At 33.1% G+C, this 468668-nt stretch overlaps 18 protein-coding genes and 4 long non-coding RNA genes across 38 annotated transcripts; 13 read left to right on the top strand and 9 right to left on the bottom strand.

Annotated features, from left to right (window-relative positions):
* Positions 1-2950: 2950 nt before the first annotated feature.
* LOC149911324 (uncharacterized) lies at positions 2951-9248 on the bottom strand. The gene is made up of 5 exons (XM_090120003.1): positions 9245-9248; positions 7377-7519; positions 4744-4857; positions 3557-3649; positions 2951-3071 (listed from the first exon to the last, which is right to left on the bottom strand). Exons 1-5 carry the CDS (start codon positions 9246-9248, stop codon positions 2973-2975), a joined length of 453 nt encoding a protein of 150 aa, XP_089976129.1. The 3' UTR covers positions 2951-2972.
* A 22-nt stretch (positions 9249-9270) lies between these two features.
* On the bottom strand, positions 9271-10268 carry LOC149911323 (uncharacterized). The gene is made up of 2 exons (XM_090119247.1): positions 10064-10268; positions 9271-9491 (listed from the first exon to the last, which is right to left on the bottom strand). Exons 1-2 carry the CDS (start codon positions 10266-10268, stop codon positions 9271-9273), a joined length of 426 nt encoding a protein of 141 aa, XP_089975373.1.
* A 25955-nt stretch (positions 10269-36223) lies between these two features.
* Positions 36224-71912, bottom strand: metro (membrane palmitoylated protein 7-like protein metro). Its single transcript, XM_090115407.1, has 10 exons — positions 71612-71912; positions 71268-71539; positions 71068-71199; positions 69409-69576; positions 68047-68243; positions 64701-64816; positions 63750-64067; positions 37405-37575; positions 36811-36983; positions 36224-36553 (listed from the first exon to the last, which is right to left on the bottom strand). Exons 1-10 carry the CDS (start codon positions 71646-71648, stop codon positions 36377-36379), a joined length of 1761 nt encoding a protein of 586 aa, XP_089971533.1. The 5' UTR covers positions 71649-71912; the 3' UTR covers positions 36224-36376.
* A 1332-nt stretch (positions 71913-73244) lies between these two features.
* LOC149911321 (uncharacterized) lies at positions 73245-85997 on the top strand. 4 transcript variants are annotated; one of them, XM_090105340.1, is made up of 10 exons: positions 73245-73361; positions 75768-75893; positions 76228-76401; positions 76491-79537; positions 79615-79783; positions 79853-79924; positions 80362-80539; positions 80754-80991; positions 81313-82452; positions 82524-85997. In XM_090105340.1, exons 2-10 carry the CDS (start codon positions 75784-75786, stop codon positions 82976-82978), a joined length of 5583 nt encoding a protein of 1860 aa, XP_089961466.1. In that variant the 5' UTR covers positions 73245-73361; positions 75768-75783; the 3' UTR covers positions 82979-85997. The 4 variants fall into 4 exon arrangements, with proteins under 4 accessions (XP_089961466.1, XP_089961477.1, XP_089961460.1 ...); XM_090105351.1 differs by lacking the exon at positions 73245-73361 and adding an exon at positions 74191-74307 and having other exon boundaries at positions 82527-85997; XM_090105334.1 differs by lacking the exon at positions 73245-73361 and adding an exon at positions 74191-74307.
* A 559-nt stretch (positions 85998-86556) lies between these two features.
* On the bottom strand, positions 86557-99880 carry Vap33 (VAMP-associated protein 33kDa). Of its 3 annotated transcripts, none has more exons than XM_090105323.1 (8): positions 99721-99880; positions 97691-97843; positions 97476-97579; positions 97118-97198; positions 96805-96903; positions 95558-95635; positions 94920-95030; positions 86557-89635 (listed from the first exon to the last, which is right to left on the bottom strand). In XM_090105323.1, exons 1-8 carry the CDS (start codon positions 99770-99772, stop codon positions 89480-89482), a joined length of 834 nt encoding a protein of 277 aa, XP_089961449.1. In that variant the 5' UTR covers positions 99773-99880; the 3' UTR covers positions 86557-89479. The 3 variants fall into 3 exon arrangements, with proteins under 3 accessions (XP_089961449.1, XP_089961441.1, XP_089961451.1); XM_090105315.1 differs by having other exon boundaries at positions 97691-97855; positions 99721-99879; XM_090105325.1 differs by lacking the exon at positions 95558-95635 and having other exon boundaries at positions 97691-97855; positions 99721-99879.
* A 2102-nt stretch (positions 99881-101982) lies between these two features.
* Positions 101983-107951, top strand: Pdp (pyruvate dehydrogenase [acetyl-transferring]-phosphatase 1-like protein, mitochondrial). The gene is made up of 4 exons (XM_090105304.1): positions 101983-102373; positions 103687-103825; positions 104868-105034; positions 105109-107951. The coding sequence occupies exons 1-4, from the start codon at positions 102155-102157 to the stop codon at positions 106093-106095; spliced, it is 1512 nt and encodes a 503-aa protein (XP_089961430.1). The 5' UTR covers positions 101983-102154; the 3' UTR covers positions 106096-107951.
* A 5731-nt stretch (positions 107952-113682) lies between these two features.
* LOC149911313 (frequenin-2) lies at positions 113683-314852 on the bottom strand. Of its 2 annotated transcripts, none has more exons than XM_090105288.1 (8): positions 314711-314852; positions 229381-229540; positions 120540-120564; positions 119692-119740; positions 119295-119384; positions 115762-115840; positions 115251-115339; positions 113683-114546 (listed from the first exon to the last, which is right to left on the bottom strand). In XM_090105288.1, the coding sequence occupies exons 2-8, from the start codon at positions 229442-229444 to the stop codon at positions 114379-114381; spliced, it is 564 nt and encodes a 187-aa protein (XP_089961414.1). In that variant the 5' UTR covers positions 229445-229540; positions 314711-314852; the 3' UTR covers positions 113683-114378. The 2 variants fall into 2 exon arrangements, with proteins under 2 accessions (XP_089961414.1, XP_089961423.1); XM_090105297.1 differs by lacking the exon at positions 314711-314852 and adding an exon at positions 234087-234174.
* On the top strand, positions 121583-123328 carry LOC149911318 (uncharacterized). Its single transcript, XM_090105281.1, has 2 exons — positions 121583-121632; positions 121797-123328. The coding sequence occupies exons 1-2, from the start codon at positions 121600-121602 to the stop codon at positions 122907-122909; spliced, it is 1146 nt and encodes a 381-aa protein (XP_089961407.1). The 5' UTR covers positions 121583-121599; the 3' UTR covers positions 122910-123328.
* Positions 138558-139449, top strand: LOC149911317 (uncharacterized). The gene is made up of 2 exons (XM_090106577.1): positions 138558-138584; positions 138802-139449. Exons 1-2 carry the CDS (start codon positions 138558-138560, stop codon positions 139447-139449), a joined length of 675 nt encoding a protein of 224 aa, XP_089962703.1.
* LOC149911316 (uncharacterized) lies at positions 168242-169860 on the top strand. Its single transcript, XR_016458566.1, has 3 exons — positions 168242-168450; positions 169006-169085; positions 169711-169860. It is a non-coding gene; the product is annotated as an uncharacterized LOC149911316 (long non-coding RNA).
* Positions 210146-212444, top strand: LOC149911315 (uncharacterized). The gene is made up of 2 exons (XM_090105274.1): positions 210146-210300; positions 211150-212444. Exons 1-2 carry the CDS (start codon positions 210286-210288, stop codon positions 212092-212094), a joined length of 960 nt encoding a protein of 319 aa, XP_089961400.1. The 5' UTR covers positions 210146-210285; the 3' UTR covers positions 212095-212444.
* LOC149911314 (uncharacterized) lies at positions 302163-303848 on the bottom strand. The gene is made up of 3 exons (XR_016458064.1): positions 303392-303848; positions 303100-303238; positions 302163-302756 (listed from the first exon to the last, which is right to left on the bottom strand). It is a non-coding gene; the product is annotated as an uncharacterized LOC149911314 (long non-coding RNA).
* A 6782-nt stretch (positions 314853-321634) lies between the features above and the next one.
* On the bottom strand, positions 321635-325616 carry LOC149911312 (uncharacterized). The gene is made up of 3 exons (XR_016458408.1): positions 325469-325616; positions 324804-324864; positions 321635-321792 (listed from the first exon to the last, which is right to left on the bottom strand). It is a non-coding gene; the product is annotated as an uncharacterized LOC149911312 (long non-coding RNA).
* An 8756-nt stretch (positions 325617-334372) lies between these two features.
* On the bottom strand, positions 334373-347978 carry dos (daughter of sevenless). 6 transcript variants are annotated; one of them, XM_090105202.1, is made up of 11 exons: positions 347779-347978; positions 347478-347606; positions 346391-346595; positions 343560-343690; positions 343034-343232; positions 341993-342187; positions 341797-341891; positions 341220-341609; positions 340435-340542; positions 339733-339840; positions 334373-338434 (listed from the first exon to the last, which is right to left on the bottom strand). In XM_090105202.1, exons 1-11 carry the CDS (start codon positions 347845-347847, stop codon positions 338288-338290), a joined length of 1776 nt encoding a protein of 591 aa, XP_089961328.1. In that variant the 5' UTR covers positions 347848-347978; the 3' UTR covers positions 334373-338287. The 6 variants fall into 6 exon arrangements, with proteins under 6 accessions (XP_089961328.1, XP_089961349.1, XP_089961341.1 ...); XM_090105223.1 differs by having other exon boundaries at positions 339733-339831; XM_090105215.1 differs by having other exon boundaries at positions 341999-342187.
* A 642-nt stretch (positions 347979-348620) lies between these two features.
* On the top strand, positions 348621-352130 carry LOC149911310 (uncharacterized). Its single transcript, XM_090117976.1, has 6 exons — positions 348621-348798; positions 348870-349007; positions 349215-349363; positions 350505-350617; positions 351271-351428; positions 352034-352130. Exons 1-6 carry the CDS (start codon positions 348728-348730, stop codon positions 352128-352130), a joined length of 726 nt encoding a protein of 241 aa, XP_089974102.1. The 5' UTR covers positions 348621-348727.
* A 1984-nt stretch (positions 352131-354114) lies between these two features.
* LOC149911309 (uncharacterized) lies at positions 354115-358150 on the top strand. The gene is made up of 3 exons (XM_090118088.1): positions 354115-354832; positions 354912-355043; positions 356538-358150. The coding sequence occupies exons 1-3, from the start codon at positions 354115-354117 to the stop codon at positions 358148-358150; spliced, it is 2463 nt and encodes an 820-aa protein (XP_089974214.1).
* A 1092-nt stretch (positions 358151-359242) lies between these two features.
* LOC149911308 (uncharacterized) lies at positions 359243-360007 on the top strand. Its single transcript, XM_090119316.1, has 2 exons — positions 359243-359398; positions 359837-360007. The coding sequence occupies exons 1-2, from the start codon at positions 359243-359245 to the stop codon at positions 360005-360007; spliced, it is 327 nt and encodes a 108-aa protein (XP_089975442.1).
* Positions 360008-361411: 1404 nt separating this feature from the next.
* On the top strand, positions 361412-369322 carry LOC149911306 (uncharacterized). Its single transcript, XM_090118181.1, has 4 exons — positions 361412-361486; positions 364818-364982; positions 367265-367492; positions 369152-369322. Exons 1-4 carry the CDS (start codon positions 361412-361414, stop codon positions 369320-369322), a joined length of 639 nt encoding a protein of 212 aa, XP_089974307.1.
* Positions 363147-364752, top strand: LOC149911307 (uncharacterized). Its single transcript, XR_016458061.1, has 2 exons — positions 363147-363594; positions 364185-364752. It is a non-coding gene; the product is annotated as an uncharacterized LOC149911307 (long non-coding RNA).
* Positions 369323-384715: 15393 nt separating the features above from the next.
* Positions 384716-421226, top strand: path (solute carrier family 36 member pathetic). Its single transcript, XM_090105192.1, has 9 exons — positions 384716-384914; positions 401641-401689; positions 404042-404124; positions 404900-404971; positions 410610-410760; positions 411323-411444; positions 411884-411968; positions 418219-418706; positions 419361-421226. Exons 2-9 carry the CDS (start codon positions 401681-401683, stop codon positions 419764-419766), a joined length of 1416 nt encoding a protein of 471 aa, XP_089961318.1. The 5' UTR covers positions 384716-384914; positions 401641-401680; the 3' UTR covers positions 419767-421226.
* A 4225-nt stretch (positions 421227-425451) lies between these two features.
* Positions 425452-440771, bottom strand: LOC149911304 (USP6 N-terminal-like protein). Of its 2 annotated transcripts, none has more exons than XM_090105120.1 (6): positions 440248-440771; positions 436805-437633; positions 436189-436424; positions 435500-435561; positions 430476-430668; positions 425452-427429 (listed from the first exon to the last, which is right to left on the bottom strand). In XM_090105120.1, exons 1-6 carry the CDS (start codon positions 440388-440390, stop codon positions 427057-427059), a joined length of 1836 nt encoding a protein of 611 aa, XP_089961246.1. In that variant the 5' UTR covers positions 440391-440771; the 3' UTR covers positions 425452-427056. The 2 variants fall into 2 exon arrangements, with proteins under 2 accessions (XP_089961246.1, XP_089961254.1); XM_090105128.1 differs by having other exon boundaries at positions 430485-430668.
* A 1755-nt stretch (positions 440772-442526) lies between these two features.
* Mcad (Medium-chain acyl-CoA dehydrogenase) lies at positions 442527-456662 on the top strand. Of its 5 annotated transcripts, none has more exons than XM_090105092.1 (10): positions 442527-442694; positions 443211-443307; positions 446595-446762; positions 450121-450221; positions 451187-451267; positions 451863-451993; positions 452938-453046; positions 454226-454366; positions 455208-455397; positions 456014-456662. In XM_090105092.1, the coding sequence occupies exons 1-10, from the start codon at positions 442677-442679 to the stop codon at positions 456247-456249; spliced, it is 1272 nt and encodes a 423-aa protein (XP_089961218.1). In that variant the 5' UTR covers positions 442527-442676; the 3' UTR covers positions 456250-456662. The 5 variants fall into 5 exon arrangements, with proteins under 5 accessions (XP_089961218.1, XP_089961209.1, XP_089961202.1 ...); XM_090105083.1 differs by lacking the exon at positions 450121-450221 and adding an exon at positions 448441-448544; XM_090105076.1 differs by lacking the exon at positions 450121-450221 and adding an exon at positions 447851-447954.
* Positions 456663-468668: the final 12006 nt, after the last annotated feature.

The raw sequence follows: 468668 nt of genomic DNA, 5'->3' as shown, positions 1-468668 counted from the left end.
GGATCCGCACATACAGACACACGGACGTCCAAGACAGAACTTTTTTAAACTGTTTTTTAACTAGTTTAAATAACAAAAATGACATCAAAAATATCATGAACGTTAAAAATAGTGTTTTTTCTTAATATGTGTGTGTATGTATTATCTTACAAGTGCAATGTATGATACATAAAGACATTTTAAGTTTGAAAAATCAGATGTTTTGCGCGAAGCGACAGTAGTACCTACCCACCTCAACGCTTCGCTTATGAGGCGTGCAATATTCTTCTTTAACAGGATTAACACACGCTTCTTTACCACCGCAACCGAAGCGATACTTTAACTAGGTCACTGAAAACCCTCAGCGGTCGAATTTCTTAAGGAAATTATTATAATTATTTATCATTTTCCACTATATACTTGCGTAGGTACATTCACTTTTGGTAGGTATATTTATCTAAAATTGTTTTATCACGAAATTTCATGGTTTAAAATTTTCAGGAAAATATAATGTCCATAATGGATAGCATAAGTTTTATGCGTAGATGCCATCCTTGGTAGACCTTAAGTAGTCCCTAGACGGTAATGCAATCATTACGTGAATTGTCATGCTGCATATAAAAAATTCAAATCATTCATTTTTATACAGTTCGCGTCCAGCCTGAGTATAAGTGCATGAAACGCATTGGGTTTTGCATGGCAGCAGTGGATCTAAACGATCATGCTGCATGTCAGTCTAACTTGCAGAATAGTAAGTAGAAAGATTCATTATTTAACAGCACGTAATTTGAATGTCATTCATTTTCAGCATTGATCTAAACGACCATTCATGCAGCATGCTAACGCATGTCATGCTGCATGCATTGTAGTCTAGGGACGTTTTTATACATAATTTTTAGGCGTAGCTCACTCCTCAGTAGTCTCCTCCACAAAATATTAATCACAAAATTGGTCGGGTTGACCTAGACTGAACTCATTGATATCGATCTCAATCGATTCGATTATTATTTAAAATAATAGTGTGTACAAGTAAATGTAATTCACAATGTAATTAATGTATTCACTTCAGAATACCTTACCTTGACTGAAGCTATTTAATATGGATAAATTATTTACTCTACCAAATATTAATGTTTCTTTCATAGTTGGATAAGTACGTGATCCCTGAGTGTTACAGGCTACCTATTAGCACAGGCGAAGCCGGGGCGCTAGCATTATGTACAAATGTTTAACCACATAAAATAAATTACTTAAATAAAAAATATTTTGTCCTATCCGCCACTCAAACCTGAGACCTCTATCATGCTAACCGTAACCACTACCTACATCAAAAATATGTGCAGAATATAAAACTAATATGAACTAATATGAACATAGTTGGAATATATTGAAAAAAAAAACAGCTCTTTAAAAATAAGCTTTTTGTAAAAGAAGATTAACATTAAAAAAAGGTATAATATTTTACTTCCATTACGATTTTCTATTTAAAATAACATTTCTGCTACAGTAAGCCACGGAAAATAATAACGAACGCGTTTATTATTAAACAGAACAGAATGTTCATATAGGAGAAATGTGTAAGGGAAATGCTGTCATTTTAAACACATTTCTCTAAGTTCTACAAATACTAAGGAGTGATACTACGTGCGGTATTAATTATTAAATTAAACTTACATTTCTAACGAGAACTGAACACGGTTTATAGCATCAACTATTTTCCTTTGCATATTAAGAAAATGAAAACGAAATACTTTCTATCGAAACTCTGAAAATCAACAACTGACATTTAATTGTTTTGACACGCATGATTACACTTTTTAAGTTTCTATTAGCTTTAAGGTTTTATTCTCTTATTAACCACATCAAAACCTCTTTTTATAAGTCACTAGCGGTCCGCCCCGGCTTCGCCCGTGGTACATATTTACGTTTTCTCTACATAAAAACCATCCTCGTACTTCAAGGAATATAATAAAAAAAGAATTATCGAAATCGGTTCAGCCGTTCTCGAGTTATGCGCTTACCAACACATTTTGCGATTCATTTTTATATATAAGACTAGCGGTCCGCCCCGGCTTCGCCCGTGGTACATATTTACGTTTTCTCTACATAAAAACCATCCTCGTACTTCAAGGAATATAATAAAAAAAGAATTATCGAAATCGGTTCAGCCGTTCTCGAGTTATGCGCTTACCAACACATTTTGCGATTCATTTTTATATATAAGACTAGCGGTCCGCCCCGGCTTCGCCCGTGGTACATATTTACGTTTTCTCTACATAAAAACCATCCTCGTACTTCAAGGAATATAATAAAAAAAGAATTATCGAAATCGGTTCAGCCGTTCTCGAGTTATGCGCTTACCAACACATTTTGCGATTCATTTTTATATATAAGACTAGCGGTCCGCCCCGGCTTCGCCCGTGGTACATATTTACGTTTTCTCTACATAAAAACCATCCTCGTACTTCAAGGAATATAATAAAAAAAGAATTATCGAAATCGGTTCAGCCATTCTCGAGTTATGCGCTTACCAACACATTTTGCGATTCATTTTTATATATAAGATATGCAATTTGTTTAGATGTGATTTTAATGGAATGTAGTATGTGGTAGTAAGTCGTAGGTAGTTGTTTGAGTGAGTGATCCGGATTCTTCGGTGGATTATCTGCTGACTTCCCATCCAAAAGGCTACCAGGCCAATGCCGATGCTCGTGTATCATTTTTCGTGAAATCAATCAGGTGTAATGACAAATGTGTTCTTCTTAGACCTACTTTGTATTTGTGTGATTTTGTACTTGTTTAGCCACCGTCTAACACTAGACAGTGAACATAATAAGATAAAACTTTTTCTAATAACATTATCTAGCAAACTATACGATATAATTTTCTTTTACTACGATGACTATTTAAATTCGTAGAACTGTTTATAAAACAAACACGCTAATCAGGAAATAAATGAAACAAACATAAGCTTTATTTATTTATTTTACGACTTAAGTACTGTACACGCTTGGTTCTTCCTGCCAGAGGCTCCCAATTTCATTGTAAGGCGACTGGAGTTCCGCTATTTCAGATGAATCATGCTTTGTCACCTGTAAATAATAATAATCGTAATCATTTCTTGAAAAAAACATTGAGTGGATATAGATTTTAGAATGGATGTTATATTTTGTTGATCTAGATTATGTTGTGATTATAATATGTAGGTAATTTATTTATCCTTATTTCCCTCTCCATAATACACGGGCACCACCAACAGAAAGATCCTGGTCCTGGAGGCTTACGTGGGGACACAGGTCCAACACGCAGTGGCCTTTTAGAGAATTTAAGTGTGTTGTGGGACTATTATTAATTTAATTAGTAAAATGTATGTAGTTCAATTTTGTGTATTTGAGTTTATAGTTTTACGAAGATTTGAATAAAAATAAGGAATGCTACGCTAAAATCACAAGCCTCATATATATTTTTATGACTATTTTTAATTACTCTTATCTACCTACTGGAGTTAATGTATCTATTTAAATTATAACATTACAAATTAAACTTATTACTGTGAATTGTTTAAACTAAAACGTACACTTCTACGCGGCATGTATCCACTTTTTCCATTTTTTCTAAAAGCCACAAGCGTGACTGGCCTGTGTCTTCTCTCGAATGGCTCAAAGTATCCCTGAAACATAATAAGTATTTATTTAAGCAAAGCTCTACATAATACTGCTCTCTATATTTCTTTTTATGCTTTATTTAATTTACTATTTCCTGAACTCTAACAACCGTAGAGTCCCAATTGTAATATTTTCACATGGACTCTACAAATTTGGACTACAACATCTCTCTTTCTCTAGACATGAGCACCCTGCACCACTTATCCGAGTTACTTTTATTAAACTCTATGAAATGTTAAGCATCGTCGTTAATTACCATACAGGAATACTAATCTATGAGTAAATACATCAATCCCCCAAGATCTGGCACGTGAAAACGTCTCCAGAGCTGTGTCTAACCCTCTTTACCTACAATACACTATAAATAGAGACATAAACCTGATTAAAGCTGCCTCACAGCATTTGCATTAAGTACACATTACAATCATAGCAAGCTTCCCACAAAACAATAGGGCTTCTAGTCAAACACATAGGTATCAAATACATTTTAAAGTTATAATGTATCAATGATTTTTTGTAAAATAAATATGATAAACGCATGCTCTTCATTTTAAACGTAGGCCAATTTTTCTATATTTTTGTCCACAAACATGCTTAATTTAAAAAGAATCTAACTACCTCGCATTGCTTTTTAGTATAAATCAAAGTACCTAGCTTCCCGCTTTCTGTCCATGTATGCTGAGATCTTTAAAACTACGCAACCGTTTTTGATGAGGCTTTCGAAGTGAAACTTCTTTAGGCGCGTTGAGAGTAAAATTTCAAGGTCGCGTCACGTCATGAAGTAAGGCGACGATTTTGGTATCTTAGAATCTTGCTAATGAAGTTTCACTTCTGACACGTATGCTCGGCACACACGCTCTTTTTTAAGTTAGAGTATATAATTTGGTTATAAAGTCTCATAAATCTTCTTATATATAAAAATGAATCGCAAAATGTGTTGGTAAGCGCATAACTCGAGAACGGCTGAACCGATTTCGATAATTCTTTTTTTATTATATTCCTTGAAGTACGAGGATGGTTCTTATGTAGAGAAAACGTAAACATGTACCACGGGCGAAGCCGGGGCGGACTGCTAGTTATAAATATAAACAAACCATACCTTACTAAAATAAGGATCAGCACCAAACTCAAACGGCTTTGCCAGTCTCGTCAACAAATGGGGCGCTTTAAAGGCCACTTGTTGAACATCACGATCTTCTAATAGCTGCGTCTGCTGTGAAACAGAATTATTTATAAGTCAAATTTAGTCGTACCATATTGTTTAATTTTCAAATTACCAGAATAATTAATAGTAGATATTAAAATTGAACACATAGATCTTTTAATATTTTACACTAGCTGTGCCCCGCAGTTTTACCCGCAGTGCTCCACTCCTGTCAGTCTTAGTGTGATATAGCCTTCCTCGATAAATGGGCTACCTAACACCGAAATAATTTTTCCAATCGGACCAATAGTTCCTGAGATTAGCGCCATCAAACAAACAAACTCTTCAGCTTTATAATATTAGTATAGATTTCATTGTAATTATGTATGTTTTAATTTTATTTATTTACTTAATACGAATAATTAATCAAACTAAAATCCTAATAATAATGGTTGGTTTGATGAGCATCACATTAATATTCCTACATTAATACTAAAACGTTCTGTTAAAATACATTTCAGTTCATGAAATAATTGAAAGGGTTAACCGTTAATGAACGTAACATAATAAATAATAAATAAATATTTCAGGACAATTTTCACACACGGCACGATCTAGGTAATCCCATACTAAGCTTTCTCTTGTGTTATGGAAACCAGATGGCTGATAACCACATAATATGTAATTTTAAATAAATACTTATATAGATAATTAACACCCAGACACAGAGCAAACATCTATGTTCATCACACAAATATTTGCCTCGGGTGGGAATCGAACCCACGACCTCAGGTTTGGAAGGCAGGGCAACCAAGCCAACCGGTCAGTCAAATAGTCTATTAACCTATTTCATCCATCAAATAATCATCATAATCAATTCAACATTTTTATCTTTACGTGAAAAGTTCTTCAGGTGAGGTATCGAGGATTGAGAATTGACGAAAAATGCTTTTTTAGAAATAATGGTTTGAAAATTTACCATTAAATCCCGGTCTTTCGATTTTTAACTAGACTCCTCGTTTCTTTTTTTTTCTCGTTTCGTTTTTTTTCGTTTCGTTTTTTTCTTTGGCGCTCTTTTTTTCTCGAGATAAACGTTTGGTTTTGTCACGATAAAAGTGGTTTATCGCAGATAAAACCAAAACTAAAAGTACCTAATTACACAAAATGCTCTGACAAATATCTTGCAAATGTTTTAAAATAATTTTTTATGAAAAAAAAATCATAATAAGTATTACCATGTCAAGTAGAAAACGTAAAAGTGTGGAAATTAGAGCTAACTTGGTGATTTTTTTTTATCGAGTCAATTTTAATATTTTATGATTTTGATTGAACAGAATCGTTGAACATATCATCTAGTTTGATATATATTTTATTTTTTAGATTTGGTCTTGAATATTACACGTATCATCTAATAGAAGATTGGTAATTTTGCTTTATACGCACCCTTAAGGAATGAAAAATTAAGAAAATTGCTTCCAAAAATTCATTCATCATAACAGCCATTTAAACGTTACTTAGCACTAGCTAACTTAATCGTATAGGAGGTAACAACGTTGACAAGAGAGAATTTTAGTATAGTTGGTTCTTTGATATGCTGTTCCTCTTGCTATTTCGGTTAGAGTCCGGGCTGTCTGGCTGGCCGCAGTGGTTGCGTTTATTAGTGCGCATCTTATCTGCACAGGAAAATATCCTTAATTTAAAGTCATTTTTTAACGCGTAATTTTTAATCTTTTGCCTTTAGATAGATCCATCAGACATACATTTTTTATTGCAAGACGTTTTTTTCGTTGTTAAATAGGTGCCAGACGCAATTTTTATTTCAAAATAATTAAAATATCATCGAAATAAGTGAAATTCCATCAACATGAGTCCCCGTGAAGGATAATGTAATCACTGTGTTACTTATACTATATATAATATTCATTTTACTATTTACAATTTTTTTGCAACAATCTACCATGGTGCCTCCTTTTCCCAACGAACCTCAAATAGGACGTTAAATGTAAACTTGATAAAAACCAAATACATATCATCAAATTCATATTAATACCCAAAAGTGTAATAAATATGAAAGCATCTATTAAAAATATTAGTTTACTAATTATTTAATATAAGTATTAAAAAAGGATAATATAATATAAGTAATAAAGTTATTAGTTACTTATCTTTTAAGCGGACTCATGTTGATGTAATTTCACTTATTTCGATGACATTTTAATTATTTTAAATAAAAAATTGCGTATGGCACCCATTTAACAACGAATAAAACGTCTTGCATTAAAAAAATTATGTCTGATGGATCTATCTAATGGCAAAAGATTAAAAATTACGCGTTAAAAAATGACTAAAGTTAAGTATATCTTCCTGTGCAGATAAGATGCGCACTAATAAACGCAATCACTACCGCCAGCCAGACAGCCCGGACTCTAACCGAAATAGCAAGAGAAACAGCATATCAAAAACCCAACTATACTAAAATGACTTTTTTTAAAACGTTGGTAGCTCCCGTACCATAAATTATTATTGTAGATACTCAATCTAAAATAATATTTGTCTATTATATAAATATGAAGTAAATAATCAAATACCAATGAAGGAGGTCGGTAAACCCATAGTGACTTCATAATTTTGTCCCGCTTCGAGTCCCAAGTGTCTGGAGTTGGGTGATAGTCACTTAGTGATATTTTGTACAAACTCACTGAGGTGGTCTCTTTTGGTGGCTCTTTCGTTGCTGTGAAATCAAATTGAAAAGGTTTATTATTTTTTATCTTCTTTCCCATCGAAACGGAGTGATTATATTGTGGTAAGTATAAATTTTATGCCTGTGTGGAGATTAGAGAGTCATATAGGATACTTTTTACCGCCAGAATAAGCTGAAATTTACACACTCACAATTCTAATGCAATTTTAAAAAGGAAAACAAAATACAACATACAAATAACTACGTTAAAAAACCGACTTCAGAAACAGAAAAGTAAAAAATAAAAAAGATTTGATATTATTAATTACTACATATTATGTTAGGTTTTGTTATGCTGCATTCGTTAAATAATCGACATATCCTTTCGTTTGGTGCATTTAGCCCTATGTTAGATGTCGGTTTGGTTATTTATGGTCTTCAATAGGAAGGTTAGATCATGCAAGATTCGACGGTGTTTTAAGTTATTAGGTATTAGTTTTGAATAATTTTAAGCATATAATCGTCAAATATACTTACTTTCCAATAGTGATACGATATCAAAAATTAAAAGTAATATAAATATCACGGGAAAGCAGTTCATTTTCTAGAAATTACAACAACACGGTTCACTCGTCTTGCAGTTATCAACAATGAAATCTAGATACCTACTGAATACTGATTTTTACATACTGTACTTTGCTGATTCTTAGAACAGTTTGTTTGATCTTCAGTAACACTATTCATTCTCAGAAGTCATTGTATAGCTGCACAAACAGGTCTCCCCTAACAAATTCACTGTAAGTCGTCAAAATGATAAACTTGTTGTACTTGTAGAGTCCTTTAGTCAGCATCCATACTAATATTATAAATGCGAAAGTAACTCTGTCTGTCTGTCTGTTACTCAATCACGCCTTAACTACTGAACCAATTTGCATGAAATTTGGTATAGAGATATTTTGATACCCGAAAAAGGACATAGGATAGGTTTTATCCCGGAAATCCTACGGGAACAGATTTTTCTTTGAAAACGCGGGCGAAGCCGCGGGCGGAAAGCTAGTGTATTATATGCTTTATAATACACTAGCTTTCCGCCCGCACTTAAGTAGCGTGAAAATATTGAGAACTTCTTATAAGGTGTGTTTTTTCTCTTTATTCTCTCTCTCTTATCACACAGGAAAATAAATACACTGAGCAAATATACAAAAGGTGTTTATTTATGAAACCTTACAAATAACGTGATTACAATTAAGGCTCAATATCTATGAAACAGTAACAATTTAACTATCTAAATTCTACTAGTATAATATTATAGGCAATTAATTATATAGAGCCCTTTACTTAGTTGAAAATCATACACAATGTACATACACCCTTTAGAAATTGTCGTAAGACATAATATGTTATCGACCTTTCAATTATCCACATTTAAAGCTTGGGCCCACTTAATTAGGCATTAACAAACCCTACATAGTACCAAACCTCTACCCCAGGAACTTCATAACTAACATCCTCATCATCACCCATGCACCTTCCTATTTTCTACCCATTTCGGCCTCTGAGGCTGTATTTCCATTAGAGATGCGAGGATGTTGTGCTTAGTAGTAGTGTGCGTAGTGATAGATGTTGGTAAATAACCAATCATATCCCTTAATTAAGCGTTTGAAGCGATACTATTGGTTCTTTACAAAAATCCCTCGCTACGCATCCTTGCACATCTCTGGCAGAAACGCAGTCTAAAAGTTCGAAGGCCACACAAGACTAATCTCCCATTCACACCCATTTTGTACCCATCTCTAGCAATACTATTCAGCCTCTAAAGGTTCATTCACATCAAAGGCAGTAACACAAGGCGTGCGAGTGCACGGCCGGTGCTGCTCCTCCACCTCGCCGGGCGCGCACCGGCCAGCAACGCATAGGCGACACCGGGAGATGACGCCGTCACCGCACGTCACCGAACATTCGCCCCACTTCCCCCAGCGGCTCCACACTTTGTGCGCTTTCGTTAGATCCTCCTCGTTCGTCTCTGGAAATTATTTACCTATACAGAATGCTCTAGGAAAGATCGTCAAGAGGCTACTCTTAAATATAAGAAAAAACACATAACATCTAAGCTAGGAAAAATCGCATCGCATTCATGGGGGAGAATCGAGTAGCTCAACGGCTGACTTGCCTGGGACACTCTAGAGATAATAAAGCCTTTCCATTTTGATACATTCGGCACGCAACACGTGACGCTCAACAACGACAACGTTAGTGTTGTGCAACGTTGTCTTTGTTGTTCAATAAGTGAAACTTATTATATTAAACTACATGTTGTACCGTCGCACGCCAATGTTTCTGAGCGGAAACGAGGGCTTTACAACTTTTTTCTAAACTACCAATTTCCAAGTCTGGATTTCAGCAGACAAGAAAATTTAAAATGAAAATTTCGAAATTTCCCATTCCACAGTTCAGCATTGCACAAATGCATTCCAACACACACAGCGCCAAATTTGTTTTAAGGTATATAGAAAAACAGCGCAAAAGAATATGCCTTATACGTTTTCCACGGCATGTTTATAAAGTAAAAAGCATCCCTTGGCAATTTTTAATTACCTGCTACATCTTCAGGGTATTCATTTCGCATCATTCGAGTTGTTTCTTTTTGCCCTTTTCGACTGAATCTTTTATTATTTGGTTTGATATTCCTAATTTCTTTAGCGACTAGGTAAATAATTTCATCAGGTTTCAAGAGAGGCTTGTTTTCTAACTCATATTCGTTTTCATCACAAGATGATCTATAAGGAGAAATGAATAGCATAATGAATAAAATTTGCAGCACTTTTTGTAACATTAAATAACTTTCATTTGACTCTTTGGTTTAATTGATAAGAAGAGAAATTTTGAATGCAATTTGAAATAGAAGTCCTAGTGGAAATGTTGCATAAATTTTGTGTCAAAATCATGTCAAAATATCCTTCAGATTTCAGAAAATAGTGCTTAGATGAATAGTGGAATAAGAACACTCATAGAAGAAGACTACACTGACTAATAAAGGTTTCGTGTGGGTTTCATAGCATTTATGATAATAAATTAATAATATGTGTCTAGATCTTGTCTAGATCGATAGAATAATGAAAATGAATAACAGACGCTGGAAAAAATGATTTTCACTTTTTTCGATTTCTTGCATAATGCCTGGATGTGCCTGGAATCTGGATATCAAAAAGAAAGTATAAGTTTGTATAAATATAAATAATAATATATATGTGTGTGAATATTTTAAGTTTGTATATATTATAATCATTATGTAATATGCAGTGTTTAAACCACATTGCATAATAATTAATATCATTATAAATTTCTAGTCTCCGAGATGCCTGTGATTCCTAGATAATTATGATAAATTACACATCCTACATAAATTACACAAGTAAATATGTGATAAATTTAGAAACATACACGACATCTTTGACGACATCTACACGCAAACTGAAAATTTATTTCCTAAAGAAAACATTCAAAAGTTTGTACACAGACTAATAATAATATATGTATAATGTTCTGTGTTTGTATAGAATAGTGACATCTATAGGTACGTTTTAGAAACGAGTGCACGTTAAAAATAGCGACATCTTTAAATATACAAAATAACTATTGTATGGCTTTGAAAGCTTTTATCAGTTTCCAGTTTTTGACTCGACACTAAATACAAGTGACTATTCTATTGGATAAGTACCTATTTAACGTAACAGGGAATATAATTATTTTTCAAGCAACTCTATAGATGGCGCTGAAACTAAAATGAAACTACCCCAATCGATAAGTAACTTTCTGGGGATAAGATGCGGGTTGTTTAGGGGTTTGTTGAGCAGATTTCAAAGACGTGAGGACATTTAATAGACGAATCATAATTCTTGAAGAAAATCACAGTACGTATTGTCTCAATATACACATGTATTGTCCAATGTTCAAGCAATTTCCTTGTCACTAGCCCAACAGGGAAAGAACTACTATGACCTATCAACCGAAGGTATACGAAAATTGAGGGACATGCGGGTAGATGATCAACCTTCTGTGTCCTACCAGACCGTTACATTTTTCTTCGTCTCCACCGGGAATCGAACCCAGGACCCCTCGGTGCTACGCTCACGCGTCAACAACTGTACCTACCAAGGAGGCGGTCATGCATCATAATAAAAACGCATGATATACATTGATTTTGCCCGCGGGTTCATCTGCGACACGACTACATAAAACAAGTAGGTACATAATAGTGTGTCAATAAATAATTTCCGCTGGCGACTTGCTTCGTATGCGTATAATTATCGTTTGCATCCATAAGTATAATAACGTAACGGCACCAGTCTTGTACAGATTAAGGAAAAAATTGAAGTTTTTTGCAAATTTCTCGTAGGTTTTTTAACTTTATTGGATATTGTTTAGTTATAGGTACCTTTAGTTCAATGTTAGTTTAACGTAACCAATGTTAGAAAAAAGATTACAATGCATAAATAATGAAGTTATTTATAAATTAAAAAACCACTTTTTTGCACCAGTGTTGGACAGTGAAAAATCTAATGATGGACACCCAGTTTTGGACAACATCCAGTTATGAACACCCATTTATGGACTGTACCTAATGTCGTTTCTCCAGTTATTTACACTTGGAGAAGACTTATAGTTATCAATAGAATCTTGAAAATGATGATTGGAATACAATAAATCGGGGATGTATTATTAAAAAATAGTACTTATTAAATATTTTGCATTCTTATAATATTTAAAACAGTCTTAATTTCCATTTTCTATGCAAAAATTGGACAAATGCATCGTTAAATACGAGTTATGTCCGTTAAGAAACACCAATATGGTTTTTTTCTCAATAAGTCTAGGATGAAAAATATAACTAAAAAAAGTACTGCCATTCCATCCATTTTGGGACTTCTTCTTCTTCGTCATATCACTCTAGGGGGGTAGATGTTACCCGCTTCACGATGTTCCGCCATATCTCTCTGTTTCCTGGCATTCCGCTACACTCGTGATGTGAATCGCCAATCTGAATCCGCCAGCAGCCTTAATCTGATCGGTCCATCGATATGGATTCCAAATTGTAGCACGAGGCAAAAAGCTTTTTTTAAACTGTTGTCAAGATGGTGTGGATGAAATTTAAGCGTGTTCGCGTGTGTGTGGTGAAATTTAGCAGCAGACAACGATCCAAACAGTTCATCAGAGAACTCTCTATGATAGATGCGTTACAATAAGTATGCGACTTTTCTACGCAGTGATAGAGAATGAAGCCGAGAACGAGTCGCACAGCACATAATGACCCATTGTTCTAAAATATATTCTTCATGTTTAGATAGATATTATGTTGTTGGACCCATTAGTGTAATTTTAACAAAAAATATCAATGTCCATTATAGGAACCAAAGCAAATCCAGTCATGGACAATTGTTGTACAATATTGGAACCCTTTGTTTGAAATGGTCGTGATAGGTATATTATTAATCAGAAAGAAAAGACAATACAGAAAAGCGCATGTAATTAATACATTTAAAAAAAGTTTATTTTCGACATATGTCCATAAATGGATATATCCATAGAATTAAATCCAGTTATGGACACTGATGAATTTTATTTAAACAACGTAACCTATCATGATACTAAATCGTGTAATATTTCGTACACTTAACTACTATAAATAAAAGTAATATCAAATTTAGCTGACATTTATACAAAAAATCTTATAACCAAAATTGTGTCCTCACTTCCTTAAGGATTTTCTTAGTAAAAACGGATTTCTTCGAAACGAGTCGCAGCAACTAAACATAACGTTCTGCCATCTTCAAACATTTTGGCCGAATAAGATGAAATGTCGTATTTTGATAGCTTATGAACCAAACTTTTATTTTAAGTATTGCCAAATTATATAATGTTAATTTTGGTCTTAATATTTAAATTTAATATTTATTTTGTCCATTACTGGATGCTTGTCCACGACTGGTGCCGTTACCTTAGTATGTTTTATTTTGCTTGACCAAAAATAGGTAAGTCCTTGAGCAAGGATAGTTTCAGTTATAAAACGTAACAGGCGGACAGAGTCCTACTAACAAAGATTCTAGTTGTAAAAATAATATTTATTCATTTTATTCGGTAACTTATATCCGACTATGCTATGCGACTATTAATCTCGGGTTGAACTTGAACTGATAAAAAATAAATCTAAATAGGTTCAATAGTATTTCAGATAGTAATCTATTATATTAGCCAAGAGAAAAGAACCTTCAATGGTATACGAACCTGATATAACTCAAAGCTGCAACCGCCTTCACGACGTGGAGATTCTTCCAACTTGGAAGGATGGAATTTTGTAAAACTACAAGAATTGAAAGTACTACTAGTAGATAACCTGGGATTGGAATCGACTGAAATTTGTTAAGGAGGGTTTTTCTTTCATTTTTAGATTTATCAAGATTGTTAGAGAGATTTCATCCTTATAATAATTGACCCTCGGTCGATGTAATATAAGCAAGGGATCGAATTTTAACAGATAGTCCCGGGTGTGGCAAGCGAATTTTTGGAAATCTGTGTATGCAGTTTTCTCTCTTATCATTAGTAATGGAATGTTTTCTTTGTGTAAAATCTTCGTGTAAATTACTTAGGTACTGTTCCTGGTAGCATTACACAATTTAACTGTGAATATTTTTTTTAACTTCTTAGTCGAGTCTATGGGACTGAACATTTGCCAAGATCCCTATCTTCTTTTAATATATAAAATTTTCGTGTCAATATCCTTCGAAATGGCTCGACCGTTTTCATCGAAATTTTCTGTGTATATTTGGTAGGCCTGCGATTCGTCAACATCTATTTTTCATGTCCCTAAGATAGAAGGGTAAGATGGAACACCGAACAACGTTTGCCGAATTAGCTACCTAGTACTAATAATTACCGCAAGAATTTCGGGAAATCCTTTCTTAGCGGATGCCTACGTCCTAACATCTACCTGCATGCCAAATTTCAGCCCGATACGTCCAGTGGTTTGAGCTGTGCGTTGATAGATCACTATATAGACTACAAGCCCGCATAGGACAAAAATATGGGTCAAATGAACCACCAGGGGACATATCTAGAACGATAGCAGAGCAAAAAATAATAAGATTCATCACTATGCCGTCACTTGTAAGCTGTCCAACTGAGTGCAGATGAGAATTGAAAAGTACAGGTAGACTCGGTAAATTTTGGTCATATATTTTTGTACGGCATTCTTAACCATCGATAGATCCATTAAAAATAATAAGAAACCGCTCAGTGCCGTACAAAAATGGTGGTCCACCAAGTCGGAATTTTTATTTAAATTCCGAGAGTTACCGGGGGTAAATTTGGTCATTTGACCATGTACGGCATCTGTGTCATACTATTGCTATACTGCTTTTAATCCATTATTCCGCAACGCCGTACAAAAATCATGGGGACAAGGGGAAAAAATCGAGAGTTGCAATCCCCTCTCTTTCCCCACTCCAGGGGGTCATTTGACTAAGTACGGCTTCGGTTCCAAAACATTATCTAGCACTCAAAAGTACTATTAAAAGCAATGCCGTCAAAAAATAATTGTTCTTTTAAATGTATACCAATAATCATCTTAATTTCATCAAATTCTTGATATAAAGAGCTGTAAGGTCATTTGACCCTGTACGGGAACTTTTTTTTTAACATGATATTGTAAAATTCAATTGTTGTATAGTATTGCCGTTCAAAAGAAACCGTTCAAAAAAAAGTTATAGAGAAATGCAAAACCAGAAATTTTGTTAAAGTTTAAACATCGTAGATTAATGAAATATAATAGTTTTCTACACTTTATCCGTTGTTTTAAATAGATAAATTAGGAAAAAACGATGCCGTACATTTTTGTGCAGACCACATCTTTTAGGCTGATGAAAGCGACGAAAGCTACAATTTTAAGGGTGCTTTATGGCCATTTGATACAGTACGGCATTAACATATTTTTACCCAACTACGGCAAAGCAAAAGGAGGGTTATGGTTGTTTACAGGTCATGTATGTATGTTCATCTATTCCCTCGTAACTTCTAAACTACTTATCAGAATTCGACAAATGACATATCATTCGTCGCGTCTGAATTGTTCACTGGATAACCAGCGACCAGCTAGCTGAAGGCTATATGGGGTTTCACAAAATCTAATGTGGCGCCCTCTAGCGGACAAAACATACAGAGTAAAAAAATAAAGTTAAGATAAATATGCAGTGTTTGGTATCATTTGAAAGCGCTTTACTTGTACATTTTGAATATGTATATATTACTAGCATTTGCTTGTGACTTTACCTGTATTCATGGACTGATTGCATATAATTCACATCTTTTCGTTCATAGCTTTTTTATTAGTTCATCAATTTAACGGAGTCCATTCCACCTGACTCCGACTTTCCAAGGTGATAATTAACCACCTCGAGCTTCTTAATATTAATGTATATTTATATTTTATTGAAAAAATATAAAGCAAACATTTCGTTATATGGATTTTTTTCTTTTTCAGATTTTTCCCCTTTGAACCAACGAAAATGTACGGCACATGAAAAAATATTATCTATGCATAAAATACTTTAAAAATAAATTTATTTCGTGTTGTGTCAAATGACCCCCTGGAGTGGGGAAAGAGAGGGGATTACAACTCTCGATTTTTTCCCCTTGTCCCCATGATTTTTGTACGGCGTTGCGGAATAATGGATTAAAAGCAGTATAGCAATAGTATGACACAGATGCCGTACATGGTCAAATGACCAAATTTACCCCCGGTAACTCTCGGAATTTAAATAAAAATTCCGACTTGGTGGACCACCATTTTTGTACGGCACTGAGCGGTTTCTTATTATTTTTAATGGATCTATCGATGGTTAAGAATGCCGTACAAAAATATATGACCAAAATTTACCGAGTCTACCTGTACTTTTCAATTCTCATCTGCACTCAGTTGGACAGCTTACAAGTGACGGCATAGTGATGAATCTTATTATTTTTTGCTCTGCTATCGTTCTAGATATGTTCCCTGGTGGTTCATTTGACCCATATTTTTGTCCTATGCGGGCTTGTAGTCTAATACCTATCAGTCTTCTTTGAGTTTTATATATATAGACTAGCGGTCCGCCCCGACTTCGCCCGTGGTACATATGAAAAATAGATGTTGGCCGATTCTCAGACTTACCTACCCGATATGCACAGAAAATTTCATGAGAATCGGTCCACCCGTTTCGGAGGAGTATGCAGACTAACATTGTGACAAGAGAATTTTATATATAAGACTAGCGGCCCGCCCCGGCTTCGCCCGTGGTACATATGAGAAATAGATGTTGGCCGATTCTCAGACTTACCCGATATGCACAGAAAATTTCATGAGAATCGGTCCACCCGTTTCGGAGGAGTATGCAGACTAACATTGTGACACGAGAATTTTATATATAAGATGTTTTAGTGTAGCTGGACTCTGTGTTCCACACGTTCCACATCAGGCATCATCTACGTTTTCTATACTATGTAGAACTAGATATAAAAGTTTATAATTCCCAACTAGCTGAAATTGGTAAAGTTGCCCAAAACATAACTAACACATTAAAAATTAACTGTAATTCCGGTATTTGGAATACAATTATAAGTACCGAAATACTGAAATGTGCATATTTTCATTACTTTTTAACAGTTACATCTCTGAATCAGTGGTTCGTTGGAATAAAATGTGAAGCCTTTTTGTGTTTCAAAAGTGACCTTTTTATAGATAATTTCAAACCTACAATCTACAATTTTGGTCAAGTGATTTATAACAAAACTTACTGTTTCTGTGAAATACCATTGTTTACCTTATATTATATTTTGAACAATTTTACCAATTTTCAGCTGGGCGGGAGTTATATTCTAATTTGACTGAACTATTAGAGCCAGCGCGCACGAGCAACTTTGTCTCCGCAACTATTTTGTCTCTTCCGTCAATTGTATGGGGAGTTGCGTCGCTACGTGCGCGCACTTTCATACTAGCCCATGGGTGGAGAGACAAAATAGTTGCGGAGACAAAATAGTTGCGGAGACAAAGTTGCTCGTGCGCGCTAGCTCTTAGCAAAACATCGTAATAAATGCCATCAATTGCGGATTCCATTCTACTAGCATTTTTGTCATTTGCTAACCTGCAGATGTTTTTGGTTTGTTTTGGATTTGATTTGATTTCATTGAATTATAATCTCTCAGAATATGATCATCAGGCAGAATAGTTTTTAATTTATCACAATTTTAATACTTCTTAGGCTAATGAAATTGTACCAGGATTTTTAGTTTCCAGAGCCAGATTTCATATCTATAACAAAAAAGTTTCAAATCCGCCCAGCAGTTTGATGTAGCAATGTTTTAGGTGGTACAAACAGACACATGTTTCTTTATTTTCATTTCAGATTTCAGTTTATATCGGTTCTTTTATTGTATTTTAGAAAAAAAAATTAAAACAATATTTTTATACTGTTCAGGGGTTCGAACCCTTCAGGATCAGATGTAAGTAAAGTGCATACCTTTACTGTCGTTTGAGGATATGGTACAATAACAATATAATGTTATATTAATGATGTTATTTATAGGTATGGTTTTATTCATAGTTCAGATAAGCCTATCAGATTAAACATTTTGATGTTCCACCGGGAATCGAACCCGAAGGTATGAAATGCTTAAACTCTAATTATAGTCAAAGAATGAAGTCCATGACGAGATCTTTTGTCTATTTTTGAAACAGATAATTCTAAGATTCGGTACATCTATATGATTTAATTACTGAATAATTTGTGTGTATGCTGTGTAGGTATATGCACCTATGTGTATATTTGACAAGGTGTATTCTTATTTAAGATTATAAGGAATAAAACACAATAATATTTTTTGTATTTTTATTGATAGTACAGTACAGTAAATAGGTCATTTTAGGCAGCGGATATTGAACTTTTGAAGAATTTTGGATTATAGACAAGTCATATATTCAGTGTTTTTCACAACCGAAACAAATTAATACAAGACATACGTAGGAAAGAGAATTACAATAAAGGTTATAGTTTACAACATGAATTAGCTTTAGAATTTTTTTTTAAGTCTTTGAAGCAGAAGATGACATAGAATCGCAAGTAAGACGGGACAAAAGTTCAAAATCCCGAGCAGAAATTACAATAGCACAATTGAGAATACAGGAATGTTGCCGGTTTCCAAAGATTTACATTAAATAAAACACATCTTGAATATAAATCAAATACAATAATTACACTTATAATACACATAGATTCTTACACTAAAATACAATTTGAAACATTATAACGTACAATTAATAATTTTAAACAATGACAACATCAAATACATTTACTTAAATTATAATACAATAGCTGTGAATAAATAGATAAATCATTGAGATCACATCACATAATACTAACAAAAGAAACCACAAATGATAGCTATTAGTTAGACCAGAATAGCTTACATAGTGAAGATAGTCAGGAATCTGAAGGTCTGATAATACGTGATCAGAACAGAGAAAAGATTCGAAAGTATACTTCAGGGTTTGTCTCGACACTAATCAGATGTGCATCCACGATCCCTACTAAGATAATAATAAACCTGTTCTTTAGGCGTTGCTTTATCTATTATCCTTAGGAAACTACACGCGTAATTATGTTTCACCCCTACATTGAAAGAAATAAAGAGAACTCCAATAAGCCGATAGATTTTGAGTATTAGGCCCGACGTGACTTTAGAAACAGATGAGCAAGTAAAGGTCGTAATTGAGTCCTAGATGTAGATTTATAGAAGATTTGTGCAAAATAACGTCTTTTAGACAAATTGCAATAACGAAGTTCAAGCAACATTTAGGGTAATATAGATGAGCGTCTATTATACTGAATTAAGACAAAATATACCAGTTAACAGATGAAAATAATCTACGTAGATCAATCGAAAATAATGTTTGTACTGCTAAGTAAAATTCTTAATCATAATTCCCAAAATATATCTATAATTAAAGGTCCCGAGGGGGTTTAATAGATTTAAATAATAGTTTTTCTCTATACACAGTAAAAATATTCTATACGTAACGAAATAATCAAGACTTTGGTAGCAATTAATGAGCTAAGAAAAATAGAATTAATATGAATTAAGAGTAACATTAAATAATCTATACACTGAGTACACGATAATTATACACCAAAGTATTCTAAATGTAAGACAAGTGAGTATTTTTGGATAGCGAAATTGTAACTTGAAATACGAAGGTGTCGACGACAGAAGAGAAGGGAAATGGGTGCTCGGCTCTTTCGCTGATTGCAAACGTGCAAGTAAGAACTTTACGGGCCCTCTCCACAAGGGGCAGAGTTGGGCGAGTAGAGGGAATCACAATGATATAGGTGGTAAACATTGACCTCTTCACAAGTGCCAGAGTTGGGCGAGTGGAGGCAATCACGATAGTATAGGTGGTAAACATTGACGACCATTTGTTGGACCAACGCTCTCGATTGCGAAGAGAGCCCAGTAGATTAAGAAGATCTTCAAATTCCACAGAGTCGACCCATTATGAGGGAAAGACGGAAACCGGCAGGAGCATGAGTGTTCGTAAAGAGACAGTGAAAGATATAGCAAGGTAAGCATTTTTTATTAAAGACGTGGAATTTAGTGGAAAGACGAGTTTTGTGCAGTATCAACAAAAATTACGGTAACCAGCTAAATGATAAAACCGTTAACGATGTTATGTAGAAATTAATAATGAACATAATCATTAACGGAACTCTTCTACATACGGAGCGAAAAAAAGAACTAAATGTTACAATAAACAAACACTAAATGATTATTCCCTAAAATAATACAAAATATATTACAATAAAGAATACAGAGAAGTATACAGGGAAGTATACAGGGAAGTATACAGGGAAGTATACAGGGAAGTGTACAGGGAAGTGTTAAGGGACAAGATTAGGGTAAGGGAAATTTTAGAATTTAGTGCGAGGTAAGGTGTTGTGAAGGAGAAAGGGTAGGAAAGGAGGGAAAGGAGAATAAAATCACAAGTGCAAAGAGATAGACCATAGAAACATCCCTTAGTGGGAAAAATATAAACACATCAAATGCAGTAAATTTGAAGTCGGATAATTACAGTACATCTCTGTACCAAGTTCATAGAAACAGTTTACAACAGCAAACCAGCAATTTATAAAATGAAACGGAAAGAGAAACTCTCGAAGAATTGAACAAGTACGAAAGGGTGTCTCGGAAATTGTGCATAAAGTGCAACGGAGGGGAATTGTGAGAACTACGTGAACGGAAGGTGACAAGGAATTGTAAACATCAATAAATAAGGGATTGTAGGACGATGAAGCTCAAGTTCATTGAAAAAAGTGCAATAAAATTAGAACAACGTCGAAGTGAGTTTCTGAAATCCCTGTCCTGGGAGGGAGATGAACAAGTATGAAATTCATGTAGGGGAGAGGTAAGGTAAATTGAAAATATTGTAATAAAGTACAGAATTGTGCAACGTCGATACTAAAATTCATAGGAAATCGAAATAGAACGAGTGCTTAGGTGAAATTAAGTGCAGATGATCACAGTAAATAATAATGGAAATAAGTGCGAAGACACTGACATAATCGTGAAGGAAGACGAGAGATTAAAAGTGGGGGAAATACGCGATAGTGGAAATGGAAATTGAAGTCAAATTAAAAACTGCGTGAAGAGGAAGAGCTAACCACAGAGATAGAGGGAAACAAAAAAGGAAAATCGGGCCCCCGGATCTCCCACACCATTTTGGACAAGAGTGACACGAAGAAATGACACTCTTGCCCATTTCGGTATCTGTGGGGTCGTGGTACTTCCCCGGACGAGCCGGCCCTGAAGAGGTGCGAAGGCTTGGCTCTACCACGTAAAGCAACGCAACCGCAAGGGTGAACTCACGAAGCGATGTTGCTAAACGTCACAAACTTGTATGTGACACCAAAAAAATATTAGTACAGCTCACAAACCACATTGCTCCTGCCCCATGTCATTGTATTATTACAGAAAAGAATTCCTTATGAAACTGTAAGAAAGTAACAGTGTCATTGACCGTCCAATAATAATTTCGTTATCCAAAAACACATTTAAATAAGTTAGTGACACATCCACCTAACAATTAAGCTGCATATAAAGGGTCCATAATGTCAATGACGATACACAATACCTACAAATACCTACTAAAGATATAATAATTTAAATTTTACTTTATACTCGTAGTAGACGACTACAAAACGTCCATCATAATAATATATGATGTTGAGATAAACCACAAATTCTTACAATTATACAGTGTACTAAGAACAGTAGCATGAGTAATATACTTATAATTTTTTATAAATCTTATTATATTAAACGAAGTAGCCACTTCATTTACCTACGCTATTGAATAATTACATGTTTCCTCATTCTTATTAATTAATATCCAATAATTATATGGATAAAGTTAAATCTATCAGGTAAAGAGCAATGGATTATATCGTAAATACTAGCTATATCTATGCATATGGAATATATACTTATATTAATATATTGGAGTTATAATCCAAATTTAGCCTAGTTAAAAATCTAATGAACCTGATGACTTTCTGTACATTTTCAATTTTGTGTGCGAGCGACACTACTACAATTTTATATTTGCTGCGCGTTCTTTGACTCGCAAAAAGAGGAGGTAGACCGAGATGTTCTCCTTCATGCGTGTTTGAGTTTCGTACGAGGGCGGTATACACAGCACCATCGCGTTTCATGAAAGATCTTAAGAATGACCATCCTTTTTCTATGCAATTCTGCCCAACCAAGGTCTTAAATGGAAGAGCTAGAAAACTAATGAATTCAGCTGACACCGGATTTTTACGGGAATGCTCAGCTCAAATACCAGTAAGTGTTGGTTTTTTAGTACAAAGGTGTTACATTGATATTTTACGCATTTGCCTAGCCCGTTTAGCCCGCCTGGCCTTCCGTTAATACCATCTCCTGCTTTTTAACTACGTTCTGAACCGGTTATATCTTCCCTTTATAAAAAAATATCTTTACACATTTATAAACAGACAAAACATTATAGTTGGAATCTATAATTTTTTGTCCTTATTGTAATGAGTGTCGGCACCGCACACAGCAATTTAACGCTATACTTATAAATAGATATTAGATATATTAATGTTGACCGTTTATAATGTCAATCTTAAATCTAAAACTACTATTGAATTTCATAAATGTGAGCTTTATCTTACTCGATCTAGCCTATTCGTTAGACACTAAGTGAGACAAGCCCGGCGATGGTGAAGCAATGAAATATACTGAACGAACGATACGACGCATCGCGTTCATATATGATTACATCTAAATATAATATTATATCCTAATCATGTATTACGCTAAAATGTGATTTCGCCCAAGACGTCACTGTCAGCAAAGGCACGATGTGTAGAGCGCGGATGATAAATAGCAGCGTATTATGTATCTTCACAGAACTGGCACGAATATCAACTAATCTTATACTCTGAATTTTTATAACAACGTTTCGCCTTAACTATAAAAATTTTATCATCTGCCAGTTCAATGAAAACGTAGACATAAAATCACTTGCATACTAATTAATTATACTTATACTATGCCGATATTAATTATTAAACCTTAAAAACGATCATCGCGAATCTGAACGATTGCGGAATTTACCATAGATTATAGCTAATACTCGACTTGTCTCTTCGTTTAAAATTTAAATTATCGTAATGAATCAAATTTATCAATTCATTACAATATAAACTGAATATTATAATGTCAAATTAAAAAATATCGCTATAAAACTACTTCACATTCGGATATCAACCATCACCAGAGCTGTTATGATCTCAGTTGGCACGCCTGTTGGTAACTTAAGAAATCTTTGGAGTTGTAAAGAACATAATCATAATAATAAACTTTGCTAAAAAACTTAGTAGTAGTATTTTCCTAAAAAACGATCCGAAAAGTTTAAAATTCAGTAAATAAAAAGGACCAATCTTTCAATGGATGCCGTGGAACATGTAATACCTTCGATTAATTTTGTATAGAGAAATTATCAAAATATCAACATTGTTCTTCGGTTATAAGTCTACCGATTGAAAAATTTGCCCTCAAGTAAATTATGATATCTTTGAAAATACTTTTGAATACCTCAAACGACAGTCAATGTTATTACAATTCATAATTTCGAAACAAAATACCAAAATACACACTTGATTCGATTAAAAAATAATGGGAGACTTACTTATTTCTTTTTAGAAATTTCGAAATTAAAATTTATAAAAAAATATTCATTTATATTCAAAATTAAATAAATCAATGTATTTGACCGGAAAAGTAATAGTTGGTGTTATTTAAATGATTGTTTTTTGGTGAAACGTCGCGTGTCTACTCTAGCTCGATGAAAATCATTAAAAAAACTTATGAATTCTACTCTAGCGTCATTAAAATAATAAAAAAACTTATGAAAAAGGTATCTCGCTTCCTTTTTCTATAAAGTCAATACACCGCATTAATTAAGGCAGATCTAGAGGAATCGTTACTTAACCTTATCCCTAGAAATATTATCACGAGGAGAACGATACTTAATTATAAAAAGAAAGAGTGATATCGCAACCAGTCTTTTAATAATTAAGTACTCCAGATGAAAATTATTGCAAAAAAGTGGGGAAGGATTTCTTATTCCTTCAAGAAAGTCGACCACCGCACACGATTCTTGAACAACAAGAAATATCCCCGCGTTAATTTCATTCGAATAAATTTTATACATTTTCCTTAATATAAAAAAGAAAGAGGAAATCCGCATCCTGTCTCTTTAATAATAAGGATACCGCTGAAAAAATTTATCCGATAGAAACTAATTTAGCTGCGTATATCGACTATAGTGAATGTTGCATCGGTTTCCTACCTAGTGAGTGCTTGCTGCATAGGTTTTCTTCTTAGTGAGTGACTGTTGCATAGGTTTTCTACCTAGTGAGTGCTTGTTGCATAGGTTTCCTACCTAGTGAGTGCTTTCTGCATCGGTTTTCTTCTTAGTGAGTGACTGTTGCATCGGTTTCCTACCTAGTGAGTGCTTGCTGCATAGGTTTTCTTCTTAGTGAGTGACTGTTGCATCGGTTTAGTGAGTGCTTGTTGCATCGGTTTCCTGCTTAGTGAGTGAATGTTGCATCGAGGAAGCCAGATCTTTATTAAAAAGAAAGGGGAAATCCGCATCCTGTTTCTTCTGTAATAGAGATAGCCCCGTGTTGGTTTTATTTGGATGAAATCAAAAATAGTGAGATTCGGCACGCGCCGCCTAACTGCCACCCACCATACGAGGAATAACGACATCCTCGCTTTGATTTCATCCAAATAAAAATAGCAATATGTTGCATTCCCACCCTTACACCCTTTAAATAATAATTGCGAGGAACGATCGCTTACTTACAGAAAGAGGAACGTCGCATCCTCTTCCCTCTAAAATTACAACAGCATAACTTTTATTCAAATAATTTAATTAGAATAGCAAACCCGCCGACACTTTTTCCAAAAAATTATTCGAATAAAAGGCATAGCTTAGTGAATCGCTGCGTAAAAAAATATATACTATATCACGAGAAATCTGCCAATTTTACCGAACTAAAGTTATCGCGTCGCATATCTACATTTAATTCTAATAAAAACTTATTTCCGTGTATCGTCGCATCCCTATAACTACATCGATTTGAAAATAAATTAACGAGGAAATTCGCTTCCTTTAAAAATGAATTGGTACGGAGGTATTTTGTTTTCTCTTAAGGCTACAATTTAAAAACGAGGAACGTCGTATCCTCTTTTCGAAATAAAGTTAATCCGCGATGAACTAAGAAGAATAAAAAAAGTAATTGCGTGTTTCACCACTGAACAAACTTTAAATACGATGAAATTAATATATACGGACAAGAGCTGACGGTTTCTTTGTCACGATAAAGTTGTTATATGAACAGAATCATCTAATAAATCATTAACTCACTATAATTATTTTTTGATCGAATCAAACTGCGATAGCCATTATTGTTTTAATTTGTGTAAATGAAAAATATTAACCAACATCCACAACATTAATCCGATTCGAATCAAAATTACGTAACCCACACCAAACGGATCTTAACCACCATCAAAACAAATAAACGAAATACGTCGCACCAATATTTTGTGAATAAAAAATAATGACTGTCGTTTAGAGACGTATTTGATTGAAATTAAATAATTACCGAGGCATGGCACACAGCTTTCTAGTTCGCGATAAAATGCCAACAACCCTTATCCTAATTATAATTATCTTAGAATTAATATATGACCAATTTCTATGGCCCGAATAGTTGCACAACCATACACATATGTTGTGGATGTCTAATGATTAGATTCAGCAATTCATTTCTGCATTCGTTGATTATGCAATTGTTGTAAATAATCATTAGAACATACACCTGTATATAGCCGGTCAACTATTCGTAATCTGTATCATTAATCGCTATCCTTATTCTACTGAAACTGTTATCGTTCAATGACGAGTTTCATCATTACCGATTATTGCATCAATTGGGGTCCGATCGTGGGTATCTACGCACCACGATAGCAAATGAAAAATAATGTCTAAAGCCTAACTATTGAAAATAAACGCTCATGAAAAAGCCTTACACTATCCGTTTTAGAAGTACTCGCTATAATAAACTTATCCTAGTGAAACTGTTACTATTTCTTCACGAGTTTCGACTTAATCTAATTCAGCATATTAAGGAATAATGTTTTGCAAAATTAAAATTAAAAGAGAACAAACAAAAATGCTTTATATTCCTAACTAGTTTTCCGCCCGCGGCTCCGCCCGCTTTGTCTAAAACCTAATAAATTATGTTTTATACTATGTAGTGAAACTACGCGGGTATGACCGATTTTTGCTGGCTGCTATACGTAAATAAATAAATACAAACATTACATATGAAATAATAATGTTTATTCACTTGTTTATTTAAATCAACTTAAACTACGCTCACTTATGTACTGAATGCTAACACGAAAGTTATACTAAAAGAATTGGTATAAGAACAAAGAATCAAAGATACAACGACAACAATTAGAATAATGTGAATCAACATTTTAATTTATCAAAATTGTAAAAATTACTAGACATGAGTCAAAGTTTAGAAGACGTAAGAAGTTGCAAAATCTGTGAAGGGGAGACAGAAGCAACCATCGCACAAAACATCATAAGAGTAAAGACCTTTCCCAGTCAATGTGTTATGGAAGAAAAATACTATTTAAGAAAATATAATCGTAACTGCCACAACAATTGAAGTAATCCGGAGCATGAACCCTCCATCAAACGCTCACTGTAGTGGCGAGTATAGGTATACTTGACACAAAAAATCAAGTGGAAGAAGACGTTTTCGAGGTAAGACCTTTTGGATAAACTTCAACAAGAATAGGTGCAATTTGAATGAACGATTTGTATGAATTTGTGAAAAGAAAGACAATGAAACGATCAAAGCGTTTGTAAATTAAAGACTTAATAAAACGCGTTTAACCATTATTTACCCAATGTTCGCTGTAAAGTGGTCAAAACATCGGGTCAAAAGTTAAATATAGAATAATGAAAAAACCCGCGTTTTAAAATATGAGCAGTCTTTAAATAAAAGTCAAACGTATTGAGATGATGGGAGTGAAAAATCAACTTGATGCAGATGGTAATGCAGCAATAGTAATTGGTAAATTAGCTAACAACACGACATGACATGAAGTGAACAGTGCACATAAACTTAAGATACAAGAATGAACACACAAATTTGCAATTACCTGATGAAAGCACTCGCTCAGGTATATCGCACGATTCATGAGTGCACACAAGACACATTAAGTTTATGTAAACAAGAGAAATGAGAACCAATGTTCAAAGGTTTAAAGTATAGGGAAGATTCGATCCTGACGGTTTTATTAGCGATACTTTGTGAATATTTATTGAACAACAAAATGGTATTGCATTTAAGAAATGTAAGTAAAATTTACAAGAGGACGAAGTGCTCGATGAGTGCTGATGTGTATTTAACGGGTAAAAGATAGTGCAACAACGTAAAGTAGTAATAGAACAATGGAAGGAGTAATTCTTTTATCGTCGATGTTATATGGAAGATATGAGAATCTTGCAAGAGCGTGGAATATCAATATCCCCTATTTATATTTTAAGTCAAATCAAACCTGGAAGTAGGAAGTAGAGACCCTTCACAGTTACAAAAGACAAAAGACAATTCAATACCAATAACCTGTTTGCTAACATCACTTAAAACAGTACTGTTAGATGTTGGATGAAAAAGGAAAAAATTAAGGAATAAGTAAACTTACTGTATTAACTTCCAAATTAGATGAACTCATCCCAACAACAAAAGATACAAGAAATAAAAAATGCTACAACAGCAAAAAAGTGCTGGAAAATGAATTTTCCCCCTCAAACCATCACTGGGGGACAAAGAAAGAAAATCAAACACGCTAAGAAATCATTAAATTGAAGAAAACCTATTTTAAGGAAAATAATAAATTCCAAATTAAATTACGAACCAAAAATGCTACAACAGCCAAAAAGTGCTGGAGCATGAATTTTCCCCCTCAAACCATCACTGGGGGACAAAATTAGAGGATAACAACACAAACACGTTAAACTAAAATTAATAGAAGCATCGGTTTGGCTTAAAGAATCAGAATAATGAATATCAATGATATAAACGAACCAAAAAATACCAGGATTTAATAAAATATATCGACATAAATCATTAAACCTATGAAACATCCAAGAAAAAATGAAACCTGTTCTAAAATACCCGGCACAAAGATATACGCTGAGAAGAAGACTTACCCTAAATAACTATGTCACAGGCAATCTGTATGATGATGCGGTAACATTCGTCGGTTTAAAACCAGCTCGCAGTTATGTATTATGGTTCTGTTGGTTTTGTTGGTCAAACCTAGAAGGAAAAGCTGGTCAAACCTACACAGAAATGCTCCTTGACTTGCATCCTGCTGCCTTTAGAAGTTTGGGAAATCCCCAACACATTACATAACTTTGAGCATTGTTAGCTGACAACGCCGTATGTAAACGGCACAATCATCCAAATTGCCCTCGACAAATATACAACGAGAACAATAACGCGAAACCTCCGATGTGTCGATAAGATTACAGATACGCCCTTTAGGAATCTTGTTCAAATGTTACAAGTTGTATGATTACTCTACGAGAAGAGATAAAAGGAATGTAAAAGACAAAACCAATTTAAAAACGAAATTTAAGAACTGAAAAATGCTACAACAGCAAGAAGTGCTGGAGCATGAATTTTCCCCCTCAAACCATCACTGGGGGATAAAGAAAGGAAATCAATCACTTTTAAGAAATCATTCAATTGAAGAAAACCTATTTTAACAACAATAATAAATACCAAATTAAATTAAGAACAAAAAATGCTGCAACAGCAAAAGTGCTGGAGCATGAATTTTCCCCCTCAAACCATCACTGGGGGATAAAATTAGAGGATAAGAACACAAACACGTTAAAGAGAACCTTAGAAAGAAATAGCCTTAACTAGAGAAGAATCCTTACGTTGCACTCAATACAACATCTATTAAAAAATCTACTCATTTTCTTCGTTAGTCACTACAGCTAAGGACAATCATCGCATCGACAGCTACAAGCTGGAGCTATATCCATTTTACCTACTCATAAGTCATAAACACCTCAACATCAACGAACACTTATATTTAATTAGCGAGATAGCACATCAATTGGCTTTATAATAATCGTCCCTGAGGGAAATGAAAAAGTAATAACAGAAACGCTACGGGAACTAAACGCGTCACGCGCCATCTCGGTGGCGCGGTCTTCGCGTGTCTACTTTACATGTTATCAGGTTGCCCTTTTATCTCTATGTACAACTAGTGACCGATTAACATGACTTAGTACCTACCTTACAATTAACTACCTATTTCAATTTAGAAGATTTCTTCAACTGACAAATGTTGATTTATCGAAAGAAAAGGACTCGAAATAATCACAATATAAACTGATAGATATTATGAAATTGAAGAGAATAATTTGTAAAGCAACGGATTTCCGAAAATCGACATTGTTACAGAAGATTTTTTGATGTTGTATTATTTAGCAGCTATTCAATCAATAACGAAAATCCAGGACGATGAGTTTTTGTTAGTAAAGACTTTAATACGAAATACAAAACGAATGATAATAAATATCCACCCGCATAGTCGCATTAATATTGCCTTACATCTACAACGATTTATAATAATTGCGGATTACGGATATATTTCATTTTTAGCATTGATTTTTAAGAATTGAAACATAGAAAATCTCAGTTTGACCGGCAGTTGTAAAAAGGTGTCTCAGGGTGTCCCTAGAAGGGAAATAATCACTGAAGGATTGAAAGATAAAAATAAATAATTTTTGTAACCTTAAATTGATAGAATGGTGAAATATGACAATTTGTTGAGTTGGGCAAGAGAATAGAGCTTCAAGTTCAATTAAAGAAGTTTGGAACAATTTTTGGAAGAACAGTTCTTTATCACATAACAAAATGGGATCAGACAACCCTGATAAAGAAAAAATAGATGCAGTATGTATACGCGGAAGCTGGTATGTACTAAATTAGAATGTATCAAAGAGGTCGGCGGTCGCGCCTCAACCATCTTTGTGCATCAATTCTTCGATAACGTAAATTTTAAGCTATATCACCAGTGAAACTGCAATCCGTGCGCAATGCTAACGAATCAATAACTACTGAACGTTAACTACGTAAATACAATTCCATCCTTTATACCACACGTGTTGAGACAACATTAAACTAACATTCCGGTCGCGGAGTATCTTATCTTATAAGGCCCTAATCGAATGGCCACCTTAACACCTAGACGCTTATGTTATAATGAGTACATAAAGAGCTGCTGGTTAAATATTCTTAATACTAAAAACTACGAATAAAGACAAACATGCATGCGCAAACTTGCAATATAACCGGGGCCTAGTGCTCAAGCCGGTTTGCACAAAATAACTGTGCATGCACATTTGCCACGTTGATAAGGTTGTGAGTAGCGGAGCGAAAATGTGATCTTAAACTATAAATACCATATACAATAATGGCATAAGGATATTGGCTCATAAATATAAGAAAAATTAAGGATTATGACCGTGTTTCAATTTGCCAGGATTATAAAAAACAAAATTAATTTTGAAATAGCGATTTTTGTGTTTTAATTTGCAGGTTATTGTCTTTTGGGAATTCACATCGAAGAACTGAACGAAACACATAATAGAGCCTACTCACTAATACAATTACGACTAAACCGCGACGGGACGTTAGTCCCCGCGATTGATTTATAATTTTATAGTTTTAGGAAGAGAATGATCGGTTGGGTTCAGGGTCCGAGGACATACATCAATCGACATATATCAAGATATACATCCGATAAATATCAATCAAGCGGAGTTTGATGATATGCCAATGGTTTTTCAATACAAAATTATTTAAATGACAAAAAATCTTAAAGATGATCTTTATGATTTGATCTGATTTTAAATACCTAAATTAATAAAACATTAGGAACGTTTTATGTATTGCTTTTGATAAATTTAGCATGTTTATGTAACACATATGCAAAAATTATTCATAAATAAAGGAAAATATGGCTTTCCTGCAAAATGTTAATATATCAAACTTGAGATATCATATCGGCTATATATCATAAACATACGATATTCATAAAAAATATCGGATATTTTCGAACCCTGAATTTTTTTTGTATTTTTTTGTTTTTTTTTTTTACTACCTAATACCTACTAACTAATTACTTACGACTAACAACATTCGGACCTTAGTCCGCGCATTTGCTTAATAGTATAAGGAATGAAATGATCAATAAGTTTACGTAATAAAGAACAAAATTTAATGGAGCCTGCTAAATTATAAACTACGACTGTACCGCGCTCGAACATTTGTCCAAATGCGCGATTACCTCATAGTATGGGGAGGAGAACGATCAATTAGTTACGTAATAACGACAAAAACCAATCATAATTTTAACAAAAAACTAAACCATCAAAATTGTTAAACCTAGACTAAATTTAAATGGGACCAAACGAGACGCACTGGCTTCCAATTAAAAAAGAATAATCATCAGTGGCATTGAGAACCTCCTCCTTTTTTTGAAGTCGGTCGAAACTATAAGGGATTACCTTACTCACTAATATATTACGACTAAATCGCGACGGGACGTTAGTCCCCGCGATTACATTTTTGTTTTCAGGAAGAGATAGATCGATTAGATCAAGGTCCGAGGACATACATCCGTGGATATATATCAAGATATACATCCGATAGATATCAATTGGTGACATATATCCAATGCTTTTTCAATACAAAACTTATTTAAAAATTAAACACTTTTTTTTTAAATATGTTTTAAAGTTCTTTTTTTTTGTAAATGAAATTATAATTTTAAGTAAAAACGTTTCTTTATTTGACAAGTTTCGTATGACTGAGTAACACACGCAATAATTAATAAAATCATAATATTATGGCTTTCCTGCAAAATTGATATATATCAAACTTGAGATACCATATCGGCTATATATCATAAACAGACGATATTCATAAAAAAATATCGGATATTTTCGAACCCTGAATTTTTTTGTATTTTTTTGTTTTTTTTTTCTTACTACCTAATACCTACTCACTAAAAACCTACAAATACATCGCGTTTGGTTACTATTCCGCACGAATAATTTATAATATGAGGAAGAGAATGATCGATAGGTAATACTTATAGTTTATTGCATAGATACACAAAATATTCAATAGTTTTTAGAGAAATATATAAAAGATTAAATTTAATAAATAACGATAAATACGAATAACATAGAGAGTGATACTAGTATAGTAGTTAAACATGAGTAAATACAAATTAGTATGGAGTATAATAGATAGATGATACTTAAACTACTTCGGAAGTTTTGTAGTCGTCTATTATCAGAGTATTATTATTGATTATAGATGTCTCGATTATTTGAGTTTAAACGTTTGCAAACGGAAACAAGAAGAGGAAAAATTACTTCTATATGAGTTATTATAAACATTTACACATTCTACGATTTCTGAAGTTATGTAGTCATCCTTAATCTTAAATAATAAATACCTAACTATGCCTATAGATAATAATAAATACGAAATATTTAGACTTCACATATAGATATCCAAATAGAATTAAAACGACAATATTGAATTATAATTATGACATGCCTATATCAATTATATTAGTTATGAATCTATCACGATCACGTGACCGTTTAAAAAATAATCAACCACTCGTTCCCCAATCCTTGAAATGGTAAATAAAGACGGTAACAACAGTGAGATCAAAGAAAATAAATTTCGATTAGTTTGCCAAAGTATGAAAAAGATGGACAGTGTTAATAGAAGATAGTGTTATGTCTGTACTGCATTAACTTAACAATAAAACAGTAATGAACCGGCAACCCCTTAAAAAATCATATGTCAGATATTAAATAATGGTCAAATAATGGTAATTACGTAACAAACCCAACCACTAATCAGTTTAAAATATTATAATCAAATGAACATCAAAATTCAACCAAATGAACGTCAAAACTAGTATACCCATAAAATTATAGAACACTAACTGCTCCGCTCCTGTTGGTCTTAGTGTAATTTATTTATTTATTCAGACGCACCAATAATGGCGTAGGTAATGATATATAGCTTTCCTCGATAAATGGGCTTTCTAACACTAGAAGAATTTTTCAAATCGGACCAGTAGTTCCTGAGATTAGTGCGTTCAAACAAACAAACAAACAAACTCTTCAGCTTTATAATATTAGTATAGATTAGAACCGAAAAGAACCCGAGGTTGCCAGCCCATCCCTGCCGAAAGGGATAGTAGGAGAAAATATAGAAATAAGTGATCCGGCTCCGGTCTTTTTGCCCTCCACGCCCGGGAGACCGCGACGTGTCTTCGCCATTATCCTGATAACGATCTTACGTTGTGAAGTGACAGTCACAGACTACTGACCCCACTTCAACCATAAAACTGTCATCAAGCGAATGGCGAACACACGTAGCCGCCCCCTGGCCCACCCCCAGATCCTAGTCACTTACTCCTATAAAATCACCTACTATAAAATCAGACTTCTGGAACAAGGCACTGGTAAGTCATACGGTGTATGTATTAAGTGTTTCAAAAGTACGGCTCAAAGTACTTAAAAACCTTTACAAAATGGCGACACTTTCCATCTCTTTTCCGCATCGCTTCCGATAGTGATTAGCACGAACAATCTTAGACGAATATTAGTTTATAGACAATTTATGTAGTAACAATAATACAACTGAAGAAAATAGCTTCAAATTTTCCCAAGGGAGAAACTGCTTAAGTCCCTTTCAGCGCATTTGTAAGAGGGAAAATGTGTGTGGTTTTTTTTATATAGACTGACGCGGACGACGCTGGTACAAAATTTAAATGATAAGACCACAAAACGAATTTATACAACAACTTTAACTGAGAGTTATGTTGTTGAAATATGAAGAACTGCAAAGGCAAGGGTTAGTACTGCCAATAAGTTGTTGTTATATTTCCTATTATCTCAACTCGAATGAAATTTTAAACGTCATCTATTGACATAGACAACAACAAAATAATACTCAGAACCGTCTTATTTCCATTCAACGAGTCGATGGTAAAGAATAACAACTTCCTCAGAACATACAGTACCGAGAGATCTATATAATAGAGTTATTACATAATGTTACGCAGGTAACTATGGTACCTACCTAAGATTATGACTACGGCCTTACAATCTAAATAACTACTATTATATTGAACGTCTCTCATATCCGTGAAGATATAATTTGTAAAACGACACCGGCATACGGCCAGTTAGAACGACAGTATCCTACGTCACCCCATATATTAACTACGTTTTTAAGTACACGCAGAAGTTGATGTGCAAGAAATAACCGAAAATTAATCAAATTTTTTCAAAGAATTTTATTGAACTGTAACTGAATAAGTGTGCAGAAAGTGATCGACGATAACCTTACAAAACTTTCTCGAAACCCTAACACACCCGTGCAGCTCGGGGTTAGTCCATCAATTATCGCTTTAGCCGCGTACTTCGCCGATCACAAAACAAATGGCTGAAAAAATTAACCCAACATTTGTTTAAAACCTAAACCAGAAATACCGAATAAATCGCGTGTACTTAAACATTTACTTTTATCTGTTAAGCCTATCGAATGGTGCAATTAAGTTACACGTAATTGTTATAATATTATAATTAACCATCATCATTCTACATACTTATACTAAGAAACCGGTGCTAATGTAATTAACTACATAACTAGAGAATATAGAATATATGTTATGGTGAGTAAATATCCTTAACCTACTAAATACTACGTAATATACTAAACACACATAACTACGATTATTAAAAATTACCGATTATATTATAATATGAAGAAAAATCCAATATTATTATGACTATATTATTAAGAGTAAGTGAAAAGTTTTAGGGATTAAACAATAAGATGTTAACAACGGTAGGTGTTCATACCGTATTGACATTTGGGGACAATGTGAAAGAAACATTGACGAAGGAATAAATTGGTGAAACAATTATTTGGAATTTGATACTAAAACTAACAAACTGGAACCTGAACAAACGAGATCAAAACTGTAACCAAATGACGAAATCTAAAGTCATCAAGAAAAGGTACAAATAAGGTGAATGAGTAGCAGTCCGTTAAAAAAACGTTTAGAATTTAAGAGATAATAAAACATTTCAATATAAACAACTCGTAAATATACAATAAATATAATAAATTAAGATAATAACGTTGAACGAAATCGAGATCATTGTCTTTGGAAAGTTGTAAGTACATTATTTGGTATAAGGCATTCATGAGCCACGCGAGCAAATTTATTGTCCAATTTGCACGACACATGGCTTGGTCAAACCAAGCGGGTGGAGGAGCGACTCGCTAGTCGTAGCGAACGCTCTTTGTATTGTCTAATATAACCAAATAAGCATCGACATACCATTTGCCAGAGTGTTAGCCTATTTGAGCAATTCCAGTAGGAAGAAACACTATGACTAGATGGTAATATATTAAAACTAAATAAATTAACTGAAGCGGTGTTCTCGCAAGTGGTATGGCGATTGGTTTCAGCGGTATTGTCTATGTTGTTACTTATTACATAAACCAGCATTTAGATAGCCAATGCGACCGCAAACGCGCGAATCCATCCCGTCGTTAAACCCAAATGTAACCCAAGTTTTTTCCCCATAAAGACGTTGAACAATTCGTAAAATTAAAGTTGGCAACTTCATGATCAAAATCGAACTTAAATCGGCGTTACATCCCAAATAATACTGTGCAATGTTAATTACTAAGCATAATAATTTTCGAAAAATTTACTGTTTCTGTACCATCATATAAACAAGAGTGAAGTATAAAATAGAGCATTGTATTCAAATCGTTCGTTTAAGGCTGATCCACACGCACAGTCGGCGCGTGGGCCGGCCCGTGTGAACCAGCCCGCAGCGCCGCCGCCGCGCGTCCATGTTCCCGACCCGATCACGCGGCCGCACCCATACCCGTACCCGTACCCGTACCCCTACCCGTACCGACCGTTACCGTACTAAATTCGCGAACCCTGTACGTTTCTCGTCATTGGCTATCCGATACTGCGAGGGAACTAATTAACAATAATATATGCGGCAAAAATATATCAAAAGCATTGTAAATTCGCTAAGTCTGACCGTGTGACGTATACCAACTATTGCACCCAGGAGGCGGGGACCCAGAGCGGCTCGGACTGCACGCGCCAGGACGCTTTCAGAAGTTGAGACAGGGCGCCTGCTAAATCCTCATTGACGATCTCTTCGTCGAACATATAGCCGTACAAGAAGTTGATGCGAGTGGACGAACGAACTATGTCGTGGAATTCCTCTTCCTGCAACAAAATGCCGCGTCAAATACTCCGTTGCGTAGCGTAAGCCGTAGCCGGATATGTAGCAATAAGGCAATTTGAATATGAACTTGTATGTATAATAACTAACTGTCTGGTCGCGACTTCGATGCGTGAAAGCCGATTGAAATTTTTTTTCAACCCTTAAGGCACAATATACAAAATTATTTCCACCGCAAATTATTCATTCAAGAAAAAATATAAGTGAAGCTATAGTGTGTCCTGAAACTTTGGAAACTTACCGTAAAAGCCCTAGAGCTCTCCTTATCGAAGGTGGACCGCGCGTTGGCCGCAGTCCTGGTTTCCACGAGGCGTTCGAACGAGGGTGGTTTAACGAACACTATATATGGACGAAGGCGTGGCGTGCGCAGCATCTTAAGCGCTTGCCAATGAGGACTTAGCACGCATACGCGCCCTGTTAACAAAAATCAATATTTTATATCTCGGAATAAAGACATTTTTTTTATAAAGGTAAGGTACACATGGACAAAGATTTGAATTGCGATTACTGAAGACTGCTTTAAAGTTGCTTAAAATTGATTTGATGGATTTAATTCGAAAAATTAAAGTTATATTTAGATTTAGTTCTAATATAACAGTCATAAGTACAACATGATGTTTCGGATGATCGTTGTTGTATGTAGTCTAGTCTATTTGTTTCAAACCAAATATCTGTCTATAAATTGTTAAGAAAATCTTCAAAATGTAAAATACTATTCCTGAAATCTAGCCGTTAGTAACTATTTGTGCATCTTGAATAACGCCTCAAGCAAGTCGCGAAGTAAGGTATCGATTGAAAATCAAAATCTATTTATAGAATTGTCGGGATAGCTCACCAGAATTAATGATAGTTTCCACACTCTCCGCAGAAGTCCCGTACAGATTCCCTTTATATTCCCCATGCTCTATAAATTTCCCTTCGGAAATGTCTTGCTCCATCTTCTCCCGCGTGACAAAGACGTACTCCTTCCCATTCTGTTCACTGGACTTCTGCGACCGGGATGTATCTGTTGAAAGGCCTTTGTATGAATGTCGAGTTCCAGAATTTTCCATTCGTCGAAGGCGTGGGCACGCCTGCGCGAAAATATTGATGTAGTATCAACAGGTCGGCGTGACATTGAAACGCAATAAGTCAGAGCGCCTGCGCGCACTTGGCTATCGATTTTCATCGGGACGCCATTTTGGGTACAATTCGCCAACGCAATTTTATATGAATTATATACATATACAGTAAAATGTAGGTACATTGGAATTAGCAGAATAATGGTCTTGGAGGAAAAGTTATAGCTTATATTTAATAGAATCATGAGTTATGTGCATTTTCAGCAGGCCATTTTGTTTACACAATAAGACCAGTTGCGCACAAGGTAAGTTATACCATGACATTGAAAAGCTAACTACGCCATTAACCGTGACATTGTGAATTTGAAGGAAGAGTTCCTTTGTTCACCTGTTACGTTTTAGGACTAGTATATGGAAATGCAATGCTATGATAATTATTTTGTAGAAATTATGGCCATGTAGATTTATACACTCACATTCGATTAAACATTTTTTCTTAGAAATACAATACATTAGTCTTAAAATCAATATTTGATAGTTTTTACACTTGTACATTAAAATCAAAGTTCAACAGAAAATATTAATAAAATTACCTTTCATTAATTCTGGGCGCTCCCCATGAAATCACACAATCACTAGATAGTCAGATCACACATCACTGTTGTCTTTTAGATAAAAAAGGGAAATGTTTGAGAAATCAAAAATAAATTTACTTTACAACTTTTCCAACACAAATGAGTTCCGGGGGAAAAAAATCTAAAAAATCTCATTGTAAAAAGCAGGTTAGTATGATATAAGTTTGTCACTATTGTCTGAATAATAAATTAAATTAAAATAAAAACCTAAACATAAATAAACGCGTCCGAAACAAACGAATGTATAAACGAAACTAAACTCCCAGGGCGTCTAGATAGCGACCCTGGAGCGAAAAGAACATGCGCGGATACAATGTGACCCTGAATAATTAATCAATATCCTACACCCACGTGTAGGATACAGAGCTTACAAGGCATGCGCGAGCCCGGACGGAGCTAATGTATAAGTAATTTAATACGAAAATTTTCCATAAAAATTATCATATTCCATCAAGCACAAATAAATTTTGAAAACACCGGGTACTACTCATTACGAGTTACAGTAATGATTAAATAAATTGCAATTTCATTACAAGTACTAACACTGCGACCGAATAATACGAAAGCACGAACCGAACTGAATTTCCCAGGGCATCTAGGACGTACCTGGATCGCTAAAGTGCATGCGCGGATGCAACGTGACCTTTCGATTTAATCAATACGCACACCCGGAAATTTCTAGACTAGCTTAAAAGGCATGCGCGAATCTGCACAAAGCCCCTCACGAAAAATAATTGATATTAACAATACATAAAAGACACAGATATAGTACACCGGTCAATTTAACTTAAATTAACCACTCATTAATTAAAAATACCATTTCAAAAAATATTTAAGAGGCCTGTTGTTAACGCGACCGAAATATACAAGAGCACGAACGGATCTCAGTCTCCCAGGGGCCAGGATATCTAGACAGAATCCCGGGAGCACTAAAGTGCATGCGCGGATGCAACCTGACCTTTCGATATAATCAATACGCACTCCCAGAAATTTCTAGACTAGCTTAAAAGGCATGCGCGAAACCGGACAAAACTTTGAGCCTGACGATTATTTAATTTATAATTACAAGTGAGGAGACAAAAATATGTAAATGATGGTTCTTTAAATCTACACTGGTTAATGTAGGTTGTAATATAACGGTATCATATTTAATCACTACAACATGAAATAAACAAATTAAGTAAGACCGTAGTGCGGTATTGAAAAAAAACCACTTGTTCTAAAACAACTTATTGAGTACCATTTAAAATCTATGTCAATTACCGCGAGACCGAAATGTACAAAAGCAGAAACAAAACTGAGTTTCCCAGGACATCTAGATATAATCCCAGGAGCACTAAACTAAAGTGCATGCGCGATTGCAATATGACGTTTCGATATAATCAATAAACAACGCCCAGCAACAAGTGCCCCTGCCCGGGACATCGTGGCACGGACACGGACCCAGATTTTAGTAATTTTGATTTTCAGTCCCCCTGCTTTTAAAGTTCACTACAACAAACTAATGGCGAGCACGATCTAAGAATAATGATTATATTGAAATAAATTTTAAATCAACAGGTACCATGTAAATTTTTAACTCGATGGGTGTTTGATTACGATTCACTTGTAAGAAAATAAATTGCTCTCAATGAGATAAAATTAACGCGACCGAAAAGTACCACTGCACGAACAAAACTGAACGTCCCAGGACATCTAGATAGAGTACCTGGAGCTCTAAAGTGCATGCGCGGATGCAATGTGACCTTTCGATATAATCAATACGCAACTTCCAATAACAAACAAGCTCCCAGATATTTCTAGACTAGCTCAAAAAGCATGCGCGAAACTGCACAGAGCTCCTTGCGAAAAATAATTGACTTTTAACGACACATAACAAGAGATAAGAAATGATGTCGTCATACTGATAACTTTAATTTAAATTAACCACTCATTATTTAAAAGTACCATTACAAAATTAAATCAGTCTCCACAGGATATCTAGATAGAATCGCGGGAGCTCTAAAGTGCATGCGCGAATGCACCTTCAATAAAATCAATTAACAACGCCCAGCAACAAGTGCTCTGCCCGGGACATCGAGTCCTGATTTATGGAAAGATCTCGAATTTAAGTAACTATCATTTGCAAATATAAGTTTTTATTTTATAACGCGAACATCAAGTGCTACTTTATAATTTCTTACCAAATGCTGATTAAAAAAAACACAGACTTCACAAGGATTCAAATTCAACACAACCGGAATATACGAATGCACAAACTAAACTGAAATTCCCAGGACTCCTAGATTACAGGAGCTCTAAAGTGCATGCGCGAATGCATTGTGACCTTTTAACAAAATCAATAAACAACGCCCAGCAACAAGTGCTCTGCCCGGGACACCGTGACACGGACACGGATACGGATGTAAGTAATTTTTATTTCAGTCCCCCTGCTTTTACAGTTCACTACAACAAACAATTTGCAAGCTCAGTCTTTGAAAAAGAATTATATTAGAAAAAGTTTGAAATCAACAGATACCATTAAAATTTTAACTCGAAAGATTTTGAAAACGATTCACTGGTAAGAAAATAAATTGCTCTCAATGAGATAAAATTAACGAGACCGAAAAGTACCACTTCACGAACAAAACTGAACGTCCCAGGACATCTAGATAGAGTACCTGGAGCTCTAAAGTGCATGCGCGGATGCAATGTGACCTTTCGATATAATCAATACGCAACGTCCAATAACAGACGAGCTCCCGGATATTTCTAGACTAGCTCAAAAAGCATGCGCGAAACTGCACAGAGCTCCTTGCGAAAAATAATTTACTTTTAACAACACATAATAAAGAGATAAGAATGATATCGTCACACTGGTAACTTTAATTTATATTAACCACTCATTATTTAATAGTACCATTACAAAATTAAATCAGTCTCCACAGGATATCTACATAGAATCCCAGGAGCTCTAAAGTGCATGCGCGAATGCATTGTGACCTTTCAATAAAATCAATAAACAACGCCCAGCACTTGTTGCTGGGCGTTGTTTATTGATTTTATTCCCAGGACATCTAGAAAGAGTACCTGGAGCCTAAAGTGCATGCAAGGATGTAATGTGACCTTTCAATAAAATCAATAAACAACGCCCAGCAACAAGTGCTCTGCCCGGGTCATCGAGTCCTGATTTATGGAAAGATCTCAAATTTAAGTAACAATCATTTGCAAATACATGTATTCATTTTATAACGCGAACATCTAGTGCTACTTGATAATTTCTTCCCAAATGTTGATTAAAAAAAAACAATGACTTTACAAGGATTCAAATTCAACACAACCGGAAAATACGAATGCACAAACTAAACTGTAATTCCCAGGACGCCTAGATTACAGGAGCTCTAAAGTGCATGCGCGAATGCATTGTGACCTTTTAACAAAATCAATAAACAACGCCCAGCAACAAGTGCTCTGCCCGGGACACCGTGACACGGACACGGATACGGATGTAAGTAATTTTTATTTCAGTCCCCCTGCTTTTACAGTTCACTACAACAAACGAATTGCAAGCACAGTCTTTGAAAAAGAATTATATTAGAAAAAGTTTGAAATCAACAGATACCATTAAAATTTTAACTCAAAAGATTTTGAAAACGATTCACTGGTAAGAAAATAAATTGCTCTCAATGAGATAAAATTAACGCGACCGAAAAGTACCACTGCACGAACACAACTGAACGTCCCAGGACATCTAGATAGAGTACCTGGAGCTCTAATGTGCATGCGCGGATGCAATGTGACCTTTCGATATAATCAATACGCAACGTCCAATAACAGACGAGCTCCCGGATATTTCTAGACTAGCTCAAAAAGCATGCGCGAAACTGCACAGAGCTCCTTGCAAAAAATAATTGACTTTTAACGATACATAATAAGTGATAAGAATGATATCGTCACACTGGTAACTTTAATTTATATTAGCTACAAATTATTTAATAGTACCATTACAAAATTAAATCAGTCTCCACGGGATATCTAGATAGAATCCCGGGAACTCTAAAGTGCATGCGCGAATGCATTGTGACCTTTCAATAAAATCAATAAACAACACCCAGCAACAAGTGCTCTGTCCGGGTCATCGAGTCCTGATTTACGGAAAGATCTCAAATTTAAGTAACTATAATTTGCAAATATAAGTATTAATTTTATAACGCGAAAGTCTAGTGCTACTTGATAATATCTTACCAAATGCTGATTTAAAAAAAAACACTGACTTTACAAGGATTCAAATTCAACACAACCGGAAAATACGAATGCACAAACTAAACTGAAATTCCCAGGACGCCTAGATTATAGGAGCTCTAAAGTGCACGCGCAAATACATTGTGAACTTTCAATAAAATCAATAAACAACGCCCAGCAACAAGTGCTCTGCACGGGACATCGTGACACGGACAAGGATACAAATGGAGTTATTTTGATTTCAGTCCCCCTGCTTTTACAGTTCACTACAACAAACGAATTGCAAGCACGGTCTATGGAAAATAATGATATTAGAAAAAGTTTGAAATCAACAGGTACCATTAAAATTTTAACTAGAAAGGTTTTGAAAACGATTCACTGGCAAGAAAATAAATTACTCTCAATGAGATAAAATTAACACGACCGAAAAGTACCACTGCACGAACACAACTGAAAGTCCCAGGACATCTAGATAGAGTACCTGGAGCTCTAAAGTGCATGCGCGGATGCAATGTGACCTTTCGATATAATCAATACGCAACGTCCAATAACAGACGAGCTCCCGGATATTTCTAGACTAGCTCAAAAAGCATGCGCGAAACTGCACAGAGCTCCTTGCGAAAAACAATTGACTTTTAACGATACATAATAAGTGATAAGAATGATATCGTCACACTGGTAACTTTAATTTATATTAACCACTCATTATTTAATAGTACCATTACAAAATTAAATCAGTCTCCACAGGATATCTAGATAGATTCCCGGGAGCTGTAAAGTGCATGCGCGGATGCAATGTCACCTTTAGATAAAATCAATACATATCGCCTAGCAACAAGTGCTTTACCCGGGACATCGAGTCCTGGTTTATGGAAAGATCTCGAATTTAAGTAACTTTCATTTGCAAATATAAGTATTTATATTATAACGCGAACATCTAGAGCTACATTATAATTTCTTACCAAATGCTGATTAAAAACAAAACGCTAACTTTACAAGGATTCAAATTCAACACAACCGGAATATACGAATGCACAAACTAAACTGAAATTCCCAGGACATCTAGATAGAGTACCTGGAGCTCTAAAGTGCATGCGCGGATGCAATGTGACCTTTCGATATAATCAATACGCAACGTCCAATAACAAACGAGCTCCCGGATATTTCTAGACTAGCTCAAAAAGCATGCGCGAAACTGCACAGAGCTCCTTGCGAAAAATAATTAACTTTTAACGATACATAATAAGAGATAAGAATGATATCGTCACACTGGTAACTTTAATTTATATTAACCACTAATTTTTTAATAGTACCATTACAAAAATCTTAAGAACGACTCAATTACAACGCGACCGGTATGTACAAAAGCACAAACGGAACTCAGTCTCACAGGATATCTAGATAGATTCCCGGGAGCTGTAAAGTGCATGCGCGGATGCAATGCCACCTTTAGATAAAATCAAAACATATCGCCTAGCAACAAGTGCTTTACCCGGGACATCGAGTCCTGGTTTATGGAAAGATCTCGAATTTAAGTAACTTTCATTTGCAAATATAAGTATTTATTTTATAACGCGAACATCTAGTGCTACTTGATAATTTCTTCCCAAATGCTGATTAAAAAAAAAACACAGACTTTACAAGGATTCAAATTCAACAATACCGGAATATACGAATGCACAAACTAAACTGAAATTCCCAGGATGCCTAGATTACAGGAGCTCTAAAGTGCATGCCCGAATGCATTGTGAACTTTCAATAAAATCAATAAACAACGCCCAGCAACAAGTGCTCTGCCCGGGACATCGTGACACGGACACGGATACGGATTTAAGTTATTTTGATTTCAGTCCCCCCGCTTCTACATTTTACTTTAACAAACGAATTGCAAGCACTGTCTATGAAAAAAAGAATGGTATTAGAGAAAGTTTGAAATCACAGGTACCATTAAAATTTTAACTCGAAAGGTTTTGAAAACGATTCACTGGTAAGAAAATAAATTGCTCTCAATGAGATAAAATTAACGCGACCGAAAAGTACCACTGCACGAACACAACTGAACGTCCCAGGACATCTAGATAGAGTACCTGGAGCTATAAAGTGCATGCGCGGATGCAATGTGACCTTTCGATATAATCAATACGCAACGTCCAATAACAAACGAGCTCCCGGATATTTCTAGACTAGCTCAAAAAGCATGCGCGAAACTGCACAGAGCTCCTTGCGAAAAATAATTGACTTTTAACGACACATAATAAGAGATAAGAATGATATCGTCACACTGGTAACTTTAATGTATATTAACCACTCATTATTTAATAGTACCATTACAAAATTAAATCAGTCTCCACAGGATATCTAGATAGATTCCCGGGAGCTGTAAAGTGCATGCGCGGATGCAATGTCACCTTTAGATAAAATCAATACATATCGCCTAGCAACAAGTGCTTTACCCGGGACATCGAGTCCTGGTTTATGGAAAGATCTCGAATTTAAGTAACTTTCATTTGCAAATATAAGTATTTATATTATAACGCGAACATCTAGAGCTACATTATAATTTCTTACCAAATGCTGATTAAAAAAAAACACTAACTTTACAAGGATTCAAATTCAACACAACCGGAATATACGAATGCACAAACTAAACTGAAATTCCCAGGACATCTAGATAGAGTACCTGGAGCCTAAAGTGCATGCGCGGATGCAATGTGACCTATCGATATAATCAATACGCAACGTCCAATAACAAACGAGCTCCCGGATATTTCTAGACTAGCTCAAAAAGCATGCGCGAAACTGCACAGATCTCCTTGCGAAAAATAATTGACTTTTAACGATACATAATAAGAGATAAGAATGATATCGTCACACTGGTAACTTAAATTTATATTAACCACTAATTTTTTAATAGTACCATTACAAAAATCTTTAGAACGACTCAATTACAACGCGACCGGTATGTACAAAAGCACAAACGGAACTCAGTCTCACAGGATATCTAGATAGATTCCCGGGAGCTGTAAAGTGCATGCGCGGATGCAATGCCACCTTTAGATAAAATCAATACATATCGCCTAGCAACAAGTGCTTTACCCGGGACATCGAGTCCTGGTTTATGGAAAGATCTCGAATTTAAGTAACTTTCATTTGCAAATATAAGTATTTATATTATAACGCGAACATCTAGAGCTACATTATAATTTCTTACCAAATGCTGATTAAAAAAAACACTAACTTTACAAGGATTCAAATTCAACACAACCGGAATATACGAATGCACAAACTAAACTGAAATTCCCAGGACATCTAGATAGAGTACCTGGAGCCTAAAGTGCATGCGCGGATGCAATGTGACCTATCGATATAATCAATACGCAACGTCCAATAACAAACGAGCTCCCGGATATTTCTAGACTAGCTCAAAAAGCATGCGCGAAACTGCACAGATCTCCTTGCGAAAAATAATTGACTTTTAACGATACATAATAAGAGATAAGAATGATATCGTCACACTGGTAACTTAAATTTATATTAACCACTAATTTTTTAATAGTACCATTACAAAAATCTTAAGAACGACTCAATTACAACGCAACCGGTATGTACAAGAACACAAACGGAACTCAGTCTCACAGGGTATCTAGATAGAATCACGGGAGCTGTAAAGTGCATGCGCGAATGCAATGCCACCTTTAGATTAAATCAATACATAACGCCTAGCAACAAGTGCTTTACCCGGGACATCGAGTCCTGATTTATGGAAAGATCTCGAATTTAAGTAACTATCATTTGCAAATATAAGTATTTATTTTATAACGCGAACATCTAGAGCTACATTATAATTTCTTACCAAATGCTGATTAAAAAAAACACTGACTTTACAAGGATTCAAATTCAACACAACCGGAATATAAGAATGCACAAACTAAACTGAAATTCCCAGGACGCCTAGATTACAGGAGCTCTAAAGTGCATGCGCGAATGCATTGTGAACTTTCAATCAAATCAATAAACAACGCCCAGCAATAAGTCCTCTGCCCGGGACATGGTGACACGGACATCTATGAAAAATAATGATATTAGAAAAAGTTTGAAATCAACAGGTACCACTTAAATTTTAACTCGAAAGGTTATGAAACCGATTACTTGGTAAGAAAATAAATTGCTCTCAATGAGATAAAATTAACGCGACCGAAAAGTACCACTGCACGAACAAAACTGAACGTCCCAGGACATCTAGATAGAGTACCTGGAGCTCTAAAGTGCATGCGCGGATGCAAAGTGACCTTTCGATATAATCAATACGCAACGTACAATAACAAACGAGCTCCCGGATATTTCTAGACTAGCTCAAAAAGCATGCGCGAAACTGCACAGAGCTCCTTGCGAAAAATAATTGACTTTTAACAACACATAACAAGAGATAAGAAATGATGTCGTCACATTGATAAGTTTTATTTAATTTAACCACTCATTAATTAAAAGTATCGTTACAAAATTAAATCAGTCTCCACAGGATATTAAGACAAAATCCCGGGAGCTCTAAAGTGCATGCGCGAATGCATTGTGACCTTTCAATAAAATCAATAAACAACGCCCAGCAACAAGTGCTCTGCACGGGACATCGAGTCCTGATTTATGGAAAGATCTCAAAGAACAATGCCCATTTTTCACCTGAACATGTATAGAAATGAAACAAATCTTAAAATTTAGCTTATTTTATTGTGAACTCATTACGCTTATCATTTTTTTATCAGAGACGTAGGAAAAAAAGATTTTTGTTATTTTTCTAAACTCGTACAAACTTCTTAAAAAATGAAATTATGGTTTTTGAACGTTATCTGTAGAGTTGCTACGTTCCGTTTTACTTGCTGGCGAGTGACGACTGGAGACTGACTTTTACTATTTTAACTAGTTTTATTACTGTTTGTTATATTTTAAGTACTTAATTCTTTTACCTAAATAGTAAAATATTATGAACATTTATTAAAGTCAAGTAAAAAATAATACGAACATTATCAGTTTACGTTTAATTATGATGATGATAGAGTGAAACGGATTGTTTTGACGTTTGACAGCCGCCTGTCATATTCGAATCGGCGCAGTCTCTTTCGTTTTGGTACCTACTACCTAATTACTAATACCTACTTGGTACATATGTACTGCCTACATATTTCCATAGCTATTTGTGTTGATAATTTGCCCGCGACAATTCCTAACCTACAAAGTAGTAATTCGTATTTTTTTAAATTCCTGGCGTTTAACTGGTAAAAGTGAAAACAGGGAATTATTCCCTAATCAAGCACGCAGTATTCCTGCTATACTTGCGGTCTATACATAAACTTTCTTTATCAGGTTTTCAAATGTATGGAAGGTGGGCATTGTCCTTTAAGTAACTATCATTTGCAAATATAAGTATTTATATTATAACGCAAACATCTAGTGTTACTTGATAATTTCTTACCAAATGCTGATTAAAAAAGACACTGACTTTACAAGGATTCAAATTTAACACAACCGAATAAATAACAACCAGCAACAAGTGCTCTGCCCGGGACATCGTGACACGGACACGGATCCGACTTTAAGTAATTTTGATTTCAGTCCCCCTGCCTTTACAGTTCACTACAACAAACAACTCGCAACCACGGTCAATGAAAAAGAATGATATTAGAAAAAGTTTGAAATCAACAGGTACCATTAAAATTTTAACTAGAAAGGTTTTGAAAACGATTCTCTGGCAAGAAAATAAATTACTCTCAATGAGATAAAATTAACGCGACCGAAAAGTACCACTGCACGAACACAACTGAACGTCCCAGGACATCTAGATAGAGTACCTGGAGCCTAAAGTGCATGCGCGGATGCAATGTGTCCTTTCGATATAATCAATACGCAACGTCCAATAACAAACGAGCTCCCGGATATTTCTAGACAAGCTCAAAAAGCATGCGCGAAACTGCACAGAGCTCCTTGCGAAAAATAATTGACTTTTAACGATACATAATAAGAGATAAGAATGATATCGTCACACTGGTAACTTTAATTTATATTAACCACTAATTATTTAATAGTACCATTACAAAAATCTTTAGTACGACTCAATTACAACGCGACCGGTATGTACAAGAGCACAAACGGAACTCAGTCTCACAGGATATCTAGATAGAATCCCGGGAGCTGTAAAGTGCATACGCGGATGCAATGTCACCTTTAGATAAAATCAATACATATCGCAATCTGGCAACGAGTGCTTTACCCGGGATATTGAGTCCTGATTTATGGAAAGATCTCGAATTTAAGTAACTATCTTTTGCAAATATAAGTATTTATTTTATAACGTGAACATCTAGAGCTACTTTATAATTTCTTACCAAATGCTGATTAAAAAAACACTGACTTTACAAGGATTCAATTTCAACACAACAGGAATATACGAATGCTCAAACTAAACTGAAAATCCCAGGATGCCTAGATTACAGGAGCTCTAAAGTGCATGCGCGAATTCATTGTGACCTTTCAATAAAATCAATACGCAACGCCCACCAACAATAGCTATGGCTGGGATATCTAGACTTTTTTTTAAGACAATCGCGAGCATGGACTAAGATAAATACAATATGTATTACTCAATTATAAATCAACAGGCACCGTAAATCAGAATTTAGAAAGGTCTTCGCAGAACTTCTCACTAATTACCAAAAAATAATAAAAAATGTTTTTGAATAATTAAACTTCGCAACTGTAATATACTAGTCCACAAATTAAAATGAAATTCCCAGGAAGCCTAGACTCCAGGAGACCTAAAGGGCATGCGCGGATTCAATGTGACCTTTCGATAAAATCAATACGCTTCGCGTAGCAACAAGTGCTTTACCCGGGATATCGAGTCCTGTTTATGGAAAGATCTCGAATTTAAGTAACTTTCATTTGCAAATATAAATATTTTCTTTATAACACGATTATCAAGAGTTACTTAATAATTTATCTTACCAAACGCTGATTAAAAAAAACACTGACTTTACAAAGATTCAAATTCAACAAAACCGGAATATACGAATGCACAAGCTAAACTGAAATTCCCAGGACGCCTAGATTACAGGAGCTCTAAAGTGCATGCGCGAATGCATTGTGACCTTTCAATAAAATCAATAAACAACGCCCAGCAACAAGTGCTCTGCCCGGGACATCGTGACACGGTCACGAATCCGGATTTTAGTAATTTTGATTTTTTGTCCCCCTACTTTTAAGAATCACTACAACAAACATCAATTCAAAATAAATCTTCGAATAATAATAATATTTAATTAAGTTTGAAATTAACAGGTACCGTTGAAATTTTAACTCGATAGGTGTTTGATAACTCTCTGTTAAAAAAAGAAATTTCTCTTAATGAAGCAAAATCAACGCGACAGAAAAGTACGACTGCACGAATATAACTGAACGGCTTAGGACGCCTAGATTCCCGGCAGCTCTAAAGTGCATGCGCGGATGCAATATGACCTTTCAATAAATCAATAAACAACGCCCAGCAACAAGTGCTCGGCCTGGGACATCACGACACGGACACAGACCCGGATTTTAGTAATTTAGATTTTTAGTCACCCTACTTTTAAAGTTAACTACAACAATCAAGTTTTTTTTTATAATTTTCATTAGAACGCGAACATCTAGAATTATGTTTGCATTTATTATCAAAAGCTGATTTACAGAAAAAAAAAACACATTTTACGTTGATACAAATTTAACGCGACTTGAATATACAAAGGAACGAACACAACTAAATTCCCAGGACATCTAGATAGTGTACCTGGAGATCTAAAGTGCATGCGCGGATGCAATGTGACCCTCAATAAAAACAAAACGCAACGTCCACCAACAATTGCTATGGCCGGGATATCTAGACCCTTTTATAAGACAATCGCAAGCATAGATTATAATAAATACAAGAATGAGTAAATTATAAATCAACAGGCACTGTGAAACAGAATTTGGAAACGTCATCGCAGAACCTTTCCCTGATACCCAAAAATAAAATAAAATATTTATTTTTACTTATATCTATTTTATACTTCGCGACCGTAATATACGAGGGCACAAACTAAACTGAACTTCCCAGGACGCCTAGATTCCAGGAGCTCTAAAAGGCATGCGCGGAAGCAATGTCACCTTGAATAATAAATCAATGTCCTACCTGACGCCCACTGACTAACGCACTCCCCAGGATATAGGGACCCTAGACCCCTAGACTAGCTCAAAAACGCATGCGCGGAACCAGGCAAAGCTAAGATAATCTGGATGATTAATGAGCCGATATTTTCTTTAAAACGCGAACATCTTTATTTTATCATTGCTTACCAAAATCTGATTTACATAAAAAAACACAGATTTTACAGGAATTCAAATTCAACACAACCGGAATGTAGGAATGCACAAACTATAGTGAAATTCCCTGGACGCCTAGATTTCAGCAGCTCTAAAGTGCATGCGCGAATGCATTGTGAACTTTCAATAAAATCAATAAACAACGCCCAGCAACAAGTGCTCTGCCCGGGATACCGAAATATAATATTATCTCTATATTCTCTTAGTATTTTCTCTTAAACGCGAACTTTATCAATGCTCACCAAATAACTACTGTAAAAAAGGAATTGACTTTACGTTGATACAAAATTAACGCGACCGGAATATACAAATGAACGAATATAACTGAATTTTCAGGACATCTAGATAGAGTACCTGAAGCTCTTAATTGCATGCGCGGATGCAAAATGACCTTGAATAATCAATACGCGCACTTCCCGGGATAGCAAAACGAGCTTAAAAGGCATGCGCGAGCCTGGACCAAGCTACCGCCATATTTAAATAGATTTCTTTTTAACTAGTCCAAAAAGAGAGTTTAATATATTGTATTCACAAAAGTTTTGACCCTATCTCGAAATTTTTGATGTTTTCTGGATAAATTATATCTAATATTTTGAAAATCATTTACATAAACAAACGTTTAACATTTAAACACGAGTAACGTTCGAAAAATCTTATATGTTAAAATGTTATGTATTACTTTGGTTAACAAATATCGCGACCGAAATGTGCGAATGTGCAAACCGAACTATTTTTCCCAGGACGTCTAGATAGAATACTAGCTCTACAGAGCATGCGCGGGCACAATATGGCCTTGTGCAATAAATCAATATTCAGTGTGTTTCCTAGGATACCTTTGAGGTCTTTTATAGGCATGCGCGAGCCCGGACCAAGCTGATATTTTTTTATACTTGAAAAATATATTTTTACAAAAATTAACGAGGTGCTTAATATATTTATAAATTCGTCACTATGGAGACGATCAACGAATTACTTAATTTTATTTATCAAAACTTATAATCAACTACTTTAACTTTAACTACTGTTTTATGTATTAACACAAAAAATGGCAAACATGCACTTAAAACCCCTGATATTTCACGTGAATGAGCGTTTCACGTGAGCTTTTAAAAAATCACGATTGAAGATTTCACTTCTTAATTAATTTTCACGTTTTATTCTTAAACAATATACCTATGGATTAATTACAATCTGAATTTAAAGAAAACTTGTTAAGTTAAACAGAATAACACACCACACGACCGAAGTAAACGAATGCGCAAACCTAACTAATTTTCCCAGGACGTCTAGATAGAACACTAGCTTCAAAGAGCATGCGCGGGCACAATATGGCCTTGTGCAATAAATCAATATTCAGTGCGTGTCCTAGGATACCTTAGGGGTCTTTATAGGCATGCGCGAGCCCGGACCAAGCTGATATCTACATTAAAATAATAAATTAAAAATATATTTCTATGAAAATTAATTAGGTGCTTAAAATATGTATAAATTCGTCACTATGGGGACGATCAACGAATTACTTAATGTATTTAACACAATAAATGGCAAAATGCACTTAAAACCCCTGTATATTTCACGTGAATAAGCGTATCACTTGAGCTTTAAGAAATCACGATAAAAAAATTTTACTTTCACGTTTTATTCTTAAACAATTGATTGATAACAAACTGAAGTTAAAAAGCAAAAATTTGTTTACTTAAACAGAATTATACATAACACGACCGAAGTAAACGAATGCACAAACCGAACTAATTCTCACAGGACGCCTAGGATGCCTGGACTCTAAAGTGCATGCGCGAATTCAAGGTGACCTGGAGCAAATAATCGATAACAATGCTCATGTTGTTCCTGGGACGCCTAGATAGCTTCAAAACGCATGCGTTAGCCTGCACAAAGCTATTGTTGGGGTTGCTCTTTCGACATAATATATTAGGTACCGACTTTATTACTTACTAATCATACCGGTGAGGTAAGTGTTTAATTTTGGCGGGAGGCGAAGAGTGTCCGTTCTGTAGCGTTTAGCTACTATTATGTATTCTTGGTTTTAGGTTTCCTGATTCATGATAAGAGTTTCTAACACTTCATCCGGAGATTATTTATTTTTAATAGTTCATGAATACATGAAAAAAAATCGCGAGCATACATAAAGATACATAAAAAGAGATACATATAAAAAGAGGGAAATACACATAAGAGAAAAAAAACATTAGATAGTAAATAAATTAATATAACATATCGCAAGAGCACATATAAAATAAATAACATAAAAATCGCCTAGACAAATGCGCATGCTTTATCGCATATTTCCTCAACGTTATCTCTTTCTGTCAACATGAGAATTTCAAAAGATATGGAATCTCATGCTCATCGGAATCTTTCCAAAATTTACTTCATAATTAATTTTTGAGAAACCGTAATAAAAATATTTTAAAAATTATTGCAAGTAAAATGTCTAAAAAATCATTTTTTGCGGACTTTTTAAATAATTATCTCCCATCGCCGATTGGTTAATTAATAATGTTACGACGCTAATAATCATTTTTATTTATATAATTTGCTAGAACTACCGAATGAAAATAGTTAAGCTATGTTAACAAAATTATCACGAAAAAAAGGTCAGTTTCACGTTTTTTTTTTTTTGTTAAAGTCATCATTAATTAAAAACAGAAAGAGCTAAGGTTTCTGGAAAATTAAGATACTGGGTATAGATGTGGAATATTTTAGCCTGTAGTAGACTCAAAAATGTTATTTTAAATATTTCCAAAAGTATATGTAATCAAATTTTAATTTAAAATCTTTAAAAACAGAATTACGTATTAATGTTCATCCCACAAAGAAAGAATAGGTGCCTACGTTGTAATTTCGCAAGCATTTAAGTGATTTTAATGACAGAAAAAACATGGTTGATTTGATAATTTTATTTCCTAATAAAATGATTGTAATAATTCTTATCAATCCCATAAATATGATTTTCAAAATGACCCACTTAATGAGACCGAAGTGTGTACGACGCATGCACATAAAATTCAGTTTAAAAACATTTAGGACAACCCTAGAGTTAGATGATTCTGCATATGGCCCGGATACTATTGCCCACATATAACCTACCTTGTTTAAATAAAAGTATTGCTTATAATCACTGCACATAAACTAAAACAGAATAATACATCATAAATGAAACCAGAGCCAACTGACTATCACAAAGTACTGCGCAGCAATGGCTGCAAATCCTAGGATAGGTAGGATTGTGCATAAAGTGCATGCGCGAACCCGGATCTGGCCTTCTGGAAAATTCCCAGGACACCTTGATAGTGCCTAAAGCGCATGCGCGAGCCCAGATATAGCCTTCTGGAAAATTCCCAGGACACCTAGATAGTGCCTAAAGCGCATGCGCGAGCCCAGATATAGCCTTCTGGAAAATTCCCAGGACACCTAGATAGTGCCTAAAGCGCATGCGCGAGCCCGGATATAGCCTTCTGTAAAATTCCTAGAACACCTAGAGAGCCTAAAGTGCATGCGCGAGCCCGGATCTGGCCTCCTAGAAAATTCCTAGGACACCTACAGAGCCTAAAGTTCATGCGCGAACCTAGGTTTGGCTGACCTTCGAGGACATAAATCAATAATTGATTTTATATTGTTATAGTTAACATTATATACGTCATATAAAATGTTCTGTCCAGGAATATGCAATTGGTGCCGAAAATTTAATACTTATACATAATTAGATACAAGTAAACAATAAAAACCACACTTGATCAACAATAAACAGGTTCAATTATGTATGAATAATTAGGATAATAATATGCATAGAAATTATAAAAGGGACGTTTATGTCATAAATAATAAAAAAGATATATTTTACACATCAGAAGTTTATTAAGATATTTATAATCACATTTCACACAATTTCAATGAAAATAGTACATTAATTTAACATTACAATATATTAAATTCGCAGATCGTTGTTCTGGTAATGGGTGCCCCGACTTGTTGATCTGTAATACAAAAATACAATAATGGACATACACTATCCAGATAGTAAAAAAAATATTAATTCATGAATATATTACACAAATTTCAATCAGTACATAATAGTTTATACTTGCTTTTTATAATACAAAAATTGCACACATCCATCGTAATATAACTGAAGCTCTCTGTTCTGCAATATTAAAATTTTGTAATTTAAAATATATAATTTAAAAAATAAAAAATTTCAATAAGTACATAAAAATGTATACTTACTTTTTATCATATAAAAAATTCACACCAAACTCAAAATCAAACTGACCACTTCATTAAATCGATTCGAAAATTGTCGCCAAATATTATTAAAATCATGGAACTATATTTAATCGCACTCGCAATGGCAAATGAAAACCCGTTCCAAATGCGCATGCGTGATCCCGGGCAAAGCTAAATTTCACGATAGCGCCAAACAAATCCAACATGGCGACTGCCTAACGATTTTATGGGATTAAAAATCTATTATTATTAACAAAACGACCTACACTTAATAGAAAAATATCTCACCAATGCATCACTCGAACAACACGGCAATGAATATTCATTCAATACGCACTGAATTTAAAAAAATAATCAAATAAGTAAAATTAAAAAAAAACGTAGTAAGTAAAGACGATTGATTTATTTAAAATATTTAAAGCTATACTAGCGTTGAAACAAATCTAATAAGTGACAATAAAATTATTAACACTGAAAGAAATAATTAAAACTAGAAACTAAACGAACACGTCCGAACGATGCACTTGCACACCACGCAATGAGACTCCCAGGTCGTCTAGGTAGGGTACCTAGAGTGCATGCGCGAACCTAGGGTTGGCAATCGATAAAGTCTAGAAACTGCATAAAGTGCATGCGCGAACCCTACCACGCGACGCAACACACAGCGGACACAAAATGGCGATATTATCCGCCATTTTGCGGATGCCTGTGCGAATCTTACAACAGGACGTATCACACGGCGGTCACAAAGAGACGATAAAGTCCACCATTTTGTGGACGCCTGCGCGAACACTACAGCGGGACACAACACGCAGCGGAAACAAAGAGGCTATATCGCCCGCCATTTTGTGTACGCCTGCGTGAAAACTACAGCGGGACGTATCACGCAGCGGAAACAAAGAGACGATAACGTCCGCCATTTTATGGACGCCTGCGTGAACCCTACTTGGGGACGGACATGCAGCGGACACAAAGAGGCGATATTGTCTGCCATTTTGTGGACGACTGTGCGAAACCTACAATAGGGAGGAACACGTAGCGGACACAAAAGGACGATATCGCACGCCATTTTATGGACGCCTGCGCGAATCTAACAATGAGACGCATCACGCAGAGCACTCAAAATGGCGATATCGTCCAGTGACTATATCGCCATTTTGAGTTTATGGCAACTTTTTTATTTTAACGGAATTATAATATTACACGAACTCTAGTGAAGTTTCAATACTGATTTTGTTCGTACAGTACATCATAACTTACTACCTATTTAGTCATAAATTATAGTAGTCAACAATTACACGCTATTTAAATGTTAATAATTCGCAGTCCCTCAGGAGCACATGGATGGTAAACCGCCACTTTAAACTATTTATCAGGATACCACGCAAGTGAAGCCGCGGGATCAATCTATTTAACGAATAAAAAGTGAATGAAACACGTTATGTGGTACAGATATTTCAAAACAAAAATTCAAGTGCAAACAGAGTTTCATATTCTATGTATTGTATAATATTTGGTTGACATCTTCTCCTTTGCATACTATTTGTTTCTAAGAACTATGTATAATATTTTTGTGAAAAATCCACGGACGTATTTGTAACATTGCATTACGCTGTAGTTCTGTAACAATAGTAAAAATATTCAGATAAATAAATATTACAAAGAAATATCAGCAATTCACTTCAGAATTAATAACAGCAAAAAAATACATATCAGCAATTCACTTCAATATTAATAATGGTAATAATAGAAAAATGTATACTTACTTGACTTCAACTTACTAATTTCTCACTTAAATTATATTATTACTTCACACAATAACACATCTTAATATTCTCATACTTATTTAATATTCCTAACACAGACAAGTTAAATCAATCCGTAATTTGACTATCAAAAAATCGGTTTAATATTTAAGCGGTTAATATTCCTTGCATTCAATAACACTTTAAAATAAAATATAAGTATAAACTCCGAAAGTTGACTATCAAAAAGGCGGTTGAAAATTGTGACATACACCTAAATAAAGTCATTCCTGTTGACAGTTAGTCAACTGTCAAAGTCAAATCTGACACGAGCATGCGCAGTCCTGGACAGAACTTTCATATAACGATTCCTATTCGCTATGGCTTTATACGTCAAAGTACACAACCAATGACGAGGCGGTATTGGACTAAGAGCTTAACGCATGCGTCGACAAACTTGTACCTGTACAAAAAGTAGTCATAATTTCCGTATTAGATGTACCTATAAAAATCACACTTGAAAAACAAAAACCCACTTGGTCATAATAAACGGTTTCAGCTATGTGCAAGCAATGAGGATAGGATTTTTTAAAAGGTTTCGAGCGTAATAATACTAATAATAAATTTTTGCAGAAAATAACTTTATTTACATACTTAAATATTACATTTCACACAAATTACAATATAATTGTAAATTAATTCAATATCTATTCATTTCATATCGTTGTTCTCATTATAAAGGTGTTCCGACTTGCTGATCTGTAATAAAAAAAATAATTAAAAATATTCCAGATAATAAAGAAATATTAATTCATTAATAAATTCCAAAAAATTCAATTAGTACATAATATCTAGTTTATACTTACTATTTATAATATTAAAATTGCACAGACCCATTGATATAATATTATATAACTTCAGTCCTCTATTCAGTAATATTAAAATTTTATAATATTTGTGTGAATTAAAATTTTAAAATTTTAAATACAGTAGAATCCGTTTATTATGACTCCGCCTATATTGACCAACCGGTTATTATGACGTAATTGCACTACGAAGTTTGGTTTTCATATAAAATTCTTTATAAAAAGTCGGATATATTGACTTCCCTTACAGTGACATGCCGCTTATTATGACCCATTTTTAATAAATTATGTCTGGTTATAATGACCGGCATGATTCTTTACACGGAAATGTGGGAAGATTATGTTGTCATTGATAGCGATCTCCTCACATCCGAAGAACCCACCGATGAAAATATCGTACAGAACTTTAGTGCTAAGGAACAACTGGAAAGTGATGGGGAAGAGGAAGTCGAGGAATCACCATTACCTACCGCAGAAGCGGCATTAAAAGCTGCAGAATTACATATTATCACGATTTGTTCACAGCAATATTGAAAATGATAATTTGTCTTCTATATACACAATAGTATTAGAGACTGTTTTTACAATAAAATGAAAAAACAAAAGCAGACAAAAATTACAGTGTACTTACAGTAAAAAAAAATACACTTGTATGTGTTATTATAATAATCTGCTGATTACGTGCAATTTTGATTTTGATTTAATATGTACGTTAGATATGCAAGTATACTATGTTTCTGTATTAAAATACTTAAATACATACATATTTACATAAAAAAGATTTTTCATTTCACATAACGCTTTGTATGACGTCCGCTTATTATGACGTGTTTGTCGATTCCCTTCGATGTCATTATAAACGGATTCCACTGTACTTAATGATCAAAAATATTAATTGCATGATAAAATTTCAAAAAATTCAATGAGTACATAAGAATGTATACTTACTTTTTATAATACAAAAATTTCACACCAAACTAAAACAAACTGAACACCATCATTGAAACAAAACTTAAGTAGTCCAACATCATTAAGTCGATTCGAAAATTGTCGCGAATTATTATTAAAATAATGAAACTATTTAATAAAACGAATCAATGTATCCAATATCCATATCATTACTCCAAAAATCCAAATTAAAACCCGTTCCAAATGCGCATGCGTGATCCCGGGCAAAGCTAAATTTCACGCATGCGCCAAACAAGTCCAACATGGCGACTTGATATCGATTTTATGGGATTGTTAACGAGAATCCGCACTTAAAAATCTATTATTATTGACAAAAGGACCTACACTAGATAGAAAAATAACTCATCAATGCATCACTCAAACAACACGGCAAATAATATTCATTCGATATTATTATCTACTTCAAATTAAAACCCGTTCCGAATGCGCATGCGTGATCCTAGGCAAAGCAAATTTTCACGCATGCGCCAAAAAAATCCAACATGGCGACTTCATATCGATTTTATGGGATTGTTAAGGAGAATCCGCACTTAAAATTCTATTATTATTAATAAAAGGACCTACACTAAAAAGAAAAATAACTCACCAATGCATCACTCGAACAACACGGCAAATAATATGCATTGTATTATACGCACTGAATTTAAACAAATTAATCAAATAAGTAAATTTTAAAAAACAAAATGGTTGATATTAAAAAAGTTAAAAGTAGGTAATACGTAGTTAAGAAAAGTATACGATTGAATTAATTAAAATATTTAAATTTTAAAGCAACACTAGCGTTCAAACAAATCTAATAAGTTACAATAAAATTATTAACACTGAAAGAAATAATTAAAACTTGAAATTAAACGAAAACGTCCGAACGATGCACTTGCACACCACGCAATGAGACTCCCAGGTCGTCTAGGTAGGGTACCTAAAGTGCATGCGCGAACCTAGGGTTGGTAATCGATAAAGTCTAGAAACTGTATAAAGTGCATGCGTGAACCCTAAAACGAGCAGGAAGGCACACGCCGCGGACACAAAGGGACGATATCGTCCGCCATTTTGTGGACGCCTGCGCAATCCCTACAGCAGGACGCATCACACATCGGACACAAAGAGGCGCTATCGTTCGCCATTTTGTGGATTCATGCGCGAAGTCTACAATGCGACGCAACACGCAGCGGATACAAATAGCTTCCGCCATTTTGTGGATGTCTGCGCGAATCTTACAATGGAATGCATCACACGGCGGACACAAAGAGACGATATTGTCCGCCATTTTCTTGACGCCTGCGCTCTCCCTACGCAACAGGCTGAGGACACAAAATAGCCATATCGTCCGCCATTTTGTTTATACGAACTCTTGGGTGGGCTCGTATCCGCCATTTTAAACTACCTGTACTGTCGCCATTTTGTATTGAAACATTAGTCTGGTCAATTATTTGCACATATTCTATTAATAATTGATAAATTATTAAAGGGGTATCATTTTTGAGAAATTCTTAGAAATCAAATCGTCAAAATACAATAATATTTCCACAATTTTACAAACAATGTGTAAAAACAGTGTTTTGAATGCTCAGTGGCAAAGTTTTACGTGGGCTGTATACTGCCACTTTAGACCACTTGTTGCACTTTCATTTTGAATTCAACTAACTGCTTATAATTTTTTAAGATTTACTTTGAAAAAGGATAACGTCTCGTAAAATTTAATAGCTACACGCCACTAAAGTTTTTATTACGTTAAAAATAATAATAATTCTTTCAATTGTTAAATAATTTTCGCCATTTTATTCAACCTTGATACGTCGACTACGCAGGCGCGCATTGTTTCAGCGCGCATTGTTTTGAAATACGGTCCGTAATTTTCTGAATGTGGCCATCATGGACGTATAAAACGGACGGAGTATCGCCTAAACATTGAGTGAAGCCTAGTAATGGCAGCGACACATCCATGTGTGTGTGCCATGTTGCCATGGCAACACTATGGCAACAGCTGTCCTGATGACAATGGCGGCTCTATTTTTTTATATAAATTTTGTCGTAATAATTTTGTCATTAAAACATAAAAGAAATAAATTCCTTCCCTGTGGAATGTAATCCTCTGTGTTTTGTTATTTAAAATTGTACTGTTGCGACACCATTTAACCATGCAAGACGGCACTTTAAATATTTTTTGTGAAACAGTGACGCTGTTAATCAGTCGGTAGTTCACGACATAATGGCGGCCGACTAGCTTACTATGGTGAGAGTGTGTGCGTGTTTATTGTCTTTACACGATCGCTAGCTTACTACGGTGGCTTCACGTTGTTTGTTCGTAAAATGGCGTCCGTCTTTTTTTATACGTCCATGGCGGCCATATTGTATTGTTCTTGAAAGTTCTGTCGCGCATGTCGCGCATGTCGCATGGCGCAGTCGCGATGTTTTACGCCATTTTGAATTTGAGTAAGTTCTAGTAAAAATTAAACTTAATAATATATAAGATAGTTATTCGTATTAATGAAAAACAAACATTTATTTTTTTTAATTAATGAAATTATATTAAATTCGCAGTTTAGTACCGCGTAGGTCATAAGACTTAATGTCACAGTCGCCATTTTATACATCATTTATTTATTGCGTGCGCAGCCGCGATGGGGGCAGGTAGCCGCCATCTTAGATAAGCTCTTTACCATTTACAACAGGAACCGATTTGGTGCAAATCTGCTCCTGCTGCACTTGGTGGAAAAAAATATATTGAAAGAACTCACACGTGGGAAGGTACCCCCACGAAATACCGGCGTCGAACAGCATGTGAATGCTACTGTTATTTGTACGGTGAGTGGGGGGTTGAGTGGGAGCTTTCTTTATCCTATATTCCCACATAAATCCATTCCCTTAATCCTATGCTTTTAAATACGGCAATCCTACTTATAAGGTATATCAGGCTTCCCACTAACGGCTAACTCATTTGCCGTCAGTGGCATAATAGACTCTCTTCAATTTTAAATTAAACCAACCGGCTAAATTTGTAAAAACCTCTTTGAAAAAGGATAATATCTCACAAAATCTAAAAGAGATATGCTACTTAAGTCTTTATTACATTACTAATAATAATTCATGTAATTATATTCGCCATTTTAATGCCACGTATCAAGCTTAACTACGCAGGCGCGCATTGTTTCATCGATCGCGGGCGCCATTTTGAAATACCATATCCGCCATTTTGAAACGTAGAAAATTCGACGCAATTTCAATTTTTTATATATTTTTGAAAAGCCCTATGTGCATATTTTCGTAACTAACGTAACAGTCATTAACGTATTTAATGAGACCTAAATATTGCGTATAATACAATGAATATTAATGTTTATTGTACGGCAATGATTGGTGAATGGGTACAATTGAAAATATTATGTTCGATAATGCAACTTTTCGCGTAATTAACATAGCTGAAACCGCTTTATATATGAGACGGGACAATTATATCGACTTACCTATTCCCTCTGCAAGTGTAAACCGAAACCGCGACGGAAAACAAAAAAATCAAAAACACTTGCACTAAAATCACAAAGGAGACTGAGGAAGATTTAGGAATTTGAATTAAATCAAACAAATGAAATAAAAAGGCGGAACTGAAATAAAATAAATAACGGGTCCGTTCCCGACCAAGTCTAGACTGCAACTAAATTCGATGCCCTAATAGGTATAGCGTCTCATATAGGATACCTAGAAAATCGATGTGCATTTGGGTGCATGCGCGGTTCTGCACTGTGGCGTCTTTTTATTCCCGCCAATATTCGAAATGTTTGACCTTTGACATTTGTGTAATGGCAATAATTTATTTTATAGTTTCTTGTGTTTTATTTTACGCGGATATTATAAATTCAGTTATTAGAGGATTTTAAATATTGGGAATCAGGGTATAGGTATAATAGAATGAATAAATCATGTTAATAATCCGTAAAAACATATTTAATTTCTAACAGTACGTGCACTAAGCATGCATTCCTAATATCGTTGTTTAAATTGATAGGTAGAATTGAGAACTCTCAATATTTCAGTCAGATTTTATCGTAATATATATTAATTATAATCTGTAGAACCTCTGCCATCCATTAAGGGGTAAAAAGGGAATAAATACGTAAACATGTCGTTTATCATTGTTTATGTAAATATCATACGAATTTTCATTAAAAATACGCATCATAAGATATTTTTCAGCATGTGTATATTATAAGAAGTATTTTTCATCAACTTTACCTTAGAAAATATTTGTTGTCATATTATAAGAGCCCTAATTGTGCTGAATCCTTTGCTCAAATGTTTAGTACCCACCTGTACGATGATTTAAAGTGTAGCAGTTATTTTCACTCAAATCTGGTTTTTCAAAGCATTCGATATAACATTCGCATTAAGGTATGCATATTTATTTCATTAATTCGCAAACATTTTAAACATACGACAATAAATAGGTAGTAAATTATTTTATAATATACTCAGAACTATTTGTGAATATCTGTTCACAAATAGTTCTGATTTGTGATAAATTGAAGATTTGTATATACTGTCTGTAGAAAAAAAAGTCTATACTGTCTGTAGTAATATAACAAACAAAGTAAATTGTTAGGATCCAGGATAAAAAGACCAATTTAAGATATTTTCCTTTAATAAACATCTCCTGCATATATATTTCTGTGTCTCACCAAATTGAGACATGATCTCTCTTATTTACAACTAGAATAATACTGTATATCCAAAATATTTCCAGATTTTCAGTTATCAATCATAAGTAAAATAAATTTGCTTTATGCGCATTGCAAAATTTGCAGCTGCAGCAATCATAATGTAATAATACGTTTTAATATTAATCACATAAGTTTTCGGAATATACTGCTTATATTAGCAGAATAAATAATACCAGTTTTACCTCCATAAACATACTTAAATTAGTACCCCCAACATAATCTTTTACAAAACATTTGCCTTGCCAAATTTGTATTTCCCCATATATCATTCGCACACAACAAATCGCTATAGCAACACAAGTATACGCAACAAACAGACAAACAAGCATACTCACATGGTATGGGCGTCACGTATTTCTCTGGGTCAGTAGCGATCAACCGTCTCCTCAATTCATTCCGACCAACCCCGGGCGCACCAACTAGTACTATTGGTCTCACGAAACCTGGTCTTGGATACAATCTGGCAACTTCTTCATACGTTGGTATCATTTCACGGTCGAAATCATCGTTTTCTTTAATATCGTAGATGATTTTCTTCACTTTTGGCGTAGATTTGCAAGGCAGTAAGGCAGTGGCGTTTGCTGTGGGGGAACATGGCGTTTTTGGACTGCACTCTGAGCTCGCATTTGTCGGTGAACAGAGGGCTGGCTTGCCTGGAATTGAGTTATAAGGCTAGTATTATAACGCCATTAAATTATACTGGTTAATATATAGAGACATAAATTTGCTTGTCATTGATAAAAAATACGGTAAAAATAACAAAAAGTATAAAAAAAACGCAAAATGACGTCAAAATGGTCTCCACATCAGAATTTGTAGCATAGGAGAAATGAATTTAAATATAATAAAATAAATAAATATTTCAGGACAATTTTCACACACGGCACGATCTGATCCCATACTAAGCTTTCGCTTGTGTTATGGAAACCAGATGGCTGATAAACATACATAATTTTAAATAAATACTTATATAGATAATTAGCACCCAGACACAGAGCAACGTCTATGATCATCACACAAATATTTGCCCCGGGTGGGAATCGAACCCACGACCTCTGGCTTTGAAGGCAGGGCCACTACCAACTAAGCCAGCCGGTCAGTCATAATATGATGTGATAGTCATGATAAATTGTGACTGAGGTTAACGTATATATTTTACTTCATAACCTACATCTATTGTCTAACTACACAATCAAATCATTCTAGAATCGTTGTTACATCAACCATATATTAAACAAATGAGTTAACACCAGTATTTTAAAACTAATATGGTATTAATAACATACCATCTAAAGTCTGTGGATCACTTTGTCTCTCATGAATAATCCTTCCTTCTTGTAAAGCCCGTGAAGGTATCAAACCGGCTCTCATAACCCTATCCCCTTCACGTCGGGCTTGCCACCTGGGAACCAGAAATAAGTATTATATACAGAATAATGAACGAAACTCTTTCAAAATATATATTTATAGATATAAAAATTGAAGTATTGCCAATATATTACAGATTTCCTGAAAAGTGAAAACCAACATATTTCCTTCAACTTTTTCAAGTCCTTTTGTATATACAAATATGTTGGTTTTCAGGAAATCTGTAATATATTGGCAATACTTCAATTTTTATATCTATACTAATATTATAAAGAGGAAAGGTTTGTATGTATGTATGTATGTATGGTCTTCACGCATAATCTACTGGACCGATTTTTATGAAATTTGGCACAGATAATCTTTAGACCCTGAGAAAGAACATAGGCTACCTTTTATTGCGAAATATGTACCACGGGCGAAGCCGGGGCGGACCGCTAGTTTTAAAATAAATGCCTTGATGCACTTTTTTCTATGCGTAATAAAAGTCCATTATAGAAATATAACTTAAAATATAAGCATATGAAAACTGACAAGTACAAACAATTTTCTAATAACGAATTGTACCTAACACTTATTATAATAATAATTAGTGTGCAATATTAATTAATTAATTGTTTAATTAATGTCAAATTTACCCATTATCCGAACTATCTAAGTTTGACACCAATCAATAATGAATATCTTGACTGATCATGTCAATGTCAAACTTTGTTGTTTTCCTGTACTCAGTGAAAATATTGTGTAATTTTTCAGTTTTGTGAAAATTTATGTTAAGTGAATGATTATAAGCCAGTTTTAATGGAATTAGGGATTAGGTAGGTTTTAGAAATGTATTATTTAGTTTGTATTTAAAAATTTCGACTAAAGATGATTATAATTGCATTAGTTTGTTTATATTTCAGGGAATATTTGCAAATAAATAGTTTCTACTAATTTATGTCCAATTTGACTTCATTTATAGGAAGGCATTTGTATCATTTCAATTAAATACAATGTTTACTTTTAAATGACTTTGCAATAAAAATTTTGAATTACTCGATAAAAGCTCTATTTTCTTCAATTTTTTGTATTATACTGAATTTATTTTTTGCTCATAAATCTTAAATGAAGTTCATATTAGATAGTATTCATTAATATAAGAGGTCATTGTACGATGTTTGGGGAATAACATCGATTTGTAGTCGGACTAATCTTTACCTGTAGCGAGGAGATGAAAAAGCTTACTTTCTTTGAGCGATGTAACCAATATGATACAATGATATTTAAAGCAGCTTAAAATTGGGGATTTTATATACAATTCTAAGTAACTCATTTGTTTCTGCATCCTTTCACATTCTGAAGGATTCTTTTTTGTTTTTGTTTTTTTTTTATTGTACCTATAGATAATGTATTGGATCGCAACAAATTTTCATTTTGTTCAACAATAATAATCTTGAATGGTTTTATGACACATAGAAGATAGAAAAATGTAGAGAATTATTATGAGGATGAGTAGAAAAAAAATATAAATAGAATTTCTGGTTTTTGCTATTGATGTATGCAATTATTTATTGGGTACTTTATCTATCTCATTATCTATCTAAGATAAAATATACCAACTGTGTGTGTGTGTGTGTTACATTTACAGTTATATATATACATATTTTTAATTTTAACACATTTGAAATGTATTTTTTTAAGATTTTGAGAAGGTAGAATAATAAAGGAGGTGTCCATTAATGACATGGGTTCTTTCAGTGTGTCAGGAAGGGCTCGCGCTACACTTCACGATACTTGAGTTACGGAAGAGAGAGGGGATCAGCAAAAAACACGTAATTTACCTCACATCAAATATGCTTTGTTTACAGGCATTTTCAATTTAAATATTTCTTTTTTTGCTAATTGTGCTTTCTTTTTTTTAAGCTATTGCATAGCTTCTATCGCGGACCTTGAGCTCTCCACTCCGACGGGCGCGGAGGTGTGGCTTGAAGGCATAGCATGCAATAGCTTTACCGCGGCAGTCCCCGAGTGCCACACGTCTTTTTTAATACTCGCACTTGTTCACAATAATAGTTTTTATGTAAGAAATTAGTTTGGGAGCATGTCGAGCCAAACCTCATGAACATTTTTGTAAATAAGGAACAAGGGGACTGGTCAGTAAATCTACAAGAACTGCTCAAGTATGGACTATGGACGTCCCCTTACTTTTTATTTGCTTTTTCAATAGACACATATGGAAACTACTATTTCCATATGTGTGTATACTCTTTCATATGTGTTAATGGTACTTTGCATATTCAGAGATGCAACTGAAGTAATGAAGCTTTTTTTATACCAGTACATAATATTAATCGTAATCAATTAGGTATATTTACTTTAACAGAAGTCTAGTGTAAAAAAATGCATTGAGATGCGAGCTTATTGCTGAAATTTTTAAAAATTTGTAACTACTATTTGATCTTGCAATATATCGTAATGGGTTATCTTTCACAATTTCATAAATTACAATGAAATGTACATACATATTTTAAATGACTTAATTTTTGAATACCTCTTTCATATAGTTAATTAAATATGGTACGCTTCTATGAAACATTTAATTACTCCGTTATGAGTTTGCAAGATCTAAATGTGGGTAGCAACCTAATTTTCTAGCTTTATTAACTAAACTAAGCTTCAAACAGTAATTAGGTCAGAGCTTTGTGACCCTACATTGCAGAATCTAACTAACATATGTGTGGGTGGAAAGAATTTGCACTTTTTTATAATTTTCTTCATTTATAACTCTGTGAAATAAAATGTTGCATTTTCATATTGCAATGGTATTCGCTGATATACCCGAGTTTTATATTAGATTGAAGTAATTTTTTGTGATGTATTTTAGAGACTTTTTAAATATGTATTGCTTTGAAGGATGAACTATTGAATCTAAATTTTTCGTATTCTTGTGGTAAATGATATTTTTGTAAAAGGTCATACAAATGAATCGACTTGTATATTTCGTATGGTATATTCAGTAAATATGTATGTGAGGTTATTTAAACATATTCTATTGCTCTTTCATGCCCTACTGACCTAGTTCACTGAAATTTCACATACCGATAGATTTAGAGGTAACAAATACATAAAACATAGATAAAACATAGATAAAACATAGAGTGCATAATTTATATGATACTAGCAAAATATATTGAACTATGGACATAATAGGATACAAAGTAGAATATAGGGGGGGAATGATATATATGACTTTTCATGTTTTTTTTTTAATAAATATTAACTCACCAATACGCATCATCCTGTGATACAATATGCAATATATCTCCCTTCTTAAAATTAAGGCCAGCCTCTTTGCAAGGAATATATGGATCTTCATCAGAGTTATAGTTGAATAAAGCTCGAACCCTCACTTTCGACTCACGACTTCCTCCCTTGCCGAAGGATGGCACCAATTTGAACGTTATTGTCCCTTCCGAACTTTGCTGAAAATAAAAACCGGATCATTTTAAAAGGTGTCTGATGATAGCTTACTGTTTAGAACTTTTTGGTTGACTTTGAATTAGGACTTTAGTTTTTCCTTTGGGTCTATATTGGTAGTATAAACCGAATAATTTAAAAAAGTGGCTATAATTTGAAGAAGAACTTTACTAGTCGATTAGCGATGGAAAAGAAGATAAAAGTTGAAATTTTGTTGTTAATTAAGTAATTAATAAATTAATGGTAGTACCATTTAACATTGTCATTTAGCGTTAATTTAACTTTTTATTTACGTGAATAGATAAATATAATTCAAACTATAGATGTTCTAGTGGAATATACAAGATAGACCACTTGGCCTTAAATAAAATCGATCCATAAACTACGAGGATCGCACAATGCATGTAGTTATAACATGTGCCCCAATATCCTTCGATAGGTAACAAGGCGGTACAGTTTCATGAATATATAATATGTTTGTGTTTGACATAACGAGGGCAATCTATTGTAGGGTATAATTTCAATTTATTGTTCTATTCTTTGGGGTGTAATAACGGTTCTATGGTTTTTTAGAAAGATGGTGAATGCTATATTGTTATACTTATTACAAATGTGACCTATGGGTCGAATTTAAATAGTTTATTTGATAAAATTTAGTTCTTATTTAAGTAGTTCACAAAAAGATTTTTAAGGAATAGTTTTTTTTTTTATAACGGCATAAAGTACCTATGCGGTTAGTGGAATAAATTTACATTTGGAAATGAGAATATTACTTGAATAAAATGAGTTAAAAGTTACTTCGGCGTGATTTATGCTTGAGCAAAATTTGTCTGAAAGATCATTAATGTTACTTTGCTTTTCCTAGTGGGCTTAACTGTTTTTTAATCATAGTTTGTAGTTGTAGTGCCTTAATCTACAATACATTTCTCAGTGCTATTTTTAGACAGTAATAATGTAATGGTTTCTTTTATTTCAGAATACAAGAAACGCATATATAAAATGGAATGTCGTGAGTAGTAAAAAAAATTGATATAAGTACATGTAAAAGTAGAACGGGAAGACGCTTATACTATAAAAGTGGGTAGTTAGAGCAATTTTTTTTTTTTCATTTTTTTTTCATTTTTCAGCGAGTTAGCGAAATCATTACCCGCGTAAGGGCACTCCACGTACCAGTATGTCGAGCACATCCGCCGGCGTTTTGTTCTCCACACTTATACCGTTCACTTCGATGACCTCGTCGCCCGCGTGTATGAGGCCGGATCGATCCGCCGCCCCGCCGTGCATCACGCGAGCGATCACAATTTTACCAGTCTCTTCGTCCGTTTTTATTGTCGCACCCTGGAATTGACGGGCGACGTTTATGCACAAAGCCTTTGTAACCAATGTTCATTGCTTCGAATAGGTAGGGATAAAGCGGGACACGTCAATGGTGCCGGTGACATCGATGGGATTTTATTGGGCTACTACTTGACAAATATTTTAATATCAGCGACGGCCAAATATTATATTACGTTCTCAGCTCAATTTTATCAATTCCTAGATACTATCATTTAACAATTATTGACTATTACCTAGAATTGCTTCTCGATTGCTAGGTAATAGCTGTATTACGCGGTAATATGGCAAATTGCTATGATCATTTCACCCCATTTAAAATAGGCAGATAATGTCATAGTTCATTCTGCCCCTTAAAGTCATTATGTATTCCGTTCCATTCAATTTGCTTCACGTACGTATGACGCAATGCTGAATACGAACAGTAATTAAGAAATTATTCAGTAACCTGGTTCTTTGGATTATATAGAGCACAGAACGAAACATATTGATTTAACATACGAAAATGGATAAAAGCGTTGGCGAGACGAACAAATATTTGGCTCATCGCAAATACTCATTTTGGCAATTATAAATTGGATCGACACCGCAAGCACGCCGCGGGTCGCGATTTGGCCTGCACTCTATTACACCAACTATCATCACATTGAAATCACAAAAATAATATGATTAAATAATAACATTTAAACAATCCCAAACTTAAACAATAAGCAATCTGTATTGTGTTAAAAATAATGAATATGTGACATAATAAAATAAAACTGTCATACTAGGGGATGCAAAGAAAACACAATACAAATTGTGCCAACATCTAGAATTAGCAGCTAATAATAAATAGTGACCAGGGTGATAAATGGATATGCTAAACAATAAAAGATAATACGGGGGATGGTATGACTGATGATAACCAACAATGATGAGTGTAGGAACAAATAATGATACTACTTACCACAATTGGCTCGGCACTCTGAGCTCCACCCTTTTGATAAAAGATTAACATTGAATATACCCAATACCAAAACACACTTATCCTTTCCTAAGGAATCATGAAGATTCCATATGCCAGCCCAGTAGATAAACAAATATACAGAATCTTTAGTAAAACAAAGTAAACAATTACGGTGATAGTAGACAGAAACACAAAGGCATTACTGTCTTTATAGATTGTTGAAATAATTTAAGAAATGTATTAAAATATATAAATATATTCTAAAATTAGTTTTATCTTAAAAGAAAAAAAATATTATTTTGAAAACAATATACACAGAAATAGAATTACCCACTTTAAATGCCCTCCAAATATATATTAGTATAAAAGAATATAATGAACATAAATATTTAAATGGTTACCCATATATAATATAGCTGCTATTTCTAAATGATAACACATATTTTAGCTCAAACCCCCTAGCATAAAATCTTTATCCACATAATAATAAACCTCTTTCACTTATGGTTATTGTTTTAGATGTATTATATTAAGTAGTTACATACCAAAGGCTCATCACTTTTGACTAGTTGAACTATCTTCACCGTCTCTTCATCTTCATCAGCATCGACTGGGATGTCAGGCAAATGTGGATAGTAATCTTTTTGGGCCACCGCATCATGAGTACACAGTATGGCCTGACAAATATAATAAAATCAGACCAAAATCTTTATCATTCTATGATAACACCAAGTATATACCATACCTGAAAGTGAGGTTTCTGAAGCAGACTCAAAAGCTCTTGGAACTCCTTAGAGACTGTCTTAAGCTCACCAAACATTTCCAACACTTCTAGTGTCACTTGCATAGCATTAGATAACAAAGGATAAAATTTGTCATCCCTTCCTTTCGCTACTATTTTATTATGAACTTGGACTAATGCGTGCAACTGCTTTGACTGCAGTAATTCACTTAAAAATGCGACATCTTCGCCATCTGACTGGACTTCTTTTAACGACGTTAATAACCTAGTTAATGCTTAAAAAAATAATTACATATAGTGGCTAATAAGCATTAAAAAATAAATTAAGTAACGAATGGAATACGTACAAGGATCCCAATTCTCAGTTGGATTGGACATCATCATTTTGACTGGAACTTGTTAAATTCTTGATAGCATAATAATAGGAAACACTTATTTGGTATTTAAAACACTTCTTAAGTTTTGTCCTAATTCAAAAATATAATATGGCTATACAAAAACACATACGAATGACAACTTGAATAAAATATAGAACACATTTTGGTAGAGTACAATGATAACTTTTAAGTTAAAGTATTTTTAGACAATGAAGGGTAAAATAGGAAGAAATAGTTTTAAAATGTAGTTATGAATAAACTGGAAGTTAGAAATAAATTTATAGTGCTAAGTGGTTGAGGAGCAGGAAGAAATTTGTCCCATAGATTTTGACAGAACTAAAAATAGAGAACATCAATGAATGAGCAATATTTATAGTTATACCTAACTATAGAATAAAAACTGCAGACTGATATTAGAAGGCAATAGAAGGTAAGCTCCATTGGACTGGATATTACGTACTGGATTGCATTCAGAATTGTGCAGGAAACAGTAATTTATGCACTCAATTTTGGTCTCTCTTTAAAAGTTAAAGTATTTTTAATGTGTATAATTCTATAACAAATAAAAATATGTTTTATTTATTTTTCGTATGGCTCGCTTACCTTCTTTTACTAAAATAAACATTCACTATAAGACTGCTGTATGAACTGTCGCAATGATAATATCAACGTGAATGGTTCTTTATGTACAATGTGGGAATTTTTAATGATTTACTCTAGCGCCATCTAGTGAATCATAGCAATGATTACACAAGTGAAAAACTACTTGTAGCTGTCGTCCTATCCACCATGTAAAATTTGCCTGACAATTTTTTATAGGAACATTCATTCAACGCTTTTCAAAAAATAATAATTTATTATAGTTAGTTATATGTAAAATATTAGAATTTTCATCAAATTATAGATGCTTAAAATGCACAGTTTTCAGGCTCTATATATTATATAAACGTCATGCGTGCGCAATACATTCAATAAAAACTTGTAAAGCGCATGTCCAAGAAATAATAAGGTAGTTTTCAAGCTTTGAAATAAGTTTGAGCGACATGAAAAATAATTTTTAAATTATATCAAGTGACAAACATATTGCTTACTTTTTAAGGTGAGAAATAAATAATGATACAACCCTTGTTAATTGTAAACGCGTTACGTAATGAAATCTAAAATTATAAATGAAATCATACACAAACCGGCTCTTTAGCATTTGTTCAATGGCGCTAGTGAATCGATCGGTATTCGGTAATAAGTGTACAGTGGCTATCCGGTATCCGCACAGTGGAAACTGTTATTCGAACTTAGTAAATAAGAATTAATGTGCTCAAATGCTTACTATTATTAATCAATTTTAATTCTTTATATTTGTTTCGGTTCATATTCAAAAATTAATATCAGAAGACAGAAACATTATCATGACCAGCGTTGCCTATTTATTACCGATTTTTTCTAGGTATTGTAGTTAGGTGAATATTTTTTTTTTGTTTGTTTGTTTGTATAATATTATTTTAAATAGGACTGCACTATGCGGGGAACCCGTTTTCTCGAAACTAACGTAATCAATATACCCTGCACTTAGTGTATAGTCTGTTATACCTACTTGTGTTAATGTTTATATTCGATCCTACGTTCAATTTTATATTGTGGAGAGTGCTTATAAATTTTGAGTGATATAATGGATAAATGGTTGCTAAAAGGCCGAGATAAAAAGGAACCTGATAATTTTAGGGTAAGTCACAAACTAGACATAAAAATTATAATTTACGCAACTACAGCTAGAGATTTAAACAGATATACAAGAAGTTATTGTCAATTTATAACTTTCAATAAAATGTTAAATTATAACATAACAAGCATAACATGGCAAAAGCTTTAATAATAATTTGTATGTAACTAAATACGTATATGATTATAGACTACATAATTTTTATTTTTCCCATTATTTCTATACGTGGAGATTTGTAAGAAATATGAATAGCTTTCACTCCCAAATAAGGGAATTTAACTTAGGGGGATTGTGGTTAATTGGGCACAGAGACATATTAATTATTAATTTGTTTCTATGGTTTATACTTAAACTTATGTCTTTAAAAAAATGTTAATTTTTATTTTCTTTCTCGAGTCATTGGTATAAATAAATATTATTATTGTAAAATAATTATAGTTATCCTCATAAATAAACTTTTGTTTTATTTGGTATTCTTGTTGTTTTTATTTATGAACTAGCGGTCCGCTCCGCTTCGCCCGTGGTACATGTTTACGTTTTCTCTCCATATGAACCATCCTCGTATTTCAAGGAATATAATAAAAAAATAATTATCAAAATCGGTTTAGCCGTACACACGTGATTTTTTTAAGTACACGTGGACCTAACAAACGGCCCTCACTCTAATTCACTCAAAATAATTTCCTAAGTATAATATTATTGTTTCTATTTTACCCTCTAAGATTTTACCATTATGCCTAGGTGTTTTCAAAATCCGAGTTGGCAACTCTGACCGCTTTTGAAGCGAACTTTTTATGATACCATAGACTATACGAGAGTAACGAGACGAGAACGAGACTGACGACTGTTGTGTCATGTGTGTACTGTGTTGTGTGTTCGATAATAAGAATCCGAGGCTCGAAGGAAACTTCCTATGTTTTAAATAATACTAAGCCTGGATATAGTTTGGGTATGATGCATTTATCAATAACATAAATAATATTATCTTTAAAAACATTAAATATGTGACATAAAATGCGATCGTAGTTAAATACGAAAAGTGAAACAAATTACGGTTATTGTAAACAAATGACGGCCGACAATTTTCGCAAAACCTGTGGAAATCTTACACATTAATGAAGTTTTCAAATTGAAGCTTTTTTAAGTTAACATCTGTGATTTTAGGCGGCCAAGGAGGACATTTTTTATGTTATAATATGTGTACATTATTAATTGCAAGGATCATTATGGTGTCTGCAGTATGTCCGAAAATCAAAATGCGCTTCGAGTGTTATGACTATGTTACTAGAATAATAATAGAAATCCTGATTGTGCATGATGTCATATATTATAAATGTTCATAGGTTGTAACATGATATGAATTTAGATGGTGCCTTTTACTGATTATTATATTAAGTGGTGTGAAATTATGACCATAACACTTATTTTATGGAGATGTAAATAAAAAAGCATAAATAGAACAAACTTCATGTAAAAGGATATTATATATTATTATGTAGAAAAATTATTTCTATATGTATTTCTAATCTAAAAAATAAGTTGTCTTTTTTGCATAAAGTTGAGAAATTACTTAGGATAATTCCAAAATTCCAATAAGATTTTGTAACTTAGTCTTAAATTATATTATTTAAAATGGTAAAAAGAGAATATTATAATACATTTTAATTTAAATTAAGCTCAATTATTCATTGGATGTTTTATTACAATTAAAAATATTATTACAATTCATAAAATAGGTACCTACATGTTTTTTATCAGTGATCTGTAAACTGTCTTTCAATAAATGCTCTCCTTATTCACCTTTTCTTTTCAATGCTAATGTTTCTATTTTTAACAAAAACATGTGTTAATCTGAGAGATTATTTATGACCAAATCAAATATGTTTCCTGAGTTTTATAAAATTAATATTTAAAAAATCAAGTTAAAATATTATGAAAGTTAATTATTAACCATCTAAATACATATTTTCAACACAATTTAGTTAATAACTATATTATTTAACCTTTTCTGTAGAAAAATGATGATGAGCTAATTAACAAGGTATTTTGTTCTTAAATATGTGTTATACCCTAGTTTTCAGTGGCAATAAAAATAAATTCTATGTTAGAATAATAATTTAGTAATCCAACCATAAATTAAGATACTAAGTACTAACACATACTTGTATACGAAAAGCACAAACAAATAAATTAACATAGAATAATTTTAATCAGATTAAAGTATGTAATGCTTAAAAATATATATGTACATAGAAATATTAATTATTTTTTGAATTGATTTGATGATGGAATTTATTTTTTATGCCCCTTTTTAACAAATACAAAAAGTGACACAAACTTAAGTATTGTGACATAAAAACAAGTATTAATATAGTGGAACATATTATGTAGTGTGCAAATTGTTGATAGGTGTAAGAAATGCTTAATGCCGGTCACGAGGTTTAAGCCGGTGCCGGCTAATGAGTCTTCAGCATCGGATGAAGAGTCTAAGTTGGAGCTCTACCTGCAGCAACAATTAGAGGAGGATGTCGCCAGGTACCCATCATTGTAACAACCAGAGTTTGTTCATACTTACAGTTCATATACTAAGTATAATGGGCCCTCTTCACAATGGCCAGCGTTGGGCGAGTAGAGGCAATCCCGATAGTGTAGAGCGCCGAAATATCCTGTGATCGGCCGTTATTGTAGATGTTTATTCATAATTGCCGTAATAAACATTGACGTGATTTCTTGGGCCAACGCTGCCCATTGTGAAAAGGGCCCATAATAGCTGGAACATTACTTGCCAAACTTATTTATTTTAGTATCAAACTATTTTAAAAACAATCAACTAATCTCTAACAAATGCAATTTTATTTGGTGTTCACAGAATATTTGATGAATCAATTTATTCTGACCTTGAAGTGGTTTGTGGAAAGCTTAAGATACTAACACATACTTGTATACTAAAAGCACGAACAAATAAATTTTACCATAAGCTTGAAACAATCTTGCATGTCAATATAGAACGCCATACATTTGATGAAATTTATTCCTTCATAAGGTAACATTCTTATACATTTCATGAAATTTCATCATAATAATATATTTTTTTCTTCATTCAGAGATTTTTCATTCTTCTTTATTTTCCAGTGATGCATACACCGAGTGTGACATTAAAACACAAGAAAGAGAAATAATAAAGTATTTAAAAGCCAACTTCTTGTTCTTAAATACAGATAAAGCTAAAACGGGGTACACAAAAGAAGAAGAGGCTGATGTATTTTTAACACCTAAGTGCGTAAGTCCCTATGCAGAAGGTAAAATACTAAAACTTAATGGTACCAGTCCGAATACTGAACTCACAAGAGAGTATTATGCCCTAGTACCAATAGAAGGTAATTTATTGGAACAAGAATTAAGTGAACAAGACGCTCTTTCCAATGCATTTCACTCAATTATAAAAACCCAAAATAAAGATCCACTTTCTGAAAATCTTGTACAACACGTTAAACCTACTACACTTTCACTTATCTCTAGTCATTCATCCAAAACTGTAAAACATTCCATTAGTTGTGATATTATAAGTAATTGTCGAGTCGAAAGTAATAGTGTTGCGGATAATAAAGTAAGTAAAGAAAATAATATACCTAATGAGCAAAAAGCAAAACCTTTTCAACAAATTGAATCAAAAAATACCACCGATCGTGTAGTAAAAAAAACATTTAATAGTGATTGTAAAATAGACAGAGCATTTGACTCTGCTTGTTCCCCCGATAGCTTGATAACTGATGACCCAAGTTCATCTTCAGACTACTTGTCTGCTGCGTTTAACTGTTCCCCAGGTTTGGGTTCGATAGAATTTTTTCCTCAATTAAATGTTGGGGAAAATTTTACTAAAATGGACAACATCTTTACATCCTCTGATTCCGGTCTGGAGAACACTGGAATGTTGGAGAGTCTTAGCAGTCATAAAGATGTAACATTAACTGACTTTTCGTTGACGGAAAGCGCTTTGCATGAATCAGGCACCGATGATCAAAATCCCTCCATTGATTGTACATCTAATTCATACGCAGAGTCAGAACAATGTCTGCGATTGAGACAATTCGATACTAATGCAGATACATCTTTAAGGAGTTTAACTTCTGGGTCAAGGGAATCGGAGGGAAATGGACATAATGATAAGCAAGTGAAACAAAAAGATGTAGATCATTCCAATACGTCTAAAGAAGAAAAACAACGACAAAACGAAGAGATTGTTATCCTTGAATCGTCATCTGTATCATCGGAGACGGGATCCTGGGAATCAATTTTTCCCCCGAAAGGGACGGTAAAAGAAATATGTGAAAAGTTTTTAAATAATGAACGACTACCCATGACTGAACATCAGTTGAGCACTAAACAAAAAAATTCGTTTAGTCCACCATCAGCTCAGATTGAAAAAGTAGAATGCAAACCAACACCATGTTTCATCGATGCTTCAAGTCTAGTAGATGAAGAGGAACAGATTAAAGTACAAGTCTTGAATGATATGAGTAGAACAAAAAGAGAATCTACAATGATGCCAAGCCAGCCATTACCTTGTTCCACAACCCATAAATTAGACATTAGCCCGGGCGATTGGTCTGAAAGTAATGACAACGATGATTCTTTAGAACAAGCTGATAATAAAGATCCTGATTCTATTCAAAAAGATTTATCGCCTACGATTTTCGAAATGACACCTATAACTGAGGATTCTTTATGTACGAATGCTTTCGAAAGTGCAGTAATAAACCGAGGCGTTGACAAGCCAGATGAGCCGCAAAAGTGTAGTGATGTAGGAACCGATAATGAAAGTTTGTCATATGCAAGCACAGTATATGTCGCCACAACACCGCACAATTCAATTTTATCAGTAAACACGTCATCAGTTAAACAATTTGATATAGAAGAAACTAGTAACGATAGTGTAACTCTTTGCGAGAAAGCTCATATAAATTTAAAGAAGTCCCGGTGTGACGAGTCATCTCCAATAGTTTCAGGAGGTTCTTCACTAATAAGTCGCACACCTCAATTCGACAGTAACAACTGTAACTTAGAAGCTGCTAATGATTTGAAATCGCATGAAAATGTTATTACCTCGTCATGGGTAGTTGATATGTCATTTTCTGCCAAATCAGACACGGATAATAACCTGAAAAATTATTACGCTAAAAAGCCCGGTGATAAAGTGTGCGAAGGCTTAAAAAGTGAAAGTAAAGATCGTCCAGATGGCAACAGTAAAAGCCGAGGATCTGTAGACTCCGATAGTAGTGAAAAATCGAGTCATAAATTTTACATCGACCTTTCAAGTTTACCTGATCCGTTGCCACCTAAAAATCCAATTGAAATTGACACTAACAACGAGAAAAAGAATATATTTTCTATGTATATTGACTTAGGTGATAAGGCGCCAGTGAAAGAAATGCCTGTTCGGCTTTCATCATCATTGAATGTGAAAAAACAAAATGAAACTAAACCATCACATATACCATCGAAAACAAATAAACAGTCAAAAAATTCTAATACGAAAAATATAATATCGACAGCTAAGATAATTGAATGCGAGTCTGTTTTTGAAGAAATCGAGTCTCTGTGTAACGATCCTAATATAAGTATTACTGAGATAATAGGTATTCCAGATAAATCTAAATCGTCTAAAGTCACTGAGGTTGAGAAGGATATGGTGAAGGAAAAGAAACATTCTCGAAGTGTCAATGGTGAGAATAAGTTAAAGCAGAATTCTATACCAGTAATCCACGAGGAAATTACCCACAAATCTTCAGGCGACCTATTTGTAAGACTGTCGGATTTAGATAAGCCTGTTCAAAAGTCAGAAATTTCTATGCACGAAATACGTACTGAAAAAGAAAACATCGATGTACGCATGACAAGATCAATCCCCGATCATAATTGGGGAGAGCAAAATTCATCTATGGCCTCAAGATCTATCGAAGTTTTAAGCTCATTCCACTCTGAAAATGCATTAAGTTTAAACAGATTGTTTCCGCATTTGAAAAATGAGTTTAGCAAAAGTATGCCTGGATCCTTATCTGCAAGGACGCGATCGCCCTTCAGGCCGAATACGATCATTAGCCCCGGGGAAGTGGAAGATCAAGCGTCTGATGTCTCAGAGCTGAGCAGCGTTCAGAGTAGCATGTGTCGATCGGTTGTCGGTGCGTAGTATTCTAATTGTTATTTTATTTTTACATTAATCACACGTTTTGATGTTGACACTCGAATTATATTTCAGAAAATAGTACTACAGAGGAAACTAGCCAAACCTCGAGCCTTATTGGGAATTGCCAATCCCGACTTGGGCAGGATTTGTTACGAATGTTTTTAGAAGAAATAGCCCCAGATGTAATCGTCGAGGTGTCGGGAAAGAGGATTAAAGCTCACAAGTGTATCTTGTCTTCAAGGTAATGTGTGGAAATACACTTGCTAATGAAAACAAATGTCATTTACTACAATACCCTACTTTATTTTAGATGCCAGTACTTTGCGGGTATATTAAGTGGAGGATGGGTTGAAAGTGCTGGAAATGTGATTGTTTTACCACCGTGAGTATAAATTATAAATATAGGTAATTTGTGAGTTTAATTTAAAAGTAGTTTGAAGTTTTATGTCGCAAATTGTTCAAAAAGCGACCTGTATAACTTTGTTATGTAATTGTGAAATGGGTCAAACTTTTCATAAACTGGGTATTCTGTGAATTCGTCAAAATTATTTAATATAAACTTGAAATTTGATTAAATTATATCACCCACGGGTTGATAAAAAATGTAAGGTTCGTTCGGTTTATTTGTATGTCAACTTCACACTATTCTTCAGAAGCAAACTCTTCAGGCGTACTTGAAGCGTTGAACAATTCATTGTCCAATTTAGTGACGTAGTATTCGCAAGCCGCGTTGACCTTGGACACCTGTCTTAATAAAAAATAAAATTGCAACTAACAATGAAAATGCTTATTAATAAAGCTATGAATTTTATATTCAAGGTTTTCGTTCAACGTGGTGCATTTTGCCTTGTGTCATATCTACTCTGGCTTGTCAACAATACCAGACTCTATAAGCATTGTAGAATTGGCCACAATAGCAGATATGCTGGGTCTGGAAGGGCTAAAGGAAGCGATTATGTTTACGCTTAAAGCGAAATATTGCCACCACTTCCATAGAGTAAGTCGATACTTATTTTCAAGTAAATGTAATGTCTCATCAAATAACTACATAATGTTTTTTTTTTAATTTTATGATTATTGTGCAACAGCTTTAAAGAATATATTTTTGGCGATGTTCTGTGCTATGCTATGCTAATTTTCTCGAATTATCCCATGCTTATAAATGTGTGTATAAAATTATATTACTATAAAAATAATTGTGCAAATTTCAGCCCTGTCATGTATGTACCGCTGGGGTGTTGGAATGTTTCCCACTTTCGTCCGTGTACGGCTTGGACGACCTCTATCGCAAATGTCTACGGTGGATAACAAAATACTTTTCCAAAGTTTGGCCCACCAAAGCATTTGCAACTCTTCCAAAGGAATTACTGGATAAGTGCTATCAGGAGCACATTGTCAATTTATCCACGGAAAATCTTATCGACACAGTCTACGGATGTGGCATTACAGGTAAACAATGTGGATTGGACATTATCTTATCGATAAATTTATTATCAGAGCTGCACATAGCGATTGATGCCTTTTATTGTAAATTATTATATAAAAAGTTACTGCAATATAAAAATATGATTGCACAATGGCGAATATGTTTGAGACGAGATTTAATCACTGTAATCTTATTTTATATCTATCGGCATCTACCTTATAAGCATTATGTAACATTTTTGCATATAAAGTGTATCAATACGAGTTATTTTAGAATTTACATTTATTTTGAATTGAATACTAATTCAATCTATCATAGATCTGAATAAATATTTTTAATTTCAGTTGCGTCATTACAAAACAGTAGATGGGCTGAGACAGTGGCTCGAATGTGCAGGCGTTTAGTTAACGCTGTAGCTCATTTCGCAGCGCCTAGACTCGTATGTGTGCTCGAAATGATCGCTTCTGTGCCTAATGACGCCCCACAATCCGCCAAACAAGCCCTAGACGACTGTTTAACAGCCGCCATTGAATGGGCCCCTCCTGATGAAACTTGTCGCGCTTACGCCTTCTTATCTAACCTTGTCAAAGAAATACGAAGTCATCAGTATTCCAAACCGGATCTTATCTCCAACGGCAACGAGCAAATGAAAATAAAGGACCCCAATAATCTTCTATACACCAACGCTGGCAGCTGGCGGTTGCAATGCGAAGGGACTCTGGTTCGAGCTGCTCCGCGGGTCGTTGGGACTCAAGCGTTTAAAGATCTACCTTCTGATTTGCGCAAAAGACTGCGAGAACTCGGTTGTATTATGTATGGACCCCAAGCTATTCCCATCACATCATCTCCTCTCCAAGACCGAAAGTCTAAGAGCGTATATCAAAACAAACCGAATAAACCAAACAATTATACCACAGCCACTCGAAGTTTAGACATGGAACAAGTACGACAGTCTTTCGTCCCGTACAAAGCTAAACCGATCAGCATGGGCGGGACGGAAAAACTAAAGAGCAATAATGAATTACGTGAGAAGAAACCGAGCAAAGGCATCCCACCAAAAGTGAGGACGACAAAAGCACAAGAAGAACGAGCTAAATTTAATCAAATCAAAACTAATTTATCTCAAGACAGATTTAACACTAAGTCTAGACCTCATCCTTTCGAAAATACGAAACCTCGGTATTTAGAACCGAGGCCGTGTAAGGATGACAATAAAAAACTATCAACGAAAAAGTTGATGAACAAAATTGTATCGTCGAGCGAGTCTTCGCGCAATTCGAGTCCCGTTCTGCCTCGTAATTTGAGGATAAGTAGCGCGAAGGCGAAGGAAGTGAAAGCGCACACGATGTCCCAGGACAGCCTGGCGACGTCCTCGCGGCCGCGCACCGCCGAGCCGTCCACCGACTCGTTGAGCGAGTCGCAGACGAGCAACAAGTACGCCACCTACACCAAGGCGAAACACACTTGCAGGGGATCCGTCGAATGTAAGTACGCGCGATTTAATTTTTATTCTTCACATAGTTATTATCATTCAAATCATGCCTCTCCCTTACAGCAGTGCGGTCATCGAAAGGGGTCGTATCATCGATGCACAGTTCCAACAACAGAACTAAAATACCGGTGTATTTGAATCAGAATTCAGTACCCAATAATTACGAATATAGAGAGCCGGAGGTGAACAAGCGACCGGGTCATTCTGCCACTAATAGAAGTGCAGAGGCAAAGGTGGCGCCGGCGTCTCCCAAATTGAAGAATAAGATGAGCGTAAGAAACATCCCTGGGTCATTGATGAACGCAACTAAGTCGAGTTCGGCGAAGATGGTCACAAAAATAGTAAAAGATGGCCCACAAACTAATAAATTGAAACAAAAGGGGACAGCTATCAAGAATCCGCGACAGAACGAGTCTGATCGCCAGAAAGAAATTCCTGTCATGGGGCGGTCTGGTACATTCCTGAAGGATGAACCGACGTTCGGCGATAAAACAACCAACATTGATATAGGCCAATAGGTAAATATAGTTTAGGCCTAACGCTTATTTTAAAAACATCACGACAGTTTATTAACTTGTAGTAGTGAATAAATAAAACCAAGAAGACTTCTTCTGTAGTTAATGGCGATGGTTTTATATAGCGGAATTCGCGGGTTCGACTTCCAGCGTAGGGAAAGGTTGAACAAACCCAGGAGTGCGGCTGGCCCATGCCCTATTTAGTGATCTTTAGTAGTATGCCGTCGATTGCTTACTAAACGTATGCTAAATCATTATAAACCAATCCAGACCTTGGAAAACCTTAAAAATATGTCGTGATGTGACTCTCGGCTTCAGGCCTAAATTCAGCTTTTGGTACTTATTTATTTGTCTAGTTATAGCTTAAAATGTTAAACTTATCAAATGCATTTTAATTTTTTGTTGTAATATCGGCTTAAATCTTACGTAGGTTTAGCCTACCTGAAGAAACTTTTTTGCAAGTTATATAGGTAATACTTATACATACTATCATATAATTCTTGTACGACTTAATGTGGTTTTAGATAAAACAAGAAACCCTAATCGAACGATAAATGTTAGACTTTATTTCTCAAAATTTTTGATGCCCTGCAGTAGATTGTATCATAATAATTATTGTAGTAACTTCAAGTAATTGATAATCAATGACATATATTTGTTAAACATTAAAAAAACAGTATTTCCTTTTGGGTCATATTTTTCTGAGTCAACTTTGAAACTATGAATGTGAACGGATACTACAATCATCATCTTCTTTTTTTTAATTTGTTCATTTATATAACATACACTTGTGTATATGAAAGATTTATTATTTCAATCTTTTTTTTTTTCTTAACCGACAATTTTAGGTGTTGATGCTATTAAACATTGGGTCATCATGACCAGTATCCGAAGATACCAATTCTTACAATCTCGTTCTATAGTGTGAGTGTGACTCCTTAATGGTTTCTTTAATATCTCAGAAAACTTTGGCCCAAAGTTAATATTATATTTATAATAAGTTAATATTGTGCATAATCAAACATAATAATAAACAAAATTATTTCATAGCATAGTTTACTAGTCCCGGTCCCAGTACAAGAGACCACAATGTTATTTATTCATAGGAAGAGATTAGTGTTTTACACGATATAAATAATTTAATGTTATTCCTTTTCTTTAAGATCTATTTTAACATTGTTTATGATAAGTTTTGTATTTGAAATCCAGGCTTTGGTGGAACAATAGTTCGACCACAACCTGGATTTCAGAAGAAGACATGGTATTCCATGTCTTTGTTCAATATGTATTTCCTTAACGCATTTACATTTTTCGCTTCATTGCTGAATATTGCATTAAATACACAAACCAAGGCAAAATCCGACCAACGAGCTATCGGTATCCATTTAAAAATATTACTGATGTTTCTAATTAGATTCACACGATTACACATAAATAAGATCGGGTTTTATCACTTTTGTTTTTACTTAATTATACTATCATTCTGTTGACGTGTAAATTTCGTTTCAATTTAGACTTGATTTGTCATGCAATCGCAAATTTCTTAGAATTTTTTGCTATGTGTAAGTCGAAAGTAAACATCGTATGTATGTGTATTAATTAAAAATCAAATCGTAATTTCTAATCATAACACTAATCATCACGTAGGTTAAGAAAGAATCTCTTCATATTTATATTTATTTGCTACTAGCTATTCATAAATGTATATGGTTTTGTATAATTATAGTTTAAGGGTAGCGCTGACTGTAGTTAAGTTTAATTTATTCCAATTAAACTAACTACTTGTATAATCCACTAACTGTAAGCAATAACCAACGACTAAAGCAGAGTACGCCTGGATAAGGTCACAAAATTATATTGATGCGTAGATTTAGTTTAAAAAACGTTCTACAGAGCAGCTGTAAACTAGGGAGAAAAGTGTAAAATTACAACACGAATCTAGTGAATTATATCATAATATTTCGACCAGTTTCTTTATACTAATTCTCAAATCAACTGCATTTTGCTCTCTTTGAAATCATTCTTGGTTATACTCTAAATAATAATACCACCGAGCTTCCACTCGCTACACTACTTGCTTAGCGACCTAGAGGCAAGTTGGAATCGATTGGAAGCGCTGTACGGGACCAATGGTTTATACTTTATACGGACTCTTGTATGTTGTACGATTGACCGTAATCTCATCAGGTGATTGTTTTATTCTCAGTTCATCAATTTCACATGTTTAAATATTAATTTCACGGTAACACTAGGGTATTTTTTCTTCAACTTTACTTTTATTGTCACCGAAATCGTCTGCATTTATACCTAATCTTACTACGATAAAACCAGGCGTGTTATGCTTTAGTATCGAAATAACAAGTGTATTTTTTTAATATTTCGATTAGGATTAACTTTCAAAATGATCTCAATGATGCGCAGTATTTAAATATTTAGGTTTCTGGTTCTGCATCAGCCATTGTTTATAGTTGAGAACGTAGGCCATGTTTTATTTTTGTATATTAATGTTTAAAATTATATCTATTAGAGCTTAATGTTGTGTAAGTAAAATAATCACAAATATTTATCATAATAAGTATATTTGGAAATTTGGTTATTCTCTAAAACTTAAACTTGACAGACTAAATTATAATAATTTTAAATTAAATTTAGTTAAGTTGGTATTATTTATAAATAAGTTAAGTGTATTATAATGCTTTAACAATTCAGAATGAAAATAATAATAATTTGTAAAATTATCTATCTCTACAGGTATCTAAATATTGGTAATTATATTTAATTTGCGTAAATAATTAAACTCGTACGCACATATTTTAGATGTCTACCGAGGCTATGTTCTTAATAAAATGCTAATATTTTATACACCTAATATAATAACCTCACAACATACAAATTTGCATATTTCCTTGGGAACGTGAACGCTCCATTGTTCGGTTTGAGTTTTAGAGTATGTTAAAGGTCGTGCAAATTGTTATGTAACTTAATTATTTTGTTTAGTCTTTTGAAATGAATATAATGTGCATTTAAATGTTGTTTTATTTGATCTTACTCTCCCTGACTTATTGGCAGAGCAATTGTTATAACCAATAAGGTTCATATTCTCTTATGTTAGGTTAGCCAAATACTTTTATTCACTGACAGATAACTGAATATGGCCTACCTTTTCTGATATCAATGAGGCCACAGGAACAAGGACTAAAGGAAAAATCATTTATCACATGGGTGAAACAGCTAGTTATTAATATTTTGGTGAGACGTCTAGTAAAAAGGGTGGAATTTTATAATGCCACAGGGAGAGAAAGTATACTGAATATAATCAAATAATCATATTCGATCGATGCAATTAAAATACAGGGTGTAATTTACATACTCTATTCTTGGACTTTACTCTTGGATATCATTGAATGCAGTTTTCATTCATTTAAAAAAAAATTCGAGTAATATTTTTCACCGACACTTTTAGAGTATTCGCCCTCTAGGTGGCATTACAAAATTCTACTTTGTATAGTTATTATGGCATATTGAGCACCGCCCTTGTGCCAAACACCTCTGGATTTATATAAATTAGAAACAGTGTAAAATAATCATAAATTAAGTCTTTTATTTCAGAAAACGATACAATATAGCATAATAGTTTAATATAACAACAATACCACACGGAAATTTTTAATTTAATTATTCTATAGATTAAAAAAAATAAGAGGATAATTGAATCTTTCCTGATAATAACCTTACCCCAAAATAATATTCACGACATATTCACATGCAGAGTGGTAAACATTGTCAATGACTAAAACAACATAATTCATATTGATGTATGTGATTCTTATATCCTGTAAATACCGTCTCCGTGGAGACGCAAGTCAAGCTCGTGTATTGCATGAAGGCACGAAACAAACAAGGTATTCATCAAACAATAAATATACATAACAATACATGTTTGTGCTTTACATTACGAGATTAGCTATAAGAAAACAGGATTAAATTAGTTACATTCAAAGCTAACTTGAATTACTAGAACGTTAAGAGGATATACTCGCTACATGCTACAACACGGAAGCCGTAAAGTTTGATTGAAAACTGCCGTTTCGAGGACTTTCGTGTCTTCATGTATTACCATTTACTTACAATACATTCATAATGAGAATAAACAAAAAATTACAAATAACAAAAAAGTCCATTAAATCATAGAAATAATATAATACTTTACTATGATGTGAATAAATACAAATCAATTTTTTTTTACATCAAATGTCAAAACATTTAAGTTATTAATTTATGCAATAATTGTCGTGTGTTTTATACAGCATTAAGATTAATCTAAGTGCTTACTAACATTCTATATTCATTAGCCGTATATATCCGAATGAGCTGTAATGGAACCGTTTGTACAGGCAGTGGTATTACAAAACTATTGTAAATGTCCGTATGTATAGCGCAACGACGTTAACCAATACACCACTTTTAAAATTACAAAAAAAACTATAAAATGCGAGATAAAATATTAATTCTAGATATACTGACACAAATCTACGATTAGTACAGTTTGGGGAACTTTGAAATACATAAAACATTCGTCATTTTATCACGGCACAAGTGCGCCGTATTTCGAAGTCAGCAGAAACATTTAAAACGTACGAAAGTTTTAAAATATATTATTTGATATAATAACGCCTTATTAATAATTTGCATTTGGGGATCACTATGCTAAGTTACTTATTTACTTTTGTCGTCGACACGATAATGCTTCGTGCAGGAATTGTCTTGTAATTATATTTTGTCGTGAGTATTACAAATAATATTTCTAACAAGATAGATCTAATACATTAAAACACATTTATTAGTTTTTTGTCCAACGTTTCGAACACTACAGTGAAATTTCCTCCGCCGAGTGTTCGGAACGCGAGGTTTTACCTCTGTTTAAATTAAATTGTCACTTTAGAGAGTTAGAGAGTTTAGACTAAATAGAAGAAATTAAAATTTTACATAGTAAATATAGAAAAGAAATAAATTATATTATCAAATAAAATGTTGTCGCGCATCGATTTCAGATTCGATTCAATCGTTTGATGTACGACAGTCGGCTTTATATATTACAAGACAGCTTCGACGACACCGCTTAGTCAAATAAACCGCCACAATAATACACGGAGCATTATCCAATTTGTAGAGAATAAATGTAACTCCCCCACCGTTCACATCGATCAGAAAAGTCAAGATACAATTACTCGCTAATGATGAAGACTTCTTAGAAATGCATAGAGCGGTTCAAGTAACGTAACTGTAACCAACGAATAGCGACGCTCTATATTAAATTTGCCTTCCACTCCGCCTCTATTGGTTTAGTGCTCTGTGCAACTATCATTTAATTACTCTATACACTATGGATTTATCGTTTTAGCGTACACAAATGGTCAATACCATTCGCTCAAAGTTACCCAAACTGATTTCAGCGCTATGACATTAATTACAAAATACTTTACTCGAACCTCTGCCACCACCTAATAATGAACATGGCGCAATTTAAAATAAAAATTTCACTGGTCGCGTGTCTTTAGAATATACATTGCATCTTGGTTCGAAGCACAGAACCGCGTCGAATCCGCCTCTTGGCTCGTAACACTCCCCAATAATTGTTATTTACACATGCAAAATGGGCGAAAACCACGTTTGTATGAGAGCCCTCCTACTTGTTCACGCAGACCCAACCTCGTATTCGTTGTGGAGCTATCGGCTGACTCACGCACAGACTATTCTACGAGAATCACAACTAAATTAGATCAACCAATATTATTACTTATTGTCGCATTCGTTTGATTACATGCATCACCGATTATTAAACATATGTAAATACTCTGTACTCTTTTTAGACATTTGTTAAGCTTTTTTTTATTATTATTTCCATGTACGTCTTACAACATATTGTCCAGGCGGAGGGCGTCCGATCGCCAATCGAATGTTCTTTCGAATATCACAATTTACAAGAGCAAACGAATACACTATTTCTATTTATGGTCGCATCGCAGCAGCGTTCTCTATCCGGGCATATACTATAGAAACAATAATAAAAGGAACGTAGCTATTTTCAAGGCACATATCTCGAGCAACACGCGATACTCGAGCACGGAATCTATAACGTCTACGCGAATCGGAATCGGGCGATCGTCGATCGATCGGAGGTTCAAACGACAGCGACAATAATTATTGAACAATAGAACGTGATATAGAAGCGGGTTCGCCGCACCCGAGCCGAGCGGGCCGGGTGCCGCAAACCCGCGCGCATCAGCTATCGAGACGCGATCGCGATAGGCCGGCCGACGTTCACTAAGCGACTATGATGATCAGAATGACGGTTACGTAGAAAAACAACATCGAGTACGAGTAACGTTCGATCAGTTCGAGGAAGGCGGCACTGAAGCTGAGATCGGGCGAGTGGAAGCTGCCCTGGGGGGGAGGGGGGGTGAGAGGCGTGAGAAGGCCGCGGGGGGAGGGCGGGGCGTTTATTCACATGAAGAATTTGCCGATGATGATGCCGAGCAGCGCCATGCCGACGGCGATGGCGAGCCACGGCATCAGCGCCGCCTGCTCCTTCTTCTCGGGCCCGTACGAGTGCCCGCGCGGCTGCTCGCCGCCCGCCTGGTGCAGGCGCAGCAGCTCCTCCTGCAACACCACACACAACGTTTACACAAGCCACACAAACACGTCTCACAAGTCAAACTTCTTTGACAAGATTCAAAGATATCAAAATCTTCGCCTAAGGCCATTCTCCAATTACGATACGCACAGGCGATTCAAGTATCCTGCAAGTCTCGGAGACTAGTCGCCGCGGTATATCTCACATACATTGTACCGGTAGCGTAGTGTGCGAGCCTACATAGGGAGAATGGCCTTATTCTATCACGTATTGCAAAGACGCGACCTTGTGAGTCTTGGTCTCAACGAAGAAAAGAAGTTTCACTTCAATAATCCTATTTTGTATGCACAAACGCGAATATTTATAAAAACGCAACATATAACCCATCGATCTATAATTCTATAACATCAAAGTGTATAAACTTATCGTCTATAACACCAAACATTTATAAACATATAATCTACGACATCAAAACATAAAACATCAATCTATGACATCAAAACTTACAGAAACAATACAAAAACAAAGGACAGGCAGTGCCTAGTGCAGGAGCCCTTGAAAAGCTGCTTAACATTTTAAGATGTAACATTATGTAAGATTAATTCATTTATTTATTAACTCATAGTCACTATCTAACACACGTTTTTAGGAGATTTTTACTCGGCTTTCAAATGTAAGAAGTCATCTAATTTTCTGATTGTTTGAATATGATATTGTTCTCAGTGTAGTGTGGTGCATGTATATGTTGGTTAATGGAATCAACGGGGGTAAATGGCTAAACTATATTATTTTCACGATTTTAGGTGCTTCAAGTAGAATTGTAATTGAATAAATATATTTTGGCGTTTCAATAAATTAAATACAGTTAATCAAAATAAATCAAGGTGATTATCAACACTTAGTTTTCTTCACAGATATTTAACACAATATTTTAAATGAAAAACCATCACGCTATATAAGATAATGAACTCTTTATAAACATTTTGAGTACTTATTTTGGAAAAAATGATTAGAATAGATTAAGAATTCAGTTTATGGAGTTTCTTGCCGATTCTTCTCCGTAGATACTGCTTTCCGAATCGGTGGTAAATGTTAAAAATATGTACTTAATGACGTTTCAAAAGTGCTTCTAGAAGAAGTCTAATTGAATCAATAAACGTTTGAGTTTGAATGTACATAGATTATATTAATAACATTAGTATTATCTATTAATCTATGTATTTTTTTTATCACTGTCACATTAGTCATGGAATTGTGTTTAGTGAAATATCACAGTGGTTATCACATTAAAATTATGCATTTACTATATTATGAATGCATTTTATTATTAACTGTGTCCCGCGGTTTTACCCGCATTACTCGGCTCCTATAGGTTATACAGGGTGTACCAAAAAGTAGTGATGAACGGAAGCTGAGAGGTAGAGGACCTAGAGGGCTATCCGAATCACCCCCATGTATGTTATGCGATTTTTCGTATTTTCGGAGTTATGACGATTTTTTCAATTTTTCACCTATCGCCGAGTACGATGATATTTTCACTCATGCTGACGTCAATGATTGCGGAAGATGCTTGATTTTTTTTGTGTGCTAAGCTGAAAGATAGGCCAATTCAGTATGGTAACATTTACTATCGTTAGATCTTTGAATGGAATAAAAAAAAGAATGAAATGGCAAGAAAGATAAAATTACCCAGTATGTTCACCACTTCAAGGGCCCGTAAAAAAATAAAATCACATAAAAAAAGTTTTCCGTTTGACTTAAAAACTTGCTCTATCTATCAGATAGCTACCCTGAAAATTTCATTTTATTATTCAGAAGGCTTCAATCGAAAAATTTGAATCTAAATGTGGTAAGTGCAAAAATTGAATTAACATGATGATCATTAAAACCAATAAATAGGTGTTTAATTACCAGAAATTTTTAAAATAACCCCGCTGTTGCTCAATGCAAGTGCGACATCACCGTAAAAAGTAGTCTTTTAAATGTCTGAATGCCCTTTTATCATTTTTAATGGTTTCTTCTGCTACTATGAATTTCCGGGTTATTTCGTCCAAATTGTGGCAGTCTCTCGTCTTTGTAGTATCCCCACGGAAAATAATCAATAGGGTTTATGTCCGGGGACCGTGCAGGCCAGGCTAAAGGGCAAAGATACCCTGAAAGATGGATTGGTCGTTGCAGCCTGCGCATGCGCCGGTGACGCCTGCCTTAAAGCCTGGCCTCCACGGTCCCTCGACCTAAACCCCATTGATTTGTTTCAATGGGAGTATTAAAAAGACTTCGGCTACTTGAGAGAATGCCACAATTTAGACGAAATAACCCGGAAATTCATAGTAACAGAAGAAACCATTAAAAATGATAAAAGGGCATTCAGACATTTAAAAGACAACTTTTTACGGTGATGTCGCACTTGCATTGAGCAACAGCGGGGTTATTTTAAAAATTTCTGGTAATTAAACACCTATTTATTGGTTTTAATGATCATCATGTTAATTCAATTTTTGCACTTACCACATTTAGATTTAAATTTTTCGATTGAAGCCTTCTGAATAATAAAATGAAATTTTCAGGGTAGCTATCTGATAGATAGAGCAAGTTTTTAAAAGTCAAACAGAAAATTTTTTTTATGTGATTTTATTTTTTTACGGGCCCTTGAAGTGGTGAACATACTGGGTAATTTTATCTTTCTTGCCATTTAATTATTTTTTTTATTCCATTCAAAGATCTAACGATAGTAAATGTTACCATACTGAATTGGCCTATCTTTCAGCTTAGCACACAAAAAAAATCAAGCATCTTCCGCAATCATTGACGTCAGCATGAGTGAAAATATCATCGTACTCGGCGATCGGTGAAAAATTGAAAAAATCGTCATAACTCCGAAAATACGAAAAATCGCATAACATACATGAGGGTGATTCGGATAGCCCTCTAGGTCCTCTACCTCTCAGCTTCCGTTCATCACTACTTTTTGGTACACCCTGTATAGCTTTTCTCGATAAATGGACTATCTAACAGTGAAATAATTTTTCAAATCCGACCTTTTTGTTTCTGAGATTAGCGCGTTCAAGCATACAAACAAAATCTTAGCTCTATATTATTAGCATAGATGTTCAAAGAATTTTGATATATTTATTGTATTTTATTGTTTATCATCAAAGCGCGATAGCTTTTGGGAGGAAGGATGTATGTTTATATCAATAATTGCATGTATATTAATATAAATAATTACATAAAGATTTAAAAGTAATCACAGATTCATAATATACATTACAATGTAAGTAAAAAGCATAGCTTAATAAAGTGGATATAAATCGCGAAATGCAATTAAAATAAAGGTAAATGTAGAAAAATATACGATGTGTTGTTTTTAATATAGGAGAATAACAGAAGCTATAGAATTACATCATTCTTATGCATATGATCTTGATATAATATAATTATCACAATATTTACTCAAAGATCTAAACAAAAATGATATTCAATGCTGTTTCTTTAAGTCATGTTTGACATTTTGAGACAAGTTTTTTTTTATTTATTAAAAGATAATTAGATAAAAATCTTGTTTCTAAATAAAAAACAACACATCGGATACAATATTTTTTTTTAAATAAAGATACGACTTAATAGTCGTAACGCAATACTTATAATATATTGTTCTTATATTAAATCGCTTTGCTGGTACGCAAATAAAATCGCTTGCAAATATAATTAAAATGTACATACAGGTATCTTTTAAATTCGATATTTATCAATAGTACAACTGAAGTCGTTTATAATTTTTGAGAAACCTGAAATAAGTACACAGTTTAGAGAGCATAGGTGTAGATATATTTGTTAAATTTCACTTTATTTTTAATACTTTTTACTTTATTCTTTAGTAACATATTTAAAATAAACTTTTCCTATATGTCACGTTGATAGGGGTATAATAAAGTATTTTCATTGATTACATTAACAGAAACATAATCGCAGACTTAATAGTCATGCAACACATAATGACATAACATCAGTTCGCTTTGCAACTCATATGGAATTATACAGCTTGCAGTATTTCATGCACATTATGAATCTGTGAATTAAAATCAAGGTTGAAATGTACAAGGGAAAATGAAGAATATTCTTTATCTTCTTCTTCTTCTTCTTATATATAAAAATGAATCGCAAAATGTGTTGGTAAGCGCATAACTCGAGAACGGCTGAACCGATTTCGATAATTCTTTTTTTATTATATTCCTTGAAGTACGAGGATGGTTATTATGTAGAGAAAACGTAAATATGTACCACGGGCGAAGCCGGGGCGGACCGCTAGTTTAATATAAGACTTGCAACGCCTACACAAGCTATGTCTTTAAAATAAAAATACTTCGTTGTTTGACGCTCAAAGCTAATTTAATGAACAGGACTTAATCCCTCAGTGTTTGCAGGGAATTAAAACTACGATCTTTCACTAATTAAAAGTTACCTTCCTAAAGAATGGCTAGCTTTTTACCGTTAAGTCTGTGGGCGGGCGCTAATAATACAAAAATGTTTACTTTAAAATATTACGTATTAGATCATTTCTTAGTTATTTTAGTACAGCACCTGCAGAGTTATATGATAGTTTTAAGCCAGAACCCATTAAGTAGTTAATATTTGGTAAATGTGTCAATGTGATCTAAAACAATTAACCTACTGCAATTTAATATTTTTTTAATTATTATGTGCTTAGTAACAGTCGTCATAAATATAGGTTGACGTTATATACTTGATACAATATGTAACATATAGTTGTATTTTGTTCGTGTGTTGTGTGTTGTTTTACTTCAAAATGTTTTAAATTTAACCAAGTGTTTGTATAGTATTTATATGCATGTAGCTTATGTAACAGGCGCGAAAAATATTTTTTTCATTGACCAATATTGTCGGTTATATAACAATTGATTAGAAGCCACTTTATTTTATTGGTACCAAGTATGATCTCATTCAGGCTAAATGAAACAGATAGCGCGAATCAATACCAATATTGTTTTTATAACGAGGCGTTCATTATGACCTGCTTTTTATACTCGCTTAGTAATACTTCTTCATAAATGTTATTTGTCGTCTAGACTGGTGTAGGTAATAATTATTGTGTAAGTGTATAAGTGTAAGTAAAATAAGTGTAGGGATAAAAATTAATTAATATGTTTAAAGGTTTTTTTATGAAACTAAGACTTGTATCTTAAGAAATGTGTAATGTGTTGATAAAAAATTTGTCAGCCTTGAACGAACGATATTCAGGCGATTTCCCTTAATCATCGCAAAAGAGCATCACGTGACGCACGATCTTACCTTTAGTCGCAGATTTTCATGTCTTAATTTACTTTCTTCCTCCCTCAAATGAATTACTTCATTTGTTGCTTTTTGCAAATCGCTCTCGACGTTTTCAGACTTAGAGAAAGCCTGTAATCAAACATAGTGACAATAAACATCTACACACATACACACACACGGGCTCCTTCTAAGGAATCGCAAATAAAAATATACATGCAGCAAATAAGGTTTAACGGGACATTGAGACATCATAAAGAGTGCAACAATCGAATATTGAAAAGCTTGCGTCTAAAAAGCCATTTAATTATTAAACGGTCACATTGTGCTGAAATACGCTATGCCGCAATGCACGATGAATGAAACGTTATATAGCCGACTCGTAAATCCCTGGCCATGACTCAGTCTGCTTTATCGAAACTTATTAGCTATGAACGGAACAGTGGAAAAAATTGTGCTTTCAACGGTTTCGATACTAATTCACCTTCGTGTTTGAGTTGTCTTAGGGCGCGTGCAGACTGCGCGGCCGTTTACCGTTACGTCATCGATTTTTTGATACCCAATTTATTTGATATTTTCTACGCGATTTATTTTCATAAAACAAACGAAGCGCTGATCAGTCTGAACGCGTCCTAATAATTCTTATAAAATCCTGATACCGTTTTGCCGCTACTAGAATCGGCGGGGCCCTCATCCCTCCGCTTTGCTTCGTTCTGGATGAAACCTTCTACAGCCTCCTGTAAGAATTGTTACAAATGCCAATGCGTGCATAATGCTGTCGGTCTGGACCATGCAATACAATTAACCACGAATGTAAATTATGATTATCCGCCAAAAACGATACGAAACCGAAATTAAAACATCCTCCAATTACCTCAATAACATAAACATAAATCAAACCCGATAAAATATGTATGCATTTTCCTTGTAAGTATACAACTACCATTTGTACATAAATTGTTACCTACGGCTTCGTAATCATAGTCCAAAGCTATAAACCGTTAATTTGTTACAATTGAAAAATACAATAGCAAAATATACGTTCTCGTGCAAAATTAGCCATGTAGGTTTGACATACATTGTGAACAGAAACACAATATGTACTATAGTCGAGCCAATTTAATAGGCAACATTTGACGTCTATCAATTTTTTCTTCGTATGGTGGTAACTTGCTCAAAAACATCGATTAAAGTGAATTAATCGAAACATTTGTCAATCGAACTTGAAACACATGTCAATTTTAAAATTCATCAGGCGAATCCCTGTCCCAGTAAAATAAGACAAGTATCTAAATAATTAAAAAAAACACAACGCATTTATTAATTTATGATGATTTTTATTCCCAAGTAATCAATGCATTCGATTCTAGATGTCAAATTTCGATTTTTAGAGTAATGTCTATGGTACTTAAAAAGAAAAAAGGTTGATTGACACAAAATTGTAGCGACGTCAGCTCTTTTAATCAGAAATTGTTTATTATGTTAAGAATGGTTTATCAGTAAAATCAAATCTTAAAATTACTTGTATCGGTCATGATTATTATAAATATGTAATCGTAATTGAAAAAAGTTAAAAAATATGCATTTCTAAATAAACAAAATATCATGTTATTCTATGTCAAATGTTGCCTATTAAAATGGCTCAACTATAAGTTCTGACACACTGGACGTGGGTGTTCAAACATTCATTTTACGATAACGATTCCCAACCAACAACAACCAACAATTCGAGCGTATGGAATGTCGAATAAAATGAATGAATGATTAGTTCAATGGGTTAGATATTGGGCAAAAAAAAAACATTAAAAAGCCGTTCACTACAGTTAAGGTTACATTGCAGAGTTCCCCTTTGTAAAAAAAAAATAAACAAAATGAGGGGAACTCTTTGACAAGCGTGCAAAAATACCTTGGAGGAGGAATGCGACGCGTTGGACGGCTTCGCTTCTTCGGCGACCGCTACGCGTTTTTTAGTGACTTCGTTTTGGGCGGCATTGTCGCCCGCGTCCTGTGTGAAAACGCCCTTACTATTCAATCTTTATCGAACATACAATTTGCTGTGTGTTTATTTTCTAGACAGTTCTGAGTAATAGGTGTAATCAGGGTGCATAAAAGACGAGACTTTATGTACTTTACAATAGATTTGTTGATTTAAAAACTTTTTTTTTTGCTTACAACATGGAATAGGATGGTTTTTCTTAAAAAATATATAAATTACATACATTGAGATTAGTTCCTCGGGGAGTTTCGAATACGCAGCGTAATTTGTAATCCATGAGCTGATCGGGACTTATCTCCTTCCACTGAAAAGACACGTGACTATTAGTCATTTTATTATGATTTAGTTATGAAATAAATTCATGTTATTATATAATTTTTACGATACAATTTGCTATTTTGGTTTGGAAGCTTTATGTATGTATTGGTTGGGAGACTTAATTCAATTTATACCATACATTTTTTATTATTCAATTTAATTTTCGTGAGCATTCTAAGAGACAAATATCTTTAAATACAATCAATATACATAAAAATGTCAAATATCAATACTATTATCAAGTAATGAAGAAGTTTACTCACCACTTGTTCAATGTTGGTCTTGCCTTCTGGGGCAATAACGCTCTGGACCATAAACTTATGCTTATGTTTCTCGTTTGAATCAACATAGACAGGCTGAGGGGTAACTAAAACAATTGGAACATTGTTATGAATGCAGTCTTGACTTGCATTATTTCTGTGACTTTTGTTGTACATTCTTAAACTCGTATAGATAATAAAAAAGCTTGATAACTCACTTGCAATATCAACTTTGTCATTGGGCTCAAGTAAACCCGAGTTGGGGCGCACATAATACTTTTTGGGTGCTGTTGTTTTGATCTTAAACAGTACCGTATCATTGGTGGGGTTCGACAGCTTCATATAAGTAGTGTACCCCTGTTCAAACAGCCCTGAAAAATCAACTAAAAATTTCAATAATAAAAACTGTTGTCCACCGAACTGTCTGCATTGGTAACACGGGGTCCAACATACAATATATACATATACAAATAAATACGTCAACTCAAATAATATGTGTGTTAGTTATATACAGGGAGTTATTTTTACTAGCGCTAATCTAAACTTTTATGGGTACATCAACGGTTCCTCACCTTTAACAAGTTTTAAAAGTATTGAATTCCACAGAATATCACACCATATGAAACAAACAAATTCCAAACACAATTGTGTAACATAAGGAGTGTTGTATATGTAAATATGATTATATGTAACATGTACTTGGTGATTCATTGAGGCTTAATATTTCAATGTTCAAGCAAAAATTATTTGAAATATAAACTATGTAATGTATACATTACTCAGAGCAAAGATAGAATATTTATTATCTAGATAACTCGTTCTTGAAAAGCTTGTTAGCTTTATGTTATACATACATAATATTTATTGTGGAAATCTGTTATTATAAAGTAAACTTTTGAAAAACATTATAAGATTTGCAATAGCTTTCTTCACATATTTCAAATAGATATAATTTCAGAATGACACAACATAATATTATTTAAATATGATTTATAAAATTTAGAAGAACATTTCATATGTATAATAATTATTATCTTTCACACATTCTCTAGTTAATGTTTTAAATAGATACACACATAATATTTGTGGGGACCATGAATGATTTACATTTTCTGTGCTTTAATAAATGTTTAAAACCCTGTTATCTTATAAAATGTAACTTAAGAACTTGTTTAATAAAGATATAGAGGTATTTGTTTATCAGATGGGATGTTTACAATATTAAATCTTAGAACTACCAGTCCATACAGTCAATGATTCAGTAGAAAAGGCTAGTTTATAATTTCATATACATAACTATATGATGTATCTAACTTAACTTTAAAGATTTTCCATAAGTTTCATATACTATCTGGGCATAAGAATTAAATTAATATTTTATAAATAATTTGACAAATATAATTTTCATACAAAATTTAATATGTATAAAATGTTACTACGTAACCACAGGACATTTTACTAAATACTAAATGTTTTTCATTTAACACACATTCAAACAATTTGAATTATATTGATGGAACATTTTATCAATATTTTGTATATTTTTAGTCTTAAACAACTGCATCTTTCTTCAAGTAATTTAAAATTAACCTGAATCGGAATTCTGAATCAAAGAAATACACAAGAATGTAGTGCAGTTATTTGGTATTCTTTATTTTAAATACTTAATTGTTTCTCAATCTGTTATCATAATGATTTTGTTAATTGTGGAGAAGAAAGGCTAAAGTTGGAGCTAAATAATTAATATAAAAATATAAGTAAGTATATTCTTTCCTCTTGATTTATATATCAGAAGTCAGAACATAGGTTTAGGTGACGAAAATCAAATTATAAACTACCCATGGTCGTAAAATGAAAAGTTGAACAACTTCTTGGTTCATGTGAAAAAATAAAAAACTCTTTGATAACGTTTATTTTGTACTTATTATATTTTTTTATATGTTTATGACTTTTTTTCGAAGATGGACCCTGCTAATCAATCAATCGACGTTACTGCCGACATACTTATGTTCGGCTGTCGTAACGTTTTTACCCTTATTTGAAACGGAAAAAACTATTTGTTAGCTAGATATATGAGTATGAAAGACTAAAATGCATAAATAAATAACTATGTCAAAACCGCACCCCGACAAAATGCCGATATCTGGAAATAGAAATCTCCATTTGTCAGCAGTTAACATGACCTATGTTGCCCAAGTTTCAATGCGGGTGTTCTAATCTTCGTACTGTAAAAAGATATGTTACTCACCTCTAAACTTCAGCTCATTTTGTGGTTCTATAGTCAAAACTTGGTTCGGCATTTTTTTTATTAAATTACGTTATTACTGGCAAAAATTAGACGAACAAGAAAATCTTAATTCTGCGTTGTCGGCGACAGTGAACGAGGAACGACCGAATACGACATGCGCATTGCGCATGCGTTCTCTTTCCACTTCCTGAATTAGTAACCGAGTTTTAAAAGTAATTATTATTTTGAACGTATCAAAACTTTTAAAATACGTAAAATATTAAAAAATTTTGGTTTTATTTAAATTAAATATCTAAACCATGATTTATTAATTTAAAAAAAATTATAATATTATTAACAATGATCATACAATATTGACAGACATGAACGCAACATAATATTATGGAAAACTATGGAGTTCGCTATCTTTCGTTCTTTTCACGTTCTTTCGTTCTGTAATTAGGCGGAAATAAAATATTTGTTTGAATTTTAATTTAATAATAATTGCATTTAAATTATTGTAGTTTGTAAGAATATTTGACTCTTTGCCTTTTTTTCGGATTAACGTGGAAATGGTACATTGAATTTAATTATGGTTCATAATTAAATTTTGTAATGAATGCAACTCCGCGGTACCTACACAGCAAGTAATAATATGGTACCAACTGTCTGAGTATTTTGCACCTCAAGTGCACCTGTATTAATTAAAATACTCTTTGGTACTGTGCCTACATCAATGATTTAAAAAATCATTGGCGGCACTATAGGATTAAATCTTGATTAAATATTATTGCTAGGCGAGTACGTACGTAAGTACGTAAAGCAATTGCTATACAAGTAATTAAAAGCAAATTAATTTGCATTCTACATTAATTAAAAGTTTTATCAGAGTACATAGTTTTACACGGTTAATTTTATTTGTTTCATTTCGCTTTCATTTTTCTAAAATATAATCATATTAAGTATTAGTTACATGTTTGATTATAATGGGTATAGTTATTAGACTCCATTTGAATATAAAAAAAACATGGGAATCAGACATATACTGAATCATAATTCGTATAAATAGTCGTATTTCCTGTAATAAGCTCGTAGCAAAGTTTCAAATCGATTACTTGCAGTGGCGCGTAAATATTTTGTCATAAACACGATAAAGCTTCAGCTTGACTAGTGATCGCCTATGTTTTCTTATTATGAATAATAATTATCACATACATTTCATAACGTTATAATAATTATATACGAACAATAGGTAGTAAATATAATACATATAAAATATTCTGTTTACGCATTTGAATCTTAATTTATTCAGAATGATCATATGTACATATTAGGAATTTATTGCGATTCTATTTATAAATTTGAAAAGGCACATACCTTTTCTATTTCCTTTCCCAAAATTAATATTTAATTTTAATTAATAATTAAACATAATTATATGCATGATTAAGTATGAACGTCCAAGTCTGCGTCGCGTCGCGGTCGCTGAATAACTTGTGATTTTATAAAAATTGTAATATTTCCTTGAAATTTTCTGTTCTGTTCTATTTCAAACCAGAAGAATATTAACTTGAATCTTATATTTAAATGGTTTGTGTAAATTTAAAACCAATGTAAAATTTTTAGTCGCTAGAGTCAGTCTACTTGCGACCAAAATCGCAAGGCAAATGTTGCCACATAAAAATAAAAATTATTAAAGATCTGTGCTGTGATCTAGGAATACGGCTGATGCAGCGTTCCCAACCGTACGATAATTATCGTACAAACACGATAATTTGGTGCCTACGTACGATGTACGATAGCATGTTACTATCGTACGCTGATTTTACGATAAATTCTATCAGGCAAAATTCGAGAATTTATATTATTTCACCCATACAAATATGAAATTTTGACGTGTTTCTTATCGAACTTTCATGGGAACAGTGAAATTTTGTCAGATTGAATTTTAAACTTGGCGCGTTTATTGAACATAAAGTGGAAATGGAATCGGTTCAGGTCTGTAGTCTGTACCACGCGTAAAACCAAAGAGTATAATGAATATTAAGGCACGTAAAACGTTTGGGTTTCAGTGTCCCGTTGATTTGACAGCGGTAGTTAAACAAAGATTAACTATAGAGAACTTGCATACTTATCAATATTACAATTTATATGATTTATTTATTTATAATTGACTTTATTCTAAAAAGTACGATAATTTCGAACCAAAAACGCCTAATGTACGATAATTTTACGCCCCTGGTACGATAATCAGCTCACTTCAGGTTGCTAACACTGGGCTGATGTACAGACTTCAGGATTAAAAATATGACAAACTAAATTTTATTCCGTGTATTGACTATTGACTTATTGTCTTCCGTAATTATATAAAATTACGATTTATTCATGTAGAACTTTATTGTTCACATAAATTAAATGATTGCATAACATGGCCGGATAACCTACTGTTTAAAATATGAATTATCCAAATATTTGTGTTGTTATGAATGGATGTATGAAATTGGACCGTGGTTTGAGACAAACGCTTTTCGATACATATAATCGAAGTCATGTTATAAATGTAAAAACCGACCGAAGTCTCGCTTCGAAGATCCAAGTGCGTTCTTTTAGAAGTTCACAATATGCAAGACAATCTCATAAGGATGGCATCACGTCTCTTCCTTCGCCCCAAGAAGTAAGTGCGATGCTATAAATGTTTATATAATCATGTTCGTGTACATAGGAGATAAGATTTTGTACAAGCTATGCTGAATTTTTTATGTGATGAATTGCAATGCTTTAATAATTATTAGTCCCATTAGAAATATACATTTTATAGTATGTCATTAGGTACATATAGATTTAATTTTGTCCAACGTTTGTGTTTCAAATTTCTATATTTGTTACTGATTATACAAAGTTTATGTATTAACCTTAACATATCCTAAATATAAATTTAAATGCTTTTGCCACTGTACCTTTAAAAAGCGAATTTTTAAATAAATACTTTTCTCAATATTTTCAAACTGTATAAGTATAGACAATTTGTGTGTTTGTGTAGCTGGATACCAATATTTTTATATATTTGTAATGGATATATGAAATCTAAACAATTACTACTAGATCCCACCACAGGATTGGTGCGTTCATAGTTTTTTTGATGAAACCAAAATTTTATATGTATATGGCAAGAATGTTTAATTAATTTTTTTCTAATCGATTTTTTTTTAAATTACGTTTACTTATTATTTATAGTCTACATCACAGCAAATTAAATATGCTCTTGTGCTATCCAGATAAAAAAAAATGCATTTTGCCCCCGGTTTTCTTATTTTGAAGTGCGAGTGTGTGGAAAATTCAATCCCACTCTCACTCAATAAATGTACATGTTTTGCCTGGTTTTCAGTGGTTTTGATTTTTAATAACTGTGATTCCAGACAAGAGCTTTAAAATGATAATTGCTATTAATTTTTACATTGAAGAATGGATACAATAACAGATTTTTGCCAGGACTCTTTTTATCAAAAGTGAAATATATATTTTAATAAGTTTATCTGTCTTGATTCAATGCTGTGTCTATGCGAATTAAACATTTCTCATGTTTAGGGCAGATAACGAAATACATGCAAAGAAACTGTACTTTAAAATAAAAAGATTCAAAATTAATAATTCATTTATTCATTGCTTGAACATGTTACATTAGATGTTAACTTAGGGCCGATTTTTCAATGCTTGGTTAAAACTTAACTGTCCAATAAAGTATTACACGATAATATTATAATGTCACATAAACTACCTTGTCATCAACATACGGGCAATTAGAATACGTTTTTAAAATGGCAGTTTTATACATTATTCGACGAATAAGTTTTATCCAAGGATTGAAAAATCAGCCCTTAGAGAAACAAATGCTTGATTATTTTTATCAAAAAAAGTTATGTATTAAAGACAAGGTCTACAATATCAGATATAAGAAGTACAATAATATAATGAACTAAATTGTTACAGGTTACAATTACTCTGCGTAAAAATGAATTTAATAAGGAGTTCACATATGGTGCCTTAAAGTCCTATGATTCTAACCAACTAGCTTCCAATGATCCCATAGAAGACACAAGAAGTGAAGCTCAGTGTAAGATGACACCAGGTACGTGAAAATAACATTATTTGTGTAATAACTCAGGCCTCGGAATCACAGACACAATTATAGAAAATCTATTGTGTCGTGGACCGATCAAACTCTACAAAGTATCTTCATGGGCACAACATTCATTTTTCCAAAAACTTAAATGCAATTTTATTTTGGTTAAAGGTAACCAATTTATACTAGATTCTTGGTACAATATTTAATTATCAACTAAAAATGTTAATGGAGAATAAAAAATCTATTAAAATATAAGTTATTTTACTTTGTAGAGTTCTTTTTTTCTTTTATTGGTTTTTAACGTGATAAAGTTTTTAAAATCGTTTTAGTCGGGTGACATGTTCAGAAACTTGTGTCACACCAAAACCTCACGAGCGCGATCGCAGGTATAACGAAAGAGAGACGGACCGATCTCCCGTCTCATCTCGAGCGCTGCCACCAATAAGACGTTATCACGTAAACATCTCGATCGTAAACCTACTTTACAAACAACCAATTTTTTTGCTTTAATTACTTCGCAAATTTTAAGGAAAGTTCATTTAGAATCTTTAAATAGAGCTCGTCATTGTATTGCACCATGATGACGTCACTTCGAACATCTGCTTTGGATACAAAATGTATGGGAGTTTTAAGATAATCGCCTGTGCAAACTTAACGATTACACCATATTTCTTAAAAGATAGAAGCAGCGTAAAAACACGTTCCGTTTGAAGTCAGCTAATTTAAATGTATATCTTATTTCTTTTTTGCTTATGATTCTAACGCACGGCGCGGCGTTAACTGCTTGTTTATATACCGCATGTTATGCCCTATGCATATACCGCTGTTACGTCAGTTTTTAAATATTATGTAATCCAGTACATATTATATATATACATTGAATCAGAATACTAGGAAAATTTAATGAAAATATAATTCAATTTCTATAAGTAATTACTTTATTTTCAAAAGGATTAATATTATTCTGACTTCTAATATCCTATTAACAGTAAAATAATAAATAATATAAAGTATAAATTTCATATTTTTTATGTGATTTTTACAGGTTACTTAATGGGAGTGTTTGATGGCCATGGTGGTCCTGCGTGTGCTCAAGTTCTATCAAAGCGAATGATGAAATATATCGCCGCTAGTCTACTGCCATCCAATCTTTTAGAAAATGTGAAAAACCAAGAAGAAACAGATAATTTAATAGAAACATTTAATGATAAGGTGAGATAAAACTTGTCAAGTGATATTACAAAGATGAAAAGTTAAAAATTAAATGTGTCACATTATATTTGCAGGCGGATATAGTGCAGGACCTAAAAAATATATACGATACCAGTTTCCGTCACTTTCTATCGGAACTGTCGCAATTTCACAAACAAGAAGTAGACGTAAAATCTGCGCTAGAGAAAAGTATACTTCAATTGGATGATGATCTGTCAAGAGAAGTTTTAGAACCGTTTGCCGCCGATGGAACGCTAAATCACAAGACCCTATCGGTCGCTTTATCCGGAGCCGTCGCGTGCATAGCGTATATCGACGGACCCCATTTGTATGTCGCGAATGTCGGTGATTGCAATGCCGTTTTAGGGACGATGACCGAAGAGAACGAATGGATTTCAAAGAAAATTACCAAAGAACATAACTCGGAAAACTTTGACGAGCTGAAAAGGATATGGAATGAGCATCCGGATAGTGAAAGAAAAACTGTGATAAGAAGAGACAGACTTCTGGGAGAGTTAGCACCGTTGCGAAGTATGGGCGACTTCAGATATAAATGGCCGGCCGAAATCCTATCAAAAATTGCCGTTCCAGTGATCGGACAAAGAGCGATACCGGCTAATTACCACACTCCGCCGTACCTGTCCGCCAAACCCGATATTTATTATCACAGGCTAACTCCAAAGGACAAATTTTTAATAATCGCTTCGGATGGCCTTTGGGATATGATGACGCCGCTGCAATCTGTGAAATTAGTCGGGGAGCACATGAAAGGCAAAGTGTTCTTCAATCCTCTGAAGTTGCCGAGGAAGAATATACAGCTGGGCGATATCAATGAATTGTTATCGCACAGGAAGGAAAGTTTAAAGAGCAAACCAAAGGATAGGAATGCGGCCACGCATCTTATAAGACATGCGATTGGCGGAACAGAATATGGCGTCGATCATTCTAGACTCGCCCATTTGCTCAGTCTGTCCCCGGACGTCAGTAGAATGTTTAGAGACGACATCACTGTTACTGTAATATATTTCGACTCTGAGTACTTAAGACAATGTCCGGCATAATTATTGTGATGTTTATTCAATTTGGTGCCTTTTATTATGATTATGCTTTAGTTTTCAATTTATAATTTAATTGATGAATGTTCCTAGTTTTGTGTGTAATTGTGTATTTTGTTTGAGAATATGAATGTAAACTGACGTATTTATTATGTTTGAACGTTATGCGTAATTATTGTGATGATATTTAAATTTCCGTAATGTGAGATTAAATTGATTGCTTTAATAGTTTATTTCAATTAGATTTATTTTAATTACAATTATTTGAATATTTGACATTGATACAAAATAAATAATTATTCGTATTATTTTATTTTATTTACTTATGACATTGTTTTGTATAATATTTTTAATTATCTATAATAGAATATATTTTTAATTTTGTTATTAATTTCATGAAGTTTTAATTGAAGGATTTATTTTATTTGTTTAATAAGAGATTGTAACAGTCAATCGTGTTGAGTTGTGTGCACAATTGAATTATAAAATATTTTATTATGTATCAATGTGTTCAAGTAACCACACTACAAATTACATATATGTACGTAATTTTAATGATTAATGCTGTGTTTAAAATAAACTGTAAGCGCTTTGTGTATTGTACAAAATTTAGTCGTATTAGGCTTAGACTAGAAACAGAAATCGAGCATTGTAAAATAAGTCAATTATGATTTATCACTTGGTACAAATATTGGCTAACAATTTGATAAGTCTTTAAAGGTGTAGATGGCATTTTTGTGCCTTTTATATAGGTCTATCTACGCGTGGACCAATGGCGGAGCGTAAAATAAGCGTAACAATAAATCCTGCTCGCCCATTGGCTGGATAAATGTATATTTGTAGTTTATTCGCTAATAAGATATTTGTCCTAACTAGAAGCTAACTTTATTTACCCTTTCGTTTGATAAGTATTCAATTTATATTTTAATTTTTTTTATTTAACCGACGTTGCAAAATTTTCAATTTGTATCACTTTTTTTGTGTGTAAAGTGTATGTCATTTAGCAGGAACTATTGTGGCATGTTTAGATTCAAAATGGAATCTTGTTTACTTCAATAGAATTAGAACACAATATAGGATGCAATAGTTAGGAAATGTTGAGTCATCCATTATCACCTCATACTGAATAAGTATCTGATACTTGTTTTACAACCGGTTCATTTAGACCATCTTCAAAGTCATTTGTGTAATTTTTATTGATTTAATTGTTAGCACTAAAAACTTAGCATGATTGCTATATTAAAAGAATAATTATGTTTTTACAACAGGAGGAGGTTTTGGCATTTATACACTGCTTTAGAGTCGCCATTTTGGTAAAAAAATCTTTGCCAGAATTGTGTGCTACCCTGTACATATTATAATAGTCATATATAGGATTATATCTTTAACCTTACATTTAAAATTAAAAAGCTTATTAAAGGGTTAGAATTTACCATAAAAGAGTTATCCGTGCATAATCGGATTTTAGATGAGTATCAACGTAAATATTGGTGTCTATTTACTTTTTCTTTGCGTCCAAAGTACATTTTTTAGTGTTTAATAAATATGTATAACGTAATTATAGCTGTCTTTATTGATTAATTCGTAATAAGTCGACCTTACTACAAACTCACTATTCATATTTGTGTACCTTATACATCGATCTGACTGAAAGAGATCCATATACATATTATGTACTTTAGAATCCACTGTATGTTCCTAGACGGTAGTGCAGCATGACCTGTGTGTGTGTTATGTGTTCGTGTGTTGTATCACGCATGAGTGATCTTTAATTAAATGATTTGATTTTTTTGGCCACTCATGCAGCATGATAATTCACGTAAACGCATGACATGCTAGCGTTACCGTCTAGGTACTTTATATTACTATACAGGGTGTCCCACTGTTGGCATACTAGGCTCAAAGGAGGTTATAGTTTTGCATACGCTGAGTACGTAAAAAATACTTATAAAATTCCAGACTCATTTTTATTTCAAATAGATGAATTCTTAAAACTCTTTGTGTACACCCATAACAAGCAACCCACCCAACTTTGCCACCAGCACGTGAGCTATCGTTTAAGATTATGTTTTCATAGACAAAATGCTCACATTAGAGAAGTGGTATATGCCGGCTGCGCGAAGCTAGAGAAGAAAACATGGATTTTCAGGAAAAATTTAGCAAACAATTTTTGACGTAATTTTGTTGTTTAAGTATTTTTTACGTGATCAGTGTATGCTAAACTACAAGTCCCTTCGCGCTTAGTATACCAATAGTGGGACATCCTGTATACATAGTAATATAAAGTACCTAGACGGTAATGCTGCAGTGCTGCAGTGTCTGATGTCAATCAAAATAACAATAATTAACTAGTACCTACTGTATAAGGTTCGTATAATAGGCAAAATATCTCGCTCAAATATTCTAAATATTGTTATAGCACTACAACGAAGTTTATCTGGAATTCTGTACGTTATTTCGTACATAGGTACCATTTTGGCTAAATATTCCAATGTTTTCGAATCCAAATGCTTTAAATTTCATTAAAATAAGCGGATTTAGATTAACATCGATGAATGTGTGTATGTACATTTTAATCTACGTCCATAATATATATTAGTATTGTATATAACTAATATAGCGGATCATAAGGACTATCAATTGTAACTAAACTGTGAGAATACGAATTTCTCATTGCAAACAGCAGCTACTATAGAAAATATTTTTGCTTTATGCAAGTCACGTTTGGATTTTTGGAAACCCAGTAGTTTTTAATCCGACTATGTGTGTAATATAACTATTTCTATATGTACTTTACTTGGACGTATAACTACTATAATTATAATCATTTTTCTAGTGTTTACTGTACAATGTATTAGTGTGCTATGTGGCCCTGTAAAGGGTGTGGTCGTCAAAGATGATGGTACTACGTTGTATTTTATATAAGTATTTGATGATAATACGTCTATTTCCACTGAATATTCACAGTAAACCTGTTCGAGTAATATTATGGGGTAAATCTACTATGTATAAAACAATAGCTGCTCCCCGCGGTTTCACCCCCGTGGCTTCGCTCCTGTTGGTCGCAGCGTGATATATAGCCTATAACCTTCCTCGATAAATGAGCTTTCTAACACCGAAAGAATTTTTTAAATCGGACCAGTAGTTCCCGAGATTAGCGCGTTCAAACAAACAAACAAACAAACTCTTCAGCTTTATAATATTAGTATAGATTATAGTATTAAAACGGAAAGTTGATTACATTGTTCCTGCAAGGTTTAAATCTATATTCTTGTAAACGTGAACGTTGTTAATAAGATTCTATTTCTGATTTAGTTATGATTTGTATTGATTCTATATATTTTATAGCAATGCAAAATTTCCAGACAGTAGAAATTGTTGGTCTTAATTCTAATAAATTGTGTTATTTATGCACATATCTTTCTAACAAAATCAGATAATCCGTAATCACATCATAAAGATTCATTTTAAAGGGGTTTGAAACTTTTTGTATGGACGCTGGCATATCGACCCGCCGCCATTTTGATTTTTTTTCAAAATCAAAATGGCGGCGGGTTGATATGCCAGAAAGTTTCAATGCCCTTTCACTAGGTATGGATATAGGATAGTAAACGTTCTGTTAATTGTATTTCTACCATTTTTATTGAAATTTGTGTGTAACACTGCATATTTGTTATATTTTATGATTGTATTGTGGTTATTAAAATTAAAGAAACTCTGGAGAGTTGTAAGCTGAAATATTAAGAATTGTTTTTAAGTTTATTTCTTACTGTCCGTTCATTTAGTTATTAATTTTTGTCGCCTTCAATATTTCGTATGGTTGTACCAAAATGAAACATGCGTGTGTAATAATATCAATGTTTTAATCCCATTTATAAATTAATAAATGAATTAACCTACCTCAATTGTTGTTTGACTGATTTTAACCCTAAAATTTTGTTAACTCTTGTACGTATAATACCGTTTACAAAGTTAATGAGAATAGGCCCTAAATTTAACCCTTGCGGAACTCCAAGGGTATTTCATTGATTCAAATTCATTAAGAACTACCTAGAATAATCTTCCCTGTATGCATGATTTGATCCATTGTAAAAGTGAACCAGTTAAACCATATATTATAAGATGCGGTATCTCGTCAAAGGCCTTGCTAAAATCTATGTTGTACTTATTTTCCCACATGTAATACCTGTGCAATATTATTGTAGTTGATCTCATTTTAACGAATCTGTATTGGTGACTTCAGATATAAAGTTAAAAATATTCCTGCAACTTAGGACTCCAATGACTAACTAGTCTTTTACCAGCTGCATAAATGTTTCGAATTTTAGAGTTATCATCATTATTTTTTTTAAATAATCATAGAAAGGTGAGTGAATTTATAGTTATATACTTAAATAGTAGATAGAGAATAAGGGAAGGATGGGGTAAATAAAACACCGATTCCATATCAACTTGTTTATTAATAATAATTTATATTAAAAGTGAATATTATATTAAGTAGTAAGTAAAGTAGGCGAGTAATTAACACTATATACACACAGAGAGTTACTAAGTATTCAAAATTTCCTAAAGAATAACTAATAGCAGCGAACTGAACTCATTACACATTATTTTAATACTAACCTTAAATTAAATTTCCTTACAAATTAGCTTTCATAAAAATAATTGCGCAGTGAGTAAAACGATCGGATTCAACATAATAATTTAATTAAAAGTATTCTTCATGAAAGTAATATTATTGTATCATGTATGTTAAGAATTTAGGAAAATTATTCCCATTTGAATAAAGAAAAACAGTCCTTAAGGAGAAAAACAATGAACTTAAATTGTTAATAATGAATGAAGATTTATCCAAACATGGCTAATCGTACCATTTAAGGTTTAATTTTGTCAGAAATTGATATTTCTGGGTATATTGACCGAAAACGGTTTTGCTTCGGAACCAGATTCTTGCGAATTTGTAAAAGATTGCATCATAACGCAGAAGTGTAAAGTATCGTCGATCCTTTTACTCACTCCGAAATAACCCTACCTGTTTTCCAAACTTTACATAGAGATAGTATCTTTGCGTTTATAATCTCCTAATTATAAAGATTTTAAAACATTAACGTGCAAGTAGGAAAATAGACAGGAATAGGGTAGATCTTGATAACATTGAAGCTTAGCACTCTTATATTACGCTTAAACTATTTTTCTTAGCTATCGTTAGTGAAGTTCACATTTGTAGAACGCTCTCTAAGTATTTTCAAGATTTTATGATATATACCTAGTAGAGGAACCGATTTGCGCGGTTGTATGAAGCATTGACTCTGTACTTTTATTTACTCTTCTGATGTTATCCTACGTTCGTTAACGATAGATAAGAAATATCTTAATAAACGCATAAAGTACAGTTAATAATAATAATTTAAAACATTCAGTTCGCTGCCGATGCTAACGTGAAACTGGGTAATTTGTAACAAAAAAAATATAGTAAGACTTCTAAAAGACGAAACATTGATAACATTAAACACTATTGTTTTATCTATCGTGAGAAAGCTTGGTAATATTCTTGAAAGGCAGAATACATTAAAATCTCGTGTCTACTTGAAACATTAAATCACATTGATCTATTTTTATCTAAGAACGACACCTTACAACGAAGATACATAGTGTAAAGCAAAATGGTAGAGTAGATGCGGTAAATAAATAGCGTGTGGTTTAAACTAGAGTTAAGTATGTTGCTCTAAAGAAGACAGCTTCCACAGTTCCAACGTTAATCCTACAATGCACAGCCCGCAACGATAGATCTAGATTCTATAGATTCTAGTTCGTTTGAGGATCTTGAAGCCTCTCTATAGGTACTTGTATTGGCCTCTGGTAGTTTATCCGATCATGTAGAATATTCAAATTAACAATAATGGATAGGTACCAATAACAATATGATAAAGGCGATAAAGCTGTTACCTAAAAAAATAAAATTTACAGTTAATATTATATTTATTTGACCGATGTTGACAGTTAACACATTACATGTGCGTATAAGCTAAAGGTCTGATTGTAAATAATTTATTGTTGTAGAAATACTTCTACTTAAAGGTTAGCAAAATAATTTATATGTTGTTTTTTAGACTGGAAGCAACATCCTAGTTCTGCAACTGGATGGGTAGAGAATTTTAAGCTTCATTAGTATTACCCAATCTACGTTGCTATTCTACTTACATAACTATAACATATCGGGTGATGGGAATCCTTCGAAATTGTTAATTTTATAGTTGTCTCCGGCGAAACCGTGTTATTTTTAAGGCTTAAGTCCATTCCACAACCAGTACTGTTTACGACATACCATCATCAGAATTTTGCTTCGACGGTTATCAAATGATTGTTTTTAAATTCTATCCAAGTGATTTTAATGTCATTTATTCCTTAATAAATTACAATTTTCATAAGTTTAACATGCCTCTGATGTTCTCTTTAAAAATTTCTTAAAAGTTTTTTTTTCGTAATTTTTATCCATGTTATGTTACATATCATGGCATTATGAGTATATTTTTAAAAAGTATCAACTATGGGGCTGTAAAAACCCAAACGTACTTATGCCAAAAAACTTTATATTGTCACAAAGTACGAATACTAATATAACGATACAATGGGGCGTAACTCTTAAAAACCTAATAATCTAACCAACAACAACAGCAACGTTAACAAAATTGTGTTATTGGATGATAATATATAAATACATAAATATTAGGTATAATAGTTAGGTACGTCTCCTAAATGTTGGTGTAATTTTACTTGACAAGAAGCGTAGCAGAGATGCATTTAAAATTGAGTTTATATATCTAATTCAAAATTATACCTACCTATTTGATCACATAATGGAATGTATAAACAGAAAAACTAACTCTTGTTAGATAGATATAGATATCCACTTATTTGGGATACTGTTTTAATAATTATACTGTAAAATGAGCAATCCAATAAATTCAATATTAAACGGGATGCGTGACTATCAACACCAATGTCTAAATATTTAAAATTGTATGGAATATTTTTTAAGGTTAAGGCAATATTTACATTGCCCTCTATAAATATCCTAGGTTAATGTGTAACATGTTCATCATCTTCACGAGTAATCGAAGGTTTCTGCATTATTGTTTTATTTTAAAAAGGTTCATTTTGGCATTCAAATTAACATGATACAATATTCTTACTCTGTAAATGAACAATTTATGTTTATTACCATGTTGATAATCAATCAGGTTAATTTATTTAATCGTAGATATATTATGCAACTGTGTGTATATTTAAAAAGATACCAATGGGAATTTTGTATGAGCATAATGATATTATATGAAAAATTGGTAAATTTGTCCTCAGGGAGGATTAATCTCTCGCACGGATTCGTCTGCCACAAGTGAGTCAAAAAGGTCGCTAGGTGTGCTTGTTAAAAAATCAAATGATATTTATAACGGGAGATAATTATCAATTTTCTCAAGTATTTTCAGTGTCACTTGCCATCTCTCAGCTCTCATGCGAGGATCGTCATTACTTTAGTATTTAATTACATTAATTTAGAAATTATATTTACAGTACCAATAAGAGTACCAATAATTAGAATCGGCAATTTTACATTTTTGTTTCTAACAAAGTAATCTAAATTAGCAAAAATATTTTATGTTAATGTATGAAAATGTGTGAAAATTAACGGCAGACTGAAGAGCATCTCAAAAGGTATTGTTATATTTGCACAACCTTGAAACTGAAATAAAATATTCATGACTTGTGTAGATGTTAAAGATGAAGTCATATTGCCTGGCACAGTGCCCACCGATCCCCGCATTTTTTATTTACAACCGTAACTTTTCGAACTAGATCAAGAGTGTAATCGTTCCAAATATATTGCGAGCTCATACATTCCTTCTTCTTGTAGAAAAAAGGACAAAGGACAGTCACAATAAACAGGAGAAATAGACACGGTGCGACTGAAGCGTAGTACATCAAAGCTTAAAATTTGCGATAGTTTCACGACATCCATATATTGTTGTTTCTAAGAAACTGGTTAAGTGATATCGTTCGCTCGGAATTACATGGCAAATACTTAAAAACGCCTTTAATTCCGCCCCATGTCACTTTCTTATAGTTCACGAAGGTGGTCATAGAAGACCTTGTACTGTTGTAGGTACTGCCAGTTTCAATTGAATGAAGTAAACTGAATGTTAGATAAGCAACAGAAGAAAGCGTTCACGTGGCGGCGTTACGGGTAAATCTTTAAGTAAATGAGAAATCCGGCGAGAGAATGACTGTCGATTAATCTCCCCCGAGGGACAGGGCCTGCACAATGCGGGGATCAGCCTTGCTGCCCTCGCGGAACTCTTCCAGGGTGAGACGGTCGTCGTGGTTCTTGTCCATTTGATCGAATATCTTATCCACGCGTTTTTGCGGAGTGTTCTCGTCCTCTGGCTGCGGAGTTTGCCCCTAGAAACGAGAAAAAGTGCTATATTACCTAGGTACCTTTTTTAAATGCACTTAGAACTACTTATTGGATAATTATGCAATACCGTCATAGTGTAGCTAACAAATAACAGTTCAGTTATCTACAAAATAAATACAGAATCATATAGAACAGGACGCGGGGAAACTAATAATATCAACGATTTTCATGTCGGTGTTGGTTTTGTGTCGACTCAACTTTGTACACTAGCTGCGGTATCAGATACACCGATTCCGGAGATCGCTGTTTGCTCGGTGGAAAACGACACGAGCAAGGAAAATATTCAACCCCTATTTCCAATATTATGGTGTCACCCTTAGCCATAAGCCACATACGTTTCCTATCTAGCAATTGATTCTTTAATTAATTATTCGATAGATTTTATCAAGAATGTAGGTGGATTTATTAATTTAATTGGAGTATTGTCACTGAGAATTGTTGTTTTGTCTGTAATTCTGAAAATATGATTTATACGTAGACAACAACAAACAATTCCAGGTATTTTATTTTGTTTTTTGTCAACAATACGCAGAAGTGATTATCCCAATTCCCAATGTTACTAGAAATCATGTTGTTAATACGACAATAATAATAAATATGCCCGACATGTTTACATAACAATAATTTTCTCAACTTTGGATAAGAAGTGTAAAGGGAACGTGTTATAAAATAGTTTGTAAATACATACCACCATCTGGTATATAGCGTCCACTATGTTATACATTTCGTCCCGCGTTATATACCCGTCGTTGTCCACATCGTAGAGACGAAAAGCCCCTAAAATATATATAAAAAGTCGATCACATACTTAGTATGTATTAAACGTAAAATATACGTTCTGTATGCTCCATTCAGTCCGAAAACAGCTTCATAAAAGTTTTTATGTACTTTGTTAAAGATTTATCGAGATTCTATCTTGAAATAAATTTGCATGCAAAAGGAATGTGATTTTCTTATACTTTGATAAGTTTCGGTGAGATATAGTAATTGATAATAATTGTAGGAACATTTTGTAGAAAGCTTCTTGATCAACTGAAAAATCTGCAGTTAACATTTGAATTTAGGTACTTGAATACGATATCATGTCACACAAAACTATTTTTAACAGGTACGTTTAAATTTATAAAGTCAAGTCAGGATGATATTAACATTAAAATATTTATAAATACACAAAAAGCTCCAAAAGGCAAGCAACTCACAATGTAACTTTTCATCGAGATTTCCTCGCGATGTCACCGATAAAGCCCGTATAAACTCCTCAAATTCTATTGACCCGTCCTGAAAGAAGAGATAACTAATTAATATAATCTTAAAAATTAATTGATATCAACCAATAAAAAATATTATTTAAACATGTTCGAGGACATCGGTTACACTTATTTGTGACAATAACATAAATGTTTTAGTAATATTCTAAATCAAATTAAATTCATGTGATTAATTCAATTGGTTTCAAGTTTAAATCTCAAAAGTTCAAATCACCAATAACAAAATTATTATGATAGAAAATGAGAAAATCTTTTTCTACCACGTAATATAAAAGTACCAAAACAAAATGTGGGCACGATGTGGTGTGAGTAAAAATTTCATTAAATATAAAACTATAAAACTTTCATATTTTATGAAACATTTCATCTATTAAGTTTATTCGTACAAGAGTCGATAAAAATTGTAAAGGGAATGCTGTCTCGCTGCGATAAGAGAAATATTAATATATTACCAAAGTGTTCACAAATGCTGCCTGCACTAAAGCTTTGTTATATATTAAAGGCAATTTCGAGTTTTCAATACGAAGTTTTAATATTCAATCATCATTATATTCTTAGCACATTTCAATTAATTAGATAACTACTACTGCTGCGAATAAATGAAAATTATTAATGTATGTTTTTTTTTTAATTTTTGAAAATATTGGTCGATGTTCGTCCATATTACAAAGGGGGAATCATTAGGTAATTGAAACAATAGGAGTGACAGAGATATCTCATTATCCAGGAAACGTATAATAAAGGATAGAATCACGTGAATGATCTCATTTAAAAGCCAAAAACATCGAAGTAAAGGAAGTGGCTTTATGTGAAACAAACTTTAGCTTTCCCCAGTTTCGCGTGAATGGCTGCTTGAATGGGCACGATTAGCTTGCAAGATGTTATGCGCTACAATATTCCTGCATTTTATACTGACCTCATACTTCTGTTAAACATTTCACACACACACACACACACACATCACGATCTGAATTCTGATCCTATACTAAGCTTTTCGCTTGCATTATCAGTTATGGTACCAATTGGCTGATAATTAACACCCAGGGCCAGATATAGAGCAAGTATCGATTCATCACAAAAATATTGTCCCTGGATGTGAATCGAACGACCTCTGGCTTCCAAGGCAGGGTCGTTACCAACTAAGCCAACCCGTCTACAAATTTCACGATATAATCTTCTTCTTATCTTCTTATATATAAAATTCTCGTGTCACAATGTTAGTCTGCATACTCCTCCGAAACGGGTGGACCGATTCTCATGAAATTTTCTGTGCATATCGGGTAAGTCTGAGAATCGGCCTTTTTCAATCGGTATTTTTCATATGTACCACGGGCGAAGCCGGGGCGGACCACTAGTCTTATATATAAAAATGAATCGCAAAATGTGTTGGTAAGCGCATAACTCGAGAACAGCTGAACCGATTTCGATAATTCTTTTTTTATTATATTCCTTGAAGTACGAGGATGGTTTTTATCTAGAGAAAATGTAAATATTATGTACCACGGGCGAAGCCGGGGCGGACCGCTAGTAATAAATAAAATTTAAAAACATACCGCCATTTAAAACCTGGTAAACCTTTAATGGTTCTATTCAGTGTAGATCTATTGAACTAGTAGATTTGACTTTTAGCATTAGGTATAGCATTATGTAACATCATCATTATATCGTTGGCCGAGTTTGATAGAAAAGTCCATAATTTTGAAATAGGGAGCAATATATTACAAAATTGTAAAGAAAATACCTACATTAACAAATGTAGGTATTTTCTTTACAAATTTGAATATTCAAGAAGGTATCAAGGAAGGTATAAGGAAAAAGACAACCTTTTTTGAACGAGTAGGTACTCCTAATTAATTAAATATGATAAGAACGATCATAATTCTCATTCGGACTGACTAGTCAAAAATTCAAAATCATTAATAATAACATGATCGAGTAGTAGACTGGGGTAGAAGCCTTTGAAAATAATGAAAAGATAAAAAAAATCGCAGTCGGATGAAACCCATTAGAAAGGGAGGGGAATATGATAAAAATGTAAGGAAAAATAAATTACGGTCAATCCGAGTTCGGGAAGCGGGACGGGGGAGCTTTAAAGAGAAAAAAATGGTTTCTCTCGATTTCCGACAAAACTACAAGTCCTATAGAAAAAAGTTCAATGGCAAAGTTGTAGGTACTTAAAAGTTCTACAACTTTTGTATTCACAATTTTTTCACATAACCTTTTTGTTTCAAAAATTATCTACTCTAGTCTATAGATAGAAAACGATAACTTAGAAATTAATCAAACGAAGTATTTTTCATTTGATTTAAAACCGTATAAAAGCAACAACATTAGACCGTAAATCTAAACACAGTCAGGAATAAAAGTTCTAAAACCAACGCTAAATGAAATGCAGTTTTTTTAAAGCAGCGTCTCTAAAAATCTCATTTAGAATTTTCGAGTAGGTATCACTTCTATCTTCCAATTTATCTGCTAACGAGCTCCTGGTTTCGATGTTGATGTCGCTGGCTTATGAATATTTAACGTTGCAGTCTGTTATCTAATGCAGGTTAATTAATGGCAATCGAAACATGGGCCATATTGAACTGTTAGTTTGCGTCACAGATTAAAATATATATTTGGTATAGTCTGTGCTTCGAGTAAACAGCCAGTTTGATGATGGAATGACTTTGACGCACATTTAAAAAGGAATGATATTTATGAAGCAGCAAACACTTCGTTTTTAATCGTAAAGACATTCGCTTGGAAGCCTATCCTGATACATATTCAATATATTGCACCTCAAGTGAAAGAACGTTGTTTATGACCTGCAGCGTCTCAAAAACAGTCAAAAGGTCAACAAGGATTTGATGATGTACACATCGGATTGATTTCCAAAATTACTGTAGGTCAGAGAAGACTCATTATGGAACATGTTACGCTATCACTTAAAAACTGGTTTAAAATGACATCACATGAATCTCTCCGATCATAAAGCTGATGGAAAAATACTATTTTATCGCACCAGTTAACTCCAACGAGGTTAAAACTGTGAATAGAGCGAATTAATGGGAATGCTTGTGACAGTTACATACTGTAGGATTGCATTCACCTAGTTTTATATAAAAGTATCCAATTATAATATAATTGCACAAAAATATTACTCTTTTCATATTTTATTGACGACAGTTATTAATGAATCGTATCTATCTGACTTGTTTAAATTTTTTTTGTGGTTCAAAATTTATAGCACTAAAGAAAATATAATTAAATGATGTAATCAAAATAATATAAAGAGTATAGTTTGTATTGAAGTCGGTAATACGTGCTTAGCTCAGGTGCTTAGCATTATTGATTTGGATAAAATAAATTATTGGATTATTTAAATATGGATCCGGGGTGGCTCAGTATAGTGCGATCGAATCTCGCTTCATGATTTTCCTTTTTTCAATTTTTTCCGTTTTTAGAAATTTTCAAATACTTACGTTGTTTTCATCGAAAACTCGAAAGACGAGTGAGGCGAATTTACTGGGATCTCCTTGAGGGAAGAACTGCTTGTAGATCTTTATGAATCCCTGAAAAATATTGATTAATAATTTAATATTCTTTAAGTAGGTATTATTTTTATTCGTCAACTATTAAGAGAATGCATGACTTCTCTACTAATTAATAATATTGGAATATTATTAATTCTTTAATAGTTCATGTATAAATTTTATTAGTTTCTTTTTAAATGTTTTTTTCTTCACAAATTTTCGGTTACTTAATAAATATAAAAATAAATGCCGTAAGGTCTTCTGTTATATTTATTTTAGCAAACAACATTAACTTAATTACACTTTGACTTTTTAATATTAATAAAAATGTAAGAGTTAAACGCACCTGCTCAGTTAAAAGTCCATTGGGACAGTCTTTGAGGAATCCTTTGTGCCTGTAAATAAATTAATATACTTACTTTAATGTAGAACAACCTGTTACTAAATTAGTTTATTATATTTTGTTTATAAGTGAAGGTTTTTTTATTTTATTTCATTTTATTATAATATGTATCTACAATAGAAATAAAAAAAATGTCCGACTCTACATATTTACAATTGACGAATTTTTGTTTTATCAACTAATATCGCAACAAGATGTTTCTTATGTTAGAAAATTTGGAAAAGAATAAATCCCCTAAAAACTTATTTAAAGTTAAATGTAAAAATATCTGTTCAGATTTCAGACTTAGAACTATTTATGTTTTCCGCCGTATTGCCTGCAACGTTGTAAGGCCATAGAGCAATTTTGTAGCCAAAAATTGCAATTTTCTATAGGTTTCTTATACTTAACTAGTTCTGTTTGAATAATATTCTGAGCTTATGTTAGTCAGAGATTTATTACTGTAATAAAAATGTTTGCTACTATATGTTTGTGCACGCAATATTTTATTTTATTAACCAATTTTATTATGGCTTGAGGTCGGATATAATCTCTATATGGCATCAAAGTGTTTTTGAAGTGAAAACTTCTTTAGCGGCGTTGGGTATAAAATCTTAAACTCGCGTCAGGACACGTGGCCTGATCGAAAAAGCGTAAGACGGACTTTTTTTTTAGCTTTTATATTCCATGCGTAAGACGGATACCATTCCAAAATATCAAACATGCTGAACGTTAATAATCAAGTTTTCACTTCTGCCGGCACTCCCGGAGTGCAACCAGTCTTTTTTTTATTACATTTAAATATAACTTACCACAGCCGAATCTCCTTCTCAGTAACTGAAACAAAATAAAAATATATTGTTATTATAATAGAGAAATAAACACATCTTTTACAAAGCTTCGAACTTTCCATCATAGGTTCTTTTAAAAACTTGGTATTTGCATAATATGTTAAAAGAAAAAAAATGAAAATTTTAAAGCTCTTTATCGTAAAAAGTTTAAGTTATAAAATTAACGCTGTTCAAAGTTGTAAAGAATTTCTTTGCTTTCCTTCATTTAATGATTGCACATATTTTCAGCGAACAAAAGGCAAATTAATATGCGGCAAAAATATTTCCAATTTAGGTGTTCACTGACCAACTTTCAACGTTCATTCAGCTAGTTTAAATTGGTTTATCCCGATTACATCGATTACTAACCACTTCTATGATAGGAATTTCCATTAAATCTCAGCTTCTCGATCAGATTTTCTGGAATGTAGCTACTGTAACAAGGTATAGTATGTGAGAATCCTATTATTTTAAATGCGACAGTTTTTACATGATTGAGTTTTTGTTCGTTTAATCGCAAAAATGATTGACTTTGGGTGTTTGATTGAATTTGATTGTTTCTATATTTATTATTATTTAAAAGAAATTGGTGCGTTGGGAAGTGAAGAACATTACAACTTTAGAATAGGAAAGTAATAAAAACGATATGACTAAACAAACAATGCAAGCACTGTTTTCTTGTAGATAAGTTGACTAAAAATTGTTATAGGTAATGATATAATTCATTCCTGTTTCAGTTGCTGTGCTTTTTACACTTCTAGTATTAAATTGTTTCTGTTTCAGGTGCTTTACACATTAATAAGAAAAGAATAAGATTAAAAATATTTACTTTTTAAATGTAAATATTTTTGTTTAGTTCATATCAATCGATATGAACTCCAATAGTGCTGTGCGTGTTAATATTCAAAAACGGCGGAAGTGTTCCGAATATCTAACGCGCGCTTTATGCAAATATCCATCAAACCTTTTCATGTTATGGGGAAAAGTTTTATATAAAGCCTTATCGACCAAAACATGCGTCCAGTGGCGAGCTGACTCCATAATGGCTTGGTTATCATATACATTTGTTATATTGGTTAGTAGCGATCGTATATAAAAGTGTATTTTTCACAAATCCGACACTTTACGCGACGAATATTTGTATCTATATTTTGTGTATTTGATGTACACTATCGGCTTATCGAGGATGTATTGTAGTGAATAAAATGCGAGTGTAATTTAAGTTTATTTTTTTTGTAGGCTTTCGCCACAACCGTGTACTGTGCTCCCGAGGGATATAACTACAACAGGCCAGATGTTTCCCTAGAGTTGCCGATCCAGACGAATCAGGAGGTTCAACAGGCAGTTCCGCAGCAGCCCGGACAGATCTTGCAAAAGACTGTGTCTTATTCCATTTCACACGAAGACTACGCATATTTAAATCACCAGAAAGAAGAACTAGCTCAAAATGGCGCGCTTATCCACAACCCGATACCGCACCAGCCACAGATCAATCAATTAGACACAGCAGTTGCAAATATAATTCTTCAAGCTGGCGCGAATCAAGAAAGTATCGTACAAAACAGTGATTCGTCTTCATACAATATACAAAACGATTTACCGCTACAGAATTTGCAAATAAGTACGCCCATATATAATGAAAATGTTAACCGAGTGCTTCAATTACAAACCCCGGCTATAACTCCAAACAACTATTACGCTCAAGAACAAATAAATAATGTTGCCCTAAATTCGCAAAGCGGTGTTCAACAAATAGTAAATATTCAAAATGGTGCTTCTAATGAGCTCGATGTACAAAGCAATTCTTCACCAGTGAATGTACAGATTGCGTCAGGTCAAAATTACCAAAATAATGTGCAGCCGTTAATACCGGCGCAAGGCTTCCAGCCATTTGCGAATGTTAATGGCCCACAGTATAATCTACCATCGAATCAGTTCATTGCGCCGGTTATTACCAAACATATTTATTTCCACGTGCCACCCCCGGATGTTGAAGAAGAGCAGCGCATTCCCATCTCCCCGCCGCCCAAGAAGACCTACAGGATTTTGTTTATAAAACTCCCCGCTCAAGCTTCATCTTCTAATGCTATCGAACTACAACAAAGACTCAGGGCTGTCGCGCCAGTAGAAGAGAAAACTCTTATTTATGTGTTAGTTAAGAAGCCCGAAGAGCAGCAAGTGATCGTTCCCACTGCACCAAAACTGTCAGAACATGAAGTTCTGTTTGTTAAATACAGAGATAACCCGATAACACAGACGGAGGAACTAGAAAGAGTCGTGGAAATACCTCAAAGGAATAGCCAAGTAAATGCACAATCATTGCAGCCTGGGTATGCAAACGGACAATGGTAAATAGTTACTAAATTTGGGTAAAGTTACTTGAATTAATAAGAATATTGTTTCGTTTCTCTTATTTAACATTTTTTGTGTAACATTTTGTAATGCAAAGCTATTTTTTTCTGCCGTTATTTAGTGTGTTTAAAATGATTTTTGTATAATAAGAGTTAATACTGTTGAATTTCTAAATAATGGAACCCGGCTTGTTTAAAATTACAAAAGTTTTTCAGGCATAGTTTGTGAAATTGCCATGTAAAGAGGTAAAAAAAGTTGTTAAAGTATTTGAGGCTGGAATGCGAAGTTTAGTGTTACATGCGAAATAATCATTTCTTCCTCGCTATCACTTTGTTACGCAATTCATTTTGTATAGTAGATACAATATTATGATGTTATGCTAATAATGCAAATTTTTGTAAATAAATTATAGTCATAGAGGCTTGTATAATGTAGGATGTTTAAGATGATTATGTAATAATAATATATTATAGAGTTGAATCTGATAATGTGTCTTAATTAATAGATGGAAAGTTTGTCGATATAATTTATAGTAGAAAATACCACACCCCTTTCAAATGAATTCAAATACTCAACATTTTGAATATGAATGCATACATGTTAGAATATTTCTAAATTAAACGCAAGGCTAAAATATGCACACAAAACCGGTTAGTTAGACATTTATGTAAATTCCAATATTTGCAACAAAAACATAGCATAAAAATAAACTGTAACAGAATATGAAGCAATGCAGCATAATTATTTTCACAGTATTTATTTAAAACAGTTTTGTTAACTGCAAAAATAAACATAGCACGGTTTTGCTGAAATCCAAAGTGCATGTACTCTGATATTTCAAATATAAACGAATAAAATAACTGGCTGCCGGATATAGGAATAGCAATATTTAATTAAAATGGACATCTTTATTTTTGTCCAATTATTAACTGAACAAGAATAATAATTCGCTACTTGCATTTTATATCACGCGTGCAAACGTTCACCATAAATAGGTATTATAATGATATACAACCATAATTTTGGACAAATAACCTAATTGTTATTTTTTTTGACAATAATATTTAATAAGCCCAAATTCGAAGACTCATTTATCTTTAGGTTTACGTCATAAAAGTAGATTTCGCAACTTAAAGTTGGCAACCGAAAAGATATAGGCTCTTATTTACGCCAATATTTTTATAAATTAACGCGCCAGATGCTTAAAACAAAAACAAGAGCCATTAATTATTATTCCATTACTACCAGTTGTAAATGCACTATTAATCAACTTTCTTTCGCGGCCAATATTGTCGGTTTATGACATACTAGTGGTCCGCCCCGGTACATATTTCGCAATAAAAGGTAGCCTATGTCCTTTCTCGGGTATCAAAATATGTATCTCCTGCTCCATACCAAATTTCATGCAAATTGGTTCAGTAGTTTAGGCGTGATTGAGTAACAGACAGACAGACAGAGTTACTTTCGCATTTATAATATTAATATGGATTTCGATATCTCACAAAGTCATTTACATATTACATCATTTGTGTCATAAATACTTGATTACATCTGCATATCAATTGATCGAAAGATCGCGGTGATACATTTTAGTAGTTCGAAACTACATATTTCTTGAAATCATACATGTGTCGTGGCCATATCGTAGATTTGCTCATTTCATGAAATATATACATTTAAAACAGATAGTATATCAAAAAAATAAATGAAATTTAGTTATTTGGTAGAGTTTTAATTATTCATACGGTGATCCTCTATATTTTTATTGCTTTTTAATACTGGACGTGTGAACAGTGAAACACTGGATGATATATTACTTGTGAAAGTAAAGCCGAAGATTTTAATAAAAGATACACAAAATAAATACATATTCATATAATGTTTTATCACGTTACGACGGTGCACTTATTGTTTGAATTTTGGTATAGGTACAAATATAATGGGGCTTTTGAAAGCTATTTCTCACTTAGGTAGCTGCCAATGCTATAATATTGCAGTTTATTTTAGTGAAACGGTTCGGAGAACTGCAGATTTCGGCCTATTGAATGAGTTCTCGATATCAGCACTCAATATAGACGTAGTTATTATAGCGGTACCTTGAACTTATCGAACATATTCGTACACGTGGTATGAAGTATAAAAATGTATAAGTATAAGCATATATAAGTATGTCGAGTATCGGTTGTAAATTTGGTAAATTTGTATCTAGGCAGGTTCATTAAAAACTTCTCAACTACATCGCTGACATAATGTCATGCATCATTATATGAAAACCATTTTTCCTTTAAAGTCTACGTAATGAGATTGAAAAAACGCCTCCGGGCTTATCAAGTGATTCGTATCCGATCTTCCGACAGGTCGGATCTGAAGCAGATAAAACCAACTTCCGGCGCTTTGAGGGCCAACCCCTGACCCCACAGGCCCTTTGTACTATTCTTCACCTTGAGTAGCTGTAGCTATAGTTACCAGTCTTTTCATGTAATTCTTGAATACCTGAATTTGACAGTTTCAACCAGGTGGTCACTCTTTGATATTTTTGCGCTTGTTTTGAGATGGGGCCAGCTTATCTTGTCTTTATATCTTATTTATAAAATGATCAACGTAAAATGATCCATGAAAATTTCCACATTTGAATATTAATATACTCCTTCTTAGTTAATTTAATAGTTAATTTGTAAATGAAGAAAGAAAGAATTTGTAAATGTCATCCAGAATGCGCAGAATGTCCTCTGCACTTCACTAAGTCTTTAAAATTTCATACATTTTTCACTATAATGTTGAAAGATCCGCTGAAAATGGTAGGAAAGTATGCGAACTGACAAGACAGAAATATTTGCGTTAAACCAGCAATATGGCTTATAATTATTTTGAAATTGCAAACTCTACAAAATAGCTGCTCTGAATTTTCTCTGTTTATTTGTGTTCTTCATTAATTCAGGAATTTTCTGGCGGATTGTCCTTTTACCTTTTTAGTTGTTTCAAAGTTTTATTTAGTTTACGGGCGCTTAATAACTTAACGAAAGCTTCATATTGTTTCTCGTAAGAATGGATAACACAATACGCGTCGAACGAGGACGCGACGCGCGGCATTAACATTTTTTATAAACATAATTTAGACAGAACGTGTCCTGTTATTTAAATTTCTATGGACAGAACTATAAATCAATTAATATAATGTTTATACTTTCCATTTAGGTTAATATAACGAACAGAATGTGAAAAACGTATGCATTTTAATACTATTAAAGTATTCAGCGGCATTTCCACACTAGAGTTTTAAAGGTAATAAATGTAAACGTTTGCAACAAACCAAAATATAAAAATCTATTCAAACTCGCCACCCCGCACTCGGTTTTACGGTTTTTATTCATTTCATTTGCATTTCCATTTATTTTATCCAACATCCACAATACGAAATGTTAGCATAAATTATTAAAATTTATAATCTACGACGTTAATATTTTAATTCAAGCTTGACTTGCCAAATCGAAAACGAAAGTAAGCAATAAGATAAAATTATTTTTCGCTTATCTTTTTTGAATTCATTTCACGCATCATCACCTTTTATTCGTTGAAATATTGTGAGTCTTTCAGTTTGATATTTAAGTAGGTATATCATCTAATATTATTTCATTCCGCAATATTGTATTTATTATTCGGGACAATCACGGACATATCTTATGTCTTTCAAGAACATCAGAACATCATATTGTATCAGGAGAACAATTAAAACCTAACGACATTATCGGACGACATTAAATCGTAAGTAGTAATGAAGTCAATGGAGCGTATTTTGTTCGTATTTTAGGGGCAACTGCCGCAGATCTCCTTTGCTTTCGGAAATGGTGTGTCAAAAGGGTTAAAATTTACGGTTATGGCTGGAGAATCTGTTTTCAGATTGCTGTATACATTTCGAAATCGCAATGAATACGTTTCAGTGAATACAGTTCAGAGTTCTATTTTAATGTTCACTAAGTATTTAGTAGTTGGTAGTGCGATGACCCCTGGACAGCAATTATTGCCATAATTGCGAATTCAGGTGTCATTGACTTCTGTTGCGAAAGTTTGGGTTAACTTCTATTTGGAATGCTAAAACGATTAGGGTAAGTTCATGTTTAAATAATTATTTCTAGTTCTAACTTTAATAACTGCACAATATTCGTTTTTATTCAACTGAATCTAAGAAATCCTCTTTCGTCTGACGTCTGTGCGGATCGGTCACGTATTTTTTTCTCCACGCGAAATAATAAAAAAAACGCGATTTACCGTGTGTGATCGACTCCATCTCGTATTACGAATACTATGTTTACTTTCTGAACACTAATCAAACACATAGATCAGTAGTGCAAGTGCTAACTTTGTGAATTAATAAACAATCTGCAATAACTTATCGTGTGTAACTGTGATACTGTGGGTGGATTAATATTTTTTTAAACTCCTTCACCCACATCAGTTTATATCCTACAACATTTCGTACCAACTGATTGAACAATTTAGCGTATAATCTAAGTGTAATCTTGGCAGAGAAACGCAGGCCGCGGACTACAGCACCTATATCGGTGATCGGATCGGACGATCGATACCTGGAAGTGCCATAGGATTTTTTTATTTTTTTATTTTTTTTTTCTTTTTTATTCTTATTTTGAGAATACAATTTGAGACATGATGCAATGCGGAGCGTGCTTGCAAATGATCAAAGAAAGTAAAAATAAAATATTACGCTGTTCCAAGTGTCTCGATACATTTCATGCTTTGTGCGGTATGCAAAAAATAGATGAATTTAATAAACTAAGCGCTGACGCTAAAGCTAATTGGACATGTACACCGTGTAATATTAAACAGAAAAAGCCCGGCAACAACTCGGAAACCCCAGTCCGCGCGGCAATCACTCCATCAACTAACATCACCCAGCGTTTAAAGCAAAACATAAATATCCCGTCCCCCTCATCTACATTATCTTCGTCTCCGGGCTCAACTAATATATCCACGGATACGCTAAGGACATTAATACGTGAGGAACTAAAAAACGCACTCCATGATTATGTAGAAGAGAAAATCGGTTCACAGCTGAAAGAAATAAGGAAGGAAATCGAAGATTTCAGGTCCTCCCTGTCATTTATTAGCGAACAATATGATGAAATAAAGACAGACTACCAAACAAAATTTAAAACTCTTCAAGATCTAGTGTCTGAAAACACATCCCTCCGGAGCTCAGTACAAGTCCTCACCTCCCGTTTCAACCAGTTGGATCAACTATCTCGCGCCAGTAACTTAGAAATTCAGTGCGTCCCGGAATACAAACAAGAAAACATTCCTACCATGGTAATGCAAATAGCACGCACTGTGAAATTCCCACTAACGGACTCTGACATTCAACACTGCACACGAATTTCAAAACTTAATAAAGATAGCAATCGCCCTCGATCTATTCTTGTCAAGCTAAGCTGCCCACGACAACGTGACAATTTCCTTAGGGCTATTGTTAAATATAATAAGGAATCTAAAGTAAAACTGCAAACCAGTGACTTGGGAATCTGCACGACCGAACCTTCACCTGTTTTCGCTGTAGAACATCTTACTCCAGAAAATAAATTTCTTCACGCTGAGGCCAGAAAAAAATCTAAGGAGCTGGGCTATAAGTTCGTATGGATCCGCGGTGGCAGAATCTTTCTCAAAAAGATACCTACATCCAATGCTATTTTAGTGAGAGATCTAGACGATCTTAAAAACCTCAAGGAGTAGTATTTAACTAATTTTATTTATAATTTCATTTTAAAAAAACAGCAAATTTTTACTAGGGCTTTGTGTAATGAACTGTACTTTCTTACCCATAAATTATCTTTTTTTGTTATATTCAACGATCACTGTATGTTTGTGTTTCTCAGTATTTTTTAGATGTTACATCTTTACTCTTATACATTCAGACAAACGCTTAATTGTAATTATAGAACTAACAAACCTTAAATTTCAGACAGAGTGTAAACACTACGGATTGAAAATTTTAACTGTTTTAAAACGGATCATTCACGTAATAACTTTTTACTGTTTTCTGTGTATGTTCATGTGTTCACATAAAACTATGAGTACGTTCATCCGCAGTATTTCAAAAATTAAATTTCTGCAAAACACCTCTATCGCCACACTATCAAAGAATACACCCCCCATAGTCTTCATGACTTCATACTTTGTGCCTTACACAATCTTACTAATCACTTCTGTAAATTTTGTCGATTATCCCAAACATAATGTACATAATCAAAAAATAATCATTATTCCACTGATTTTGCAACTCCACCATAACTATTATGGCTAGCACATATAACTTAATTAATGACATAGACAGTACTAATTTTCATTTAAGCACTAAATACAGCAGCGCACAGGAGTGCTTGCAAGGTCTTGGCGACCCAAATACACAGCTAACGATCATATGCCAAAATATTCGCAGCATCGTTAAGAATTTTGATAATTTTACTGTTTTCCTACACCAACTGAACTTTTTACCGGATATCATAATACTTACAGAATGCCGCCTTAGTGATAACATACCACCCATGAAATTACCTAATTATGAATGTCACTACTCTAATAATTATATCAATCAAAATGATGGCATCGCGGTCTTCTACAAAACTTCTCTACAGATTGTAATAGAGGAACCGCCTTTTAATGAAGCAAACTGTTTACTTGTTTATATTGGTAAGGAATACCTTATCTGTGCTATTTACAGATCCCCATCTTTTTATAACTTAAACAATTTTACCATCTCCCTAGAAAACGTTATGCAATCATGCAAAGTAGCAAACTGTGTCATAACAGGAGACATAAACATTAACATCGCCACGGACACAAAAGACAAACGTGCTTCCGATTATCTGGACCTTACTGGACACTATGGTTACTATCCAGGCCATACATATCCCACCCATGATCGTACATGTCTGGATCATGTCATGATTAAATCCAAAAAATCTGCCAAAATCGTGATATGTGAGTCAGGAATCACAGACCATGACACAGTCCTCATAGGGTTTGGCAAAAATTGTTCTAATGAGTGCTCACCGCATAAAAACCAGCTGAAAACTAAAATCGACTACCCGAGCTTATCTAAAGCTGTTTCAGAAACGGACTGGAGCTATATATATACATACACAGATATAAATCAAGCATTAAGTAACTTCACGAACAAACTTAGTAACATTATTCAAAATTTCACAACAAAGGAAACTATACGCAACTCAAAAAACATTAAAAAGCCTTGGATATCTAAAGGATTAATAAAATGTATACGCAAGAGAGATGAACTACACATTGAAGCAAGAAAGAAAGAGAATAAAAACGACTTAAACATACAGAATCAATATAAAAAGTATAGAAACTATTGTAACAATCTTATAAAAAACCTGAAAAACGAATATGAAGGAAACCAGCTACGTGACGCAAACGGTGACAGCAAAAAGACCTGGAAGGCAGTAAAGAGCATATGTAACATTAAAAACAAGACCTCTAATAGCACAGCACTGTTAGCTACATCTACCGACCCCGACGCAAATTTAAATAACATTAACAGCTTCTTTGCTGGTGTGGGAGAGCATCTTGCTGAAAAAACACTACGTCTGTTAAATAAATCCGAAGTCGAGCTGGCTGACATGCTTGATCCGCAGAATGACAATAATTTGTCGGGTAAATCCTTTTTTGCAACGGCAACCGATGAGACTGAAGTGAAAAAGCTAATAAGCAATCTTAAGGAATGTTCAGCACCAGGGTGGGACGGAATCACCAACAAAATACTTAAGCTAACTAAAGATCATGTAGCTTCACCCATTGCTTTTTTGTGTAACCTTAGCATCTCAACCGGAATAGTCCCACTTTCAATGAAAACGGCCGATGTATGCCCAATTTTCAAGTCAGGCGATAACACGATTCCCTCAAATTACCGTCCAATATCACTTCTCACTTCGGTTTCCAAAATTCTAGAAAAAATTATGAATACCAGGCTTCTAAAATATCTCGAAAAGAATCGATTAATATCAGACAACCAGTATGGTTTCCGTAGCCAAAGATCAACAGAAAATGCAGTAACAAATCTTATCGATTTTGTCACCTCTAAATTGGACGATGGATATAAATGTATTGGAGTGTTCCTAGATTTAGCGAAAGCTTTTGATACAGTGTCTAGACGCATTCTTTTAAAAAAGTTGGAATCCTTCGGCATCAGGGGCACTCCTTTAGCGTGGTTTCAATCCTATCTCACTGAACGTAGGCAAAGAACTTGTATAGGTCAAAAGCACAGTAGCTATGACACAATCAACTTTGGCGTACCACAAGGCAGTGTGCTAGCACCGACCCTCTTCATTCTCTACATAAATAGTCTCTGTTCCTTACAGCTACCCAAATCAAAAATCTTCACTTATGCCGATGACACTGCCATCGTCTTCTACGACAAAACCTGGGAAAAAGCGTACGAGGTTGCAAATACTGGTATAAAGCAAGTCTCTAATTGGCTGAATCTCAATCTCCTAACGCTTAACGCAGAAAAAACAAAGGTCATCAATTTCAGCGTTAACAAAAGAAACTCATGCAAACAGCGTCTCGCCATTAAATTTCACTATGGCAACTGCTCACAAAATAACATAATATGCGACTGTCCCGCATTCGAAGAAGTTCAAAATATTCGTTATCTTGGAGTCTATGTAGATAACCATCTCAACTGGAAAAAACAAATTGATTATGTCTCAGGTCGCCTACGTAAGCTAATATATATATTTAAAAGAATGGGCCAAGTCGCTTCGGACAAACTGCTTAAAATGATCTACTGCTCATTATGCGAATCCATAATCAACTACTGCATTGTAGTATGGGGTGCTGCACATAAAACACATTTAATGAGAGTAGAGCGTTCCCAACGAGCCATACTAAAGGTATCATATAGGAAACCCCGTCGCTACCCAACTGATATCCTCTACCAGGAGACCGGTTGTATGCGAGTGCGACAACTATACATTATGTCGGTCGCTCTTCGGTTCCACAAAACTGCACCATCAAATATGTATGTCCCTTCTCGTTCCCAAAGATGTAGAAAATGGAATAGACCTAAAACTAAACTAAATTTTGGCAAAAAATCATATCTATACATGGGTCCTTTTATTTACGAAAAACTAAATTTAGCAACTAACCTCCTACCCCTGACCAAGAGGCAATGCAAAAAACATATAAAAAAATTCCTTTGTGGTTTGGACTACGAACACACCGAAAACTTCCTCAGACCATTAAAATAATTCTACAAACTCACTCAAGACATTCATCCTATCTCATTCACTCTCAGAAATTTATTCAAATAGCATATTGCATGTATTTTCGTAGTTAAGAATTTACCTCTGTATAAACTGTAAATAGACGTAAGCTGGAAGAGACTATTCTCCACAACACAGGGAATCCTAGTGTGGAGATTAGTGCATTGTATTATCTACAAAATGTTTATGCAACAATAAAGATTTTTGTATTTTTTTTTTTTTTTTTGAATAAATACAAAACTTTTTAGGGTAGGTAGGTACATTGACATTTGATAACGTTTACGCTTCGAAACAAATTATGAAGGCAATAAAAGTAAAATTAATTTTACTAAAACAGTTTGTCACTTAGACCACTACAAAGCAATACTTATCACCTTTCAAAATACCCGGAACATATGAACGTGATATATTGCAAAATTAATGTCCTCCTGTAACGATATATATTTTATAAGCATAAAGTACGTTTCAATCGTTTTATTTTAGTGAGTGTAGTCTCAGCTTAGGTCACACAATTTAATGTGATTTACGACACGACGAGGAGTCTTCGATAAGATTAATCACTGACTTGTTAATGAAATAGTTTTAGTGTCACCTTACTACCTACACTACCTATTAGGAGTTACGAAGCGTTTGATTATTGTTTCGTATATTGTTTGAACATTTTTTTAATAATGTACTTACCTCAATTATTATTCAGAACTAAGTAATGTATAAAATTACATTTGTTTGTTAAAATGAATGACGAATTAGTCACCTAACTACCATTTCAATTGAGAAGTTGTAACTAAATTTACTTAGTTTTTTATATATATACCTAATATATTTACTAAATTCCTATCGTAAATAATGAAATTGTCGACATTGTACTCAAAAGCATTAGGAAAAAGGCGGCAAATATAGCACAGAGCCACAAAGCTTTTGCATTTCCTTGCCAGTAATTTGTTTAAATAAGGTCAAGAATCAAGATACTAAAACTATGGCCGAACTAAAACATTGCTCAACTATAGTCTCTAGAGGAAATTTGAAGATAAAATTCAAATGGGAAAGAAGATAAAAGCTTTGTTCTCGAATAATGTGGCTTTAAGACTTGTAGTTTTTAAAATATAAACCTTTATTTTGGACCAACGTTGTAGCTATTTAGATACTGGCTAATTTAAATACTTACATATAATTTCTGAGTTATAAGGCCGACCAAAAATGTACAATATATTTTACATTTAAAAAAGTTTAAAAGAGAGAAAATGTTTTCCCCTTTCTATAATTTTTATTGAAAAGTAAAATAAATATATATTTAGTCAAATTACACCTACGATATTCTTAGCTTTTTATATTTAGGTACAGATTAGCATAACCGCGCAAGCATTAGCACGTGACGTATGTTCACCGTGGTTCATTAAGGCTGCATTGATGAGGAATAATGAAAATAGACAACTCAGCTAATGGTAAATATGGATGTACATGTAAAACCTATATGTAACATAATTATGAAGTTATGTGCCTGAAGTTAAAATATCCATAAAATTTAGCTTCCTGTGTGTATTTTATGCAATTTACACGTTTCCTACGTACAATATAACATCGTGAGCAATTGTTTTTGCTCTCATATTTTAACAGGCGATAAAATTTTATAGGTGTATTGTTAGAACTTAGAAGCAAGGCTATAACAAGATTGTATCTTTTATTAATCATACACTTCGCTATTGAATGAGAATAGTAATCATTTTAAAGATTCTAAATAAGTGATGTAAGGATTTTTATTTATTTTTATTTTATCTTCTCATATTTTGTGATTATACCTATCTACTGTAAATAGTGTTCGCAGTTCAGCCCGGTTTCGGTCGTGGTACATTGAATTAGGGAACACGTACATTCGTTCATATCCCATAGTGAAAGAATGAGGTTTCCTTTAAAAAAAATACAGTTGCTTTACTTTTACCAAAAATAAAATCTTAAAAACTTGAATTAGAAATTTTGGAATATGTTGTGACAGGACAAAGTAATTTAACAAGCGTGAGTCGTGACATAAAGTTTAACAAATTAATATAACTTCGAAAGTTTGATTGAAAAAGCCGCGACTCAAATTAAATAAATGAGGTGTTGACGATCCGTCCTTTGCTACAAGAAACTGTATTTAAGATTAGGTACATTTTAATCTTAAATTTTTACGTTTAATAAACGAAGATATTATTAGCAATACGATTTAACTTTTGAAATAGAATTTACTTACGGATAAGTTATGATTTTCCATTTAATAGAAACAAGAGATGACAGTTTCGTCAAGCTCAATTAATTAATTTGTTGATCTTAATTGATGTACAAACTCCAGATTTCGTGGTACTAAAATCGTATTCGATTAATATAAATCGCTTATATATAAACTATACACTAATTGAGTTGGAGCTCACGTTGTATCGACGGATTAAAAAATATTAATCTTTATTGCATAATCCAGTTTTTCCTGGAACTAAACAATTCATGGATTTAGAACATAATCTCATTTGATTTTAATGGATGTAAGGTGGAAGTTTTAGAGTGAATTTTCAGGCAGGATAAAAGCAAAGGTAATAGAATTAGCAAGGTACTCTAAAAACGCAATACCAGCATTTCACTTCACACCTGTGTACGAGAGTGTTAGTGCAAGGTGGTCAGTACTAATAAATCATATTATATAAGGGACCTGGGTGGGTCTAGCCCTATCGTGATGACTTTATTAAAGTACATACTAGGTTTCCGCCCGCGGCTTCGCCCGCGCAGTCAAAGAAAAACCCGCATAGTTCCCGTTCCCGTGGGATATCCGAGATTGCGTCATTTTCCCGGGATAAAAAGTAGCCTATGTCCTTTCTCGGGTATCAAAATATCTCCATACCAAATTTCTTGAAAATTGGTTCAGTAGTTTAGGTGTGATTAAGTAGGTAACAGGCAGACAGACAGAGTTACTTTCGCATTTATAATATTAAGTATGGATGGCAAAATGACAGCGCTATATAGGTTGAATACACGTAGTATCACTTCTCCAAACTGGAAATAATAAACTATAAGACAACATGCTAATCTTCCTGGGCTGACTTAAGGGATTTTTGATTTCCTAGTTATAGAGATTTGAAGTTAGTTCAATATGTTCAATTAATATTTCTACTAAAATGGACTGAGATACCGAAAATAGAATTTAAGACCACGGTTTATATTTCCACTAAATTTCCGCCCGCGGCTTCGCCCGCGTTTGCAAAGGAAAACCCGCATAGTTCCCGTTCCCGTGGGATTTCCGGGATAAAAACTATCCTATGTGTTAATCCAAGTTACCCTCTATATATGTGCTAAATTTCATTGTAATCGGTTCAGTAGTTTTTACGTGAAAGAGTAACAAACATCCATACATCCATACATCCTTACAAACTTTCGCCTTTATAATATATATTAGATACTAGCTGTCCGCCCCGGCTTCGCCCGTGGTACATATTTACGTTTTCTCTCCATAAGAACCATCCTCGTACTTCAAGGAATATAATAAAAAAAGAATTAACGAAATCGGTTCAGCCGTTCTCAAGTTATGCGCTTACCAACACATTTTGGGATTCATTTTTATATTATAAGATTAGATATATTAGAATATTAGATTTTCCATCAAAGTTTGCGTTGATTAAAGTGCAATCCAATCATGTTATCTGTGTAACAAAATTGTAGTCAAACATTTATCCATTCAACTTTCTTTTTAGGGAAAATAATAAAAGTTATTAATTACCCACTCGAATGTTTACAAAACTTGACGTGTGTTATATTGACGTGTTTTAAATTAGTCCATAAAAGGGCAGTTAAAGTCATCGTAAACTAAGATATGTAAATATATCGAGGTAAATCAATGCGCATAAGAAATCCGAGCCTGAAGAAATAATAAAAAAGAAAACTAAAACTTCCAATCTAAGAGTCACTTTTCTAATCTCTTTGTCTGCGTTACAATGCAATTTTTACTAAGAGGGACTTTTTTACTTAGTTTCTTTTTGATATTTTCCATTAAATATTAAAATGTTTCATAATGGTCCTTTACACGCTATTCGCCTACATAAACCACAGATTAACAAAAGACTCATGTAAAATTTAGTATAAATATTTTTAAACGAAAACACAAAAGGTTTATTGAAGGCATTCGTGAAATTCGGTATATTTTTAGTCAGCTTTTTATGAGCAAATAAATGGTCATGTAAAATTCTTTTCAATTTTACTTCAATTGAGAGCATTATACAATACTGAGGTTCATGGAATATCTATAGAATGCTTAGTGGTTTTTGTTCGAAAGCTGTCTTTGTTTATAGTTATTCTAAATTACTTTCTGCCCTCTAATGCGAGTCTGGAGTGATGTTATGTAACTACAGTAATGACATTTGTTCCGATGTATTGGCAAAGTTAATGTGTACTCATTATTTTGGAGCCTGATCATTAATTAAGCTGATTCTGAGGTTTTTATCACAGGCTTGTAATGAAAAGTTTTAGATAACAAGTTTTCGTCGTTTGGGGGATTTTAGTAACGTGATGACATGGTAAGGTCACAACTTAAGAATTGCGGTTATGAGTAGTTGAATAAAATATTTTCATTTTTTTTAATAATATTCGTAAGTGGATTCTGAGTAATATATAAGTGTCTTATGAGATTTCTTTATTTTTTTTTTAATTTTTGGCTATCTAATAGTTTTTACCCGCCGAACTTATAATAATATAGTCGAAACATTTAAAAAGTAAATTTAAAATCCGAATTAATTAAACTCCACAAAGTCTACGCAACTCTATACTTAGTTTGTAGCACTAATTAAATATTATATCAGTTAGCAACTTTGAAAGTATGGATAATATATAAGTTGAGAAATTGTAGCAAAAAGCGCTCAGATTTTCATAACAAGACGGGTACTGTTAGATAACTTTTAAAGTGTTTATTTTTGTAACTATTTCAAAGTTGTAGAAAAATTTAAAGTAGACGAGCCGTGAACGGCGATAGCGAACAGGCGTTCCAAAAGTGACGGAGTTTTTGCATTTACCTCATTTTTAAATATTTTAAGGTCATGTCTAGGGTGGATGTACCACTAGTTGACCATTTAAGCGGTTTTATATTTAGCTATATATAAAAAACGGGTTATTTGTTTTACGTTCAATGTTATTTTTGGGACACAGATAATTGAATACTCACTGTAACTATTGTTCTTAATATCAATTTGATAACCTTCAAAGGTTTTATGAAAACTACTCTGAAAGTTATTTCTGCTAAAAACACCATTACTTGACCACTGATCACCAATATCTGACCATCATTACTCTAAAAGTTGACCATTTTCAAAATGGACAAAATGTCCTTCTTCGAACATTAGTTTTGTTTAATAAAGAAATATATTATATAATAAATAAAGATAGGTTGATGAAATCAAACCACTTGGTCACGGAAATCAAGTGGACAACTCAAGGTTAATAATATTCTCGGCCCCGAAACCTGACCAACTAAGTTCGGTATAAAAATCTTACGGTGGTCAGCTTTTGGAAATATGCAACATAAAGCTATGACTTAACTACGGCTTATATGGTTTGTTAAATTAGGTAGGTATAAGCACAAACCAAAGCAAGTCTTTCTTGGCAAAATATAAAGAACCAAGAGCTGACCATACTGGTCAACAATGGGCGAAAAATTGTTTTCGTTGCTCCAAAAGATAACCAGTCCGCTAAAAATCATGAAAAACTGTTCATGCCAAAAATGAAGCCGAAAGTCTATAATAGAATGGTTCAACATTATGCCTATAACAAGACATATAAAGAGTAATCGATTGCATTCAAGATAAATTAAGATTTCCCAATCAACTCCCGATAAAAAACTCTTAGTAAAAATGTGATTACTTACGGGGCACCTACTTAATTACATCTTCGTGTTGAAAAAATGTCAATATTTCTGACCAATGGCAGCAAGGTTTGTTTTTATTTTATAGATGATGTTGCTTTATAGAAAAAACAATAAACTATCATCTGGGGCTGCCGTATTTTCTTAATTGGCGCGTATATTTGAATTTCGGTCATGTATTGGCGCTTGGTCAGCTAGTGGTACATTGACCCTACATTTAAACTTTTTGTACATATTTTAAGTACAAACATTGAGTGAGATTGTAATACTAAGAAATTTAATTATTCATCCTTCTGCAAATACTTATTGTTACTTTATCCAACATCAATGACCTAACCTGAAAATGGATAACTTGTAAGACAAAGATGTTTTTTTCCCAACGACATCGTGGAATAAACATCCGTGGTTAGTTCTGTATGTTTGTAAACAGAACTATGCTGGCTAGTGAGCGCTTCCTCAGTAGACCGTTGATTGTTCCCGCGCACCATGTGTGAAACGAATCGTAAGAAAATTGTAAGTTCTAGTTGTAGTAATTATTGTATTCATATTGAATCTTGAGTAAAATTTACATGTATAGCCTATATAGAGACAACAACGGTTTTCTTGTAATTTTGCATAATATTGACCGTAGCTCGGCTAATTTCTACATTTTTAGGATCCTGGTTTCCTTCGACTCTATTTGAATGTCCATTAAATATTGTCCTTTATAACCAAAGTATTTGTCTTGCAGAAATTGCTCGTGTTCATCGCATTTACCACGGCACAAAGCTTTCCAATCTATAACGGGTTCTCTGTCAATTTCACTCCGATGGTAAATAAAGAAGAGGTAAAGCCGAAGACATTTGGTTCACTCTTTGCGAAAATACCCCAAGAATTACCAAAGGCCGCTCAAGAAGGCCTGTCCCAAGCGATATTCTCGAACGTCGGATACCTCGGCGCGGGTTGTACCAATCAGATCGCTAAAATCCTCTTCCCCACAAAAAATTCACCCAACCTACTTGATAACATAACCTCCTGGACCAACGGCAATTTTATCAACATACCAATTTTGAAGCAGCCCGTCAATGATTACAAAATATTAATAGCTGCCGCGCCACCTAACGTGAAAATTAATAAAGCCGATGATAACCGGCCCTTGCTGGTGTACATTGTATTTCCCAATGAAGACAACAGCACTGATGTCGCGAAAATGTCAATACCGACTGTGTACTTTGTTAATAAAGTAAAAGGAGTTATGGATATGGAGACCAAATTAAGGCTGGATCCTGTTCTCCTAGTGGATCATAATAGAACGATTACGAAATTGAAAAGTAGGGAAATAGCAAAGTTTGTTAAGTTTAAGAATAAAAAGATCAATCATTTCGATTCGAATCAATGACTTGCTGCGTATAAATAAATTTACGATAATTGAGTGTGTGCTAGTTATTTTTTATTATTAAATTAGAAATAGTAATAGATTCTTATGGCAAAATTCCTTTTAAAGAGTTTCATTTAACTATTTTTTTACGCGATGCGCAGCGAAAACCAACTACAAAGTAAAATTACAAACAGCTTGAGAAGATTAAATATGTAAGTAATTTAATTAAAATTCGTATCAAGTTAAAGCAGAATACAACACTTATAAATAGTTTTTAGTAACAGAAGCGAATTAATTTTGAGCGAGCAATTAATAATAATCAATCAAGTTGGACGGACCCTTTTTCGTTTCCAGTCTTGAGGCGTGGGCTGTGAGGGAGTCACTGTTTTTAATAGTCAAGTCAACTGTCTTAATTTATTGGTTTACCCTCCATACTGTTTATGTACAATTTCAGGCGGCTACAAAAAGGGGATGATCTTCATTCGCGTCTGTTATGATTCAGCACTTTGTCATGTATAAATTGATTTTGAAAATGCACATTCAGGTACTAAAACTGTCAGTTGTTTAAAGGATGTTTTTTGCATATATTATACACGTGCCTAATGCCTAATACCACACTTTGTGACTAAGCAAACTTTATTGCATCGCCTGAATTTTGTTGAATTCATTAAGACTTACCAACAACAACTACTACCTTTCTATACGAAGTACTATCGTTATTATTTAGACTATGGTGCTAATACAGACTATAATATATGAGACCTATCCATCCTCACTAATTTTCGCGTCTAGTATAGGATACGAAGATTCTGTTACACGCTTGACCTATTTCAGATGAAAGTGCCTATATTTTAAGACTAATCTGTGTACAACGTGTTCATTAGGTAGACAAATTTCTCACCTGAATCACTTCAAGATATTAATGTATATAAAGTTACAATATCAGACCCGACGATTAGCGTGGTCGAAAAGAGCCTCAGCATTTACTTTTACTAAAGATATTATCTAGTGATTAATACAATAAAAGTAACGAGAAATACCCGAGCAAAAAACGTAGCTTTAATTAACGTTCGTGAAGGTTTTTTTAGGAGTGTTTTTACCTATAGTTGGTAATAAAGGGCTCTTTGATCATAAATCATTATATAAGCCAATTACGGTCTTACATTTCGTAATTTTACTAGTAGAATCGTTTTATACTTAATATTTAGTGGTTAATTAAATTATGTTTTACAAACGGGCTTCATGCTTCGTAAAATATTAAAAGTAGTAAGTAGTTCAAATGAAGGATAGGTATGACTCTAAGTACTGTTGTTTTAGAATTTTTGTTTAAAGTTTAGGTTAAAATAAATACATTATTATTCATAGAAATAAACGTACATCATTCATATAATCTAAGATAATGAAGGAATAATGATACCTTTTGATTTTTACACAGCTAAACGAGTTCATGTATTTTTAAACTTCAATAGCTATATCATGAAAAATCTATAAAGTAGGTACGTATTTTTTACTGTTATGCGGAAGATAGTCTTTTTGTTAAATATCTCTTTGAATATAATAAAAAAATCCCGATAGTTTGTTCGCAAACTTTGCGCTCGTAAACTCAACTTTTTGTGGTTTGTGTCAACATTGAATAATTAATATCACAATGCTGTAACTAGAAAAGAATATCCATGATAGCGGACTTTCTTTAAAGTTGGACTTTGACTATCAACCGCATATTTTACTCTTTAACACAATGTAAAGAAACTTGACGACAATTTATTTGAATAATAATGTGATAAGATGTAAAAGTTATTAAACAATTCAACTTGAAATAAAATTAATATTTTCAAACACAATGTAGCCTTCTTGAGACGTAAAATAAAAAATTTCGATGCAAAATGTTTCAAATACAACACGGTTGGAATTTTGTTATAATAGCAATTTACTTCGCGCGGCATCTCGCCGTGATAGCATTTTTTATCAAAAATTGGAATAATCTAACAGCTCAAATACTGTATGAACTACCTATATTCTCGTTATACGCTCTTCACTCGATCGCTATACAGCGTGCTCCAGTTTGTTGTCGAATGGTTTCAATGCAGTCTCTTAGAATCTGAATGAGGATCTGAATAATACCCGACTGACCGTAATTCAGTGAACAATTTCTCCGGAGACAGACGGATTCCAGAGAGATTCTTTGTAAAAATTTTCAAGTTTACAAAGACGAGCACTCTAGACTCTTTCATTTCATGTCCATAGGGAGTACGGGAACAGGAAATGCATGTATGAGCGACTGTTTTATAAATTATGTACTATTTCCCGTACATATTTTTCTGTAATGGGAAAGAATTGCATCGCTGCGGAACCAACGCTTCCCAGATTATTTTGAATATTTTTACCATCAAAATTCTAGAAATATACGTTACAATTCTCTTATTGAACTCATTATTCGTATAAAATGTTATTGTCTTCGCCTGCATAATATATTGAAAATAACTTGAATATTTATTTGAAATATAAATCAAACTTAAAGATACACATATCTACTATAGCTACCTCTGATGAAATAACGAACAAGATGCGTTAATTGCCATACAAGCTATAAACCATAAAGCGCAAATCGCTTAATTGTTAGCACGCTTAGAATTCATGCAGTAAATTGCAATGCCGGCATATCAAGTATGTAACGAACGCATTCAATAATTGAAACTAGAGCTCATTCAGTAGTTCCAATCTATTGGATAACTCTCAAAAACTATGGTCTCATCCTCGATATCCTATTTCAAATGATCAGTGTACGCTATGAAAAGATTCGTCTGAAAGTTTGCGAAATTTTCCACTAATTAATGAACGAAGGATGCGGAACATTCGTTTGTTAAGGTTTATACACGATGTTGTATGATTGCATCTAAGACGGATATAGAGCGGCATTGTTGTTTTTAACTATTTTTAGTCTGTGTCTTTAAAATAAATCATTTTAAATTATATTTAGTTTTTTCCAAAGATCTCAAAGATAATTCGTGGAACAGCATAAATTTAATATATGAGGTACGTCTTAAGAGGACGAGGTTCTGTGCTTGCGTTCTGTTGTATGTTGGTTATGTTAAACTACGTTATTTACCTACTTACTTAAACAAGAAAATTTTATTTTTATAATAATTAATTAATTAAATAAATAAATACTAAGTATTCCCTTAAATAAAAATAATATCATGCAAATAGTAGGGTCTTCCCAATGCTCACATCAATGTGTAACAATAATTTCTGAGATTTCGGCGACGCAATAATAAATGGTGCGATAAAATATGACAAATTGTAGCCATTCCTTATCGATTACCGTTTACTGAATGGAAGCATATACGCGATTGGTTTTCTCGACAGTAAAGGTGGATTTTTTGCTTCTACTTTTCAAAGTTTACATTTCAAACATACAGTGGAATTTGTAAAAAGCGATGTGCAATTATAGCCACTTTGAAAAGATATAAAATGTATAAAATTTTCAAATTATTAATCAACAAAGCTGAAAAATTATACAGCTTCAATTAAAAACGGTAAAAACGCTTTCTACGTGTACCTTTAACGTTTTAGTTGGACTTAACTCTCGAATATTCGAAAAAAATCTACAAGAAAATAGAGAAAGCCTTGGTCTAGCATTTTCGTTTTATTCCTTAAATATACCTATTAATTAAGGTTCAGTGCGTGCTAGGCACTGATTAATTAAGGCTTAGGTCGCATTTTTCGGGTAAACTATTGAATATGTAGCGCCTATAAAAATAAAAGCTACTTACATGCCTTGCTGCGATATTGCTAGTTTATACTAATAGGAACTATAAAATATTGTTAGTATATTTTATTCACGTTGATTCGGTGACTTCATAAGCAACTTCGTTAACGCTCCATGAATTTACTTCATTATTATTTTGGAGCATTTTATGTTGATTTGTTCTAAAAGTTCTTGGCGAAGATAGATACCGAGATTTGAAAAGTTTTGATCTAAGCAAGAAATTATAAAATTCATATGAATTATGCTTTAAAAATTATAACTAAAAATATATTATAAATGTAAAAAGAAGGATAATCCATCACGATGTTTCTTATTTAATTTAAAGGCCTAAAATTCAAACATTCTATTAATTTCTACAGTTTTTTTATGTTAACTAGAACACAATTCGATTGGAAATTTCAGATGATTTTTACGTACAGTTTCACACGTGTCCATGTATCGGAACACAGAGCAATGACAAGCCCGGCAGCTGTGCAAAACGGATATGACAAAGGTGAAAAACTGGCGAAGAATTTCGGCGCTTGACGTTTTAATTAACTGGATCAAACTGGAATTTTCTGGAAAAATCTAAACTGGTTTATGTGTTGTAAACATCGTTTATCTTGTACATTTTTTTAATATACCGAGATACTTTTACCACAGAATACATAATAGTAGCTGAACGCTACAGAACGGACACTCTCCGCCTCCCGCCAAAATTAAACACTTACCTCACCCCGCACGATGAGGCTAAAAATGGTCCGCATTTTTCTGCAAGGACGATACGCAACGAAGATTTGTGATTATCGTTTTTCGTAGAAAATGGTTAGATATTGTGCTGTTTACGGATGTATTTCATTAGAAAAACGCGAATTTTTTTTACGCTAGCCACAAATGTGCCAACCATAAAGCGTTAACACACACATTTGCAGTCTCTACAGTGTGACTGTCAAAACGATAATTTTGTATGGAGTGTGCTTTTAATGTATTTTCTTTAATGAGTAATATATTAAAATTAGCACAATCCATACTAATATTATAAATGCGAAAGTAACTCTGTCCGTCTGTCTGTTAGGTACTCAATCACGCCTTAACTACTGAACCAATTTGCATGAAATTTGGTATAGTGATATTTTGATACCCGAGAAAGGACATAGGCTACTTTTTACCCCGGGACATAGGATAGGTTTTATCCCGGAAATCCCACGGGAACGGGAACTATGCGGGTTTTTCTTTGACTGCCCGGGCGAAGCCGCGGGTGGAAAGCTAGTATAATATAATTACGATAAATCGCATCAATGTTTTAATGCATAAAATATATTATAAAAACTATTTTTAGTTTTTTTAGATAGATAGATAGCCTCGTAGAACACGCAATCTTCTCAAAAATCTCTAGGAAATGAATGTAGGTATCTGTTTGTTCCTTTATATGTTTAATTTATTACATGTTGTTCTTAGGCTTCTAGGATCAAGGATCAAGGAAGGCTTTGTTCTCAAGGAGCGCATAAACTCATTGCTGAGACGTCATCTACATACCATCGCTTTGTAATTCAATGCCTCAAGTCATACCTTTGTCTATGGGTAATTGGTAAATGCATCCGTGTTCTCTTGATGTGGGTATTGAACCCTTAGTACAATCTCGCATTACCTTTATATTGTATGATGTTATTCACCTATATATCTATACTTAAGCGACTTGTTGGAATTTTACCACTATGTAGTATAATAGTATTTATGCCTTGTGATGAATTCAGTAATAAAGTATTTACAGCTGTTTCATTTGCGGCTATTTCGGAATCTCAGTTATGAACGTATTCTTTAATACAAGAATTGTATATTTAAATAGTAGGACAGACACCAGTTTAAGCCTTAATATAGCCTTAATTGGCGCCGAGAACATTAATTGTTATCCAATTTGATTACGTCACAACCGGATCGATGTGAAAGTATTTAAAGTGATTTAAATCTCGTTTTAATGGACTGTGCATACAAAAACGCTACCGTTTGGCTCATTCCATATTATTATTCAGAAGATTTGTAAAAATTATTGCCAATTTATGTGACGACAGTCTAGGATTAAAGATTATTCGTAATCGCTCTACTACATTCGCTTTCGTTACGTAAAGCATTATTTTGGAATGTTAATCTATATAAAATCTAAATAAAAGCGAGAGACTCACTTCACGAAAACCGATGAACGTATAAAGTTGTTAGTTTGTAGTTACTAGATGCTCTAAGAACGCATTTTGCACGTACTACGTGTCCCAGCATTGGAAACATAATGGGCTGATGATGAGTATATCACGGGGGATATAAAAATATTTTACTTAAAGCTATCACAGATGGCGCTGAAGCCTCTTAAATCGGATGAGCAAGCATTAATAACTGCTCTTTTATATAGTTATACAAGACGCTCGCACTGCAGCAGGACACCTCCCGAGGCCATCGCCCAGAACAGTTTCCCCGAGGCCTGTGAAAGGCTACGTGGACGACCCGAGTAGTAGTATTCCTAATTTTTGGGGAACTCGACACTCGTACAGATCACGCATCATCTAAATAATGATATCACGATCGTGATGGGATTATTACTAACACGTTTGCTTTTCAAAATCATTTATAATGTAACATAGCGTTTGGTTAGCTGGTTTGAAAATATGCTCTTAATATTGCTATACAAATCATTAGTAAAAATTCTAGTGTATGTTCTATAAGTGTAATCAGTATAAGTACTTATAGCATTATAAAATACATTATCTCGTATATTTGAGCTGAAATATAATATTCCAGAATTTAAAATAAAATCTCCTGAAACAGTTTAACGCTTAATTGGAGATAACTTAATTTAAAACCTCGCTCACCTTAAATATGTATCAGCAAAACAGTTTCTAATTATACAATGCTTCAATAATCACGTTGCAATATTATATTATTTATTTCGTTTAAAATTAAGTTTCAAATTAGCTATTTACATACCCATACATTTCATTGTAAGAATTTCAATCTGTACTAATCAAACTCTAGATAAATCTCAATGTCAAAATTATTATATCAGAACTACTCAATTAAGATCTCACTATTTACTTAGATTGGCTTTAATTCAAACAGGGTAAAAGCAATTGAATTAATAACGGACATTAATTATCATGACCTCCATTGTCCTTGACTACGATACAATTCGCAGCTCTTCATTCACTGGTTTACCGTGTATTTAAGGATTATATCTATTAATTTCTGGGAAACGGGTTTATATTTAATAAATTGCTAATTAAAAACAACTGCTAGAGTTTTGTACCGAACTAACACTTAAAGTTCTATTTAATTTTGAACTTTGAATCCGGGCTTTAAGTGGTTTCAATCTTAAGAGTTTCTATTATCTAAAAGCGTCTTATATTGATTTTAAACTTGCAGTAAACATCTATTACGTTGGCGTTCACGAAACGTTTAACGCTAATCTAGTTTTAAAACATTAAAGCACGCTTAGCGAGGATTACTGATGTTAACAGAATACTTTCACTAAAACAAGCTTATGCTTAATATAGCTTGAGCGCGTCTAATTTCGTTTTAACATCCTATTAATATTTGGAATGCGAAAGCGACGATACATATTTACTAGTGTCTAGTTAACACAAATCGATCGTTTCTAATCGCAATAGTTTTAAAACAGAAATATTAACACTGTTCTCAAGCAATTTTATGAAATCTTTCCAAAGCATAATATAAGCAATATAAAAAAGGCAAAATAACGAAGTAAGAGAAAAATATAGAGAACAGCGACACATGAATTAGCAGCGCATGTTGTTTTTAATAAAATCTGTAACGGTGTGGAATAAATATCTCTGTGTAAACTCTCAGAGACTTCCTCGTGACCGCTACAAGCCGTGAAATGCTAACAAAAGTTCGCAATTTACGCTGAACTTCACTATTCACGTTCATGCCTTTGAATAAAAAGTTGTTCAATGCCTTTACATACTTTATCCTGTGAATTTTGTGAGATAAATATCCTGTTTATAAACACATAAATTATTATTAATATAAAAAAATTGCCAAAACTGATCATGAGCTAATATCTCTCTCAATTGAATTTGAAAGTTAATAACGAAAGTATTTTTTATGCAATTGTCTAAAAGATGTACAAAAATATGTATATCTAGGTATATCTAACATTGTATTGTCTTATAAGGAAAATATTTTGTCGTCGGAGTTGATGGTAAGCTTTCTTATGTATCCTTTCCCTTAGTAAATTTATTATAAGATTATATAGAAACAAGGAAAGTTCGGTGCACTATATATACTTTCCTTTTGTTTATCTCTCCTGGGGACATATCATGCTTCATAATATTCTATTCTGTGACTCAATTGAGCTTGTGGTTTCGCTTGCGTGGTGCCCAGGTAAAAACGTATAATCTATCTACTCATGTAAAAAAATATTACTGCACTGAATAAAGGAAAGCGATTTAGAGTTACAGAGTAATAAAATTAACTATAATAGTTTGTAGCCAGACTTATGACGGTAAGTAAGTATTATATAAAGTTTTTTTGATCAAAAATTGTCCTAAGGACATGTCTATACCTACTTCAAACGTCGTTTCATTTCAGACGATAAACAATATCCCGTAGTTGTGTAGAACCTACGTATTTTTCTTATAAACAGTTCTATACACAACAGAACCAATAGGATTCCCTTATCTTCGAGATAAATAAGTTTCCTTTGTCTTGTTAACAAGTAAAGTTATATATCAAGATAACTTGTGTACAACCCTTCGTAGGAAAACAATGCTCTCTCCACCTTGAGCCTGTAATCCAGGTTTGGATATTCTGTATCAGGGAATAGCTCCTTTCAGTCTTAGATAAGTGTGTTAAGAGATTTATTAACATTTTTATATGAGACAAGTGCGAATTGTAGCAAAATATATATCCGGGATTTGAAGTTAAGTAGACGGATAAAAAAGTTGAACAAAGTAGCGTTGCATGAAAACATGTTTTTATCGAAAATCGACCAGGGAAAAAGATATGATATCGTTTTTAGTTTTTTAACATAGTATATTTTATAGTGGAGAACATGACAATGGAACTTAACTTTGGCTAAGCGTTTTTTGTTATTTTTTATGATAATTGGTTATACTTAAGTTTAATAATACATAGAGTCACTTCGTAATGTTTAAAGCGACCAGAAATTATCATTGTCCAAATTAAACATTTTTCCATAATTAGAAAATTAAATTGTTAAAAGACAAAACAAGTTACATATTTATTATTTTTTTTGCTAAATTCTATTTATGATTTAATACAATGTAATAAACAACCTATGATATTTTGTTCCCGGTCTATTGACCGATTCTCTTCCAAGGGCAAAAAATATTTGCTCACTAAATGATCCCCGAAGTAATACCATTACACCCAACTTTATCAAGGTTTGTTACATATAATATTCGTGGATATTCCGTGTAAAGAGCTTGCACTAAATGATTATTTATACTTAATATTATAAATCTGAAGAGTTTGTTTGTTTGAACGCTCTAATCTCAGGAACTATTGATCCGATTTGAAAAATTCTTTCGGTATTTTTTTATCGAGGAAGGCTATAGGCTATATTATTAAATCATTACGCTAAAACGAGGATCAAAAAGAGGAGATCAATGCGGGTAAAACCGCGGGGCACAGCTAGTCTCATATATTTAGGAAATGCAAAACGTTTTCCTAGGCTGATAATCGAAACCACCAGTCGTTTAGTAAGTTTATCGAATTATATAGCTTGCTGGAATACTGCGGTCGTATTTTGGTATGATAAATATCGAGAGCAACGACAAATTTTTGTTGTAGTTTTAAAATTGATATATTATGTATTTATTGTCTTCGCGGTTTCACCCGTGTGACTCTGCTCCTGTTGGTCTTAGCGTACTTAGCTTACTCGATAAATGGGCTATCTAACACCGAAAGAATTTTTTAAATCGGACCAGTAGTTCCTGAGATTAACGCGTTTAAATAAACAAACAAACTCTTCTGCTTTATAATACATATTTGTATAAATTTTATAATTATAAGTCGGATGGCAACGTGTGGTAAACCCACGCACGTACAAATTGAAATGGGAATAAATAAAACGCGAACTGCAATAGCAGTTTTAAATATAAAACTGCGTATTGTTTATTTATGAGCTTATTATAATAGAGGTTTAATACAATAATTTATAGTAGTTGCATACTTTTGTTTTCAGGGTGTGCTTGGAACTAACTGGTGGATAGTACAATATTACAGAATAATAATATTATATTATATTATACCACAGTATTACCATTATTTCCTACAGTAAGGAATCGCCTTTGATGTCGCGCGATGCCGCCGCCAGCATAGGTAATGACTCTGCCACACGAAAATACGCTAGGGTTGCAACAAATGGGAATTAAAACAATTGTGATTATTAATATTATGATGAAATCTTTATTCATATGTACATTCAAAATAATTGCGATTATTAAATCTGATATAATTATTTGTTCATAAATATATAATTACAGATATTGCACTGCTAAATATTATTTACGTGGACACTTTATTTTTGGATGTTCTTATTGTATAACATTTCACTAAGTAATGCATTCGCATTGGGATGTACAATCTGATTAGAAAATAATGAGGACAACATATATACATAGCTTTGATTTTAATTCAACAGATACAATTAATACAATCTTTCTGAAATATTGTTTCCTTCTGGGATTTCAATGTAGATTTACATCCGTAAACGGAACAGTTTGTGCGCGCCATAATAGAATATGTAAGTAGGTACCTATGTATAATAAAATTATTACACAAAAAATACGACTGCGTCATCCTTTCGCGCTAGGTAAAGCAAACTAAGCGTGTTTGCTTTACGCGGCCCGCGTCGCCCGACCCCCGCCAGTTCCCCTCCGTTTCTCTGCACAAGTACATTCGTCGCACTACTGTAGGAAATAATGGTAATACTGTGATTATACAGTAGACATCATAGGTGATAATAAAGTTCTGTAGAAGTTATATCGTTCCTATAGTATCGTTCTTAAAGTAATAACCGAATGCACTATAAAACTAAATTTGAGTTATCACACTAAGCTAGAACAAAGAGATGGTCTCTTAGATTTCAGACATAAATATAAGAAAAATACGTATCTTGAAATAGTGGGAATTTCCGCAGAGTTCCAAAAGTTCCAGGATAATATCAAAAGACGCTGCCAAAGCTTTCTTCTCTCACACGATACAGGTGGACAGAACAATTTATTGTTACCTTCAAGTATATAATAATTCGTGGCAAAATACGTTTTAAAATCTCCAACTGTATTGCATTTTCGGACGTCCTTTTAGTTTGAAGAAATTGGATTTTTGCGGTAAATAAAATACTTTTACAGTTCAAAGATGGCGGTTACTGCTCTTTTATATTTTCACTGTAACATGTTGTTGTAACATTTGTTGGGAAATCACAGTTTATTTTAACACAGTAGTGTAACTGGTTTATTTAGTAACAATTCTTGTAAGGATATAAACGAAGTTTTTATTAATTAAAAAAATATCGTCACAGTTGAATTAAAATAAATATTTTAAACCCTAATGATTATTATAAGTGATCCATTACACACAAGTATAGAACTCAAAATAACTAATTTCGATAGCTGATTAATGTGTTATACTAACTGCACAAGTGATAACTGCGTTAAAAACAACCGACTTCAAACTTGCACTTGCAACATTTACAAATACAGACAAAAATGCTCATAAAATAAAAACTACTGGGCCTATCCGAATAAAATTTTTATGGGACCAATTCGACACCATCCCGCATCGAACAAAAAAAGAATCACGTAAATCGCTTCAGAAACCTCGGAGTAATCGGTGTACATACATAAAAAAAAACATACCGGCCGAATTGATAACCTCCTCCTTTTTTTTGAAGTCGGTTAAAAATTGTTATTGTGTAAAAGATCATATTATTGTATTGTTCTTGTTTATGAGATGAATAAAGTTCTTTAAACCGAAAATGACCGGCATAATAATTCCATAATGCTTTACATAATTGCGCTAATTCGTTCAGAAAAGCCTCCGTTTCGATCACAAAGAATTGATTTTATTGGCCGCCTGGACAATTTGCAGAATAATAGATGAGTATTATTATCCAATTTGAATACAACTCAATCGGATGCAATTATTTGAATAAATAAGGAAAATCAAGTCTTTGTAAGAATAGAGAAGCTATTAAGTTTATGCAATAGGTTTAGAACCAATCGTATCGATTGCTTTGATATTTCACGCAACACAAATGATATCGATTAAGAAATTATTGTATTTTTTCCGCAATGAATATGTGGTTTATTAGCTAAAAAGCGCAATGGTTTTTGGGTATATTGAAAGTATATATTGTGTGCTTTTCCCGGAATAATATAATATCTCAAATCCATCGTTAACGAAGGGAATTTGAAGGGGTTGTGGTATAAATAGAAAAAGGATGAAAAACTTGCGAAAGTTGGCGCCACATAAAGCAACCATTCTTTTTTAGGTATAATTCTCATTATACCCATGATTTTCAGGCATTTAATATCATCCATGACTCACAATTTGTATGGTCCAGATTCTGTTAAAAAAATAAGCCTATTTTTGAAGTGGAGAATTGTCCGATGTAAAGAGTGAAGTCCTGTGATATGTGGACTAGGTACATTTAATTTCATATGAATATAAAATTAAGAGGGAAAAGATTACGAGTCATCAGATAAATCACATAGAAATTAATGTTTAATTAACACCTTTAAAATTGATAATCACCCCTTAAGGGAAGCCCATGTCCCAGCCGTGGGAACATAATATGAAGCTGATGATGAAAATGACAATCATAACACGTTCGCTGCGAAACAGGGCTTGAAACACCCTGTCCGTGTCTCGTCGTTATAGCGGTAGGAAAAAACTTAAACTTCTCTGTCGTGCGGGAGGCATAACTTCCATCTGGTTCAGTGTAGGAAAGTGATATCTATATATCTGAGATGTGCTATAGATTCCTAGTTCAATGGTATACCGACCTTAATACCGGGTTTCTTAGACCTCGTGCCGCACTGAACAAATAAAAATTCTAACACAGTGCGGAACGAGGTTGCGAACACCTCGTACCACCGCGCACCTCGTACCGCACCCTAAGCTAGCTTCACGCGGTTAGTGTTGTGCAACGCATTCGAGACTATTTGTGGAACAACTTATTGAAGCTTTTACAAAGAAGGACTTGAATGTGGATACAGGTACCTAATTTTCAAACTACTCGTTATAATAAATATCGTTAATAGAAACGTGAATGTGACATGTTGAGTAACTTTCTTCAAATAGGTTGATAATCATGATTACTATTAGTGTGTTTGTTCATTGAATCAACTAGCGGCAAATCCAAAACACCCGGCAATCGGTGTATGGCTCATCAAAATTTAACTCTTGCCCAAGTCAACAAGCCAACAAACAAGGCACATCATCTCTTAAAGGGATCAAAGAAGAGGAGATGTGTAGGATGTTACGAAAAACTCCGCATCTTCTTAACAAGTCGTGAGGCCGACAAAAAAAGTAAAGGAAATTCTCACAGAATGCACTGGTTGCAAACAATATTCTGGTTTGGCCTGTTTTAATAAAAAACATCCATAAGTTTGATAAATAAATACAATTAAATAAAATCGATATTTCTTTTCCCATCACTAAATTATATGAAAAACTGCTATTGTTCAGTGCGGTATGGGGTACATCAGACCCCACATTTTATTTTACCCATAGAATCTAAACTAACTAATCTAACCACGGGCGGCGGTAGATTTAGGTTAATGAACTCATTGTTAATAATAATCACGACAAAAGCCGCACACTTTGTCTTATTTGGCGCCAAAAAAAGGATTTTGGTCTCCTACGGGCGGTGGGGTTTAATATGCCTCGTGCCACCACAATCTCTGGTATAGGACAAGGTTTAAAACGACCCGTAACGCAGTAATGGAAAGTACAGATATATCTGTGCCGCAGCGAACGTGATAACCCACAACCCACAACATGACATTATAAGATATATAAGTCTTTATATTAACTATTGCTCCCGTAGCCCAATAAATTGGCCCGTAAAAACGTTCATTACAACACTCTGTTTGATTGGCGGCGGGTTTTATGATTAACATCAATCATCATTAAGCACACAATGTATTATCTCGTAAATTTTTGTGGAGCGAAGGATGTAAAATCTATAATCAATACTCATGAAAATATGGCAGGTAAAGGACACTAATAATTAGGTACTACAAGAACTATAATGTTTAGAAGTACAACTTTTTTGTTTTTTTAATTATAAGTTTTTTAATTAAATTGAGCTTAATATCATTTTGTTAGTTTGTAATAGAATAACTTAGAAACTACCAAACTGATTTGGAAACATGTATTTCCCCAACCTTTTATTCTATTCTTTTTATTCATTGTAGAGCCGGGGTAAGTGGTTAGTATAATTTAGCTAATAATATATATTTAAATGAACCGGATGAATCTAGATATAAAGCTTAGCATTTTTATCGTTATACACGCAAGTCTAACTTCACAGAACTTTAGCATTTAACGACTCATTTATTCCCCAGTGAAACAAAAGGGGAACTAAAGCAAGTTTCTGTTAAATAATTCCTTTTCAATCACTGTTTGTTTAAAGACACTTCGGTTCGAGTCTTTGTTCACATACCGTTTACACTAATATACTATGGTATATAATTTTCAAGATGGCGGCCGTGGGACAAGGATGGCGACCCTACAAACTTGATTTTAGCTTCACACTGACCCCCCCTACACATCACAAAAATAAAATTGCGTCCTCTAAAAAACGCAACCCCAAATGTAACTTTTCAATGGACTCTAAAATACATCAATAATTTATCGAGTTATTTCAAAACTATTGACATTGCATCGGAAAGAAAAATAATAGACGCAAAACATTTTTAGTTAGTTTAAGATACGGCGAGCGAGCGTGCCGAAACTTTTGAGACGAAACTATGAAACGCACTGTTTAAAGGGACTTTTGACTTACTGTGAACGGATAAAATAAATCAATGTAAGAGTTGATGGCATTATATTGAAAATCTTATCCAAGTCACTAGCGTTAGCTACTATTAAGTACTCTGTGTCCAAGTGTTAAAATTTGTATATACCTAGATAGATAGGTACTATTTAATTTGCTTTTCACAATAATTTATTAAGATAATAATATAAATTGTATCAACATGATGATAAAAATAAAATAATAATAAAATAAAATACGACACAGTACAAGAAACATTAACAGAATGGTAACCAAACTTCACGTAATAGACGATGCCCAGGAGAGTTTTAAAAGTTAATAATCTACTTTCAGACACATTAGAGAGGTAGACGTATCGCAAATGATCAGAAATCTAGATTCTAGCTCAACCTTCAGTGCGGTACAATAACTTTATTGTGCTGATGCAATGATCTGATGCAAACGAATCTAAGAACATATTAAGAAATGTTTAAAAATTACACATAAATAAAACGCTCACAAATCTTATAAGGAAATCATTACGCGGGAGTATAGTTTCGTAAAAGGGAATCATTGCTATTAAGATAAGCACTGTTCCAGAGTTTATTCGATTTATTATTAAATTAAATGTAGTTATTGTAAAAAAACTTAATAAATAGTTACCTAGTATAATTTAAAGACAATGTAAAAAGCGTCTTGACTCGAATACGAAAATTGGGCATTCACACAGATATTATATATCTTACATCTTTATACATAGTAGTTCAAGTATCTTTAGTAGACACTAGAAGACTCGGAGCAATTAACAAGCCTGGAGAAGTAACAATTAATTGAACGTTTCTTATATAGTGGCTCTCTTTTATTCAATACCCTAATTAATGCGATAGAAAGAGACAACACACTGTTATCGGCTTGGCATTCAAATCCACATGTAGCCACTTTTTGTTCTAAAAAGGTAGTGCTTGCCACTTTATCGAATACTAAAATATCGATAAATAAAAAAATTAAGTTATAAAATTGCTTGAAGATAATTTAAGATTCTTTTAATTTTGAATTATGGATAGGTAATTCCAAATTTTAAGATTCGTTTAATTTGGAATTATTCATTTACGATGCGTATTGCATTGTATGGTAGTGGTATTTATATAAAAATATTATTAGGTATTTCGGTTTAGGTTGTTTTTTATGGTTTCGTAAAAAGGTATGTATTTTTTTCCTGTTTTCATAGATTCATTCATAGAATTATTATACGGAACCTTCGTGCGCGAATCTGACTTCCACCTGGTTGATCTTTTTACAAATCAATAATCGTATCCTACTAATATTATAAAAGCAAAATAATATATAAGAATGGACATTTGATATTCTTTCACGTAAAAACTACTGAATGAGTTTTTATGGAACTTTACAATTATACATATTTTCCTACTAATATTATAAAAGCAAAAATATATAAGAATGGACATTTGATATTCTTTCACGTAAAAACTACTGAATGAGTTTTTATGGAACTTTACAATTATACATATTATCACTACATAGTATAAAACAAAGTCGCTTTCCCTGTCCCTATGTCCCTATGTCCCTATGTCCCTTTGTACGCTTAAATCTTTGAAACTACGCAACGGATTTTGATGCGGTTTTTTTTAATAGATAGAGTGATTCAAGAGGAAGGTTTATATGTATAATAAGATCCATTAAGTAGTGGAGAAGTAATGTTATTTTTGAGGTTTCTAATGTGATGTCGTAAAAAATTACATTTATTCCGCTTACATTGCAAACGCAGGCTGAACCCTACGAGTTTTATCAAAATAATGTACTAAGTATTATACACATTGAAAAGGTCTACAGAAAAGTCCGCGATGGTATATGTCTATCTCTTATGGATAACCCGCAATAACTTTTTTTGTCATTTACTTTTTACGACAAATAATGGCTAATTTTCGAAGCGATTTTAACCAATACAGCATTAATCCTTAACCAATTAAATACCATGGATACATTGTTCATTTAATATAAATCTATATGGCCCTTTACACCGTATGATTTAAGTGAATATTTTCGAAGATATTACAGATTTAAAAATTGCAGGACGTAGCGTTTGCGGCCGCCCGGCTATGTATTTTATACCCGTGCGATGCCGGAGGCCGGAGCGGGCCGCTATATGTTTATACCTATACAACGTTCACAATTTTTCTGTAGTGTATTTAGTTTCAGCATTGCACCCGTGCGAAGCCGGGGCGGGTCGCTAGTATATTATAGATTAAACATCAGAATAACATATAGGCTACAATTTACCGCGGGAAAATAACTCATTCTCACAGGAAAAAATTGGTAAAAGTTTTAAATAAATTGCTTCAAATAAAACAAATAAAATTTAAAAAATTTTTTTAACAACATTTTATTTCGATTCTTAATTAACAAATTTCAATATTTATTATTTAAAATAGATGCCACCTTAAACTTGTGGCACAGCATCTCTGCAAAGCACTTTACGTTTCTTCCCGTCTGATTCGAAATGATTTGAACAAGGCCGAGAATGTTTTGAAGGCTTCCAATTTTCCCTTTGCTTTAACCCAAACATCTTTGAATTTTTCTCAAGCCAGAAACCTGCAAAATATAACAATAAAATCCATTAATATTTATATTATTTAATACCTTATATTTATTTAATACCTTTTTTTTTCTCCTAACCTAAAGCAGTCATTATCAATGAAGTACTTCGTACCTACTCAAGTATCGATAATTGCACAACACTATGGAAGTTATATTTTGCATTTTTTCAAAAAATTAAGCTGATTATGATTTCATTTCAATGATTACGGTTAGATAAAACAGAGATGATTATGAAAATAACGTAAATTAACTTATTTATAATACAATTAACAAAAAAATTGATCAAAACACTAACCTGTGAAAAGACAAATTCCAATCTTCATCCGATTTCCCAGTACTACGGCTTTTACAGCCGTGAACAACACAAGGCATGTAATCTTTAGTAAATTATCTTTTCAGAAAATAACATAAGAAACTAGAAAACACGTTTTTCACTTCAAAAACAATAATTAAAATCACCATGCGTTAGTGACCAGACTGGTCACTAAAACAAATTTCAATGGCTACATGTCATTTCAAACTGTCGAACTGACATATATCTGTCCTCTTTTTTCGCATGACATTTTGCCATAAGCCAAAAAGGCCAAACTAGTGCTTTATTGTTCAATTAATTGTTACTTCTCCAGGCTTGATAATTGCTCCGAGCTAGAAGAGGATCAAAAAGTAGTAGGGTATAGAAAATGTGATTATTTATTACTAGACATCGGATTATATGCATTTGCATATTTGCATATGCAAATGCATAAAACTCTCTAATTACGGCGTTAGTGCATATTTTAGCCTTTTTCCCCAATCGTGCATATTTCGTTAAGTAGCGGGAGTTTTGATTGGTCGACTAACCTTTATTAGCCAATCAGAACGCTCAGCGAGTAAACAAACCCTATTTTGGCATGGTAAAATGGCAAAAAATTACAAAATGGGCTCCATTTTAAGTAAATTTTGAGCTATTCAAAATAGGGCTAGATTACCTTTTTGGGGCTAAAAACTTAAAACATGGGTTGAATTCCAAAAAAGGGCTAGATTTAGCCCGGAAAGGTCTAAGGTGCAACACTGGGCTCGCGGGTGACAAACGTCACAAATTTGCGCTCGAAAATTTAGTAAAAATGCTTAATTGTATATTGGCACAAAAACTATAGGTACTTAATTTCAAGAAAATTTTAGTTTTTGTACAATCTTTGATTTAAATATATAAAAATAATAAAGGTTTTTTTGATTTTGTATTGTGCATATTTTAGGCATATCAGTCGTTTTTAGTGCATATTTCGGCCTTTTTTAGTGCATATTTGCATGCATATTTTAGCATTTTGTTAGTGCATATAATCCGATGTCTATTTATTACATTAGTAAATCGTAATACAATTGAATTCAGGTAAACGCAGTATCTGGTAATACATAATTATATAAGCGATCGTAAACTCAGATGAGCATTTAGGTTTAAGTGAAAGGTAATCTATATGTTTGCGAAATTGTTCGCTCTTCGAACGTCACTAATTGTTACATGATTGTAGCATTGAGTAGATAAAGTCAAGACACTTAGGATTTACTAAGTAATTATCTCTGTAGGTTACAGAAAGGATATGAGTCAAGGCCAATTTATTCTGTACGTAGATAGGTTGCAAATCGCTTCGATACTAATTGGATTATTGGACATTGGATTTCTTTACTAAAATATAGTTTAGTAGTGTAAATTTGTATACAAAACTTAAACTGAGGATCCTTTATGTTATAGGTACTGAGGGTTTTTGTATGAAAAGTCGTTTTCAATAATTATATGAGACCTACCGAAGATTTTTCTTTTCAAAATTTTGTGAACTTGATAGTGTATTATTTGAGAATTCCGGGGCAATTAACAAATCTTCTGTAATGTCTCAGGGAATGTCGGGTCAAGGTTCAACTCTCATGTAATTGTAATTGCAGAAACATTTTTACACGAAATTATTTCAAGGAGGTTTTTATTAAACGTAATATGTAAATGTATCTTCAATTGATACAAGGTTCTAAAATGTTAACACTTCTGTGAGAATATTTTAGTAATTTTTATAATTATAATCGAATATCAGAATATTTCTACACGATATTAACAATTATTTTATGCGTTGATTTATTTATTTGCTTTTTACCGTATTTAACTTAGAACCACATACAAAACGATCTTTCGAACGTAAAACTGTAAAATAGAAGTGCTATTGCATTTTCAAATACACTGAGAGAAAAAATTTCGGCGTAATTAATAACAATGTTATTAAATTGCGTTATTATCAAATTTTATCAATCCCTATGTATTTTTAATGAAAACTACAAAAAATTTAATTTCAAGTACAGTTTGTTAATTTCGTAATATAATACCAATAAACGGGTTTTATTAAATGTCGAAATTAATATTCTTTACTTGGGATTGTAGGATTTTACATGTATTAATAAATATTCCTTGAATTTGTAGGTACTGTACTAATATCAAAAGGTACAGATTAGTTATGATTATAAAAGAGTTTTACTAAAATGACCGATTACAAAAAACTATAATATCTAATATGGCATTTCTTATTTCTATAATTCGTGAACTTGTAATTAGAACTAGTTTTATTTTTCCCTCAAGAAGTAAACTATTATTTGTCATTATAGTTATGGCTATTAGTGTTTATATATACCATTTATTGGAATTAGTAAAGTTTACTAGTAACAAGATACATGCCTACTATGATCTGCCGGCGCGGCGGCCGGAGCGGCCGGGACGTTGCTGCTCAATTGCTCATTTGCTTAGCGTCAGTGAGCGCACGTGTGTTTAACACACAAGTGAAAATAATTTGTGCAGTGCAAAAACAATTGAATGACTCGAATAAGAGAATACTCAAGGATCAATTAACTAGTGAGGTGGGGATTGCAGGAGTATGTAACCCAATTTCGTGGTAAGTACCTAATCAAACTACATAAGTAGATAATTAGAAGCTAGATAGTTTTATTTATTCTTTGCACCCCAGAACACAGTACCAAACTATTCTTTGTCAGAACAGTCGATGTATTAATGTTCATAATATTACCTTATTCATACTTAAAGTAATTTGGAATATTGCGTTGTCTAGATGGAAGAGTGGATTCTGGAACACTCAGAATTTTAACCAACGATGAAATAAGTCAGTTGATCAGTAAACTAAAACCGTTCACTATTTCATACTAAATGTAGGAGAGTGTTTAATGTAAATTTTTCGGATACTTCACGTTCTATTTTAAAAAAAGTTATTATTAATGCCATTTTACTCATTAGGTTAAGTACTTTCGATATCAATTTAAAGATTTTTGATGCAATCGCCTGTGCACACTTAACGATTACACCCTGTAGATATGATGTACACTTATGGTCTTCTTTTAGTCATCATTCAAATCAGTGTTATTATTTTAGGTTCTGAAAACTTTGAAGTCGTCGATTGATGGTAGAGCTGTTGCGTAGTCGTGGAATTATCGAGAGGGCCCGTTCACATTCCTTGACAAGAACATCATCTTCGTCATCGAATTCTGATGTAGCTCCATTAATACGATTGCCAGCTGCATCAGCAGGTAATGTATATTTTAATGAAAAGCGAGTTTGTTTACTTTTACGGGTATTGCTGTTTTCAGTTTAAATGATAAATGATTCCTTTCAGAATCCGACGAAGAATCAAGGGAGAAAGTCGCATGGCTGCGGAATTCCTTAGAGCCGTAGCACCTAGTGGAAGAGAAGTGGGTGGCCACAGCGGCATTGAGACTGAATACAAACTACTTGGCTGGTGGCAGTGTTGTTGCCTAAAAACTAAAAATTCAGCATCGGTTGAGCAAGTTGTTTGTTCTCATAAATACTATCCCCAGGATTTTTTAGTTTATTACTTAAAATTATGTTGTCAATGATTATTTTTTGGTTAATTAGAATAAAGTTGTTTCAGGAAAATATCAAATTTTATTTATTATGTCCACCTATCTGCAAATGAAGATTTCGAACACTTTTTCTCTATTACTTATATAAACAATTTTAAAAAACAATAAAGTTATGAATTACATTAGTTATTAGAGCTTCGTATAATAAAAAGAAAGTTGATCGAAATCATCAATATGTAAAAGTAATTAGTAACGTTACTATACTTAACCGCTAAATTTAAATACCCAAAAAAACTTTTGGAGGAGAATCTGCACATGAATATGAACAAATTTAATTATAGGACCGACTCTAAAAGCACAAATGTTAAGTAAAAAACATGATTGTTTTTCGCGCTTTTTGGAGTCGGTTCCATAGTTAAACTTGTTCATATTCATGTGTAGATTCTCCTCCAAAAGTTTTTTTGGGTATTTAAATTTAGCGGTATAAGTATAGTAACGTTACTAATTACTATTAAACAGAATACTAGAAATTATATCACACCTCAATGAATTTCAATAAAAGATATTAATTACAAGTCAAAATTTTAATAGGGCCTATAAAAAAATACTGGTTATAACATCACTGCGTTATTATTTCCACACATTAAATTGTGAATCCTAGTCACAAGATTCTTAAGACAAGTAACAAGAGTAGTAAAACCCAAGAAAAAAAGTACTAAGAATAAAAAATATATTACGTGTAACCAATATTTATGTTATTGGCCTTAATAAAAACATATTAACAGAAAGTATGTTGGATTACTTGCACTTAATAAACTTTACTCGTTATTAGTAAACAGGCATTTTTATTCCAACTAAACTTGGATTTTTGGCGTCAGTAAATGCAATAAGTAAAACTCGTTTGTAGCCGTTAGAGAACTTTAATTGTCCTAGGATTTATATGAATTTTTTTAGTTATTAATATTTTTTATTGAATTTTTTTCTCAGTGTACCTAAGCGACTGTTGTAAATAGCGAAACTATCTTCTAAAGGCATGTAATAGAATTTAATAAAGCGTTTTCATTGAAATCTTGGCCGCATCTCTCTTGCGAATTCAATTTTGTTGAACTGAAATTGGTACCGACTTATTTTGCTGTTGTTAACACTCAGGTTCCGTTGGGAGACTGTTTTATACGTATAAAGGGGTTTTAATATTTTTATGTAAATATGTAGGATTTTACTTAGGTCATAGGTGTCAGTATCCTAATGTATGTATACCTAAAGCCCAAAAATCTGGAATTTATTTCAAAATTGTTATTTCAGATGATTTATAATTAAATTTGTAATTTCTTTCACAATGCCCCTTATAATAATTTAGATAAAATCAACGCATTCACGGTCAAGAGAAACATGGATGCATGAACTTGTACCTATTTGAAGATGTTACGAAACGGCAATTACTATCGCATTCACCAACGAATGTTATAGAGGAATGTTATTTATTGGCTCCGTAATTTAATAGGCTCGATCAGCAATCAGCCGATCGTTTTTCTTATAAATTAGAATATTCCACCTTGGACGCTCAAGACAAATTCAAAGGGCGCCAACACCCTTCAAATTAGAATTTGTTTTATTAGCTTCGATTGTGAAAAAATATATATATTTTAGTCAATGTTATAGAGAAGATTCTTAATTAGATATAGGTATCGTTTGTTCTTTCGCAATATGAAATAAAATCATGGTCGAGAGCGTTGGTTTGCTTCCAAATGTGATTAATTCGATTATTTGTATACCTATTGTATCAGCATTCTTTATGTAATGTAAAACGACACTTATTGTGGCCAGGGTCATCTTTTTTACTGTTAATTATGTTCAAATTGTGAAATCGTATGGTCCGGGAGCCAGCAGCAGATTTTATGACCAAGTTCCTCTCAAGCGGTAATTAGTAAAATGCATCAAAGTATAGTATTATGAAGCCTCGTGAACGTCAGCTGGAGCTCGGTTGGGGGGAAGAGCGGTTGTAGCCTCCCGTATCAGCTGACGGTTTTTCCACCAAGATACAGCCAGCTGACATATATATTTATCCACAGTTACATATAAGCTATCATCAGGTAAATTTTTGTTTGAGAGGAAATAACGGAAAATAAATTTTTCTTTAAATTTAACTTTCATGTTCGAGACACCAGCTGACGTATAATACACCATGTTGTAACCAGCTGACTATTTTTTTTCGTTGAGATATTGGGTTAGCTACAATTTGACAAATTTTTAGCTGAGAGGAAATGAATGAATGAATGTATTTTTTTTCCTATGTGCGTGGGAGGCTACAACCGCTCACCCCCCCAATCGAGCGCCAGCTGACGTTCACGAGGCTTTATAATACTATACTCTCATGCGTCTGACGAATTATCTCTTGAGAGGAAATAATGAACCAAATTTGCACCTGGCTCCCTAACCAGTAATACCACATCATAACCATACTCTACACTTTCAAAACCGTTGCTGTATTATTTTATCTACGTTTAAAAAACTTGTTATGTGTAATTTTGTATTTATTTAGATTTATTAGCATTATTTTAAGTTTGACATTTCTCTTATCGAAAATGTTTTGTCTACATAATCAACGTTAATTTGAGGACGCTGTTCGAGGCTTACTTTATATACTTAAATATTAATTATTACTGCAGTATCTTTATTTATTTGTCTGCTATCTTTAGAAAACATGAAGAGTCCTCATAAACGCATTTTTGTACGCTTTATATGTATTGTAATCAATATCTCAATATAATTGTGATAAATTATTTTAGAAAAATTGTCGTGTTACTACCACAATATATTTTTTTTACGGATATAGGTAAGTAAGCAATGATTCATAAACGTCAACTTAAATGTGAGGTGTTTGAAGGGTGTTTGCTTTCACCATAGACTACAGACTATCGATTAAGCACAGATTAAAAAAGAATTACATCGTGATACATTCGAAGCACGCGTCAAATGCTATTGTTAGAAGAAATGTAAAGCTTTTACTATTATTCATAATATGTATATCGTTTATCCTGTTTATGAAGGGTGTTGTATAGGAGCAACAAATTGTGGGTTATCTCTGTGTATTGAATGCAAGGTTAGGGAAATAATGGTTTAACATACCTACTTTATGTGTTTGGTGTGTGTCTGTGTTTACTGGATACTTAATTGTGTTGAGAGGTGTAAGAACGTATTTATGAAGGATGTTTTATTTATTTTATTTTGTTATTAGTAGGCATATACAACGTGTATTTTTCTACACTAATATTATAAAGAGGAAAACTTTGTTTGTTTGATTGTTTGATTGTAATGAATAGGCTCATAAACTACTGGACCGATTTTAAAAATTCTTTCACCATTCGAAAGCTACATTATCCACGAGTAACATAGGCTAGGTTTTATCCCGGAAATCCCACGGGAACGGGAACTATGCCGGTTTTTCTTTGAAAACGCGGGCGAAGTCGCAGGCGGAAAGCTAGTATAATATATATTTTTTATCACATTCTAAGAGGAAAGTGGAAGTTAAAGGAAAATTAAGGTAGTAACGTCGCGGTGCAAAAGTTTCTGCATAAATTACTCTCCTAAAATCTATTGTTGAATTTTGTACTAGCTAACGATCAATTATTATAAACAAGAGGTCATAATATCATGCCTTAATATTTTATTTAAAATTAAAGATGTTTATGATGTAAAATTTTTAGTATTTATTCAGTGGTGAATGGCATGACTAATTTAGGTAAATTACACTATTTAACGCAGCAGCGATATCAAATCCTATTTCATCAATTTTACAATTCTTTCGCCGTTCATAATGCTTATATTTGCATATAAATGCTAATGGAAGAGCGTGGATTAAGCAAATTTTGGCAAAATTGTTTATTCGCTCATAGCGTGACATAAGCTTATTTACTTGTATGGTAACAGATAAGTAATAACATTGTAAGGGTAAACGACATTTTAGCGGTTAATTATATGAATCACGTGTTTGATTAATGTTAAGCCCATGTTAAGCTTTCCCTTTGATAGAATGTGTGTTGAACAATATTTAGGTTATAATATTAAATGAGTGGAACAAGACTATACGTTGTGGGTTCTCGGCAATGTCACATATTATAAGGAGATAATGAATATAATAATCTTTATTTGCGATCACTAATTGGTTGTGCTTCAGTGTGGTATTTACTACTTAAGGAATAATATATTGTATATTAACATTGAGCTTCGCTGCTCAGTTTGTGTGGTGTCTGGATAAAAAGTTGCTGACGTCATTCACCGACCATTCGTTGACCATTATCGTTATGGTTAAATTCTTAAATCGATTCTTCTGCTGTGACGTGAAAGTAAGGGCGTATGCAGAAGAAAGCTGGAAACTTGGTGGAAGCACTGTCAAGCACCGGTAAGCGCTTATAAGTTTCCAGCTTTCTTTCTGAATACGACCTTAGTCAAAACATGACGTTTTGAAGTATGAGGCGATTAAAAAAGACATGAAGATATGGACAATACAGTAGAAGTAGTGATCAGAATTCGTTAATGGTTAACTAGCTCAAAGCCTACTATTTTGCACTGACACATACAAACTTTGACTTTGTTGTGTATATAGCTTCAGCTTAAATCAACGTTTAATCCTAGAAGTGATTTGAGTGCAATTTCTCCCTTTTGCACCTATATCAAGCATGGGCGTAGCCACGGTGGGGCAGGGTGGGGCGCTTGCCCCACCCTGGCTTGACCTGGAAGGTAACTAAAGAAATCTAAAAATTGAATTATCTAGGTACTAACTACTAAGCTTAATATCCGTAAGAAAATTCACACTCGATTCTCGAAAGTTGACAGTCGACACAGAAAATGCGACCTTTTAAATTAGTATTATTTACCTCAATGGACTAACAAATTGTCATACGCCCAGCCACAAACGGCTGAAGATAGGGACACATTTTTGGATCTATTTCGTGGTGTGGTAGATGAACAATAAGGTGTTTTGAATAAGAATAATTCGAATAACGAATTACACACGAAAAAAGAAAATAGCTGAGGCTTGTTACTCTTCATTTCACTTTGAACTGTGAAATGAAGAAAAATCAGTGTAGTACAGTAATTAGTTAGCCCACTATCAAATCCAATTTCACTTTTGTTGTGTTACACGTTCTACAACTCACTGATACTTTTTACTTTACACTTTTTTTTCAGTCAGAATATTTTTTGAAAAAAGTTTCAAAAAATATTAAACAGAATAAAGTAAGTGTTATAAAAAAGTTTTCAAGGTTTACCTTGAATTTCGCATCTAAAGAAGATGCGAAATTTTACTTCCTAAAAAAATCGCAGGAACTTTTTCCCTAAAGTGGATAGTTTCAGAAATATCGGTATAAGACTTTTCTACGCCTAATCATGCCAATACATGCCATCGCGAATGCCATCGCGAATGCCATTGCGAATGCCATCGCAAATGCCATCGCAAATGCCATCGCAAATGCCATCGCAAATGCCATCGCAAATGCCATCGCTAATGCCATCGCAAGTGCCATCGCAAATGCCTTAAAGACCTGGATATGATTTTGGGTACATACAGTTGCTAGTTACATAATATTATTTTTTATTGTTGCCCCACCTTGAGCCTGATATGAGCATGATATCAAGGGTTCTACGAGCTTTCTATCGATCTATCTTGCTATTGATGATATATGTATAGCTGTAGAGGAACAACTTTATCAAGTGGTATGATTAAAATTTGCCTAAGATCTAACCTTAGAATGGATAAGACGGAATTGAGAGACTGAAATAATTTAGGGCCACAATAATCACTACATGGTATAAAACAAAGTCGCTTTCTCTGTCCCTATGTCCCTTTGTACCTATTCTTAAATCTTTAAAACTACGCAACGGATTTTGACGCAGTTTTTTTTAATAGGTAGAGTGATTCAATAGGAAGGTTTTAGTAGGTATATAATTTATTCGGTTTGAGACAGAGCGGGCGAAGCCGCGGGCGATGAGCTAGTTAGACATAAGTTTAAGCCGAAAATGAGATACACATTACACACACATACCTTCTTAAAAATTAAAATATTACCTGATTTTTGTTAGTATAACTTTATAGATAGGTATTAAGTGTTAAATATATATTTTGTGCATAGGTGTGTTATAATATATCATTCTCGAAATACCAAAAATACGTTATATATCAAGTAAAATTGTTACTAACATCTATACTAATATTATAAAGATAGCTAATCTCAGGAACTACTTGTCCGATTTGAAAAATTCTTTCGGTGTGAGATAGCCCATTTATCGAGGACGGCTATTATATAGAGTATAGGCTATACTATCACCATTACGTAAGATCAACAGGAGTGGAGCCACGCGGGTGAAACCGCGAAGCGCGTTATAATAATAATTGTAAACGTAGTTTCTATAATATACAGATGTTAGAGGGCTTCGTACCTATAATTATTGATACGGCGTAAGAGCGGGAGCTACACACCTGTTACCTACCAAAACAAAATGCTAGTTTGTATAAGCATCTAGAAGAAAATTATAAGTTTATGTGTTACTAGTAATCACTACATAGTATAAAACAAAGTCGCTTTCTTTGTCCCTATGTCCCTTTGTATGCTTAAATCTTTAATACTACGCAACCGATTTGATGCGGTTTTTTAGTAGATAGAGTGATTCAAGAGGAAGGTTTTAGTATATACATAATTTATTAGTTTTTAGACAAAGCGGGCGAAGCCACGGGCGGTAAGCTAGTACTGTATATAGGGTAATACAACAGTAATACTATTGGGTAATACCTACTTACGAAGTAGGTACGAAAGAAAAATACATTTGTGTGTAAAATTCCATTTTCAAAATATTCCGAATTCAAAAAATTATTTTCGGAATAAAAAAAATAATTTTGTAAAATGGATTCATTTAAGTTTATAAAATATATTTATTCCAGATATTTATAAAATAAAAAATTAAGTATTTTGTTTTATTATTACATATTTAATTTGAAATTAAAAACCTACAAGAACGTTTGAGAAAAAAAAAATGTGCTGGTTCAAACAGATTTTATTTTTAATCTGTAATTTTTGTTCCAAATTCCAATCAGACGAAGTGTAGTAAAAAACAAGAACGTTTTGCGTTGAATTCAAAATTAAAATTTATTATAATTACAACATCTTTTATAATCATTATAATAATTACAATATATTTTAATAGCAATGCCAATCGATAATGATTTAAAAAAAGTTTGGGTGGCGGGCCGCTATCAAATATTCATTGATAAAGATCAAAATGTCGACTATGAAAGAGTCACGTAAGTTAAATACATTGTTTTATCATCATACTAATATAACCGAGAAAGTTTGTAAGTATGGATGGATGTATAGATGATATTATGTGTTCCGTTTGACGTCCGTTGTCCATTATGAGAGAGTACATCGCCTTTTTCCCCGTGAAGTCGCTAGATGGCTGATGGTGCTAGTTTTAAGCCCGTCACGTGGTACCGCCAGCGCCGCGATTGGTGGGAGATATAGTATAGATATTTGAAGAAAATTGTAAAAAAAAAGCATTTATAAATTTTTTACCAATAGTTTTAACTTTTAATTTAATGTTTAACCTGCACATGATTTTAATCAAAGAATTTCACCCCATTCAGCAACCACTTTGCTCGAATAAAATTTTACGTTATTTTTAACCAAATTTTGATTTTTCAGGTCAAAAATTTTATCTTTAAGACAAGTATCAGTAAACACCTCCTCAATTTTAATGAGTGGGGTGGCCAGAGTTTACGAGAAAGAAGTGGATCAATTGTTAGAAGGTAAGTTCAAAATTAAACATTGCATAATATAATAATATGTATTGCATCATGCATGCAAATTGTAAAGCACATTCTTCAATATCTATGAGCTAGCGCGCAAGAGACGAATCACCTTCTTAAATAAAAGAGTTTTAACCTGGCATCATTTGATTGTTTAAACTTATAATCTTATCTGTGTATTTTGAGCCAAATAAACTTTATTTTATTAAAAAAAAACATTATATATATCCAAAAACATTAAATTCCTGTAATTATTATTGTGCGCTAATTACAGCTAATCGCTTGACTGCAAGCTACTAACTGTAATAACATTCTGAATGAACGTAATAATAATTATACGCAAATAAATCTACATAATATATTTAACAATAGGTTCTGCCTGTTACTTTATATATTTGCTGATTTTATAGGAGAAGGAAATCTTATTTTTCCGCAACCAAACATAACAGGTTTTAAATATTTGTCTCCTTAAATATATCATATTAGCTGGTTTTATTTTAAAATAGATCATACCTACCTACCTGTGGATCATACTAACATATTTTTTTCTTATAGATTGCCGTAAATTAGATCAGTCAATAGTTATGAAAGACAAGAAAACGGAATGAATCCACTTCAGAAGGAAGAAGTTTTATGTAAGTCTTTTCATATTATATAGCTTTCCGCCCTCAGCTTCGCCCGCGTGCTGTAAATATTATCAAATTTATCAAGATCGGACTGAAATTTGGCATGCAGATAGCATAGCATTATATAAAGTAGGATGTATACGATGACTAATTATATTTTAAATATTCATTATGCTCAACCTAACTCAACTTTTCATTTACGGAATATCTTCATTAAATATTTAGTAACTATCGTTTGTATGTTTTTAATGTCCTTAGAATTTACATGACTGTGACGTAAATAAACATCAAAGTTAAGAAATAGATACTTAAATGTTTATGTCTTTACTCTTTTTATAATTAAATTTACTTATTACATTTTATATATTGCTCCACTTCTATAAGTACCTACTAGCCTGAAGGTATATAACTATATAGCCTATAGGCTATAGCCCTCTTCGATAAATGGACAATCAGCCTGTGTGTTCCTGAGATTTAACTCTTCAGATTTATAATATTAGTGTAGATATGAATTTATTTATTAATTGTTTATACAGTGATGCTTTAGTGATTTATAGTAGCCTAGTAATCAGACGGTTTTTGTGGTCGATCCAACTCAAACATTCTTTTCACTAAAACAACTATTTTTTTTCAGATTGCTGTTTGCAGTTCTGCTGTCCAGCTAGTTCCTCCATTTTTGATACACTTCTTAATAATTTAAGTTAAAATTGATAATGATTATTTGAAGAGTTTAATATGATTATTTCGAAATAAGTTATCTATAAGTTGATTATTATATCTTTGAGTTGATGATTAAATAAATATTACTATTGTTTTTGTTTTTCACGTATCCCCTTAAGCGTATCGCTATAAGAAATTTTCGAAATTTTATTTTACTATTTGTCATTTCCTTATTTAATAGTTCTCATGTATTTCATATTATGTCTTATTTAAATAAATACGCATAAAAATCCTTTTTTTTAATAAGATTCGCACTCCTAATTATTATACTAATTCCTACCTGAAAAAAGCTCAATTTTCCAACCCGAAAAGAAAAATCACTCATGGTTACACTCAATTATAAAACAAACAAACTAAAACCTTCCTCAAAAAAAAATCCCTCAAAGAAGGAACAGACAGCGAAGCGACATCGACTTTGTTTTATACTATATACCTAGTGATAAATAAAACATATGTACAGAACATAGACACTCAATATACCATAGATATACGCAGACGCTTAATGTAAATACATACCTACTTACGCGACAAGGGACAATGTCCACGGTACATGCATAATACCTTCTGTAACACCGTCGCGTCGTGAACATTTTGCCTTGAAAATATAAGTCTTATTAAGTAGTAGACTTATAGAGTAAAGAGTAGATCGGTATCTTTCTATGTTTCTATGTTTTCCATGTGATACCTTTTTTATTATAGTGGGGAATCTCGAGTGAGGAGCTTCGCTTAGGTATAGTCTTCGTCCGCGAGGAATTATAAAAGTAACCGAATTTATTCCTTATTACATCAGCTATCTACCAGACAGAGTAACGTCCAGCCGTTCCAGAGATTAGCTGGAATAAACAGACAAACAGACAGATACAGAAAAATATATTTATGAGAGCCACCGCCTGTAATGGTTATAAGTTATAAGTCGTAGCCAAATAGGTTGTCTCCGTTTAATTAACTGCCTGCATCAAATCCAATCATTTCATGAAATAGCTAGCCAAACGATTGGGATAATATTTGAAAATATCGTTGTATGGCTGCTATAGTGACTATTTATATAATTTTTGGTCTTAAACAGTTTTATTCTCTGTTTTTATACAAAAATAGAAATATTTTCCTATTACGTAACTATTCAAATTCAAATTTCAACGTAACTATCTATATATAAGTAACTAGGTTTCCGCCCGCGGCTTCGCCCGCGTAGTCAAAGAAAAACCCGCATAGTTCCCGTTCCCATGGGATTTCCGGGATTGCGTCATTTTCCCGGGATAAAAAGTAGCCTATGTCCTTTCTCGGGTATCAAAATATCTCACTACCAAATTTCATGAAAATTGGTTCAGTAGTTTAGGCGTGATTGAGTAACAGACAAACAGACAGAGTTACTTTCGCATTTATAGTATAGATACGAAAAATTTAGATTTTTCGTATCCATAATTGACTGACTGATCGTATTTCTATCGTAATTATATCTTATGCGAAAACGAACTGAACGAAACTGTCCGCAAATGTTTTTTTTATCGAAATGAAGTACATATTAAAAAAATATTCACTAAGGTATTTTAATAATGTATTTAAGTATTAACTAGACTCATTTGGAAATTAAATCAAATTATATGAAATTGAATATATTAATAAAAAATGCGCAAAATGAAATTGTTGTTAATTTAGAATAACGATTATTATTATCATAAGTACCTATATAATATTATATAAATATTTCTCGCAAGTGGTAACCCTAATATAATAGAGCAATATAAATTGGTAACCCTAGCACTTAAGGGTAGATCAATAATATTTAGCCGGGATAAACTCCTTATCATTTCCATCCATTTCCCATTATATTTATGAGTGGCCCGTGTTTATATAAAAACTAGTCACTCGCCTTGATTCGCCCGGGCTGACCTACTTAAATATAGAGATAAAACCGTACCACATTATTCAGTAGTTAATAACTTTCTGCTTGCAAATATTATCAAATCGCATCACTACAATAACTAGGTATATTTATAGGTACAATTTCTACAAAGAAATTCAGAATCTAACCACTTTAAATTACTTCTTTCAATTAGTCTAGACTGGTAGATAACTTTTTTAAAATGAATGACGGTAGTTCCACATAAAAGCCAAAAATAGGCCAAGATCCATCATCTTTAGTGTCGAATGATGTAATTTTCGTTTAGTGTCGGCCTCAGGGTTATTATAATTATCTAAATATAAAGGAAATTTGATTTATAATGGCGTTTACTCAATCGACTATTGCCTCAGGTTTAGTCAGATGATTCTAATACTTCTATTGAAGATTTTTAGTTATGGTTGTTTTTGGTAATTTACGAGAACATTTATAGCTTATGTAATAGTGCTCTAATTAGTATGATACAGAACGTGACCGTGGTTTAAATCCAATAAGTAACTGAAGACGTAATTTAAAACAATAAGTAATATACTCAAACACTGTAAATTTTTTTACCATTATCGATTTTGATTTAGGTATACTGAAGAAAATATTAGAGACGTTACGTTACTAGCGAATAAAAGTTTCGTCGCTAATAGTTCTTAGCCGTTTGGAGATAATGCAAAACGTATTGTAATAATTAAATAATCTTAATCTTCTTATATATAAAATTCTCGTGTCACAATGTTAGTCTGCATACTCCTCCGAAACGGGTGGACCGATTCTCATGAAATTTTCTGTGCATATCGGGTAAGTCTGAGAATCGGCCAACATCTATTTTTCATATGTACCACGGGCGAAGCCGGGGCGGACCGCTAGTATTTTATAAAGCATAATGTTGGTTGAAATGAGAAATAGGTTAGACAAACTAAACTAAGGAAGCTAATATTCGCATTGAAAGCTGATCAACATTGTTCCAAAATAATGATACTATACATGATATGTTTAGTATAATCCTACAAATCCTCAAGCACAGCAATAAATGCAATTACAAAGGACAGGCCGAAGTAAAATTAATTTCCCACATATATCATATACCTATGTGTTGACTAACATTATATGTTACGCATTCACCCAAATGTAAGTAGCCACCGCAACAGGAAATTTGCAATACGATGTAAATCAAAGCCATGGAAAGAATAATGATTGATTTTCGAATAAAAAGGAAACGGAATGGGGTCAACCTACGAAAGCAGACTCCTTCGGCACATTAGTTACATTTCGATAAACGTAATGATTGTAGATAATTCAATATTTTAAGTAATAGCAATAGAGTGGAGTAACATGATGCAATGCGTATTAAGCGCGTCACACACGGGAAATACTATAATATTTTATCTTAAGATACGGTTATATTTTATATTATAGTATCTTAAGGTATCCGGTATCAGCGTTCTGACCATCATTTTTCTTATTGGCATTGCGTACTAAGACCCCTGTAGAACCGCCATCCTGTTACAAATGACCCGAAATTTTGTGGGTCTAAGTACGCAATGCCAATAAGAAAAATGATGGTCAGAACGCTGATACCGGATACCTTAAGATACTATAATATAAAATATAACCGTATCTTAAGATAAAATATTACCTATAGTATCTTCACCGTGTGTGACGCGTTTTAACGTTTATGTTTCTCTTCTACGTGTATCATTTGAATGCTATTAAATAACAAGATAGAGTTATAAAAGATAACATTTCTAATCCGCGGTAATAGCGGGCAATAGTTGTATCTAAATGTACGATGACCGCAATGTAATAGCTTATATAATAGAGCCTACTTGCCGAATGGTGAATTGACGCGTGGAATATAGATGATGCTAGAGGTATATGTAGATTATTGCTTCCTTAGTCTTGTTTGTTCGAATGTAGATCATTTGGTCTTACGCTAGACAAACACGATGCGTATTGCTAGAACAATTTTCTGTATACAGATAACTTGTTAGAGATATTCCACTTAAAATGTATAGCGTGTTTCCCATATACATTCGGTTGAATAGCGCTAGTTATCATAAGGTTCTATGACTGAAAATGTGGAGACGACGTTAGGTGTACTATAATTGCTTGAATAATTAATGCAATCTGGGTGTTTGGTACATACAAGCTTATACAAAAGACACGTCTGAGCATCGTCTCGTATTTTCATCAGTTCCCTTCTGAATATAAATCTAATAATTAATTTATAAATTTTCATATAGTCATTAAATATCTTTAAAATGAACAGCTTATAAATTGGTTGATTTTTTTTATATAGATATGTCTTAGTGAAAGTACTTGAGTATTTCGCAAAAATATATTCAAAGTTAAAAAGTTTAGTTTTAAATTCCTGCAAAGAAATTGATTCAATTCAGACGACAGTTCTAGATTATCTTCGAGGCAAATCTAGCCGAATTGCTCCAATAATATTATTCCAGTTATTAGCATAATAGCAATGATAACAGTTCGAAATTTACGTAAACTATTGAACGGAGAAACGAAAGTTCATATACATAATTATATTATTCTGCGATATGTTGTTTCTACAAAATTTTATTAACATATGAATAAAACATTATATAAATAATAGTTAGTTTTGTAGTTTTTGTCCAAAATATTACGAGGAAAAAAATATGAAAGGCACTCTCAAACGACTGCTTACAAGCCCTGGCTATGGGTGAGCGGCGTCAAAACTAGAGGCCTTGATCTAGGCCAAAAATACGCCGCAGTGGCAAATCTACTTTCCCTATTTACCACATGCTAATCCCATTTGGTTTTGGCTGCACTTCACATGCGGGTTGAGCGGTCACTTCAATTTTTATCAAAGCTGGCACGGCTCTAAAGATATTTCTATGTGGCTCTTTTGTTGCCGGAAATGATTGGATGCGATTAGACTAACAAGAAATTTTACGTTGTACTGCATTTATGTAAGATGCAATTGTATGATTAAACGTATGTGGTGGAACGAGTTTACAAGATTTTACCGTCATAAAGTACTAAATGCTGTATTTTTATTGAAAGTTTATCGAAATATTTAAACGTTTGGGTTGTATGGTAAATAGTAAGTAGTGTACCTAGAGCTAATTTAAGAATTACAAGCATAACTCGATATTTTTTGAGACGGTTATACTGAAAATGAAAGGATCTGCTTAAAATTCAACTGGTGTCGCGGGCTATACCTATAGTTCGATGAAGCTTTCAAAAATAACAGGAGCAGGCATGTAGCAGTACATTATATAAGTTAGTAGATATGTAATAAATCATATAAAGCCTTACAATAAAGCGGTTGCGAACGGAGTATGTTTTTAACAATATGCGGTTACTTGCTTTGAACACGCACACTTATACATTAGATTTATGGTTATACACACATGTGTTTTATATTTTGGTCTATAAAGTGAAGTGGATTTAGCCTTAGACATAGGTCCTAGGTTCCAATTTTGAACCATTCATTATTATTAGCGGAACGAAAGTTTTTGATGATAAACAGATTGTTTTTATATCTACTATGAAAATACAAATATAAATTATTTAAGGCCAGCAAAAACTAACTTTTTTTATTTTGAAGCTTGAATTGAAGCACAAGAATAGGATAGAACAATTTTTTTATTATTCTTTGGTGAATAGTTATAATGGATCGTTTCAAAACACCTATTTTTTGAGTCACCACTAATTCGATAATTAAACATGGGTCATTTATATATGAATTAAAAATATACTTTAGCAGTCCTACTGTGATCTTCATCTTTATGGAATATTGTAATGTGGTCAAGCCCTAATTACAAGGCACCGTGACAGACGGTGTCGGCGCGTGCGCTGGCTGCAAGTAATATCTGCGAACAACTTGCGAATTGTAATGGGCTGACGGCGACTTTAGTAAAAGCGTCGCGACGGACCGTGACTATATGAGTCTAACATAGTTGAAAACATTGATTTATTGTATATTAAGGTTATATTATTTTATGGACGTGATTAATAGATTAAGTAGAGAATAGATGTGTTAGACTACACAATTAGTTTAAAATTAACATACTTACCTATTATACACATAACATTCTCCGGGATAAAAATCAATAGGTTACTTATACGTAATATTTCCTGTTACAGTATAAGCGGTCATCTAGAATATATTTATTACACATGAGTGTGTGCAGCAGATAAAGTTATAATATCATTTGTTACGGTTCAAGTAATATCGCTTTCACTTTTTGCGGTTACAAGATATACCTACAATAATATATGAAACATATTATGTAAACTGTTGCGAATGATTAAAACCCTTTCTCGATATTGTTTCAAAATTATAATTTTTTCTTGAAAAGTTTTATGTTTCAACTGAGATTTTTTATATAGTTTCATCAAGAGAGAGTCACGTTTTTAAAAAAACACCTGCACAGTTTTTGTCTAAAAAATCAAATACAATGTATCGAGACATTATTATTAAATATATTATGTTTATCATAAAAATACTATTATTATGTTACATGCTATAGATGTTCTAAGCCTAAGCGTAATTAGTAGGTACCTACTATAAAAATTATATATGTACCTAATTTCAACTTTTTAAGCGAGGTTTCAACGGATTATAATAATTTATAACGCTTTTCAACATTTCATGCAATCAAGTCAATGAGAAACGGTTTTTTTGTCCCTCTCTGAAAGTAATTCCTCTAGTAATTCATAAAATTAATTCGTTATGATTTATAGTCTATAAATTAAATTGAGACAATACGAAAGAATTTATTTGGCAAATTTATTTGCGGATCCAGAAAAAAATAATATTTTTACGGGCTTGATGCCAAAAAATAAATTAAAATTTGTTTTCCAAATGTAAGTATACATATACCTTTTTGCAGTGAAGAAATAATTTTGGTTTGATTTTCAGTAATAAGCTGGTGGTTCACATGACCCAACCCATCCGCTATGATCTGCATGTTTGCAGACTTGAGGTCTGGTAAAATAGGTTGCCAACTATTAAAGGCAAAGGCACATAATATTATAATACTTAATTAATAGATTGAAACAGGATTGATGACGGAAATAAAGAAAAGGTTATATGATAGGAAAAGGTGAAAAAAGGAACCTATTTATATTTTAAATTTTTCATTAGTTCTATTAGCGGCTCTAAGAATATTTTTTATAAATAAATTGAAATCCCTTATTTTACATGTTTTAAGTAAATCTCTTGTAGTATTCTATATTAATGGATGACAGAGCGCGACGTGCTCCGAACAGATCGAGAGGTTTCTAACTCAGTTACCTAAGACATAAATTTAACAATTACGATTCTTCTCACGGGTCTCGATAAGTGCAGGGCGTTTTGTAAGGTGATTACGGTTAGGGTTGTCTCGTTCGGAAATTATCGATTTTTTTTTAATTTTAAGTTCCGAATTTTGCTGTTGATATTTTGGATTGTTCACTCTTACATCTTATTGAAATAGACCTAAATTGCAGGTATCTAATTTAAATGCGGAGGTTCTTATTTCTTTAAGTAAAGCATTTTTTATTTCGAATTGAATGGGTTATAATAACAATCTTTATAAATACATAGTACCAGTAACACTATATCCAGAAACAATCTTGTTTTATACTCGAACAGTGTTATTTTTAACGATCAGGGGCAACCCTATGTTTAATTGCTTTGTGACACATAACATTACGTTGATATAGTTCAATTGGTATTTGGTAGCAGTTAGCGCCCAGACAAACGTAGTAGCTATCTATATGTATTGAGAGAAGCTTTTGTTTGATATCTAGTATTTGTTTGTTTAAACGTGCTAATCCCAGGACCTCCTGGATCCGTATCGATTTTTTTATAGTTGTATATGTCACGTTCATTCGTGTGTGCTATATTAGGCTTTAATAAATATATCAGGGGCAATGCCGGGCGGATTGCTAGTACACTATCAATGACATGAAAATCTATATCTCCTATTACTACGCATTGATTATTCTACGAATTTAAGAGTATTCTCAGCACGTATTGCAATGATACATATCACTGTTTTTATGTTAGCGCAGCTTATTTAATATTTATCACTTTCATCCTTTCTATCTTTCATTCCGTGTTTTAATTCCATTAGGTTCTCATCCCTTTCATATAGAACACTATCAAGATTGGTCCACTCATTATATGAAGGCGAATTTTTGCTGGACTTTAACATACCTACAGATATCAGAGTCAGATATTATATAGTTTGAAATTATAATCTACCCTCTTACCCGATACATGTTGTTCTGCCTTGCAACTTGGATCTCTTAGGGGTATAAAAATAGTTTCCTACCTAATATACTCAAAAAAATTCATAAAACACGGTGAAGTCCTTTCCGAGTATGATATGACTTGACCGTTTTTACTTTCGTAACTACTATGATTACACGAAAATTATATCTATAGATTTATGTTCTAAAAATTGCCTACATTATATCGAAAATCTAATATAATTTCTAGTAAAAAACTTGCGCGGCGCAGACAGAATTGTATTTCGTGACAGGCCATTACTTTTGACTGATTTATTGTAGTCCTAAAACTAAATTCAACTTGTATCGTAAGAGATGTGCTATCACTGGTGTAGTTATGCGAATTATAACGAATTTTGGAACAGTATGTATGTTTTTGATAATATCTTCTCACTAAACTGAAAACTTGCTGAAAACAAAATCTTGATCTATCGCTTCAAGCTTAAAACATTGAGAAGACTACTTTTGTAATTGTACATTTGAATAAATTTGTGTTAAAATTAGACCTCACTTGTGTCGCTTCTCTACCAATTCCTCTATAGACAATAGATTCCACAATTAACGGTTATTCATTGGGCCATTACCTGAACAAAAGCTTGTTATAATTCCGGATATAATCCCCACGCTGGTCAAGTGCGGGTTGGCCGCTAGGAAGTAATCTAACTGGCCATCAATAATGTTTGCAGAATTCAAACTATCGGATAACAATTAGAGGTTAAAGGGATACTAATAATTTACCACGTAATACCTCTAAAGTATAAGCCATTCATAATAAATTATATTGTACAAATGAATAACTGAACGCCACATAACAGTGGGCGGCGATTACAAATAATAACTAGCAATAAAAAACCCATTAAAAGTCTACTTTCCGTTAAAAGACATAGTTCTGTAAGTCGCCGCATAAATTTTCGATAATTACCTCGTAAAGTATAAAGTTTTGTGTTTCTTTTTTATTGTATTTAATGTTTACGTGATTATAGAATAGTGGGCGCGTTTCATAATTGGGCTATTTGTTTCATTGTATGATGATTTTTATATCTTGGCTGTGATTTGAGAACATTTTGTTTGCTCATTTTGTTATTATACTCTCAAATTGGGGAATGAAAATAAAGATGCATAAGAATATTTCTGATTATGTATATGAAATTTAATTTCAGATTCTTCTTCTATTTCCTTTGGATTCGAATTTTTAAATAAACTACCATTGAAAACACGACATAATTCCAACATTAGCAATACATTCAATTAAATATTATGAGTATAAACACAAATAATATTATGTACCATTTCCATATTTCTATCTCTAATAAACGCATTTACTCCATAAAAGAAATAATTTGGAAAATCCAAAAGTGCACGCCTCATAATTTTTTTTTAATAAATATTTATTAATTATTATTTTTGTTTATTTAATAACAATTAAACCACATCGAATCAGACCCTGAAAAATGAAAGGGTTCTATTCCTGAGCATACTCAAGCGTAAGACAAAAAAAAAGACTCGATTAGTAAAGTATTTCGGTCGCTATCGTGTTAACAAGAAAAAGGATCCGCACATACAGACACACGGACGTCCAAGACAGAACTTTTTTAAACTGTTTTTTAACTAGTTTAAATAACAAATAATTTGGAAAATCCAAAAGTGCACGCCTCATAATTTTTTTTTTAATAAATATTTATTAATTATTATTTTTGTTTATTTAATAACAATTAAACCACATCGAATCAGACCCTGAAAAATGAAAGGGTTCTATTCCTGAGCATACTCAAGCGTAAGAGAAAAAAAAAGACTCGATTAGTAAAGTATTTCGGTCGCTATCGTGTTAACAAGAAAAAGGATCCGCACATACAGACACACGGACGTCCAAGACAGAACTTTTTTAAACTGTTTTTTAACTAGTTTAAATAACAAAAATGACATCAAAAATATCATGAACGTTAAAAATAGTGTTTTTTCTTAATATGTGTGTGTATGTATTATCTTACAAGTGCAATGTATGATACATAAAGACATTTTAAGTTTGAAAAATCAGATGTTTTGCGCGAAGTGACAGTAGTACCCACCTCAACGCTTCGCTTATGAGGCGTGCAAAATGACATCAAAAATATCATGAACGTTAAAAATAGTGTTTTTTCTTAATATGTGTGTGTATGTATTATCTTACAAGTGCAATGTATGATACATAAAGACATTTTAAGTTTGAAAAATCAGATGTTTTGCGCGAAGTGACAGTAGTACCCACCTCAACGCTTCGCTTATGAGGCGTGCAAAAAAAGACTCGATTAGTAAAGTATTTCGGTCGCTATCGTGTTAACAAGAAAATCCTCCGCACATACAGACACACGGACGTCCAAGACAGAACTTTTTTAAACTGTTTTTTAACTAGTTTAAATAACAAAAATTACATCAAAAATATCATGAACGTTAAAAATAGTGTTTTTTCTTAATATGTGTGTGTATGTATTATCTTACAAGTGCAATGTATGACACATAAAGAAATTTTAAGTTTGAAAAATCAGATGTTTTGCGCGAAGTGACAGTAGTACCCACCTCAACGCTTCGCTTATGAGGCGTGCAAAACATAAAACACATAACTGTGTGCAGAGCACAAATATGGAACATATTTTAAAACAAACATATTTTATTTTCCAATAGTGCTGCGCAAAGACTATCAAATATTGAAATTGAATTTTCACCTTTTCCCGTAAATCTATTGAGATGAAATTTGACGAGGAACGAACGCTTCTACGAAAATGGAGGTATTTGCACCGATGTAGAGATACGCGTTTAAAATGTACGTATATAAAAATATTTTAAAATTCAAATATTATAACGCAAACTTCAAAATAAGTGGAACGTTCGATATTCTGAAATACAGGCAAAAGAAGAGAGTGGTTGTCCAATTTCCGGAGGGTTTTCTAAAGTTATAATTTTGATGGAGTGACTTTAAATACTAGTACTCAAGAGAGGGTACTAGTAAAATAAACAAAGGAAGTTGTTGCAAACATTTTGTCTTGTACGAAAAGTCAAAACTTTTTCAATTTTCAACATGAAACATTTTGAAGTTGTTTTTAATTAAGCTAATATGTTTTTTAAAGTGGCAGACAATTAGTCTTCTAATTAAATAAATGCAAAATTATTTTAGCATCATAGCGTGACTATTTAAAGCGTTTCAATTGCCGGTATTTAAACCAAACAACGCTGAATAAGTGGTACTGAACCTTTGGTAACAAAACATTTGTCTTATAGCTCAATAATAATATCGTAAGATAAAGAAGAGATTCGGTATACCGATGAAGAATAATGCAAAATACGCATATAAACTCCGAATCATATCACAATATTAAAATAGGGAATCAAAAGGTACATACAATTACCTTTTTTTTGGGATTTCTTTATATACATACATGTGGGCTCTAAATAATTTTTCACGTGGGATACGGGACGGAGTATTCAAAAGAAACCGTGTAGGAAGAGGAAGAATTTGAAAGCATTTGTCGTGAAAGTGGGTATCCACAATTTTTCATATACCTGTGGGCTGTGATATTGAGAAGGTCTATTTCAGCTTGTGCACAGAGGCGGTCGCGTGGAACATACAGACAATTACCTTTCTTCCGCTCGTGCTCCTACCTATTCGCCCATATTCTATCGATTATTACATTTTAATATTTCGAGAATTGCTTCAGTATCATTTATAAAAATAGCCTTCCCCGGTTTCGTTGTACAAATAGCTATAGTACTCAGAGATCTCGTACATTTCCAATATCCATACTAATATTATAAATGCGAAAGTAACTCTGTCTGTCTGTCTGTTACTCAATCACGCCTAAACTACTGAACCAATTGTCATGAAATTTGGTATGGAGATATTTTGATACCCGAGAAAGGACATAGGCTACTTTTTATCCCGGGAAAATGACGCAATCCCGGAAATCCCACGGGAACGAGAACTATGCGGGTTTTTTTTTGACTGCGCGGGCGGAAACCTAGTTTGAAATAATTTATGTAATTTGTGAAAAATGTAATCGCTTTAGCATTTCCTGTCATTAGGCATTAAAATAAACGAACAAACTATAGCTCTAAATTACTAGTACTTATATATTATGGTATTAGTTTTTCGCCTGCGTCTTTACGTTATTACATGATGAATCCACGAAGTCTCCATGTCCTTTATTTCATCCTCTGCAAGTTTTGATATGGCCAAAAATGGGTTAATAATATTTTCTAACACGATTTTTCAATACATCAAAATTCATTGCTCCGTTCTACATTACTTAAATAAGCGTCAAATTTTCATTTAATTATTCAAAACTTAGCAAAGTGGCGAATAACACGCATAATAAACATCAATGGGCGATAGCCATTCATTTGCATGTTATTTGATCACGAATACACAGAAAATAAAGATAATATATGTAAGCAAAGGGTAAATTATTCAGGCGCTCACTCACAAGTCACAGTTGATATTGGCCCTGTGGGGTCGGCTTGGTACTTCGAGGCGACGATTTCATGCCCCAGGCGATCTGAGTACGTTTAATCTCAAGGATTTTTATTAGGTTGCGGTATCTTTGGAAAAACTCTAAGGAATTGATTTTTATTCCTTAGAGTTTTGCGCATTAAAAAAAAGGATTGATTAATGAAATGATGAAGTATTTAAAAAAAATCAGGAAATTGACGAATCATGAAACCAAGCCTAGTCAGCAGCAGAAGTCAACGAAGGTTTTGAAGGAAAGGAATTTTCAAAGGCTAAATTAATTATTTCATAAGGACGTTATCAAAAAGAAATTTGTTGAGGCCAAAAGAATTTGTAAGGAACAATTAAACAAGCAAATAAAAATTAAGGCTAATTGTTGTGGAAGCAGCAATCAATTAGGTAACTGAAGCGGGAAATTAAAAAAAGTACATAAGAAGACAAGGCCAGTTGCTTATTACTTGTGTGCTTGTGGATTGTACATTTGTACAAATCGTTTCCAGTATAGCCTAGGTCAAGACGAAGAATAGTCCCAGAAATTTTGTTTGGAGCAACCATATAAGTTATATAAGTGCCAGTTTACCAGTGTAAATAGACTATATTTAATATAGAATAACGGAATTTTTCGAGAGTGGGTATCTTTGTGTGACTGTTATTTTTCTTGATACTTTTATACGAAAGAATCGCCCGAGATAATAATCTTTATTCTTTGTGTTTATATCCTGTTGTCGTCAACAATAAGTGTTTTTGAAATTGTAATCCCTCTCACATTACTTATTATGATTGTATTTTCACATTGTTAAAATATTATTGACATAATATCATCTGAAATCGTAATAACCCACGTCGAATGCGCGGTACCGTGGGTGTTTGCTTTATCTGTTTCAATTATTCTTTATACGCCTTTGCACCTTGAAGCTATTTGACGAAAAATAAATTATATTTCTTCATTTTAATTCATATTGTGTTATTTTTGTTTGCTTATATGCTTCTTTTGCATTTAAGCAAACAAAATGCGTTGTAGGTAATAGGTAAATTGAAATATAAATGCTATCCCTATACAAAGGGTGGGATTCTAAATACATCTAGGGCATCAATCAAGCTATAGTCATTTACATATATATAGTATGCTGGGTATGTAAATGACAATTGTTTATTTTCGATTTCGATCCTGTGTTTACTGTTTATACCTATATCTACCTGTGAATACTAACCTACCTCGGGCTAAAATGATCATTTGCTTGTAATTAACCAGTCAATGAAAACGAGTCCATTATTCTATTGAAATGCCCTATAAGATAGGATCGGTATAATTACTCATATGACTGTGTAGTATTCTAGTATTTTAGTTATTATTCGACATATTATTTGAATGATTTCATTTTGTCCTCGAGATTACGAACTCTTTTACGAAATCTATAACAAAATATAATTCCTAGAATCTAGATATGTAATACAAATAGATGAATTCTGTTACAGTTACTGACTAACACGTTAGATATAATGCCTTTTTAGCGTCTGATTTATTGCTTTGGTCACAAACATATTACCATATCTACAAATGGATGTTTATGTCGGCCGTAAGGGAGTGTAGCCAAAAAAAACTGGTAACATTACCTCGTGGAAGCTTTGCTAATGCGTTGGCCGATAAGAATAAAAATGTCCTTTTTATATCTTTTGATATTCCTTTCATCATCCTTAACATCCGCCTATGTGTTCCCACTGTATGAACTTGGCCTCCAATGGCAATAATATTATATAAGCAAAAAGGTGGGTTCAAGGGGCTTACCGTGACGTTTTTAAGCAGTGCTAATTAGAGTGTGGGAAGATATAAAGCTATATAGTTCGTCTATCGCCATCACTTTCACACACTGTAATTAGTACTGCTTTAAGACCCAGGACATAATCCAGGACGCTGGCAAAGTGCGCGTTCGTATACCTACGCCGTAAAACTTTTAAAGATAAATATTAAGCAATGTTCTGACGGTCCAAGTTTCTTTCAAGTCAATATAGTTTAATAAATAAAGATTTGAGTTTTAGTAGGAGTCTTACATCTAGTTTTCTCCCAATTGGTGCAATTGTGTATAAGATAGATTAAATAATTTAAATTGTAAGCACACTTATCCAAATTCGAGCCCCCGGTTTCTTTGCCCTGTGTTCTACCACCGAGCCACGACTTCTTATATAACATTATTATTATCTACCATTCAAATAAAAATATCCCGAACAATCGTTATCTTGTAGAAAAGGTCATTCGACGTTAGGAAATATTTACCCTCCCCAGGTATAAATGTTTGTGTTAGGTTTGGCAACCCTTTTGCATTTTGTTTACTTGAATCGAATAGAATTCGTGATGGCGCCATATGGTGAAGCTATTGTTAGTTTTTATTATAGACATTTTATTGTATGGTAGTTCAGAGTTATTTTTATAGCAGTGACTGATATGGGGACAGCTCTTGTAATTTTTATTGAATAACAGTATTACTATTAGTTCTCTGTTATTTCTGAACAAAAATAATTATGATTTAAACATAGTCAGGTAAAAGATAAAGCATACTCATTACTCATGATCTACCTAAAATGTACTTGTTACATTTTTTCTATTTTTACAGATTAATGGAAAATCTATAAGCACAACTTCGTCACACCTAAAATCTTGAAAATTTGCAGGTATTTCCAATGAAATAACCCTACAGTGTACTCCGTAGTATTACAGGGTATTCCGTATTCCGGCTGCGAAGAGATCGTGACTTCATCAAATACTTCTGAGCTCTAACTATATAGCAATTTCACTCCAATTTGAAAACGATCGACTTATTCCTGCTTAGAGGTGTACTTAGACGTTTTAGAGAAAGAATTACATCTATATTTGATAGAAGCTGAAGAGTTTGTTTGTTCGGTTATCTTATCTCAGGAACTACGGGTCCGATTTGAATTAATTCAGTATTTTTTTTGCCTTTATAAGCCTATTTATGGAGGAAGGCTTAAGGATATTATATCATCACGCTAAGACCAATAGGAGTGGAGTGGACCAATGCGGGTAAAACCACGGGGCACGGATATACCAATAATGTAGAGCTTTATATTTTTTACACTAATTCAATATTTAGATACTATTACGGAGGATAATTACATTTGTACCCTGCTTTAAATATTAATTAGTTAGGGAGCCTAAAGAAGAAAAAAATTCTATTATTTAGAGATTTAAAGATCTTTGCCCTTTGTACAGCTTTCTATTAACCCATAATAATTATGGCTGGATATGGGGTGGATACTCTTATTTAAGAAAACTCAATATGTTTTAACTAAAAAATCAGATCTGTTAATAATATGATACCAACAAAAACGAATAACATTATAGCTTCTAAGTTAAGGATTTCTTTTTGAATCAGTGAACCAGAAAAATTACAGGATATTCTATAGCCATTACTTGGAACAGCGTTTGAGTTGATTGGTACAAAAGAGCCCTTTAGAGAAGTAAATAAATCTCCTATTTATCTTAGCATTTATTTATTTGTAAATATATGTACCGTACCTTTTATTAATAATTTTATTAATAACTAGCTTTCGCCCACGACTTTGTACGTGCATCCCCGTTTTTCCCCATTCCCGCAAGAATTTCGGGAAATCCTTTCTTAGCGGATGCCTACGTCCTAACATCTACCTGCATGCCAATTTTCAGCCCAATATGTCCAGTGGTTTGAGCTGTGCGTTGATAGATCACTATATCAGTCACCTTTGAGTTTTATATATATGAAGTAATAGTAGTTTTAGTAATTTAGTAGATATGGTTTTAGTAATTGTTACGTGAAAGACAGCAAAATTGTACAAGAAATGGTATTTATTTATTTATTATATATTTAACACTTTACTACACACACTATTTTTATAAAATTCAAAAGTAAGTAAATACTAAATCTCATAGTTACAGCTTTAATATGTGTAACGGGGTATAATTATTTAAGGGTATAATTTAGTTACTTAGTTTCCATTAATTAATAGTTACCTATAAATTAATAACGACAACCACTTTCTGTAGTTTTAAGTGATGTGTTGTATGACAATTTGTTTGTTGTATGAAAACTCCTGAATAAATTAAAAAATGAGGAAAAAAAGAGGAAAAGTATTAATTGCTGGTAAACATCGAGTTCATTTGAGTGTATGTTTATGCATGAAATTGTCTGTATGAACGTTTTTAACCGATGTTCGTTTAACGCAGATTCTCAATACGAATATATGTATATTTTTGTTATTTTATTTTTCATTTTATAAGTTGCATATTGCTACTGTTTTACTGGTGAATTTTTTGTTTTTTTGTCTTTTGTTTTCATCACACAGATAATTATTTTTTTTGTGTATTTTAAAGATTGGGTACAAAACTTTATAATTACCTAAATATAAATTATTAATAATTAAATATTTATTTGTTCAAATTTAATTCGAAAATTAGCTATAATGTATTATAAAAATAGTATTCATTGGCTAGATAGGTCACGAAATTGAATTTCATGCGTTCTATAAAAAAACTAGCCGATACATGCGACTATACCGATAAAACATTTCTGATTGAAAATTAAAGTCCTATAATATTATAATTTAATTTTATATTAATAATAATCATCATCTAATAAATAAACCTGACTGAACTAAAAAAGACACATAAATTAACTCTATAAAGACCTGCTCCTGAAAAGATGTTATTGCTTCAAATGTCTTTCAAGTTCAAAGCCAATAAAATGTATTAATAAAGACACTTTACAAGTTATTATACTTAAGCCTCTTATGCCTTATATCAAATGTCAATTCAGAAAAATATTTCAAAGAAGAAGATTAATTCTGTATAAATTATTTCGATATATTCAGACTAAGAAATTGAGGCTATTTCGAGTCGTCTTACATCGAAAGATCACAAGTGATACTAAACCTTAACTTAGTAAATACTAAATATAGTCTATTTATCAATTTAAAAACTTTCTTGAAAACTTTCTTGACACGACTACGTGACACCTTCAAATACATGTACCTATTAGTCCGAGTAATAAAGTTTACAAAACACATTTAACCATTATAATCATACCATTAAATCAAGAACATCAGTAGTCAAGAAATCTTTAGCCTGATCTAAACCCAATACATATAAGTTGGTTTCCAACTGAAATCTTGTAACTTAGAGTATGGGTTTAATTAGTTAGTAAGTTTGATACTCTGTACGCCATCGCGTGACATACGTAGAGTTAATTACAAGGATAGTATTTGTTACAGCTTGATTTTGATTATATTATAGTGATAATTTTAATATATTTTCAAACAATTTTAAGATATATTTTATAATTGTATGAAAGCATTGCTTTGGACATGTTTTATTATAGTTTATTAACGTAATAATTGTAAATAGAGTATTCATATTATCACTACATAGTATAAAACAAAGTCGCTTTCTGTCCCTATGTCCCTATGTATGCTTAAATATTCATTTTGATGTTGTTTTTTTAATAGATAGAGTGATTCAAGAGGAAGGTTTAGAAAGAAAGAAAGAAGAAAGAAAGAAAGAAAGAAGAAGAAGATATTAAACGAATGAAGTTAAATTGAATAGAGTAGAATAGGGGTAGTTATAGCACAGAATACATAACTGTCACGCGACATGCGCTACACAAAGCGTTCGGAACCGTTCGAACAGTTTCACTTTTACCGTGGTTTCATAAAACCACACAACATTTTTTATTTTGGATTTGTGATTATCGTTTTTCGTAGAAAATGGTTAGATATTGTGCTGTCTACGGATGTATTTCATCAGAAAAACGCGAATTTTTTTTACGCTAGTCATAAATGTGCCAACCATAAAGCATTTGCAGTCTCTACAGTGTGACTGTCAAAACGATAATTTTGTATGGAGTATCCGGGGTGTGGTTACTTATAGATAAGTTTGCTCAGCCTCTATACAAGGGTTTTGACTTGCAAAATGACTTTAGCAGCTGCTTTACATCTACGCTCCGACGATCATTGTAATATCATACTTCGATAGACAAGTTAGATTGTACGTAAAGGCCCGTAAAGACAATGTAGTCCTTTGGTAGGATAGTTTAAACGGTGATGAAGTAAGATTAAACTTTGATGCACAGAACAATGCACTATCTAGTGTAATAGTTTATAAACTCAATGCGGTAGCTGGTGGTCAAAGGAGAGCTTATGAAATGGTACTGAATTTGATATGGTAATGTAGCTGCAAACATTAGGCATCTTTACTAGAAGTATCTATGGGCGTATTCAGAAAGAAAGCTTGAAACTTATAAGCGCTTATAAGCGCTTATCGGCGCTTATAAGCGCTGGTAACCCGCGCAGGAAAATATATGAACATGCGCTTATAAGCGCTGATAGGCGCCGACAAGTTTCAACAAGTTTCAACAAACTTGTCGGCGCCGATCAGCGCTTATAAGCGCATGTTCATATATTTTCCTGCGCGGGTTACCAGCGCTTATAAGCGCCGATAAGCGCTTATAAGTTTCAAGCTTTCTTTCTGAATACGCCCTATAGTAGTATAGTGTCACTTTTTGTTGTGTTTTTACTTTTTTTACGATTTACGATTCAATTCAGGATTTGTCACGAATTATGGAAATGAACATGCTGTATATTTAATTTATTAATACTTTAAGCAGCTATTATAGGACTTTAATTTTCAGACATTAATGGGTGAAAGTTAATTTTTAGTAGGAAATTTTTTATCGGTAGGTATAGTCGCATGCATCGCATAGTCTTTTTATAGAACGCAAGAAATTTAATTTCGTGACCTATCTAGCCAATGAATACTATTTTTATAATACATTATAGCTAACTTTCGAATTAAATTTAAACAAATTATAGAAATACTATACTTACTCAAAAGTCCGTTAAAATGCCCGTAATCACCTGTCAATTTCATCCAAAACCATTCCTTTTACGAGTTAATGAGGATCGTAAACGACGGATTAGTATTTTAATTGAAATACAATTTTATCATTAATAGTTATAGAGAACGTTTTGAAAGGTCGGGTCAAGGTTTCCGTTAAGCCCCGTCTTGTATTGGGCAAGCGGCCTCAGACCATAATGAGTGGAACTACTGAGTTTTATAAGATTTGCGTTATAATTTACGTGTTATCTTGAAGATAAACTGCTGATTAAGTCATTGTGAAATACATGGAAGCGCTCCGCTAATCCGGGGGAGTGATGGCTATTGAATATTCATGACGTGATATATCGACGTATCTATGTATGGCGGAATTATTCCAATGTCAAATATAGGGTAAATATGAGAGAAGGAATAAATAAAGCCATCAAAATACTAAGGATGACGTAAAATCATACAAAAGAGATACACTGGTTCGATTTTGAATTAATTTTGATCAATCCACATTCAGTTTTCCGAGATAAATATTATTTCAGATTATACTTTGAAAATTATTCATAGAAATCGTTCAGTGTCACAGACATAGATAGACTACGCAAGTACCGCGATCTGTATGAAAACCAAGCGTGTCATATTTTTTGTACTGACCTTGACGCGTTATGACGTCACGAGCGCTTTTTAGTGATGGTAATTTCATTTTACGCTAAATCGATTAGGATGCCACTCGCGCGGCGATTCTAGTATCGTCCTATCCCATCGAAGTAAATCGAAAGAAATCAGATCAAACTAGATCTATGTCTAAGAGGTAATTAAATAAATGAATCGTAATCGATTACTAAATCGATTCAAGACAGAAAAATGATAATTACCATAGACAGAGGAATGATAAAATAAATTTATAAACCTTTTAATATTCTAACAAGTAAACTAATGTGTTTTAGCTTTTTCTTACATATGCCCATTGAGTTACCGTGTACTACGTACTAGAGAGGCCATCGAAAGAAAGTAATGAAACTGTCAATCAATCAATCTTTATGTCCCGTTGCATCAATCCATTTTTCTTTTATGTTCGGGTTACTTGGAAAACTGAAAAAACAAACATAGTCTAAGCAATAAGGAGTTTTGACAAAAAAAATCTATGCCTTTTTTTCTGAAAAATTGCTCCTTCAAATTATCATTTTTCTGTTCCATTATAAAATCGATTAGAATCGAGAACTGTTGCATCAAATGAACATCACTAACCACAAAATTGGACAGAAAAATGAGAACAGAAAAATGAGAAGACGCTATTCATTGCTTGTTATCATACGACTCGATCTTTACCGTGCCAAGTAAAAGCCGCAATGTATTCCGAATCATTTCGTATGATTTGGTATCCGTGTTTGTCACGATCGTTTTCCACAGATATTCTTTATTTGATTTTAAAATAAATAGTGCATATTCTGATTAGAAAATTACTTACCGGTGGAAGGAAACATCTCTGCTAACTCGGCCACTCACAGCTGTGGAGTTTCTACAGTTTATAACGGCGTAATTCGGCATTTTACTTTATTCAGCTTCACGTCTTTCCTTGGCGAACTGCAAGCGCGGACTGAGTGTAGGCCAGCGTCAAATAAGTTTCATAATCTTAGTTTGGACACGGGAAGTACATACACTCGCTTAGTCTATCTTGATACATGTCTGTGTTCAGTGTATTCTGCAGATAGTTCCAAAATTGTTAATTTATAGTGCTGATGCTTGAGCAATTCTTGACCAAATTTGATCTTGAAATTATTAATGGGCGTTCAAGTTTGTGGACAGCATTCTCGATGTTTGCCCAATGCATTATGCAGAGGCTAACACAAACTCCGTTGAGAATTGAAATGTTATGGGAGTTAAGACGATACACAAAAAAAAATCCACTGCTTGGCGGGCGGAGTCTAATAGCTCGCTATCGCGAACGCGGGTGTGCGCGAAGTCATTCTTGCAAACTCGCCGCGCTGCCGCTGGCCGACTCGGGACAAACATGTATGGAGTCGTCATACAGTTATAATATTGTTATACATTTATTCAATTGTTGATTTATTGGTTTTATTTTCTTGCTTATAAACAAATAATCTTCTTTCCAACAACTACTCAGACATTATTAATAATTATTATTATTTCGTAATGTTTACTTTATTACAAAATAATACAGGTAATAACAAAAAATATTGTTACTCTGAAAAAATGAAATGGTAATCAATAACGCGGACTACTGAATTGATTTAGATAGAATTTGATGCTGACGTAGATATTACATCATGCCCAGAAATGAAAGGTACTATTTCTGAAAGAAGTTATAAACCCTAATTCTTCTCAGTCAAAGTCAAGAGTGGAAGATATCACTAATACAGTAAAACTTATGCGAAACTTTGGATGTTAATTTGTATATTTTTTTGTTAGTTGTTACTTAATCACGTCAAGACTACATTACCAATTTTGATAAAATATAGCTAATTGCCTGAATTTACACATAGGATACTTTTTATCCGAACTGAACACTTCTGTGGGATAAAACAGGATTCACGATATAACCTAATTCCACGCGGGCAAAGCCGCGGTCGGAATGATATTTTTTTAAATAAAAAAATTGTTTAAAAAAACACACAAAATATATTGACGCATGTATTTATTTTTTGCACTCTATTATAATTGTAATTATTCATTACAAATAATCAAAATAAAATAGCCAGAACAAAGTTAGGCCCTGGTAGGGTAGGTAGGCAGGTACAGCAATGTGAGACGAACACTGGCTTATTTATACCAATAATAATGTATTATAAACATTAAATTAAGTTTACAACAAAAATACATAATATTAGCTAATGTGAATACGAATCAACCAATCATCCCACAACAATGAAATGTGCACACAAATATTCATCCAAATCGGTTCATGTGATTAGGAGGAGTGACTGCAGCGCCATCTTCCGGGCCCAATTGTGTTTCCAGATCACCCAGGAACTCAATTTAATATACTTACACAAAATTTTTCGAAATTAAAACTCACATTACTATGTAAATATGAATATAAACCTGTTTTAGTACTAAGCAATTTCCCGCACAGGTGTAGTAAGTATAAATGAAATAAATAGCAACATCAAATTCTTTATACAACACACTTATCTACCACCTACTAAGAAATGTAATTCTTGAAATTTTTTCGTATTTTTTTAAATATAATACTACTCCAATGAGCTCCTGTTCCATATCACGTCCGCCATACTTCCACTAAGTTCACCATGATTTTTTATTTCTTTGCACTTTGTTGCTTTTTGCTAAAAATGGAATCATGCGATAAAACCAGTAGAACGTTGATAACATACATTTTTGACTGAATAAAGGTACTTACGAAGGAGTGGGTTCACATTGTGAACAATCAGTGGGTTTATTTTCCTTCTGGATTCCGGATTTCTGAAAAGATTATCTATGCTATAAATGAAAAAAATCTTACACATTCGTTATGTACTTAAAACAGGGGTACATATCAAACATCGTCTATAATACAATTATCATCAAATTTAAAATAAAACCAACTTACTTCATTAATTTGTTCCAATTGTAAGCATTCTTTTTTCTCCAACCTTTATGTTTCTTCTTCTTATTTTCTTTATTGTCCCCATTTGTCTCATTTTGTCTTATCGTGTTGTCACCCTTTTTTACGATTGCGCGAGCGACACAAGTTCCCCGTGTGACGGCCGTAGCGGGAATGACTCGTGCAGCGATCGGGGTAGGAAGGTACAGGGCGGCTCTCGCTATATTGGCTGGTCGCGCGCTAATTTCAAGTATTTCTTGTTTATTTCAAAACCATCGCATATTTCAAAATTCTAAATCGGTAGACGTATAGGTTGTATATTTTATAGTTAATATCCAAAAAGTCGTAACTTTACGTTTGTTATTTTGAAGATGCCAGAGATTATAAAAAAATAACAATGAGAACTTTGTATTTTTTTTCTATCGAGAAAATATCATGGAATCATGTTTCTAAAACGGTAGACGTATTGTGTTACTATTGAACTTTCTTGTCAAGAATTTTCATCACGACAACTTTAATAATATAAAAATTACGAAGGTTTAAAAAGGGCCGTAAATGTTAGAAAAATTTATTCATCACCTTAATATTAAATGAGATTTAATAATTCACTGGACTTTGTACATAATCGTCCACTTTAGATATAGCATGAGATACGAGTTTCGTATTATCTATAGCAGATTTACTCAAATTACTTCAGTAAATTTAGTGAATGAATGAATGATAAGCGAACATATTCATATTTTTTCATCCATACATAATTGATAAAAATATCCTACAAAATTTTAGTCACTATCTTTTTAGCTAATAAGACACAAACTTTCACCTTTAAACATTTTGAAATAATTCATAACTAACTGCTTATGTATAATCCCGCTCAACATAATTTTGCTGCTTCTTATATTGGCTTAATTTAATCCAATCAGATTAACGCTTTACGAGAACTACGAGATAAACCGACCGATTTGTGTAGTATGTCGCTAGTGTAGTCCCAGACTTACTATATAGAATCCTTTCGCACGACTTCGCAATGTAGTCGTATAGCCCGGGACATCCGGCCTATAATGAGAATCCTCTATATCTTTAATAAGACTTCTTTTATAGTTTAAGAAAGGTGAGACGCTTTGAATTTGTATTAAGATGGTTACGTTGATAACCGAGGATGTTATTTGCTAAGGGTAATTCGCAAACATTGGTTTTAATTAAACGTATTAATTTGTAAATAGGAAGTGTTTTTGTAAATTCGATCCCTTTAATACTCATCGTCATTACATTATCTTTATTAAAATCTGAAACAAAATGATTATTTGCTACACTTTCAGGCAAAAGCGACACTGGTTATGGATAACAATAATACATAATAAATGTATTAATACGCAAAATATTCTTTTTATATGGCTACTCTGCAAGATTATAAGCCACTTGTAAAACCAAAAGTACATTTTATATATATTTTATTTTATTGGTAGGTGCTAGCTGCGCTCCGCGGTTTTCCCGCGTGGCTCGCCTATAGCCTTCCTCGATAAATGGGCTATCTATAACACCGAAATAATTTTTTAAATCGGTATGTAGTTGTTGAGATTAGCGTGTTCAAACAAACAAACAAAGCTTTATAATATTAGTATAGATGTATTGAAGAGTATGTCATTTCTCCCTCAGTCACACCGGACGGATATCCGATCCGGAGATCGATCGGACATAGGCCGACATATTTTATTACGCAATATAAAATGATACTTACATTCTATACAAACAAGTCTTAAGTGGATCTTCAGTATGTAGCCATCATATAAAGTGTCAAAATTATAATATTTGCTCTAACACTCACACTGAACAAACTGAGCTAAATTATTCGATCGATTCAATCGTGCTTAAAACAACCCACATATTCTTTTATTACTTCATAGTCAAAGATATAAAATACTAGATGTACGCTTATTATTCACACGCAATGATAAAGACTAAACCTATGACACGCTATATATTTTTATAAAACGTGTGAAAGCTATTCTTGTGTATTAAATTGTGACAAAACGTCGCCAAATAGATTTTATTACAGAACGAATTATATTTATGAAGTACCTCAGTATTTATGATTACTCGCGCTACTGAACATAATCCTAGAGCTTAAGTTACACGCTTTACAACTGATAATTTAGAAACAAAACATTTATTGTATTTGACCCGTGACATATTCAGGCCTTTTCCAGAAATAGAGTAGGTACCTACCTATTCATTCATTAACTATCATAATTATTCAGGTTTGCAAGGCCCAAGTGAATTCCAATTCAAATTTATATGCTTTGAGTTATTTTAAACTATAATTAAACAACACATTCAATATTTTTATCGTCTGCGAAATCTAGGTATTGGTAGATCCATGTTCCCTTTTAGAGTATGCTACAACGCTTCCACCATTAAATCCCTAAAGGTGCACCAACACTAACACTGTTTTTATTCATTGCGCTTTGTTGGAAATGTTCATACTTCGATATGAATAATGGTAACAGATTTATGCTATTGAATATTTAAAGCTTCTGAGAATTTTTTATAAAATAATTTATCAATGGTCGTTTTTATCAAAGGATTATATTATAACCAATTGATTAATTATTAACAAGTGTGCGTAAATGTAGAATGACTGTGTTAGTTAGTTACTTTAAAACATATAATGCAATATGTGTACGATGTATGATGATGTCCTTATGCTTAAAACTTACCTATTCATTTAATTTAACAAACCACGCAAGCCAAGTTAGTAAATGTTTAATTCATCTCAAAAAAAATTTGTAAGTACAAATGTGGAACCACCACGGTCTATTTATTGACTGTGAACTTGAGAAATACTTCGAGTGCCGTTTAATGCAATCCACTTAACTTTTAACTCAATGTTTTCCGATATTTTCTACTTAAATATTACTTCATCTCACATTTCTTTGTAAAGAGTTTAAGCCAAGCTTTGTAGAGCATTTGGCTAATGGCTAAATAATCAGATTATCTTGCACAGTTACCGCTCAACTCTCAAGAACAGGGCTGCCCCGTATTTTTATATAAATTCAATATTAATTAAAAACACGCATACCTCAAAATAAAAATAATTATGCAGGTTAGAAAGTGGATATTTTGGTTTATCAAGATTATAATTTATGCGTGACTTAACCAAGGATTGAAAAGGCTGTAATTCCGAAATTGGTAATTATATTGCGTAAAATTATGACTCATTTGATAGGCTTTAATGTTTTTAATGTTTTAAAAGTTATAAAGTATCCATATCCTATAAAATGAAAGAATACTAAATAACGAATATAATATAGTTTCATCAAAAAGTTGAAGAGCGTGTCAAGTAGATATTATTTCTAATCGTACCCAAGGAAAACTTATAATTTAATTGTACCTTTTTGGAAACAGAAACAAACAGAATCCTTCAACGTTTATAAAAGCTATAAAAAAGAGAAGTCCTGTGTCACATTGTGGGGTATGGGGCAGATGAATTATTCATATTATTACAATATCTGTTACACTGATTTTTGTGATCAGCTCACTGTATCCAGCCAGACCGAGACGTTTTTTTTCTTTGTCTCTACCGGGAATCGAGCCCAGCACCCCTCGATACGCATTAACATCGCATCAAGGAGGCGATCAATAGCTGTAAAACCGTTTTAATAATTTCAAAATCTTCAGAATATAGGTGGAATTATGTCCAAGCATAAGTGGGTCAAATTGAATATTTGAAAGCGTTCAGAAAATACTAATACCTAACATTGCCAATGCTTTTGTCCTAGAATCTTGAAACCAGAACGTCGAGCGACGGATAAATTTCAGATTTTTAATAGATAAAATAGACAGCCCTGCCGCAGAACACTAATTTAATTTCCTTTCACAAATATGTATAAAGTAAAAAGTTTGTTCAATCGTACTTAAGTTGTAATCATTTTAATACAAAGTGATGTAGCATGCTAACATGTTTTGTGAGATGTACAAGATATTTTATGCGTTGATAGGCTTGGTAGGTTTTGTAATCGCTCATCGAAGGTATTAAGCACAGTTAAGTATGTAAAGCGCTTGGTTTTTGTTTACATATATGTATTCATATTTAATTTATTATATAAATTTTATCAATGTCAATAAGCGTTAAGCTGTTGCATTTTTCTCGGGTGTGTAAGTAAAGACCTACTTATTCATTTTAGTTTTAGAAGAATAATTTATTTTATTATAATTACATTTGTTATAAGTGTTTCTTAAAATTATATCTACGTGCATGTTTACTTAAATTGAATTTAATTTAAAATTGTGTAAAAATATTACTTAACACTTTTGTTCATTTTCTTTAAGGGTCTCATAAATAGTGACGAAAGAATACGTTAAGGACGTGCCGCTTGGCTTGAATCCAGTTGTAAGGCGATATCAGTTTTCACTATTATTTGACACCCTGACAACTTCTGCGGAATATAAAACGCTTCGCAAATATTGTTGTGGTAATCTTTAAATATAATGTGTAAATGATTTAAGATAATATCACAGAATACATAATAGTAGCTAAACGCTAATAATATGATAGATAGAATCACTACATAGGTAGTATACAACAAATCCGCTTTCTGCCGTCTGTATGTTTAGATCTTTAAAATTAAGCAACAGATTTTGGTTTTTTTAATAGATAGATTCGTTCTTGAGGAAGGGGTTAGTATAGAATATAGGTATTAGATAAAGTGGACGAAGTCAGGCGCGGAATGCTAATAAGTTATGGAAGACACAGAGCAAGTAATATATGGAAGATAAAGTAATTAGTTAGAAAATAGGATTACAGAATACCGTTCACTACTTTTTCTTTTATTGTTAACTAGCTTTCCGCCCGCGGCTTCGCCCGCGTTTTCAAAGAAAAACCTGTTCCCGTAGGATTTCCGGGATAAAACCTATCCTGTGTCCTTTCTCGGGTATCAAAATATCTCTATACCAAATTTCATGCAAATTGGTTCAGTAGTTAAGGCGTGATTGAGTAACAGACAGACAGACAGAGTTACTTTCGCATTTATAATATTAGTATGGATTCCGAGTATTTTAAATAATGCATTAGTAACTTACTTTATAAATAATGTTATACATTTTTAATTAATATGTTTCCAATTACTGTTTGTGAAATGAATATTTATTTTACATATTTTTATCTTTGTAACTTGTTTAGAAACAACGTTTTTATTAAGAACTTTTAATTGTTATTATTTTGTATGTAACTATTGAATCTTAAGATTTTATGTTTGTTTATTATGATCGAGCTCTAATATTTCTCAGTAAAATTTAAAAAATATATTATTAGAAGACTACATGTTTGAGGAGTAAAATAGGTTATACTATTTTCTATTTAAGCGAGAGTCATCATAGGAAAGTAAGTAACGCAAGTATTCGTAAAATAATTATGTGTTTTTTCATAGCTCATCGCGATTGAACCTGCATTAAATAATATTTCAGGATCTATCTTTATATTTAACGGTATTGTTCATAGTATATATTAAAATGCAACTACATATTTGTTATGAATCGCTTCTTCCAAAGCACAGTTATCTAAGCCAAGCAAAAGATAACTGTATTAAAATTAAAACTACATAAAAGCGCTCTAATCACTCCGCAGTTTGAGTCTTCCTAATGCGATTTTATGAGAAATTTAAAAGCTATAAGCTTAAAGTTTAGCACTTGTATAAGAACGCTCTTGAGCGGTCGAGATAAGTAGTTATAAGATCTTAGCTGCTAGTTGAAACTGAACTCAAACATTAAAAGCTAATACTGCTTTATACATACCTAATACAACGTAGCGAATATTTATAAGCGTGACTTATTTACTGAAATCGAAGTTTGACTGCTTCTTTTTTGGTACCACTATTTTATAGAGAACTAGCTGTGCCCCGTGGTTTCACCCGCATTACTCCGCTCTTGTTGGTCTTAGCGTGATGATATATTATAGCCTATAACCTTCCTCGATATCGGCTATCTAATACCGAAAGAATTTTTCAAATAAGATCAGTAGTTCCTAAGATTAGCGCGTTCAAACAAACAAACTCTTCAGCTTTATAATTTTACTAGCAGTCCGCCCCGGCTTCGCCCGTGGTACATATTTACGTTTTCTCTACGTAAGAACCATCCTCGTACTTCAAGAAATATAATAAAAAAAGAATTAACGAAATCGGTTCAGCCGTTCTCAAGTTATGCGCTTACCAACACATTTTGGGATTCATTTTTATATTATAGATAGAGAATCTGATAGTATATTTTTTTGTTGCTACCCCAGCATTCGATCTGGCGACTCACTAGATGGAAGGTGATTGTCGCCGCCCATGACGATACACAGCATTGAACACTGTGAACTTATTGCCGGCTTTAAGGTAGAAGTAGGCTCTTAAGATGAATATTGGCTTTTTGCTTGAAGGTTTTCATGTCGTGATGGGGAACATGGAAGGTGGTGTTAGATTGGAATCGGGGTAAGCAATGCCATGCTGAGATAATAGATATTGTTAATCACTTCGATCAATTGAGTAATTTAGGTACTAAAATAGTCTGTTCTTTTATGAAAAATCGACGAAAAATGCACTAGCCGTTTCACTTAAGCTGCCATTTTAAAAACACTGATGCAAATAAATGTGGACGCCGCATTTGCCTTTAAAATATGTCATACTTAGAGTGGATGCAATGCCTTTTATGGAGTAAGTGCTTAAATAAAAAGAGTAGCCACGTTTCACGGAAGCTATGAGTTCTCTCATGAATTTCGATACTGTTTACTGTTTGTATTTTATTTCTGCGAATTATAACACGTGAAATAAGTGTTTATAAAGTTGAAGTTTTAATAAAAAAAAATATACATTTTGCAATATGAGATGTTGGCATAAGTGAAAATTCTCGGCTTATTTTATCTATGCTCTCCCAAAATGAAGTTCCAAAGGACCGGGTTTTATCTGATCGTACCCTTGTATTAAGAAGATACCATTATAAGAATATTTATATATGCTATTAGCAGTCCGCCCCGGCTTCGCCCGTGGTACATATTTACGTTTTCTCTACGTAAAAACCATCCTCGTACTTCAAGAAATATAATAAAAAAAGAATTATCGAAATCGGTTCAGCCGTTCTCGAGTTATGCGCTTACCAACACATTTTGCGATTCATTTTTATATATAAGACTAGCGGTCCGCCCCGGCTTCGCCCGTGGTACATATTTACGTTTTCTCTACATAAAAACCATCCTCGTACTTCAAGGAACATAATAAAAAAAGAATTTTCGAAATCGGTTCAGCCGTTCTCGAGTTATGCGCTTACCAACACATTTTGCGATTCATTTTTATATATAAGAAGAAGATAAGAAGATTATACAATATAACAAACTAGTTAGTTGTTATCATTTGTATATTTGAGTGAAATTAGCTTATTTACTTAATAAGAGACTTTAGAAACCTTGCTGTTACCTGGAATTTATGAAATTAGTTCGTTTACAACAGCATGAATACTTCAATAATTTCAACGTGAATTTAAATCTACATTTGAATTATTACAATATTTTATCATTGAATTGTAATGATATGTATCATTAAATAAGAAATCACCTTGTAATATTGTTGATTTCAATGTAAATAAATTAGAAATACAAATACTGTATTGAGAAAATTCAATACATACTAATTTCTAACATTGCAATGAATGTAAATTGAATTGTACTGAAACTTATTGAATGTTTTATGAAATTATAGTAATTTATAAGTAATGAGAATTAGAAGAACTCTGTTGTATAAATACATACCTACTTTTCATAGGTAAAGCTAAAATTTCTAGCTTTTTAATTGACATGTCATGATATTAATAATTCTTTATTTAGAACAGTTTGGAAAACAAAAGCAAACGTGTTATTTACGAAGGTAATTATTTGGTATTACAATACCTTAGGCACAGAATACATAATAGTAGCTAAACGCTACCTTAGGTATAGATTCTTTCAAGCTAGGTCTTTTTCAAATTATAGTCTGTCTGATTTTTAGTAATTGCTAATTTGCTAGTAAAAAACATTTCTATTTGAATTTAAGGTTTTTCTCATAAATTACACATTCTAGTAATATTACCTATTATTTAGTCCAAACAAAATTACTTCTATTGTTACCGCCAGTAATACGTACGGTTTTTTTTTAATTTTAATCTCAAATTCCCTGAATTCACGTATATAATTTTATTTTAAAATCCTTACATTTATTCGACGACAACAAACACGAATAAAATGTACTTACGCTGAAATCCACGTCGTAATTCCGAATGAAACTAATTAAGTGATCGTTATGTTAAGGTTGTATTATTCGCTTACTTTGAAATAAAATATATACGTAAAGACTAATTTTATATAGAGGAATATTTTGTATGTACAGTTAAGCCCGAAAATGGATAGATTTCTAGCTTTCAATAGTAGAACATTTTATTCCTGAACGATTCGGGCTAAGTATATATTTTGTATTGTCATTGGTTGATTCGGGCAAAGCAGGGGAGAGAGGCTAGTTTTAACAATTAAAATAAATAATTAAAATGCGGTGATATAATATAATATCTGTCTTATAAGGATTACGTTAGATATTAAACAGATTTTAGAGTAAAACTCGCATAAAAATGTAATAAATTCAGTGGGTTGGGTTTATATTTTTATGGTCGAACTTGGTCGGATTATTTAAACGGGGCAGATTTTATCTTTAATCTTAATGATGCTATTTATTAATGTATTTTTAGGAAATTCTCCAAGTATACTTCAAATAATTAAATAATTGCAATTAAGCGGGAAAAATTAATAGTTTATCTTTACCTCCATTTCAAATGTAGGGTAAATGTTCTAATATCTTGGAATACTTTTTAGACCCGGCTGGAATGGTCTGAACTTTTACTTTATATCAGATCAACAAGCAACTTAAATGATTAGATTCTTCTTCGGCCACCGTGTGGACCTACGATTCGTTACTAGACTTTTACCTGCAAAATAAGTTCTATGAAAGATAATATAATGTAGTACATCTTAGATACGAGTCATACCGACTCAGAGATGTAATATAGATAGAAGATATTACCATCTATGCATTTAACAAATATAATAATTTAAAATACATGAACTTTTCTGCAAGAAGAAGCAAATGCTATACACTAGTATATAACCTTTTCTCGAGTTGTAAGGAAAGGAGATTTATCTAGTAACTTCATTTTAATGTACGCCGTTAAACGTTTTACAGCCGGGATTACAGCAAAGGTGTCGTAATAATCTCTACGTCTTGGAATCCGTATATATTGTGCTAGCTTTACCATTTAAATGGGTGACTTTATTATTTGAATTTGTGTATTGTTAATTCAATTTTGAAAAACTAGGAGCATGCTTCATGCTTCAAATAAGGCCAGCTCACACTAAGGCTAAACCCTACAGGAGGTCCGCGTGAAATAGTTGCATGCGTGTTTCTTGCGATGAGTGGGGGAGCCGGAGACCCTTCTCCTTTCCTTCTATCGTTAATCTTTTCCTTATCCCTTAAAAGCGAGCAACGCATATCTAGAGGCTTGACCTTTGCAAATGTTCATTGGAAGTGTTTATCGCTTACCATAAGGTGAAAATTTAGTTATCCGATCTAACGTAAAAAGCTAGAGTTCTCGAAACACTCATGCAACAAATCTGGTCCACAACTACAATTCTTTACCAGAACGTATACCTAGGTACCTGTGAACTAAACTAAAACTTTTTCCTGCACGAAAAGCAAATACCATACTAACAATAAACTTTGTGAATAAGTATAATTAATAATTATCTTCACTTTATCCACCAGTCATATAAAACACTAGCTGTGCCCCGCGGTTTTACCCGTAGTGCTCCGCTCATGATGATATGTAGCCTGTAGTCCGCCTCGATAAATGGGCTATCTAACACCGAAAGAATTTTTCAAATCAGACCAGTAGTTCTTGGGATTAGCGCGTTCAAACAAACAAACAAACTCTTCAGCTTTATAATATTAAAAAAGTAAGAAGATATCACGAATGATTACGAGTAATAAATGTCTATAATAAAATATAATAATGCATACAAACCTTGTATTACATATAATTTATAATTGGGCCTTCGATGAACAGTTGTTTTACCTTGAAACCACAAAATGTATACGCGATATTTCTCAAAAATATCAACTTATTGGTTAGTTAAACAAGGTTATGATTATGATTGATGTGCCAAATGCCTTTGACCTCTTGAGCGACAGATGCTTCGTTTCATTCGACGAATAAATTAACACGCAAAATTAACTTATCTATTTCTGTAAAATAAGACTTGTTTTATTTTAAGAAAAAGAAAATTTGATTTTAAAATATTGTTATGCCGTGGATGTTTCTGAACATGTCTGAATATTGACGTGTAAAAAGCATTTCATCTATTAAAACTCTTTCAATATGGATAAAACAAATTGTTACTAATTCATAATTATATAATGCATTTATACATTACAACTGCTCATTTGTTAACGTTGCTTCTCGAAGCTATTAAAATAGTTTTAACACAATCAAAAATTCAAAGTTGAGCCAGCTAGTTGTTTGAGCAAGATTATAGTCCTCCTTAATTGTGAATTTCGTAATATTGTACATGAATATTAAAACCAAAGTTAGACGAGCCTACTAATTTAAAAATAATCGTTTCGTTGATGCATTCATCTTTCTATAGAGGCTTTTAACCTATTAATTTATACAGTATTATGTTATATCTTTCGGTATCGTATGACTGTAATTAAAACCTAACGTAACAAGACGATGTTACGTTTCTCTGGTATTTTTCTGTTTTCTCTACACATAATATTTATCGATGTATAATTAAAGGTGATAGTGAAATTCCATTTAGATTGTAATTCCCACAATTATAGTAGTAGAATATTATAAAGCTGAAGAGTTTGTTTGTTTGTTTGAACGCGCTAATCTCGTAAACTACTGGTCCGATTTGAAAAATTCTTTCGGTGTTAGATAGCCCATTTATCGAGGAAGGTTATAACTTATAGGCTATATATCATCGATCGATCGATCGCTACGACCAACAGGGGTGGAGCCACGGGGGTGAAACCGCGCGGAGCAGCTAGTAATATTATAAATGCGAAAATTTGTGAGGATGTGTATGTGCGTGTTTGTAACTCTTTCTTATGCAAATACTACTAAATCGATTACAATTAAATTTAGCACACATATCGAGGGTAACTTGGATTAACACATAGGATAGGTTTTATCCCGGAAATCCCACGGGAACGGGAACTATGCGGGTTTTTCTTTGAAAACGCGGGCGAAGCCGCGGGCGGAAAGCTAGTATTATAACATATGGAGGTTTGCATAGAATGAGATTGTTATGTTATTTTTAATAAGTCAAAAAACGTACAACATTAGATAAAATTTTATAAATTTTTATTTTGTTTGATTTTTTTTATTTATTTAGTACATACTAAAATTTAGGTAAAGAAACATTCTTTTTATTTTTTATATTAAGTTTAATTTTAAATATAAAAAAATAAAAATGCAATAAATTACAATAATTTATCGCTTCGCTTTTTTCTGTTTTTAGTAAAACACATGCATAATTTAGAAAACATCTGCGTTCATGCGTTTTTATTCCCCACGATGTTAGATAAAAATCTTATAAATATAAATCATATACAGTGGTGGTCATATAATTAAGAACGCTGATACAAAGGGAAGATTTTTTCAGACTAAGATGCATAACTAATTTCGTGTAATTATTTTTATTTTTCTCGATATAGAAATACTTTTCCAACAAATTACTGTATTCATTAATACACGTGATTAGCCTAAAAATTAATAGACAAACTTTTTACACTACTTCTAAACATAGTATTCCTATTTACTAGCTGGTCACGTAATTAAGAACGCTGAATAGTTTATACTTTTATTCAAATTTCAATAGAGAACACTCGACTCGATTTGTTGTGTGTTGTGTGTTGTGGTTGTTTGTATAATTTTGACGCCATTAAGTGTTGCAAAAGATTAAAAGTGATTACTTCTCATAAAAAAAAATGGAAAAAAATAAAAGTTGTGATAAATCTACTAGGGAAGTTATAATAAAACTTCGCGGGAAGAATTGGTCTTATAAAAAGTGCATCTGCAATGTTCAAACTATGGTTTTCCACGCTATAAGGCATTTTGATACGTATCAAACAACTTCAGATGTCCCACGTATGCCAAGACAGAAAAAACAACTCCTCAAGATGACCGAAACATCGTCCGTATGGTGAAACAAAATCCTTTTAAAGGGTCCAATGGGCTGAGAAAAGAATATTTCAGCGAAAATAACCCTTCAGCAATCGCAGCACGCACTATTCGAAGACGTTTGGTAGAAGAAAAATTGCACGGTCGGATAGCAAGAAAAGTAAGCATGTTGAAACTTTGCCACAGGCAAGCCCGGCTTAGATTTGCAAGAAAATATGAAAACTGGACTGTGCGACAGTGGAAAAATGTACTTTTCTCTGACTAAACGAAAATAAACAGACTATGTTCCGATGGAAAACGATATGTTCGACGTCCTCCGAATACAGAATTCGACCCTAAGTACACGAAAGTTACATTAAAGCACGGTGGTGGAAATGTGAAAGTTTGGGGGTGCTTTTCTGGACATGGTGTTGGACCTGTAAAGTTGATAGAAGGTAACATGAATCAATTCCAATACAAAAATATACTGGAAGAAACAATGTTACCTTATGCTGAAGAAGTTCTACCGGTTATTTGGACATTCCAGCATGACAATGATCCAAAGCACACTGCACACACTGTAAAGGAATTTCTAACAGCGCAGTCAGTTTCTGTTTTGGACTGGCCAGCTAAGAGCCCTGACCTAAACCCAATAGAGAATCTGTAGTTCGTAGTAAAGAAAAAGGTTTCAAATACATAGTGTCGAAATTTAAGGGAGCTATACGACGTTTTCTTAGAAGAATGGAACTCTATTTCTCTAGGAAAATGTCAAAAATTAATAGAGTCAATGCCTCGCCGGTGTAAAGCAGTAATTAAAAGCCGTGGACATGCTATTAAATATTAATTTTAGTTAAAAATGTATTAACTTGCTTTACAAATTTTTCTCGCAACGTATTATTGTATTTTTTTTAAATGAAAGTGTCATACAAAACAATTCCCGAGCAGATAAATTAATCGTTCTTAATTATTTGACCAGCTTCATTATTATTTGAATGTGTTGCTTTGGTAAAATAAATTATTTTTGAATAAAATATTGTTGGCGATTTTATTATTTATTCTTAAACTTAGTTGCTCTATTAATGTGGCTATTTTATGACATAACTAGTTGCTTCTCAGAAGGTGCACATCTCTGTGTATGACATTATTTAAATAAAAATTTCTAGTACTTCAGATCGTTCTTAATTATATGACCACCACTATATATGATGCAACATAATCTAGACTATATTTAATAATAAATAACGGCTTATAATATGAAGGTTAAAATATGTGAGATATCGCGAAATACGCACAAAGTCCACTTTTGCTCTTAATTCATGTCACTTTTGCTTAAAGTGACATAATAATACATTACGATAAAACCGGTGTCTTATAAACATGTTATAAATTCAGAGCATCGTAAGCCTATATTCGTGAACACTCAAACGTCAAAAATGCCTCATTTCGAACGCTTATTATACTGTCTTTATTAAATATTTATCGTTTATATATTTGTAATAAAAAATGTACTTACAAGCGTAAAGAACTGAGTATTTTTTTTTCATTGAGCTTATTATTATTCTGTCGGAGTTGTTAATAATTTAACAGGAGTCTGGTGTTGTCATACACACGGAGAATTTCGAAAAATGTTGCCACTAATTTAAAAAAATACAGACAGTTGCAGTCAAGTTGCAGTCTTAATTTAATATTAAATTAGCTCCAAAATAGCTGTCATAAATTTAAAAGCAAATGTATGCTCCTGCAACTTCAATTCCGGATGTGTCCAGGGCAAGTTTAACTCTAAAAGTGTTCCCGTGTAGCTATGAAGTAATAAAGTGAATTTTAAAAAGTGTTTGTCACACCGGATTCTCAACTAAATTTAATCAGACACTTCCAAAATGTATGAAAAATTTCGCATTTGATGCGCGCACGGAGAGACGATACTTAAAATGACTTTCACGTGAGCGTATTTCGTAAATGTAAATTTGTTTTAGTGTTGGTATGGAGGACAACAGAACATAATATGGTGAATCAACGTATATCTACATCCGTGGGTTGAAAGGGTTTCCGCGATCTCCTGAGACAACATAATGTAGCAAAGAATTTGACATAACCCTTATTTTCCAGAGTCAAAGGTTCTATGTAGAATTTGTACCTTGTAAAAATGATGATGTAAATGATGTTACCTACTTTTTCCTGGCATTTTAAAAGTTCAAATTAATTTACTATTAAATGTGATTAAAACAAAAGATAAATATAATATAAGTAAATTTATTCCAAACCCTCGAATTTGATATTTTTTAACTTTAATATCAAATAGTTCCGAAATTATATTTACAAGTGTTAATTATATTTCCATTTCGTATTAAAATCAAAACCGCAATTGAGATACAGTACCAACAAGCTAATCCATTAGCTGAAACACAATCTAACACCAAATAATTCGGCCAGGCTAATAATGATTTGATTTCCCAAAAATATAATAGAAAACAAAATAATTACATATATAGGATTCCTTGAGGGTTCGTTAAGAAAACACAGAGTTGTTGAGATAAGATATCTCATTAAGAAAGATTAGGATTTTTCTTTCAAAAAATATCTGCCTAATATCCTGAGGGGTGAAAATATAATATGGATAAGTAGCCTTCACGCAATAAACCGCAATATCATCCTATGTTTTTCTCCTTATGATGCCCATCTTATCTTTGAAATTGGTTCCACTGCATTTCTTAAAAATCTCACAAGATTTTTTGGAACAGAGTTTAAACAAAATTACTAATATTATGTGTAATAATGCATAAGATAGAATGGAGGATAAAAAAAATGAAAAATTTGAATGAATCCTTTCAAATATAAAAGTGAACGTAGAGAGAAAATTATTCCCTAGACTATCTAGCTGACTGGACTTAGTAAAGAGAAAAACAAGTTCTTAATGAATTTCAAAATCTCAATAAGTAAACATGTTTTTGTACAGAACTGAAAATTTAAAGCACTTAGAACAAAAAATCATAGACTGTAAAATAAAAAAAAAACCTTACTGAACGCCGGTGTTAAATTGTTATTATTCCATATTTTGGCATAAAGGGGTAATAATTTTAGAAACGGAATGGCCGCAGTAAATGAAGTAATTAGCCTCGCTATGGTCGCGTAAAAGCTTTTCTATTGCTTTTTGTGCTTTTAATTATTTTTAGTACTAAATGAACCCCATCTGGGTGAAGCGTGCACACGTATATGCTGCTTTGTGTTCTACTAATAATCACACGTATGGCTAAGGCAGCTAATTTTCATGGAGAATAGCTTTTTTAGGATTATATTGTACTAGACTTTTTGTACGTTGTATATTGTTCTAGGTTTTACTTCTTATATGGGTGAAAGCAAAAAAATTCTAGTTATCAGAAGAACCAATTATCGCCCTATTTTACTATAGATAGTATTTGCTAACTAGTATTAGCTAATTAGTGAATCATTTTTAAATTTGGTTAATATGTTTTGTTTATAATCCTTACAAACATAACTACAATTTACAAGTACATATGTCAATTTTGAGCAAAAAAAATGTTTTACAGAAAATTGAAAATTATTCTCAAAATATAAAATGTAGAGCGACGCGACGGCAGGGATGTTCCGAATCGCGTATAAGCAGCAGGTGCAGCCGGTCGCTTTGATAAGAATTAACCCAATAACGTTTCTAGCAAAAATATATATTTTTTAATCTTTACGAAATTTATGTGCTTAGAAATTAATGTATAATTTGTATATTTTTTTTAAATAATAGAGAACGTTTTATGATAATTTAGTGATGAAAAGCTTTGTTTTATTAAAATCTTTTTTGTTTGGAATTGGGATATTTTTGTAACGAACGGTATTGTTATTTACAATAACGCTAGGCATAAAAATTAAATCAATGAAAAATACTATATTTGTTATTCAGTTGCCGTTGGTGATCGGTCGTTTTGGAAATCTTTGGGGGAGGCCTATGTCCTGCAGTGGACGTCCTGAAAGGCTGGAATTATGATGAATGATGATATTTGTCTATATGTATCATGTAACATTATAGAAATAAAGATAAATGTAAGATATTAATTTAAAGTTTAGTAATCATCTTTGTTGCTTGTGCATCAGATGCAATGTTTTGTATTGTAGGTATGTGCTAAAGGAGCTCTTGGTTCAATTTATATAGGGCCTTTTATAACATCAATTGTTATTACAATTGAATATGTATGAGTATTGAGTGAACAAATATTATAGTAAGTCTGAACTATGTAGCTTTATCAATTCTCTCTAGCACATAAGATATACCGTACCTAGTACACATTTTGCGTAGTTTGAGAGGATTTTGATATATTAAAATTTAACAGTTATGGTTCGTAGTATTATTACGATTAAAATCTAATTTGATTTTAAATTATGTAAATAAATAACCGTATTTCGTTATTTAGGTACATTGTAAAATTTGTAATGTAATCTTGTGGTTTTTTTTAAATTTTTATCTTTGGTTTTATAAAGAATATTTAATATAAAAAATAAAAATGTCTTTAATTTATTAAAATAATTGTAACGTTTGTTAATATGCCTTTAAAGTTGAAAATAAAGCAAGTGTCACAAGTGTGGCAGCTTTATAACAAGTATATTTCAAGAATAATTATTATTATAAAATGAAAATTATTTTACATGATAATTATAAAATAAAATACAGTCAAATTTTAAAACCGCAGACAACCTTAAACTGCAACAATCAATGTCAAAATTGGTTATTGCAAAAATTGTTAAGAAAAGGCTTCTAATCTCAGTTGAAGGTAAAAGGACATTCACGTTCGATTAAAAGCGATATAGAAAATACAATATGTATTTCATAAATTAACGAGCACGTCAAGCGACTATGGCACGTAACGCACATCGATAACAAGAACGAGTTGAAAATGCGAGTGTTGGATGCTAAGGCGGCAAATCGAATGCGCTCCGGCCAGCCACGGACCTCGCCGAAAAGAAAGGACCGTATACTTGTTAAATAATGACGATAGTTGCAAGTAACCGAGTGAAATGTCCGTAGGGATGGAGTGTTCTGGCGAGATGAGCACATTGGTATTTAAGAGCGGGTCGGTGTGGCGAATGTCATCAGTTAACACAAGCTCACACAGCCAGGAACATCTCCAAGAAGTGGATTTGTTCTGAGTGGTGTAACTTCGTCGTAGCACCAAAGTCTCTTTACGGTCGTACCGTTTGCCCACGCACAAAATGCGCGCTTTCGTGGTAAGTGTGCGAGCGGTTTTTCCAACCCCTGTTTTCTATTTGGCACAAGCGATTTTTTTATTTGTCCCATTCCAGAATTGAAGTTTCACAGTGAAGTGTTTAGTGCATAGTGTGTTGTGACAGTACTGTGCCAAATTGTGAATGGCTGAACCAGGAATATTGGGAATCGAAAGCCTCGAACTTCACAAATTAATTTAAGGATAATTTTAACACTCCACTTAATTGTCTTCTTATTCTTGATACAAAAATTAAAAATTCCCGAATCATAAACAAATTATGTCAATTTGGGAAAAAGTCGATTACCATTCAGACAGTTATGTGCAAAAAGAGTTCATTTGTATTCCACATATCGTGTAACATGTAACAGTGCGATTCTGACCCAAATACTAAATACTTATGTTATGTAATCGATCCATTTCAAATTGTTTACCGCGTAGTAGCCAACTCGGTTACGTCACTATAACGCGCTCATCTGATTATTATTTTGATATGATCTCCTTTACAAACACCGCTGAATTGCACTTTTGCAAACGTGTTACTTGTTACTTTTTACATCTTGCCAAGCGAAATTATGCGATATAATGTGTCTTAAGATAAATTGAATTGAGTCTTTGTATTAGAAATCAAAAGAGATTTTAATGTACCATTTATTAAATATGTACATTAATATCCGTCTTATTAGCATTAAAATATTCGAAAGCAATAATGCGTGAATTTATAATTACTAAATAAAAATTTCAAGTCCACATTTTTATGTAAATAGTAAAATATGTATTTAACACATCTTATTTAAACATTTTAAGTTTTTGGAGTGTGCACAATTTTAACGCATCGTTTTTATTGTTATAGATCCTTGCCTGCGTGGCACTCGCCTACGGGCGCCCCGAGCCTCCAGTGGGCTACAGCTACCCCGCTCCATCAAGGCATTCAGCCCCATCAGGCAGCTATGGTGCTCCTTCCCTCGGAGGAATTAGAGTTTCCTCAGGCCACTCTGGTCTCTCTTTCGGAGGTGTCTCCGGTGGACACTCTGGATTCTCTAGCGGTGGACTCTCGCTCAGCTCCGGCGGTGTAAGCAGTGGTTTCGGAGGTGGACTCGGAGGCGGTCTTGGAGGTGGATTCGCTGGTGATGCCGGTTTCGGCGGCGGCTATGCCGGTGGCTACTCTGGCGCTCCTCTAGTCCAGAAGCACATCTACGTCCACGTTCCTCCCCCAGAACCCCAAGAACAGAGGCTGCCACGCATCACTCCAGTCGCTCCTCCCCAGAAGCACTACAAGATCATCTTCATCAAGGCCCCGACTCCTCCTACCCCCGTAGCTCCCATCATCCCCATCCAACCCCAGAACGAGGAGAAGACCCTAGTCTACGTTCTCGTCAAGAAACCCGAAGAACAACCCGACATCGTCATCCCCACCCCGGCTCCCACTCAACCCTCAAAACCAGAAGTTTACTTCATCAAATACCAGACCCAAAAGGAATCAGATGCCGCTATCAACGGTGCTCTCGGTGGTGGCTCTCTGGGCGGTGGCGCTATCGGAGGTGGTCTCATTGGCGGCGGTTCCATCGGCGGTGGATCTATCGATGGTGGCTCTATCAACGGTGGCTCTCTTGGCGGCGGTGACCTCAGCGGCATCGGCGGTGGTTCAGTGCTCGAAGGCGGAGCCTCCGGTCACGGTGGAGCTGAAATCTCTGGCGACTTTGGCGCTAGCGCCGTCGACGAAAGCGTGGCGGGACACGGTGGCTCAGCCAGCTCGCAATACGGACCCCCCGGTCACGTTGCTGGACCTCTTCACTAAACTAAAATTGGCGATTACGTAAGGTGGTAGGATGCAAGATAAATTATTTATTGCTAAGCGAAAAATAACTGAAGACGTTATAGTGACGTCTTCGTATTCATCGAGGCTGTATAAAGATTTATCTGTTCGCCACCGACAGCTCACGATCGAATTGCCTGTACATAGTCATCTTCCTATATTCGAACGCGAGCTCTCATCGACATAACTGAGTTATGTGCATCGCCATTCATCTTTACTTGTTATTAGTGCACAGTGTTAATGTTGTTCCAACGAAGTATTTTACTGCGACTGTTACGTTTATGTATTATAAATAGCTTTTTTATTTTTTTATAATAAAACGTGTAATGCAATTTTGTTTTTTGTAACCTAATGGGGATCGGGTGGGCCGATGTTACGTCACTTCTGAAAGTAGTCGTGAAAGGCAGGTCCGAGCGAGGGCGGTCAATGCGATTCGAGAGACTCCTTTCTCATACGTACGATTAGTTCGATACAATATTAAAATTGTTAATTATAATCGAAGCGAGCCATGTTACGCAACTGACGAAGCGAGATACCGCTCTCCGCACAAACCGCTCCGTTCACAGCAGCTTTAATGGATCATACGTGTAATCAAAGTTTGGTATAATTTAGTAATCTGTAGACAAATTACATAAAAACTATTGGCTTTGATACTTTCGAAATACAATATAGATAAAATTTATGGGCATTTGAAAGGTATGTTAGGAGAATGGTGAATGGGTCGTCGTAAATTTTTTTATTCTTTTTGTAGATGGCAAGATTATCTCGTACATGTAGATCTTATCATTTACATTATTATTTCAAATTACAATTCAAATTGTTTTTAACTATTTGGTATATTTCCGTTGTTTAGACCACGAGCTAAAAATAAAAATGAATCTATTGTTTTAATCAGGAACACCAAAAATATTCATATTCGATCATAAATATTTTAGACCGCTGTATGTTCTACCTTTGGAGATCGTTGGAACTGCACTTTTATATTGGCAGTGTGCCGAAAAACTCAACCCAAATTGGCAAAATTCGTCGCTAGAGTCACAACTATATTCGAATGAAAGAATCTCGAATTCAAGGACAAAAATATGTGTTGCAAGATTTATTCGGAACTCGATTTATTGTTACACATTCCACATACAAGGTGGTTTTCTGAACTTGGTAAAGATACGGTGTTTCGTAAAGTAATGTTACGTAAACTTGACTAGCTACTTATTACTTTGGAGTTCGCCTTTTAGCCAGTAGATATATTTTTATGAATGAAATTATAAGGGCTTTTATATTTATGGTTTATAGAGACAATAATTGATAGGAGTCTCAATTTTAATTTGGTCAATCCTTTCGTACTAACCTAACCTTCAATTCACGAATAGTTAAATTCCCGATGAAGTTTATTAATTGAAAGTCTTCCAAAGCTCGACATAGTTGCCTTATTACCTGCTTATTGCTTAACCATATACAAAATTGATCAGTGAACTAGTGAAATGCATCTGGCACATAAAGGAGTCGGCGAAATTCACTATTTATTAAGTGTTTTATACACTTTGTGATTTAAGATTAGTTTTTATTATTATACTAGCGGTCCGCCCCGGCTTCGCCCGTGGTACATGTTTACATTTTCTCTACATAAGAACCATCCTCGTACTTCAAGGAATATAATAAAAAAAGAATTATCGAAATCGGTTCAGCCGTTCTCGAGTTATGCGCTTACCAACACATTTTGCGATTCATTTTTATATATAAGACTAGCGGTGTGCCCCGGCTTCGCCCGTGGTACATGTTTACGTTTTCTCTACATAAGAACCATCCTCGTACTTCAAGGAATATAATAAAAAAAGAATTATCGAAATCGGTTCAGCCGTTCTCGAGTTATGCGCTTACCAACACATTTTGCGATTCATTTTTATATATAAGACTAGCGGTCCGCCCCGGCTTCGCCCGTGGTACATATTTACGTTTTCTCTACATAAAAACCATCCTTGTACTTCAAGGAATATAATAAAAAAAGAATTATCGAAATCGGTTCAGCCGTTCTCGAGTTATGCGCTTACCAACACATTTTGCGATTCATTTTTATATATAAGAGATTGTATGTTAGGCTTTATATAAATTGTTCATACTTAGAAAGGGAGTTTCCCATTCATCATGATCAGCTCATGTCAGTCCATTGCTGTACGGAGCCCGATTACTAATGATTTATTGAACGGTCACAGAACTTGGACTAATACTACAATCACTATAAATCTATATACAATACAATTAAGTAAACAAGGAATAAAGGGTTATTATTTGTGTTATGATTAAATTCATATCTGATTATTCATGCTTAAAAAAATTATTTCAGAAATGTTTACAACAAACCATTAGTAAACACGTAATGCCTCATCAAACAAAGATCACGTATTTCGCGGAATTCCAACATTTCTCAAAATAAACAAGAAATGTTAAAACGTCCAAAAATGTTACTTCACTCGACGTTTTCGTAGTTATGAAATACTCAAATTCAAAAGCCTAAAACGTTCTTTTAAAAATTCACGTCGTCAAGAAAGAGATAATCTTCCGTATCCAAGACTCGGCGCAGTAAGAAACTGTGTTAAAACGCCTTTGTTTTCAAGTGCCTTCACCTGCCCTTTTGTCAAACTTGTCCGCTTCACGATAAAAGCTTTGTGCATAAATAATGACATACTTTTCTCTTCGCTTTATGTGGAATGGCAAATCGCATGTTGGTTGACTCAGAAAGTGCTTGTTAGGGACGCTAATTGGCTGATCCTTTGAATTACAAGTCTTAGATGGACTTTGTACTCCGGAATACGGCTAGCCTAGAAAAATGAGTAGGTAGCCTATTTTGTACGTAAAACTTTGGAAACAAATATCAGAAAGATAAAGTCAAAATATGGTAGCAACATTGTTTCCTCCTCATAGACGTTGCCAAAATTAAACTAAATCCAAGCTTGATTTATAGAATGTGTCCAAGAAGGGTCATTGCGCCTGTTCGCGTCCACTTAGTGCAGTTGGAAAGTTTGAAGGAGAAAATAAAAATGTTCCAGAACAAATTTCAACGCAAAATTTATGTAACGTGTTCATTACATAGTCTATTTTAAGATTTACTTTCAATTGTGTTGGAAATATCATGTGGTTTTTATTTATCTAGATAAATAGCAGAATTAGGCGTTTTACCCAGTTCGCGTCCAAAAATTCCAGTTTGCGTCCACCCGTGGATCAGTTCGCGTCCACTAGCTTAGAAAAGGAATAAAGAGTGTATTGGGTGATATTTTATCAGATAAATGCAAATAAAAATTAGATTTTAATAAATTATTTATTTACGAATATAGTTATTTAATAAAAACCGGCCAAATGCGAGTGGGACTCGCAAACCGAGGGCTCCGTATTAACCTGTTTTTTTTTCACGTGTTTTAACTGTAAATGCTTATTTTTTCAATGTTTCCCTTATTTGTGCTATAAGACGTTGCTTCGTACCAAACTTCAAGTGTCTGTGTTCACGTAAAGTACCCTGTAGGTTTTGATTCCCTTGCGAATGTTGAAATTTGCGAAAATTTGCAGCATAAACGGCTGTATCTTTTGATTGCTTTGGCTTATAAGTTTGATTTTTTCACTGCTTCAAGGGACCGTAGACTTGAGTATTCAATATAAATTTCAGCTTTATACCTCCACGAGTTACTGAGAAAAAAGGTCTTGACAGAAAGACAGACCGGCAGACGGACATACAGACGGACGGATAACAAAGTGATCCTACAAGGATTCCGGTTTTTCCTTTTGAGGTTCGGAACCCTAAAATCAACATTATTATTAATATAATTCACTGTAAGGAAACTGGAAAAACTTATTTATATTTATCTTCTCATCATTAATAGAACTAATAATTAACAAAAAAAGTTACGTTATGTAAATAAATAATAATCAGTTCTATTAAGATTACCTACCTACCCTATTTTTTAGTTTCTAATGAATTAAATTTCTTTTTTGTTTATATTATTTTCTTAACCACAGACTTATTGACTCTCATTCTCAAAGATACTAGTCTCATTCTTAGAATACCCATTTTAAAATGAAAAAAATAGCATAAAAATTTGCTAATTTGAATGAAAATTTAAATTATCAACTTGTATTCTTAGTCAAAAATTTACAATCTATTTTAAATTACATATTTTAACAAACAATTCATTGCTACGTAATGAAAAATAATGTGGACGCAATATGTTCTATTGTTATGCACTATAGGTATAGTTTGCGCCCACCGTGGACGCAAAATGGAAGTTGTACAAATTCGGTGTAGTAATTCGCGTCCACCTTATTTTAGCTATTAATTGTAAAAGAAATAAGCTGATTTATAATCCATACTATTCCATGTTTTGTTAGCAAAGTAAAGAAACAGTTACATATTCAAAAATTCACATTTAACAATAAGATACTTACCGTCAAACGCAACGCTGCGCACTATTTTTTTCTCAAAATCCCGCGCGTTTCAGCTCTCTTGTTTAATAGCCAAAATTAAATATTTTTTTTAAATAGGATAGGCGGTGCGCAGGCATATTTTGAATATGTGTGCATGTCTCTTATACATTGAGGTATTATCGGAAATTTTTCTTATTACAATTTTACTTAAAGTATACTTATTTTCGTGAATTTTCTAAAAGATATCCGCAAAATGGACGCGAATAGGCATGTGGACGCGAACAGGCGCAATGACCCTAATTAAAATGGAGGTTTGTAATGCAAAGGAGAATGGGCATTTTACTATGGAAGCTGGGCCTGAACCCTTGAGTTGGACCAATACACATGAGATATTGTTTTTATAATAGATCAAAACACATAGATAACGGGAAAAATATATATAAAAAAATAATCAACCGGGTTTTTGTACAGTCACATCAAGTTTTATTTCTTTGTGTATAATATTTTTTGCAGTAAATAACTGTTATAAGACAATGATAATATCTTTATGTTACTCCAATTCACTTTCACTTACAAATACGTACTAATCTTAAGCCTTCTAATAACCGAAATACACTAATATTATGTTTTGTAACAGGTACGCTATACCGTGTTTATTATAATTCAACGTAGTTAGACGTTTTTTGTGGTTAAACTCAGTCACTCCACTGACATTTAGATTTATATTTACTTCACTCGAATTAAAAACACCGTTATTGTGCGCAAAATAATAGTCAAATAAATAAAACTTTTTGCCTTGACTGTACAAGAACCCGGTTGATTTATTTTTTTATTTTATTTTTTTCATAAGGTATGTGTAATGATCTATCACAAAAACAATATTTCGTGTGTATTGGTCTTAGCCCAAGTTTCAGGCCCAATTTGCCCATTCTCCTTTAGCGGTTAACGAAGTCAAACACAAGCAAATATTGAGAAGATTCCTTTTAAAAATTTAACCTTATTTGTGTACTGATATTAAAAAAAATACTAAATAACGAGGTCCAGTCGTGACCTATCCTTATCGATTACATTATTAAATAAATTATTATAAAAGTGCTTTACATAAAACGAAATTTCAAATTAAAATATATTCTCAGAATATATTATAGTGCTTGATTTTATTCGCTCAATGTTTACAAGAGGTCCATTGGTCCTTAGATATCCCTTTTAGAGCAATATTTTAGTCCCATTTTCAAATATTAGTCGTGCATAATGAAATGAGTAAAGTTTCCTCGACATTTTTGTTCATGAAATAAACATGAGGTTTAAAAGAAATTATATTAAAAATTTTGGTCAATTAATTTGTTGTTAAGGCCATCGTTGTGTATTGTAAAAAATCGGTTTATAAAGAAGGTAAGAACTATATTATACTTTTATAATACCATATTTATATTTTTAAATTTGTACCAGTCATATTGATAGTATTAAAATTGTATTATCAATAATGATGATTAAAATTTAAATGTATTTCTAGACTTAATTTGTCTAAAATTGAAACAAATATCTGCCCTATCAGCTTTTAAATGCACTGGGTGACTAAATTATTCTTTTTGATAATTGCAACTTGTCTGAACTTCATACGAATTTTTAACACTAACAAACTTTATAGGCTATTGCAATATGCACTTCAAATAGCTTTAAATGGAGATCTCTCCATTGTCTTGTTTATAACATTAACATAACGCGCAACTACGCGTGATAAACATAACGATGACACACGTGACGTGCAGGAAAATGGTGTAAATCGAAAGTGATTCCAATTGTCGTCGGATTTTCCCTGTCTCCGTAAATTGACTTTAGAAGGAGGCAATCTTTCTTGATTTATATGTACAAATATTTTCGCGCCAACTTTGCGTTGCAAAATACCTACTCGGGTTGTGTTCGAGAAACTATGATATATTGGTGAAGATAGTATAATGCTTTATTTATCTTCTTATATATAAAAATTAATCGCAAAATGTGTTGGTAAGCGCATAACTCGAGAACGGCTGAACCGATTTCGATAATTCTTTTTTTTTTATATTCCTTGAAGTACGAGGATGGTTTTTATGTAGAGAAAACGTAAATATGTACCACGGGCGAAGCCGGGGCGGACCGCTAGTTGTAAATAATATTTGATAAGACAAGAAACCATGTATTAATTTTGACTCGTTATAATATTACATATTGGTATTCATCATGCATCCTTAATATTACTAAAGTAAAAAAACTGTTATTAATTCAAAATGTAAGACTTTAATTAAATAGAGAATACTTTTGCTTGATTTGCGTTCTTACCAAAAGAATGAAGTAAGAATGTAAAATGAAAAATGCATTTTATGAGAATATTACGTATAAGGAAAAAATTCAAGGGGTCAAGGTCAAGCTTTCGACATATTTTACGCAGTTAAGTTACAAAATATTACAAAACGTGAATTAATTATATAAAATATAAATATAACAGTAAAGTAAATCAACATGTTTGAGAAAATCTTAAAGTTTATACATAAGTAAAGAAGAGTTAGCTCTACCACTTTTAAAAGTTATTTCTGAAATTAATCTTCATACCAAATGTTATTTTAAAAATAACAGTCTAACAGGAAATTTCAATTAGATTCTGAAACTGTTTTTGGCGTAGTAAAAAGTGAATATCTTTCTGAAACTTCCTGTTCTTAGAATTTGGCAAAGTTCCAATTTGATGGTATTATTTATAATTAAATTAAGGCTCTATAAACTCATGTAGCCAGTTGTATAATGTTAGTTAAATTTCAACTAGTTTTTTTAGACTGTCGTTATTAGTGAGTTATATTTAGATGGGTCATTTTTCTATTTCTCTTTCTACATCTCAAAATAAATTTACATTCATGATAGATAACATCATAAATCAGTGCGTAATTAGTAAGATCTTTATATGTGATCTGCGGCTGAGAATATTTAGTTAGTTAATTTTTATATACAGATATAAAAAGTAGCGAAAAATTTATGTTTAAAAAAATGTTTTATAAACACAACAAGTTTGGGAGCAGCTTAATCTCCTGATTATTATAATAAGCTTTGTATTCTTTGCCAAAAATACCGCGAATACCTTAAGCGGTTCTATGTTTTACTCGTTACTACCACATGTTAGAACGTCACTAAATATGACTAAAAAGATTATTTATAATAAGAAAAATATGTAAAATTAAATGTAAAAAATTATACCTTGGACGGGCTGAAATCAAGAGCATAGTCGCAATTTCGATAAGAACGCAATACAATGATTAATCTCATTAATTATTTACAGGATTACGAAATATGATTAACATGAAGCAAGCTGCTATGCAAATATTTTGGTTCTTTTACATAATTCGTTAGTAATATGTTATTATGTTATCTGTGGTAATATCACGAAGTAATTAGCACACGTTGGCTAATTAAATTAATAATTTATTATCAATATGTTATAGAATAATTATTATCTAGAAGAGAGTTGAAAGAATGCATAATTCATTGATGTTATAGGCAATGGGGTCAAATGTCACTCGTTTTGACACACACACCTGCACACATGCACTCATTTACATGTGTCAACCTACACACACACGCATGATCAGCATATTAAGGCCTTTGATTTAACATATGAATATTCAATGGATAGAATAAATTTAATAGACAGTGTTTGTTTTACAATGTATGGTGTAAATAATCTTAAAGGAAAATAACAGTAAATTGGATTACGATTATTATTTATTTATTTACTAGCTGTGTCCCGCGGTTTTAGCCGCATTGCTTCGCTCCTGTTGGTCTTAGCGTGATGATACAGCCTATATAACCTTCCGGGAGAAAAGGGCTATCTATCTAACACCGAAATATTTTTTTCAAATCGGACCAGTTCCTGAGATTAGCGTGTTAAAACAAACAAATAAACTCTTCAGCTTTAAAATATTATTATAGATTTATTTATTTCAACTTTCACTTGTCTATAGCTTTGCGACACAGAGCAATACTGTGATCTGTCAGGCTGACTTTTTTTGCAACACTTCAAGAAGATCTAGATGGAAAATCTAACCCAGGACTTGCAGGTTTGATTATAACTTGTCCCTTACTACGATATACCACTAGTAAATCATAATGAAAATAGAAAGTTTTAAGTTTCGAACATAAAGTTCTCTATGCTTATACATTTTTAATGTTCTTTCTTGCGAAAACTTGCCAGAAAGTAATAAAATATTCATTCAAAATATAATCTAGAAATTATATTTTGAAATCTAGAACTAGACTTAAATGTTACATTTTGTAAAAGTCTTATAGATTTTAGAAAATTACTTTATTTAAAAAAGGCTTCCTAATTATATAAATACACTGTTAATTTGATTCATCAGTTTTAGTGCCGAGCACACGTGTCAGAAGTGAAACTTCTTTGGTGAATATCGTCGCGTTACTACATGACGTGACGGTATTGCCATGACGCGACCTTAAAATTTTACTCTCAACGCGTTCAAAGTTTCACTTCAAAATATTTAAATTGTTTTTATTACTGATTCGCCTGAATATTGCTCAGTCAGTATAATGCAGTAATACAATTCAATGTTTGTCAATAACAATAACAATGGCGGTAAAAATATATTTGGTAATATAAAAATTATACGAAAACATACAACTACGTCTCAAATAATTTTTGATAAACGTACCCTCTGATCTTGTTTTTCTTTGATCTTCAAAATCTTTGATAACCACTTAACATAATGTTATAGTACAAGCCATGTGATTTCGATTCACATGAATTCACATGACATTGTTATGTTGTTGTGCCGAAGTACTAAAGTAGGTCAGAACCTACCTATAAAAGGGATGTTAATTTATATTTGACATCCAAAATATTTCTTAAAACTGTTGCCTATTTGACTGTTATAACTGGGTTACCTATCTTAATCTCGAATTTTAATATTCCGAATATCATAATCCAGAAAACGTCTGGACATTTTTTCATAACCCCGAATTTTAAAATTTCGAAGTTTTGTTTGCCATATAATCGCAACTCCGAATTTCATTTGCCCATTTCTTTATTTGTACGACGTTTTACAATCCAGACGAATGAGTTCCAGACATACGAAATCTAAATGCACAAAATCCACAAAATCCATTTTTGAAATTCCAATAAACGATATCCAGCAAAACGAAATCCTTCCAGGGGGTCGCAGCACGAACCTAACCTAACCTTCTGAATAGATTATATATTTCAGAAATTAATCTTTAGACGTGGTTTTATAATTCTGACTCCCTTAAGTATGATGGAATTTTAAATAAGTATATTTTGCAAAATTTTTAATTGATAAGCGGTTTTTAATTTAAGCGTGTATTTTTTATTCGGAACGCCCATATATTGTACTAAGTTGAATAGCAGGCAGTTGTTTAACATTATAAAAAACACAAACTCCATAAGAAGGAAATTATATTTAATTTAAAAATAGATGCGGTTTAAAATAGACGAACTTTAAAATAGAACTCCGTAATAATGAAATGCCTACTCTATTTTCTTTCAAACGTCTAGAAACATTACGTAATGCGCTCTGCATTGACGGCAGCACAACAAAAGACCGTGTCTTCCTTCACCCGCTTGAAATTCATGTTATTTTAACTTAGTTTTAAAAGTCATTATTTGTTTTAGAAATAATTGGTTCTTGATTTATTTTTTACGAAAGTTTTACTTGTAGACTATATGGAAATTTCAGGCTTCTCGGCTATTAATACTTAGTCTCTATAGGTACAGAAAAATTTCTTCTCTGTATTTTTTGTATAATCAATTTCATAAAATTCGATTAAAAAGTGAATTTATTAAATTTTACTTAAAAAAGCTCTCTAAAGAGCTTTTGATTATAATACTGTGACAAAAGTATAAAGACCTTAAAGGTTAAAGGAATATTAAGTAACTGTTTCACTATATCAATATTAATTTATAAATGACTTGTAAAATGGTAAGGTATAAAAACAGCTAAAACCAAAATTTTATTAAGGGCGTTATACGGGCCTTCCTATTCGGCGTATACGGGTGAGATAAAATCACACGTTCATGTATTATATTCTTCGAAGCTTCCCATTATTTCAGCGTAAAACGAAGTTGTTTGCAGCATTGAATAACACATCTAAATTATTACTTACGTGTCTTATTCTACATCATTTTTCTTTTTCAGCGCCTGACTAAGTTATAAAGCTCTTATGCAGTAAACAGGGAGTGCTATATTTTTCGGTAGGCGTTCAATTTTCATTTAGGAAGGATGAACGGGATGGGCGCCCGCCCATAAATTTGACGTATCAATAAATAATTCTCACATGAATAATTTCTGTATCCGAAATAATTGTGTTAATGGAAATCATATGGAAATTGATTTTTAATATCACATTAAAATTCAACTGTAGGTATTGTGTTTATATAAAATATTAATCTCATCGATACTATCCCGATTAAGAACAGGATTTAAAATCCATTACTTTAAGTAATCAGTACTGTAGTCATGTAATTTTTTTAATTATTTTTTATGTTGGATTGAAAGGTTTGATTAACAGCGTATAAATTCGTGACTGTGGCGTGATGTACTTACACGAAATTGTCTGCAAATGTAAAAAGTAACGATGTATTTCAGTAATATCAAGTAAGAGGGTATAAAAATGCCTCGAGGCCACACCTAAATCGGATACAAAGTGCATGAATGAAATATATTTACGACCGCGTTCCTCCGTCCCCTAACTTGGCCCATTTACTATTCAACATAAAACTTTTACCGTCAACTTCGCTCTATTATATATTTATACATTCTGGTCAAGATGCCTTCGTCAGTCGTATTACGATGTTTGGAAAATGTTAAGACTGTGGAGGAAGATAAGTAAATATAGAGTCATATTAGTTTGCCGCATTTTTATTGGATTTTTTGTGGAGTACGCAGTATTGATAGATGAACTAAAAATACTTTTCAGAGAAATATTTCAAATGAAACTGGTACCTAGTTTTGATATACGTACTACATACTAAAAATGGGAATTAGATAGACTGTCATAATACAGTCTGTTTTTAGCAATCGATAGGCGTTCGTTTCTAAATTACACAATTTATAATTTCCTACATATTATGGTATACCTACTACTAAACAATTTACTTTTTATTGGAAATTGGTTTCACATCGTATCGAACCCTTCTACCGGAACTGCTTTTAAATATTTCGCTTCAATTGAAAATTAAATATTTAAACTTTCACCCAAGTCGAAATTTTCGTTAAGTACATTGGAAATTTATACAGTCGCCTGCATAGATAAGAATGGGTTTCAAATGGGATCGTTGGCTGGTTTTATATAGCTATATTGTTTGGGAATTTATTTAGGGGTTTTATTACTGTACATTTTTTCCAATTCTTGTAGTACCTAAATTTATTTGGGCCTTCTTATTACAAATTATTACTAGTTTCTTCTCGATATTTATATAAACGACAACAGCTTCCAATGCGATTTAGGGGCATGAAAAATATGTACATGACATGCTCATAGAATTGTATAAAAATTTGTTCAGCCTTTTCGGAGGAGTATGGTAACATGACAATTTTAGATATTTATTTGATAAAATATTTTCATTCTTATTAAAATTATACTTTCACATCTATACATCTATACAAATATTATAAAGAGGAAAGGTTTGATTTTTTGTTTGTTTGTTTGTTTGTTTGTATGAATTGAATAGGCTCCGAAACTACTTGGCAGATTTGAAAAATTCTTTCACTATTGGAAAGCTACATCATTTCTGAGTGACATAGGCTAGGTTTTATCCCGGAAATCCCACGGGAACGGGAACTATGCGGGTTTTTTTTTTGAAAACGCGGGCGAAGCCGCAGGCGGAAAGCTAGTATTTAATAACTTTATTTTTAGCGCATAAAACGTTACTCCTACATAAGTTAGGTAGTAGCAGTTACTAACGTTCTAGGTCTTGACACAGATACCCCTTCAGGCTTTATCATATTTTATTTCGTCGAAATAGTAAAACCTGACATTTAAACTAAGTATGCCGGCTCGATTACCCACTTTTTCCATTAAACATGTCATGTTAACCTCGTTTGCGGAACAGCTAGTGCAATTTATACATTGGTTTATACATTGGTCTCTGTGAGGGTAGATTCTGAATTTTCGACTTGTAAGCTTTAGTTTTACCGGCCAATAAATCATGGATTAAATTGATGTGGGTAACGGTGCTTTTTGTTTAAAGGTGGCGAAATTGAAGGGAAAATGTGAATCATACTTCTGTTGAATACCTTTTGATTTGATCGCCAATTATGAATGTATTTTTTATTTCGTCCCGTTTCTAATTAGGGGTTAAATAAGCATGGATGGTGGATTAACACTTTCCTATATTGTATTTTAGTGCAGATGTCACTGAATGTATACATTCTAGAAATTAAAACTGTCTATATTTTCGTTTTCGTTCAAATCATAATCAAAAGTTTCAAATACAAATACAGAACTTGCCTCTAGATATAATCCCAAAGCGAATCAAAGTTTTCGGAATATTTGGTTATTATAAAGCTTATTGTATAATGTATATCTCTTCTTTAACTTCATTCATACGGGTATACTCAGAATTGGTTTGATATTCATATTATCAAAGGCTTCAAGCCCACACGACGCCATAAGAAGATTCTTGATTCAGATAAGTTCCCCACTGAACAATTAAGAAGCGTCTGCCAATAACTCATATTTATAGTGCAATAAATTGTAATTACATAATCTGACATCCATTGTCAGCTGACATTATGCGATTTTGATACGAGCTCTGGGTCGTGATGTTATTGTACAATTTACGACTCTCCGCCTCGTAATGTTTTAGCTAATTAAACAGAAGCTCTGTTAACTTTTATATTATTGTTATAGGTTGATCATATTGGTTTAGATCTTTAGTAATTTGTGTTATTGTATACATATTTGATGATTTTATAGGTCTTTAAAGACGTTCCAAAACTACTAATAAAAAAAGATAAAAATACTTAATTTGATTTAAAGTGTCGTTTATTGAAAAAGCTGGATGAATTTAGTCTCTTCAATCGCAATTAAATTTCTCGTAAAAAAATTGTAAACTTAAAAAGTAGAGTAAGTGTAAATAACAATGTAGAGTTATTTATAGATTAAAACAATCTTGCAGTTCCTTGCCTATTACTATTCTTGGTAGAAATGTAGCCTTTCAAATTTGATATGAAATACCCGTAGAATGTAATGAAGAAGCTAAAAATCAGGATAATTAGCCCATCCCTACCACATGCCAAACCCACATTGTCAAATTAGTTGAAAATAAAACACTGATCTTCTGTGATACCTTTCCTGGTACACTTCTCAAAAACATTTCCTACTCCTTCAACCTTCAAACGCAACCTTGTTTCCACATAGACAAGGTTAAAATCCCCTCAATTTCCACCCGTAACCAAGCAATACAAATGCACCACACCTATAAATATCAGCAAGAATATCGGTAGCACGATTAATATCAGTTTCCTGAAGGTGTGCTCACTTCACTGCCTCGAAGCACGCAGGTCAATTCATGAATCAGTAATTGTCAACAGAATTGCGAAGCCAAACAGTAAATTGCTTTATGTCACTTAGAGGTATTAACCGCTTTGATGGTGATAGACGTCTGGTCCTATTAGGTAATAGATATTATCACACAGAGTTATAGGTTCGCAAAAAGGTAGACATTTTATTATTTTAGTTAGGTATAGAGTAGATTTGATATGAAACTTCTTTAGGCGTTGAGAGTCAAATGTCACGTCATGAAGTACGACACACGACGATATCTTTAAGGGCCGATTTTTCAATGCTTGGATGAAATCGATAAAACTTATCCGTCCAATAAAGTATTACACGATAATATTAAAATGTCACGTAAACTGTCAAATACGGGCAATTAGAATACGTTTTTAAAATTGTTATTTTATACATTACTAGCGGCCCGCCCCGGCTTCACCCGTGGTACATATGAAAAATAGATTTTGGCCGATTCTCAGACTTACCCGATATGCACAGAAAATTTCATAAGAATCGGTCCACCCGTTACGGAGGAGTATGCAAACTAACATTGTGACACGAGAATTTTATATATAAGAGAAGAGATTCGACGAATAAGTTTTAACCAAGCATTGAAAAATCAGCCCTAAGTCTTGCCAATGTGCAATCAATGTCCAATTCACTTCTAACACGTATTTTTAATGAAAGGGAAGCGATCTCGCCTGCTAGTAAGCGAAGATGTGGCCTAAGATAGAGCGCGATTTCTTAGAAGGTACCAGTTCACTTTTGTCTTGAATAATTATTATATAACATATGAAAGATTGTAATAATAAACCTTGTACTGAAGAATACCTGACACAATTTATTATTAACGATTAGGTGACCTGGTTAACATTCAACTATTACAATAATGATTTAAATTTCCGATACTGATTATGTTGCTAACCAGTTATGCCTTAACTATTACAAATATGAGCATCTAAATAAGCAAAATCCGTCCAGTAATTTCGACGTTTAGTGAGACAAACGAACATCAATTGAGATATAGTACATCGTTTTGGCACAACTAAGAGTTATAAAATACCCTAGATCAATAATTCTAATTAGGCTAAAAGCTTAAAAATAGTCGAATAGCTGAAGAAAAGTAAACTCTTTTCGGTAATAAAGTATCTTCTGAATAAAAATTCATCATATAGAGCGCATGTTCTTATTCTTTTTTTATAATAATAATTAAAATTAAAATAATGTCAAAGAAGTTAGATATCATAAAGAAATATCTTTATTACCAATCTAAGTACGTATTATATATTCTCAAATTGCAATATATATTATTGAAACATGTATCCTATAATTCAAAGAATTAAACAAGTAAATTGAGAGCTTACAGTTGAAACAATATAATTCCTAATTCCCGATAGAGGCGACATAACTTGGTTACACAGTAGGCTGGTTACTTATTGCTTCGGAAAGGAAATCGATCGATAAAAGATATTGCTGTACAACTGCTTTCACACCGGGGAATAGGAGATAGATTTAAAGTTCATTCTCAATATTGCTCTTTTTATATAAAAAGCGGAAAAAATTGATTTCATCATTTTTACATTAGGTACTGAGGACGTGTAAAATAAATTTTATATCAATAAAAAAAAAATGTTGTGTGGTTTTATGAAACCACGGTAAAAGTGAAACTGTTCGAACGGTTCCGAACACTGCTTTGTGTAGCGCATGTCGCGTGGCGGTTGGCTGTCGAGTAGGTATACCTACTCGGCAGCCGCGATACACGCGACATGCGCTACACAGACCAAAAAGTTTGAGACGATGTAATAAAAGTTTCACTTTAAAAAGTTTTAACAAAAGAATGTTATGTTGTGTTTTGATTGTATCTTTCTTTATTAATTTACTATTAATTTTGTTTTCAATATACAAGCCTATATATTGTGTGTAGGTTCATGGTTCATTAATTAGTAATGAGTCAAAAGGATAAATAACACGAAGTATATTAAATATTTATATAACTGGTCATAATATACATTTTTAACTAATGTATACAGTAAGCGTTTCGATTTGATTTGAAATAATAATCTCTACAAACAATCAGAAATTGTGTTTATCAAAGGAATTAGTTCTTTACGCGAAATGTGACAATTTTTCCTTTATACACGTCCTAGATCTAAAGATTTTGTTGAGGAGTACTTATTATTAATTGAAAAATACCATACGTAGGAAAATAGCAATTATAAAATATTTAGCAACCGATTATTATTGTAGATAAACTATGTTGGTGCTTGGTTTCTATGGTGTCAGCTAAACCTTTAACCTTTTACTTCATCATGACTGTATTTTAGAAAAAATATTATACATAATATTTGATTAAATAAAAAAGCGAATTTTAATTCAATTTATGATTATTATTTTTTATTCTAAACCTGATTCTAATGAGAGTAGGATGAATATAAACTCTACATTTACCTTAAGTGTATAATTACTCAGTCTTAGCAGATAAAGTTTGTGTACGCATGTGGCAATCTCTGGAACTACTGATTTCTAAAATTCTTCCACAAAATATCTGATCATATTATACGAACTAAATTGGAACTTCACACATTATATTGCAATTTGCCACAAATTTAATAGAGAGTATAATTTAATAATTTAATATACCTAAGTATAATAATTTAATAGTTCATGTTGATTTTGCGCATTATATCATATTGTTACTGAATAATATATTGTATTCTGTTTTAATATTCATTAAATTCATTCCAATATTATTGTATATCACATCATTATTGGTATCCAATGACCGTAACGTCGTTAACCTGATGTGCCGACATGACCTACTCGATTAATCAACCATTTGTCCCGTATTAATATTATGAAGCATACCTATGTGTGTTAAATTATTCATTGTTATAGTAATAGGTTAGAATATTAAAAATCACAAGGCCTAAAAATTATACTTTTGACATTCCATCATCTAATGAATCAGTTCGTGAAATGCTAGCAGATGCTTAGCAATTCCTTCATTTTTCGTAAGATGACAATTTTCTTTCTTATCTTACGACTTTTCATACAAATAAAAAACGGTAAGTAAATGAATTCTTTTTCTTACTGGAAATTTATACTATAAAGTATTATATTAAGTGGCTTCTGTTTTCCACTTCGAAGAAGATTCATAATAAGATCCTATTATTAATTATTATTCACCGAAAGTGACCATTTTAACTCCGCTGGTCACATACGCTAAAATCCACCTATAGTCAACCTTTAGATAACGATATGATCTTTGACGTATTATTAAATATGTTATGTAGATTAAACTAAGGTACTCACAGTATGTGGCATTGGTGAGCCGGTCAATCGTGTCCTGCTTTAGTTTAGAATTCTTCTTGCCCATTTTTGCTGGTTGTTTTTTCTGCGATGGAAAAGCTACGATGTAAGCGCCACTCGAGGTGACGTATTACATATTATTCCGTCGCTGAGCTGCTTTCACCTGTAAGAAAATAAGTATTAAGAAACTGCAAAACCTCTCTTAAGTGCTACTGAAAAATAGGTTGTGGAATATGCTTAAAATATTCCTAAATAATGATAGTCGAAAGAGTTATGACCCGTTAGTTAACGAGCGTATGATAGGCAGTAGGGTTGAATTTCATAAACTTTAAAACTATTGAAACGCATTTGAAAGCTCTATTATTCCTTGACACTTGATATTGGGATTATGGATAGTGGTGTGATTAATTTTAGTAAATAAATCAAGCACTTTGTTGTAGGAAGATAGTCACTTTATTTATCTTCAAATAGAGTATCGAAGGTATGTCTTTACACTTTGAAGGTACAATATGAACTAACTCTTAAAGCTAAAAGATTTAACTTATTGTGTTAAATAAGGGTCTATTCAACAATCAACATTACACTTTTATTTATGACCGTGTTTGGCTATTTAGTTTCTTTACTACATACTAAGAAACTATAATATAAATCTTCACAAGTTGTGAACATGTGTTACTCAAATGACGTGGTGCTTACAGGGCTTATAATTAGTTTACCAAATGTTTACGATAAGAAAAAGGTCGACGATAATAAATAATACTTGAAAATGTCGAAATAAATTATAGCTTTAAAAAGGAGAAACTTTTGTATATAAACTCAATATTTCAACACTTGATATATCCAGGAATGATATATATTTTTTACTAGCTTTCCGCCCGCGGCTTCGCCCGCGTTTTCAAAGAAAAACCTGTTCCCGTAGGATTTCCGGGATAAAACCTATCCTATGTCCTTTCTCGGGTATCAAAATATCTATACCAAATTTCATGCAAATTGGTTCGGTAGTTAAGGCGTGATTGAGTAACAGACAGACAGACAGAGTTACTTTCGCATTTATAATATTAGTATGGATGGAGTTCCATTCCGGGCCAATAAGGACCTTGACCTTGAATGGTTTTTCGATAAACTGGGACTTAGAAAGAATATTATAGAAGATTAATACCTTGATAACTTGAGGCAAATATATTATCTTACATTGAGTTGACGTCGACAAATACCTATTTAGCAAATTCGGACAGGAATGGGATTGACCGATAATTAGTTTTCGTCAATAAGGCCAAATAGAAGTCACGATAATAAACTTTGCTATAATAGAATATTGGATAAACTATTTTTCATGTCGATATGTATTATATTAGCGAAAAAATATTGATACGAAATTAATTACGTTCGTTATAACGAGATAATTAAAGAAGAACAAAAGGAGACGACAATGTTTTTCTATCAGAGATATCAATTATTTTTCTGTGTTATGTCTACAACTAACAGCGTACCTAATTGGTACAAAAACGAGTCTAAAACAAAACTGCATGAACTGTAAATGATAATAAGAAAAGCATTGTATTTACTAGTTATATTTTATATTCTAGAAACAAATCAAACTACTTTTTTCATCTAATAAAAACATACTATAAACCTTTACATCCCACGGGATCTTGGGATCGCTTTTCACTCGTATACCATAGAAGGGTGATCGCAATGTTGTCGATAAAAAACTGCCAACGAAACAAATATGAAAAGCATCCCTGTACCACCCTGTACCGTCTATTCTCCTTAGAGGCAGGGCTTCACTTTTCTATACAAAACTTTATCAGAGATGACAGATGCATCGTCTATTCAATAGTCAACAAGCCCGCGAAAAGTTACACAATATAAGTTTTGTCTGGCAACTGAAATACGTCGAGGGAGTAATATTGGAAGTAATTTATGTGGCTCAAAGGACAGAACTGTTGACACGACAGAGCGGGGTCCCTAGAATATTGTCACCATGCCAGTCGACTATGAAGTGTGAAAAAAATTTTGATCTTTGCGTATCTTTCAATGAGTTTTTGTGGAAGTTTGTTTTGTGGCCAGAACATTATCAAATCAGACGATGTCTTATTGATCATTTGGTGTCAATGCTTAATACTTTAATGTATTTGATAAGGTGGAAACTTTGCCTATAAAAATCGTTAAAATTTTAATAGTAATGAAACAACATTTATCTATTAGAAATGCATAAGCTAATAAATGGTTATCATAAAAATAAAATGAACTCGCATCTATGGATGTTTTAAGTCCGCTATCAATGCAAAAAAGGGTCGTAAAAAGTTTAGGTACCTAATATATATCTCACTCGGGATTATACATTTTTATCCACATTCCTGCGGTCGTACCCTTAAATTATGTTCTTTACATGCATATATTCTGGCAAAAATGTTCCTACTCAAATAAACTCGCGTGGTAATACTGTTAAATAAAAACGTAATCGTATTTGTATTTTGTAAGAAATGTTGGCAATCGAAAATGGATGCGTGTTTATAATATTAAAGTTATTAAAATGTAGAGTGTTTTCCAATAGCAAATAGCATTACAAGGAAAGGAAGATGTTGGGATCTATGTATTTCAACATGCAGTTTAATAATAATCATTTTATTGACATATACAATAACAAACGAACATGTAGTTTAAACTAAATAAATTTCAGATTCTTCCTTTCCTTGAGTCCAGCGTTGCGAATTTAAAGCGACGATCGAGCAATATTGTTCATACAAATAAACTGTTCTTTAAAATTTGTATGACCCCTATTGCCGACCGTCACTTTCTATTGTTCTTCCACTATCCGTTGTTTTACAATCTTGACGTGAAATCTTGAAGGGACAGTGCGCGCACGAGCAACTTTGTCTCCGCAACTTTTTTGTCTCCGCAACTATTTTGTCTCTCCCACCCATGGGCTAGTATGAAAGTGCGCGCACGTAGCGACGCAACTCCCCATACAAATTGATGGGAGAGACAAAATAGTTGCGGAGACAAAGTTGCTCGTGCGCGCTGGCTCTAAGATCATTGCTGACACATTTTAATATTCTCTTCAAGCCATCTTCAAGCCTATTTACGTAGAATTTTTGATGGATGGATGGATTTAATATGATAAAACGGGTTTTTTTACAATATTAAAAATTGTTCAATGTGTAACGTAGGTATAGTTTCTAACTTTCTTGTGCTAATTTAATTGTGCATCGGCGTTTAAAAGACGACCTAATATGTTACGTGTAGAGAAATGATTGTAAGATTTCTTTGTAAGAGCAGAGGTAGCTGACAATATATATCACCATTCAATTATTATCTATTAATATGTATTGCTCGCGAATTTATTGGCTATTTTTTTCAAATACCACACAATCGCTTTGTAAGAATACAGCGGAAACCAACCCACACGAAAAATCAAATAAAACCTACGCTTTTTCCATTAAAATAAGAATTGGAAAATGATTTCTTCATATGCGTGGAAAAAGTCACAGAAGAAAGATGGAGTCCTACTATAATAGGTATATGTCCCGAGACGCTATAAAAAGTTATGCGTTTTCCCTATACCCACCTTATTCATGCCTTGGCACATGCCACTAGGTTTATATTTAATCTTATAATATATAGCTGTAGATTCTACTGTTCTCCTGGAATATATTGTGTGAGCTTGATATTTGTTAGTTTTTATAGCATTTAAAACGCTTTATAAATTTAAAGCCTCGGAAAAGCGTACGACGCGGTTTCGCATTCCACCTCGTGAACGAATTTTTTATATTCTTTAAAAATTTATAAGTGTGAGCTAATTTATATTTCTGCATGTATGGGTATTTAGTAACGAGTAGGTCAGACGTTGATTACTACGGAATTTGAGTACCTCTTTTAATTATTTTGAAAAACACAAAACTTTCAAAACACGTATTGGACACAAAATAGTTTATAAATTGTAGACCAGTAGGCCTAATTACAATAATGCTGAGTATGTTTTACGATCTTTTTTGTCTTCAAACATTTATAGACTCAACCCAAAATGAGCAAAAGGTTTTCATCAAAATATGTAATAAATTATATTTTTATACCCGGGAGTTGGTAATAAGTAATTTTGGAAGCGCTTCTTGATTACAAGTCATAATCATTTTAGCTAAAATATTAATGAAACAGCCTGCAAACAAGCTTAAATTAAATTTTCGTATCCAATTAGTTAAGACATACGTCTAGTTATTAATTTCCACAGATTATTATCACGGCTTAGCTTGTCAAACTTTTATTAACTAATCTGTATTTTTATGAGTTAATAGTAGTTTTATGTTATTTGATTCTGTATTTTTAATTTTTATATGTGATAGAATATATACCTATATCAAACTTAGGTTTGAATTTGTGTAAGTGACCGTCTAAGTGGTCTAACCTAAGGTTTATAAGAACAAATCCAATGAAACCGTAATCCTGCCGTAGTAGGTAAGTAGAGGTGCAGGGTACTAGTAGGTAAAACTGATTAATTTTTTTTTATTAATAATGTTAAACCACAATCGCGTAAATCTGAATCATTTCTGAACAACCAAAGACAAGAATATCATAACCCAAAATAGTTGAGCATACTCCTCAAAGATGTCTAAACCTGACACGTACACCGAATCAAATGTAAGAAAAGTAGCTTGTTTGGAATAACAAGATAACTCTATGTATTCTACCTTTGTTTACTCTGATTTTACCTTTTCTTGTTCACATTATCTTCCAGGATAGAATGCACGTACACACTCCATCACACTAAGTGTGCGTACACACACGTTAATATTTTTATGCTGTACACGATTTTCCTTTCAATATCTGAAACGAGGGGAAAACGCTGCCGTTATTGTAAAATAATGCTTTTACTGTATACCTTCGCAATGCTTACAATACTTACTGTTTAAATTCTTCAATATTTTATACATGATGATAGTATTATGGCATTTCGCAAAGCAGAAAAAAAATCTTAACTTAAAAGGATTTTAAATACAAACAGCTACTCGCATTCAATGAAGATTCATTAAGAAACAATCCCATAAACCCTCTCTAATTGAAAATCTCTCAATTAAACAAAATAATAATTAAGTTTAAAAGTTAAGGAGTTCCATTTAAAATTCGGGAGTTGTCTCCTCTAACGATAAATTCTGCAGCTCAATTCAAATCGTAGATGGAGAGGTAAAACAAAAGAGATCTTGTTCTAAATAAGTTCCATTGAATCTTCAATTTATTATTATTCATATATACGATACTTTTCATACAACAATGGTCTATAAACGTAATGATAAAATTATATGTATTGTAACATGATATTACAGGTATATTGAATTATTCGTATTCAATTTCATAATTATGATAGCATTACAAACTATATTTAACTATAATTTTAATATAACATTGATGATACTAATTATACAAAAAGAACACATAATTACTTACCATTAATTTACATTATAATGTTATTTAATACTACAATTATAATTAGTAACAATAATATCGAATTTATTGTATTTGCATTTTTACAATTTACAATAACCTAATTGGATCCACAATAATTATACAGTAACTTACGAAATCTGTGCGTGTATTCAACTTTTGAAACTTTGTACACCTCGTAAACTTATTCTGAACTCAATTTGTCAACATCTGTGTTTTACAATTCAACATAAATTTCAATTTTAAGTCTCACTTTTAAAATTGACAAAATAATAAGCATAGGGTAAGGTAGTTTAGGTGTCAGGATAGTATTATACATAATAATATATACCCTAACGTATTATATGTCGCAGGCAAATTGTACAACTTCACTGTTTACAAACGGCTTCGTCAGTTTATAAACCCTCGGAATACAACAATTTGCCTGCTACATATACATCATTCAACGAACATGACGTGTCTACAGGAATAGTACCTACTCTAGCAAGAAAATATGAATAGAAGATCAATTCTAATAACAAAATAAAAGCCAAAATTACAAGCATTTGCGAAATCTGTACACAAAGTCACTAACTTTGATAGTTTAGGACACTATACACATAATACAGTATTACTGTAGCAAGCTAAGTCACGGATCAACTATTAAGCAAAGTCAAACAGAAATTTGACGCAAAAAGACCAACGTTTAACTTTGCCGGCTTCAGTTACATCGAATTGTATAACAATTTGCCCAACTACAAAGTACAAGCTGTTTACTTCACAATCTGTCAGTTCTCTTTGATTGTAAGATAAGCAAGTACTGTTTGCCAGGTGTCTGCGACTTCGTTGATCACAGTTTCTGTAGCAAATATTTCTATATACCTACTTAGTATTTTATATTTTCTTTCAGGTATTTGTTACAAATATCGTGTACATTTTTAATTTTTGGTAGCGTTACAGTCGCAGGTAATTTTTGTATCCCAATCAACCTTCACTTTTTATTATTTAATGGGCTAGAGGTTGATCTGGCAAGGCGGTTATTCAATAGGCGGATCCACATCACACATACACACAGTTCGTAGACCAGCCTAATGTTTAGAGGTAGTTAGAGGTGTTATATTACTAGCGAATTAACTTAATTATATAAAGAGTCTCATTAATTGGGTAATTTGAAAATATAATACGAGTATATCACCTAAAAATCTGTATAATTAACTTACTTGGCGAATTAAGAAGTACCGGGAATGACCGGGAAACAAGAGGAAGACTAAACAAAGGAGCGAGTAATCACTTTAACGATTTCCCGTATTAATAACACCCGACGTTCATATATTTGATAAGATTTGTGTATGTCTGTACGAGTAATTAATGTGACGACTACGTTGAGCATACGAACTAATTAACATTTAGTGACGGTAACGCAACAGTCATAAATCTGACGTTATTATACTACACTTCTAGATATATTACACTGCTAATTGAACATAACTTAAGCTTTGTAATTCATTGCGGCGATGCTATCAGTTTTACAGGCAATTACGGAATTTAAGAGCTTTCTCATTATGTTCGACTATGTAATGTTGACGTGCTGAAATATATCGACATTTATAGGAGATAGAGATGTTTAATTTCATATAATTTCTACGATTAAATGTTAGGATGATTACGAAAAACCGTGCGGTATATATTAATCTATTCCTTATTATGTTTGAAATCGATTTCTTTAATATTTCTTGGGTATCCTACATACCCAACGTTATTTGTTGGAAATTATTATTTCTCGACAAATAAGTTTCTTAGGGAACATAAAGCAGAAAAGATTGATGAAAGAAGGGCGTTGTATTATTTTTCACTAAGAATTACATTTAACATTACAATAGGGCGAAGGCTCTTTTGTTTTATCGAAACGAAACCATCTAAGGAGGTCATCATACTATTTGCTTCAATTTTGTTGAACTAGTAATTTGTGGAATTATATTTTACTAAACAAAAGCTTTCAAATTGGATATATTTTGTTATGTATTAAAAAATGTTTTGAGTGAAGGGATTTTTAATCACTTACAAACAACCTCTTCGCTGGCACAGAACAGTCTCTGGTAATATAATTTGTTTTTGAAGAATGTATAACCAAAACATAAAAGACAATCTAACGAAAATTGTAGTAAATTACAATTAAGCTGAATGGAACAGCTAGTCTTTAAAACAATCGAAAACAACATTTATAAACGCTTCAGTATGATTTGACTACTTCGTAAAACAACGGGCACCTGATTTATAGTCACTGTCACAACTCACTTGCCCTAAATCTTTATAAGTTATTTTCCCTTGAACGAGAAATATCGGGCGTCGCAGCGGAAAGCGTTCAGCTTGTAAATATAACTGGATTCGTGAAAATTTAATACAAACAGAAGTGAAATGAAACCGTCTCCTCAATAACTTGCAAAGTAACGCAAACAAACTGATTGTTTGTAAAATGTTGCTCTTATTTGCGAACTCGTAGGATTATTGAGAAATTGGCTGATTAGTTTCGGCCAGTGACAGCGAAGGCTCTGATGAGAAGTATCATGTTACTGGTAACCTGTAATATATTCATTTATCTTATCTTATAAATCATACTCTATGTAAGTTCTTAAAATACAAGAAGTTTTTAAGGATTTTTGTAATACATGCCCAGCACAAAAACAAAGTATTTATTCTTACAGTTAAAATATTAACATCTAGAATCTATATCATGCTATCATTCTAGGAAATGTAATTATAATATCATCTATTTTAAAATTGTTATTAAACAAGCCATTTGCAGTCGCATTTTTAATTAGTACCTTAATGAGAATGAAATTAATAGAGAATTATTTTAATATTTGTTCTGTTTGCGTAGTTATTTTAAACATAAAATATACGAGCTTCTAGATCGTGATTTTTAACCAATATTCCAATGAACAAAGACGTGTTTATTAAATATTTTTTTTAATAATCTATTTTTTGACTTTAAAATATATTAGCGTTGTACCAGGAAAGCCTGCAGAACTTTTTATGTGGATGATAAGCTTTGGTAATTAGTAATTACCTACCTATTATGACTAGCAGACTAGGATGGTACTCGCCAGGAGAACATTTATCTTATCTAGTTTAAAGAAGAATATGAACTATAATATGAACGCTTACCTTTAAAAGTTATAACGAATTTTTCTCAAATACGATATTTGTGAAGAGAAACCATTTTAGAGCCAGTTTAGTTTGTGTGCCTTCAGCTATGAACTAAGTTCAACAAAGACTAAATGTAAAGAATTTATGAAAAGGTCAGACTTTTTACTTGAATGGACCTTGATGCTCGATCTGTATAAAAAGATTGATTCATAAAGTAGAAATTTTCAGGGACGAATCAAACATTTTAAATCTGAAAGCACGTGAAGATTTTGCTCTAGTTATTAAGAATTAAGAAAGATTTTTTTTTTAATTATTTAAAGTGAAGCTGAGAGTCTTGGAAAGTTTTGAAATCTAAATAACGGAATAGAGAAAGTGACCAATAGCTAAAGCCATTGATTTTCTTTCTGACTTCAATTTAGGTACATATATTTGCTAGTTTTATAGTGTTTTCAATGCATTAATTATTGAAACTTTTACATCTCTTTTCTATAGAAATTGCTCATCAAGCTTATTTATCTAGAAGACAATTTTGCTGTCTTACAATTTATCAGAATACTTATAACGTCTTGGTTATATTATTTTAATTAAAGAAGCCACTTGCCGTCTTTGATCAAACCTCTGGGTATTTTATCGATTTCATTTCCTACGTATAATAACTAATACTTAAGTGAAAAGGAGCAGTCATTCTTGGAAATGGCATACAACTTATATTTCTATGTTTAATTATAATAATAGTAGTTAGTTATATTTTAATATTTTCCTCTTATAAATTTGATTTACTAATTATAATGTATTACAATAATCTCTTGCACTTAAATAAATATCGCGATGAAATATAAAACAACTATTCAAATAGTGTGGTCTCTGGAGAAAACATTTAAAATACATTTATATGAAGACTCGCTGATTATAATACACCAACATAATATATTATATTTAGATATCTATCAAATGTAAACCCTACTACATGTTATCTTTGAAATATTAGCATGAGCTCAAGTTTACGTAGCGTCACGTTCTTTTATGCTATGCCATCATATCTTCATACAACATTCTAGCGAAATCTGTACTTTTCTAGAAGAAACGACAAACATCTGTACGTCTTTTCTTTACAAAATATCGGTTAATAAAATATTTTCTGCTAAAAGTTAAGCATATAACCTTAGGTACTCTTATCACTTAGGGTTTGGCCGATTCTCAGATCTACCCATGGGCACACCAAATTAATGAGAATCGGTCCAGCCGTTTTGGAGGAGTATGGTAACTAATATTATATCACGAAAATTTTATATTTATAGAGAAAATACAGTAGAGATAAACTACGATAACATGGCGCGCCCCTCCAAATTACTGTTTCAATGTGTGTAGTGACATCTTTACGAAGGAGTTTGTATGTAGTTGTACGTATTCGTCTTTAGTAGGTACTTTACGTCCAGATTTGTTGGTCAACTAATCATAAGTTGCCGAGCGCCCAAGACAACGCACGTGTCGTTTTCATAGAATACGTCAGTGCAGCGCCATTAAGTACTAATAATAATGAGCGATTAGAGCGTGACTAGTCCAGTAACAAATCCGTGGATTTGTTTTTGTTTGACGGCCGTCTCATTACGCACACATGCGTTGTGAATCTTGGTGGTGCATTGTAAATACTTTCACAAATACTTTCAAAGGTTTTGAATTTTGGAGGGGCGCGCCATGTTATCGTAGTTTATCTCTACAAGGGAATACTATTTTGCATTTATCTATTAATTAATGATCACGAACGAAGCAAGACAATAGGGCAGTAATTTACGAATGTTTTGTAGTTCGTGTTCATTTATCTAATTCCAACTGCTCGTTGAATAAATCCAACTTTGCATTTGTCACTTCGCAAACTTTATTGTGCCGAAATTGTCGCGTTCCCACAATCTGGGGCGGCACGGCATCGTGACGTCACAGATACAATAAAAACCTTCGGATTAACATATAAACGACGGGGTCTGATTTCGCTAGAGGTGCGTTTTCGGCAATGCCACAGAGATTTGATGTGTGAAAACCCAATTACCTGTCGATAATTTATGAAATCAGTGCCTGTGTTTAAGGTAAATTGTATCTGTAAGCTATTTATATATGTTTTTCGAAATTTTTTCATGATAAACCATAAATTGGTTACTACATGGCCAACAATTGGTTTAACCAATTTCGTATAAGCTTTTTACAAGCTATTTCTGTTGAAATATACCAATGGAGGAATAGATAATAACCTTGTACTTATCTTCTTTATTTTCTATAATGCTGAAACTTTCTTGAAAGAGGCCAAGGCTGAACAATTTTCTTGAATATATCTTGTTAGCCTTACGACTTACTATCCAACCAAACGACACACGAAGAGTGTATATACTGTGCATTTGGTACATAATAGTATGAGATAATGAAACGAGGATTGTCTCAAATGCACGCGCCTTACAAGAATACTTAAAAGTTTCTGGTGTTGTGCAAACGCTGCACACCCCTTCAAAACAACGTCGCCTACAATGATTTAATAGACCTTATTATTACTTAAAGTAGCTTTCACATTTAAACTGTATTACAATTTTAAGCGAAATTATGCTTTTGTTTAATATGTTCCGTGTCGAGACGACATTTATTATGATTGTACATTTGTTCTTTGAATACTGGGCAATGAGAAAAAAAATGTATTGAGGTAATTATCGCATATGGTGCAAATTCTAACACTGATTAAGAAAGGCTAAAATTTTATGTAATGTCACTTTTGGGTTAAATGATAAATCTCGATAAATCCCACAAGAAAATTTAGCGATACATATACTAAAAGTTATCATTAAAATATTCGATTTAACACCTTCCTCGCTCTAATAAATTACAGGAAAACCAAAAGCAAAACGTTTACCTTAACATAGATGTACCTTCATAATCATGCGGTACCTTCTGTACTCAAGTGGGTGTCGCACTTGACCGTTTTTTTTAATTACTTTGAAAACGTAGCGTAGGTATATTTTTAATAGCAATTTAATCTCGGCATTGTGATTAATCTTTTTCAAGGGATATTCTCAAGCAGATTTTGCATAATTTTTTAAATTTAAGTAGATTATAATTACCACATCCTTGGTATATTTGTTTATGAATGATAGTTGAACTGTGATGTGTTTAAGCAGTATTACTTCCTGTGTAGAGCTAGATGACCCAAATAACTCTGTCATTTTTCCATACTAGAAATAATACTGCTTTAAGACGTCATGGTAACCCCCTTGGGTTCCATTTTTTGTGAGAGCTAACAAAGAAAGTCTCGGTCGCCAGGACACAGGAGGCTGATCACCTACTCGTGCGTGAAAGAAATCGATCAGCGTAATAGACATAATATATCTACTCCATACTCCACAAGGTGAAACTGTATTTCACAAAAAAAAACAGATTTTAAAATCCCCATACTTACTAATATTATAAATGCGCAAGTAAGATGCCTGTCAGTCTGTTCTTCACGCCTAAACCACTGAACCGATTAGTATAAAATTTGGTACCTACACAGTTAGTTTGAGACCTGAAAACTACGCGGGCAAATTCGCGGGCGGAAAACTAGTAAATAAGTATGGTAAGTCTATTTTACAAATTTTAATTCGGTACTCATTTTTAGAAGATTTCAACAGCTGTTGGATACCAACCAGTATCCACCCATGCCATTTTATGTGCATACATTTTCCAAACCTCGTAAACTTTATGATATGTTTTTATTACATAAAACGGATACTTGCAAAAATATTATTACCTTCCTTAGACTGCACTTAAGTAAATTTGGAATTATGAGAACACATAACTCAAATGTCATTGAAATAACATAAAAACTAATCATAAAAAGGTTTATATATACAGAAATATCATTTTCTTTGTTAACGTAGCCTATAGGTACTTAAATCCTGTTTTTCAAGATTCATTTCGTGAAATGATTTACGATTGACATACCACGACTTCAACGAATCACATTGTTATTTATTCATTCTTATTTATACTTAATATTATCAAGCTGAAGAGTCTGTTTGTTAGAACGCGCTAATCTCAGGAATTACTGGTCCGATTTGAAAAATTATTTCGGTGTTAGATAGCCCATTTATCGAGAAAGGCTGGCTATATATCCTCACGCTAAGACCAACAGGAGCGGAGCAATGCGGGTAGTACCGCGGGCCACGGCTAGTTGAAAAATACAAATTAACGAGTGCCTCTTGAAACTGCCATTCAATATGAAACAGCTAGTGTTGACAATAATTGGTATTAACAATGCAAAAGTTTCGTGAATGGGTGAGCTGAGAATAAGTCGTTTGTTTTAGTTTTCAATTAAAAGTTCGAATACTATAATATTTTCATGCGAGTAATTAGTTTGTACAGTTATAAACAATGTTTGGTTAATTAAGAATAGTGGTAAAAGTTATTTATTCAGTTCTGTAATGTTGTAGTCAGTAGTGGATAAATTAAATAATATTTTACAAGTATTTTTTCGTGCCTATGTAAGAACACCTATATAATTATAGTTTAGGTTTATCTTCTTTATTTGATTTTATTGTACCTATTATGGATGTAGCATTAACATGCTTGATAGTCATTTGATATTCCCAAAAATGAATGCTTTTTACTGTGATTTTATCTAAAATAGATTTTAGTAAAATAAAATAATTCTAGATGGTATTATTTTTAGCAGCTATTATTCTGGCATTGTTTTTTTGGTGAATGTTGATGGATCGTGGGCGGGAATAATATGCAAAGCCGCTGTATTGTTTGTATTTTGATTTCAATTTCGATACTTCACCTTTTACCGATTTATTTAGGCTATTTGGCTATTTACGTATATAGAGGTACATATGAAAAATACAACCTTATCTATTAGTAGCGATTTCTTCCTGACAAGAATGTCGAATTATTTATTTAGGAATCGCGATTAAAATCCGTTAAAGTATTTAATTTATAAATGTATGTGGGAATAGGATAAAATATTAAGATGTATTTCATAATAAGCTTTATTTTTAGTCTGTGTTTTTCTATTATTTACTCTGTGGATATGTTGTCTGTAGATTGATGTTTATCTATGACTTGACTTTGTGGCTCGGTACGAAAAAGAAATGGAGGATTGTTAAAAATGTATTTTTGTTCGGTGTCTGGGAAATAAACTGATTGGGCTAATTTGGCGTTTTTATTTACACCATCCCCACATAATTTGGGGGCTCGTCCGGGATGGTGGAATAAAGAAAAACAGCGGAAGATTATGATTGCGGTGATTAAACCAGATTAAGACTTTACGAATTATGAACTAAGAAGACTAAGATTTAAAGAAGCTTATGATTATACGATTACGACTTGAAGACTATATAAAACTTATTATTTACATTATTCAACATGCCGCCGAAACGACTATTAAAGGATGATGATGATTATGGTGAACCATCGCCGCGTATTTCCTTTACTGATTTAGAAAAATCAATGACGCCATTTTCGGGTGATGATGCTTATGGCGTCGAAACTTTCATAAAAGAATTTGAAGACGTTTCCTCTCTAATGCAATGGGGCGAATTAGAAAAACTCATATTTTCGAAGCGGCTCCTCACGGGGACCGCCAAGCTATTTTTACGTTCACTAAGTGGGACCACCACGTGGGATACACTTAAGTCTGAGCTCCGCGAGGAATTTGGTAAGAAGTTGAACAGTGCAACTGTTCACAAGAGACTTTCAACACGCCGGATGAAGGTGAATGAGACGCATCAGCAATATTTTTTACATATGAAGGAACTTGCAGTACTTGGGAATGTTGAAGATGAAGCCCTGATGGAATATGTCATCGACGGTATTAAAGACAGTGAGTCCAACAAAAATATTTTATATGGCGCTTGTAACATTAAAGAATTCAGAAAGAAGTTAGACATTTATTCAGAAATTAAGAAAAAATCATATTATTCACCTAATAAGATTCAAAGTAATTCAGTATCAAAGTCCATTGGCATGAAAATTCAAAAAACATTAAGAGTAAAGAGATGTTTCAATTGTGGAGATTTAGATCATGAGTCGCCTAATTGTACTAAAGGCATTAAATGTTTTAAATGCAACTTGTTTGGCCATAAATCAACTGAATGTTCTAAAAGTATAAAGAAGAGTTTGGAAATTATGTCAACTAAGAATAATATTGATGTGAGACCTTTTAAGAAGCTGAAAATAAACAATATTGATGTAGAAGCCCTGATTGATACCGGAAGCGATGCTAATTTAATAATTATGTCTTATTTTAGGAAGATTCAAGGTGAAAAATTGTTATCTTATAGTTCAGGAACCACAGAGACTTTAACTGGAATAGCTGAAAAGGAAATTTATACAAAAGGATCTTTCACAGCAAAAATTGAAATTGATGATTGTTATTTTGAAACTTTATTTTATGTTGTTGATGATGGCGCTATCCCTGTCAACATTATATTAGGAAATCCTGTACTGAAAGAAGTAGAAATCAATTTTAAGGCTGGAACTATCACTGCAACAAGAATATTACACCTTACAATGCTAGAGAATGAAAATGAAGATATCACAAATATTGAAAACAAAGAATATAAGAATAAAATACAGAATATTATAAAAGAATATAACCCCAAAAGATGTACTAAAGAATCAAATGTAAAACTTAAAATATTATTAACCGATGATGTACCAGTTTATCAGAATCCACGACGATTGTCACCTTTGGAGCTTAACATTGTTGACAAACAGATTAAAGAATGGCTTGATGAAGGAATAATAAAAACAAGTAAGTCTGATTATGCTAGTCCAATTGTGCTTGCAAAAAAGAAGAATGGAAACTATAGATTGTGCGTTGATTACAGGAAATTGAATAAGAAAATTATTAAAGAAAGGTATCCACTACCACTCATTGAAGATCAATTAGACAGATTAACTTATGCTAAAATGTTTACCTCGCTTGATTTAAAAAATGGATTTTTACATGTGAATGTTCATATTAATAGTCAGAAGTATACATCATTTGTAACACCACGAGGTCAATATGAATTTATTAAGATGCCTTTTGGCTTATGCACTGCTCCTTCTGTTTTTCAGAGATTTATTAATGACATTTTTCAGGATCTTATTATGGATGGTATTGTTCTATCATATCTTGACGATCTCATTTTACCATTTCAATCTGCAGAGGAAGGATTTGTTAATTTACAAAAAGTATTTGACAGAGCTGAAGAGTATGGTTTATTATTTAACTGGGATAAATGTTATTTTATGCAAAAAAGTATTAATTACTTGGGTTATATTGTTTCAGAAGGTGAAATTAAACCTTCAGTGGAGAAAATTGCCGCTGTAGAACATTTTCAGACTCCTAACAATATAAAGTCACTTCAAAGTTTCCTCGGACTAACAGGTTATTTTAGAAAATTTATAAAGGATTATTCATTAATAGCAAAACCTCTGACTGATCTACTAAAGAAAGGTACTGTTTTTAATTTTAACTTAGACTGTGAAAAAGCATTTCAGAAATTAAAGTTTATTTTATGTCAATCTCCAGTCTTGTAGATTTATGATCCGAATTTAGAAACAGAACTACACACAGATGCAAGTGCTGAAGGATATGGTGCTGTATTATTGCAAAGGAGTTTAACAGATAATAAGATGCATCCCGTTTACTACATGAGCAAGAAGACATCCGCTACTGAAAAAAAGTATCACAGTTATTATTTAGAAATATTAGCTATTGTTGAAGCTGTTAAAAAGTTCAGAGTATACTTACTAGGTATTAAATTTAAAATTGTTACAGACTGCTCCGCCTTGACTATGACATTGCAGAAAAAGGACTTACCTCCTAGAGTAGCTCGCTGGGCACTCTTACTTGAAGAATATGACTACACGATTGAACATCGGCCTGCAGCAAGGATGAAACATGCAGATGCTCTCAGCCGACAGCCTATAAAGAATATAATTGTACTTACCGATACCGCAGCACGTTTGCGAAGAGCTCAAGACGATGATCTGCAAATAAAACTAATAAAGAAAGTATTAGAAAAGGAATCTTATGATGACTATGTTTTAGAGAATGGAATGTTATGGAAGATTAAGGATGGAAATAAATTAATGGTTGTACCTAAGAAAATGCAAAATGAAATTATAAGAAAACATCATGAAAACGGACATTTTGGTTGTGTTAAAACTGAGGAATTAATAAATAGAAATTATTATATAGAGAATTTAAAGGAAAAGATTAAAACAAACATTGATAATTGCGTGGAATGTATACTTAATGCAAATAAAAGAGGAAAGAAGGAGGGATTTCTACATGTAATAGATAAAGGTGATTTACCATTGTCTACTTACCATATTGATCATCTAGGACCGTTGACATCCACCAATAAAAATTATAAATACATTCTTACCGTTGTAGATGGATTCACAAAGTTTACATGGATTTATCCGACAAAGACGCTATCCACCAATGAAGTAATAGATAAATTAAACATTCAAAAACAGACATTTGGCTCGCCGCAACGAATCATAAGCGACCGCAACACTTCATTTACATCCAACATGTTTAAAGAATACTGCGAAGAAGAAGGAATTATGCATCATACGATCACAACTGGTCAACCGAGAGGAAATGGTCAAGTTGAGAGAATACATAGAATTATTATTGAAGTTTTAAGCAAATTATCATCAGACGACCCTACGAAATGGTATAAACATATTAGTAAATTGCAAAGATGTTTGAATAACACATATCAGAGAAGTATAAAGATGTCACCTTTCCAACTGTTAACAGGAATCAAAATGAATGATAAAGATGATGATATTTACAATAAAATACAGGAAGAGTTTCAGCAACATTTTTACAACGACCGTGAAGAATTAAGAAGGATGGCGAAAGCAAATATTCAGAATATACAAGATGAAAATATTAAAAATTATAATAAAAAGAGGAAAAAGTCGAATAATTACGAAGTAGGTGATTTAGTAGCGATTAAAAGGACACAATTTGTACAAGGTTATAAACTTTATCCAAAATACCTCGGCCCGTATGAAGTTATTGAGAAGAAGAGAAATGAACGATATAATTTAAGGAAGATAGGTCAGGGTGAAGGACCTCTGAGAACCTCAAGCTCAGCTGATATGATGAAGCCATGGGTAGCGACTGTTGACTCATCTGGGACAGATGATTCTGCAGGATGACCGTGTGGGAATAGGATAAAATATTAAGATGTATTTCATAATAAGCTTTATTTTTAGTCTGTGTTTTTCTATTATTTACTCTGTGGATATGTTGTCTGTAGATTGATGTTTATCTATGACTTGACTTTGTGGCTCGGTACGAAAAAGAAATGGAGGATTGTTAAAAATGTATTTTTGTTCGGTGTCTGGGAAATAAACTGATTGGGCTAATTTGGCGTTTTTATTTACACCATCCCCACATGTATAATACTCGCATAAAATACAATTAAGATTGTTAAAAAGAAGGTTTAAGCACAAAGTGGAATAAACAAAGCTGCAATTTCGGGGACATAGAGAGGTCATAGCCCTGTAAATATTTTCATTTCATACTCCAAAATGTAATATGAAAGGACGACGTGACTTTAAATCAAAATGTTGAAGTACACGCGAAATGCGCGGGAAAATCAGATGTTGCTTCAAACGTGGATTATTTAGATTTTCCACTTATATTTAACAGATGAGATGTAACTCCTTAAATATTTATTTATTTATTAATCCTTTATTGCACTTAAAGAGAATAAAAAAATTACAAATACTTAACGATAGCTTAAACTAAGTACAAATAGTGGTCTTATCGCTTTAGAGCGATTTCTTCCAGACAACCTTTTGTACAGTGGAATAAATATAATATAAAATAAATGGGTAAGAAAAATAATGGCAAAGAAAACCTAAATTAAGAAATAATGATATACTCAATACTCATATTATTATGTTGCATATTATATTATTATAATTAACTTGACTTATATTTAAATAGATAAATACATAAAACTGTCGTGTTCCTATGAAATATAACTATGCTAGCAACTCCAAGAAATGTTCTTCTTTCATAGCGCGATGTTAATTTCTCAGAAATTTCTGCATAATTTCTTTGCATATTCTATTTTCTGAGAATCTTCTACAAAGTAACAGAATACTAAGAAAATCTTAATATATACTTTCTAATTAAGTATGGCGCGAGCAAAGCAGATAAGGGTTTATAAAAGAAGCTATAATTAACTTTTCATACTATTATTTTTTTAATATTTCCATAACCTTTTTTGACGGATGTGACGTAAATAATAAATGTTGTCCGAGAAACCACAGTAATTAGCTCACCCTTCAAGGGATTGAAGGAAGGCGAAGGGTTGCAAGTACGGTGTTGACACCGTTTCTAACACGTTTTTGTACAAAACCGTTATGTAGACGGTATTTTTTATATTAAAATAATTTTACTAGTGATTTATTTCCTTTTTTTGAAAACTGAACAATTATTGTATTGAATTTTTACCTCTATTCTAAAACTAAAAACTATAAGTGTAAGTAGGTACTATTATGCAAAAAAAAAATTATTATATATTTTTATAAACTTCTTGCGGTCCGCCCCGGCTTAGCCCGTGGTATATGTTTACATTTTCTCTCCATAAGGACCATCCTCGTAGTTCAAGGAATGTTATAAAAAAAGAATTAACGAAATCGATTCAGCCGTTCTCGAGTTTTGCACTTACACATTTAGCGAGTCGTTTTTATAGTATAGTTTACATTACAATCGAAAAAGTCAGCACATGAGGTTTTAAAATTAATATAAACCTCAATATAATGTGTTCCATCATTCCACAATTCATAGACACTTCTGTAAACATAATCGCTGAAATGTGTATTAAATCATAAAATACATTTGGTATAAATCATCAAAGTAATTGATTCGTTGGCTTTAAGCTGAATCGATTTATTTCACTTGCTGGTGTGATCATCAGGCCAAATGGTGCGTGCTTCGTGAGATATATTCAATTGCGTAATTTATCCTATAAAGTAAATTTATAAATGTACTCGCGGAATGAGATGTTTTACCGCGTAAAAAAAGTGTCTCGCTCTAGCGGCCTAACCTAACAATCTTCAGGTATAAAAATCATACCATAAAATCGTTCCGCTGCTACAAGAAAAAACAAAGCATGACGGTCTTCTTTTGGACAACATGAAGGACTAGCAAATATTTGAATCGAAATAAAAGCTATATCATATTATACTTAGGATCACAGGATCAGAGCATCATTCGTGATAGTTTTTAATTTTGTCCATCACAAACAGAAAATAAATCTGACTTGTAAACTAAATTAAAAGCCATTTTGAAATAAAAACAGTAGTTTTCTTTAAAAATTTCTAACTCCCATGCCTTCGGTTTACATTTTGACGTAATTTTATAAAGTGCTTGAAGCGTTTCAAGGATATAAAAATAAACGGTAAGTTTCACACAATTCCCTGGTTTCCGCAAATATTAACAACTCCAACGAGTAGTTTAAAAGCCGACAAAATGCTGTTACGATGGACTTTAAAATGGAGCGAATGATAGTACACTTAAAGTTTCAACTTACTGAGTAAACATGTTGCGTTGAAATTACAGAATTCGATGCAGAAATGTTTTGAGAAAACGATATTTTTATTTATCACTAGCTGTGGCATCATGGTTTAGTGTGATGATCCTTCCTCGATAAATGGGCTATTTAACACCGAAAGCATTTTTCAAATCGGACCACGGGTCCTGAGATTAGCGCGTTCAAACAAACTCTTCAAGTAAAATATTATAAGTATAGATTTATTAATTTAATACCTACACAAAAAAGTAACATAAAGAATAAAACAATATTTTAATACATTTTTAAAGGTAAAGTTCCATAGATTTTCCGATTTTCCTTTACCTACAAGTGGGTGATCAGTCTTCTGTGTCCCGTTACACCGAGACCTTTTCTAATGTTGATGAGTGAACCGCTTTACAACGAAGGAGAGAAATTAATTGAAAACATTTCGACGTATTATAACGTACCTAATTACCTATAAGTCCTATTATCCGAATAAAAAGTGACAAAATTAAAGCTTGGTGGCAAATATAAGTAAATAATACAACATTCTATTTGATCTTGAAACAATACCTAGTATAGAATATTTTCAAGCGCCGCATCGCTCTATATTCTATTTAAACCTACGTTTTTTTCCTCGTTGTAAAAATTATTATTCAATGCGTTAATTATAACGTTAAGCTCATTCCAGGATTAAAGAATTATATTGCATATTAATTACGCTTTAATTTACTGAGTACCAATAGGTAGGAATTATCCTTTCAAAATGCCCGGTTCGATTCAACGTAAATCCCGAATTAAAAAGTAAGCAGTGTTAATTCGTTTTCACGTAAAAACATAACATTCTCGTAAAGAAAAATAACCCGGACTTTTTAGAAATAACAACCCCCGTATCATGATGTCAAAGCAGTATTATTTCCAGTTTGGATAAATGATAGCGCTATATAAGTATATAGCGCCATCACTTTCCCACTCTCGAAACAATACTGCTACAAGAGTATAAGACATTGTAACGTAATTCGTAAACCTTGTTCTAAAAAGAAGGGTCGATTTATTTTGACCGTGTTTTTTGAAAGTGTTGCGTGTTGGTCATTTGTTGCCCTGTTATTTGTGAAATTCGCTTTGTATTTCAATGGGCTAATTTGTATTTATTATCTTTAATCGATTTTGTTTTGTTCAGGTGTAAGAAGGGTTCACTGGTAAGAAATGTTTTCACTTGACAATTGGAATACTTACTTATTTGTTATTATATATACCTTCTGACTAATTATACTGAATTGTTTATAGTTAAGTGGATTTGTAATTGATGTTATTATTTAAAACAATAAACAGCTATTTTTCAGAGCTATTTATATTAATTATCATTACGATAAGACCATTTACAATGGAGCAATGCGTGCAATGCGGACACAGCTGGTATGGTACATATAATAATACACCAAGAAACCATAATGAGCTAATATACAGCAAATGCGTTTATTTTAAAATATGCAGTTTTGAAATTCATGTCGCATGTTATTTGAAATGCGATTGTAATTGACAAGGGTTGGGGCTCATGTGGATAATTTATCTATTTATACATTCATACGCAGCGGGTTGCCTGTCCTCGTGTCGCGCTGATTCATAATATATTTTTGTTTTGTAATAAAAACGCAGGATTATTATTTTAGTAGAAGGAAAACTAGCTACGTTTAGTACAACGCGAAACAAAGGCCTTACAAGATTTGTTAAAAGTACGGTTATAATAGTTTCATGTTCGACTCATGTAACCGTATCATAAACCGATGATATTCAATGAACAGTTTAAACATTAAGGATGCTCAGTGCTACTGATGACGTGTTCCTCGACACCTACTCGTATTTCAATAACGTTTTTGTTGAGGCTTCAATTCTTAATTACAATCGTACTAAAATTGCCACAGGAAATTTGCAATACTACAAAGTTATATGCGTGGATTTTGTTTATGCATTAACCATTATTTAACGAAAGATTATACTAAGCGTAGGTTGACAGTAATTAGGGTATTTTTCATTGAAGCTAAAACGCACGCAACACAATCATTATACCAACGATACGTTTGATACTGTTTAGCCAGGTTTTTATGTGTAAATGTGACTATTCAATAGTAAATGGCAATTTAAACACACATGAAATGATAGTATCAAATATTTTGGATAAATTAGGTGTAAAATACATTTTAATTGGACGGTAAAAGTAGCTTCAAAACCGAAAGGTTAAATATTGATACAAATATAGAGTTAGAGAACTTTCAAATATTATTACACTAAGGGCTGATTTTTCAATCCTTGGTTAAATCTTATCCGTCCAATAAAGTATTACACAACAATATAAAGATGTCACCTAAAAACTGTCATAAAGTGGGCAAGGGACACATTTTTAAAATGGTTGTTTCATACGATATTCGATGAATAAGTTTTAACTAAAGATTGAAAAATCGGCCCTAAAAATAAATATAATGCTCAAATTTCCTCGTCAGTGACACGCTACGAAACCTTATATTAGTTTTAATTTTATTCTTAGTTTTAAGTAATTCTAATGTGGTTTAGAAATATTTTTTATTACGTCCCTTCCTAAATCAATCTCCTACGGCAGGTGTATATAAATTTAACGCATGGTTTTCCTCTAACCCGACGTTCACAAACAAGGATGATATATCCCCACTTAACTGACTGATAACACGACAGTCAATCCATCATGCTATTGGCTAATTAATGACGTCTATTAACTGTGTCCAATGGATCCTGTGATACATTCGTTGGTATTCTACTAAAATTATACGCGCGTAAAGGTGTTTGTTTCTCTTTCTTTCACATTGCGAAATGTAGCGATTTAATAGGATCTGATTTTGGTGTTTGGATTTTAGTAGATAGGTTTGAGAGTGACATAGTTTAATTTTTAGCGCGGTGAAAAGTCTAGTGTCTAGTTGCTTGCCCTTTAGAAATATATTTTTAATTTTCAACTGTACTCTTAAAGGAAGTGTTTTATGCAATAAACAGGATTTATTTTGTTTTCAAGTCATTTATGAAGAGTCAATGATAAGGGACGGAGGATGTAACGACCCTTTTTCTTGAAAGGGATAGCAATAAAAGAGAAATATTACTTCGAGAATTATTAGGTAGTCTAAAGGAATTAAGTTTATAAATGCATGCTTTTTATTTTCCTTATAATATTTAACCTTTACATTTGTATTGCGTTAATTTACGAAATATATCCCCGTATATGTGGAATAATATTATTAATAGCTGCTCAATGACTGTGAGCGAGTAACAGCATTGAAAGCGATATATTTTGGTTAAATTTATATAAATTTAAAAATGTGATTTTGTTCTTTCTTAGTTATAATAAACCGGCCAAGTGCGAGTCGGACTCGCGCTCGAAGGGTTCCGTAATATGGGGACCCCCCTTAATATTTTTCTTTTTTTTTTAATTTTTAGTATTTGTTGTTATAACGGCAATGGAAATACATCATTTGTGAAAATTTCAGCTTTCTAGCTATCACGGTTTATGAGATACAGCCTGTAAACAGACAGACGACGAAGTCTCAGTAATAGGGTCCCCTTTTACCCTTTGGTTACGGAACCTTAAAAATGATGTAATTTTAGTTTAGCAACTGCCTTGTAATGTTTTGGGTATACATACCTGTAAATTAACTTGTGTTGGAAAAATAAAGAATACTTATGAAAAGTAAAATATAGGGTCATAACAAATTGACTTTTCGTTCCATTGAGTGTCCTAATAAAACTCGACTATCTCTGCCAAACTTCTAACAACCGCACAACGACGCTATTGTTCAAGAAAATACAAAGTAACCAAAAATAAGGATTTATTTACACATCCCGTTAGCACTTGTGAGCAACCGTGCAGCATCTGCACTGCGACAAACATATTGTACAGTTACAACGTCCTGAACCAATGAAAACTTTGAACCGAGTCTTTTAAAGAATTTTTACGGTTACCTCTGTGAAACATCTGTGACATCTGTGAAATTCCCAATTTTATAAACAATATATATAGAAAACTAGAGGTCCGCCCGCGGCTTCGCCCGCGCAGTCAAAGAAAAACCCGCATGGTTCCCGTTCCCGTGGGATTTCCGGGATTGCTTCATTTTCCCGGGATAAAAAGTAGCCTATGTCCTTTCTCGGGTATCAAAATATCTCCATACCAAATTTCATGAAAATTGGTTCAGTAGTTTAGGCGTGATTGAGTAACAAACAGACAGACAGAGTTACTTTCGCATTTATAATATTACTAGCTTTCCGCCCGCGGCTTCGCCCGCGTTTTCAAAGAAAAACCCGTTCCCGTAGGATATCCGGGATAAAACCTTTCCTATGTCCTTTCTCCCGAGAAATATCATCAATATTATCAAAATATCTCTATACCAAATTTCATGCAAATTGGTTCAGTAGTTAAGGCATGATTGAGTAACAGACAGACAGACAGAGTTACTTTCGCATTTTTAATATTAGTATGGATATAGTATGGATAAAAGTCAAATGGAAATCGGTCGATTGACAGCCCTAGTGTATTTTTGTGGGTGCAATTATGGGCATTTTATACCAACTTCGGGTCATAAGCGTATTCAATACATCTTATTTGCTAGACCTTCGGGCGAAAGAGATAAAAACACTCGTATAATAGCGGAAGCTCTCCTCCGGGATATTGGCTGCATTTTAATTTAAGATCAGCTTAAACAAAAATTTAATTCACTATATTTGAACAGTAGTCTGTGAAATTAAAAATGTTTTATTGAAGTTTTCTGCAGATATACAGCAATTATGTGTATGGAGAATATTTGAGCATAAAATGAAAAATGCAACTGCAATCAAAAGATTACAATCAAGCCTACAAAAGCTTTATATGCGTGGTATTTATTACAAGTAGCATTGTTTATTTTTTACAATTTCCTTAGAATATTTGAATAATATTCAAACTTCTACCTCAATACAACAAAACAATTATCAAAGCGGTACTGAATAATAAATAATCTTATTAAGTACATTCCTTAAAAGAGCGTGATCTCAAAAGTGTTCGTTAAAATCGAGAATATGTCGAACGAAATCGTGGTAGGGGTGAGCACAGGTGACATTTTCGGTTGTTTGTTATCATTGCAGGGCCCGCCCTATTCCGCCAACTTTATCGATCAACCTTGCCCTTATTCCATTAGGCTGGGACTAGAACTGGCAATTAGGTGATCCTCGTTATGACAGAACCCGTACATACATACACAGTACACACACATAGATTGTGAAGTAGTACCCCTTTCATGTTGTACGTATAAACTTTGCATAGAGATACAGGTATTTCTTCGTAGTATGAAGGTATGAAATGGAGCTCGTCACTTCAGTAGTACTGAAAATGTAATATGTATTTATTATTTTGAATTATTCTCTACTAAAAGTTGTTTCTTGTAATATAATCAGGACTACTGGCTACTATTTCGTAAAAAATGAAAATTCGGTACCTATCTAAGTATGTGTCGTAAATAATGGTATTTATATTATATCTTTATATTTTATTAATATGCCCTTCTGTATATTATCCTCTCGCTCTATTGAATAGTGGAATCCATACTAATATTATAAATACGAAAGTAACTCTGTCTGTCTGTCTGTTACTCAATCATGCCTAAACTACTGAACCAATTTTCATGAAATTTGGTATGGAGATATTTTGATACCCGAAAAAGGACATAGGCTACTTTTTATCCCGAGAAAATGACGCATTCCCGGAAATCCCACGGGAACGGGAACTATGCGGGTTTTTCTTTGACTGCGCGGGCGAAGCCGCGGGCGGAAACCTAGTAACAAAATATTTTCAATATTGTAAAAGACTGATGCAATTTAAATTTCGCCGTTTGATCTGTCAAAATGATAAACGACCCGCCCATGCTTTTAAAAATCGAGAATTGTACAATTTTATCGTACTCCGAAAGTTTATCATTGCAACATGTAGGGATGGGATTCCTGAAAATATACGGAATATATTTTGTTAGATGGGATTTGAATCCCAAATCTTCCGCTACTCGTTGCTACGTGTCCGTAGCACAATACTGATCTTCATTCTAGTCCATACTATAATATTATAAATGCGAAAGTAACTCTGTCTGTCTGTCTGTTACTCAATCACGCCTAAACTACTGAACCAATTTGCATGAAATTTGGTATGGAGATATTTTGATACCCGAGAAAGGACATAGGCTACCTTTTATTGCGAAATATGTACCACGGGCGAAGCCGGGGCGGACCGCTAGTGAGTAATAAATCTACATTGAAAAAATATTTAAATGAGCTGTAAAAGACAGTTCATGAGACTTAATAGGTAGTTAAATATCGCACTACTCTTATGTAAAGTCGCTTTATTATAAGAACTGCCCGGTTTCACCCTTGGTACACACCTATCCGACGGTGAAATAACGATAGAAATCAGTCCAGCCGCCCTAGTCAAGTGGCTTTCTGTTAGCGTAGCGTTCAATAGAATAGACTACGAATGTATGAGACAGCTTACGTCAATCTCATACATTCGTAGTCTATTCTATTGAACGCTACGCTAACAGAAAGCCACTTGACTAGGTGGGCAGTAGTTCCTAAAACTAGCGCATACAAACAAACAAACTCTTCACCTGTATTTAATTAGTCTCTAATTATTTCGATAAACAAGCAAATAATGTTATAAAGAGCATGTGTATGATAAACCAATCATGTTCGCTTCAGTTAGTAACTAATTCGTTGCAATTGAAACAAATGTAACTCAATCCAATTGTAAGCAAATGTGAATAAACTTTTTGGTGGATTTCTATAATTTTATTTTAGATTTAGAGACATTAATCTATTTCACTGATCATTTTGATGATTAATAAAAGTTATCACTTTCAATAGCTTTCATTATGATATCTATAATCTGATGAAGATTTTTTATAAAAAGTCTCTAACTAATTTGCTGTAAAGTGTTCGAAACGTCGGGAAAATAATATAATGATTAAATCGCGTTTAAAATCCGTTAAAAAGTCTTTAATTTCTAAAGTCTATAATTGATTATTTACTGATATTAATAGATAAATTAAAAGCTTATATAACTTTTCTATCTATTTAATGAAGGCAAGAAACAAAAATTTTAACATTCGCACATATTTTTTATATAATCATCGCAACTTAAAATAAAATTATTAAGAAAGATATTTTTTAAGACGAACAAGTCAAAGAAACAGGCTATCATTTAAGAAAAATTCCTTTGAATACTAAGTCAGTGCTCTAAGAAAAAATGCTTTTTACAAAGAGATGTTGAAATACTTTGAATATTATAAAAAGCCTCTGGCATTCTGTTAAATGGTTCCCGAATTTATATACATACTAGCTTTCCGCCTGCGGCTTCGCCCGCGTTTTCAAAGGAAAACCCGCATAGTTACCGTTCCCATGGGATTTCCTGGATAAAACCTAGCCTTTGTTGCTCAGTGAAGATGCAGCTTTCTAATGGTGAAAGAATTTTTGAAATACGTCCAGTAGTTTATGCGTGAAAACCATACATATCTACTTACATAGTTACAAACCTTTCCTCTTTATAGTATATTTATATTCTCGTCACTGTTAGATATAATAAAACACGTTGATGTTATCATGGAGAAATTATTTTCTATTTTAATGTAAGTAACTGATTGAACCAATCCAATGTGTTTGAATAACGCGTAACCTTTAAAAAAGCTATACATTATAACCTTTTGTAACAACGATGCTTTTTTTCTTTTTGAAGTGAAACTTCTTTATCGGGGTTGGACAAAAATTTAGTGTAACATTTTTGCGTTACGCCGTACGCGTGACATTTTTGCGTTACGCCGTATGCGTGAAATTTTTGCGTTACGCCATACTCGTGACATTTTTAAAGTCATAAAGAAGTTTCACTTCTTACGTGTGTACTCTAGTACACGCATACATTTTTTTTAGTTCGATTGTCGTGTTTTATCCGACTTTGTAAACACCATTTAATTTATATAAATTATGTCTCAGGATTTTCTAGAAATAAATATATTTAGTAGTTCTCCTCGCCTACATTTCAAAGCAGCAAAGCTTTATCCGTGTAAATTGGATGAAGATAAACAAACATTACTACATTCTAAGAATAGTTCATAATGCCCTATTAAATGTACAATGAATATTGCAAAATCTGCAGAAAGTAGTGCTATTATTTATTCAAATGCAGAGTTGTCCAAAGAGACGTAAGGTAAGTGGCCATTATCTCGGACTTAGTTTTCATGAATCATATTCTTGCAGTGGCGCCTGAAAGTGAATTAAACTTCGTCTTTTCCTTGAAGAGACTTTGTCACTTAAGAATGTTGGCTATTCAAGTCTAAAGATAGTTACTTTTCGATTTACATGGGGTCTATCGCGTGTTGTTCAAAATATTTAGGTGACAAACAGAAACAGGTGATGTTCACTTTTAAATTATAAGGCCTTCTTGGTACATTGGTTAGCATGCGAGTTGCGACTAATGAGGGTTTATTCAAGAACAAACGACGCTATTCTATCTGCAAATGAAACAATTACAATTAATACCTATAATAAATATCTAATGCATAAATACAATTGTTAACAGCTAGTGTGTATAGTGCGTGTAACAGTATTGCTACTAATAAAAATCTCCCACATATTTTATGTTAAATAATACATTTTCGACGACGCGGTTGGCGCAGTGGTAAAGTAACTGCCTACTGAGCCGACGGTCCCGGGTTCGATCCCCGGTCAGGGCAAATATTTGTGTGATGAACCATGGACTAATAAATATGATGAACTCAATTATTTGTTCTTGGGTCTGGGTGTTATTATCTTTATATGTATTTATTAAATATTATATTTATCGTCGCCTAGTACCCACAACACAACCCTTAATTTAGCTAACTGTGGGACTAGGTCGATTTGTGTAATAATGTCCTATAATATTTATTTATATTTATTTATTTATTTTGAAACTAATACATTCATAATCATAATTATTATCGCTGTGTACGTAAATTTAACTTTTACCCAATGGATATTCTTGTAACGTATTACATGTTTAACTATGTGATTTCACAGACATTCTACATTTTGTCCTCTTTAAGCTAAAGAATACTATAAACCTTCGGGCTGAGCTCCATAAGGGCTGCCAATAAAACCACTGACCTGGAATGCTTTGTTTCATCGAACTTTTAAACTTATATTAGTGAAAGTAATAAATAAATCCTTTAGCCTGACAATAGCCTAATTTTTACAATACTATGATACTGCAATACGTATGCTGATCTGAAAGACAGGAAAATTCTTGCGTACGACATATAAGATAAGTCAAGATTAAGTCAATAGATAAGTCCTTTAATAGTTGATGAACAATGTATAAACTAATATTTAAAGCTGAAGAGTATGTTTGTGTAATGGTTTGAAAGCGCCTATCTCAGGAACTAGAGGTCCGATTGAAAAAAAATCCGTGTTAGATAGCCTATTTATCGAGGAAGGCTTATATACAGGGTGGTCCGTTTATAGTGGTCCAAAAATTTTTTTCAGCTTGAGAGCATCATGAGTAATCATTTAAAACAAACTTTAGTTAAGCGAAAACTTATGGTTTAGAAATTATGATTTTTTTTATAAATAATCCGGAGTTTCAATATTTTTGTCACAAAACCACTCTGTTATGAAAACTACTGGACCGAATTGAATGAAATTTGGTATAGGTATAGCGCAATAACCTACCTATCGCACTATAGGCTCATCTTGTGTAAATAATTAGACTGCATTTTTTTATTTTAACTTTTTCTGTAGTTTTTTGAATTTCTCGGCAAAATATGGATTTTTCGAAAAAATCCTGTGAAAAAAAAATGTACCACCAAGATTTTGCTGGTACTGCTAAAAACTACCTTAACATAGGGTTATTTTTGACACAAAAAATCATAGTTGTCCTTCGATTGTAACATCTTCAAAAACAACATCATGTACATTAACACATGGAAATCGAAAAATTACGAAATTTACCATAATTTAATTTTAATCATTTGGAACGGCCAATTTTTGATTAAAGAACCATTTATTGCCCTAAAAGTCATTACAAATCAGTATTCACATGGCTATAAAACTTAAAATGAATGAAATAAAATTTTTAACCTGCCAGCCAAGATAACTTAACTTTATTCGAATGTCAATTTATTGAGTTTTTTTTGTTGTTTAGTTTTTATGATTAAATCTTAATAAAAGGTTTGGAGAATTAATAAAACAACATAAATATTAATTAACATATTGTTTATTTTTTACAAAAGGTTTTTGAAATGCCGTCCGCCTTAACTAAACATAATCTGCATTTGCGTAAGAAATTTCTTCGCAGCCTTTTAAATGGCTGCCGGCTTTCTTTAATGGCTGTTATAGCCACTTGAATTTATGCCTATAAATAACCATAAATTCATTATACATAGGTACATTTGTATACCAATTTATGGTATTATACCATTTATTACCATAGGTTCATACCTAAAAATTCAAGTGGATATAACAGCCATTAAAGAAAGCCGGCAGCCATTTAATAGGCTGCGAAGTATTTTCTTACGCAGATGCAGATTATGTTTAGCGAAAGGCGGACGGCATTTTGAAAACCTTTTGTAAAAAATAAACAATATGTTAATTAATATTTATTTTGTTTTATTAATTCTCCAAACCTTTTATTAAGATTTAAACATAAAAACTAAACACCAAAAAAAAACTCAATAAATTGACATTAGAATAAAGTTACGTTATCTTGGCTGGCAGGTTAAAATTTTATTTCATTCAAATAGTTTTATAGCCATGTGAATACTGATTTGTAATGACTTTTATGGCAATAAATGGTTCTTTAATCAAAAATTGGCCGTTCCAAATGATTAAAATTAAATTATGGTAAATTTCGTAATTTTTCGATTTCCATGTGTTAATGTACATGATGTTGTTTTTGAAGATGTTACAATCGAAGGACAACTATGATTTTTTGTGTCAAGAATAACCCTATGTTAAGGTAGTATTTAGCAGTACCAGCAAAATCTTGGTGGTACATTTTTTTTTCACAGGATTTTTTCGAAAAATCCATATTTTGCCGAGAAATTCAAAAAACTACAGAAAAAGTTAAAATAAAAAAATGCAGTCTAATTATTTACACAAGATGAGCCTATAGTGCGATAGGTAGGTTATTGCGCTATACCTATACCAAATTTCATTCAATTCGGTCCAGTAGTTTTCATAACAGAGTTGTTTTGTGACAAAAATATTGAAACTCCGGATTATTTATAAAAAAAATCATAATTTCTAAACCATAAGTTTTCGCTTAACTAAAGTTTGTTTTAAATGATTACTCATGATGCTCTCAAGCTGAAATTTTTGGACCACTATAAACGGGCCACCCTGTATATCGCCACGTTAGAGCAATGCGGGTAGAATCTCGGGGCACAGCTAGTCAATATAACAATACTACCGTTATCGTGTCCCTTCGTCCAGCATACTCACCATGGAATCCTGATATTTCATGAATGTCAAAAAACTGTTCTGAAATAGTGCTAAATAGTGCCCAAAGGAAAAAAATAGTGCTCTTGTACTTGCGAAGTTATAGCAATAGTTCGATGAGTATGCTGGACGAAGGTTTCGCCCAGCATACTCACCTCCGTCCGGAGAATCTGTATACGCTTCAAACATAATTCATACTTCAAAAAATAGTTCCCAAATAGTGCCAAACGGTGCCCAAAAAGAAAAAACAGTGCTCGAATAACTTCGGAGTTATAGGCTTCGTTCAGTGAGTATGCTGGGCGTAGGTTCTACGCCCAGCATACTCACCTCAGTGCGCGAATATCGAACGAGCTATAGGTATAATTTACGTCTCAAAAAATTGTGCTTGAAATAGTGCCCAATATCAGTCCAATTTTTGCTTGACTTTTGACTTAGAAAACCATTAAATTTTAATGTAAACTTCTACATACTAACGTAAAATGGGGTACAGTCGTCGACACATGTTTTTGGACAAAAATATTAAACTTTCTAATTGTAGAGTTTACTTCATTTGATATCTTAATCCTTCAAGCGCCGTGATCTAGACAAAATATATAAAATCATTGTTCCTAGCTACCGGGGTCCCATGCGACGCGCGAAGGCTTAATCATATTATTATAAAGTATTATTAAAATAATGTGTAATTAATAATATTGCGATTCTAAAGTAAATACTCCCTTACATAGACAATTAATTATTTACACAAGACAAAAATTGTTAGAAAGAAAGTTAATAATATTGTATTCGACTGTACTCAATGTAATGTATGTAGAAGTTTACAATCAAATTTAATGGTTTTCTAGGTCAAAAGTCAAGCAAAAATTGGACTGATATTGGGCACTATTTCAAGCACAATTTTTTGAGACGTAAATTGTACCTATAGCTCGTTCGATATTCGCGCACTGAGGTGAGTATGCTGGGCGTAGAACCTACGCCCAGCATACTCACTGAACGAAGCCTATAACTCCGAAGTTATTCGAGCACTGTTTTTTCTTTTTGGGCACCGTTTGGCACTATTTGGGAACTATTTTTTGAAGTATGAATTATGTTTGAAGCGTATACAGATTCTCCGGACGGAGGTGAGTATGCTGGGCGAAACCTTCGTCCAGCATACTCATCGAACTATGGCTATAACTTCGCAAGTACAAGAGCACTATTTTTTTCCTTTGGGCACTATTTAGCACTATTTCAGAACAGTTTTTTGACATTCATGAAATATCAGGATTCCATGGTGAGTATGCTGGACGAAGGGACACCCGTTATCTAGGTATATATAAAATTGTTTTGAATTAAGTTCATCTTGTTTAGAGAGACCTTTTAAATCTGACGGCTTTGCAGGGGATACTTTGGAAGGACGGTTTAACATCTTAATCTTAAATCTGAGATAATAATATAAATGACAGAGTTTATATTGAGTTTGTATTTATAAAGTTAATTTTAGGCCACAATATAAATCATTCAATTAAATTTTAACGGGTCTTAAATGTTGAATAAGTTTAAGCGTTTACCGGTGCCGCTTCGTTACTAAATTATATACAGTAGAAATATTGAAATAGTCAGAAAGAGAAGGAAGGAACTCTCTTTTAGGAAGATGCTCAGAAGATGTTTTAGTACATATTAAAACACTCCTTTCATAATGCAAGCCTGGAATGCAGGCCGCTGGTGATCGGCCGTTCTGGAAGTCTTTGGGGGAGGCCTATGTCCAACAGTGGACGTCCAATGGCTGTCTAATTGCTACTATCTGTATGCCTGCTCTTATTTATGCTTGGATTTGCAACGTATTTGATGCAGTTTTTTAAATAGTTAAAGTTATCCAAGTGGAAGGTTTATATGCACATATGCATAATATAACGAAGTTTTAGTATCTGCATTGTATGCTGCCTTTTCTAGTCACTACATAGTAGGTATTAAACAAAATCGCTTTCTCTGTCCCTAATGCTTAGATCTTTAAGACTACGCAACAGATTTTGATGCGGTTTTTTTTTAATAAATAGAGCGATTCAAGAGGAAGGTTTTAGTGTGTTTTTAGTAAATAATTTATTAGGTTTTAGACAAAACGGTCGAAGTCTACTATAAAATATCATCGCTTGTATCTATCGGTTCTCAAGCCAGTGAAAAGACGTTGTAATATAAACAATACATGTATCATAAAGTTCCTGTTACTGTGCCTTATCGTATTGTGAAGCTTGCACGTGGCACGCCGTAATTATGCTTGGACAAAGGTCGGAGGGAGAATTAGCTTTAAATATGGGTTTAGTGTTTTATAAAGGAAGCATTGTAGTGTAATTGCTGATATCTTTTACGTTGTTACTCGTGTTTATCATTGTTTTATGAAATTTTATTTTTGTTTATGGGTGGTTATAATTTTTAGTTTTAATGTCGAATTGGGTCGTAGGTAATTTAGTAGGTTTTTGTCAATTTACTTACTAGAGTGGCGCAGGGACCGAAAGTGACTCTATCCTGCGCCATCTCTTACCTGTTTTCGATCTGGAGTCAATTTACGTGTAAAATTTGACTAAAATTAATTTTGTTGTAAACGTGAGAAGTTTTAAAATCAAGAATAATAATTGGAATATTGGATTTTTTGATAGTATAATAAATGTTCAAAATTTAAAACTTATAAAAACAACTACCCGCGAAAAGCCTGGATCATGTAACTAGTATTAAAGTGCTGTGCTTACTAGCTTTTTTACAGTGGTATCTATACATAATAATCGGTAACCTTAACGAAGCTCACTGATCCTTATCCTTATGTAAATATAACATAAAACCATGGATGCGTAACATCAATCTTTTTAATAACATATTTCGATCGATAGATATTCGTCTGTCATTTGGGAACTGCCTAAAAGGGGATTAGATTAGGTCCTACATTATCTGTGCAAAGCTTATAGACTCTTTGTAAAACAAACGTCCAACATTCAGTATGATTTGGTATTTATAATGTATATGATATAAAACGAACATTGAAAATAAAATGAGTAGATAAATAATAATTTAAGGTGCTATAATAACTACCTACTTCAAACATAAAGTAAGGACAGTATCTAAGGCTGGTTGCAGAGCTTGACCGACCATCAGTGCGTACGTCAGTCGCGCTTGTCATATGTATGGAAATTCATAAAACCCTTCATAGCTAGACCGACCATACGCACGCGTATTGTCATGCGCATTAGTGTCATAGTCATACAATTGTTGATGCGTATCGTCAGGACCGACGGTACGCACTGACGGTCGGTCAAGCTCTGCAACCAGCCTAATAATAATACATTTTTATTATTATTATTCAGCCATGACTGTCCCACTGCTGGGCAAAGGCCTCTCTTCCCTCCGTCCATGTCTTCCTATTGTGAGCAGTTTTAGTCCAGTCCATACATTAATTAATATTTTTTATATCTATAAACACAACGTTAAGAACTAATAAGAGAAAACTTCGATTGCCAATCAAGGATGTCTACTGGTTTATTTTATCAACTCTAAATAAAATCTCCATCCAACAAAACCATTAAATTATTTCGTAGTGCAAGTAATTAAGCTCAGAATGAGATATTTCCTTTGTACTAGATTTGCCACTTTGTGTATTTCTAATTCAAAAGACCTAAATACGGACACTGAATAAAGATTTTAACTGACTCTAATTAAAAAGGAGCACGTAATGAAAAGTTCTTTCATTAAAACTAGATATGCTACGAATCATTTCTATTTTAACAAATATTTCAAACAGAAGACGAAGACAAAATTGTATTTTGTCTTTATTTAATAATAATATAAATATAAATATTGATAAAGAACAAAATAGGTAACCTAAAATACACGTGTAAAATTTCCTTCACGCTTGTAACTTTCATTAATTGAGAAGATCTAAACTGAGTAAAAATATACTTCAAAACCTCATTAAGAACCATCATAAAGAGCATTCAGGTTCGTTTTCGACGCCTACATTACAAGTTAACATGAGACCAGCAATTAACTGCAGTTTAACTTGCCTATTTACCGCATCGTGTCACCCGCCCACGTTTCTTAATCGAGCGAGTAGTCCCTGTACACCTCACCTTTATGAGGAATAAGACAAAAATTAAAACTTTTGCATTCTGAGTAGCTTTATACCTGTGATTATAAAATCTACAAGACGTCTATCATGGATGCAGTGGTGGTACCATGATTATAGCCTAAAGCCTATATCACGTAGATATCCAACTGTGTAAAAAAAATTGCTACAGTATGAAATTCCTGAGATTACGCATTCCACCAAACAAAAACTCTTCTGCTTAGTATAGCCACAGACTAATAATAATATACTACGTATACAAGTAGGTATAGCTAATATATCATTTTTACAGGACGAAGTTTTTATATACAAATATCATTTACTTCAGGTTACTGTCCAAGTTGGTAAAAGTTTCTTAAATTAAGCTCAGAGAAGCGACATAAAATGCAAGGGGAGGCGACGATGGAACAGCACAATGTTTGTCGTACTTCTGCCAAATTGTCCTGGTGCCAAGTGTTACAGAATAGCGGAGATTATGCATACCATGTATAGGATGTATAAAAATAATCGATAGGACAATTATATAGCTCTATGTTGAGTACCTGGTTTACTTTGCTATTTTTAAGTGTCTTCCTGAATTATAAGAAGTAGGATCTACGTTTTTTTTTAGGTTATAAATTAAATGAAGACTAAAAGTTATTTATAGCGCTATAGAAGTCATGGATGTAGTTATTTTCTGTATTAAAATATTCTATAGGTATAATAATATAATAATAATTATATATTTTAATATATTGTAAAATGGTTCGCAAACATGAACAATTTGAATCAAGGTTTAATTGCGGTAATTTTCAGCATAATCTTCATGCTATATCCACCTCTATAACATTGCAGGTTCTATTCTAAGGGAGCTATTATCTACGTCATTATTTCTTGGTGGCTTTAATCAAACGGGTGAAGCAATAAAACGATTTTCTAAGGAGTATTTAATTCTTTATAGCAGCATACCTTTTATCGGCCATATACTTGTGAGCTACACGTATGGAGACAATAAAATAAATCTATCTAACGTTTTTATTTTCGCTGTAGCCACTACGTGAACATTTAACAAATATACAATTTGAAATTCCCGGAGAGATACTGGTTTTACCCAGAATGTAAAGTCGGGGTTTAACGGGTACTAAAGTACATAGGTTTAAACGTCTTGTCGTTATCTGTTGACCTTGTCTATAGTTTAACCACAGAATACTTAACAGTAGCTATGGTTTAACACTAAATCAAGTTTTTTTTCTAATAAGACCTTTAAGTAGACCATGGTTTTAATTATAAATTTTTGATCGTTTTTGTGGTAATCCGTATTTCGTAATAAGGCGGCAAATGTTTAGTTAATTCTATAATATTATATTCTTTAACAATTTTGGTTGAGATAAACACAGCAACTGAGCCTAACTCCTACCATAGCCCATAGTTTGTATTCTAATTCATAATACATTCAATGTTTGTATTTATAATTAATTTCAGTACTGTTTCAGCAAGTTATGATAAGTGTGTCGCTAGAGAGCGTTTGGACAGTTACTAATTACTGAACACGGATAGTACGTATGATAAATGCTGTATGCAAAAACTTTTCACTTTGTTGTGTTTAATGTAACTATGCGACGAATTCGGACTGTTTATTTTGTTTTCAACAATGGTTTTCAATTAGTTTAAAGGGTTGTTTGGGATATGTGTTGATTGTCTTGAAAAACATTGGTAGGTTCATATCGCTACAATCTACATAGTATAGAGCAAAGAGCTTTTCCGTTGTTTCCCTGTCTGCACCTATGTAAGTTAATAAAACTACGCAACAAATTTTAATGTGGTTTTGTTAATAGATAGAGTGGTTCCTAAGGAAATTATAGCTTATTTAATTATTCCTTTATAGCACAGGGAGGTATATAAATACTATCATGTTCCGAACTGAGAAGGGACCACGTGGACGTTTAACGATCTAACCTATAAAGCAGTCAATTGAATTAGGTTATATAGCATGAATTACGAGGATCCCCAGTTAAATGAATTAATGTACTAAATTGAGCAGGTACACAGAAGGTGTGTAATAACTAACGAACTCGTCATGAAATAATTGTCAATACAGTCTGTTTAATCAAAGTAGAAATTGGACGGAGTTGTTAACGTACGTAGTAGATACGTACAAATAATTGTGAAATTCATGTAGTGCAAAGCTTGTCAATATTTGGTTTGATGATATAAAAGACGGAACATTAATTCTGTTTTACATAGAAAATATATTTGCGATAAACTGTTACACGAACTTTCTTTTATATGGTACTTTCTTTTATATATACCTATATCAAATATATACAGGGTATATATTTGATATAGGTATTTTTTTAATGTAAGCTTTTAAACTTTGAATAAAAATTTCATTTTTTCAAAGTTTTTCCTCAGAATGTAAAAAACTATTTAAAAAACACTCGATACATGTAGATATATTAAATACTTATTAATTCACTGTCATTTAAAAACGCAAAAAATAGAGTTATAAGAAAACTTTATGCTATTTTAAACTATAGCAGAATGCAATAAAGCTCACTTTACGATGTAGCTTTCAAAATAAGAGATTAAGTAATTATAAATTTGTTAACTTTTCCAACAATCGAGCGATAGCTAAGCTCTACCATATTGTTAAGCTTTGTATTTTATAAATATAATTTTATGCATTTTATACGGTTTTAACACAAATAGAGAGAATAAGTTTAAAATGCAGTTATTCATAGTATTTTAACGAGTCATGTTTCCATTGAATCATTGTATAGATAGAATGTACAATGAAAGAGAAACATAAAAAATAGAATTCGTATTTTTTGTAATTAGGTATCTACATAAATAACATAGATAAGGTGTGCACCTTTCATATTAAACATTTTCATCTACTTTAAATGTCCCGAACAGGCAAATAACACAACAAACATTCCAGAACAATGACATGTTCATATTAATAAAATAAACATTGTCTCAATTATAAAATAAACAACATGTTCAATGAGGTATGTTTACATAAAATTCACTCGCTCAAATGTAACACAAATACGCAAAAACAATGTTATACGATATGAAACAGCATTTAAACGTGGCCACAGCCTACACGCAAGCAATAAACCAGTTAGTAATAATGACTGCGAAATAGAGAATAGCTTATTCACGTTTTTAACATCCATTGCCTACACTTTTATAATAAAGCTTCATTGTAACCAACCTGTTTCAGCATTCCCGCAATATTTATTTGTAACACTTTAATGTACAAAATAAGTAGAACAAAAACATTATTTAAGGCATGGTTTGTACATGAGGCGACCTTATTGCTAAACAGCAATCTGTACCAGGCAACCCGTTCGGAAGGAAATGTACGAAGTGTTGATTGTCTTGAAAACATAAGTTACATAGGTTCAAGAAAGCAAGAAAATTCCATATGTACTAGCTATACCTATACTTTAAAAGAGTACCTATCTGAAATGTGCGGAAATTCTTAAACTCTAGCTAACGTGAATTTCCACCGATATGAGATTGTTTTTTTTTTAACTTGGCACGCAATGAAAAAGTATATCAAGTTTTCAAAGTAATAACCAACAGGACCTTATCGAGCCAGCGATCAAGCAACCCAAATATTAGGTTAAATATCTAAATTAAAGGAAGAGAAAATTATTAAAACTTTAAGTGCAAAGTTAAATTGTGAATACAAATTTCATTTTTGTATATATCTTAACCTGAGAGTTGAGACCTCTAGAACCAGAGTATGGAATATTTTATTGTATACCGAGAATATGGATTCTCGGTATACAATCAACGTCTTTTGAGCGAGAACCCTGGATTACGCGATAACATCTACAGGTCATACCGTCTCCGAGCGTGCAATTTCCTGACCAAACATATACATTATACAGGTTCTGTCGGTCAGGGACGTACAATAATCGACAATGTGATTGCGTGCTCCCCATAGATTAAATTGTATCTAATCTCGACCTGTTGTCTTGTTGAAATTAACACGGTAAAGCCCCGTATTAGCTTTATGATATGATCAGATTTTTATATGGTAGCTGGATGGTTCGGAAATACTTATTAAAAGACCGGACGATCGAGTTAATTAATGAACGTAACTAATTATTCCACGTGCACCCACAACTATCGTAGATAACCAGCTAATAAAAATCGATTGTGCTTTTTGTTAAAAATTTCTTTAAATTAATCTACATTAACATTTGTGAAAATTCACAGATATTCAGTGTTTAAACAGTGTTAAAATCGAACTACATCAAATACTATAACATTCCCAAAATCAGGCTTTCAGCTTAAATCATCTATACTAATATTATAAAGCTGAAGAGTTTGTTTGTTTGAACACGCTAATCTCAGGAACTACTGGTTCGATTTGAAAAATTATTTCAGTGTTAGATAGCCCATTTATCGTGGAAGGCTAAAGGCTATATTATATTATCACGCTAATACCATCAGGAATGGAGCCACGCGGATGAAACTGCAGAGCGCAGCTAGTATGAAAATAAAAATCGAGATTCCAGATTTTCACGTTTTGTAAACGAGCTAACCATAAAACCAATAAGGGGCCTTAGACAAAGTAACAATTAAAAAACGATAACGAAGTTAGAAAAGGAAAAATGTATGGGATTGACATTAGATAGACCACGTGATCTAACGCGGCGTATGTCAATCCCATACATGTTTGCCCTTTCTAACTTCGTTATCGTTTTTTTATTGTTACTTTGTCTAAGGCCCAAGGTAGCTCAACTTATCTATAGAGAGATAAGCTGTAACAAAGGACTAGAGCAAATACATACCACACGTGTTTTTGTAAATGTGTCGGTTATGTATTCAATTATGTATGTACATAATGTAGGCTAGTATGAAATAAAAATATCCAATATCTGAAAACTTTAAGTTCCTTTTTTGCATCGTGTAAAATCACTAACAACGTTGGTGAATAATTTTTAGAATTCCAAACCTCTTCGCATGCATAACACTGAAATATAAAACTGTGAATTGCAAAATATGTGTTTTAATTTCACTTTTCAAAGAATTTCCGTGTAAAGTGAAACATATGGCAGATACAACTCTGGGCAAAATAGGAATTCTTAAATGGTACCCGTACGAACCAGTGTCACCTTTTCGTGTTCTAAGCGTACATGGGGAAATAAAATTCGGTAGCACATTCCACCTTCATTGCTGGGCATACTGCCGTTAAGTTATTAGATGGCCGATTGCTGCGACGTTGTCCGGATTGTTGGATTTTATGGTCTACCCTTATTTGCCCTTCCTGAGCATCAGCAATAATCGAAAACATTTATTGCCAAATTTGTAACGAGTGGTCAATATATCACAAGCACCAACAACATCATAGAAGATTTTACAATCCATGGTAGCCAGGATTGTTTACCTATATGTAGATAAGTATTCAGAGAAATTATTTTTAGTATTTTCCAAAGATACTACCATGAAATGCAGTACATTTTGTAAATACCTGAACGAATTGAATGCTTTGTATTGCAGTTGATTACTATCAAGAGGGTTGAGCAAGGAATCTTGGGATTTTCCACTTTGTAAGTAATGAATTTTCAAGTACCAATGATACTATTTATACTCTATTTCCTAGTTCTCGAGAATCGAAATACTGAGTCATTTATTGCAAGGGTATCTCCGTTCGTCTTCTATAAAATGTTGGCAACGTGTTTGTGCCGGGGTTTCAATAGATCAAACTACATTTTAGTTGATGCTTTACCGCCGCCATACTGCTTACCTGTCAGCAGCAGATAACAAACAAACGCATGTCGCTATAAAATATTCTTCATATATTATTCGTATATCGCGTACTCCGGCATAACGTACCGTATAAAGCCTTTTGCGTCATCCCTGAGAACATTGGGTTCGTTTTCCTTTCGAAACTAATTTGTCTTATTTCTCTTAGCTCTGCACAAACGCGAATCTCTTTTGAACAAGCGTACAAAGTGTAGACTTTATTGCAATTCATTGCAGCAAGCGGGTTCCCTTTACTAGACTTACATTTAAGAACCATTTGTTTTGAAAGTCCAGATTGATTTATCGATGTTTTCGTCGAACACTATGAAACATTTGTGGAAACAGTGTAAAATATTGCCGAAATATTTGTCAGTTTTGTTCGATGAAGCTATAGGAATGAAAAAAATTGAATTTAGCTTTTTGATATTCGGATAAAGGTAACCTTGTTCCATAGGTACCTAATAGTGTTAGTTGTTGCCGACTTCCCAAATATATTTTAAACACTTATATCAAAAATTTTTTTTCAAAATTATTATTAGTTACCTACAGTAGAAAATACACAATTTCATTATTATACCTTTTTAACATCGAACTACTACCAACGTACCTACATCAGAGTAAATATTTACTTAGAAACAGCTTTAATTTTCTAATAGCAGTGATGGAAAATACTTGTTAAATTCCATAATACGATTTTTCTATTTCTCTATCAATACAATTCAATTTAAAACCAATCCACGAACAATTTATGAACATTGCAATTGTTTTTCCTCTAAAGAATTTAGTAGAAAAAGGGTTCAATTCCTAAGTAATAAATTAGACTATCGAGTTATTTTGTGTATAAAATCACTATCACTACATAGTATAGAACAAAGTCGCTTTTTCTGTCCCTGTGTCCCGTTGTATGTTTAAATCTTTAAAACTATGCAACGGATTTAATGTGTTTTTTTAATAGAGTGATTCAAGAGGAAGGTTTTAGAATATAATTTATTACGTTTTAGACAAAGCGGGCGGTAAGCTAGTAAACAATAAAATAAAAAGAGAACAAGCTGTTACAAGGCGATACAATTCAACGATGTATCCATAACATTTTATTGATAAAACGCCAAAATACTTGATATGTTGCCAGCCTTAAACAGGATAGAACATAGAAATAAAATTTAGTAACAATTTCACACATTAATAATATAATAATGTAGAAATAATAATAATACCTTTAATATTATTTCTACATTATTACCAACTTGATGGACTTAATAATATACATAACAATATACATACGTTACTTACAGATATAGGGGAGACCGGGGATGAAAGTCACATTTTTAACTTTTTTTATGTAACTTCCAAAATACGTTGTTTAGGAATGATATTTGTATACCAAAAGATAGTGTAATTATTCTGTTACAAAATAAATAAACGTATTTTTGTGTAATATTATCAGTTGTAGAAATATTTTGTATTTTCACTCTAAAGAAAAATGTGACTTATAACCCCGGGTCAGGCATGGTTGTCACAATGCCTAGGGTAGGTAGTCACGTACTAAATAACAGGCAATTTATAAATAGAAAGTCACACTTTGGTCTTATAATTTTACGGAATAATTTTTAATTAAGAACTCTTAACCAAATGAAACCGTGTCTACGGTCTTTATTTCAGTCTGAATATTAATCAATCACAATTTTAGCAAACAATAATAAACGTGAGTCAATATAGAGTCATCAAGGACAGATGGACTTCCAGTAGGTTTGTTAGGGTGATCTTCCGGTGTTGATTGAAAATTTACGGCTAAAACAAACAACCTCAAAACGCAATTAAAGTCATCTCGCATACAGGGGGCTGGTTGATAGGTGACAACCAGCCCCCGAAAATTTGTGACAACGAGCCCCATAACATGTTTTATGAAAATAAAATTGAAAATAAATTCCGATCAATGAATATCTAAAAAACTATACTACGATATTATAAAACACATTTCATCATCATCAAATGAACTGAAAGATTATTACTGTAAAACAAGAACGTATAATTACGAGGTTCGACACAGCAGCACAAAAATTTACTTTTGCTGTGCGAAAACAATAAACACGTGTGAGGCCCTCACGGCAGATCGGAGCGGTCTGACGCGAAGTTGGGACAGCGTTTTCACTGTATCGCTCTTGCCACGCTGTTCAACAGACTTATTCGATAGTTCAGTTTTGTGTTAAGACCGCTGTGACAAACAACCCGTGAGACAACCAAACCCGGTCTCCCCTATCATTAATATTATCATTTCAATTTCGATAAATTGGCACCAAAAACCAATTCAATTACAATCCATACTTATAATATTATAAATGCGAAAGTAACTCTGTCTGTCTGTCTGTTACTCAATCACGCCTAAACTACTGAACCAATTTGTATGAAATTTGGTATGGAGATATTTTGATACCCGAGAAAGGACATAGGCTACTTTTTATTGTGAAATATGTAGGTACCACGGGCGAAGCCGGGGCGGACCGCTAGTATTTAAAAAAAATAACATAGTCTTAAGAATTCTTCTCGAAAATAAATTTGAAACTGCCGTGCGGTCTTTACTTTGTAAGTTTATTTTAGTTATTTAATTAATTCTCTAGATGCTGAAATACCATCACTGTACTACTACAGTATTATGGATTCCGCTTTTATTAACTTGCCACAATTGTTTCGTAATATTATGCGCAAGATTAACATATTACTGGGATTTAAACTGTTTATATATGACGTGTGCTGTATTCATTTCCATTTAAAAAAATATTGTTATCAATGCATTTAATTGTAATAACATTTGTAATTTGTAATTTTTGGTGCTATGAATTGGATACAACCACTATTCGTAAAATAATTCCAATATTAAATAAATGCGACGATTATTTAATAAAAGTCAAACAGGCAATTACTTCAGGTAAACGGCAAACTTTCAAAATAATATAATTAATACAAACAGAACCTTCACAATCTCGTCCGAAAGCCACGAAATATAAACGCTCAATTCGTTTGTTTTGGGTTTCTGGTAAACAGTTTAAAATTGAGCAGAGACAAAGAGAATTTTCTGGAACATATATACCAATACCGCTTTATGAAGAGCCCATTTCTAGTAAGTATACTGTAAATGCACTTTTCGTATATTTCTTAATATAATGGTAATCTAACCAATGGTCAGATCTACAAATAATCAGAGAATTTCAGATTCAAATAAAATACGAGAATAACTAGTACTCTTGTAACTAACAATTACTTTTGTAACTAGTACTCATTCGGAAAACTTCCCGTTAGAAGACAGTCCCATGGGTGATCCGAGAATCTATTTTCAACTATTCCAACCCGACTATGATGGAAGAGATCCTTACACACTTTCAAACATTATATATCAAACCATTATTTGATGCATTTGCTTTTAGGTATCTAAAAGCACCCGTTTGAAACTTCATAAAGCCTCAACATGCATTATTCGCAAGCTGTGCGTTCCACGTCTAACATCTTTCAGTGTCAGCAAAATCAATTATATATATCTTACGAGTTGAACCCTAGCCAAATGTGGGACTTAGCCACATAACAGCTTCTATTGTAAATGAGCATGATGTAGATAAGACTATCTTGCTACTGTATTCCATTTTGAATCGTGTCGCAATGGCATAAGTTGTAAAGTTGCTACATACAGCTAAATAATTGTCAAATACATATAGGAAATGAAGCAGAATATAAAGCGAAATTATTTAAGTGCAACTTTGGGTGATATATCCATACTAATATAAGTATTATAAATGCGAAAGTAACTTACTCAATCACGAATAAACTACTGAACCAATTTTCATGAAATTTGGTATGGAGATATTTTGATACTCGAGAAAGGACATAGGCTACTTTTTATCCCGGGAAAATGACGCAATCCCGGAAATCCCACGGGAACGGGAACTATGCGGGTTTTTCTTTGACTGCGCGGGCGAAGCCGCGGGCGGAAACCTAGTAAGAATACAAATTGTTACTAAGTAAAGAGAAAATATTGAATAAATAACAAAAAACATAAATAAATATGAAAATTACATAAGGTCGTTAGCTCCAAAAGAGGTAATCTTTATACAGATCTTATTACAGGTTTTATTTTAATTGCAACGTTCATTTTAATCCTACCACTTGAGATGGTTCTTAGTTTAGAGAAGCATTTGTCCCGAACACATTCAGCTCTAACTTCATTAAAAGAAAAGTTTAAAAATGTTTTAGCTGTATTAGGTATCTATTTATAATACTAATTTTTCAGATTAATTAACGATTCATGAAATACATTTTACCTCTTATCTTTCTTTCTTAAAAAGTGATATTATTATTACAAAAATGCAGGATCAAAATCTAAAAACCATTTTCTTTTCACTAACACAGACATAATTCCTTCCAGTTCGGTGCGATCAAATAGCTCTTTTACCAAACTGCTGAATGCTCAACGTTTAAATAATATTCTCGAGTATTTTCTTACATTTGTTAAAGTATAATGTAACATAAATCAAAGACCAGGAAGAAGATTCATAATTAAATATGTATTTCAGGACAATTTTCACACACGGCACAATGTGATCCCAAACTAATCTTTCACTTGTGTTATGGTATCCAGATGGCTGATAAACATACATATATAATTTTAAATAATATATACATATATAGATAACTAGTGGTCCGCCCCGGTTTCGCCCGTGGTACATAATATTTCGCAATAAAAGGTAGCCTATGTCCTTTCTCGGGTATCAAAATATCTCCATACCAAATTTCATGCAAATTAGTTCAGTAGTTTAGGCGTGATTGAGTAACAGACAGACAGACAGAGTTACTTTCGCATTTATAATATTAGTATGGATTAACACCCAGACACAGAGCAAACATCTATGTCCATCACACAAATGTTTGCCCTGGGTGGGAATCGAACCCACGACCTCTGGCTTGGAAGGCAGGACCACTACCAATACTACAATTGCTGCACTGCTACGTAATAGAGGTATAGTGGAGTAAGTTGTCCTGTGTGCTTCAGATTGCAAGCAATCATGGGACTTAATGGATCTTTACTCGGTATACACGAGCGTGGTTGGAAACAATGTGTGACCTATGAAAGTTGCTATTGTCTACGACGTGGAACGTGTTAAACGATTTACTGCTTTTTTAATCCACGCTAACAGGTTTGTATTGTTTACTTTCTATTCAATCTAATGACATATACACAGGAAACATTTTAAGAAATATGTCATTCTTTTTTACGCCGTTTATATTCTCAGTAACAGATTTGGACTATTGCGCATTTTCTGGAAGGTTAATTTTTATGGAAACACTCGAGCTCCGTACGGAATACTCGTAACTGTACACGTGCTGGCTTTTCTTTTAATCGTGTGGTCTAGTAATGCGACTAACAGAAGTTACTCTCATATAAACGGGCCATTAGCATTGCTAATTTCATTACACTAACATTTATTAGCTGTTTTATCAAAGAAATAATTCTAAACTCATGTCGAACTCCAATGCATACAAAGGAAGATGCCTCATAATAATATCCATTCATCTCCACACTTTTACAAACTCGTGATGGATATGAAAGGTGACAAAATTTGAAGTCCAAGAATGGAGTAAAAATTGTATCATCTGACAAAATTGAACTGCAGCCGGCACCTCGAAAGGACTCTATCCAACTTCTACGCGAAAACGACTGCAACTTTAGACGAAAACGTCCACCAAACTATCCAAATATTTAAATCCGTTTGGTATATTCAAACCTCTATTTGTCGAGAAGTACTGAATTCCGAACTACATGCCGACCTTTGTGTGAGTTCAGTCTTGTTTTATCACCACTTTCTGAAAGCGTCTATCATCGACTTCGGCTTATAAACGGAACAGAATGTATTAGATGTTTAGGTACCTAAAAGTAACAATATCTTTTATCAATTTAACTGCACTTTGGAAACTTCTGAGTAATTTTAATTTATAATGGGAAATGTGAATGTTCCTATAACTTCATAAACGTACTAAATCGATAAATATTTAAGTATGCTTTACCGCTTCGTACAATGAGAATTAATTTATTTCTCAAAGCATACACATATACAGGGATGTATTCAATTTTTCTCACCTAGATATTTCTATTTACTTTCATAAGAGTTAGTTATTATTATCTATTGAATATTTTAAAGAATTTTAAAAGTGTTCGTGAATACTCATAATTAACGGACATAATTATTTTTTTTAACCGACATAATTATGTTTGTACTAGTTTTAATGTTCCAAAGCCTTTAGTATTTCACAAATAAAAATATTAAAATTAAGTGAAAATTATATTAAGACACTTTTCCAATCAGTTTCTCTCTCGAGAATGCCTTCGTTAAACCAATTTAGACACTGAAATCCCAGGAGAGACACAGTTGTTTGAAGCCTGTAATTGTATAATGTGTGCTTAAAAGATCTAAATGAAGCCTGATAAATAGTTAGAAATTCATTTTAAAGAAATTCAGATTTGGCAAATGTAGAAATATTTCGCGAAATATGCAGTAGAACCACGTAGAACGAAGGCCCGAAGGGGAGAGTCGTTAAAATGAGGTCGACGAAATTCTAATATTTTTAATACAGCTTAATGCAGTCTTTATCTACCATTGCAATCTAAATATAAAACTTTAAACAATTAAATCTTTTTAGAGTCCAATAGAGAGTAGTCCTGAGTAATCTAATATGCAATAAGCATTTCTACTGTACAAGCATCACAAATAAAGAAAACTAAAGTATGTAATAACAATGAAGTCAGCTAACGCTCTTGACACGTAATCTGTGCTAAATACAAAATGCCTTCGTCGCGGAGATCGAAACTCCGGCCTGTATCTCGATAATCCGTCAATTTAAGTTCAAAGTATCCCACAGGGATTACCGCAAATATCAATGGTATTAATGGAAACTTTTGACGTGCCGGTAACCGCATATTCTAAACTCTATGGTCGGATCCGACATGATAATCCATCGAACTATCTCGAACTTTAATTCGTGTGGCTTTTGCAACGGCTTTGTTGCTTTGTTTGATTTCACTTTTATGGTAAGAAACCAAAATCCCTTATTAAGTATAAATTTAGCAAACGGTCTAGACATTTAAACGATCCACTTAGATTTTAAATATTCATCTTAATAGCTTCATTGAAAATGCGTCACAACAAACATTTAATTACCCAATACTAACATAGAACACTAAATTAGTGGTTTAAATTTTTAATCATAGAATAATAGAACTATACGTACTATGTAAACAGACCTTGTTCAAACACTAGCCGGGCTTATTAATATTCGGCCCTTGATTGGACCTAAGACGTTAGTTCTATGCTTTGATTGTTGGAAAGTAATTAAGGTTTAATGGCAATTATTCGAATCCATTCCGCGACAGTCAGCTGACCTTCCCAGTTTTGCTGATGAATGCCGTGTCTGCCGCATCGCTCCAATTACATACATTTAAGCTTAAATTACTGGGGATTACGATATTTAACTATTTCAAAAACGAAATTGTGAAAGAAATATATCGTGCAATTTGTGAAAATTTCAAATTGTGAAAAATTTCCCTGTAAGTAATTCAATTAAAAAATATTCTTACTGTGTGTGGTCTTATTAAAAGCTTTCTATCATGACAATCAGCCCTGTATATTCGCAGATTATAATATTAAAAAAGCGTAGTCCTAAGTTATCTTTCACCCCAATTAATTAGCAAACGAATCATAAACGTATTGTTTGTCACAGCAAAACAAAAAAACAATTATCGCCAAGAAAAATTGTGCCATCGCAGTCATTCATAAAAATACTATATAGTTATTCAGGAAGAAAAATGCGTCATTCGTGAATTAGAGACATTTGTTTCCTTCCCTAATGTATTATAGCGTCGGAGGGTAAGGTATTTACTGTTATGTTAGGAACCCCGATGATGTCACACTACGAATGGAATTTTGTTAGGCTAAAATTATCTTGTATCTACATATAAGACGTTTCGAGATTATTAAGTAGTCACGAATTTGGGTCTACTGTAAGGACCAATAAATGCTTGTTCGAAAGAAATTACTTCTTACATTTTCATTGTTTCAGGTTCATACTATACTACTAATAATCACTACATGGTATAAAACAATGTCGCTTTATCTGTCCCTATGTCCCTTTGTACGCTTAAATGATAAATCTTTAAAACTACGCAATGGATTTTGATGCGGTTTTTTTAATAGATAGAGTCATTCAAGAGGAAGGTTTTAGTATATAATTTGTTAGGTTTTAGACAAGCGGGCGAAGCCGCGGCCGGTAAGATAGTAGAGTTATAAAACGCATCTCATTCCCGATTCAAAATGATGTATAGCCAAGTCGCAATGAGTCGTTAGACCCCTTCCTCATACAATACTGTTTCATAATAGAGTGTGGCGGCGTACCGTGACGTTGGTCGTGACCTTGTCGATTGACAGTGACAAATATGTCGCTTTGAAGAGACCACAGAAAAAGCACACTGTTGGAAAATCGATAATAATTTAACAGCCCCCCTAGTCAAGTGGCTTTCTGTTAGCGTAGCGTTCAATAGAATAGACTACGAATGTATGAGATTGACGTAACCTGTAGATACGTTTATCTACAGCCTACGTCAATCTCATACATTCGTAGTCTATTCTATTGAACGCTACGCTAACAGAAAGCCACTTGACTAGGGGGGCAGGAATTTAAAAACTGATGGAACATTCTTGAACAATAAGACTTAAGAAAGACACTCTGCTCTTTGGTAGCTTACAAATCTACATCATTCGTCCATAACACGTATTTTCATGTGATTCTCCATAACTCAAGATCAAGAACTGTTTGTTGTCTTTAATAACTAAATAGAGAAACTATAATTCAAAGCGTATTTGTTGTATAAAGCATTAAATATTGTCAGTAACTTTCCTTTCATCTCGTCTATTGTGTTTTGTCCTTGTATTTTTGTTGTGAGCCTTTTGTCTTTGTCCTATTCGGGAGAGTCTATCATAACTAAGAATAATACTTAGCCGTCCGAAAATATATCTTAATAATAAGAGATGGGTAGTGGGTACTCATAAAAAACAGCATATTATGCCGTCCCCATGTTAGATGTCGCTCTTTTCTATAAATAAGCAATTAACACGTAGAGTATTAATTCCAAACTTTATCAACTAACTTCGGTGCTATAAGACGTAATTAAACCAATTATCTCATGAAATATCTGAAATCTAGACTCATTACGTCGTTCCGCAAATCGCTTTAAGATTTCAAATTATCTTCTGAATACATATCGTTGCTAGAACCTCCCATAAATTACTTTGAGGGTAAAGATTTTGTTAAATGCATAATTAAGGGTCTACGCGGGATTAATTCGAGCGAGTATCTAAATGAATATTATCTTAAACATTATCTTTTTATGATAGAGGAATATTAATGACAGACTGCTTGAAGCGAGGTTGCCGCAGATTTACTGGTAACGTCGCTTTTGAGAGTTTTTGAGTGTTAATGTCGAGATGGCCATGGAAAGAGATTATGTTCAAATTCTAGAATTAGAGTTGTAGACTGCTTGCTACATGTCTTTAAAGTAGGTATCTATTAATAAGGTATTGGGCTCTAAGATAATTGAAGATCTTATTCTGCATAATTGCAATTAATCATATTAGTCACCACAATAATAAATGGCGCATTCAATTCCCAATTGTCATTATTCGAACGAAGCATAATTTACCAAATAAAAACGGAGCCAAATGGCGGGAGCGCAGTAAAAGAACAATAAATACAAGCACTAATGAGCGATGGAAGTGTTTTGTACAAGAACGCAGTAAATAGAGGAATGATAATCGAATCAAGTGATACAGATCGGAAAGGATAAATAGGATGATTCAATTCCGATCCAGTGGGCGCGTCGAACGCAATCTCAGCATGAAACTATCAAACCGGGCGATTCTTCAGCAGAAAAACATGCCGACTTGGCCACGTAAAAAACGTACCAAGTTACATCACTTTCCAAACATTTGTGGGCGACTTTTCTGTACCTATCTCGCTCTAATGTATGCGTGCCTCAGGAAGTTCATTACTACTTGTCAGTGCTGTGGCCCTGAACATAAATTTTTCTTGATCCAAGACACGGCAATTTAAAATGATTGTTTTACGTTAGTATATACGCTATTGTATACGTATTATATTTACAATTTTTTTTTGCGTGGATTATTTATTGTGCAACATTAGTCAGTGAATTTAGAAATAAATTCGTGGTTCGTGTATAAGAAACCTTAACATTTGTTGACAATGAAACGATTTGAGTGGCGATTCCCCTCTTCTTTCTTTCATATTCTTATCACGATTGTTTCTTATGTTTATATTTGCAATATTATTCCATATTCTTTGCTGAAAGTTACACCAGTTCTAATTCTGCGTATACCAATGAATTTTTTGTGAGTTTTTTAAGTTTTAAAATAAAATAATAAAATTGTTCATTAAAAAATTATGTTTCTCTATATAATTCTCTATACAAGAAGAGAGATCTATATTATCTACTCGAACCTGGGCTATATAGGAAAGCTCTTTATCGGATGAATCAAGTTTTCATGGTTTTATTTCCAACATCGAATTATATCAATGTCGATTTTAAACGTGCTTAAAACTTTCAGATCCTTATCATAAGCTCTTCAAGATACATTATATCCACAGGTTATATCGCTGTTTAAAATTGACAATGGAATAATTCTAATTAATTCTGTTTTTGATGTAACTTTTTGATAGTTCCTCGTTAAGTATCCAATTTACTGATAATTTTCATAGATATTTTTTCGTCGGAATTAACTTCAGTATAAGACTGTTAGGCTGAAGAATAGAGCTAGCAGAAGAAACATCGAGTAATAAAGTGATTGACTAAATAAATAATTATATAAATAAAATATTTTTTTTCAGGCCACATAGCCCATAGGAGAAAAGATCCAAAAGTTTAGAAGAGTGAAATGTTACATAAGTAATATTAATTAATGTTGCATAAAATTTTGAGTTAAACTCTACTAAAAGTTTTAAATAATAACCCAAATCAGAATATCTAATATTATAAAGGCGAAAGTTTGTAAGGATGTATGGATGTATGGATGTTTGTTACTCTTTCACGTAAAAACTACTGAACCGATTACAATGAAATTTAGCACACATATAGAGGGTAACTTGGATTAACACATAGGATAGTTTTTATCCCGGAAATCCCACGGGAACGGGAACTATGCGGGTTTTCCTTTGCAAACGCGGGCGAAGCCGCGGGCGGAAATCTAGTACATTATACATGTCAAATGGATAATAGGATTGTATGTGAATTACAATAGTGATACAACGTGGTTTGAAAATCAATTAACATGGAATACGTAACTCCAATATCGTAATTGAGCCTATTGTAAATTCTATTCTGAATACACGTGTATAAGCCGGTAGAACAAACAGAATTTAGATCCTGAGACTATAACAGAATTTCCTATCAAGGAGCCTGCACCTTGTTGCTTAATCTTACACATAAGACTATGCTACCACTGAATTTAGTACTATGTATGTAGTATGTACATATTAAAGTACTAGATTTCCGCCCGCGGCTTCGCCCGCGTTTGCAAAGGAAAACCCGCATAGTTCCCGTTCCCGTGGGATTTCCGGGATAAAAACTATTCTATGTGTTAATCAAAGTTACCCTCTATATGTGTGATAAATTTCATTGTAATCGGTTCAGTAGTTTTTACGTGAAAGAGTAACAAACATCCATACATCCATACATCCATACATCCTTACAAACTTTCGCCTTTATAATATATATGTATTAGAATATTAGATATTAGATTTTTGGTACTCAAACACTCAAAACTGTAGATATCACAGGTGAGGAAATAAAGTGTAAGGCGCTTTTAATTCATTATCAAGCTCTGGACGAAGCCTGGAGCAGCTACACTAGCTAAAAATCTCTTAGCAAAATTAATTTAATTATTTACTTTGTTTAATTTTTATTTAATTGTTCATTTTCAACTGTCTAAGGAGATTTTTCTTTGATGTGTGAATGTGTCAATTAGTGGTATAGGTACCATACTTAATATGATATGCACAAACCCTTACACAAACCAATAACAATTGTATAACTATACTAGCTGCTCCGCGCGGTATCACTCCCGTGGCTCCACTCCTGTTGCCCGTAGCGTGATGAAATATAGCCTATAACCTTCCTCGATAAATGGGCTATCTAACACCGAAAGAATTTTTCAAATCAGATCAGTAGTTCCCGAGATTAGTGCGTTCAAACATACAAACAAACAAACTCTTCAGCTTTATAATATTAGTATAGATTAGATTTAAATCATATTATTAATAAAATAAAACAACGTGTATATCAGATTGCGAACAAGAGGCAAGTCACTTTAATGAGCAAGAACGAATGAACCGATACATCAATCAATACATCATACAGTCACAAAAGTAATTACATTCTTCACTCTCTTACTCACTAGATAACGTAGGTTTCATTTGATGTACACAGATTAAAAAAACAACACCCCCACTACATCACATGAAACCAAAATACAATATTATAAACAATCAATAATTCCCAGAGCTTTAATACATTTGTAATGCTTGCTTGCACAAAGTGATTTTGTAAAAATATCAGCTGGCATATCGCTAGTACACTTGTATTTAATACTTATAATCTTGTTTTCAACAGACTCCCTCAAAAAATGATATTTTATATCAATGTGTTTGCTTTTTCTGTGTAAGACATGATTAATAACAAGTTTTTGGGCGCTCTGGCTATCATTATATAAGGTAATAGTATATGCTGGTTGATTAGTGACTTCCGACAACAATACTCTTAAATACATAGACTCTTTACAAGCTTCTGACATAGACATATACTCAGCTTCCATACTAGATAGAGCTACCGTTTTTTGTTTTTTACTTTCCCATGATATGACACCCCCTGACATCATAAAACAATACCCTGTATATGACTTTCGGTCAACACAATTATTGGCCCAATCAGCATCAGCAAAACCTAACAATTCAGAGCTACCTTTTACATACCTTATACAATAATTTTTAGTCCTTTTTAAATACCTAAGAATGCGTTTAGCATAATTCCAATGAGTGCTATTATGACAAGAATTAAATTGACTTAAGAAACTAACACTAAAAGTTATGTCAGGCCTCGTTAATACAGACAAATACATGAGACTACCAATCAATTGCTGATATGGAATATTAGTATCATTAACATTGTTGTTTTTATCTATATTTAGTTTTAATCCCATAGGTGTACTAGCCTCTTTACAATTTAACATGTTAAATTTAACTAATAATTCTTCAATGTATTGTTCTTGGTCTAAAGTACATACATTATTTTTATAATCAATATTTACTCTCATTCCCAAGCATTGTTTTACATTTCCAAGATCTTTAATTTTAAATTTAGTATTCAAAACTGAAATTAAACTATTTGTCTCTACTTTACTGTTTGAGTATACAAAAAAATCATCCACATAAAGAGCAACAATAACTTTTACATTGTCATGAAATTTAGTAAATACACATGGTTCTATATGACTTCTCTTAAAGCCTAATTCTGTCAAACATTGATCAACTTTATCATACCATGACCTTGACGACTGCTTTAAGCCATAGATAGCTTTATTTAATTTTACAATTATTTTCTCATTATTACTATCTAAATTAACTTGTGGATGAGCCATATAAATATCTTCTTTTAAAATACCATTCAAAAAAGCAGTTTTAACATCCAAATGAGTAACTTTTAAATCTAATTGTACAGAAAGTGCAAATAACAATCGTAAAGTACAGTGACGCACAACAGGTGAAAATGTCTCATCATAGTCAATACCTGGTTTTTGGGTGAAGCCCTTCGCTACCAGACGAGCACGATATCTAACACTGTTATCACTATCAAACTTTCTTTTAAAGACCCATTTACACTGCACTAATGTTTTACCTTGAGGCACTTCACTCACTATTGTCCATGCATCATTCTCTTTGAATGCTTGAAGTTCCTCTTCCATTGCAGAAATCCACTTATCTTTATCGGGACTTTGTAGAGCGTGGTGGATACTGACTGGATCACTTTGATTCTCAGCATTCCACTGCATGCACAGGTTTGAATAACCATAACGCTGTGGTGGTCTCCTCATCCTCTTTGGTTCATCTGGTGGTGGAATCTCAGACACATCCTGCAATATAGGATTATTATTATTAATCTGGTTAATATCCTGTTTAGCTTCTTCATCAGTAAATTCATCCATGTCTTTCTTTTCTTCCTTTATTTCTGAGATTTCCCCCACTGAAACTGATATGGTTTCATTCATGTTACTTTTTAAGTTTTCTTGAATTATGACATCCCTGCTTACTGTCACACATTTCTTAACTGGGTCATAAATCCTATACCCTTTCACATTTTCAGAGTAACCAACCAGTATATGTGGTTTAGATTTAATATCCCACTTTAATCGTTTTTCCTTTGGAATGTGCACCATGGCCTGGCTCCCGAAAATACGAATGTGACTAAGATTAGGTTTCTTATTAGTCCAAAGTTCAATTGGTGTCAAGTCTTGTAAGCCCGAAGCTGGTGACCTATTTCTAAGGTACACGGCTGTGTTTACCGCTTCAGCCCAGAACTTTTTGTCTAGTTTGGCATCAAACAACATGCAACGAGCCCTTTCTACTAGAGTTCTGTTCATACGTTCACTGATAGCATTCTGTTCTGGAGTATAGATATTAGTTTTCTGATGAAGTATACCAGCTTCTGCCAAGTAACTATCAAACAATGTATTACAAAATTCCAGACCGTTATCAGTTCTAAATATTTTAATCCGCTTATTCTGTTGATTTTCAACTAAAGCTTTAAAATCTTTAAAATATTTAAATGCTTCGTTCTTAGCTTTCAAGAAATAGACAAAAGTCATGCGTGTGTAATCATCAACAAAGATTAAAAAATACCTGCAGCCTCCAATTGAATTCACCTCCATAGGTCCACACACATCTGCATGAATGATGTTAAGTACTTCACTACTTCTGGTACCAACATGGTTAAAGGGTAATCGTGACTGCTTCCCTTGGCAACACACAACGCACGAACTTTTATCGACAACAGCTTTGTCAGTAAAGTCAATGCCCACAACTGCACCATCTTTCATTTTGGTGAGGTCTTTACTGTTCAAGTGGCCCATCCTTCGATGCCACAACTCACTTTTTCCACTGACAGTCGTTGAGAGCCAACAGCTGTGTTTATTTTCTACAATAAGTTTATAGACACCATCGACTAACCTTGCCTCTCCTATCATCTGATTTTTACTGTTGTAGATATAGCAATGATTTTTATTGAAGTCCACTCTGTTTCCATTTTCAATTAATTTACTAACAGATAATAAATTCGTTGCAATACTTGGCACGCATAACACGTCTTTCACTGTGATATTATATCTGCTTTTCGACGTAATCGTAACAATATCAACATCACCCGAGCATAATACAGCCATCACTCCATTGTTAGCCGCTGTAATTTCCTTTATACTCGTGTTTTCTGATGGATTCCGAATATTGTTCACGTTCGAGGTTATATGAACACTTGCGCCTGAATCTAAGTACCAATCATCTTTCTTGAAGTTTTCCCGTAAAAATAATGCAGAAAAACAATTTAAGTTGTTTGTCATCGCACCTTTCACTTGTGTACACTGATTTTTATAGTGCCCAATCTGTTTACAACGATAACACTTGATGACTTTCTTTTTGCTATTGTTAACATTTGACGTATCGCCATCTTTGTTGAACGTGTTTCCAATCTTACTGAATGATTTAGATCTTTGATCGATATGTCGACGCCCTCTAGTGTACAACGCTGTAGTTTCCGCCGAATCATCATTCCCGGACAAATCTAATAAGGGCGCTTGTGCACTACAAGGAATTTTACTGTCCGGCATTCCGATTTTTTACGGTCCGGTGTGGCATGAAAAAACCGATGAATTGCTTGTGCACCTGTCCGTCTTTACTCGGATCAGTGCGGTACAGTTCAAGGAAGTATGGTGGTATAATGCTATCATAAATGATTGTTTTCGCATTTTACAAGAAACGAGTAAAAATATAGAAGGTGAAATATTATATTACTTCGTTATAATAAAAAGTAAAGTTCCGTAAGAGATTTAAAATGCGTGTTTCACTTATTTATTTTAATCGGTGACGAGGAGCTAAATCTATTCCCACTTGAACTTTAACTTACCAACACTTACTTAGATAATAATTATAGGTCAATGCTTGGTCAATGTATATAAAATAACAATACCGACTTCTCAAATCTCATTGCCAGCTAAAAGAAAGTAAAACAAGAGCTTGCTTTCAATTGGCATATGCAATAAAAAGAGTAAAATCCAAGCAAGTGGGTACTCGAAAACAATTATACCTACAGCGACTCGTAAACTCAAAAAACCATCCGGAATAGGGAAAAGTAAAATGTCGGACAGTAAAATTACGTATAGTGCACAAGCTAGTATTTAGATTAATTGCGTGCCATACCGGACCGTAAAAAATCGGAATGCCGGACCGTAAAATTCCTTGTAGTGGACAAACGCCCTAACTTGGATTTTACAACATCTGCCGTAATGGCGATCCCTGAATGTTCAATGGCCATGAGCATTGGAAAATATTTTTCAGGCAATCCTGCCAACATTAAACAACCAATCCATTCATCATTCACCACAAAACCCGTTCTAGATAATTTCTGCCCGGTTTCTATTATTTGAGTAATATAACTTGTCATTGAATCCGATGTTTCGAGACGTATTGAAATTAAATTTCTCAATAACATGATTCTTCTCGAAAAGCCCGCGTCATCAAACATCTGCTGTAATTTCTGCCATAGTTGTTTAGTAGTCTTAGCATCTTTAATGTGTACATATAACGAAGGATCTATGGTTAGAATCAACTTGGCTTTCGTCATAGCGTCTTCCGTAATGGCGTCGCCGGTTCCCTCAAGCTTGACAAATTTTGATTTTCCTTCAAGTACTAATAGGTTTTCAGCGGCAAACGCCCACTCGCTATAATTTTCTCGGCCTTTTAGTTTCGGCACATTTGCAATAAAGGAATTTGTACTTGAAGCCATATCTGTTGATCACACCACAACGCCGCGCCACGTGCAACAGGGATGAAAAATTTTTTTTTACCGTGATATATGACGCAATTACTCTCTAATCACTGATGCTAACTAAAAAACTATAACTTTACAACTTTTGATAACTAATTTTATGGATCTGGGCCCATAACCTATTAATAAAATAAAACAACGTGTATATCAGATTGCGAACAAGAGGCAAGTCACTTTAATGAGCAAGAACGAATGAACCGATACATCAATCAATACATCATACAGTCACAAAAGTAATTACATTCTTCACTCTCTTACTCACTAGATAACGTAGGTTTCATTTGATGTACACAGATTAAAAAAACAACACATATTAATCTAGAAATCAATATCCTTACTTTTAACGAGAGTACTTTCAATAATTTAGACGTAAATTACAAGAACTTATTCAATAAGATTTTTGTATTAGCACTTGATGACTGGTTATTGGAAAATTATAACGGCCACTCGATTATCCTGAAATGTAATGGAATACCGAGAATTTCAGTAAATCTACTGAAATTCAGCTCTTCCTTTCTTTTTACACCGAAGTTTTTAAGTAATAGTTAGTATTAAATATTATTATATTTATAAGTTGTTAGCTAGCTCACTGTCAAGTATAATATAAGTATAACTAGCGGTCCGACCCGGCTTCGCCCGTGGTACCTACATGTTTAAACTATTCTATCTCTCAAGTTGGATGGAATTGCACATGGTGTGCGAGTTTTATTATAATCGGTAAAGTGGTTTAGGAGTCCATTGAGGACAAACGTTGTGACACGAGATTTATATAAATTAAGATGTTATCAAAATCCGTTCAGTGTAAGTTCCACAATAATACATAACCTATCAATACTAACTAATTCTTGATTTCGCGCACGGGTAAAACCACGTGGCACTGTATATGTATGCATAAATCTTTATAACTACGCAACGGATTTTGATGCGGTTTTTTAATAGATAGAGTGATTCAAGAGGAAGGTTTTGGTATATAATTTATTAGGTTTTAGATAAATTATTCATTGTCTCAAAATAGCCCGCATCTTTTACACTTGTTTTATAGACTCTAAAGAAAGTTGATTCATTGTTTATACGCCGGAATTCATATCCTGCCTACACAGTACACAGGTAACTGCTTCCAGATATGGAAATAAACTTAGCCTTTATGATTACTTTCACACTTTTACAAACAAGAACACTTTCTGCTCTTTATAAGACACTATTAGCTTCTCTATGTTTGTATATAAACGACATGTTTGTATGTAACCGACCTTATTTGATTCAAACTTACAGGATACGTGACAATAAAATAATTTATTTAGGTATATCATAAGTTTAATTTTTTTATATATATATTTAAGATAATAATTAGTTTGATGAATGACTGTGAATATTTATAGAAGAGTTAGCGCTTGTTTCAATATTTTATATCTTTCATATTTAATAAATTATTTTGTTATAATAAGGGCTGTTTTTTTATTGTTTTAGCAAGCTCCGTACCTAGTAAATATTGACTTCTAATTTGACCTCTTATTAAATTTTAATCACGTCTAAATTGCACAACAACAATTAAGCACCCTTAAAAAGTTCCATAATTAATCGTGATTATAATGAGGAAAAATCCTGTAAATACGAATACGAGCTTTAGAATTTTCAAACAATTAAATGACGTCATAACAACTGCTAAACAAACAACTAGACTAGCTGTGCCGCGCGGTTTCACACGAGCGAAAGCAAGTATTGCTAGAGCTTATGTTTTATTATGATATAAAACCTATGTTACTGTAAAGTTTCATCCAAATCCATCTAGTAGTTTTTCGTTAAAGATTTATAAACACATACATCCATCCATCCTCACAAACTTTCGCATTTATTATATTTGTAGGATTTAGTTGCCAGTTTCTTATTACGCTCGTACGGCTGAACGCAATCTGATGAATCTTTACAATATAAGTACATACTACGCTGTTATTTGGGTATTTCTATTTCTATTTGGGTATTTGGGTATTCATTTGGCTATACTATTTTTAATAACATGAACTTATTCTACCGCGTATTTTGTTTGTTATTACCAAAAAAATACTCATAATATGCCATTGTGATTGCATTCATATACCTAATAATCTACTATCTCAGCAATAAAGTTTTTCAATCCGTATTCTAATAGCACGCGATGCAGAAAACTAAATAATATCCCTTTTTTATGGTCCGTCTAACTGAAGATAAAAGTTTACAACCAGGTTACTATTAGCATAGTATAAAGAGAACGCATTACCTAACATTCTTGTTATATAGCATATGAAGTTGTGAACAAAATATATTATACAGGGTGTCCCACTATCGGTATACTAAGCGCGAAGGGACTTGTAGTTTTGCATACACTGATCACGTAAAAAACACTTAAACAACAAAATTAAGCCAAATTTTTTTCGCAAAAATTTTTTTTGCTAAAATTTTCCTTAAATTTCATGTTTTCTTCTCTAGCTTCGCGCAGCCGGCATATAACGCTTCGGTAATGTGAGCATTTTGTCTATGAAAACATAATCTTAAACGATAGCTCACGTTCGGGTGGCAAAGTTGGGCGGGTTGCTTGTTAGGGGTGTAGACGAAGAGTTTTAAAAATAATTCATCTACTTTAAAAAAAATACATCTGGAATTTTATAAGTATTTTTACGTACTCAGCGTATGCAAAACTATAACCTCCATTGAGCTTAGAATACCGACGGTGGGACACTCTGTTTTGTTACCGAGTCAAGCCTAATCCATTGAATTGAATTCAAACTTTTCTATTATTCAAATATGATAAGTTATTGTAGTATTATGCCGATCCTAAACTATTTTTATCAATTTTTCTATGTATCGTAAAAGATTGTTATTGAGGTCGTTTGGAAAGATTGTTGTTTGTAGAAAACATCTTTTATGAAATGGATGATAAGTTTTTATATGTATGTTAGATACGGTAAATCGTTATAAATTCGAGCAATGCGATTAATTATTAGATGTTTTTAACCGACTTCAAAAAAAAGGAGGAGGTTATCAATTCGGCCGGTATGTTTTTTTTTATGTATGTACACCGATTACTCCGTGGTTTCTGAACCGATTTACGTGATTCTTTTTTTGTTCGATGCGGGGTGTTGTCGAATTGGTCCCATAAAAATTTTATTCGGATAGGCCCAGTAGTTTTTATTTTATAAGCATTTTTGTCTGTATTTGTAAATGTTGCAAGTGCAAGTTTGAAGTCGGTTGTTTTTAACGCAGTTATTGACTTGTGTTAGTTATTTTGTAACGATACATTTACATCAAATTAATTATTTCGTGATCTTTTAGTGTAATCGAAAAATCGTATTCCGTCTTGTTCAGTATTAAAACATTGTCTTAAATATTTTTAGCGCACAACGACGGAATGCTTTACGCCTGTTTACACTTAAAGAATTGGACATGGACAACAAGATTGGACATTGGAGCGATTTTTCCAGCATAGAATAACCAAAAAAAAGTGTTAAATTGTACTTCAATAAACGATTATAATGTTTTGGGGTGTTTGTATGACAATATCTAAATAGCTGTACAGATTTAGAACTCTTAAGTAAGAGACCATAACACAACTACATACGTGCAAGCATCGTACACAGGAAATTGGATTACTAATTCAATTCTACGATTTGATTGTCATTCACTAGACAGCCCATAGACAGCAGAGAACTGAATAAAATCATTTAAAATTCGTACCCAATACGCAATTTATTTTGTAATCAAATGAACAGATTTTATCGGTTTTAAACGGGTTTAAACCTACACTATTGCTTTCCCATTTTTATACGTTTATAGTGATATAATTTTTTAAATAAAACTACTCTTTCAATTGATTAATAAAAACATTTACTTAGGTTTGTTGGAACATTAAGGTACAAATACTTATAAATATATAGGTACTTAAAATTATTTCCAGCCAACAAAATTAGATTATGTTAATACTTTCAACTATTTGATCTTAAAAACTAATAAATTTAACACCTAAAAAACTTTAAATCACGTACGTGAAATGCAATTCAAAAAACGTTTAAACTCGTGAAAGATTTAAGTGATTAAGCCAAAGTTGAACCGTGGGAGGCTTAATATATAGACACCCCAAAATTCCCCTAATTGAGAGGGGTGCTACAACCTCTGAATGTAATGTGGTGATTTGTATGCAACTGTGTAAGACCTCTTGGCCCTCCGTTATATCTCCTCTTTGCTTATTTTGCTAAAGAACACAAACTGTAAACACAAACTAAAATGCTAAACTACAAATGAACTCCAACCCTTTTCTGATTTAAATGCATGTTGGAATGTAAATTGTTAAATGTAAGTCTTTTGGCATTCAAATAGTACAAGAGTTTAGAGCTAATTCTCGTAATTCAGCATTTGAATGCACATATTTCGACCTGCCATTGATGAATTTAAGTTTTGATAGGCTTATGGAAAAATCATTATAATAGACGCGTTTTATTCAGCATAACATTCATAAAACATAACACGAAACAACGCAAAATAAAGCACACAATTACACTCTGGTGTTTATCCTCAAACATTATCAAACCTTTCTCCCTTAACCTATAAAATGTCCGTTAAACAGATAACACAAAAACATTGTTTTGTTTCCTTATACTGCCAACGAAGTATCATTTCAGGCGCAGCTACGGACGTGACCTCAAGATATAAAATTGCCCCTTTCGGAATAAAAATGTGGCTCACTTTTATACCTAAAATGTACAGTTATGACTCCTTGTAGGACAATTGATATATTTCATTATAACAAGAAGCCGCTTACCCGAAAGTATTACGTCAAGAATAACTGTGTCGCATAATAATTCATAGCCTTATTTAACTATTAAGGAATAATATTTCCTATGTTACTGCCAGTGTACCAGCGTAAGTATTAATCCTTTTCTTAGTCAGAGAAGGCTCTTTAATTCATAGACAATTTTTGGTATATCAAAGATTTCAGGCAATATTCTATGTTCATATAGATATTACATATTTACTTAAACAATAAGCAGGTGGAATTAGGTAACAAATAATAGTTCTATTTTTACTCACAATTAACTCATTTGTTTGTATAGAAAACGGGTACGTTTTCTAGTTACTGGACCAGAGTTTAGTTTTCTTCTCCATGGGGAAATTTAAGTACAATTCTAAATATAGTGGTCTAGACATAAAATGAGTACTTCTACGTGTCATGAGAGTAACTAAATTAAAGCACTGCAATATAAATTCCTGCTGGTTACATTTATTCTGTCCCTCAACGTAAAATATAAGTTTAACTACTTAATTTCTAATAAACATGCGATATTTATAAAATAAACAACGAGAAATCAAACACAGATTACTAAAGCAAAACATACCAACATTTTCTGAAAGCGTCGAAAGCCGTCAAAAGCTATTCTATCATACAAATAACACGAATCGATCAAATGCTTCCAATTCCATGACCATTCAGTGAAAACCATATACAAACGCAGCAGTGTGAGAGCTTTGAAGTCTGTTAAGAATAAATTATAAAACATTTTTCCCGGTTTAAAAAAATGCTAACGAATAGTGGGGACCGCTTTGCAAAATACCTTTGTTTCAAATACAATGCGGCTCATAATATATACGACTTATAGGGTGCTGTTTGTGGACACGTGGTTTTTTGATTAAAGTCTTATTGGACCGTGACTGGTTCTCCTTTTGCTCATCACGAGGGGCTTTTCATTTCTAGATTTCTTTTATTTATTTTTCATTCTAGATAAAACTAATGATTATGCTTTCAATTATGAAAATGGAGCTCTAAATAAACTCTAGAAGTTTAAACATGTGTATATTATGTCGTTTCTTAATTAACGTTATGTTACTTAAATTTTAATACATTAGCGGTGTCAGTGATGTTTTTGCAATTTACAAACCTCAACCAAAGTAAAGCTCTACTTAGTAGCTATACATAATTTAGATAATTATAAACATTGTAAAACACAGCGTATGTTGATGATACACACACCTATAGGTACTCAGATATAATTTAAAGAAGTCTACTATGTATATTGTATGATGACGATTTTGCTGAATAACCAAGATTAAACCCCAATCAACAGCAGTCTCGCCCTTTAGCCAATAAGTATTAAATTTCAAATCACGGACAGGAGTGGAAAACATCAATCGTCTCTCCATTCAAGTGTTCCACGCGGCATCGCGATAGAAGAATAAAAGAACTTTTACAATAGGCAGAATATAATGAAGTAAGACGCACCGAGAACTTGATTGATGGCCCTCATATCTAAACCCTACGTTGTGACGCCTCTAGAGCCTTTATGCATAATTTTTCAGTGAATTTTACCTAAATTATGTGTTATCTTCAGTAATGATACGTCAGCTAGGTGTCTGCGTGATTTTTTTATTTGGCCACTTAATTCTTATTCACCAGTTTCTTTAAGACGTTTTGTTATAGAATTTTATGTGTATTTAGAATTTTCGTTTAAGATACTGATCACAATATACTATTGTAAAGGCGAAAGTTTGTAAGTATGGATGTATGGATGTATGGATATATGGATGTTTGTTACTCTTTCACGTAAAAACTACTGAATGGATTTGAATGAAACTTTACCACAATATAGCTTATACATCAGAATAACACATAGGATAGGTTTTATCCCGGAAATCCCACGGGAACGGGAACTATGCGGGTTTTCCTTTGAAAACGCGGGCGAAGCCGCGGGCGGAAATCTAGTTATTTTATATATGGATAAGACAATACAATATGTTAACAGAAATTGTAGCAATCATCATGGTAAAAAGAAGATAAGCCAATATTTTTTTTCATAGTAAATTCGTTTAAAAGAGTGAAAAGGATCTCATATTTCAAATGAAATTCTGATGAAAACAGCTGATCCTTTAGATATGGAACGTAAAATTAAGTTAAATATACATATTGTCAGTCGTAAGTCACGCTAAGAAGGGATTTGCAAAATTCACAACTTCGAGGAATAATATAATACAACTTTATATGAGATTTCGTTATTTTCAAATATTACTCTCTGATCTTTATAACATACTAGCGGTCCGCCCCGGCTTCGCCCGTGGTACATAATATTTACGTTTTCTCTACATAAGAACCATCCTCGTACTTCAAGGAATATAATAAAAAAAGAATTATCAAAATCGGTTCAGCCGTTCTCGAGCTATGCACTTACCAACACATTTTGCGATTCATTTTTATATATATGATGAAGGATTTTCTTCATATTAGCTAAGGTTTTAGTGGTAATTAAAAGTGAAGGCGTGTGTACTTAAGTTTTAGCGGGCAAGTTCGTTAACTTCAGTGGGTGATTAACCTCTTGTTTTTCTAACCGAGACTTATTAGAAGCAAAAGTATATAATAAAATATTTGTGAAGTTTTCTAATGTCCTTAATTTATCTTTTTTATCTTTTACTTACACTTATATAATCCATTCTGATATTATTCGTTTATGTTTTACGTTTCAACTTGTAAAATCTATCTTCAAGTAGTATTATGAAACCTGATATATTGTATCTAATCTCTTCACGTTTGGAAAGCAAATGTGTGTTTGTTACTCTTTCACGCAAATACTACTGAACCGATTACAATGATTTTTAGCACACATATAGAGGGTAACTTGGATTAACACATAGGATAGGTTTCTTCCCAGAAATCCCAGGGGAACGGGAACTATGCGGGTTTCTCTTTCAAAACGCGGGCGAAGCCGCGGGTGGAAAGCTAGTGATATATAAATACTCGGGCACGATTAGATGCGGTAGGCCTAAACCAACAGTAGCTAACGGGACACGAAGGTCGATTCTTACAGTCCAATACGCTTTAAGAGGGAAACAAAGCCATTGATTTTACATTATTAGCGCATTTGAATCGGATAGACATTATCTTTTTATGTGGGCTTCTTTATTATGTTTTAAACTGCTTTTAATGTTATTCATGTATTTAATTGGCATTTAATAGATTGTTATTTTAACAAGATATATTATTTGGTGCTTTTTTATGCAATTTCGGTATAGTATTTGATGATGATGGGAAAATATAACCGACGTCTTTTGCTTGATCGCAGTGATGCCTTGAACATTCTATTTACACAGCCGCCTCTGTACTAAACTATTGTCGAAATTAAACAATGTTTAATGAGACCTAGAGTATTTCTGTCTTTAGGGACTATGTTATTACAAGCGTTATCAATACCTGGTTTAATAACTGACCCAATACAAAACCAATAATGTAGAGCACCGATACTTGTAACGAGAATCTTAAATGATATTTATAAAGGTAATTAGAATTACTCCAAAGAAAGGCCGCTAGAGCCTCATCATTACATTGTTATATGTTTCAAAACACAGTGAAACTTTTAGCGTAATGAGTATATACTGTACAAACTTGCGGACGCTCCCCCTGAGATGCGAAATTGTACTTTGGGAATAGTAATTCATATGCACTTATGCTCTGAATATGGTGGTTTAATTTCACAGTATATCACAGTAATAGCGGTATAAATTTCATGTAAACACGATTAGGTACTTTGTGTTTATTTATAGGGGTTTATTATAAGTATACATGTATATACGTGAATTATATATCATATTCATATACTCTATAAAGAAACAGAATGAAAGCTATTGCTCCGGTAATTATCCAAACACAACTTAATTAGTCCTTATTTTCATCGTGCCATAGTTATTTCAGAAATTTCTAGATTTTTATGAACAAACATATCCAATTACTAAAGGAATATAGTTTTAGTAATATATTTTAAGTGTTATGTTGGGGCACATTGTGCTAGAATCCCCACACCCCATCTATAAACCAGAGCACGAAGCTAGTCCTACGTGCCTATAAATCAATGACCAATGACGTATTTTCGTTAACCACTTGTTTTGTTTGCTTTCCCCTATCGATCTACGAGTATTAACCTATATCTCGAATGTTTGCCTCCAGTCCCGGCAGGATAATGTGTTTTTATCTCCTTACGTAACAAAACATCCAACCGTCTACCTCTTTAGCAAACATATTGAGCCGAATCACGAAAATGCTAAATATGCTAAAAAATATTTCGCCATTTTTGTAGGTACCTATCGTAGCTACTTTTAGAAGCAAAGAATAAATTATGAGTTTCGCTGATTTCGTTAGGGTCTGCGGATTGAAAGTATTTTGATTTGAAACGTCGATATAATTTTTTATTAAGGTTAACTTTTTGCCAAAAATGTATTTCATAATTTTAGTAACAGGATGTCCTGATTTTGACACAAATTATATTTAACAATTTTAACACCTAGTTAGCCTTTGTAGAATTCGATAACTATGCCTTATAACTAAGCATTTAACTATATCATACGTACCTACACATATTATTACTTGTTTTTCTTACTAAAAATGTACACAAGAGCAGTACTAATTAGTACATGGTTATAATATACAGTTAATAAAAATTATTTAGTTCATTTTTTTATACTGTTCATTAAATTACACGCTCTGCATTATTACTGTTATATTAAAGTTGTCCTTTTACTATAAAAAAACTCAAAGCAAATAGTACGTAAATACAAAATATTGTTCATAACTTATACTGTTCTATAATAATAATCGACCTTATTACGATAAATATATAATATGACCAAGAACTTAAAATACCTTCGACTCTTCTTTTCTTATTGGGTCACAAACAAAAATATGTTAAAATATACCTATAGATATAGTTGTTAGGGAGGGAACCTCTGCCTGGGTTATTGGCGTACTGCCAATGGGAGCTTCCTTTATTACGTCACAACGCGTAACGTCTTCACTATGTGACAAATAATGTAATAAATAAAGTAAAAATCTAAGAGCACGCTGATAATTTTATTAATTACTAGCGGTCCGCCCCGGCTTCGCCCGTGGTACATATTTACGTTTTCTATACATAAAAACCATCCTCGTACTTCAAGGAATATAATAAAAAAAGAATTATCGAAATCGGTTTAGCCGTTCTTGAGTTATGCGCTTACCAACACATTTTGCGATTCATTTTTATATATAAGAAGATTAAGGAAATAAGTTAATGGTGAGTTAAATGTTATTTTAATTTTTATGTGATTGATTTGTTTTTCTAAATTTATAAGATAACTCTGCCGAATTATGTGATGAGAATAAATTATTAAAAAAATGTATTGTCACCGATCTTTAATAAGTGTACTAAACTTAAATTTGTCCATTTAAAGTGGGTAAAAGATTCGGTGACATATACAAACATTCATATAGATGAAGTTAATAAAGGCGTATAAAGACGAGACAGAAATTTCCGAACGAAGGCTTTATCTGTAGTCACGGCTGCGACTTCTGCGTAAGCCTTGGGGAAATCCCATGTCCTTTTGGTATGGGGCAGATTTTACGTCGATTTTCTTTTAGGGAACGTCTGATCGAGCTTCCGCGCCCTATCTGAGTTTTCTCATTTCCGTTGAGACTTCGTTTGTGTGACTGTGGTACTATTTGCATAATTAAGAAATAATTAAATTAGCCTTTGTCACAATACTGGCATATTTAAGTACCTATCTATTACTTATAAGATACTAGTCTATAAAATAACCTGTACACACAATTTCAGCTAAATAAAATCAATTACATTTATAAGAAAGAAAATGATGTTTTATATTATAATAATTTATGGATACTAACAAATATTCTCATCGTATTGATTAAATTATTTTATACTAGCGGTCCGCCCCGGCATCGCCCGTGGTACATATTTACATTTTCTCTACATAAGAACCATCCTCGTACTTCGAGGAATATAATAAAAAAAGAATTATCGAAATCGGTACAGCCGTTCTCGAGTTATGCGCTTATCAACACATTTTGCGATTCATTTTTATATATCCATTATCCATACTAATATTATAAATGCGAAAGTAACTCTGTCTGTCTGTCTGTTACTCAATCACGCCTAAACTACTGAACCAATTTGTATGAAATTTGGTATGAAGATATTTTGATACCCGAGAAAGGACATAGGCTACCTTTTATAGCGAAATAATATGTACCACGGGCGAAGCCGGGGCGGACCTCTAGTATTTTATATATCAGGAGATCAAAGAAAACAATGGCCAACGCCAAAAGCCAAATTGACCTTAATATATAAATTATTTTCCGGATCATATAAATTATTTTCAGCTTAGATTAATTTTCAGTTATTCGCCATGATTGGATTGAGGGAACGTTGTGATATTTAAATTTATTAATAAAATACTGATAATGTTCATCTGTCTATCTACCATAAAATATAATCTATACTAAATATTAAAGCTGAAGAGTTTGTTTGTTTGTTTTAACGCGCTAATCTCGGGAACTACTGGTCCGATTTGAAAAATTCTGTTAGATAGCCCATTTATCGAGGAAGGCTTTAGGCTATATAATATCATCTCGCTCAGATCAACAGGAGCGGAGCACTGAGGGTAAAACCGCGGAGCACAGCTAGTAGATTATATTATACAGTCACCAGTCAGTGTAATGTATTGCAAAACGCATGATTACTAAATTAGTTTAAACAGCAAAATCTAAAAGAATATATTTTCATAAAAGGAATCTAATCCAAGTTAATAAGGATAATTAGCAAGCAATTATTAGTAAAATTAATTCCAGTACCAATTAATAACAAAAAATTGCTTGAGCGTGATAAAAAGGAAGCAACTCAAATGAAAAGCATCACCAGTAGATATATATCTAATGAAAAAGTGATAAAAAAACTGTTTAGTGAAATAAATTACATAGCATACAATTTAAATGTGCAGACTACAAATTGCAGTCGTCTTTATTCTTATTATTATTTCTGAAATAAAAATACATGGCTGTAGACAGAAGCAAAAAGTTTAGAGCACAACATAATTACTCATTATGCATCCATCTGCCAAGTATTCATCAAATTTGTCGCAGTAACACAAAAATAGTTAAAAGCTTTTGTATTTTCAACTGATATTGAAAAAGAGGAGGTTCTCAATTCGACTGTACTTCTTTGGGTTTTTGATCGCAGAACTTTCCACCGGGTGAACCGATTTTGATAATCTATACTAATATTGTAAAGCTTTTATTTTTTTTACTCTAGAAGCGCTTGACCACAATCTCGCCTGATGGAAAGCTAAGATGCGGTCTTAAGATGCGCTAATCTCAGGAACTACTGGTCCGATTTAAAAAATTCTTTCGGCGATAGATAGCCCATTTATCAATAAAGGCTATATATAAAGGTATATATATCATTATAGATAAAGGTTATATATATCATAACGCTAAAACCAACAGGAGCGGAGCAATGCGGGCGAAACCGCGCGGCACAGCTAGTTCTTTTATATTTGAAAGCTGGTACCTTTTGGTTAGTTAAATTTAAAAGTCGTCTAGTTATAACAAATTTGAAGGCGTTTTAGTTATTTTTTAAAAAAATAGTTAAGTATTGTTTTAGAAAATATGTATTATCTACAATAAGAACAATCGATCGAATCGGATGTTAAATAAAACAAAGTATAAATAAACTAAAATATCAGCTAAATGCGAAAGCAGAATTGCGGCATAGAAATCTCAAATTTTACAATTACATCGTTGCCATCAAGACCAATTCAATACAGTACAATTGAAGTAAATGAACTGCGAAGAACGTATAAATAAAATTATCAAGTTAGGCGAGCTTCCTATAGCTACATCATATCAAGGTCGCTTTAAAGATATTGCTCGAATATATACTGACAATATTTTCAGATTTACTCATGATAAAGCATAAAAATTCAGTTTATTTATGGACTTTAAATGCCAACAATTTCAGTAAACTACTGTTCGGTAATAATGCATAAAATTGAGTTTGAAAACTGAAATTTAGTTTATGAGTGTTTTCGGTGAAAGCGAAGCGAAGCGAACGTTTGGTTTACGATACTATCATAATATTATCTATTAAGAAATATAAATTAACTCAAATTCATCATACTTTAAATCATAATATGTATATGTACAAAAAATAAATTACAATGTGAGCCAAATATATTACATTTTATTATAAACAAAACCTGGTTTCATCGCAGTTTATGTTGTTCATTCAATATTATTTAAATAAGTTCTAAAGATATAATTAACAGTTCATTCAAGTCCATAAATTGAAAATAATAATTTATTGTGTATTGAGAACTTCACTTATTTGTTCAGAATACCATTTTCATTGGACATCTGGGGGGTAACCGGCATCTCTTATAGCAAGCTTATTATAACATTACTATGTCTTTTCGTACCGTGACACCCTTAACGCAAGCTTGTTGCAGCGTTAAACTGATTTTGTTTTTCTAGCAATTTTGACGACGTCACTCGTAATAGTTCACTCAATTATTGGGACCGGTGCGAACTGCGATCTATTTGACAATTTGACAGTTATCAGATAATAATAGAACTTTACATCGGCTTGTTCGAAGAAAAGGCTTCAAACCTTTTGATTTAAAAAGAATCGTGTACCTAAATAGTAAACAAGTGCGTAATCATCACGAGTCCCTATGAGATATGGGGGCATCATATGAACAATTTGAAAATACAATATAACCTACAGATTTATCTGTGTAAGATAAAAGTAATGTAAGTACCATACCCAATGCAAATCTATTTAAAAATACGTCTGTATAAGTACACATTCTCCACTTGTTATTTCTCTGTATAATAAAATGCAACTCTACTTATTCCCTAAACATAAATTTTATCTAATACTTAATGTAAATCTATAAAAGATTGTTTATTATTTCTTCATGATTCAATATATTTTATCATGTTATTATTTACCTATATAGAATATAAGACTATAAAAGTAAATCTACACTCAAATATTATACTTATGTAGTCTGTTGTTAAGGATCTCATTTAATTTTGAGAAATAAAACCATTATTTATTTCCAGATTCTACAATCAATTCCGAGCACAAGGAATAAGATTACCCAGAGTAACCACATGGAAGCATTGATAGTATTCAAGAAGCCATAGTGCCAGCGCAACATGAATATATTTTTTTCAATAGGAAGCAATATCATACTTTAAATGTTTAAGTGCAATAAAAAACATTTATAAATCCAAAATCTTTATTTAGTCCTTTTTATTTATTTATTGACAAATCATTTGCTCCTTTACTTCTCTTGATATCATTTATATAAAAAAAAAAGTGATAAAACATGGAAGTATTCGAAATTAGATTCAATTCTATGTAGCTTAAATATTTATTAAAAACAATTAGGTATATTACTCAAATCCAAATTTGTAAGTAAATAGCATATTAAAAACACCCTTGATTAAAAAAATTAAGTTTTATTTATAGTATCAGCCTTTAAAACTTAAAATGCAATAAACAAAAACTTTATATTTGCATTACAATGAATAATTCCTACACTAATAGATTAATGGTATTTATATTTTTATTTTAAATTTAAATTAATTATTGTATTTGCATATAAATAAAGAGTAGATAAATAATTTAAAAACTTGCAGTACTTATGTATACTTTTAATTTCATTTTTATTAAACTTAAAATGAAAACAATGTAGGTACTATATTAAGGTACAATTAAATTTTTACATTTTCAGATGTATGATACAAATATGAATATTTTAAGTGTAGACTGTAGACATGGTGGCGCCTCCCCCAACTTGAAGTTCTCACTACCACATGATCATCTCCCAAGCCGGTACTTCCTTGTTCAATGTTTGGGCAAGCCGGCAATCAACACAACTGTGAAAGATAAATTGGACTTAAACTGATTCTTTGTTGCTTTAAAATTTAATAAGTACTTACATTTAATATGTTTACTTTTATTATTAAAGGGCTTGTCATGGTGTATGTAAACGTCTAAAAAGAAGTTTTTTAAACAATGTCGGTATAGTTTGTTAAATACCTTATTTGTTAATAATTTTTCAAGTATTTCAACGTTTTAGTTGTTTATCTTGCAATTCTTAATATTGTATTAAAATAAACTTAAATGTGTAGGTACAATGCCTTAGAAAACTTTTAATATTTAAAGTAGCTTCTAACCAAACATAGATAGGTTTGCTTATAAATTAATATAAATATTTACTTTTGACCAGCTGCTCTAGTTTTTGTGAACTCCCAAATCATTTGCACTTATACTTTCAGAGAATTCTATCAACTTCGTCTCAGCATAACTTTTAACTCGTTGGGAGTTATTTTCTTCGCGCACTCTGCACAATGTTCTGCTGCAAGTTAAATAAAAATTACTTCAATTAACAATAATCAAAACAGACGAAATCATGCAAAAACCAATACTTTATTCGTAAAAATATATCTGTGTTATCATAAATCGTCCAAGGTTTTAGATATATTTATTACCTACTCGTATATTATCTTACCTTGCTATTTCAATTGCTCTTTCATGCATTCTTTAATGCATATTACGTATCTTTCGCAATTTTTCAATTTGATTTATCCAAATTTTAGATAATAATACGAGGACAGTGATTATGACATTTGGATTTTTGACGTTTAATTTTCAATCACCGCCATTTTTATAATAACAACCTTGTTTTGTTGAGTTCACAAAATAATCTTACTTTATTTTGGTACCGGGAGCATTTTCAACATGATTACTATACGATTGCCTACAATGTCCAATGACCGAATGAATTCCGAAGTTTTGTCTATTTTTTTAAGATTAATGGCTTGGCTACGAGGCTTTTAGGCCAACTCGTAATGATTTGTATCGAACATTAAACGTCAAAAATCAAAATGTCATGTCACTGTCCTCATAATTCATATTAATATCTAAAATTTCAGATAAACTTAAACTTAAATATGTGAATCTCATCTCTGGATAAATGAGAAAGTGCGAAAAAGCAAGGTAAGATAAAGTACGAGTAAGGACGATTTATGATAACAGACTACAGAGATATATATTTTTACGAATAAAGTTTTGGTTTTTGCATAATTTCGTCTGTTTTGATTATTGTTACTTAATTGAAGTAATTTTTATTTAACTTGCAGCAGAACATTGTGCAGAGTGCGCGAAGCTCCCTGACCCCGAAGTTACAAAGACAAAGATAGATACATAAATAACTCCCAACGAGGTAAAAGTTATGCTGAGACGAAGTTGATAGAATTCTCTGAAAGTTTAAGTGCAAATGATTTGGGAGTTCACAAAAACTAGAGCAGCTGGTCAAAAGTAAATATTTATATTAATTTATAAGCAAACCTATCTATGTTTGGTTAGAAGCTACTTATATTAACAGTTTTGTAAGGAATTACACACCTACACATTTAACTTTTTTTTTTAATACGATATTAAGAATTGCAAGATAAACAACTAAAACGTTGAAATACTTGAAAAATGATTAACAAATAAGGTATTTAACAAACCATACCGACATTGTTTAAAAAACTTCTTTTTAGACGTTTACATACACCATGACAAGCCCTTTAATAATAAAAGTAAACATATTAAATGTAAGTACTTATTAAATTTTAAAGCAACAAAGAATCAGTTTAAGTCCAATCTATCTTTCACAGTTGTGTTGATTGCCGGCTTGCCCAAACATTGAACAAGGAAGTACCGGCTTGGGAGATGATCATGTGGTAGTGAGAACTTCAAGTTGGGGGAGGCGCCACCATGTCTACAGTCTACACTTAAAATATTCATATTTGTATCATACATCTGAAAATGTAAAAATTTAATTGTACCTTAATATAGTACCTACATTGTTTTCATTTTAAGTTTAATAAAAATGAAATTAAAAGTATACATAAGTACTGCAAGTTTTTAAATTATTTATCTACTCTTTATTTATATGCAAATACAATAATTAATTTAAATTTAAAATAAAAATATAAATACCATTAATCTATTAGTGTAGGAATTATTCATTGTAATGCAAATATAAAGTTTTTGTTTATTGCATTTTAAGTTTTAAAGGCTGATACTATAAATAAAACTTAATTTTTTTAATCAAGGGTGTTTTTAATATGCTATTTACTTACAAATTTGGATTTGAGTAATATACCTACTTGTTTTTAATTAATATTTAATCAAAATAGAATTGAATCTATTTTCAAATAATTCCATGTTTTATTACATTTTTATATATATATATAAATGTTATCAAGAGAAGTAAAGGAGCAAATGTTTTGTCAATGAATAAATAAAATGGACTAAATAAAGATTTTGGATTTATAAAATATGTTTTTAATTGCACTAATACATTTAAAGCATGATATTGCTTCCTATTGAAAAAAATATATTCATGTTGCGCTGGCACTTTATAGCTTCTTGAATACTATCAATGCTTCCATGTGGTTACGCTGGGTAATCTTATCCCTAGTGCTCGGAATTGATTGTAGAATCTGGAAATAAATAATGGTATTACTTCTCAAAATTAAATGAGATCCCTAACATAAGTATAATATGGGTAGTGCATTTGAGTGTAGATTTACTTTTAAGTATTTTATTATATAAATAATATAACATGATAAAATAGCCAGTCAATACTATATTGAATCAAGAAGAAATAATAAAGAATCTTTTATAGATTTACATTGAGTAGGTATTAGATAAAATTTATGTTTAGAGAATAAGTAGGGTTGCATTTTATTATATAGAGAAATAACAAGTGGAGAATGTATACATAAACAAACGTATTTTTAAATATACTCTTAAGATTTGCATTGGGTAGGTATGGTACTTACATTACTTTTATCTTACACACATAAATCTGTAGGTTATAATTGTATTTTAAGATTGTTCATATGATGCCCCCATATCCCATCGAGACTCTTGATGATTGCGCACTTCGCAATAATAAATTATTTACACGATTCTTCTTAAATCAAAAGGTTTGAAGCCTTTTCTTGGAACAACCCGATGATGTAGTTATGTTAATTTTGCATTTTTAATATAATAAATGTATTATCTTCTTTAAAAGCTTCATTTATTCAATAGATTTCCAACTACATACGTTTCACTTAAATTTGATGTGTATTCTTTTAATAATATTCAAAATAATGTTATAAAAGTTCCATATTTACAACTTCACTAAAATTGCTTAAAACTGTCATTATTGACATTATAACAAGAATGCTAAATGTCAAAGAGAGCGTGCCGGTTCCAATTTTTCGATTGACGTCTCGAAACCGCTCGAAACAGTCTTGTTGCAATTGGTTTACATATGTTTTAGAAGGTCCCGGTGCCAAAAAAGTAAGATTATTTTGTGAACGCAACAAAACGTACCCATAATAAGACTGTTATTCTAAAGGTGCCGGTTACCCCCCTGAAACGGTGATAAATAACGAACAAAAATTATCTTATTTGCCTATAACGAAAATAGAGTATGTATAATTGCAATCTAACTTCCCCAAATCAATTCCAATTACCAATTTGATCATTGTATCAAATCCCTTGAAATATGATTGACAGCTTCCTACACACTTTATTGCGTAACTAGCTTTCCGCCCGCGGCTTCGCCCGCGTTTAACAAACCCCACATAGTTCCTGTGGGATTTTCGGGATAAAACCTATCATATATGTTAATCCAAGTTACCATCTATATGTGTGCTTACTTTCATTGTAATCGTTTCAGTAGTATTTGCGTGAAAGAGTAACAAACATACCTACACACACACATCCATCCTCATTCCTCACAAACTTTCGCATTTATAATATTAGTAGGATAGGATAGGATTGTGTATTAAGCGTTCTAATTAATTACATCCCAATTGTCTAATACGTTTACAGAATTATCGACGTGAGATATCTCACATATCTGAAATTAACATGATTATCTCTATTGAATAGCGAACGTGTTCGTCGGAATAGATCAAATACAAAGTAGCACTCTATGAGTACTATTTGCGCACTATATTATTAGCTACACAGTATAGTTAGGTACAGTACAGTAACTAGAACGAGAAATTGTTTAAATAGTGATTTCTATCACGTAGTTTTAGAGAGAAGTGATAATTTCACAATTGATATTCATTTCACTAAGAAAATAGATACATACTTTGTTATAATATAGAAAATACACGTTTTATTTTAAAAATTAACTTTCTGAGATTTCTAGACAGTATTGTTCACTGATTCTTATTAACATGATTTAAAAAAACCAGCAGCTAAGTATTAAAAAAAATTAAACAAAACACACACTAAACCGCCAGCCCGGTCGAAGTACAAAAGGAATAAAAACTCAATAAGCTTAGAAAACGGCTTTACGTAATCGATAGAGACTCTTTAAGACCCTTCTCAAATAATCGCGAAGTCGGCGACCTTAAATCAAGGCGGATATAAGCTGACCCCTAAAAAGAACGGCTAAAATTGATGCGATCAATCTTTGTTACTGTTAACTTAAGAGGTACTGTTCCGTAAAAACGACAGGAGAGAATCGATCGAGTAATAGCAAGCTGGTAACAATCTCTACAACACTTTAAAACTCCAATTCTAAAACGGTAAATGGCCTAAAGCCGCTGAATGTATTCAAATTCTTAGAAATCAGGTTACTTTGAATACAACTGCTACGTATTTCAGAACTATAAAACTAAAGTCGTACTAAAATCAGCGGCTGACTTGCTACGGTAGATCTACGCCGCGTAGCAAGCGAAGTTATTAATTTCAAGCAATTTTTATTTGAGGTATTACAATGTTATAATACATATTTATACTTAGTCTTTCTCTAAACTAGTGTTGCTTTTGGTTGTATTAATACCATTCTTAGCATTCATTTTGATTTTTAAACTACCCTACTAAATAATAAGGTCAGTTTCTACCGAATTTTATGAAGGTCTGGAGTTTTCGAATGCGTGTTAATTTTAAATTATTAAGAGAATATACATACAAGAGTGTATGAGATTCAAGTGACCCTTTAAATCTTGAGACGGGCCGCTTGACTTTCAATTTTTTTTTTTTATTAATATTGCACACATTATAACCTAATGTTTATGAAAAGGGATATTTATGACTTCCTTCTTACAAAAGCATTCATCACGTTTGTATAAGCTTTCAGTTCAAAAATAAATCATGAAATTAATATAAATAACGTAATTATTAACATATTTATATTAATTAATCAATTAGTTATTTTTCAATGTCAATAAAATATGTATACCCATAATAATAGTATTTATAGACGAACTTGAAATTATAAAAGCGCTTTTCCCGCTGTAAGCGCATTATTCAAAGGATGTAACATTGCATCTATTTCCATCCTACTATCATGGATTTATACCACATTTATACTTATTTCTATGTAAGTTTCTCCTATGCAATATAAACGCAATATTTTAAAAATGCTTAAGCAGTAAAAAAATGTTGTGTGGTTTTATGAAACCACGGTAAAAGTGAAACTGTTCGAACGGTTCCGAACACTGCTTTGTGTAGCGCATGTCGCGTGACGGTCGGCTGCCGAGTAGGTATACTCGGCAGCCGCGATACACGCGACATGCGCTACACAGACCAAAAAGTTTGAGACGATGTAAAAAAAGTTTCACTTTAATAAAATTGTATTTGACGTTTAAATCAAATTACACATAGGGAGTATTCAGAGAGAAAGCTTGAAACTTATAAGCGCTTATCGGCGCTTGTCATGTTCATATATTTTCCTGCGCGGGTTGACAGCACTGACAGGAAAATATATTTTCCTGCGCGGGTTGACAGCACTGACAGGAAAATATATGAACATGACAAGCGCCGATAAGCGCTTATAAGTTTCAAGCTTTCTTTCTGAATACGCCCATAGAAAATACACGCTGATTATAAACCGACTAATTATATTTGCCGTTGTATACCACAGATTACCTACTAAATAGTTATCATGTAACTTTAACCAAAATTAAATAATTTCTCACCCTATAACTTAAATCGTATGTTAACTCAGTAATTACATCGCCGTTATTCATGTTACTTCTACTGTATTATTTAAGTTATACGATGAAAATATAAATTCCTGAAAACCTTGCTGAAAACCAACAGTTGACGTAAATTATCACAGATGTCAATTCTCATTATGTTGTGGCTATAATTATATTTTACAAGCTGTGCCCCGCGGTTTTACCCGTAGTGCTCCTGTTGGTCTTAGCGTGATGATATAATATAGAGTTATAGCCTTCCTCGATAAATGAGCTATCTAACACCGAAATAATTTTTCAAATCGGACCAGTAGTTTCTGAAATTAGCGCGTTCAAACAAACTCTTCAGCTTTATAATATTAGCATAGATTGTCAAGGTAATTGAGGGTTTTTTGCAGTTTTTTGCTCATTTTGTCTCTTGCAAATAAAAGGCGGTAATTTTCGCAGATAATATTAAATAATATTTTTATGGGAATGATCGGATAAGGGCGCGTTTAGAAGTTAAATAAGGAAAATGAATCTTTTAATCTTTCAATATCTGTATCGTTGTAATAAATGTGAATTTGTTTTATATTTATCCCTATTTAATAATAATAAAGCAGGCAATAAAATGTAATACAACAATATTTGATATGTAAAGACATACTTAAATAATTGTTTATTTATTGAATACGATATTTTTAAACATCTAATTTATTTTAATTTGCCACTAATATAAAGGACAAGATTGAAAAAAAAAAATAATAAGAAAGAAAACAAAACAAATGTAGGTAACAAGACTTGAAATAAACATCACAGACTAAAGAACGGATATCGGTATAATAAAAATCTTGCCTTTCGAGAAATAGTAAAAAAATCAATGAATTACAAAAGCGATGGTGATATTGTTTTACTGGGGCCGGGTATAAAGAAAAGGTCAATGTAGAAAGGTCGAAATGCAAGCAATCGGACTGAATTTACTTCGTGACCTGCAAGACATCGCACATCTGAGAGAATTGATACTTTAGGAGAGATTTGGAATAGAAAAATACTTAGTAAAATGGCGACGTAGTAAAAGAATTTGATAAAGCAGCCTTAGAATGTAGTTACAATTATCAATTACTGGAATTGATAAAAATATTTGAAGAAATTCTGAATGTTTAGATACTACTTTGTAATCCATATTATAATTTTTGTTCAATCATTCTAAAGAAATGTCTAATCTGAAAATGTCTCGTAAGACCCTTTTTTCGACCATTTGGTATTATGAAAAGGAATCTTGATTAATCTAGTAACTTAAAGTCTCTTTCTCAATTATTACGTAGTAATGATACCTATAGATTGTAGAAAAAGTTTTGACGTCATCAATTTGAAAGAACACTTTTAAGAGTCAACACCATGTCAACACTTTAATGCCTTTCAAAGACATTAGAAAGAAAATGTATTCAAAAGTTTTTCTTTTTTATGATGTACCTATTCAAGTTTTATACATAATATGCAACCTTTGAAGTTCTATACGAATATTTTTAATGTAAACTGTAGTATCAGGTTATACAAACTTGGTGACCGTGGTTATATAATACATATCCATACTAATATTATAAATGCGAAAGTAACTCTGTCTGTCTGTCTGTTACTCAATCACGCCTTAACTACTGAACCAATTTGCATGAAATTTTGTATAGAGATATTTTGATACCCGAGAAAGGACATAGGATAGGTTTTATCCCGGAAATCCTACGGGAACGGGTTTTTCTTTGAAAACGCGGGCGAAGCCGCGGGCGGAAAGCTAGTGAATAATAAATGGTATAGCATCAGTCTAAAAATGTATTAACACAACATACTTGAATATTCATGTCATAAATGTATTCGTGTCTATAGTAATTTGTGTATCCTTTCACAATAAATAAACCAATAGAATTTCCGACAAGTCACTGACAAGCGTGGGGTGCTGAGGCTCACCGAAACAGAATAAACAACAGGGTGTCAATAAACGTGTGATAAACATATTATTGAATATACACATCAATACCTGCGTATCGGCTTTAAGGCGTGACATACAAATATAATGTAAAACGTTAGACAAAATACAAGCAATTGTCTCCAAGTGATACATACGATGAGTGACGTATATTGTCTTTTTGAAAGATATCTTCTCTCTTTATATATAAAAATGAATCGCAAAATGTGTTGGTAAGCGCATAACTCAAGAACGGCTGAACCGATTTCAATAATTCTTTTTTTATTATATTCCTTGAAGTACGAGGATGGTTCTTATGTAGAGAAAACGTAAACATGTAGCACGGGCGAAGCCGGGGCGGACCGCTAGTTTAACATAATATATGAGGCTGAGAATTCCTGTGTCACGTTGGGTTTAAATAAAATCCATTTCATATGTTTTTCACTGGTCCATTGTTGTTTTATCTGTAGTACAAAAATGGAACAATTAAATACATAGTACAAAAATCAAACCCTTCCCCTTTCAATACCTAAACAACAACAATATAAAAGACAACTATATCAATATAATATTTTAAAACTTAAAAGTTATTTGAAAAGGTTTAATATCGGTTGACACAGCCCACTAATTAAACAAACATGGAACAAAATTCATTGAAACCTATAACTTATAACACAAAAGACTGTAAAACAAATAAATATGTTTGACCAATATCAACATTCCTGATATATCCGAATTAACAAAATATTGAATTAATATGTTCTGATCAAATTCATTATAATTACGGTGCAATCACAATAGCTATGCATAACAAAGCATATTTATTATTTCATGGAAAATCGTTTTATATTTATATCTAGTGAACTTGAAAACTACACGATGGTTTTAAAAAATATGTAGATATTTTAAATGTGTATTTCGAGGTATTCAGGACCCGTAAAATGTAATTTTTATGTACTGAGATATCTTATTCAAAGGATGTTAAAGAATAATATAGTATAGGTCTATAGAACCTTAAAATTCATTCGTTTTCGAAGTGTAAATCTGTTCAAGCTTATTACCGTACGAAGCTTGCTACCGTAATCAAAATAAAATCTTTAATCCATTCACAAAGACACAAGATTCATTGTTTTAAAGATATATACACGGTTAAGCTATACTATGTTCGTGAAAGCGTGAAAACTGAACCGATTCCATGTCGCAGTGTGTAGAATATCCGACGGGCGGAAGATCTCGAATCAACTTAGCTGAGTGCCTATACAAGGCCTATACCTATACAAGTTGTATCTACCTTTTGAAGTGCAATAAGCATAAAGGTATTTATTCTGCTTCAAAACTAAAATATGTAGCTATTGAAATTTTAATATAAGACTCTGCTTATAATTGTAATATGTTTAGAAAATAAGTAATTGATCTCAATTTAAAACTTTAACTCATTGAATAAATAATAGTTTCAATTGCAATTTGTAAATAGTACAAGATTTCAAATGGCACCAAATAGTGGTAATGCCGAGATTACGAACCATATGATAAAATTATATTTATTGATAAATATTTGTACTTAGTCGCGCTTTCACACAAAAACAGCAAAACTGAACAGCTTAAATTTTAGCTAGATAAATTATGATATGAAATATTTCATAAGCTTCTTTTTATTCGGCACCAAGAAACAAATCCATGAGATAAATTACACGATTCACAATTATAAGGAAAAAAATAAAATTTCCTTTTTTCCGACATATTGTTAATTTATTGTCCTCTTCAAACTAAATAGACTTTATTTCCTTACAAAACATTAATCACAAATAATCTTTGCGGAAAATACGAATAAAAATGAAACCAATGCCTGGTGTAGCGCTACGAAGTGCTACGGGCTACGGCCTACGAAATTGTCGGACAATAATTCTCAGACTAATCTCTATTAAAGTGAATAATTTTTTAACTTGAAATTGTATTTATAATATAGAACAGAAAAAAATATTCAGTATATTTAAAAAAAATTATATGTACGAGTGTACTATTTGTATAATTTGGTGAGGTATCTTTTATATATTAAATGTAGAAAAGATTTAATAATGTAAGGCAGAAAATACGATATAAATTAATAACATAAAATAAGGCCTCATATTATAATTTATATTTCTTTTATAAACTACAAATCCTCAATCTTAACCTGGAGCAATTTTTAATTAAACTTGTTTTCAACATGCCGCGGGTTTTATAAAATGAATAAAGAAGTATTCTTTATGTATTTTAGATAAAATGTAGAAGTATTTTTCAAGTTTTCTTGGCTTCCTTCTTTTTTAATTCAAGCCTTTTCTTGAATTACACGAGATCTCATTTGCATTCAAGATTTAAGCACAGAATACATAATAGTAGCCATTTAAGCAGAAGCCGTGCTTCATACCATAATAATTATGCTCATATTTTGTTTTTACAATATATTTTCATCGTTTCTTTTGTATTGAGATTATTTTCATATAAAATAACAAAATTCAAGTTTATTTCACAATATTTTGTCACCATTCATCTATGGCACTTTTTAGTAAAATAAATACTTTGAATTTGTAAAATGATTTTTTACTTTTAATTATAATATTAAGAAAAGCTTTTATTTTTCTCATAAAATCAGAGACTCTACGGAAAATATAAATTTCTCAGAGAGGAAAACATTATTGTAAAAATAAAGAATAAAACGATTATCTTCTAATATCCGTTTCATAAATATTATGACAAATGAAAGGAAAACGCCAGTCGTTTCCAAACGAAATATTTTTTCCGCGCCACATTTTCCGTAAATATTTTTGTCAAACGCACCTTTCCGAACGTATTTTCAACCATTAGTTTCTTTATACCATTAGTTATACAAAAAACTATTTTTGTAAGCGAAACTCGTTTCTTGAAACTTGAAACAGTGTTAATCCGCGTATTTATTTAGAATATTGAAGACTACTATTTAGTTTTGACCATTTACATTGTGCGATTTCTTATTAAAAAATAATAGGTAGATGGTAGATCTTAATATGAGCAGTAATTAAGACAATTATCAAATTTTCAAGCGTTCAACAATAAATTATTTCGTTGACATAAAAGTAACATTTTTTCCTAGTTTCTTTTCCGCGTAGTAGAAACGCACGCACGTAATTAACCTAAAATTTAGGAAATGTGACTCCGTTAGATGGGGTTTCCGGTCAGAATAAATTAAAAATATACCCTTGATTTTATGTTATTTCGTTTTTCTTTTTTATAAATTGTAGCCGAATTATTTTAAATTGTTATAACAGTGCACACCTTCGCTGAAGATAATTGAATTATTGTAATTCTTATTTTCATAATTGTCGTGAACTGTACGTATTTCTTTGATTTCCCGATCTCCTGAAGCTCGAATATTCTCTATATGAGTTTTTAAGCAGTTCATTACTTTATGCGTAAGTGGCGCAACATTAAAAGCAAAGCTTATTTCCGCCGACTTCTTAACGTCGACTTTCTCAATCTTTCCCATCTTACGGCACCTGTGATCTGTGAAATTGCGTTCAGTTGGTCCCCAAATTGTACATAATAACGTGGCCACGGCGGCTTTCGTACTTTATTAGCAATTACAAAGCGTCAAAACCTTTTTTTGTAAGAAACATTATTTTTATTTCGCGTTTACGTACGTTTAGTGTAATTTATCGCGTTTTAGGAGAACAATTATGATAATTGGTATTTTATTAAATATTACTACATTTAATATTATTTTTAAACATATATTTTTTTACATTACACAATATTTTAAAACATGAAAAATCAGTAGAAAATTTTGAAAACACTAAAACAAAATACATATAAAAATATACATAATTCACCTCGCACAGCAGCAATTAACACAAAAAATATTATGTAATAATTAAAAAAAATATCTTACCGCTTCCGCAGGTGCAGGAGTTCGCGGGAAACACGGAAAAATCGCGAAAATGTTCACAACACGACCGCGCGTATTTTTAAACACGCTTCGAATACTCGAGGTTGTGAGCGCGAGGGTTCGGAACCGACAGGTCCGTTCACCAGGGCGGCTCGGATAAGAGTTAGCGGCGCCCTCCAGGCTTACATAACACGGAGTAGCGCAGCGGCACCCCTCTCCCCGCTTTTAGGGAAAGATGAATGAGTAAAGTTTCCTAACGGACGTCCATGGAACGCACTCCAATTCGGCACGGCGGTGGTTACATAAAATTTCTTGGCACATGCGCGCTATTGCCGGACCGCACTGGGTAAGATGCAGCTTGTGTGCTTAAAGATCGCCCGCGCCGGATCTTCTAATGCGAGATAAGAGTCTGGATGCTTAGCTCGGTTTAGACTAGGGCGCTATCTTAATACACTTTGACCTGGATTGCTCTACGGGCTCTATCTATCTAATAAAAAAACTACAAATAAAATAACGGCAAATTGGTAATCAAGGAGCTTTAAATTTCAAGCTATCCTGATGCTTAAAAATCGTCTCTGTCTATTTGAATGTCAACCCAGGAACATCAATGTGAACCCAGGACTTTTCAATGGAAATTTACATTACTGGGAAACCCTTCAGCTACGAAATAGTACAGTTTTGAAATAACCATAGTTTAAACATAGAATATCTGTGTCACTTAATTCACGAATTGCTTCCAAACGAATCCGAAGAAATTCTTTTAAAAATGAGGCTAGGTGCGTTAAATAGTTAGTCAAACAATGGAGTGTTCCCCCACAATGCTCTAAAACAAAGGGTCGAGAAACAAAGGCTTATATCATTAAGGTTAATATACATGCGCCCTTTCAGAGGTATATAATAACGCCAATTACCTCCGATGTTCCTCTATAGCAGATCAAATGGCTTAAACGCTTGTTTCAATTATGAACCTCTTCGGTTGTTCAATGGAATTTGATAGTAGCTGTCTAATAACAGATTGTCTCTCCTTAGCCATGGGTTGGCATGCAGACGGAGTAATACGGTTAATAATTGATTTAGGGTCAGGTTCACTACTTGCTGATAAAGTCACTGATAGCCTGTTTAAAATTATTTAACGTAAATTTCGGTTCCATTTTATCCGACAGTTAAGCCAAACAGAATATATCGAGAAGCTGTACGTGAAACCGGCTAACAGGCTCTCCAATTTGTTACGCTTATTTGTTATACCTATGATTTAAATAAAACATAACATATGTATACGATGTGCTATATTTTTATGTTGCACACATTTCGCAATTATAATTTGCCTAGTACCACCTCTAAATAATATAAGTAATCCTTGTATCAAATTCGAATTAGAATAAGCAATTTTTGGGTAGACGTTTGTATGATTATGACTAAATAAATATTATTTATAATGTAAATTGTAAATTTGACGGGACATTGTTTTGCAAGCTACATTCATTTATGGAGTACTTATTAATTGAATCTAAACGAAGCTGCCAAAGGCTGCCAAGTATAACTAATATTAAATAGGTAAGACTGGCAGACGAGCCATTCATCATCTTAAAGCCAACTTTCCAAGAAGTTACATTACTATAAAGAAAATCGACATTAAGTAGTAGAAAGCAATGTACTGTCACAGACCACAGTGAGCGGAAGAGGGGTGGATCTCTAATCCTTTTAACCCTTCAGTCTCGGCTCATCCAAATATACAATTTCCTGAACAAAGCTTAGAAACAACAACAGTTATAAATGTTTAGTATCATCTATCATTCGCTTTACGAGTACGCTACTTTATTTAAGTATAGGGATCCTTGCATATGATGCCTGGCCCTTAGGGAGAAGGGTTGGTTCTTTTGGGTTCCTGAAACTAATGCGTTCTGACATGTTATGAAGGAAATAGTATAATCTTCTTTCTTATATATAAAAATGAATCGCAAAATGTGTTGGTAAGCGCATAACTCGAGAACGGCTGAACCGATTTCGATAATTCTTTTTTTATTATATTCCTTGAAGTACGAGGATGGTTTTATGTAGAGAAAACGTAAATATGTACCACGGGCGAAGCCGGGGCGGACCGCTAGTATTATAATAAAATTATAATATTATAGTGTCTAACTAGGAATAGGTAGGTACGTAGAACGTAAAGCTATCAGTATCTAAACTCACTAATGCTTTTTATTTAAGTTAACACAGACTTACAGAAAGACTACACAGGAAGAGCCGGGCCATCAGGTACTAAAAATATTTGTTTGAGATAAGTTAGTTTCAAAATATGGAGTTACTGTTTTTCAATAAAATTATTATCTAGATAATAAAATATAATCCTAGGTAGGTATTATCCAGATCTAAGAATTAAGTCTAGATGTTTTAGAAAACGAACTACATTTTCTTATCTAATAAAAAAAGTACCTAGTTGTCTCCAATGTTCATCGGTTTTAACACACAAATAGATTGAAGTATAGATACTAATTATTTATATAAGGAATATTTTGCCAGTCTGTCAGTTTTTTACTAAAGAGCACACTTACACACTGTTGATAATTAGATAAATAAAATGTAAAAATCTTTAAAGTCATCCATTTTAATTTAAAAATGTTCGTCGTCATCATCATCATCATCATCATCAGCCCATATACGTTCCCACTGCTGGGACACGGGCCTCCTATGAGGGTACAGGCCATAATCCACCACGCTGGCCAAGTGCGTGTTGGCGGATGACACATGTCGTCGAACTTTTGATTCTTCGACATGTCGGTTTCCTCACGATGTTTTCCTTCACCGTTCGAGCAGTGGTGATGTTACAACATGCGCAGATAATTTGAAAATTTATTTCCTGCGCGCTCGCCTGGTCTCGAACCCCGGACTTATCGATTCGAAGTCCGAGGTTTCACCACTGCGCCACCACTGCTCTACAAATGTTATGATGGTGATATCACTTCTTGTAGCAAGATAAAGAACCATTAAACGTTTACTCAAACAATAAATCCGTATTCTAATAATAAATTGATAAATTAATTAAAAGTTTCTGAGATTGAATAATGCTCTATGAAAATTATATCGGAGGCCAAATATAGCGTGCACGCATATCGTCAATACATAATTGAGTTTGTTAGACTTATTTCATAATGTCTCTCAATTCTCAAATTGTTTAACGGCGGAACGTCTTCGCCATTATTGAAACATTGTTTTGTCCCAGTCATAAGTTTCCAGTGGTTGTTGATCAGAGAAACATTTGAAAACTGGCTATAAATAAAATTATAACAACACTCAATTTAAGAGGTAGCTTGTTCATTATATACAAACTTTTAAACAAAAACAAAAATTCCGAATTTAGTAGAAATAGAAAAAACAAACCCTGATTATAACATACTTTATATGGAAAACTAAGCCCATGTTTGCTTTAAGTTCTTTGTGAGATAAAACGGGTTAATGAAATTATGCAAATTCGTAATTCTAGTAAATTTTGTCCTAAAATTATCTAGCTCAGGTCACATTTTATAACGTGTTTACGGCACCTAAAAAGGTGTTTGTTGGTACACTAAATTACTTGGTGTCACGCGATTCCATCCTTATAGGTATCTATTTGTAAGTAAAACGCTACCAAAATATAACAAGGTTACGATGTAATGTATTAGTGTTGGAGATTCAAATTGCAACTTACTGTTCTGTAGTAAATGTAAAAGAAAATAAACTGCGTTTGGAAAATATTTACAATATTTTGGTAGGGTACAGATTCATCATCTTTTATTAGTCACGATGTAGTACCTAGGTAATAAAAGCTTTGACACAAATGATATCAGTACAAAACCAGGCTTACTTGAGGAGTTACTAGCTCCACCTATGAAATGTAGGCTCTGTAATTTTATCGTAGAACGTAATTTCAGTTAACGAGATTTCAGGTCTCTTTAAATGGTGTATCTATACTATACACCTTTTAAAACCATTACTGTACACTGTGTAGTAAAGGTACAATGAAATGACGTAGTCGAAGAAGTTAACATTTTAAATATGAAAATAATCGATGCAGAATAACCAAATACCTCGTCTCATCATTAATATAATGCTATTTTTAACCGACTTCAAAAAAGGAGGAGGTTCTCAATTCGGTCGGTATATTTCTTATAAACATATTGATCTCTCAATAAATGCAAATAGTAAAAGCTATATAGTTACATATAAAAATAAAATATATCAACGCCATCTATATTCAGTTGAGTTCGTTTTACATGAAGTTTCATGTAAAACGAGAGTGTTTTTGAACACAAGCTGAACGTTCCCTCGTTCCTTCTTGCACGAAGCGTTTCAAAAAATGTCCTCCAGAGGACAGTTACATAAAAATAAATACCAGTCACATTGCATTAAACAGATATCCTGAAACTAAGTATAATAATATTAAGAACCTCGTCCTATTCTTTAGGACTTTAGGAGCAAATTAGCTTTAATATCTCAATAAATATATTGCAAATGGGTTGCCTGACAAATTTCAGTCCAGAATAAGATTAATTAATTATTGAAAGAAATATTTTTAAACATTTCACCGGTTTGATAATTATTAAACAAATAATTGTATAGGTACCGATCGAAAGTATGAAGCCCATAGAATATGCAAACGTTAGGCCTATTTTTTTCCGGTAACAACTATTGGGTTGCCAGATATAAACAGATATTAAATCGATAATTGTGCACCGGTCTGTTGATTAAATAAAATTTATATGAAAATAAAGATTAAAGGTTCTGGAATGGAGGCCACGAACTGGACGACGAAGCGTGGGACGACCTCCCACAAGATGGACAGACGACCTGCCCCCCTATGCAAGTGGCTTTCTGTCAGCGTAGCGTTCAATAGAATAGACTACGAATGTATGAGATTGACGTAACCTGTAGATACGTTTATCTACAGCCTACGTCAATCTCATACATTCGTAGTCTATTCTATTGAACGCTACGCTAACAGAAAGCCACTTGCATAGGGGGGCTGGTCCGAGTGGCAGGGAGCCGCTGGATGCAGGCCGCCGGTGACCGGTCGTACTGGAAATCCTTGAGGGAGGCCTTTGTCCAGCAGTGGACGTCCCACGACTGAAACGAACGAAGATTATTTCATTGCTAACACGGTGGTTTACACGAATTCCGGTTGTCGAATTTTGAAAAATCAAATATTGCTGCTATATAGTGAATGTGTGCGACGGCTTTAAATGGAAAAGGAGACATTTAAACAGCTAACATAGAAATCTAGCTGCTAAGCTGTGTCCTCTTCTGTCGCATGGGATAGTTGTATAGGACCTCTCAGGCACACTTCTCGAATTCTATATCTTCTCTTTTATCGGCATTTCGGTAACATTTTAAAAGAAATGTATCTGTTCTAACATTTTACAGCTTATTCAAATCAAAATGATGTCGATAAAAACATTTCAGGTCGTTTGAGAAATTTGCTTGATTTAGTAATAGCTTATTATAACACTGTTTGTATGCATTTTCTGAGAACATTTACTATGGTAATATATAAATAAATAAATATTTCAGGACAATTTTCACACACGGCATGATCTGATAACATAAAATTTTTTAAAGAGATAAATATAAAAAACCAAAAACTTAGTTATTTGAATATTTCACCTAAATTTTGAGGTTATTTGAATAAACTGTAAATACGAAAGTACGTAGATCCTGTTATTAACTACAACTTTGCCATTGAACTTTTTTCCATAGGACTTTTAGTTTTGTCGGAAATCTAGATTATCATTTTTTACCCTTAAAAGCTCCCCCCTCCCACTTCCCGAACTCGGGTCGACCGTAACTTATTTTTACTTTCATTTTTATCACATTGCCCTCCTTTTCTAATGTGTTTCATCCTACTGTGATTTTTTTATTGTAACAAAAATTATCAGCACTGGTCTATGAGTGTTTTATCTTTTGGGGTTGGAAAATTGAGCTTTTTTCAGGTAGGAATTAGTATAATAATTAGGAGTGCGAATCTTATTAAAAAAATAAAGTATTTTTATCCGTATTTATTTAAATAAGACATAATATAAAATACATATGATAACTATGAAATAGGGAAATGACAAATAGACAAATTAAATTTAGAGGATTTCTTATAGCGATACAAAAAAACAAAAACAATAGTAATATGTGGTAATAGTCCGGGATCCATCGCCCATTTTTGCAAGTGATTACTATCAAGCTAATTTTTCGTGAGTAGCTTTATTTTGATGAGATGCCCAATAATTTCATGTACGAAACTCTCGATTGTGGTAGCTTACAGAGGTAACAAGGATAAAAATTTTTGATTTGACGGTTCTCAAATATTTATTACGCAATTTGTAGGACAATTATATGTCTGTTGAATTATAATATTATATATATTAAGTATTAAATAAGTGAAAATAAAAAAATCAGCTCGTTAGTAATCATTTATGATGACCTCGTTATCGATACACATTGGAAAGGGGGACTCTTTGATCAAACCATAGATTTTGTAGGACAAATATTTTTTCGAATAATTTAGATAATTATCTTGAGATTGAACAAAAAAAAACATTCAGTTAGTAATTAATATTTGAGAACCATCAAATCAAAATATTTTATCCTTGTTTCCTCTGTTAGCTATCACAATCGAGAGTTTCGTACATGAAATTATTGGGCATCTCATCAAAATAAAGCTACTCACGGAAAATTAGCTTGATAGTAATCACTTGCAAAAATGGGCGATGGATCCCGGACTATAATATTTATTTAATCATAATGATGATTGATGATTGTTTAATGATACAATGCCAAACTTAAAGATAACTTATTTCGAAATAATCATATTAAACGAAAAGCGCGTCACACACGGTGAAGATACTATAATATTTTATCTAAAGATGCTGTTATATTAAGTATCTTCACCGTGTGTGACGCGCTTAAAATAATAACAAAATATACCTAAGTACCTAATAAAAATAGAAACGAAAAAGTAATCATTGCAAATATTAACTTAAATTATTAACAATTTTAAAAATAGAGGAACTATCTGGACAACAAATGATGCGTAATCAATCAATCAATGTTTGTACCGCAATCTGAAAAAAAAAACAGGTGTATTAGTGAAAAGAATGTTTGAGTTGGATCGACCACAAAAACGGTCTGATTACTAGGTGATCCATTGAAATGTTACATTTTTTAGGCCTGACCTTGAGTTTTTTAGAGGACGCAATTTTATTTTTTTTATGTGTAGGGGGGTCAGTGTGAAGCTAAAACCAAGTTTGTGGGGTCGCCACCCTTGTCCCATGGCCGCCATCTTGAAAATAGCGGTTGAAATGGTTTTAACGATATATCTCTTAAACTATTTATCTGATAATAAAACAATTTTAACATTATTTGTTGCAAATTATATTCTCTACAACTTTGATTCAGTAACTTTTTGTCGTAGAACTATAAATAAAAAAATTATAAGCGAAAATGTTCAGAAATTAGAGCTATTTATATTTTTCAATAAAACTTTTTTTTTATCATTTTACGAAGAAATGATATAAGACTATTTTTGTAGATTGTTTTTCGAGGAACAACTTTTATATACAACATTTTTTCATTACGTCAATAGCTAAGGTTTTACAGCCATCCGAAGTGAGTACGTACTCTAAAAAATGCGACCCCAAATGTAACTTTTCAATGGACCATAGGGTACTATAATAGTAATCACTGAAGCTTCACATACACAATTAAAAGATAGGTAGGTATAAATAAATGCATATATAGGTAGGTATGTTACCAGAAATGTTTGAAATCAATGAATTGTATACAAATCCTAGGAAATGTGTACAATTCCGATACCATGTAGGAAATGTATAAAATATTGTTAAATAACTATTTAATGCATAGATATCCTAGGAAATGTATAATCTTCCTCGGAATTATATATAGTTCCAATATCGTATTAGGAAATGTATAAAGTAAATTATTTCTGTAATAAAACACGTTGTTATTTTTTTTTATTATAGCACTTATTGAGACAATCGGGTAACAGTCTTACCGTAAAATAATAATAATATGATCATATTATCTTAGTAATTAACATTTCTTAATTGAACTTATATTCAACCAAATCAAATTTTCATTTGGTTAGTTATCAGTCCCCTCGTCCCGCTGTCCCTGTGTACGTGTCGCAGTCGGATTGTATAATCCGCCGTATTATAAACGGCCGGGGGCTCCTATTTCTGTGTAGTTTTAAAAAACACGAACCTAACCTAACCCACCCCCTTATCCAAACCAAAAATTTTTGATTACGAATTTTCGGCATATTACAAATTGCCGGCCGTTTGTAATACGGCGGATTATACAATCCGACTGCGACATACATACCCCTCGTCCCGCGTACCTTCCAATATCTAGATGTTTTACATTTCCGATTGCTATTTAGGAAATGTATAGATTTCCTAGGAAATGTGTATAAAATAATTTATTTCACACATTTCCGTGCGATTTTAGGAATTGCATACATTTCCTAGGAATTTTATACAATGACGGATTAAATACATTTCCGTTAACCATACACTAATATTATAAAGCTGAAGAGTTAAATCTCAGGAACACACAGTCAGATTGTCCATTTATCGAAGAGGACCTATAAGCTTCAGGCTAGTACTTATAGAAGTGGAGCAATATGTTAAATGTAATAAGTAAATTTAACTATAAAAAGACATAAATAGGTATGAACATAAGTAAAAAGATAAATAAATATTTGAGTATTTCTTAACTTTGATGCTTATTCACGTCACAGTCATGTAAATTCCAAGGACATTAAAAACATACAGACGATAGTTACTAAATATTTAATGAAGATATTCCGTAAATGAAAAGTTGAGTTAGGTTGAGCATAATGAATATTTAAAAAATAATTTGGAAAATCCAAAAGTGCACGCCTCATAATTTTTTTTTAATAAATATTTATTTAATAACAATTAAACCACATGTTTATTTAATAACAATTAAACCACATCGAATCAGACCCTGAAAAATGAAAGGGTTCTATTCCTGAGCATACTCAAGCGTAAGAGAAAAAAAAAGACTCGATTAGTAAAGTATTTCGGTCGCTATCGTGTTAACAAGAAAAAGGATCCGCACATACAGACACACGGACGTCCAAGACAGAACTTTTTTAAACTGTTTTTTAACTAGTTTAAATAACAAAAATGACATCAAAAATATCATGAACGTTAAAAATAGTGTTTTTTCTTAATATGTGTGTGTATGTATTATCTTACAAGTGCAATGTATTAGACTACAGGCCCGTGTTGAAAAAATTATGGGTCATTTGACCCACCAGGTATCTAGAACGATATAAGAGCATAAAATAATAAGATTCAGCACTATGACGTCACTTGTAAGCTGTCCACCTGAGTGCAGATGAGAATTCGAAGGTTCAGGTAGAGATTTTCTCCCCTTGTCTCCATGATTTTTGTACGGCGTTGCGGAATAATTGATTTAAAGTAGTATAGAAATAGTATGACACAGATGCTGTACAAAATCAAATGACCAAATTAACCCCGGCAACTGTCGAAAAATAAAAATAAATTCCGACTTTGTGGACCACCATTTTTGTACGGCATCTGTGTCATACTATTTCTATACTGCTTTTAAGCCATTATTCCGCAACGCCGTACAAAAATCATGGAGACAAGGGGAGAAAATCTCTACCTGAACTTTCGAATTCTCATCTGCACTCAGGTGGACAGCTTACGAGTGTCGTCATAGTGCTGAATCTTATTATTTTATGCTCTTATATCATTCTAGATAGGTCAGGTGGTGGGTCAAATGACCCATAATTTTTTCAACATGGGCCTGTAGTCTATATGATACATAAAGACATTTTAAGTTTGAAAAATCAGATGTTTTGCGCGAAGTGACAGTAGTACCCACCTCAACGCTTCGCTTATGAGGCGTGCAAAATTAGTCATCGTACGTATACATCCTACTCTATGTAATGCTATGCTATCTGCATGCCAAATTTCAGTCCGATCTTGATAATTTGATAATATTTACAGCACGCGGTCGAAGCTGTGGGCGGAAAGCTATATAATATGAAAAGACTTACATAAATCTTCTTTTCGTTTTCTTGTCTTTCATAACTATTGACTGATCTAATTTACGGCAATCTATAAGAAAAAAAATATGTTAGTATGATCCACAGACCAGAGGTATATGGTCTATTTTAAAATAAAACCAGCTAATATGATATATTTAAGAAGACAAATATTTAAAACCTGTTATGTTTGGTTGCGGAAAAATATTCGGGAAAGGACACATAGGTACCACATTTTTTTAAAGTTTTCCTTCTCCTATAAAATCAGCAAATATATAAAGTAACAGGCATCACCTAGTGTTAAATATATTATGTAGATTTATTTGCGTATAATTTCAGAATGTTATTACAGCTAGTAGCTTGACTGCTTGAAGTCAAGCGATTAGCTGTAATTAGCGCACAATAATCACAGGAATTTAATGTTGAATTTAATGTATATAATATTTTATTTAAATAAAATAAAGTTTATTTGGCTCAAAATACACAGATAAGATTGGTAGGTAAATTTTTTTGCACATTATAAGTTTAAACAATCAAATGATGCCAGTTTAAACCTCTTTTATTTAAGAAGGTGATTCGTCCGTACACAATACATTAAGATATTGAAGAATGTGCTTTACAATTTACATGCAATACTTAATATTATTATATTATGCAATGTTTAATGTTGAACTTACCTTTAAACAATTGTTCAATTTCTTTCTTGTAAAGTCTGGCCACACCGCTGACCAGAATGGAGGCGGTTCCTAGTGATGCTCGTCTGCTAGACCTTCGTTCATACAACATGTCTAGAATTTGTACCCTGAAAATTTAGTTAAAAATAACGTAAAATTGTATTCGAGTAAAGTGGTTGCTGAATGTGGTAAAATTCTTTAATTAAAATCATGTGCAGGTTTAACATAAATTTAAAGTTCAAACTATTGTTAAAAAAATTATAAATGCAGATTTTTTTATAATTTTCGTCAAATACTTAACTACATAATTATCGCAAGAAAGTAAAAACTATCAACAAATAGAACTTAAGTATGATTTAAGAAAATAGCCCACAATGTTAAAAAAGAGACATTCTATATTTTCTGAGTAACTATCCAGCAAGTCTTTTCATTTGATACACATATTGTACGAACTACGAGTGCATCTCAACAAAGTACAGCACTATTTTGTGCGTCCCACCGACCCCACCGTTGTCCCACCGTGGTCCCACCGCGGTCCCACCCACAAAGCAGGTCCCACCCTATTGGATTTTGAATGACGTCACATGGCGTTCCAAGCGTTGTTATCCAAACTGAATATCTGCTTTTGTTTGCTAAGTCGATTGAAGATTTCAAAATTCAGTGCCTACGTATTTAAACATAGGTACATACATACAAGTAAAATAATTGGTTTATCCTTAATAATACTGTATTACGACACGCGGTTTTACTCGCATCTTAATCAAATAGACACATAACACTTTAGTGGAAACGATAAAATTGTATCGGGTCAGTAGATGTTGTGTTTGAATGTTAAACACCAACTTTAAACTTAAAACATTTCACTTTATTATAATTATTTTAGTTTATACTAGCTGTGCCGCTCGTTTTCATCTGCGGGCTAACCCGCGTGCAAAATCTAGTACATATTTAACTTACGTGACACTTAGATAATGGACATTGTGATTCTCATTGGCAAATTGTTGGTGGCCCGCCAGCCAAACTTTTTCCAAACTATTATTCATATTAATTACCAGCTTTACAGTGGTAGTTTTTAATTTTGAGTTCAACGCAACTTACTTAATGATCTAAGAACGCAACGCAAAACGTGACTGTTTTTTGCTACCCACAATAATTATGTTCTTGAGAATCGTGTTTCCCGCGCGTTCGTCACCAAAAAAAATATTAATAAAATAACAGATTAAAAAAAATATGTTTCAACCGGCACAGATTTTTCTCAAACGTTCTTGTAAGTTTTAAATTTCATATTATAGGTAGGTATGTAATAATAAAACAAAATACCTAATTTTTTTTTAAATATCTAGACTAAATTCTTTTATTTTATAAACTTAAATTAATCCATTTTATGAAAATATTTTTTGAATAAAAAAAGAATCCGGAATAAATTATTTTGAAAATGGAATGTTTTATGTTACATGTCTACCAGAATCTGATGGCATATATTTACATATTTAAAAAAATAAAAGATTTTCATGTGGCAACTTTATTTGACAACTATTGGACTATCACAGACTATTTATTGGTTGTCTCCTTCGCAGTTGATGATTAATTTTTAGGATTTTGTCTTCAAAATCTTCGAAAATGTCAAAAAAGCCGCTGCGATCACTAGCAAGAGGTGTTGTTTACAATGTGTATAGAAAAATATTCGATGAAGAAGGGTCAACAAATCACAATTTTCAATTTAGAAAGCGCGTGGATGCCAAATCTAATCACACAGAGGCTGATTCAAGAATTTTCTGCCATATTTTTCATTCTGTCAAACACAACGACAGTGCAGAGATAATTTATTCTAAGCCCTGACACCGATATTTTTGTATTAGGCCTATATTTCTGGCATAAACTTGAAAATATACTCGCCATATTTGAATGCTCCCTCCACTCCCCCATGCAACTATTTCACTGTACCTACGAACTATTGAATCGTAAACAATGGACTATTGTTAATTATTTAAAATAATAATTTAAAAAATATATTCATGAGTTTCCAATCTATAGTGGTTTAAACTTTAAAGTTAACTCAAAAATGGAGCATTTTCGTAAATTTTCTAAAAAATCTTAGAGAAAGTGTAAGAAATGTTTATAGTATGCTATATATTCGTGATCTACTCAATAAGTTCTTTCATGTTTTGGAAATTTTTATTTTTTTCTTTGTATGCCATATTTAATTACCGGGGTGGGGAGAGGGGGACCACAAAACTAGTTGGCAACATCTGTCTATAGGATGTCTGGGATCTATACAATATATATATCAGAAGTCAGATGTAGGTCCGCTATTTTTGCAAACGAAATTCCACTGACAGTCCGGTCTATTAATCATTCAAAGCTGCCATTTTACTACATAAAACTTAAAGCTCAATTATCTTCTATAAATGTTGTAGGCATGGACGTATAAAAAAAGACGGACGGTATATCGCCTAAACACTGAGTGAAGCCTAGTAATGGCGGCGAAACATCCATGTGTGTGTGCCATGTTGCCATGGCAACAGCTGTCCTGTTGACAATGGCGGCTGTATTTTTTTTCTATAAATTTTGCCGTAATAATTTTGACATTAAAACATAAAAGAAATAACTTGCTTCCCTGTGGAATGTAATCCCTCGTGTTTTGTTATTTAAAATTGTACTGTTGCGACACCATTTAACCACGCAAGACGGCATTTTAAATATTTTTTGTGAAACAGTGACGCAGTTAATCAGTCGGTAGTTCACGACGTAATGGCGGCCGACTAGCTTACTATGGTGAGTGTGTGTGCGTGTTTATTGTCTTTACACGATCGCTAGCTTACTATGGTGGCTTCACGTTGTTTGTTCGTAATACGGCGTCCGTCTTTTTTTATACGTCCATGGTTGTAGGTACCTAAAGAGATAATAAGTTTATATAAAATAACTAGCGACTTATTTTATATAAACTTATTATCTCTATAGGTACAACATATTTTATAGAATTGATTTAACCCATTGAGCCCCGAACGGCCCGATCGGTCCACGACCATTGAGATATACATATAGGAGACGACACCGCCTACATCACTTATGTTCCGCTCACATGACGTATGTTGAGCGGTTTTTTTTAATGGTTTTAAAGTGAAACGCATCAAATATGCCTTCGTGTGTGTTACGATATTGCACAAATAATACAAATAATACGGAAATGTGCAAAGGAATAACTTTCATCGGTAAGAACCTAACTAGATAATAATTTTTAAAACTTAGTTAGAGCAAAAAAATGGCGCACAGATTTTGTTCGTGGTGTCTCCTCCATACGTATAGTAATATTATCTCAATGTCCACGACACAATAGATTTTCTATTGTGTCTGTGATTCCGGGGCCTGAGTTATTAAATCAGTTTTATCTCATTAATTTTCACAGTAAACCTGAGTAGTTGAGTACCTTGTCATATTTTCTTACTTAGCACAATCTAAGCTTAGCACATAATCTATTCCTGAAGTTTAACGTATGATAATTTCTAAGTTTTCCATTAAAATTAATATGTACCTATCATTAATTATTTGTGTATCATAGATTTTTGAATTGATTAGGATCTGTAGAATAGTTATTTTTTTTTATTTTCTAAGTTTAAATTTTTTTGAAGCATAAAGTCTTAAAATGTTTTGTAGTAATGTTTGTTACGTGAAGATAAGAGTAAAATTAGTAAATAATGTGAGATTTTTGTAAGAAAATTTACAAAAGTTTGTTTGTACCTACTTACCTAATACTTACTTAGGTAAAATTACCAAAACAAAAATGGAGTTGGTTTATTATAGCGTAGCAAGTCTTACATGGAACGCCTCAGAGCCAGGTAACGCCGCATGAGTCATGTTTTTTCGTGCGTGCAGCCGGCTATATTGAATTATAAGACGTTGTCACGTCAATAAAATTTAACCTAACTATACCTTTAGATATTATAGTTAAAATTTTAATTTATACTAGCAAACCGGGCGAACTCCTTTTCGCCGCACCAGAGACACCTTTTCTTTGCTATAAACCTCACGGAGCCCCAGACCTTTCCAACGCATGAAAAAACGTGGAAATCGGTTCGTCCATTCAGGAAGGAAAACCCGACTTATTTTTATATAGTAGAAATTTATATTTAACACTAGTGGTCCGCCCCGGCTTCGCCCGTGGTACATATTTCGCAATAAAAAGTAGCCTATGTCCTTTCTCAGGTATCAAAATATCTACATACCAAATTTCATGCAAAACGGTTCAGCAGTTTAGGCGTCATTGAGTAACAGACAGACAGACAGAGTTACTTTCGCATTTATAATATTAGTATGGATTAGTATGGATTAACCTAACTATGAATTATGCAGCAAATATTGAACACACTCCATATGACTACCTAATTTTAGTTTTGTAATATAAAGTATGGCTTCTCAAATAAAACATCATTTCCATTGAATTTTTATTACATCTAAATAGACACTTATTAAATCCCGCATATGAAAATAGAGAAAACTGATTATAATTTTCGTATAAAATAACATGTTCATCTCGCTTTTAAACTAATATATTAGGTAAATAGTATAAAATAATTTTTCAGAGTAAAAGTAGTTAAATTAGATAAAATCCCGAAAAAATGAAAGAAAAAGTTATTAGTAAAAGATTTTTAACTTTTTACGGGATTTGGGTTACATATAATAATAATATAGTTGAGCTGAGGCTCATACAACATAAATTCTTAACTAGCTGAGTGCTCGCCGAGGGCCATGCCTTCTTATGCTGTTCCGTGTGCTCTCGTCTGTCTGGATGTTCCCTTGACCACACGACTTACACTCAGTTTCCATTAAATATGTGATTAACACGTTTCTTAAATACTAGAGATTAAATATCCTTATGCTATAATACTTTGGTAACTTAGCTAGGTTAGGCTTTCATCTCATATATCATTGTGATATTAAACTACGAATGCATCTTTCGTAATTATTTTGTATATTTGTGGGCACATACTGATTTGTAAAAATAGAATCCTACCTAAGACGGCAGTGGCGCGTAGATGAACCCGCATTACAAAAAAAAAGGTGTTGGCGAGCAATACGAGCGCTACGTACCACTGTCGTTTACAAACTAGTAGATTATATATTGTGTATGACACTGGATTACAATTAATTATAATGCTGACTATAATGAATGTTTAACGCCCGATATCTAAAGTCCAATACGCCTGGCTTGAATACGCAATTATCACCTCCAGTTGCCTTGTTCACCGCTTAACCTTGCATATTTTCATGTAGATACCGGGCGTTGCCTTACAAACTAACATCGAGATATTCAAAACACACATAGAAAGGACTATAACTAACGATTATATATTGAAAGTAGATAGGACAGAAGATAGGAAAGATAAAGGAGGGGGAAGGTGAGGAAAGAAGAGAGGAAAGGGAAGGATGGGGAAGGTGCAGGTGAGAGGAGAGTGGCGGGAAGGGAAGGGAAGGGGAAAGGGCTGGCGCTCCCGCTTCCTGTCGAGGAGCCTCGACAGTTCACTTGGGAGGGTGGTAGCTAGCCAGTCGGGCGGAAAGGTGCCCTCCCACCGTTCGGTTTAGTCGCCTCTTACGACACCCTTGTACCGACTTGGGGTCGGGGTTAGTATTCTAAATCCGCCCCGACACGGACGTCCGCCGCCGAACACACGTTGTTATCTTCTTACTCTCTATTTTAATAGAATAGACGTTACCGCAAGTATCTCGCCAAAACTAAACTTTGGTAACGTCATCGACTATCCTATTTTACTTATCTTAATATGAGCTCAATTTAATTACCTATGAGTTCAATACGTTGTAGGAACGCTATCAATAATGCATACATTTCCGCTCAACATAAGCCATATGGCTTAACTGCACGCTCATTTTTTATTTGTTTTAAAGTGAAACGCATCAAATATGCCTTCGTGTGTGTTACGATATTGCACAAATAATACGGAAAAGTGCAAAGGAATAACTTTTCATCGGTAAGTACCTAACTAGATAATAATTTTTAAAACTTAGAGCAAAAAAATGGCGCACAAATTTTTTTCGCAATGCATACATATTCCAAGAAATAAATATGACAAAGCCTTATTCTAATTAATTACTATTAATACACACACACTGATCACTGCACTGTCACTAATATCAGTTCCAATCTTGCTTTCGAACCAATTCTCGAGGTGTAGTTGTTGAAGCCAAATGATAATGATTAGGTATGTTTAATCCTTAACGTAGATTAATATCTATAACAGTGTCCATTAATGACTTCTTGAAGCCATAAACATTGAGCACTTCATATAACCTTACAACTAATTGTATGCGATCAAAATATTTGTGCGTCTAATTCTTATCGACTAAACAGTAACTACAGCGAACAGGTGCTTTGGCATATATATATATATATATATATATACATATAACTCTCTCACTCGCAGATATATATTATGAAGTATTAATTCCCTGTATGCTGCAGTTACAACAGAGTATGAATCCAAAGAAATCTGTACCTAGTTGGAACAATATGGGTTACATGACAGTCAAAGCTTCAATAACAATTTTTATCACTGATCGACCTCGGCACCTAATGTGGCGGGCATATAGGCTTAACCGATTGGGATAAAACAAACGTATTCAATAGATTTTAATTTTGAACACGTTCGTTCCTCTAATCAGTGGTAGAAAAGGAAGAGAGTTTTGACTGAGAAACCTTCCTTATTTGGAACCATACTGTGTCGCTTATCATTAATACATACTTACTCAACTAATACATACTCGGAATATTGGAGGAACTATTTAATTTTCTACATTAATTCCAATGCCTTTTTGTTATAAAAAAGGACTTTGATCACGAAATTAATGACGAAAATTATCCTTGAACTTCCAAAGAGTATTCTACTATTTTCTAGTTTCTACCTTCTCAATTCCATTTTTAACCATCATCAATAAACGTCAATTTGATAAATTTTATTCCAATGTTAAAACTGGAATATAATTTATCAAAGTCCTATTTGAAATAGGCACGTCATTTAGTTCAAATGCATACAGAACATGTTAAATAAACTTTACTTCTTACAGCTTACACTAACTACCACGTACATATTATGTTTTAATTATTTAAAATTATTGTTACATAGTTTTAAAGAGGTCTTTTCAAATACAACCACCGAGGTTATATACTGTACATAATTCTATCCTAGACAAAATCGAAAATGCATTGGACTATTTACAATTCTCTCGTAACTAGTAAAATGTCGAAAAAAATAAGGTATACAAAATATTTCAAAATTTTACATGTATAATTAAAAATAAATCTTCAATATTTAACCCATAATGAAACTAATCTCACTCAACGTATTTTGTACAAAATAATTAATGTCTAATGAAACTTATTATTTGGCACAGGTCATTAAAATCACAACGAAAAACAACCACATGTTATTAAAATATAGGAAACTTATACCACCTTTGACATCTCGAAAATCACTCCACGTAAAAACAAAAGACAAAAGAAAAGATAAGAACAAAAAATAAAACAAAAAATAAAAAAAATTAAATCATATTTATTAATTACATAACAATAATTTAAAAATAAAAAAATGGCCATCAGATAAAACCTGATCTCAAATAAACTAACCTGCATAATATATAATAGATAAGAAAATCGTAATCATTGAAAAAGTTAGGAATTTGACTAAAAAATATTTACAAAACCCATAATAGAAAAAAAATGCGATAAAAATGCTAATTTAAAATTAGAACCAAAATCAAATATATTTGGCTACATAAAGCTATAATGAATGTGCAGGTATTTCAAATTAAGCAGTAATTAAAGATAATTATAAACATATATACAGAACATATTGCACATAACTAGAAGACTTACGTGATCATTGTTATGTCGCACAGTTAGCGTATTATGGCAACATTTAAACTATCATAACCATATAGACCATACAAAACATACTTATTAACAAACAATAAAAATAAATGTAATACTCAAAAATGGCCGTTAAATAAAATTGTATCAAAATAATACTCATAAATTGATCCAATAACCATAATTTCATAAAAAAAAAACATTTTAAAGGTAATTTTATAAAATACTGGTAAAATTATGGTCCGAAACATTAAAATCTAATAAAATGTCTGTACATGACATACCTAAAATTATTAAAAATCTTATAATTTGTGCGTTAAGTTTTTATATCATCTACAAATCTACTGTTTTTGTTTTTTTGAATTTTATTACAAAATCTACTTTACACAAATTATTACTAATTAATATATCATTAGATAATACTTTATGTATATTACGTAATTATATTTTATAGAAGTTAACTATAAACGTGGATTAGCCTTAAAGTTTTAAGAAACAATATACAAAAATAATTGACAAAAAAAAACTTGCAAGAATTACAAATCAAACAATACGCTACAAACTTTAAATCTTAACGAAGAAACGTCAAAGAAGCTTAAATCATTGAAAAGTAATGATTATATACAGGTTGATGAAAGTGACCAATTAAAAAGAATTTTCAACCAATCATACCCTCGTCCAGTACCACTAAACATTTTTAAATATTTAGTAAAAATTGGTTGGTTAGGATTACCAATCATTGTAAAATCAAGAGTTAGAGGTTTTATCTTAATCTTAATACTATTATAAAGGCGAAAGTTTGTAAGGATGTATGGATGTATGGATGTATGGAAGTATGGATGTATGGATGTTTGTTACTCTTTCACGTAAAAACTACTGAACCGATTACAATGAAATTTAGCACACATATAGAGGGTAACTTGGATTAACACATAGGATAGGTTTTATCCCGGAAATCCCACGGGAACGGGAACTATGCGGGTTTTCCTTTGAAAACGCGGGCGAAGCCGCGGGCAGAAATCTAGTTAAATATAAGTAAATATAAAATCAGATCAATATGTCATGTTAAAAAAAATGTCATTTTATATCAGATCAGAAATTAAGTATTAAAGTAACGAAACCAAAGGTTGATAAGGAACTACTCAGTCCTTTAGCGAGGCTATTTCATAGTAAGTCCGTATCTTATAAGTAAAAATGTAAGTATAAGAAACAGATGTTTCCTAAAAAAGCTACTGAAAAAAGGGTAACATTAAAGTCATGAAAACGTGTTTTAAATTAAAATTAAAAAATATATTTTAATAAATTTTGTATTTTGTGAAAGTAAGTATCCATTTTATAATGTTTGAATTATGATACCAAGTCAGCTCCGAATAAAAAATTTAATGATTTTTTGGTTATAAAAATAACGACTCATTAGGCCATTAGCATACCAAAACTTGTTAAGTTTAGAAAACTGTTTCATGACTCGATTGTCACCCCATACAAATGAAGTAGATTCATGGTTAATAGCAATAAAAAATGTATAAAACCTATTCCTTTTTGGACGTGTTTAAGAGCACCGGTGCCGACAAAAATTCATTGTTGTCGCACCTCAACGTGTTTAAACATATCCATATAAAATGTATAATTTTACGTTTCTCTAGTACCGCATGGTAATTAATAGTATGAAAAATATTCTCTTAACATTATTTTTTGTTTAAATTTCAATCAATTCCTTCGGCTATTTTCATGACGCAAGAATAGTTCCAACCTTTATATAGTTTTGTGTAACAGTGAGAAAAAAAATAGAATTCGATGTCGAAAAAATGTATCTCAAGGAGTGACATTTCCGAAATCCGACTCTTACGATGATGTAGTTACGAAACTGTTCAATACAGGTTGGTCTAGTGATTGCGCAAAGAAAATTTCCAAATAAACGATCAAGCTATAAATAGCATGGCGATGATTGAAATAACTATAATTTTTTTAATGAGCTCCGATCACGGTTTCAGCAACGACATCGAATGACATTCATTTAAAATCTCACTAATTCTTTTTTAATTTTTTTTTTTTACATCTCACTAGGTCAAGGCACAAACAAGCGAAACCCTTTCATCTCCCGCATATTATTTTTAATCTAGAGATCTTATAGTATCTAGGTGTTAAATAGATCTTCCCCTTTTATGGGCAACCTGGTTTACTATCACCCAATAAGAAGAATATATTTTTATCGCTACGGAGTCCGATATACAGGGTCTGTTATATTTCCTATATATATTGTAACTTTTATAAAAATATACTTTTCTCCATGTCTCACGACGAAACCAGTACCTCCTACCAACATCTTGCCATATGCCATTTTTACTAAACCTTATTGAAGACGGCAACAACAAAATTACATTAAGATTATAGATAGTATAATATAAACTAGAAGAAATATATATTCGTGTAAAGCTCCAAACTATTGTGATAAGAGTAATTTATAAACGACTCTCACTATGTAACAACACTGTTTCGATTAATGTTCTGGTTGCCGGTAGAACAATGTATACTATATACGCGGCTATACCCTAAATAATAAAACGATATCATTCGACGTCGTCCCTGAACACCGCTCAATCCAGCTCCTGTATTCCCTGTAGACGGGTCGTGATATAAAAGGCCTTGTATCTCACTAATTTTTTTACAAATACTTATTAAAAGTCTCACTGTTGTGTTAAAAATTTAACCTATGATTGAAGTCCTAAAACTTAATAAAATATTACTTATTAAAAACTAACAATTCCTTTTGTGCGATAGACCTACAGTAAATATGAACTAAACATTGTATTTATATAACAATGTTAAAATACAGTCGTATGACCGATAAGAATGTGAATGATTCCAAAGAAACATTTCATAACCAACATATTGGTATATAAAATACATTTCATGTAAAGGAGTAATGATCATAAAATTTTTAAGGGTATAAAGGATACAATACTAGGACAATGTAAATCTCACTATTTTTTTTTTTTAATATCTATCAATTAGATATAAATATATTAACCGAGATTGGTCGTTCCGAAATATATGCTCTCTCTGATGAAAAATTACCATTTTTATAAAAGCTTCAAGGGTTATTTTATAAAACTTTTCAATTATTAATGTAACTACTTTATGTTATAGAGGTTCCATTTTTACTAAATTTTGTGCGTATTTTCATGACGAGAATCCATAAATAAATTCAATGCCCACAATTGTATAGCCCAGTGCTAATGAGGTTTAAGGAAAACTACCTTTGGCGAGAATTGATGGTAAATATATCATGTCATATATTTTTTATTCAAAAGCGCTTTTGAATTATGTCTAGTTAAATGTTTTATACATTCAACTAGAGCAGAGTTTGAGTTTTATGACCTAATTTAATGTGCGTTTTCGTTTTATTTGTGAAGTATGTCAAATTATGTATAAAAGTAGAAATAGAAATAAATTAAATAAACAGAAAACTAATGTGAAACAACTGATTTTATGAATTGAGTGCTATCCACACCAGGCCATACAATTATATTTTAGGATTCTTTAAATAAAATAATAACTCTTTACAGATAACTATAATGTTATAAATGTTTATTAAAACAGTCTCTCCGAGTTATTGAACGCAAAACAAAACGTTTTACGTCAGGATAAAAACATGTGAACACAAATTTTGTGCGCATTTGAAAATTTGTAAAGTTATCAAAATCGACAAACGAGGGCAAGGATTCTCAAACAAGAAAACGCGAATTTATTTTGAAATCAAATAAAAATGAACACATCTATACTTCTCTAATTAAAGCTTAATCAGATAAAAATTTGGGGTTTATTGTACATATAAATTCGTTATATGCAACCGCGTGGAAAAAAATATAAAAAATCAACGGGTCAATTTAGTCAGGCCTGTAGCTAGTGTGTCCACACTTGCGACTTTGTAACGACTTTTTTGTCGCACGTAGAATGAAGTCTTTACGCGTCAACGTTTTAAAATTTGTGCGCATTATTATTGTATGTACGACGTTCGTAGGATCTTTAAAAGAACGCGTTAGGATAATTTATAAGGAGACGCTATATTGATTCTATAAATGAGATAACGCGATTGAATATTACTTATAGCCTTCAGATATGAAGGAATAATTACTTACTAATTTGTGCTTGATTGACCTCAAATATGAGAGATTAGACGGAGAGTGTGCCAACTGTTGGCGACGATAAAATACATATTATAACAAAACATCATGATCCCTAACTCATTTCACTGCTCACATATTATATTTGAGATAAATTTTCATATTTATTGCTTACATTGAGCGAAGAACAATAGTGCGATACGCTCAACAGCATATAGCTTAAGGTTATAAGAGATATATGAAACATAAATCGACATAAGTACTTTTTAAAACCATAATAATATTATGGATAAGTTGGATATCAAAATAATTTTTAAAATATATCAATTTATGCCATACTCTCTTGCAGTGTAGGTAAAACATACCTCAGTCATTTCATAACATAAAAAAATATATACCATAATGTCATGTGATGCAATGAATAAGGTAGCGTGAAAACTTAACACTGTATAATATACTATAATAGAATACATCTAATATCTTAATATATTCTATAGTTAAATAGCTAGATATATAAATTTTATATTTATCTATATAATTGAATTTTAAACAAGCTTATATAAAATAAATTAAATAGGAAATAAAACGTACAGTAAACAATACAATAAACGTACATAGAAATGCGTAAAGGAAACAACTCATCGAAAATACTCGAAGGTAACAGATATGTACATAACTAACCTTACGCTAGACCGTCCACTATGTAATTGTCCGAATCACTGGTTTCGCCCAATATACGCGAGAGTATACATTTTAATGAATATATAAATCATTTTTATTAATGCATTTTTTGTATACTTTCGCGTATATGGGGTTTAATCATTGTTGCACACTTCTAGATGCTTCGGCATCCTGACGGGTAATATTAAAGGCTTCCGTCTTGACGAAGTCGACTGTTTTGTAGTCGGCCCGCGATTCGGCGGAGAAGGACTTAGCGTGGTGCACGCGGCGAACGCCATCTTGATTCTGAAAATTACAAAAATTGGTTGTCTGTAAAGTCGGTACTGACGATAGTTGAATTGACAACGTCCGATTGCGCTTCTTTGTCGCTCGTTCCACGCTCTCGCTTGCACTTCAAGCCTTACATGGAACGCCTCAGAGCGAACGAGGTAACGCCACATGAGTCATGTTTTTTCGTGCGTGCAGCCGGCTCTATCGAATTATAAGACGTTGTCACGTCAAAAAAAACAATCAAATTTTTTAAAAAATATTTTTTTTTTGTACTTAGTTACAATAAAAAAATATATTTAAATTTAAAATAGTTAATATAAATTCTAAGGTGATAAACGGAGATATCATGTAAAGAAACGGTTTTATTAAAATTATGAATATAGAAAAGAAGAGATGCAGTAATGATTGTAAAAACAGAGCAACTACGGAGTTTCTTGCCGGTTCTTCTCCGTAGATACTGCTTTCCGAATCGGTGGTAAATTTTAAAATATGTAATGACGTTTCAAAAGTGCTTCTATAATAAGTCTAATTGAATAAATAAATGTTTGAGTTTGAGTTTGAACCCGTAGTGTCGCTAGAGTGACTCGCACTTGATAGATTTTTTGTATTTAATCAAAGTGTTTTCAAATTGGCAATTAGGTTTAGGTTTCCATACCCAAGGTGTAAAACGAGATTTTTTTACTGGCAGCTCGTTATCCGTGTCTTTTTTCATTGAACAATCTAATCTATTTATTAAAATTCAGTATTGCCAGTCATTTATCGAATTGAAACTAAAATCAATCGAATAATTTTTTGATTGTTCTCGTATATTCTTCAATTTTAATTTTTTTGCGGTCGTTTTTAGATATGTTTCCCTATAATTTATATATTACTAGCGGTAGGCCCCGGCTACGCCCGTGGTACCTACATGTTTAAACTATCCTATCTCTCAAGTTGGATCGAACTGCACATGGTGTGCGAATTTAATTATAATCGGTTAAGTGGTTTAGGAGTCCATTGAGGACAAACATTGTGACACGCGATTTATATATATTATAATATAGGTTTCCGCTCGCGGCTTCGCCCACGCAGTTAAAGAAAAACCCGCATAGTTCCCGTTCCCGTGGGATTTCCGGGATTGCGTCATTTTTCCGGGATAAAAAGTAGCCTATGTCCTTTCTCGGGTATCAAAATATCTCCATACCAAATATTTTCAGTAAATTAATTTAAAGAAAATTGGTTCAGTAGTTAAAGCGTAATTGAGTAACAGACAGACAGACAGAGTTACTTTCGCATTTATAATATTTGTATAGATTAAAATGAATATACATTACCTTAGTCGGACTCTTGGGGCTAAGATCAAGATCTAAATATTGTAAAACGTCAGAGGCTCTTCGAGTCCGAGCGACGCTTGTCGACGGCTGGGCCGCATTCTGGAACAACTAAAATACATTAAGTGCGTTTTTTAACACTAGTTCATATAATTATTATAAAAATCAAATAATATAGCAATTTTATTGTAAGTAAAGCGTTTTAAAGTATATTGTTGTTATATATTACATTATTTTTTAAGCATTTTTCAGCGTGATTATAAATAAAAGTAATTAGTATAACAAATTTATTTGTGATATTTAATTATATCCAAAATTTCAAATCTGAGATTAGCGCGTTTATTTATTTATTTCATTTATTTCAGATAAAGTATCCATATAATTAAACAAACAAACAAACTCTTCAGTATTATAATATTAGTTGGCGACGCGGTTGGCGCAGTGGTAAAGTAACTGCCTACTGAGCCGATGGTCCCGGGTTCGATCCCCGGTCAGGGCAAATATTTGTGTGATGAACTCAATTATTTGTTCTTGGGTCTGGGTGTTATCTATATATGTATTTATTAAATATTATATTTATCGTCGCCTAGTACCCACAACACAAGCCTTAATTGAGCTTACTGTGGGATTAGGTCGATTTGTGTAATAATGTCCTATAATATTTATTTATTTTATTTATTAGTAGAGATTTAGAATGATATTTACCTGGTCCACTTGATTCACATGGCCGATGCTTGTGCTAGCGATGCGCGGCTTCAGCGCGCGGTCTACAGCTGGCGGCAGCAGAGATAGATTGCAGTAATGCTGCATAGGCTGTACAGACAACAATTATATATTAAAATACACCGTTCATACAGTTCTATCTATATATATAAAACTCAAAGGTGACTGATATAGTGAGCACAGCCCCCTTAGACAAGTGGCTTTCTATTAGCGTAAAGTTTAAAATAATAGATTATGAATGTATGAGATTGACGTTTGATTACGACGACGACGACTATTGATTACGTCAATCTCATACATTCATAATCTATTCTATTCAACTTTACGCTAATAGAAAGCCACTTGTCTAGGAGGGCGGGACCACTAGACGTATCGGGCTGAAATTTGGCATGCTTGTAGATGTTAGGACGTAGGCATCCGCTAAGAAAGGATTTCCCGAAATTCTTGCGGGAACGGGGAAAAACGGCGATGCACGTACAAAAAAGTCGTGGGAAGCTAGTTTAATATAAATACTTGTGTTTCTTTGTTGTTAGGTTAAATTTAAACAGTACTGCCAGTATATGATTTCCTTTTATTTCATTTTAAGTAAAATTTAGTTGCTTTCAATTAAAAAAATCATGTGTCATCTTTTGTATTATCGGATAACTTCAACTCAGATACATCCTTATTGTTTATGTTTTGTACTATTAATATTGAATACTCAGAACTTTCTACCAAGGTCAAGCGTCAAAAACGTAATTAACAATGCAAAATTCAAAAGAGCTTACATGTGCAAGGCCAGTTTCGTCGTCATCGTCATTCATAGGGCGGTGCACAATAACCGTAGGTAGAGCCTGCGCTTGGGACTGCAATGGTAGAGCCTGCGCCTGAGATTGGAATGGTAGAGCCTGCGCTTGGGACTGCAATGGCAGCGCCTGCGCTTGAGATTGGTACGGCAGAGCCTGTGCCTGTGCCTGGTACGGCGGTGCCTGTGCCTGTGCCTGGTACGGCGGTGCCTGTACTTGAGCCTGGTGCGTGTGGACGTGCACCTGCACGCGGCTCTGCACGTGTGTTAGCGGCAACGCCTGAGCGAGCGACTGTGTGGCGGGCACGTGCGACAGCCGACGGGAAGAGACTTCCCAGGAGTACGGCGGGTTAGACCAGTCGAGGTTTGGATGCTGTTTCAGAAAAAAAAAATATTTTTATTAAAGTTTATTTCAAGCGATAATAAATATTCAATGTTTCAGTTGTATATTTTTTACTGTGGTTTCAAAAAATTATTTAAAATCTTTAATTTGTGAGCAAATGTAATGATTATTTTTCAGTATAAATTCTTTAAAGATATTTCAAATCCAAAAAACTTACAGATCCTGGCTCCCTTAGCCTTGGCCCTTGGTAGGAGTCCCGATGCTCCCTGCTGAGGGTGATCGTCTTTGGCGGCCTCGGCGGAACGGGTGGTCCTGAAAAAAGACCACAAAAATAGGCTATTATACAACGTATTAAAAAAAAGACAAATTTAATTTTTTATCATATTTTTTTAATATTATAATAAGAAAGTTACCGTCACCTTCCTCGGAGGCATCACACTGACCCAAACAGCTGGCAGCCTGACCCAGGCAGCCGGTAGGTTTCCTCTCCGGCGGGCCAACGAAAGCGGGCCTCACTGGGACGTTGCCGCCGGTATAGGCCTTAAAGTGTTCGAGCCGATCCAGGGGCCCTGGTCTAATGTAGGTCCGCGTGAGCGACCAATCGTCTGCTAACATAATAGCGTTTCAATTAATAAAAATTTTTAAATATTCTGCCATAATTAAAACAGGCGAATGCTATCAAAAATAAATGGTCACCTTTACATTCGATTATAATTGCTCGCGGTCCAAAAAATTACAAAGCGATCATTTAAAATTTACGAATAATGGTGTCATTAACAACTGAATTAAAAGATATTATATGAAAAAAATCGTTAAGTATTAAATTCGCAAATATTAAAAAAAAAATATTATTAATGAATAATTTTCGATCGGTGTATTTATTCATAAAATTTAGTCAAAATCTGGATGCGCAAAGAATTTAGTGCGCAAGGTCCGATTGAAATATCCACGGATTGAGGTATAAGAAGCGGCGAACGGACCAATGGCGTCGCGGAAAGGAATGGTTTAGATCCATGATCACGCACGCGCAATGACAATGCGTCTGCCATTTCCAGCAGGCAGCTATGTATATTCGCATGCGCAATGACGACGCGTCCGCCATTTTGTTCGCGCCGCCATATTCGCATGCGCAATGACGACGTGTCCGCCATTTCGTGCGGGCAGCTATACTCGCATGCGCAATGACGACACGTCCGCCATTTCGTGCGGTAAGCTATACTCGCATGCGCAATGACGACTCGTGCACAATTTCGTGCGGGCCGCCATATTCGCATGCGCAATGACGCCACGTCCGCCATTTTGTTCGCGCCATCATATTCGCATGTGCAATGACAAAGTGTCCGCCATTTCGTGCGCACTACCATAATGAACGTATATTTTAAATGAAACGATCGCGAGCAATTAAAATTCAGCAAAGGAACCTGCAGGCCTAAAAACCGGACTCTAATACATACCTAGATTAGATTGACTAGCATTAAGCGATTTGCATTCCTCGTCACTTAAATTAGACTCGTTTTCAGAAAAATCGTTATTAACGCGAATTTGGGGGTGACTAAGGTATATTTGTTGACTTTTTTCAGAAACAGCGTCGAAGGAAGACTTCGATCCAATAATGATATTATTGGGATCGAAGGTGAAGGTTCTTTGGGAATCCTAAAAGCAAAATCAAAATAATAATTTCAAGGGTAAAAAAAATAAATAAAATGAGCAAAAAAGCACTATTCACACTAAGCAGTATCGCAAGCACTAACGAAGCAATGACTGTTGTTTAATGTAGTCTTAGGGATTTTATTTTCAAAACAGCAGAAATGTATTATCATAACGATAAAGCTCAAAGTACGAAAAAAAAAATAGTCGCCCGTATGAAACATTATGAAAAACATATATTAAAAACATTTTAATTTCTTATTGATTTAAAATATATTTCGCAATGCCTTGAGCTTCATCGCTTAATAAAAACAAGCAAAAAAAAAACAATACATTGCATGGAAAATCTAATACCGGCGCTCGGACTCCAGTAATGCACTCAGATATCGGTATGTAGGGTCCAGTACCTTCCGCGAGTTCGTACTGATCATTCATAACCGTCATTGTGCTGTTTTGATATGTACCTATAAACAAAACTGCTATTGTCTTATTTGCGCGGTACTTGAGTACGGTTTGCGGCCAACCATTGCGAGAGAAATATTTCGCGTTTGCATAGATAAACGTATCTGATTGTAATAGAGCAATAGGGAGGCTCAGTCGCGGAAGGTAGTCGCCTCCTACCCCTCCCCTCCCCTTGAACCCTCCCGCTGGCGGCTCGCACCGCGCAGCTAGGAGGGATGGGGTGGGGCGGGGTGGTATCCCTACATCTCCATTCTTCCACCCCTTTTCCGATATTTCATCCCAATATAACTGCGTAGTTACCACGCTAAAATACCTTTTTTTTCAACATCGAAGACATAAAAAAATAAAAACAGTACAAAATAATACATCAAAAGGCATTGCGATATCTCAGACAACGCACATAGAATTTAATATACACAAAAAGAATGGGCTCGGGAAAAATTGGCAATAGGAAAAGAGGATACACATAAGGAGAAAACAACAACAATTCTTAAACTATTTAACTTACCATTCCTCAGAACAGCGTCAATTGAACTTCACCGGGAACTGATTCAGATTAATAATAGTCATATTAAGTCAGTCTGTAAAATTGTCCGTATAAAAAGACCGAATAATTAATTAATTATCGTAAAGCAGATCAGAACGGGATAAAGATTTGATTATTTAAAACTATCAACTAACAAAATTATTACATTTTGTTCCAAGTTACACCTATGGAAAATATTGATTTAAGAACAAAGAGACTTTCAATTTATTTAAGGACCGAACACGTCCATCTGACTCGAGTACCGGAGAGCGAATGATTTATCTAGGCTCGATCTAGATGCGCATGTCCTTGTCGGAGCCTAGACAGGGTGGCTGGAGGGTGGGACCTAGGTAGATTCCCGGGAGTTCTACATCTAGCTGCTCTCGTTGCGGGGGATATAGTTCGAGATTGTTCCCGAACATGCGCATTCGATGCACTCCCCGCGTATGTACTATTGTCGATATATTACATACGACGCCATTAAAACGAGCCGCCATCTCTTATTAGGGGGGTGGGTACATAGCAAGTACATGTTACACGGGTTTAAAACTTCCAATACTGAATCGATAACGACTACAACGAAACGGCCGACGTTATTTTTGTTCTAAAAATAAATTTTAGCACTATCAGTCTACTTTGTTTTTTGCAAGACTAAATACACTGATATACATACTTTGGAAGGAAGTTAAAGGAATTTCAAGATGCTGTGACTACTTATTTATTTTGGGATTGAGTGAATGCTATCCAAAATTCCAAACCCAAACAACGAGCCGCGACTCGCGACGTACCCAAACAAGCGTTGCTACAACAATGTCTCGTCCTATGCAACACGTGTTTATTGAAACATTTCAAATTTATATGTTTACTTGAGCGTTTGAACTTGAAAAGTGATATTTCTTTTTGTGCAAACAAAATAAACGCTCTTAGCAAAATGTACGAAAACAAGATATTAATTTTTATCATTGAACAAATTTATTTTCGATTTACCTTTGTGTTTGAGTTTTTAACAAAACTTAACAAAGTAACTTAGTTATCAATATCATCTAACAAAAGAGCTTTATATTTTCTTTTAAACCTGATTCACAAACACTTTCCAAGTTCAATATCACTTGTAATTCATAACACCTGTTTATTTTCCTGTATTTTGTTACATATTATGAAAAATTAAAACAATCTTATTTGGATGCAGAAAATTTAAAAATTTTAATCTATTGCATAGCTTCTATCGCGGGCCTTGAGCGCGGGGACCGAATCGAGAAATTCCGTAACGGAAAAAACCTCACGCTCCCCACTCCGACGGGCTCGGAGGTGTGACTTGAAGGCATAGCATGCAATAGCTCTACCGCGGCAGTCCCCGAGTGCAACACGTCTTTTTTTATATTTCATATAATTCACATTAGAAATCAAGAAGTCACTTTTTTTCTAAACTTCAATGTTCTTCAAGAATTAAATTTAGACTTGTATCTGTTTAGGATATGTGATGAAAAGCAAATCAATTTACATAATATAATGAAATCCAATATAAATGAACAAAATATAGTTATTGCAATCGCATAGCACAAATAAGTCAATACTTTCTTGAAAGTTAAGTAATTGCAGAGCTTAATATAAAAATGAGTAGTTTTTCTGTCAAACATTTTTTACTTCCAGAATTAGCACTGTATTCAGAACTCTATTTCAAAATACAAACAAAAAATTCAGGAAAATATACATATGAATAATACTGTATAAGAATAAGAACATTGCGTAGCATGCTTTATAGGATATTCAAAAGCAACAGGTTTCAACATTGATATAGTATTGGACATACCGACACACACAGCATTTTACTAATGTAACATAAATAAGAACACAGGAACATCAGGAACATGTATTCTTTAATTATTAAAAATTAAGTATTCTTTTCTTAAATAATACTTAATTTTGTTCTAATTAGTCCTTTAACATTAACACTGAAACACTTATTCTGCTTTACTTAACAATAAAGGTAATATCATTCATGTGATAATTGTGCAAGCGTTCAATTTTCCTAAATATAAAAACCCAACCTAGCTTTTGCTCACAACTTTGTATACTTAGTAGTAACCCAAAGCTGTTTTGATTACAACAACAAAGAACCTAAATACAATTCGAAATATGATGTACCAAAAGATGAGGGCAAAATAGTAGCACTTACTTCTGGTCCTTTCTTCCTCCTCTGAGGGGAGAGTCGCGCGCAGGCCGCACACTCTGCAAATGGCGTCTACCCACTTCGCCATGTCTTCCTCGCAGGCCGCCTCTAAGTGATAGGTTCGCTCTTTTGTCTGTATGGAGAACACGCAGCCGCGCTCTGCAGGGTCCAGCTGTGTGTTACTGTTCTGGGTCATCAGACCCGCATCCACCTGGCACAAACAATTTATTATTATCTTTTAAAGTGAAACTTTTATTACATCGTCTCAAACTTTTTGGTCTGTGTAGTGCATGTCGCGTACGTATCGCGGCTGCCGAGTAGGTACTAGGTATCTACTCGGCAGCCGACCGTCACGCGACATGCGCTACACAAAGCAGTGTTGGGAACGGTTCGAACAGTTTCACTTTTACCGTGGTTTCATAAAACCACACAACATTTTTTATTTAGTTATTATCTTAGAAATGTAATGCGCAGATTTATATGAAAGACCCTAACTCCATGCACTTTGTGTGAAACAATTCTGATCAGTAGAATACTATTAGATAAGATTACTACACCAAAATAAACTCATATTCATTGTTTGCACCGATCAAATCGAGCCCTGAGTTCAAACTGTATTATTCTATTTTCTTGTTCTTTATAGGTAGGTATATTCATATGACATACTGAGGCAATGTTTAATTTAGTTTCAGGTAAAACCTGGCCTGCGTTTGCTATGTATTTACATTTGAATAGAAAATTTTCCTTGTTAAGGCATCAGGTCACCTAACGTCGCAATATTGAACTTGAAATAGTATTTTCGAATGTAAATGGAGCTAATCGCATAAGAATCTTGTATTTCTTAACAATGCAGTTACTTTACAATGGTGAATGTTAAAGTGGCTTGACTAAGTATAGTTAATAACAATAAAAAAATACAATTCTAGATTCCTATTAAAAGATTGAAAGCCCAAAATTGTGAATAATTAGTTTCTACACTTTTTATATTAAACAGACAAAGTCATAACATTATCCACAATAAAATTCAGTACAACTTGAAAAAACTTTTAAGACTTTTATTCAGACAAATTACAAAAACAAGGATTAAAGTTACCTGTTCACAGAGATCCAGGTTTATGGAGCCTTTCAGACGCCTGCAGCTCCGCTCACCATAGTAGTCAAGGAAGTACTGCCCTGGAAGATCATTCGACTGCCGCAAGGAAAACCACCTTTTTCGCCATTTCTAAAAACAAAACACATTCTTAAGCATCCACGCTGCATACTGATTATTGAATTATTTTCGGGCGAGTTAATCTAGTTTTTCAAGTATTCGATAAGCTAATCACTACAACAAAATTTCTCGAAAAATACCACAATTTCTCGCTAAGTTAAAACAAAAATCGTTGTTTACTTACAGTTTTGAAAATACTTCTGTGCGGCGGCGATTTTGTCAGCCAGCCTTCAAGTAGTATATATCTGGACATACTATAATGTTTGAATTCACTAAAATGAGTCACAATAAAATTTGTTTAAAGTGCACCATTTACTCATACTGTTAGCAAAATAGTTATCGCTCTGCTTTTACTTTGCTACGGTGAACTGCGAAATGAGAACTGAGAACGGCTCGCTGTGAATGACAGGCCTACCACAGAATACATAGGTTTGCCACATCAGAAAATTTCATAGATGGGAAAAGTTGTAGTGATTCTGCGCATTGCTTCTAAAATTTAAAAACCTATTTTTAACTTTTTAAGATTATTATGTGCATAATAAAACATAAATAAATGTATCTTTAGACAAAATACAATTTTAATGTCTTATACATCAAACCTATGAATAATACTACTCCATTAACATCACTTAAGTAGTATATTATTATTAGTCTGTGACATTACTATGCGTCCAAATTTTTTTATTTAACATTATTTCGCGAATGAAATTAATTTTCACATTTATAAAACTACCTGTAATTTATTTATTTATGTATTTTTGAACACAGGTGACCAGGTGACAGATCACGATTATTATATTATCTTCACAACAGGCATCATTGGGCGAGTAGAGAGGCAATCACGCTAAAAAAGGCCTACATGTCTTTATGATCGGCCCGCGGCTTAGGCCCGCGGCCACAGATCTAGTAGATCTGTGCCCGCCGCCGTCCATAGAGATGTATTTTACCTCAGTATTTTACAATCGCCTTAATGGCGGCAAACATTGACGAACATTGTCACCAACGTGATATTATAAATTACCTACGTATTATTGTACCGGAGAACAGACTACAGTTTGGCTAGAAATTACTTTAAAATTAAAGAGATAAATTGTCGTTTCGACTATAACTCTAATTAAAATAAATTAAATAGAATGGAAAATACACACCATCCCTTGTATCCTCAAAGCAATGTTGCAAAATTTAGTGGATATGAGCCTGATAAGTAAAAATATATGTCTGCATTGAGTTTAATAATTTTCTTTTATGAGCAAATAACAAAATATTGTATTGCAGATACGCTATAGATGAAGTGTCCCTCACGGTGAAAACTGATGAATCCTTGACCCCTGGCAGGCCGCCGACCCTAACTCAAAACACTATCGGAAAATTTCTTCAACCATTAACCAGAGTTTTGGTGGAAGTACCTCCCAGGTAGGCAGAAGAAATAAATTCACGATTTTCCTCTGAATACCATAAAAGGCTTGTACTTTCCAGCTAATTACTGCCCCTTTCTTTAAAATTATTGTAATTATCTTAAATTCATTAAAAAATTAAATTCCTATCCTAGTGAAAATAGAAAGGTATGTGCAACTTCTCTAGCTCATTTCTGTCACCCTTTTTAAAACCAGTTTTCTTCAGACCAACTATAGATGAACTACCAGATGCTGTGATAGATAGAATGGTGCAAATGGATAAAGCCTTCTGGGTGGATAAGCCTGGTGCCAATGCATACACACTCCACGATGCATACTACAATTACGGGATGACTACTGAAAAAGTATTACCTCGTACGTAAAAGTACATGACTGTAGTTCATCGAATATGTACCTACTACCTACCTACTAACTGACAAAGTCATTACGGTCGGTATATATAAAAAACCAGCTAAGTGCGAGTCGAACTCTCGCAACGAGGGTTCCGTACAACCCTCTTTTTATATATTGTAACTTAAAATGTAGATATGCTTTTCATAATTTCTCTTAAATTCTCTTTTAACTGTGCTATGAGACGTTATTTCGTACCAAATTTAATGATTCTGAATTGTCGGGAAATACCCTGCAGGTTTTGATTCCCCTGCGAATGTCTAAAATTTGCATAAACGGATTTATTTCTCGATTGCGTTGGCTTTTAAGTTTGTTTTCATAGCTTCAAGGGACTTCAATGTTTAATAAAAATAGAAGCTATACACATCCACGCGTCCCCGAGAAAAAGAGTCTTGACAGGCGTCTGTCTGTCAAGACATGAAGAACGGACAACGAATTGATTCTATAAAGACGTATAAGGGTTCCGTTTATTTCTTTTGTGATGTGGAACCATAAATATTACCATATATCCATATGTACAATATTTTGTTGTTGGAGATGCAACTAAAATGTATGAATAGGTACTAAATGTTGTAGTTAATTACATATTTAGTTCATTATGTTAAAGTGTTAATTAATGATGATTTAAATATGATATGCGTTGATTCGCTTAATTAGCTATAGGTACCTATAAACTTGCTTATTTCCATAAATCGAACTTGCTGTTTCATCATTGACCGCAAAATGCCTAGACAATAATTTAAATATTGAATTAAAGGCGGAAATACTTAAATAAGACCTTTATGAATTTTCTCCTCAGTGAAGAATGACTAATTGCCGGTTTTATTAACTCCCTAAACAAAAACACATAAATTCGTTGGACAATAAATTATCTTTTAAATTTTAAGAGGGCCTATTGATAACGCACAGCTGATAACATTAGTAGAAGTTACTGCCATTACTGTATGCGCAGGCGCAGCGGTAACGCGATTCCTTAGCAGTTATTTTTTACTATTTCCTACTAATTGCTTTACTGGGTCTTACGAGGACAGTTATGTTTAGATACTTACCACACAATTAGTAGCTGGATTTTTCGATCATAGTATGATGTGAGATGTTTTCAAAGCGCACCAGGATGTCTTCCCTCGGTCCTATCAGTTCGACTTGGATTGCGTGAAGTACCGGCGTCTGCATGCATGTGACAATTTCAAGCCGACTGCGGAGGCGACGAAGGTTATTGTTCCGCTTCAGTTTATATCAAATTTAAATCACAAATATGTTTTTTCCTTGCGCGGATGCATGCGTTGGTTTATTTCAGGATATGCCATGACAAAATATGTAGGTATAACACGCACTTTTTATAGTAGCAAATCAAAATAAATTCCCTGCTTTGACGATTTAATCGGGAATTAATTATCTACGACGCGCCTCGATATTGTGATAATATAATGAGATCAAGAGCAGTATCTAAAACATTTCTATATCTTACAGATTACCATTAGCTCTGTAGTACTATGATTAATCAATACATATTATAACTGCATCTAAGTACTTACACATAAATTTCTCTAGCTCTGAGTACGATTAGGTTTATTGATTTAATTAACTAAGTTAAATCACTGAATATCCATGAGATTATATCCAATGACTGTCTTAGAAACTCATTCCCCTTAGAATTACTTCATAATCTTTTAGTTTAATTACATCTATACGGACCGTTTATTTTTCGCAATAAGTATTAATATTTCAATAATATCAAGAACACGTGCAATCGTGCATTTACAAAACGGTCACAAAGGAACGTAGGTACTACATAATAATATGTACTTTGTAGAAATTTATTGATTTTCTACATCCTCTTACTCTTTGAAGTGAACAAAACTTTGTTCCAGAAAAATTCCCTTTGCCGTGATTGTCGTCACGTCAAAATGTCGGATTTGGTAGGATCCCATGCGACGCATGAGCAAGATTCGGGACAGAAACGCTGGAGGCAATACCCTGATGTTAAGGCTACTCTATCTCCTGAGCAAATACGTGAAATGATGAAAGAGTATAGTATTTAAAAAAACAACATTAATTTCCATTTACCCGGAAAACTATTGGACTGATTTCATTGAAACTTTGCCACAGACTTTGCACTGTGTTAAAGTAGTAACTGTATACTATTTGAGTATTATGATGTAGCAATAGATACTACAGTTACACAAGATTTCGTATTTATCCTTTACTCTATCTAACTTATATTATTAAATAAATACTATAATGATATTATGTATTACTTATATCAATAAATAAATAAATATTTTTATTCAACACAAACAATGAAACGGTTTTCTATAACCCTTTTCATATATTTATATATATTTCCCATCATTTTCCCCAATGCTGGGGGAATTTGGAAAAACCAATACTGGCAGCATTATTGTAGGCTTTGAGAACCCCGCGTCTACGGGACTTTTTTCGTGGCGCAATATCTATCATGGTGAAATTTTATCAAAATTGGTCCAGCTTATTATTCTTGGTTGTAGTCAAATATACACTTCATTTTCATTCGAAAAAGAAATTTTTTATATACACTAATATATTTTTAAGAAAGAAATATTTTTTTTATAATTCTAATTACCTACATACATTTTTATCTCATTTTCGTTACAGGGTCGGTCGTCCATTTCAGAACGAAGCCTGTAACTGGTATTATTCAAACTACCCTCCAGTAAAATATAATTGTATTATGCGAAAATTTTCGAAATAAATGATATAATGTTTGAAAAATATTACCATGTTTTAATAGTATGTAATATTATCTAAAAGTCGTGCTCATAAAACTAAATTATAACTTAACATAAACAATTTTCTATTGCTAACCTTGTGCTCTAGATTATATCTGTAAATATATACTACTTATTTAATTTTTATGGGAAAGGATATAACATTATTTTCACTTAATATAATAATGAAGTACTTATGTGCTTTCTTTGCACATGTGTATGTTTGGCACTTTTTTGGAAGGCGTTGTAAATTTAGTATTATTACTTGTAATGCTTAGAAAACCTTTTATACAATTAAATTTTAAAACCATATTTTATTATGAACAATTATTATACATTTTCTTTAGTTGAGAAAATCCCGTTTAGAAACTAACTTCTACAATATTTTTTGTCATATTAATCTTAATTTGAATAGGAAGCCTTTTAGGCTTTTGGCATTTTTGTCGAGCAATACATTTACACTTCCCGTGTTGTTAATAAATAATGGGGTTGTCGACCTTAGAGGTCACCTGTAGATTCTAACTCATTGCATATTTATAAAAGTGCAGCGCCAGGGTCGCCGCGAATGCGTCACCTTAAAGACGTTAGTATTTCATTCGTCTGCATTTACTTATAAATTTTACTAGTTCAGTAAAAAATTAAAATTTTATATCTGATATAAATATTAAATTAGAAAGCCGGCATCTGAGATTTAATAACGCTTCACCTTTAAACTTTGTAAAGGTCAAAGGCGACCGTCGCAATAAATCGATGGCACCAATGGGCAATTGCGCTTCTGCGCTTTATGCAGCGACGCCGGGGGTGCATGATGCATCTCTTTCGCTCAGGGAGGCGGGAGGAGAGCCGCGGCCGTGGGCGGTGGGTGGCGGGCGTTCAGATCATATTATATTATTGCCTCACCTGCAGTCCCGGATATGTTCGTTTATCGATACTAGGCAGTAGACATGCGCTGATAAAATACCGCATTGCAGATATCTGATGCAGCTGCGCTCTGAGCAAGGTTACAGGACAATGGAGTGGGTGTTGCTATCTAGAAATTTCCGCCGGGGTTGCATTGTTACCGTATTGATCTTGCACTCTGATTGAAATCAACCCCGCTCCCGTTGTTTGTTGACGCCATTATAATGCCTTTACATTATGCTTTTATGAAGACGTTATTCAATCTTGACCTTCGACACGTCTATTGTGATCTCCTTTGTTGTCATTCTATTGACTACTTCATTAGTTCAACCTGTTGTTACATGCTTACATTCTTAATGGATTCAATAGAGAACTTAATGCGATGAGTGCACCGCTGAATATCACTGAAATTTTTCAACGAAACAATATCATATCATTATGTAGTTATTGCCTTGATTAATTCAACTGATAATTATTATTTCAAAGCACTGAATAACTTTCGCAATTCGCACCACCCAAGCTTTCAAATGGTTGAACGTTAATGTTAAAAAAATAAATAAAAAGACAAAATTTTAATAAACCAGTAATCACTAGCTTTCAAATCAATAATCAAAATCGGTTCATCTAGTCGAAAGTACTGAGGTAACAAACCTTTAACAAAATACAGATGAATTGAGAACCTACTCTTTTTTTAAGTAGGTTCAGAAAAACAGACATCCCAATGAACTTGAAAAGCTTACAAAAACACCACGAAAGTTCATAATTATAGAAATCTTAACACAATAACAAAGCTTAAAATAAAACCATTAATGGATTTTAACAAAGGATTTTAATGAACAAGTTGTGAAAAGATCAAAACGCCTACAAGACATTCATTTACAGAATAAGGACAGAATAAGAATAAATAGAACCTTTTTATTAAATTCATTAAGAAGTTCAAGAAGAATTAAGGAAATGACATGTTCGTTCCTTTGTTAATCAAGATACATCAAAATTGTGAAAATATGTAAATATATTAAAAATTAAAAATACTTTAAAAATAATTCTCCCATCCCTTTATTATTAAGAATGGCGAAACAGGATGATAGTCTTTTCCTTCTGGAGGTCCTTATCGATAAAATTGTTTTTGTTAAAAGCCCATGCTTTTCAGACAAAGATTTTAGGACTTGCGTTAATATCGAATGTAACGCTGTAGAGCCACTGGAAATATGTGACGACGATCCCAATGTTGGTATTGCAAAAAGTGGAGGTCCCTTTGTGAAGCCTTTTAATACGGGTAAATCATGCCTTTTTTCCCTCAAAGAGGGTGACATCAATGCTGCAATGAGCAAATTTCCAGTAAAAGTTTCTGTGTATAAATCTCTGCCATGTGGCTGTTTACCTACAAAAATCATCATGGGTGAATGTACAATAGACATGACAAAAGAATTTGTTGAAGCAAGAAATAACTTTTTAGCCGATCCAACCAGTGTAAGCTATCAAGCACTGAAAGACTCGTTTAGATTTGTAGGACCGGATGGAGAAGAAACTGGTGAAATAGTAATGTTTTTAAGGATATCATGTTTTGGAAAACTTATTATCACTACTTTCCAAGGATCTGGTGGTCCTCCCAACTTAGGTGGAAAATCGAGAGGTAGTTCAGGCGTAGTAGATCGTTCATGTGCACCGAAGAAAGATTATCAAACAACAGATGATCCTTGTGTATGCGGCGCTGCTCGAGGTCACGGAGGTGCAGGAGGGACAGGTGAACACACATGCTCGGGTGGCGGTGCAGTTTGTCCTCCGGGTATTGTATTGTCTTAGCTTTGCATTCTGTCATTTTGATGCTATAAGTATTGACATTATGAACTCAACAAATTTTACAGCTCGAGATCCATACAATAGCATGCCTTGTGAAGATCCAGATGATCCTTGCTATTGCTCTGGGCCAAAACCTGCAGAAAAGCAAAAAATGCTATGCCGCAATACTGATCAATACTGCTTACATATTCCAAAAGGTGAGATGTTTGTTCTTTAAGATTACCTGTTATATGTACATAATAGAGATAGTAGATTCTAGGTGTACTTATATTTATATCTTAATTAATTTAGTATGGAAAAATAAACATCCACGAAAGAACATAAGAAATTATTATGTATCCCTGAATTATAAAAATATACTTAGTATTTATAAGTTTAGAAGAACAAAATTTCTTAATGACCAGGTCGCAGTAAGCAATTTGAGGAAATAGGCACAACTTTGGGTGGAAATGAACTTAAGATTAAAGTTCCCGCTAGCGCATCCATTATTAAGAAGATAAGTCAAACGCATTGTGCAATGCAAAGTCCATATACAAAGAATTCGGATGGTGGTCCATGCGAACCGCCGTGTGGCAAGAACCAGATTAGCTTAGCGCTGCCAAGCGAAGATATTTGTTGTCATGGAGCAAGGCCTGCTGACACACAATTTACTTGCACCACAGAAGGATGCCTACAGGCAAGTAAGCACGGCCAACAAGCAGCCATGGCCCGCGGTGATAATAAACAAGAATTGCCTAACAAAGATGTGTTTGTTCTTAAAGTTGCTAAAACTGCTCTGCAAGGTGACAGAAAATGTAAACTAGAGTTGGAACTAGTAACACCAAAAGCAGCGGATAAAAAACCACCAGTGACAAAGCAAAACACGCGAATACAATCTGATCTTGATTGTGAATGCTGCGTAAGAAGACTAAAGAAACAAAAGAACAAGAAGAAACGCTGAATTATCATAAACATCATCTTGTTTTGCCCTTTACAGAGAATAATGTGTTAAACTGATTTCTGAAGCTACAATTAATATTTTTATAGACACGTTCAATTTTTTACAAATTCTTAGTAACTTTTCGTAATGTTAATAACTATGAGTACCTAAACAAATAGTCTACAATATCTATATTAAAATGTAGGTTCTTTAGTTTGACGAATATATTATGAACATTATACAGATTGCTGCCCGACGGGAAACAAAGTGGTTTTCCAAGTACCTACAGACTCGTGTGGAAATGGTCATAAACAGCGAGCACACTTTAATTTCACATCAGACGGAGTTGGAGATTTAGCTAGAGATGAACCAGGGCAGCTAATGCCTACAACTGCTGAAAACTATCCTGGGGTTGTGTACGACTTTCCAAAGCAAGTCATAAAAATTCGAATTGGAAAAGTGGTAGAAATGCCTGGAAGGAAGTCAAAATTGGAATATCAATTTGTGACCCCCGTAGAAACGCATCAGAAAATTGTGCCCGTGAAAGATACTCGGACCGCCCAATGTGTACCCACTTGTCCTGATTGTTGTAGACGACATTAGCCGTTACACTTATATATTAACCTTTTTTTTATTTATTTTTGTTTCCATTATGATGTTATTTGTTATTTGATTGTACAATAAACTCTGTGTCGTAAAATTTTTGTTCTTATTTGATAAATATAAGATTTTTATTATAAGCCAAAAAGTAAAATTTCGTAAATTATCGTAGGTGTCCTGTCGAGCTTGCTGTTTTGCCAAGAACTGACTGAAGTACAAAAAAATAAGCCTAAAATGAAAACCAAGGAAGAACTTTATTTGATTGAATATATTAATCGAACACTGATGGAAAATAACTTCAATTTACCCACGTATGAAGTTGGAATTATAAATATTAATACTTTGAAAAAATGCGTTGAAAATATGAAATTATTTTACGACAAGCGGTTTGCAGACTCAACACATGCAGATTTTATAAATTACAGTTTTACGCCATCTTCAAGCACTATTTACCCCGATTCCTCTATTAGTGGATTTCGAAATAATTCTTCGGAATCTAAGAGTATATTCGGTGAAAAGGAAACAATCGTTTACATGACACTTTTTAACGATTTCTGCCGTCATAAAAGCTCAGGAACACAAGCTACAGCATCCGTCAATAAATGCTTTCAAGTTTATAGCAGTAATTCAATAGACTCACGTTCCGAGTACTGTTCTTCGTGTAACGCAACCACATCGCAACAAGAAAGCAGTAGATGTATAACAGATGAAGTCCATTATTCTGAAGTTTACTTTTTTGGTAGAAAAAAGGAACCAGCTGATAAGAAAGGGGTGGGAGGAAAATGTTCAAAAACAAAACTATGTAAAACAGGTCAACCACCTACATCAGCCAGTAAAAGTACGGACGCAAAAAACCGACCAAAACCCAAAACAAACACTCAGTCACAGACAAAAAGATCGAGAGGCGCTACGACATCGACGGGGACTACAAAATCAGTATCAATCAAAGATGATAAACCTGAAAAGCCCTGCCCTGCTGTAGCGGCTTCGAAAGGCGAAATGATGGCTACCGTGTCACACATAAAAATTGGCCCCAAAGAGCCTTGCCCAGTGCATGGGAAGGACCCATGTCAAGGACCCAAATGTATATTAGCAGCGTCTGGAGAAGACCAGGCACCAGTGAAAGTAACTACTGCTACCAACGCGCGAAGAGGAGTTTTCGAATTGGTTATTCGTAAAATTACTGGAGCACCATTAGCTAGGAACGAATTAATGTTAGAATGGACACCACCACCATGTCGTCCGCCTCCATGTCCCTCGCCGTGCCCTATACCGTGTGCCTTTCCCACACCATGTCGACCTTCAAAGTGCAAGCTAATCATTTGTAAGCCTTCCCCATGCAGACCGAAATGTTGTAAGAAGAAACCTTGTGGGCAGCCTTGTTCACCATGTAAGAAATGCTGCAAAACGAGCTGTTGCGGAAGGCCTTGCCCACCACCGAGCTGCCCAACTTGCTCAGGTTGTACGCCCTTCCCACCACCTCCATGCAGAAAGCCTTGTAGCCCTCCATGCTGTAAATCTCCATGCAGAAGTTCGCCATGCTTGCGTCCATGTCCAGTCGGTCGGAAGCGTCCTCGGAGGTGTAAGAGCCAACCAAAAATAAAGACACACAAAAAACGTACATCACCTTGTAGCAATCGCTCAAAAACATGTCCGGTGGTTAAATGCCGAAGTATGCCAGGGTGCTGTGTGGTGCCAATGCCGTGTCCACCTAGAAAATGTTGCTCTGTTGCTCCTTGCAAGCCCGCCAAATGCTGCAGGAGTAATTGCTCCACTTGCTGTTAAATTTATATTACAGAAATGAAAGCAAAAAACAACAACACAAAATGCAACTGTTAGTTTCTGTACTCAATATAATCATACGACAATATTAAGATTTTTATTTCATTTTTTTTTCAGATTTCATGGCATAGCTCGACATGACATTCCCTTGAGACTTGATTATTTTTGATTTTATTTTTATAGGGTCTTAAAATATGCACGTTAGAAACAATATTCATAATCAATTTGGTATCTCTAAACTGGGGTACTTATTATTTATTACTTTTAGTATTATCAACAATATAATATACTGAGGCTGTAGGGCGGAATGTTCCAGAGATTGTTTATATCGAGAATACTTGTACTTATAATGATTTTCACGAATTGAACCTTGAAATAATTCCTATTAAGGGCCGATTTTTCAATTCTTAGATAAAACTTATTCGTCAAATCTATACTAATATTATAAAGCTGAAGAAGCAGACTGCTAGTTTATGGACAAGTAGGTTTGTCCTTCTGTGTCCTGACTCCTGCCAGTATTTTTTTTTGTCTCTATCAGGAATCGAAACTAAAGACTGCTCGGATTTACGACCACGCATTTAAGATTTAACTACTATGTATATCAAGGAGGCCGATAATTACTGTATCTACTTAAATATCTTAAAATAAAGAGAAGCAAACAAATTAGAATCAAAGGCTTTGCATATTATTTACTTATTTATTTAACACTTTATTTTGAACTAATAGATATTATATTATCTGTTAATACTATCCACACGAAGGTTTGTGCGAAGGTTACATGGACACATAATATTATACGGGGCGCGTCCAGGGAAATGAGAAGAAAGAAGAAATTCAGATATTTTTTTTTTTGTGGATCCATATTAACCTGACATAACCTACCTAATTATAATTAATTCCGTCGAAGAATCTGAGCCAACAAATCTGATCATGAGTAGCAAGCATATCTAACTACTCAAATTTCAAAGCCATCGTTGACAAATAAAAAAAAACAAAGTTCCATTTGGCGATATGTCAAGATGAAACAACGCAAGCGATCGTACAAAATTAATTAACAACAAGCATTTCAGGCATTCAAAATTTGATAGTCTTATAATGGGAACTAAGGGAACGCAGGTAACGGGTAAACCAAAGGCTGAGACGAAATCTGGACCGTGTCCCTGGCTTTGTAACTTGGTGCCATCGAATGTTCCTGGGCCTGGAGCCGCTCAAGCTGTACTGCATCCTAAAAAAGATGTGTTCGTACTTAAAGTAAGTGCCTTGATTCGTGAATTAATTGGCCATGGCAATCCAACGTTTGTGTATTTCCATAAACTGAGTTTATATGTTATGATATTCTTCATACAGCGCTCATACACATTACACATTTTATATTATAGCTTTGTATTTTCCTTTCGAATTCACCTATTACCTAATTCTAGCCTCCCGCCTGGGTCATGATTTGTGGTTAATGGAGATAATTATAATTCTAAGCAGCCTAACCACCTAAATCTAAATTTAAATTTTATATTGATTCTCAGAATCACTTATTCACTTAGGCAATCACTGTCCATTGTCTAAAGGCTTAACAAGAATTTATTAAAATAAACGAACCAAGGTATCATTGATACCAAAATTCTATTACGCATTTAAACGTGAATTGCCGTTTTTTTCATATCAGTCAGAATACTAATCTGCCAGCATTTAAAGGTGGCGAAAGTGGGGCCGAATGGTGACCGTCGCGTGAAAATGGAGTTAGAACTGGTGACACCAAAGGGACCTGAGAAGAAGCCTCTCTGCCGCATCGACACGAGGGAAACGCAGTGCGAGCCAGACCCTCCACCATGCTGCTGTGTTAAACCTAAAAAGAAAAAGAAATAGGGCATAGACGGGCACCCCAGCTTAACTCAAAATAATTGCCGTAGTCATAACAAACTGCCAATTATAATAATAAACTATTTCATGGCGTGTATTTTTTCAATATTGTTTACTCCTGCCTACGCAAAAATAAGGATTTTCTTCATTATTTTCTTAGATATTTTTGCTAATGATTTATAAACATGGGATTATTACCACCTACACAACTTGAACTCAATTAGCTTTATCAAAATAATACGAAATAGTTACTATGGAAATTTTTATTGATTGAATATCAGTAATTTTCCATGCCCAAAAATATATTTGTGACTAGACGACCCGGCGAACTTCGTGTCACCTTCATAATATTATATGAAATATGAAGGGAAAATATATTTTTCGTTGCTTGTTATTTATTTTTCCTTCCGTATAAGTCTGTATAAGTATTTAATGAGCAAAATTGGCCAGCCATCTTACTCCTAATGATCAATTATAATGTTATTTATTTGTCTATAACTATTAAAAGAAAATATGATATATCTACAGTCGTTGTCTACAGCTGCATATCATAACAATATGCACATTTACCTTTATTACAAAAAATTCAATTTTGCCTTCCGATTTGCGATCTGTATCAAAATTAGCAAAATCTGTTTAGAAGGATAGACTGATCCTTGAGAATGGACGGAAAATGCATAATTTATATACAGGGTTACTTGTAAAACACCAGCAACCTCGCAGGACAAGATAGCTAACATCATAAGTAACCATTGAGGTATTATTATTACTAGAGAGGGCACCACGAACAAAATCAAGGAGGACAGAAATCTATCCCATATCTTAATTTCCACCATATTATTCGTAATAAATTATTATAGTCCCATAATCACGTAATTTTTATGTATTCTAAACATGCGTGATACATAAGACACTTTTATTTAAAACGCCCGCTCGACGTTTGTACCACAACCCATACACGTTTCCTCGATTTATAAGCTTTTGGTCCAGATATAAGAGGACATAGCGGGAGGCTGCAGGCGTTACCATCTATGTGAAAAAACATAATCGCCAAATGTTTTGCTTAGCGTAAAACTCGAGAATGGCTGAACCGCAGAACATTTTATATGTTCTGTGGGCTGAACCGATTTCGTTATTTTTTTTAATTATTATTTTCCTTGAGGTACGTGAACACTATGTGAACGTAAACATGTACCTCGGGCGTAGCCAGGGCGGACCGCTAGTTACCTATGGAAATATACACGAAAATATAAATCCTCTCGGCATGTAATAGAACCTCTTTCAACACCACGCGCCACCGACTAATCAAACGTGTCAATCTTCTAGCAAAAATATTGCCATTGTACACTCGCTAAATTTATTCTTTCAAATCAAAATTTCAAGTTAATGAATTATTTATAATTTACTACAATGGGAAAATCTGGAGGTGGGCCTACAACGCGCAAACCTTATGAAGAAATCGGTGCAATATTTAATGGTAATGAGGTATGTATAAAGTGAAATTTTTATTCTCGCTGATATGAAAATTAAATGAGAGATGACTGGTTAGCAAAGATCCCGTGAGGCAATTGGTGAGACAGGTGCTTTTGAGTCTCGATAAGGACTACCTACATTATAACTAAGGTTATAACTGATACTAGTCTGTGCTGATACATATACGTGATATATCATATACCTATAATAACGAGCAACTAAAACTAATTTATGTGGTCTAAACTCTTCTCTCGTCATGTTACGTTTTTAACGGATTTCAAATAAGGAGGAGGTTCTCAATTCGACCGTATATCTTTCCGTATATATATTTTTCAATGTATTATTTTATTTAAAAATAATAATAGAACGTTGTTATCTCGTGCCCTAGCCCATACCCCACCGGATATCAGATCAGTGTAACTGAATCCCTAGGATGTCTAGAGTACTGAACAGCGACAGATTCATTAAGACATCCTCTAAGCTTTAATGATTTATTTCTATTGTAAACTAGAGGACACAGACTACTTACTTCCTTTTCACAAAAAAGCAATATTTTTGCAACTATTTTTGTTCTTCTGATATCAGTCGTAGCGTAGCGTAGGTATGTAATATGTGATAAAGCTTATAGTGGAAAATAATTGAACGATCTTGAAATTAGAATAGGTATTCATACAACCAAACAAACACACTCTTCAGCTTTATAATACAACTATGATAGTTAACAATTTTCATATTAGGTACACAACTATGTAAGCATATAATAATATTATATTCGAGGCTTGATATTTCATGATACAAAGAATGGATTTGAAGACGATTTCCATTCTTTTATTTTTAGCTTTCAATCGCATAACCTCACTCAAAGATATGTAGGTATGTATTATTATTGTATTACTGCAAACCAGGCATTTACAAAACCGATGATGACAAAAGAAACACAATATTTTTTAGTGTTTGATTTTACGCGATTATTGTATATACATTTAGAAATTTCGCGAAGTGTGTGAAGCGTCGGGATAATAATGAGTTCATCACGTTTAAAATCCGTTAAAAGCTTTACTACATGCTATCCGCTACGCTTAGATGCATGAACATGGGTTTACGAACGCATCCTGACTAATGCCTTTTCCGATAGAGTGCTTTAATGTTGTCTGTAATGCAATTAGTTTCTCGATGTCCTCGGGGCTTTTCAGCCCTTGAAAATCACTTTACACTGCAATACGACTCAATTGCAAAAGCGTGGGTGTTTACAAAGTAAGCTTTGAGCGCTAATAAGAGCTTTATTAGATGGTTAAGGCCAAATAACAATCTTTGGCTGTTTTTGGCATAGCAATTGTCCGTATTTATGCAAAATGGAACCACTCGACAAATTTCGTTTTTTACTTTTATTGAAGAATACTCATTCAAAAGTGGTCTAAATTCTTATACAAACAAGAACCACATGATTTTTACGTTGGAAACAAGGTATACTAAAAGCAGAAAGGAACCACCAGCAACAACGAATAATACCATATTAAGCAAAACCGAACCACAGCACCACGGGACTGCTTTGTTCAAACAAATAAACGATATTACTATCATGTCATTTTATACAAAACAGATCCACACCTACTTGGTACCATTATACATTACACATATTTCTATTAATAACAATTATTTTTAATACACAAAATGGAACCAGGTTTCTGTGGTATGGTTATGCGTAAAATAAATACATAATTTAATTGTAATTTTTTATTGCAAAATAAAACCACAAGCATTCGGTTCTATTATGCATAAATAAATATTGTTAAAAATTCTGAAACCCATCATCGCTATATGGAACCAAATGCCTTGACTTGTTACAATGCTTCTCATCTTTAAACAACGTATTTCATTACTTAAGTGCAAAACTCCAATTTTTTAAGTAAAACGTCTAACATCTGTCAATATAGGTGACATTCAGCGAAGTAGTTCGAATACGTGACGGTGTTTTTTTCCTCCGCGAAGTAAGTTCTATTGTTTTTGTTAATTACCTTTAAAATTAAATGTGAAAATGTTTAGTAATAAATAAATAAGCAAGCAATTGGTAAGAAAAGCATTGGAGACGAACACCGAAGATAATAATGAAGATACAACGGGTAAGTAGTTTTATTTAATGCATTTAAGTACTTATTGAATCTGAGATGCAGGTACGCTTTATCCACTTTTGATTCATTCCCGATTGTGGTGTGATTTTAAGAAGATAGTTCATTAAGTAAGTACAAGAGGAATCTTCTGTGGATTTACGTATTTTAACGACAATGTCGTTGTTCACGAAGGCGCGGCGAGTCGATATTGCATAGCATGCCTTCAAGCCACACCTCCGAGCCCGTCGGAGTGGAGAGCGTGAGGTTTTTTCGTAACGGAATTTCTCGATTCGGTCCCCGCGCTCAAGGCCCGCGATAGAAGCTATGCAATAGCTTAATAAATATTTAAGAAGCTCCCATACAATAAGCCGTGATTTTTTTGGCGTTTTATAGATAATGGTACGGAACTCTTCGTTGCGCGAGTCCGACTCGCACTTAGCCAGTTTTATTTACATGGCGCATGTACATACAACATACTTAGTCGTCTAGTAGGGACACGGCTTTATAAGAACTAATAATATTTTGCTGTCGCCATATACCTACCTACGTATAAAAGCCACGCTTTATTATTTTGATTTAAAGCTTTTTTCTATTTATTACAGAAGATAACGAAGAACCTTATACGTCGCTGCCTCTGGAGAAGCTTTTTTCACCTTCTAGCGATATTCAGTCCATATTACATCTCATTCCACAAGATGCACAGTTTTTATAACCGTGTCATTAGTGATAATGAAATAGAAGACCACATAGATGGACTAGACACGGTGGATTTCGAAATAAAATTTGATGATAACGTCGAATAAACGTCCTATATAAGTATTATTTTATATATTTTATTAATTAAAGCTTTAATTACGATATTATAAATACATAGTTTCATTTATATCATTAAATCCCTGGGATGTGGTTCCTTTTTGTATAAGAGAAAACCTATCAATTGATAAATGTTAAAAGGAACCACATGCACATTTTCTTAATTATCTAGAAAGTTTAAGAATATTCAGAGCAAATTTATATACACATACTTAAATAAGTAATTTATCAATGAATTTAAATAAAATAAATTTTAATTTTACTGCATCTAACAGAGCTGCAAATGTTTTTGTAAATCCTTTGATATCTCAGAAGTGCGTTTTTGCTGGGTGGTTCCTTTTTGCTTAAATACGGACAATTGTTGTGGGTGTCTTAATTTAAGGGCGTTTTTCCATTTTAAATCTAATCCCTATAAATTTAAGGTAAAAATTCGTGTACCCAAGAGCACATCGAAACCACCAAAGCTGACGGCATCTCAATTGAAATTGCAAAACCAGTGTACGTGCGAAGACGATGCGTCTGTTTGTTCGGAGACGTGTGGTCTCCCGGGGGAGGGGGGCGCTGGGGGCAATAGGCTTAATTTCCAGGTAACAGTGGACTTGTCCAATAGTGCGGACTGCCCAGTATTGTAGATTGTTCATATAATATTGAAATTCGGAACAAGACTCGACTCTAATTAGAAATTAATAATAGTACACTAGGTATGTACCTATACCACTACGCACACAGGGTGGTTTTCGAAAAATCAGAATTAATATAAAAATGGCATAGGTATGTAGGTGTAAAGCCCTATAAAATAATTAGCAAAACTGAAAAACGTAGAAAATAAATAGCTTTTGATATAATTTTTTACTATAATTAGAGAACGCCAAAAATATATGGCAGGTAAAACAAAACAACCTTTTCCAAGAAGATATTCTTAGCTTTAACAAGACGAAAGTGATTCGTTGTTATTTTTAATTCCATGAATGGATTATTTAATCAATAATTTAGAAGCTTTGTACAATGTTCATCATCCTTGAATATTTATCCATTTAAGGAAAGTAATTTTGCTTGTATTTTTATACACAAGCGTAGGTATGTTGTTTATTCCATCAGGCCCCGGAATCACAGACACAATAGAAAATCTATTGTGTCGTGGGCGTGGCCCGATCGGGCCGTTCGGGGCTCAATGGGTTATAATTTTAAAATATAGCTTTTCAGTTTTCACATAGATAGTCTAATAACTGGCATAAAATGCTATTATGCTTAGCTGAGATTTTATTTAGAAATACATATAAGATTATATGAACTATTATATCGCTATATACTTACATATTATATTGAAAATAAATACATAAAACTAATGAACCGTGATTTGGCCTGATATTTCCAACCAAATAAATCAAATCATGTGGGAAGATAATTTTGATGTAAGTAACCATTCATAACAGTTTCATTCATCTATTTTTAAATTATGTACTTAGGTCTATTGAGTCGTGAGTAATTTCGGAATAATTTATTTACTTACTGGGTTATACAGCCTACATGATACTAGAAGATCCATGTTTCAAAGAATTTAAAGATATTTCATTTTTGTTTCTTTATATGTATAAAATTCTCGTCTCACAATGTTAGTTACCATACTCCTCCATAAGGACTGGACCGATTCTCATGAAATTTTATGTGCCTATTGTTAGATCTGAGAATCAGGTACTTATCATCTATTTTTCATGCCCCTAATAGAGATAAGAGTAAGGCAGAACCATGGACGTATAAAAAAAGAGGGACGGTATATCGCCTAAACATTGAGTGAAGCCTAGTAATGGCGGCGAAACATCCATGTGTGTGTGCCATGTTGCCATGGCAACAGCTGTCCTGATGACAATGGCGGAGCCTCCTGTATTTTTTTCTATAAATTTTGCCGTAATAATTTTGTCATTAAAACATAAAAGAAATAACTTGCTTCCCTGTGGAATGTAATGCCTTTTGTTTTGTTATTTAAAATTGTACTGTTGCGACACCATTTAACCACGCAAGACGGCATTTTAAATATTTTTGTGAAACAGTGACGCAGTTAATCAGTCGGTAGTTCACGACGTAATGGCGGCCGACTAGCTTACTATGGTGAGAGTGTGTGCGTGTTTATTGTCTTTGCACGATCGCTAGCTTACTATGGTGGCTTCACGTTGTTTGTTCGTAATACGGCGTCCGTCTTTTTTTATACGTCCATGGGCAGAACAACGTTTTCAAATTTAAATTATTTATTTGTTAGAATTTTGGTAATAGGTACAGAAGATCACATCATTTAAAAATTAGTCCACACAATTCGCCAAACAATTGGCATACACTTTAATCGATGTAGAGGTATTCGAAAATAAAATTGATAGACGTTAAACGTTGGCTCGACTATAAGAGCGTATACGCACTATGCGGGTAGCCGCATTGCGGGTAGCCGTCCGGCTGACCGCAATCACAATTATGCATGTAATATTCATTTCTATGCGCACTGCGATGCGGCTACCGCAGACCGCACAGTGCGCATAGAAATGAATATTACGTACATAATTGTGATTGCGGTCAGCCGGACGGCTACCCGCAATGCGGCTACCCGCATAGTGTGTATACGCTCTAACACGTTTTTATTAATGACTAGCGGTCCGCCCCGGCTTCGCCCGTGGTACATATTTCGCAATAAAAGGTAGTCTATGTTCTTTCTCAGGATCTAAAGATTATCTGTGCCAAATTTCATCAAAATCGGTCCAGAAGTTTATGCGTGAAAACCATACATACATACAAACCTTCCTCTTTATAATATTAGTATAGATAAATATATTTTATTTATGTCTGCCGGGACAGCTAGTAGGTAACAATATAAATATTTCCCTAGATTCCCGATGACATATGCGAAGCAATGACCAACAGGACCGCTCTGAACTCCGAAGTGGTGTACAGTAAAGCGGAGGCCCATGGTAACCTCTGCAACGTATGCAATGTGACGCCTCAAGACGCTCCTAAAGGCGTGCAGGCGCAAAAAGTGTTGCACCCAGATAAAGATGTGTTTATTCTGAAGATTGGCAAGCAAACTGATGAGCCGAATCGCACGGGGAATATTGAGGTACTTGGAATTTGGTATTAAAAACAGGCGAGGGCCATTGGCAAGGGCCAAGGGCCAATCTGGCCAGAGCTGCCGCAAGCGACACGAAGTTTTGAAGTCGGTTGTTGAAGTGAAACTTCTTTATCGGGGTTGGACAAAAATTTAGTGTAACATTTTTGCGTTACGCCGTACGCGTGACATTTTTGCGTTACGCCGTACGCGTGACATTTTTGCGTTACGCCATACTCGTGACATTTTTAAGGTCATAAAGAAGTTTCACTTCTTACGTGTGTACTCTAGTACACGCATACATTTTTTTTTAATGTAGTTATTTTTATTTCATACTTTTTAGTGACTTTTTCAACACGAGTCAAACGAGCCCAAACTCGATAAAGTTGAGTCAATATATTACGGAGTTCCTATAGCCACCTTCCGATCCCATCGTCAAATCAGGGGCCTTAGACAAAGTAACAATTAAAAAACGATAACGAAGTTAGAAAAGGCAAAAATGTATGGGATTGACATACGCCGCGCTAGATCACGTGGTCTATCTAATGTCAATCCCATACATTTTTCCTTTTCTAACTTCGTTATCGTTTTTTAATTGTTACTTTGTCTAAGGCCCCAGCTCTATGTCATGATAATGTTGCATCGATATCCAATTGACATACGTATACATAATTTCAGCTCAATCGGTTACCGGGAAGTGAATCAAAGTTACTTGCTAGATTTCTAAGTCATCGAGTACAGACAAAAATGTTCATAAAATAACTAGCGGGCCTATCCGAACAAAATTGGAATTTATGGGACCAATTCGACACCATTCCGCATCAAACAAAAAAATAATCACATAAATCGGTTCAAAAACCCCGGAGTAATTGGTGTACATACATAAAAAAAATATACCGGCCGAATTGATAACATCCTTTTTTTTGAAGTCGGTTAAAGAGATCAGTTAAGTAGGTAATAAATTAATTTACTAGTGAGGTAACAATGATACAATATGTATGTTTCATCCGAAACAAAAACAATTCCAGATATTTTTACACATACATAAGCAACCCTAGTCCGCACTCTTTCAATACGTATAACCACATATAACTTATTATGAACCGTTGTCCTTTGTCCGTTGTCCTTAAATAATATATTCATTCGCTCATATTCTCGTGAAGGTTACATAAATTACTTTCAAGATGGAAAATTTCAGCCACCTACATTGAGTTAAAATTTTCCACCTTTAATTAATATATTTTACAAGTAAATTTTTATTTAACCTTTCTAAGTAATCTAATTGAACAGAATCTTTAAATAGGGTAAATTTCCTACGCTTTTTCCCATATAACGGGTGGGTAGTCAACACAAATACTGTCATCCATTAGAGATATTTTTGTCGAAGTTATTTCGGATTTGATTTTCTTTTCAAATGCGTAATTCATTAGATAACCATTACAACCTGATTAAATAAAAGAAACAGATATATGCTTTTATTTATTACCTACTTGTCATCATCATATTGTGAGGATCTTCTAGACAGGATCCTCGGTGGTAAATGGTAAAACTATAGGTATGTTATGACGTCTTATGAGTTATGACGATTCAAAAGTGCTTCTAAAAGAAGTCTAATTGAATAAAAAAACGTTTCAGTTTGAGTTTGACCAAACGTAAAATTACAAAACACAGGTAGAGCTGGTCACACCCCGGGCACCAGCTAAAGCGCAGCCAGCGACGCACTCCTGCAAGCAGATCCAATGCGAGGACCAAGATCTGGCCTGCTGCGCGCCATGTAGGACTTGTCGGGGCGTGGTACCGAAGAAACGAAAGGGCAGGCGCTCGCCCAAATGTTGCTTCTAGTTTTTGTGACTTAAACGCAATAAAAAGCGAAATTTTGTTTTACCGCTTGTTTTATTCAATGCGAGAAGGTTGGTTTTAAATAAAAAAATAGAAATAACAACTTATTTTTTTATTACTCTTTAATAAAACTAAACATGGGAAACTTATTGCTAATGTCTACATAAACAAAAAACAGTATAGTTTATTAGGCGGCCTTATCACTTAGAAGTGATCTCTTCCAGGCAACCTGGGCAAAAGGTAACAGCTACTAAAATTACAATTTATGTTCATGAGTGGATTAATTATTTATAAAGCTTTGATATTTACTGTTTAATTTTTAAAATTAATAAATTATTATAAATTGCTTGAAATGTACCTAGTCTGTAAATTTATCCAAATTCCAAACTATAGCCTATCTCTGTACCAAATTTCATAAAGATCCGATCAGATATTTATCGTGAAAAATAAACATTTTCGTTCATTATTATGTACAAACTTTCGGCTTTATTAAGTAGGATATTATTATAAGTTATAACAAGATAATCTTTTAGAAGTATCGTCTAACAATATCGTATTATCGAGATTCATAAAAAGGAAGAAATTATTGTAATGTATAACCTACTATATTTAATCAATGTTTTTAATCTATACTAATATTATAAAGCTGAAGAGTTTGTTTGTTTGTTTGTTTGAACGCGCTAATCTCGGGAACTACTGGTCCGATTTGAAAAATTCTTTCAGTGTTTATCGAGGAAGGCTATTATAGGCTATAATATATATCTACCATCAAGCTACGAGTGCTACGACCAACAGGAGAGGAGCCACGGGGGTGAAACCGCGCGGAGCGGCTAGTATACTAATATAAATCACACAGAATTAATCAACCGAACCAAACCAAAACAGGCGTCTCAAAGGTCGCATATTTTAATCCCTTAAACAAACAACATATGAACTTAATTCCCAGAATAAATTACATGGCTCAGTGAGAACAAATTTAAAGAGACACTGAATAACAACAGGTATATGTACCTATCTGATATAAATTATGTAGGAACAATCATGTTATAACTTATAACATCACTTGCTTTCCGACCGCGGCTTCGCCCGCATATTTAAAGATACACCCGCATTGTTCCCGTTTCCGTGGGATTTCCGGGATAAATCCTATCCTATGTTCTTTCTCAATATATTGTACCAAATTTCATATACAAATCCTTTGAGTAGTTGAGGCGTGAAGAAGAGACAGACAGACAAACAGACAGAGAAACTTTCTCATTATTTGTAACATTACTAGACTACCTACTTGCTTAAAATATCCCTGTAGTTTTTGACCTGTATTTTCATACATTGTCATTTTAACTGATAGATAAATTAATAGTCGGGCCGATTTTTCAATGCTTGGATAAAAATGTCACGTAATCTCAAATACGGGCAATTAGAATAGGTTTTTAAAATGGTAGTTAGACCAGACTCAGTGGAGTTTCGTTTGCAAAAATAGCGGACCTAAATGATAAATCTGACTTCTGATATATATTGTATAGATCCCAGACATCCTATAGACAGATGTTGCCAACCAGTTTTGTGGTCCCCCTCACCCCACCCCGGTAATTAAATATGGCATACAAAGAAAAAAATAAAAATTTCAAAAACATGCCGTGTGGGGTATCAAATGAAAGAGCTTATTGAGTAGATCACGAATATAACATTTCTTACACTTTCTCTAAGATTTTTTAGAAAATTTCCGAAAATGCTCCATTTTTGAGTTAACTTTAAACCACTATAGATTGAAAACTCATGAATATATTGCACGCCTCATAAGCGAAGCGTTGAGGTGGGTACTACTGTCACTTCGCGCAAAACATCTGATTTTTCAAACTTAAAATGTCTTTATGTATCATACATTGCACTTGTAAGATAATACATACACACACATATTAAGAAAAAACACTATTTTTAACGTTCATGATATTTTTGATGTCATTTTTGTTATTTAAACTAGTTAAAAAACAGTTTAAAAAAGTTCTGTCTTGGACGTCCGTGTGTCTGTATGTGCGGATCCTTTTTAGGGTTCCGTAGCCAAAATGGCAAAAACGGAACCCTTATAGTTTCGTCATGTCCGTCTGTCCGTCTGTCCGTCTGTCCGTCTGTCACAGCCGATTTACTCGGAAACTATAAGTACTACAGTGATGAAATTTGATGGGAATATGTGTTGTATGAACCGCTACAAAAATATGACACTAAATAGTAAAAAAAAGAATTGGGGGTGGGGCCCCCCATACATGTAACTGAGGGATGAAATTTTTTTTTTCGATGTACATACCCGTGTGGGGTATCAATGGAAAGGTCTTTTAAAATGATATAAAGTTTTCTAAAAAACATTTTTCTTAAAGTGAACGGTTTTTGAGATATCAGCTCTCAAAGTCGTAAAAAGTATGTCCCCCCCCCTCTATTTTTATAACTACGGGGTATAAAATTCTAAAAAAAATAGAGGTGATGCATGCTAATTAACTCTTTCAACGATTTTTGGTTTGATCAAAGTATCTCTTATAGTTTTTGAGATAGGTTGATTTAACTGTAATTTATTATATTTGCTGCTACGGAACCCTTTGTGCGCGAGCCCGACTCGCACTTGGCCGGTTTTATTCTTGTTAACACGATAGCGACCGAAATACTTTACTAATCGAGTCTTTTTTTTTCTCTTACGCTTATGCTCAGGAATAGAACCCTTTCATTTTTCAGGGTCTGATTCGATGTGGTTTAATTGTTATTAAATAAACAAAAATAATAATTAATAAATATTTATTAAAAAAAAATTATGAGGCGTGCACTTTTGGATTTTCCAAATTATTTTTTAAATTATTATTTTAAATAGTTAACAATAGTTCATTGTTTACGATTCAATAGTTCGTAATATAATATAAGTGAGCTATGGTATACTTTATCCTATGCTATACTTTATCTTTAAAAAGTATTTTATTTCAACAAAAATATGTTGCTGTGCCATCGACTGTAAATTAAAAGTTTGAGGTTTAATATTTAAATACTCAAAAATGTTTCTTTATCTATCTATTATTATTGTGATGGTCATCTAACTCTTTTTGTTGGTTTATTTATATTATAGTACTAGCTTTCAGCTCGGCGTCACCCCCGTTTTCAAAGAAAAACCCACTTACTTCCCGTTGCTATGTAATTTCCGTGATAAAACCAACCAAATGTGTTAATCCAAGTTACCCTAAATATGTGTCCTAAAGTATATTATATTATAAGTCTGTGATATTAGTAAGAAGTAGGACTAGCTTTGCGCCACTTTACGTGTTAAAACCTAATAAATTCTTAAAACAACGGCATCAAAATCCATTGCGTAGTTTTAAATGGGGACGTAGGGACAGAGAAAGCGACTTTGTTTTATGTACTAGTTATGATTAACGCCATCTTCCGAAATTTACTATAAATATTACAATTGTAACATTTCAGTGTAACCAACGCTGCTGCCATCTACAGAGCATTCGACTAACTGTAATCAGCACTGAAATTCAGCTTGAAGACTTGTGACTATAACGTATTTATTAGTTCTTTACAAGGATCGCAAGATGGCGAGACATAAAATTACAAGCTACTTCGTTATTTATTCGTACTTCATACTATACTTATACTACTATACTCGTAACGCCCAGTTATAATATGTGATAATTATGTGCTCAAATAAATATAATTCTTTCGCTGAAAGTTGTTTACTAATTATTCGATACCAACATAATCACTAGGTACATACTATAGTATGTACAAACAAAAAAACAAAGGCGCTTTTACCGTTCCTATGTCTCTTTGTATGCTTAAAAGTTAAATCTTTAAAAATACTTTAAATTAAGTATATACAAAAACCTTTCTCGAAAAAGTGACTTATGGGCAGCCATGATCGCTGACCGCTAGTCTAATAATATGTAATGTAATTCTTTTTGGTCTACATGTCTTTCTGTTACCGGGTAATATGAAATGGAAAAGTTTCATACTTAATATCATGAAAATAATTTCATTTCACGTACAGTTAATGATGTATTTATTTAACTATTTATTGTACCACACCATTTAACATTACAATTTACAATGTACAGTACCTATCTATACTTCTATACTAATATTATAAAGCTGAAGAGTTTGTTTGTTTGTTTGAACGCACTAATCCCGAGATTAGTGCGTTCAAACAGTTCCCGAGAACTACTGGTCCGATTTGAAAAATTCTTTCGGTGTTAGATAGCCCATTTATCGAGGAAGGTTATAGGCTATATTTCATCACGCTACAGGCAACAGGAGTGGAGCCACGGGGGTGAAAGCGCGCGGAGCAGCTAGTATATAATAAATTTGTATGGATGCGAGGTAAAGTACAAAAGGTAACAAGCGATTTCTTCCAGGCCACGTAAGGTAGAGGATAGATATATAATACATATAATTTAAGGCGAAAGTTTGTAAGTATGGATGTATGGATGTATGGATGTATGGATGTATGGATGTATGGATGTATGGATGTTTGTTACTCTTTCACGTAAAAACTACAGAACCGATTACAATGAAATTTAGCACACATATAGAGGGTAACTTGGAATAACACATTGGATAGGTTTTATCCCGGAAATCCCACGGGAACGGGAACTATGCGGGTTTTCCTTTGAAAACGCGGGCGAAGCCGCGGGCGGAAATCTAGTATATAATATATTATTTGAGGTAAAAAGACTCAGTACAAACTGTAAACAGATAATGCTGATCGTGTAAATTATATGTTTATATCAGCAGAATTATAGTGACGCCTATGATCGTGTTCAAATTCCTGCTGAGTTCATGTTTTCAATCACGCCCAAGACAAATAGTATAATTCTATCTAAATTGTAACTGAATACGAAGATCAATTATCAGCAGATGATATTTATAATACTAGTGTTAGTAATCATTGCAATCCTTTAAATATCACGGATTTTATATGTAGAAACTATCTAAATATCATATGTGAGATAAGACATTGTAATATATCAGCTTAATGCTTAGGTTAAAAGATTAAAGGATCAAAAAATTGTTATGACTTAGGTATGATATGTATATCGAATAGGTAACTCGTATTGTTTAATTTTTCGATTTTGAATGAAATTTGGTACGAAGCAACCTGAGGAAGCAACATCTTATAGCACAGATATTTAGAGGAATAATTGTAAAAAATAAAAAAAAATCAATTAACTTTGATTCAGCGTGTCCCACCATTGGTATTCTAAGCTCACTGGAGGTTATAGTTTTGCATATGCCGAGTCCGTAAAAAATATTTATAAAATTTCAAATGATTTTTTTTTTCAAATACATAGATGAATTCTTAAAACTCTTTGTGTACGACCACAGAATACATAATATGTAGTAGCTAAACGCTACAGAACGGACACTCTCCGCCTCCCGCCAAAATTAAACTTACCTCACCCCCGCGCGATCAGACATAAAATGGGCCATATTTTTCTGCAAGGACGATACGCAACGAAGATTGACAACATTAATCAAATTGACTTAAAGTAATTTTATTATTTTGGATTTGTGATTATCGTTTTTCGTAGAAAATGGTTAGATATTGTGCTGTTTACGGATGTCTTTCATCAGAAAAACGCGAATTTTTTTTTACGCTAGTCACAAATATGCCAACCATAAAGCGTTAACACACACATTTGCAGTCTCTACAGTGTGACTGTCAAAACGATCATTTTGTATGGAGTGTCCGGGGTGTGGTACGACCCTAACAAGCAACCCGCCCAACTTTGCCACCCGCCCGCATTTGCGTAGCCACGGTGGGGCAGGGTGGAGCGCTTGCCCCACCCTGGCTTTGACCTGGAAGGTACCTAACCAAAGCTTAATATCCGTAAGAAAATTCACACTCGAATCTCGAAAGTCGACAGTCGACACAGAAAATGCGACCTTTATGCGACCTTTTAAATTCAATCAAATCGCAAATGCCATTGCAAATGCCATCGCAAATGCCATTTATTTATTTATTTATTTATTTATTTATTGGTTTACCAACGTTTGTTTACATTTTTACATTTTTACAAAAGTTTAGATACACAAAATAAACAAACATGGTTAATGTAACAAACACTTACTGGCAAACACAGCATGCAAAAACGTTAAACCAGTTTATTTTTTAAGTACATAAAAAAAAGAAAATTAATAAAAACAGAAAAAAAATATGCATATACAGTTAAACATCATCCATTAAAACAAAAATCTTGAAAAATTTTACGGAGTTTGCTGGGGGAGTCCGAAAAAATGTCGAAAAGCTCACAGTGTTTATTAATAGTATTACAAAATCTTGGAACTGGAGAATTACGGCCCGAGACAGTTCTGCGAAGAGGAGGACAGAGTGGTAGCAAAACCTTACGTGGGTACCTAGAAGGCACTCTTATGTTGAGTCTTTGCAGTATTTGAGGACAATCGATTTTGTTATTAAACAATTTTGATACAAAAAGGACGTCTAGCATAACTCTACGATTATCCAAAGAAGTCATTTTAAAAAAAGAAAGTTGTTTTTTATAAGACGGTAGCTGTTTCTTTGATTTACCACTTGTAAAGACTAGGTGCAATAAAAATCTTCTTTGGATCCTTTCCACACGTAAGGAATGACACGCATAGTGTGGTCTCCAGACCACGGAGCCATATTCCAAAATGCTACGGACTAGGCTGTTAAATAAAGATATCTTTGATGTAGCGTTTTGTAGACCTTTCATGTTGCGAATCAAAAAGCCCAAAATTTTGGCCGCACGTGTAACAATATGGTGCATATGTGGGACGAAAGTTAATTTATTATCGAAAATGATACCTAAGTCTCTTATTTGCTCTTGCTCTTGGACAATCTCAGATTTTATAAGATAATTGTGGCGTATCAGATTTATCTTGCGTGAAAATCTTACTAAGAAGCATTTTTTAGGATTAAGGTCCATTTTATTACAGTTGCACCAATCAACAAGCTTGTCTATGTCACTTTGTAGTTTGTAACAATCATCGATTGAGTTGATTGTTCTGCAAAACTTAAGATCTTCAGCGTACATAAAACTTTCTGAGAAAGATAACAGGTCAGGTATATCGTTAACGAAGGTGTTAAATAATATTGGGCCTAAATGCGATCCTTGAGGAACCCCAGAATTAATATTGTGTATTGTAGAGCGAAAGCCATTGACAACTACATAAAAACTCCGCTTGGACAAGTAAGAATTAAACCATTGTAAGAACTGACCTGAGATTCCATATATGTGTAACTTTTTCAATAATAGTATGTGTGAAACCTTGTCAAAAGCTTTACTGAAATCGGTATAAATAACATCGACTTGCCCATTGTGATCTAGGGAACTAGACAGACTTTCACAAAAATCCACTAAGTTAGTCATAGTGGACCGAGATGGCAAGAATCCGTGTTGACTAAAACTAAAGAATTGCTTGAGATGGTTCTGCAATAATGGGCAAATTAAGCATTCCAATATTTTACCGAAGGATGACAATATGGATATGGGTCTGTAGTTCTTGATTAATTCGGAAGAACCAGTTTTATGTATTGGAACGACTTTAGCAAACTTCCATTTAGTTGGAAATACACCTGAAGACAGTGATTTGTTGTATATATTTAAGACGGGCCATGCCAACTGCTCCGCACACTCCACAATGAACACTGGAGGTATTCCGTCGGGACCTGCTCCCTTCCGTTTATCTAGACTCTTCAATTTTCTTAGAACCGTCCGATAATTCAGAGTGGGGATATTTAGATGTAAATTATTATTTCCTAATTGGTGAAGAATACTAGAAGCAGCACTTTTTTTATTATATTCACTATCGATATCATCGTCGTGCAATGTATTGTCATCACTTGTATAAACTGATGCAAAGAAGTTAGAAAACAGCTCACAAATAAGATTTCCATCTGAGGTGGTTATTGATCCATTTGTCATGGATGCAGGATAGGAGCTGCTGCCGCCCCTTTTTGATTTGATGTAGGACCAGAAAAGCTTAGGGTTACTTTGAAATTTATTTTCCAGATCTTTCATGTAGCGGGAATAGTTATCTTTTGCTAGCTTTTCGCATCTCGAACTGAGCAATTTAAGCTGCAACTCATCACGTGGATTTTTAAAGATTTTGTACCTACGTCTTACACGATGTTTTTCATTTAAACTGCGTTTTAAACTATAATCAAACCATGGAGGAAACTTTTTAGATTTAAGTTTGCGTTTTGGTACATTATCAACAATAATTTGATTTAATACCGTATAAAAGACCTCAACCATATCGTCCACAGTCCGAGAATTTGCAAATAAATCTTTCCAATTGCATTCACCTAGCAGTTTAGATATGATTTCGTAGTTAGCTTTATGAAAATTGAAATAAGCTGTTTCTTTATTATATATGAGATTCGATTCCCGATTAAACGAAATGTCAATATCTAAAGGGGGGTGTAAAACATCTATAGTACTTAAGGGGTCCAGAGACTCAGATACAATGCAAGAATTTATGTTAGACAAGACTAAATCTAGAATACGGTTAGATGTATTATAAACATGGTTATGTTGTTTCAAATTATTCAAATAAATAAAATCTACTAACGGTTGATATAAACTAGGAATTTTTAATTCGGCTGTTTCATCCCCCAACATACTCCAATTAAAGTTACTTAAATTAAAGTCACCTATTATACAGTAATGACTGGGGCGGTACACCTCCAGAAATTTGTTACAATCGTTCAGAAATTGGTCCAATAACGTGCGATTAACTGGTGGAGGCAAGTAAGTGACGCAAATTGCCAACTGATGCGGTGGAAAGGATTTGAATGTGGGTGTATCAATAATCACCCAAAAGCTTTCTAGAGATGAATGTTCAAAAAAAATTGGTTTAGAGATAATTTTAGTAGAAACTGCTATCAAGACTCCACCACCATCACGTTTGCAATTTGTAGAGTCACCTCTGTCTCGCCTGTAAACAATGTATCTAGAGTCAAACAATTCACTACTGAGCACAGAACTGTTCAGCCAAGTCTCAGTTAGAACTATTACGTCAAAACCGTTACACAAAACTTGTCTAGAAAAAGCGTGAGTTTTAGTTCTTAAACCACGCGTATTTTGGTAGTATAAATTCAACATTATTAATAATTATGGTCTATATACACACACACGCACTGTAAGAAATTAATTAATTTTCTTTAACACTTCCAAGCTTTTAACGATTATGTAATTGGAGCCATCATTTTTCCTCATGTAAATTCTACCATTTCGAATCCAAACATATCTGTAACCTATTTCCTTCGCTCTAATCCTTGTAGCCGCATGTAGCGCCTTGTTAGCGGGGGACAGATGTTCGCTGACAAAGATTGGACAGGAATTGCCTGAGACGCCGAGATGTGAGCTATTTAATTTATTTTGTGGGTTCGATTTATTGAACTTTGCTATTGAGGCGAGTAAATCATCGCGAATCTTAACCGATGTTAAATGAACTATTATTGAGCGTGGTCTATTGCTAGTTCTGTTGACTTTAGCAGTGCGTGTGCAATTGAGGATATCTTTTTCGTTCAGGTTAGATTTAACCGTTTTACACAAATTACTGACTATTTTGCACAGATCTTCATTGTTTCGCTCCGGAACGCACTGTAGTTCAACATTATTCTGACGTAGCTGCTGTTCCGATTGACTTATTCTCGACTGTAGATCATCAACAGTATTAATCAAATTCACATTTTGCTTTTCTAATGCTGAAATCTTGCTTTTATATAGTTCCATGTCATTTTTAAATTCTTCGTATGCATTATTAAAGAAGTTCATAGAATCCTTGAGTTGAGATAGTTCCTCCTTAATTGGTTTAAATTCCTTTGTAATAGCAGCCCTTATGTTATCATTTATATTAGATAGAATTTCTTTCAAGTTCATTTTTATTGCTTCATCGACCACTTCCCTCACGAGATCACGTGTGAGTGAGTTATTTAAGTCCATAGGAGGAGAATTAAGTGCCTGCCTTTTACTACCTCTAGTGGTGGATATATTACGGATAGGCGTGTTATCGTTTTTAGAACTTTTTGGCAAAGCTCTTACGCAATCGGGGCAGCTCCAAACGGCTTTCATCTCAGAGTTCAATAAACTCTCATCTAGAGACATGCATGCATAGTGATATTTTTTATTACACTTTTGGCACAACATATAACTCTCGCCTTCCTCATCTTTAGGAATACAGCAACCCCAACTTGAGTTATTATTCATATTTAATAAGTATGACTGATGTTTTATATAAATAATAAGCAAGAGGTCAAGCAACTTTTTCAAATCAATTCCCAGCAAAAATTACAAAATTTCATTTATTTTTATTGCGTAGGTACAATAATTATCTATTATTACTGAATAATACAATGCAGCAATACGCTTCAATTCATTGCTAGGCGAAGCACTGTTACCGTTAGTCGTCCAAGCTGTTGAAGGTGAACGGGTTTGCAAGGTCGTTGTGCGAAAAGGAGCGACAATTAATTAGATGCGGCAATAAGTGCACAAGCAAGCGGGAGGGACAATACAGTCAATGAACCGGTTTGGATGTCGCACATTAGTCCACTCAATTTTTAAACGGTTTAAAAAGTTTTTAAATGATTACTCACGTATTTACTGTAGTAAAGATGTTATTTTAACACTAATACGTGGATCACATCACAAGCTTTAAGATAATATGCAACTCTTGTAAATTAAACTGTTAAATACCACTCTTATTTTAATAAGTATACGGAGCAAATAAAACTGGGTGCGCGCGCGCGAAGAGTTCGTGAACAGATGCAAATACCATCGCAAATGCTATCGCAAATACCATCGCAAATGCTATCGCAAATTCCATTGCAAATGCCATCGCAAATGCCATCGCAAATGCCATCGCAAATGCCATAGCAAATGCCATCGCAAATACCATCGCAACATCGCAAATGCCATCGCAAATGCCATCGCAAATACCATCGCAACATCGTAAATGCCATCGCAACATCGCAAATGCCATCGCGAATTCCATCGCAAATGCCATCGCAAATGCCATCGCAAATGCCATAGCACTGAAAAATAGTACTCACTTCGGAGCGCTGTAAAACCTTAGCTATTGACGTAATGAAAAAATGTTGTAAATAAAAGTTGTTCCTCGAAAAACAATCTACAAAAATGGTCTGATATCATTTCTTCGTAAAATGATAAAAAAAGTTTTATTGAAAAATATAAATAACTCTCTATTGAACATTTTCACTTATAACTTTTTTATTTATAGTTCTACAACAAAAAATTTGCAACAAATAACAATTTTTTTTTATCGGATAAATAGTATAAGAGATATATCGTAAAAACCATTTCAACCGCTATTTTCAAGATGGCGGCCGTGGGACAAGGGTGGCGACCTCACAAACTTGGCGATAGCTTCACACTGACCCCCCCCCCCCTACACATCAAAAAAATAAAATTGCGTCCTCTGAAAAACGCGAGCCCAAATGTAACTTTTCAAGGGACTATCAATGGTGGAGCCAATTTAATAGGCAACATTTGACGTCTATCAATTTTATCTTCGAAGAGAGGTAACCTGCTTAAAAACATCGATTAAAGTGAATTAATCGATACGGATTTGAAACATTTGTCAATCGAATTTATTAATTTATGATGATTTTTATTCACAAGTAATCAATGCATTCGATTCTAGATGTCAGATTTCGATTTTTAGAGTAACGTCTCTGGTATTTAAAAAGAAAAAAGGTTTATTGACACAAAATTGTAGCGACGTCAGTTCTTCAATTCAGAAATTGTTTATTATGTTTAGAATAGTTTATCAGTAAAATGAAATATTAAAATTACTTGTATCGGTCATTATTATTATAAATATGTGGTCGTAATTGAAAATAATTTGGAAAATCCAAAAGTGCACGCCTCATAATTTTTTTTTAATAAATATTTATTAATTATTATTTTTGTTTATTTAATAACAATTAAACCACATCGAATCAGACCCTGAAAAATGAAAGGGTTCTATTCCTGAGCATACTCAAGCGTAAGAGAAAAAAAAAGACTCGATTAGTAAAGTATTTCGGTCGCTATCGTGTTAACAAGAAAAAGGATCCGCACATACAGACACACGGACGTCCAGGACAGAACTTTTTTAAACTGTTTTTTAACTAGTTTAAATAACAAAAATGACATCAAAAATATCATGAACGTTAAAAATAGTGTTTTTTCTTAATATGTGTGTGTATGTATTATCTTACAAGTGCAATGTATGATACATAAAAACATTTTAAGTTTGAAAAATCAGATGTTTTGCGCGAAGTGACAGTAGTACCCACCTCAACGCTTCGCTTATGAGGCGTGCAAAAGTTAAGCAAATGTGCAGTTCTAACAAAACGAAATATCATGTTATTCTATGTTGTCGTTACTAGGTTACGTTGTTGAATTTTGTTGAACTGTCAAATGTTGCCTATTAAAATGGCTCTACTATAGTTAGACCGTACCATAGAAATCTAAATAACAAGACACTAGAAGTCGTAAGCGTGCGTGACCTTGTCGCCACTCAGGTGATTTGCACATCACCAGTGCATTCGTCACTGTTCAGTTGCTCTGGAGACGTATGAGTGTATACATGGTGTGTTTCAGCAATTCCCATTGCGGAAATTCTTCCACAAGTTGTAATTATACTTATAAAGGAATAATATTTCATCGGAAAATATATTTTTTTAGAAATAATGCCGTTTTTCCTTAAAATTATGGAATATTTACAAGTATTACGAGTGTCACCATAGTAATCGAAATAACAATGAATGACACATTCGACCATTCTTATTATCACGTTTGTTCGTATTGGAGCAAAAAGTCTCATATACTTAGGGATGTTATTCTAAAATAAACCGTAAATTCGTGCGTTAGGATACATATTCAAAAGCTTAATTTAATAGATAAGTTAGTTTTCACTAAAATCAAGCTGTCCAATAAAAGGCATAGTTTACTTGTGTGTACTGTTTAGCTTTCGGTTTGAATGTGTTGATTTTGGCGACAGCGGTTTTCATACGAATTATGATATTAGAGCACTTCTATGTGTCTTGTTATTTAGATTTCTATGGACCGTACTTTTTTAAAGTCAAACTTAAAATATAAAGTTGTATTATTTTATAAGAAATTTGGAAGTGGTTATAAATAAAACATCTCAAGGTGTAGTTACGTCTTGTTTATAATGTTAACAAAATTTATATTAATCCTAATTCAAAATTTAAAGAACCACTATACCACATCAAACCAGAAATACAACCGTCCTGTACACATAACCGTACTCCAAAAACTATCAAAATCGGTGCAGCGGTTCTCAACATATCCATCTCCAATTCTCCACTATACCTGTAGACGCTCGCAAAGCAGCGCGAGCGCGAATGTTAACGGTAACCTTCTGCAAGATTGCGTCAGCCGGTAATTATTGGCCTTCGCCGTAAAACTAACCTAACTGTATTATTGGGGTGTGTCCAGTTACATCACATTCAGAACAACTGGTTCGACGATACTTATACCTGCGACTGTACACGTCACGATAAGATTTGTGCCAAAGCTTTTTAAAAGTTTGATAGGTCTTCACGACGATTGATAAGGAGTTAATTGATATTATGAATCCTATTTATTGGTTTGTATTACATATACAATATTAAAATCCACAATTTTTAAAAATTACATATAATTATTATAATACTAGCGGTCCGCCCCGGCTTCGCCCGTGGTACGTATTTACGTTTTCACTACATAAAAACCATCCTCGTACTTCAAGGAATATAATAAAAAAAGAATTATCGAAATCGGTTCAGCCGTTCTCGAGTTATGCGCTTACCAACACATATTGCGATTCATTTTTATATATAAGAAGACTAGCGGTCCGCCCCGGCTTCGCCCGTGGTACATATTTACGTTTTCTCTACGTAAAAACCATCCTCGTACTTCAAGGAATATAATAAAAAAAGAATTATCGAAATCGGTTCAGCCGTTCTCGAGTTATGCGCTTACCAACACATTTTGCGATTCATTTTTATATATAAGAAGATTATGAAATAACGAAAATTAATAATTATTAAATGTAAAAATGGATCAACGACTGAAAATTTCTTTAAAATGATTGATGCTAAAATAATCTATTCTTCTTTATTACTTTTTAATTTTTATATTTGTAGTAATATTTATATGTAGATAAAAAAAAACAATCTACTTGTAAAAACTGAATATAGTAATAACAGAGTATTACAATAATATTGTAATACTGTGGTAATAATACCAAACAATGCAGTGATTCTCAAAGTATTTGAAAGAGGGCTTTCAGTTCATTAAAATTTCATTCGTTGGGGAAGTTTTTTCGATTCTATTAGCACAAGGGAAAGAGTAGAAAGAGTAATGTTTTAGGGGCACTTGTGTGAACTATTAACCCCACGATTTAACAATACAGGTAGCACAGTCCCTAGGATTATGCAGCTGCAGTTTAGAAATTCAGAAACAGGTATAGGCTAAAAATACATTTTTAATATTATTCACCAAGTCTATTTATATTGTCCTAGTTTAAGCTGTGCCAACTGAGACAAAGGTAAAAATACATACTCATCATGATTTTTAAGTGTAGACATGTAGTAAAATTCGAGTTTAAGGAGATAATTAAAATAATTAAACGTGTATTTAATCATTTACATATCTACAGGACCGTAAATTGAATCAACTTTTATAAAATTGAATTTGAAACTACAAAACGTAACGATTATGGCCGGTCATCCCGCCGCGGCCGGTATGCGATAATATTTTGCAATAAAATTGCCCTACAAGTAACCATAGAAACGTACTGTAAACAAAAAAATATAGCTTTTCAACTTTTCTTTTTATCTCAGTTAAAAAGTTTCACAATCAACAATTTATAAGTATTATGTACTAGCGGACAGCGGTCCGCCCCGGCTTCGCCCGTGGTACATATTTACGTTTTCTCTACATAAAAACCATCCTCGTACTTCAAGGAATATAATAAAAAAAGAATTATCGAAATCGGTTCAGCCGTTCTCGAGTTATGCGCTTACCAATACATTTTGCGATTCATTTTTATATATAAAGATATTTGTAAATCATAATGATGCTATGATTTACAAATTAACATTCAGCGCCTGCGCGTTGTGTGATTTTCGTTTCACTTGGCAATTCTACTAGTCATGCTAGTCTACAGTTTTGAAAGAGTGACTCGAAAAGTATTCTTGATTCAGGCGAGTTGTAATAAAAAGCGCCTGGCATTCTCCAACACCATTCAGGCGTTATAGTATTGACGTTACATGCATCGCGTTGTATTCACTCCCTACTCTCACATGACGCAACAATCGGTCTCGCTTGCTCGAGTTGTCGCTTTTCGTACCGCGGTCCGCGCTCCTTACCCGCTCGACGCTAACCAAACGAACATCGCTCATTCCGATTTTAACCAACGTACGTATCGGTCGCGCATTTCTCGCTATTTTTAAAAACACGTGGCTCAGTGATTCGTTCATAGTATTATAACCTAAAGATTTACGCGGCTGATTACTATTACGACGCCTCATCGTACAATCCTGGTAGACTGTAAAAAGGTACGTGTTTAAAAATGTTAATTTATATTGAAATTTTTAAAAATAACTGTATCGTTATGTGTCACTCCTAGTGTTGCAACGTTTAATTATTCAGATGATATGCACCGCAGTGGTTTACATATGGTCAGATTATATTGTTTTATATGAGAAAGATATTATTATCAGAGTATTAATAGCAAATCGAATTTAAATATTTAAAGTGTGCTATGCGTTTTCGTGGCTGATGCGTACATTTTTGAATTTATTATATTGGAATTATGAATGTGGATCACAGTTACGAAAAAACAATGAGCGATGTTCTCGTTTCTGTGTCACTAGATGTCCGTTATCTGCTAATCACTGAACTGTGTTTAATTACGGCCTAAATTCTTACGAAAGTCCCGCCTACTAGACGAATTGGAAACTGCATTCGTTTTTTACTCTTTTATTCGCACAGGAAGAAACCGGTACATATTATAGTGTAAACCCATACTGCTTGCTAATTGTTAATTCCTGCGTGCGAGTAATGAATAATTAATGAATGTCACCGGTATAATTATGTATTACATTTTTACTCACAACTGTCATGTTCATAATGCGATTGTCTTATTTTACAATTATAAAATAAGGGTATTGTAGGTAATCAATGTTTTAGGAAACCGGGCTTTTGTTACCACTTCTTACTTACCTGAGCCTGTGTAAAGAAACAAGGCAACATTGTGTATTTGAAAAGGTTGGAAAGGGTACCTGCAAATAACTTTGAGAATATTGTGTCGTCTATAATAATGGTAGCAAAAAAATATTTTATTAGACGAACTTTTTGAGATTAATGTGCTAAGCTCATTTGAATTTACGTATTTTAAAATTTAGTTTTTTTTTAGTTCGATGGATAAAATTTTTACAACTCCTAAATGAATTTGACTTAATAAAATATAATTATAATAAATAATCGATTCTGTTACTTAAATGCTTGGTTAATATGAATATAAATTAATAAAATGTAAGTATGTACTTAGTTATGATGAATTATTTTTTTTTAATTTTATTCTTATAGGTTGAAGAATCAAAGACTGTAAATGATGAAGAATATACATACCTACGATACATAGTATATAGGGTACGGAGTATATAGGGTATTTGTGTCATTGCTCTATTGTTTAGGAGGTTCATGTTTTACGAAATATTATACTTGTACCTACATAAAGTGATAAATCGTGTCTGTGGAATCGTGAAAAACAAATTACAATAGGTATACAAACTGTTAACTTTTTCTACTTTTCGAACAATTCTAGCGATTTATTTATACGAAGCAATAAACAATAGCTATCGACCATTGACTTACTATGTGTGAATAATTTATTAATCTCAGCAGACAATTTCATTCATTCAATTATTTTTAACCGGCGCGCGATCTGACCTTGCTTCATTCAGTTATTAGAAATGTGCGTAAATATTGAGAACCATAGACTTTTTGTGGAACTTGGTATAAAAAAGATAGGTATCTACCTACATAGGCATCTATTGCACGCCTCATAAGCGAAGCGTTGAGGTGGGTACTACTGTCACTTCACGCAAAACATCTGATTTTTCAAACTTAAAATGTCTTTATGTATCATACATTGCACTTGTAAGATAATACATACACACACATATTAAGAAAAAACACTATTTTTAACATTCATGATATTTTTGATGTCATTTTTGTTATTTAAACTAGTTAAAAAACAGTTTAAAAAAGTTCTGTCTTGGACGTCCGTGTGTCTGTATGTGCGGATCCTTTTTCTTGTTAACACGATAGCGACCGAAATACTTTACTAATCGAGTCTTTTTTTTTCTCTTACGCTTGAGTATGCTCAGGAATAGAACCCTTTCATTTTTCAGGGTCTGATTCGATGTGGTTTAATTGTTATTAAATAAACAAAAATAATAATTAATAAATAATTATTAAAAAAAAATTATGAGGCGTGCACTTTTGGATTTACCAAATTATTTTATAATTATTATTAGTTTTGTGCTTTATGACAATGGAATATGATACAGAATTGAAAATTCTTGTAAAAACTCATTTTCATATTTTATTGTGATAATCTGCAATCTTATTCTAAAAAAATGTAGCATTTAAGTACTTATATAAATTGTAGATTGATCCATTGATATCATCGATTATAAAATATGTTGTATATATACCTATTTTGTATATTAATAGAATATTAACATTTATTGACTAGGTATTACTATTAGGTTTTTAAAGTAAAACTTTTATTACATCGTCTCAAACTTTTTGGTCTGTGTAGCGCATGTCGCGTGACGGTCGAACCGTACGATAATAAATTATCGTACAAATACGATAAATTTGTAGTTTCACTTTTACCGTGGTTTCATAAAACCACACAACATTTTTTCTTTTTTATTTATCAATAAATTTATAAATAAATTGTCATGAAAATAGTGTGGCAAGGTAAATTTCACTAGTATTTGCGTGAAAGAGTAACAAACACACACACATCCCCACAAACTTTCGCATTAATTATAATATTGGTAGGATAGGATAGAAATATAGATATAACTACAATATTTTCTACAGGCATATAATATCCCAGCCATTCTTCTTTCTTAATTGTTCGAAACATCGTTATCATATTGATTAGTATTATTATAGATACTATACAATAACTGTTTGCACATTTTACTAGGGCGTGATAAGACGATTGGTTCAATATTGACCAACATTGGAGTTTGATACAGTTTCAACGCGTGCCTAACGCCTATTATTATTTAAAATTATAATATTATGATGGATGAGTGTAATATATATACTACAACTAATATATATACTAATCTATACTATTATTATAAAGCTGAACAGTTTGTTTGTTTGAACGCGCTAATCTCGGGAAGTACTGGTCCGATTTGAAAAATTATTTCGTTATTAGATAGCCAATAACCGACGCGTGTGTATGTTGACACAATAATTACGTAGTAGTTAAATGCTTCGAAAAACCGTAGCATAGATTACAAGGCTTCGTTAAATCACCTTTGATTAAAATAAAAATATCACAGATAATATAAATTAAATACTATTAGTTAAATTTTGGCACCTCGTTGTGTAGCCACCGATTAACAATCGCATTTATAATTTTCATAAACTACAGTGTAGTCATCATAAAATATAAAAATACATATAACAACCAATATATTATATATCATACAACTAGTGGTCCGCCCCGGCTTCGCCCGTGGTACCTATATGTTTAAACTATCCTATCTCTCAAGTTGGATCGAACTGCACATGGTGTGCAAATTTTATTATAATCGGTTAAGTGGTTTAGGAGTCCATTGAGGACAAACATTGTGACACGAGATTTATATACATATATTAAGATTATATAGGTGTTCTTACAAAGGTACGAAAAAATACTTGTAAAATATTATTTAATTTATCCACTACTGACTACAACATTACAGAACTGAATAAATAACTTTTACCACTATTCTTAATTAACCAAACATTGTTTATAACTCTACAAACTAACTCGCATGAAAATATTATATAGTATTCGAACTTTTAATTGAAAACTAAAACATACGACTTATTCTCAGCTCACCCATTCACGAAACTTTTGCATTGTTAATACCAATTATTGTCAACACTAGCTGTTTCATATTGAATGGCAGTTTCAAGAGGCACTCGTTAATTTGTATTTTTCCACTAGCCGTGCCCCACGGTACTACCCGCATTGCTCCGCTCCTGTTGGTCTTAGCGTGAGGATATATGTATAGCCAGCCTTTCTCGATAAATGGTAGATATATCGAGTCGATAAATAGTACACATGGTGTGCGAATTTTATCATTGAGGACAAACATTGTGACACGAGATTTATATTATTTATAGATTTACTCTTTCAAGCAGTGAACGTTTTCGATAGAGGACACGACGGATTTATGGGCGATTTATGAATTCTTGAAATGTTTTCAATTTTCGTAGTTTATTTTTAGATATCCACATTAAGAATACTATCGTTAGTACGGTCGTTGTACGTTTGATCACTGTTCTAAATATACCTAATTTACATTTTATTTATCATTCATTATCCAGCTGAAATACAACAGCGTGTACGTATACATATTTCTATTATAACAGATACAATCATACAAAAGACGTACTTAGGAGTTATTCTGTCCTACTAATATTATAAATGCGAAAGTTTATTTGGATGTGTGTGTCTCTTTCACGAAAATACTACTGAACCGATTACAATAAAATTTAGCACACATATAGAGGGTAACTTGGACACATAGGATAGGTATCCCGGAAATCCCACGGGAACGGGAATTATGCGGGTTTTCCTTTGAAAACGCAGCTGAAGCCGCGCCTCATCATCATCAGCCCATATACGTTCCCACTGCTGGGACACGGGCCTCCTATGAGGGTACAGGCCATAATCCACCACGCTGGCCAAGTGCGTGTTGGCGGATGACACATCACACATGTCGTTGAACTTTTTAATTCTTCGTCGGTTTCCTCACGAGTCACGATGTTTTCCTTCACCGTTCGAACAGTGGTGATGTTACAACATGCGCAAATAAATTGAAAAATCAATTTATTTCCTGCGCGCTCGCTTGGTCTCGAACCCCGGACTTATCGATTCGAAGTCCGAGGTCTCACCACTGAGCCACCACTGCTCCCGCTGCTATTATTTATTTGTGAAGTATAAATTCAGAAATGTTTGAAAACAACGTTGATTGTGCAAAATAATAATTGACACAGAAATTTTCATCCAGAAAATTGAAGACATCAATCTTGTATTAATCGTTTGATAATTTTGACCTAATTTTAGAATACAACTATGTGATTTTTTTCTGCCAACGTGCTAAGCCGTTGGGTCTTCCTTGCGTAGGTGTGACGCGAATGGAACAATGTGCTGTTGAAACTATATGTCTATGTAAACACATGTATACTTGTGTATACTGCGTAGTTATGACGTTGAGAGACGTCGCGTCGACTCCAATTCGTTATACTTTCTTGTAACACGTAAAGCAAATGTATTCTTAATTTGTTCGAGTTCCACATCAATCGTAAGAAACAGATGGGTGAAAACATATTGTAAAACTATCAAATAAAGAATTGAATTAATTAATTAAGAATTTAAATTAATTAATAAAGAATTGAACTAATTAAGTATTGCACGCAACAAATTTATTTAAAGCTTATCGCATGTAGATTACGGTTCCAAAAATAAACGTAAAATATGTGTACCTACTACACCTACCTAATATTGTATTAATAAATAAGTTATTTAGATATAAAAATGAAAAGCATAATAATGATATCGCGATTCGCGGTTTAGGTATATTATAGGAACCTAGGCAATGCTGAGCTTACCAGTGCTAAGTAGAAACCGACATCATAAATGATAAAATATCTAGCATGGATAAACTATTCATTATTAAATAAGTATGTTCATAAGCTTTACATTATTGACAATAATAAGGAAGAAAAAATTTGTAAATTAACTTATCTACAGTTGACCTATAAATAGTAATTAATATCCTCATTGTTAGATTAGGGTTTCCTAATCCCATTGCCTTGATATTGACCAAATCAGCCGCCCTCAGTTGGGGGCAACGACCGAAATGTCACAGGCCATAGGTAAAATAAAAAAAATAATAAGAAGGCATAGATAAGAAATTTGATATTAATACGATATTATTATAAGACTAATTAATTAATTATTAATACCCCAAATAATAATAAATATAAAATTTTAAAGAGTAAACAAAAAATATTTGGCGAATCTGTATAATTATTACAAAAGGTACTTAAAATTCAAGTCGAACAAATTACAAAAGCAACACCAATTATCTACCATTAACGACTTCATTACGAATAAAAACAAAATAATTAATTTTACTATCTTAATTGTCATTCAACACAAACGTATTATACCTACTACGTAATTGAATAGACGTAGTACGTAGTTTATATTTTTATATAGTAATAACTAATAATAAAACATTTGCTTTCATTTATCATCACTATTCACTTGTTCCCTCTACTGAAGCCAGGCGGCAGGCCCTCCTATGAAGGTTCAGGCGGCCAAGTGCGTTTTGGCAGATGTCACATGTCGTCGAATTTTTTTCTTGTGCCGAAGATAATACCCGTATTAGTACTATAGTATATATATTACCTGTGGTCCCTGTGGTATTAGTTCACTTTATCGAAATACAAATAGACAGTAACTCTTACATGTATAGTATAAAAAAATTACACTACTTTTTTCAGTAAATTACATTTAGAAAGAAAGAAAGAAAGAAAGAAAAACTGTGTTAAAAAAAATTTACTGTTTCGTGTACCTGTTTCAAGCACTACCCTTCATTTTATGATTTCCGTTCGATCCCTGACCCTAGGTTTATGTTGATTGTTATCAACACATACCTGGAACAAGGGTGCGTTTAAACTTTAAAACAAACATTTTGTTCAAACAAAGATGTGAGAAGACGGGTAAAATTCCATGCATTATGCCTATACTGTTGCATAGAAATCGGATGTAAGAAATAGAATTAAATGCGCATTAACAATGATAATTAGGTGTATAATGCTCAGAATATTTACACAACACTTATTTATGTGCATACTATAATATGATTATCGACAGAAGTAGGTACTTATAAAACATACTACAATATACAATTATAATATAGACTTCATTTTGTTTACAAATCAATGAAATTATAAAAATACTTAATTCGTGATACGATAACCTTTAGTGTGATTGTTATTCCTAATTATATGGTTTTTATTACTATTATATTATGAATATGAATCATCGGTAATTTTGGCATACAATTAAACATGATATGAATGAAAATAAAATATATTATCGCTGCGATCGCGCACTTCCACAATTTTAAATTATTACAAACAATTTTATCCAACTCTTACGTTTTATTACCATTTCATATAAATAACAGACTGATTAACTGAATAAAATGGCGATTTATATCAAGAATTCTCTATTACTTTTTCATCTTTTTGTGATCATCTTAATACCCTATCACTATCCTTTCAAAATGCATACTTAGCTGTAAATCATAAATATTTTATACATAGTAAAGTATTGCAGTATTGCACAAGATACATAAAATTCAATACTGCAAACCACAAATCGCTTAACAATCACATTCATGTAGATATTATTTTACAGCACATATGACCGCGAAACATAATATAATAGTATAATAACATAATAAGGTATCAAGTAACTGGTAGCCTGTTTAAAACATTACTTTCTTATAGGTTTAGATAATTTGTTAAATATCAATTACTTTCTCCGATTCAATCACAAATGGCTTCCTTATCACAGACGAAGCACGATCAATCTTTAGATCAATCATATTTATTATGAATCAATGACATATTGCTTCAATTTGACGATAATAAGGTAATTTAAAATTATATTCTAATCCATACTAATATTATAAATGCGAAAGTAACTCTGTCTGTCTGTCTGTTACTCAATCACGCCTACTACTACTAACTACTGAACCAATTTTCATGAAATTTGGTATGGAGATATTTTGATACCCAAGAACGGACATAGGCTACTTTTTATCCCGGGAAAATGACGCAATCCCGGAAAACCCACGGGAACGGGAACTACGCGGGTTTTTCTTTGACTGCGCGGGAGAAGCCGCGGGCGTAAAGCTAGTTTGTATATAAATTATCAATGAATGGCGGAAACGACAATTACGTTGCAAATATAGGTGCAATTATATGTATTTAGGTACAATAAAGTATCTTTCAGAATATTACAAATAATTTGGAAAATCCAAAAGTGCACGCCTCATAATTTTTTTTTAATAAATATTTATTAATTATTATTTTTGTTTATTTAATAACAATTAAACCACATCGAATCAGACCCTGAAAAATGAAAGGGTTCTATTCCTGAGCATACTCAAGCGTATGAACGTTAAAAATAGTGTTTTTTCTTAATATGTGTGTGTATGTATTATCTTACAAGTGCAATGTATGATACATAAAGACATTTTAAGTTTGAAAAATCAGATGTTTTGCGCGAAGTGACAGTAGACAGACCTCAACGCTTCGCTTATGAGGCGTGCAAAATCATAATCATTTTTTTTACCATATTTCCTAAGAATGAATCCTATGTAATCCAATAAGATCCAACTAAGGAATAGGAATGGCCTTTATGTGTCAATTGCATGTCAAGTGTCATGTACCTTTGTATTTCACACAGGTATTTCAATAGGGTTTTATCAAGAAGCTTATATCTAAATCTAATACACTGGAGATTTCAGTATGAACATTAACTTGTAACAAGAAAATATGACCTTGAATGACGCCTGTATGTTTTTTACCCCTTTCACACCCACTTGTCAAGTTAGGTGTGAAAGAGATAAAAAAAACATACAGGCGTCATTCAAGGTCATATTTTCTTGTTACAAGTAAATGTTCATACTGAAATCTCCAGTGTTTTAGATATAAGCTTCTTGGGTTTAATATTGCCTGACACATACATAAAGTCTATATTATCTACTAGTATCCCACCTTCCCACCCCGGCTTCACACTGGTGCAGTTATGCATAAAATAAACCATATCTGCAACAACTCTATCCGTTGCTAAGTTTTTAAGATCTAAGCATACTGATACATGGGGATAGACAAACAGAAATCAATTAGCGACTTTGTTTGATTATGTCCTTGAAATAAATGTTTTTTTCTTTCTTTCTTTCTTCTTTCTATTGTTTTATAGTATGTGATGATGAACCTACATTTTTCTATACCCTGGAAAGCTAACTAGACATGTCTCGTGATCATAAACACTGCCATAATTAGCTTCACTAATTAATATGCAGTTTGAGGTGTTGCCAACACAAATGGATTTAGTCACATGTAGATACAGGAAGAATATGCGCTACAAATTTGTAAATAATTTACATCTGTCGTTTAAAACCATTATTTATGTCACTTAAGACGCATATATAACATTTGCACCCGACATTTAATAACAATTGAAAGATTATTCCATTAATCTTGTAAATAAACAGAGACCTTCCTGTGATAACGAGGGCTATGTCAATAATAATCAGATAAAGTGGCTAATTGCCGAGGCGTCATTAGTATAGATTTGTAAACATAATTTGATAACTGATAGGCTTGCTACTTACATTGTTTTTATATGTTGTATGCGTAATTAGTCATTTTTAACTGTTTAATTTAGAACACAGAACACGGTCTTCGGACGCAGGCTTAGGCGGGAATATAAAGTCGACAAGAAGTCGACAGTCTTAGGTACTTTTGATGATACAGATTATAAACAAACAAGTACCTACACAGTAGATCAGTTCAAAAATTTGCACTAAAATAAAATAAAAATGTAGGTAATATGTAATATGTTCTTTAAAAGTGAAACTATAGGTGCTCAAAACCTTTATTGTCACGACTTTCAAAATTAATTTCGTATGTACAATGTAAACAAATGTTGTTTTTTTTTCTTCTAGCGTAATAATGTTTCAAGATGTAATGAGAATTTCCGTAAAAATTTCATTTTTTGCTGTCCAAAGTAGGCCACCGTGCGCTACACAATTCGTAATAAGTATAAAAATTAAAATTTAAAATTTTTTTTGAAAAATAATGACGTCATTACTTTGCTGTCAAATACATATTTACTGTTCGAGTTTAAAATACTTGTTGATAAGTTGTCACAGTCGTGCATATTCCGTTAGCATGTTTTGTTGATAAATGAAATGATAGATAGAGATAATAATATACGTAATAAATAAATAAATTCATCGTCATAATATTTTGATCTCAATATTTAATCACTGCGCATAACACGAAGTACTTATAATTATACATATTCTAAGACGAAGTAATTATATCGTCATATTACTCCTCCTCCTATACTCCTATTTCAGTTTCATATTTTCAAGGGACTTGACATCAGCCATCAGTAACAATTTTACTATTCTCTTCTATTCTAAATTCAGAAGATTAATAGTGTTCCATATATTCCAATTACGCGTAGTTTACGCAAAGCTAATCAGTAAAAGAGATTTAAATTTAGAAATGACTAGCTTCAACCCGCCGCTTCGCCCTGTTTGTCTAAGATTTAAAAAAAATGTTGTGTGGTTTTATGAAACCACGGTATAAGTGAAACTGTTCGAACGGTTCCGAACACTGCTTTGTGTAGCGCATGTCGCGTGACGGTGACATGCGCTACACAGACCAAAAAGTTTGAGACGATGTAATAAAAGTTTCACTTTAAAAATTATATACTTAAACGTTCCTCGATTTAAACATACATACAATACAACAAAGCGACTTTGTTTTATACTATTATATTCTTACTTTCTCAAAAAGCTCTCAAATCGCTATTTATCTTCGCGTCGTCCTTTATCATGTCAAGTCATATCTAATTACACTTTTATTTATATATTTGAGAACCATCATATCGAAAAAATTTTATCCTTGTTACCTCTGTTAGCTACCACAATCGAGAGTTTCGTATAGGAAATTATTGGTCGTCTCATCAAAATAAAGCTACTCACGGAAAATTAGCTTGATAGTAATCACTTGCAAAAATGGGCGATGGATCCTGAACTATAATGCATAAGACAAACGGACATTCATCAAAACGTTATCTATCACGTGTTAGTAAATGGCGTATTATAATCGCATCCTCCTCGCCTTACGATAACCTCACTCATAAAACCCTTTTGTACCGTGTTCGTGGCATGGTCGTTTTGTTATGGGGTCATTCAAATTACAAACATTTTCCGCTTTTAAATTAAATTTAGTTATCCTCAATGTTAAGGATATAGTGACATGTAGTCATTATTATTTAGTGGTTATAACTAGGTAATGAGTTTCAAATGTCTCAAAAGAACATATGATATTACGAAAAGAAAAAATTAAAAAATCAATCATTTTTTTAATTATTTTCATATTAGAAAGCTACATCTCTAATATAGGCTATATTTTATGTTCCCTTGTCAACCCGGACGAAGCTGGGACAAGCAGTTATAGTCGAGCCAATTTAATAGGCAACATTTGACGTCTATCAATTTTATCTTCGAAGAGAGGTAACCTGCTTAAAAACATCGATTAAAGTGAATTAATCGATACGGATTTGAAACATTTGTAAATCGAATTTATTAATTTATGATGATTTTTGTTCACAAGTAATCAATGCATTCGATTCTAGATGTCAGATTTCGATTTTTAGAGTAACATCTCTGGTATTTAAAAAGAAAAAAGGTTTATTGACACAAAATTGTAGCGACGCGGTCAGTTCTTCAATTCAGAAATTGTTTATTATGTTTAGAATGGTTTATCAGTAAAATGAAATCTTAAAATTACTTGTATCGGTCATTATTATTATAAATATGTAATCGTTATTGAAAAAAGTTAAGCAAATGTGCAGATCTAACAGAAAGAAATATCATGTTATTCTATGTTGTCGTTACTAGGTTACGTTGTTTAATTTTGTTGAACTGTCAAATGTTGCCTATTAAAATGGCTCTACTATAGTTAATAAGAAATACATAAAAATATTATTTCCTCATCATCGTCAGTTGCTTATGTCACACATTCATTAGACTTAAGTATTCTTTTACTTTCAGTCTACGGGCTGACCTTCATGAGTGTCAAACTGCAAACAAGCTACTAATTTACGTAATTTCGCGACGAATATAATATAATGCAGAGGTTCCCGCTGACCCGCTTTAAGTCGGTCGGTCGATACTTACTTAAATCTTTTAGGTAGACTTTTTTATCGACCGCTAAACTCAACACTGGTCAGAGTCTAGTCTTAATTCGATCGGTTTTGACCTGTTTTATTCATTGATGCTTAAAGATATTGGTTGGAAAATTTTGTTTGTCGTAAATATCGATTTATTTTATATCAACAAAGAAATAATTATAGCCTCCTAATATTTGTTTTAAGATCGTGCGCTGATAAACACCAATTTAATGTTACATGGTACACCATAAATTTACTTAAATAATACCAAATCGACGATCGGGCACTTAACATCGAAACAGGTTGGTATTAATTTCTAAGATAATACATACAAAAAACTTGAAAAATATGCTTAACTACATTGAAGTAGGTATACATTTGTTACTGATATGAAGAATACCTAGTAAATATTTTTATTGTAAAAATAATAAAGTATCTTAATCTGCAGACTAATTTTATCATCTTTTATCAGGCGGCAAAGATAATAATCAATACATCTTTATGTATTAGTATATCCTATCCGTATCTTTAGTATATCCAAAGTATTACCTAATTATATCTATTATAATGTTTCGAATGAGTGATTGACTTTTTGCCGTCACAAACCTAGATACCATACAAATGTTGTGTTGAAAGTACCTTTTTTATCACTTTTTCGAAATTGCTCGTCGGAGCGTTAATTCTTTTGTGCGTAGGAGGCAAGCGAAGAGAAATGTATTTATATAAAGCTAATTGATCTAACGGATGTAAAGAGAAACATAATAGATATTTTAGTTTAAACATCTTTGTGACAACTTGGTATTATCTTTTAAGAAAATCGGGTGGAAACATTGAAATCAATTAATGGCACAAAGTGGCATGTCTTTTTCCTCATCAACAGATTAATTATCTTTATTAAAATGTATAATAATATAATATTAATGCTTTTAGTGTTTTTTTGTTTTCTTAATAATATCATGCAGTAACTTGTTGAAGATACATATAGTTAGTGGGTTGGTTCTGAGTAAGAATTATTTCTCACGAAGATTAGAGATCATCGTTGTCAATTATTACTTCTTATTATTTTATTAGAGGCAATTTATGGCAAATGTTCCTTTCTATTATTTTACAGTTTGTAGTTGTGAGTAAATTATGCAGAATTTGCCTCATTCTGTTTTTACTTTTTATTTTCTTCGCGAAAGCTTTGAGGAGCTTTTGCTATTTAAAATTATATTTTTTAAATGGATGCCCCTTAAAGTATAAAGTTAAGTTAAGTCAAAATTCTTGCTAGTTTTTTTTATTAAACCTTGTACCTATAGTATTATATTATCAGTGATTAAAACCAAGAAAACAATAATAGCAGCCAAAGTTGCATTTTTAAATGGGTTATCTTATTAACTCTGTTTCCCTTAAATCATTTTAACCAAGCCCCAGAAAATACGCATTGCTATAATATTATAGGTGAGATTATTTTATTGTTATTTATTTTCCAATATTGTTAATCTCAATACTCGTATAACCCAGTTTCATGGACACATGCCATTACGGTACTGCAAGCCGATAGTTGATCGAGCTTGTGTTTTGAATAACAAAATGTTACGGTCAGCGAGGTGAAGACACTTGAACTATAATATTGTGTTAAACACGTGTATTTTAAACTTTATTTACCGACTTCATATGAAGTAAAATCAGATATAGTGATTTAGATTTTCTGTAGGAAGGAAAAGGTTGGTTTAGGTTGTCGTCCTATCCTAGCCTTGTATTAGGACGGTGAGTTTGTAAACATAAAAGCTAAAAGAGTATATTTTGAAACCATTTGAGCAATACATTTTTATTCTAAGCCATCAATTATGCATTTTTTCATATATACTACGTTTTTATGTTGTCATCTACTTTTAAATACAATTTGATCCTTGCACTCATAGCTTTAGTAGGTATATATTTCATTTCAGAGATTTAAAATAAAGCTCCCTCTGATAATACTGATTGAAACCCTATCCGAAACAACCAGACTTCTAAAAATGTGTCACCAAAACCAAAAGAAAGCATAGATTGCTATTTATTAACAACGATCCGAGACAATTAGGCCGAGCGCGTTTCTCTAAAAGTGTACACAGTAATTCATTCAACCTCGTAAGAATTAATGCACTATTGTACACAATGTTTACTATAATGTTTGGATTATATGTGGATAATATTACATACAAGTAACTTTAATAATATGATTTCAATTTCACTTAAGAACAGACTAGGTCGAGCGTTAATTATTTATCGATGTACACTCCTCTTTTCCTTACGACCTTAATATTTTATAAGTTCTTGACAAGAAAATAACTACAGAAAATCTATGCTCTTGTTTCTAGACTGCTCTTTACTTTCCATAATTTCCACTGAAATGCTCTATTTAACCATTACAAAGACTGCTAAAGGTATGTGTAACAAGACTCCTCCGAATACGAAATACAGTAACGGTATGGCTCTGTAGTTCAATAAAAAATTGTTGACTGCATTAGGTACAAATTTTCTAGGTCTAATAGGTCTTGTACCTTATCCATGATGATTGGTGGCCTAGTTAGTTAATTTCGCTTGTTTGGATTCAGATTATTAGGTCACTAGGAGACAAAAATTTAGCGCCACTCAACTCATACTTTTTAAAGAAAACATAATGTTCTTGTAGTTAACAGGTAAATTAAAAAAATGGTACATTACGAGATGTTAGTTTATGACGAGAATAGAGTTACTAATATTTTTTCAATGATATTATATTATGAGATAAGCCATAGATTTCTCTTAATTTACTTCGTGTCGAAAATATCTGTTAAGAAGAAGTTTTCTTTTATAAATACGAAGCATTATGAACCAGATTGTAGCACTGCCATACATAATATTATGTTTTATAGTTATCCAGTTGCTAGTCTGTACAACGAAGTCTGTAGTTGACACTGACCGAGGTTTACAAATTACAATGCAATAGCGAGAATTAATTAATTTGCAATAAACATAATACTGCAATATCTATACATACAATTTACATATTATATAATCAAAGAGCCAGGTCTATGATTTCATACTTAATTATTTTTTTTATTTGGCACCAATCAACTAGGTAACTAGCAAAAACAATTTTAAGTGTATTCGTCGCATATCATTATTTAAAAACATACTGATAAGTGATAGCAAGATTATTTATGACTTAGAATCCATTCATAGTTACATTAAACAATGGATACCCTTGTAAATAGCTTAAATATTTGCACAACAGTTATTCGCATCACGATATGCAAATAGATTAACCACATTTATACATAAGTTTATATAATCGTGGTCTAAGGAGGCGGTGACCTTGTTCTTTACAGAATTTGGATAGGTATTATTACTTACAAGAAATTGCATCATCATAATGAAATAGAAATGAAGTAAGGTGTAGTTCTTGTAATCCTTTACATAATGTATGATAGGTATTTAGAAAGATTAAAGTAGATTTTGTGCAAGATCCACACTAACAAGAAAATGTCTAGCGCTGAAAAAACATAGGTTCGCCTAAAGCGCGTCACACACGGTGAAGATACTATTATATTTTTATCTTAAGATACTGTAACATTTTATATTACAGTATCTTAAGATAAAATATTATAGTATCTTCACCGTGTGTGACGCACTTTAAATTGATAATAGAAAGATTATTATAGATGTAACGGCCTGGAAGTTATCTGAGGACGTCGTCTAGGCTGTTACCATTTTACCAATTTATAAAAGCAGTATGTCTCAAAGCAGTATTCCAGTGTGGAAAACGACACAGCTTTCCTAAGGTTCTATTTAAACGCCATCACTTTCCCAGACTGAAAATAGGTAATACTTTAAGACATCATGGTTACACTCTTGGTATTTATATATTTTAAATAAGCAATACTGATATTATGTAAAACTATACTCGACTTTGATCCTAAATGGACATATAGATAAAAAATATGTTATGTAATTTGTTACTTAATTTATTAGCAATTAAGGAAAAACTGCAGATCATTCATTCATTTACAATTTAATCACTATATTGTATCTATAATATAGAAGACATGACCTTTATGTTTAAATATAACCGGCTAGTTTTCACAACTAGATACGTAATAAAATTTTCTTTTTTTTTGTATTTCTTTATTGAAAAATAAGAACAGTTAATTGATAAAATTTTATTACAAACTAGCGGTCCGCCCCGGCTTCGCTAGTGGTACATATTTACGTTTTCTCTACGTAAGAATACGTTCCTCGTACTTCAAGGAATATAATAAAAAAAGAATTAACAAAATCGGTTCAGCCGTTCTCAAGTTATGTGCTTACCAACACATTTTGGGATTCATTTTTATATTATAGACTAGCGGCCCGCCCCGGCTTCGCCCGTGGTACATATGAAAAATAGATGTTGGCCGATTCTCAGACTTACCCGATATGCACAGAAAATTTCATGAGAATCGGTCCACCCGTTTCGGAGGAGTATGCAGACTAACATTGTGAGACGATAATTTTATATATAAGAGATTATGACAACGATTAACGACCAAAGAGATAGATAGGTAAAACCACAGACTAATAATAATATACTACGTGTAAAACTATCTAGTATCAACATCAAATACGAGGGGCCTTGAATAAAAAGTATCATACACGGTATCATACATGCTAGTCTAGATTATTATTGTGTGCCAAATGTCAACTGTATAATCAATATTTATTCGAAACATTCATTTTTATATACATTATTTCTACTATATAAAAATAAGTCGGGTTTTCCTTCCTGACGCTATAGCTCCAGATTCCAGAATGCACGAACCGATTTCCACGGTTTTGCATTCGTTCGAAAGGTCTCGGGCTCCGTGAGGTTTATAGCAAAGAAAAGGTGTCTCTGGTGGCGAAACGGAGTTCGCCCGGTTTGCTAGTAACTAGTAATAGTTTATTTGACCGATTGTCTGTGTGTTAGTTTATATAAATTTATATTTTTGTTGCAGAGAGCCACTATCATTGAGACGTTGGATCGAAGCCATCAAAATGACTAATGTAAGTTTAATTAAGAACTAACTAATTACCTTCATATAAAAACAGAACTTCAATAGAAAGATTGCTAAGTAGCTTTAAACCTAAGTAAGTACTTAATAACTGGTATTAACTATCTAAATGGACTAATATAAATGATTCTTTTAGTCCATGCTATTCTATTAGGATTCCGTACATATAGTCCATTGAAATTAAATTTTCTACAACATACAACATACAACTAAATTTTCTACAATGAAAAAATGTTGTGAATAAAAGTTGTTCTTCGAAAAACAATCTACAAAAATGGTCTGATATAATTTCTTCGTAAACTTATAAAAAAAAGTTTTATTGAAAAATATAAACATCTCTTATTTCTGAACATTTTCGCTTATAACTTTTTTATTTATAGTTCTACGACAAAAAGTTACTGAAGTCTGAACCTAAGTTGTAGAGAATTTAATTTGCAACAAACAATGTTAACATAGTTTTATTATCAGATAAATAGTTTAAGAGATATATCGTAAAACCGCTATTATCAAGATGGCGGCCGTGGGACAAGGGTGGCGACACCACAAACTTGGTGATAGCTTCACACTGAACCCCCCTACACATCAAAAAAATAAAATTGCGTCCTCTAAATAACGCATCCCCAAATGTAACTTTTCAATGGACATGGGCACACCCCGGACACTCCATACAAAATGATCGTTTTGACAGTCACACTGTAGAGACTGCAAATGTGTGTGTTAACGCTTTATGGTTGGCACATTTGTGACTAGCGTAAAAAAAAATTCGCGTTTTTCTGATGAAATACATCCGTAAACAGCACAATATCTAACCATTTTCTACGAAAAACGATAATCACAAATCCAAAATAATAAAATTACTTTAAGTCAATTTGATTAATGTTGTCAAACTTCGTTGCGTATCGTCCTTGCAGAAAAATATGGCCCATTTTATGTCTGATCGCGCGGGGGTGAGGTAAGTTTAATTTTGGCGGGAGGCGGAGAGTGTCCGTTCTGTAGCGTTTAGCTACTACAGTAGCACCTCGTTAAGTCGAACCTCGATAAGTCAAAAACCTCCAAATCTCGAAAAAATGTTCTGTTCCCTTCCCTTCAAACCCGAAAACCTCCGTTACTTGAAATCTTGACCCTCTATTAGTCAAAATTATCACCGAGTCCCTCCAAGCCATTATGGTACATATTTTCACTCTATAACTCGAAAAATTAAATTTGACCTCTGTATCTCGAACATAGCAACGTTTAATTTTACAACCTTTATAACTTGATCATTTGGAATTTATTACCTCTATTGTTCGAACAAAAATAAGTTACCGATTTTAACAACTTGCCGACAGTGCAAGTACACTATTGTTTCTTAGAAAACATTTTAGGAGTATACGATAATAAATTAATGACCCACGTAAACACGTGTTTGCATTAAGTATCTAATGACGAAATTAACGATTCAGTAGCTCAGAAAACCGATACTAATGATTAAGATGACATAGAAGACGTGAATATTACATGCGCTCCATAGGTTTCCATAAAAGAGGCAAGAACCGCATTGAATACCTTACGAAATTTTATAGAACAAACCAGTATCTCTGAAGAAGACGAATTTTCTGCTCTTTATAGATTAGACAATGCTTGAGAACAACCAAATTATCTAAAGCAAAAAAAAATACTGACTTTTTTAATGCCAAATTTTTTATTTTAAAATGATTTGAAATAATGTTGATTTGTAATAAATAAAAACATGTTTGTCACCTCTGCAAGTTGAATTTTAATTTATTTTACCTCTCTAACTCAAAATTTATAAGAATAAACCTCAAACTCTGTATGTCGAATCAAAATCCGCCTAAGTCGAAATCCTCCATAAGTTGAAAACTCTATAACTCGAATTTTTTGGCGTCTCCCTTGATTTTCGACTTATAGAGGTGCTACTGTATTATGTATTCTGTGACATGGGTTTAGTTTTTATTTTTCCTACCTGTCACTCTCTGACGGACAGAATCATAGTGGGACAGATAGAAAATTTTGAATCATTTCAAATTAAGAGCTTGAAAAAAGTTCTGAACTGAAAATTCGACAAATAGTTATTGGGAAAAAGTAACTGGCCGATAAGAAAGTTCGCACGCTCGCCGCACGACGTGCGTAACAATTTTTTTTTTACAATTTTTAGTGTGTCACCGGTCACGTGATTTCAACTGGTTTCAACCCGATCATGACCTTTATTTCCTTAATATAAGTAATTAAATGTAATACCTAAATCGTCACTCTCGATATGCCATTAAAATAATCATTAATGTAACATTTCAAAAAAATAATCTTAATAAAGCAACAATTATTAATCTAAAGTGACTTTCTGTAGGATTCCAACGGCATCCCAGCTCCACAGGAGTTGGAAACTTTCATCCATCCAGATGAAAAGGGGAAGGAGCTAGAAGTTAAAAAGTAAGTGGCTAAAGTATCCCAATTTTTATTTTTATTTAAACTTAATGTATATTGACGTAAGAAAAAAATCGTTAAAATGAAATGAAATGAATCAAAATATCATTAAATATTTAATTTCATGGTGAATATTATCTCCAAAACATTTATGGAAGAACCAAATATTGCGAAGTTTGCCGGTATGCGGATCGCAGAAGATGAAACATTTAAATACGCAATTTATAATGCACATTAAAAGTAAAACAGAACAAATCAGCACATTCATTGTTGACCTACATTTCCAGTTAATGCCTCGTTATGTTTACAAAGTACTGAATTAATACTGCTTAATGCATTTTAATACACTTAGTGAAGCATACTTGCTAGGCTTCGGAGTCATATTGTTGTTAGTATGGCCTCTTTTGGCCTAAAGCCACAAAACACGTGGCAAAGAACGCAGAACGGATTACCTACATGTTACCTACGCTTTTTTGACGACATTGCATTGCTATTGACATAATATTAGCATGTGTGTAGATATTTTACATATTACCATTATAATATGAGAATATGATATCGCGAGTGGGGTTAAATATGCAGACTTTATCAAACATTTGTGTAACAATGTGGTTTTGTATTGAAGCAGGAAATAGGGAAACTGTCTATTCTGTTACAAATAGAATGATTTAAACGATGTAGAAACTTACATTATTATAATACAACCATTGTTTTATATGATCTCTGATAGTTTATTAAAAGTCTGGATATAATCTTCATTGTATTTTTATTATTATTCCAGATACAACCTAGCAGATGCAGAAGCAGGAGAGTATGATCCGTTTGCGGAAAGAAAATTGGAGAACCCAACTTCGTAAGTTATTTACTGTTCAAAGAAACCTAAAATTAATTATAGCATTAAACTGCAGCAGTTACTAATGAACTGACAAACATACAAAGTTTGTTTTTAAATAAAATAAAATATAGTTATAATTTAATCAACAATAAATAAAATTAAATGGGTCATTGAATTGTTCACACGTGCCTTCTAATGTAGACACTGTTTTACCGAGAAAATAAGCATGGTAATTGATTGATATAATAAATAACGTAAAAATACTTTTATCGTTTTAATATGGAGTTTATTTTTAAAGTATTAGTTTTTTTATTACTTATAGATCAGCGTAAAATGTATTTGAGTAACTAGTTATATCGTTTTCCTTATTAAGCTCGATATTAGAAACTCTAACAGCCGTACAAATAAACGAGTTATAACATTTTATGAATAGAATAAACTAAGAATAAGGAAAAATCATACAAATAAACACGTAATAAATGAAACCTAGTATAACTTCGTAATAAGTATTCATACTAATGCTATTTCGTCCTTATTCCGGCTACCACCTTAAGGCTGCAGTCTAGCAAAATTGCGTTTTCAACAAGTTATTTGACAATTTTTTCCCGGCTAATGAAATGATAAACTGAATTTTTTTTTCTTGTTTATCAATTAGTGTTATATACGCAATGCGCGTGAATTTTTTCACATTTATAAAGTTACTTTATGTTACCTTAATCAGGCCTTCAAGATAAGTCTATTTCCCCCAAAGACATTTCGAGCTAAGTTTGTGCACTCACTACGTTGCAACCGATTACAATTTACACAATCTGATCAGCGCATTATTATCCTTATATAGTCGTTATTAAAAACTGCTGAACACTATTGCCGAAAAACTTATGATTTTCTTAATTAGAACGTTATAAATTCATTAAATTTCCCATTTTTTGCCTTACAAAATCTATTGATAAATACTGCTAAAAGTTATTTTTTCCATTAATTTATTCGAGTTGGTTGAAGACCAATGAGTATTAATCCTTTAAATTTTTTTTTTTTTGAATTTTGATAATTCCTTAAATATTAAAAAAATATTTAAAATAATTAGGAAAAATCCTAGCGAATTTCTTTAGTCGCGCTCCTTGGGCCGGAGCGTTCTGACGTGTGCTCTACGCTCGATTTTCCTTCATACCGAAGTGAAAGTTGCTCTACTTCATTAAATTTAATATTTTTGTTAATTGATTATTTTTATCTTAGTTTTGTGCAAATATTCGTATTTTAAACATTTGATTTCGATATGGAAAATAAACGAAAAAAATACGCGTGTAACTACTAGAAAAAAAATTATCTTTGAACATAAAGTTAATGAAACCAAATAGATTGCAAAGGTGATTGGCAACAATTTCTTTATTTTACGGGGTGTCAGTAAAGGGATGTATATTTCTTTAAAACTAAAGTAAGCTCATAAATTTTCTTATAATATAATTTTTTTGAAGTTCCAAAAATGTTTATTTTTCGTTTGAGAAATACGAAATATAATATAAACTTGTATTGAGAACTTGAACTTCCCAAGTTCATCCGGGGAAATCTCCATACGGGGAAAATGATTTGTTTACTCCAAAATTGATCCGAGGTGTTTTAATTTTTTCTTCTGGTCATTTTCAACGTAGCGGCATGTTGTTTGATTATTAATTTTGTAACTTAAATACAGGATGTTGGTTTTATATTCTGATCTTACAGACGCGCTGACAAATTTAGTCCGCCATTTCTAGTTTAGTCTACCAACTCTAAGTACCAATATTAAAACGAATGGATTATCATCACATCATCAAAACTCAGATGTAATGGAAGATCACAATAACATAGAAAATTCAGTGGGTGTTGAGAACTAAACAAACAGAAGTAACAGAGACGCGAAGAATAAAAAAAGAGGACGAAAACGATAATTCGTTGATGCTTTCCCTTTTCGACGTATTGTTAGGGTACATCACCAATCTGCAAAAAACAAAACTGATGATTCCCAATTGCTGATTAAAAATGAAAAACAAATAATCGACAACAGTGGTGAAAATTTGCTGATCACAATGAAACATCCTTCAGTGGTAGCAGATTTACTCATTTCAAATGTATCGGTGAACAGCGTAAAGGAGAGGAGGACAGGAAAACATTATGAATGTGGATGGTGGATTGTATACAGGTTGTAATCGATAAGTATGTGCAGGCGATTATGACGTTATTATTGCAGGTATCAAAAAACTTAAAACTGATATCGAAATTACTTTACCTAATGAGCAAAATGACAATAATAACTTTTTAAAAGTATAACGAGAAATATCTAAAAAATTTACTTTATACACTCCCATATCAAAAAGGGAAAATGGGACTAGTAGAAGTTAAATGTCTAATTCCGGCAAAAGACATGAATGCGGAAGATGCGGTTAAAAAAAATTAAATATTTAAATACAATGCAAAAAATAACACTTTTGTCATAGATAAGAATCATGACTATTTTTTCTAAATTCAGGGACAACTAAACGTTGCAGAAGCAGAAGTCTGCTTATTTGCTGTTTGGACTGGAGTGAATCATTCGTTAAAAATAGAATATATAAAAAAGTATGTAACGTTTAGGCAAAATAAAATGATGGACCATTATCAAGATTTTACATAAATTGCCTACTGTCAGAATTGATTGATTCGAGACTTCAGCATTCGATGCCCATCAAGGACCCATCCTATATCATTCAAGCGATTGAAAAAAAGAGATAAATCCAGTGCAACCGATAAAGCATCAGAATGCTAGCAAAAGATTTATTAGGTTTATCAATATAAATCTATATATTACACATAATATAATAAATCTGTAGAAGACGCGAAGACTGACATCCGCGCGGACGGAGTCGCGGGCGGAAGCTAGTCAGAAATAAATATCTTTTGTTTTCATTTAACACAAACATTACATTTTTTTTATTATATAAAAAATTTGTTTATCCGTTTTATTAGTTAAACTGAACAACTTTCACTAAGAAACTTAGGTCGAAAAAAATGTATAGAGTTCTGCATTTTGTATGGAAAGCTTATTTTTTTTTATATTTCGTCCAAATTTCTTTGTAAAAGTTGATCAGTTATATAAACATGAAGTTGAAGATATCAATAGAAAGTATTCGCAAATTTTGTGTACTGATAAAAAAAAATCACCCGGTGTAATTTTCACGAAAATTGTTTCAAATTGTCATTTTTGGTACTTATTACGAATATTAAATTATGCATGCGAATGATTTAATTTTTAAAAATTTAGTGGAGCAACTTTCCCTTAGTACATTTGTATTATTTACATATAGGATGACAGGATGCATTTGTTTGCACTTCTAGACCAAGCCCTTAATATAAGTCTGACATAACTGAGTTATAACGTATTTTTTAGTACATTGTGCTGTGTTTTACAAGTTTTAGAACCTATTTTCAATCTAAATTTGAGATATGTAATAGCAATGAGAGTAATACGAGAAGTAGAAAAAGTTGAGCAAATTAATAATTTCATTACCTACGTACCTATTGAAATGGAAAATTTTGTATGAAATGTCAAAATATACGAAATTATGAAAAACCCTTTTGATATTTATAATGATTTATTTATTAACGACATGCGCCAAACCATACACACATAAAACACTTATTTCTAAACTTATCACAATAATATAAACTTTCGTTGAAAATATAAATCTTCTAAGCCTGGAGTTGTATGTTTTGAGTACCAGTTATTTGGCAACTCTCTATCTCAAGGTGGGTTTATCTTCTGTTCTCCGGATATTGGATAGCGTTCTCTTTCATTTGCTTGCATATTTAATGATATATTTAAATTATTTCAAATAAATATTTAAAAAATAAATAAACAGAACATCGTATGATGAAACTTCACAACAAATTCGACGAAGTCAAACGAGCGTCAAAATGACAGCACCAAGGTTTAACCGTAGACAATTTCAATGTTTTTCATAATTTTGTGAATGAATTGCTACGTTGCCGCTCCGCGCCTATTGCATAGCGTGATCATAGTTACATCGACGTTATTCCAAATTTATTTGTAAGAAATTATGACATCCTTATTCTTTATTTATTCTTATCATATCTATTCATTGCATAAGGTTTGAATAAGCAAGTTTTTATTTGTACGGCTGTAAAGTTATTATAAAAAAATATACTTATTTAAAAATCTTTAACTCTGGTTTGAACTTTGAATTCAGCGTTTCATATTAATCTCAGGTACAAACTATACAGCTACTAGTTATTATTCTGTGACTATAGTAAGAATAAATATATTATAGTATCTATTGATTACGAAAGACAAACAAGATCTAAAAATAATGACTAGGTACTTAGGTACATAGAATTTGTCTGCAGTATTGGTATATATCATAGACACATCTTAATTTCCTTGTAAGTCCATAATTTTCGTATAATCAGAATTCCACATTATTCAATATAAACATTTTCCTCATTCATCATTGTATCGATTAAAACACGACTAAATATAGAATTGGATTATTTAACCAAAATTTCAACACATCTTTTTTATAAGCTAGGTAACTACGTGTTTATTTTCTATTATCTTAACATTTCTATGGATTGATTACGAACGATAACACACAAAAACAGAAAACATTTACGAAGTAGAAATTAAAACAGAGAAATGCGGATTTAAAATAAAAATCATTATTTTCAATAAAAAAAGAGCGTACGTGACGGGCACACATGTCAGATGTGGAACTTTTTAGGCAAAATTCAAAGGTACCAAAATCGCCTTACTCCATGACGTGACGGTAGTGCCATCACGCGACCTTAAATTTTACACTCAACAAGTTCAATTTCAATAAGATTCTAACTGGGTAGGAAAAATTTAAAACACGTTTGCATCTATCTCATATCTAGGCGAAATCTTTGAACCCAGGTATTTCTCAGATAAGGCTTTAACCTTGACACGGTGAGATAAAAGAACAAAACAAACAGAACCGTGTTTATTCTTTTGCTTTCAAAGAAATATATTCATTGTTATATTGTGATACTTTATACCACAGACTTTACTGTCATATTTTTAACAACCGTGTATGCAACGTGCATATTATTTTTTTAACAATGTCATATTCGAAAGCTATGAAAAACTATCAGCTAATAATTAGACAAAATAAATTTTAATTAACGACTAACGACTGTTTTCCATAAAAACATTATTGATAATAAACGAGTGTTAGTTTAGTTCATTAAAAAGAAAGCTTTTTAAAATGAAGCTTATAATTGAATGAAAATATCAACACAAACATAGGTCTTTTATGTAGGTATACTGACCTCGCCTTAATGTTTAATTAATTACTCACGCCCGACTTAAAAATAGCATTGTTTGAACCGCTTTATGCTAGTTTCTTCGGAATACTAAATAATAAATATGCATATACCTAATTTTATTTACTTAATGATAGGTACTCACCAAAAAACTAAAATACATTCACGATAACTTTTATTAAAAAAAAATAATTTCCTTATTTTAAAATAGGTTTATTCACAGTTCACAATATTTATATTATGTTTATCTTTTGAAAATATAAAATTTTAAATTTCATTAATAAAATTCTAATTAACGAGTGTTTCAAACCCTTTCTGTACTATTATTATTCCCTTTTATTTTCAGAAACATGGACACGCTCACGCATCTCCTCAAGGCATCCCTGGGTACAGGCATCCTGGCCATGCCAAAAGCGTTCAAAGCCGCGGGACTCATCTCCGGAATATTTTTCACTGTGCTAGTTGCAGTTGTGTGCACACACTGCTCTTATGTACTTGTAAGTGTGAAAAAAAACAGTATAAAATAATATAATATCTGTTTTATAGTTACTGATTAAGTGTAATGCTAATAGTTTATGGTGCTATGCAACTTATATTTTATGATGCTGATTGCGAATGTCAATTTTATTGCTGTTGCTATAATATATATTTTTTACTCGACGATACGTGTACTTCGTTTTGCTAAAAGCCAAAAGGTTTAAAGTTAAATAATTTGATGTAACAAAAGTTATTATCAGTTAGATTGAAATAACGCTTTACAAAAAGATAAGGTCTTTAAATGGAAACGAACCCACAGTCCTCTGTTACAAAGGACAATGACTTGCAAAGGTCACAGTTTAAAGAAATGAAACCATACAGACAATATAATTGCGCACAATTATAATTACTTTTGATAAGACAAGTTTTTGAAAAACCCGCCTACATTGAACGAACAATATATTTTGCTTGCTAATGACTGTAATACTTAATGGCTTTGCAACTGTATTTAAAAGCAATGCGTTTGTAATATTTTTATTGTGGTCGTATTTTGACAAATCTACGATTTAAATGATTTTACAGATAAAATGCGCCCACGTGCTTTACAAGAAGACGAGAAAGCCGGCCATGAGTTTTCCAGAAGTGGCCGAAGCTGCGTTATTGCACGGACCGGAGTGGGGCAAGAAATGGGCTAATTCCTTCAGGTAACTTACCTAACCTTTATTTTATATTGTTAACAATTTATTGAAACAATATTGTTAACAATTTATTGAAAGTTGTTGTTTGCTTGAAAATTTTGAATTATTCCGACAATCTATAATACAAGACAAAGAATTATTCTTTGTCTTGTATATAACTGAGTAGGTACCTTTTTTATGATAGACCGTACATATTCCTACTTCAAGAAAACGTTATCCTACTGATAAATTTACGCAAAAATACCTACCAGTATCGAATAAACGAAATTTAGCACACTGATGGCTTAAAATTGAAAATATTATCTGCCTACTGATTGAAGTCAGTTTTTATAATAAAACCAAACATTTTATGCTCTTCACATTCCTATATTTTATCAAGTATTCTTATTTCGCTAAATGCGGAATATTGTTTCAATTAAACATATAGATAATGTTATCTTTACAGGATATTCATTGTGGTGTGCCTCTTCATGACGTACTTTGGTACGTGTTCCGTGTATACTGTCATCATAGCGAAGAATATTGTGCAGGTAATTAATAATTATACAAATAATATAGCATATTTCTAAAATAACTACAACTTTTAGGTAAGGATATAAAGCTAGCTGCGTTTCGCGGTTTCGCCCACGTGGCTCCGCTCCTGTTGGTCTTAGCGTAATGATATAATATTATAATCTATAGCCTTCCTTGGGTTATCTAACACAGAAATAATTTTTCAAACAAACAAACTCTTCAACTTTATAATATTAGTATAGATAACATCACTATCACTACATAGTATAAAACAAAGTCGATTTCCCTGTCCCTATGTCCCTATGTCCCTTTGTACGCTTAAATCTTTGAAACTACACAACGGATTTTGATGCGGTTTTTTTTAATAGATAGAGTGATTCAAGAGGAAGGTTTATATGTATAATAACATCCATTAAATAGTGGAGAAGTACTGTTATTTTTGAGGTTTCTGATGTGATGTCGTAAATTTTTACATATTTTCCGCTTACATTGCAAACGCAGGCTGAACCCTACGAGTTTTATCAAAATAATGTACTAAGTATTATACACATTGAAAAGGTCTACAGAAAAGTCCGCGATGGTATATGTCTATCTCTTATGGATAACCCACAATAACTTTTTTTTGTCATTTACTTTTTACGACAAATAATGGCTAATTTTCGATGCGATTTTAACCAATACAGCATTAATCCTTAACCAATTAAATACCTTGAATACATTGTTCATTTAATATAGATCTATATGGCCCTTTACACCGTATGATTTAAGTGAATATTTTCGAAGATATTACAGATTTAAAAATTGCGGGACGTTTGCGGCGGTACCGGCCGGCCGCCCGGCTATCGGGCGAGTCGAGCGGGCCGCTATGTTTTTAATTTTACAACGTTCACAGTTTTTCTGTAGTGTATTTTGTAGGTATCAGCATTGCACCCGTGCGAAGCCGGGGCGGGTCGCTAGTAATAATATAAAAGGCATCTAGATGTTACATTAGTGATTAGTGTTATACCTACCTATTCAGTTAGTTAAAAAGACGGATAAAAGTTATCATGAATTGAATGAATTAAAATTTATCTATTCACAACGATAAAAAATACCTTCATATTATACAAATATCGTAGATTTGCTCATTTCATGAATTAACACACACGGTGAAGATACCATAATATTTTAGGTTAAGATTCTCTAATATAAAATACTAGCGGTCCGCCCCGGCTTCGCCCGTGGTACATGTTTACGTTTTCTCTACATAAAAACCATCCTCGTACTACAAGGAATAAAGTAAAAAAAGAATTATCGAAATCGGTTCAGCCGTTCTCGAGTTATGCGCTTACCAACACATTTTGCGATTCATTTTTATATATAAGACTAGCGGTCCGCCCCGGCTTCGCCCGTGGTACACAATATTTATGTTTTCTCTACATAAGAACCATCCTCGTACTTCAAGGAATATAATAAAAAAAGAATTATCGAAATCGGTTCAGCCGTTCTCGAGTTATGCGCTTACCAAAACATTTTGCGATTCATTTTTGTATATAAGATTATAGTGACCTATTTATGCATATAACTTAGTCACACGTTACGCAAATAAATTAGTCCTTGGGGTATTATAATTTATAGCTCATAAGTAAATAAATAGTACAGAGATTCTCTAAAAAAATTATCAATCATCCAAAGGTTTGAAATAATATTATAAATGACTAGCAGTCCGCCCCGGTTTCGCCAGTGGTACATATTTCGCAATAAAAGGTAGCCTATGTTCTTTCTCAGGGTCTAAAGATTATCTTTGCCAAATTTCATCAAAATAGGTCCAGTAGTTCATGCGTGAAAACCATACATACATACAAACCTTTCCTCTTTATAATATTAGTATAGATACCTAACGGAAAAAGTTTAACCAAGGATTGTAAGTAGGTAGACGTAATATAATAATATGTTTATAGGTTAAAAGCTATAATATGACAGGCGTGCTCTCATCTTGTTTTTCTTAATATCTTCAGCTTCCACAGGAGTACGGGAATAATCTCAACTGACAGGACACGTACAGAGTTCCATTTAAAAATACTAGGGTTCCTGTAGGTGCCTATCAATCGATACTATCCGAGGGATTTCTTTTTCTTTAATTTTCCGTGTTCCTCAAATCAATTTTCGTTCTGCAGCGGTATCCCGATAGGTAGGCGTTTAAGTCTTTTATGTATTACTTAAAAAGACTACAAACGCAGACCAACGGGATGCCGCCACCCACTGCGGTAGCGAATAGCTCCGGTTTCAATAGGCTATTAACGTGAAATTGGTCCTGGTTTGAACTGCATAGTAGTAAAACTTTACAAGATGGCTCCCACGTGGTCGAGGCTCAGAGGTCGTGTCACAAGTCCAAGTAGGGGTCCCGTTACAGACTGCAATAACTTGAACCCTTACGTGGATATGTGAACGCCACCAGAGCATGTCTTATGGCATGAGGTCAGGTTATTTATTTTCAAAATTATTAAATACCTACATATAAACAAAATGGTAACATGTCATCTTAGTTTTAACAAAATTAGAAAAGTAAATTGGATTAAAACTACAAGAAATTACAAAAACAGAGCTTATGTATTTTAATAATTTATTAAATATTAAATATTTTACATATATGTAAGTATTTTTAGAACAGTATTTGATTGCTTTTTTTACTCCAATGTGCAGGAAGTATACTTTGGTGATTTTTTTATACTCTGGGCACACAGCACACATGTAAGTGCGTAATTCACAACTTTTATATAGACATTATATCATAAATCATTCTTAAAATGTAATTTAAAAACCTTTATATCTCCCAGCTAAACTCTTTTATTATTCCGTTCGCCAAAATATACTTAAAAAATTAACGAATTTTAAAAGTGTAATACATCTCAACGAAAAGAATATTATTGTAATCAATAAAAAATCTTTCAAATGTAAAATCGACAAAAACAATGATGCTGCAGAAACGTGAGAGATTACGACAGCTTAAAATTTTCATGGCAATGACACCTATATATTTTGGGCCCTCTTCACAATGCCCAGCGTTGGCCCAACAAGTGATCGTCAATGTTTGCCACCGCTACGGCGATTGTGAATAAACATCTACAATGACGGCCGATCATAGACGTTTAGGCCCTCTACATTATCGTGATTGCCTCTACTCGCCCATCGCTGCCCATTGTGAAGAGAGCACACACAGGGGTACATCTATACTCTGTACTAATATTATAAAGAGGAAAGGTTTGTAATTATGTATGTATGTATGTTTGGTTTTCACGCATAAACTACTGGACCGATTTAAAAATTCTTTCACCACTAGAAAGCTGCATCTTCACTGAGCAACATAGCCTAGGTTTTATCCCGGAAATCCCACGGGAACGGGAACTATGCGGGATTTTCTTTGAAAACGCGGGCTAGGCCGCAGGCGGAAAGCTAGTTATAATATGCGTTTATTTGTTGTATTGAAAAAAACAGCATCGCAAATCATTTTCAAGTCTGTATGTAGAAATGTATAGAAAAATAATTAGGTATATAATTAGTAATATACGCGAGAAAAATATTTTTCACCTTGTTATATTTATCACTACATAGTATAAAACAAAGTCGCTTTCTCTGTCCCTATGTCCCTTTGTATGCTTAAATCTTTAAAACTACGCAACGGATTTTGATGCGGTTTTTTTAATAGATAGAGTGATTCAAGAGAAAGGTTTTAGTATATAATTTATTAGGTTTTAGACAAAGCGGGCGAAGCCGCGGGCGGTAAGCTAGTGATTAATATATTATTGATATATTGGTTATAAACGTTTAGACCAGAGCTGATAAGTTTTGACAAAAAAATCCTACAAAAAAAATCGCAGTAGGATGAAATCCATTAGAAAAGGAGGAAAGATAAAAATTAAAAATGTAAGGAAAAATAAATTACGGTCAATCCGAGTTCGGGAAGTGGGAGGGGGGAGCTTTTAAGATAAAAAATGGTCTCTCTCGATTTTCGAAAAACTACAAGTCCTACGGAAAAAAGTTCAATGGCAAAGTTGTAGGTAATTAAAAGATCTACATACAACTTTTGTACTAAAACAATTTTTTCACACAACCTCAAAATTTAGGTTAATTCAAAAAACCAAGTTTTTGGTTTTTTATTTTTATCTACTTCAAAATTTATTTATTTTTCTATGAAATTTGGTGGAATCTTACTTTATTATGTGCCAAATAAACTGTAATTTATTTGAATGAAAATATTTATTTTTAATAATTATTATGCCTTATTTTGAATTAATACCAAAAAAACAACTGTGACTGTGTAGAGGCGTAGACACATGTTACCTATCTACCGTAGCACTGACAACGTGTGACTGCGGTTTTACAAACATGAAAATTTATCTCTACATAGTGGAATATTGCATACTTCAGAATAGTATTGTATGACATTATTGTCAATTTACAACGAAGGCATCTTGGTAGAGTCAACTACATTATTTATTCAGTTCAGTATTCTGAAAATCTTACTTTATACTTTTTCAGCGCCGTTTATTGTCGTAGTGGGGTTTTTATCTTAACCTAGCACTACGCGATGTAGCTATAATATGTAAACGAATTATGCAAGCCTATTTTTGTGCTAACAAAATCTGATTAACATAATATGGTCCAATGACTGAATGGTTGGAAATTGTGGAAAATGATACAAAACAGGGAAGTGAAAAGGTTTACTCACAAGCTGCTCGTCTGCTTTCTTCCTGAGTTACAACGACACTTTCACACGATCACTTGACGAATTTATTTGCTTTTTTAAGTAAATAAGTAATACAAGAATTACTGAATATAGGGATTTCCTCGTGAAAATCCTACCGGCGCAAGTCAAGTTCGAGCGACCGCGGAAATCTCTTAAATGGATTTAATTAATGTCTGTACAATAAGATGGTTAGTGTATAACTGATTTATTTTATGTTTAAACAGTACCACGATCTGGAGATCGCGTCTTCTTAGAAATTATAAGGGATGTTGTCGCGACGGTTGAGTGGACGATTCTCCGTAATCACTTCCTTACAAATCATAACTAATGCAACAAAGTTGTTGTTAAAGCATTCATTGTTGTTAGTATAAATATTTAGATAACTACAAAAATATGGATTCAGCAGATTTTGGATGTAGGTATAACTAGTTATATAGTTAACTAGGTTTCCGCCCGCGGCTTCGACTGCACAGTCAAAGAAAAACCCGCATAGTTCCTGTTCCCGTGGGATTTCCGGGATTGCGTCATTTTCCCGGGATAAAAAGAAGCCTATGTCCTTTCTCGGGTATCAAAATATCTCCATACCAAATTTCATGAAAATTGGTTCAGTAGTTCAGGCGTGATTGAGTAACAGACAGACAGACAGAGTTACTTTCGCATTTATAATATTAGTATGGATATTATAGTATGGATAGTATGGAAGTATGGATAATAATAATAAGAGCAATCAATTTTTACCCTTTTTCAACATTCCGCAATTTTTTTTTAAACTTTAGAAGTTAAAAGTTACTTGAAGAAAGTATGTCGTATAATTACTGTTATATTTCGAATATTTATCGGTCAAATTATTAATTGATGGTCTTTAAAGGGTTCAGTCATTCATAAGCTAACAACTCAATAGTCGTTTATGCAGATTTTAACTATATCTGCGTCACAATAAGCTCATTTCCAAACGACGATGAATTGGCACAGATCTGTGTTCCAACAGACAACGGTGTTCCGACAGACGAGGGTTTAAACTTTGAAGTCTAACCTAACCTAACTGTTTTCTATTGCAAAAATCATTCCCTTTCTATAATTCTTAAGATATTCCGAATTTATTAATATTTTATGGACTCTCTATATTTTATACGATCTGGCCAAATGTGGATGACCGCAAATCGTGAAACATTGACGTTTTCACGATCTGATCAAACTATGATGGCCATTTCATGAAATGAGCAAATCTACGTATGGCCACGACATATGCACAATTTTATAAAAAGTATCATTTTAATTCAAATAAATGAAAATCACCTGTAACCTGTAGGCGTAAAGTGTCCTGTACCCCTTGGGCAATGGACAAATTTATTTTACTTCTATTCCAATCTGAGGCAACATTTTAATACAAAATTTAATATATGTAAAACATTAACTCATACATAAATACATAATAGCAACTTTTCCGCCAACCTTGCAGTTTAACGACGTAACGACAAACATACTATGTAACCATAATTACACTAGCTGAGTCAAATTATTTAAAACATCTTTCTCTGCAGGTAATCCCACCGACCATGGTAGACCCAACAGACGGTGCAGTGATTCGCGTGATCATACTCATCTTACTGGTTCCTCTGATCATAATGGTGTGGATCAAAAACCTCAAGTACCTGGCTCCAGTGTCCATGGTTGCTAACTTCTTCATGGGTCTCGGTCTCGGAATCACTTTCTACTTCTTAGTAGGCACCGGGGAACTTAACTTCGAAAAGGTCTCATTTATCAAAGCACCAATGGAATGGCCCGAATTCTTCTCCCTAACTATTTTTGCCATGGAAGCTATCGGAGTAGTTATGCCGTTGGAGAATTCTATGAAGACCCCGAAATCTATGCTCGGCTTTTGCGGAGTTTTAAACAAGGGCATGTCTGGTGTCACCCTTGTGTACATTCTGCTGGGTTTCCTGGGATACCTGCGGTACGGTGAAAATGTCGAAGACTCCATCACTCTGAATCTGGAGCCACATCCCAATGACCCTCAAGTTTATGAAGTGTAAGTATGAGAAATATATAATATTCATGAAGAAATATCGAAAATAAACTTCAAAAGGGGGGAACTATCTATAATGTTTTTCATGTTATTCAATTTTTAATTTTTTGTAGACTTGCTTTCTATTTTTTTGACACATCTTCGAAGTTTACTGGTTGATTTGGATTCTGTTTATTATTTCCAAAAGCTTATGAGTTATTTTAACAGGTTAATAGTTAAACATTTTTACTAAAAATTATCGACTATGAAAAAGAAGACGGAATCGAAGTCATTTTTTCGGTAAAAGTTGTGTATTTATTTTTTAAAAAACTAGTATAAGTCCAAAATTATCCCCATAGGACGACTTTTTTAATCATTATTTGTAATCCCCCTTTTGAAGTTTATTTTCGATATTTCTTATGAATATAAAGAATATTACGGGCGGTCACATGCGCATGAGCGACATTGTACATAGTTAAAAATATTATTTACTTAAAGCATACAATTTTGGATAAGTAGGTACTTATCTCTAAATGTGTGTGAAAAGTGATAGTTAATGTTATTATTGACTTTTAATAATTCTTACCGTCTATTTAGTTGCTAATAGTCTGCCAAATTAAAAACAAAACCTCTATATCTTAAAAAAATTGTATTATTCACACGTGCATTTTATTCCAGGCTCGCCCAGGTCGTAAAGGTGAGTATCGCGGTAGCGGTGTACTGCACGTTCGGTCTCCAATTCTTCGTGTGCATCGAGATCATGTGGAACAGCATCAAGGAGAAGTTCACCAGCCGGCCCAACTTCGCCGACTACGTTATGCGCACCATCATGGTGACCCTCTGTGTCCTCTTAGCGGTTGCCTTCCCCACTATCGGCCCCCTCATGGGAGTCATCGGTGCCTTCTGCTTCTCCCTCCTCGGTCTCATCGCCCCCGCCTTCATAGAAATCGTCACCTACTGGGACATCGGCTTCGGGACCTGCAAATACCTCATCTGGAAGAACGTCCTCGTCCTCCTGTTCGGCCTCTTCGCCCTCATATTCGGCACCAAAACCGCCATCCAGGGCATCATCAGCTCAGCATAACGTCTCACTTCTTCGACCAAATAGGATAATGTTTAATGTGTGATAGTTAGTACGATTTTACTCGCTGACGCACCGAGGTCGGCGACGCTATGAGCAGTGGTGCTATTATTCCTTTTTAGACACTTTGATTGGTCTTTTTAGCGCGGTTGAACCTCGTTTGTAAACCCATTAAGTATTTTATTTGGGCCAGTCAGTACGGTACTAACTATATTTTGTGAAATGAGAAATAGCATGATCTGTGTGTAGAACGTAAGTAACGTGTTAACATTTTCTAAAAGCATTCCGAAACGTAGGTACAATGGTGGGGTGAATTAGCTGTGCAGATTATATTAAGTGCTTAAATGCCGTTAAGTATGGTGATTTTAAATGTTATTAACTATCTTGATGAGAAAGTTTTTAATAGATACTATATTACATTTTATGAATATCGAATTGTTGTAAGATTTTATATAATTACTTAGACATAATTCGCACTTGCGCTACAGCTAAATTATTATAATTAGTATTATCTACCGTCATTTTGTGTAACTTTGTGTGTTAATTGGGTTTTCGTGATTTGTAAAATAACACAGACGCATTGTCTGTGATTAATAAAACAAAACTGATATTATTACACAAAGTTACCCAAAACAACTGTACCTTTTTTAATTGCACTTATTGGTACATAAAGTAATTTATTGGTTAATAGGAAAGTAAAAGTGCAAATATTTGGTATTATTTGTAGATTTTTTTAAGATACCTTTAAGATTTCCATTCACATTGATTAACTATATTCATCAAATCGAATCGCACATTGTTTATTTTTACAGTTGTAATAAGCGAAGTTAATAAGTTGTTTTTTTTTGTATAAAATTGAACAAAAACAAAAAGACAGGATTTTATAGGAATTAAATTATATTTAGGTAATATTGTAAATGCATTTAATATTTAAAATTGTGAAAACTAAATCTTTTAGTGCATAATATCAATGAATGTGAATTTTATTATTGTGATACAATTGGTGCAATCTGGAGATAAATCAGGCGTGGCGTTTTACCCTGTTTTGATTCTTGCTATATTTATATAGGAATAATACTTTTGAGGTCCATACTGGTAGTCATATTGAATTTTATACATATATCGAAGCTTATATACAAAAAAAGAGTAAATGGTTAATTATTACAGTACCATATCTATTTTTCCATGACAAGATGAAATTTTAAACAGGATCGGTCTCGTGCCTTGAATTAAAAAGGTTTTTAATAACATTGTATACATATTGTATTATACAAGTGTTAATAGAATATTAAGTATTATGTTAGTATAATGAAGTTCCTAAGCTAAATTGTATGAATTTTGTATTTATTTTTAATTCTAATAAGTTGGAGATGCCATTTACTGAATATTGTATGAAATTGTTATAATTTTTCATCAATATTTAAAGGGGCATTGTATTATGCAAATACAAAGCTTGTACGATACAGTTTGTTTTATTTTGTACACCCTTCGAGTTCGACCCGGAATACAACAAAGATACGAAATATTACATTTGGAGTGTACAGGCACAATCCTGCCAAAACTTATTAACAAAGCATATACTACTGTTTTACTTAGTCTATCTTCCCTGTTTCCATTAAATTTCATTCTTTTGTCTGATTTCATCTGAATCCAACCCAACTTTAGTACATATTTGTAATTCATCATAATTCAAATGAAATTAAAAGTATAGGATGAATATAGGGCAATAAATAAAAAGAACGTGGCGAAATTATATTTTATTTAAACAATGCTGGCTACACTTCCAAGAAAGCTCACCGAATTTTACGAGAATCTCGAAAACTTATCTAATAATATCATCTTGTATGGCCGGTATATGTGGAAACAACTTTGTGCAATTATACACAAGTGTACTCAATGGTTATACAATACAAATAATATAAATAAAACTTAAAATACCTTAACTAAATACAAAGAATTACAGGTTAAAATAGCAAGTAAAAAAACGAAAAAAATTTACAACTAAACATGCTGTACACTACTTCGAAATCATGCAATCATCGATATAACTATAATATAAGTAATGAAATAAAATCAAATTTAAATGGCTTACAAGTTGCGATGCAAGTTATTTATTTACAAATAAAACCCGACACGTAATTTCTATACACTATAACACTGGTAAAATGCACCGTCAAGAACGACAACCATGTTGATTTATAAATGCCAGTGCAAAAAATATATTTATACAAATTCGCAGTACATACTGCGTTCAACAGCAAAGAAAAGCGATACAAAATTGGCGTGAGAGGATTGCTTTGAGAAGCTTATGATTTTGTATCAAATGTGTTGTGGCATAGAGATGAAAATGTGATAGCAAAATGCCACATAACGAAAGGCAAATAAATTCCCATTCATTTGTTTATTTTGTTTTATTTTCACCCATCTTTGGCCATTAAATTTAACTTTATAAAGTTGCCAGATGTATCGCTTTTAGATGGTACCTACTGAACTTTTCATAAAATATAAAAAAGTCGTTTGATTGATGTTTATTCGTCCAACTTAAAGTGAGAAAAGACAGTCTGTTACTTCGTTCAAAATAAATGAGCTTTCTTACAAGAAACCTTATATTCTGCGCACACAATAACGATATTTTTTAGTAACTCTTTTAGTAATTTAATATAATTCAATCAAACTTCTTTTCTACTTTTACATACTTATGAATTTCTCTTTACAATATGTTTTAACTTCAAAATAACTATAACACGCTGTACGCTCTAGATATTCTTATGTACTATTGATACACTTGAAACCTGTAAGTAAGAAGGATTTGGCGAAAAGTTTACAGTAACGACTCTGAACTCTATTCTATTATAGTATGGTTTATAATATGTATATCAATTTGTCTAAGCGTCAAAAAGTTAGGATCTCGCGGAGCCTACACAACATTACGACGCGTAAATAAATAGAAGGCAAGTAGTAACGAGAGTAAAATGCGACATACCAAAAAGAGCTGCCTCTATCCTATGGAAGCCTTTATATTGCTCATGTAACAGTGAAACATTACGCGTCGAAATCGTTGCGCAGCTCCAAATACTCAAGGAATTTAGATTTAAAACATTGCTTATATTCACATAGGCACTATTCTCACTGTTTCATCGTGGAAGTCACTAAAATTACATACGTAGACCAAATAACTATCTGTAATTCATAATATAAGATTTTACGAGTACAGTACACTAAAATTGACTCATTTATGCGACTGTATTGATACAACTAAAAATAATATCTCGAAAGACATAAAAACATCGAATATAACAGTATGTCCAAATATTTTCTGGGCAAAAATATAAAGAAATCTGGACTTCGTTACGGATAAATATCCATTGTTTTGAGACAACGCTAAATATAAATCACGTAGATAGTAGATAAATATATTAAAACCCATTTTTCATTGCAATAATCGATGTTAATATCCAGACGAAATTTAAGTATAATTTTGATAAATAAATATTACAATTTCATGCTACTTCTTATATTTTATGAACACTTAAATTTCAATTGCTCACTTTATCGAAGGAGAAGTCCTTAGTGCTATTATATTAAGTTCTATTTTAACAATTTCACTTGCAGCCTACAACTAGAAGAAACTGCTCAACATCGTAATATAATATGAGTTACATAGAATAGCACACGGTACATCTTCATCTAAGAGAAGTCAAAATACATAGAGTAGTTTTAATTGATATCATACAGAAGGGAACTTTAAGAAAGCTATCGCATACGTGTATACACAAGTAATTCAAGCAAGGAGTGGTCTAACATATTTTACATAATTTGTAATATGATTTGTCAAATAATATAATAGGGTAGGGTATATAGGGTAGGTATATAACGCGATTAGTTTTAGAAAGAAGCGTAGCTACTTTTAGTGGAATATTTATATGAAGGTCCCTAACAAAAATTTGCTCCAACATTGTAACATTGAATGAAAACCGAATTGTCATAGAGATTGTATGCCTCACGCTATGCCCATTTAGCAATAAGAAGTATTATTTTATAGTAAAGAAATGGAAACATATACCTCTCTATTTAATTATGAGTACGGTGCACATTATAACTCTCTTTACACATTATACTATGTACGGTGTTCAGAAACTACGAAAATTATGGTTACGACCATAGCTTGGTTTACAAGAATATTGAGGTACCTACCTAATAGAATTTTAGTGTAGGTATGTGCTCAACAAAATGGTCTCAACGTCCTGTAATTAAATTTTTAAATTTAACGTCTGTCTCAGGAAGATGACTAATTACAATTTTTAATTTACAACGCCTCTACAATATTTTCTAGTTTTTACCTACTTTAATCTGTGATATTATTTTCACCGCTCAAATGTTTCATACAAATCGAATTAATTTATAATCATTATTGATTAAAAGATATTATTTTCTAATTTTAATAAAAATTGGACTTGTCCCTCTTCAGACATAAAATGGCACAGCTATTTAATGAAATTTGGACGTTGCATAAATTTAAATACAATCGACGTAATTTTTATATTTCCTCCGCAATTTGCGAAATTAATATTTCCTTATAACTACTAATAAAGAACCGTTTAATTTTGCTATAAACACTACAAATGTCATTTCATATATGAAAACGTACTATGAGATTTTATCTATTAGGTAGTTACATATAAATCTTTCAAGAGAATTTTTCCAGTTATCAACTTAACTGCAACCAATTACTAAAACATAGAAATGTTTATTCTCGTAAATGTTACCACCTATTTCTAGTGAATTTCAGGATTACTAAATATTACTATATTTAAAATTGAGATTCCGATATTTACATCATTTTTTTTATAACCTAAAAAAAACAAAATTCTCAGATCAAGCAAACGAAACCATATCAAAATTCATATTCACGTAAAAAATATATCCAATTATGAGCAAAAATCCTTAATATTCATAGGTACATAAAGTAATAAGATAAGAAAATAATATTCGAGGTGGACTCTTATATCGAGTTGTCATAAAAAGTAAATAAAATAAATTACTCTGAGCATTATATCGACCTTAGGCCGAATATACATGTACTACAACTAAGCCATTACATCGAATATGTGATACTATATCTAAGCTTGCATAATATATTTAAAATGATATCCATTCCGCTTGGACTCCTTTTTTGGATATTCGAAAATAAGTCAAACTATAGAGCAGTTAGTTTCAAGCTTTCTGCAGTTACAATTTGCAGGCATTCTGCAGACAACATTGGCGTGTCAAGAAGAAAATAATTTCAGAGGGAAAATGAAGTAAGTATGAAAACGACAAAGTATTGAAAAATACAAGCTGTTCCCAAAATGAAATACCCATATTTGATGATATTCTGACATTATGAGATCTCTTCTATCTGACGTTATTATTATCCTTTTTAATGGCCAAATTGCCAAAGTACACTGAACAGTATACTGGTAGTAAACACTGGTTTGATCTTCTTAAGTCAGTCTATAATAATCAGAATGAGAGAAGGGAAATGAAGTGAAAGACGTTTGTAATAGTTAGAAGTAGAAAATAATAGATTCAAGTTAATAAAATAAACATTTCATTGCAATATTCAGAATACGAGGTATAAGGTACGATATATTTTTCGAGAAGAACCAAATAAGGAGATCCTAGTGGAATAAAACTAATATGATACTTAATATACGGAGCACACGTACAACTCGATTAAATTGAAAATGTTATTTAGGGCTGATTTTTCAATCCTTGGTTAAAATTTATCCGTCCAATAAAGTATTACTTACACGAAAATTTTAAAATGTCACCTGTAAACTGTCAAATACGGACAATTAGAATACATTTTTGAAATGGTAGTTTAATACGTTATTCGATGAATAAGTTTTAACCAAGGATTGAAAAATCAGCCCTTATTTGAATATTTCATAAACATATTTAGTAAAAACTACCATTTTTTGATGTTTGATATCTAATTGCTATCATGAACTCTAGTTTCATTGACACTTGATACGCTTCCTATTATCTATATATCCACGTTTAACACAGTGTAAAAATGCATATATATTAATGCACAGTTTTGCAAACTACGTACTAACAAGTTTGTGTATATTGTAGTATCAAAAGAATAAAATAAATAATGTCAATTGACCAATCACATTAATTTAATCGTGTTGTAATATGCTTATAATAACAAATACAAAATGTTCCACACAAAAGATCGTGTACGCAATGACTAAATCTCACCCACTTCCAGAATACTTCATAAAACCAGTGTTTTCCAACCTTAAACCTTAATGTATTACCAATAAACAATAATTTACTATAATAACTATTTGCCTACATATCTAACTATATATGTTTTATTATTTCCAAGGCATACTGCGAGTGTCTCTCATTTTATAATTAACGAAATTGATCTATCATCTAGACTTTTCCTAATTTGAAGCTAAAGGGCCGTGCACACGTTTCCTCGTACCTGCGCAAACTAGGCTTGCACAGTTTTCCGTGTGGAAGGAAATAAGATTGGAAAACACTCGACTTACACATTCAAACACGGCTATGAACGGTAACATATATTACACCTAGTTTAACAGTTAGACTGATATTATTGCGTTTCTCACTGTAGGTTCGTAAGGTCCTGTATTAGAGCAAGGCTCACTTTACGAGCGATAACATTTGAACAACATTTATACAACAAATTTGAGTAATATACGATTCATTTTATCAAATTCAATCAACAATCCCGTGGTTGTAAAGGCATATTGTATAAACTATCCCTTAACATGCTTTGGTTAAACATTCAGTGCAGAAACTAAATACAATGCTCCAAGCGTGTACTATGAGTAATTTTGTACTCAAATAAAGATATTAGTTATAAAAATCAGATCATCACACGTCTACATAGAAATAACATGCGCTAATACTTTAAAAGTTAATACAAAAATACTGACATCTTACTTTTAATATTAGGTGTCGATTCACGGAATGAATAATTAAGGTTTATAAAATTACTTTTTACTACTCAAGATTTACCAAAACGTTGTAAACAGACTAAACGAAAGATAAACGATATCTAAATCGAATATACTCTTGGTGATTTAACCTAACTCCAATAAAACCATTTAAAAAACCTCATTGCAATTCCTACACGAAATAATATTAATATAAAAACATACATCCTACAGTCTTTAATAATATGACCAAAAATATGCGCAAAGCAATCGCAAACTCAACATCGCTACTCAATATTCCCAAATTTTGTACTCAACACCTAAAAGCGTGCTAAATCTATTTAATATCATATATTCCCGAATGAGATTCGATGTACCGTGGCGAGATGATGCGGCCAGAGTCGACGACTGGCGTCAGGAGTTCTTCAGAAGGGACTTGAATGCGTATCCTATTGTCGGAGGGCATGTTAGTACCGTTCGAGGTGTAGAAGCCGAGGGTCGCTGGCTTATGGTGTATCTCAGTGTAGCCCTTGTACTTGGACGGGCTGACGGGCTGCAAGTGCGAAGGGCTGGCTGCAAGCGGGTTGTATGTCACGTGGATGCGAACAACGTCCTCTGACATGGGAGAAACTGAAGGCGGGTACGGAGTGGCCCGCGGCGTCGAATTGGCCGTGGAAACCCTCTGTATGCTTAGACCGCAGATACCGGACCTGAAAATTCATCGCGAAAACACAGTTAGAGAGTTTCCAACCTGCCCCCCTAGAAAAGTGGCTTTCTATTAGCGTAAAGTTGAATAGAATAGATTATGAATGTATGAGATTGACGTAATAAATCGTAGTCGTCGTCGTAATCAAACGTCAATCTCATACATTCATAATCTATTCTATTCAACTTTACGCTAATAGAAAGCCACTTGTCTAGGGGAGCTGGAGCATTGCCGCGGCTAAGTGAATCCTAGCGTCAGCATCTATCGGCGTATGGAGATAATGTATCAGCAACGCAATTGTAAAGAACGGCAGAACGCTAAGCTATGATTATATCGAAGATGTTGTAGTCAATACAGGCATAATATCATTTAATTTAACTTTTCAATAATATTGTATGCCGATTGAGAAATACTTGTAACGCGTAAATAAATGTGCCTGTGAATACTCTTATTTTTGGTTCATCCTCATATTGATATAGCTTATTATGACTTTATTGACTGGGTCGTGCATCATCGCAGCGTTCTACATGAGCGGGCAGATGTGGGCAGATGCACTGTGAATGTAGGGTTGCCAACAGAATACTGCAATATAGTATTAGAAGAAAACTAGTGCATTTCACGAGCTCCGTAGTTGGCAAAATAAAGGTAAAATGTAGCAAAGCTTTACCTCGATTTGCTTCCGTTGGATTGAAATCGGTCACAGAATACTATATTCTCCAGATTGGCAACCCTAAATAGCGGCGACCCACCTCCCTCGTGTATAGTGCCCGTGGCTGACCGTTTTAGGATATTGTGGTTTTTGAGTTCGACCGCCAACTCTGCCATCGAACCGCTTTGTATCGATCCTTTGGACCCCACCTTGATTTATCGCAATAACAATTTAATATTCAACAAAACTTTTCCTGCTTTATGCTAACCTGGTACTTCGTCGTTCGTTATATTTGTTATTATACTTATATAGAATAGGTCATTATTATACTTATATAGAATAGGTCATAAGTGCATACAATCATAAAAGTTCTAAGAAGAATAACATCTAGAAAGTTAAGTAAATACGTTCAACAAGGAAAACATTCACGACCAAAAGTATTACACATCGTATAATTATAAACCGATATATATATATATAATTATAATTACATAGAGAAAAGATAGTCTATGTAATTATGCATTGTTAGTAGAAACGCAAAAGAAACGAAACTAAGATTTTAATTACGATTAAGGGAGAGAGTCTAGAAATTATGACAATAATACATACAATTTGTAAAAATAAATAACATATTTTTTAAATCCGCCGCGATTTTCCTATTGTGCCAATACCATGAAAAAGTGTAACATCTGAGAAATATCTCTGAAAGAAGAAAACCCATATAACAATAAAATCAACCCAATACCATTCAACTATTACAATTACTTAGCATATTTTATATAACATTGGTTATATACATTATTCTATGCCATAGCCTGTAATACTTTTGGACATTGTTACAAGTGTGAACATTTATGTGAACCTGTGCAATACTATAACGTGAAGTAAATAGTGAAGGTACAGTTGTATAGGAAGACAAACCCACATATAAATTATCTAAGTACTAGGTGCGTAACTCGAGAATACTTATAGGATGGTATAAGAAACTTAAAAAAAACTGTACAATAATTTTCATATAATTCAAGAGCCTCGTTATTCAAAAATATAAAAATGAATCGCAAAATGTGTTGGTAAGCGCATAACTCGAGAACGGCTGAACCGATTTCGATAATTCTTTTTTTATTATATTCCTTGAAGTACAAGGATGGTTTTTATGTAGAGAAAACGTAAGTACCACGGGCGAAGCCGGGGCGGACCGCTAGTTCAAAATAAACGACCATGATAATTATTAACAAGACAAACGGCCCTTCTATATCTATTATTATAATTCATTAATTATCACCATAATCATAAACTTAACAAAGTTACCTTGAATTAAACACATTGTAGAAACTGTTACAAGGCCATTATACAATTACTGTCGTTAATATTTGAAACGTATAATTTGTAATCATTCACTGATATACAAGTACTTAACCAGAAAAATATATAGTTTTGTTTTCACTTCGTCGTAATTATTTGTATGTTATGATATAAATAAAAATAATGCTAAAAACCACCCTCCTAATAGCATCTACGTAGTTACTAGGGTATAAGAAGTGCTAAAGGGAATAAGGGATACTCATACCGTTTACCCTGAGCCTGTACACAGAAATACTGTAAATTCAAAAAGTGTAAAGCTGCTTAGATTCCGACACTTCTGTACTTTATCAAATGTGGGTACCTGAACAAAATATGTACGTTATGTAACCTCTATTTCAAATGTAGTTTTACCATAATTTTTTGTTTAATTTACATTGTACACAAGTGTCATAGTCTAATGGGAAAATGGCATACCAGGTACTTTACCATCAAGGCGGAGCGGAGCAATCATTAATTATTCGTGATAATAAACGTTTTAGTTGTTTAAATGGATCGCGTCGTCGCAATATGTAAACGGTACGGTAAAACCTACTGCTGACCTTAATGTGTTTTCCAGTTCACACTATTAATTTATTGATACTTATCGGAAATCAATAAACCATTAAACAACGCGATACTACAACGGTAGTTAATGTTTACCCCTTTATGACAAACAAAAATGGAACAAAACGACCTGACGCATTAAAACAATCATATATTTCAAAGCGCTCATCTATAAGAAGTAAATTCGATTAGACTCAGTTATAACATTCTAAAAATAATTTACTATATGCAACTTTACAGAAATACGTCGAATCACGCGTGGTAGGGATAAGAAAAAGATGGCGCGTAACGGAAAAATATCACGCGTAACGAAAAAATGTTACACTAAATTTTTTCCAACCCCGATAAAGAAGTTTCACTTCAAAAATATTCATTCCATTGCGTCCTTTACACCTACACGTTCTACCCTCCAAGTCCTCAACCCGAGCACGCGCTTACAAGGTTAGAACGCACTCCGCTCCGCCCATCGCCGCTAGCACTACACAAAACATCTCACCCATCTGACCCAGTGCCGTCGTCCGCGTCGCTGACGTTGCTGTGCGTGTCGAGCGAGTTGTCCGGCGCGTGCGACCGCCCGCTCGAGAACACGCTCAGGTCGGCCGTGCTCGTGACGCTCGTGTCCGCGAGCGAGCGCCGCGAGCCCAGCGCCGACGCCGAGTCCTCGCAGCGCGCCGCCGCGCCGCTGTGCTCTGTAACACGCGCCCGCTCCGCTCACTACTAGCTACACACTCCTATGGATATATGTTACAAGAACACGCTTTATGTCGCGTCTTTTTACATTTGAAAGTGACAAGTTTTGGTTAATAACTTATTTTGAATACAAAAGATGTTATGGTAAAATTATTAATAGTACATATATCCATAATAACACTGTAACAATAAGCGTAATGATGATGCAACGTACATGCAAAACATTGATTACTCACCTCGCTTCTTCCGCGACACACACACATTTTTAAGCGAAAACTGTGCTGTAAGCGCACATGCAATAATTTCGTATAAAATAAAAATCTCTGCTCAATACGTATAATATACTTCATAATTAAATATTAATCACTAGTATCGACGTTTCCGTTTATTTTGCACTTTATGCTTTCGTTTATTTATTAAATAACTTGGACTAGCGTCGAGGTTAATCGGAGGATTTTCGGGTGAGGAACTCAGGATAATGTTCATCGAAGCTTGGGAAGTGTGGAGAGGGAGGGCCTCATCATTTTTACAATCTGCGAACAGATATTAAACTTTAGAACAACTTTAAACAGGGTACGCGAAGGAAATACGCCTATTTGTGGGCTAATACTGGCGTTTATTTGAGGTAAAATGAAAGTTGAGTTAATTTTACATTACACTGTTAAAATATGAATAAAATTGCATATACAGTATTAATATTTTATTAAAACCTAAAACTTCCAAAAGGTACGTTCAATAACTCTTACAACTAAAAAAAAAGAATGCATTACAATACAAGAAAGACGATTATAGGGGGTGGGTTTATGTGATAAAACTAACGTACTAAGGGAAAACAGGGAGCAGAGATTTTTATACAAAAGAGTTTGCGTAAGATTAAATATGTGCGAGTGAGAAGAAATCAATGCGTATAACATTAAAGAGCCAAGGATTCCTTGTTAGTAAGAACGCGCAGGTTAAATAAAACTTATAACTGTAATTAGTAGAACAGTTGTTAATTATGACATAAACCCACCTCCGTACCGCCCAAACCATGCTAGTGCATAAAACTATAGTAATGAATAAACCGAGTGTATGAATGAAGTGAGAACAGAACGGATCGGGCAAGCAACATAAGTACCACACTGTCATATCGCGTTGCATGTACCTGCGTATCACACAAGCTTGTGACCAGGCTCTGCTCGTGAACAGTAATATATCACGTTCCTTATTGTACAATAACCCATTAGCTTCACATACTCAGTACGTATCGCATGATCCGCTAATACTGAACGATTATAATTATTTACATATAATAGATCTATACTTATGCCTATGATTAAGGTTTCATTAAAATTAACGACTAATGGCTTTTTGAGAATACGTAAAGATTTAACTTAAATGTAACCTTAAATATGTTTTCAGTGACAGTATTTTATTTGTGATAACGATTTAACTTTATGTGTCAGTCATTTACTAACGTGATGATTTGAGAATCTGTTTTTTTTATGATACCTCTATCCAATAACTCAGAAAAAAGTATTGAGTTAGTTCTCTTCGGATTTTAGGAAATGATACCACAATATATAAAATAGACAAGAAGTAAAGTATTATTATTGTAAAACGTTTGTGAAAATATAAAGAAAAAAAAAATAAAAGACTAAAGAAGATAGATTAAAAATACGAACATAGACATAGATTGCACAGATTAAGAAAATGAAATAAATGTGTGCATACGTTAAATGCTTACTTAAATTGTTACTACGAACACATTAAAATATTTTTGGCAAGCCAGAGCGAAAGTACAAATTAGGAGTAATTGATTACCTAAATCCTCATTGTGACATAATTCCACACATGGTACTTAAATGGAACTCAGTCTTAATTAGAAACAAGACGACCATGTATTTACCATGTCTATACCTTGTATATAAGATGTATTATGTGTATAAATACCTATATCTTCATAGTGATCTATATCTATTTTGTAAAATTAAATATATCTTAAAAGCGTTTCTAAATGCCTACTCGACTTAAGTGCAATTTATTCACTTTACGATATACACGCTATGCTGTATATGTTTATAGCGAACAAATCTCAGCATGCCCTTATCATTTTATTAAAAACGCTTGAAATTATAGTTACTGGACCCTCCTATACAGATATGTTTGATCATACATGAAGGAAGAACAAAAACGTAATTATATATGAAGAAAACTGTATTTATAGCTGCAGTGCTAAAACGTAATGTTAATTGAGGAATAATAAAAAGATATGTATCTATCTACAACAAAAAAGAGCGGTTTTCTATAAACCGTCAATCGTTTTAAACTACGTAATTTGAAAGTAATTAAGAAACGATTGTTATAGCAAGAATTAAAAAAAAGAAATTGATTTTTTATAGAAACTATAAACTAGCCGACAGTTTATACACTACAGTATAAAAAATCTTTTACTTCATGTTTTAAACGCAAAGTGGCCTCGCATCTTGACCCGGATAAATGTGAAATGGAAAAATGTGTCAAGCGCCCTTAAGATAATCCAAAATAGAATAAACTTTAAACGTTAGCTTCTATTAAAATGAAAATAAATACCGCTTTCAATAACTACGTAAAACATGAAAATCGGAAAAGGATAAACGAAGGAATAAAGTTTTTTACGTTCCTCAAAAATGATTAAAAAGTTAATCACATACATGCACACAAAACCGAGCTTTGTATGTATGCTAGTTAATACAAGGTCATTTTATTCGCGATAAATATATAATAAAAGATTTTTTCTTTCGAAAGAACATAATAACAAGTTACAGGCAGTCTAACAAAGTACCCTTATTTACCTAACAATTTACTTGGGCACGTGTTGTTATATCAAAATACAATTTAACATTGCTCATAACGGATGAAAAAACATAATATAACCGCTATGCGATAATGGTTTATTGATAACCACATACTTCATAACTCGATTTTCATACAATCGTATACAAATATATAAGTATATATAATTTGTACTTTTAGGTCGATCACATATTGATCCAACAATGCTGTTAATACATGGATGAGGTTATATTAAGAAAATGCACTAAAATACTGTACATACCTTTACATCTACAAACTGGTGTAACAACAAAATAACATTTTAAATAACCATGCAAAATGTTTACTTCAAAACAAATGTATATCTCGCACGCATTTCTACTTATAACTACAAAATAAAAAGTAAAAAGCATTTATCCGACTGTGATGACACATTTTTATAATAAAACTAAATAAATTCGTGACTTGAACGTTGTTTAACTTCTAACCACTGGTTAATATTCGAAGTGATCCTTAACTGCTGTTAATCGCTGTTTTGTCGTAAGGTTAATCAGGGATTAATAATTATGAAAGCCTTACTTTATTAATCTGAATACTGAAGTGATTAAATAGTAGTTTATAATTTTAAAATATTTTATATTAATGTTTATTACGTTGGATGTTTAGTATAGATTAAATGTATGTATTTAATATGAGTAATAGAAGAATAAAATATGTCTTATGAGATTCATAGTAAATGCTGCATAAAAACAAAATTTATTTGGTTAACTAGTACCTATTCTATTAATCTTTAATTTTGTGTATACTGAAAGAGATTATGATTAATATTTTAATGATGTTTTTATTTGAGTGGTTAATTATTTATTCGTTTACCACATTTGATATTTACAAGATTTACGCTATCTACTAAATTACGTTCAATATAGAATTTCAATGATATTATATTATTTAATTTAAACTTAACAACTCATAGCAAAAACACTCATTCAATATCAATTAAAAAAGGCAATGTGTAATCTTTATAAAAACTTATTTAAAACATTTACCCATATCCATAAGATACTTTATTTAATCAATCTACGTGGCAGTATGTTCAATCAGCATATGACTGAATGTTTAAAAAAACCTATTTAAGACATCAACCTACCTATATAAGTCAAAATAGAACATTATACAGAAAACCTATCAGACAATTTGATCAATCACTCGAGAAGTCTACAACATAGGCTATTTATAAATATAAAGCATTTGATCAATCAAGACTTGCAATATAGAACATTTAAAAAAGTTATTCCGGTTACTGGATCTTTGGATTCTGGATTCTTTTAAATCTACCACACTCTCCTATAGTAAAACAATATTTAAAACAGCTTACACACTCTCCTATAGTAAAACAGAACATCATCTAATAAGGCATTGCCCTAACCAAACAACAATTACTACAAGTCATTCATTTAACCAGCTGTTTATAAAACCAATACCACACGAACCTATACCACACCCCGGAAACTCCATACAAAATTATCGTTTTGACAGTCACACTGTAGAGACTGCAAATGTGTGTGTTAACGCTTTTTGGTTGGCACATTTGTGACTAGCGTAAAAAAATTCGCGTTTTTCTGATGAAATACATCCGTAAACAGCACAAAATCTCGAAAAACGATAATCACAAATCCAAAATAATAAAATTACTTTAAGTTAATTTGATTAATGTTGTCAATTTTCGTTGCAGAAAAATGCGGACCATTTTTAGACTGTTGACTGTTGACATTATCGTGCGGGGTGAGGTAAGTGTTTAATTTTGGCGGGGGACGGAGAGTGTCCGTTCTGTAGCGTTTAGCTACTATTATGTATTCTGTGCCTATAGTAAAACAGAACATCATCTAATAAGGTCTAACCAGGCATTTACGTAACCAAACAACTATAACTACAAGTCAACGTGTCACCACAGTACGGTAATTCACAGATGCGTGAACCGATCGGAGCCCAAGCTCTCATCGGAGGTAGTCCTCGATGTGGGCGGCGACTCCAAATTACCTGACACCGTGTCGCTTTGCGATACGCGCAGCTCCTGCAGATCTATGGCCGCTTTTTCACGCCTGGAATTTATTTTAGTGGAATTAGTGTTAAAAACTGATAAGGTGTTGTGCCGCTATGTGTCACCGGCCACCGCCACCGTAATCCGAATTAGATGCGGTTTTTTTGTTAGGCAGCATATTTTCCGACGCTGGTTCTTAGATAAAGTGTATCAAAATCGGTTCATCCATTTATTATTCCCAGGTATATAGGGGTAAAAGTGGGAATGAAAAAAACTAAATTTGTCGAATATACCTAAGTGATATATTAAATGAAAGTGAACCTACCTATCAGTAAGAATAAGTCAAATTTTATCAAAATCGGTTCATCCATTTATTTGATATAGGTAGATATAAAAGACTAAAAATCATAAGGACCGAGAATTAATGTAGAAAACACATGGTTTCATCTGATTCTTTGATATTTTTATTGAACCCATAAGAAAGACAGAGAATGATGACGCGTTGTTGAAAAAAAATACTATGTATTTCATAAGCACATTACATAAAAGTTGACACGAAAAATGTATATTTTTTTTTGTATGAAAAAAACTTAAAAGATACAATTTTTGTTTTTTTTTAAACAAACCAATGAACTATTGCTCACTCACATCACACCATATAGTACTGTATAGTTATATATTACATTACCTTAAAATCACTGTAGCTCTAGCTTGTTTCTCGGCATCCGAAAAGTTCTCAGCCCTCTGACCAATCTTGGATTTCTTGTCCGGTTCCACGAACGTTCCTAGTTGTCTCTTAGGCAACTCGGCGGGGGGCGGAGGCCCAGGATAATCGAGCTTCGCCCGTTTCAACTCATCCATGGACCTCTCTAAGTTGTATATGACTATGTCGTCCTCGAAACCGAAATCCTTATGTAATTTAACCTGAAACAAATTAGTTGTAGTCATGCTTCATTTCATTTAAAAAGAAATAAGTTTACAAGATATACCTTATAGGTGATTTTACAACAATCTAAGTTATGACTACAAAAATAGGCATAAAATGCAAAAGTAAAATTAATAACTGTTTTAATGGACGAACAAATGTTTCTTTTGTACGTTTATGACCTTATCAAATTCAAATCAATACAATCAATTGTAATTATGTCAATGAGAGGCAGACATGCATCAGTGAGTTTAAACAATTTAGCTGAAGTCTTAATAAGCTTAAGACAGATTTCAACTCTATAGGTCACTTAAAAAAAATAGGTGAAGCAAATACACATGTTTACAAATTTTATATTCAAAAATTATATCAAATTTACCTGGATATAATTTACAATAAGATCCATATCATTCAACTTCATTATGGCTTTTTTATGGAGCTTAAGAATAGCATATGCCATAGCTGTTATAACACGCTCTCCATCCAGTAAATATATATCCCATACTCGCAAACAAAGACTGAATGGAACTCGTTCAACAAAACATACAAAATACCATTTGAGAGAGTACAATATGGCATCTAGGCCATACTTATCGAAATGAAACTTGAGCTTAGGCATGAACTTTGTGAGTATTTTATCGTGATGCTCAAGGAATCTTGTTAACTTTGGAAATCCTTCAATATACAATCCATGCATGGCATACTTCTTATCAGATAATAATATCGCTAAAGCCCAGAACGCGTCTTCTTCGTCCATATACATAAGCAGAACACCGGCTAAACCTGACATGCCTTGGCAATAGCCTACTTCGGAATTGTACATGCTGTAAGCACATAGAACATTGAACAATGAACACTGCTTTTCTGAATATCTCTCTCTGTAGAACTGGTGTTCACGAAACTGCCTATTTACATCTGAATCTATCTGCCTGACGTCCGTCGACCATGTCTTGGCCAATTTTAACATCTCTCTGTATTTCCCGAGATTCTCAGACTTTATTCGGTTAACATCTAACAGTTTGCACCATATCTTACTCCTTAATGAATTTGGAATGCCTTTATAAATTCTTCTATGTAGCTTTTCTTTTGTTGTGGGAGAGTCCCATGAGCCAAGCATCTTGACCCATTTTTTCTCCCTCTCGACTTCAACGTTGATCTTTTGCGGCGCCGTTTTTTGCGGCAACCGCTCATCGTGGATAAACCCATACCTGTAGATAAATCACAAATCTAATGAAATGTATTTATGTAAGTGAAGTATGTATATTATAATATGTATATATTCTGTGGAAAAAAATAAATAAAAAAATTGATTTGTTACACAGTCAACTAATTACTAACCAAATAGGCAAATGCAAATATTTTGACAGGTTCTAAGCAGTTGAAATCGCAAGAATAAATGCTTTTGTTAATAACACCTTCGCAGAGCGCCATATTTTTTTAATAATATGTCTTTGCTAAGCATTATTGCATACAGGAAACAATTAATGTGCCCATGGCTAGGTGGCATGTAATTAAAGAGAAATGTTTATTATAGTAGAGCCATTTTTATAAACAACATTTGACAGTTCAACGATATTCAACAATGTAACCTAGTAACAACAACATAGAATAACATGATATTTTGTTTTCTTAGAACTGCACATTTGCTTAACGTTTTTCAATAATAATTACGATTACATATATTTTTTTTCCTCTTATTTATAAAAACGAATCGCAAAATGTGTTGGTAAGCGCATAACTCGAGAACGGCTGAACCGATTTCGATAATTCTTTTTTTATTATATTCCTTGAAGTACGAGGATGGTTTTTATGTAGAGAAAACGTAAATATGTACCACGGGCGAAGCCGGGGCGGACCGCTAGTTTATAATAATAATGACCGACACAAGTCGCCTGATGAATTTTAAAATTGACATGTGTTTCAAGTTCGGTTGACAAATGTTTCAAGTCCGTATCGAATAATTAACTTTAATTAATGTTTTTAAGCAGGTTACCACCCTACAAAGATAAAATTGATAGACTTCAAATGTTGCCTATTAAATTGGCTCGACTATAATCAGTAAAACAAAGATAAAATTTAAATAAATTTTATTTTAGTTATGTCAATCACAAGTTCTACACATAATACAAAATTATCTTTATTAATAATACATAATGTATTATTACTACAACCTAAATAATGGTAAAAGTTGAAGCTTATTAGCAAATTTCAACTGTAATCCACTTTTCATATGTTTTCTTTATCATATTGATCTAACATAATTTTTTAATAAGTAATGCATAGAGCATTTAAATTTTCTTTTCATTTTACACATACTTGCAGGAGTATGAAGTAACACAAACTTGTTTTTTATTCACCAAAAATATAGGAAAAATAAAAACTGTTGCATTGCAATATTGTAAATTTGACCATATTTTTTTTCTTAGTTGATAAAACAATTGTTATATAATTTATTTATGATTGGTTCTACTGGAACTTATAAAATTCTACAGGAAATATATTGTATGATGGGTAATATTTACGGTATTACGGTATTACGGAACAGTCAGTAATCTAATATCTGGGATTAGGAAAACATATCCTAATCTATTAATTCCTCAGCCCCCGGAATCACAGACACAATAGAAAATCTATCGTGTTGTGGCCCGATCGGGCCGCTCGGTGGTCAATGGGTTAATTAGATAAAAAACAAGTGATAACTGCGTTAAAAACAACCGACTTCAAACTTGCACTTGCAACATTTACAAATACAGACAAAAATGCTTATAAAATAAAAACTACTGGGCCAATCAGAATAAAATTTTTATGGGACCAATTCGACACCATCCGGCATCTAACAAAAAAAGAATCACGTAAATCGGTTCAGAAACATCGGAGTAATCAGTGTACATACATTAAAAAAAAACATCCCGGCCGAATTGATAACCTCCTCCATTTTTTAGAAGTCGGTTAAAAATTTAAAGACTTAAAATTAATATTTTATAATATGATAGCCAAATATCATGATGGTTTGGAAACCATTTTTGTTGCACTTGGATTTTAATTAGCATGTTTCCCGGATGTTAGATAATTGTTATGATTGTGAAAATAATAAATATTCTGGATTTATAAGCAGAGATATACTATAACCTAAAAATGTAATAATTATCGTAGATGACAATAGTTTATTTTACCTTTTCATAAGTGTAATAACATTAAATGTATAAAATATGCAGTTACAAAAAAAATAAAAAAAACAAGCCCATTATTAAGTTTTGCAAAGGTTGAAAGTGAGCAAAATTCCATGAGCCATCTGTGCTAAGAAAGTCACTTTCTCTTTAAATACACCAAAACAAGTTTATCTACTTAGCATGCATTGATCATATATGTTTCACAAGAGAATGAGTGGCTTTTTCACAAGATATAAAACATATGGGTTTTTAAATATCATTAATTTGAACCTAGTTAGTTATTAAATATAATAATACTAGCAGGAGTAGGAAATTACTTATTTCAAATATATATTTTCACAATGTATCATTTTAATTGAGATGAAAATGTAATAATGTTAGTACATCTGTATAAAAATTGTCACTCTAAAAAGGTTTCAAAAATAGGTGATAAGGGGTTGAATCACTGCAGCGCTGTAATTAGCAAAAAATTCGCAAACGCAATTTTATCTATTTCATGCATTCTTATCTTAAAACCTAATTAATGCTATGTAGACTTAGATCTTGAACGAGGATTAAAAAATAATTTGTGTTTTACTCGTACAAGCATTACATGTCGTCTGATTAGCATAAATTAAAATGTGTATTTAATTATAGGTATATACAACTTTACCTATCAGTTTTGTGATAGTCCTCGAACTCAGGGTCCTCCCACGGGTCTATTTGACCGACGAGATTCTCTCTGCCCCTTTCGTATCTCTGGAAGATACGCTCCCGCTCCTCGGAAGCCCGTGCTAGAAGAGCCTCCTCATTCATAACACAGTTTGTTTTTGCAGTTGTGTCACATACCGACCAACACCTACCCTATTACTATTGTTTAAATGCTCCGCAAAATAATAATTCGCATTCCTTCGCTATCAAATCCAAAATGCTGACACACATAACTACATTGTAATTCTGCCCACCAACAAAATATAATGTTTATAACGCCCTTTTATTTAATCATGTCGCTAGATAAATTGAAGGGTCACACGTTTTATTTATTTTTGTACGACGAAGATATTAAAGCATATTTAAAAATGCTGTTCTTTAATTCGCGAGCAACGTTTTAATTATTGTTAGTCCCAATGAAACATTTCCTGATATCTAGATTCAGAGTTCAGACTTCAATGTAGGTAGGTATCACTCAAAGCCGCCATCAACGACTACAGACTATGGAATGACAGAAATACAGAAACACTAGTCACTAAGGTTTGTTTGTTGTTTATTCTTAGCATTATATTCATTGAATATAAAATTGAACCTCAAAACTAAAGATATTTAAAACACTTCTATATCCAGTCTTAATGTGAGAATTCAACAATAAACTACATACAGTAGAATCCTTTTATTATGACTTCGGTTATATTTCCCAACCGCTTATTATGAAACACAGCGAAAATTGGTTTTCATATAAAATTCTTTATGAAAAGTTGGTTAGAGATATTTTATTACGTGCGTAAATAGGGCATATTAATTATTGTTTGGGTGCATAATGCATATTATTATCTATGGTGGTACCACAGTATTACCATACCATTATTTAGGAAATAATGGAAGACGCTGTACTGTGGTGGTACTTCGTAGTTCGTAGAGCTAGCGCGCACCACGACTTTCTGCAGCGTGATTATTTTATCGCAGAAATACAACGTATGAGTTACTATGACAATGCACGCACATGCGATTAAATAATCACAGCGATTTTAAAATTGTGATTTGTCACATTTTGCTGCGACTGCTCGCGACGCGATTGTCGCGAAAATCAAATGCAGAATATGAAATTGTATGGTACCGCGCGCACTGCGATAATAAAATCGCACACTCGTGCCCGGCCGGCACTTCACTTGTGTTTCGTCTGTCCAACAGTAAACATCGTAGTTATATAGGTAGGTACTGTTTGGTAAACATGAACTCAGTAATCTGTCAAAAGTTTGAATTTATTTATTTAACACTTTATTGTGCAAGAAACAAAATATTACTAAGTACATAAAGGTTACAATAATAAAAAAAAATAAAAAAGCGCAATGGGCGGCCTTTTGGCGGAATTTTCATTCTCTAATAGCCAAAGAATTTTTTGGGATAGGTACATCCGAAGTTCATTGTATTTCTGATAAAAGAAACCATTGACAATTCTATCTGCTGTAAAAGGATGAGTCCAATATTGACGAATTTTCTTTTTTTTGCACGCCTCATAAGCGAAGCGTTGAGGTGGGTACTACTGTCACTTCGCGCAAAACATCTGATTTTTCAAACTTAAAATGTCTTTATGTATCATACATTGCACTTGTAAGATAATACATACACACACATATTAAGAAAAAACACTATTTTTAACGTTCATGATATTTTTGATGTCATTTTTGTTATTTAAACTAGTTAAAAAACAGTTTAAAAAAGTTCTGTCTTGGACGTCCGTGTGTCTGTATGTGCGGATCCTTTTTCTTGTTATCACGATAGCGACCGAAATACTTTACTAATCGAGTCTTTTTTTTTCTCTTACGCTTGAGTATGCTCAGGAATAGAACCCTTTCATTTTTCAGGGTCTGATTCGATGTGGTTTAATTGTTATTAAATAAACAAAAATAATAATTAATAAATATTTATTAAAAAAAAATTATGAGGCGTGCACTTTTGGATTTTCCAAATTATTTTTCTTATCCTCCGAAGTAGACAAGCAATTTGTACGAAATCAATGATGAAGTGAGTAATGATCACTATTAAATTATCGCTGTGCGCGCACCGTACTCTCTGCGATTTTCTACAGCGCGATTTTGAAATCATGTCGCATAAATTAAAATCGTGGTACGCGCTTGGCCTACTGTGGACCCTCGGTGTGGACCGCTGAAGTTTGAATAATATGACGTTCGTGACTTCTGTCATCGAGTCTGTCATCGTTGAATGTTGATCGTTCGTGGTTCACACTTCACGATTCAAACGACAAACACATTTCACATCTGATAAAAACTTTCTCGTTATTAGACGTCTACATACACACAAATAATTCGTTGATACAAAGTCCAACTCACTGCTACAAACATTGTTATATAAATTCATTTAAGCAAGATGAATCCTATATCCCAGGTAAGTTTTTAGATGTTTTAAAAATCCCAATCCATCGAATACAAATAACTGTATTTTTATAATATTTCTTCAAAAAAAAGTTGTTGAAAACTTTTTCGTCTTTGAAACAACTGCAACAAGTTTTTTTAGTTCATATAACGTGTAGATTCGTACGGTACTTAATATCCATCACTTCATTAAACTAATTCCTATATACGATTAATTGATTACAAAAGTCCAAAGTTCAATTTACAATTTCCATATTCCGAAGCTGTTTTTGATTGCTCATTGTACAATACGATGCACATTCTATATGAAATACTTATGTTAAATGACCGTGTGTTCATATTTTAACCAGATATAACAAACTAAATAACACTACAAATTGGTAATGTCAATCTACCACTAGAAAATTTTCAACCACTTAAATTTTTCCTTTCACTTACATAAAAATAAAATACGCATTTTTCACATTAACATACAAAAGTAATTGAATATTTAGGTAACCTTTGCTTTTATTTTATTTTTTGATTACAGGTTGTGCGTGCGACTAGGCCCATCTATCGTAAACTGTCAACCACGGTATCAAATGGAGCTGCTGCAAAACCTATTCCAACAACTGGCATGTGTTTTGGTGAGTTATTTAAAAAAAATGTATGTTTCATATAATATAACCCTTTGTAATGCACAATAGAAACCCTTAATCATAGATTGTAATTGCCTTGATGTATTTATTATATCACCAAATATTATCTTAATTACATAGCTTTGCATATCTCCTATATTTTATATTAATATTGCAATAATAAGTTTATCCACATATATATAAATAAAATAATATTTCAATTTGTGTGTTATTTACATAATGAGTTTTAGAGTAGTTCAACATTTAATTAATATATTTATGTGAATAACATACTAATTATGTACAAAATAATAAAATAATCTATTGAAACTAATTAGTTTGTTCTCTAATGTTTGTAGATAAATATGAATTTGTTGAATTTGAGGTTAATTGTGTAAGAAATAAGAATACAGTATTATATTTGTTTTGTTAAAATAGCTAATGCATGAGCGAACTTTACACATTGCGAAGAAATATTGTTTTTGTTTATTAAATCTAGAAAATGCTGCAAGTCATGATTACAAGGTACCTACAAAAATTTTAAGAAGTTGCATTGATGTATGGAAGTAGTTGTAAATTGGTTTTTAATTTGGATGAATCATTCTAAATAGTTATAATTATTAACATGCCTTATAAGTAAGTTTTAACAAAATCTTATATTTTCTCGTGTCACAATGTTAGTCTGCATACTCCTCCGAAACGGGTGGACCGATTCTCATGAAATTTTCTGTGCATATCGGGTAAGTCTGAGAATCGGCCAACATCTATTGCACGCCTCATAAGCGAAGCGATGAGGTGGGTACTACTGTCACTTCGCGCAAAACATCTGATTTTTAAAACTTAAAATGTCTTTATGTATCATACATTGCACTTATAAGATAATACATACACACACATATTAAGAAAAAACACTATTTTTAACGTTCATGATATTTTTGATGTCATTTTTGTTATTTAAACTAGTTAAAAAACAGTTTAAAAAAGTTCTGTCTTGGACGTCCGTGTGTCTGTATGTGCGGATCCTTTTTCTTGTTAACACGATAGCGACCGAAATACTTCACTAATCGAGTCTTTTTTTTTCTCTTACGCTTGAGTATGCTCAGGAATAGAACCCTTTAATTTTTCAGGGTCTGATTCGATGTGGTTTAATTGTTATTAAATAAACAAAAATAATAATTAATAAATATTTATTAAAAAAAATTATGAGGCGTGCACTTTTGGATTTTCCAAATTATTTTTTATATGTACCACGGGCGAAGCCGGGGCGGACCGCTAGTATAATATATATAACATATCCATTTGTAAGTTAAATAACTTGTAAAGAGTTTTATTATGAACTTTTCTATTTTTTCTTAATAGTTTATTGTCATTATATAATTACAAATAAAATTAATTTAGATCTACCCAATAGACACTAGACACAAAATTTCATGAGAATTGGTGCAGCCGTTACCGAAGAGTATGGTATCTAACATTATGACACAAGAATTTTATTTGCAAAGAGATAATTGTTATGTTATGTAGACTGAGGTTAACGGCATTCATAGCATTACATGAATCAGCGTGTAAATATTACAATGTAAATATACTTCTTATGATATCTGCCAAGTCATATTCTATACCATAATGTTTAAGAATAAATCTGTTATCTCTATTCATACTTAAATTGTTAAGTAAATGTTAAAATTTTATAGTTAAAGTCTATAAAATTTTCCTTCACAAGAGACTTATCTTCTCACATCACAAACTGACCAACCCACAGTCATTTTCTAATTTTAGTATTTTAGAGATAACTTTTCAATTACTGTTGCTATCAAAATAAAAATTTGTAGATAGCAACAGTACTTGAAAAGATAAACATGTTTGGTATTTATTAGGTTTTAGGTAGTAATTTTTTTTGTTATCATCATCGTTTTGTATGAAATAAATAAGTATAAAATCTTAATGATTCGATAATCATGAACATTGTCATGATTCCCAGTAGCTTACAATTGTTTAACTAATTTATCAAAATATGAAATTTATACTTTTTTGTTTGAAGATAGGAAGGGAAGGATTTTTTCCTTCTAGGGAAGCGTGTTCCATCTAAGACCACATCTCAGCTTAACATCAGGCGAGATTGTGGGAAAGCGCTTTCCTATCGACACTAAAAATAACCGGCCAAGTGCGAGTCGGGCTCGCGCACAAAGGGTTCCGTAGCAGCAAATATAATAAATTACAGTTAAATCAACCTATCTCAAAAACTATAAGAGATACTTTGATCAAACCAAAAATCGTTGAAAGAGTTAATTAGCATGCATCACCTCTATTTTTTTTAGAATTTTATACCCCGTAGTTATAAAAATAGAGGGGGGGGGACATACTTTTTACGACTTTGAGAGCTGATATCTCAAAAACCGTTCACTTTAAGAAAAATGTTTTTTAGAAAACTTTATATCATTTTAAAAGACCTTTCCATTGATACCCCACACGGGTATGTACATCGAAAAAAAAAATTTCATCCCTCAGTTACATGTATGGGGGGCCCCACCCCCAATTCTTTTTTTTACTATTTAGTGTCATATTTTTGTAGCGGTTCATACAACACATATTCCCATCAAATTTCATCACTGTAGTACTTATAGTTTCCGAGTAAATCGGCTGTGACAGACGGACAGACGGACAGACGGACAGACGGACATGACGAAACTATAAGGGTTCCGTTTTTGCCATTTTGGCTACGGAACCCTAAAAAAGATAAGATTGGTTAAAAGTTGTACGCATTTTATCAAAAAAATATATCTTTAATTTTTTACACATGCCAGATTTTCGATAGATAGAATTTAGTAGATAGTAGAAAATTTATCCTTAAAGGTCATTATCCTGTACGAATTGCTGAATAGAATGATATCTTTGTTATCATTCTATTAATTAGTAATCTATAAAAAACATTGATATTTGATACAATAATAAGTGTGATAAAGGATTATTATTCCAATCTCTAATGAAAATTTACGAAACAAGACAAAATGATGATAATTGTTTGACATAAATTGGGTGCTCACGTCCTGCAATTCTTTCACTTCCATAGAAGATGTCATAGTCAAAGTGTATGTTTACGCTTACATATTGTAATTTGCCTTTTCTGTTAAGGTCCAAGTCCACTTTTGAATTGGCAATGTTACTGGGCAACCAATGTAGAATGTCACAAACATCTAATGGTGGCATGCAACTTTATCATCAGATTTAATACTTAGATTACTAATATATTTCATATGTCCTTAATTAATCCCTGTACAACTGGATATTTATTTCAGAATTGAACGATGAGCAAAAGGCCCTGCAGGACTTGGCGCGCAAGTTCACGAGGGAAGAGATCATGCCAGTCGCTGCTCAATACGACAAGAGTGGGGAGTACCCCTGGCCCATTGTAAAGAAGGCGTGGGAAGTCGGCCTAATGAACGGCCATGTTCCTGAGCATTGCGGTAATGTTATTGTTCACGTTGATTCTAGAACATTGTAGAACATTTTCCTTATAGTTACTTCACTACGTTACATTTTGGTCAATCATCATTTAAATTTAGAGTCGTTATGAACGCATAGAACATAGTTGGAAGTCTAGATAAATTTACAGGGGGATTAGAACTAGGTGTCTTTGACGTTAGTTTGGTTACCAAAGAAATGGCATTCGGCTGTGCGGGCGTAAAAGCATCCATACTTACTTCCAATATAGGTGTAAGTCATCTAATTCGTTGCATAATTAACTCTTATCCAATCATGTACAAGGAAATTATAGTGATTAGTCCACCGAAAAGCAAAGGTGCTATAGGTGTCCTACAAATTGGTGGTCACTATTTCACCGTTCTTTGCACATATTTGGTAACGATCCCTAGCCGTTTTCATGGAGCAACTGTAAATTCTAATCATGTACGAAGATTTTAACCCTAACATAATATTATATTTAGACGCTTTGCATTATCAAGTAACATCTGGTTAGCAGCCGTGAAACATTCGGCATTTGCTACAATATTAACACTTATAAAAAGAGGTATAAAATTGTTTTTATAATCATGAGTATCGATTACAGGCGGATTAGGCTTAGGCGTTCTGGAGAGTTGTATGGTTTGCGAAGAAGTAGCATTTGGCTGTTCAGGAATTATGGCCGCCATTTATATCACGGAAGTTGGAGTGAGCATAACAGCTCTTACGTTTTATGAGTGACACTGGATTAGCATGCGGTTTTCATTGATATTTTGGCCATATCATCCGCGAGTCTTTAAATCCCTTCATTAACCCGTAAAATATTCCTGACGAATTCAAACGAAGACTGCTAGGTTGTTAGGTTCATCTCTAAAAGTTTAAAAATCCATCTCTATAATCTTCTTCACATCGGGACGTTGGCAAAAGCTAAATACTAGAGAAATAGTGCTGATAAAAATATTTGTTTAAAACGTATTTTTTTTTGTTTCTCCTTATACTGATAAAAGCTGCTATTGCCATATTTAGCGCTTGTCATTGTGCTGCTCTAAACCAAAGTCGAACATGCTTAATATAAAATTGAGCAAAATTTCAGGGGGTGTGGGAAATTTTGGTGTTTTCGAAGAGTGTCTCACCAGTGAGGAAATTGCGTTTGGTTGTACTGGTATTGTAACAGCGATCGGGGGATCGGGTCTAGGAGTGAGTTCTATTTTATGACGTTATAACTTTAACGTATATTGTACACGGTAGAACTATTGTATGGTGTAGTATGTCAATCAATGTATATCACATCACATTTCACCGATGTAATTGTTGCTTGCACTACTATTATCTTGTTGGGGGACAATGTTCCGGTTATGGTTTTATGTTAATTATTGATCGTTCTAGATAATGTTTCTTAGGCAGTCGTCATCGGCTTTACTTTAACGCAGGTCTTAATCATAACAAGGAAACAAAACTTACAGGATACTACCCGTGAACACTGAATCTTGAAATTTGGTACGAAGCAACGTCTTATAGAGCAGATAAAGGAAAAATAAACAACAGGTTTATACGGAACCCTCGGTGCGCGAGTCCGGCTCGTACTTAGCCTGTTTTTATTTAGATCTTGTTAACGTATGAACCTAAGCAATTAGATGGGTAACTGAATATCTGCTGCTACTATAAAAATGAGCATAATTTCAGGGGGCATGGGCAATTTTGGTGTTTTCGACGAGTGTCTCATCGGTGAGGAATTTGCGTTTGGTTGTACTGGCATTACGACAGCGATCGGGGGAACTGGTCTAGGAGTGAGTTATACGACGTTATCCCTAGCGTATATTGTAGTACCTATAATAATTAAAATGTGATGTCGAGTCTGGTGCGGTATGTCGATGTATACATTACATTTCACTGATAATGTTGCTTGCTTTACTACTGTCGTTGGGGACAATATTAATTTTGGGGTATTAATTTACTAAAATGGTCGAAGTCGAGGAGAAAAATAAATCACATCAATTTAAATGCCTTCTGCCAATCAATCTAAATGCCTTCTGCCACTTTTTGGTTATATTGTCCTTTGCCTATGATATAAGAATGTTATATGAATAGATAAGTAGCATTTTATATTTAAACAAGTTAAAACTTTTTATTTCTTTTTTTAGAAATAGTATTCTTGAATCGCAATTTGCTCTTTAAACACAACGTCATTAATTTTAAATATAGGTACAGTATTATATTATCTTTGTACATAGTTTTCTTTTTCGTTTCCATTCGACTTATTAGTGTATTCTAATTGATAAAAAAAAATTAATTTCCTTTTTCAATTAAAAATTTTCAAGTGGTAGAAGGTATTTTATGTTAATTAAGAAATATTAATCTACAAAAAAGATCCTTGGATAAAATAAAATTAATAAAATGATTAATATTTTCCCACTTTTTGCCTCATCATTATATTCGTGTCTCAAAAAACAGGAAAAAAAAACCATAATTCTAAAACATTTTCAAAATCACGATATATATGGTTAAATTACATGTAAAACGTGTAGGTATTATACAAAACGATAAATGTTTGTAAATAAAACATAAATTTACGTAGGTACCTACCTACGTTACATTCGTACATTTTGACTCGGGTACATTTATTTAATACTGCTATTTTTATAAACTTATAGGTGAAACAGTATCGTGACTGAAGTCATTAGAAAGGCCCTGCAATGTTTCGACAGCTAATTAATTTATTCTTTATGTTCTGAGTAGTATTAAAATAAGTTTCGGGTATTTTATAGTTCGGTTTTCAATAATATTTAATTTGAATTCAATTCCTTAATGTTTTCTTAAGTTTTTATCTATGGTTTTTAGGTGCTAAAATAGTTTCCTTAAAAAGAGAAGATTCCTTAAAATAGCGTCATCGAAAGTTTATTATTGAACGGTATTCATTAGTCGGGGTTTGTTAGGACCTATAATTTGTATTGTCGCTTTTATCTAGGATAAAAAGTACTAGGATTATGAATACTGGCGCAGTATTTTAACAGAAATCTTCTAAAATGTATTGTACCATTCATTTGTTCTATGATCGCTACAGTCCTAAAATTTCCAATCGTCATGTTTATTCGAGTCGAATGGAGTGAGCCCAGCCAGACCATTAATTTTGTAGCATACATTATTGACATGATATGGCTTATGGCTACCACACACGCTACGGTACATATGACAGGTCTACCTATACCGGTAGGCGCGGGTAAACCTACGTCGTTGTGACTAGAGACGTGTGTTGGACTAGACTAGTGCAGTTTTAAGCCTACCTATGAGTTTCACCTGAGCAGGTATACCTGTAGGGTAAACCTTAGAAGTATGGCTTACATCAGTACCCCCTACTTTCCACAGGTGGCTTAAACATGGGAGTCTTTGATGGGTGTTTGGTGGGGGAAGAGTTAGCGTTCGGGTGTACTGGTATTATGACCGCGATGGAGGCCAGTGGTCTTGGTGTGAGTTACAATTACGGATTGTACCCTAATTGAATGTAAAGTGAACAATAATTTACTAACTGATTGAATTGGTACACTACTTTTACATGCACGGATATTATGATAAAATGACCAATTAATTAATTTATAAACGATGTGATTAATTGCTTGAATAATGATGAGGTGTTAAAAAGTGTGTGAGGATCACAATTTTAGTTTAATGACTGCTTGAAGTGTTCAAGTGTTTGTGATGTTTGCAGCTTGTGAATGCTCCATGAGGACTGGGGATTGGTGATGGTATATCCCGCTTTTATTGGACGCATGGCATGTTGGTGATGGTATATGTTAAGACGCAATTCCTTGAATACGTTTATTTATTGTGTATTCACTGGTTCAATACAGTTGTGTTGTATAGATCATTGTGGATGTTTTTATATGTGATACAAACGATATTAATACACAGTAAAATATAAGATAAAAATAAAATTATAGATGGTTATATTCGTTTTTGTAAGGAGTTATAAATAAGCTTCTTTAAGGAATTACGTCATGTACAAGACATTATTATTTTAGAAAGACGTGTATCATTTAAATCAGTGATATAATCTGCCTTTTAAAAATAAGAAATATGAGAAAAAGTTATATACTCAACCAAGCATAATCCTATTAAATATAATTATGTTACATAATGTTACGTGCGTCTCTCTGAAATATTACAAAGTGTTTTTGTAATGTAGTATAATTCAATATTATACTTATGTACTAATATTTCATTATTATTTTATATGTAGATATTATAGCTTTAATATTTTGTAGTTTAATTAAATTTATATTTTTTTTGAAACTGTAAAATCTAAATCTTTGTTTTTGGTTATTTGTTTCAATATAAAAATATATGAATTGCTTTTGACTGCATGCATTAAGAGATCTATTAGTATTTAGTATAGTCGAAGGTTATTTTAGCTAAAACAATAAATGATTTCCAGCAAACTCCCGTTATTATTGCTGGTAATAAGGAACAGCAGAAGAAATACTTGGGCAGGTTGATTGAAGAACCCATTGTAGCTGTAAGTAGCAATCCAAATGTATATAAAAGTAAACTAATTATTACCAAAGTCATTTACATGTATTCTTACATACATATTTATTATATTATGTACATCTCAGAACTTCACTTGACCTTTTCCCTGATTTTCACTAAGGCTTAAGTAGATTTAAATTTGATTCCTTCATATGTCGCGTTCCCATACTTTAGAAAAATATATGTAAATTGAAAATACACGAAAATTACTCAATTAATTATCAAATTGGACAATAATGATAATGATCAAATTAAATGCAGTTCTACTATAGGAAAATTTTATTTTAGGTAAAGTAAAATTAAATTTAGTTGTTTGAGTTGACCGCCTCCTGGCTCCTTGGTACAGTGGTTGACGCAGACATAGAACCGACAGGTCCTGGGTTCGATTCCCAGTGGAGACGAAGAAAAAAAAATTTCTCGGTCTGGCAGGGCACAGAAGACTGATCACCTACTTGTCCCTAAAGAAAACCGATCAGTGAAACAGATGTATAATGCATCTGCCCCTTACCCCACTAGGGGACATGGGACTTCACTTTTTTAGTTGTTTGGGTATATTCAAATGGACTATTTATTATGAATAGGCGTACTGCGTGACAGAGCCTGGCGCAGGTTCTGACGTGGCCGGTGTTAAGACTAAAGCCGAGAAGAAGGGAGACGAATGGATCCTGAATGGTCAGAAGATGTGGATCACCAATGGAGGGGTTGCTAACTGGTAAGAAAAGTTCTGTGACTGTAATAACTCAGGCCCCGGAATCACAGACACAATAGAAAATCTATTGTGTCGTGGACCGATCGGGCCGTTCGGGGCTCAGTGGGTTAAAAAAGGAGGTGGTTCTAAATTCTTCTTCTAGTCTTTAGTGATAAGAGCTAGAGATAGTGATTCTTTTAACTGAATTCAAATAATGAAGAGGTTCTAAATTCGTCTAAGTAGTCTTTAGTGATAAGAGCATAAAATTCTTGTTTGTATGTAATAAGGATATGAAGACAGTCGCTGCTGACATTGCACATCGTTTGTAATGTTACCACTTTTGCAGTAAGTTTTAAAATTGATTATGGAAGCGGAATATATATAACATTGATTCCAGTCATAAATTAAATTCGCGATTAAATTAGAGACGCTATTTTTAAAGACAATAATTTTGTTATATACTCAAACAAGAAGTCTCACTCTCAATAAAATATTCCCAATTTTCGTGGTGGATTCAGACATTTCACCTAAAATCTATGATTAATTTTATAAAGCTGAAGAGTTTGTTTGTTTGAACGCGCTAATCTCGGGAACTACTGGTCCGATTTGAAAAATTGTTTCGGTGTTATATAGCCCATTTATCGAGGCTATATATCATCTCGCTAAGACCAACAGGAGCGCAGCACTGCGGGTAAAACCGCTGAGCACAGCTAGTCCTATTAATATTATAAATGTGAAAGTTTGTATGGATGTATGGATGTTTGTTACTCTTTCACGCAAAAACTACTGAACCGATTACAATGAATTTTAGCACACATATAGAGGGTAACTTGGATTAATACATAGGATAGGTTTTATCCCGGAAATTCCACGGAAACGGGAACTATGCGGCTTTGTCTTTGAAAATGCGGGCGAAGCCGCGGGCGGAAAGCTAGTACATAATAATTTACCTACAAATTATTTCATAGGTACTTCGTATTGGCTCGAACGAACCCTGACCCCAAATGCCCGGCGAGCAAGGCTTTCACTGGCTTCATTGTGGAGAGAGAATGGGCTGGAGTTAACCCTGGACGTAAGGTAATCGATAAAATTGGTATTTTGGCATACATTTATGATTTTCAGGATATTTTCGGCGGGTCAATAACAAGGATCTTAATGGTCGCTCACAACTTTTGGATTACAGTGTAAACTCTATATAACGACACTCGATTTAACGACAAACTCTCTAAAGCGTCAAAATCAATTGCCTTTGGTTGGTTTAGCTTATCTATAATTTATAAAAAAATATACCATACAACTACAACTACATAGCATCACACCCACTCTCAATAACGACAACAATTAAGTAATTAACTCGACGTCATGCATACCGAACTTTCTAAGAAATTCGTTCTTTTGTTTACAAATTGGGATTGCTTGCACATGTAGACTGTTTTTGACCATGACTAATAACATAAGTATGAGTCATGGTTTATCTATACGTTATCATATTCTTATCATATTATTCGTATTGACGAAAAAGTTTTATTGATACGCGCAATAGTTGGCAAACGCTTTGGATTTAGTCGCTTTACTGTGTCCACAACATGGACTAAATTATTGGAAAATTATTTTCTTTATCACCAAGATGTTACAATATCGAAAGATATAAATAAAATAAGAAAAAAAAAATACAACAAAATAACTGGTGCAGCAAAAGACGTCAAACAAAAATAACAGACTATACACAATAGCGTTCAAGTAACATTCTTTTTTATGTACATAACTACTAACACTAGTCTGAAATAAATTTTCTCTTTTTCTTATTCTGATTTTTCTTCTCTCCATTTAACGACAACTCTACATAACGCCATAAAATGCACAGTCCCTTCGGTGTCGTTAGTACACTGTATTCCTATTTTCATGTCAATTGAAATGATGATAATCTAAATATAATAATGTAATATATTCCAATTATCCCAAATAGGGAAGTAGATGAAGAAGGTATTAGCCAGTTGTGAATTAGCCCTTACTTTTTTATTACTTCACTCATTTTCTATTTTCCTTATACAAAGCTACTAAAAATGTACATAATTTTATCAACAAAAAATGGCTTGTAACTCTAAAGTCTAAAATCTAAAAATAAGTAGGTATATGTAGTTTTACTAAAATTAGAATAAGTACTACTAACAATATATGGGCAATGCTGCCTGATATAAATAAATAAATAAATAAAATAAAAAATAAATAAAAATAATTTATTAACTTATTTCCCAGGAGCAAAACATGGGCCAACGCGCTTCAGACACGCGCGGCATCACATTCGAAGATGTCCGTATTCCCAAGGAAAATGTGCTTATTGAAGAAGGTGCCGGATTCAAGATCGCTATGGGCGCTTTCGATAAGACACGCCCACCGGTATGTATGGGATTTCAAGTAATATGAAAGACTCCCTTGATAAATGGTCCTGAAATGTAATATCTGATGTCAAAATTAAGCAACAGCTACAAAATATAGACAATGATATTAAAATAAACATAAAGACAATATTTGCTATAAAAAATAATAGTGTGAAAGAAGGGAACAAAATGAAGCTACTTCACTGCATGAATTATTAGAAACTATATTTCTATAAAATTATTAACATTTACAAAACTAGGTAACTTTAATAACGAACTAGCATTTTTCTTAAACAATTTTAACCTACATTTTATTGCGAGTGTATTAGAAATTCTACAAATTCGGTATTTCATTGACCAAGTTTCCCATATAATATTAAAAATAAAATTTATAAAAAGACGGGTTACACTCCGGGAGTGCCGGCAGAAGTGAAAACTTGATTAACGTTGAGCATGTTTGATATTTTGGAATGGTATCCGTCTTACGCTTTTTCGATCCAGGTATCCTGACGCGAGTTTAAGATTTTATACCCATTACAGAAAAAGTGCTCAACGCCGCTAAAGAAGTTTTCACTTCAATCAATGTCACACAAGTGATAACTGCGTTAAAAACAACCGACTCAAACTTGCACTTGCAACATTTACAAATACAGACAAAACAAAAACTACTGCGCCTATCCGAATAAAATTTTTATGGGACCAATTCGACACCATCTCGCATCGAACAAAAAAATAATCACGTTAATCGGTTCAGAAACCTTGGAGTAATCGGTGTACATACATAAAAAAAAAACATACCGGCCGAATTGATATCCTCCTCCTTTTTTTTGAAGTCGGTTAAAAATGAAATTCCGCTGCAGGTAGCAGCCGGTGCCACGGGTCTAGCTAACAGGGCTCTCTATGAGGCTACGAAGTACGCTATGGAGAGGAAGACCTTCGGTGTGCCGATCGCCCAACACCAAGCTGTGTCCTTTATGTTGGCCGATATGGCCATCGGTGTGGAAGCTTCCAGACTCGCTTGGCAGAGGTCTGCGTGGATGGTCGACCATGGTAAGATTTTGGTACTAATAGCTAAAGGAATAATTAAATAATAATAATAAATATTATAGGACATTATTACACAAATCGACCTAGTCCCACAGTAAGCTCAATTAAGGCTTGTGTCGTGGGTACTAGGCGACGATAAATATAATATTTAATAAATACATATATAGATAACACCCAGACCCAAGAACAAATAATTGAGTTCATCACACAAATATTTGCCCTGACCGGGGATCGAACCCGGGACCGTCGGCTCAGTAGGCAGTTACTTTACCACTGCGCCAACCGCGTCGTTCAAAAGTAAATAATTCTAATACTTATGAAATGTTTTCCATTCGACAGCACCATGTTCCGTTTTCTTTGTTATGGTTGAAAATTTAAAAGGACATATTTTATAAGCAAATTGATTGATGAAAATCTGTTTTATTCACACAAAACAATACACACACAGTGCTGGATAAAGTTCAACGATTCAGTTAGTTTTTATTAACCCATTGAGCCCCGAACGGCCCGATCGGTCCACGGCACAATAGATTTTCTATTGTGTCTGTGATTCCGGGGCCTGAGTTAAAGTAAAATAATAGTATGTAGCATGATCTTAAACATTATAAACAATTCGCAGGTCAAAGGAACACCCTCATGGCGTCGGTAGCCAAGTGTTTCGCTTCAGAAGTCGCCAATAAAGCCGCGGCTGATGCGGTCCAGATCTTCGGGGGAAACGGCTTCAACACTGAATACCCAGTCGAAAAGCTCATGAGAGACGCCAAGATCTACCAAATATATGAAGGAACCTCTCAGATCCAAAGACTCATCATTTCACGAGAAATCCTCACTGCCGCCAAACAATCTAATGCCTAATTTGATATACATTGCTCTCTGTACACAGTCTTATTAGTTCTTCTGTCTTATTAGTATACAGATGTGTACTATAACCAAATATGAAATTGACTAAATTAGACTACTGGTTTTGCTCGGAATCAATAGTTCGCTTTCATATTTTATTTTACGTACACTACAGTTTTATACCTTCACAGTTTATAAGGCTGCTTTAAATTTTTAAACTAAAATTATGCGAGTGAAGTATGCCTACTTATTTAGAAGCCTAAAATGACCGAATTTTTGTAAGGGAATAAGGTGCGATAACAATAAAACAACTAATGCATAATTTTAATGTTTTAAAGGTTTATTTTAGTAAATTTAATAAATATCAATTTTAAATAGAACTTATTTTTGTATGTAAAATAATTGTTCAAATAAATATTTCTATTGTTGCTAAGTGTTTTATTTCTTATTTTCATAAACATAATCACAACACCTATTGATTTAATCATTTATTGTGTCTAGGATTAAGCCCCGATTCAAAAATGCTTTTATAAACTATCTAAACTGAGTAATAATGCTGCCTGACCAACAAAATAATCCATACTAATATTATAAATGCGAAAGTAACTCTGTCTGTCTGTTACTCAATCATGCCTTAACTACTGAACCAATTTGCATGAAATTTGGTAAAGAGATATTTTGATACCCGAGAAAGGACATAGGTTTTATCCCGGAAATCCCACGGGAACGGGAACTATGCGAGTTTTTCTTTGACTGCGCGGGCGATGCCGCGGGTGGAAAGCAAGTATCAATATATAAAGAAGATATGAAAAAATGATATATCTAAACATAGTTCAAACGTGGTTGACTAGTTTCCTAGCATTGAGCTATTATTATAGAGTACCTAAGCTGTAATAAGCTAGAGCCGTAAGACACAACTTATTTTCTAAAGCATATAAGTTTCGGTTCACAGTAGTCTTTAGTGTACTTTTTAATACCTGAATGTTTGTGGATCTCTACCGGTGACACCTGCGCCACCTGAGCCAAAACTAAAAAAAACTCTAATAAATGAACTTAATTTATTTTTAAACTAGATTTCCGCCCGCGGCTTCGCCCGCTTTTTCAAAGGAAAACCAATTATTTGAAGCATTTCAAACGATTGTTTTCAAATACAAAACATTAAGCAGATGTAACTTGACTGTCGACATATTTGTCTCCAATGATTATCAGTTAATCTGAAGTTGTTTTTCTTCAGGGAGAGCTTATGAAATAGGTACTCTATTTTTCACTCAGTAACCATTTACTAAGATTTAAATCTCCATACTAGATTAAAATGGTCCAATAAAAGCTATTAAAACAGTTTAATTGATTATACCTGACGAATTCCATTTTAACAATACAATCTAATCGTCTAAGAAAATAATGTATATCTAAATAATGGTTTTTCTCTCATGATACTTATTCACGGATGCAACCTAATCTCTACAGCGAAAAACGATTAAACCTGATTAATTTGTTTTACCTGACGAATTCCACAATATTATATATATATTACATGCGTAAATTAACTGTATTTAATTTGACAGTATACGAGAGTGCTCTTCCAAACAATGCATATTGTTTCACGTGGTCAGAAGTAAATGGAAAAAAGGTAGCGCGGAAATAGGTACTATTTTATACCACTACTTGTCGAATTGCATTCCAAATTCTGTGACTGAAGTAAGCCTATTTTCTTATAAGTGGTCACCACCGCCCATAAACACTTGTAACACTAAAAATGAATGATGAAATCATTCATGACATGAACAAATCATAAAATGTTAATAAAAGTTAAACATAAATAACTAAGTTAGCTAAGAAAAAGTAAAAAAATGTGGTCAAGTAGCCACATTTGACCGGTACTATTTTCTGTAGATTGACACTTTTAAAAATTCGTTATATCTTTTGAACGGAATATCAATTTTTTTCATTTAAAAAGTATTTTGCTAGTATTGAAACAGTCTATAATAAAACATCATTTAATGGGATAAGGATTAATACATATATGTATGTGTATGGATAACCTGGTTTGATTACTGTCGGCACTTCTATTTACTTTGAAGACGTAAAAAAGTTGTTATAGTAACACAACTTCTGAGTTCTGAAGATGGATATGTCCATATCGCGGACTTTCTTGTAATCCATTCTATAATACCGTAGAACATTTTTTTGTTCTATCTTCAATAGATTCCGCAGCGCACGCGATGACAGAAGTTTTATTGAGGAATTTTTTACACCTTGGGTTACATTATTGAATTTTTGGTAAGGATCTCTAATTTTTTTGAAAATGCAATATAGCCTATGTTGCTCAGTGAAGATGCAGCTTTCTAGTGGTGAAAGAATTTTTGAAATCGGTCCAGTAGTTTATGCGTGAAAAGTGAAAACCATACATACATTCATACATACATAATTACAAACTTTTCCTCTTTATAATATTAGTATAGATTATCAAGAGTTTGAAATATCAAATGGTTCGAAATTTGTGAGAGAAAATAAATAAAACTTCGAATTATTAAGTGTTAAACAATTATTCAAATTTAAATTATAATATACACAACACATTAAATTCTCTAAAGGGCCTCTGCGTGTTGGACCTGTGTAGTGTGTCCCCACGTAAGCCTTCCAAAGGACCGGGCGGCGGGCATCTTCCATCTGGTGGTACCCGTGTATTATGGATAATAATAAAAAACATTTATTGACAACAAAACACACCACACAGATACAAAAAACAAACATATTTAAAAAATAAAACAAAAAACCAATAGAAGAAGAAATAAAATAATATAAAAAACCTTATAACTAAACTTAAAAAATATAACTAAAAACAACAACAAAGAACTGTGTCCATCATCAAAAGGGACTACTCAGTTAAAAGCTGTAGTGCCCCATAGGAACACTAACAGCACTGATTTTCAGGAGCCCCTATCGGTTGCGACGGTTGGAGTTACAGCTTTTTTTTTAATAGATAATATATAACAATAAATAATCAAATAGTGATAGGTAAGTGTTATATATATTTATAAAATATTTGTACTTACTACTTACTTATATAATATAAGAAATTTTTATTACACATATGTGTAATAAAAATATATGTATAGAAAAAATAATAAATTAAGAATAATAATTAACTACAATAAGAAGTATGATATTATATACGTAGAGAATAGAGATACCTATACACATACAGCGGGACACATCAACGGCAAATCTGGTTTTGTATTTTAGGTCGCTTCGTTGACCTAACCAAGCTAATTTTTTATATAGATATAATGGTATTTTTTTGTGCATTAAACCAAATAACAAAGTAGTAAAATGTAATAGCCTACGTCCATGGCGTCTTTAAGATAGGGACTGATGTGGCTTCTAAGTTCTAGGTGGAACCACAGACTAATAATAATATACTACGTATACAAGTGGAACGTTCCAGCAATATCGTGCGCAGGCATTCTGGACGCGTTGTATTGCTGTTCTAGTACGGCTAAGCAGTCTAGGGCCATATACAGTATCCGAAAAGTTAAATTTCGACAATACAAGAGACGGATACGTAAATTTAAATTTAAGTATATATTTTCTTATTTTATACAAAATTTTTAACCTATAAAAAGAATTAGAAATGGTATTATTTATATGTTTTTAGAATCTCAAATTCTCGTCAAATAATAAGCCTAAATTCCTTGCCTCGTGTACACGCTCGATTAAATTATTATCAACTACTATTTTGGGATCAAATTGCTCAATCGCTTTTACCATCTTAGGGCTTCCTAGAAGCATAAATTTGGTTTTCGATAAATTTAAAAATTAAAGAATTACCTACGGACCATGTAAATACCTACACTATTTAAATCATTTGTTATTTATTAAATGCTATTCTACAGTTACCAAATGATAACTAAACATACCAATTCGTGAGAAGTGTTTAAAGCAAACTAATCATAACAAAAACTGAAAACAACGGCTCATTGAATAAGTTTGAACTTGTCGCAAAATGTGCGTGCGTGCAAAATTAATGTGTGCGTGTACCTGACTACCTGCTTACAATTGCGTCGTTTTGTTACTTATATAGCAATGGTATTTTCATTCGAATTACCAAGTGCACAAAAATGTATGGATTTAGTTCGAAATATGTATAAAGAGATTTTGTACCTCGTTGTTGTACCTTGTTGGACCTCGTGATAACTTTGAATTATAGAGAGGTTCGAATTATCGCAGGTTTGAATTAACGAGAGTCGACTGTATGTATATTGTATATATTATTATTTATTATTATCCATACTAATATTATAAATGCGAAAGTAACTCTGTCTGTCTGTCTTTTACTCAATCACGCCTGAACTACTGAACCAATTTTCATGAAATTTGGTATGTAGATATTTTGATACCTGAGAAAGGACATAGGCTACCTTTTATTGCGAAATATGTACCACGGGCGAAGCCGGGGCGGACCACTAGTTTACTATATTAAACGAAATTTACAATTATTTATTAGTGTTTATTGGTGTTAACTATAAACTATTAGTAGAGTGTTAACTACTAACTATTTACTTACTAACATAAGACGTGACGGCGCTCAGATTGACGTTATTTATACCGATCTCGAAAAGGCTTCTCGCCGGGAAACTAAATGCTGTAGGTATTAAGGGTAATCTTCATAGATGGGTAATATCTTATATTAGAAACTATCGTCAGGCAGTAGTCATAGGAAGTCATAAATGTAACTTCATAAACGTCACCGCTGGAGTTCCACAAGGATCCCATATAACACCTTTACTCTTTAACATTTTCCTTTTCGATATAACACATTGTATTAAGAACTCAAATTGCTTACTGTATGCCGATGATAAAATTTTCCGTAACGTAACTTGTACCGCCGATTGTAATCTACTCCACTGATCTTGATAATCTCGGAGAATATTTTAAAATAATTTGGAAAATCCAAAAGTGCACGCCTCATAATTTTTTTTTAATAAATATTTATTAATTATTATTTTTGTTTATTTAATAACAATTAAACCACATCGAATCAGACCCTGAAAAATGAAAGGGTTCTATTCCTGAGCATACTCAAGCGTAAGAGAAAAAAAAAAGACTCGATTAGTAAAGTATTTCGGTCGCTATCGTGTTAACAAGAAAAAGGATCCGCACATACAGACACACGGACGTCCAAGACAGAACTTTTTTAAACTGTTTTTTAACTAGTTTAAATAACAAAAATGACATCAAAAATATCATGAACGTTAAAAATAGTGTTTTTTCTTAATATGTGTGTGTATGTATTATCTTACAAGTGCAATGTATGATACATAAAGACATTTTAAGTTTGAAAAATCAGATGTTTTGCGCGAAGTGACAGTAGTACCCACCTCAACGCTTCGCTTATGAGGCGTGCAATAACATCGGTGTAAACATTCAAAAATGCCAAACCATAAGCCTTTCTCGTAAACGTAACATTATTTTATTCAAATACTAGCGGTCCGCCCCGGCTTCGCCCGTGGTACATGTTTACGTTTTCTCTACATAAGAACCATCCTCGTACTTCAAGGAATATAATAAAAAAAGAATTATCGAAATCGGTTCAGCCGTTCTCGAGTTATGCGCTTACCAACACATTTTGCGATTCATTTTCTTATATATAAAAATGAAACAACAAACTAGACTGACCCCCAATTAACAGAAAATATATATTTTAACACCCCTCTAACTCGAACACGTAATACTCCTTTATTCTTTATACCACGTACAAAAAATCAATATATATGAAGAACTCACTCTTTAATCGCCTACCTTCGATATACATTGAAAAATTTTCTACTCTTGACATATTTAACAACCCTCGCAATCGTTTTAAAACCAATGTACATATAAAATATTATCTAACGTACCCAAACGCACGCACGCACTCACCCACACACACAACTCACCACTCTTTAATAAGTTACTGTTCTATATACAGGGTGTAATCGTTAAGTGTGCACAGGCGATTATTCCGTAACTATTACAGATATCAAAAAACTTTAAACTGATATCGAAAGTACTTAACCTAATGAGTAAAATGGCCATAATAAATTTTAAAAAATAATACGAGAAATATCAAAAAAATTAACTTTAAACCCTCCCATACATTTAGTATGAGATATGAATATCCCATGTACATGGGTTGATCCAAAAGTAATGATAATCAATATTAAACAAGGTTAACATTACAGTTAAAATAATTATGTATTTCTCTAGATAGTCTTCTAACTAGATAATATACTTCGATATTTTTTTTCCTTAACTTAGAAAAAAAAAACTTTGACTTCATCTACAAAAACCCCTCAAAATCGGCCATCACTTCGGTGTCGTCTTAAAATTTCTTGTATCGACGGTGTTTCTTGTGCCAAGGTAAGAGATAGAATTAACTAGGAGCTAGATCTTACAAACAGGGGGGGTGTTCAAGCATTTTCAATGCCGATTTTTGATTGGCAGCCATCGCAACTGACGCTTTGTGATCTGGTGCGTTGTCTTGGTGAACCAACATTCAAGACCGAAGTTTGCCATGTCTCTTTTTCTTACTAACCTACCCGCAATCTTTTAATTTGGTCTGTGTAGTAAGAGCCCTGTGTAGTAGTGGCTACCTTCTTAAAATATTCCACATTTCTTCAGCGTCCCAAAAAACTACGGCTTTAATCTATCCCACTAATTTTCACTTTGAAAATCTTCACCGTCACTTTGGAAGCTCGCATCCAGGCCATTGATTGTTTCTTGGTTTCAGCATAAACATGGTGAACCCAGGTAACGCCCATGGTCACAAATCGTGACAAAAAATTATCCTGATCTCATTAAAAATTTAGAAATTCACCCTCTAAATGTCGAATCGTTGTTTCTTCTTTTCGTCGGGAAACATTCTGGCTAGCACTGTTCACATTAAAATTAATGTTAATACTTGGAAACGTGGCCTGTAGATATAATTTTTTTGTGATAACTTAGTGATTACATGAGCAAGCATAAAACATTTATATTATATTTTTATGTGCACAGGAAATACCCAATTATCATTACTTTTGGATCAACCTATACATTTAATATGAAAGATTTTAGCTTTTTTTTTTGTTTTTTTGGTTTTCTGCTTTAATTACTTCGCAAATTTGGAGGGAAGTTCATTTAGAAACTGTAAATAGACCTCCTCATTGTATTGCAAATAATTTATTATGGCCATTTTACTCATTAGGTTAAGTACTTTCGATATCAGTTTAAAGTTTTTTGATATCTGCAATAGTTACGGAATAATCGCTTGTGCACACTTAACGATTACACCCTGTATACATATACATAATCCATACTAATATTATAAATGCGAAAGTAACTCTGTCTGTCTGTTACTCAATCACGCCTAAACTACTGAACCAATTTGCATGAAATTTGGTATGGAGATATTTTGATACCCGAGAAAGGACATAGGCTACCTTTTATTGCGAAATATGTACCACGGGCGAAGCCGGGGGCGGACCTCTAGTTGATAATAATTGTAAAACTCGTAATTGGCGTATTGTATCATAGATATAAGTAGAGTAAGTCAAACTGTAAGCTGTGTAGTTTTCTAAAAATAAATAAATTAATAAATTAATTAATATCCTTGCTGCAGGACGAATGTATTACAAAAATTATTAAGTTTTCATCAAACATAAGTAGGTACATGCAATGCCATTCATTAGGTACCCATTATAGGTAATTGGAGATTTAAAGATTGAACTTATACAACTCAATCGATGGCTCGTTTACACCAGAACTGAAACTTTGTAAAAATGTTATGGCTTACCATGGCTTACCTCATTTTTACAAAATGTCAAAATTTTGTAAAAATGAGGTAAGCCATGAAAAACTCCGTGGACCTGATCAGTATAGATGATGATTGTTATGTTAGAGTACAGGACCACACTTTGAGAAAGAAATAATCTCAAGGAAAGAACTTTGTTTCCGCTATTATACAAATTATTTACTTACCGCTTATATGAAAAAGAGTCGGTGAAAGAGAACCATTTAATTTAAAGGAAATTGACCTCACCGATATTCAGCTTTTAAACATATTAGTTACTGAAGAAAAGTGAAGTGATAGAGTGAAATAAGTATAGGAAAAGTTGTTTTTGTAAAAAAAAAGACGGGTTGCACTCCGGGAGGGCCGGCACCCGGTAACAGGATGGCTTTACGCATGGATTTTAAGGACTAAAAAAAAATAGTTTAAAAAAACTAAAAAACACGCTTTTAGTTCGGTTTTCTATAAAAAGCGTGTTTTTTATTTTTTTTAAACTATTTTTATTTTATCAAATTAGTGTATTGTCATCGGTCCTCAATAAATCTACAAAGTTTGAACGAAATCTGGCCGTTTAAAGTGGGTCAAAATCGCGCCCAAAGAAGTCGGTTACAAACATACAAATTACAAACATACAGGTGAAGTATAAAGCGTGTAAAAAAACATCCGTCTTACGCTTTGTCGATCAGGCCACGTGTCCTGAGGCGAGTTTAAGATTTTATACCCAACGCCGCTAAAGAAGTTTTCACTTCAAAAATGTTGTTTTAATTTTAATTATTTATCTTGTATTCATAGTTTATAAGAAATCGTATAAAAATGTAACGCGAAACAGTAATGTTCGAACTTTTACTTACGGAGACGGGAGGGAGGAGTTATACATCCAAAACCTGCTGAATCCATATTGGTCCGGGAGCCAGCAGCAGATTTTATGACCAAGTTCCTCTCAAGCGGTAATTAGTAAAATGCATCAAAGTATAGTATTATGCAGCCTCGTGAACGTCAGCTGGAGCTCGGTTGGGGGGAAGAGCGGTTGTAGCCTCCCGTATCAGCTGACGGTTTTTCCACCAAGATACAGCCAGCTGACATATATATTTATCCACAGTTACATATAAGCTATCATCAGGTAAATTTTTGTTTGAGAGGAAATAACGGAAAATAAATTTTTCTTTAAATTTAACTTTCATGTTCGAGACACCAGCTGACGTATAATACACCATGTTGTAACCAGCTGACTATTTTTTTCGTTGAGATATTGGGTTAGCTACAATTTGACAAATTTTTAGCTGAGAGGAAATGAATGAATGAATGTATTTTTTTTCCTATGTGCGTGGGAGGCTACAACCGCTCACCCCCCCAACCGAGCGCCAGCTGACGTTCACGAGGCTTTATAATACTATACTCTCATGCGTCTGACGAATTATCTCTTGAGAGGAAATAATGAACCAAATTTGCACCTGGCTCCCTAACCATATTTTAGTAGTTTAGCTAAGTATTAATACTAGCAACAATGTACACACTTTGTTGTAATACATAGTTATGATTTGTAAGGAAGTGATTACGGAGAATCGTCAACTTAACCGTCGTGATGACAACCCTAATAATTTCTAAGAACAACAATGTATAAATAAAACAAACATAGAATAAAGCGGTTACCTACACAGTTTGAATGTTCAAACATAGAATAATTAATCAGTTACACACTAACCATCTTATCATACAGACCTTAATTAAATCCATTTAAATTAAAATATATTTTTTTAAAGACATCCCGCGGTCGCTGGAACTTGACTGGCACAGCCGGTAGGATTTTCGCGAGGAAAACCCTATAGTCAGTAATCCTTATATTATCGTTTTCGTGCAAAAACTCAGTTTTTTATGAATATTTAAGTAAAAGGACTCTATACGCAGATGCAAAAATTCCGAACCAAATAAATTCGTCAAGTCGGGTGAAAGTATCGTGCAGTGCGTGTAATTCAGGAAGAAAGAAGACGAGCAGCTTGTGAGTAAACCTTTTCACTTCCCTGTTTTGTCTCATTTTCCACAATTTCCAATCAGCATCACTGGACCATATTATGTTAATCGGATTTTTTAGCACAAAAATAGGCTTGCATAATTAGTTTACATATTATAGCTACATCGCGTAGTGCCAGGTTAAGTAAAATAAAAGTACCTTAAGTAAAATTGTTTTTGATATAGTTAAGTAGGTAATATAAATTATAAAAAATGGAGTCCTTTAAATTGATTCCGCAGGAAATATTAAATACTAGCTTCCGCCCGCGACTCCGTCCGCGCGGAAAAATTAAGATTTATTTATTTCTACGTATTTTTCCAGGAAAAAAAGTATCCTATTTTACGCCCAGGATAATAAGGTATAATTATACCAAGTTTCATCGAAATCGAACCGTTAGTTTTCACGTGATGTCTTCACATACAGACAGACAGACAGACAGACAGACGAAAATTTTTTTATTCACATATTTGGGTTTGGTATCGATCCAGTAACACCCCCTGCTATTTATTTTTTCAATATTTTCAATGTACAGAATTGAACCTTCTACAGATTTATTATATATGTATAGATGTTTAAATAGATTAGCTGTGCCCAGTGACTGTATAATAAAGTTACTACATAGCATAGGTACAATTATTGAGTAAATACGCATAAACAATGAAAAGAATTGTTAATAAAATTTATTACTAATCTGAGCTAAACGGCTAGGCCTATAATAATCGAATCACGCGTGGTAGGGATAAAAAAAAGATGGCGCGTAACGGAAAAATGTCACGCGTAACGAAAAAATGTTACTTACACTAAATTTTTTTTCCAACCCCGATAAAGAAGTTTCACTTCAAAAACTTGTGCGTGTACAAGTGTACACACGTAAGAAGTGAAACTTCTTTATGACCTTATTTTTCAAAAAATAATTTACTATAGGTATATGCATTATGCAACTTTACAGAAATACGTCGAATCACGCGTGGTAGGGCTAAGAAAAAGATGGAGCGTAACGGAAAAATGTCACGCGTAACGAAAAAATGTTACACTAATTTTTTTTCCAACCCCGATAAAGAAGTAGGTACCTACACTTCAATAACTTATTTCATTTCCTTGTGGTGCTTATGGACAGCGTGCGTGGTTTAATATAGGTATTTGTTTTCTTTCTGATAACACAATAATAAAGTTTATTTTGAAGTAAACAATTAATAAGGTAAGAATAGTTTTTCAATGAAAAGCTTGACCTTGAGGCATAGTGGATGTTTTTACCACGCTTTTATTAGCTTCACCTGTATGTTAGTAATTAGTATAATGTAACCGAATCCTTTAGACTCGATTTTGCCAACTTTAAAAGGACAGATTTAAATCAAACTTTGTACACTTATCAAGGATTGGTGACAACTTACGTTTTTTTACCGGCCGGTTGGCTTATATGGTAGAGACCCTGCCTTCCAAGCCACTGGTTGTGGGTTCGATTCCCACCCGCGGTAAATATTTGTGTGATGAACATAGATGTTTGCTTGGTGTCTGGGTGTTTATTATCTATTTAAGTGTTACACAAGCGAAAGCTTGGTATGGGATCAGATCATGCCGTGTGTGAAAATTGTCCCGATATTTTTATTTATTTTTGCCTATAAGTATTTTTATATAAAATGATGAAGTAAATCAATATTATATATTATTTTCAGATATAACGACCCTCTAGTGACTTTGGCTCTGGGCTCACTATTTCTACCCGAAGGGCAATCGTCCGTGTTGTTAGCGGTAAGTTAAATCTCAAATTTGAATTATACTTACTATCTATTAGATTTTTATGTAGTTAGGCGCAGCAGTTTTTATTTATGAGCATTTTTGTCTGTACTCGATGACTTAATTGAAATGTAGCAAGTAACTTTGATTCACTTCCTGGAAACCGATTGAGCTGAAATTTTGTATACGTATGTAGGTAAATTGGATAGCGATGAAACATTATCATGACATAGAGCTGATTTGATGATGGAATCGGAAGGTGGCCATAGGAACTCAGTAATATCATCACTCAACTTTATCGTGTTCGGAGTCGTTTAATTCGAGTTGAAAAATTACACTAAAAATTATTAAATAAAAATAATTACGTTAAAAACAACCGACTTCAAAAACGGAACTTGTTAAAAAATAAAAAAGATTTGATATTATTAATTACTACATATTATTTAGATGTGCTATTTATTAAATAGGTTTGAAGTCGGTGCCAAACACTAAGCACTTAGTATAATAGCCCATGCACCGACATCAAACCTATTTAATAAATATACCTACATAGCACATCTCCATTCTCAATTTTCCTTTAATTTATTTAAATATCTAATTTATATTTATTTGACTGGAATACTGTAAAATCTAATGATTTCTTTAATATGTATATGTATATAAATCTCGTGTCACTATGTTTGTCCTCAATGGACTCCTAAACCACTTAACCGATTATATAATAAAATTCGCACACCATGTGCAGTTCGATCCAACTTGAGAGATAGGATAGGTTTTATCCCGGAAATCCCTCGGGAACGGGAACTATGCGGGTTTTTTCTTTGAAAACGCGGGCGAAGCCGCGGGTGGAAGGTTAGTTTGTATTAATAATTCAGAATCAAT

Source organism: Colias eurytheme, chromosome 1 (assembly GCF_061535395.1).
Source record: "Colias eurytheme isolate Ceu_HAF_F1 chromosome 1, ilColEury1 Martin Lab GWU primary, whole genome shotgun sequence".
In the NCBI taxonomy this organism is placed as follows: domain Eukaryota; kingdom Metazoa; phylum Arthropoda; class Insecta; order Lepidoptera; family Pieridae; genus Colias; species Colias eurytheme.
The sequence above is the reverse complement of the archived record's forward strand: the minus strand, read 5'-3'. Positions and strand labels throughout refer to the sequence as shown.

What these genes read in the sequence shown, in the direction of transcription:
- LOC149911324 (XM_090120003.1), bottom strand. An exon ending in TTTACCGACCTCCTTCATTG is followed by an intron (nt 4,858 to 7,376) that starts GTATTTGATTAT and finishes TCTGTTTCACAG; the next exon opens with CAGACGCAGCTATTAGAAGA. An exon ending in GATACATGCCGCGTAGAAGT is followed by an intron (nt 3,072 to 3,556) that starts GTACGTTTTAGT and finishes TATTATTTACAG; the next exon opens with GTGACAAAGCATGATTCATC.
- LOC149911323 (XM_090119247.1), bottom strand. Translation starts at nt 10,268, where the DNA reads ATGCTATTCATTTCTCCTTATAGATCATCTTGTGATGAAAACGAATAT. An exon ending in ATACCCTGAAGATGTAGCAG is followed by an intron (nt 9,492 to 10,063) that starts GTAATTAAAAAT and finishes AATAATTTCCAG; the next exon opens with AGACGAACGAGGAGGATCTA.
- metro (XM_090115407.1), bottom strand. Translation starts at nt 71,648, where the DNA reads ATGATGATGTCCAATCCAACTGAGAATTGGGATCCTT. An exon ending in TTCAGAAACCTCACTTTCAG is followed by an intron (nt 71,200 to 71,267) that starts GTATGGTATATA and finishes TATATTTGTCAG; the next exon opens with GCCATACTGTGTACTCATGA. An exon ending in AGAGCTCTAGGGCTTTTACG is followed by an intron (nt 36,554 to 36,810) that starts GTAAGTTTCCAA and finishes ATTTTGTTGCAG; the next exon opens with GAAGAGGAATTCCACGACAT.
- LOC149911321 (XM_090105340.1), top strand. Translation starts at nt 75,784, where the DNA reads ATGCCGGTCACGAGGTTTAAGCCGGTGCCGGCTAATGAGTCTTCAGCA. An exon ending in AAGTGTATCTTGTCTTCAAG is followed by an intron (nt 79,784 to 79,852) that starts GTAATGTGTGGA and finishes ACTTTATTTTAG; the next exon opens with ATGCCAGTACTTTGCGGGTA. An exon ending in CTACGGATGTGGCATTACAG is followed by an intron (nt 80,992 to 81,312) that starts GTAAACAATGTG and finishes TTTTAATTTCAG; the next exon opens with TTGCGTCATTACAAAACAGT.
- Vap33 (XM_090105315.1), bottom strand. Translation starts at nt 99,772, where the DNA reads ATGCCGAACCAAGTTTTGACTATAGAACCACAAAATGAGCTGAAGTTT. An exon ending in AGACCAACATTGAACAAGTG is followed by an intron (nt 97,199 to 97,475) that starts GTGAGTAAACTT and finishes GTGTCTTTTCAG; the next exon opens with TGGAAGGAGATAAGTCCCGA. An exon ending in ATGAAAATCTGCGACTAAAG is followed by an intron (nt 89,636 to 94,919) that starts GTAAGATCGTGC and finishes GTGGTGTTGCAG; the next exon opens with GAGGAGCTGCTGCGCCTGCA.
- Pdp (XM_090105304.1), top strand. Translation starts at nt 102,155, where the DNA reads ATGAATTATCCAAATATTTGTGTTGTTATGAATGGATGTATGAAATTG. An exon ending in TCAGTGTAAGATGACACCAG is followed by an intron (nt 103,826 to 104,867) that starts GTACGTGAAAAT and finishes TGATTTTTACAG; the next exon opens with GTTACTTAATGGGAGTGTTT. An exon ending in TAGAAACATTTAATGATAAG is followed by an intron (nt 105,035 to 105,108) that starts GTGAGATAAAAC and finishes TTATATTTGCAG; the next exon opens with GCGGATATAGTGCAGGACCT.
- LOC149911318 (XM_090105281.1), top strand. Translation starts at nt 121,600, where the DNA reads ATGGCTTGGTTATCATATACATTTGTTATATTG. An exon ending in CATATACATTTGTTATATTG is followed by an intron (nt 121,633 to 121,796) that starts GTTAGTAGCGAT and finishes TTTTTTTTGTAG; the next exon opens with GCTTTCGCCACAACCGTGTA.
- LOC149911317 (XM_090106577.1), top strand. Translation starts at nt 138,558, where the DNA reads ATGTGTGAAACGAATCGTAAGAAAATT. An exon ending in AAACGAATCGTAAGAAAATT is followed by an intron (nt 138,585 to 138,801) that starts GTAAGTTCTAGT and finishes TTTGTCTTGCAG; the next exon opens with AAATTGCTCGTGTTCATCGC.
- LOC149911313 (XM_090105288.1), bottom strand. Translation starts at nt 229,444, where the DNA reads ATGGGCAAGAAGAATTCTAAACTAAAGCAGGACACGATTGACCGGCTC. An exon ending in GCTCACCAATGCCACATACT is followed by an intron (nt 120,565 to 229,380) that starts GTGAGTACCTTA and finishes ATTTTGTTTCAG; the next exon opens with TTACTGAGAAGGAGATTCGG. An exon ending in GAGAAGGAGATTCGGCTGTG is followed by an intron (nt 119,741 to 120,539) that starts GTAAGTTATATT and finishes ATTTATTTACAG; the next exon opens with GCACAAAGGATTCCTCAAAG.
- dos (XM_090105202.1), bottom strand. Translation starts at nt 347,847, where the DNA reads ATGTCCAGATATATACTACTTGAAGGCTGGCTGACAAAATCGCCGCCG. An exon ending in ACCTGGATCTCTGTGAACAG is followed by an intron (nt 346,596 to 347,477) that starts GTAACTTTAATC and finishes TGTTTGTGCCAG; the next exon opens with GTGGATGCGGGTCTGATGAC. An exon ending in ATGTGAATCAAGTGGACCAG is followed by an intron (nt 339,841 to 340,434) that starts GTAAATATCATT and finishes AATGTATTTTAG; the next exon opens with TTGTTCCAGAATGCGGCCCA.
- LOC149911310 (XM_090117976.1), top strand. Translation starts at nt 348,728, where the DNA reads ATGGAAAATACACACCATCCCTTGTATCCTCAAAGCAATGTTGCAAAA. An exon ending in AGTGGATATGAGCCTGATAA is followed by an intron (nt 348,799 to 348,869) that starts GTAAAAATATAT and finishes ATTGTATTGCAG; the next exon opens with ATACGCTATAGATGAAGTGT. An exon ending in TACTGAAAAAGTATTACCTC is followed by an intron (nt 349,364 to 350,504) that starts GTACGTAAAAGT and finishes ATGTTTTCAAAG; the next exon opens with CGCACCAGGATGTCTTCCCT.
- LOC149911309 (XM_090118088.1), top strand. Translation starts at nt 354,115, where the DNA reads ATGGCGAAACAGGATGATAGTCTTTTCCTTCTGGAGGTCCTTATCGAT. An exon ending in CGGTGCAGTTTGTCCTCCGG is followed by an intron (nt 354,833 to 354,911) that starts GTATTGTATTGT and finishes CAAATTTTACAG; the next exon opens with CTCGAGATCCATACAATAGC. An exon ending in CTGCTTACATATTCCAAAAG is followed by an intron (nt 355,044 to 356,537) that starts GTGAGATGTTTG and finishes AAATTATCGTAG; the next exon opens with GTGTCCTGTCGAGCTTGCTG.
- LOC149911308 (XM_090119316.1), top strand. Translation starts at nt 359,243, where the DNA reads ATGGGAACTAAGGGAACGCAGGTAACGGGTAAACCAAAGGCTGAGACG. An exon ending in AAGATGTGTTCGTACTTAAA is followed by an intron (nt 359,399 to 359,836) that starts GTAAGTGCCTTG and finishes CAGCATTTAAAG; the next exon opens with GTGGCGAAAGTGGGGCCGAA.
- LOC149911306 (XM_090118181.1), top strand. Translation starts at nt 361,412, where the DNA reads ATGGGAAAATCTGGAGGTGGGCCTACAACGCGCAAACCTTATGAAGAA. An exon ending in CAATATTTAATGGTAATGAG is followed by an intron (nt 361,487 to 364,817) that starts GTATGTATAAAG and finishes TATAAATTTAAG; the next exon opens with GTAAAAATTCGTGTACCCAA. An exon ending in GCAATAGGCTTAATTTCCAG is followed by an intron (nt 364,983 to 367,264) that starts GTAACAGTGGAC and finishes ATATTTCCCTAG; the next exon opens with ATTCCCGATGACATATGCGA.
- path (XM_090105192.1), top strand. An exon ending in CACACTGCTCTTATGTACTT is followed by an intron (nt 410,761 to 411,322) that starts GTAAGTGTGAAA and finishes ATGATTTTACAG; the next exon opens with ATAAAATGCGCCCACGTGCT. An exon ending in TAGCGAAGAATATTGTGCAG is followed by an intron (nt 411,969 to 418,218) that starts GTAATTAATAAT and finishes CTTTCTCTGCAG; the next exon opens with GTAATCCCACCGACCATGGT.
- LOC149911304 (XM_090105120.1), bottom strand. Translation starts at nt 440,390, where the DNA reads ATGAATGAGGAGGCTCTTCTAGCACGGGCTTCCGAGGAGCGGGAGCGT. An exon ending in GACTATCACAAAACTGATAG is followed by an intron (nt 437,634 to 440,247) that starts GTAAAGTTGTAT and finishes ATTTATCTACAG; the next exon opens with GTATGGGTTTATCCACGATG. An exon ending in TTATTGTAAATTATATCCAG is followed by an intron (nt 436,425 to 436,804) that starts GTAAATTTGATA and finishes AATTTGTTTCAG; the next exon opens with GTTAAATTACATAAGGATTT.
- Mcad (XM_090105083.1), top strand. An exon ending in AACAACTGGCATGTGTTTTG is followed by an intron (nt 443,308 to 446,594) that starts GTGAGTTATTTA and finishes TATTTATTTCAG; the next exon opens with AATTGAACGATGAGCAAAAG. An exon ending in TCGATAAGACACGCCCACCG is followed by an intron (nt 454,367 to 455,207) that starts GTATGTATGGGA and finishes ATTCCGCTGCAG; the next exon opens with GTAGCAGCCGGTGCCACGGG.